Source organism: Pristiophorus japonicus, chromosome 14 (genome assembly GCF_044704955.1).
Source record: "Pristiophorus japonicus isolate sPriJap1 chromosome 14, sPriJap1.hap1, whole genome shotgun sequence".
NCBI lineage: Eukaryota > Metazoa > Chordata > Chondrichthyes > Pristiophoridae > Pristiophorus > Pristiophorus japonicus.
The window spans coordinates 181,754,130-182,330,845 of record NC_091990.1 but is presented as its reverse complement, the minus strand read 5'-3'; the positions used below and the strand labels follow the sequence as shown (position 1 = coordinate 182,330,845).

Genomic DNA, 576,716 nt, shown 5'->3' with positions numbered 1-576,716 from the left:
CATAATTAACGAAGGGATAGGAGGCAGAGAGTAGTGGTAAACTAATGTTTTTCTGACTGAAGGAAAGTATGCAGTAGGGCAAGGGATCGGAATTAGGTCTATTGCTTTTTTGTTAGAAATAATTAACCTGGTCTTGGGTACAGGGAGTACAATGTCAAAGAGAAAGAATGAAGTGATGTACATTGGGAGAAAAAACATAGAGAGGCAGTATAATCAAAATGGTATTATTTTGAGGGGGGTACAAAAGCAGAGGGACCTGAGGGTGCATATTCACAGATCCTTGAAGAACATAGGAACATAAGAAATAGGAGCAAGAGTAGGCCATTTGGCCACTTGAGCCTGCTCCGCCATTCAATAAGATCATGTATCTTACATTATTATATATAACTGTATCCTAACATGCTATACATGACTGTAATAAGATATGACCTGTAACCACCAGCATACTTTACCACCAGGGGTGCACTTGCAAGAGACAGGTATATAAGGGCAGGTCTCAGGCAAGTACAGCATTCCAGAGCTGTGAAATAAAGGTGCAGGTCCAGAGTGACCTTGACTTCACTACATGCCTCGTGTGAGTCTGTACTGAGGGGACAGGACTTTACAAATAAGATCATGGCTGATCTGCTCCTGGCTTCATCTCCATTTCCCCGCCTGCATCTCATAACCCTTGACTCCCTTATCCTTCACTCCGCTACTTTAACTTTACTGGAAATATGGCAGAAACCCCATTAACGTGCATAGGGTGTGATTTTGGTTGAATGCTTTATGCGCTGAAGAGATAAAGAGGTGACCAAGATGGAAGATGAAATGCGCACTAGGACTGGCCGCCCGAGGATTGTTAACTGGCTGATTCACAATTAAATAGTTTGTAAGCGCTTATTAAAGAGGCTGCACACCATTTTGGTTGATAGCGCTGAATTTAGCAACCTCTCCTAACAGCGACCAGCTGAACAGGAGTAAACCAGTCCTTGCTGAATATTTCGAGTGCTCCTTAAAGCCATGTTCAGTTTTCACTGTTCACTTGGTGATTGAGATCGACTGACTACACAGTGTTTGAAGAGGACTTTTGAGACACATCGGGAGACTTTCTGGGACAGTTTGTCTAGATTTCAACAACAACCTAGCAACCTTTTTCCCGGATATTCTCTCAGTACTTCACCAAAAGAGAGTGAGTGCTGTGCTACTCTACCTAATTGGGCACATTACAGGAGAAAGGGAATGTTTTGTCGTGGACATCTTGCTAGGGGTTCCCTTTGCTCTGCATGACGAACTGAAGGAGATGAGGCTTGGCAGAACAACAGCAGCTGCTGCAGGGGAGAGGGACTGAAGGCCAAGGAGGGCTCTCAGCAGGAGGCTCTATCCACCCAGGGTATTCAGAGAGCAATACATACACATGACCCAAGACTAGTACATGAGAGGTCTGCGCTTTACCAAGGAAGTCATTATAGAGATTTGTGGCCTCGTGAAAAGAAGACTCAGACATCGCAGGGCAGCAAGGACTACGTTGACTGTGGCAGTCAAGATCACAGTAGCACTTAATTTTTATGCTACTGGAACCTTTCAGTCACATATATAAGTCACATCTCACAATCCTTTGTGCACTTCTGCATAAGGGAGATCTCTGTGGCTCTATACTTTCTGAAGAATGACTACATATCGTTCCCGATAGTCAGAGAAGACCAGAACAGAGAGCACAAGGATGTGACAGGATTGCAGAAATACCCATAGTCCAGGGAGCCGTGGACTATAAACATGTGCCCATGCAGGCCCCTCATTTAAACTCTGAGGTGTTCAGGAACAGGAAGGGATTGCATTCCCTCAATATACGGCTTGTCTGTGACCACTGGTAATCCCATCATTCAGGTGAAAGTCTGCTCTCCTGGAAGCTGCCACCATGCATTTATAATGAGACAGTCATCGTTTGATCCCCACGCAGTGGGCATGGCTGACTACTAGGTGACAAGTGAAATGCTCTGATGCCATGGCTCATGACTCCCATGAGAAACCTCCAGACACCAACTGAACGCTCCGACAATAAGGCCCTCCAGGAATATCGTTGAGCAGACCAGTGGGGTCCTCAAGCAGAGGTTTAGATGCCTTGACTGGTCAGGAGGTGCCCTGCAGTACTCAGCCAAGAAGGTTCTCAGATTCGAGGTGATTTGCTGCATGTTCCACAACCTGCCAATCATGAGACCGGTCCTTACCACCAGCAATTGTGCCAGAGGCTCAAACTCAGGAACCACAAAAGGAGAAGGAGGAAGTGTAAGAAGAGGTGGAGCTCCTGAGGCTTCGAGGGAGACGGGCTGCACCTGGGTGGGTGGCTAACCATCATCGAATTGAACTGCACTTTAGAGAGAGGTGACTCACCATCAGACTCCTGTGCACTGTTGCCACACAATGTACCTTCCATGACTTAGCTCCCATCAGACACTCAGTCCTTTCAACCCCTTCCCCATGAAGATCATAATAGAAAAGACCACCAATTTCACCACTACCCAATAACCATAATCACTTTTTATATACATCAAAAACATGCAAACGCGACAGAGCCAACATCACTTACAAATATTAAATTATTCACCCTGGTGCTTACCAGTAGTGGATATCTATAAGTGTTCTTGCTTCTACAAATTGCAACCACAGTGGCAGCACTAGGCAAGATGATGGCTACTGAGAATCTGAAGAGGACAGTTCAGATGTCCTCCTGGGACGCCTGGGTCAGGCTGTGGGCTGTGGGCCCCACCTCCGCCTGAGCTTCAGAAGTCTGGGCTGCTTAACTGATTGGCAACAGCAAGGGAAATGGTGGAGTGGCAGGAGAGGGAGCAGCAAAGCTGGTATCTGGCGAGAGGTCAGTAGTTCCTGCTCCATGATTTCCATGCCACTACCTGGCGGTTTCTGTTTAGCCCGTCCACTGATCTGGTGGAGTACAGATTTGTGAGCATCGGAGACACTCTATAATCCCCTTTCAGCCGAGAAGCCCAGAGCCACTATGGTAGCTGCCTTAGTTTCCGTTGCAGCAGTTTTCCGCTCCATGCAAGCTGCAATGGCTGCATTGGAAACTGTCACTCGCTCATCAGACGCTGTATGATGTTGGGCTCCACAGATTGCTGGCTGGAAGTCACCAGCCTCTCCAAGCTGGAGAGGATGGGTTCCAGGCTATACATCCAGCCACGGACCAAGGTAGAGGCATACTCCGCTATCCCCCCTAGACATGACCCGTATGTTTTCAGGCAGGCTCTCCATTGCACCAAGCAATTGGTTTGTCACATCCATCAGCGTTCGTCTGTAGCTTGGCCCTGCGAGGTCCTCATCGCACTCCTGTGCAGCAGAACTAGCATGCAACCTTGCGCCCCCCCCAGGAAAGGTGGCATTAATGATCTCCCTACCACCCTGCGTGGGCACTGCCCGTTGGTGTCTGATGCATCCCACTGTGAGGATCCCTCTTCTAAGCTAGCATATAATTTGTCATGGCGCAATCTCTGAGCTGGTGCCTGCCATTTATGCACTGCATTCATCCTCGCTTTCCTCCTCCTCTTCCTTTGGGGTGGGGCAGGGGGTGGGGGGTGAGGTGGCTCTTGCTCTTCCTGAGCCTGCTCCACGGGGCGAGGTTCAGCTTGCTTCTGGGAGCCTACAATGATAAATCTGGGAGGGTTAAGGTGCAGGACATGTGGCCACTATAGGAGGATGTGTGTGGTGAGACCATATGGAGGTTGGGCGTGAGGCTAGCTTTGGGTGATTAGGGATGAGCAATAGTTCAGCATTTGCAAGGAAGCTGCAGTGGCCACATACCTGTAGGCGAGATTCTCACTGCTCTGCATCTAGCCAAGGGATCTGTCACTCCCCTACTGATCACAGCCAGCACTGCCTCCTCAAGGGGAGTGATATCATGAACTTGTGCTTCCCCTGCCCTGGTCAGGTCCTGCTTTCACCAGTTATGTGCTCATTTTTCCTGGAAGAGAAAGATTGGTAGTTGTGAATGAGTGTATTGGCAGGAATATTTGTGTGTGATGCCTCACAAGGTTGAAGAGCTGTGAGATGTGTCTGAGGTGTGAGTAGTCCCTGTGAAGGATGCGATAGTGTGGGGTGTGTGAATGTCAGTGTATAGTTAAATGGTGGATGGCATGTGATGCTGGTGATGGTGGTGCAGTTATTGAGAAGCTTGTTTGAGAGATGGGATCTTACCCTGACTACTCTTGTCAAGTCATTACATTTCTTGCGCCATGTTATGGCGCCAGGGCTCCTGGCTATGACCTCCTGGGCTATCTCGTCCCACATGCGGCGGCACATCAACTACCTCTGTGGCCTCCTTGCCCCCACTGCGGTGAGAGGGCATCCATCCTCCTCTTTACCTCCTCCATCAGGGCCTTCAGGGCTGCATCGGAGAATCTGACTGCCCCCTCTCTTGCTCCTTGAGACATCCTTCCAATTCTAGGCATCTCACTCCACAATTTCTGTGGAAGTGGGTGAGTGCAGGCTACATACACAGCTCCACGAAAATTGCATCTAATCGGTGCTTGACGACTAAAGCTGCAGTTGTCGGCTTCTGCGCCTGTGGGCACGTTCAAATCTTGATAATCTTCAATTTGCCCAAAAATTGGATGCTGAATCCAGACTTTCAAGCAGGCGTCTTTTTCCAGCACAGCACCCATTTAGCGCCTGTTTTCACCCTTTGGCCAAAATATCACCATAGTCCTATTCTAGATAGAGTCAGACAGCACAGAAAGAGGCCATTCAGTGCATCATGCCTGTGTCGGCTCTTTGAGAGAGCTATCCAATTAGTCCCACTCCCTTGCTCTTTCCCCATAGCCCTGTAAATGACATACATCAGACCCTGATTGGCAATTTGGGACAAAACGAGACAGAGTGGGAAGGAGTCAGTTTTTCTGGTATCATGATCGGTATTCTTCCTTCAATCAAAACCAGATTAACTGTTTGTAAAGTCCTGTCCCCTCAGTACAGACTCACACGAGGCATGTAGTGAAGTCAAGGTCACTCTGGACCTGCACCTTTATTTCCCAGCTCTGGAATGCTGCACTTGCCTGAGACCTGCCCTTATATACCTGTCTCTTGCAAGTGCACCCCTGGTGGTAAAGTATGCTGGTGGTTACAGGTCATATCTTATTACAGTCATGTATAGCATGTTAGGATACAGTTATATATAATAATGTAAAATACATGACATCACCTCCCCCCAGGTCTTATTGTCTTTATAGGTTCAGTCTCTCAGGTGGTTTACGCTCTCGCGTGGAGCGTCTAAGTTGTGGTTCAGTTGTTTGCCTTGGTGTCTGTTTTTCTTTGGATGTGGTTGCTGGTATCTCGCCTGGGCTGTCTGTTTCGATTGGTGTGATTGTTGTTGACTCGCCTGGGCTGTCAGTTGGGATTGCCCTTTCCTCAGGTTGTTCCCTCTGTCTGTCCACCAGTTGTGGTGCGAGTTCCACATTGTAGTCTGACTCTGGTTCCGCAGTGTTGTTGGTAAATCTGCTTTTGACTTGGTCTGCATGCCTCCGGCAGGTTTTGCCATTGTCCATTTGTACTACCAGTAGCCTGTTTCCTTCCTTGCCTGTTACTGTCCCTGCAAGCCATTTGGGACCCCTGCTATAGTTTAGTATAAACACTTTGTCCCCTATCTCATTCCATCTCCCCCTCGAATTTCTGTCATGGTACTCAGTCAGCTTATGGCGCTTTGCCTCAATGATTTTGTGCATGTCTGGGAGGATTAATGAGAGCCTTGTTTTTAAAGTCCTTTTCATCAACAGTTGCGCGGGGGGGATCCCAGTCAGTGAGTGCGGACGAGATCTGTAGGCCAGCAGCAGTCGTGACAGGCGACCCTGCAGCGTGGGACCTTGGATTTTAAGCATGCCTTGTTTAATGATTTGCACTGCTCTCTCCGCCTAGCCATTGGAGGCCAGCTTGAACGGTGCCGTCTTGATGTGATTTATGTCGTGGTCAATTATAAAGTCTTGGAATTCTGCGCTGGTGAAGCACGGACCATTGTCACTGACCAATATGTCAGGGATTCCGTGCGTTGCAAACATGGTTGCGAGCCTCTGCCCAGTCACCAGTTAGGACACATCTTTTTACTAAGGATAACGTGGGGTCGCTGGCTGTCCAGGCTCTGATTTGGCGAGCCGTCATGATCGAACCTGTGGACTCAAAGGCATTGATTGCCATGACTACCTCACAGTCCTGTTCGTCAGACCCTTCCGTGGTCGCCAGGGGTAGCCTGCTGAGCGCGTCGGCACAGTTGTCTGTGCCTGGTCTGTGCCTTATGGTATAGTCATAGGACGCCAGCATGAGTGCCCACCATTGAATTCGCGCCTAGGCGTTGGCGTTTATTGCCTTGCTCTCGGATAGGAGGAACATGAAGAGCTTGTGGTTGGTTTCTAAAGATATTGGTGCATCTTTTTGACACCGTATACGCACGCGAGCGCCTCCTTCTCTACCATTCCGTACCCGTGCTCTGCCCGCGAAAGTGACCTGGAGGCATAAGCTATGGGTTGTAATTTGACCGCACTATTGACATGTTGCAAAATGCACCCGACCCCATACGCTGACGCATCGCATGTGAGAACTAGCTTTTTACCTGAATCAAAAAAAGACCTAACACTGTTGGAACACAGAAGGTTGCGTGCCTTATTGAAGAGGCATTCCTGGGCGTCCCCCCAAAATCAATCGCACCCCTTCCTGAGTAGCATGTGGAGAGGCTCCAGCAGCGTGCTTAAGTTCTGCATAAAGTTCCCAAAGTAATTGAGTAGCCCGAGAAAGGCGCGCAGTTCTGAGACATTCCGGGGCCTGGGTGCCAGGCGAATTGCTTCTGTTTTGGACTCTGTTGGGCGGATTCCATCAGCGGCAATCCTTCTGCCCAAAAATTCAACCTCGGGTGCGAGAAACAGGCACTTGGATTTCTTGACTCGTAGGCCTACCCGATCCAACCGCTTTAGTACTTCCTCCAAATTACAGAGATGGGAGTCGGTGTCCCTGCCCGTGATAAGTATGTCGTCTTGAAATACAACCATCCCCGGGATGGACTTGAGCAGACTCTCCATGTTGCGCTGGAATATGGCAGCTGCCGACCTGATGCCGAATGGGCATCGATTGTACATGAAAAGGCCTCGATGTGTGTTGATGGTGGTGAGTAGCCTGGATTCCTCGGTCAATTCTTGCGTCATATACGCATATGTGAGGTCTAGTTTTGAGAAAAGTTTACCTCCAGCCAATGTGGCAAATAAGTCCTCCGCTCTGGGCAGCGGGTACTGGTCCTGTAGGGAGACTCTGTTTATGGTAGATTTGTAGTCCCCACAGATTCGTACGGATCCATCGGGCTTCATGACTGGGACGATGGGACTTGCCCAGTCGCTAAACTCCACAGGTGATATAATGCCTTCCCGCAGAAGCCTGTCTAGTTCGTGTTCAATCTTTTCCCTCATCACATAGGGTACAGCTCTGGCCTTGTGATGGACCGGTCTAGCATCTTGTGTGATGTCGATTTTGACTTTGGCCCCTTTGAAAGTGTCCACACCTGGCTGAAAGAGATGTTCAAATCGCTTTATAACTGTTGAGCAGGAGGTCCGTTCCTCTAATGACATGGCATGGACATCATCCCATTTCCAGTTTAATTTTGCAGGCCAGCTTCTCCTCAAAAATGCTGGGGGGGTCTCCGGGGACAATCCACAGGGGAAGTCGGTTCACTGTCCCTTTGTGTGTGACAGAGAGCATGGTGCTGCCGAGGACTGGTATGATTTCTTTGGTATAGGTCCTTAGTTTGGTGTCGACCCTTGTGAGTTTTGGTCTGTCTCTTTTATGCGGCCACAGTTGTTCAAATTGTTGAGCGCCCATGAGAGATTGAGTCACTCCCGTATCCAGCTCCATGTTGACAGATATCCCGTTGAGTAGGAACCTCATCATTATAGGAGTCGTACTGTTGTAGGAGCAGCGGCCATTGATCGTGTTGACCCGCTGTACATTGGTATCCCGGGTACTGTCCCCACCATCTTCTGGTCCGCTTTCCGACCCATCCGATTCGTATACCAGCCGAGCTACCGTTCTTTTGAACATGCGGGCCAAATGCCCTGTATTTTCACAATTTCTGCAAACAGCCTGCTGAAATCGACATCCCCTTGACGAGTGCCCACCCCCACACCTCCAGCACAGACCTGTTCCATTGTTCAAAGTGTTCCCAAAGAATGAGCTGCGTCTGGCTGATCTCTCTTGAGCTTCTCTCAGTTTGTCGTTGATTGCTCGCATTTTGGGTTGATGAGGTGTGAACGGCCGTTCCTGTGGTCCTTGATGGCTTCTGGCTGCTGTCGAGAGCCTGTTCTCCCGGTGTTTTCTGTGTGTGGGGGTAGCAGCTTGTTTAGTGCTGTGAACTTCTTGTTCCGATATTTCGTTAGTTGCGTACCTGCATTGTAAATCAACCTAATTTCTTCTTCCCCTACCAAGAATGTCTGTGCAACCAGTGCTGCTGCCTCTAAGGTCAGGTTCTTGGTCTCTATGAGCTTTTGGAATATGCCTGCATGGCCTATTCCTTCAATGAAAAAGTCTCTCAGCATTTCTCTCCTCAGTTCATCGGAGAACTCACATAAACTAGCCAACCTCCGAAGTTCCGCCACGAAGTCGGGTATGCTCTGGCCCACACAGCGTCTGTGGTTGTAGCACCTGTGTCTGGCCATGTGTAGGCTGCTCGCTGGCTTCAGGTGGTCTCTTACCAGTGTGCTCAATTCTTCAAACGACTTGCTTGCTGGTTTCTCAGGTGCCAACAGATCCTTCATTAAAGCGTATATTTTCGAGCCACAGCTAGTCAAGAGATGGGCTCTTCTCTTGTCTGCCTTATCGTCGCCTAACCAGTCTTTGGTTACAAAGCTTTGCTGGAGCCTTTCTATAAAGTCCTCCCAATTGTCTCCCGCATTGTACTTTTCATCTGATCCGTTGTTCGGCATTCTGTGGATTCTGTAATCCAGTAACTCGTCGCCACTGTAAAGTCCTGTCCCCTCAGTACAGACTCACACGAGGCATGTAGTGAAGTCAAGGTCACTCTGGACCTGCACCTTTATTTCACAGCTCTGGAATGCTGCACTTGCCTGAGACCTGTCCTTATATACCTGTCTCTTGCAAGTGCACCCCTGGTGGTAAGGTATGCTGGTGGTTACAGGTCATATCTTATTACAGTCATGTATAGCATGTCAGGATACAGTTAATAATGTAAGATACATGACACTGTTTATACCTGTTTGCAGGATTTTGCTTTAGCCAAAGTGGCTGTTATATTTGCCTGCATAACAGGCTGTATTTCAGAATGTGTGGTACTGAGTAGTTATGGAGAAAAGTGAGGAAGTGATCAACAAATGCAAGCCTAATTGTGGCACAACAGCTTCATTTTCTCTTATTTCTGAAAGCTGTATCAATTGCACAGCAGAAAAACAATCTTGTTACACTTTTAGGGCCAAATTTGCGAAACTTCCCAGTTTTTGACTTGTGGTCTGGCAAATGAATTGCATTTTTTTTTCAAAGAAAGGTTTCCACCCTTTATTAGTGGATGCACTCACGACTTACAGCAAGGCTTCTACACATCGGGCTTAGAAAGCAAATTGAAAGAAATTAGTCCTTTAGTGCCAAAATCAAATAATTGATCCTGTGCCATGCAAGATTCTGCTGATATTCGAATCAGCCAGCAGTTCCTCAATCTGGCTTTGAAAGCAAACTGCAGGGACATGCAGCCTTCCTTCCCATGAAGTTTGTCGGGAGTACATTCCTGAATATTCTATTGTAACTACTGGCATGGAAGTATAATACCAACAGTCAACTTTTAAGCTTTGCGTAGGTTTAAACTTCTTATGTCCCGAATATCCGTGGCATCGTTGCCGTCTGCTCTTGTAACTTTGTCAGAAGCACGGTGGAAATGCAGTCCATCACACTTCCGACGAATTTCCAGCATTAGAGCGTGAGCAACTCCTGAGCACAAGTGCCTTTGCATTGAGCCACTCTGGGATTCTTGGCTTTGGTTTCCCATGTGGAACACAACTTTCTTAGATTCCTTCGATTCAACCAGGAAAGTAAATCAAATCCGTGGTTTATTGGTTAGTGAATCTTTCCTGATCGGGCATGAGACCATGACTGATTTTAGATCTCTTCCTCCTCGATTTAATCACTGAATTTCAGCTCTCAGTGATTTGTCATCCCTTCAATTTATCTGTTTCCTTCTGTATCACAAGTGGGACAGAGGCTCTACATAAGCAAGAGCGGCGAGAGACTGTGGGGATGTGATCGGGGCCCAGGGGAGGTGTGAGTTCGGGGCCAGGGGCCCAGGGGCAGCACGGGCCCAGCCCACACTGCGATACGTGTGCGCACTAGGTCCGTGCAGCAGAGCAGGTCTCCAGTTGTCTTGGTTAACCCTTGCCACTGGACTAAGACCTAGCTCTGTCAAGCCCGTGTCGTGGCTGGTGTGCAACGGCCACCACACGTTAAAAAAATCCACGCACAGGCATCTTCCACCCTTCAGGGTGTAGTTCGGGTTCTTCATTGAAACACCTGTGACCTAGTCCTTTTTTTGGCGTGGAAGCAAGTCATCCTCGTTTTGAGGGACCGCCTATGATTGTTTGATAAGAAGCATGGAGAGATAGCACTGGTGCGATGAGCTCAATACTCCTATCTTGTTATGATTTCTATGGGCTGGACTTTGATCAGCTTATCTGCTGCGTTTTTCGGCGGTATTCCTAATTTTCGGTGGAAAACCATCCGGTGGGAATTTCATCCAAGTGTTCCACCGGTGGTTTCGAAATGCCGCTGGGGAGCGGACCGCCGGCGTGCAATACTGAAAAAACTGTGTCCGCCCGAGCTTGGTCACAGTTTAGGAAAAACCAGCCGGATCAGTCCTTCGATCGGTGGTGGCTATAAAACCCTGCAAAAAAAAAAAGGTAAGTGAAAGTTTAAAAAAAATTATTTTGCAGCGATTCACTGGAAAAGGGTCCTGTGAATGTTTTCCAATTTTTTTGAAAAATATTTTGTGTTTTCCCCCCTCCCTAGGCCCAACTCGTAGCCTCGGACTAAATTTGACTAAATAGGACTACATTTGACCAGTATTGCGTTGCCCACCAAGTATCCATGATTTTTCCCACCAGGCGGATTTTTTTCCATTTTTTGATTACTTTTCCGTCGATCTTAATTAAATAATCATAATGGATTTTTGGGTGGTAATCCGCTGGTGGCGATTTTTGATCAAATTCCATCCTAATGATTCGGAGCAAAGGCAATTCCGGCCTATCTAGCCTGAATAGAGCATGCACAATTCAACCTATCACAGGCACTACCCTATTCATTTAATTTCCTGAGTAAAAGTTCTGTGTAAATATACCAAATGTAGACATCAAGCATGGTGTACATCTGTACATATGTGTATTGGGGGGAAAATTGCGGTCGGAGGCTTCCTTCGGACGAACACCTCCAACCTGAAAAAACTTTGCGAAAAAACCGAGTGATCATGGAGGCGCCTTCGATTGCAGCCGGAGGCCTTCAGTCGATACGCAGTGTACGGGGAGATGACTTTTCCGTACGTACGGAAATGCTGGAGTCACGTGGGTCTGGGCCACCAATCATCAGGTAGTATTCCCATTGATGACAATGGGAACTCCGTTTGTGTGAGATCCCATTGCTATCAGTGAGAAATCCCTCCTAAAACAAGAAACACAGCATAATAAATTTAAAAAAAAACTCACATATTTAAAATTAAGTGAAATTAGATGTAATTAAATGTTTAAAATAAAAAATAATATTTGGAATTTTTTTTTATGTGTTTTAATAGGGTTAAAAATGAACGTACCTTAATGGACATGGTTTTTAACATAAAAATGTATGATTAAATTTAATTTTTATATGTTTAAAACTCTTACACTGGTAAAAGTAAGCTATGTGCCTGCTTTTACCAAGCGTAAAAGTTTGAAGGACATTCACTGGGCAAGAGAAGGGCAAATAGCTCAATCGCTCCCACGTGGATGTCCTTCTCCCGAGAATGTGGATGATCTGTGAAGAGAAATCTTGACAGATCGGAAAAGCTGGTTTTCGACACATGCGCATCGCGCCCCGAAAACCAGTTTTTGCCAGGCCTCACTGGGTCTGTGAACACTTCGTACGGACCCGGCGAGGCCGGAATTTTCGGCACAATATATTAAAAATAATACTTCTGCTTGCATTTCCGGTCTGCGCCTCTTGCTTTTCTGTTGGTTTTCCTCATGCTTTTGTCAACATTTCCATAAAACATTCTCTGCTCACATTTAGAATGGAAAATGCCTGTTTAATCTTCTCACTCTGTGCACCCTTGTCACTGGCTTCCTGTAATTCTCTCCAAATACTTTCTGGAAAGGTGATTGGTGTTAATGCGATTCGCCCGCTATAAGCGTTGGTCAATAAAACCATCATGGTCTCAGGCACCCTGCAAGTGTTATGTCCCTCACCATGACACAGGCAACAATTATCCATAGGAGTAACGACCTTATTTATGGAGATATTTATAATATGACTCGGTTGGCCGTGAGGCATGGGCGGCTCCAACCATTGGCCATGTGACACTGGTGGCTCCGACCATTGGCCATGTGACACTGGTGGCTCCGAACAGTGGCCATGTGACACCGGCAGCTCCGACCGTTCGCCATGTGACAATGGTGGCTCCGACCATTCACTGTGAGACACTGGCGGCTCCGACCATTGGACGTGTGACACTGGTGGTTTTGACCGCTCGCCCTGCGGCACTGGTGGATTTGACCGTTCGACCTGCTTATCATTAATTGCCTGGTATAAACATTATAGATTCCATGGCACCATTTAAAGAAAAACGAGAAGTTCTTCTGGTCTCTTAAGCAACTTTTACCGCAATCGTTTTCATTAAATAAGCAGATTACTATCCCTCTCATTGGTATTTTTGGAATCTTGCTATGTGGAAAATGGCTGTTAGATTCACCCACAAAGGCATGTATCCTGTGTAAAGTGCTGTGATACGTTTGAGTGATGTGTTATGAATACGAGTCATTTCACTTGGCAAGCTTACCCAAAGAGGTTATACTGATGGCAAGTACGGGCAATAGAAATACCCTCCTGGCTAAGTAAGGCATGCTTTTCTGAGGTTGACACATTTTTGGGCAGATGTTCTCTTCATCTGTCAATGCTATACATGGCCTGGGAGTGCTTGATGATAGTGGTCCAAAGGGAAAGGGATTCATTCCCCATTACTCGTATCCTTTACCTTGATCAGTAAATTCATCTTGATTCAGGAAAATAGCTCTCTTCCCTTCTCCTGCCAAAAAGTAATAGTGACATGAAAAGCAATTTGTCAGAATATACAGTATGCTCTTGTTAGACTTACTTTAAATAACTATAAATGCTTGAGGCAGCTACATTCAAGTATTATGAGCTTTGGCACCTTGCTGCAATCTGTACTCTTCCAGCATTTCAATTAGAATTAGGAAAGAATGAGGAGAAATGACTCACAGACGGATGTGGATGATACAGATGTCTTGGGGCAGTAAGCATTAATATATTAATGTGTGTGTGTGTGTGTATAAGCGAGGGGTTTTAAATGGGCCCTGCATATACTCGCGACCACAGTGATGTGTGTTTGTAACTGAGGTTGATAGCTGTACCAGCCAGGGTCCAGATCTAAATGCCATCAGTCTAGATTGAGGGCACTGAGGTTATTTTTCTTAGCAAGATGCTGAAGGAAAGATTTGCAAAGCAATTTAGACAAATGTCCTTCTCTGGAAGGGATACTAAACTAACATGATTAATGAAATAATAGCAGAGTTATTTAAAAATTGTTGTCGTAAAGTGCAAGAGTATTAACTGAATGTGATAGAGTAAGATGAATCCAAGGATTAATGTTTGAATAAATTAAAATTATGATGAAATGCAATGGGTTAAAGTAATAGATAGAAATACGTGCCTGTAATATTGATCCAGTAGTTTGGATTATAGATTATACTGGGACATGAGGATTGTGTGACAGGGACTTTAGTCCATTTCGGATTGGGAAATCTAAATACATCTCTTGACAGTTACGCAGGGATTTTTTTTCCCAAGGGTTGAATATGCACCAAAGCAGGAAGGTTTTCTATTTCATTGGATGCTTGTTCCTATCTGATTTCAAAATAATCTGCAGCTTCTTACATAAGAACATAAGAACATAAGAATTAGGAACAGGAGTAGGCCATCTAGCCCCTCGAGCCTGCTCCGCCATTCAACAAGATCATGGCTGATCTGGCCGTGGACTCAGCTCCACTTACCCGCCCGCTCCCCATAACCCTTAATTCCCTTATTGGTTAAAAATCTATCTATCTGTGACTTGAATACATTCAATGAGCTAGCCTCAACTGCTTCCTTGGGCAGATATTTCCACAGATTCACAACCCTCTGAGAGAAGAAATTCCTTCTCAACTCGGTTTTAAATTGGCTCCCCCGTATTTTGAGGCTGTGCTCCCTAGTTCTAGTCTCTCCGACCAGTGGAAACAACCTCTCTGCCTCTATCTTGTCTATCCCTTTCATTATTTTAAATGTTTCTATAAGATCATCCCTCATCCTTCTGAACTCCAACGAGTAAAGACCCAGTCTACTCAATCTATCATCATAAGGTAACCCCCTCATCTCCGGAATCAGCCTAGTGAATCGTCTGTGTACCCCCTCCAAAGCTAGTATATCCTTCCTTAAGTAAGGTGACCAAAACTGCACGCAGTACTCCAGGTGCGGCCTCACCAATACCCTGTACAGTTGCAGCAGGACCTCCCTGCTTTTGTACTCCATCCCTCTCGCAATGAAGGCCAACATTCCATTCGCCTTCCTGATTACCTGCTGCACCTGCAAACTAACTTTTTGGGATTCATGCACAAGGACCCCCAGGTCCCTCTGCACCGCAGCATGTTGTAATTTCTCCCCATTCAAATAATATTCCCTTTTACTGTTTTTTTTTCCCAAGGTGGATGACCTCACATTTTCCGACATTGTATTCCATCTGCCAAACCTTAGCCCATTCGCTTAACCTATCCAAATCTCTTTGCAGCCTCTCTGTGTCCTCTACACAACCCGCTTTCCCACTAATCTTTGTGTCATCTGCAAATTCTGTCCCCTCCTCCAGGTCATCTATGTATATTGTAAACAGTTGTGGTCCCAGCACCGATCCCTGTGGCACACCACTAACCACCGATTTCCAACCTGAAAAAGACCCATTTATCCCGACTCTCTGCTTTCTGTTAGCCAGCCAATTCTCTATCCATGCTAATACATTTCCTCTGACTCCGCGTACCTTTACCTTCTGCAGTAACCTTTTGTGTGGCACCTTAACGAATGCCTTTTGGAAATCTAAATACACCACATCCATCGGTACACCTCTATCCACCATGCTCGTTATATCCTCAAAGAATTCCAGTAACTTAGTTCAACATGATTTCCCCTTCATGAATCCATGTTGCGTCTGCTTGATTGCACTATTCCTATCTAGATGTCCCGCTATTTCTTCCTTTATGATATGGAGATTTTTTTCCTGCTCAGATGTCTACAATATTGTCATGTTCAAAAAGATTATATTTCCTAATTGACTCACAGCTAGAGCTATAAGTTGTCACTGCATAACTATGTTCCTGATCATGAATAACCTGTGTTCTATTTTCACTAAAACGTGGACTGGGTTTGGTGAGTGATGCTGGGTTACTCTAGAGGTAACGGTGTCTGTTTTCAATATATTCCAATACAGCTAACAGTCACCATATATGAATGCAAAAATGTTGGACTTGTGTTTCCAAGCAGCAATTGGGATCTGGTGGCCTTTATTAAAAGAAAAATGTTGTTTCTAGTTAAGAATAGATAATGTAGATGAATTTGGATTGTAGCTAAGCATATAAAATGATCAAACCTCAAACACAGCTTGTGATGAGAAGTGGTATTTTCCTCTCTGAGCAATGAATATGTGGAACAGATTCTTGGCTAGAGACATAAATTCTGCCTTTATTAACATTTCTACAAAAAGCTGGATGCAGATATGGTTTGGCAGAGCATTGAGGATGATAAGCTTAAGCACTGGTTGATGTGTGTAAGCAATGGTCCGTGGGCTGCCGGATCGGTGGAAATGTCACACCAAGGAAAGCAACTAGTGAAAGGTGAATAATATAGAAAGTAAGGTAATAGACATTCTGGAGTTTTGCTGATTTGTTTAATGTAACTTTTGGAGAACAGAGTTAAACTTTCTATGAGCTATGAAATGGTTGGGTAGACTCCATGACGCAGTAGAATATTTATGACCCGTGGAAGGAACAGGCTTGATGAATGTCCTTCTCTTTTATCAAGTTTCCTTAGGTTATTATGAACATATGGCCATAGTATTGCCATGTTAAGAACAAGGCTTCAACAATGTCTCATTGAAGAAATAAATTAATCCTCTTCGCCTGTTCCACCCCCATTATGCCAGTCTCTAAGTGAACCTTAATACTAGCAGTTGATTGCCTATAAAATTCTCTCTTTCTGTCTCCCCGCTAGTGTTCCACTCTCTAATTCTCTTCGTCAGTGTCTCTCTTTCTCTGTCTGCCTCACTTTGTTTCTCTTACATGCTTTCTGTTGTTACCTCTGTATTTCTGATTGTCCCTCTAATAGTCTCTTCTTCTCTTTGCCACCTGTCCATTCTGTTTGTTTCACTGTTTTTCAGTATGCTTCTTGCACAGGTTACTGATTATTGTTTGTAACTTTTATTTTTAAGCCCAGGACATGTTGCCAACATGGCAGAGGGGGGTTACTGGGATTAGGTGGATGGAGTGAAGAGCTGGGAACAGGAGTGGTGAGATTGGATACATGAGTGAGTGGTGAGACCAGACATGTGGGTGAGAGCGAAATTGGAGATCAAGGCTTGGGCTGACAGGGAATGGCGAGGGACTCAGGATGGGATAAAATAGTGCATTGGAGTGGGTAGAGGTGGGCCCAGGTTTGCAAGAAATAGTTCTGTGGCCTGAGCTGGGAGGGGTAAGGACAGGGTCTGGGACCTTTCGACTAAAGGTTTGGGGCCTAAACACCACTTGGAAAAAAATGTCGCAAGAGCGGTGACTGTGCAACGCTGACATAACGTCACCACGGCCAACTTCGACCCCAGCGCTGAGTTCAGCATTGGGTCATAATCACGCCAGGGAAACCCAGCATGTAAAGAGATTGGGAGAGGTGCAGTTAGCACCTCTTAAAGGGAAACACACATTTTTCAGGTAAGTTTGCATTTAAGCTTTTGGACTTTTCAAAAATGTCATTGAAGTAGTGGCTTGCTACAATGAATTTTTGATTAAAAAAAAAATGTGTAGAGAGTGCTGCTGGACACTTTCAAGGTCTTGGATGGTAAAGGAAGGCCTCTGTGAAAACAGAAAATGCTGCAAATTCTCAACAGGTCAGAGAGAACCTCTGAAGAGAGAAACAGAGTTCACGTCTCAGGTTGAGATGCTGTTAAGTATTGCCAGCATTTTATGCTGTAATTTCAGATTTACAGCATCAACTCGCAGAGGGAAGAGGAAGAAGCCGAAGAGGAGGAGCATAAGAACATAAGAATTAGAAGTAGGCCACATGGCTGATCTTCTACATCAACTCCATTTTCCCACCCTATCCCCATATCCCTTCATTCCCCTAGATTCCAAAATTCTATCTATCTCAGCCTTGAATATACTCAATCACTCAAGCATTCACAGCCTTTTCAGGTAGAGAATTCCAAAGATTCACAACCCTCTCAGTGAAGAAATTCTTTCTCATCTCAGTCTTAAATGGCCAGCCCCTTATCCTGAGACTATGCCCCCTAGTTTTAGATTCTCCAGCCAGAGGAAACAAACTCTCAGCATCTCTCCTGTCAATCCCCCTCAGAATCTTATGGGCTAGAAATTCATTATAGGCAGGGAATGGGCAGTATTTAGACTTTCCCACCTATCTTTGTGTCATCAGCAAACTTGGATACATTACATTCAGTCCCTTCATCTAAGTCATTAATATAGATTGTAAATAGCTGAGACCCAAGCATGGTTTCTCGTGGTACCCTGCTAGTTACAGCCTGCCAATCTTAAAAAGTGCTGTTTATTCCTACTCTCTGTTTTCTGTCCATTTGTGAGTCTCCCTTTAAGAGGTGCTAACTGCACCTCTCCCAATCTCTTTACATGGCGTAATCCTCAATCCATGCTAATATATTACCCCCCAATCCCATGAGTCCTAATTTTGTGTAATAACCTCTTCGAGGCACCTTATTAAATGCTTTTTGAAAATTCAGATATACCACATCCACTGGTTCTCCCTTATCCATCCTACTCGCTACATATTCAAAAAACTCCAACAGATTTGTCAAACAGGATTCATAAAACCATGTTAACTCTGCCTAATCATATTACGATTTTCTAAGTGGCCTGCTACATGTCCCTAGTAATAGATTCGAGCATTTTGCCTACTACTGATGTCAGGCTAACTGGCCTATAGTTTCCTGTTTTTCCTTTTCCTCCTTTCTTAAATAGCGGAGTTATGTTTGCTACCTTCCAATCCTACCGTTCCAGAATCTAGGGAATTCTGGAAGATTAATACCATCAACTATCTCTGCAGCTACCTATTTTAAAACCCTAGGATGCAGGTCGTCAGGTCCAGGGGATTTGTCGCCATTTTGTCCCATTAATTTCTCCAGTACTATGTCATTACTTATACTGATTTCTTTAAGTTCCTCATTCTCTATAGACCCTTGGTTCCCCATTATTTTCAGAATGTTTATTGTGTCTTCTACCGTGAAGACAGATACAAAGTATTTGCTTAATATCTCTGCCATTTTCTTATTGCCCATTATAATTTCCCCTGTCTCTGCCTCAATTGGGCCCACATTTACTTTCACTAATCTCTTCCTGTTTATATACCTCATCATCATCATCATAGCCAGTCCCTCGAAATCGAGAAAGACTTGCTTCCACTCTGAAAGTGAGTTCTGAGGTGACTGAACAGTCCAATGCGAGAATTACAGTCTCTGTCACAGGTGGGGCAGACAGAGGATGAGGGAAAGGGTGGGTGGGGAGTCTGGTTTGCCGCACTCTCCTTCCGCTATCTATGCTTGTTTTCTGCATGCTCTCGGCGACGAGACTTGTGGTGCTCAGCGCCCTCCCGGATGCTCTTCTTCCACTTAGGGCGGTCTTAGGCCAGGGACTCCCAGGTGCTGGTCTGGATGTTGCTTTTTATGAAGGAGGCTTTGAGGGTGTCCTTGATATGTTTCCTCTGCCCACCTGGGGTTCGCTTGCCGTGTAGGTGTTCTGAGTTTGCTTTGGGAGTCTTGTGTCGGACATGCGGACGATGTGGCCAACATCCCCAGCATCGAAGCACTGACCACACTCGACGAGTTCAGCTCCATCATATATCTATAGAAACGTTTATAATCTGTTTTTTATGTCTCTTACTAATTTACTCTCATATTCTTTTTTCTCTTTTCTTATCAATTTCTTGGTCCTCCTGTGCTGAATTCTAAAATCCTTCCAGTCCTCAGGCTTACTATTCTTTTTGGCAACATTATAAGCCTCATCCTTTGAACTATACTATCTTTAACTTCTCTTGTTAACACTGTTGGACCACTAGTTCTGTGGGATTTTTGTGCCTTAAAGGAATGTATATTTGTTGTAAATTATGTATTCGTTCTTTAAATGCTGGCCATTGCTTGACTACCATCATGTCTTTTAATGTAATTTCCCAATTTACATTAGCCAACTCAACCCTCATACTTGCGTAGTTTGCTTTGTTTAGATTTAAGACCCTAGTTTCAGACTTAACTAAATCACTGTCAAACTCAATATAACATTCTATCACATTATGGCCACTCTTCCCTAAAGGCCCTTTTACTACAAGCTTATTAATTAACCCTTTCTCATTGCACATACTAGATCTAAAATAGCCTGTGCCCTAGTTGGTTCCTCAAAATACTGATATATATAATATATATATATATAATGGTAATGTATATTATTATACATATTACAATGAACTATGATAATGAAAATGTATTTTTTACTTAGTGGGGCTTCTGGCAATCCTTGCCTGCAACAATTCCCTTGAAGTGTGGTTTGTGTTCAGTTGTGCTTACACGCAGCAGTTCTCTGAAGTGACTGTCCATCAAAACTGATGGGTGCTTGGATTTCACAAGTTTGAGTGTCGAGAAAACAGACTCACAAAGATAGGTCGAGGCAAACGTGGAGATTAATTTTAGGGCAGTACCTCTGATGTTGGGGTATTTATCCTTTGGTACAGATTTCCAGAAAGTAAGGGTTCCCTCTGTCTTCTGAACAGATTTCAATCTGTCATTTTCCAAAAGTCCTCTTATTTCCACTGGGACGTTGCTGTGTCAGTGACTAAAGGAGGCATCCGACAATCAACTTCAGCACTAAAAAGCTCAATCAGAAATATGATTTGATGTCTTTTCAACAGCAAATCTTGAAATCTTTGCTCAAAATTGTCCTTAAGATCTTTAATCAAGCTTGCATATCAAGTTGTGTTCAGTTTTAAGGGCTCTGCTTCATCTTCTTTTGATCTGGTTTGAAGTTGTGACATTGAGGGAACATGTGTCAACTCTCCCTTCATTGTTTGTCTTCCTGTCAGACATGGTGCGGGAGATACTGATAACTGAGGTTTATCTTGTACATCACACCACTCATCCAAAGCGATGTGCAAATACTCTCACTGCTGACGTTGTGAGTGCAGTTCCGATTCAATGTCATTGTTCAGGTTGGAGATTCTATATTCTATTGTGTGGCATGAGAGCTGCAGGCCAGATATTTCTTCTATAGATTCTCGTTCTCTGGTGACAGGATTGAAGTCATGTCAGTGAGGCACCTTTTTATAAACTCGGCTTCAGAGTAGGGCTTTGTTGCACGGACTATGTGCCAGGCCACATAATAGGAGGCTCACATTACAGTCTGAGATTGGTTGGCAAATCTGGTGAAGACCTGGGCTTGTACATCTGTTTGTTGTTTCAAAGTTTTTAGTTTTAAAGTGTGGAGTTCAGAACCTTTGAGATTCTTGATCCTAATGTGCATGGCTCGAAGGGAATTGACGCTGTATGTTTGAAGATTTGAACTGAGAGATGCACATCTGACAAAGAAGACACATGGCCTTACCTTTATGTTCAACAAAAAATGTACTTATTCTTCCACTCCTGTTGGAAACCACGATTTTCTGTGGTATATTTTCGTTTCCATTTGCACTTGCCCTCCATTGTTACATGGGGTATGAATTTTTTAAATTAAATTTCCACAGCCGCACAAACAGTGTTTACAGGCCCACTTTCAAGTCCAGACTGAGCGCCTAGCTACCTCCAAGCCCAGGCGCCAGTTGCTCGCCGTGAGCAATCACGTGACATCACAGGCGGGACTTGGCCAACGGCTATGGAAGTGAGTGACTGTAAAGCCTATACTTGTTCAAAGATTGCAGGAGCCACATATTGACCTCTGACGAGTCGCATGTGGCTCTAGAGCGACCTGTTGGCCACCCCTCTTGTATACATTCCATGAATGACATCCAACTCTACATCACCACCACCTCTCTTGACCCCCTTCAGTGTCATTTTTTGTCATGCTGCTTGTCTGGTACCCAGTATTGGATGAGCAGAAATTTCTTCCAAATAAATATTGGGACGACTGAAAGCATTATCTTCTGTCCCCGTCACACACTCCGTTCCCTAGCCACTGACTCTATCCCTCTCCATGGCTGAACCAGAATATTCACAACTTTGGTGTTATACTTGACCCCGAGATGAGCTTCCAACTATATATCATCATCAAGACTGCTTGCTTGCTTCCACCTCTGTAACATCGCCCAACTCTGCCCCTGCCTCAGCTCATCTGCTGCTAAAATCTTCATCTATACCTATGATGCCTCTAGACTTCACTCTTCCAACACACTCCTGGTCCGCTTCACATCTTCCACCCTCCATCAACTGAAACTCTCCAAAACTCTGCTGCTCGTATTCTAACTCGCACCAAATCCCGTTCACCCATCACCCCTGTGCTCACTGACCTACATTGGCTCCCGATTGAGAAATTCCTCGATTTTAATCCCTCCATGGTCTCGCCTCTCTCCATCTCTGTAATCTCCTCCAGCCCCACAACCCTCTGAGATCTTTGCACTCCTCCAATTCTGGCTTCTTGCGCATACCTGCTTTTAATATCTCCACCATTGGCGGCCGTGCCTTCAGCTGTGGAATTCCCTCCCTAAACCTCTCTGCCTCTACATCTCTTCCCTTCTTTACCATGCTACTTAAAACCTACCTCTTTGACCAAGCTTTTGGTAATTTGCCTTAAATATCTCTCTATGCAGCTCGGTGTCAAATTTTGTTCTGTGAAATGCTTTGGGACATTTTACAATGTTAAAGGCTCAAATGGAAAGTTACCTAGTCTACAAAGAGTAGCATCATCAGTGGAAAAGAACATCATTGTTGCTGGTAAGGTGAGTGAAGAACACACTTCACTAGCAAACCTTTAAAAATGTTTTGTGGTAGAAGGTGAGTGTCTGATTCTCATATCCGAGTGTTTGCATCATCTGTGGAGATTGTGCATCAAATTTAATAGCTCATTGGTTACAACAAAAGAGCTAGTTTTGCTATGAACATTGGGTGCCATGACATGTTGAGCTCTGACTTTAGGCTGAGTGTGAAGAACTGCCAGAAAAGCCTTAATTGTTGAACAAATGTGTTATATTTTAGATTTATGTAAAAAGTTAATCAAACTCGATAAAGTGAAAAACAAAATGAAAGAATCAATTTTGTACCTGACATTTATCCCAAAATAATTAAGATGGAGTGACTCGTGGATTGAAAGTTGTGCTTTTTTGTGATTGGTCCTTGGGGTAAAGAACAATATTGCATTGTCATGATCAAAGTGCAGACTTTTAGATACATTCCCAAGAAATATACTTATTTATTTTTTAAAAGTGTTTCACAGAAGCTGTTTGCAACTTCTGCCAGCATGATGTATCTTGTTATTTCAGTTTCCAGTTCTCAAGATTTAAATTTAGTCTCCAATTAACCTGCTCATACTGTAAAATGAAAACTCACTTCACAGAAGATGCTTGCTGAATATATAGGTTCTGGCTGTTAATGAGTCACCCTTTCTCGGATGGTAATGCCATTTGAAATAAGCAAAATGAGGCAGTCCACATGCACTCTTAAGCAATGTCAAAACAGCATTCTGATGACTTGTATCTTCATATATAATTTCATGCATTATACGTAAAATAATGATCAGCATTTTGTTGTGTTCTTTTTTTTAATGAGAGATAAATTGTTGAAGCTGATTCCTACTTTGGCACACGTTACTTATAATCAACTTAATTAAAGAAGGTGCTAATTGGGCAAGATGGCAAGTGAGTTCCTGCATTCATAATTGGAAGAGACTTTGGGTCTTTTTGGCCTTTCTCAATGTTATAAGTTCAGTCTCTAAATCTTTTAGAATGAAAATGTTATTATTTTCATTGGACTGAGGTGGATCTATTGGACTTCCTTATCTTATCTTTGAAGTAATGTTTTAAAAATATATTGGGCCTGAAATCCCGGTTTCTTCTTCCCATGGGCGTTTGACTTTGGTTGAATGCTCACCAGAGATCCCAGACTCGAGATCTCCTCCTCTTGTGCAACTGAGCACGTTCACGTTGGGACGTCCGTAGGAGTCACGTGGGCCTGGACACCCAATCACGGTAAAGTATTTTCTCATTCATAGTAATCGGAGTTTCATAAGTCCAAAACTCCTATTACTATGAATGAGAAACACCCCCAAACACCCAAACGCTACATAAAAATTTTTTTTAAAACACCTCACATAAATACATTATAGAAATTAAAGTTGATAGAAATGTTTTTGAAAAAAAACATATTTGCTGATTTTTAAAAAAGTTTTAATTATGGCTTAAAATAAAATTACCTGAGTGGGCAGGGTTTTTAACATAAATATGTATTTTTAAATGTTATTTTTATATGTTTTTGATATGTTTTAAAACTCTTACGCTGGTAAAAGTAGGCTATGCGCCTGCTTATACCAGGCACAAGAGTTTTAAGGACATTCGCTGGGTAAGAGATGGGCAAATACCACAATCTCTGCTGTGGGAATGTCCTGGCTGCCGAGATGCGTGCGATCTGACAAGCCAGAAACTTGACAGATCGGAAAAGCTGGTTTTCGGCACATGCGCATTGCACGCTGAAAACCGGCTTTTGCGATGCCTTCCCGGGTCTGTACACACTCCGTACGGACCTGGGGAGGCCGGAATTTCAGGGCCAAAATGTTTCCTTCATTGATATAAATAGACCACCGACTCCACTCCTCCACCTGGTCACTGTCTGAGTCTGAACCAGACTGTTCGCAAACTTGGCATCCTATTTGACCCTGGGATGAGCTTGCGAACACATCGCCATTCCATTACCAAGAGTGCCTACTTCCACCAATGTAACATCGCCTGTCCCTGCCCTGCCTCAGCTCATCTGCTGCTGAAAACCTTATCTAAACCTTTTTTACCTCGAGACTTGTTTATTCCTGCAACCTAACTCGCAGCAAGTCTCGTTCATCCATCACCCCTGTACTCGCTCGCCTACTTTGGTTTCCGGTTCGGCAATGTCATGATTTAAAAATTCTCATCCTTGTTTTCAAATCCCTCCATGGCCTCACCCCTCCATAACTCTGTAACCTCCTCCAGCCCTACAACCCTCTGAGATCTCTGTGCTCTTCCAATTTTGGCCTCTTGCGCATCCCCACTTTTAATCACTCCACCATTGTTAGCGGTGCCTTCACCTGCCTGGGCCCTAAACGCTGGAATTCCCTCCCTAAGCCTCTCTGCTTCACTACCTCTTTCCTCTTTAAAGTTTCTTAAAACCTACCTCTGTCACCTGTCCTGATATCTCCTTATGTGGTTTGGTGTCAAAGTTTGATAACGACCCTGTGAAGCACCTTGGGATGTTTTACTATGTTAAAGGCACTGTATAAATAAAAGTTGTTGTAGTGAATTAAATATGAAATGATCAATAGATCCGAGTAAATGTAAGCATTATGCCTTTGGTATTTTTACACCAGATATTATGTTCAAACCACCCCTGTCAAACCACCCCTGTAGATGAGCCATCGGTCCTTATGAGCGATAGTGTGCCTTTATAGTAATCCTAGAAATCTGACAGAAAATTCTCTCAATATATGTTGGATTACTGATGATATCATATGCCTTCATGTGATGTTCGTCGATTTTAGAAGGTGGCAGAATATACATTTCATGAGACTGTTGCTCAGGCTACAAAATTTCAAACAAATTTATTAAACAGTATGTGGATAATTGAACAGAAGCAATGCCACAATGTAAATATTTGGTAGTTACAGGATTCAACATCCCTCCAGGGAAGATAGAACATTACAAACAGTTGTACTGATGTGTTAAACTGCAATGTAATCTAGGCTGGACACAAGGGGGGCAATTTTAACCCTACCCTCTCAACAGAAACCAGGACTTACTGGGAAAATGAGGAAGCCCAAACAGTTAAGTTTTTTACTTTCCTTTGTGGGACAAGGGGGAGCCGGAATGCATCTTTAGGCCCCACAAGGAAAGCCATGGCCTCCCCTACCCCGCATTGTCACACGTTCCCTCTCGTGAGACCCTTCACACCCAGTTTCATGTCAGCAAGTGGCCAAGGGCCGCCCAATTCTTCGGAGGCTGACATCGGCTATGGGTGGGAAGTGGATCAATGGCATGAGGCACGGGAAGTTAAAATAGCTGGATTCTCATATTTTCTTCAGTAAGTGCATTTCATAAGCTTCCTCCTTCTACATGATATTCATAATGTCTTGAAATACAGACTTCGTCACTTTCTTGTAATATAATTTCCTAGCACTTCAAGATTGTGAAACACTCTGGGGGTAAAATTCAACTTCGGCAGGGCACAAACTGGGCAGCAGTAAATCAGCCGGCCATTATATAACTCACCCAATGATCCTTTCCACTGAAATCAATGGAAAGGAAAGACTAGCAATGTGTAGCCTGCCAATATTGAATTTTACCCCCCTTTAGTCTTTCCTTTCTCTAACAATCAGCAGGCTTCTTGTCATATGTGCTTAGCACTACCTAATTATTACTATTGGATCTATCTCAATGTTAATCATTGGTGCTAGCCTACATTATGTGCATTGCCTTGCAGTTATGTTTCTCAATTAAAAAATAATCCACAGCCTGTATTCAATCCTGGTGGTAAGCTTGTGAGCTATTAGTCTAAATTATTTTCTTCTGGTTTGAATCTGTACCCCCAACTAGTGAAAACATTGGTCAGTGGAGTATGTTATTAATCCATGCAGTGGTCAGAAGGATGGCGGAAATGTGCTCACTCGTCATTTGATCAGTTTCTGTATCTGCTGTATGCCTCGTGCGTGCTCAAACCGGCACTTGTCAATTATTTAATAACCAACCAGTGGTGATCCTCTTTGTGGAAGAAGGTAAGTGGGGTTGAGTTGACTCTAACATGGCGTGCCGAGGAATGGAAGATTGGAACCAAATCGACCCTTTGTGGCAAACGTAATAATTGGATATCTGGGCCGGGCTGGGCTGTGGTTCTGTTAATCAGTCACTCTGGGCTACACATATTATTGGGTGCTGGGGTTCTTTACATTTACCATCAGATAACCCTGTAGGAAATTACCTAACAGGGAAAGTTGCAGGAAGCTTACTCGTGTTTTTTGCTACAAAGCAGCATGCTTAAGTCTCTGGGTACACTTGGGTATCCCTAAATCATGGCTCTTGTCAACCTGTAAGAAAGAAAGAAAGACTTACATTTACATAACGCCTTTCACGACCACCAGACGTCTCAAAGCGATTGCAGGTGCTATGCCTAAAGTCCTAACAGGACTAGAACCATACATCGTTGGACACAGAATAGAAAGGTTAGGCACTTCTTTCTCCTACCCACTTGTGCCAACAGAGCTGCAACAGTGTTGTTCTGTAAACATGGAAGATTGATTGTGAATCAGTAATGCAATCATGTGCATCATAAGCAGGAGGTCTGCTCTCACTTTCTGCACCTTTGGCATGACATAGGCTTGTTAACTTGTTTCATTTGCTGTTGCTAATACAACGGAAAATCAATATATGGATCACATAAGACATAGGCCCTGAAATCGGTAGCCTTACCGCCCACTGCCGCCGTCTGCCGCCGAGTTTTTTCGCCGCTCTCCCCTCGGTGACAGATTCCTCTTGGTCTGATGCCGGCGGGAGGGGCGTACCGCTGGGAACCGCCCGCTGAGAGCCGCTGGCGGCCAAGTCGCGTCAGTGACCTCCCGCCCGCCGGGCTGCCATATTGGTGCGGGCGGGAGTCGGTGGCAGCAGGGGGAGGGACCGCTGCTTGGAGGCAGGTCTAACCCCAACGGTAAGTACAAAGACCTGCAAAAGAAAGGTGAGTGAACATACTGTACCACCCCTGAAGTGCAATTTTTCTAAACGTTTTAAACTTCAACAATAAAAGTAGTTACACGTGCAGAGATACAATAGTTTATTATGTAGTTAACTACAACAGATGAACTGAAGTTGATTAGCTGTGATTGGTCTTTATGAAAATAATAATAATGACACCAAAAAATTTCTGTTTTAGGTCCTGTCTGTGGAAGATTTTACCTTGTGGCTGACTGTTGAACATGGCTTCTGGAGGCAGCAGTCTTTTTGAATCTCTCTCATCGTCTGTCCAGCGGTAAGTGCTGGGCTCATTTCATTAATTAATTGCTTTGATGTACAACAAGTTGCTGGCTGAAAATGGATTCTGATGCAATATATGAGAAAAAGCTTTCATGGCAGTGTGCCAGAAGTGCACTGGTATCAGCAATACTCGACGCATGCCTGAAACGTTCAGGCAGCTTGAAACATTGTGACCTTAGCTTGACAAAAAAATGCTGCTCTGTAAAGTTTGAGCTTAAGCTGCTAATAGGCCATTAACTGAGCTGTTGAACAAAATATATATTTGAAAAATTGGAAATAATAGCACTTTTCCTTTAAAAGAATGCAATTTTTTGTCAGTGCGGTCATGTACAACTGAATACTGCCAGTCAGGGTGAAGTTAATAGCAGTTGCTAAATTAGTAAGATGTTGGCTGAAGTTGATGCTGTATTGTAAAAATCATGTTGCACCATATCGGGGTCGTTAAATGTTTTTTGTTGCATTTATTTTGAAATGCTGTTTTTACGGAGTAATTCCATGTGAAAATACATTAGTGCTGCCCAATTGGTTCAGTCGGCAATTGCACTACCTAGTTATTGTTTTTGTATCTTCACATTCTTCCCTTGGGATAGGGGGAGTATTCGTGAGCCGAAAGCTCCTCCCATGGCAATAACCGTCATTATGCCAGCCGATTGGGTGGTTAATTCCCACATGGTATGAGGGCTCTCACAACCCATATGATGAGCCATAAGGCCACCCACCAGACACAAGTATCCCCGCTGGATGTCAACCCAGAATTCAGAGCCAGAGCTCTGGTCTCCACTGAGTGGGATTGTCTCGAGCATGGTTTGCAACTTGTAACTTCTGATTTAGAGGAGGGAGTCCTACCACTAAGCCAAAAGCTTGCTCCCACTACCCAGTGAGGTACTGAATCTCACACATCAGGAAGTCTCAGTTCAAACCCTGTTCTGAGTTGACTGATTTTAGCCAGTGTGACTTTTGGGTACTACAATTGGCTTCAGTGGCCCAGCTGGAGGGAGGGAGATGAATAGGTAGCATTCGTAAACCTGTTAACCCTATTCTGGAAATGTACGTGGGCAGACAGTGGGGGAGGATAGGATCAGACTCCGCTTTAATGCGTCACATAGTCAAATAGCTTGGTGACAATCAATGCCTAGTCTCGCTGAACAATGCTCGGTTGGACGAGATAGGAGAGGGAACCCAGCAGCTGTGCAACTGTATCCCAGCATGAGCCTGCATTGTCAATAGAAAAAAAAATGGGTCCGGGTGTAAATCGGCCTGTGATTTACTGGCGCCTGTTTCTGCCAAGATCAATTTCAGCCCCATTGAGCATTACAGACAGCATCAAATCCCATTGGTTTAAATTGCACATGTGTGGCAATAAGGTCAACAAGGCCATTTTTGTATTTGTAAAACGTTTGACTAACTTTTTTACCCAGAGAGTGGTTAGAATGTGGAACTTGCTATGGCATGGAATAGTTGAGGCAAATAGCACAGATGCATTTAAGAGGAAGCTAAATAAGTACACAAGGGATAAAAGGAATAGAAGAATGTGCTGGTGAGGTTAGATGAAGTAGAGTGGGAGGAAGATTGAGTGGAGCATTATCAGTTGGGCTGAATGGCCTGCTTCTGTGCTGTAAATTCTATGCGCAGTGAAACCTGTATAAATGGACACTCCGAAAAAATGAAGACCTGTAAAAAATGGACACTTATTGCATGGTAGCAGGTACAAGAGGCAGTCTGAAACCACGGACACTCACAAATTCCGAACTACAGATAGCCTTCACTGCACCAAGCCCGTTTACAGAGCGACTGTAGCTGGAACTTTCACTGAGCCCTGATCACTGGCACTTCCCCGTGTAGCTTGCTTCCTTTCTGCCAGTCAGTGGGTTTTGTCAAAGAAATGGCTTTCGTGGAATGGGGAGCTCTTTACTCTATATGCTTAGTGGCAAAGAACATAACAACTTAAGAATTAGGAGCAGGGGTAGGCCAGATGGCCATACGGCCCTCCATTCACTGACCTTCGACCTCAGCTTCACTTCTCCCCCCTCTTGTTTCACCTAGAGTCCAAAAATCTATCTATCTCAGTCTTGAATATACCCAACGATGCAGCATCCACCACCCTTTGGGGCAGAGAATTCCAAAGATTCACAAGCCTCAGGAGTGAAGAAATTCCTCCTCATGTCAGTCTTAAAAGGCTGACCCCTTAACCTGAGACTATGCCCCGAGTTCCAGACTCTCCAGCCAGGGGGAAACAACCTCTCAGCATCTACCCTGTCAATCCCCCTCCAAATCTTATAAGTTTCAATGAGATCACCTCTCATTCTTCTAAAATCCAGAGAGTATAGTTCCAATCTACTCAATCTCTTCTCATAGAACAACCCTCTCCAGGTGTGGTCTTACTTAAACCCTATACAATTGTAGTAATACTTCCTTACTCTTGTATTCCAACCCCCTTGCAATAAAGACCAACATGCCATTTGCCTTGCTAATTGCTTGCATGCTAACTCTCTGTGTTTCCTGTACAAGGACACCTAAATCTCTCTGAACACCAACATTTAATAGTTTTTCACCATTTTTTAAAAATCCTGTTTTTCTATTCTTCCTACCAAAGTGAATAACCTCTCATTTCCTCACATCATACTTCATCAGCCGTCCTCGCCCAGGCTAACATCCCCAGTATTGAAGCACTGACCACACTCGATCAGCTTCGCTGGGATGGCCACATAGTTCGCATGCCAGACACGAGGTTCCCGAAGCAATTGCTCTACACGGAGCTCCTTCACGGCAAATGAGCCAAAGGTGGGCAGCGGAAATGTTACAAGGACACCCTCAATGCCTCCCTGGTAAAGTGCAACATCCCCACTGACACCTGGGAGTCCCTGGCCGAAGACCGCCTTAGGTCAAGAAAGTGCACCCGTGAGGACGTGAGCTCTTCGAATCTCAACACTGCGAGCGTGAAGAGGTCAGGCGCAGGCAGCGGAAGGAGCACGCGGAAAATCAGTCCCACCCCCCCTTCCCCCGACAAATGTCTGTCCCACCTGTGACAGGGTCTGTGGCTCTCGCATTGGACTGTTCAACCACCAAAGGACTCACTTTTGGAGTGGAAGCAAGTCTTCCTCGATTCCGAGGGACTGCCTATAATGATGATGATATTGCCCACTCACTTAACCTGTCTATATCTCTTTGCAGCCTCTTTTTGTTCTCCTCACAGCTAACTTTCCCACTTTGCTTTGTATTGTCAGCAAACATGATACATTGCACTCGGTCCCTTTTTCTAAGTCATTAATATAGATTGTAAGGCTGCCTCCAGAGTGGTCCAGGCATGGGTCTGCCTGTAGGAGATGGCATATCTCTGTCAGAACTTCCTTTCGGAAGTGCAGCCTTCTCACACACTGCTTCTCAGAGAGCCGGAGGTATGAACGTTGCTGCCTGTAAACCCATGATGGGTAAGTCCTCCTCCCCAGACGTCTTTGGCCTCTCCCCATCCATGGCCTGACATGGCCAAGAGTCCTTCTTCTAGCTGGATGGCGCCTGGCAGTAGCATGCAGCATGATAAACTGGCGAACTAGTAATGCCCCCATTAAATTCTCTCACTGACGGTGTAAGGACACTGTAAAAGCCAATAAAACTGCTGCTTTAAAGGCAGAGCCTCACGCAGCATGATGTGCGCAGCCGTTGCAGTCAATGTGACCTGCGCTGTAGGTTCCTCATCCCTCCATTTAAATACGCCACCAAGACCGCCTGCTGCACCCTGGGAATGCCTGTTTTTGCAGACGCTTCCTGGGGTGGGCGTATAATGAGGCGTTAGGGCCGAATTTTGCATCCGGAGTGCTAGCGGAGCATTGCATGGCGATTGACGCCATGATCTCAGAGAAACTGGAGGGCAGGGCGATAAGTTTTGTGTTGCCGCAAACCTTGAGCCGGACTTTCCGGCTGGGTGGTAAAAGCTGAACGCTCGCCGTTACGCCTAGAAACACCCTTTACCGTCTCTCCGGTGCACGAACTGAGGCGCAAGCGAGCCGAAATTCCAGCCCTGTAGAATGCGAAGGTCAGCCAGTATTTTGTGCCTGAAATTCATCTAAATCTCATTTAATAGGGATCATAAAATTCCATCTGTCCTTCAAATGTTCTGCTTCTTAAACTGCAGCCTTCATTTAGATACAGATACGTCAGAAATAATTACATAAAGCAATGCACTGTGTATCGTCTCACTGTATGAGATATAAGTATTTGAATTCACAAATATCTTTTTCTAAAAATGGCATTCCATTATAATAGTTGGTATGAAAATGATTTGATGCAGATGTCAGTTTATTTGTTGAAGGATTGCAGTAGATATAATCCATCAAATTAAAAAGCATATTTAATGGGAGAAAAACAAAATAAGATGTAAATAATTAATCTTAGTAGATGATGAGTAAGATGGTATTTGATGCCCTTAAAAAACAATGTTATTTTGTTCATTAGTGTTTAATAGTGCTAGTTTTATTTAATCACAGTATAAACTTTTACAACTTTTGATATTTTCGATTCATGCTTACTCTAATGTAATTGCGTTTTTTTTAAGTTTGCTATAGAAATTAATACATTTTTCATTTAACTGCTTTATTTTCTTAACCCAATGTGATATAAATTTCAGGTCTGCCCTCGATATTCATGTTCATTGTTATCGATCTCGCCCAATCTTTTCCATAAGCAGATCCCGAGCCCCTTATGATCAGAAGCTAACCTTTACTGACCAATACCTGGTCAGACAAAAGTGTGACTTGGACGGAAGGGGGCGGTGGCAGGATGTGGTCATAACAATGAAACACTTTATATGAACTGGACATTGTAATTTTGTATCTGCTCCATATACATTTTTCTACCTTTTAGAAGGTGAACTGTTAAACACTGCAGTGTGACGAGGCCAATTGTAAGCCAACAAGCTGATTTATTTATATACAATAGGTGAATGAACAGAATCGAGTTTGCAGTGCCAATCAAACCTGTTATTTCCCTTTCTAAATCTGGGCTCCTGTGGCAGCTATCGCCCTCTAATTGGGCTCAACATACGAAGTGTGAATGTATAAGGAGGCTGAGGGAAGACCTGTTTGAGGTGTATAAAATTATAAGGGGCCTGGATAGAGTGGATAGGAAGTATACTTGTTTCCCTTGGCAGATGTGTCAACCAGGGAGCATAGATTAAAAGTAATTGGGGGAGATATAGAGGGGATTTGAGGGGAAATTTCTTCACCCAGAGGGCTGTGGGGGTCTGGAACTCACTGCCTAAAAGGGTGGTAGAGGCAGAAACCCTCACCACATTTAAAAAAGTACTTGAATGTGCACCTGAAGTGTCATAACCCACAGGGCTACGGACCAAGAGCTGGAAAGTGGGATTAAGCTGGATAGCTCTTGGTTGGCCAGCGTGGACTCGAAATGGCCTCCTTCCGTGCTGTAAATTTCTATGATTCTATGACTAATGAACCCCTTTGTCTTAGATTGATGTGGCTTCGAGAAACACCATTTTGATTCGTGCTTCATCTAAATTTAATCCCCACTCCCAGAAGCTTGTGTATTGTGTGGAATTAACCCCTAGTGAACTGACTTTGACATCAGAGCATAATTTTAATATAAATTAAACAAAAATATGATAATTTCAGAGTGTTAGGAGTTCCAGGGAGCCATTTTTTTGATGTGCAAATTTCAGCTTAAGGTGACCGGTTATTGTATATTAAATTCTTGCCATTCAACTCTGGAACCTGGGTTCAAATATCTAGACTAAAGGTGAAGAAGTCTCTTCTCTCTGTTAACAGTGAGCTTCCTATATGAATTAACTTTCAGTAGTCTCAATCTAGTTTATAACATGTGTGCCCATGTGTACACTGAAGTTGGCAATTTCACTCAGTGGCCCGAGGATGTCTGGTGCTTTTCTGAGGTTTGGGGTGAGGGCTTTGCTTGAGGCCTGATCCGGGAGTACTTGATACTGACATTGAGCTTCTAAAATGGATCTTGTGGAGACATCATTGGTGGTATTTCTCCAGCGACTTGAGGTGTCTACTGTACATGGTCCACATCTCTGAGCCATACAGGAGGGCGGATATTACTACAGCCCTGTCGATCATGAGCTTGGTGACAGTTTTGAGGGCCCGGTCTTCAAACACTCTTTTCCTCAGGCGGCCGAAGGCTCCGCAAGATCCTACAAATCCCCTGGGAGGACAGACGCACCGACATTAGCGTCCTCATCCAGGCCAACATCCCCAGCATTGAAGCACTGACCATACGGATCAGCTCCGCTGGGCGGGCCACATAGTTCGCATGGCCAGACACGAGACTCCCAAAGCAAGCGCTCTACTCGGAACTCATCCACGGCAAACGAGCCAAAGGTGGGCAGCGGAAACATTACAAGGACACCCTCAAAGCCTCCCTGATAAAGTGCGACATCCCCACTGACACCTGGGAGACCCTGGCCAAAGACCGCCCTAAATGGAGGAAGAGCATCCGGGAAGGCGCTGAGCTCCTCGAGTCTCGTCGCCGAGAGCATGCAGACATCAAGCGCAGGCAGCGGAAGGAGCGTGCGGCAAACCAGACTCCCCGCCCACCCTTTCCTTCAACCACTGTCTGTCCCACCTGTGACAGAGACTGTGGTTCTTATATTAAACTGTACTGCCACCAAAGAACTCATGCTAAGAGTGGAAGCAAGTTTTCCTCGATTCTGAGGGACTGCCTAAGAAAATGGAAAGCGTTCTATTCCTAGCATTACCAGCATTAATATCAACTTGAGAATACAATTCACGAAAAAACTCCTGTACAGTGATGCTGAAGCATCCTCCAATGCTGTAAGTAAATATAATTTTATTGTTCAAACATTGTACTCGAGAGGGTGAATTTGTCATCCAGTGAGGCTTTGCATGCAACACATATCACAAATTTTCCATCATTATTTTCAATGGAAGGAAAGCAGCAGAGAATGTATCCACAATGTTACATTGTGTACAAGGATCTGCCAACAACATGGGATCTCACACAATTTACCCAAATATCGCTAAAGGCAGCATAATAAGGCTGAAACCGTTAATGCTTGTAATTGAAAGAAAAGCTTGGAAAGAGAAACAGTAGCTGCAGCTTGGTTTGCAAGCTTTAGTTTATGTAATACAGAACCGCAACAAATATTTCTGGGCTCCAGTGTTCTGGCTGTCAGTCAACACTTGGAGGTGAAACAAGACTTTGGCGGGAGACACGAAACGAGCGGAATTGCTTTCGTCGCCTGTTACGCGACACACCCAATGTTGTGTTCTATTGAAGTTAGTAGAACAGAATAGGGTGGATCGTGGGCAGAGGCTGGGATCAGGGAGGCCAGGATTGGGGCCAGAGCCTGCTGTATTCAGGGCAACCGAATATTGCAGATGGGGCTTTAAGCAAACATTAGGCCCTTCGCGTATTCAGATAAATGGCCTAATATCTGCTTCAGGTGTGGGCTCTGGAGGCTAATTTTTTTTTCGGTTGCCAATAATAATACCGGGGATGGTGCACTTCTGGCTTGTAATGATCATGTACTTTCTGTGTGCCGTTTAGGAGGCTGTTTAGCCTGTAAAACGAGTGCTGCGTGGTTGAATTTCTAGGCCATTGTGTGATTAAAAATAAGGGATATTGATCGGAATGTGGGAGCCTTTCAGGCCTCTCCACCAACGCAACCTTCACATTTTTAATGAAGAGGTGAAATGCTTGCCAATCCACCTCATCATTAAAAAGGTCGTAGGAATTCCCATAGTTAAATAAAAGCTTTATAAACCAATTGGTGCACACACTTTAGATGACTGGACTTGTTTTTTGCGCTGTGTGGGAAGGTGAATCCACTGTCTATAATATTTGAGGCCATGTAGCACTTTTAATGATTAGAATTCAGTTTAGTCAGTGGATTGCCTGAGGTTGTTTGCTGTTTATTGGAGGTGAGGTGAGTTGCAATTATTGTGCAGTTAGAGTGACTTCTTCCTTTCAGGCCCTTGCAGCACTAAAATTGATATTTACAATTGCAGGGATACACTGCGGGCTGAGTAACTGTGTTATCAGTTCAGGGACATGGTATCATATGCTCAAGCAGTGATAAGTAATTCATCCAAGCTGAATATTAAGGTTTGTAATAAAATGAAGGGCAAGTGATGGATATTATTTATACTGACTTGAAAATGCTTCAACTTGGGCATTATTTATATACCGGTAGTTCAGGCTGAAGCATATTGCAAATATCATTTCATGCTTGGCTATTGAATAAAGTGGTATTTTATAACCATTTCTGTGCAGTACCGCATGAAAGAGAGTGCATAGGTTGAGAATTCACATCTATTTCTTCCCCCACACTTTGTCACTTAACTAGGTAATTCTGAAGGTAAGAGGGAGTTACAAATTACGAACACAAATGTAGATTTCAGGAGAGCAAAATTGAATAACGCATTCCTTTAAACTTATGTCTTTTAATATCTTGTAAACTCTTCAAATCTGATGTCATAACCCCTCTCCTAAAAAAAAACCAAACTCGACCTCTCTGTCCTTGCAAACTACTGTCCCATCGCCAACCTCCCTTTCTATTCCAAATCTTTGAATGTGTTGTCGCCTTCCAAATCTGTGCCCATCTTTCCCACAACTGCATGTTTGACCCCTTCCAATCCGGTTACCATCCCTGTTACAGCACTGAAACGACCCTTATAGAAACATAGAAACATAGAAAATAGGTGCAGGAGCAGGTCATTCGGCCCTTCGAGCCTGCACCGCCATTCAATATGATCATGGCTGATCATGCAACCTCAGTACCCCACCCCTGCCTTCTCTCCATATCCCCTGATCCCTTTAGCTGAAAGTGCCACATCGAACTCCCTTTTGAATATGTCCAATGAACTGGACTCCACAACTTTCTGTGGCAGAGAATTCCACAGGTTCACAACTCTCTGGGTGAAAAAGTTTCTCCTCATCTCGGTCCTAGCCCTTACCCCTTATCTTTAGATTTTGTCCCCTGGTTCTGGACTTCTCCAAAGTCACAAATGACATCCTCTGTGACTGACCATGGTAAACTATCCCTCCTTATCTTTCTCAACCTGTCAATAGCCTTTGACATGGTTGACCATTCCATCCTCCTCCGATGTCTCCTCCGTTGTCGACCTGGGTGGGGCTGCTCTCGCCTGGCTCTATTCTTATCTATTCAGTCGTAGCCAGAGAATCATCTGCAATGGTTTCTCTTCCCACATTGTTACCTCTAGTATCCACAAAAGAACTATCCTTGGATTCTTCCTATTTCTCATCGACATGCTGCCCCTTGGCGACATCATCCGGAAACACAGAGTCATGTTCCACATGTGCGCTGATGACACCCAACTCTATGTTACCATGACCTATCTCGATCCTTCCACTGCCTCTGATTTGTCACTCGACTTGTCTGACATAAATTTTCTTCAATTAAATATTGTGAAGACCGATGCTATTGCCTTCTGTCCCCGCCACAAACGCAGTTCCCGAGCCACTGACTCCATCCCTCCATCTGGCCACTGTTTGAGGCTGAACCAGACTGTTGACAACCTTGGTATCCTATTTGACCCTGATCTGAGATTCAGACCCCATATCCTCTCCATTACCAAGATCGCCTTCTTCCAACCTCCGTAACATCGCCTGTTTACACCTTTTCCTCAGCTCATCTGCATCTGAAACCCTCATCCATGCCTTTGTCACCTTGAGACTTGACTGTTCCAATGCTCTCCTGGCTGACCTCCAACCTTGCACCCTTTGTAAGCTTGAGCTGATCCAAAACTCTTCTACCCCCATCCTAACTCGCACCAATTTCCATTCACCCGTCACCCCTGTGCTCGCTGACCTACATTGGATCCCAGTCCGGCAACGGCCTGCTTTTAAAATTCTCATCGTTGTTTTCAAATCACTCTATAGCCTCACCTCCCTATCTCTGTAACCTCCTCCAGGCCTTCGACTCTCTGAGATCTCTGCACTCCTCCATCTCTGGCATCTTGCGCATCCCCAATTTTTATTGCTTCACCATTGGCAGCCGTTGCCTGCATCCTAAGCGGTAGAATTCCCTCCCTAAACCTCTGCAAATCTACCTCTCCCCTCCTCCTTTAAGATGCTCCTTGAAACCAATGTCTTTGATTAAGCTTTTGGTCACCTGTCCTAATCTCCTTATGTGGATCGGTATCAAATGTTGTTTGATAATCGCACCTGTGAAATGCCTTGGGATATTTTTACTAAAGGTGCTATATAAATGCAAGTTGATATTGTTGACCAGTAAACTGATGCTGAGGCATCCAGGCTGATGTGCTCTTCTGCTATTGAGGGGATTTCCCAATGGATGCAGGTGTGAGCCCTTTGCTCCGAACAGCTTTGTGTGGCTTCACAAAATTGGCCTTTATGCTATTTCTATTGCCAGTTTCATGATTGTAATAATCGTAATGACTAAATAGTATAGCTGACTTGACTCAATTGAAAGCAGATTTGCAACAAACAAATTTGTAAATCAAAAGTTGTTAAAGTTTTGAGCTAATTTAATGATGAATTTGTAAATGCTCATAAAGTCAATACTCTAACCTCAGCAAAGCACCTGGCACGATTTGCCCGACTGCGTTAAAGCTTTCTTTTGTCAACTTGGCAATTTCGTGGTAAAATTAGCTTTTGCACAGAAAATGTATTTATCGAACCCTACTCGAATGAGACATCAATGGTACTAAAAGATAAATTTTCTCATTATTACCATCTCTCTGAGTCACCTTCATTCTAAATGAAATGGAAACTTTGGACTTAAACCAGATTAATACAGAAGTACTCTATATATGGCCTCCCGGAATGGAGTTAAGACAAAATTGACCGGATTTTGATTTTATTTAAATCTCTATAGATGTTCATATTAATAAACCACTGAGTATTTTATTGCCATTTTTCATTTCACTGTTTTATCCAGCATTCTTTTGCCAAGATAAAGTTGAATTAATATTCCTTGCAATACAATAATTGGATAAAACTTGATATCAATGACTAGTCAATTTATACAAATGATCAGATGCTGTGAAGATGTAGGGCTGTATTTTCATATGTAGACGCGCTGGGAGTGGGGAGGCCCGTTAGCATGCGGGAAACCCAGAAATATGTTAAACGCATCTGTCAGTGGTTTTTTAACGCAGTCACTTCATTAGCATTTTATTTCCAGATTTCCTATCCAATCAGCATTAGCGGGCGTGATCACGACCCGCATGATGCAATCTCAACGCCAGTATTTAAAGGGACAATCCAACTATGCAAGTTGAAGCAGTTGAAGTCAGGAAGAAGAGAGAAGGAAGGTCAAAAATGGAAACTCGGCAGTCAAAGGCTGCACAACGCTTCACGGACGCCTCCCTGGATGTGCTGCTCGGGTGCTTTGAGGAACTGGAGGGGTATACCGTTCCCTAGCACCGGGAGGAAGAAGCCGGATGGGGAAGCGAAGAATGTATGGTTGGAGGTTGCTGAGCAGGTCAGCAGCAGGGGCTTGGTGCCACACTCCTGGATCCAATGCAGGAGGTATTGACCTAAGCAGGGCAGGAAAGGTGAGAACAGAGGCACATTTATCTATATCCTCAATCCTCACACCCACTTACCTTGCAGGTGCACCCAACCCCCTCTGACTAAGCACTTCCTCACATCCCCATCTATTTATCCACCACTGACACTCACCCTCATCCTTGTGCTATATCCTATCTCTCCCTCATAGTCACCCTCAACAAATGCTCTCCATCCATTGGGTGAACACATCCCATTACTCTCACTCAAAGGTCTCTTCTTTCCCTCCTTGCAGAAGAAGACAGCAGAGTGAGATAGAGAACCAGAGGTGGCCCTCCAGCCATCTCACAATTAACAGCTGCAGAGGAAGAGGCGCTGGAGATCAGCGGCGTCTCGGTGTGCCTGGCCATCGGAGGTGGGGTGATGGGGGTGTCTCGTCTACCTGGTGACAGAATTAAATATCAGACAGCCACATGGCATATAACACTCACTCATCTTGACTTGATGTCAACAGCCAGTGAAATATCATCATGTTCATAATGATAACTTCAAACATTCTTACCTTGACAGTACTCATTCAAGTCTTTTATCTCCCACAGGGCCTTCAAGCATCCAACAGGAGTTGACTGAGGTCACTGATGGTGACTCCTCAGAGGAGCTCAATCCTTTTGAGGGTTCATCATCATGGAACTTATACAAAACATATAAGAACATAAGAACATAAGAATTAGGAACAGGAGTAGGCCATCTAGCCCCTCGAGCCTGCTCTGCCATTCAACAAGATCATGGCTGATCTGGCCGTGGACTCAGCTCCACTTACCCGCCCGCTCCCCGTAACCCTTAATTCCCTTATTAGTTAAAAATCTATCTATCTGTGACTTGAATACATTCAATGAGCTAGCCTCAACTGCTTCCTTGGGCAGAGAATTCCACAGATTCACAACCCTCTGGGAGAAGAAATTCCTTCTCAACTCGGTTTTAAATTGGCTCCCCCGTATTTTGAGGCTGTGCCCCCTAGTTTTAGTCTCCCCAACCAGTGGAAACAACCTCTCTGCCTCTATCTTGTCTCTCCCTTTTATTATTTTAAATGTTTCTATAAGATCACCCCTCATCCTTCTGAACTCCAATGAGTAAAGACCCAGTTTACTCAATCTATCATCATAAGGTAATCCCCTCATCTCCGGAATCAGCCTAGTGAATCGTCTCTGTACCCCCTCCAAAGCTAGTATATTCTTCCTTAAGTAAGGTGACCAAAACAGCACGCAGTACTCCAGGTGTGGCCTCACCAATACTTATACAGTTGCAGAAGGACCTCCCTGCTTTTGTACTCCATCCCTCTCGCAATGAAGGCCAACATTCCATTCGCCTTCCTGATTACTTGCTGCACCTGCAAACTAACTTTTTGGGATTCATGCACAAGGAGTTCCATTATTTGAAGGGGCTGCTCCTGAAATTCTGGCTGCACTTCAGTCCCACTCTCCTGATCTTTGGGCACCCTGTGCGGAGGGGAGCGGGTAGGTCCGAAGGCCTCCTCGTAGGACTGCTCCTGGGCACGGCCAAGGGTGCCATCAGCCGGTCCAGGCAGCGGGCGGTCGAGGGGGTCGTTCAACCTGACTGCCTGCCTCTCTTCCGCTCTTACATCCGGTCCAGGGTGTCCTTGGAGATGGAGCACGCGGTGTCCACCGGTACGCTCGCGGCCTTCCGCGAGAGGTGGGCACCGGAGGGACTGGAGTGCATCATCACGCCCGGCAACCAAATTTTAATTTGATTTTACGTTTTTTAAGTTTAATTTGTTTTAATTGCCGGTGATTTTAGTGTCCCCCTTCCCTTTTATAGGGGGCACTAGGGAAAATTGTGATTTTAGTGCCCAAAAAAAACCAAAAAAAAGAAAAACACAAAAAAAAAAAAAAAAATAGGGGGGAAAAAAAGGGCCTTGTAAATGTCTGGAGTGTCACCCAGGTTGGGTGGCACCGTTATTGTTTTATGTTTTCACAGGTAGACTCTAAAAGAGTTTCATGCACAAGGAGTTCCATTATTTGAAGGGGCTGCTCCTGAAATTCTGGCTGCACTTCAGTCCCACTCTCCTGATCTTTGGGCACCCTGTGCGGAGGGGAGCGGGTAGGTCCGAAGGCCTCCTCGTAGGACTGCTCCTGGGCACGGCCAAGGGTGCCATCAGCCGGTCCATGCAGCGGGCGGTCGAGGGGGTCGTTCAACCTGACTGCCTGCCTCTCTTCCGCTCTTACATCCGGTCCAGGGTGTCCTTGGAGATGGAGCACGCGGTGTCCACCGGTACGCTCGCGGCCTTCCGCGAGAGGTGGGCACCGGAGGGACTGGAGTGCATCATCACGCCCGGCAACCAAATTTTAATTTGATTTTACATTTTAAAGTTTAATTTGTTTTAATTGCCGGTGCTTTTAGTGTCCCCTTCCCTTTTATAGGGGGCACCGGAGAAATTGTGATTTTAGTGCCCAAAAAAAAAAACAAAAAAAAAACAAAAAAAAACACAAAAAAAACCAAAAAAAGGAAAAAAGGGCCTTGTAAATGTCTGGTGTGTCACCCAGGTCGGGTGGCACAGTTTAATGTTTATGTTTTGCAGGTAGACTCTAAAAGAGTTTCATGCACAAGGAGTTCCATTATTTGAAGGGGCTGCTCCTGAAATTCTGGCTGCACTTCAGTCCCACTCTCCTGATCTTTGGGCACCCTGTGCGGAGGGGAGCGGGTAGGTCCGAGGGCCTCCTCGTAGGACTGCTCCTGGGCACGGCCAAGGGTGCCATCAGCCGGTCCAGGCAGCGGGCGGTCGAGGGGGTCGTTCAACCTGACTGCCTGCCTCTCTTCCGCTCTTACATCCGGTCCAGGGTGTCCTTGGAGATGGAGCACGCGGTGTCCACCGGTACGCTCGCGGCCTTCCGCGAGAGGTGGGCACCGGAGGGACTGGAGTGCATCATCACGCCCGGCAACCAAATTTTAATTTGATTTTACGTTTTAAAGTTTAATTTGTTTTCATTGCCGGTGCTTTTAGTGTCCCCCTCCCCTTTTGTAGGGGGCACTGGAAAAATTTGATTTTAGCGCCCCAAAAAAAAAAACAAAAACCAAAAAAAAAAAGGGGCCTTGAAAATGTCTGCTGTGTCACCCAGGTCGGGTGGCATGGTTTTAATGTTTATGTTTTTGCAGGTAAACTCAAAAGAGTTTCATGCACAAGGACCCCCAGGTCCCTCTGCACCGCAGCATGTTGTAATTTCTCCCCATTCAAATAATATTCTATTTTACTGTTTTTTTTCCCAAGGTGGATGACCTCACACTTTCCGACATTGTATTCCATCTGCCAAACCTTAGCCCATTCGCTTAACCTATCTAAATCTCTTTGCAGCCTCTCTGTGTCCTCTACACAACCCGCTTTCCCATTAATCTTTGCAGCAGGACCTCCCTGCTTTTGTACTCCATCCCTCTCGCATGCACTATGCACCAGCACAGATACTCACACTTCAGCTTAACTGGGTGAAAAAAGTTCTCCTCATCTCCCCTCTAAACCTTCTACCCATAACTTTAAATCTATGCCCGCTGGTTATCAATCTCTCTGCTGAGGGAAATAGGTCCTACTTATCCACTCTATCTGGGCCCCTCATAATTTTATACACCTCGTATTCGCTCAGCCTCCTCTGTTCCAAAGAAACAACCCCAGCCTGTCCAATCTTTCCTCGTAGCTAACATTTTCCAGTCCTCCTCGTAAATCTCTCCTGTACCCTCTCAAGTGCAACCACGTTTTTCCTGTAATGTGACCAGAACTGTATGCAGTACTCTGACTAAGGCCAAACTAGTGTTTTATACAGTTCAAACATTACCTCCCTGCTCTTATATTCTATTCCTCGACTAATAAAGGAAAGTATCCCATATGCCTTCTCAACCACCTTATCTACCTGTCCTGCTATTTACAAGGATCTGTGGACATGCACCTCAAGGTCCCTCTGTTCCTGTACACTTTTCGGTATCTTGCCATTTATTGTGTTTTACCTTGCCTTGTTGGCCTTCCCCCAATGCATTACCTCACACTTCTCTGGATTGAATTCCATTTGCCACTTTTCTGCCCACTGGCAGTCTACAGCTTTCTCCTTACTGTCAACCACGCGACCAATTTATATATCATCTGCAAATTTCTTAATCATGCCCCCTACATTGAAGTCTAAATCATTGATATATACCACAAAAAGCAAGGGACCTAGTACTGAGCCCTGCGGAACCTCACTGGAAACATCCTTCTAGTCACAAACTCCCGTCGACCTTTGCTTCCTGCTGTTGAGACAATTTTGGATCCAATGTGCCACTTTTCCTTGAATCCCATGCGCTTTTACTTTTCTGACCAGTCTACCATGTGGAGCCTTGTTAAAAGCCTTGCTAAAATCCATGTACACTACATCAAACGTGCTACTCTCATCGACCCTCTTTGCTTCCTCCACAAAAAAATGTATTCCAGTTAGTAAGACTGAACCTTCCCTTAACAAATCCATGCTGACTGTCCTTGATTAATCCATGCCTTTCTAAATAATGATTAATACTGTCTCTCACAATTTGTTACAATAATTTGACCAGCACCAAGGTTAGGCTAGCTGGCCTGTAATTGCTCAGTCTGTCCCGTTCTCCTTTTTTGAACAATGGTACAATGTTAGCAGTCCTCTGGCATCACACCTGCAGCCAGAGAGGATGGGAAAATGATGGTCAGAGCCTGCACTATTTCCTCCCTTGCTTCTCTTAACAGCCTGAGATACATTTCATCTGGGCCTGGTGATTTATCTACTTAAGTGTGTTTTCTTCATTTGATGCACATTAATGTTATTAATAATAACAGAAAATGCTGGAAATACTCAGCAGGTCAGACAGCATCGATGGAGAGAGAAGGAGAGTTGGCGTTTAGGTTGATGACCTTTTGTCAGAACTGGGAAAAGTTAGAGATGTAACAGATTTTAAACGTGCAGGGGCAGGGAGAGTGGGGTGGGAAGGGGAGGAAAGAACAAAAGGGAAGGTCTGCGATATGCTGGAAGGCAGGAGTGATTAAATGATGAACGGTATGATTGTACAAAGCAAAAGGAGATGGTAATGGAGTGCCAAATCGAAAGATGAGGTGGTGATCCTCGAGCTTACGTTGAGTTTTATTGGAGCAGTGCCGAGCCAAGGATAGAGTGGTCAGAGTAGGAATGGAGCAGAGAATTAAAGTGACAGGCGACTGAAAGCTTGAGTCATGCTTAAGGACTGAATGAGCTGTTCCGTAAAGCAGTCACCCAATCTGCGCTTGGTCTCCCCAATATAGAGGGGACCACAACGTGAGCAGCGAATACAGTATACTAAATTGAAAGAAGTACAAGTAAATCGCTGTTTCAGGCTTACGGCCTTTCTTTCTCTCTTCTAGACTAACTAAGGAAGATCTACCCTTCACCGTCCCTATTTCCTTTTCTTTTTAGGGGTGGGCCTGGAAGGGAACATTGACAAGACCTTTTAACCGATAGAGGTTCACCTAAAAACTCAGTACCCAATGGGGTGTCGAGTTCTTTGTCTCATAGAAACATAGAGACATAGAAAATAGGTGCAGGAGTAGGCCATTTGGCCCTTCGAGCCTGCACCGCCATTCAATGAGTTCATGGCTGAACATGCAACTTCAGTACCCCATTCCTGCTTTCTCGCCATACCCCTTGATCCCCCGAGTAGTAAGGACTACATCTAACTCCTTTTTGAATATATTTAGTGAATTGGCCTCAACAACCTTCAGTGGTAGAGAATTCCACAGGTTCACCACTCTCTGGGTGAAGAAGTTTCTCCTCATCTCGGTCCTAAATGGCTTACCCCTTATCCTTAGACTGTGACCCCTGGTTCTAGACTTCCCCAATATTGGGAACATTCTTCCTGCATCTAACCTGTCTAAACCCGTCAGAATTTTAAACGTTTCTATGAGATCCCCTCTCATTCTTCTGAACTCCAGTGAATACAAGCCCAGTTGATCCAGTCTTTCTTGATATGTCGCTCCCGCCATCCCGGGAATCAGTCTGGTGAACCTTCGCTGCACTCCCTCAATAGCAAGAATGTCCTTCCTCAAGTTAGGAGACCAAAACTGTACACAATACTGCAGATGTGGCCTCACCAAGGCCCTGTACAACTGTAGTAACACCTCCCTGCCCCTGTACTCAAATCTCCACGCTATGAAAGCCAACATGCCATTTGCTTTCTTAACCGCCTGCTGTACCTGCATGCCAACCTTCAATGACTGATGTACCATGACACCCAGGTCTCGTTGCACCTCCCCTTTTCCTAATCTGTCACCATTCAGATAATCGTCTGTCTCTCTGTTTTTACCACCAAAGTGGATAACCTCACATTTATCCACATTATACTTCATCTGCCATGCATTTGCCCACTCACCTAACCTATCCAAGTCACTCTGCAGCCTCATAGCATCCTCCTCGCAGCTCACACTGCCACCCAACTTAGTGTCATCCGCATATTAGGAGATACTACATTTAATCCCCTCGTCTAAATCATTAATGTACAATGTAAACAGCTGGGGCCCCAGCACAGAACCTTGTGGTACCCCACTAGTCACTGCCTGCCATTCTGAAAAGTACCCATTTACTCCTACACTTTGCTTCCTGTCTGACAACCAGTTCTCAATCCATGTCAGCACACTACCCTCAATCCCATGAGCTTTAACTTTACACATTAATCTCTTGTGTGGGACCTTGTCGAAAGCCTTCTGAAAGTCCAAATACACCACATCAACTGGTTCTCTCTTGTCCACTCTACTGGAAACATCCTCAAAAAATTCCAGAAGATTTGTCAAGCATGATTTCCCTTTGACAAATCCATGCTGACATGGACCTATCATGTCACCTCTTTCCAAATGCGCTGCTATGACATCCTTAATAATTGATTCCATCATTTTACCCACTACCGATGTCAGTCTGACCGATCTATAATTCCCTGTTTTCTCTCTCCCTCCTTTTTCAAAAAGTGTGGTTACATTAGCTACCCTCCACTCCATAGGAACTGATCCAGAGTCTATGGAATGTTGGAAAATGATGGTCAATGCATCCGCTATTTCTAAGGCCACCTCCTTAAGTACTCTGGGATGCAGACCATCTGGCCCTGGGGATTTATCGGCCTTCAATCCCATCAATTTCCCCAACACAATTTCCCGACTAATAAGGATTTCTCTCAGTTCTTCCTTCTTACTAGACCCTCTGACCTCTTTTATATCCGGAAGGTTGTTTGTGTCCTCCTTAGTGAATACCGACCAAAGTACTTGTTCAATTGGTCTGCCATTTCTTTGTTCCCCATTATGACTTCCCTGATTCTGACTGCAGGGGACCTACGTTTGTCTTTACTAACCTTTTTTTCTTTACATATCTATAGAAGCTTTTGCAGTCTGTCTTAATGTTCCCTGCAAGCTTCCTCTCGTACTCTATTTTCGCTGCCCTAATCAAACCCTTTGTCCTCCTCTGCTGAGTTCTAAATTTCTCCCAGTCCCCGGGTTCGCTGGCCAATTTGTATGCCACTTCCTTGGCTTTAATACTATCCCTGATTTCCCTTGATAGCCACGGTTGAGCCACCTTCCCTTTTTTATTTTTACGCCAGACAGGGATCTACAATTGTTGTAGTTCATCCATGCGGTTTCTAAATGTTTGCCATTACCCATCCACTGTCAACCCCTTAAGTATCATTCGCCAATCTATCCTAGCCAATTCACACCTCATACCTTCAAAGTTACCCTTCTTTAAGTTCTGGACCATGGTCTCTGAATTAACTGTTTCATTCTCCATCCTAACGTATAATTCCACCATATTATGGTCACTCTTCCCCAAGGGGCCTCGCACAATGAGATTCTCCCTTGCAAGAAAGATCCTGGAAATGTGTTTTATAAGGAAACTGAAAAAAATCTTTGGGTATCCAAGTTCCAGACCTGAACTTTGATTGGGCCCCGTATCAGTTTGGTATGCCTGCTTTGCACTTTTTATGCCAACTGCTGACGCTTTGCCAGACTGAGTACAAGGGAACTCCCAGCCTTGGAATCCCCTCCTTTGGCCAGTCCCCTGTTTGGAGTAGGTGGAGGCTTTGTCTCAAACAAGGCCCTATGGCAATTGGAGGACAGGGCCGGGTCAAACTCCTGGGCGTTTCAATGTCTCACCAGACTTATGGTCGGAGCGTGCTGGAACGGCCTTGTGTTTTCAATTCCTATTTATTTTTAATAATTATTGATGCTTAATTCCAATTGCAGTATTGGAGTTTTACCTTTAATAGCACTGAGATGTAGAGACCTAAATTTAACTGGGATGTTACCCAGTCATAAGCTTTTTATCTCGCAATATAATTTAATTAAGTGGTACATATCCAATTCACCTATGCCTGAAACAGAAATAAACTATACACTATAATAGACATCTAAGAGATATGGAAACCTAAGATTTCAATAAAATAATTGACGTGTTCGTACAAGATGTCGTTATGTTATACATCAGTATACACCCCCACTGTTCATCATATCCTATCCCTCTTTCCTTCGCAAAATAAATCCAACTCTGTGGTAGTGATTGGAGTGATATATAGAATTCTCAGTGCATTTCATCCAAGAGTCCTCTCATCTCAGACTAGCAATTATATTTATATTTCACCAAGTGCTCTTAGATTTAGTGATGATGGTTAGTAATTGTGACTCATCTGTCATGGGTGGAAGGAACGGAAGAAAACAGCCTCTGTGTACAATATCCATGCTTCAAGGTATCGTGGCTTAGAAAGTGGCCTGTGCTGACCTACAGGTGCAAACTGGGCTCAAGTAATGATCCCTGCACTGGAATGGGTAGGCCTAAGGCTCAGCCAATTTTGGGTCTCGAACCTCATTTATATCGGACTGGTGAGCTGGGGGTCCAGCTGTGCAGTTAATAAGAAAGTCACAGGTGAGAAAAAGTGATTTGTCCTATCTCGTGCTCCAAATCACCCAGTCTAGCATTTAATTGCATTTTGAACTCCTTTAATTCCACAACCCTACCTGGTAGATTATTTTAATATATTGTCACTCCTTGAGTAAAGAAACTATTAAGATTTGCAATGAAAGTATTTTAGCTAATTTAAATTTATATCCTCTTGTCCTACTGTCTTGATCCACCTTGAAGTCTGTGTACACCTTAGCTATAACATTCATTATTTTATATACCTCAGTAAGACCTCACTGAACTTTCTTTCCAAACCAGAGCGCTTAAGCTTTGCTAAGTTTTCCTAATAGCTCATTTTCTTTAGACTTTGGAGTTTTCTTGTTGCTCTATCTGTACCCACTCCAGTGCATATGTGTTGCTTTTAAAATGTGGTGACCAAAATTGTGCACAATGCTCAAAATATGTTCTGACCAGTGCATTATTAATCCTCAACATAAGCCCTAGACGCATACTGACCCTGTTCTGACCCTGTAGCTCAACATTCTATTAGTTTTATTAGTTGCTTCTGAGCAAAATCTCAACAGTGAAATTGCGAAGTACATCATCACTCTCAGCCCCCTTTCAGAGTCTCCTGTACTAATTCTGTCCCTTTCATTGTGTAACTTTATGTACATTTTTCTCTCCTAGTAAGCTGCATTTTTTATTTGTCAGTGCTAAATTTAATTTGCCATTTACTTGTCCAATTGCATAACTTATCTGAATCTAAAATGTTAAATTGCATTCTCTAAACCGCAGTCCCTAATTTACAAATTTCACAAACATAATTGGTTCCTGCACTCAGATCATTTATGTGGATAAGAAGCAACTGAGCTCTGCAGTACTCATTCCAACACCTCCCACCTCGGTATGATGCAGCAACTTTCAAGTATTCTCTGCTTTCCTTCTTTCAACTGTAGGGTCTCTTATATTCTCAGCAGTTGACAAGACTCGAGTCCAGTGATAATATCCAGGCAAACTTTATTGGCTCAGTTACATTCAGTTACTTGCAGTTATTAAGAATAAAGCGTGTTCTACCGCGTGTTACAGCTTCAGTTATAGTCGTGAACGTGGGTCTTCCCTTTCCCTGATTGGCCCCCCCCCCCCCCCTGCTGTTACTGGGGTCAGTTTGTCGACTGTTTCGCAGCATGTTCCTGTTATCTGGTCGGAACAGCACTTAACCCGGTAACTGTGCTTTGGCCCCAACCACACTGCAACCTTTTCCATTGTAAGTGAGCATGTTCACAGCACACAGCTACTCTATAATTATAAATTAATCAGGTCCCAGTTAATCGGGTCCCACAATAGTTAATTAGGTCCCACAATTCCCTCTTTGATTCCCTCCTTAGCCGGAATCATAACGCCCCGATTATATATATATCCTCCTCTTAAGGTGCAGAAGTGGGTGGCGAAAACCCCCTTCCTCATTCCTTATTCTGGGGTTAGGCGTTGTCATCATATGCATAGCCAAACATCTAATCAAAGCAAACAAACAGTATAATGCTACTATTACAGCAAATATAAATATAATTCCTTGTACCAATGAGCTTCCCACGGAGCCTAGCCATCATGTGGCCCAGCCCCACAGTGTGGTAGCTGGAGGTTGTTTCAGCTGTTCCAAGCTGTTCCATCTCCTTTTTGATGTGATCTGCTCGGTTGGTGATATCCTTGGAACTATCCGGGGTATACGTGCAACATTCGGTGCTGATCAAAGCACATGTCGCCGCCCCCCCCCACCTATCTGCCAGGATAAAGTCTAAGGCCATTCGGTTTTGTAAGGCCACTGTGCGAATGGTTACCATTTCGTCGTTTATTTTAAGTAGGGCTCCCGCCATTAGCCACCTTTTCCAGGACGGATGCCATGTTAATGGACTCCCTTGCTAATTTACCAGTTCCATACCAAGGAACCAGAATGGCAAAGAACCTTTCAGTCTCCGTAATCGCTCGTTTACTACTTTGTGGAGAAAACAACCCTGGAAGGGAAGTGGAGTGGTGAATGTAAAGTATCACATAACCCAAATAACAAGATCCTGTCCAGTTCTGTGGTAGCCAGGAATAAGCCCTGTGGCCGCAAATAAAGTAGGTACCGTTGTATGGGGAATATCGGCCACCTCCTATCACTACCCATCCTTGTGTAAAGTTCTGGCCCGGGGTGGTCTTATTCGGGAAATGCAGGAAGCTCTGCATGCTTCCTTTCGTCACATTCACGTTTTGCCTACGCGTACTATTCCCCATTCCCTGCCCTCCGGTTTGGTTTCTGATCAAACATATTGACCCTTGTGGCCTTCCTAGTGTTAGTGAGGACCAAGAACGGGGGCTTTAGGGTCTGGTTATACTTGGGCTGATACCACTCCAAAAAGGTGTTTAACCCATAACCCGCCGAACGCCATTCGGCCTTTGGTAATTCTACGTCTTCCCCCAGACTATTGGTCCTGTTCCCGTTCGTATGGTTCTGGCTAAAAAACCATTCCGCCATCTCAGATTCATTGAGGGGGACCGGTCTCAAAGGAATTCCTCCCTTTGGTACCTGCACACATACCCAACAACTGGAGATGTTGGCTTCCTTAGCATAGCTATATGCCATGGACATAAAAGTATTTACATGTAGCTTGATGTTACACAGAGGTAGGGTCAGACCCACGAGTACAATCAGTCCAAACATTTTGTTGAGTTCAAAAGTTTAGTTCTTTTAGTCTGTTTCCGATACAGGTGCCCATTTAACGTGTGAGGCGTAGATCCATGCCTTCTTCCCTTGGAGTTTAACCGCCAATCGGGTCGTCAGTAACACTTGGTACGATCCTTCCCACTTGGCTCCCAGCGGTTCTTTGTGTATTTTCTTTACGAGTACCAAAATTCCTGAGACGATATCGTGTCCTCCCTCTGGGGGTTTCCCCCCAAGCCACTTTTACCTGTTGGGAAGCAGAACTGATAGCATTTGTTAAATTCTGGCAATATTCCAACAATGTGTCACTCATCAGGTGACAGTCTGCTTTTCGTAGATCGATGGTCCCCGGGAGAGACATTGGTCTCCCGGTGATCACCTCACAAGGGCTTCAGCCCGTGGTTCGGTTTGGGATGGCCCTGATGCTGCACAAGACCATTGGGAGTGCTTGAGGCCAGGGGATCCCCTCTTGGTGGTACTTGGCCAGTCGTTGTTTCAAAGTTCGGTTCATATGTTCCACTTGGCCTGACGACTGTGGGTGATGAGGGCAATGTAGACTCCGTGTGATGCTGAGCAATCTGCAGAACTCTCGGCACACGGCTCCAGTAAAATGGGTCCCCTGATCAGAGTCAATACTTGCGGGGACTCCCCATCAAGGTATATAGTCTTTACACAGCACCTTAGCCGTGTGCGTGGCGGTGCTCCTTCGGGTGGGTATGGCTTCCACCCACCTAGAGAACTGATCCACAATCACTAAGACGTCCGTATACCCCTGACATGGGGGCAATGAGATGTAATCTACTTGTAAATCTCGGAAAGGCCCTGCCGGGGCTGGAGGTCGGAGAAGGGGCATTGTAGTGGAGGGTCTGGGGTTATTTTTCTGGCAAGTGACGCACCTGTCCATCGTGGCTTGAGCGTGTTTCCTAAAACCCCGGCCCCACCAGCTCTTCTGGAATCGAGCCGTCATTTGTTGGGGGGCTAAGTGCCCCCAGGAGTGTATGTGTTGGGCCAAAAAGGGTATTAGTGCTTGTGGTGCCACTGGTTTTCCTGTCTCAGGCTGCCTCCACATTCCATCCACCCATAGCTTTATCCCTTCACTTATCCATTCCCATTTTTCTCCTGCATTTTTGCCAGATCCTGTGTCAGCGTTTGGGTCCCCAGTTGATATACAAGGGTGCTCTTCTCTGGTTCCATTAAGGTGGTTTCCTTAGCTGCCTGGTCGGCCCGTGCGTTCCCTTTAGCCTCATCTGTATTCTCCTTCATATGGGTCTTGCATTCCAGGATAGATACCGCCTCTGGTTACAGTAATGCTTCAAGTAGGTCGCGGACTTCCGCTCCATTCCGTATTGGGGTTCCTGCTGCAGTCAAGAATCCTTTCTTCCACCATAACTGGCCGAAATCATGTGCCACCCGAAAAGCGTACCTGGAATCCGTGTATACATTAGTTGTTTGTCCCTCGGCTACCCTCCAGGCTTGGGCCAGCTCTCTCAATTCGGCCTGTTGAGCGGAGGTTCCGGCGGGGAGCCCCCCCTTCCTTACTACCTCATACAGCGTCGTGACTGACCAGCCCGCCTTCCGGGTTCCATGCTCCACAGATGAGGATCTGTCCGTAAATAGGATCAAGTCCGGATTGGGTAACGGCTCTTCGGCTGCCGCAGCGGCTCCTTCTGCTTCTTCTAACATGCCCGCACAGTCGTGCTGGTCTTCATACCCTTCTTCAGGCAGGGGGAGCATGGTGGCCGGATTAACCGGGCTAGCTCGTACAATATGCAGGTTTGGAGCTTCCAGGACTGTTGTCCATCTGGTCCATCTGGCTGAGTTCACCTGGGTGACCCGGTTCATGGATATCATAGCATGTACTGTATGGGGCCACTTGATGATCAGTTTCTGGTCTAAGACTAATCCCGCCGCTACCATTACTGCTCGGCATGTAGCTTCCATGGCCCTCAGGCAACTTCCCCATCCGAGAGCCACTGTGTCCAGTTTGGCCGAGTAGTATCCGATGGGCCTCTGTTGGTACCCATGTTCTTGAGTCAGGATAGCAGTCATGTATCCTTCTTTTTCATGCATGAATAGGGTGCAGAGATTCCTGGTGTCCAGGATCCCTAGGGCGGGTGCCGTGCACAGGGCCTGTTTCAGTTTTTCAAACGCCTCCTTTTGCTCCTCAGCCTGGGTGATAGCTTCTTTTGAAGTCCGTTTTCCTTTGAGCAGCTCATTCAATGGTTGTGCCAATTGCATGTAGGAGTCCACCCAGTTCCTATTAAAATTGCACAGACCCAAGAAGGACCGAAGTTCCTGGATCGTGGCGGGCTGTTTAGCCGCGCGAATTGCCTCGGTCCTATCCTGGGTCAGTCCCCGCTCTCCCATTGAGATCTTTTGTCCGAGGTAAATTACTTCTTCCTGGGCTATCTGGGCCTTGGCCATACTGGCCTTGTATCCATTTTCGACGAGGTGGTCCAATAAGGTCAGCACGTCTCGTTCATGCTGTTCTTCCGTGGTGGACGCCAGTAGGATATCATCGACATAGTGTATGACCGTAGATCCCATCGGGGGTAGCTCCCTTAAGTGACCCTGGAGGGCCATGTGGAGCACTGTTGGGCTGTTGTGGAATCCTTGAGGTAGACAGGTCCAGGTGTATTGCTGTCCCTAGATGGTAAAGGCAAACCAAGGCTGCACCTCCGGGGCCAACAGAATTGCCCAGAATCTGTTGGCCATATCAATAACGGAGGAGTACTTGTCTTCCGGCATCAGAGCCTGAAATATAGTGGAGGGGTCTCGCTACCAACGGGGCTTTTTGGTCAATGCACTGGTTGGCCTTCCGGTAGTCCACTGTCATGCACCAGGGGTCTTTACCCTTATGCACTGGCCACACGGGGCTGTTGGATGAGCTGTGGGTCTTAACTAGTACCGCTTGTTCTTCTAACTGCGGGATGATGGATAATATTCCTTGGATTGATGTTGGGCTGATCGGGTACTGTTTGGTGCAAGGAGGTGGAGTCCCGATGAAGGTAACCGGGTCCATTTTAAGCAAGCCACAGTCATGTTTGTCCTTGGCCCATATCGGGTGGCCCCTTAGTTCTTCCCGCTGCAGGGATCGGATCGACCATGTGACTTGGCCATCCTCAAAGTCCAGGGAGGAGTCTATTTTCTTCAAGACGTCCATCCCGAGTAGGGGTTGTCCCGCCAGTCCCACCCAGACCGATGCGGTTACTTCATGTGGTCCCAGAACCAAACACATCGGCTGGGCTCGGTGGAGTATCAGCTTATGGCCTCCGACTCCATGTGCCGCACGGGTTGTCCCGTCGAGGGGGAATTCATCATTTTCGGGCACGCACTTCAATTCTGCCCCTGTGTCCAATAAACAATCAATCTCTTGGTGGCCCACTCCCATACTGACATATAGTCCGTCCCTGGTGCTGATGTATTAATGCTAACAGGGACCCTGCTGGGGAGGGCGTGGGCTCGATGAGTTTTTTGCACACTCCAGCAACTGCAGCTGCTGATCGAAGGAAAGTTCTTTAAACCGCTCCATCACTGACCACCTGTCGGCCTGTTTCTGGCCCGTCCCCGAGCTTCTCTGGTTGTTCTGTTTCTTCGCTCGGCACGATCGGGCCCAATGTCCCTCTTTACCGCAATAGTGGCACTTTCCCGGCAGTCTTCCGGACGTCTGTCCCTCCCGGTCCTTTGGTTTCCATCCAGTCTGCATCACCCGGACCTTTGAAGTTAAATCCCGATCTAACTGGCTACACCGGTCGACCAACTGCGCGAAGCAGGTTCCCCGATCATCCCAATCTGCCAGGGTCGCCTTCACTACTTTAGATAGTTCTGGTTTCAACCCCACCATAAAGGTAGCCTTCAAGGGTCTGACTCTTTCGTCATCCATCTGCTCCGCATCTTGGTGCAGACCCGAATGTTCCAGCCACGTAGACTTGAATCGTTCCTCATACTCGAGTACCTCCTCTGTGCCTTTTTGCTGGCACACTGCAATCTTACTCCAATCATAGAAACATAGAAAATAGATGCAGGAGTGGGCCATTCGGCCCTTCGAGCCTGCACCGCCATTCAATGAGTTCATGGCTGAACATGCAACTTCAGTACCCCATTCCTGCTTTCTCGCCATACCCCTTGATCCCCCTAGTAGTAAGGACTACATCTAACTCCTTTTTGAATATATTTAGTGAATTGGCCTCAACAACTTTCTGTGGTAGAGAATTCCACAGGTTCACCACTCTCTGGGTGAAGAAGTTTCTCCTCATCTCAGTTCTAAATGGTTTACCCCTTATCCTTAGACTGTGACCCCTGGTTCTGGACTTCCCCAACATTGGGAACATTCTTCCTGCATCTAACCTGTCTAAACCCATCAGAATTTTAAACGTTTCTATGAGATCCCCTCTCATTCTTCTGAACTCCAGTGAATACAAGCCCAGTTGATCCAGTCTATCTTGATAGGTCAGTCCCACCATCCCGGGAATCAGTCTGGTGAATCTTCGCTGCACTCCCTCAATAGCAAGAATGTCCTTCCTCAAGTTAGGAGACCAAAACTGTACACAATACTCCAGGTGTGGCCTCATCAAGGCCCTGTACAACTGTAGCAACACCTCCCTGCCCCTGTACTCAAATCCCCTCGCTATGAAGGCCAACATGCCATTTGCTTTCTTAACCGCCTGCTGTACCTGCATGCCAACCTTCAATGACTGATGTACCATGACACCCAGGTCTCGTTGCACCTCCCCTTTTCCTAATCTGTCACCATTCAGATAATAGTCTGTCTCTCTGTTTTTACCACCAAAGTGGATAACCTCACATTTAGCCACATTATACTTCATCTGCCATGCATTTGCCCACTCACCTAACCTATCCAAGTCACTCTGCAGCTTCATAGCATCCTCCTCGCAGCTCACACTGCCACCCAACTTAGTGTCATCCGCAAATTTGGAGATACTACATTTAATCCTCTCGTCTAAATCATTAATGTACAATGTAAACAGCTGGGGCCCCAGCACAGAACCTTGCGGTACCCCACTAATCACTGCCTGCCATTCTGAAAAGTACCCATTTACTCCTACTCTTTGCTTCCTGTCTGACAACCAGTTCTCAATCCACGTCAGCACACTACCCCCAATCCCATGTGCTTTAACTTTGCACATTAATCTCTTGTGTGGGACCTTGTCGAAAGCCTTCTGAAAGTCCAAATATACCACATCAACTGGTTCTCCCTTGTCCACTCTACTGGAAACATCCTCAAAAAATTCCAGAAGATTTGTCAAGCATTTCACAAATCCATGCTGACTTGGATCTATCATGTCACCTCTTTCCAAATGCGCTGCTATGACATCCTTAATAATTGACTCCATCATTTTACCCACTACTGAGGTCAGGCTGACCGGCCTATAATTCCCTATTTTCTCTCTCCCTGCTTTTTTAAAAAGTGGGGTTACATTGGCTACCCTCCACTCGATAGGAACTGATCCAGAGTCTATGGAATGTTGGAAAATGACTATCAATGCATCCGCTATTTCCAAGGCCACCTCCTTAAGTACTCTGGGATGCAGTCCATCAGGACCTGGGGATTTAAAGGCCTTCAATCCCATCAATTTCCCCAACACAATTTCCCGACTAATAAGGATTTCCCTCAGTTCCTCCTTCTTACTAGACCCTCTGACCCCTTTTATATAAGGTTGTTTGTGTCTTCCTTAGTGAATACCGAACCAAAGTACTTGTTCAATTGGTCTGCCATTTCTTTGTTCCCAGTTATGACTTTCCCTGATTCTGACTGCAGGGGACCTACGTTTGTCTTTACTAACCTTTTTCTCTTTACATATCTATAAAAGCTTTTGCAGTCCGTCTTAATGTTCCCTGCAAGCTTCCTCTCGTACTCTATTTTCCCTGTCCTAATCAAACCCTTTGTTCTCCTCTGCTGAGTTCTAAATTTCTCCCAGTCCCCAGGTTCACTGCTATTTCTGGCCAATTTGTATGCCACTTCCTTGGCTTTAATACTATCCCTGATTTCCCTTGATAGCCACGGTTGAGCCACCTTCCCTTTTTTATTTTTACGCCAGACAGGGATGTACAATTGTTGTAGTTCATCCATGCAGTCTCTAAATGTCTGCCATTGCCCATCCACAGTCAACCCCTTAAGTATCATTTGCCAATCTATCCTAGCCAATTTACACCTCATACCTTCAAAGTTACCCTCCTTTAAGTTCTGGACCATGGTCTCTGAATTAACTGTTTCATTCCTAATATAGAATTCCACCATATTATGGTCACTCTTCCCCAAGGGGCCTCGCACAACGAGATTGCTAATTAATCCTCTCTCATTACACAACACCCAGTCTAAGATGGCCTCCCCCCTAGTTGGTTCCTCGACATATTGGTCTGGAAAACCATCCCTTATGCACTCCAGGAAATCCTCCTCTATCGTATTGCTTCCAGTTTGGTTAGCCCAATCTATATGCATATTAAAGTCACCCATGATAACTGCTGCAGCTTTATTGCATGCACCCCTAATTTCCTGTTTGATGCCCTCCCCAACATCACTACTACTGTTTGGAGGTCTGTACACAACTCCCGTCCTTGCCGGCCCGTACTTTCTTAACCACCCTTTCACTTCTCCCCAGGCTGCGTCAATCCCCTGTCCAGTGTCTCCAAGTGCCTCTTTTACTGCCCTCTGGAGTTTACGGCCGATCGTCCCGGCACTGTGACGGTCAGACTCTGGGCTCCGTCCAAAGGACGGAGTGTGTAAATACTTCGCAGTCGATCTAATTGTTCCCAAGTTCTCGGGCCCCCACTTTTTCGGGTGTTGGAGTTCTTTCAACCATTTATGTATTTTTTCGGGTTCCGTGGCTACATGAACTATCGTATTCTTGTATCTTTCTTTACGTTTCTTAGTTCCGCCTTCCATCTTGGTTGTCGTCTCTACTTTAACTCTTGTTGTTTATAGTGGAGCTAATATAGGGCTAACATCGCTGCCGTCTGAGTCCTCGTTGGATGACGAGGAGCTCGAATCTGACATCACTACTCCCGCCTGTTGCCTTTCCAGCTGTCGGTGTTCTTTCCCTACTTATGCTCGACTTGGACAGACAGCTTTGTACTCCAGACGTGGAGCCTGCGTACTGGCTGCGACCAAATCTTTAATTTCACCCTTCAATTCAGTTATCTCTTTCCCTTTCTTCTCTATTTCCGAATTTTTCTTGGTCACTTATTCCCCAAGTGCCTTGATTTGATCTTTAGCGGTTTTCAGATCCTGATCGAATTGGGACTGGGTCATGATTTCTTTTCTCTGTCGAACTTGGCTCATGACGGCCAGGGACCAGCAGGTCCTTTCTTTATCTTTCATCCCCGTGGTTTTCCCTCCAGACCCTTTTTATACCGTCCAGGGTCCACTGACCGTTAGAGGTTCCGTACTTTTGTTCAATTTCGGCACATGTCTTGCGTAAATCAAACCGCTGTTCGATGTATTCCCTAAGACTTTCTAACACTTCCTCGTCTGCGACCTCCGGTGGGGCCAGCCCTCCTTTTTCAGTCGTGGGACGGTTTTTGTTTCCGCCTTCAGCCATTGTGCTGATTTAGAACCCTTCGTTGCTGCGGGTGCGAGACGTGGACCTTAAGTCCGGGACAGAACCTTATGTTCTGTCGAGTGGAGAGCTCTCTGTTACGGGGTTCTCGACCCAATACTACCCACAGACTGTTCTTTTAAAGATCGCGTGAATGACACCTGCCGTGAAATACTTCGGACGAGGACTTTATTTAAGAGGTGTCCTTACTCTCGTGTCCACGTGGGTCCTAGGGTCTCCCAGCGGCTGACATTCAGCGATCCTGCCGACTACATCAGAATGTAGGGTCTTTTATATTCTTAGCAGTTGACGAGACTCAAGTCCGGTGGTAGTATCCAGGCAAACTTCATTGGCTCAGTTACATTCAGTTTCATCTTGCAGTTATTAAGAATAAGGCATGTTCTACCGCATATTACAGCTTCAGTTATAGTCGTGAACGTGGGTCTTCCCTTTCCCTGATTAGCCCCCCCCCTGCTGTTACTGGGGTCAGTTTGTCGACTCCGGACTGACTGCTGGTTATGACCAACTGTCCATTGCAGATAGCAATCACCTTGGTCATGTGATTACCACATCATGCCCCATCCTCCTGCTGTTCACTGTTTCGCAGCATGTTCCTGTTATCTGGTCGGAACAGCACTTAACCCGGTGACTGTGCTTTGCCCCCAACCACGCTGCAACCTTTTCCATTGTAAGTGAGCACGTACACAGCACACAGCTACTCTGTAATTATAAATTAATCAGGTCCCAGTTAATCGGGTCCCACACAACCTATTTGTTATCCAGTTTCATGCACACTGTTCATGTGTTGGCTGCGGCTCTGTTGGTAAGACTCTAATCTCTGAGTTAGAAGGTTGTGGTATCACTCCAGATAGCGGGGGGGCATCAGCGGGCATGATCAGTGGTGGGTCAGGCGGGAAAGTGTTTTTTCCCCAGGAGGGTGGGACCCCACTGTGAACCCACCACCACACACCTTTACCAAATGTCGGGTCTGTCAGCGCTGAGCAGACCCAACACGCAGCGACAGGGGAGACAGTAAATATCATTCGTGGATTGTTTACAGCTACTTAACAATGTTTTTTATCCCCAGCTGTTTGGATTTGACATGTCGCCCACTGGTTTCCCGCTGTGCCTAGATCTTGTCTGTGAAGCTAAGTTGGGAGGTTAGTGGCCATTGAATCAGTTGATGAGCTGACAGCTTCAAATGTCAGGTCAAAGCTCCCAGCTAATTGAAAAATGTTCCTGAACCACTAGCTTCTCTCAACTGCATTTCCACTACAGTTTCATAATACTTCAAGTCTTCACACAAGTCTCCATCCAGTCTGACCTCATTACCTCTCTCACCATTGACAGATTGCTTCTGTCAGCTCTATTTCTTCTGCCATCTATTCCATCAGCATGGGTGCCCTTGAAACTCTCTCACCTTGGTCCTCAGAATCCCACCATGATCAGCCCCAACACCAGCATCACCAGGCACACCAGCAGCACCAACAACAAAAAAGCAAGCACTAGGGTTTATTTCTAGAGGTATAAATTGAAAAGTAGGGAAGTTATGCTTAACCTGTATCGAAACTTGGTTAGACCACACTTGGAGTACTGCGTACCGTTCTGGTCGACATATTATAAAAGGATGCGTCTATTTGTATTAATTGAATTGCAGCAGTGTCTCTGATTGGTTCTCCATTATCACATAACCCCTTGGAAGATAAGCCACACCCTGAAGTTTCTCTGGAATGTGCGAATGAAACCTCCCAGCCTAACATGATCCATTTTGACTTCAGAAGTCAGAAAGGACAAATCCCATCCCCAGCCAAGTGCCTTACCCCAGCGCAAGCGCATCCCTCCCCCAGCCAAAATGCTTTAGACCCCCCAACCATCGATGGGACATTGTGTACCGATTGTTAATAGGTTTATTAGGTATGAAGTGAATAGTGAGTGTCGTGACCTTCTGGATTTCATCCACTCCAACAATGTCCCTTGTAGAGGGTTGTAAGAACGTGAGTTCCCTCTCTCCTCTCCGATGCCCCCCACCCATGTTTCTCTACCCCCCAGACTCTCTCTCTCCCAGCCCTTCAGTCTCTCTCTCTCTCTCTCTCCCCCGCCACAGTCTCTCTCTCTCTCCCCCACCACAGTCACTTTCTCTCTACCCCCCCAGTCTCTCTCTCTCTCTCCTCCCCCACACACTCTCTCTCCACCCCCCCCCCCCACCCACAGTCTCTCTCTCTCTCTCTCTCCACCCTCCCACCTCGTCTCACTCTCTCTTCCACTCCCCTCTCGGCCACCCGCCACTTCTCCAGCCCTGCTCTCAGCTCCGCCTGCCCTCACAGCCGCCCGCAGGCCCTCCTGGGGCCAGATGGAACGGAGGCTCAGCGCTGCCTAGGCCTCAGAGCTGCAGTGGAGGTAACGTGGCATTGCGGGGCTGCTCAGGCCTCAGAGCTGCAGTGGAGGTAACGTGGCATTGCGGGGCTGCTCAGGGCTCGGAGCTGCAGTGGAGGTAACGTGGCATTGCGGGGCTGCTCAGGGCTTGGAGCTGCAGTGGACATAGAAACATAGAAACATAGAAAATAGGTGCAGGAGTAGTCCATTTGACCATTCGAGTCTGCACCACCATTCAATAAGATCATGGCTGATCATTCACCTCAGTACCCCTTTCCTGCTTCCTCTCCATACCCCTTGATCCCTTTAGCCATAAGGGCCATATCTAACTCCCTCTTGAATATATCCAATGAACTGGCATCAACAACTCTCTGCGGTAGGGAATTCCACAGCTTAACAATTCTCTGAGTGAAGAAGTTTCTCCTCATCTCAGTCCTAAATGGCTTACCCCTTATCCTTAGACATTGTCCCCTGGTTCTGGACTTTCCCAACATTGGGAACATTTTTCCCACATCTAACCTGTCCAGTCCTGTCAGAATTTTAAACGTTTTTATGAGATCCCCTCTCATCCTTCTAAACTCCAGTGAATACAGGCCCAGTCGATCCAGTCTCTCCTCATATGTCAGTCCTGCCATCCCAGGAATCAGTCTGGTGAACCTTCGCTGCACTCCATCAATAGCAAGAATGTCCTTCCTCACATTAGGAAACCAAAACTGAACACAATATTCCAGCTGAGGCCTCACTAAGGCCCTGTACAACTGCAGTAAGACCTCCCTGCTCCGATACTCAAAACCTCTAGCTATGAAGGCCAACATACCATTTGCCTTCTTCACTGCCTGCTGTACCTGCATGCCAAGTTTCAATGACTGATGTACCATGACACCCAGGTCTCGTTGCACCTCCCCTTTTCCTAATCTGCCGCCATTCAGATAATATTCTGCCTTCGTGTTTTTGCCACCAAAGTGGATAACCTCACATTTATCTACATTATACTGCATCTGCCACTCGTTTGCCCACTCACCTAACCTGTCCAAGTCACTCTGCAGCCTTTTAATGTCCTCATCACAGCTCACACCGCCACCCAGTTTAGTGTCATCTGCAAACTTGGAGATATTACACTCAATTCCCTCATTAATGTAGTTTGTAAAGAGCTGGGGTCCCAGCATTGAACCCTGCGGCACCCCACTAGTCACTGCCTGCCATTCTGAAAAGGACCCGTTTATCCTAACTCTCTGCTTCCTGTTTGCCAACCAGTTCTCTATCCACGTCAGTACATTACCCCCAATACCATGTGCTTTAATTTTGCACACCAATCTCCTGTGTGGGACCTTGTCAAAAGTCTTTTGAAAGTCCAAATACACCACATCCACTGGTTCTCCCTTGTCCACTCTACTAGTTACATCCTCAAAAAATTCCAGAAGATTTGTCAAGCAGGATTTCCTTTTCTTAAATCCATGCTGACTTGGACCGATCCTGTCACTGCTTTCCAAATGTGCTGCTATTTCATCTTTAATAATTGATTCCAACATTTTCCACACTACTGATGTCAGGCTAACCGGTCTATAATTACCCGCCTTCTCTCTCGCTCCCTTTTTAAAAAGTGGTGTTACATTAGCTACCCTCCAGTCCATAGGAACCGATCCAGAGTCGATAGACTGTTGGAAAATGATCACCAATGCATCCACTATTTCTCGGGCTACTTCCTTAAGTACTCTGGCGTGCAGACTATCATGCCCGGGGATTTATCGGCCTTCAATCCCATCAATTTCCCTAACACAATTTCCCACCTAATAAGGATTTCCTTCAGTTCCTCCTTCTCACTAGACCCTCACTCCCTTAGTATTTCTGGAAGGTTATTTGTGTCTTCCTTTGTGACGACAGAACCAATGTATTTGTTTAACTGGTCCACCATTTCTTTATTGCCCATTATAAATTCACCTGAATCTGACTGCAAGGGACCTACGTTTGTCTTCACTAATCTTTTTCTCTTCAAATATCTATAGATGCTTTTGCAGTCAGTTTTTATGTTCCCAGCAAGTTTCCTCTCGTACTCTATTTTCCATCTCCTAATTGAACCCTTTGTCCTCCTCTGCTGAATTCTAAATTTCTCCCAATCCTCAGGTTTACTGTTTTTTCTGGCCAATTTGTATGCCTCTTCCTTGGATTTAGCACTATCCTTAATTTCCCTTGTTAGCCACGGTTGAGCCACCTTCCCCATTTTATTTTTATGCCAGACAGGGATGTACAATTGCTAAAGTTCATCCATGTGATCTTTAAATGTTTGCCATTGCCTATCCACCATCAACCCTTTAAGTATCATTCGTCAGTCTATTCTAGCCAATTCACGTCTCATACCATCGAAGATACCTTTCCCCAAGTTCAGGACCATAGTCTCTGAATTAACTGTGTTACTCTCCAGCTTAATAAAGAATTCTACCATATTATGGTCACTCTTCCCCAAGGGGCCTCGCACAACAAGATTGCTAATTAGTCCTTTCTCATTCCACATCACCCAGTCTAGGATGGCCAGCCCTCTAGTTGGCTCCTCGACATATTGGTCTAGAAAACCATCCCTAATACACTCCAGGAAATCCTCCTCCACCGCATTGCTACCAGTTTGGGTCGCCCAATCTATATGTAAATTAAAGTCATCCATGATAACTGCTGTACCTTTATTGCACACATCCCTTATTTCTTGTTTGATGCTGTCCCCAACCTTACTACTACTGTTTGGTGGTCTTAACACAACTCCCATCAGCGTTTTCTGCCCTTTGGTATTCCGTAGCTCCACGCATACCGATTCCACATCATCCAAGCTAATGTCCTTTCTTACTATTGCATTAATTTCCTCTTTAACCAGCAACGCCACCCCACTTCCTTTTCCTTTCTGTCTATCCTTCCTAAATGTTGAATATCCCTGGATGTTGAATTCCCAGCCTTGGTCACCCTGGAGTCATGTCTCCGTGATGTCAATTACATCATATCTGTTAACTTTTATCTGCACAGTTAATTCATCCACCTTATTGCGAATACTCCTCGCATTCAGGCACAGAGCCATCAGGCTTGTCTTTTTAACACACTTTGCCCCTTTAGAATTTTGCTGTAATGTGGCCCTTTTTGCTTTTTGCCTTGGGTTTCTCTGCCCTCCACTTTTACTTTTCCTCTTTCTGTCTTTTGCTTCTGTCTCCATTTTACTTCCCTCTGTCTCCCTGCATAGGTTCCCATCCCTCTGCCATATTAGTTTAACTCCTCCCCAACAGCACTAGCAAACATTCCCCCTAGGATATTGGTTCCGGTCCTGCCCAGGTGCAGACCGTCCGGTTTGTACTGGTCCCACCTCCCCCAGAACCGGTTCCAATGTCCCAGGAATTTGAATCCCTCCCTGCTGCACCACTCCTCAAGCCACGTATTCATCTGAGCTATCCTGCGATTCCGACTCTGACTAGCACGTGGCACTGGTAGCAATCCTGAGATTACTACTTTTGAGGTCCTACTTTTTAATTTAGCTCTGAGCTCCCTAAATTCGTCTTGTAGGACCTCATCCCGTTTTTTACCTATATCGTTGGTACCTATATGCACCACGACAACTGACTGTTTACCCTCCCCCTTCAAAATGTCCTGCAGCCGCTCCGAGACATCCTTGACCCTTGCACCAGGGAGGCAACATACCATCCTGGAGTCTCGGTTGTGGCCGCAGAAACGCCTATCTATTCCCTTACAATTGAATCCCCTATCACTATCGCTCTCCCACTCTTTTTCTTGCCCTCCTGTGAAGCAGAGCCATCCATGGTGCCATGAATTTGGCTGCTGCTGCTCTCCCCTGATGAGTCATTCCCCTCAACAGTACCCAAAGCGGTGTACCTGTTTTGCAGGGGGATGACCGCAGGGGACCCCTGCACTTCCTTCCTTCCACTGCTCTTCCTGTTGGTCACCCATCCCCTATCTGGCTGCGTAACCTTTACCTACGGTGTGACCAACTCACTAAATGTGCTATTCACGTCATCCTCAGCATCGCGGATGCTCCCGAGTAAATTCACCCGCAGCTCCGGTGCCGCAATCTGGTCATAATGTGGTGTTGCGGGGCTGCTCAGGGCTCGGGGCTGCCCGGAGGCTCGGCACAGTGGAGGCAACGTGGTCGCCGGATCGGAGGATGGATCGGCACTGCAGATGGGTGCATGCGCAGAAAAGAGTTGGTGTAAATTGCGTTTCGGCGGCACGGTGGGGGGGGGGCTAGCGGGAGTAGGGGTGGCGTGGGGGGACAGAGTCGGAGATTATTTGTCCTAACTCGCTTCAGGAGACACATGCGCAGAAGGGAGACTTAGTACAAATAGTTACTCTGATTATAAAAAGGATATGGAGGCACTGGAGAGAAGATTTACAAGGATGATACCAGAAATGTGAGGGTATACATATCAGAAATGATTAACAGGCTGGGCCTCTTTTCTTTTGAAAAAAGAAGGCCGAGGGGTGACCTAATAGAGGTCTTTAAAATGATGAAAGATTCTGATAGAGTGGATACTGAGAGAATTTTTCCACTTGTGGGGAAGAGCATAACTAGTGGCCATCAATATAAAATAGTCACCAAGAAATCCAATAGGAAATTCAGAAGAAAATTATTTAACCAAAGAGTGGTGAGAATGTGGAACTCGCTACCGGGGAATGTTTAAGCAAATAGTATAGATGCATTTAAGGGGAGGCTAGACAGGCATTTGAGAGAGAAGGGAACAGAGGGTTATGCTGATAGGTTTAGATGAGGAAAGACGAGAGGAGGCTTGAGTGGAGCATAAACGGCGGAATGGATTGGTTGGGCCGAATGGTCTGTTTCTGTGCCATATATCATATGTAATCCTATATAACACCAACCTTCTCCGCAATCAACCAATGCTGAATAGGACAGAGGGCATCAGCACCCGAGAACCTTGCTGCCCGGGATGCCAGGGATGGCCTCACCATGGCCAGATTTACTTCACTTGACACTGTACACCCTGGCTGCCACTTGATGCACCAGGTTGGCACCACCATACACCAGCACCATAAAGCATCCCTACAATGACCAAGCCATTCCTTTCACACTCATCACTCAATGGGGTACCATTATGTCTCACCATTCACTAGAACTCAGTCAGCCACTTCCAAAGGTGCCCACAAATCTGTCCAAGAATGCAAGGTGTTGAAAATAAAGATTTCATTGTTACAGAAACTTTACATGAACATTGCATAAAACACCCAAGTTCCTATCCTTGTGTGTTGTTAGTTGTTATGCTTTCACTCGGATGAGGGTGAGTATGAGGAGTGGCTAGTGAGATAGGGAAGTGATAATGTAGATAGAGAGGGATGGGTGGAGGTGCAAGGTAAGTTGGTGTGAGTAAGGATGTGCAGGAGTAGGTTAGGGAAGGCAGAGTGATGGGATTCTGATGAGAGACACAGCAGGATGACGTTGAGTGTGGCTTTGTATTAATTTTTCGTGATCTACTGAGATCGTTGAAATGTTTGCGGCACTGCAGCCAGGGCCTCCTGACCATGTCTCTACTTGTGCCCTCCTGTGCAATGTGCAACCAGGCTGCGTTGATATCCTAGTGAGGTCTTTACCACACATGGGAAGGGAAGAGGACCTCCCTGCGTGCAGTGACTCTCTCCATAAGCATATGGAGGGAGACATGGGAGAGCCTGGGTGCACCATGTACCTTTGGGCAGTTATTGTCAGTGTTTGCAGCACCTCAATGCTGTCGAACTCTGACAGCACAGATGCTAAAATAAAGGTGGCCATTGCCCCTTTAAGCAAACTGACTGACGATGAGTCAGCAAATGACGTCACCAGATCCACTTCCTATATTGGCCGGGAAACTAGATGGGGGGGTTTAGCAAGCCCAATCTCGGAATTTCATTTCAGAGGCCAGGCTGGAGACAGCAGCGGGATCAGGACCTGCCACCGACATCACCCACCATGGATCTGCCGAGATTCGTAGAACCCATCCCTGAGTGTAAAATCGAGGCTGACACTTCGGTGCAATACTGAGGGAGTGCTGCACTGTTGCAGATACTGGCTTTCACATGAGATGTTGACCTGAGGCCCTATCAGATGGATGTAGAAAATTCCGTGGCACTATTTGATGAAGGGGAGTTCTCCTCGATGTCCTGGTGAACATTTATCCCATAACCAACATCACTAAAACATATCTGATCATTAACCTTATTGAAGTTTGTGGGATCTTGCTGTACACACATTGACTGCCGCGTTTCCTACATTACAACAGTGACTACACCTCAAAAGTATTGCATTGGTTGTAAAGCGCCTTAGGACAGCCTGAGGTTGGGAAAGGTACTATATAAATGCAAGTTCTTGCTTTATGTCTGTGGTCTCTAATGTGAAAGGCCTTTTGGAAGTTGGAATAAACCATGTGATAAACCCTGATAGCAAGCCTTTTGTTTGATTGGGTCATATTTGTAACCCGTAGATACAGGTATTGGCCCAACTGGAGGCACTACATCTTCGAAACCCTTGAATGGCATAAAAGAAAAGGGAAATTATCGGGTAAGTGGCTTGCGCCATTACTTATTGCAGTGTCCCTGTACCTTGCTGCAAACTCACACGAGGCATGGATATATCAGACACGGTCACTCTGTGACCTTCACCTTTATTGCCAGGACCAAGGAGTGTTGACCCTGGGTGGGACCTCCCCTTTTATACCTGGAAACTCAGGTGAGGAGTGTCTCCCGCAAGTTCACCCCCTGTGGTCAGGGTGTGCATTTCTAGGGTACAGGTACAGTGTACATGAGTTTCAGTTACATGACTATGTCATTGCAAGATGGTTAAATACATGACACTTATGGTGCCAATATTTTCCTGCAACTGTTCTGCGAAGCTCTGCCCCTCCGCCCCCCCCCCCCTCAATAGAAAAAGATGGCAATTGCGGTTTTGCTGGATTCTTGTCATTTTTCACACTGCTGCCAATTATTCTTTAAAGTAATGACGCTGGTGGCCTGGCAGCGACACGTTTTATAGCTAATAGTTTAAAAAAAAATAAATCGCTGGAACAATTAAACATCGACCGGTCAGAGGCTAGACAACTGGTGCAGCACATCCGTGGAATCTCTACTCAAGTTCATGGCATGCTCTGAATGGAAGCAGGCCGATCGATTCTACTGACAAGATGGGAGAAGAATTTTGGATGAGTGCCATGTTTTGGATATATATTAAAAGACAACTTTAAAACTTAAAATTTACATCCAGTTGATGTATTTGTTGAATCGCTTCTGATTCACCGCCATCCTTGATTGATGTATTTTAGTTACAAATACGGGAAAATACGGAGGAACTTATTAATGGCGAGATCAGCATGCTAGATGGCTAAATTCACTGTCTAATTTATGATCTCACCATTGCGGGAGAACTAGGCCATTCCTTGCTTCCAATCCTATAAGTATTAGTGGATGCTTGCCTGCTCTATCTCAGGCCTTGGCTCAGTGGTATTGCTCTCATTTCTGAGTCAGGTGTTAGTGGATTCAAGCCCCAATGTGAAGACTTGAGCACAGAATCTAGGCTGACTTTTCAGTGCAGTACCGAGAGTGAGGTGCCATCTTTCGGATGAGGTATTAACTGAGGCCTGTCTGCTGGAAAATTGAATAGAAAAAGGAATCGTGCCAGAGGGCTAGCAGGCAGCAAATGCAATTCCTATCTTCAAAAAGAGAAATAGAACAAATACTATAGACCGGTTACTTTAGCATCAGTGGTAGGAAAGAAATTGGTCCTGAATTTGCGGTCAGTATGATTGTGTATTCTCAGAGTACATTATCATACTCATTTTGAAATTGATCGCAGGTTCCAGATTTCCGCGTATGCACTAAATCCCGAACTTGTCAGGCAGATGATCTGCTGTGACTTTCAAGTCCTCATTGAAATGATGTGCTGGTGAAAAGTTGGGATAATTGTTCACCTACTGCGCATCAATTGCATTGGAAAATCTTATGGCTGGTGCAAACGGGCACAGGAGCCTGTTTGCACAGTGTAAGGGGGGGGGGGCGTATGAAAAAATTGTATAATCTTTTAAAAACAAACATGTAAAAGAAGCTACCAGGCAGCTGTAAAGGCTCAGCTTGAGGGATGAGATCATTTTAATCTTGCAATGTCTTCCAATAAATAACTCTACTTACTCCAAAGTGTTCCTGTGCTTTTTAAAGCCGAGTACTGTACTTGTCAAATAAATATAATTAGTATCACACTGCTTAATCTACAATTTCTTTGATGTCAAGTTGAAATGTTTCCTGATTGGCTGGTGAAAGGAGCACTGCACACGGGATCCCAGGTATGTTTATGTACATTGGTACCTGGGATCTGTGGGTCACTACGGTACGCACATCTCCACAGCATTTCAACGCAACTTCTTGAAGGCGGATTTGCAGCAGGTAAGTGCGGGTTCCGTTCGGAGATCGGCATTGTACTCCTTACCTACTCCACCACCAGCAATTTCAGGGCCTTTTTAATCTTTGCTAAAAGGTGAGATAACAAATCATCTTCAGAAGGAGAATATAATAAAAATATAGTTGACATGGATTTAAAACACAATTGTCCTGTCCAACTAACCTTGAAGTATTTGAAGAACTAACAGAAACAGTAGACAAAGGCAAAGCAATGTTAGAACATGTGTCCTGGAGAAAACATTCTAGTCACTTTCCTGTCACTGTAGGACTGGAACAACGAAAGCAATTCAGTGAGCCAGACAAAATATTTCACAAAAGCAACATCGAAACATTGACAAACTATCCTTTTAAGCTTGTACTTTTTTCTTTGTCTGTCTCTTTAAACTCTAAAGCGGCTGTGGTGGGATTTGAATTCACATTCTGGACTAATAATCCAGAAAACATGTTAAAATCCCACCACGGCAGTTTGAGAGTTGAACTCAGTTTTCTAAATAAAAAGTTAGTATCCTTAAAAGTGACCATGTTGTTGTAAAAATCCAATGGCTTCACTAATGTCCGTTAGGGAAGGAAACCTGCTGTTGTTGCATCGTCTGACCTATATGTGACTCCAGTCCCAAATCAACATGGTTGACTCTTAACTGAAGTGACCAAACAAGCCACTCAGTTATATTTCTAGGGTTGCACAATAAATGTCGGCCTTGCCAGTGCGCCCACATTACAAGAATGAATATCAAAAGTTATCTTGCTATTTATTTACATCTGTTTTCTTCCAACTTCAATATGGAATAATTTCTTACCAATGAAATATAAAAAAAAACAATGGCCGGAATTTTGCTGGCACTCAGCGGACGGAATGGGTGGCAGGTCAACTGTTAAATTTAAAATGATTGACAACGGGTCAGGACCCCGCTGTCGACCACCGCCACTCTACTGTCCCAGATGTCAGATCTGTCAATGCTGAAAAGTAGCAGCGGGGGAGGCACGTTAGGTCATTATAACCTTGTTAAGAGCCTATTGAAAAGAATTTTAAGCTGAACTTACCATTTTATCAGGTTGTCCATGAGTTTCATGCTGTTCGGGGATCGCGTCAGGTAAGGACGTCGGGAGTTATGGCATGAATTCATTTCTTTACTTGACAGCTGCAATTGCTCTATAAAAGCTCCCATCTCACAGCTGTTCACTTTTCAAGCTCAGAAGCTGTTGCTTACTGTGTTTGGAAGGCACATTGAGCTTTATGCAGGTTGCAAGTGTTTGGCGCAATCTCTATATTCAGTGTCACCTATTTGGAACAACCTCTCTCACCATTGCCAGATCACTTCTGTCATCTCAAGTTCGCCTGCCATCTATTACATTAGCATCAGTGCTCTTGAAACTCTCTCACCTTTGTCTTCACAATCCTTCCATGATCATCCCCAACACCAGCAGCACCGGGCACACCAGCAGCACCAACAACACCAACCTTCTCAGCAATCAACTGATGCTGCACAGCGCACAGGGCATCGTCACCCGACCACATTGCCGTCCGGGAGGCCAGGGATGGCCTCGCCATGGCCAGATTTACTTCACTTGATGCTGTTCACCCTGGCTGCCACATGAGGCTCCATGTTGACACCACCCAACACCAACACCATAAAGCATCCCTGCAATACTCAAGCCAATCCTTTCACACTCATCACCATTGCATGGAGTACCATTATGCCTCACCATTCACTACAACTCACTAAGCCACTTCCAAAGGTGCACACAAATCTGTCCAAGAATGCAAAGTGTTGAAAATAAAGGATTCAATGTTTGACAGCACATTAACAGAAACTTTCCATGAACATTGGCTAACACACCCAAATGACTATCCTTGTGTGTTGTTAGTTGATATGATTGAACCAGGATGACGGTGAGTGTGTGGGGTGGCTAGTGAGATGGGGATGTGATAATGCAGATAGACAGGGATGGGTGGAGTTGCAAGGTAAGTTGGTGTGAGTAAGGATGTGCAGGAGTAGGGTCGAGAAGACAGAGTGAGAGGGATGTGATGAGTGGCACAGCAGGATGAATGTGGCTTTGCTGTAACATTTCGTGATCCACTGAGATCCTTGAAACATTTGCGCCACTGCAGCCTGGTCCTCCTGATGACACCCCCGCTTGTGTCTTTCTGTGCAATGTGCAACCAGGCTGCGTTGATCTCCTGGGGAGTTCTCTTCCGCCCATTGGAAGGGAAGAGAGCATATGGAGGGAATCATGGGAGAGCTTGGGTGCACCTCAATGTTGTAGAACACTGGCCAGTCAAATGAAGTCAGCAGGACCCACTTCCTTAAATTGGCCGTGAAATGCACAGGGCGGGTTTAACAAGCCCAATCAATGGAAAATCGTTTCTACAGCGCGGGCTGGAGGCAGGACCCACCACTTATCCTGACTCATCGGACCCGACGAGGTGGGCGAAATCGCGGCCAATATTCCTGTTTGTAGTTGAATATGTGCAATATGAATTTAAAGAATAATAACTCTGGACCAATGAGAGAGAATGATTCTAGTGAATCATTGAAAAGTCGATAACATTTCATCAGGGTTTTGATATTAAACTTAGTTGTACAACTTTAACCATCATCTGTAAATGAAGCCGACTTTAATATATATATGTTTATTGCAGTTTATAATTTCAATAGAGAGGTGTAATTTTTCTTGTGTTCCAATTCTTATCAAGCTTGCAAGGTAAAAAGATTAATTCCGTTGGGGTTAGTTTTAGTTCACAATTAACAAAGTTTTTTGCATGTAGTTTTTCTTTCCACTTCTGAATGCAGTTGTAGGCTGCCTTCTAAAGGTTAAAATGGAAAATACAGTTTCAAAGAAAGATTGATTTTAAATTGAAGGTGCTTAGAAAACTTGGTGAAAGTAATGACTAGTGTTTCCTTTACCATATGACTATACATTATATTAAACAAAGTAAGCTTAGACAATCAGAATTCCAAAAAATTGAGAGATTGGAAAATTTTGGTATTCAGAGGGACCTGTACACAAATCACAGAAAGTTAACAAGTAGGTACAGCATGCGGTTAGGAAAGCAAATGGTATGTTAGTTTTTATTACAAAAGCAGTGGCCTATTCAAGTAAAGAAGTCTGACTGAAATGATATCGGGCCTTGGTGAGGCCACACCTGAATACTGTGCACAGTTTTGGTCCCTTACCTAAGGAAGGTATAGACTTGCCTTTGAGGGAATGCAACAAAGGTTCACTAGACTGATTCCTGGGATGGGTGGGATATTGTCCTATGAGGAGAGGTTCAGTAGACTCGGCCTATATTCCCTAGAGTTTAGAAGAATGAGAGGTGACCTCATTGAAACATATAAAATTCTTAAGGGGCTTGACAGGGTAGACGTTGGGTGGGTTTTTTCCCTGGCTGGGGAGTCTAGAACTAGGGGGGCCAAAATTCAGCCTCCTGATGAGGCCTGTTACCGCCGGAAAGCAGCGGTCACGCGGCGGTGTCGAATGGCCGCCGATTTTTTGTCGAATGGCCGCCGCTCGCAAAATTCTCCTTGGTGGTTTTTCCGGTGGTCCCCACTTCCGTTCGGCTGCTGCTGAACTCTCCGAAGTGCATCATCAAAGCGCGCACCGCTGATCTCCCGCCCCGCGAGCAAAATTCAGCTAAAAAAAATCTTGCGCCCGCCACGCGGTGCCCCCGACAGTTTTTTTCTGTCGGCGCACTGTGTTTGCAGTTTGTGCAAAATGGCGATGCGGCCGCCATTAAAGGGGATGGCGCACTGCCGCGGCCACCATCTTATTTCTTATGTCGGCCGACTGCCAGGTCAGCCCGACAAATATGTCCCCGGGTTTGAACGGGCCGCCAAAGACATCCGTGATGGCGCAGTGGACCTAACTAAAAGAATCGCCGAGCTCGCGGCAACTCTCCCCTTTAAGTGAAGGTGAGAGACGTGGTGCCGCGCCAGCGTGATGGCTGACAGCGGCGGACACTCCGCCTGCCCCCACTTCCGCCCCCATTACGACCGACTCCCGCTCCGCTCGAACAAAAAGGACAAAGAGCTGAATTTCGCGCAGAGGCCACTGCATCCATCGTGGTGGTGAAAACACAGGAAAAACGGTCGGCGCAACCCGTTTCCGGCGGAGTTGAATTTCTACTCCTGGGAGTCATCGTCTCTGAATAAGGGGTCGGCCATTTGTTACAGAGATGAGGAGAAATTTCTTCACTCAAAGGGTTGTGAATATTTGGAATCTCTACCCCAGAGGGCTATTCAGGACAGAGATCGATATATTTTTGGATACTAAGGAATCAAAGTATATGGGGATAGTGTGGGAAGAAGGAATTGATATCGATCAGCCATGATTTAATTGAATGGCAGAGTAGGCTCGATGGGCTGAATGGCCTACTCCTGTTCCTATTTTGTATCTTCTTATGTTCTTGTATTCCATTGTCAAGGAGAAGGAGGAGCAGAGCAGAGTTGGGCAGCGTATAAGGAGAATACAGCTCACCAAATATTATCCCTCTCTGCCCCCCCACCCACCCATAGAATATACAGGCAGCACAGGTAATATCAGAGCCTTGCTCAGATGTGTATAAGAAAAGTGCACATTACCAAAGCCACAATAAAGCAACTGTGTCACTAACTGTTTGAGGACTTACAGCCACGCTCATCTGCCTGCACTGCTAACTCTGTGGCTATGAAGGTGACCACCACACTCATCTTTTATAGCACAGGTTCTTTTCAACAGCTGCAGGCAATCTCTGTAATAGGGAACAGTATGTACAAGCATTTGTCAAGTGCCTGGTACACTTTACAGGAGAGCTGGGGAATTCATCATCAAGACAGCAATGAGATAGGGCCATGCAACTTTATGTGTTGCTAGCTTGCAATCAATGGCAGCCACATTGCTTTCCGTGTTTCCACAGAACACCCTTCAACTACCTCAACAGGATGGACTTCCACACCCTGAATGTACTTATTGTGATAACATGCAGAGGATCCTACACATTGATACGTCCTTACTATATAGTATAAATGCACACGAGGCCCATGCTTGAGAGAAGGTCAGTCTGTGACCTGTCCTTTTTTCCTTAGCACTCAAGTGATGGAAGTGGGTGGAGCTTCCCCTTTTGTACCTGAAGGTCCAGGTTAGGAGTGTCTCCCACAAGTTCACCACCTAGTGGTCATTGTTCTCACAGTGTACAACTTAGGTCAGATTATACATGGGTTACAATGCTGGTTGAATACATGACATCACCTTCCCCCCAAAGTCTTATTGGGATCACAGGTTGAGTCTCTCTGGTGGTTTACGGTCCCTTGTCGAATGCCTGAGTTGGGGCTCCGGTTGTTGGGCGCTGGCCTGAGTGTCTGCTGTTTGTGGTGCCTCAGGTCTGTCCGGACTGTCCACAGTAACTGGGCTCTCCTCCACTTAGTTCCGGTGTTCAGTCACCTGTGGTGGAGTGAACTCTATATCGTGTTCTTCCTCTGCTTCTTCTATGAGGTTGCTGAACCTCCTTTTTGTTTGATCCACATGTTTGCGGCAGATTTGTCCATTGGTAAGTTTAACTACCAGAATCCCATTTCCCTCTTTGGCAATCACAGTGCCTGTGAGCCATTTGGGCCCTGAAGCGTAGTTGAGGACAAAAACAGGGCCATTTACATCAATACATCGCACCCTCGCATTCCTGTCATGGTAGTCATATTGTGACTGGCATCTGCTCTCGACAATTTCTTTCATGGTGGGGTGTATAAGGGATAACCGGGTTTTGAACGTCCTTTTCATTAGCAGCTCTGCGGGTGGAACCCCTGTGAGCGAGTGTGGTTGGGATCTGTAGGCCAACAGGAAGCGTGATAAGCGGCTTTGTAGGGAACCCCCTTGGATTCTGAGCATCCTCTGTTTGATTATCTGCACTGCTCGTTCTGCCTGGCCCTTTGAGGCCGGCTTGAACGGTGCCGTTCTGACATGGTTAATTCCATTGCCTGCCATGAAGTCCTGGAATTCAGTGCTTGTGAAGTACAGGCCATTGTCGCTGACCAGGATGTCCGGTAGACCGTGGGCGGCGAACATTGCCCATAGGCTTTCTACCGTGGCAGAGGATGTGCTTGAATTTAAAATGTCACACGCGATCCATTTGGAGTAGGTGTCTACTACAACCAAAAACATTTTTCCCATGAAAGGACCTGCGTAGTCCACATGGATGCGTGACCAAGGCTTGGCGGGCCATGGCCAGGGGCTAAGGAGGGCTTCCCTGGGCGCATTGCCCAGTTGGGCACACGTGTTGCACCTGCGAACACAAAGTTCCAGATCTGCGTCTATCCCTGGCCACCAAATGTGTGACCTGGCAATTGCCTTCATCGTGTCAATGCCCGGGTGCTCATTGTGGAGTTCTCTGATGAACATCTCTCTGCCCATCTGGGGCATGACTACACGGTTTCCCCACAGTAGGCAATCGGCCTGAATCGAGAGTTCATCCCTGCGCCTGTGAAATGGTTTAAATTTCTCAGGGCATGCCCCGTACGTGGCTGCCCAGTCCCCATTCAGGACACATTTCTTGACTAGAGACAATAGCGGGTCTGACGGGCTGTCACGGGTGAGCCTTCACTTCCAAAAGTTTCAACAGCCATGACCATCTCAGCACCATGCTTGGTAGCCCCCTCAGTGGTGGCTTGTGGGAATCTGCTGAGTGCATCGGCGCAGTTTTTGGTGCCCGGTATGTGCCGAATTGTATAGTCATAGGCGGTTAACGTGAGTGCCCACCTCTGTATGTGGGCCGATGCGTTTGCATTTATGGCCTTGTTGTCGGCCAAAAGGGACGTTTAGGGGTTTATGATCTGTCTCCAGCTCAAATTTCCTGCCATACAGGTACTGGTGCATTTTCTTTACCGTATATACACATGCGAGCGCTTCCTTTTCTACCATCCCGTAGCCCCTTTCTGCCTGGGACAGACTTCTGGAGGCATAAGCTACCGGCTGTAATTGACCCTTGGCATTGACATGCTGCAACACACACCCGACACCATAGGACGACGCATCGCACGTTAACACAAGTTTCTTATATGGGTCATATAGCGTTAACAGATTGTTGGAACCATAACAAATTGCGTGCTCTATTAAAAGCCCTTTCCTGGCTGTCCCCCCAGACCCATTCGCAACCTTTGCGTAGGAGCACGTGTAGCGGCTCTAGCAGCGTGCTCAATTTGGGAAGAAAGTTACCAAAATAGTTCAGGAGCTCCAGGAACGAACGCAGCTCCATCGTGTTACGAGGTCTGGATGCTCTCTGGATCGCTTCCGTCTGGGACGCAGCAGGGCTGATCCCGTCTGCTGCTACCCTCATCCCCAGGAATTCTGCCTCTGGAGCTAGGAAGACGCACTTCGCCTTTTTCAGTCGCAGCCCTACCCGGTCCAGTCTGCGTAGCACCTCCTCCAGGTTGTGGAGGTGTTCTTCAGTATTGTAACCCGTGATGAGGATGTCGTCCTGAAAAACCACCGTCCCTGGAATCGACTTGAGGAGGCTTTCCATATTTCGTTGGAAGATCGCGGCGGCCGAGCGAATCCCGAACGGACATCTGTTGTACTCAAACAACCCCTTGTGTGTCATGATGGTGGTCAGCTTCTTTGACTCACTCGCCAGCTCCTGGGTCATGTAAGCTGAGATCAGGTCCAATTTTGAAAAAAGTTTGCCACCGGATAGCGTCGCAAAGAGGTCCTCCGCTCTCGGTAGCGGGTACTGGTCTTGGAGTGACACCCGATTGATGGTGGCCTTGTAATCACCACATATCCTGACCGACCCATCCGCCTTGAGCACCGGCACAATCGGGCTCGCCCAGCCACTGAATTCGACTGGCGAGATGATGCCTTCCCTCAGCAGGCGGTCCAATTCGCCTTCTATCTTTTCCCGCATCACGTACGGCACCGCTCTGGCCTTGTGGTGTATTGGCCTGGCGTCCGGGTTTATGTGAATCACTACCTTGGCCCCCATGAAAGCGCGGGTTGAAATAATGAGTCAAATTTGTCCAGGATCTGTGAGCATGATACTCGCTCCACAAAGGAAATTGCATTGACATCGCCCCATTTCCAGTTCATGACAGCAAGCCAATTCCTCCCCAGTAGTACGGGACCATCCCCCGGGACAACCCAGAGTGGCAACCTGTTCTCCGAATCTTTGTGGGTCACGACTACCGTGGCGCTGCCTAGCACCGGAATGACCTGCTTTGTGTAAGTTCATAGCTGTGCGTCAATCGGCGATAATTTTGGCCTCCTGGCCTTGGACGCCCACAACTTTTCGAACTGTTTGATACCCATCAGGGACTGGCTGGCCCCCGTGTCTAGCTCCATTGATACTGGGATGCCATTGAGGAGCACTTTCATCATTATCGGTGGCGTCCTGGTGTATGAACTGTATACGTGCTCCACATGAACTCGCTGAACTTCAGCTTCCAGCGATTTCCCCCAGCGTTCATTTCTGCAATTTCTGCAGGTATTTTGCTCATCTCTGCAAACTCCGGCTGAGTGTGTGCCTCCAAGCCTCCGACATGAGCTGTTGTTGGAAACAAAAGGTCCCTTGCCAGTCGATCGTCCCTGACTGCCCCGTGACTGTCCTTGAGTGCGCCATTAACAGGTGTTGTTGGCCCCATTACCGGCCGCATTGTCCCTTGCAATGGCGTGAATCGCCGTTCAGCTTGCCATTGTCTCTGTCGAACTCCCCCTCTGGGTTCGACTACATGTTGGGGCATGTCCGATTGCCCTTGTCTGCCTGGAGAACTGTGTGCTGCTTTAACAATGTTGAATCTCTGTCCCAACCATTCCTTAACACAGTACCTCTCGTCTGTTCTGCTCATGGCCATGCTCTCGTGGTTTAAATCCCAGTTTCTCGTCGCCATTGATACATCCTTACTATACAGTATAAATGCACACGAGGCCCATGCTTGAGAGAAGGTCAGTCTGTGACCTGTCCTTTATTCCTTAGCACTCAAGTGATGGAAGTTGGTGGAGCTTCCCCCTTTATACCTGAAGGTTCAGGTTAGGAGTGTCTCCCACAAGTTCACCACCTAGTGGTCATTGTTCTCACAGTGTACAACTTAGATCAGTTTAGACATGGGTTACAATGCTGGTTGAATACATGACACATGTCAACTTCCAATATGCTGAAAGTTTGTCACAATGCATTTATTCTTTAAATTTTGGCACTCCCTGCCTTCTTCTGGGAGGAAAATCAAATGGCTTCTGGTTGACAAAGCCTACCTCCTCTTCCCTTCTAAGGGTGTGCTGAACAGCGTTAGAGGAGTGCTACAATGAACCACTTGTTTGCATTAAAACGGTCATCGAGAGGACCATCTCAATCATTGACGGCACCTTTTCACTGTATGGTTATATCAGGAGGACCTCTGCAGTATGCCACAAATAGTTGTAGCCTGCTGTGTCCTTCACATTCAAAAATGGCCAAGGAGCCTCTGACTTTGTTGTAGCCAGAACAAAATGGAGGGGAGCATCATGATGACCTGCAGAGGACACTTGAGAAAGCGGCATCAGAGTGCGTCTCATGACTGAAGTCTTCTCTTCTATGTAACATAGTCTACCTTTGACACCAGCGCCTTATCTCCTGCTCCACTACTTTCATGTAAAAGCACATACCCTCAATCCTAAAACACGACAACAAATCAGCACTCTTTTGACCCTACATGAGCATGCCAATAAACATCACGAGCGACTAAGTCCACGCCAAGTAACTGCATCACTTCTGAGCCCCTGTGTCCGTGCGAGGGAGCGATTCTGCCGGCTGACCCTCGAGCCTGGTGAGGAGACTTTCAGTCGGTAGTGATGTGGTACTTTGAAAAAAATCTAAAATTAAAGAATTGCATTAGACTTCATTGCCCCAAATGTCCTCATTTGAATTCCCGTACTAAGCAAGCCTACGGCGCATGCGCAGACCTGGATGTGATCCATACCACGGCGTCGACCTTGGGGAGAGAGAGAGACAAAGAAGCTTATCCTGCTGTTTTGAGCTTCGTGATCATGGGGGCAATGCCGTACCTTGTGCAAGCCTTCTGCATGATGCTGTTGCGGAGTAGACGATTAATTCGACGCCATCGCGTGAGAACCTCAGAGCACGTAGGATGATGGGCAGGAAGCGTTCATACCTGTACCTGAGTGATGCAGACTGTGTCAGAAGGCTGCGTTTCTGCAAAGAAGTTGTAACCGAGATTTGTGAGTTAGTAAAAGCAGACCTACAACCTAGAAGCGTCAGGAGGACTGCTTTTTCAGTTGAAGTGAAGGTTACAGCTGCACTTTCATTCTATACATCTGGATCATTCCAGGCCATAACTGGGGATGTGTGCACCATTTCTCAACATGCAACACATATCTGCATTCGGCAGGTGATTGCTACATTATATGCCTGGAGGAATGACTACATAAAGTTCTCCATAACCGGCCAGGCAATGTGTGAAAGGGCTGTGGGCTTCTCCAAGATTGCTGGTTTCCCAAAGGTACAGGGCTGCATTGATTGTACCCACTTCACCTTGTGAGCATCTTTGGAGGATTCTGAGATGTACAGGAACAGAAAAGGCTTCCACTCTGTTAATGTGCAGCTCGTGTGTGACGACATGCATCGCATCATGTCAGTTAATGCGAGATACCCTGGGAGCACCCATGATGCGTTCATCCTACGCGGGAGCTCTCTATCTGGCAATTTTCAGCAACAGCCAGAAGGACAGAACTGGTTAGTGGGAGACAAAGGGTATGGCCTCGCCACCTGGCTCATAACACCCCTACATGTAACCCGGATGGAAGCTGACCGGGAATACAACATGTCGCACATTGCGACACGCAGCATAATAGAGAGGACCATTGGCGTATTGAAACAGCATTTCCGATGCCTGGATCATTCTGGAGCCTAATTGCAATACCCCCTGAGATTGTCGGTCAGTTCATTGTTGTGTGCTGCATGCTGCATGACTTAGCCATCATGAGGCAGCAGCAGCTGGTAGTAGAAGACCCACCTGAGGTGAGAGTGCCTGATGATGAGGAGGATGCAGATGATGAGGAGGAGGAGGAGGAACAGGACAAGGAAGCCATGCAACTACCTGAACCCGGAGCACGACGGCGGAGGAAGGCGGGCCGTCATGTCTCTTTAACGATTGCTCGAGCCTTGTGCCAGCAGCTCATCCGTGAACGCTTTGCTGCTAGAAGGCTCAGCGGCAACTATTCCACATGGACCATGTTTACAGTTTGGACCTGTTCCGTAATGTTGCGGTGCGTTAATGGAACAAATAATGGAAATGATTCTTCATTACTTCAAAAAGTTTTGTTACTAATGGAACAAATAATGGAAATGATTCAGTTATAATTTAAAATATATTTTATTCAAAAGTTTAACATACACTTGTTTGTACTTAACTTAATTTTAATAAAAATATTCTTGTATCAAACGTTAAAGTTTTCAGTGAGATCACTTACAAACTTTAAGATCACTTACAAAATTTTAAACTTGTAAATTTACATAACTTACACAACACTTTTAATTTGAGAACAGTTACAACAATAACAACAATAATAACAACAATAACAACAACAGCAGCAAAGAAAGGCTGGACCCATCTCTCCTCCACTTTATTCGAAGACCGCCCGCTGCACTTGGTCTTGGTGACTCCCCCCCTGTCCGCAGGCAGTGGCACAGCATTTCACGCGTTGGTACTAAGCTTATTCTTTCGAACATCTTGGGTAATGCGCACTTGTTGTTGCAGGGAGAGTGCAGGTGGTAATGTGGAAGGTCTGGCTTGGGCCTCTTCAGAGGCTGGTTTGGGGATTGGAGTGGGAGTTCTATCAATCGGCGCGGTGTCTGGACGTGTTCCCTTAATAAAGCAGCTAACTCTGACATTCCCTCCCGTATGTGACCTGACAGTGTATCAGCTACCTATGACATTCCCTCCCTCATGTTCCCAGACAGTGTTCCCATTTCTTGTGAGAGTGTTGTTACTTCTCCCGACAGTCCTGATACCTCATCACCCACCCCACTGATGGTGTCCAGGAGTGATCGCGTAAGGTTTATGCTCTCTGCACTTATTGCCATCATCTGAACCACATCTGTTAGATTCTGCACATCAGGAGAGTGCAGTCGAGCTCCTGACCCTGGGTGTGGCTTGCTGCATCCCATTGGGACCCACAGTCTTGGACGGTGGGGCCCTGGGTGTGCCTCGCTGCATCCCACTGGGATCTGCAGCCTCACACACTGGGGCCCTGGGTGTGCCTCGCTGCATCCCACTGGGATCTGCAGCCTCACACACTGGGGCCCAGAGTACTTAAGGAGGTGGCCTTGGAAATAGCGGATGCATTGACAGTCATTTTCCAACATTCCATTGACTCTGGATCAGTTCCTATCGAGTGGAGGGTAGCCAATGTAACCCCACTTTTTAAAAAAGGAGGGAGAGAGAAAACAGGGAATTATAGACCGGTCAGCCTGACCTCAGTAGTGGGTAAAATGATGGAAGCAATTATTAAGGATGTCATAGCAGCGCATTTGGAAAATTCTGACGGGTTTAGACAGGTTAGATGCAGGAAGAATGTTCCCAATGGTGACATGATAGGTCCAAGTCAGCATGAATTTGTGAAAGGAAAATCATGCTTGACAAATCTTCTGGAATTTTTTGAGGATGTTTCCAGTAAAGTGGACAAAGGAGAACCAGTTGATGTGGTATATTTGGACTTTCAGAAGGCTTTCGACAAGGTCCCACACAAGAGATTAATGTGCAAAGTTAAAGCACATGGGATTGGGGGTAGTGTGCTGACGTGGATTGAGAACTGGTTGTCAGACAGGAAGCAAAGAGAAGGAGTAAATGGGTACTTTTCAGAATGGCAGGCAGTGACTAATGGGGTGCCGCAAGGTTCTGTGCTGGGGCCCCAGCTGTTTACATTGTACATTAATGATTTAGACGAGGGGATTAAATGTAGTATCTCCAAATTTGCGGATGACACTAAGTTGGGTGGCAGTGTGAGCTGTGAGGAGGATGCTATTAGGCTGCAGAGTGACTTGGATAGGTTAGGTGAGTGGGCAAATGCATGGCAGATGAAGTATGTTGGGGAAGTCCAGAACCAGGGGTCACAGTCTGAGGATAAGGGGTAAGCCATTTAGGACCGAGATGAGGAGAAACTTCTTCACCCAGAGAGTGGTGAACCTGTGGAATTCTCTACCACAGAAAGTAGTTGAGGCCAATTCACTAAATATATTCAAAAGGGAGTTAGATGAAGTCCTTACTACTCGGGGGATCAAGGGGTATGGCGAGAAAGCAGGAAGGGGGTACTGAAGTTTCATGTTCAGCCATGAACTCATTGAATGGCGGTGCAGGCTAGAAGGGCTGAATGGCCTACTCCTGCACCTATTTTCTATGTTTCTATGTTTCTATCCCTCTGGGACATGCAGCCTCACACACTGGGGCCCTGGGTGTGCCTCGCTGCACTCCACTGGAACCCCCAGCCTCGGACTGTGAGAAACCATGGAATGTCCCAACACTCGTACCACTCAGGAAAGGGCCTGGCACCTCAATGGGCGGCAACTGCACCTTCTCCAGAGTGCGTACAACAGTGTGGGCTTCATCCTCCCCCTCCCCCTCACCCCCACGCTCTTGGTCTGGAAGCTGGGATTGGAAAATGTTCTCCTCTTCAGGCTCGTCCGCGTCTCAATCTTCTTCTGCATCGGCTTCAGCCTCATCAGGGTCGGCCTCAAGTTCTGCAAAATATAACAGAACAGACAAATGGTTAGCAGCAGAGGAGGGGGCAGGGTGGGTGGTATGAGTAGGCTCACACAGCGCAGGCAGCAGGCTGATTTCAAGGGCCACGATGAATGATAGCACATTGCATCAACTGAAGCGTAGCTGACGGAGACATCCCCATGAACCGAATCATGGCTAGCCCGCACAGTATTTAAGATTTAGCAAAGCCAGACTGTGGAATTGGCAGGACTTACCCTAGTTTGAGTGTGGGCCCAGCTTGTGCAGTGGTGGTTGCTTTTCTTCAGGCAGGACCCATCAAAGCAGCGACCCTGCCTTCCAAGGGTATTAGTGGGTGCAGATTTGCTGGGCCTCCACCTGTTTGAGTTCTTTCCCTTTTGTTGTGTGCCACCTTCCTCTGCAAAGATGAAAATATAACTTTTTAGAGAGGTTGTCTTTCTGCTGGGTGGGACACAGAAATGATCATTCTTACAATTGCAATTCCAGTGAATAAATGAAAATATTACTTACACTAACTAGTTGACCAAGGTCCTGCCACTTCTTTTTGCACTGGCCTCCAGACCTCGAGGTGGTCACCATTGAACAGTAATCTTTTGCAAGTTGCTTCCAACGTTTCTTCATTTCTTTTCGTGAAACTTTTGTGTGACCTCTGCTGATGTCCAGCTCCTGCCATCTGGCCTCAATTACAGTAACCAGTGCCTCCACTTCATCCTGTAAGAAATTCTTGGTCCTTGAGCTGCGTTGCATCTTGTATTGCAGCTCCGATTTTTCCAATGAGAATTAAAGTTCTCACACACAACCGGCTCTTTAAAAATGGTTGAATGCTGACCGGGAGCTGTACTGGGCATGCTTGCCCATAGCAGTCACATCAAAAACGTCCTTTTATTTTCAGCGCAGACATTAGGCCCCAATTTCAATGTTGCAACTTTCTAGTTATTTTTTTGGAGTAGTCGGGGCCAAAATAAATGGGTGGAACTCTTGCAATAAACCAAAAAAATGGCATTGGGGAAAATTGAGTCCATTGTTCCTAGAATATCCTTCTTTTCAGGCAAGTGTCCATTAGTTTTGAGTCCCACAATTCCAAATCCATAGGTAGCCTTCTAAACAGCCTCCATTTAGTGACATATCCTCACTAGCGCCATCTAGTTACCCTGGGTGAAAGTATCAAGTGTGTGCATGGGAGTGAAGAAGCAATTGATGTAGGAGGTGTGCTCTAGGGATTTGGGACAAGAGTCCTGTGCAAGAATTCATGGTTGGACTTCAGTACGCTAGCTTCCTCCTACATAAGAACATAAGAACATAAGAATTAGGAACAGGAGTAGGCCATCTGGCCCCTCGAGCCTGCTCCGCCATTCAACAAGATCATGGCTGATCTGGCCGTGGACTCAGCTCCACTTACCCGCCCTCTCCCCGTAACCCTTAATTCCCTTATTGGTTAAAAATCTATCTATCTGTGACTTGAATACATTCAATGAGCTAGCCTCAACTGCTTCCTTGGGCAGAGAATTCCACAGATTCACAACCCTCTGGGAGAAGAAATTCCTTCTCAACTCAGCTTTAAATTGGCTCCCCCGTATTTTGAGGCTGTGCCCCCTAGTTCTAGTCTCCCCGACCAGTGGAAACAACCTCTCTGCCTCTATCTTGTCTATCCTCCTCCCCCTCTGCCCAGATGCTGTGGTGGATCGACAGGGAAGCAGGGTAGAAGCTAAGACAGGGCGAGCAGCACCCCTTTGGGATTAAATGGACAGAGAAGGTTGTGAAAGCCTGTGTCTGTGTCGAGCTTCACATGGATGCCAGAATGGCAGTGTAGGTGTTCAGTCATGAAGCAGGGCTGGCAATCATTTCCCACAGCAAGAGCATACTGACTCCTAACAAGCCCGGTGACCTACTTCTTGTGGGGAGTGAGTTACTTTCAGGTGGTGTTCCCCCTTTCCATGGTCTGCTTCTCATGGCCATTGTGCGCTAGTTCCTTATGCGAGAAGTTTGAGTAAATGAGGGGAAGACTTGCAGTTGAGGAGTATGTGCTGTGGCATGGGAGAGATGAAATAAGAGATGTGGGGCTATCAGCCTGTTAAAATGGAGGAATGGCTTTAGAATTGTGCATGTAAGTAAATCTCGTTAGGGGAGCTGGGTAGCTTACACAGGGTAGTGTAAGATCCAGAGTTGGAGCCCCCCTTAACCAGAGCATGTTATGAAGGGTTAGTTGTACAAGTGTTGCTTTAAGTGGGTAAGTGTACTAATAGTGTCCATGGTTGCCAAGGGATAAAATGGAGAGTATCCCATCATGTTACCTTGCCTGCTTTGGTGAGGTAGTTGAACTTCTTGTGGCATTAGTTTGTACTCCTGGGGTTGGAAAGAATTGGCACTCAGTCTTTAATGCTTAACTTTATTCTATCACTAAAAACTGCTGGTAGAGTGTAATTGATGGGATTCAGGAAAGAAATTCACCAATAGACAAGGTCACACATTTATCCCCTTTATTGGTTGGTTTGGCCATTGGGAGAGGTAATGTCAGATAATAGCTGAACTGTCTTTACTACCACCAAAATCAAATACATTTTCTTGGATCTCAGAAGTCACACTTACAGATTAAGTTCAATCATTCATTAGAGCATAGCTCTGGCTGCGCATGACTTGCAAAGGTTTCTATAAATGTTCTGTGGTAACCTCAGGTTGAATTTCTACATATTGCTTCCACTTGCTTCTCTTGAAGGAATTGGTTGCTGAAGTATGGAAGAGCACCAGTATACTGCTGAAACAAAATACAACTTCTGAATGATACAGTGGATTGGTTCTTCCTTTTTGCAGGGACTCTTGGCTTGTTCGCAGTAAGTTGACATTAAATCCACAACAATGTATCACTAAAATTAAAACAGAAAGCAGTCTGCAAGTCAGGCAACATCTGTGGAAAGAGTTAAAGTTTCAGGTCGATAATCTTTCATCAGAACTGGAGAATGTTGGAGCAGAACAGCTTTTAAGCAAGTTCCGAGCCGGAGAAAAGGGGGCAGAGAAAGAACTAAAGTGTCTGTGATAGGTTGGAGGGCAGGAGTGTAAATGGTTACAGCAGAATAGCAGATTAGGGGAGGGGGAAGCATGGGGAATCTAACCAAGAGGAGAAGGTGGCCATGGCCTGGGGAATGTGGCAGGAGAAAGGCAGGTAGACCCCAGAGGTATGATCTATCCTGCTGACCGTTTACTGATAGGAAATCCTTGCCCTAAGCTGTAGCCCACATCTCCTCCGCTCCCAGAGGCTCGTGTCCGGCATTCCTTTATTACCAGAATCTCCTAATTTTGATGCTAGATCATTAATAAAGGTATTAAAGTGGCCAGGCAGCATCGCTGGTGAAACAAAAAATTCATTTGGAAGTGTCCCATTCAATCTACTTTGATTCTAGCTCTTGTACCCATGTGCATTGACATTAAAAAAACACTATTTTAGTCTTAAATCAATCTTGTCTAATTTCTTTACGAGAAGTTGCATCCAAATCAATGGAAACCAGATAAAGATTAGATTTTTGTTTTGTTACATATTTATCAACCATTATAAATGTCAAAGTAATCCATTGTGGAATAATCTTCTGTAAACCAGGCCTTTTCTCTCTAGAACTGATATTCCATGGCTCATAATAACAGCTTAAACAGAATGTATAACAAAGCTTTGGAATTAGTGTGTTGGATTTAGATAATATGTATATTGTTTTACTTATTGGTGGGGATAATGATGTTAGACTTGCTCTGAAATCTGTAATGTACATGGCATAGCTGGTCATGGAGAATACTGTGGCACAACTATGACACAGGCTATTCATTCACAGGATGTCAACATTGCTGGCAAGGCTATCGTTTATTGCCCATCCCTAATTGCCTTTGAGAAGGTAGTGGTGAGCTGCCGCCTTACTTCTTTGTAGCTTTTTGGGACAACTGCAAGGCTTGCTAGGCAGTTAAGAGTCAACCACATTGCTGTGGGTCTGGAGTCATGTATAGGCCAGACCGGGTAAGGCAGATTTCCTTCCCTAAAGGACAATGGTGAATCAGATGGGTTTTTAATGACAATCTGGTAGTTTCATGTCAGCACTACCAACACTAACTTTTTACTCCAGATTTATTTAATTAACTGAATTTAAATTCCTCCAGCTGCCGTGGTGGGATTGGAACTCATGCCTCTTAATTGCCAGTCCAGTAAGATAACCACTATGCTATCACTCACACTGAAGGAACAATCCAGTAGGTGACAGTAATAAGGAGCCAACAGTCAATGAAAAGGGTTACATTTGAAGAAATACAGTCTGAATCTACATTGCCCTGAGGTGTACACACAGTTGTGTAAAATATATACTTGATCTCCAATTGTCCCCTTAACAGGTACAAGTGATTCTCCATTAAATTGGATAATTTGAAATGAAGAATATTGTTGCGGTGTTGCTCTTTGTTGCTATATGTACTTACTAGAGAAGTGCCATTCCTATTCTAATACTCATTTGGATTATTGTTCTGCCTGATAGACACCAATGTCTCATTTGCACGAGCAGAAAATACCACTGCAGAAACAAAGCTTTGTTCAAGTCGTTTATTAGTGGACATCATGGCGAGAGGTTCTCTAGTAGGACTTGTACTAAAAATTATTTATTATGAAAACACCCGAACGTTAGCATCATCCAGCCTGGATAAAGTAATTAATCTGTGTTTTAGATGAGGCAATGGCTCAACATACAGTCATCTCATACACGTAGATCCTGCTGGCATTCCACAATTACTTTTCTTCAGAGTTCATAGAATGCAGTCAACCTCTTAACAGAGGACAAATGAGCTTTTCTCTGACTGGATATCGACAGCCTTGTCGGGATAAATCTGGCACTGCTTGTCAACAATTCTGTTTGAATTTGTATCGGAGCCTTATGCGAGTATGCTATTTTGTTGTCATAAATGAAGCATGTCCAATTGAAAAGATTTTAAGCATCTTAAAAGCCAACTCTATTTATGTGTTTTATTTAAAAAAAAAACAAATGTACACAATGGTCCGGATTTTTTTCTTTTCCCTTCCTTTCTCCTCTGTAACATCGTTCCTCCACAGCTTTGTCTTTCACATACTGCAGCAAAATAGGTGAATAGACTTTATGAAGTTATCATGTTGCACTGTGATTTGTTCTATCCACTGTCTACCATTGCAGGGCTCTCTTTGGGATGCCCAATTTGGTCAACCTTTCATGATTCCTTTGACCTTTCTTTACCAATGCATTGGTATGAAGAAAGGACAGCAGATGCTCCTGTAAAGTACCATATCACCTCTGACCCTACAGATCGTCAACCAGGATTCAGCTCGCCGTGTCATAGTTAGGATCTTCTCAATTGCCTTTAAACTAGACAGGGAGAGTGTACCTCAAATTTTACTTATAGGACCTTCATTATGATGACAAATGTCCTTGTGGACAAATAAAGTATGCCCACCCATATGTGGATGGGGGCATTGAAATGTTGTGCGAATGACAGAAATAGGTCATTAGACATATTTTGAGTTATTTGTACCACAAAGATGTTGGATGCAAGGTATGTCTGTTCATCTCTGCTGTTTAACATTGCTATGGGTGGTTCTTTAAAATTTAAAGGGGAAAAGAGCCTTCGATCAACTGCATGTAGTCGATCTCTTCATCGCTTCATTGCAGGGCTGATCAACCGCAGCCAAAGAAACTGGTGAAAAATTAACGTAAGGGATTCAAAAATATTTTTTATTGACACAACCATCATCAGCTTTAAATACTGCTCCCCAAGCGGCCGGCCTCCCGATGAAGGTCTGCTGCAGCTGTCGGTGTTGTCGCCTGATGATGCTGCAGGGGCGGAAACGAAGTTCAGGTCCAGGGCGATGCGCAGCACGATAATGTCACGGTCTCCGGGCGCAGGAGATCGAGCCGCTAGGGGTTGCCGGCGTCATAAACCTCCACGGGAATTTAGTGGGTGGCGGTACACTCGCTATGCTCGAGTGCACAGCCATTAACGTCCTGTGATCGCCCTGCGCACCCCACCCCCCGGAGGCGCTAATGGGGGAGGGGGGGGGGGCACAAAGGACACCAATTTCCAACCGTTAGTGTCTCATTTGTGATTAGAGTAATAGGAATAAGGCACTAAATGGACAAACAAATTTGCAATGATATAATGCCTTTTATTACTACAGAACATCCGAAAGCACTTCAGAATCAATTACGTACTTTTTAAATGTAGTCAATATTGTTCAGCAATAAAATGCAAGTTTAATTTAGAGGCAAATGGCTTACGAGGCATGCTATAGTCCATTTCCGCAGCCCCCCAGCTTTCCAGGCATTCTATATGAAGGAGGTCAGAGATTAGCTGTGACAGGCCTTAGAGGCCACCAGAATTAATGACTCTCAGGCTAGAAAATCATCCAGGGACTGATCCGTGTAGTGGGTGCAAGCCCTGGTACGCTGTACTTTAGTCAGTGTAATGGCCAAGGTGGCGATCCAGGTCATTATTGTTGTGCATCTGTAAAGCACGCACTCCCATGTTCCACCACCAGGGAGCTCATCCCCTGAAGTCCCAAGGGATCCCAGCATCCCTTGGGAGCACTGTATATAAGCCGGCCCCTAAGGCCTGTTCCTCACTCTGGAGTGTCTTAATAAAGACTGAGGTCACTGTTACTTTAACCTCCCTGTGTGCAGTCTCATATGTGTTAGGAACACAATAACTGGCGACGAGTATACGAATCCAACGCAAAGATGCAGCAAACTGTGGGCATCCTGGAGAAGTTCTCGGATGGTGAGGACTGAGAAGCCTATGTCAAACGGCTAGACCAGTACTTTGTAGCCAACGAGCTGGACGGAGAAGGAAACGCTGCAAAAAGGAGAGCGGTCCTCCTCACAGTCTGCGGGGCACCAACCGACAGCCTCATGAAGAATCTTCTGGCTCAGGTGAAGCCCACAGATAAGTCGTATGAGGAGCTGTGTACACTCGTTTGGGAGTATCTTAACCCGAGGGAGAGCATGCTGATGGCGAGGTATCGGTTCTACACGTGCCAGCGATCTGAAGGTCAGGAATTGGCGAGCTACGTCGCCGAGCTAAGGCGCCTTGCAGGACAATGTGAGTTTGATGACTACCTGGAGAAAATGCTCAGAGACTTTTTTGTACTGTGCATTGGCCACGAGACCATCCGACAAAAACTTTTGACTGTAGAGACACCGACCCTCAGTAAGGTCATTGCAATAGCATAGGCATTTATGTCCACTGGTGATAACACCAAACAAATCTCTTAGCAGACAAGTGCTAGCAATGTTCATAAATTAACTGGAACTGTGTTTGCGAGCAGAAATGTATAGGGCAGAAACCACGAGTCTGCTACTGCCAGCAGGCCTCAGGTGACCCAGATGACTCAGAATCCCCAACAAATGATGAATGCAATGCAATTCATACCTTGTTGCCGTTGTGGAGGCTTCCATTCAGCCTATTCATGCTGCTTCAAAGGGTATGTTTGCAAGAGCTGTGGAACAATGGGGCACCTCCAACGAGCTTGCAAATGAGCTGCAAGCTCTGCAAAACCTGCTAACCACCATGTGGCAGAGGAAGATAGGTCCATGGTGGATCAAAGCAATTTTGAGCCTCAGAGAGAGGAGGCAGATGCTGAAGTACATGGGGTGTACACATTTTCGACGAAATGTCCACCAATAATGTAAAACGTAAAATTGAATGGCTTATCCGTAGCCATGGAACTGGACACTGGCGCTAGCCAATCCATCATGAGTAAAAAGATGTTTGAGAGACTGTGGTGCAACAAGGCATTCAGACCAGCCCTGAGCTCTATCCACACGAAACTGAGAACGTACACCAAAGAGCTCATCACTGTCCTGGGCAGCGCCATGGTCAAGGTCACCTATGAGGGCACGGTGCATGAACTGCCACTCGAGATTGTCCCGGGCGATGGCCCCACACTGCTTGGAAGGAGCTGGCTGGGCATAATCCGCTGGAACTGGGATGACATCCGAGTGCTATCACATGTCGATGAGGCCTCATGTACCCAGGTTCTGAACAAATTTCCTTCGCTTTTTGAGCCAGGCATTGGAAACTTTTCCGGGGCGAAGGTGCGGATCCACTTGGTCCCAGAGGCATGACCCATTCACCACAAGGCGCGAGCGGTACCTCACATGATGAGGGAGAGAGTGGAAATCGAGCTGGACAGGCTGCAACGCGAGGGCATCATCTCCCCAGTGGAATTCAGTGAGTGGGCCAGCCCGATTGTTCCAGTACTCAAAAGTGATGGCAGGGTCAGGATTTGCGGCGATTATAAAGTAACTATTAATCGTTTCTCGCTACAGGACCAATACCCGCTACTTAAGACAGACGACCTATTTGCGATGCTGGCAGGAGGCAAGATGTTCACCAAGCTCAACCTGACTTCGGCCTACATGATGCAGAAGCTGGAGGAGTCTTCGAAGGGCCTCACCTGCATCAACACGCACAAGGGACTGTTCATCTACAACAGATGCCCTTTTGGAATTCGGTCGACTGCAGCGATCTTCCAGAGAAACATGGAGAGCCTACTCAAGTCGGTACCACACACAGTGGTCTTTCAGGATGACATATTGGTCACAGGTCAGGACACCGCCGAGCACCTACAAAATCTGAAGGAGGTCCTCCAGCGACTGGATCGCGTAGGGCTGCGGCTGAAGAGGTCGAAATGCATCTTCATGGCAACAGAAGTGGAGTTTTTGGGGAGAAAGATCGCGGCGGACGGCATTTGGGCCACAGACACCAAGACAGAGGCTATCAGGAACGCGTCCAGGCCACAGAACATCACGGAGCTGAGGTCGTTCCTGGGACTCCTGAAATATTTTGGTAATTTAACCGGGGTTAAGCACCCACTTAGAGCCCCTACATGTGTTATTGTGCAAAGGTGAGACCTGGGTATGGGGGAAAAAAACAAGTAATTGCTTTTGAGAAAGCCAGAAACATTTTAGAAACATAGAAACATAGAAAATAGGTACAGGAGAAGGCCATTCGGCCCTTCTAGCCTGCACCGCCATTCAATGAGTTCATGGCTGAACATGCAACTTCAGTACCCCATTCCTGCTTTCTCACCATACCCCTTGATCCCCCTAGAAGTAAGGACTTCATCTAACTCCTTTTTGAATATATTTAGTGAATTGGCCTCAACAACTTTCTGTGGTAGAGAATTCCACAGGTTCACCACTCTCTGGGTGAAGAAGTTTCTCCTCATCTCGGTCTTAAATGGCTTACCCCTTATCCTTAGACTGTGACCCCTGGTTCTGGACTTCCCCAACATTGGGAAGATTCTTCCTGAATCTAACCTGTCTGAACCCATCAGAATTTTAAACGTTTCTATGAGATCCCCTCTCATTCTTCTGAACTCCAGTGAATACAAGCCCAGTGGATCCAGTCTTTCTTGATAGGTCAGTCCCGCCATCCCAGGAATCAGTCTGGTGAACCTTCACTGCACTCCCTCAATAGCAAGAATGTCCTTCCTCAAGTTAGGAGACCAAAACTGTACACAATACTCCAGGTGTGGCCTCACCAAGGCCCTGTACAACTGTAGCAACACTTCCCTGCCCCTGTACTCAAATCCCCTTGCTATGAAGACCAACATGCCATTTGCTTTCTTAACCACCTGCTGTACCTGCATGCCAACCTTCAATGACTGATGTACCATGACACCCAGGTCTCGTTGCACCTCCCCTTTTCCTAATCTGTCACCATTCAGATAATAGTCTGTCTCTCTGTTTTTACCACCAAAGTAGATAACCTCACATTTATCCACATTATACTTCATCTGCCATGCATTTGCCCACTCACCTAACCTATCCAAGTCACTCTGAAGCCTCATAGCATCCTCCTCGCAGCTCACACTGCCACCCAACTTAGTGTCATCCGCAAATTTGGAGATACTACATTTAATCTCCTCGTCTAAATCATAAATGTACAGTGTAAACAGCTGAGGCCCCAGCACAGAACTTGCGGTACCCCACTAGTCACTGCCTGCCATTCTGAAAAGTCCCCATTTACTCCTACTCTTTGCTTCCTGTCTGACAACCAGTTCTCAATCCATGTCAGCACACTACCCCCAATCCCATGTGCTTTAACTTTGCACATTAATCTCTTGTGTGGAACCTTGTCGAAAGCCTTCTGAAAGTCCAAATATACCACATCAACTGGTTCTCCCTTGTCCACTCTACTGGAAACATCCTCAAAAAATTCCAGAAGACTTGTCAAGCATGATTTCCCTTTCACAAATCCATGCTGACTTGGACCTATCATGTCACCTCTTTCCAAATGCGCTTCTATGACATCCTTAATAATTGATTCCATCACTTTACCCACTACTGAGGTCAGGCTGACCGGTCTATAATTCCCTGTTTTCTCTCTCCTTCCTTTTTTAAAAAGTGGTGTTACATTGACTACCCTCCACTCGATAGGAACTGATCCAGAGTCAATGGAATGTTGGAAAATGACTGTCAGTGCATCCGCTATTTCCAAGGCCACCTCCTTAAGTACTCTGGGATGCAGTCCATCAGGCCCTGGGGATTTATCGGCCTTCAATCCCATCAATTTCCCCAACACAATTTCCCGACTAATAAAGATTTCCCTCAGTTCCTCCTCCTTACTAGACCTTCTGACCCCTTTTATATCCGGAAGGTTGTTTGTGTCCTCCTTAGTGAATATCGAACCAAAGTACTTGTTCAATTGGTCTGCCATTTCTTTGTTCCCCGTTATGACTTCCCCTGATTCTGACTGCAGGGGACCTACGTTTGTCTTTACTAACCTTTTTCTCTTTACATATCTATAGAAACTTTTGCAATCCGCCTTAATGTTCCCTGCAAGCTTCTTCTCGTACTCCATTTTCCCTGCCCTAATCAAACCCTTTGTCCTCCTCTGCTGAGTTCTAAATTTCTCCCAGTCCCCGGGTTCGCTGCTATTTCTGACCAATTTGTATGCCACTTCCTTGGCTTTAATACTATCCCTGATTTCCCTTGATAGCCACGGTTGAGCCACCTTCCCTTTTTTATTTTTACGCCAGACAGGAATGTACAATTGTTGTAGTTCATCCATGCGGTCTCTAAATGTCTGCCATTGCCCATCCACAGTCAACCCCTTAAGTATCATTTGCCAATCTATCCTTGCCAATTCACTCCTCAAACTTTCAAAGTTACCCTTCTTTAAGTTCTGGACCATGGTGTCTGAATTAACTGTTTCATTCTCCATCCTAATGTAGAATTCCACCATATTATGGTCACTCTTCCCCAAGGGGCCTCGCACAACGAGATTGCTAATTAATCCTCTCTCATTACACAACACCCAGTCTAAGATGGCCTCCCCCCTAGTTGGTTCCTCGACATATTGGTCTAGAAAACCATCCCTTATGCACTCCAGGAAATCCTCCTCCACCGTATTGCTTCCAGTTTGGTTAGCCCAATCTATATGCATATTAAAGTCACCCATTATAACTGCTGCACCTTTATTGCATGCACCCATAATTTCCTATTTGATGCCCTCCCCAACATCACTACTGCTGTTTGGAGGTCTGTACATAACTCTGACTAACATTTTTTGCCCTTTGATATTCTGCAGCTCTACCCATATTGATTCCACATCATCCAAGCTAATGTCCTTCCTAACTATTGCATTAATCTCCTCTTTAACCAGCAATGCTACCCCACCTCCTTTTCCTTTTATTCTCCAATGTTTTATGCTCCAATAAGCTGCTTGTATTGTATAACCCGTGTAAAAGACTTGTGCTAGCATATGACGTACCGTCGTACGGAGCCGGGTGTGTATTACAACAAGCTTACGTTGCGGGGAAGTTGCAACCTGTCGCCTATGCTTCCAGGAGCTTGCTAAGACCGAGAGGGCCAATAGCATGATTGAGAAAGAGGCATTAGCCTGTGTGTTCGGGGTAAAGAAAATGCATCAGTACCTGTTTGGCCTTAAATTTGAGATGGAAACCGATCACAAGCCCCTCATATCCCTGTTCACTGAAAACAAGGGGATAAATACTAATGCCTCAGCCCGCATACAAAGGTGGGCACTCGCGCTATCAGCGTATAACTATACCATCCGCCACAGGCCAGGCACTGAGAACTGTGCGGATGCTCTCAGTCGGCTACCATTGCCCACCAGAGGGGTGGAAATGACGCAGTCTGCAAACTTGTTGATGGTGGCGCAGACCGCAGACTTGTTGATGGTCATGGAAGCGTTTGAAAATGATAAATCCCCTGTCACGGCCCGCCAGATTAGGACTTGGACCAGCCAAGATCCTCTGCTGTCCCTAGTAAAAAACTGTGTACTGCATGGGAGCTGGGCCAGCATCCCCGTTGAAATGCAAGAGACAATCAAGCAGTTCCAGCGGCGAAAGGACGAGCTGTTCATTCAGGCAGACTGCCTGTTGTGGGGTAACCGTGTAGTGCTACCAAAAAAGGGCAGGGAGACGTTCATCTCGGATCTCCATAGCACACACCCGGGTATAGTAATGATGAAAGCGACAGCCAGATCCCACGTGTGGTGGCCCGGTATCGACTCTGACTTAGAGTCCTGTGTACGGCAATGCAGCGTGTGTGCTCAGTTGAGCAACGTGCCCAGAGAGGCACCACTAAGTTTGTGGTCCTGGCCCTCCAGACCATGGTCGAGGATCCATGTCGACTATGCGGGCCCGTTTCTCGGTAAAATGTTTCTGGTGGTGGTGGATGCTTTTTCAAAATGGATTGAATGTGAAATAATGTCGGGAAGCACCGCCACCGCCACCATTAAAAGCCTGAGGGCCATGTTTGCCACCCACGGCCTGCCTGACATACTGGTCAGTGACAACGGGCCATGTTTCACCAGTGCCGAATTTAAAGAATTCATGACCTGCAACGGGATCAAACATGTCACCGGGGCCCCGTTTAAACCAGCCTCCAATGGACAGGCAGAGCGGGCAGTACAAACAATCAAACAGAGCCTTAAACGAGTCACAGAAGGCTCACTCCAAACCCGCCTGTCCCGAGTACTGCTCAGCTACCGCTCGAGACCCCACTCGTTCACAGGGGTACCCCCGGCTGAGCTACTCATGAAAAGGACACTTAAAACCAGACTCTCGCTGGTTCACCCCAACCTGCATGATCAGGTAGAGAGCAGGCGGCAGCAAAATGTAAACGATGGTCGCGCCACTGTGTCACGGGAAATTGATCTGAATGACCCTGTGTATGTACTAAACTATGGACATGGTCCCAAGTGGATCGCGGACACGGTGATAGCTAAAGAAGGGAATAGGTTGTTTGTCGTCAAACTAGACAATGGACAAATTTGCAGAAAGCACCTGGACCAAACGAGGCTGCGGTTCACAGACTGCCCTGAACAACCCACAGCAGACACCACATTTTTCGATCCCACAACACACACCCAAAGGATCAACGACACCACGCCGGACCAGGAAATTGAACCCATCACTCCCAACAGCCCAGCAAGGCCAGGCTCACCCAGCAGCCCTGCAGGGCCCACAACACGCCAGCCCAGCGAGGGCACAGCCAACACACCAGAACAGACATTTGTACCGAGGCGGTCCACCAGGGAAAGAAAGGCTCTCGACCGCCTCACCTTGTCAATAGTTTTCACTTTGACTTTGGGGGGGAGTGATGTTGTGTATCTGTAATGCATGCACTCCCATGTTCCGCCACCAGGGAGCTCATCCCCCGAAATCCCAAGGGATCCCAGCATCCCTTGGGAGCACTGTATATAAGCCGTCCCCTAAGGCCTGTTCCTCACTCTGGAGTGTCTTATTAATGACTCAGGTCACTGTTACTTTAACCTCCCTGTGTGCAGTCTCATCTGTGTCAGGAACACAATAATTATCACGGATAATAGTGTTTGAACCAACAAGTTGCTGCAGGAGGTCTTCAGGGCAGTATCCTCGGCTCATTATCTTTAGCTGCTTCATCAATGACCTTTCCTCCGTCATAAAGTCAGAAGTGGGGATGTTCGCTGATGATTGCACAGTGTTCAGTGCCAGTGGCATCTCAGCTGAAGAAACAGTACGTTCGCGCTTGCAGCAAAACCTGACGACAGTCAGGCTTGGGCTGATCAGTGGCAAGTAACACTCAAGCCACGTAAGTCCCCGGCATGACTATCTCCAAAGAGAGAGTCTGACCATCTTCTCCTGACACTCAATGGCATAACTCTCACTGAATCCTCCACCGTCAACATTCTGGGGTCACCATTGACTTGAAATTTAACTGGACCAGCCACAAATTCTATATACAAGCAGGTCAGGGGCTGAGTATTTTGTGACGAGTGTCTCACCTCCTGACCCCAAAGCCTTTCCACCATCTACAAGGCACAAGTCAGGAGTGTGATGGAACAGTCTCCACTTGCCTAGAGCTCCAACAATACTGAAGAAGCTCAACACCATCCAGGACAAAGTAGCCTGCTTGATTGGCACCCCATCTACTATCTTAAACATTCACCTCCTCCACCACCGATGTACCGTGACTGCAGTGTACCATCTACAAGCTGTACTGCAGCAACTCGCCAAGGCTTCTTTGACAGCACCTCCCAAACCTGCAACCTCTACCACCTGGAAAGACATGGGCAGCAGGCGCATGGGAACACCACCACCTCCAAGTTCATCTCCAAGTCACACACCATCCTGACTTGGAAATATATTGCCATTCCTTTATAGTCACTGGGCAAAAATCCTTGAACTCCCTCCTTAACAACATATTGGGAGTACCTTCACCTCTTGGACTGCAATGGTTCAAGAAGGCAGCTCACCACCGTCTTCTCAAGGGCAATTAGAGATGGGCAATAATGCTGGCCTTGCCAGTGATGCCAACATCCCATTAGTGAATGAATATAAAACATCTTGCAACACTGAGTCAGAAAGTTGTGAGTTCATGCTGCACTCCAGGAGTTTGGTACATTATTAAGGCTGACTTCTCCATTATTAAAGGTGCCATCCTTTGGAAGAGAGTTTTGACATTTCCAATGGTTCAAGTGGATGTTAAAATCTCATTGCATTATTTGAAGAAGATAAAGGAGTTCTTGCTGTGATGATTGTCTTGATTGTTCTTTTTGTCTTAACTGATGACTCATTTAATTGGTTTTTTAGTCTTTTTGTGTGCAAAATAAGTGGTAACTTTTCTACATAACAACAGTCACAACATTTCAAAGTAATTTATTTTACATGAAGCTCTTTGAAAAATTTTATAGGTGTTATGTAAAAGTTTTTTTTATTACTCAGTGTTTTTATGCTGAGTAAATCATACACTGTTACTGAAGATGAATGCTCTCGTCATCGCACAAAGCTGCTGGTAATCGAAAATCAGTATGTTGAAACTTTGAGTTCATCCCATTTAGTAGCTGACAGGAGTTCTTGTATGACACTACGAAGGACCAGTCTGAAAACTTGTTACTGTATTCTCAGAAATCCATTCATACCAAATGATTCAGCAAAATATAGTTTAGTTGTCTTACCTGGATTATCTGTTCTGTATTGGATAACATATTGGGCTGTAATTCTCGGCCCCTACAGGTGCGTACGAGAGGCGCACGCACCAGTAGGGGCCGCACAAGTTTAGCCATGCGTTGCACATGTGCTAAAACGTAGACCTTGTGATCGGTCAAGAATTCTCTTGACAAGTCGCACACAGCCCCACGAAAATGGCCTCCGGGGGCGAAGAGTTGGGCTTCTGCTCAGCAAATGCCCGTGAAATTCTCACGCCTGGTATACATTCATTTATACATTCAAAACCCTGAGCAATAAGGTAAGTTTATTTTTAGCCCCGTTAAAACAGATAAATTAATTTTTCAAAAAATTAAAATTTTATTTTAGATAATTCAATAAATATCATTGTAATTCATTTTAAATATGTCATGTTTTTAAAATTTATTTGATGTCAGATGTATTTTTTATGTGATCCCCATTCATGCTTATGGGGAGTTCTGTACATATGGAACCCCCATAAGCATGAATGGGTATTCCCTTTTTTCATTGGTTGCAAACTGCCTGCATCCTTGGGATACATGGGTCTCTACGCAGGTCTACACCGACACGCCCAGGAGCACATGGCTCCATGGATCCCGAGGCAGAAGGTAAGTTCACAGATTTTTTGCTGGTCAGAGTCATCCGCACGCAGGCAGCCTCCAAACGCAAGTTCAGCCCCAATACCACATTCAGTGGATGCACTTTCTTTACTTGAATATTCCCCACATTACAACAGTGACTACACTTCAAATACTTAATTAGTTTGAAGTGCTTTTGGATGTTCTGAGATCATGAAAGGCATTATATAAATTCAAATGTGTCCTTTTAGTGCTGCATTCCCATTACTCTAAACACGAATGCGACACTAAAAGTGACGTGTTGATTTGCTGGCACAAAATTGCTCTTAACTCTGAGAATAGGAGAGAAAATAATCCAAGATGGTATCTTGGTGGTGAATTTGTATTGTGTTAGCTGAGATCTAACAACTAGAGCGATTGGAGTCTCAGAATCTATAACCGATCATGACATGATGTGCTTCAATGCTTACCTATCAGTACGAAATGTTACTGTTCCAGTTGATAGATGATGTGCTGGAGGCAGTTACTACTTTTTAAGACCTAGCAAAGGCATATGGCACTACTAATGAATGGGCATGACATAACTCACTGGCCCTTTGAGCTTACAATTTACATAACCAAGGATTGCTGTTGTTTTTTTATTAAGATACTAGCCCTGCTATGTAGTCTGTTTCTATGAGTTATGTGATGAATAGAAGTGATGCTTAATAAATAGCAAGTACAGAGGTTAGAGCTGCAGGCATATTTATGACTTTGTTCATTGACACTCTGTAATGACCCTGGAATGAACATGATTTAAGATGGACAAATTGGCCAAAGTCCATTTTTGCTTTTCCTCTCTCTACCACCTCCAGGCAGTGTTCCATGTAGAGGCCTAGCTATGAACTGTTTAAAAAACAAAACAAGCAGGTTTGACTGACAAGTAGCGCTGGACTAAAAACAGAAAATGTGGAGAGATAAACAGTTCAGGGCGATGACCTTTCATCAGAACTGGAAAAGTTAGAGATGTAACAGGTTTTATGCAAGAATCTGGAAGACTGTAAAGTGCCTAATCGAAAGATGAGGTGCTGTTCCTCGAGCTTACGTTAAGCATCATTAGAATAGTGCAAGAGACCAAAGACAGAGAGGTCAGAGTGGGAATGGGGTGGAGAATTAAAATGACAGGTGAATGTAAGTTCAGGGTTACGCTTGCGGACTGAACGGAGGTTCTATACAAGTTTAACATAACAACTCTGCTTTTGAATTCTATGCCTCCAGAAATGTACCCCAGTGTTTTGTTTGCATTTTTAGTGGCTTTGTTAACCTGCATTTCTCCTTTAATGATTTGTGTATCTGTACCACTAGATCCTTTTTGCGTCTAATGCCCATTATAAATGCTGCAACATTTTTGTCACCCGTTTGATGCATTGTTACTGCAGAATGACTTATTTGGCAAATATCACTGCTGGTGGCTTAGAATAATGCATAGAAATTCAAGGTTATATTCACCATCACAGCAACTGTTCCTGTGGCTGAAATCTGAATGTCTGACTTGATGAGATGTCGTAATTGCGATACTGACTCCCCCAGGAAGTATAGTTGGTGAAGGCAGATCTCCTTTGGATGATCTGAGCACTTCTGGTTCAGTCTATGCTCCAGTTTCTGGGGTATGGGCAGGCGCAGGCAGAACGCCACATGCATAAAGGCACTCGCTTGCAATCCCTCCTCAGAAACTCCTCTTCCTCTTCTAGATTTGAGTGCAGTAGGAAACACGGCCGCACATCTAGAAAAGGCAGAAATTCTGAACAAATATTTTGTATCAGTCTTTATGGTAGAGGACACTAACAATGTCCCAACAGTGGCTAGTCAAGGGGCTATAGGGGGGGAGGAACTTAACACAATCACAATCACTAAGGAGGTGGTACTCAGTAAGATAATGGGACTAGAGGCAGATAAATCATCTGGACCTGATGGCTTGCATCCTAGGGTCTTAAGAAAAGTAGCGGCAGGGATAGTCGATGCATTGGTTATAATTTATCAACATTCCCTGGATTCTGGGGAGGTCCAGCAGATTGGAAAAATGCAAATGTAACGCCCCTATTTAAAAAAAGGAGGCAGACAAAAAGCAGGAAACTATAGACCAGTTAGGCTAACATCTGTGGTTGGGAAAATGTTGGAGTCCATTATTAAAGAAACAGTAGCAGGACATTTGGAAAAGCATAATTCAGTCAAGCAGAGTCAGCATGGATTTATGAAGGGGAAGTCATGTTTGACAAATTTGCTGGAATTCTTTGAGGATGTAATGAACAGGGTGGATAAAGGGGAACCAATGGATATGGTGTATTTGGACTTCCAGAAGGCATTTGACAAGAAGCCACATAAAAGGTTACTGCGCAAGATAAAAGTTCATGGGATTGGGGGTAATATATTAGCATGGATAGATGATTGGCTAATGAACAGAAAACAGAGAGTCGGGATAAATACTTCATTCTTGAGTTGGAAATTAGTAACTAGTGGGGTACTGCAGGGATCAATGTTGGGACCCCAACTATTTACAATCTATATTAATGACTTGGAAGAGGGGACTGAGTGTAATGTAGCCAAGTTTGCTGATGATACAAAGATGGGAGGAAAAGCAATGTGTGAGGAGGACACAAAAAACCTGCAAAAGGACATAGACAGGCTAAGTGAGTGGGCAAAAATTTGGCAGATGGAGTATAATGTTGGAAAGTGTGAGGTTATGCACTTTGGCAGAAAAAAATCAAAGAGCAAGTTATTATTTAAATGGAGAAAGATTGCAAAGTGCTGCAGTACAGCGGGACCTGGGGGTACTTGTGCATGAAACACAAAAGGTTAGTATGCAGGTACAGCAAGTGATCAGGAAGGCCAATGGAATCTTGGCCTTTATTGCAAAGGGGATGGAGTATAAAAGCAGGGAGGTCTTGCTACAGTTATACAGGGTATTGGTGAGGCCACACCTAGAATACTGCATGCAGTTTTGGTTTCCATATTTAAGAAAGGATATACTTGCTTTGGGGGCAGTTCAGAGAAGGTTCACTAGGTTGATTCAAGAGATGAGGGGGTTGACTTATGAGGAAAGATTGAGTAGGTTGGGCCTCTACTCATTGGAATTCAGAAGAATGAGAGGTGATCTTATTGAAACATATAAGATTACGAGAGGGCTTGAAAAGATGGATGCAGAGAGGATGTTTCCACTGATGGGGAGACTAGAACTAGAGGGCATAATCTTAGAACAAGGGGCCGTCCATTTAAAACTGAGACGAGCAGGAATTTTTTTCTCTCAAAGGGTTGTAAATCTGTGGAATTCTCTGCCTCAGAGAGCTGTGGAAGCTGGGACATTGAATACATTTAAGACAGAGATAGACAGTTTCTTAACTGATAAGGGATTACAGGGAGCGGGCAGGAAAGTAGACCTGGGTCCATTATCGGATCAGCCATGATCATATTAAATGGCGGAGCGGGCTCGAGAGGCCATCTGGCCTACTCCTGCTCCTATTTCTTATGTACTTATGTTGTTCTTATCTTCAAAGACTTCAAATGCCTTTTTTCTAGACATCAACACATATGGGTGTGCAACAACATCAGTATACTCTCAGTGACAAGCACAGCAAGTTTGGTTTACATCTATTTACATCAATTTATTTTGCAATTGGTGCCTTAATGTGGCTCCTACAAGCTTTATACAAGGATAATCTGTGCCCATTTGGGAGTTGAGCACTTAGCCTTTTAGATAACAAGACTACATCCTGCTCATCTTTGTCTTGCTTATAAAATGAATGATATTGTTGGAACACAAAAACTTGTATCATATTTAGATTGATCCTTGTACATATTAATAATCAAAACAAAAAGTATGAGAAATGTTATTCCTTTTCAACCCCGGATATTGTATTTATCTTTGAAATAAATATGCTGATGTACCCTTTGCTCTAAATTATGATCTGTGGAACAAGTTGGAGAGCTATAAACTTACAATTCTGATCTCTGGAACTGTGGAGGTAGACAGCACTGGAAAGGGATGGTGTATTTGAGGGTCTAAGACAGAATTTGGTTTGAAGTCAGAAGTAATGGAGGAGCTATTACATTGCTGGGTGTATACGAAAGGCCACCAAATAGTGTGATGGAGATAGAGGAGCAAATTTGCAGGGAAATTTCATAAAGATGCCAGAACTTTAGACCAGTGATAATGGGGACTTCAATTATCCTAATGTAGACTGGGAAAAACACAATGTTAAGGGCAAAGAGGGTGGAGTGGGACTAGCAGAAGTGCTCTTGCAGAGAGCCGGCATGGGCTCAATTGGTCGAATGGCCTCTTTCTGTGCTGTAACCATTCTATGATTCCATTCTATGTTACTTGTCTGATTCTTCAAGTCCTGCATGCCTGATTAAATGTTTGCATGATTGGTACGTCTGATCGGAATATCGACTTATTAATCTTATTGTGGCGTCAGCTTATGTGGGAAACACATTCAACATACCAGCTTGCAGATCGTCCAAAATTAGTAATGGAACAAGAAAATGCCATTACACCTCACAAGCGCTCTCTTTTTGATAGATCAAACCAATTTACCCACCTTCTCATCATCTCCCTCAATCACTTCTCTCCAGAAGCACATCAAATTTGCTCTTAAAGCCATTAATGCTGGGTAGAATGAGTTACGGACTATGACACAATCTCGGTTCTGATAACTAGCATCTGCCTCTTGAGATTTGCTCTTGTGATTGATAGCATTAGAGCTATAAACTTACAAGAACATTTACGGTGATTATTGTTGAATTAACAGAAGAAAATTCACTAACAGAATAGGGAAAGATTGCCTTCTTATCTCAGTATCATAAACCATGATACTCCTTAGATTAAATAAGATTGTCTGTAATTATTCAATAACATAAGTGAAAAAGGGAAACTAAATCAAAAGTCACAATAATAATGGATGAAATCCATTAGTTTTCACCCTTAATCCTACTGTTTTGATTTTTAATTTGGAATATGATTGTACTGTAGTTTTACATTATGCCACTCGTATATTCAGAATGTCTTAGAATTGCAGTGATAAGATAAATTGACAGCGGACACCTTCTGTGAACACCTTATGAGGTCACACATATTTTATTTTGCTGCTTTTATGGTGTGACCGCATAAAGTAAAGATTTGTGATTATTAATGACATGTTTTGTGAGACTTTTATTGAAAGAAAGAACTGTCATTTACATAACGCCTTTCACATGCTTCGAATATCCCAAAGCGTTTTATAGCCAGTGAATTACTTTTGAAGTGGAGTCACTGTTATGTAGGCCAACACAGAAGAATTTGTGTACAGCAAGGTCTCACAATCAGCAAAGGAGATAAATGAACTTTTAATCTGCTTTTGGTGATGTTAGTTGAGGCATAAATGCTGGCCAGGACACAGGAGAAATCCCTTGCTCTTTGAATAGTGCTATGAGATGTTTTACGTTCACTTGATCAGACAGACACGGCCTTGGCTTAATATCTCATCCAAAAGATGATGGCAATAACATCTGCATTGAGGTACATGCATGTCTTAGAAAGCACATTGATTAATAGTTACTGGCTGTTATATCTTCAGTACAACTCACAAACACACACACAACCTTAAGATGGCAGAACACTCCGGAACTCTAATCAGGTGACCTGTACCCTCTTTATTTGTACACAGCACTGGCTGCAGTTCCCCAGTAGTCCACAGGTGGAGCTATATATATTACACTTCTCCTTCCTTAATGAAGAAGTAATTATAACAAAATAATCATCATACATAACTTGCATGGTTAGACATAACAACAGATATGGACTTATTTTGCCATATTTACAAATTGAGCTTAATCACTTGTTTTCTGTTTCAAAGAGGATACCTTTGCTCTCGAACAGAATCTTCCAAACATGGTATTGAATTTAAATTCATTCGAGGCTGATCCTGAGGAAAGTTTTCCTCCAAGGGATGCCCTTGATTTCCAATTGAACTCTCTCTCTTTTACTCTACCTCTATCAAAGTAACTGCATGCAAAACTCTTGGTCAAGCACATTTCCAGGTGCTGGTCATGGAGGTCTCCTAATAATTTGGACCTAAATTTATTTGGTATAACCACTCTTGCACCTTACATGATACAATCTTTATCGACTGATAATTCATTCCTACGAATGAAGAATGGATGAATATCTTTGTCTGTTACCTGGTTTGGCCAGCCATTTGCAATATAATCATACACCTTTGACATAACTGGGTCACATTTAGTTGCTCTACCAATCTCTTCAGCTGTGACTGGCAGTTCATCAATGTATGAAAAATAGATTAGTGTCCCCCTCCCCTTTTATAGGGGGCACTTGGAAAAAAATTTGATTTTAGTGCCCAAAAAAACCCCAATAAAAACAAAAAAAACCCCCAAAAAAACAAAAAAAAAAACACAAAAAAAGGGGCCTTGAAAATGTTTGGTGTTTCCCCCAGATCGGGGGGCACGATTTAATGTTAGTTCTTTTTCTCCTAAAAGAGTTGTATGAAAAATAGAACAATTCTTCCCAATCGGGTGTAACTTGTGATGGGGAGGGAAATCTAGACATAGCATCAGCATTACTGTGATCAACTGATCGTCTGTATTCAATATCATATGTATATGCTGACAAAATCAAAGCCCATCTCTGCATTTGGGCTGCAGCTAATGTTGGAACTGGGGACTTTGGATGGAGGATTACTGTCAGGGGCTTATGGTCCGTAATGATGGTAAACTTACGACCACACAAGTATTTGTGGAACTTCTTGACCCCAAAAATGAATGCCAAAGCTTCCCTTTCGATTTGTGCATAATTACGCTCACTGGCACTGAGAGTGCATGAAGCAAAAGCAATTGGTCTCTCCTCCCCACTATGTACTCCATGAGAAATCACTGCCCCAACCCAACTCTATACTGAGAGGCATCACCTGCTAGCTTGATCTCATTAGATACATAATAGTGAACTAACATGGTGCTCTCTACCAATTTGTTTTTTTCACTCCTTGAATGCTGTATCGCATTCTTCTGACCACTTCCAATGGACCTGTTCTTTTCAATAGTTCATTCAATGGATGTAATTCTGCAGCCAAATTTGGTAGGAACTTCCCGTAATAGTTCAAAAGACCCAAAAATGATCGAAGTTCAGTGTCATTCTTGGGAGTGGGTGCATTTCTGATTGCATCCAGCTTGGTTGAATGTAACCCATCTTTGTCTACTCTGTACCCTAAGTACTCCACGGAGTTTTGAAATAATTCACACTTGCGAGCAGATATTCATACTCTGTGCTTCTCTAGTCATTTGAGGACTTCATTCAGTATATTATTATGAATTTGCCTATTTGGTGCTGAAATTAATCTGTCATTTAAATAACAAACTACCCCTTCAATATCTTGCAAAATCTGGTTCATCACCCCTTGGAATATGGCAGGGACGGAAGACACTCCAAATGGTAGCCTATTAAATTGATGTAGGCCTAGATGAGTATTTATAGTCAAGCATGACTTGGATTCCTCATCTCGTTCAAGTTGCAAGTAGGCATTTGTAAGATCCAACTTTGAGAAGACCTGACCATCTGTCAGTGTTGTGAACAAATCTTCTATATTCGGCAATGTATTGGGGAGATTACTCTCTAGAACCTGGTTTTCGGTTACTTTATAATCACCACACAATCTTACCTTACCATTGGACTTAGGTACAATAACAATGGGTGCAGCCCAATTACATAGATCTATCTTAGAAATAATGTTCTCAGTCTCTAGTTTTTTGAGTTCTTGCTCAACTTTCTCCTTGAGTGTATATGGTGCCGGACATGGCTTGCAGTAAACTGGTCTAGCGTCCTTCTGTACCCTGACACTTGTCTTGAAGACTTGGATCTGATTGCCTGTTTCGCAGAACACCTTCGGATAATTCTTGATGACATCATCCTTTGATGCAAATCTCGTTTCAACACGAAAAATCTCACTCCAATCCAACTTCAGTGATCCCAACCAATTTCTTCCTAGTAAAGCAGGCTTGTCTCCTGCCGCTACTAATAGGGGCAAGCTCTGAAATTGATGCTTGTATTTCACCGGTATGATGATATGACCTACCACAGGCGAGTTCTCTCCTGAGTAGCCTCGCAGCTCTATCTTGGATTTCTCCAATGGGAAATTACACAATTTGTTGAGGTCTAGTGACTCCGGTACTAAACTCACGGATGCATCACTGTCGATTTCCATGGGTACCTTGGTTCCTGCAACATCTATGTGGCTGATGATACTTTTCGAATCGCTGTTAGTTAACCTCATGCTCCTGATGATGTGTAGCTCTAAAACCTCCTCATCTTGTTGTTTTTCTTCCATGATATGTAGTCTCTGGGGATTTCCACTCATAGCTTTGAAAGCTGGTTTACCCTTCAGTTGGCATGCTTTCACAAGATACCCAGTTTTCCTGCAGATGAAACACTCTGCCTTCACATATGGACAACTTTGAGCAATGTGTTGTCCCAGGCACCAATAGCAGGACTTCAATGCTCTGTTACCATTGCCAGTTTCTGAGACCTTGGTGCCCAACTGCCTTTTACTTTTAACCTACAGGCGATTCATCTCGGTTGGCTGATAACTGGAAATAGTATGAAATTCTTGGGAATATTGGTCGGCCATGTTCATTGACATAGCAGTCTAACAAGCTAAATCAAAAGTCAAGTTAGGCGTTATCAATAACTTTCTTCTGATCGCAACATTTTTCATCCCACAAACAAAGCAGTCACGCAATGCTCACTCCTGAAAGTTTCCGAAATTACAGTGAATAGATAGGTTTTTTGATGCTACAATGTACTCAATGATATTTTCTTCGGTTAACTGATCTCGTATTCCGAAACGATAACGTTCAACGATTTACAGGGGCTCAGAACTGTAGTGCTGTTCTCTGTTTAAGAGTTATGTCCTTTGGCTTGACAGGCACAAGCACATTCTTCAGGGTTTCATACACCTCGGGCCCTGCTTCAGTTAAGAAAATCGCCCATTTTCTTACAACATCACTTGGTTATGGTTTTCATCATTGGGGACTTATATGATATTACTTGTGGTGAAAAACATTTCTAGCCACTCCACATATGCTCCAAAACTTTCATGGTCGCATTGAAACTACCCTAAATGCCCAACTATTCCCATAGAAACAGCCATCTGGACTCTGGCAATTCAGACAAGTGTGCTTGTAATTTACCTTGGATTTGTAGCTGTTAATCAAAACAGAGAAGCTCTCAAAATCTCTCTGTTGGTTGGCTGAATCCTCCACCAACAAAAATTGCAGCTTTTCCCCCCCGATTATCCCATCCTCATCGCCATTGTTATATCTTCAGTACAACTCACAAACACACACGCAACCGTAAGATGGCAGAACACTCCAGAGCTCTAGTCAGGTGACCTGTTCCCTTGTATTTGTACACAGCACTGGCTGCAGTGCCACAGTAGTCCACAGGTGGCGCTATATATTACACTGGCATATATACAATAACTAACCGAGTAGAAATTGATGGATTTCAATTAATGATTTGACTTATTCTGCTGAAGTATACTATGAAATTGATTTGAATCATATTTTATAATAGCAGATCTTCCTTGGCACTGTTCAGTAAGTCAGAGGTTACGAGTTTGCAATCGGGAGGGGTACGAGAGTGTGTAAAGCTGCAGATCTCCATTGGAAAAATTGGAAAGAAGTTGTGCAAGACATTTATAGCAAACACCAAGAAATATATAGAGCTTTGGTTTAACTTTCTTAGTTGTATCTCTCTTTGATCAAATATATGCGCAGTTGTACTTAGTGGACTGAATTCTCCTCTTCAAGGCACTGTTCCAGCAGGGTACAACTTCCACCCTCCCCAATGATCTGCTACAATCCCAACCCATTTTCCTGATCCACTGCAGTTCATAAGAGGCAGCAAGTGAAGAAGTGCCCGGAAAAACAGCAAGAACTTCACCTTCGCAGAGACTGAGGCCTACAAAGGCACGTGAATGAGAGCTAGATTGACCTCTCCCTATACTGCTGCACTTTGTAACATTACCACCACTGTCCCAGGTCTACAGCCACCTATCACCACGCATTTCCACTGTATTCCGAAGAGGTGGTGGTTTCATTCATAAACCTATCAGTTTATGTTGAGGACGATGTGCTGATAAAAAAGTTGGAGTCGTGGGACATCAAACTTTTCTCAGTAATAAAGAGGAGATATTATCCTGGAACGTGGGTAGCCGATGGAACCCATTATGTAAAAGTGCGGTTCCCAGAGGAGGTGAAGTCATGACCCTTCAGCATGAAATTCGAGACAATGGAAGGAGTGCAGTACTGCATGATAACCACGTGAGGGTTTGCTATTACTGTCTTGGACATGACCATTTAGTAAGAAGCAGTCCAGACCTGTACTGTTATAACTATGGCAAATCTGGACACATCGCTCGGAACTGCAAGGCAGACAGCTGTGTGGTTTGTCGCAAAGGCCCCATCTGCTGTGAGTTGTGAGGCAGAAGGAAGCTCCTTGAGTGATGAGGAGATGGGAGAAGGATCAGGAGGTGTGAGTGGAGTGGCGAGAAGAGCGGAGCAGGCGGAGGACACAGTCACCGAACGGAATGAGGAAAGAGCGCAAAAGGCAGAAAATTGCGGAGCAGAAAACAGGATGAAGATGGTGGAAAATGCACCAAGTATGGTGGAAAAGGACAAAGTCCGCGGAGGACATCACGGGTCAGGGAAAGAGTTGAGCTATAGTATGGCTCGCCTTCAGGTGTCCATGAGGGGAGCAGAGGCGGATACGAGGTGTGGGGTAAAAGAGGGACAGGGAGTTGTTCATCATGGGCAGCAGGAGGGGGCAAGACCAGAAGAAGGTGCAAGAGGCAATGGCCTTAAAGGGGCAGCAGGATGGCAGTGGGAAGACAAAGACGCTAAAAGGGAGCAAGATGGGTCGAGACGCGCCATTGTCCCAGAGAGAGAAGAAATGGGGAGCAAGGGTCAACGGTGGAGTGAGGCCGGAGGGAGTGGCACTGTTGGAGAAATCATGTTAGCAGGATGACTCTCTAAGGGAGATTCTGTATCTGACGGGGAACAGGGATGGGAGATTGTTATGTATGGAGAAAGAGTCAGACTGAACACTGAGCTCAAAGTAAAGTATGACCTTAGTCTTTTATTGTAGGTCTCCAGAGTGTCTCTCCAACCTGTGAGGCCTCCTTAAATACCTGTGCTCCCAAGGGATTATGTGATACCTTTGGACTCCAGGGGATGAGCTCCCTGGTGGCTGTACAGAGAAAATACAAGTCCACATATATAACAACACTGCCACCCCCCGCCCCTCCCAAAGTCAACAGTGTAACTATTTACAATGTGAGTCGATCTGGGGCCCTTCTTGCCCTGGTTGATCGTCTCGGTGTGAAGGCTGGTGTTGTTGAATCATTTGTTGTGCCCTCGCTGGGCTGCTGTGCAGCTGGCCTTGCTGGGCTGCCTGGTGTGATGGTTTCTGCTGGGCTGCTGTGGATGATGGGTTCTGCTTCGTGGTTAACCGTGGTGCCGGTTGCCACTGGTGTGTATGTTGGGGGATCAAAAAAAGGTAGGGTCCAAGGTGGGTTGCTCAGGGTAGTCCGTGAATCTGAGTTTGATTTGGTCCAAGTGTTTCCGGTGAATGAAACACCCTGCTCCCCTCTTTGGCCACGACAGTGCCGGGAAGCTATTTGGGACCTTGTCCATAATTCAATACAAATAAAGGATCATTTATTTCAATCTCGCGTGACACATTTGCGCTATCATGGTATGCACTTTGTAAAAGCAGCCTGCTCTTTACCTGTTCATGTAGATCAGGGTAAACTAACGAGAGCCTTGTCTTAAGTGCTCTTTTCATGAGCAGTTCAGCAGGTGGGATCCCAGTGAGCTAGTGGGGTCTCGTTCGGTAGCTAAGCAGGACTCAGCATCGGTGAGTCTGCAGTGAGCCTTCAGTTACCCTCTTCAAGCCTTGCTTGATGGTTTGCACTGCTCTCTCTGCCTGATCATTGGACGCTGATTTCAATGGGGCAGATGTGACATGTTTGATCCCGTTGCAGGTCATGAATGCTTTGAACTCAGCACTGGTAAAACATGGCCCGTTGTCGCTCAGCAGGACATTGGGTAAGCCGTGAGTGGCAAACATGGCCCGCAGGCTTTCAGCAATGGCAGCGAATGTGCTAGCCGACATTATCTCACATTCAATCCACTTGAAATATGCGTCTCCAACCACAAGGAACATTTTACCCAAGAACGGGCCTGCATAGTCGACGTGTACCCTCGACCACGGTTTGGAGGGCCAAGACCATAAACTTAGTGGCGCCTCCCTGGGTACATTGCTTAGCTGCAAGCATGTGTTACATCTGTGAACGCAGGACTCTAAGTCCGCATCGATACCAGGCCACCACACGTGGGATCTGGCTATCGTTTTCATCATCACGATGCCTGGGTGGGTACTGTGGAGGTCATTGAAGGTGTCTCTGCCCTTCTTGGGGACCAGTACTCGATTGCCCCACAGAAGGCAGTCTGCCTGTATAGACATTTCATCTTTGCGCTGCTGGAATGGCTTTAGCTCTTCCTGCATTTCCACTGGGACACTGGACCAGCTCCCATGAAACACACAGCTTTTGACTAGAGATAATAAGGGGTCCTGGCTTGTCCAGGTTTTGATCTGCTGGACAGTGACGGGTGATTGCTCACTCTCAAATGCTTCCATAACCATGGCTAGATCTGCGGGCTGCACCATTTACACCCCCGTGGTGGGCACTGACAGCCTACTGAGAGCATCGGCGCAGTTTCCTGTGCCTGGCCTGTGGCGGATGGCATCGTTGTGGGCGGACAACGTGAGCGCCCGTCTCTGGATGCGGGCCGATGCGTTGGTATTTATCCCTTTACTCTCAGAAAACAGGGATATAAGTGGCTCATGGTCGGTTTCCAATTCGAATTTTAGCTCAAACAGATATTGATGCATTTTCTTTACCCCATCGACACATGGCAACGCTTCTTTTTCAATCATGCTGTAGGCTCTCTCAGCCTTAGACAGACTCTTGGATGCATAAGCAACCGGTTGCAATTTCCCAAAATCTTGTTGCAATATACACTCGACGCCATATAATGACGCATCACATGCTAGTACCAAACGCTTACATGGATCATACAACACAAGCAATTTGTTTGAGCATAACAATTTTCTCGCTTTTACAAAGGCATTTTCTTGGCTTTTGCCCCAAACCCATTCGTCCCCTTTCCATAGTAAGACATGCAGTGGCTCGAACAGTGTGCTGAGACCCGGGAAGAAGTTATCAAAGTAGTTCAGGAATCCCAGAAACGACCGCAGCTCCGTCATGTTCTGTGGCCTCAGTGCGTTCTCGCTTGCCTCCTTCTTTGCGTTGGTGGGCCTGATGCCGTCCGCTGCAATCCTCTTTCCCAGGAACTCCATTTCAGGCGCCAGGAAAACGCACTTTGAGCAATTTGACCTGAGCCCCACGCGGTTGAGTTGACTAAGAACCTCCTCCAGATGCTGCAGATGCTCGACTGTGTTCCGACCTGTGACCAAGATGTCATCCTGGAAGACCACGGTGTGCGGGACCGACTTCAGTAAACTTTCCATGTTTCTCTGGAATATCGCCGCCGCTGATCGGATTCCAAATGGGCATCCGTTATAAACAAAAAGACCTTTGTGTGTGTTGATGCAGGTGAGGGCCTTCGATGATTCCTGCGTCATGTAGGCTGAAGTCAGATCCAGCTTCATGAACGTCTTTCCTCCCGCCAGCGTTGCAAAGAGGTTGTCGGCCTTTGGTCATGGGTGGTCCTGCAGGGAGAAACGATTGATAGTTACTTTGTAATCGCCACAGATTCTGACGATACCGTCTCCCTTGAGGACTGGGACAATAGGACTGGCCCACTCGCCGACCCCGATCAGTGAAATGATGCCCTCTCGTTGCAGCCGGTCTAGCTCGATCTCTACCCTTTCTCTCATCATGTACGGTACTGCTCTCGCTTTGTGATGGATGGGTCGCGCCCCCGGAATTAGGTGGATCTGCACTTTTGCTCCTTGGAATTTCCCGATGCCTGGTTCAAACAGCGAAGGAAATTTGTTTAAGACCTGGGCACACGAAGTGTCGTCAGCGGGCGATAGCGCTCGGACGTCGTCCCAGTTCCAGCGTATCTTTCCCACCCAGCTCCTGCCGAGCAGCGTGGGACCATCGCCCGGTACCACCCAGAGTGGTAGCTTGTGCACCGCTCCATCGTAGGAGACCTTTACGGTAGCACTGCCGATTACAGGAATCAGTTCTTTTGTGTAAGTTCTTAGTTTTGTGCGAACTGGAGTTAAGACTGGCCTTGAGGTCTTGTTGCACCACAACCTTTCGAAAGTCTTTTTGCCCATGTGGACTGGCTCGCGCCCGTGTCCAGCTCCATTGACACTGGGAATCCATTTAGTTCAACATTCAGCATTATCGGGGGACAATTTGTGGTGAATGTGTGCACCCCATGTACCTCTGCCTCCTCTATCTGAGGCTCTGGTTCGTCGTGATCCTCCGTGGATCTGTCCTTCTCTGCAACATGGTGGTTTGCCGGTTTAACAGGCTTTGCAGCTCGCCTGCACACTTGTTGGAGGTGTCCCATTGTTCCACAACCCTTGAATCGGCATGAATGGAAACGATGATCACCCCTGCAGCGCCAACAAGGTATTAATGGCCTTGCATTCATCACCCTTGATGGTGGACTCTGAAACATCTGCGGACGTGTAGCTGCAGGTATGTGTGACCTGCCCTGTACGTTATGATTCGAAAACATCATCACTTTGTTCACAGTACTTGTAGCAGCACTTGCGTGCTGAGAGATTTGGTTCGTATTGTCACTGGTGGCAATGAACACCTGGGCTATCGCTATGGCCTTACTCAAGGTTGGGGTCTCTACAGTCAAAAGTTTGTGAAGTATGGTTTTGCGGCCAATGCCAAGTACAAAAAAGTCTCTGAGCATGTGCTCCAAATGTCCTTCAAATTTGCAATGTCCTGCAAGGCGTCTTAGCTCGGCGACATAACTCGCCACTTCCTGGCCTTCAGACCTTTTGTAGGTGTAGAACCGGTACCTCGCCATCAGAACGCTTTCCTTCTGGTTCAAATGCTCTCGGACCAGTGTGCACAAATCGTCGTACGATTTCTCCATGGGTTTCGCTGGAGTGAGAAGATTCTTCATGAGGCCATACGTTGGTGCCCCACAGACGGTGAGGAGGATCGCCCTTCATTTGGCAGTGCTCTCTTCACCATCTAGCTCGTTGGCCATGAAGTATTGGTCGAGTCACTCCACAAAAGTTTCCCAATCATCTCCCTCCGAGAATTTCGCCAGGATGCCCACTGTTCTCTGCATCTTTGGGTTCACTATCTGTATCTCGTCGCCAGTTGTTGTGTATGGAGAAAGAGTCTGACTGAACACTGTGAGCTCAAAGTAAAGTGTGACCGTAGTCTTTTATTGCAGGTCTCCAGAGTGCCTCTCCAACCTGTGAGGCCTCCTTAAATACCTGTGCTCCCAAGGGATTATGGTATCCCTTGGGACTCCAGGGGCTGAGCCCTCTGGTGGCTGTACAGAGTAAATACAAGTTTACATATGTAACAGAGATTACAGAAGAGCTCGAGAGTGATAAGTCGGATGGAGACATGGAATTGGAGGGTTGCGGGGGGCATCATGTGGAATGGGAAAGGTTAGTGAGGGGCAGAAGGAGGGAGCAGGGACAGTTCCGTGGCCTAAATTTAATGTAAGGAAGAGGCTGAAACTGCAGGGAAAGTTCAAACAGGAGGTGAAAAAGAGCCGGAGACTGCAGGAGAAAGCAGCAGCTGCCCAAAAGGTTGGGAAGGAGCCTGAGAGGAGGGAAGGGCCAGAGATTAAATGACGGGGGGATTATCTGGCACACTTCTTTTATTAGGAGCAATGATTACATTGGTCTCGATTAATGTGAACGGACTGAGGGTGGGGGGGAGGGGAGAAGAAATTGCAGCAGTTGTTGCAGTGTTTTAAAGGTACTAACTTCTTGTGTCTGCAAGAAACCTTTTGGGATGAGGATATCCAAGAAAGAGTTCGGAAGATTTGGAAGGGAGAAGTGTTTGCAAGTTGTGCAAATAATAACTGTAGAGGGGTGGCTGTTTTAGTGAGTTCATCCATAAAAGAGAACGTTGCATTGGTGGACAAGGATACTGAGAGGAGATTTTTGTAGCTAAATGTACAAATGGATGAATTGAATTGTGATCTTTTTAATATCTATGACCATTGCAAGCGTCGTGAGTTTTTTCGGTGGTTATTCACAGAAGTGGCATAAGCGGAAAACCCTTGTATAGTGGGAGAATTTAATGTATTTTTATCTCGGATGGACATTTTAGCCCAGATAACCTTTAAGGATGATAACTACAGAGAGATGATTGTAAAAATGATGGCAAATTTAAATTTGAGAGACTTATGGAGGGATCGGAACCCTATCAAAAGGAAGTTTTCCAGAAGAGGTTATGTGAGTGATGTTTTAAAACAGCACCGAATAGATTTTGTGTTATTGCAGAAAGGGGTAAGTTCTGAGGTGTTGGAGATTTATTTTAAAAAGTATTTTTAGTGATCACTCAGCTTTGATTCTTAAAATTAGGAACAGCAGAGTTAAGATCGGTCCAGGAGTATGGATTTTAAACAATCAGTACCTGAAAAAAATTGCTTTTAAATAAAGTATTTTAAATATAATAAAGAATGCTCGGAAGGAACCTTTATTCTTGAAAGAAAAAAGAGTTTGGTGGGACAATTTCAAATACGAGGTAAAAGATTTTTCGGTACATTATGAGAAGAAAGAGCAACAGCTAACCGGCATCAAGAAGAGAATATAAACGGAAGGTTTACAGATATCTGTAAAGCAGTTGACGGAGGGGATAAGGGAGCAGAGACTAAGTGGAAGGTATTAAAGGAAGAGTGGGAATTATTGCAAGCTGAAAAAGGCAAAGGGGCCATTCTCCGTGCAAAGGCTAAAGATGCATTGGAGGGAGAAAGATGCACTAGATATTTTCTAGAGCAAGAGAAGTTGCGACAAAGGTTATCATTAATTGGAGAGTTGAAGATTGGGGAAAGGATCATTAATGAAAGTGGGGCGATTATGGAGGCGGCTAGTAGCTTTTATCAAGAGTTATATACAAAAGACGGCATTTCCAAATTGGTGATGGAGAAGGTTAGTGTTTTTATTGAAAAGTGTTTAAAGGAGGATGAGGGAAGCATGTGAGACAAAGAAGTAGGATTAGCAGAAATGAAAGTAGCAAGCAGTGGAATGAAGGGGGGAAAAGCCCAGGGTCCAATGGACTGAGTGCAGAATTTTATAAAGAATTTTTAGAGATTTTAAGTCCATTGGCCTCAGAGGTTTTTAAGGAGATTAACACTGAGGGACGCCTGGCCCTATCTATGAGGAGAGGTATCATAAGCTTAGCATATAAAAGTAAAGGGGAGAGACGAGATCTGAAGAATTGGAGGCCCATCACCTCATTAAACGTGGATTATAAGATCTTGGCGAGGGCTATGGCAAACCGTATGAAGGAGGTGATGCTGCAGATAGTTTCGCCCTCTCAGTCCGATGGAGTTATAAGCCGCCACATCGCTGACTCTGTGGTCTCAATCCGAGATGTGATAGAGCTCATGAAAGAGAGTGGGAGGGAAGCTTATGTGCTAAAGATGGATCAAGAGAAAGCCTTTGATAGAGTCTCTCATGAGTTTTTATTGATGGTTTTGGAAGCATTTGGTTTTGGGAAAAATTTCATTGAGTGGATAAGGATTTTTTATTTACATTTACATTTAGCTGTGTTAAATGTAATGGTTTTTTATCCAAGTATTTTCCAATACAGAGATCAGTGAGACAGGGTTGTCCCTTGTCCCCATTGTTGTACACATCGGGAGCATTAGGTTACATGATGCGAGAAGAACAAGGTGTAGCCAGGATTGTGGTTCCCAGTTCTGGGCAGGTGTCGTCGATACACTAATATTCAGAAGACACGACCTTAATGCTGAGAGATGGGGAGTCAGTGAGGAAAGCTATGGGAGTAGTGGAGGAGTATTGTAGAGCTTCAGGAGCCAGAGTAAATTATAATAAGTCCCAATGCCTGGTTGTGGGAAGGAGTAGGGGGGGAGTAGGTAGAGGAAAGCCCTTTTAAGGTGATGAAGGTTTTAGAAGTTCTGGGGGCTGCATCCCAGAGTACTTAAGGAAGTGGCCCTAGAAATAGTGGATGCATTGGTGATCATTTTCCAACAGTCTATCAACTCTGGATCAGTTCCTATGGACTGGAGGGTAACTAATGTAACACCACTTTTTAAAAAAGGAGGGAGAGAGAAAATGGGTAATTATAGACCGGTTAGCCTGACATCAGTAGTGGGGAAAATGTTGGAATCAATTATTAAAGATGAAATAGCAGCACATTTGGAAAGCAGTGACAGGATCGGTCCAAGTCAACATGGATTTATGAAAGGGAAATCATGCTTGACAAATATTCTGGAATTTTTTGAGGATGTAACTAGCAGAGTGGACAAGGGAGAACCAGTGGATGTGGTGTATTTGGACTTTCAAAAGGCTTTTGACAAGGTCCCACACAAGAGATTGGTGCAAAATTAAAGCACATGGTTTTGGGGGTAATGTACTGACGTGGATAGAGAACTGGTTGGCAGACAGGAAGCAGAGAGTCGGGATAAATGAGTCCTTTTCATAATGGCAGGCAGTGACTAGTAGGGTGCAGCAGGGCTCAGTGCTGGGACCCCAGCTATTTACAATATACATTAATGATTTAGATGAAGGAATTGAGTGTAATATCTCCAAGTTTGTAGATGACACTAAACTGGGTGGCGTTGTGAGCTGCGAGGAGGATGCTAAAAGGCTGCAGGGTGACTTGGACATGTTAGGTGAGTGGGCAAATGCATGGCAGATGCAGTATAATGTGGATAAATGTGAGGTTGTCCACTTTTGGGGCAAAAACACAAAGGCAGAATATTATCTGAATGCCGGCAGATTAGGAAAAGGGGAAGTGCAACGAGACCTGGGTGTCATGGTATATCAGTCATTGAAAGTTGGCATGCAGGTACAGCACGCGGCCTTCATAGCTAAGGGTTTTGAGTATAGGAGCAGGGAGGTCTTACAGCAGTTGTACAGGGCCTTGGTGAGGCCTCAGCTGGAATATTGTGTTCAGTTTTGGTCTCCTAATCTGAGGAAGGACATTCTTACTATTGAAGGAGTGCATGGAAGGTTCACCAGACTGATTCTCGGGATGGCTGGTCTGACATATGAGGAGAGACTGGAATATTGTGTTCAGTTTTGGTCTCCTAATCTGAGGAAGGACATTCTTACTATTGAAGGAGTGCATGGAAGGTTCACCAGACTGATTCTCGGGATGGCTGGTCTGACATATGAGGAGAGACTGGATCGACTGGGCCTTTATTCCCTGGAGTTTAGAAGGATGAGAGGGGATCTCATAGAAACATATAAAATTCTGACGGGACTGAACAGGTTAGATGCAGGAAGAATGTTCCTGATGATGGGGAAGTCCAGAACCAGGGGACACAGTCTAAGGATAAAGGGTAAGCCATTTAGGACCGAGATGAGGGGAAACTTCTTCACTCAGAGAGTTGTTAACCTGTGGAATTCCCTACCGCAGAGAGTTGTTGATGCCAGTTCATTAGATATATTCAAGAGGGAGTTAGATATGGCCCTTATGGCTAAAGGGATCGAGGGGTATGGAGAGAAAGCAGGAAAGGGGTACCGAGGTGAAAGATCAGCCATGATCCTATTGAATGGTGGTGCAGGCTCGAGGGGCCGAATGGCCTACTCCTGCACCTATTTTCTATGTTTCTATGTTTCTATATGGGGTGCAAGAAGGATAGAGATGAAGTGGATCGACTAAATTGGGAACCAAAGGTTATGAAAATTATAAAGATTTTGGGAAGATGGGAAAGTAGGTGGTTGAAAGTGCAAAGAAGAACGACAGTAGAGTCAGCTCTCCTGCTATCTAAACTATGGGACTTATTGACGGTGGAAGTTATTCCTGAGCATGAGGAAAAGTCGATCTGAGAGGCGTGTGTAAAGTTTTTATGTGAAGGGAAACCAGCCTTGGTTGCTTACAATACCATCATTGGACAGTGAAATCAGGGAGAACTCAATTTTCCTCCTTCCTTTAGAATTAAATGGGTGAAGAGATATCTTCAGAAGCCAATTACAAGTTTTTGGATGAGTTGTTTCCAGCATTTTTTTAAATTAAGTGGGATAGGAGGACAGGGAATATTTTATATGGAATACAACAATATGTTTTTGAAATAGGTTTTATAAAGGGGTTGCAAACACGGGCCCAATTCTTTTAAAGTGTGCAGTTTATGCTCAAAGATGCGGAGGAATTTTTAGAACAGCCCTTATTTTTGAACAGGTGGATCAACATTGAAGGAGAGGTATTATTTAATCAAGCTTTTATAAAAGCTGGTATTATATTTGTGAAAGATGTATTATTTGAGGTAATTTCAGGTTGGTTGCCGGAAGCGTCAGTGAAGGATATGATTTGGGTGGAAGATCAGGAGGTAGAGGAAAAAGCAACTCTGATCATGTATGAGAAGATTATGAGGGCAATGCCACAGGATTGGATGGAAGCGATAAATACGCAAAGCTCCAAAGGAGCTATAATGCATCCCACTTTTCCAAGCTTTCTGCTGGAGAAAGGGGCGGAGTTGGACCAAGTTGACAACTGTAACATTCGAAATTTCTATGGGGTATTTAGAGAATGGAGATTTAAGACACCAGCTGGTCAGGAGATTTAGCAGAATATACACCCACAGCTGGACTGCAACAGGATTTGGAAGGGAGTGTGGGTGAATTTTAAATGTCCAGAGTAGATTGAACTGGATTTCAAATGGGCTCATAACTGGATTTTTACCGTGATAGTCTTATGTAAGATTGGGCGAGTAGAGGGGGCAACTTGCCCCGTGTGTGGGACACGGGGTGAGACTCTGTCCCATTTGTTGGTGTTATGTCCGCAGTTAAAGGATTTTAAGTACTATGTTCGACAGTTGTGTGAGGTTTTCTCGCTTGGTGAGGACCGAAGAGTAAGAATAGGAATCCTGTGGGACTCAACTTTGAGATGGGGATTGCAGGAGAGTCTGCCCGAGTCTAACAGAGCGGCAATTAATTTAATGTTCAGTTTAGTTAGATTTGTGATTATGCAAAGAAGGGATATTCTGTTTTTTAAGGGGAGGAGAATAAACCGAAAAGACTATATTAAATATAAACTAAAAATCATTATAAGGCTCTGTGGATGTTGTATTCAGAAAATAATTTAAAGATAGTATTTTATGATCAATCTTTAAAGTACAATTGATTATTATATGTTTCAGGTGCCAAATTAAACTTTAGGTTTTGATGTTAATGTGTGTTGGAGGAACGGCTGTGCAGAGTGGCAAAATGGATTGTATGATACAATGGAATGATCACGATGTTGTAAATGTTCTTAATGTTCAATAAATATTAATATTTAAAAACATTTAAAAAGTGGGTAGCACCCTCACCTCTGAGTCAGAAGATGCGGGTTCAAGTCCCACTCCAGAGATTTGAGCACAAAACTCTAGGCTGACAGTCCAATGCAGTGCTAAGGGAGTGCTGCACTGTCGGAGCTGCCGTCTTTTGGATGAGATGTTAACTCGAGGCTCCGTCTGCCCTCCCAGGTAGACGAAAAAGATCCTATGACACTTTTTTGAAAAGGAGCAGGGAAGTTCTCCCCAGTGTCCTAGCCAATATTTATCTCTCAATCAACGCCACTAAAACAGATTATCTGGTCATTATTGCATTGCTGTTTGTGGGAGCTTGCTGTGTGAAAATTCACTGCCGTGTTTCCTGCATTACAACAGTGATTCCACTCCTAAAAGTACTTCATTGGCTGCAAAGCGCTTTGGAATGTCCAGTGATAGGCACTATATAAAGGCCATTCTTTCTTTTAATAAACGTAAAATAAATGGTATAAGCATAGAACATTATAACATATAAAGATTGGACTTTCAAACTTGACATTGTTTAAATTTGATTGTCATGTGGATAACATATTAACAACCCCTTCAATATTGTAACCTATATTGTTTTCAGGAAAATTACTTCATTATAATTTGAAGATGTCATAACTTTACCTTGTTATTGATGTTTTATACAGAAAATAATTCCAGTTACAATAGTTTCCTTAAGGGTGTTTGTTCTTTAATTTTCATTGTCACAGTTCTCCAGCAGTCTACAGTCCCACCTTTAGTTCAAGGATTCTCAGTGACCGGGGATTGTTTAAATATTTGTTCACGGAATGTGGGTGACAATGGCAAGGCCAGCATTTATTGCCCATCCCGAATCACCCTTGAGAAGGTGGTGGTGAGCCGCATTCTAGAACTGCTGCAGTCCGTGTGGTGAATGTGCTCCCACAGTGCTGTTCGGGAGGGAGCTCCAGCATTTTGACCCAACGGATTTTGAAGGAACGGCGATATATTTCCAAGTCAGGATGGTGTGTGACTTGGAGAGAAACTTGGAAGTGGTGTTTCCATATGCCTGCTGCCCTTGGCTTTCTAGGTGGTAGAGGTCGTGGGTTTGGGAGGTGCTGTCGAAGAAGCCTTGGCGAGTTGTTTTAGATGGTACACACTGCAGCCACGGTGCACCGGTGGTAGAGGAAATGAATGTTTAAGGTAGTAGATGGGATGCTAATCAAGCGGCCTTCTATGCCCTGATGGTGTCGAGCTTCCTGAGTGTTGTTGGAGCTGCGCTCATCCAGGCAAGTGGAGAGTGTTCCATCACACTCCTGACTTGTGCCTTGTAGATGGTGGAAAGTCTTTGGGGAGTCAGGAGGTAAGACACTCGCCGCAGAATACCCAGCCTCTGACCTGCTCTTGTTGCCACAGTATTTATGTGGCTGGTCCAGTTAAGTTTCTGGTCAATGGTTACCCCCAGGATGTTGATGGTGAGGGATTTGGCGATGGTAATGCCGTTGAATGTCAAGGGGAGGTGGTTAGAATCTCTTTTGTTGGAAACGGTCATTGCCTGGGCCTTCTGTGGCTTGAATGTCAGAAGCCTGAATGCCAGTCATATCGTGCCGCAAACGAGCATGGGCTGTTCCATTATCTGAGTAGTTGTGAATGGAACTGAACACTGTGCAATCATCAGCGAACATCCCCACTTCTGCCCTAATGATGGAGGGAAGTCCATTGATGAAGCAGCTGAAGATGGTTGGGCCTAGGACACATCCGTGAGGAACTCCTGCATCAATGTCCTTGGGTTGCGATGATTGGCCTTTAACAACCACAACTATCTTCCTTTGTGGTGGATATGACTCCAGCCAGTGGAGAGTTTTCCCCATGATTCCCATTGACTTCAGTTTTACTTGATATCTTCTCAAGTTATGGCTCATGAAAACAGTGCATAATCCAAGAACTCTAATACAAAGGAAACATAAATAAGGCATACAAGAATACAAGGATTCAAATTGAATATGAAATGAGCCGCCTTATGACCCCACAGAAGGAGGTAACATAAGAAATAGGAGCAGGAGTGGGCCATTTGGCCTCTCGAGCCTGCTCTGCCATTTAATTAGATCATGGCTGATCTGATCTTGGCCTCAACTCCACTTCCCTGCCCACTCCCCATAACCCTTGACTCCCTTAACATTCAATAATCTGTCTATCTCCACTTTAAATATATTCAATGACCCAGCCTCCACAGCTCTCTGGGATAGAGAATTCCAAAGATTCACGACCCTCTGAGAGAAGAAATTCCTCCTCATTTACATTTTAAATGGGTGACCCCTTAATCTGAAACTATGCCCCCTAGTTCTAGATTCCCCCACGAGGGGAAACATCCTCTCTGCATCTACGCTGTCACGCCCCCTCAGAATCTTATACGTTTCAATAAGATCACCTCTCATTCTTCTAAACTTCAATGAGTATAGGCCCAACCTGCTCAACCTTTCTTCATAAGACAACCCCTTCATCTCAGGAATCAGCCTCGTGAACCTTCTCTGAACTGCCTCCAATGCAAGTATATGCCTCCTTAAATAAGGAGACCAAAACTGTACGCAGTACTCCAAGTGTGGCCTCACCATTACCTTGTACAGTTGTAGCAGGACTTCCCTACTTTTATACTCCATCCCCCTTACAATGAAGGCCAACATTTCACTCGCCTTCCTAATTACTTGCTGTACCTGCATGCTAACTTTTTGTGTTTCATGTACAAGGACTCCCTCTGTACCTCAGCATTTTGTAATCTCTCCCTCTTTAAAAAATAATTTGTTTTTTTATTTTTCCTACCAAAGTGGATAACCTCACATTTTCCCACATTATACTCCATCTGCCAAATTTTTGCCCACTCACTTAGCCTGTCAATATCCCTTTGCAAATTCTTTGTGTCCTCCTCATAACTTGTTTTCCCACCTACCATTGTATCCTCAGCAACTTTGGCTACATTACACTCGGTCCCTTCATCCAAGTCATTAATTTAGATTGTAAATAGTTGCGGCCCCAGCACTGATCCCTGTGGCACCCCAGTCATTACAGTTTACCAGCCTGAAAATGACCCATTGATCCCGACTCTCTGTTTCAAATCCGTCTGATCCCAAAAAACTTTCAGAGCTATCCAGCAGCCAACCACCTCACCTTTCTCCCACTAGGATAGCATCTAGAAGAGGAAATGCAATTCTATAACAACTGAGATTGTCACCGAGCCAAAGAAGGAAACATTAGGACCCCTGACTCCTTCCTTTTTGTAGTATGACTTAATGGAGGCAGGCAATGGGAAACAACCACAAGACTCCTTGACCAGACAACTGTCCCATATCACCTTAAATAAGAAGTCTCACAGTCAAACCCTCCGATTCCTGCTCCTCCATTCTTCATGCTCACACTTGTTTTGCCCGTTCTTCCGCTTCATGCTTAGTACCACAGTGCTACCTTTTTACTAATTCCCTCCAACGCATACTGTCCGGATTCCTGCTCTGGGTGCTGCCACCATCTCAGCTATGGCATAGTGACATGCACAAATTCACGTAGGTTGGCACATATTCCTTTGAAATAGTAGGAGCACATAACATGATGCATATTCCAGCTTCTGGCTGCTTAAAATGAATTTCAGTACTGTCCAGGACTCATTAGTAATTCACCCAATTAACATTTTCTGTTCCAGTCACCAAAAATAAAGAAAACATACTGTTTCTTATGTGATGCTTCCACTATGCTTGACCATTTAAGATTTCTGCTGCCTTTGAGGCCCAGGAATCACTCAAACTTTCTCTTCCCTTCATATCTGCATCCAATAATCGCCCCGGGTCCATGCTTTCTTTATTCTAATTAGGCCCAAGAGGGATTTCAGCATGGAGGTCATGGTCCTAGTAGAGTGCACTTCTGATGCACAATGTCTAAATTACTCCCCGGCAGAGGAATTTTAATGCTTTTCTATTTTGAAAGGAATCAATGGAGTCATGTTTTTTTTTGATCTATTTTGTGTGGAATCAGGAAAAGAAGAACTGGGAATAGGAATACAAGATAGGAAATCAAAACTAAATTTAACTACTTCACTCTTACAACTGTGAATGGATGGACAGATACCCAGCAGAATGAATGGGGGCATTTAAACAGATAGATTCTTGATATTCAACAGGGAGCAGAACGATCGAAATGACTGAAGTACAGAGTAAGCTGGATTGGCGACTGACCTTTCCATCTTAGAAACATAGAAATCTACAGAGCAGAAGGAGGCCATTTCGGCCCATCGTGTCCCGCCGGCCGGCAAAGAGCCACGCGGCCCTCGGTCAGCAGCCCTGAAGGTTACATATAAACCGATGAACAATGAACAATGGCGGAGAGGTAAAGAGCACCCGGCCCAACCAGTCCGCCCCACCCCAGTGCTATTTTTCAAAATGGCACACAGAACTGGAAACAGGACAAGTTATACTACTCTGGACAGGTTCTATTGCCTTTGGTTATTACTGTGCTATTCAATTTGATCAATAACGGACAACAACATTTTCAGATATAAAATGCATTAGTATTGAGCACCTCCTGTTCCATCAGGGCATGTGTTCACTAACGACATAGTCTGTTTTGTTATTTGAGTTATTCAGAGTTATCTATGCTTCAATTCTGAAAAGAAAATAAGCTTGTCAAAAATTACTTTATCAGGACGTACCGAGTTTGAAAACATCCGAAGGGGATTTCTTCAAACGCAGCAAATCTTTCAAAGCAAATGTAAGGAAAGCAAACTCATTTGTGCATGTGCCAGTGTGTTATGTGGCCAATTTATATCATCTATCTTGAGGATATCAGCATGAGACCTGCCAATATTTAACTGTGCTTTATAGTATATAAATAAGTATTTATCTTGTGATTTTGTGTTAACTAATGACTGCAAGTACTGCTTGTTATTGGAACCAGTTGTCATCAGCATCATTATCAGAGGCAGTCCCTCGAAGCGAGGATGACTTGCTTCCACGCCAAAAAGGAATGAGTTCACAGGTGTTTCAGTGAAGGACCTAATATTCCAGATCCCGAACTACATCATGAAGGGTGGAAGATGCCTGTGCTTGGAATTTTTTAACGTGTGGTGGCCGTTGCACACCAGCCACCACACGGGTTTGACAGAGCTAGGTCTTGGTCCAGTGGCAAGGATTAACCAAGACAACTAGAGACCAGCTCTGCTGCACAGGCCTTGTACGCACAACATAGAAACATAGAAACATAGAAAATAGGTGCAGGAGTAGGCCATTCGGCCCTTCGAGCCTGCACCACCATTCAATAAGATCATGGCTGATCATTCACCTCAGTACCCCTTTCCTGCTTTCTCTCCATACCCCTTGATCCCTTTAGCCATCAGGGCCATATCTAACTCCCTCTTGAATATATCTAACGAACTGGCATCAACAACTCTCTGCGGTAGAGAATTCCAGAGATTAACAACTCTCTGAGTGAAGAATTTTCTCCTCATCTCGGTCCTAAATGACTTACCCCTTATCCTTGACTTTTACCCTTGTTCTAGACTTCCCCAACATTGGGAACATTCTTCCTGCATCTAACCTGTCCAGTCCCGTCAGAACTTTATATGTTTCTATGAGATCCCCTCTCATTCTTCTAAACTCCTGTGAATACAGGTCCAGTCGATCCAGTCTCTCCTCAGACATCAGTCCCGCCATCCCTGGAATCAGTCTGGTGAACCTTCGCTGTACTCACTCAATAGCAAGAACTTCCTTCCTCAGATTAGGAGACCAAAACTGAACACAATATTCCAGGTGAGGCTTCACCAAGGCCCTGTACAACTGCAGTAAGACCTCCCTGTTCCTATACTCAAAACCCCTAGCTATGAAGGCCAACATGCCATTTGCCTTCTTCACCGCCTGCTGTACCTGCATGCCAACTTTCAATGACTGATGTACCATGACACCCAGATCTCATTGCACCTTCCCTTTTCCGAATTTGCTGCCATTCAGATAATATTCTGCCTTCATCTTTTTGCCACCAAAGTGGATAACCTCACATTTATCCACATTATACTGCATCTGTCATGAATTTGCCCATTCACCTAACCTGTCCAAGTCACCCTGCAGCCTCTTAGCATCCTCCTCACAGCTCACACCGCCACCCAGTTTAGTGTCGTCTGCAAACTTGGAGATATTACAGTCAATTCCTTCATCCAAATCATTAATGTATATTGTAAATAGCTGGGGTCCCAGCACTGAGCCCTGTGGCACCCCACTAGTCACTGCCTGACATTCTGAGAAGGACCCGTTTATCCCGACTCTCTGCTTCCTGTCTGCCAACCAGTTCTTTATCCATGTCAGCACATTACCCCCAATACTATGTGCTTTAATTTTGCTCACCAATCTCTTGTGTGGGACTTTGTCAAAAGCCTTTTGAAAGTCCAAATACACCACATCCACTGGTTCTCCCTTGTCCACTCTACCAATTACACCCTCAAAAAATTCTAGAAGATTTGTCAAGCAGTGTGGGCTGGCCCGTGCTGCCCCTGGGCCCTCGCCTCTTCTGGGTCTCAGACTCACACCTCTCCTGGGCCCTGGTCACTTCCTTCTACAATCTCTCACCGCTCCTTCTCCCCTCCTGCTGTGCCTGCCCGCACTGCAATCAGCGACCGGACTTTGCAGCTGTCGCCCTCCTGCAGTGGTATACCGCTGCACGCTGCTCCCTCTTATGGCCCCGGCGGACTGATGGTCTTGCAGGCTGGGACCGCGTCGATTTCCGGGCCGGGCTGGGCTGCCGCTCGCTGCTCCCTCTAGTCGTTAGCCACAAGACAAGCACTTAAGTAGTTAATATATTGATCTGAGCCCCAAGTGTCTCAGGATGCTCTCCCTGTTGATGGCTCAGTGGGTAGTGTCGAAATCTCGACTCCCGATAAACGACTCAGACACTTTCAGCTCCGGCAGAAGTTTCTTTAATTTACTTGCTAGCAAGGGAAAGGTCACACTCAGTAAATGGCTAAGTGAACACCTTCCCAATGGTACAGTTTCACGAGATATTTATACAGTAAAACCCAAGTTATGGCCTCTCCCTGTGTATTGGCTCTGTCTCGCAGTCAGTGAATACAGATAAAGAGTTAATCACTACATCCTTGTCCTGACATGGTTTCCAGATATTTCCTTTTGTCAGGGTTATTAGTTGGCCAGCCGGCGATTACTCGATGAGAGTGTGGTAATGAGCTATTGCCTGCATTGCATTGTGTCAGGATTGTCCAGTTTCCTGGTCAGTTATCTTTTTGCATCAAATGGATGAGGTCTGTACAAGAGATAATGGCTGGTGGTTTGAGTACTTCGAAAAGGGTGGGGTGGAGTGGAACTGGTGTTGTATAGACAATAGGAGAGCACCATGGGGGGTACTTGTCTCAGCAGGACTTGCCTCCTAGCTGTCTGGTGGCTATCAGCCATTTCAAGCCAGGTTTAGTTGTTTATGCAAACCGACTGCTTGTTGCAGAAATTTCTGGAAGGACCAGGACTCCATTTTGTTTTATATTAAAAAGGGCACAAAAATACAGTGTGGTATCAGCTTAGATAAAAATACATTTCCACATTCCCCCATTTTGTCCATCACAAGGACAACTTAATCCATTCTGATCTTGTACAGTCTCTCTATTTCCATTTCCACACAAGAGCCTTCAGCAGTTGTTGCTACCATAACTCTAGCCGTGGTCTCGGTAGGTAACATGGTTTTTCCCAGCCTGGCACAGCAACACTTAACCAAGACAAGTAATAAATATAGGGCAAAGACTATCAGCAGGAATATGATCAAACCCTGTACCACAGATCTCCCTAGGGATCCCAACCATCCCGATGCCCAACCCCACAAGGTGATACCATCCTGGCCAACTGTCTGTTTATACTCTATTACCTTGTTCCTAATGTATTCCGCTAGACTGCCGATTTCTTCTGATTTATCTGGGATACACGTACAGCATTCTCCACCTATTAATGCACATGTCCCTCCCTCCTTGGCTCGGAGATAATCTAAGGCCATACAATTTTGGAGAGCCACTGTTCGAATAGCTACCATTTCATCATTCACCCCTTCGAAGGCTTGGGAAGTTGCGTTGGCTACTGATTCGACTAAGTTAGCCAGTTCCCGTAACTGCCATTCGGTTGATGCTATTCCATAGGGTGGCACCATTACCTTGAATATTCCATTTAGCCATGTCAAATCCCGTTTAAATCTATGACTTCCATAGGCATCCCTTAGAGTCTTTATTGATCTGATAAAGGGTACCACATATCCTAAGTAACAGGACCCTGTCCAGTTGGCTGGTAACCATGGGTAGGCTTTATGGCCACAAATAAAGTCGGTGCAATTATAGGACGTCAGCTCCTGGTCCTTTCGCACCATCCATACTCGAGTGGTCTCACCTTCCCACCCTTCACCTGGGGCTTTGTTATGGACCATTGTCCAGCCAACGGTTGCTATCTTTCTCCCATCAGTGGGATTAGTTGTAGCTTGCCATTTAGTCATTTGGGAACACTTTCTGCAAACCTATTTCTGGTCCTTTAGTCTCATTACTCACTCGGCATATTATACCTTCAGGATTCCCTATTCCGGGAGTAATACTTAGGAAGGGTGGCTGAAGGTTATTATTATAATTTGGCTGGTACCAACCCTGGAAGGTTGTAAGTTTGTACCCTGCTGACCTCCATTTTGTTTGCTCCTTCGTTTCTGACACCTTGGTTAGGTTTGTCCTATTTTGCACTTTCAACCATTCTACCATTTCTGATTCGTTAAAGGGAATGGATCTTAGGGGAATACCCCCTTCGGAGTGGACATATCCAACAACTCGACAAGTTTCTTTCTTGAGCATACTTATGACTCAGTGCCATAAATACGTTTACTTGCAGTTCCCTTCGGTGGCGTGTCTGTACCCCTGGTATAATCAATAATGCAAACTAAAACCCTGTCAAGCCCAGCACCATCAGTCCCCATAGTCTGTACAGTTCAGTCTTCCTTTTTCTGTTCCTCTGGTTCCTTCTTCCCTTCCTCCTGGTCGGGTGCCCTTTTGCAATGGGACGCATGGATCCATGTTGGTCTTTCCTTTACCTTGATTGCAGTATTAGTCGCCAGCAAGACCTGGTATGGTCCTTCAAATCTTGGCAGTAGACTGCTTTTTCTTCTAAAGATTTTGATGTAAACGAATTCCCCGGGCTCCAGGTTATGACACTTCCCTTCCGCTGGCTTGACTTGAGCTTCCTTTACCTGTGAATGAAAGCTGGAAATACATTTGGTTAGTGCAATACAATAATTCAACATATTTTCCTCCATTTTGTGGATGTCCATTTGTTTTGCAGTAAATGGTGCTGTAAAAGGTAGTCATTGGGGATGTCCCATAACTATCTCATGCGGTGACAGGCCTGTTGTTCTGTTGGTTGCAGATCGCATTACCATCAAAGCTAAGGGCAGCAGTTCTGTTCATTTCAGTCCAGTGTCATTGCATAATTTTGCCAGCTTATTTTTAAGCATTCCATTATATCTTTCAACAAGTCCAGCTGATTCTGGATGATAACTGCAATGAAAACGTTGATTAATCTGTAAAGCTTTACACATTTCCCTTATAACAGTTCCCGTGAAATGTGACCCGTTATCACTAGAAAGCTTAGCAGGGATTCCGAAGCGCGGTACGATTTCTTTTAAGAAACATTTAGCAACAGTAGTGGCATCGGCCTTTTTACATGGAAAGGCTTCAATCCATCTAGAGAACACATCTACAATAACTAATGCAAATTTAAATCCCATACACATAGGTAATTCAATAAAATCCATTTGTAAATGTACAAAAGGCCCCACTGGATTTGGGTGGGAGGCAGATTCTACTTTTTCCGGATTCATTGTCTGACAGGTAACACAATTTTCATAGATTTGTTTTGCAATTGCCGAAATACCTGGTGCAAACCAAGTTGCCAAAATATAATCTGCCATCCCCCCTTTGCCATGGGTGGTACTTGTCTCAGCAGGACTTGCCTCCTAGCAGTCTGGTGGCTATCAGCCATTTCAAGCCAGGTTTAGCTGTTTATGTAAACCGACTGCCTGTTGCAGAAATTTCTGGAAGGACCAGGACTCCATTTTGTTTTATATTAAAAAGGGCACAAAAATACCGTGTGGTACAGCTTAGATAAAAATACATTTCCACAGCAGCATGCTCGCCATTGAATTAGAAGGTTCTAGGCTGATATTCCAGTGCAGTACTGGGGGAGTGCTGCACTGTCGGAGGTGCTCTCTTTTGGATGAGACGTTAAATCGAGGCCCCTTATGCTCTCTCACGTGTGTTATGTCTTGAATAAAGAGTCAGACTAGATACTGCAAGCTCAAAGTAAGGTGTGACCGTAGTCCTTCATTACAGATCTCAGAGTGCCTCGCCAACCTGTGAGGTCTCCTTATATACAGGTGCTCCCAAGGGATTGTGGGATCCCTTGGGATTCCAGGGGATAAACCCTCTGGTGGTGAGACATGGTATTTATAGGTTTACATACATAACAACACTCCCCCCCCCCCCCCAAAGTCAATAGTGTAACTATTTACAATGTGAGTTGATCTGGGGCCTTTCTTTTCCTGGTTGATTGTCTCGGTGCAAATGCTGGTTTTGGTGAGTCGTTTATTGCTGCTCTTGCTGGGCTGCTGTGCAGCTGGCCTTGCTGGGCTGCTGGGGGTGGTGAGTCGTGTGGGGCTGCTGCCGGTGATGGGTTCTGCTTCGTGGTCAACCGCTGGGTCGGTTGTCACTTGTGTGTGTGTGTTGGAGGAGTCTTTTGTGGGTTGTTCTGGATAGTCTGTAAATCTGAGTTTGGTTTGGTCCAAATGTTTCCTGCAGATGAGTCCATTTGAGAGTTTGACCACAAACACCCTACTCCCTTCTTTCACCAAAACAGTGCTAGGAAGCCACTTGGGACCTTGTCCATAGTTCAACACAAATACAGGATCATTTATCTTAATTTCGCGTGACACATTTGCACGATCATGATATGTATTCTGTTGAAGCCGCCTGCTCTCTACCTGTTTGTGTAGATCAGGGTGTACTAACGAGAGCCTTGTCTTAACTGCTCTTTTCATGAGCAGTTCAGCGGAAGGACCCCAGTGAGTGAGTGAGGTCTTGTGCGGTAACTAAGCAGGACTCGAGATAAGCGAGTCTGCAGTGAGCCTTCAGTTACCCTTTTCAAGCTCTGCTTGATTGTTTGAACTGCTCGTTCTGCCTGACCATTGGACGCTGGTTTAAGTGGGACAGATATGACATGTTTGATCCCATTGTGGGTCATGAACTCCTTGAACTCGGCACTGGTAAAGCCTGGCTCATTGTCACTTACAAGGACAGTAGGCAGGCCGTGCATGGCAAACATGGCCCGTAGGCTTTCAATGGTGGCAGCGGACGTGCTAGCCGACATTATCACACATTCAATCCATTTGGAGTACACATCGACAGCCACTAAGAACATTTTTCCCAAGAATGGGCCTGCATAGTCGACATAGACCCTGGGCCACGATTTGGAGGGCCAGGACCATAAACTGGGTGCATTGCTTACTTGTGAACATGTGTTACATTTGTGCACGCAGGACTCAAAGTCTGCATCGATACCAGGCCACCACACATGGGATCTGACTATCGCTTTCATCATTACGATGCCTGGGTGGGTGCTGTGGAGGTCACTAATGAAAGTGTCTCTGCCCTTTTTTGGCACCACTACCCGATTACCCCGCAGAAGGCTGTCTGCCTGTATAGACATTTCATCTCTGCGCCGCTGGTACGGCTTTATTTCTTCCTGCATCTCTAACGGGACACTAGACCAACTCCCGTGGAGCACACAGTTTTTTACTAAGGACAGTAAGGGGTCCTGGCTCATCCAGGTTTTAATCTGTCGGGCGGTAACAGGTGATTGCTCACTCTCGAATGCTTCCATTACCATAACTATGTCTGCGGGTTGTGCCATCTCCACCCCGGTGGTGGGCAATGGCAGCCTATTGAGAGCATCGGCACAGTTTTCTGTGCCTGGCCTGTGGCAGATGGCGTGGTTGTATGCGAACAACGTGAGCACCCATCTCTGGATGCGGGCCGATGCATTCGTATTTATCCCCTTGCTTTCAGAAAATAGGGATATAAGCGGCTTATGGTCGGTTTCCAATTCAAATTTGAGCCCGAACAGATATTGATGCATTTTCTTTACCCCGTAAGCACACACTAACGCTTCTTTTTCGATCATACTGTAGAAACATAGAAACATAGAAACATAGAAACATAGAAAATAGGTGCAGGAGTAGGCCATTCGGCCCTTCTAGCCTGCACCGCCATTCAATGAGTTCATGGCTGAACATTCAACTTCAGTACCCCATTCCTGCTTTCTCACCATACCCCTTGATCCCCCTAGCAGTAAGGACTTCATCTAACTCCTTTTTGAATATATTTAGTGAATTGGCCTCAACAACTTTCTGTGGTAGAGAATTCCACAGGTTCACCACTCTCTGGGTGAAGAAGTTCCTCCGCATCTCGGTCCTAAATGGCTTACCCCTTATCCTTAGACTGTGACCCCTGGTTCTGGACTTCCCCAACATTGGGAACATTCTTCCTGCATCTAACCTGTCTAACCCCGTCAGAATTTTATATGTTTCTATGAGGTCCCCTCTCATTCTTCTGAACTCCAGTGAATACAAGCCCAGTTGATCCAGTCTTTCTTGATAGGTCAGTCCCGCCATCCCGGGAATCAGTCTGGTGAACCTTCGCTGCACTCCCTCAATAGCAAGAATGTCCTTCCTCAGGTAGTCCCTTTCAGCCTTAGATAGACTTCTGGATGCCTAAGCAACAGGTTGCAATTTCCCAAATTCATTAACTTGTTGCAATACACACCCGATCCTGTACGACGACGCATCACATGCTAGTACCAAACGTTTACATGGATCGTACAACACAAGCAATTTGTTTGCACATAACAGCTTCCTAGCTTTCTCAAAGGCTTTTTCTTGGCTTTTACCCCATATCCATTCATCTCCTTTATGCAGTAAAGAGTGCAGGGGTTCTAGCAATATGCTAAGACCCGGTAAGAAGTTACCAAAATAGTTCAGGAGTCCTAGAAACGACCGCAGCTCCATCACGTTCTGTGGTCTCGGTGTGTTCTTGATTGTCTCCGTCTTCGAATCGGTGGGCCTTATGCCGTCCGCCGCGATTCTTCTCCCCAGGAACTCCACTTCAGGCGCCAGGAAAACGCACTTCAAGCGCTTTAGCCTGAGCCCCACACGATTAAGCCGACTAAAAACCTTCTCCAGGTTCTGCAGGTGCTCGACAGTGTCCCGACCTGTAACCAAGATGTCGTCCTGGAAGACCACAGTGCGCGGGACCGACTTCAGCAAGCTTTCCATGTTCCTCTGGAATATCGCCGCGGCCGATCGAATCCCAAACGGGCATCTGTTGTAAATGAAGAGACCTTTGTGCGTGTTGATGCAGGTGAGGCCTTTCGATGATTCCTCCAGCTCCTGTGTCATGTAGACCGAGGTCAAGTCCAGCTTGGTGAACGTCTTCCCTCCCGCCAGCGTCGCAAATACATCGTCTGCCTTCGGTAGCGGATCTCAGACTGCCTCTCCAGCCTGTGAAGCCTCCTTATTGTGGGATCCCTTGGGACTCCAGAGGATAAGCCCTCTGGTGGTTAGACATGGTATTTACAGGTTTACATACATAACAAGGTGGATGTGGAAAATCCCATGGTACTGGATCGAAGAAGAGCAGGGGAGTTATCTCCGGCGTCCTGGCCAATATTTATCCCTCAATCAACATAATAAAAACAGATTATCTGGTTATTATTACATTGCTGTTTGTGGGAGCTTGTGGTGTGCAAATTGGCTGCTGCATTTCCCACATCACAACAGACAACAGAGACTACACTCCAAAAGTACTTCATTGGCTGTAAAGCGTTTGGAGACGTCTGTCTGGTGGTGAAAGGTGCTATATAAATTCAAGTCTATTTTCTTTCTTTGGCTGAGAAATGATGAGAAAATGATTGGCTACTTGAGGGGCGAAGAAAATGGATGCTAGTAAATCAAAAGCTATTCTGATAACTTTGCTTCTTTCCCTTTTCTCAATTTGTTTTACCCCTTGTCTTCTGAAAGCATTTGTTCTTTCCCGGCATGATTCAACAGCTGCCTTTTGCTACCACAAAGTGGCCAGTGGCTAAATGGTCATCCTCTAACCTGTGTCAGAAGGCCGTGGGTTCAAGCTCCACTGCAGGACTTCAACACGTAGAACAAGGGTATAGTTGAGGTGCTGTCACTGCAGTTGAACACATAATCTTGATGATAATTCAGTGCAGTACTGAGGGAGTGCTGCACTATCAGAAGTGCTTGCTCAGGTGAATGTATAAGATCTTGTGTTACTATTCAAAGAACACTAGAATAACTAATATTTTCCTCATGTTCTGGCCAACATCATCATCATAGGCAGTCCCTCGAAATCGAGGAAGACTTGCTTCCACTCTAAAAGTGAGTTCTCAGGTGATTATACAGTCCAATACGGGAATTACAGTCTCTGTCACAGGTGGAATAGATAGTCATTGAGGGAAAGGGTGGGTGGGGAGTCTGGTTTGCCGCACACTCCTTTCGCTGTCTGCGTTTGATTTCTGCATGCTCTCGGCGACAGACTCGAGGTGCTCATCGCCTTCCTGGATGCTCTTCCTCCACTTAGGGCGGTCTTTGGCCAGGGACTCCCAGGCATTAATCGGGGAGGCTTTGAGGGTGTCCTTGCAACGTTTCCTCTGCCCACCTGGGGCTCGCTTGCCGTGGAGGAGTTCTGAGTAGAGCGCTTGCTTTGGGAGTCTTGTGTCAGACATGCAAACAATGTGGCCCGCCCAGCGGAGCTGGTCGAGTGTGGTCAGTGCTTCGATGCTGGGGATGTTGGCCTGGTCGAGGACGCTAATGTTGATGCATCTGTCCTCCCAGGGGATTTGTAGGATCTTGCGGCGACATCGTTGGTGGTATTTCTCCAACGATTTGAGGTGTCTACTGTATATGGTCCATGTCTCTGAGCCACACAGGAGGGCGGGTATCACTGCAGCCCTGTTGACCATAAGCTTGGTGCTAGATTTGGGGGCCTGATCTTCGAACACTCTTTTCCTCAGGCGGCCGAAGGCTGGGCTGGCGCACTGGAGGTGATGTTGAACCTCGTCGTTGATGTCTGCCCTTGCTGATAATCGGCTCGTGAGATATGGAAAGTGGTCCATGTTGTCCAGGGCTGCGCCGTTGATCTTGATGACCGGGGGAGGGGCAGTGCTGTGTGGCGGGGTCAGGTTGGTGGAGGACCTCTGTCTTACGGATGTTTAGTGTAAGGCCCATGCTTTCGTACACCTCGGGGCAGATGTGGACAATGACTTGGAGTTCAGCCTCTGAATGTGCACAGCCGCATGCGTTATCCGCGTACTGTAGCTCGACGACAGAGGATGGGTCGGTTTTGGATCTGGCCTGAAGGTGACGAAGGGTGAACAGGTTCTCACTGGTTCTGTAGTTTATTTCCACTCCAGCGGGGAGCTTGTTGAGTGTGAGGTGGAGCATTGTAGCGAGGAAGATCGAAAAGAGGGTTTGCACGATGACGCAGCCCTGCTTGACCCCAGTCTGGATGTGGATTGGGTCTGTGGTGGATCCGTTGGTCAGGATCACGGCCTGCATGTTGTCGTGGAGCAGGAGAAGGATGGCGACAAACTTTTGGGGACAGCTGAAATGGAGGAGGATGCTCCATAATCCCTTGCAGTTAACAGTGTCAAAGGCCTTTGTAAGGTCAAAGAAGGCCATGTACAAGGGTTGGTGCTATTCTCTGCACTTCTCTTGCAGTTGTCGTGCCGTACAGATCATGTCCGTTGTACCCCGTAGTGGATGGTATCCGTACTGTGACTCTGGGAGGTGCTCCTCACCCACAGGGAGAAGATGGTTGAGGAGGATTCTAGCGATGACCTTCCCAGTGGCTGATAACAGGGAGACTTTTTTGTCATTACCGCAGTCGGACATGTCCCCTTTTTAAAAGATGGTCACGATTACTGCATTTCTGAGATCTCCCGGCATGCTCTCTTCCTTCCAGATGAGAGAGATGAGGTCATGCATTCGTGCCAATAGTGCCTCTCCGCCATACTTTAGTGCCTCAGCGGGAATTCCATCTGCTCCCGATGCCTTGTTGTTCTTGAGCTGATGGATGATCTTTTCTACCTCGTGCAGGGCTGGGGTTCTGCTGAGATGGTGGCGGGTATAATGCTGTGGGATGGAGTCGAGGACACTCGTATCAAAGGCAGAGTCTCGGTTAAGGAGATCTTCGAAGTGCTCCTTCCAGCGGGCCCTGACTGCCTCGGTGTCCTTGATGAGTGTCTCCCTGCTCTTGGCCAGCAGTGGGGTGGGGCCTTGGGTGCTTGGGCTATAGGTGGCCTTGACTGCGGTGAATTTCCTGTGCTTTCTCCACCCACTTTAGGTCGCGGGTTTTTGTTGGACCTCGGCCTTAAGCTGTCTGTAGAGCTGCTTTGCTGCTCCCGAATTGGGTTGCTGTTTTAATTTCAGAAATGCCCTGCGCTTGCAGTTTATTAGCTCTTGGATCTCCTGGTCATTTTCATCAAACCAGTTCTGGTGTTTCCTGGTTGAGTGACAGAGCGTTTCTTCGCAGGCACTGGTTGTGGAGGCCTAGAGGGCAGACCAGGCATTGTGGGCCCTCTGTCTCAGGGTCATCGAGGGTCGCCAGGTTAGCAGTGAGGCGCTGGTTGTATAGGGCTCTCTTAGCTGGGCCTTTGAGTGCCCCAACGTTGATTTTTCTGCGGCACTGCTTCTGCTGCCGTCGCTGCTTTGGGGCTATGTTGATGTTGATGATGGATCGGATTAGGCGGTGGTCCGTCCAGCAGTCGTCAGCTCCTGTCATGGCGCGGGTGATGTGCACATCCTTGCGATCCCTGGCTCGAACTATGACGTTGTCGAGCAGGTGCTAGCGTCTGGAGCGAGGGTGTTGCCACGATGCCTTGTACTTGTCTCTCTGGCGGAACAAGGTATTGGTGATGACAGGTCGTGTTTTAGGCATTTTGTCAGGAGCAGGGTACCAGTGGAGTTGGTTTTCCCTTCCCCCCTCTCTGCCGATCATGCCTCCCCAGGCGGTGTGGCGGAGTGGCATTCCGGTCTGTCGCTGTTGGAGTTGGCCATGAGGGTCCTGGCGTTCCAGGTCCCGAACTTCATTTTGAAGGGTGGAAGATGCCTGTGCGTGAGGTCTGTGTCCTTACCAACCCTGGCATTGAAGTCGCCGAGAAGGATCAGTTTGTTGTCCGTATGGATGTGGGACAGGGATTGTTCGAGGCTGGAGCAAAATCCCTCTTTGGCCTCATCTTGCGTCGAGTGTTGGGGCCTAGGCATTGATAACTGTGGCGCACTGATTTCGGGGTAGAGTGAGCTGGAGAGTCAGGAGACGTTCGCTAATCCCGCAATGGGAGTCTCTGAGGCATTCTTGATGGCGAAACCGACTCCGTGGAGGCGCCATTCTTCCTCTGGTTTGCCTTTCCAGAAGGTGTAACCTCCACCTTGTTCCTTGAGCTGGCCTTCCCCTGTCCGCCAGGTCGCGCTTAGGGTGGCAATGTCCACGTCGAAGAGTCTAAGTTCCCCGGCAACTATGGCGGTGTGGCATTCCGGTCTGTCGCTGTTGGAGTTGGCCATGAGGGTCCTGATGTTCCAGGTCCCGAACTTCATTTTGAAGGGTGGAAGATGCCTTTGCGTGAGTTCTTTTAACGTGGGGTGGCCGTTGCACACACACATGGGCTTAGCAGAGCAAGGTCTTGGTCCAGTGGCAAAGGGGTCTGGAGACCAGGCATTACTGTATGAGCCTCATTGCCTTCGGTAGGGTGCAAGCCATAAGCTCGGCACTGAGCAGCGTCCTTCGGTGAGGTGGCGAGAAAACCGAGGCCTGGCTGAGGGCAGGCATTGGGATGGTCAGAGGTCGGTTTTGTGGGAGGAGGAGAGGTGAGAGAGGTCAGAGTGACTACAGCTATTGTGCCGTTGAGTGGGGCCAGCAGCCGGGGAGACCACAGCGTCTCTGGAGGAGTGAAGGCCCGAACGTCGCTGGAGGAGCAAAGGGTGAAGGATGAACTTCCTTCATGTCCTGTGGGCAGGACGACTGAGCTTGTGGCCGATCCATCGGGATGTCTGCTGGATGCCAGGAAGAGAGATCATCCTGACTTAATATTTCTCACAATCTAGGAAATTGGGCTCATGGGAAAACACTTTTAATATCATTGTCTAATGCGAATTGTTGAAGAGATTGTTTTGTCAGACAGCTTATTTGAAGCTGTTGTTTTCTTTCTGTGTGACGTCTTTTTTTTTAATGAAAAACAAGCCTATTTTCTGTCTCAACAATCACAGAAAAATATATGCAAGTCTGAAAGCTTGTCAACGTTTGAAATGTTAAAAACATGTTTTAATCCCTTTAATGCTCAAGCATTGTACAACGTGTGCAGTGATCGGAGGTGAGGGCTCTGAAAATTAACTATTTTATATAACAAATTCCCACAGAGTTTCAAAGCTTTGTCTGAGCAGCCTATTATAAAAAATGCAATAAATAAATAAATAAAATAATTAATAAATAAAATTCACCATCGGACAATTTTTCCCGTGTACCTCCCAGAGGGCACACGTACCACAATTTGGGAATGCCTGCTTTAGAAGAACTAGAATAACACAGTGCCTGAAACAGAAAACAGGTTGTCATTTCATACAATGCTTTGTGGGCTTGCTATAATGAAAGTATTATTTAATTGAAACAGATTAAATAGAATAACTCCAAATGTTTTAGGAAAGTGGGTATGGGGCTAAGATTTTCTGAATAGTTTTTGCTGGATTTGTGATTTGTATTTTTTAGGATTGCTTTCATTTGACCTATTGATTTTCCTTGGTTGCTAGTTTCGAAGAGCGTAGGGCTATCGTCAGGCATCCACCAATTAAAGGAATTTGTCCACACTTGAGCATTTACGATTGCTGCAGAGAGCACGATGTGTCTCATGGGAAGGCAGCAAGCAGAAGGTTTTGACTGATGCTGATAATGATACACTATATGAAAGAGAATTGGCCTTGGGCTTTTAAGTTTGATGTAGGTTTTCAACGAGATAAGTACTTATACCTCAATTTTACAATTTGCAGCCATTGACCCAGCAGACGTTTTTAATTAGTGAGCGCCACTGTTCGTCAGAGTAAAGTTTTCATGCGGACTTTGGAAACGTGTTTTATAATGGAGTTTAATTATTTACTTCTCTGTCTGTGGTGTATACTTAATTATGCGTTCTGGGGCCAACTGAAAAGTCCCCTGGCCGCCTGGCGGCCCAATGTTTGCCACTAAAGTGGCTGCATAGTTCACAGCGGCCCTCCCCTTTAACTGAAGGGGAGCGACGTTGTGATGCGACAGCGCGATGACGTCATCACGCGCTGCTGATGACCAACAGCCTCGCTCACTCCGCCCCGCTATTGACGGCCACTTCCGCCCCACTCCAAAAAACTCTCCGCAGTGCTGAATTTCGATGGTCCGGCTGCCCCATGCACTGGGGTGGCCAGAACACATCGAAAACGGTAGGTGTGCTTCGTTTTCGGCGCTGGGCAATTTCGGCTCCTCGGTGTCAAGTAATGGCCAAGTTACATTTTATGGAATTCTCATAAATCTTTTGAGGGTTGAAATCCGTTTTTATGGCAGTGACACCGGCTGAGTGGAGATTTTAACAGCAGCCGCCAATCACCGTCTCAAACTGCCAAATTCAGTTTTGCCGCCCAAGGATGAGAGAGCAGCCCTAAAAATGGCATTGTACACTCATCCTCGGGTACCAACAGGATGGTAGCTCAGGAGGTCTACTGCATTTCCTGAAAATTTATCTGACCCACGCCTTCCCACGAGTGCCATTAATACACACATGCTGAAAAATTAAAGATATCAACTTATCTTGATCTCTGGATGCTACTGCCCCGGGATCCCTGATGTCCCGACAGCTTTTCCAGGCTGTCCAAATGCCAGCCGGTAAGGCCACCGTACCAACTAATTTCGCAGCCGCAGCGCCAATGGGGCGTTGCACACTCGCTGATGTCACCACGTGGGTGGTGGCAGAGCGCGCAGCAGTACCTCTTGGCGCTGTCCCCACCGCCCAATTAAATTCCCTGTGATCCATGGAGCCCGATCCCTGCTGACGGTAAGCACTTATCCGCCCATTGGCCAATCCTCTCCGGCGTTAACGGGTGGCGTTAGAAATGGAATTTCGAGCCCTTGGTCTCTGTGTAAATGTCAGCCTTGGCTCAGTGGGTAGCACTCTTGCCTCTGAGTCAGAAAGCTGTGGGTTCAAGTCTCACTCCTGAGACTTGAGCACAAAAATCTAGGCTGCACTTTCAGAGGTGCTGTCTTTTGGCTGAGATGTTTAACTAAGATATCTGCTCTCTCAGGTGGGCATAAAAGTTCCCATGGCACGAAGAAGAGCAGGGATGTTATCCCCATTGTCCTGGCCAATATTTATCCCTCAAACAACATAACAAAAACAGATTATCTGGTCATTATCACATTGCTGTTTGTGGGGAGCTTGCTGTGTGCAAATTGGCTGCCGCGTTTCCTACATTATAGCAGTGACTACATTTCAAAAGTACTTCAGTGGCTGTAAAGTGCTATGTGACTTTCTGAAGCTGTGCAAGGCGCTATATAGATGCAAGTCTTTCTGTTCTTTCTTCAATGGACATAATCTTTCGTCATAATATATATTCTTTACTAGGCACACCCATTACATGCTGTACTCTTGAACATTCTGGGAGGAACTGCGTCAATAGAAACAAGTAGACTTCCTTTGGAGATTTAACATACTTGCTATTTACAATGTACTGCAATCATGAGTTTGATTTGATCTGCATTATTAATCTCCCTAGAGTAGCAAAACACAGATTAACTATACCTATGAACAGGGTACTCAATCTAAGCAAGAAGGCTTTGTTAGCACTGTTGTTGGTACTTAAATTTAGCACACAAGCCATATTGGTCCAGGATTTCCAGACAAAATAAGGGTGAGTTTTATGGTGCTCACCGTTACTAATGTTTAAATTGTACAGTAACTTGTGGCGAGTAAGAGATAGGCCATGGATTGCCTCTTTTAAAAGTTTGCACTGTTAAAAAGGTGAAGGAAACATGCATTTAGCATAATAACATTATTAACGTACCCAAAGGTGCTAAAACGCAAATTTCCTCAATCGTTTCAGCACAATTACGATATAACAATGAGATAAGTATTGAAGATTAGCAAAGAAATTCAGGGCCACTGTCTAATCTCAGAAATAAAGAATAGGGACTTCAGAAAATATTGGAGGATTTGTTTGAACCCTGCACAGTCTGTGTCACTGCCGTCAGAAAGGGAGGAGGCGGGAAGGGGGAGGCAAGATTTGGAAGAAAAAATAACTATACTGACAGCATTAACTTTGCTTTGTTTTATAACTTCATGGTATCCTTTTTCTAGCATGCATCTGATAGAAATGGATTCTGTGCAGCGTTGGATGGAGGACTTGAGATTGATGGCGGAATGTGAGTGCATGTGCATACTTCAATCAAAACCCATCAGTGTGGAAGGTGATGGACACAATGAGCTTGTCATAACATCTCAGCAAAATTTACAAGACAGCCTGCAGGCACTGCTGAAGAGAGCATGGACGATCACCACAGAGCTGTCCAAGATTTTCTACAAGCTAGAGAAAAATAGGTGGCAACGGATCCACAGCACTGCAGTGAGGGTGAACTGTCACGTCAGGTCATTGATAAGTGAATACAACAGTTACACCAGGGATGCTTCAGCAGAGATACAACAGGTAACATTGATCAGATCAAAATTAGTTATGAATTAAGATGCAAGAACGTAAGCATTAAAAATTATGAAATATGATTTATTAAAATTATATTTAACTGCATAGCATTACATAGAATGTATAGTTATGTAACCCTAACCCTAAATGCAGGAACAGGCCTTTTGGCCCAACCAGTCCGTTTATGCTCCACTCGAGCATACAGATTTTTTTCTTAGCTATCTCATTCTACACTTTGAATCTCTATACTACTTCCTTGGAGACTATAGAGTCTGATTTTCTAACCATAGGTGAATTTAAGGAGAGAAATTGGTTTCCATTTGTGGGTATGGGAAGGGTTTGAACAGTTTTCAGCCTGGTTGCTTGTTAGAATGCTTCACTTTGATGGGATTTTTTATCTTGATGTCCTGATGCTATCCCATTGTAAGTATGACAAGTGAAATTGCCGTTGAAATTTAGGATTACATGTTTATTTTTGTTATTTATTTGTTCATGGATTGCGGGTGTCGCTGACAAGGCCAGCATTTATTGCCCATCCCTAATTGCCCTCGCAATGTGGTGGTGAGCTGCCTTATGCAACTGAGTGACTTGCTAGGCCGTTTCAGAGAGCAGTTAAGAGACAACCACATTGCTGTGGGTTTGGAGTCACATGTAGGCCAGACCAGGTAAGGACGGCTGATGTCCTTCCCTAAGGGACTTTAGAGACAATACAGTAGTTTCATTGGGCCCAAGTTTCGGCTCGAGTTGCTCTTATTTTTTTGGAGCAACTAGTTTAGTATGGAGTATCTTAGAAATCGCAATTCTCAGCATTTAGTTTGTTCCAGTTCTAGTTCGTTAGAATAGTTTCGTTTTAGTACAGATTTTTTTTCCAAAAGGGGGCGTTACCAGCCACTTACGCCTGTTTTGCAAGTTTAGGCAGCGAACAGTTACTCCAAACTAACTTAGAACGGAGTAAGTGTCGATTTTTCTACGCGCAGAAAAACCTTGCCTACACTTTAGAAATTAGGCGCAGGTAGCGAGAGGTGGGGGGGTGGGGGAAGGGAAGTTAGAGGGAAGTTAGGGGATTTTACAAAGCATTAAACACTTCACTTTTACCAATAAAGAGCCATCATCAATAATAAATGATGAATAAACCAACCAATAAATCAATCAAAAAAAAACAAAATAAAAAAATAAAAAAAATAAAATAAAAAATCAATCAATAAATAAAAAAATTAACGTTTCTACTCACCTACTGCAGCACCAGGAGCCCTCCAACAGTCTGCCAAAGAGCTGGTTGGGTGGGCCCCGCCGCCGACGAGGTGCTCGGGTGGGGCTCATCACCGAACAGCTGATAGTCGGGTGGGGCCCACCACCGAAGAGCTGATAGTCGGGTGGGGCCCACCACTGAAGAGCTGATAGTCGGGTGGGGCCTGCCACGGGGGAGGAGTTCAGACAGGCCCCGCCGCCGAAGAGATGCTTCTTATTCTTCTTATTATTAGGCCATTTCAGAGGGCAGTTAAGAGACAACCACATTCTGATGCTGAATAAAAGTTGTTTTTAACTACTCCCCTGCTAATTGAGGTAGACCGAGAGACCACAGAGAAAACAAAAGGTAACAAACATAGAAAAACAACAGAGTTCCCAAATTTGAATGGGCCACATAGCCTGTTAAAGGGGCTGTGCATCCAAAAAGAATAAAGGGAGTATTGATTCAGAAAATCTGATCATGTTCACCAAAGAAGGCCATATTAAGAAATCAAGAGAAGTCACAGAATATTTATTTTTATTATTTATCTTGTTGTTCAAGAGAGCAAAAGAGTTGAGAGAATAATAAAAAGGATGTTATGGACAACTTCAGAAATATCGTAGTCAGCAGTTGTATTGTCAGTGAAGATAATCACTGAAACTAAGGAATTATACGGCATTTCTCTGTAATGTAGAACCAGCTTGCTTGTAAGATCAAAATTCATTTAGTATGGTTGGAGGGCGACATTTTATATATTTTTTAAAATATCTGTAGAAATAATTGAACAGGTCTTCAAAAAGTTAGCCTCAGTGTGACCCACAGATTCTAACTATCTAATTGGTTATTAATCAATACATTTCTATTCAACTATTGAGATTTTGAATGCTACACTGTCAAGTTAAATTGTCAGAATAGAAAAAGAAAAAGGCATAGAAGCCTACTTGAGCTATTTCTGAATATTAAGAAGGTGAATGGCAAAATACTGCAAGGAAAAAACCAAGAACAAAGGTGTCACTGGCCTACTCGTTTACACAGAAGTGACAGCTGAGAGATTAGAATAATATCAGACTGAAGTATCACACTTGCGTGCTTTGAGCAGTCATGTTACTGGGTTTCTTCCTTTCCATTTGTTTTTGCTGTCTCTCCTCCATGCATTATATCTGCATGTTCCTGTCCATTTTTAACCATATAGAGTATATAACTTTTGTTTCTCTGTTAATATATTCTTTGTATCTATTCATGCCATCTCCTGTTTCTCATACCCTTTCTCTTGTCTTCCCCCTACATACATATGTTTTACATTTCTGATTGTTGTATAAGTATTAGGTTGATCTTACTATATTTTTCCTACTTCTTCTCCTCTTCTTCTTCTTAAGCAGTCCCTCGGAGTCGAGGATGACTTCCTTCCACATTAAAAATGAGTACTCAGGTGACTGAAGAGTCCAGTGCAGGAGCTACAGTCTCTGTCACAGGTGGGGCAAATGGTGGTTGAAGGAACGGGAGGTGGGGTGTTTGGGCTGTGCGCTCCTTCCGCTGTCTACACTTGGCTTCAGCTTGCTCCCGGCGAAGGGACTCGAGGTGTTCGGCGACTTCCCGGATGCTTTTCCTCCACTTTGGGCGGTCTTGGGCCCGGGATTCCCAGGTGTCGGTGGGGATGTTGCACTTTTTCAAGGAGGCTTTGAGGGTGTCCTTGAAGCATTTCCTCTGCCCACCTAGGGGCTCACTTACCGTGTCGAAGCTCCTAGTAGAGCACTTATTGTAGGAGGCTCGTGTCAGGCATGTGGACGATGTGGCCTGCCCAACGGAGCTGATTGAGTGTGGTCAATGCTTCGATGCTGGGGATGTTGGCCTGAGCGCGAACACTAACATTGGTGCGCCTATCCTGCCAGTGGATTTGCAGGATCTTGCAGAGGCAGTGTTGGTGGTACTTCTCCAGTGTTTTGAGGTGCCTGCTGTACATAGTCCAAATCTCTGAACCATATAGGAGGGCGGGTATCCCCACTGCACTGTAGACCATGGGCTTGGTGCCGGGTTTGAGGTCCTGATCTTCAAACATTCTCTTCCTCAGGCGACCGAAGGCTGCACTGGCGCACTGAAGGCGGTGCTGGACCTTGTCGTCGATGTCTGCCCTTATTGACAGTAGTCTCCCGAGGTATGGAAAATGGCCAACGTTGTCCAAGGCCTCATTGTGGAGTTTGATAACCGGGGGGCAGTGCTGTGTGGCGGGGGCAGGTTGGTAGAGAACCTTTGTCTTATGGATGTTTAGTGTAAGGCCCATGTTCTCGTATGCTTCAGTGAAGGTGTTGACGATGGTTTGTAGTTTGGCTTCTGAGTGTGCGCAGGCGTCGTCTGCGCACTGTAATTCAATGACTGAGGATGGGACAACCTTGGATCTGGCCTGGAGGTGGCAGAGGTTGAACAAATTCCCGTTTGTTCTGTAATTTAGCTCAACTCCAACGGGGAGCTTGCTGAGGGTGAGATGGAGCATTGCAGCGACGAAGATCGAGAAGAGTGTTAGGGCAGTGACACAGCCCTGCTTGACCCCGGTCCGGACGTGAATTGTGTCTGTGGTGGATCCATTGGTCAGGATCACAGCTTGCATGTCTTCATGAAGCAGGTGGTGGATGGTGACAAACTTTTGAGGGCAGCGAATCTGAGGAGGATGCTCCATAATCCCTCACGGTTGACAGTGTCGAAGGCCTTTGTGAGGTCAAAGGCGGCCATGTACAGGGGTTGGTGCTGTTCCCTGCATTTCTCTTATAGTTGTCACTCAGTGAAGATCATGTTCATTGAGCCCCTTGGTGGGCGGAATGCACATTGCGATTCTGGGAGGAGCTCTTCAGCCACTGGGAGAAGGCGATTGAGGAGGATTTTTGTGATGACTTTCCTTGTGGCCAACAGCAGGGAAACTCCTCTGTAATTACCGCAATCGGACATCACCTTTCTTGAAGATGGTCATGATTACAGCCTCTCTGAGATCCCATGGCATGCTCTCCTCCTTCCATATAAGAGAAATGAGGCCATGTATTCGCACCAATAGTGCTTCTCCATGTTTTAGTGCCTCAACAGGGATTCCATCTGCTCCTGAAGCCTTTTTGTTTTTCTGTTTTCGGATGGCCTTTTCTACCTCAGGCTGGGCTGGGGTTGTGCTGAGATGGTGGTGGGTGGCATGCTGCGGGATGGAGTCGAGGACACTTGCGTCGAAGACACAGTCTCGATTAAGGAAACCTTCGAAGTGCTCCTTCCAGCGGGCATTGACTGCCTCTCTGTCCTTGATGAGTACCTCTCCATTCTTAGCCAGCAGTGGGGTAGGGCCTTGGGTGCTTGGGCTGTAGGTGATCTTGACTGCGCATGTTGGGGTTGTCGGCTAGCTGCTGGATCTACTGCGCTTTCTCCACCCCTCCCCATCTCTGTAATCTTTTTCAGCCTCACAATCCCACAAGATGTCTGCGCTCTTCAAATTCTGGCCTCTTGAACATCCCTCATTATAACTGCTCAACCATCGGTGGCCGTGCGTTCAGCTGTCTGGGCCCTAAGCTCTGGAACTCCCTCCCTAAACCTCTACGCCTCTCTACCTCGCTTTCCTCTTTTAAGATGCTCTTTAAAAAAGTTTTTGATCATCTGCCTTAATTTCTTCTGTGACTCGGTGTCAAATTTATCTGTTTGTCTGTAACAGTGTTGTGAAGCGTCTTGGGATGTTTTACTACATTAAAGGCGCTATATAAACAGAAGTTATTATTATTATTATCTGTCCTTTAGATCGTGGGTTTTTGTTGGACCTCGGCCTTCAGGCGCCTGTAGAGATTCTTTCCAACTTTCAAGCTGTGTTGCTGTTTCCAGTTCAAGAAGGCCTTGCGCTTGCGGCTTATTAGCTCCTGGATCTCCTGGTCATTCTCGTCGAACCAGTCTTGGTGTTTCCTGGTCGAGTGGCCAAGCGTCTCTTCGCATTATGGAGGCTTTGAGGTCAGACCAGGCACTGTGGACACTCTGTGTCTCAGACTCACTGGGAGTCATCAGGTTGGTTGCGAGGCGCTGGCTGAATAGGGCTTTCTTAGCAGGGTCTTTGAGTGCTCCAGCGTTGATTTTCCTGCGGCATTGTTTCTGTTACCGTCACTGTTTTGGGCTACGTTGATGATGATGACAGAATGGTTTAGGCGGCGGTCTGTCCAGCAGTCGTCAGCTCCTGTCATGGCATGGGTGATGCCGTCCCTCACTCGGATGATGACATAGTCTAGCAGATGCCAGTGCTTCGAGTGAGGGTATTGCCATGAAGCCGTGTACTTGTCTTTCTGACGGAACAAGGTGTTGGTTATGACAAGGATGTGATCTATGCATTTCGTCAGGAGGAGGGTACCATTGGAGTTGGTTTTCCCGACCCCGGCTCTGCCGATCACACCTCCCCAGAGGTCTATGTCATTTCCAACTGTGGCCTTGAGGTCGCCAAGGAGGATCAGTTTGTCGCCCATTGGGACTTGGCTCAAGGCTGGAGTAGAATTCCTCTTTTGTCTTGTTTGTAGCTTCCATTGTTGGGGCGTACGCGCTGAAGACCGTAGCGCACTAGTTCTGGGTTAGGGTGAGCCAAAGAGTCATGGGGCGTTCGTTTATCCCACAAGGGGAGTCTCTGAGACGGCCCACTAGCTCATTGTTTATGGCGAAGCCTACCCCACAGAGGCGGTGTTCTTCTTTTGGTTTACCTTTCCAGAAGAAGGTGTAACTACCACCTTGTTCTTGAGCTGGCCTTCCCCTGCCCGCTGGGTCTCGCTTAGGGTGGTGATGTCTACGTCAAAACGTCTGAGTTCCCGGGCAACGATAGCAGTGTGACATTCCGGTCTGTCGCTGTGGGGGTTGTCCATGAGGATCCTGATGTTCCAGGTCCCAAACTTCATTTTGAAAGGTGAAAGATGCCTATATGTGAATTATTTTAACGTGGGGTGGCCGTTGCACACCAGCCACCACACGGGCTTGGCAGAGCAGGGTCCAATGGCAAGGGGATCCAAGATGACTGGAGACCTGGCTCCACTGCATGGGTCTAGTACATACGCACATACATACTCCGACTGTTCTCCTTTCTCCTTCCCGCAGATCCTCTCTCCCTGGGATTCATAGCACACAGTGGCGGCCACACTACCTCGCTGTTTCTGTGCTGCTCCTTCTCTGGGCCCCGAGCCCACTGCTGGCCCATGCTCTGCCACTTCTGGGCCTCGACCTCGCTGGTCCTGTCCTCCGCTCCTCACCAACCTCCGCTCCTCCCGCTCCTCACCAACCTCCGCTCCTCCCGCTCCTCACCAACCTCCGCTCCTCCCGCTCCTCACCAACCTCCGCTCCTCCCGCTCCTTGCCAACCTCCGCTCCTCCCACACTGTCATGTTTGTAACTACAATGTAACACCACTATATTACTGTATACACTCAACCTCGAGGCACACCTTGACCACAGGGGGTGAACTTGTGGGAGATACTCCCTACCTGATCACACAGGTATATAAAGGGAGTTCCCACGCAGGGTCATCACTTCTGGAGTCCTGTAATAAAGAGTTAAGGTCACAGAGTGGCCTTGTCCCTGGAATGTGCCTCGTGTGGTTTCATGCTGTAGAGTAAGGACATTACATCCACCCCTCGCCAATCTCTGCTCCTCACCGACCTCCAGGCCTCCCGCACCCCACAACAGTGACTGCATTCCAAAAGTGCTTCATTGACTGCACTTTGAGACATCTGGTGGTCATGAAAGGCGCTATATCAATCCAAGTTTTCTTTTCTTTTACTCTTACTTTTGACATCCAAATATTTTAAATGTCATAGCCGAGCAATCTACTATTCAGATTTTTAAAGAATTTTTCTTCGGAACTGTATTTTTGTGGAAACTTTCAGTTTTCAATGTGCTTCACATATTCTAGAAAGATTGTAAACTGTAATTGTGTACAGTGAGTATAAGATCACAAATATTTACTCACTTAATTCAAGTCAGCTCATTCCTCCAATACTCTGACTCTCCTAGCGTAGCATCCAATTTTGTTTTAAACGCTCCTAAGGTTTACAGGACCAATCCCATGCTGAACTGTGCCAGTTCCATGAACAGTAGATTGGATACAGAGGGAGTGGAAAATTGGGCAAGCAGGTTATACACTCGATTCCTTTAGCACAGAATTTTCTATCCAGCTGCATTTCATGTGTGGGTGGCTGCTCACATTTCATAGAATCATCATCATCATCATAGGCAGTCCCTCGGAATCGAGGAAGACTTGCTTCCACTCCTAAAGTGAGTCCTTTGATGGCTGAACAGTCCAATACGGGAGCCACAGACCCTGTCACAGGTGGGACAGATATTCGTCGCGGGAAGGAGGGGTGGGACTGATTTGCCGCACGCTTCTTCCGCTGCCTGCGTCTGACCTCTTCACGCTCGCGGCGTTGAGACTCGAAGAACTCAACGCCCTCCCGGATGCACTTTCTCCACCTCGGGCGGTCTTCGGCCAGGGACTCCCAGGTGTCAGTGGTGATGTCACACTTCACCAGGGAGGCTGTGAGGGTGTCCTTATAATGTTTCCGCTGCCCACCTTTGGCTCGTTTGCCGTGAAGGAGCTCCGCATAAAGCGTTTGCTTAGGGAGTCTTGTGTTTGGCATACGAACTAAGTGGCCTGCCCAGCGAAGCTGATCGAGTGTGGTCAGTGCTTCAATGCTGGGGATGTTAGCCTGGGCGAGGACACTGATGTTGGTGCACCTGTCCTCCCAGGGGATTTGCAGGATCTTGCGGAGACATCGTTGGTGATATATCTGCAGCGACTTGAGGTGTCTTCTGTACATCGTCCATGCCTCTGATCCAGGAGGGCGGGTATTACTACAGTCCTGTGGACCATGAGCTGGGTGGTAGGTTTGAGGGCCTAGTCTTTGAACACTCTTTTCCTCAGGCGGCCGAGGGCTGCACTGGCGCACTGGAGGCGGTGTTGAATCTCCGCATCAATGTCTGCCTTCGTTGATGAGAGGCTCCCGGGGTATGGGAAATGGTCCACGTTGTCCAGGGCCGCGCCATGGATCTTGATGGCTGCGGGGCAGTGCTGTGCGGCGAGGACATACAATCGTGCCTGTGCTATCCAATTTGTCGCTCTTTCCTAAAGCCTTGCAAATTTTTCCCATTCAGGTATTTATCCAATAGCTATTACCATCATTTTGTCCCCTTATTGGCCCTGGGTTGCATCTTGTGCATAACTTGATCAAAAGTCTTTTGGATGTCAAGGTACACCACAACATCGAGCTTTCCACAATCCACTTGGGTTGTCACTTCTCAAAGGATTCGAGGAAATTAGTCAGACAGGATCATCTCCTCCTGAATCTAGTTGACTGATGTTTACAAAGTTTTTACTCTATGGATAAACGCCATGTTCGTTCCTGATAGTTATTCCCATTATTTTACACAAAATGGAAGTTAAGACCAATGGGTCTAGAGGTGCCGATGTCTGTTTCCTCACCCTTTTTGATATGGGCATCACATTCGCCTGTTTCCAATCTGCGGGAGGAATATCTCCGTATGTCAGGTGTGAAGCTTTAACTTTTATTAGGAAAGAGACACTTTAATAACTATTGATTGTTCGAAAATAATACTTTTATTTCCTTCTATGCAAATAATTTTAACTATTAAATAGAATCTAGGGGAACCGTTTAGATAGTGTAGAGTGGAGGCGGAGCCTGACACCTCCCAGATATTGTGGAGTGAGGGGGGGTGGAGGGCAGAACCTCCCACCCCCCTCCCATCCCCCCACCCATCCTGACACAGCCACATTCGCTGGAGTTTCTGACATCTAGATGTACTCACAGTGCTGTGGGCACCTGGTGTCGGCAGGCAAATGACGGAATCTCCTCCGGCCCCCGGGTTTGTCGGCCGAGCTTGTGTATCCCGGCACTTTCAATGAGATGCGTCGATTTGCAGGTTCGTGGTTAACATATTCATTACTCACTAACATAGAAAAATACAGCTAAGAAGACAACTTCACAACCGTAGGTTGATGTGAAACACTTGTAGATAAACTGAGTCATGACACGATCTTGCATTTTTGGAAATCATATGTATGACACTTCCTGCAGAATCAGCACTATATAGACCGAGAAAAAGATGAATCAGGTAAGTTAATGATGTGACAGATTCTGCTCAAACCAGTCAATCATTTGAGGGAAAGGGAAGCACTGTGGAGGTTCCCTTTGTTCTGAAATGAAGTTGCTTTGTTGAAGGCCAATACACAAGGATGGCATGCATCCAAATCTAATCAATCTCATCAAAGGAGACAACTATACTAAATCATATTTGATTGTTTCAATCATGTCTGACCGGCTAAACTAGTTTACACAGGTTCCTTCACAATGTTACTTTATATGAATTCATATTGGTGATAGTTCGTTCAAAATAAAATTTCCTATTTAATTGGCTGTCAAAAACCAGTGTAGCAGGAAGGGTATGAATACCTTACCAAGATAAGACTAGTTTCCATGCATTTCTTTCCTGTGATGTGTGTCTGTTCAGACACTGTTCATTGAGGCTACTATTCTCTATTACTAACCGTCTTCTTAAACCCCTCTGCTCTGTCTCCACCACACTCAGCTGCAACAAGAAGTGTGAGGAGCTCATGGACTTCTTTGTCTCAAAGATTGAGACCATCCAATCAGTTGCCTCTGTCACTTCCCATCCTTCCCCTAGCCCACCGGGCCAAACTTCCTCTGCGGTTTCCCCCTGCCCTAGCCCTGAACTCGCATCTCTCTCAGTTTCTCGCTGATCTCCCCTCTTGACCTCTCCACGCTCATCTTGTCCATGAGACCCACTTCCTGCTCCCTTGACCCTATTCCCACTAAAGTGCTGACCATCACACTTCTGTTTCTGGTTCCCATGTTAGCCGACATTGTTAACGGTTCTCTCTCATCAGGTACTGTCCCCCACTCCCTCAAATCTGCCGTCATCACCCCTCTCCTCAAAAAAACAACCCTTCACTCCACTGTGCTTGCAAGCTCCCTTCCCTCTCCAAAGTCCTTGAACATGTTGCCTCGCAAATCCGTGCCCATCTTTCCCGCAATTCCGTGTTTGAATCCCTCCAATCTTGTTTCCGGCCCTGCCACAGTACCGAAACGGCTCTCATCAAAGTCACAAATGGCACTCCATTCTCCTTCAGCGCCTCCAGCATCACGGCATCAGTTTCCACAAGTACGCTGACGACACCCAGCTCTACCTCACCACCAGCACTCGCCTGGTTCCATTCTTATCTAGCTAATCGTAGCCAAAGAATCTCCTGTGACGGCTTCACTTCCCGCCCCCGCATCATCACCTCTGGTGTCCCCCAAGGATCTATCCTTGGCTCCCTCCTATTTCTCATCTACATGTTGCCCCTTGGCGACATCTGAAAACACGGAGTCAGTTTCCACATGTACGCTGATGACACCCAGCTCTACCTCACCACCACTTCTCTCGACCCCTCCATAGTCTCTAAATTGTCAGACTGCTTGTCCGACACCAGTTCTGGATGAGCAGAAATTTTCTCCAGTTAAATATTGAGATGACAGAAGCCATTATCTTTGGGTCCCACCACAAACTCCGTTCCCTAGCCACCGACTCCCTCTCCCCAGCATCTGTCTGAGGCTGAACGAGACAGTTGGCAACCAAGGTGTGATATTTGACCCTGAAATGAGCTTTCGACCACATATCGGCAGCATAATTAAACCGCCTATTTCCACCTCCGTAACATCGCCCGTCTCCGCCCCTGCCTCAGCTCATCTGCTGCTGAAACCCTCATCCATGCCTTTGTTGCCTCTACACTTAACTACTCCAAGCACTCCTGACTGGCCTCCCACATTCTACCCTAAGTAAACTTGAGGTCATCCAAAACTTGGCTCCTCTTGTCCAAACCCATGCCAAGTCCCGCTCACCCATCACCCCTGTGCTCGCCGACCTACATTGGCTGCTGGTTAAGCAACGCCTCGATTTCAAAATTCTCATCCTTGTTTACAAATCCCTCCATTGCCTTGCCCCTCCCTATCTCTGTAATCTCCTTCAGCCTCACAACCCCCCGAGATGTCTACGCTCCTCCAATTTTGGCCTCTTGAGCATCCCTGATTATAACTGCGCAACCATTGGTGGCCGTGTCTTCAGCTGCCTAGTGGGGAGCAGTGAGCAGCAGAGTGGGGTACAACTCGCAGGAGGCACTATCCATGACACATGAGGCAACAGGACCCGACTCAGCTTCCCCTTGACATGTCGGAACACCAGGGTTTCTGGAGATTCAGGTTGTCGCGTCAGGTAGGGACTGATATCCACAGCCTCCAAGAGGAAGGCCTGCTCCCTGCTGAGCTTGGTGGCTACGTGTTACCAGTGGCTGTCAAAGTGACCACCACCCTCAACTATTTTGTCTCTGCATCTTTCCAGGCTCTGCTGGAGACATCTCCAGGATTTCCCATTTGGCGGCTCACAAATGCATAAGGCAGGTGACTGAAAAATTGTTTGCCGGGGCCGCCAATTTTATGATTTTCTCCTGTGATGATGCTAGTCAGAAGGAGCATCTCGCACAGGTACAGAGCATCATGGACAGCACACACGTGGCAATCTGTGCAGCCCCAGATCAACCAGGAGTATCCGTGAACCGCCAGGGCTTCCACTCCATCAGTGCCTCCACTCCATCAGTGCCAGGTGCTGTGCAACCACAAATAAATATTTCTGCTGGTGTGCGCAAGATTCCCAGGGAGCTGCCGTGATGCTTTCGTCCTGCAGCAGTCCAAGCTCCCTGATGTCTTTGGACCTGGAAGCAGACTTAAGTGATGGCTGCTCGGAGGCAAGCTGTAATCATTTCAAACTTGGCTGATGTCACCTCTGAGAAACCTGAATAATGAAAGCCTGAGAGCACTAAGATATGACCGACCAGAGGTGTCATCGGACAAGCCGTTGCCATGCTCAAGATGCGCTTCAGATGCCTGGACAGATGTAGAGGTGCCCTTCAGTATGCACCAGCCAGGATGTCCAGAATGGTTGTGGTATGCTGCACTCGACACAACATTACGCAGTAGCGAGGTTTGGAGCTGCAGGACAAACAAGGCACAGAGCACAGATTATCGACAGACGAATCCATGGATGAGGAAGAAGACGGGTAGGTTGAAGACGAAGAGCAGGAAGCTGATGATGCCAACAAAAAAGAAAGACTTGCACTTATATAATGCCTTTTATGAATGCAGGATGTCACAAAGGGTTTTCGAGCCAATGAAGTACTTTTTGAAGTGTACTCACTGTTGTAATGTAGGAAATGCGGCAACCAATTTGCGCACAGCAAGCTCCCACAAATAACAATGTGGTAATGACCAGATAATCTGTTTTAGTGATGTCAACTGAGGGATAAATATTGGCCAGGACACCGGGGCTAACTCCCCTGCTCTTCTTTGAAATAGTGCCATGGGATCTTTTAGGCCCACTTGAGAGAGCAGACAGGGATGCGGTTTAACGTCTCATCCGAAAAATGGCACCTCCGGCAGTGCAGCACTCCTCTGCACTGCCCGGAGTGTCAGCCTAGATTTTTGAGGTCAAGTCTCTGGAGTGGGCCTTGAATCCACAACCTTCTGACTCAGAGGCGAGATAGAATCATAGAATATAGATATTTACAGCATAGCAGGAGGCCATTTGGTCCATCGTGTCCGTGCCGACTGACAAAGAGCTATTTAGCCTAATTCCACTTTCTAGCTCTTGGTCCATAGTCTTTAGGTTACAGTAATTCAAGAGCATATCCAAGTATTTTTTAAATGCTATGAGGGTTTCTGCCTCTACCACCCATTCAGGCAGCAAGTTCCAGACCCCCACCATCCTTTGGGTGAAAACATTTCCCCTCAAATCCCCTCTAAACCACCAATCAATTACTTTAAATCTATGCCCCTGTTTGGTGGCCCCTTTGTTAAGGGAAATAGGTCCTTCCTATCCACTCTATCTGGGCCCCTCATAATTTTATACACCTCAAAAAGATCTTCCTTCAGCCTCCTCGGTTCCAAAGAAATCAACCCTAGCCTATCCCATCTTTCCTCATAACTAAAATTCTCCAGTCCAGGCAACATCCTCGTAAATCTCCTCTGTATCCTCTCTTGTGCAATCACATAATTCCTGCAATGTGGTGACCAGAACTGCATGCAGTACTCTAGCTGTGGCCTAACTAGTGTTTTATATAGTTCAAGCATAACCCCCCTGCTCTTGTATTCTGTGCCTCAGCTAATAAAGGCAAGTATGCCTTCTGAACCACCTTTTGTACTGGCCTGCTACCTTCAGGGATCTGTGGACATGCACTCCAAAGTCCTTTTGTTCCTCTGCACTTCTCAGTGTCTTACCATTTATTGGGTATTCCCTTGCCTTGTTAGCCCTCTCCAAATGCATAACTTCACACTTCTCTGGATTGAATTCAATTTTCCACTGTTCTGCCCACCTGACCAGTCCATTGATATCTTCCTGCAGTCTGGAGCTCTCTTCCGAACTATCACCGGATAGAGTGGTGAACCATGTCAAAGGCTGCAGATAAGTCAAGAAGGGATAGTTTGCCTTTGTCACGGTCACAAAGGATGTCATTTGTGACTTTGATGAGAGCCGTTTCGGTATTGTGGCAGGTGTGGAAACCGGATTGGAGGGACTCAAACACGGATTTGGGAGGTGACAACACGTTCAAGGTCTTTGGAGAGGAAAGGGTGGTTGGAGATGGGGCGGTCGTTTGCAAGGACGGAGGGATCGAGGGTTGGCTTTTTGAGGAGAGGGGTAATGACGGCAGATTTGAGGGAGAGGGACAGTACCTGAAGAGAGAGAACCGTTAACAATGTCAGCTAACATGGGAGCCAGAAACGGAAGATGGGTGGTCAGCGGTTTGGTGGGAATAGGGTCAAGAGAGCAGGAAGTCAAAGAGGCAGCATGATGTTCCTTCCCTGTTGACTCTTGAGTGATTTCAGTAATTTTACCTCTACTAAACTATCCAGAAAACAATTACAGGTATTGATTACTTTTTGCATGATGAACTCGCCTTTTGCTAACTCATGTCCTGCATTCATTGAGTAACTTAAAATAATGTTCCAGATTTACCTTCATATTGCACTCACTTTATTCATCTTCTTTCAGGGTTGAGGAGAAGAGCTGTTCCGGCCTGTCCCTATGACTCAGTTTTCTGATATTCCATCTCCAGGGCTTGGAATTTTTTTGTGCCTTGGAGACTCAAGATGCTCAAGGTGTGACCAGAGCACTGTGCAGTCTCAATTTTGAACCAGTTTAGCATCAGAACAATAGAAATAGGAGCAGGAGTAGGCCATTTGGCCCTTCGAGCCAGCTCTGCCATTCAACAAGATCATGGCTGATCTTCTACCTCATTTTGATTAGCATTATGTTAGCTTTATTGATTATTGCTTTGCAATGACTGTATGTGCTAAGTGTGGAGTCAACTGTAACTCCCGGATTACTTTCAATCTCACTGAGCTAGCTCAATACCATTGAATACATTTGACTCCCATTATTTCTTCTAATGTGTAATACCTTGCCTTTATTTGTATTAAATTTAATTTGCCATAGTTCTTCTACTCGCGAATTGTATCAAGCGCCTTCAGTAGTTCGTTGTTTGCATCATCAGTTTTGACTGCCTTGCCCCTAAATTTAGTATAAACATCAAAATTGACCAAATTATACTTTGTTTCTGAGTGCAGATATTCTATGCAGATTATGAACAACAGGCGCTCCAGCTCGAGGCACTTGGCAAGCTTCACTTCCTATGAATTAAAATGTGACCTTATCTGCAAAGTAATCTTAGCCAGCATACCACCAGTGACGAGTGAACCTTTTGTACCATTATTATCATCATAGACCGTCCCTCGAACGAGGATGACTTGCTTCCATGAGTTCACAGGTGTTTCAATGAAGGACCCGATGTTCCAGTCTTGAACTCCAATTGAGGGGGTGGAAGATGCCTGTGCGTGGATTTATTTTTAGCGTGTGGTGACCGTTGCACACCAGCCACCACACGGGCTTCATTGAGCTAGGTCTTGGTCCAGTGGCAAGGGTTAGCCAAGACGACTGGAGACCTGCTCTGCTGCACGGACCTAGCGCACGCACATATCTCAGTGTGGGCTGGCCCGTGCTGCCCCTAGGCCCTCGGCTCTTCTGGGCCCCGTACCCTCGTCTGTCGCACCTCTGCCACAAACTCTCGCCGCTCCTCCGCCCCGACCTTCCCACTCCTCTGTACCTTGGTCCTCCCGATGTTCCTGCCCACGCTCCAAAACGGCGACCAGGGTTTTGATGACGTCACCCAGTCGCCCATCTCAAAATTGTCGCACACTTGGAGCAGCTCGTGCTGGAGGTTGAAGTAGCCCACCGCTCCAACTCGTTTGTAGCCCAACCTGTGGAGCCACGATGCCATTAGGATATGCATTGACAATAGAACGGATCCCACTGTACTCTTTTGATCATCAAATACTAACAGACTATATTATGGGCTAGACTTTCGGCATATATCCTCCCATTTACCGCCCATTTAACAGCTGAGATTGAGTTTACCATCCATCTTTGATTATAAATGGAAACTAATGCCAATTATTGCCCATTTATTGTCAGCACAACTTTCGGCATACAATTATCGCCGGGAATTAGCTGAACCGCCCACCCATATTTTTTTAATAAAATCTGACATCATCACTCGTGCACCGCCCAGAAGACTGTTTACAATGGAAACTAACGGTCAAATACCGCCCAGATTATCGCCGAGAGCTACTTTCGGCATCTCGCCCATATACCGTCCAAATGATCGCTCACCCAAAAAGACGCTCAAGAAAAGCTGCACTCACCTGACCTTAACCCAGCGGCATGGACGCCATTTTGTAAATCGGTGGACTTTTAATAAAAGGTTGCTTCGAGTTGATGGGAGCATTGAAGCAATTCATGAGTGATTTTAAGGTCGTTTTAAAATCTTGACAACCGTCTAATCATATTGTGGTGAATTTTGAATTTATATTGCGTTTATAGAGGACAATTTAATAATTTGGAAGACATATTAGGGCATTTATAGTAATGTGGCCTGTAATTTCTCAGCCGGTATTTATGACTACTCACATGCTGCAGAATAGAGATGGGAGAAGGTTTATTGAAGAGCATTATGTGCCCAATCAAAGGGATGGCAGATTGCTGAGGAGGAGGAGACCTTAAACCCGACACACTTGCAGGGGTAAGCGATCATACCTGGACTTGTCCGATAACATGTGCCTTAGGAGGCTGCGCTTCCGAAAGGAGGTCATCAGTGAGATATGCCAGCTCATCAAGGGAGATCTGCAGTCTAGCAGCACCATCAGGTCACTATCAGGGCCACACTGCCCATTGAGGTTAAGGTTACTGCAGCACTTTCCTTCTATGCATCGGGCTCCTTTCAGGCCTCAGCTGACAGCATTTGCAGCATCTCGCAGCACGCCACACATTGCTGCATTCGACAGGTGACTGAAGCCCTTTACGCTCACAGGATGGACTTTATAAACTTCTCTATGACCAGGGAGGCACAGTGTGAGAGGGCTTTGGGGTTCTGAGCATGCGCAGATGACTCCTGACCTCATGAATCGCGGGAAAAGTTAATCACTTAAAAAAAAACACGCATGCGCAGAATGGCTGTTGCTATGGACACCGGCCTTGCACAACGGAATAAATCACTATCGCCCATTTCACATTGCTACAGCTATCACCCAAATTAAAAAGGCGAAACTAGCGTTTTCTAAAATGGGCGATATTCCGGCGATCCCGCAAAATAATACAACCACTAACACCAGAAAAATTGCCCATTTTTGGGCGATATCGATGTAAATCGAAAGTCTTGCCCTATAGGGCTTAGAATAAAAGATAAAAATCACTTTGTTGAGAAGTAAAATTAAGATGAGCATGATTAAAATGATCGGATTCTAGTTAGATTCTAATACTTCATGGTTCTGCTAATTGATTCTATATCTTTATCAGTTACTGATATAAACTAATTGATCTGCAATTAACAATGATTGTTTTGATGCCTCTTCTGAAGAAAAATAATTGAGTAATGAAACCAGAGAAAGAAATTAGGAAAAATGAACAAAGTTATAGAAAGATAAAACAAATTCTTTTGGCATGTGATTTAGGACAACTGACCTTAAAATTATTGCAAACATTGGGGCAGGGTTCAAAATACAGTTGCATGCTATAATGAGAATATGAGAGCACTAATCTTCAATATGCTGAATAGCATTTTTTTATTACATTCTTCTGTTACATTAATGATTTAGACGAGGGGATTAAATGTAGTATCTCCAAATTTGCGGATGACACTAAGTTGGGTGGCAGTGTGAGCTGCGAGGAGGATGCTATGAGGCTGCAGAGTGACTTGGATAGGTTAGGTGAGCGGGCAAATGCATGGCAGATGAAGTATAATGTGGATAAATGTGAGGTTATCCACTTTGGTGGTAAAAACAGAGAGACAGATTATTATCTGAATGGTGACAGATTAGGAAAAGGGGAGGTGCAACGAGACCTGGGTGTCATGGTACATCAGTCATTGAAGGTTGGCATGCAGGTACAGCAGGCGGTTAAGAAAGCAAATGGCATGTCGGCCTTCATAGCAAGGGGATTTGAGTACAGGGGCAGGGAGGTGTTGCTACAGTTGTACAGGGCCTTGGTGAGGCCACACCTGGAGTAGTGTACAGTTTTGGTCACCTAACTTGAGGAAGGACATTCTTGCTATTGAGGGAGTGCAGCGAAGGTTCACCAGACTGATTCCCGGGATGGTGGGACTGACCTATCAAGAAAGACTGGATCAACTGGGCTTGTATTCACTGGAGTTCAGAAGAATGAGGGGGGACCTGATAGAAATGTTTAAAATTCTGATGGGTTCAGACAGGTTAGATGCAGGAAGAATGTTCCCAATGTTGGGGAAGTCCAGAACCAGGGGTCACAGTCTCAGGATAAGGGGTAAGCCATTTAGGACCGAGATGAGGAGAAACTTCTTCACCCAGAGAGTGGTGAACCTGTGGAATTCTCTACCACAGAAAGTAGTTGAGGCCAATTCACTAAAAATATTCAAAAAGGAGTTAGATGAAGTCCTTACTACTAGGGGGATCAAGGGGTATGGCGAGAAAGCAGGAATGGGGTACTGAAGTTGCATGTTCAGCCATGAACTCATTGAATGGCAGTGCAGGCTAGAAGGGCCGAATGGCCTACTCCTGCACCTATTTTCTATGTTTCTATGTCTATGTTTCAGTGTAATATTAGTAATGACATGGTCATATGATTGGGTAACGAGGGCCAGCTAGAATTCATATTCTAGAGGTCTGGTTGTTGTACTGCCTTTCTGTAAACTACACCCAACAGACGTCACTTGTTCTGAGGGAAATTGGAACAGTTTATTTACTTGGATCCATCAGACTGCTTGCTAACCTACATTGGCTTCTGGTCTGGCAACGCCTCGATTTTAAAATTCTCAGCTTTGTTTTGAAATCTTTTTATAGCCTCTCCCCTCCCCACCTCTGGAACCTCCTCCACCCCTACAACCTTTCGAGATCTCTCAGGTCCTCCAATTCTGGCCTCTTGCGCATCCCTGATTTTAATCATTCCACCTTCGTGCCCTCAGCTGCCTAGTGCCTGAGATCTGTAAACCCCTCCCTAAATCTCTCTGTCTCTTTATCTCTCGCTCTTCCTTTAAGACGCACCTTAAAACCTTCCTCTTTCCTGTCCGAATATCTCTTTATGTGGCTCGATGTCAAATTCTATTTGCTAACACTCCCGTGAAGTGCCTTGGGATGTTTAATCATGTTAAAGGTGTTATATAAATGCTCGTTGTTGCAGTTGTGGCTATAAACTTTTTTATTGGAAAGATAAATGCATACTATTATTACACTGAAAATTATAATTCATTTAATACACACTTCTAAATTAGGGAGAAAAGTTCTGTATCTGAAGAGACAAACAATTAAATAGTTTATAACAGTAAGATTGTGCTTTGCCTTTGCTCTTCATTTCTCTTATGTAATGAAAAACTCACTTCAAAATTACTTTAGACATGAATTTGTAAGTAATTATAAATAATATTTATGTTGAGCTTGGGAATACAGAAATGCAAACACAATTTCAAATACAAATGTTCTGCTATTGTTCGTAGAACAGACAAATAATTATGAACTTCAGAAGGTCAGATGTTCAGTTCTCAACATCGTAGATATCAACTCAGTAGATTCACGGACCATGACCTGCCCCCTGAGTAATTGCTTATCATGTGAAGGAAGAACATGATTCAACATACTTTTTAATTAGCTGAGTGACATAGCATTAAATAAACAACAAACATGGTATTAAAATTTGAAGCAAATTTATATCAGAGAATATAGTACTGTATCCTCTCACTGACTCATTATATATTGAACATTTTTTGTAAGGTATGCTAATGTAATAGAATTACACTGCAATCTTTTATTTTCCTCAATTTTTCTCTCATTTTCTCTCCTACCCTCCTAAGGACACTACTATTGATAGGGTGCAGCGAATGCTAGCAGACCTCTTCTACCTTTGTGTATGAGCCTAGACCGTGAATGTCAGTTTGTTGCTTAGCTGTGGAGGGCAATACAACAGAGCCCAATCTGCTTTCCCTAACGTTGGTGCAAGTGTATCTTTCAGCAAGTCACTCAGTAGTGTCAGAAGCATGAATTCTGTCAGATTTTCTTCCCTTCCTTAGCTAAGTGATGCTTGGGTTAATTCTGCAGATTAACTGTTGCCTTGGCTAAAAATGCCTAAATCACAATGAAACCTGGAAACTTTTTGATCTATATGGCTTAGTACCTCATCATCATCATCATCATATGCAGTCCCTCGGAATCGAGGAGCACTTGCTTCCACTCTAAAAATGAGTTCTTCGGTGGCTGAACAATCCAATACGAGAACCACAGTCCCTGTCACAGGTGGGACAGATAGTCTTTGAGGGATAGGGTAGGTGGGACTGGTTTGCCGCACGCTCTTTCCGCTGCCTGCGTTTGATTTCTGCATGTTCTCGGCAATGAGACTCGAGGTGCTCAGCGCCCTCCCGGATGCACTTCCTCCACTTCGGGCAGTCTTTGGCCAGGGGCTCCCAGGTGTCAGTGGGGATGTTGCACTTTAACAGGGAGGCTTTGAGGGTGTCCTTGTAACATTTCCTCTGCCCACCTTTGGCTCATTTGCCATGAAGGAGTTCCGAGTAGAGCACTTGCTTTCGGAGTCTCGTGTCTGACATGCGAACAATGTGGCCTGCCCAGCGGAGCTGATCAAGTGTGGTCAGTGCTTCAATGCTGGGGATGTTAGTACCACACTGCCTGTGACTTACAGCGATTCCGTAGTCGTCTGAAGAACAAGGCAACAACTGCTTAGCTACTCTAGTATTAATTGAAGTTTATTGTAATTTATTTTCTTCCTCTAATACCACAGCAATTTGCCTTAACCATCATTGCAAAAGAGCACTCTCTGGTGGTCTCAATATGATGTGTTCTTTCCAACAGCAAATGTTACAACTTCTCTGCCAACTTAGTGCGGTATACTGCTGAATTATCATAGTTTTATGCTGAAGGCTTTTTCCATGCTGCAAAATGTCTGGAGATTGTACAAGTTCATTTCTCATGGGACTCTCACCATTAGCAGAAAGAGGAGACATTTATCCCAGTCTGACTTTGATTCTAAGCAAGATTGTCTAGATAGTTGAGAATTGTTTTGAGAAAGATGCTAAATTATATACCTCACTACTATACATATAATGTAATCATTTTTAAATAAGAAAAACAAACTCAGACCAATATCTTGTGGTAGATTATGCAAACTGTAATTTCTGTAACTCCATTATTAGATTAGCTGAGATAAAGATGAGCACTATCCAAAATACAATAATGGAATGTCTAAAGACCAACAAATATGATTAGAATTCAACTGTAGCACATATTGTGTTGTACATGCAATATTCCTATCGCATTGCCAATTGCCATGTGTTTTTCTATTTTTCTGCAGTTTGAAAAGATTTTAATAGAGCAATGCACTGACCTAACTACAATAACCGAAAGGTAAATCCTGTTTCCCCAGCCTGTATTGCAATCCTCTATTTTGAACACTTTCATTGTTTGCCTTCTTGAATATGACATTTCTACATTATTGCTCATTGTTAAAGTTCTTATGTTGGATATAAATTGAATAAAATATGATTATTCTAATCTCAAACTTCATTTTGCAGCTGGATGACATTATATTTCTATTGAAGTACAACAGGCTGTATCAGAGTGTTAATTTTGTCAGAAACCTGAGAGTAACTACAGAGCCTTTTCAAACGTAATCATTCAGAAACTAGTTCAGAAATGTGTCCCTGAACCCATACATAGTGGATTCATTCATAAATGCTTTATAGAAATTAGCCCCCAAAGCAGGAGTTAGCATTAATTATTGTCTGCTTATATCATCGTTACAATGTCTAGAGCTATGTGATAGTGGACACTATACTTTAACTAAGTTGCTTTATCCTTTTTTTGTGGCTAGGATATACCTGGACAATTTTCCACATTGTCAGGTAGATGCCAGTGGCACAGCTGTACCAAAACCTCGATTTTAAATTCTCATCCTTGTTTTCAATCTCTCCATGGCCTTGCCCTTCCCTATCTCTGTAATCTCCTCCAGCCCTACAACCCTCTGCAATATCTGCGCTCCTCCAATTCTGGTCTCTTGAGCAGCCCCAATTTTAATCGCTCCACCATTGACAGCTGCGCTTTCCTCTCTAAACTTCTCGACCTCTCAACCTCTCTTTCCTCCTTTAAGATGCTCCTTAAAACCTACCTCTTTAACCGAGCTTTTAATCATCTGTCCTATATCTCCTTATGTGGCTTGGTGTCAAATTTTAATTGATAACGCTCCTGTGAAGTTCCTTGGAACATCTTACTATGTTAAAGGCGCTATATAAATATAAGTTGTTAGTGGTTGCTGCAGTATTTTCTTATGAGCTCCAACACAAGATCCTTCAAACAAACCTCAAAGCATTGTGGTGCTGAACACCTGTACACCATAGCTTGCCACTCCTTTAGCCAAATAGTTGCAGTACAGCTATTGGCATCTACCTGACAAGATGAAAATTATCCAAGTATATCCTATCCACAAAATCCATAAATCTAACCCAGTCAATTAACATTTTGTCAGCCTCCTCCTAATCATCAGAAAAGTGAATTATCAACAGCGCCATCAAGTGACCCCTATTCAGGTTCCACCAGAAGCATTCAGCTCCAGACTTCATCACAGCCTTGATCTAGACAAAACAGCAAGAACAAAATGTTGAAGAATAGTGAGATTAGCTGCCCTCAACATCAAGGCAGCATTCAATGGAGTTTAGGACCAGTTGCTGAACAAAATTGAGATCAATGGGGGGTAAAAGCAAAAATCCTGCCATAGCTCAGTCATAACTGACAAAGGAAGACGTTTATTTTGTCGGAGGTTAGTCATCACTAATGTCCTTGGCCCAACCATCTTCAGCTTCTTTATCACGTCCTCTTGTTATACGGTCAGGTGTGGATTTGTTCACCAAAGATTCCACAGTGTTGAGCTCCATTCTCACCTGATAATGAACTCGCCCATGCCAGCCTACAGCAGGACCTGGATAACATCCAGACTTGAGCTGACAACTACCAGAAAACATAAGTGTCAGGTAATGGCATCTCGAACAAGAAAAAAACCAACCATCTCCCCTTAGCCTTCAGTAGCACCACCAACACCAAAGTCCCCCCCCACTATCAACATCATGGTGTCACCATTGACCAGAAGCTTAACTAAAGCAGCCATCTCAACACAGTGGCTACAAGAGCGGGACGAAGTCTGCGCCAATGTTCCCTTCAAGCTGCGTGGCCACTCAGCGCTCCAGGGGTCCCGACTTTTAAATTGTAAAAACTACGCATGTGCAGACTTTTGAATAGACCGCGCCATATTAAAACGGGGCTGTGTGGCCCAAATAAAAATGACAGGGAACAAGGGTCTGTGCCAGCTCTTTTCGAAGACCAATCCAGTTAGTCCCACTCCCCCGCTCTTTCCCGATATCCCTGCAATTCTTTCTCCTTCAAATATTTATCCAATGCCTATTTGAAAGCTACTGTTTCTGCTACCCTATCCAGCAATGCATTCCAAATCCTAACCATTCATTGTGTAAAAAAGTTTGTTCTCGTGTCACCTCTGGTTCTTTTGCCAATCATATTAAATCTATCCCTCTAGTAATTGACCCTTCATCCATCGGAAAATGTTTCTCTTTATTTACTCTATCTAAATCCTTCAAGATTTGAAACACCTTGAACATTTACAATAATTGAATATACATCTGACTCCACATTCATATCTACAGGTCTGAAAAATAACAGTGGGCAAAAATACTTAAGCCACAAATATGAAAATTTACTAAGCTGAAAATATTCCAACTCCCTGTATATTATTCCTTGACCAAACCTTCATTGCAGTAGTACCACATCGATTCTTAGTTTCAGTACAAAGCAAGGCTGCTCCTATACCACATCTACATTTCACTGAGATTCAACTTAGCCACAATTGATATGAAATACTTATTGATATAGGAACAATATGGTAAATGTTTCAATGGTATCATGTGTTGATCATGAAAAGCTGTGAAACACATGTATGATTTTATTAACTGGTTTTGATCATGATTGTTGAATTGTAATTTTGCAATGTCTTAATCTTTATCATTAATTATTATAATGAACCGAGGCCCTTAAATTGTGGTCGGATACCTCCAACCACAAAAATATTTACAAATGTACCTGGTGGTCCCGGAGGAACAAAGACTTGACTTCTGCTCTGAGGTCTCGATGCGCAGCCCAGTGCAAAGGCACACGTATTCCAGGAGCGTATGTGCAGCCTGGGATCATCTGGGCCGGACCAACCAATGAAAATAGTGTATCCACATTCATAGTAATGGTGAGTTCCATTTGTATGGCGATCACCATTTCTATGAATGGGGATACCCCCAAAGCACAAACATTTTAAATAAATAAATAAACACTTCACATATTTAAAATGAATTGAACTTGTTTTGGACAAAAATTATTATTTTTTAAAAATATGTTTTTATAGAGCTAAAACTAAACTTACCTTAATGGACAGGGTTTTTAATATAAAATTTATTGATACGATTTTATCTTTCTATCTTTTAAAACTTTTACGCTCGTAAAAGCAAGCTTTACGTTTTTAACAGGCATAAGAGTTTTAAGGACATTCGCTGGGCAGGAGTTGGGCAAATAGCCCAAATCCCCGCCACAAAGGCCCTTCTCCCGGGGATGCGTGCAATTTGTCAAAAGAAATGTTGACAGATCACAAGTTCCGGGTTTAGGCGCACGCGCAGTTCATACCTAAACCCGGAATTTGTGGTGTGTCTACGGGTACGTGCGCACATCGTATGCACCCGGAGAGGCCGTGATTTTATGCCCTGTGTGTCAAACTTGGCTCAATAGATAATACTGATCCCTGGGTCAGAGGGTTTATGCTCCTTATTAAAGGTGGTACACCAGTACAATACTAATACACTGCTGTATTGTTGGAGGTTCCATCCTTAAGGTTACATAAGAACAAAAGAAATGAGTGCACCAATCCCTGCGGCACCCCACTAGTTACTCTTTGCGAACTGGAAAATGACCCATTTATCCCGACTCTCTGTTTTCTGTTAGTTAGCCAATTCTGTATCCATGCTAATATATTACCCCCAATCCCGTGAGCTCTTATTTTGTGCAATAACCCTTTATGTGGCACCCTATCGAATGCCTTCTGGAAGTCCAATTACACCACATCCACTGGTTCCCCCTTATCCACCCTGCTCATTACAGCCTCAAAGAACTCCAGCAAATTTCTCAAACATGATTTCCCTTTCATAAGACCATGCTGACTCTGCTTGACTGTATTATGCTTTTCCAAATATTTTGCTACTGCTTCCTTAATAATGGACTCCAGCATTTTCCCAACGACAGATGTAGGCTAACTGGTCTATAGTTTCCTACTTTCTGTCTCCCTCCTTTTTTAAATAGGGGTGTTACATTTGCTGTTTTCCAATACTGCTGTACCAGGTACATTTGCTCCAGAATCCAGGAATTTTGGTAGATTGCAACAAATGCATCCACTATCTCTGCAGCCACTTCTTTTAAGACCCTAGGATGCAAGCCATCAGGTCCAGGGGACGTCTACCTATAGTCCCATTATTTTACTGAGTACTTTTTTTTTAGTGATAGTGATTGTTTTAAGTTCCCCCATTCAGGTGGATGTTAAAAATCCTATGATACTGTAGAAAGAAGAGCACACAGTCCTTCTGGTGTCTTGCTCATTCTTGCTTCCTCAACCAGTTTGACTAACAATATTAACTGGCTATTCTCCTCACTGCTATTTCTGGGATGTTGCGGGAGCGACACTATTTGCCATTATCACTGCACTTCAGATAATTAATTGTTTAGGGTTAGGGAAACATTTAAAGATATTGAGATGAATTAAGGTGATATATAGAAGCAAGTATTATTATCACCTTTATTAACCCTTCCTGTACTTTGGATGAATGATCTTGCCCAGATGTGATTGAGTTGCTGATGTAGATCAGTGAAGCAGTTCCTCCTGCAGCCATCCTTTCGGTTTGATCAAAGATTGACCTGTTCACATCTATGAAAAAAATAGCTAAAAAAATGCCCTTTTTAGAATCACATTATAACACAGCCAATCATTTTGCTTTGGGCCCAATCTCCAAAACAGATTGTGGGACCCGGAAGGGACAGAAAAAATTGTAAGCAATAAAAGGTATTTTTTTAAAAGGAATTGAAACCCTAAAATAGTTAAGATAACAAAATGGAGAGTAGTTGGAAGAAGCCAGGTGAGCATAAGTAAAGTGTTTAATCATGTATTTATTTAAAGTTGTGTTTATTTTAGTTCTATGCGGTGAATTTTATTGCAGTAAAACAAATGTCATCACCTGAATATCTTTATTACTCTAATATTATTATTGTTTCAATTGAAAAAATAAATAACCTACACAGGGAAATTGACATTTTTTCTGGCCCCGTTGATAGATTGGAAATTAATCCTAAATATTAAATTTAATTTGTGTCACTGTTGTGATGTAACATTTTTGCATCTTCTTTCCTTACAGTTGCATGCATGTCGAAGATGAAACAACATTAGCATCTATGAAAGTTGAGATTTTTGAAACCATAACATCCTTTAGTCACTCTTTTAGTCAGATGGTGGAGCTGGCTTTAACCCATGAGATACAGGTCAGTACACATTGCCAATTATAGCCCTCTTATAATCCTCGTTGTACTCATCAGAAAGATAGACAAATTCAGTTGAAGCATCATATCGAGGATAATTTTTTTTCTTCATTAAGTATTTGCCTATTCTGTGATTAATTGCTTCTTTCGTTGCCAGTTGAATGAACATTTGTGATATTTTCAACAGTTTTATCCATTGTTAATGATTCAAATTCACGGACAGCTCATTAAAAATGCAATATACTTGTACTTAGTTTTTGTAGGAGCACGCTATCAAAAGTTCAGGCATTCTTAGTTATCGTGGAGTAGCTGCAATAATATGTGGATGCTGTCATCCTCCACAATCGTCTGAGACTGAACGTGTCTGGAAAATATAAGGTTATTTATTTGTAATATATTATAATGTGCCAGTATATTTTTACAGATGAAAAAATAGGAAGTGAAGTCTCACATTCGATAAACCTTCAAAGTGAGGCATCATGGGAAATGAGTGCAGTGTGCACAAGTGTGCATTTTATTTTCCAATCACTAAGGTTACACAGGACAGCTACTTTCATTGCTGAAATTACATAGAATTATTCAATGGAAATAATGTCAATCATAAGAAAATTACATTTAGTCCAAATATGGTTTCTATCTTGACCTTACTGTGTATAAATTTAATATATCTTGGCCTCGAAATTTGTCTTGGGCGATGGCGCAAAGCTGACGGTATCAGATTGGCCGCCCGTTATACGCAGCTCCAGATATTCAGTTCCATCGCAGTCAATAGGTCTAGCATGTTTGGCAGTTATGTTAATTAGTTGCTGTGCGATTGGGGAACTGTGTGGGCATATATATTACAGTCATAAGTACATATGAACAAGGAGTAGGAGTAGGCCATTCGGCCCCTCGAGCTTGCTCTGGCATTCAACAAGATTACTGCTGATCTTCTCCCTCAATTCCACTTGCCTACACTATCTCCCCATATACCTTGATTCCCTTAATATACAAATTTCTATCGCTCTCTGTCTTGAATATACTCGACGACTGAGCCTCCACAGTCCTCTGAGGGAGAGAATTCCAAAGAAGCACCACCCTCTGAGTGAAGAAGTTTCTCCTCATCTCAGTCCTAAATGGTCGACCCCATATTCTGAGACTGTGACCCCTGGTTCTAGACTCCCCAGCCCGGGGAAACATCCTCCCTGCATCTATCCTGTCAAGCCCTGCATGAATTTTATATGTTTCAATAAAATCACCTCTCATTCTTCTAAACTCTAGAGAACACCAGTTGTGGGTGTTATAGGTGCCCTTAAGCCAGGTTCTAACTGAAGTGCCACTTATGTTAGTGCTGTTTTCAGAGCGTTTGGAGTGTGGCATTAACCAATATATGCAAGGAAGAAAGAAAGACTTGGATTTATTTAGAGCCTTTCACGACCATCGGACGTCTTAAAGCTCATTATAGCCAATGAAGTACTTTTGGAGAGTAGTCACTGTTGTAATGTAAGAAAAGGAGAGAATGGTGAATACCTTTTCATCGCTGGTCAAGTCATTGAATTTCTTCTGGCCATTGGTCGGCCGTTCTTGGGGTCACATGGGTGGCACTCAGTACCTCGCCCTCCATGTGCCACAGCTGACTATTCGAACTAGCTCAGGAGCTGGTCCTGCCTGGTCTATTATTCCTCCATGAAAGCCTGCAGGTTTCCATCCACAAAGTTGCAAGTTGGTGCCAGACTTGCTTGGCATCTCTTGACTGCTCATTTCTCTCTGTGAAAATGGAAATGCTGTTGAGACACCGGAAATACTTTAAAGGTATTTTTTTTAATTGAGAAAAAGAAGTTTGCCACTTACTTTCCACTCCACTCTGAACAATGGAGTCTGTCCTATGCTTTCATAGTGCTATGCCCAGAGCCCCGATTGACTAAACGGTATTTGCATTGTTTCTTCACGCAGGTTTTTACATTCCGTGTAGGCGGATGAAAAACACAGGAAATTTCGGTGTGATTTCCCATTGGCCTGCTTGGCATGTAAACCAGTCTGGTTGTTGTGTGAGTGCAATCCAGAAAGTTTTGGAAAAACTTACAGCACTTTTATTCTTCAAAATGATTTATCATTTTGTTTCGGTTGGAATCAGAAGCATGTCACAGTCATAGTGTGGAACTGATACACGTCCAGCTCCGCAGCACATATCTTTATCACTGCCACTGATAGAAAAACTACATCATAGTATCAAACAGTGTTTGCAATGGAGTGTTATAATTCAGCAGTATAAACCCCTGCAGGTGATGATTGAAATAACAATGTGGTGCATTTCCATGAGAAAATTGACCTGTAAGTATATTCCCCAATGGCAAAATCTCTCATTTAATGAAATATGGCAGAGCAACCCATTAACAAAAATGAGAAACGATGAAGTGTAATTTAGGCACTGTGAGTATGCCCACAGGCTGTTACCCTTTCAGTTCCACGAGGAGGGGTTTCCTGTACGGGCTGCTCCTGCACACTCGCCACCTTGCCATCCTCGTCTGCCGTCCGGACACGCCATGGCGCACCATCTTGCCATCCAGAGGAGGCGGGGGTCCCCAATGGAGTGCACTCTAGGCGGGAGTCCGCCCACTATTTATTGGGGACTTGGCTTGGAGGGTGGTGCACAGAGCAGTCCCGTGCATTAAGTTTTTAAGTCAGTTCACGGGCTCCCAGGCCGCCTGCAATTTCTGCCGTCTGGAAGAGTTCGCGTTCCATGTTTTTATTGAATGTACGAGGTTTCAGCCCCTGTTCCATTATTTGAAGGGGCTGTTCCTCAATTTCTGGTTGCACTTCAATCCCACACTCCTGATCTTTGGGCACCCTGTGCGGAGGGGAGCGGGCAGGTCCGAGGGCCTCCTCGTAGGACTGCTCCTGGGCATGGCCAAGGGTGCCATCAGCCGGTCCAGGCAGCGGGCGGTCGAGGGGGGCGTTCAGTCCGACTGCCTGCCTCTCTTCCGCGGTTACATCCGAGCCAGGGTGTCCTTGGAGATGGAGCACGCGGTGTCCACCGGTACGCTCGCGGCCTTCCGCGAGAGGTGGGCACCGGAGGACTGGAGTGCATCATCACCCCCGGCAACCAAATTTTAATTTGATTTTAATGTCTAAAGTTTAATTTGTTTAAGTTGTTGGTGTTAGTGCCCCCCCACTCGCCCCCACCCCCCCATTTAATCAGGGGGCACTTGACTTAATGTTTTATTGTTTTACAGATACAACAAAATAGTTGTAGAGTTGTTGCATTGTGGGTGGTTTAGCCAGTCACGTGACTCTAGACTCAATAAAGCCACAGTCAGTTGAGTCTAGGTCATCCATGATGAGGTATGCAGTTGTGAGCCTAGTCGATGAATTGGTAATGTGTAGTGTGATTGTTAAACCTTTGTTAATAAACTAACTAGTTCTTAATAGCCATGTGTTGCTATGAATTCTTAAGCAAAGAACCCATGAAGCAAATACATTATGTGCAGAAATACAGGACTTCTCATGTTTTTCATTAAAATGAGAGTTTCACGCCACAGCTTGTACCTCAGTGAATTTCCATTATAGGTTCTGCTCCTCTCAATTTGGCATGACTGATAATGCATCCCAGGGTATTAAAAGAGATGGCGGAAGTTATAGCAGATGCATTCGTTATAATCTACCAAAATTCTCTGGACTCTGGGGAGGTACCATCGGATTGGAAAGCAGCTAATGTAACGCCTCTGTTTTAAAAAGAGGGGCAGACAAAAGGCAGGTAACTATAGGCCGGTTAGTTTAACATCTGTAGTGGGGAAAATGTGTGAAGCTATCATTAAGGAAGAAATAGCGGGACATCGAGATATTAATAGTGCAATCAAGCAGACGCAGCATGGATTCATGAAGGGGAAATCATGTTTAACTAATTTACTGGAATTATTTGAGGATATAACGAGCATGGTGGATAGAGGTGTACCGATGGATGTGGTGTATTTAGATTTCCAAAAGGCATTCGATAAGGTGCTACACAAAAGGTTACTGCAGAAGATAAAGGTATGCGGAGTCAGAGGAAATGTGTTAGCATGGATCGAGAATTGGCTGGCTAACAGAAAGCAGAGAGTCGGGATAAATGGGTCCTTTTCGGGTTGCAAATCGGTGGTTAGTGCTGTGCCACAGGGATCGGTGCTGGGACCACAACTGTTTACAATATACATAGATGACCTGGAAGAGGGGACAGAGTGTAGTGTAACAAAATTTGCAGATGACACAAAGATTAGTGGGAAAGCGGGTTGTGTAGAGGACACAGAGAGGCTGCAAAGAGATTTAGATAGGTTAAGCGAATGGGCTAAGGTTTGGCAGATGGAATACAATGTCAGAAAATGTGAGGTCATCCACCTTGGAAAAAAAAACAGTAAAAGGGAATATTATTTGAATGGGGAGAAATTACAACATGCTGCGGTGCAGCGGGACCTGGGGGTCCTTGTGCATGAATCCCAAAAAGTTAGTTTGCAGGTGCAGCAGGTAATCAGGAAGGCGAATGGAATGTTGGCCTTCATTGCGAGAGGAATGGAGTACAAATGCAGGGAGGTCCTGCTGCAACTGTATAGGGTATTGGTGAGGCCGCACCTGGAGTACTGCATGCAGTTTTGGTCACCTTACTTAAGGAAGGATATACTAGCTTTGGAGGTGGTACAGAGATGATTCACTAGGCTGATTCCGGAGATGAGAGGGTTACCTTATGATGATAGATTGAATAGACTGGGTCTTTATTCGTTGGAGTTCAGAAGGATGATCTTATAGAAACATTTAAAATAATGAAAGGGATAGACAAGATAGAGGCAGAGAGGTTGTTTCCACGGGTCGGGGAGACTAGAACTAGGGGGCACAGCCTCAAAATACGGGGGAGCCAATTTAAAACCGAGTTGAGAAGGAATTTCTTCTCCCAGAGGGTTGTGAATCTGTGGAATTCTCTGCCCAGGGAAACAGTTGAGGCTAGCTCATTGAATGTTTTCAAGTCACAGATAGATAGATTTTTAACCTAAAGGGAATTAAGGGTTATGGGGAGCGGGCGGGTAAGTGGAGCTGAGTCCACGGCCAGATCAGCCATGATCTTGTTGAATGGCGGAGCAGGCTCGAGGGGCTAGATGGCCTACTCCTGTTCCTAATTCTTATGTTCTTATAATACATAATATATTGCTCTGCTTTTGCTGACTTTCACAGGAGATGTCTCTGGCATCTTGTGCATCCCCGATTTTAATCGCTCCACCATTGGCGGCTGTCCCTTCAGTTGTTCAGGCTCTAAACTCCAGAATTGCCTCCAAACCTCTCCGCCTCTCTACCTCTCTCTCCTCCTTTAAGATGTTCCTTAAAACCTACCTCTTTGACCAAGCTTTTGATCACCCATCCCAATATCTCATTATGTGGCTCGGTGTTAAATTTTGTTTGACAATCGTTCCCGTGAAGTGTCTTGGGATGTTTTACTATGTTAAAGGTGCTATATAAATGCAAGTTGTTGTTGTTTGCAGCAAGAGACGGGGTTCTGCTGACACCAGCAGGATCCAAGTGCATATTGCAAACAACAGGGTCTACTTAAAGGAGTACCCAGCAGTTCAGTCCAACAAGCATTGCTTTGAGTTTGAGTACATCCTTATCTGCGTAATCTTCTAAACTCCATTGGGATCATTCTGTAACGCTGAATACAGGTCCAGCATACCTGGTGTGCTCCTCTGAGCTTCACAAACGCAGCCTGGGCTATTGCCGCTCTAGATGTCCCCCCTCCTGAGGTTGGCCCCCTCCATGGACGTACCTTCTATCGGCCTGGAAGCCAACGGGGCCGCCCGATATTGCACTGGTCCATAGCTGGCAGGGGCACCCGAAATTACGGGGTGCTCTTCTTCTGCCGCTGGCCAAATGCTAATGAGGCCCACCCCTCAGCATGGACTTGGCCTCCTGCCGGGCCTATCGGAGGGCTGTGGGGAACCTTTCCGCTGCTTGGCCGCCCAAGCTCTGCACCAGTCTAAATTCTGCCCCAACCTGTTTTCTTCGTTAGATGTGAGCGAACAAAAAACCATTGACATTTACAAGAAATCCGAAATTGCTTTCTGGGTTGATTAGTTTCTAAATTGATCAGCATGCCCCTCTCTGAAGCCAAGCTAATGTTTATTTGTGCAGAAATGTGTGAAGCAAACACATTGGAATGACACGGGGCAGAGGAATCAATGCTCGCACATCCACAACGCAGAAGGAGATCAATGATTTCTGGTATCATTACAGAGCAATCATAGTGGGGGCAAGGAGGGAAGACAGCCCACCTCCAGGGTATTAACTGAACACTCACCCAAAGTACTTGAAAAAACCCCACAAAACTCTGCCCTGATTGGTCTCCATGATATCAGTAAATGTTGCTTCCCTGCTGTGGAATATATGTGTTCAAGAAAATCTGCTTCACACCACTTCAGCCCCCTCAGCGTCCACACTGTCAGAGCACAGAGGAGTGCTGGAGGCTATTTTGTAAAACCTTAGGTGGAGTATTTGCGTACAGTTTGTTTCGGGGCGATAACTTTTGTGCGAGTGCAAAAGTATCGGCAGGCGCTACACGAGGGACGCCCGACGCGAACTTCCAATTTAGCGCTCCAGGAAGGAAGTGGAGCGCTAAACCAAGTGCTGCCACTTCCCTTGGAGTGTCATAGCTGTCAGGAAGGGTGATAGCGATGCAGCATTGAGGGCAGCATTGCCGGGAATGGAGGCTCCTCCCCTTCCTTAAAGGGAAGGGCCACCTGCAGGCTCTGCCTGATGTCAATATCCCTCATCGCCGACGGCAGCCCCACTCTAACAGAGTGCAAGGCTGATTAATGGCAGCAGGTCAGGCTGTAGGAGAAATAACCTAAGGGCTGTGTAGTGGAGTATTTCAAATAAACACTCAGGTCTGGGTTCGAAGATTCAAGTAGACTTTATTTTGCACCGGTGGGGAGCCTGCCTGCTGGTTGTCTGTAACCAGTCTTCTCCAATGATAAAGTTCCAAGCAACCTTTTATATCTTAATGATGCATGTCAGCCTTGTGCACGGCCCTGCTATGACAGTTCATTGGCCCAAAGCCCGCGTGCACAATTGCTGATTGACTAATTCCCTTTCACGTCACACAATCATTGGCCTATGTCTCATACCAGATGGAGTTTCCCCAAATGTCACTTTTGACCCCTTGCCCTGTTTAACTGCCCCCCTGGGCCTCCTGTGGTTCAATAGTTTGGCTATTTGTAATTGTCCTCAGGTTATACAGCTTGTAACAATTAATCAATCTGACATGTTATTCAGCGCTATCTATTCTGTTCTTTAAACAACGTTAGAAAGTTGACCACGACAAAAGCCCTTTTTAGTTCTGACCCATTCTTAACCCTTTAATTATAGCAGAGCTCGAACACCCCACTTCAGGCAGAAAAGACATTATTCACTTACTCGGCCTTCATCACCTTTAAATACCGCTCCCTGAGTGGCTGGCCTCCCTCACAACGCCTCCTGCAGCTGTCGGTGTTGCTGACCGGCAATGCTGCAGGGGGAGGAAACAAATTTCAGATCCGGGGCACTACCAGGGCACTGCACAGCCAGAAGACGTCACGATATCCAGGCGCAGGAGATCGCGCGCTGGGAGTTACCTCCACTGTAAACCTCAACAGCAATTTTACGGGTGTCGGTACTCTCATCGTACCCAGTCACAAAGCCAGTAGTGCCTTGTTGTCGCTCCCCGGTGGTGCCAATGAGAGGTGCAAAGGAGGCCAATTTCTAGCCCTTAGTTTATTTTAAAATGTTGGGGGGAAAATTGTGGTTGAAGGCTTCCTTCAGGCAAATGCCTCCGACCAGAATTTTTTTTACGTAATACCTGGTGGTCCCGGAGGAACATAGGATTCCGGTCGTAGACCTCCATTCGCAGTCCGGCGTATGGGAACATGTCTGCCAGGTACGTATTCGTATCCTGGACCATCAATCACTATGTAGTGTTCTCATTGATAATAATGGGAACTCCGATGTATGAGAATACCCCCAAAAACAAGAAGCACAACACAATAAATAAAAAAACTCCTCACATATTTAAAATTAATTTAAATTGAATGTAATTAAATGTTTTAGAAAAAAATATATATTTTACATTTTTTTGAATGAGTTTTAATAGGGTTAAAAATAAACTTACCTTAATGGGCAGGGTTTTTTAATATAAAAATGAGTGATTAAATTTAATTTTTCTATGTTTTAAAATTCTCACACTGGTAAAAGTAAGCTATGCGCCTGCTTTTACCGGGCGTAAGAGTTGAAGGACATTCGCTGGGCAGGAGTTGGGCAAACAGCCAAACTCTACTCTGAGCTCTTGCACGGCAAGTGAGCCCAAAGGTGGGCAGAGGAAACATTTCAAGGACACCCTCAAAGCCTCCTTGCTAAAATGCAACATCCCAATCGACACCTGGGCATCCCTGGCCAAAGACCACCCTAAGTGGAGGAAGTGCATCCGGGAAAGCGCTGAGCACCTCGAGTCTCATTGCCAAGAGCATGCAGAAGCCAAGCGCAGGCTGCGGAAGGAGCGTGTGGCAAACCAGTCCCACCCTCCATTTCCTTCAATGGCTGTCCATCCCACCTGTGACAGAGACTGTAATTCCCATACTGGACTGTTCAGTCACCTAAGAACTCATTTTTAGAGTGGAAGCAAGTCTTCCTTGATTTCGAGGGACTGCCTATGATGATGAGATCAGGTCTGGATAAATTGCTGGTGAACATTGAGGAGTGAGTCACCCGCCACTAGTCTGAGTCCATTTCATTAGTGAGTCAATTAACAACTTGACGTGAGACAAGAGAGTAGATAGTTGGCTTTGATGAATTAGGATTAGTGAAAACCTACCTCAATTTAAAATTCTGACGGGTTTAGACAGGTTAGATGCAGGAAGAATGTTCCCAATGTTGGGGAAGTCCAGAACCAGGGGTCACAGTCTGAGGATAAGGGGTAAGCCATTTAGGACCGAGATGAGGAGAAACTTCTTCACCCAGAGAGTGGTGAACCTGTGGAATTCTCTACCACAGAAAGTAGTTGAGGCCAATTCACTAAATATATTCAAAAGGGAGTTAGATGAAGTCCTTACTACTCGGGGGATCAAGGGGTATGGCGAGAAAGCAGGAAGGGGGTACTGAAGTTTCATGTTCAGCCATGAACTCATTGAATGGTGGTGCAGGCTAGAAGGGCTGAATGGCCTGCTCCTGCACCTATTTTCTATGTTTCTATGTTTCTATGTTTCAATAAAATAAATGCAAAATAACATAAGTAAAGCTGCTGATGGAGAGGAATGCTGGGCGAAACAGCAGACAGTGAATATAATCCTCTGCTGTATTGTTCATTAAGACATCTGTTGGTTACTTTACGAGTCAGTGCAGCAAACCACCCTGAAACTGTTAAAATATAATGGCCCTGATTTTAACATTGGACAGACAGCAGGAAGTGCGATTGCATGCCTGCCTGATGTCCTTTCTGATAGGCCCACGCCATTTTAATGGTTGCGACTCATTTCAATAAACACAGCAAGCTACAAGCACTGAGCCAGTGCTAACTGCCCACACGCCTTTAGAGGAGGATGCAAATTCTGGTGGCTCCTATGTGGAGCCAATCTAAATGTCATGTTAATGGGGTAGAGATAATCAAGGGGTGGGTTTTGTTTAGGCTGCTCTATGCCTAGTTTCATTAGTACCTCATAGTTGTGTAGGGTCCTATGTACATCATCGAACCCTCTTCCACGAAGCAGCCATGTGCCTGGCTCGCCCTTGTGAAAGACCCAAACAAAACACTGACACGTGGATCAGGAGCAGGAATTGATTGATAGGTTCAGCACCACACATTTTGCAGCGCTATGTCCCTTTGCCACCTGATGGAGGCGATGAAAAGCAGCTCAGTAAGTTGAAACTTAAGATGGTGTAACCTTTGAAATTGCTGAATATTTTGTGACGCAAGGGTTTGTTTCAATTTTAATATTAATAGCACAAATGGAAATTCAATGGGATACATTTTAAAAGTTCTCGCCATTCAATAACCAATTGTGTTTATGTCTGAACACTGAATAAGAACAGGAAATCCTGAAACTGAACAAATATAGTAATCAGTATAGAATCATTTATATGGGTTTTATCCCATTAATGGAGAGCAACCTAACTGACAGGTGTTACTGCTGTGCTGAATTCTACATTCTGTCGCTAAACAAAGTATCCTTTATATTAAAAATAGACAGTTTGGCACTTAATTGGAATACTGATTGGAACTTGGTTTCAAAGTGATTAATAAAAGGTTGCTCTAATCTTTTAGGAATGCAAAGGAATATTTTTAAAGTGTCTTGTGTTGACATGGACAATATAAAGCAGAGATTAGGATTTATTCGAGCAGTGATAGATCATTTTGCCAGTGTTATTTTTAAAAGCAGAATGCAAAGAGTAAAAACCATTTTTAAAGAGACTAAAATAATATATATCCAGTGTATAATCTGATTATTTCTGAAAACATGGAACTCCATCAGAAAATAAAGAGATTTCTTGTTTAAATCAAGACATCTATTTGCTGCCTTAATGGCATGGTTAATGTTACTAGGAGCGATATAACTCGGGTTATCTATCAGTGGACATTTCATACAGTGGTCAGGCAGTGCCTGCACAGTGGGTTTGCTGTTTCTTCTCTTTTGCAACATGCTAAGGGAGGCAATGCTCAGAAAGACTTGTCTGAGCCCTAACACCTTATGACAGGAATCACCCTATTCTCCACATTGGTGAGTATTTCCAAGAAGCTATTAGTAGTTACCATGGTGGAAATGATACCACCTACCATCAACTTTATTCCCACTGCTGATACCAATGACAAAGATATGGTAAAACTGGATAGCTTATTGTTATTAAACTATCATTTGATGATGGGAGAGTTAGTCTACAAGAGGAATACATTTCAAAAGGGCCGAAAGGCAATTTCTGACACCTGAATTATCTTATGTTCTTATCAGCCTTATGAATGGTCCACTCCATGTGACACCTGGAGAAAGAATAAAATAAAACGCCTGTTAATAGCTCAGATTGAGTTTGTAAAACATCAGTCCTGGTACCATTAGGAGGCATATTGCCCCCATGTTGTCGAGATTGTCTAACGTACTAAAAACCATTTGTCTTGTCTATGCTTTGTTTAATGTCTGGTTTAGATACTGGTGGGTTTACCTGAAACTATCCCATCCTCTCCCCCCATTGGTGGCACTGCCTGTTGCTGCAGTAAGGTTTCACAGGAGCAGGACATACTCTGTAACCTTGTGGCCATTTTTCATGTGAGAGCCTGGACAGTGAGGTTATTCAACCATGGGGGACATCAAGTCTGACGCCAATCTTGTTCTCACCTGATATGCAAGTTCAAAAAGGGTCACTGGACAGCAATCAGAGCAGGAACCCTGGCACTGAGAGTAATTGTAACAGCCCTGTTGCTGGTTGGATAACTCAGGACCTTCCTGATCTGTATGGCTCAGCTTCTCACAGCCAACTAATGAGAAGGATATAGAGGAGCAAATTTGCAGCGAAATTATAGAGAGGTGCAAGAACTATAGAGCAGTGATAATGGGGGACGTTAGCTATTCTAATATAGACTAATGAATGGTGGTGCACGCTCGAAGGGCCGAATAGCCGACTCCTGCACCTATTTTCTATGTTTCTATGTTTCTATTCTAATACAGACTAAGGAAAGGTAACTTCAATGATTTGAGGCATGAATTGGCTAGAGTAGACTGGCAAATGATATTTAAAGGGTTGACGGCGGATACGCAATGGCAAATATTTAAAGATCACGTGGATGAACTTCAGCAATTGTACATCTCTGTCCAGAGTAAAAATAAAATGGGAAGGTGGCTCAACCGTGGCTAACAAGGGAAATTAAAGATAGTGTTAAATCCAAGGAAGAGGCATAGAAATTGGCCAGAAAAAGCAGCAAACCTGAGGACTGGGAGAAAATTAGAATTCAGCAGAGGAGGACAAAGGGTTTAATTAAGAGGGGAAAAATAGAGTATGAGAAGAAGCTTGCCGGGAACATAAAAACTGACTGCAAAAGCTTCTATAGATATGTGAAGAGAAAAAGATTAGTGAAGACAAATGTAGGTCCCTTGCAGTCGGATTCAGGTGAATTTATAATGGGGAACAAAGAAATGGCAGACCAATTGAACAAATACTTCGGTTCTGTCTTCACGAAGGAAGACACAAATAACCTTCCGAAATACTAGGGGATCGAGGGTCTAGTAAGAAGGAGGAACTGAAGGATATCCTTATTAGGCGGGAAATTGTGTTAGGGAAATTGATGGGATTGAAGGCCGATAAATCCCCGGGGCCTGATATCTGCATCCCAGAGTACTTAAGGAAGTGGCCCTAGAAATAGTGGATGCATTGGTGATCATTTTCCAACAGTTTATCGACTCGGGATCAGTTCCTATGGACTGGAAGGTAGCTAATGTAACACCACTTTTTAAAAAGGGAGGAAGAGAGAAAGTGGGTAATTATAGACCAGTTAGCCTGACATCAGTGGTGGGGAAAATGTCAGAATCAATTATTAAGAATTAAATAGCAGCGCATTTGGAAAGCAGTGACAGGATCGGTCCAAGTCAGCATGGATTTATGAAGGGGAAATCATTCTTGACAAATCTTCTGGAATTTTTTGAGGATGTAACTAGTAGAGTGGACAAGGGAGAACCAGTGGATGTGGTGTATTTGGACTTTCAAAGGGCTTTTGACGAGGTCCCACACAAGAGATTGGTGTGCAAAATCAAAGCACAAGGTATTGGGGTAATATACTGATGTGGATAGAGAACTGGTTGGCAGACAGGAAGCAGAGAGTTGGGATAAACGGGTCCTTTTCAGAATGGCAGGCAGTGACTAGTGGAGTGCCGCAGGACTCAGTGCTGGGACCCCAGCTCTTTACAATATACATCAATGATTTGGATGAAGGAATTGAGTGTAATCTCTCCAAGTTTGCAGATGACACTAAACTGGGTGGTGGTGTGAGCTGTGAGGGGGATGCTAAGAGGCTGCAGGGTGACTTAGACAGGTTAGGTGAATGGACAAATGCATGGCAGATGCAGTATAATGTGAATAAATGTGAGGTTATCCACTTTGGGGGCAAAAAAGCGAAGACAGAATATTATCTGAATGGTGGCAGATTAGGAAAAGGGGAGGTGCAACGAGACCTGGGTGTCATGGTTCATCAGTCATTGAAAGTTGGCATGCAGGTACAGCAGGCGGTGAAGAAGGCAAATGGTATGTTGGCCTTCATAGCTCGGGGATTTGAGTATAGGAGCAGGGAGGTCTTACTGCAGTTGTACAGGGCCTTAGTGAGGCCTCACCTGGAATATTGTGTTCAGTTTTGGTCTCCTAATCTGAGGAAGAACGTTCTTGCTATTGAGGGAGTGCAGCGAAGGGTCACCAGACTGATTCCAGGGGTGGCCGGACTGATATATGAGGAGAGACTGGATCAACTGGGCCTTTATACATTGGAGTTTAGAAGGATAAGAGGGGATCTCATAGAAACATACAAGATTCTGACGGGACGTGACAGGTTAGATGTGGGTAGATTGTTCCCGATGTTGGGGAAGTCCAGAACCAGGGGACACAGTCTTAGGATAAGGGATAGGCCATTTAGGACTGAGACAAGGAGAAACTTCTTCACTCAGAGTTGTTAACCTGTGGAATTCCCTGCCGCAGAGAGTTGTTGATGCCAGTTTGTTAGATATATTCAAACGGGAGTTAGATATGGCCCTTACGGCTAAAGGGATCAAGGGGTATGGAGAGAAAGCAGGAAAGGGGTACTGAGGGAATGATCAGCCGTGATATTGAATGGTGGTGCAGGCTCGAAGGGCCGAATGGCCTACTCCTGCATCTATTTTCTATGTTTCTATGTTTCTAGTGTAAAGGGCAGAGAGGGGGAAGAATTTATGAAATGTGTTCAGAACTTTCTTGATTAGTATGTTTCCAGCCCAACGAAGAAGGGGGCATTGCTGGATCTGGTTCTAGGGAATAAGGTGGGTCAAGTAGAGCAAGTGTCAATAGGGGAACATTTAGGGAACAGTGATCATAGTATCGTATTACTTAGATTAGCTATGGAAAAGAACAAGGAGCAATCTAGAGTAAAAATACTTAATTGGAGGAAGGCCAATTTTCGTGGGTTGAGAACACATCTGGCCCAGGTAAACTGGACTCAAAGATTGGCAGGCAAAACTGTAATCGAACAATGGGCTGCATTTCAAGAGGAGATGATTCAGGTACAGTTCAGGTACATTCCCATGAGGAGAAAAGGTAGGGCAACCATAGCCAGAGCTCCGTGGATTATGAAAGAGATAGAGAGTAAACTGAAGCAGATGTCAGGTTGACAGTACAAGTGAGAACCAGGCTGAATATAGAAAGTTCAGAGGGAAGTGAAAAAGGAAATAAGAGGGACAAAGAGAGAGTCTGAGAATAGACTGGCAGCCAACATAAAAGGAATCCAAAAATCATCTAAAGGCCTATAAATCATAAACAGGTAGTAAGAGAAGGAGTAGGGCCGATTTCAGGACAAAAATGGAGATCTACGCATGGAGGCAGAGGGCATGGTTGAGGTACTAAATGAATGCTTTGCATCTGTCTTTACCAAGGAATAAGATGCTGCCAAAGTCATAGTGAAAGAGGAGGTAGTTGAGATACTGGATGGGATAAACATTGATAAATATAATGTTCTCGAAAGGCTGACTGTACTTAAAGTAGATAAGTCACCAGGACCAGATGGAATGTATCGTAGGATGCTGAGGGAAGGAAAGGTGGAAATTGCAGAGGTACTGGCCATAATCTTCCAATCCTCCTTAGACATGGGGCTGGTGCCAGGGAACTGGAGAATTGCAAATGTTACACCCTTGTTCAAAAAAGTGTGTAAAGATAAACCCAGCAACTACAGACCAGTCAGTTAAACCTTGGTGGTGGGAAAGCTTTTAGAAACAATAATCTCGGACAAAATTAAGTCACTTGGACAAGTGTGGATTAATTAAGGAAAGTCAGCACAGATTTGTTAAAGGCAAATCATGTTTAACCAACTGGATTGAGTTTTTTGATGAGATAATAGAGAGAGTTGATGAGGGCAATGCAATTGATGGACCTCCAAAAGGTTTTTGATAAAGTGCCACATAATAGGCTTGCCAGCAAAGGTGAAGCCCATGGAATAAAAGGGACAGTGGCAGCCTGGATACAAAATTGGCTAAGTGACAGGAAACAGAGAGTAGTGGTGAAGGGTTGTTTTTCAGACTGGAGGAAGACATACAGTGGTGTTCCCCAAGGGTCGGTTCTGGTGCCACTGCTTTTCTTGATATATATTAATGACTTGGACTTGGGTGTACGGGGCACAATTTCAAAATTTGCAGAAGACACAAAACTTGGAAGTATAGTGAACAGTGAGGAGAATAGTGATAAATTTCAAGAGAATATAGACAGGCTCGTGGAATGGGCAGACAAGTGGCAGATGAAATTTATCACAGAAAAGTGCGAAGTGATACATTTTGGTAGGAAGAGCGACGAGAGGTAATATAAACGAAAGGGCACAATTCTAAAGGGGGTGCATGAACAGAGAGACCTGGGGGTATATGTGCACAAATCGTTGAAGGTGGCAGGGCAGGTTGAGAAAGCGGTTAAAAAAGCATACAGGATCCCGGGTTTCATAAAAAGAGGCATAGAGTACAAAAGCAAGGAAGTTATCATCATTATAGGCTGTCCCTCGAACCGAGGGTGACTTGCTTCCACGCCAAAAAAAAGGACGAGTTCACAGGTGTTTCAATGAAGGACCTGATCTACATTCTTAAGGGTGGAAGATGCCTGTGCGTGGATTTTTTTAACGTGTGGTGGCCGTTGCACACCAGCCACCACACGGGCTTGACAGAGCCAGGTCTTGGTCCAGTGGCAAGGGTTAACCAAGACGACTGGAGACCAGCTCTGCTGCACGGACCTCATGCGCACACGTATTCATGCCTCCCCTGGGCCCCTGGGCCTCTGGCCCCGAATTCATGCCTCCCCTGGGCCCCAATCACATCTCTCTACAGTCTCTTGCTGCTCCTTCGCCCTGACCTTGCTGCTCCTGCTGTATCTGCCCACGCCCTCCACGCTATCCAAGGAAGTTATAATGAATCTGTATCGACCTCAACAAGAGTATTGTGTCCAATTCTGGGCACCACACTTTCGGAAGGCCTTCGAGAGGGTACAGTAAAGATTTATAAGAATGGTTCCAGGGATGAGGGACTTCAGTTATCTGGATAGACTGGAGAAGCTGGGGTTGTTCTCCTTACAGCAGAGAAGGTTGAGACGAGATTTTATAGAGAAGTTCAAAATCATGAGAGGTGCAGGCAGAGTAGATAGAGAGAAACTGTTCCCATTGGCAGAAGGGTCAAGAAAAAGGACACAGATTTAAGGTGATTGGCCAAAGAACCGAAGGCGACCTAATGTACAACTTTTTACACAGCGAGTGGTTAGGATCTGGAATGCACTGCCAGAAAGGGTGGTGGAGACAGATTCAATTGTGGCTTTCAAAAGGGAATTGGATAAGTACCTGAAGGTAAAAAAAACATGGCTTCAGGGAAAGGGTTTGAGAATGGGACTAGCTGAAGTTCTCTTGTAGAGAGCCAGCACGGGCCCGGCAGGTCGAATAGCCTCCTTCTGTGCTGTAGCCATTCTACGATGATTCTAAATTGTGTGGCTTTGAGGTACATGTCACGCTTGATTGGCAGTTCTTGCTTTTTCATTGAAAGAATAATAATATTTTGTTATCACTTGCTGCATGGTGTTTGAACTGGCTATGAACTTTTCATGGCTATCTAATTGCCAAGAATGAGAACTCAATCAAAATCCAGGCAAAGCACAGTACGGCCTCATGAATTAGCTCATCAATGGGAACTGAAGCTGATTCCAGTTTCACCCTGGCCTGGCAAAGTTTCATTATCAGCTGAATTGTATTTAGTTTAAAAATTATTTCGTGAAACATCTGTAATGGGAGTTGGCAGTTATACAAGACCAGGTTCATTATTCGATGGGCTTTTGCAATGGGGAATAAGAATTGTCAAGAAAATGTTCCATCGCCTGATAAATGACTGTGAAAAACTTCTGTGTACACCCTGGAGCCAAAATTGCCCCTCCCGATAAGGCCTCTGGTTGCCTGAAAGTGGCGGCCACGGGCGGCGTGGAATGGCCGCCGACTTGCCACGGAGGGGCCGCCATTTTGGAAACTGCCCTTCGTGAGTCTTGGAGCAGTGCCTGGGACCGCTCCGCCCGTTTTCCCACCGCGGCATGCATGTGCTGACCCCTTACCGACTGGCGGGGACCCCCTGGCGAAATTGCCCCTCGGGATATTGCCACTTTCCCAGTATTGACCCGCGGGAGCGGCGGCACTGCCACCGATCGGTGCCATTGACAGCTTTTCCTGCCGGTACACTCTCTGAGGCATGGCAGCCCTGCCACCCTTAAAGGGGAGGGCACACTGCCGCGGCTGCCATGTTATTTTATTTTTGTCGGCCAACTGCCAGGTTGGTCCGACAATTATGGCCGCGGGTTCGGCCAGGCCACCAACAGGCAGCCTGGCACCCCCTTTTGGGTGCCAGGCTACTGGCCGGTCAAAACCCTCCCTAGTGGCCCAGTGCTTGCCACTAAAGTGGCTGCAGACCTTGCAGCGGCCCTCCCCTTTAACTGAAGTGGAGAGATGTTGTGACGCGCCAGCGCAATGATGTTATCAGCACGCGCTGATGACCGACAGCCTCGGCTACTCCACTCCACCCCCACTCCCGCCCTCATGATGAGGCCACTTCCGCCCCACTCGGAAAAAATCCCCAAAGTGCTGAATTTCGACAGTTAGGCCGTCCCAATGCATGGGGCGTCCAGAACACATCGAAAACATCACCCTTGTTTCCGGTGATGGGCAATTTTGGCTCCCCCCCCCCATGTGTCTTCCTGAAATGGTGATGTGGAACTTTCCATTGTACTTACATGTTTTCTGCCAACTTCCCGGTGCCAAACGTCATTTCCCAGGTGACAAGTTTCCCCAATTCTGTCAATTGCGACTCTTAAGCTGGTGACTGGGAAGTGCATCTTGGATCACTTCCCATTTCATCTTCCATCCCTGTGGTGGAATACCTCCTCTGCTGCTGGCAAGTTAAGATTAGCCAGGGTTGTCATTTGGAGAATGAGCCGGCTAAATCTACAGCCTGAAATTTCCTGGAGGTTTTCGGCAGAAGAGCAGTGCTGTGCCAATTTTTTCCGAGGAAGTTTACGCTGGCTGTACGCTGAAACATTGGTTTGCACGGATTTCTCAATTCTTTCTGCTGCTTCCGTGGTAAGTCCACCGAAACGCTTTGCTGCTCATTTGCATAGCTGTGCCCCCTTGAAAAAGACCAGTTTGCACAAGTTTCCTACATTTAAGGCAGTAATGTGTTGGTGTAGATTTACGCACCAAAATTAAGGTGTAACAAGGCACCTGATAGCAGCATAATTGAGATTTCTGGAGTTTGATAGCAATTTTCTTCACAATTGTTTTTGAATATCCCTTATTGAGACCTGCACGATACTTAACCAAACTTCTGCCGGTCTTCATGAACCTGAAATTGTTTGGAACCCACACCCCACATGTTCAGAAGGATTAACCAGCTGGAATAACCTTCCCAATGGGAATACCTGTGTTCTGCATAATAATGGAAGCGGAAAACCAAGAGCAGAAGCAAGAGGCTTTGAGAGTAAGGAACCACAGCAGAAGACAGCAGCCTAGTCCCTATTACCCTATTGGTGATGGTGCATTTCCCCTTTTTTGCCTTGAGTTTTACATTCCGCCAAAGAAAATATTCTAGCACTGGAGAGGAATGATGTTGTTGAGGGATCAAAAACAGAGTCTATTTGGTTAGTATTAATAAACAATAGAGACGTTATTCAGCTACTGGGTGTATACTATAGGCCACTAAATAGTGGGAAGGAGATACAGAAGCAAATTTGCAGGCAAATTACAGAAAGTTACTAGAACTACAGAATAATGATAATGGGGGACTTTAATTATCCTAATATAGACTGGGATAAAAACAGTGTAAAGGGCAAAGAGGAGAGGAATTCCTGAAATGTGTAAAAGCGAACTTTCTAGTGTTTCCAGCCTAACGAGGAAGGAAGCTGTGCTGGATCTAGTTCTGGGAAATGAAGTGGGACAAGTAGAGCATGTTTCAGAGGGAGAGCATTTGGGGAACAGTGATCATAATATCGTCAGTTTTAGAATAGTTGTGGAAAAGGACAAGGAACCATCAAGTGTAAAAGGTGGAGGTAAAAACTGGAGGTGGATTAACTTCAGTGAGTTGAAAAGTGATCTGGCCCAGGTGAATTGGAATCAAAAATTGGAAGGAAAAACAGTAACTGAACAATGGGAGACCTTCAAAGAAGAGATGGTTCAGGTACAAAATAGGCACATTCCCATGAGGGGGAGAGGAAAGGCATCCAAAGCTAGAACTCCCTGGATGACAAAAGATATCAAAATTAAAATGAGACAGAAAAAAGAGGCTTATGACTAAGTAGAGAACTGAGCTGAATATAGAACATACAGGTGAGATCTACAAAGAGTATGAGAATAGATTAGCATAAAAAGAAACTCAGATGTCCTTTATAAACATATGAACAGTAAAAGCTAGTCCAATGAAGGGTGGGGCCGATTAGGGACCAAAAAGGAGATATTCTTGTGGAGGAAGAGGGCATGACTGACGTACCAAATGAGTACTTCACCAGAAAAGATGATGTTGCCAATGTAACAGTGAAGGAGGAGGTAGTAGCGATATTCGAGAGGATAAAAATAGATCAAGAGGAGGTACTTAACAGGTTGGTAGTCCTCAAAGTTCTCCAAAATTCACCTGGTCCGGATGTGTGTGCATCCAATGTTACTGGGGAAATTAAGGATGGAAATTGTGGAGGCACTAGACACAATCTTCCACTCCTCCTTAGATATGGGGGTGGTGCTAGAGGCCTGGAGGATTCATAATGTTACTTCCCTGTTTAAAAAAGATGAGAGGGATAAACCCGGCAACTACTGGACGGTCAGTTTAACATTGGTGCTGGGGAAACTTTTAGAGACAATAATCTGGGAAAAATTGATTAGCATTTGGAAAAGTATGGGCTAATAAATTAAAGTCAGCATGGATTTGTTAAAGGCAAATCGTGTTCGCCAAACTTGATTGAGTTCATTGATGAAGTAAAGGAAAGGGTTGATGAGGAGAGTGTGTATATTGACTTTCAAAAGGCATTTGACAAAGTATGCTTGTTAGGAAAATTAAAGCCGATGGGATTAAAGGGATAGAGGCAGTGTGAATACGACATTAGTTAAGGAACAGACAGCAGGGGATTGTGCTGATTGGTTATTTTACAGACTGGAGGCAATTATAAAGCGATGTTCCTCAACAATCGCTATTAGGACCACTGCTCTTTTTGATATATATTCAGAGACATGGACTATGTACAGCAGGCACCTCAAAGCACTGGAGAAGTACCATCAACGCTGCCTCCGCAAGATCCTGCAAATCCATTGGCAGAATAGGCGCACCAATGTTAGTGTTCTCGGTCAAGCCAACATCCCCAGCATCAAAGGATTGACCACGCTCGATCAGCTCCAATGGACGGGCCCGATACTAGACTCCCAAAACACGCTTTCTATTCAGAGCTCTGATACAGCAAGCGAGTCCCAGCTGGGCAGAGGAAACGCTTCAAGGACGCCCTCAAAGCCTCCTTGAAAAAGTGCAACATCCCCACCGACACCTGGGAATCCCTGGGCCAAGACCGCCCAAAGTGGAGGAGAAGCATCCGGGAAGGTGCCGAACGCCTTGAGTCTCTTCGCCGGGAGCACACGGAAGCCAAGCGCCAACAGCGGAAGGAGCGCACGACAACCCAAGCACCCCACCCACCCGGCCCTTCAACCACCGTCTGCCCCACCCGTGACAGAGACTGTAGGTGTCACATTGGACTCATCAGTCACCTGAAAACTCGTATTAGTGTGGAAGCAAGTCATCCCAGGGACTACCGAAGAAAAAGATATATTAATGACCTGGACTTGGGTATACAGGACATAATTTCAAAGTTTGCAGATGACACAAAACTTGCAAATGTAGTAAGCAATGAAGAGAATAGTAACAGACCTGAGGAGGCCATCGATAAACTGGTGAAATGGGCGGACATGTGGCAGAAGAAATTTAGAGAAGTAAAGTGGTACATTTTGGTAGGAAGAATGAGAAAAGGTAATATAAATGAAATGATACAATTTCAGATGGGTGTAGAAACAGAAACCTTGGGGTGGATGTACACAAACCTTTGAAGATGGCAGGGCAAGTTGAGGAGACTGTTAAAGAAGCATATCCTTGGGATGGATTTTCAGCTTTGCTCATTTCGGGGCGGTAATGGTGGCGGGGCAGTAAAGTTTGCGCCCGGGAATAGATTGCGCTTCAGTCAGCAAAATTGGGCAGCTGGGCCTTGAGTGTGGGACGGAATGCTAAGGGAGGCATTACACACCTCTCTTAGGGCACTAGGCCGGCTGAGCATGCGAAAATCCCGAGCTGAACAGATGGCCTGGGAGCGCTCTGAGAGAGGCCTACGGAGAAATAATCTGAAAAGAAACCCACCAAAAACATTCCCGATACATAGCCCACGCCACCACAACATAAATCGCAACAAGTAAAACAATCACACTTTCCTGAGGTGGACATTACTTACCTCACTGTTTTCGCAGGCGGTCTCAACAGGGCGTGTTCCTCGCGCTCCGGGTCGGGCGGGACTCAAATATCGAGCCAGTGTCGCAACCAGGAGCATTGCACACTGGCTCGTCTCTTCCGGCCAGTAATGCTCCACGTCCCTCCGAGACCGGCTCTGAAAATCCCAGCGGGGCACTTGAAGCGTCGTCATCTGCCCGGAAGAGCTCACCGTCGCCGTTGCTGTCCCTCCAGGGCAAAAACAGAGGTGGACAGGACCGGAACATCCATCCCATTATCTTTATTAATAGAGGCATAGTGTACAAAAACAAGGAAGTTATGCTAAACCTTTATAAAACACCGGTTCGGCCTCAGCTGGAGTATTGTGTTCAATTCTGGGCACCACACTTTGGGAAGGATGTCAAGGCCTCGGAGAGTGTGCAGAGGAGATTTACTAGAATGGTACCAGAGATGTAGGACTTCAATGTGGAGAGACTGGAGACGCTATGGTTGTTCTCCTTGGAGTAGAGAAGGTTAAGATGAGATTTGATAGAGGTGTTCAAAATCATGTACAGTTTTTATAGAGTAAGTAAGAAGAAACTGTTACCAGTGGCAGACGGGTCGTAGCCAGAGAATACAGATTTAAGGTGATTGGTAAACGAACTCGAGGTGACATGAGGAAATAACTGTTTACACAGCAAGTTGTTGGGATCTGCAATGCACTGCCTGAAAGGGTGATGGAAACAGATTCAATAGTAACTTTGAAAAGCGAATTGGAAAAATACTTGAAGAGAAAATATTTGTAGGGCTGTGGCAAAACAGCACGGGAATGAGACTAAGTTAGCTACTTCTTCCAAAGAGCTAGCACAGGCACAATGGGCTGAATGGTCTCCTTGTGCGCCGTATCATTCTTTGATTCTAAGTTCCCATTAGCAAGATCAGGGTAGAATCTGGAGTAAGTTTTGGCATTTTGTCTGCAGAACCACAATCCAAGAGATTTTAACCTTTCCTGGCTGGCTGAAACTGGGGCGGGGGGATGGGACGGGCAGGAAGACTTATCTGCCAGCATCTCTGTTCCCAAACTCTTCTATTTTAAATTTATCTTCAAAGAAGATGTCAAGGACACCTGCCTGAAATCGGCTGTTCCTTTCCTTTAACATGCTTTGATGACTTCACTGGGGGGCTGGCTGCTATTTCAATCAATGACGTGAGTGGGGAAACCATTGTGGATTTCCTGCTTGGTGAAGCTAGCGGAAGCAGAAATGGTAAGTTTTAAAAAAATCTTTCCTTGTGGGGTTGGGGAGAGCAGGATCGCTCTCCTGGGCCTCACAAGGAATAGTTCGATATCCTCTGCCCTGGGCTCCCTCCTTTCCCAATCAGGAGAACTCCTTACAACGTACCCGAGTGCCCCAGACCATTCCTTCGGTCCAAGCTGAAAGTCTCCAACGACCAGAAGTTATGCTCCTGCCTGCCGCCCAGTTGCTGCTCCTCGCTAGGTCGGAGGGGTTTGGTACTGGCCTTCGCCCCACTTGATTGATTGCTGTTCCAGGTTAAAGTTGAGGCTTATGTCTCACACTGATGCCTTGCTTCATCAGTTCTAGGGCATTCAACTTTCATTTGACCTCATCCAATTATATGAAATTAAGGCCAATTGAAAAATAGGCTTGGATGTGTTTGAAAGGCTTATGACCGAGTGATCAAGAGGAATTCCTCTATTAGTCTCACCAGGCAGAAACACCATAGATCATAACCACTGCTCCCATTTTTTCAGACGGCAGCTGTTGGTAATAATTCTGCTGTTGCCATTTACACCTCCTCTAGACCCACCTTTTGTGTCTTTACATGTTCCAGTACCACCCTCTTTTGCCTAGTACCATCATCCCTTTTGTTATTTAATCTCTCCTGCCTTTCACCCTATCACAGACCTTCCCTTTTGTTCTTTCCTCCCTTCCCCTTTTCCCTGCCTCTGTACGTGTGTAAAATCTGTTACATCTCCAAACTTTTCCGGTTCTGACAAAATATCGTTGGCCTGAAACGTTAACTCTGTTTCTCTCTTCACAGGTGCTGCCTGACCTGCTGCGTATTTCCAGCATTTTCTGCTTTTATTTCAGATTTCTAGCATCCACAGTATTTTGCTTTTGTCCTCTATTAGTTTGTTGGTCCAGATGAACATTACAGGAAAGATGTAACTAGAGCGGATTACATCTTTCACGAGGATGTTGCCAGTACTGGACAATTTTAGTTATGAGGAAAGATTGGATAGGCTGGGGTCATTTTCTTTGGAACAGAGCTGGCTGAGGGGAGACTTGATTGAGCTATATAAAATTATGAGGGGCTTAGATAGAGTAGATAGGTAGGACCTATTTCCCTTAATGGAGAGGTCAATAACCAGGGAGCATGGATTTTAAGTAATTGGTAGAAGGATTAAAGGGGAGATGAAGAGACATTTTTTCACCCAGAGGGTGGTGGGAGTCTGGAACTCACGGCCTGAAAGGGTGGTAGAGGCAGAAACCCTCACCACATTTAAAAAGTACTTCGATTATGCACTTGAAGTGCCGTAACCTCCAGAGCTGCAGACCGAGAGCTGGAAAGTGGGCTTCGGCTGGATAGCTGTTTTTTGGCCGGCACAGACACGATGGGCTGAACGGCCTCCTTCTGTGCAGTAATGATTCTAACTCTATTGAAAAAGAAGAAATAATATACTTGCTAACAAGAATGTCAGTTAACCATAACCAGGAATAGGAGATGGCATGTAACAAGTAAAAAAAATCACACCTCTTCTTCAGTTAGTTGCATCTGAAAGAAATTCTCTTCCATTCATTTGTACGTCTATATTCACCAGTAGGAATTATTGAACTTTTGACACCTGCAGCAGCTTAATCTCTGCAGGACTAAGAATTCATTTATTTGTGAGAAGCAAGCTTCAGTGAGTAGTGATTTATCTGAAAAAGAATTAGTTTGCGGTAATCAATTATTTTGTGGTAATGTTTAGTTGTTATAAAGTTGTCAAGATTTGTAATCCCCTTTAATAATTGTTCTTCATTTTGAATTCAATAGATTTTTCCTCTTTGTTTCATATAGTTATATATGGAGTTAATTAATCTCACCCGTTTTAATGTCTAGGCAAATAGCTATGCTCGATTTATGAGGCACTTTACGATTTCCTAGTTTAGAAGATTAGCTAAAATTGGTGTAAAGGGACAAAGAGCCTTCGTACAGAGTGCTGCAGAATGCAGAGTGATAGACAACATTCACTGAAGCTTTGTAAAATGTCTCTAAGGGCTCTTTGTGCTGTTACCCCTTGGAATTGCTCCAACATTAGTACATAGACAGAGGCTTGTTGGCTTTTATTTCTTGCATTTATTGAACTATATTTTGGGATTTCTAGGAATTGTTACAAAGTTGTCCCTATATACTCTATGTATTTACAAATAAGAGGTTACAGACTCACTGGAGCATTGTATTCATTGAATCTTGTGCAGACCAGTTTGATTTGTGTTGTGGAGCAGAAAAAAGTGTAGGATTTGATGCTCGGTGTCACAAGCAGGCTAGGATGTTCAGCAGCAGGACAGACCTGTCTGTCTTAGAAGGGAATGACAAGTCGGACTCTGTTACGTTACATTTATATACATTGTGTATACACACAGCTATATGTTTTTCCTTATAAATTGCTTGTCTTTTGTTGCCTTGGTGACTGCAGGGTTTTGGTTGACAACTACTTATCCTAAATATCATCTTTAGAACTAGAAATGCAGCTATATAATACAGAACATATTGTAAGTGGTAGTTCTGTGATCCCAGTGGGAAGCTCTGTTCACAGGGATCACGGGTCATAGAATTGGTGCCACAATGTTGCAACCTTATCTCCAACGTGCACTGCCTCCTGGGAGTGCAAGATTGTGGAATTACCCCAGTCGCATCAGCTTTGGCTCAGTTGGTACTACTCTTGCGGCAGAGTCAAAGGATTCTAGGTTCAGGCCCCATTCCAGGACCTGAGCACATCACCTTGGTGGACAATCTCCAGTTCAGTGCTAAGGGAGTGCTGTATTAATGCAGACTTTGTCCTTCGAATGAGATCTTAAATGAATGCCCCACCTGTCTGTTCAGGTGGATACAAAAGTTCTTATAGCAGTAATCAAAGAGCCTGCATTTCTTTTGGTGTCATGACCAATATTTCTCGCTCAGCCTGTACCACCACAAATAAGGTTACTGCTCATTTGTGCGATCACAAAATGGCTGCCACAATCGATTACACAACAAGTCACTGCACTTCAAAGTCATTCATTGGTTTACTGCCTGAACTGCTGTAGCAAGCTAAATGTTTTGCTCCGAGCATGGCAAAAGGTTAATGGGGTAAATTTTGTGAGGTCCAATGCTGGGGGACAGGGCTCACGTATACCCAATGAAAATTGGAAAATCAATTGAAATTATCGATCGGGCAATGCACAAATAAATTTCCAATATGCAGCAGCTGTAAGTGTGTCCCTGACAGCTGTGAGAGAGCACACAAAATCTGCCCTATGTATACCATATATACTTGCATATAAGACCAGAAATGCATTTTCCTGTTTGGATCTAAAAGTACAAGTGCCCATTGTACATTCAAGTCAAAGCCTCTGGTGGTTTCCCTCCTAGTAAAGCAGCTTCTCCAAAGACCATGGACCCAACAGGAGCATTATACCAGTGCATTCCAATCAACTGTTGCTCTGTTTCTCTAGTGCTGTAATATTTCAAGGGTAAGTTTTCCTCTCAATGTCAGACTTTAGTCCGGAGGCAGCCAATAGGGATAGATACACTCAAAAGACAAATAAAGTTGAGCATGGAGGTCTGGACTGAAGTTGCAAGAGAGAGTTTCCATTTAAATATCACAGTGTTAGAGGAGTAGAGCAACAGCTCATAGGAATTCAGCTTGGGAAAGAAAAGAGAAAAACATATTTGTGAATGCCAGTTTTATAAAGGTGAGCATTTTGTCCCATAGGACCTCTGTAACACCGACCCTGGTCTTCTGTTCTTATATTGGGTGGCATTTTGGGGATAGGTGGGTCATCTTAATGTGGGTTTCTTTATATACCAGGTTATATGGTTTTATTTTAAAGCCCCAATGTAGGTCATTTTGAAGGGGATGCACCTACTTCCCTGAAGGGGAAGTTCTCAACGTCAGTGAAATGACTGGCAGCACTCCATGGCTGAGAATGCAGTCGAACTGAGGAGGGAGGCATTCAGGGGAGGGACACGGAAGTGATCCAGGCGCAGCAGGAAGAAAGAAAAGTGGCTTAATAATTTTAAATAATGCAGAGGGACTTGTTTGGACCATAACAAAGCCCAAATAAATAATTAGATCTTTAGGCAAGTACTCCATATTGAGCCTCATCGCTTCTGACCCAGGAGCACGAGCAGGCCTCTCCAAAAATAAAATTGACAATGTTGTGTATGTACAATGTATGTACTGTAATACTAGACCTCTGAATGTATCTTGACACTGTATACACCATACCGGTACCACCAGAGGGTGCTACTGGTGGAGACCTAAGGGTCACCTGCACACTGCAGGTAACCCAGTCTAAAAGGGAGCTCACCTCTTGGTGTCCTTACTCTAGGAACTGCAATAAACGGACTAAGGTTACTACAGTTCAAGTACAATACCCTTACTTCGTGGAATCATTATTAGAGTGCTTGCATATGCCACAGATAAGATCATTCCCATGGGGTCATTCTGCAATTATGTGGCTGCAAAGGGAAATCTCTATCATTCTCGGTGCTTTTAAGAAAATCAGAGCCACACTGCTCAGGACCGCATTGAAAAAGAAAGGAAGAAGTGAACCAAGGGTTGAACTGTTGGTTAGGAGCATGGCAAAAATTGTTTATTTTGCTCCTACAAGTAGAGATAAGAATCTATTAAACTATGGCCCGGAGATTGCAGTCGGTGGAGTAGCTAAGGTGTATGCTGCCAATCTCTGAACGAAATCCGCACTTACTTGATGCGAGGCCCTCTTCAAAAACTCACCGTCTGCGTAAGATACCTGGCATCATGTGGAGCTGTGCGCCAATCAGGAAACCAAAATCTCTAATGCCCATTCATTTATGGGCTATGAATTTGAGAAGACTTTTCTGCTGACCTCCTGTTCCTGGAGCAACCTTGCATGTCAGGCAGTCGGTGCAGAATTTCATGTGGAAATGTGGGTCGACAGCCAATATTTAGGCCATGCAAGATATTTTTTTATCTCTAAATGGCGACACGTACTTAGAACTTTGGAATCCGTCATTCTATTTAAGCAAAGTTGCACAAATGAAGATGGCTGCCGTTGTTGGAGGTCAATCATCTCAGCCCCAGGACATCGCTGCAGGAGTTCCTCAGGGCAGTGTCCTAGGCCCAACCATCTTCAGCTGCTTCATCAATGACTTTCCCTCCATCATAAGGTCAGAAGTGGGGATGTTCGCTGATGATAGCACAGTGATTCGCAACTCCTCAGATAATGAAGCAGTCGATGCCCGCGTGCAGCAAGACCTGGACAAAATTCAGGCTTGGGCTGATAAGTGGCAAGTAACATTCGCGCCATGCAATTGCCAGACAATGACCATCTCCAACAAGTGAGAGCCTAACCCGCACCAACCTCGCGGGTCGCGAACCGTCGTGGGGGAGCCATGTAGCCCGCATAGCTTCCCCGATCCTGCCCCAAAAGGAAGTGGAGTGCACGACATTACGCTCCAATTCCTATGAGGGGCGGTAACCGGAATGTTGTGGCCGGGTGGGACTTGCGCGCCCTCAAACTGAATTTCGATCCTCCTGCCTTTTGAAAAAATGCCATTAGCACGCGCTGTTCCCGTAAGGACAGTTATTTATATTTAATCTTGCTTTTAGGTTTGATAAGTTTTAAACCCATTCATCGCACACTGAAAACCATATTTCAAGCTGCTGTTTTGATGCTTCACCTAATATTGCATATCCCCCTCCTATTACGCTGTGCAAACAAGCTCCTGCGCCTCTTTACACCAGCTGTAAAGATTTTCCTGCGTAACTGCTGCCCAGTTGGTGAGAAATTCGTCCAACTCTGCGCCAGCAATGAGGATTTGACCATCGCCGCCGATGATCTGCCTAGTTGGAACTTGACAGATTGCAAGTTCAGGATTTAGCGCAGCAGAAACCCCAAACTTGTGGTCAATTTCAAAGGCAGTATGACGGCGTAGAGTTGACCGTCATACGGACCGCAAATTCTGGCCCATATATTTTTTTAGTAGATCAGACTACACTGCTTGTCAAAAAAACCTGATTCCTGTCTGCCACTTCAAATGAAATGTGTTATTCAATGACAGCAAGTGAGAGGAAGGTGAAGCATGGCATGCAATGTTGCTGCCTTTTCAGATGCCCTCTGGAAATGGTTTTGGGTTTCCATTTCCTGATGGTGTTAGCCACTTGAAGGTTTTTAATGTACCAAGAGTATTTCCTTTTTTGATAAATGTAACCTTTTCGTATGAGACAGAATGCAAGATGCAATGTATTGGTAAAAATAGTTTAAAATAATTGTCATTTCTATAACGAAACTGCTCACAGGGAAATTGAGAAGTAGTTTTTGTAACAACTTTTGTAACAACTAAGAAAGCTCCTTTGTAACTATAATGGCCCTGACATTCCAGTCGGAGACTTCCGTCGGACGATCGCCTCTGACCCGAAATTCCTCTACGTGCCTGGTGGTCCCAGAGGTGTCTTGGATTCCGGTCGGATGGTTCATCAGTCATTGAAAGTTGGCATGCAGGTACAGCAGGCGGTGAAGAAGGCAAATGGCATGTTGGCCTTCATAGCGAGGGGATTTGAGTATAGGAGCAGGGAGGTCTTACTGCAGTTGTACAGGGCCTTGGTGAGGCCTCACCTGGAATATTGTGTGCAGCTTTGGTCTCCTAATCTGAGGAAGGACAGTCTTGCTATTGAGGGAGTGCAGCGAAGGTTCACCAGACTGATTCCAGGGATGGCAGGACTGACATGTGAAGAAAGACTGGATCGACTAGGCTTATATTCACTGGAAAAATTTAGAAGAATGAGAGGGAATCTCATAGAAACATATACAAATCTGACGGGATTGGACAGGTTAGATGCAGGAAGAACGTTCCCGATATTGGGGAAGTCCAGAACCAAGGGTCACAGTGTAAGGATAAGGGGTCAGCCATTTAGGACCGAGATGAGGAGAAACTTCTTCATTCAGAACATTATGAACTTGTGGAATTCTCTACCACAGAAAGTTGTTGAGGCCAGTTCGTTAGATATATTCAAAAGGGAGATAGATGTGGCCCTTACGGCTAAAAGGGATCAAGGGGTACGGAGAGAAAGCAGGAATTGGGGTACTGAAGTTGCATGTTCAGCCATGATCTTTTGAATGGTGGGGCAGGCTCGAAGGGCTGAATGGCCTATTCCTGCACCTATTTTCTATGTTTCTATGTTTCATTCCATGTGCTTCGTAGCGCGCCCATGTCTTGTAGATACGGATGGAGAAGCTGGAGTCACGTGGGCCTGAACCACTAATCACTGCAACTTTACGAGTTCCCATTACTTTCAATGAGAATAACCCCTGAAACATCCAAAACACCCAAACACAACATAATAAATTTAAAAAATACCACACACATTTAAAATTAATTGAAATTAAAGTAATTTAATGTTTTAGAAAAAGAAAATATTTGGGGGATTTTTTAAAAATGTGTTTTAATAGGGTTTAAAATAAACTTAACCTTTGTGGACTGGGTTTTTAATATAAAAATGTGTATTTAAATTTTATTATATATTTAAAAACTTTTACGTTGGTAAAAGTAAGCTATGCGCCTGCTTTTACCAGGTGTAAAAGTTTGAAGGACATTCACTGGGCATGAGTTGGGCAAATAGCTCAATCTCTACCGCACAGATGTCCTTCTCCCGGGGATGCGGAGGATCTGTCAAGAGAAATCTGGACAGATTGGAACAGCTGGTTTTCGGCGCACTCTCATTGCTTTAGTGAGGCCTCACCAGGTCCATGCGTACTTGGTACAGACCCGGCGAGGCTGGGATTTACAGGCCAATGTATTTTCTCTTCTGTTACACCAATGACTTCAAGATTTTCAAAATTAGCTGAGCAATGTGTTTACAAATATGTTTTACAGTTAGCAAATATTTTTCATTCTTATTCTGCTATATGTATGGCATAAAAGGCACAAGATAAAAGTTCACGGGGTTGGGGGTAATATATTGGCATGGATAGAGGATTGGCTAACTAACAGAAAACAGAGAGTCGGGATAAATGGTTCATTCTCTGGTTGGCAACCAGTAACCAGTGGGGTGCCGCAGGGATCAGTGCTGGGACCCCAACTATTTACAATCTATATTAACGACTTGGAAGAAGGAACTGAGTGTAACGTAGCCAAGTTTGCTGATGATACAAAGATGGGAGAAAGGGCAATGTGTGAGGAGGACACAAAAAATCTGCAAAAGGACATAGACAGGCTAAGTGAGTGGACAAAAATTATGCAGATGGAGTATAATGTTGGAAAGTGTGAGGTTATGCACTTTGGCAGAAAAAAATCAAAGAGCAAGTTATTATTTAAATGGAGAAAGATTGTAAAGTGCTGCAGTACAGCGGGACCTGGGGGTACTTGTGCATGAAACACAAAAGGATAGTATGCAGGTACAGCAAGTGATCAGGAAGGCCAATGGAATCTTGGCCTTTATTGCAAAGGGGATGGAGTATAAAAACAGGGAAGTCTTGCTACAGCTGTACAGGGTATTGGTGAGGCCACACCTGGAATACTGCGTGCAGTTTTGGTTTCCATATTTACGAAAGGGTATACTTGCTTTGGAGGCAGTTCAGAGAAGGTTTACAAGGTAGACCGGATATGAGGAAAGGTTGAGTCGGTTGGGCCTCTACTCATTGGAATTCAGAAGAATGAGAGGTGATCTTATCGAAACGCATAAGATTATGAGGGGGTTTGACAAGGTGGATGCAGGATGGGAAAGACTAGAGCTAGAGGGCATGATCTTAGAATAAGAGACCACCCATTTAAAACTGAGATGAGGAGAAATTTCTTCTCTCAGAGGGTTGTAAATCTGTGGAATTTACTGCCTCAGAGAGCTGTGGAAGCTGGGACATTGAATAAATTTAAGACAGAAATAGACAGTTTCTTAAATGATAAGGAGATAAGGGATTATGGGGAGTGGGCGGGGAGGTGGAGCTGTATTCATGATCAGATCAGCCAGGCTCGAGGGGCCCACTCCTGTTCCTATTTCTTATGTTCTTATACTGAACAATTGCTCTAAGTGTTTTTTCCCCACTTATTTGGCATCTGCATCTTCTCCCAGACTTGGTAAAGATTGGATCTACGTATTTTCAGATTGTAGTTATTTCTAATATATACTTGATACCTGAGCTGAGACCAAAAGGTTTTAGTGAACCAGACAGAACAAATTCAATAGATAAAACCTCTTTGTTTCTGACATTTGAGTAATCAATTTATCAGGCATAATACAAATCTATCATTGCTTTAAATTCAGTGTGATAAGCATGTATTCTACCACTTTGATTTACAGTCTTTTAGCAGCCAGTCAGCATGCATTCAATTTCATATAATGCAGCTAGACTTTGGATAAAGGCAAATGTTTCACAGGATAATCAGATAGACTATTCAGCACCATATCCAAGTTTTTCTGAGATATTTTTCGGGTAATGTCATTTTTGAGTTGTACAATAAATAAACGTACTCATCTGTCTTCCTGTAATAACTTACCACAATTAAATCATCGGGTGAGGTACATTCCACCTCATAAGCGAAAGCTGAGAAACTTGTCTCAAAGAGAAGTGTTGACCATTCTGTTTATAATTGTGTTGTGAATTCACTGTGTTAAATGTTAGAGCATTTCTATAACATTTATTAAGTATCTCTCCCTCCACATTAATTCTCCTATCCCAATTCTTGGAAACCCCTTCAATCTCCCAATCTCCAGTGGTTTATTTACTCCTGTGATCTTGAGAACTGACAAGACCATCATCGACCACTTCCTTGTATCCCTCATGTAATCATCCTTTGCTAAATCTGGCTGGAGCACATCAACTTTTACAGGCCACATTTTCCTCTTCCAAAACTAGCCACTAGTCTAGAGTATTCCTGGAGAGTAAAGGTTACTCCAACTTCTTCACACCACAATCAACTGCCTCCTTAATCTTCTCTCCCATGCTGCCTCCACCTTCATCTCCAACAAGTGCAACATATGTTCATACCCTACTTTTCATGCAGAAAATTTGGGGGGGGAGGGGGCGCAGTGGGTTGCTTTGATTTTGACACGAAATTAGTTTCTTTGCCCTCCAACTATTTTAGTTGAATCGTAAATCAAATGCCCCCTTTTTGCAAGGACACTAGAACCCACAAATTAACAACTTTAACGATAACCTTAAATCAAATTAGAATTTGTTTGCCGGGGTCGATGATGCACTCCAGTCCCTCCGGCGCCCACCTCTCGCGGAAGGCCGCGAGCGTACCGGTGGACACCGTGTGCTCCACCTCCAGGGACACCCTGGTTTGAACATAACCACGGAAGAGAGGCCGGCAGTTGGGCTGAACGACTCCCTCGACCGCCCACTGCCTGGACTGGTTAATGGCCACCTTGGCCATGCCCAGGAGCAGGTCCGCAAGGAGGTCTTTCGACCTACCCTCATGTCCAAAGATCAGGAGCGTGGGACTGAAGTGCAACCAGAATTTGAGGAGCAACCCCTTCAAATATTGGAACAGGGGCTGCAACCTGACACACTGCACATAAACATGGAACACGGACTCTTCCAGACCACAGAAATTACACGTGGCCTGGGAGTCCATGAACCGACTTAAAAAACGATTGCATGGGACTGCTCCATGCAACACCCTCCAGGCCAAGTCCCCAATAAATAAAGGGAGCACTCTCACATAGAGAGCATTCCATTGGGGACCAAGATGGTGCGCCATGACATGTCCAGAAGGCAGACGAGGGTGGCAAAGTGGAGAGTGTACAAGAGCAGCCCGTACAGGAATCCCCTCCACGCAGAACTGAAAGGCACGGAGGGGATTTCCCAGAGGAGGCTCAAGTTGTGAGGTGCCGGATCCCGAGGGAGGTTTTGTGGCTTGATGCCAATGAGGAATTCCGTCCGGACGGGGGGTCAGTTCGGACGGGATTGCCCCACGTGCTTGAGCCTCCTCGACGCACCTAGTGGAGTCGGGGCCCAGCGCTGTTTTTAGCGACTTGATGGCATTGGCCGCACGTTGGATGTCGGCACAGGATAGGCGCTGTGCCAGCTCTTCCGATGCCAGTCCTTTGCTCTACAGCCTCTGGGAAGGTTCACAGAATTGTTTTTAAATTCCCTTAATTTTTATCTAATTAATTTTGAGCAGCCACCCAATGCAGTAAGAACTGCATTCTTACAATATTCTGCTGGACTCCTTCAACACTCCCTGTGTAAGGCTCAACCAGCACAGGGAGAGTATTCAAATTAGATCTATAACCTTGCAAATAGCAATATGAGGAGAAAATAATTTAATAAGAGCCATAGTGGCATTAAGTGGTATGATGGCAATGTACACTATCATTTCACTGCTTTGTTTGAATCTAGTCTAAACTGATGCCTTCTCTCACTTCCAGCTGTAAGCGTCTCACTTGAAATGAGTTTGGATAGTCTCTACTAGGAACTAGTTGATGAGGCTGAGATTGATTTTAGCAACCTTGGGCTAGGAAGGACAAAAACAGGCTGGGTTCCTGGTCCTGATTCCTATCCAGAGTGCATGGATGTTGGTTGAGGATAGCAATGTGCTTGATCGTGATAACCACCATGAACAAATAGCCTATCGTTATCATTGTTTTGGCTGGCATATGAAGAATGTCCACTTGCGTGAAGTACGAAAGGATGGTGGAACTGTATCCAGTGCAAGAGGAAAAGGGAAAATTGAAGGCACAGTAAAACCTTCTAAGATCATTTTTCAAAATAAGAAAAACCAGCTCCATGAATTTTGTGCCTAGAAAGTTTTGCCTTTTCTCAATTTAAACATAAGACTGCAGCCAACTACAAATACATTTGTAACGTTGCCATGTATTTCTTTACTTGCAAGAAATTGATGTCATTTTGCTTAACGTGGTCTTTTCTAAATGTTATCACAGCAATTAAACAGATCAAATATACTCTACACTTGGAATATGTGTAATATCACACATTACATTCACAGGAGGGATTGGCTGATATTATCACGTTGTCTCGTTTTACAGGATCTGGTGAGACAGCTAGATTCAGCAACCAACATACACAACATTGAGACAGCCATCAGTAGCCTTATTGGCCTGACACAAGAAGGTGCCCAATTGTGCCACATCATAGCCAAGGTAAGGAGGAACTCTACTCAATCCAATGATTTTCAGTGGATACATGACAAATTTATTTGCTGAGCATATTATTAGTTATGACACAATTTACTAATTGAACTACATGATTGAACACATATAGTTCATAAATTTAAGTGTGGCTTCATGTTATTCTTAATAATTTACTTTTAATTCTTCTGATATTCTTTGTGTCTTTCCCTTCTAATTATCTCTCTGATTTTCTCCCCTTACTCATTTCTTGAAGGGAAAGATTCATACCAGGGTACAGTTCCACAGACAGTCTCTGTGAGTCTCTGGTACCTCACTGAAGTTCCCATTCCTCAGATGTGAGCCTGGACAGTGTCGCTGGGAATTTCCTTGGGGGCTCTCCCGATCGGCTACCATAACTTCAACGGAAGATCAACAGGAACCCTGATTCGGCGACTATCCAGGGTTTCCTCTGATCTCCTGGAGTTACGGCGGTGGATTGGGAGAACCCCTGGGAAATTGCCTTCATTGGTGCTGGCAGGCTATGGGACTGTAAAGACCAGTCGAGCCGATTCTGCCTATACCCATTGTCCACATGTGCACATCCAGCAAGAATCACTGGACAGTCAGCGGGAGCTTGAAACCTGGCTGCTGTTTCTTCTTCTCCCAGACACATTTGTAGTGCTCCCATTGTTGCTGTGGTTGAGAAAGGCGACAACATAGAGCAGGGATCAAATTTGTTCTGTATAGGTCACTGCCCACTAAGCTGTTGGAAGGGGGCATGTTATATGCCATGTGGTGTTCTGGAGAAACCCAGCTGTGACTGTGTATTGTTTTCACAACACTACTTCTCCATGCATTGTATTGTGAATGGGATGGGCTGATATGTTTCATAAATACAGTACTCAAGAGCCAGAATTGTGGACCATTGTGTAGTGTGATTACAGAGAACATGGCAGGCCACAATATTATCAAACTTTTGTATATATTATAATGAGAAGCTAGGAGTATAAATTTTGCAATTCTTGCTGCAGTTTTCTGATCTGTGTTCGCAGTGGGCCAGGTACCTTGCCATGTACAAGATCTTTAAGATCTACCCTATGGTGTTGTCTTTGTTTACCAAAAGCAAATGTTGCATTAGCAAACCACATATAAAGCAAGAATAACCTTTTGCCAGCATATATATGATAAATATGTAGAATGGACCCACCAAAGTTGGTTAATAATTGATTTTATTTAAAAAAAACACATTTTACCACCTCAACCCCACCATCTCCTGCAGACTCTCTGTTCATGATCTTGATCACCTACAGGGCTACCTCTGGCCACTTCATTGTACCTCTCACTACACACATCCCCGTATCGCATTTCAAACTCACATCCTTCCACGCCTGCCCCGAGAAAAAACTCTCCCGTGTTGCTTTCAAGATGACAATCGCCAGTTTAGGCAGTCTGCAGTGCATTTGCGTACCAAGCAAATGACAAATGCTTTGCCTGCAAGGGGAAGCTAATTCACTATCCCTGCGGAAGGGGGCACCAGCTGAACAGGGCTCAGGCAATGTTCCCTGTCATTTTTGGGGGGCTGCATGTCCCCTTTAATGTGTGGCCCATTCAAAATTCCGTGCATGCGCTTTTTTTTCTATTTAAAAGCCGGCTGACCGGCTGCGCAGGACCCTAAGTATACTGCACGCAGGGCAGCCACGCAGCTTAACAACAACAACAACAACTTTTGTTTATATAGCGCATTTAACGTAGTAAAACTTCCCAAGGCGTTTCACAGCAGTGTTATAAGACCAAACTTAAATTTGACACCGTGCCACATAAGAAGAAATTCCGGCAGATGATCAAAAGCTTGGTCAAAGAGGTAGGTTTTAAGGAGTGTCTTAAAGGAGGAAAGAGAGGTAGAGAGGCAGAGGGGTTTAGGGAGGGAGTTCCAGAGCTGAAGGCACGGCCACCGATAGTTGAGCAGTTATAATCAGGGATGCTCAAGAGGGCAAAATTTGAGGAGCGCAGATATCTCGTGGGGTTGTGAGGCTGAAAGAGATTACAGAGAGAGAGATAGATAGAGAACATTGGACTCAGTGGCAAGGATTTTCTCAACTGTTGTGATGGCACCCATAACATCCTTAAGGCCACAAATAAGCAGAAAAGGTTTGCACAGCAGTCCATATCCAGGTTAACCATGATGCTGTCCGTGGTGCTCGCATTATTTGAATGAAATGATGCACTGGTTTTTGAAGGAAGGTTTTCCTTCAGTCCCAAATAGGGCCCTTCTCCGTTGGTGCCCCATTGATTGCAGCACCTCCAGCTCTGCAGCATCAAAAGGAACATTGTTGCCTATATTTCTCCTTTGTGCCATTCTGAACAATTACTCAGCATCTTTCCCCATACCACAGCCTGCCTTTAAACAGCAAGCTGCAGTTCTTTAAGAGCTGCCTCTTTGCCCAATTTTGCAGCACTACAATTGACTGCGCTAAAGGCCAAGCTGACAGAACATGATTTTCATGAGCCTGGAGCCTATTCAGATTAGGGGCAGGGACAAGTGTTGCAAGATTTGATTAGGTCAGCCCATGTGTGCCTGTGTCATTAAACAGATAAACTCTGGGGGAGGAATTGCCCCACACCCTGTTTGGAGGCGGTAACCTTCCGGGGCTGGGACATTTATCGCCTGGCCTGGAAGTTCCACCCTGCTGCAGAATTCGACACTTCCGCCCCTCGACAGAGGTGGAGTCCAGCGCGTGCTCTGGAGCCCAGCGTCCCACCGGCAACGTCAGCGTTACATGGATGCTCTGCATAGCGCTGACGTGGCAGAACAACCCCCCCCCCCCTTTAATTAGCTGCTGCTGCACGCTCTACAGTCCCATTTGTGGCTGTCACTGGGCCACCAGGGACGCGCTCGACTGGGCCAACAGCCCGGCGCCCATAACAAGTCGAGGCGAGGGCTGCCATTGTCGGGCCGACAGAAGAGTCATCCAACAGAAAAATATGCTGGTTCACGGCGCAAACCTTTAAGGGCCGACGCGCGAAGCTGGCGGTGACATCATCCGGCACTATCCTCACCGCCCGCGGTGAGGGATGGGTGTACACGCCGATGATCCGGGGCGCAAATCGTGGGGCGCGGCGCTAACGACACAACACCCCACAAATCACTGGGTAATTTCCCCGGAGGTGCTGTCGGCCCCTTCCTCCAGGTGATAATCTCGTTGCGCCCCATTAGCACCTCCCAGAGTCTCTAATAGGGCTATAGAAAAGGGTAATTTTTCCTGAACTGATTGTCTATTGTCGCCAAATTGGTGGTGTACAAATAAACAACTGGGTAGATGGCTTGTTATGATGGCGATTGAACGTTGTAAGGGTATGTATAGGCATACATCAAAACATGTATGGAATAGTTTTCTTAAAATTATGGTAAATCTAATTAAACATTTCTGAAGGATTGGAATTTTGTATAATTAAGACTCCAATTTTCCTACTTTGTACAAGTAATTTATTATATACATACAATTAGCTGAGAAATAACCCCTCCTCCCCAAAAAACCTGCAGAATCTGAATTCAAATCAGAACAGTCCAGAAACTTTAAACAGAAAATACATTAACGTTCTGGGTGCCGATCCTTCATCAGGGATACATACCCGAAACGTTGCTTGTCTTTTCTCTTTACAGATATTGACTGACCTGCTGTGTATTTCCAGCAGTTTCTGTTTTTATTCCAGGCTGCTGAGACCTGGTTGGTTCCCAAATACCTGGTTAATCAAAATTTGGTGCAAAGAAATAAGATTTATTGAGGCATTATTGGAAAATTTTCAAAGTTATAGGTCAGCAAGTAATTTAATTAGAATTATTAAATTGACAGTTCCATACAAAATACCGGCAATCAATGCTAATTGTTTCAAAGCTTTGAAATATAAGTTTGCTTTAACCCAGACATTGTAATGGAAGTCAGCTTATTTATTGTTGTGAGTGTAGACAACAATTCGACACAAAATTTCCACAGTCATCAACATTCGGGACATCGTGATAGGAGGAAGTGGAGGGTGATAGGAGAGAGTGAAGGGGAGGAAGAGAGATGGAGAGAGAAAGAGGGAGGGGGAGTGTGATGTGGGCAGCCGAAGAGGAAGGGAGGGAAATAGAGGAAAGAGGAGGGGGAGGGAGGAAAGTGTGATGAGTTGAGGGGAAATGGCAAAGAGGGGAGGGGGAATGGCAGAGAGGGAGAGGTGGTGAAACAGGGTGGGGGGAGAGGAGGTGGGGTGGCATACTGGTCTATGTGTGACAATTCCACTCAGTAGGAAAGGGCTTGGAGAGTTTCCTGCTTCTACGTGTTTGATCTGTGCTACTTGGGGCAAAGGGGGTTGTTCTGTTTTCAGCTTTAGGTTCCAGATTACTGCTCAGTGGGAGGTAGGGAGTTACTGGGCTCAGATTCCAGAATTGTTATCTGTTGGGTGTTGGAAATCGGAAAACAATATCAGGAAAAAGCTGGAAATACTCAGCAGGCCAAGCAGTATCCATGGAGAAACATAACTCAATGGGCTAGATTTTCCATTATTTACTTAATGTCCATTTTAACACTGAAATGAGGTGTAATGCCCATATATCGCCCATTTAGCCACAAAATGGAAACTAATGATCATTTCTCGGTCACTTATTGCCGAAAAGTGCTACTTTTGGCATGTACGTAACGCCGATAAAAAATAATATCGCCCGCCAACTTTTTTTGGATGGAAAGATCAGAATGGGCGAAACCAACACCCAGAAAATCGCCCAGCGTTACTTTCAGCGCCTCGCATACATCTCACCGACAATATCACTCGCCAAAAAAAATGCTGTGAAAAAGTTGAACTGACCTTAACTAATCACAGCGGTATGGACAGCATTTTCTAAATCGCATGTTGCATCATTTAAAAGGCTGCTCTGCTTCAACTTGGGGGAGTTCGAATGAACTCTGGAGGTCTTTTAAGGTGATGTGAACATCTGAACAAACATCTTTTCATATTGTGGACGATTGGAATTTACTTTAGGTCTCTTACTGGGGACATTTATTGTTTGGGAACAATCGGTGTAATACTGATAGCTCTTGGAATGGGGCCTGTCATTTCTCCCCCTGTCTTGATGACCAGTCACATGCTGCAGACTCGAGATGGCAGAAGGTACATTCGACAGTATGATGTGCCCAATGTAAGACGTGACAGACTGATGAGGAGGACCAGACGTTGCAACCCCCGCACTTACAGGGAGAAGCAGTCTTATGTCAACTTGTCCGACGCCACTTGCCTTAGGGCACTGCGCTTCCACAAGGAGGTTATCAGTGAGATATGCCAGCTCATCAGGGGAAATCTGCAGCCTGCCAGCACCATCACTGTTCGTTGAGGTCACGGTCACTGCGGCACTTTCATTCTACGCGTCGAGTTCCTTTCAGGCCTCAGCTGGCGACATTTGCCCTATAAACCCGATAGGATGAATCTCGGCTGCCAGTGTTGAACGCTCCCTTGTGATTCTTCCCTCCCCCACAAGGTGTGACTGTAGCAGTGTCCTGTGGAGATTAATTGTTCAATTCCTGGAGAATCCAGGGCAATCCGACACCTACGTGAACCCAACACAAAACGGAAAGTTTGAGTCGCCCCATATTTGGGGGGCTGTTTGCTAAACATCTTTCCTGTATTATATCTTGTGCTTTACTAGGGGATTTGAGTATATGAGCAGGGAGGTCTTACTGCAGTTGTACAGGGCCTTGGTGAGGCCTCACCTGGAATATTATGTTCAGTTTTGGTCTCCTAATCTAAGGAAGGACGTTCTTGCTATTGAGGAAGTGCAGCGAAGGTTCACCAGACTGATTTCAGGGATGGCTGTGACTGACATATGAGGAGAGACTGGATCAATTGGGCCTTTATACATTGGAGTTTAGAAGGATGAGAGGGGATCTCATAGAAACATATAAGATTCTGACGGGACGGGACAGGTTAGATGTGGGTAGAATGTTCCCGATGTTGGGGAAGTCCAGAACCAGGGGACACAGTCTTAGGATAAGGGGTAAGCCATTTAGGACTGAGATGAGGAGAAACTTCTTCACTCAGAGAGTTGTTAACCTGTGGAATTCGATGCCGCAGAGAGTTATTGATGCCAGTTCATTGGATATGTTCAAGAGGGAGTTAGATATGGCCCTTACGGCTAAGAGGATCAAGGGGTATGGAGAGAAAGCAGGAAAGGGGTACTGAGGGAATGATCAGCCATGATCTTATTGAATGGTGGTGCAGGCTCGAAGGGCCGAATGGCCTACTCCTGCACCTATTTTCTATGTTTACTATCTCATCATGCCACAGATTGCAGCATTAGACAGGTCACTGAAGCCCTTTAGAAACATAGAAACATAGAAAATAGGTGCAGGAGTAGACCATTCGGCCCTTCGAGCCTGCACAGCCATTCAATGAGTTCATGGCTGAACATGCAACTTCAGTACCCCATTCCTGCTTTCTCGCCATACCCCTTGATCCCCCTAGTAGTAAGGACTACATCTAACTCCTTTTTGAATATATTTAGTGAATTGGCCTCAACAACTTTCTGTGGTAGAGAATTTCACAGGTTCACCACTCTCAGGGTGAAGAAGTTTCTCCTCATCTCAGTCCTAAATGGTTTACCCCTTATCCTTAGACTGTGACCCCTGGTTCTGGACTTCTGCAACATTGGGAACATTCTTCCTGCATCTAACCTGTCTAAACCCGTCAGAATTTTAAACGTTTCTATGAGATCCCCTCTCATTCTTTTGAACTCCAGTGAATACAAGCCCAGTTGATCCAGTCTTTCTTGATATGTCAGTCCCGCCATCCCGGGAATGAGTCTGGTGAACCTTCGCTGCACTCCCTCAATAGCAAGAATGTCCTTCCTCAAGTTAGGAGACCAAAACTGTACACAATACTCCAGGTGTGGCCTCACCAAGGTGCTGTACAGCTGTAGTAACACCTCCCTGCCCCTGTATTCAAATCCCCTCGCTATGAAGACCAACATGCCATTTGCTTTCTTAACCGCCTGCTGTACCTGCATGCCAATCTTCAATGACTGATGTACCATGACACCCAGGTCTCGTTGCACCTCCCCTTTTCCTAATCTGTCACCATTCAGATAATAGCCTGTCTCTCTGTTTTTACCACCAAAGTGGATAACCTCACATTTATTCACATTATACTTCATCTACCATGCATTTGCCCACTCACCTAACCTATCCAAGTCACTCTGCAGCCTCATAGCATCCTCCTCGCAGCTCACACTGCCACCCAACTTAGTGTCATCCGCAAATTTGGAGATACTACATTTAATCCCCTCGTCTAAATCATTAATGTACAATGTAAACAGCTGGGGCCCCAGCACAGAACCATGCGGTACCCCACTAGTCACTGCCTGCCATTCTGAAAAGTACCCATTTACTCCTACTCTTTGCTTCCTGTCTGACAACCAGTTCTCAATCCACGTCAGCACACTACCCCCAATCCTATGTGCTTTAACTTTGCACATTAATCTCTTGTGTGGGACCTTGTCGAAAGCCTTCTGAAAGTCCAAATACACCACATCAACTGGTTCTCCCTTGTCCACTCTACTGGAAACATCCTCAAAAAATTCCAGAAGATTTGTCAAGCATGATTTCCCTTTCACAAATCCATGCTGACTTGGACCTATCATGTCACCTCTCTCCAAATGCGCTGCTATGACATCCTTAATAATTGATCCATCATTTTACCCACTACCAATGTCAGGCTGACCAGTCTATAATTCCCTGTTTTCTCTCTCCCTCCTTTTTTAAAAAGTGGGGTTACATTGGCTACCCTCCACTCCATAGGAACTGATCCAGAGTCAATGGAATGTTGGAAAATGACTGTCAATGCATCCGCTATTTCCAAGGCCATCTCCTTAAGTACTCTGGGAAGCAGTCCATCAGGCCCTGGGGATTTATCGGCCTTCAATCCCATCAATTTCCCTAACACAATTTCCCTCAGTTCCTCCTTCTTACTAGACCCTCTGACGCCTTTTATATCCGGAAGGTTGTTTGTGTCCTCCTTAGTGAATACCGAACCAAATACTTGTTCAATTGGTCTGCCATTTCTTTGTTCCCCGTTATGACTTCCCCTGATTCTGACTGCAGGGGACCTACGTTTGTCTTTACTAACCTTTTTCTCTTTACCTATCTATAGAAGCTTTTGCAATCCATCTTAATGGTCCCTGCAAGCTTCCTCTCGTACTGTATTTTCCCTGCCCTAATCAAACCCTTTGTCCTCCTCTGCTGAGTTCTAAATTTCTCCCAGTCCCTGGGTTCACTGCTATTTCTGGCCAATTTGTATGCCATTTCCTTGGCTTTAATATTATCCATGATTTCCCTTGAAAGCCACGGTTGAGCCACCTTCCCTTTTTTCTTTTTACGACAGACAGGGATGTACAATTGTTGTAGTTCATTCATGCAGTCTCTAAATGTCTGCCATTGCCCATCCACAGTCAACCCCTTAAGTATCATTCGCCAATCTATCCTAGCCAATTCACTCCTCAAACTTTCAAAGTTACCCTTCTTTAAGTTCTGGACCATGGTCTCTGAATTAACTGTTTCATTCTCCATCCTAATGTAGAATTCCACCATATTATGGTCACTCTTCTCCAAGGGGCCTCGCACAACGAGATTGCTAATTAATCCTCTCTCATTACACAACACCCAGTCTAAAGTGGCCTCCCCCCTAGTTGGTTTCTTGCCATGTGCATGCTGCTCGCCAGTTTAAGGTGTTCCCCAATCAACTTACTGAGCTCTTCGAACGTCTTGTCCGCCGGCTTCTCTGGCACTAGAAGGTCCTTCATCAGGGAGTACGTTCTGGATCCACAAACCATCAGGAGATGAGCCCTGCGTTTGTCGGCCGAATCCTGTCCCAACCATTCCTGAGTGACAAAACTTTGCTGTAGTGTGGTCTCTCAATAAAGTCGTCCCAATCATCACCAACACAGTACCTCTCTTCTGTGCTGCTACTGGCCATGCTCGCGTGGTTTAAATCCCGGGTAGGGCTGCGACTGAAAAAGGCGAAGTGCGTCTTCTTAGCTCCAGAGGTAGAATTCCTGGGAAGGAGGGTAGCAGCAGATGGGATCAGACCTACTGCGTCCAAAATGGAAGCGATCCAGAGAGCACCCAGACCCCGTAACACGATGGAGCTGCGTTCGTTCCTGGGGCTCCTGAATTATTTTGGCAACGTCCTTCCCAAATTGAGCACGCTGTTAGAGCCGCTACACGTACTCCTACGCAAAGGTCGCGAATGGGTCTGGGGGGACAGCCAGGAAAGGGCTTTTGATAGAGCACGCAATTTGCTATGCTCCAACAAATTGTTAACGTTATATGACCCGTGTAAGAAACTAGTTTTAACGTGCGATGCGTTGTCCTATGGGGTCGGGTGTGTGTTGCAGCATGTGAATGCTAATGGTCAGTTATAGCCAGTAGCTTATGCCTCCAGAAGTCTGTCCCAGGCAGAAAGGGGCTACAGGATGATAGAAAAGGAAGCGCTAGCATGTGTATATGCAGTAAAAAAATGCACCAGTACCTGTTTGGCAGGAAATTTGAGCTGGAGACAGATCACAAACCTCTAACGTCCCTTTTGGCCAACAAGGCCATAAATGCGAAAGCATCGGACCGCATACAGAGGTGGGCACTTACGTTAGCCGCCTATGACTACACAATTTGGCACAGACCGGGCACTGAAAACTGCGCCGATGCACTCAGCAGGCTCCCACTAGCCACTATTGAGGGGCCAACTGAGCATGATGCTGAGATGGTCATGGCTGTTGAAGCTTTCGAAAGTGAAGGCTCACCTGTGACAGTCCGTCAGATTAAAGTCTGGAATGCTTTGCCCATCCTCGTCGCCAATGATATGCCCTTACTATACAGTATAAATGCATACGAGGTCCATACTTGAGAGAAGGTCACTCTGTTACCTTTATTACCAAGACCTCAAGAGAGTGAAGGTGGGTGGAGCTTCCCCTTTTGTACCGGAAAGTCCAGGTTAGGAGTGTCTCCCACAAGTTGACCCCTGTGGTCAATGTTTTCAAGGTGTACAACTGAGGTCAGGTTATACATGGGTTACAATGATAGTTGAATACATGACAGGTGCCAGGCCACTGACCCGGTCAAAACCTTCCCTGGTGGCCCAGTGTTTGCCGCTAAAGTGGCTGCAGTGTTTGTAGCAGCCCTCCCCTTTAACTGAACTAATGATCCAGAGACGTGAGTATAAATCCCACCACGGCAGCTGGGGAATTTAAATTCAGTTAATTAAATAAATCTGGAATTTAAAAAAAGCTATGAGCCGAAATTGCCTATCGCCCAAAACGAGGCAGACCTTTCGGTTTCGACGTGTTCTGGCCGATGACGTCATCAGCGCGGCACTGATGATTGACAGCCTTGGCTACTCTGCCCCGCCCCCACTTCCGCACCGCTAGTGACGGCCACTTTGCCCTGCGCCCCCCACCCCCCAGATCCACCCCCATGATGAGACCACTTCCGCCCTGCTCGAAATAAACCTGAACTGCTGAGTTTCAACGGTTAGGCTGCCCCAATGCATCGAAACCGCTAGGTGCACCTCGGTTTGGGCGGTGGGAAATTTCGGCTCATAGCTTTTTTTAAATTCCAGATTTATTTAATTAACTGAATTTAAATTCCCCATCTGCCATGGTGGGATTTATACTCACGTCTCAGGCTTCTGGATTACTAGTCTAGCAACATTACCACTACGCTACTACACCCGCTTTTAATCATTTAGATGCTTTGTAGTTTTACCACTCATTTGGTGAAGCCGACTGGAATTCCACTGGAACTACTTTAAAACTTCTTGTGTAGCTTCTTCTAGCAAACCAGCATCATCTGCATAAGGCATCAGCCTTGGCTCAGTTGGTAGCATGTATTCTCTGAGGCTGAAGTTTTGAGTTGAAGTCCCAGTTCAGAGACCTGAGCAAATAATCTCGGTTGACACTCCAGTGCAGTAGTGAAGGAACGCTACACTATCGGAGGTGTTGTCTTTCGGATGAGACATTACAAAGAGGCCCTGTTTGTCTCTCGGGTCGATGTAAAATATTCCACGGTTCTATTCAGAGAACAGCAGCGGAGTTCTCCTGGTGTTCTGGCATGCAGTTTATCCCTCAAGCAACACCTAAAATGATGTTCTTGTCACTGGCATTGCTGTTTGTGGGAGAGTTCAGTGCGCAAATTGGCTGCCCCGTTTCCTACATTCCAAAACAGTGACAACACTTTAAATGTACTTTGTTGGCTATAAAGTGCTTGGGAATGGCCTGAGGTTGTGAAAGACACTATATAAATGCTTGACTTCCTGTTGTTATATAATGGACCCTTCTGTCACTAATGAGCCTCTGGCAAAAAGTGAGCATTTAGCACCTTCAATTAAATAAATATCACGGAGAAGGACTTTGTACCATGTGTTCCTTGACAATGGACCTAGGACACCCTCTCAGAGAGAGAGGTACTTCATGCAGGAAGGTGGTAGTCACATAAGGATAGCCTGCAATATGTTCACTCTGCAACATGTCAAAATTTAACCTGTTACAGAATCCAGCATAAGTCTCCTATAAAGTGGAAGAAATTGAGTTATCTGCAGACACTCCAAGACCCACAGACAGGTTTGGCTGGTAAACGTTTCCTGATTGCTAGAAACAAAAATTATCTCCTTATGAGTCATAACTCATTCTCTGATACTGTAGATAAATACTAATTGTGTTCTATTTCTTGGAATAGCAGGACATATGAGCTGTTTGTTATGACAGATGTACTTAGACAGCCAACATCAGTTTAGATTACTGGTGTTTCTGTAATCGAGGCATCTGGGCTCCGAGATAGCCTATCTTTTTCAGTCTGCAATTGCTCACAAAAAAGGATGGATAAGTACAATCTTGTTTTCTGAAGACTGTTAGAAATGTTTAATATTGATTGAAATAAACTCATTTTCAACCAGGCCTGAAATTTTAGTGATGCTAGAATGTAGATATGAGATTGCCGGAAATTGGATCAATGTGTCCTGATGCTTACACATGGGCACAATACAGTAGGACATTTGGAGGGCGAAATTGCCCCTTTTTATAGCCTCATTAGCACCTCCAGGGGGCGCTAATGGAGTGCAATGGTACTTTCGCCTGGGGGAGGTAGGAGCCTCTGGGGAAATTACCCTGCAAGTTTGAGGGGGCCGCTGTCCCAGCAGTGCCACGCCAAGCGGCTAGCACCCTGGGCCGGTGTGCAACCGGCAATGATGTCATGGCCGTGCGTGCCGACCTCTCACCGCACCACGCCGACCCCTTTGCGCTTCGCGGGTCGCGAAGTTGGAGGACATCCACTGCTGAGGTGCCCCTTAAAGGGGAGGCCTTTCTTGCTCTGGGCCGCCATTTTTATTTGTCGGCCAACTCTTGCGTCGGCCCGACAATGGCAACCCTTGCATTGACTGGGCCGCCATCGTGCAACCCTGCACTCCGCTTTGGGTGCTAGGCTGCTGCCGGGTCAGTCGGCTCCCTGGTGGCACAGTAGCGGCCACCAAAAGGCCTGCAGAGTGCGCAGTGGCCCTCTCCTTTAATTGAAGGGGAGAGGCGTTGTCACTTGCTAGAGCTATATGGAGCATGCAAGTAGTGTTGGCCTGCTCTGTACGGCGCTGAAATCATATATGAAAGACGGCGCTCCACTTCCTTTGTGTGGCACACAGCCCAATTCCGCGTCAGGGGTCGGACCTCCGGGCTGGGCGCAGGAAGTCCCAACCAAGAAGCTTACCACCCCCAATTGGGACGAAAGGGAATTTCCGGCCCCAATTGGACTGATTGGAATAGCTCCATTTGTTGTGCTCTAAGGATGCTTCTGTGCCTCGTGTATTATTTGTGATTCATGGTTACAAGGAAACATATTTTAGTTATTCATGTACAGGTTTTTATTTGTATTAACTTAAACCAGGTAACTTATTTTCACAGCTTTTATGCAGCATGTAAAAAACAAGCTGATATGTCTTTAACTGTGTGTGCGTGTCTGACTTTTTATACTGCCTCCAAAGCCCTAAAATTAAATGTTACAGTTTGGGCTTTTTACCAACACATTTCTCTTATTTACGATTAACAACAGTTTCCATAGGCAGACCAAGTATCTAACGAACCAAGAATTTCCTATTTATTCTTTGCATATATGAATGCAGTGTTGTCCATTCGTAATTGCTAACTAACCACAGCCATAGCCATAGCGGCATCCTTTTAGCCACATGCACTAAGTTTAGCAGTGGACATCATACATGCTGTGCAGGTAAATATACTTCATGTGTATATTTACTTAAACATCTACCAAAAATTCAGTGTGAAACTTTTTTTCTCTTTCACATCTTAGTGCAGTGGCTCGGTCTTTGTCCAGCAGTTTCACGTGGTACTTTGACTTCATCACATTGATTGCTGTGAATCTTGATTTGCACAGTGGGACTCGCCAAACCCAGCCCCACTCTCCATCCAGAACATGGTTGGATGTTGTTTGGCCTTTGCCATGAAGTAAGCTGTTGGAGCTGCCTGTTATTGCTTGAGCTTGACTTCTTCTGCTGGTCTGCAGTGGTTACTCTGATTCGTTAAGCTGACTGTAATGACAGCTTCCCTCTCCATACATGGTGTTTCCATGGTGCTGAAGTGTGGCACTTTCCCCTGTGTTACACACCACTTTAGCAGATAACCAATAACTAAGAAGGTGAAGCACACAAAACGATCAAAAAACACTCGTACACTGCTCGTCTTATCATTTTACCAACAAACGCATAAAATGGTTAAAGTACACATGCGTATCCCATATGATTATGAGTATTGAGATCATATGTCCAACAAGAATGTCTATTATCCACTATTTATTTATTAATCAAAAATGCAATTAGCCAAATCTGGATTACCAATTTGCAAGATATGGCTCGTGGCTAATGTATCCACAACACTGAGTTTGTGTAATAATTAACTCCAAAACTGTGAAATCACTTGCTGGAGAATATGTGTATGTCCATCATATTCTTACCTTACTTCAGAAGACAGAAAAATAATGTTGGCAGATAATTGCATTAATGCTAAAATGATTTATTCAAATTTATTTATAAATAAAATAATATACAGAAGCAGAAAGATTGTCAATACACTAATATTACTCGGTTGATTCCAGAGATGAGGGGGTTGACTTATGTAGATAGGTTGAGTAGGTTGGGCCTATACTCGTTGGAGTTCAGAAGAATGAGAGGTGATCTTATCGAAACATATAAGATAATGAGGGGGTTCGACAAGGTGGATGCAGAGAGGATGTTTCCACTCATAGGGGAAACTAAAACTAGGGGACATAGTCTCAGAATAAGGGACTGTCCATTTAAAACTTCTCTCAGAGGGTTATAAATCTGTGGAATTCTCTGTCCCGGAGGCTGGGTCATTGAATATATTTAAGGTGGAGATAGACAGATTTGTGAGCGATAAAGGAGTAAGGGGTAATGGGGAGCGGGCAGGGAAGAGGAGCTGAGTTCATGATCAGATCAGCCATGATCTTATTGAATGGCGGAGCAGCCTCGAGGGGTCAAATGGCCTACTCCTGCTCCTATTTCTTATGTTAGAAGAATCCAAGAATCAAACTTGTATTGTGCACAAGCTGGGTTGACTGTTTAAAAACAAAGACAGTGACCCCAAAATCTGTGGGCTGCAATTCTAATGGTTATGCTAGGATTGCACTCATCAGTGCTCTCAATGCTGATCTTGACAGAGTCAGTGGGAGAACTCCTCATTTGCATAGGGCTGGTACTGCTGAGTTCACCTCGCTGTTGTCTACCTGCTCACTGTGGCCGGATAATTCATTTCATACCTACCATCAGGGGATGGCCAGCCCCATACTGTCTCCGGGAAACCACCCATTTCTGTGGCTGATGTTGTTTAGGGGCAGCATGTAGCTGAGAAAGAGGAGGGAGCCCAGGATAGAACCTTGGGGAACTCTGGCGTGAGGGGTGCAAAAAAAGTCATAGCTGAAGGGTTCTGTCGCATAGCTAAGAGTGGAACCAAGTTATGGCAGTTCTATCAAGCTGGACAGTGGAGGAGAGGCATTGGAAGAGGACGGTGTAGTTAACTATGTCAAAGGCAACACAGAGAAAATGCACCACAGACACAGTCACAGAAGATGCAATTTGTGACTTTGGCTAGGACTGATTTGGTGCTGTGGGAATTGCAGAAATTGGATTGGAGAGTTTCAAACAGGGAATTGTGAGAAAGATGGGCACAGATTTAGGAGATGACAGTACTTTGGAAAGGAAGAGAAGGTTGGTGATGGGCCAATAGTCTGCAAGAACAAAGGGGCCAGGGATGGTTTTTAAGGAGTAGGATGATGTTGGTTTTGAAAGCAAAGGGGGCATTACTTGAGGGGAGGACACCATCCAAGCTTAGTTTAGGTTTAGTTGTAGCCACTGCTTTAAAATAAGGAGGATATCCTTCGGATTGAATGCTTTAACTGGCTTTATTGAGCATTCCTGTCACTGCGCTGGTGGGATTTCCCATGAAAGAGAAATCATGTTTGACAAATTTACTGGTCTTTGAGGATGTAACAAGCAGGGTAGATAAGGGGGAACCAGTGGATGTGGTGTATTTAGATTTCTAGAAGGCATTCGATAAGGTGCCACATAAAAGGTTACTGCACAAGATAAAAGCTCACGGGGTTGGGGGTAATATATTAGCATGGATAGAGGATTGGCTAACTAACAGAAAACAGAGATTCGGGATAAATGGGTCATTTTCTGTTTGGCAAACGGTAATTAGTGGGGTGTCGTGGGGATTGGTGCTGGGGCCTCAACTATTTACAATCTATATTAATATCTTGGATGAAGGGACCTAGTGTAATGTAGCCAAGTTTGCTGATGATACAAAGATGGGTGGGAAAGCAAATTGTGAGGAAGACACAAAAAATCTGCAAAGGGATATAGACAGGCTAAATGAGTGGGCAAACATGTGGAAGATGGATTATAATGTGGGAAAGTGTGAGGTTATCCACTTTGGTAGGAAAAATAAAAAAGCAAATTATTATTTAAATGGAGAGAAATTACAAAGTGTTGCAGTAGAGAGGGACCTAGGGGTCCTTGTGCATGAAACATAAAAAGTTAGTATGCAGGTACAGCCAGTAATCTGGGAGGCAAATGGAATGTTGGTCTTTATTGCAAAGGGGATGGAATATAAAAGCAGGGAAGTCCTGCTACAGCTGTACAGGATATTGGTGAGGCCACATCTGGAGTACAGTTTTGGTCACCTTATTTAAGGCGGGATATCTTTGCATTGGAGTCAGTTCAGAGAAGGTTCACTAGATTGATTCCTGAGATGAAGGGGTTGACTTATGAAGAAAGGTCGAGCAGGTTGGGCCTATACTCTTTGGAATTTAGAAGAATAAGAGGTGACCTTATTGAAAGATAATGAGGAGGCTCGGCAAGGTAGATGCAGAGAGGATGTTTCCCCTCATGGAAGAATCTAGAACTAGAGGGCATAGTCTCAGAATAAGAGGTCACCCATTTAGAACTGAGATGAGGAGGAATTTCTTCTCTCAGAGGGTTGTAAATCTGTGGAATTCTCTGCCCTCGAGAGCTGTGGAGGCTGGGACATTGAATATATTTAAGGTGGAGAGAAACAGATTTTTTAACGATAAGGAAATGAAGGGTTATGGAGAGTGGGCAGGGAAGTGGAGCTGAGCCCAGGATCAGATCAGCCATGATCTTATTAAATGGCGGAGCAGGCTCGAGGGGCCAGATGGCCTTCTCCTGCTCCTATTTCTTATGTTCTTATGTTTTTATGTTTAGGAATTAGTGGCATGCTGCTGTAACATGGACCATTGACTTGTTTGTGTGGCAGTGCTTGGTTATATTCTGTAAATTACCTGTTCTCAATTTGTTTCTGCACCCATGGCTGAGGCTCTTTTGTTGCAGTGGAGTAACTGGGGGAGATCTGTGGCACCTATATTCGAGTGGTCAAAGAATGGGGGAGACATTTTAGTCAGTAAGATTTATAATCGATTGAAAATTCCGGACTGGAGGCCATCTGCCTGCTGCACCTGAGAGCACACATCAACTCTCCGTGCTTGATCCTGGAAACCACATCTGTGTGCACTTTTATTTTTATTAATGATTACAATTTGTAATGAGCATTATTTCCAGTAAAAGAAACATAGGCCAGAAATCACTGTTGCAAATGATTGTCATTCCGGAGTTGTGTTCTCTAGAGAATTTAACTGAGGATTTGTTTGAAAAGAAAGATTCATTCGCAGTTTAATTATTCTCTCCTGCTTCATCCCAAGTCTCTCATAAACCAGAACAAACGGACGTGTAATTGGGAAATTAATTTCAATATGGATAAGTGTGAGATGGTGCATTTTGGTAGGAAGAATAGGGAGACCACATACTGTTTGGGTAATAATTATGTAAATAGGGCAGAGGAGCAAAGGAATCACAGATAGATAGATTTTTAACCAATAAGGGAATTAAGGGTTATGGGGAGCGGGCGGGTAAGTGGAGCTGAGTCCACGGCCAGATCAGCCATGATCTTGTTGAATGGCGGAGCAGGCTCGAGGGGCTAGATGGCCTACTCCTGTTCCTAATTCTTATGTTCTTATGTTTATGTTCTTATAATCCAGGGGTACACATTCACAAATCACTAAAAGTAGCGACATAGGTTAATAAGGCCATAAACAAAGCAAACTTTTTTTTAAGCACTGGGGTTTATTTCTAGAGCGATAGTTCAAAAAGCAGAGAGGTTATGTTAAACTTGATCGAACCGTGGTTAGACCACACTTGGAGTACTCTGCAGAGTTCAGGTCTCATTATTAGAAAATGATGTAAAGAAAGGTTCATTCGCTGTTTACTTATCCTGCTGGAGAGAGAGCAAAACGATTTACAAGGATGATACCAGAAATGAGAGGATATATTTATCAGAACAAGTTGAACAGGCTGAGGTTCTTTTCTTTAGAAAAGAGAAGGCTGAGGGGTGACCTGATAGAGGCTGTTTAGATATGAAATGGTTTGTTTCAATAGATGTAGAGAAAACGTTTCTTCTTATGGGGGAGTCCAAAACGAGAGATCATAAATATAAGATAGTGTAGGATGATGGTTTCATCCTGGATTAGTTTGTAGTGAGCAAGAACAATTAGTTAACACAACCGGCATTCGACACTGGAAAATAATGACAAGACACCAATAAGTATAGTTCCCACTTTGCGTGGCAGTCTTTACTGCATCTGATTAACCTGTTGTCAACATTACACCTATTAGTTTGTCCCTTGAGCTGCTAAGTTACGATATTTGTACCAGCTCCTCAGTTCCCTGCGTGCTCACGATCGCCCCAGTGGTCCGCTGACGTGTTGTGTTGAATGAATGACCGGGCCACCCTTCCTTGCCGGCAGCCGTGTTCCCACTCGTCTTTGCTGAGTCTCTGCTCAGTTTCCCTGCGCACTCACGATCGACCCGGTGGACTGACGGGTTCGTGGAGCTCAACGTCTGATGACTGACCATGTCACCTTTCTCTGACGACTGCAGGCTGCTGTTCCGTCTGTTAGATTTTTCTCAGGTGTTGTTTCCATGGCTACCTGCCACCCATTCCTCCCATCCTTCCTCTGATCCATCAATGATCTATCTTCTGTGAGCATGCATTTAGCATTTCGGAAACTGGTCTATTGTCCAGTCTAGCGCTATCATGGACCGCACTGTGTCTCATTATAGTTCTTACATCGTTAGTATCGGTGTTTACATTTCTACAAAAGATTTCTTACAGGGGTTTCTCTCCAGGGATTTCTCCTCGTTAGCACAATTAACATTAAGCATTTTAAACAGGAGTCTCCAGGAGTTCTTGTATATTACAGAATGTCATTATTGACAGCTTTTGTGTTTTACATTAAGCATTTTATACAGAATGTTTGAAAAGGTTAATCACAGAGTTTGATTTTCTGGGCCTTACACTGGGCATTTTATACAGAAGTTTTATTTTGAAAGTTATTACTGATGTTTAAAAGTGGGGTTTCCAAGCCCTACAATAGTCACGAATAAATCAAATAGGGAATTCAGGAAAAATATATTTACCCAAAGAGTGGTCAGAATGTGGAACTGACCACCACAAGGAATTGAGGCAAATGCATTTCATCCATCATCATCACCATCATAGGCAGTCCCTCGAAATCGAGGAAGACTTGCTTCCACTCTAAAAGTGAGTTCTTAGGTGACTGAACAGTCCAATATGGGAATTACTGTCTCTGTCACAGGTGGGACAGACAGTGGTTGAAGGAAAGGGTGGGTGGGGAGTCTGGTTTGCCGCACGCTCCTTCCGCTGCCTGCGCTTGTTTTCTGCATGCTCTCGGCGACGAGACTCGAGGTGCTCAGCGCCCTCCCGGATGCTCTTCCTCCATTTAGGGCGGTCTATGGCCAGGGACTCCCAGGTGCTGGTGGGGATGTTGCATTTTATCAGGGAGGCTTTGAGGTTGTCCTAGAAACGTTTCCTCTGCCCACCTGGGGCTCGCTTGCCATGTAGGAGTTCCGAGTAGAGCACATGCTTTGGGAATCTTGTGGCAGGCATGTGGACGATATGGCCCGCCCAACGGAACTGGTTGAGTGTGGTCAGTGCTTCGATGCTGGGATGTTGGCCTGATTGAGGACACCAACGTTGGTGCATCTGTCCTCCCAGGGGATTTGCAGAATCATGCGGAGATAAGTACATGAAGGAGAAAGGAATAGAAGGCTATGTTAATAGGGTTAGATGAAGTAGGGTGTAACATTTCAAGCTACGTAAAGTTGTTAGTTCTCTGGATCATCCTTTAAGGCCTATTTAAAGGGTAATTTCTGAGTATGTGCTTTTGGCAGGTGAGGCTTCCTGCCAGGAGGACTAAGTAAGAAGAAGAAAACATTGTTTGGGGTGGTTGAGTGATCCAGTGGCAACTACCTACATGTAATCCATAGACGGGCTGTCTCTTTTGTATAACGTATATAGAAGTATGTCATGTCAATATTTGTTAATTAAAAAAATCACAGAATTGCCATTGATTTTAAAATTTAGATTTTTGTCGTAAATATCCCTGTTGGAATACTGATCGATTATTTTACAGTGGGATGGTGTGGAGGTGAATTCAAAAACCTATACTGTGTGTACTTAGTAAAACAAGTTAACTTGTTTGATAAATGCTTTTATAAATTTAACTTCTCCAATGCACAGAAAACATAACGTATGTGTTGCTTGGACAAGTTGTCTTGTTCTGTCAGTTGCCAATATAAAGTTTGAAATGTTTGATCTGACCATTTCGCACTTTGTCTCGTAATAGATTATTTATTCATAAATCCATCCAAAAATCTAACAATATAGGGTACTGATAGTTGCAATTTATCTGTGACCTAATTGTGTTGCGCCACACTAATTTCTGATGTCTGCTCATCAAATAAAAACATTTCTAAATTGTCCCAATGAGAAAAATTCTTCTTGGGAATACAGAGAAGATTCAAATATGCTCCGAATTACATATTATAATGCTGAAAATGCAGATATAAGCACTTGTAAGCACATGAAAGTGAAATTACACCACGGGATATAACGGTTCAGGGCATTAACCGGTTCTAAATAAATTAATTAATACCGCAGCTAAAAAAAACGATTAAAAAATTCAGAGAAACACGTTAAGCATTTTTATGCTAATGTTCCACAGGGTGATTTCTTGGTCATTGTACGTTTATATTTGTTATGTAGTAGGTTGTCTCCTCTACTGGGGAGGAATCATGCGCCAAGATTCTGAAATCATGCTGAATTGAAATTGAGAGATTTTAGCTCTTACAAAAGTGTGAGTAATGAAGCTAATTTTGCAAAGCATATCCATAGAAAGACAGAATTCTTCATTACTGTAGATGTGTTGGGAGGACACACACCAAACAGATTCACATGAAGTTGAACTGATCTAGTGAAAGAGACTACGTAAATCAGGGCAGTTTGATGAAGATTGATGGCATCACCAAAGGGATTTCCAAGTGAATACTTGGGGCTGGAATTTGGTCTGCATTTCCGCTGGATTTCCTGGCGGTAACCCTATTTTTTTGGTTGAAAACCCTATTTTTTTGGTTGAAAAACAAGTTTCGTCAAAATGTTCCGCCGGCGGTTTCGAAATACCGCTGGGGAGCAGACCGCCAACGTGGAACACTAAAAACTGCTTCCGCCCGAGTTTGGTGGTAGCGGTGTTCCGTAGTTGCTGAAAAAATCACTGCCCAGGAGGAACCAGCCGGAGCAACAGCGGCAGGTATGAAACCCTGCAAAAAAAGCTATGTGAAAGCTTCTTTTACATTCTTTTGCAGCGATTCATTGGAAAAGGGTCCTGTGAAACATACAAACATAGAAACATAGGAAATAGGTGCAGGAGCATGCCAGTTCGGCCCTTCGAGCCTGCACCACCATTCAATATGATCATGGCTGATCATGCACTTCAGTACCCCATTCCTGCTTTCTCTCCATACCCCTTGATCCCTTTAGCCGTAAGGGCCATATCTAACTCCCTTTTGAATATATCTAACGGACTGGCCTCAACAACTTTCTGTGGTAGAGAATTCCACAGGTTCACAATTCTCTGGGCGAACAAGCTTCTCCTCATCTCGGTCCTATATGGCTTAACCCTTATCCTTAGACTGTGACCTCTGGTTCTGGACTTCCCCAACATCAGAAACGTTCTTCCTGCATCCAACCTGTCCAATCCTGTCAGAATTTTATATGTTTCTATGAGATCCCCTCTCATTCTTCTAAATTCCAGTGAATATAAGCCTAGTCGATCCAGTCTTTCTTTAGATGTCATTCCTGCCATCCCAGGAATCAGTCTGGTGAACCTTCGCTGCACTCCCTCACTAGCAAGAATGTCCTTCCTGTGAATGTTTTCTGATTTTTAATTTTGTTTTTTTAAATATTTTTTGTGTTTTCCCTCCTCCCTAGGCCCACCTCACAGTCTCGGACTAAATTTGAACTAAATACCACTCAATTTGACCAGGATCGTGTTTTCCGCCGAGAATCCATGTGGAATACTGATTTTTCACACCGGGTGGAATCTTTTCCATTTTTTGATCAATTTTCCGCCGGCCTTAATTGAATAACCTTAATGGTTTTTTGGGGGCGAATCCGGCGGTGGCGATTTTTGATCAAATTCCAGCCCTTGAAATCTTTCAAACAATCTCCCAAAAAAGAAAACAAATTAGTCACATCCGTTCTAGCTAATTGACCAAGTCTTCATGGTCTTATTTCATAAATGAATACTGGGTAAAAGTATACTTCCTGCAGGAATAAAGTGAAATCTTTAGCATGAAAAAGATGACAAGGGACTGGTTTAGACATTCTTTTCATGAATATGGGGGTGGTGTTCTTTTCTTTGTAGAAAGACCCCACGCTACTCACATAACCCAATCATTTATTAATGAAAAAAACAACATCATGCTGTACAATTGTACAATTGAAACATGCAAGAAGGTATCTAATCAATGCCTATCTTTTATTATTGTGAGAGAACAGAAATATTTTGTGTTAGGCTATATGAAGCCATTCACACAGCATGAAATAAACATTAAAGACATTCTAATCTGGGTATGTCTTTTTCAAGTGATGCCAATTCTTAACAAGACACTCTCAGATGCAACAGTAGACAACTACTAAAGTCCTTCATCCACAAGTGACTCAACTGAAATGTCACCACATAAAAATAAATCTCCAAAGTAATTTAACACAGAACCAACATGATTTAAACCTGTTCCCAATAAGAGAGAGGGAATGTCTAACATATTGTGACATCAGGAAAAATATCTTGTCACTTCATTTATCAGTTGTCACGTACAATATTCTGGTAGATTGGCCAAGCACTGCCTCACATTGCACAAGTCTACACTTGTACTTTCTGCCCTACAAAGAGTTCAAAACTAGCAAATTATGAAATAGATTTGGGCTTATAGATATTCTATATAGGTTGTCTATTTGAAATCGATGTATTTCAAGAGATTGCATACCAGTACTGACATGAAAATAGAGAGAGATTTTCTCTGTGCACTATATGTAATGAAATCATAAACTTGTTTATTATAAACAGATTTATGACTTTGCAATACATAGTGCACACCGGAAATCTCCCACGGAAAATGTTGAGTGTCAGTTTCTGAAAGAGACAGATGAATTAATGTTTCTGGAGCAACCTTTCACCAAAACTAGAATAAATCATTACTGATTAGTTTAGGTGATAAATTATACAAACAAAGTGGCTAATCCATCTCCTGACTCCTTATTTTAGTACTGTTGCTCAGGTTGTACCTACTTGTTAGACCAACTATTCATTTTCTCAATGAAATCAGTTTCTAAAGCCCTGCTTGCAGGATTCTCTTGTAAATGGGCTCAGCTTTAATAATCACATCACACTTGACACCATAAGAGTCAGCTATTAAGGATAACTAATTAAATGCTTCCAAGCCATTTTTCATGTTCAACAGTATCTCTGTCACTAAGCCTTTGCTTTGGATTGAATGCATGTGTCCTTTTGCTAGTTTAATATGCAGTACAGATTCCTATTTAAAACACACTCCTTTACTTTGCTATATATTGCACATTGGTGAGTAGCTGAACTTCAGAATGAGTTGTAGTTCAATATCTCATTTATAGTGCAATGCAAACTAATTGTGAATAACAGTGCAAAGCAGACCCATCTTGAGGGTGTTGTCAATCTTATTCTGATTTAAATATGAGCTGAGGGAATCCAATAAAACTGAGGTATCACCACTAGTCTACCCTTTAACTTTACATATGAGTTCAGACTTTGGCATCTTGTCTCAGTGTAATTGAGGTATTACTGCCTCTAAGTCTTACAAACATAATCTAGATAATTGAGAATTCTGGGGCTCATTTCTCTTGGGTTTTTGGACTATTCTTTACATTCCCCCAGTTCAACCTACTATTCATCTCCGTCCACAACACCCCCCCCCCTCACCCTCCTCCCCCCGCTATCAGTCTTCTGCCCCACCTCCATTTCACACTGGTACTCTCCTCCTCCCACCCTAATGACTGCCTCCAGCTACCAGCTGCTGCAAGCTGTGGGAGGAAACTTCTCATATCACAAAGCTATCATTTGAATTCCCATCCACATCTGTGTTCACTTTGTTAGGGAGATTTAGTAGGTCAGAGTTGAGGACAGTGCTTTTTTTTGTCAGCAATTGTGGACAAACAGAAACTGCCCCAAAAATGTTGACTATCTGCATGGTTTCCCATGAAACCAACTGTAATATCTTTACAACATCACTAATACGCACACTACACAATATGGTTCCATACAGAAACTGACATCATGTGACTTTGCCATATGACCCTTTATTGTATTTACATCAGTAGTTGCATTGCATCAGTAGTCCCCTAGGTGGAGCTCTCTATTACAATTCTCCCTCCTTAATGAAGAAGTAATCATAACAAAATAATCATCATACATAACTTGATACACATAACAAAATATATGAACTTATTTTTCCATATTTACAAATCAAACTTAACCATTGGTTTTCTCTTTCAAAAAAGGATACCTTCACTCTTCAACAGAACTTTCCAATCTTGTTTTCGGACTTAGACTCATTTTAGGCTGCGCCTGAGGAGAGTTTTTCTCCAAGGGCAACCCTTGATCTACATTTGGACTCACTACAACTTCAGACTGTTGTTCTGCCTGACTTGGACTCAGACTTAAATTTTGACTTTCTCTTGGACTTGTAGGATTTGCTACTGGTACTGTACTTGTAACAAGGCTATCTGACTTATCAGAAATAATCGAATCATTCCAACTTTCAACTCCTTCCACATTTTCAGGTAAAATATGATCAATGTGAACAAACCTAACCTTTCCATTATCAAACATCTTGACTAAATATGTGTGAGGGTCACAAGTCTTCACTACTTGTCTGAGTAACCACTTTAACCATTTATGGTGATGGTTCTTCATTCTAACCTTCTGATTCAATTTCACACTTCTCTCTCTTACTCTACCTCTATCATGACTCTGTTTTTGTCTTGATTGGTTCTCTTTTACTGACTGTGCCAAGTTTGGCTTTTGCAACGAGAACCTCGTTTACGGCTGTCGTTTGAGAAACACCGCTGCTGGTGTTCTACTAGTAGTTGTATGAGGAATATTTCGATAAGTAATCAGAAAATTTGCCAGTTCGTGGTCCAGTGACAACTGTCATTTCCTTCGATTTGGATCCAGCATTTGCTTGAAGAGGGCACATTTTACAATTTGTACTGTGCGCTCTGCTGCACCATTTGAAGCAGGGGGGCTGATGGAACTTTAGTATATTTCACACCATTTCTGCTCATGAACTGTGCAAATTCTTCCAAACAAAATTGTGGCCAAATATCAGATACAATTTCTTCTGGGAGACCATATAAAGAAAACAATCTTCGCAAATTGCTGTCCTTCTAGCTCAGCAAAATTTCCATGTAATCTTTGCCACACCCTGGGAGGCCATTTCCATGGCTGTAATGGTACTGATGTGGTTTCTTGCTTACCGATTGACATGTTGTACTCTGGCTAATGATGTACTCTATGAAGCTGAAATTCAGGGTCTGTATGAGGACTGTTTCCGCTATTTTGCGGCAGCCATGCGGCAGAATTGAGTGGCCGCCGCGTTCCAGTCCATTGGCCACCCTGACCCAAATTAAGCTCGGGGATTTTTCAGCCGGTCCCCACTTCCACCACACTGCTGCCGATCACCGCAAGCGCGTCATCAAAGCGTGCACCGCCACTATCCTGCACCTACATTTTAATCCGCCCCAAATTTAGGTTAAAAAATCCATGAGTCGTTGGACGGTTTTTCTGTCAGTGCACCTTCTCCTGCCTGTGTGCGGCCTGGCAGCGCAGTGGCCCTCTGCTGTGGCCGCCATGTTGTTATTTTTGCCGGCCGACTTCCCGATTGGCTGGCAAAATATTGCCCACAGGTTTAGTCGGGCCGCCCGCAGGCAACCTGGCACACCCTCTTGGGTGCCAGGCCGCTGGCCCGACCAAAACCTTCCTTGGTGGCCCAGTGGGCGAAGCTGAAAAATGCCTGATTCGCTCCTCAACAGCAGAGGGGAGAGAGCGTCGTGACGCACATGCGCTGTGACCTCATCACCGCTCCGCCGCTGAGTGACAGCAGTGGAGACTCGATCCCGCCCCAACATCCGCCCCTCAGCCTGACTTACCGCCACACTTCCACCCCCACTATGACCAACTTCCGGTCTGACATCAAAATAATTTCAAAGTGCCTAAAATTGATCCAGAGTTTGTCTCCATTGCTCCCGGCAGAAAAACCAGGTAAGAAATCGTTGGTGTGCCAGCTTTCTGGCATGCCTGAATTTCAGCCCAATATCTTTATCTAGACCTAGCCACCATAACTGCATGCAAAACTCTTAGTCAAGCACATTCCCAGATGCTGGTCATGAAGATCTCCTAACAATTTGGACCTGAACTTATTTGGGATAACTGCTCTTGCACCCCACATGATACAATCTTTATCCACTGATAATTCATTCCTATGAACTAAGTATCAATGAATATCTTCCTCTGATACCTGGTTTGATCAGCCATTTGCTATGTAATCATACACTTTTGACATAACTGGGTTACGTTTTGTTGCTCTATCAATCTCTTCACCTGTGACTGGCAGTTTATCAATGTATGAAAAATAGAACACTTCTTCACTATTGGGTGTAACTTGTGATGGGGATGGCAACCTAGACATAGCATCAGCATTACTGTGATCAGCTGATTGTCTGTACTCAATGTCATACATATATGCTAATAAAATCAAAGCCCATCTCTGCATTCGGGCTTCAGCTAATGTTGGAACTGGGGACTTTGGATGAAGGATTGCTGTCAGGGGTTATGGTCAGTAATGATGGTAAACTTATGACCAAACACGTATTTGTGGAACTTCTTGACCTCACAAATTAATGCCAAAGCTTTCCTTTCAATCTGCACATAATTACACTCAATGGTACTGAGAGTGCATGAAGCAAAAGCAATTGGTCTCTCCTCCCCACTATGTAGTACACGAGAGATCACTGCCCCAACTCCATACAGAGAGGTATCGCATGCGAGCTTGATCTCCCTAGATACATCACAGTGAACTAATATGGTAATCTCTACCAACTGGGCTTTTACACTCCTTGAATGCTGTGTCACATTCTTCTGACCACTTCCAATGGACCTGCTTTTTCAACAGCTCATTCAGTGGATGTAAAACTATAGCCAAATTTGGTAGGAACTTCCCATATTAGTTCAAAAGACCCAAAAATGATCGAAGTTCAGTGACATTCTTGGGAGTGGGTGCATTTCTGATTGCATCCAGTTTTTCTTTGGTTGGATGTAAACCATCTTTGTCTAATCTGTGCTCTTAAGTATTCCACTGACTTTTGAAATAACTCACATGTGAGCACTCACTCACACTCTGTGCTTCTCTAGCCGTTTGAGCACTTCATTCAGTGCATTATTACGGATTTGCCTGTTTGGTGCTGAAATGAGTATGTCATCTAAATAACAAACTACCCCTTCAATGCCTCATAAATCTTAGAATATGGCGGGTGTGGAAGACACTCCAAATGGTAGCCTATTAAATTGATAAAGGCCTAGATGAGTATTTGTAGTCAAGCATGACTTGGACTCCTCATCTAGCTCAAGTTGTAAGTAGGCATTTGTCAGATCTAACTTTGAGAAGGTCTGGCCACCTGTTAGCATTGTGAACAAATCTTCTACCTTAGAGATAATGTTCTCAGTCTCTAGTCTTTTTAGTTCTTGCCCAACTTTTTCCTTGAGTGTGTATGGGACGGGACGTGGCTTGCAGTAAATTGGCCTAGCGTCCTTCTGTACTCTGACACTCGCATTTGAAGTTTTGGAATGGGCTCTGCTTGTTTCGTGGGACACCTTTGGTTACTGCTTGATGACATCATCTTTCGATGTAAATTTCGTTTCTACACGAAAAATCTCAGCATGTTCACTAAATTGATTCTGGAGATGAGGGGTTTGACTTATGAGGATAGGTTGAGTAGATTGGGCCTATACACAGTGGAGTTCAGAAGAATGAGAGGTGATCTTATTGAAACTTATAAGATAATGAGAGGGCTCGACAAGGTGGATGCAGAGAGGATGTTGCCACTCATAGGGAAAACTAAAACTAGGGAACATAGTCATAGAATAAGGTGCCGCCCATTTAAAACTGAGATGAGGAGAAATTTCTTCTCTGAGGGTTGTAAATCTATGGAATTCTCTGCCCCAGAGAGCTGTGGAGGCTGGGTCACTGAATATATTTAAGGCGGAGCTAGACATATTTTTGAGCAATAAGGGAATAAAGGGTTATGGGGAGCGGGAAGGGAAGTGGAGCTAGGTCCATGATCAGATCAGCCATGATCTTATTGAATGGCGGAGCAGGCTCGAGGGGCCAAATAGCCTATTCCAGCTCCTATTTCTTATGTTCTTATGTTCTTATTCCAATCCAGCTTCAGTGATCCCAACCAATTTCTACCTATCAAGGCAGGCTTGTCTCCTGCCACTACTGTGAGAGGCAAGCTCTGCAACTGATTCTTGTATTTCACTGGTATGGTGATACATCCTACAACAAGGATTTGCTCTCCTGAGTAGCGTCGCAACTCTATCTTTGATTTCTCCAGTCGAAAATCATGCAACATGTCGCGATATAGCGATTCTGGTACAACGCTCCTGGATGCACCAATGTCGCTTTCCATGGGTATCCTGGATCCTGCAACATCTACTTGGATGACGGTCTGGACTCTCAGATGGACATAAAATATCCCGTTTCATTATTCTAAGAAGAGCAGAGGAATTCTCCCTCAGAAAAAGTCCTGGCCAGTGTTTGTCCCTCAACTAACATTACTAAAACAGATTATCTGATGAATTATCTAATCCCTCTTTGTGGGACCTTACCATGTGCAAATTGGCTTTCGTGTTTTCCAATGTTTCAAATGCACTTAATTTTCTGTATATTGCTTTGGGTTGTCTTGAGCTTGTGAATGGCGCTTTATAAATACAAGTTCGTTTGTTTGTTATTGCAGTTTCATAAAACTTTGTCATAACCTCTTTACTCATGTACTCTATGCTTTTATTTGTAAAATCTAAACTGCTAACAGTCTCTAATGTGGCTTGATCTGCCTGTACTTGGACTGTGTCCTCCCGAAGTCCTCCAGCCTTGCTCACTGTTTGTCAAACCTCCTCCTTTTATTCCATCGGGACATTTATATATCATGCTGCCAATTCTCAAATACAATTCATCTATATATATCGAGAACAAAATTCGACCCAGCACTGAACCTTGGGGTACATTACCACCACAACAACAACTTACATTAACATAGCACATTTAACACAACAAAACATGCCAAGGCGCATAACAAGAGCGATATTAATAAAAACATTTTTGACACCGAGCCACATTAGGAAACAAAATATTAGGACACTTGACCAAAAGATTGGTCAAAGAGGTAGGTTTCAAGGAGCATCTTAAAGGAGGAGAGAGTAAGGTGGAGAGGTTTAGAGAGGGAATTCCAGGGCTTGGAGCCTAGGCAACAGAAAGCTCGGCCACCATTGGTGGTACAAATAAAATCGGGGATGTGGCAGAAGCCAAAATTGGAGGAGCACAGAGAACCCGAAGGCTTGTCAGGCTGGAGGTGGTTACAGAGAAAGGGAGAGGTAAGGCTATGGCGGGATTTGAAAACAAGGATGAGAATTTTAAAATTGAGGCGTTGTTGAACCAGGAGCCAGCATAGGTCTGCAAGAATAGGGGTGATGGGAGAACAAAACTTGGAACGAGTTTGAGGTGAGCACAACTAAATGCCACTTCCAACTCTTCTTCAGCTGAGGAACAACCATTAACCCTAACTCTTTGGTTTATGTTAACCAATTTATATTCATGCTGTTACATTTCCACTTATACTATAAGCCTGATTTTTTATAATAAATCTCCTGTGAGACAATTTATCAAATTCCATTTGAAAGGTCCACGGCATTCATTTTCTCTATCCAATCAGCCACTTCTTCAACAAAAAAATGGATTGAATTTGTCAACTTTGATCTCCCTTTAACAAATCTGTACTGGCTGTCTCTGATTAGCTCATGCCTCTCTGAATGCTCACTATTTTGATCTTGAATTATGGATTGCAAGAGTTTACCCATAACTGATAATCTGATTTTTGCTGCACTAGAAGTGGAACCATTTTCACCGAGCAGAATTTCTACTCACATATAACTTTAAATGTAATTTTAACACTAATAAAATATTTACTATGAATTGCCACTCTCTAAGCCATGAGAGCATAATACAATGCAGACCATGAGTACATTTCATCTGTTCAACGCTGTTGTTTTAAAAACTTTGAGACTTGTTAGAAATTAACTGTGTTAAATCTCTTGGTAACAACTGCTCGTTTCAAGCTTTGTACTCAGTTAAATTGACATTATGTACAAGTGTTTATTTAAAAATTACTGCTAATATGACATGCTCTTCCAATTTCATCTATTGGAAACATACAATCCCTTGCCACCTGAGAACAGCAGAATACACAATAGTTCACTGGCATCTTTTCCTCTTTAAGTATAAGCAAACGTCAGTCTCTTTTGGGATTTGGTGGTCGATATGTCTTTGAACAGCATGAGTTCTCTGAGTTATCCTGATTATTTTTCACTTCATTTCCAGAGGAAAAGGGCAGGTGACTAGATTTAGAATTGAATTTTGTCTGTCAATCAGGCATTCAGTGCCCTGAAATATACATCCTAATCCTCGTAAGTATCAAGACGTTATTTCATATAAGTTCTGGTTTGTTGTGGCTGTTAAAATAACTTGAAATTAGAAATAATTGGTGATATTTTTGGTAAAATTATATTTGGGCAAGATTAGTAAGAATAGATCATCCTATAAATAATTCAGATTGTAAAAAATAATGATATCCATGACCGAGGATGCAGACTTGTCTGGCAAGGGCGACTGCTTGTATTGTGTGCTTATTCAATAAATCTATTTCAGCCAGTAACCGCCATTGAGAAAAATCAAAACAAACTGACTTGGCATCAAATATTCTTTTGGGTATGATTTCTTTTCCTTGAAGACTCTTCCTCTTTCTCTCTTTCCTCTTTCCATTCATTTATTATGGCAGCTCAAAATGGCCACAAGAAGCTATAGTTGCACGGCATACAACCTGGAAGCATTTCATCTACCCTCCTTCACAGTCCCAAGCTACAGCTTCCTTACTTTAGCCTCGAGCTGTGTGCATCTGTGGGTGAGAGAGAGAGAGATATCTCAATGTGGCCTGTATCACAGCTATTCATAAGTGTGGCTTTGTGAGCGACCAATAAGAGGGGCACTTCTGCTAAATGCAACTGGTTCTCATAAATTGGCCATTGAGTCCTGGGCTTTTCTGATTGCCATCCAGCTGGAGGTTCTTTTGGACATGAGACATGGACAGAACTGGAATTCTTTCTTCTCCTTTTTCCCATGAAGGAGTAAACATAGAAACATAGAAAATAGGTGCAGGAGTAGGCCATTCGGCCCTTCGAGCCGGCACCACCATTCAATAAGATCATGGCTGATCATTCACCTCAGTACCCCTTTCCTGCTTTCTCTCCATACCCCTTGATCTCTTTAGCAGTAAGGGCCATATCTCACTCCCTTGTGAATATATCCAATGAACTGGCATCAACAACTCTCTACGGTAGAGAATTCCACAGGTTTAACAACTCTCTGAGTGAAGAAGTTTCTCTTCATCTCGGTCCTAAATGGATTATCCCTTATCCTTAGGCTATGTCCCCTGGTTCTGGACTTCCCCAACATCGGGAACATTCTTCCTGCATCTAACCTGTCCAGCCCCGTCCGAATTTTATATGTTTCTATGAGATCCCCTCTCATCCTTCTAAACTCCAGTGAATACAGGCCCAGTCGATCCAGTCTCTCCTCATATGTCAGTCCTGCCATCCCGGGACTCAGTCTGGTGAACCTTCGCTGTACTATTCATTTTATAAGCTCGATATGAAAAATGGACATTTAGGTTAAAATATCAGAGAGCTGCCATTGTCCACGGACCATATCACAGAAAATCATAATTAATAGCTGAAGTCATATATGAGGTGTGTAACAAATCAGTAATTCATCTTCTTTAATGTCTTAGTCTTCTTTAATTATTATGGACTAAAGACAGAAAATGCTGGAAATACTCAGCAGGAAGTATCTGTAGAGTGAGAAACAGAGTTAACGTTTCAGGGCAATGATGTAATTATCGATGATGGTTTTATCACATTGCTGTTTGTAAGAGATTGCTGTGCAAATTGGCTGCCGCGATTCCTACACAACAGTGACGACACTTCAAAAAGTACTTCATTGGCTGTTAAGTGCCTTGGGACGTCCAGTGGTTGTGAAAGGTGCTATATAAATGCAAGTCTTGCTTTCATTCTTCCTGACCAGATGGCATATGATCACATGACATTTGCCCACAGTTTGCAAATGTTGTGTAAAAGTTGGATCCTCGGTTGTTGATTGCCATTGCTCATGTTTTGGTGGCATGAGTTGTTGCAAATTTTGGAGAACCATCATCATTGATGTTGTGTATCAGTAAAGCATGCACTCCCATGTTCTGCCACCAGGGAGCGCATCCCCTGAAGTCCCAAGGGATCCCAGCATCCGAAGGCCTGTTCCTCACTCTGGAGTGTCTTATTAAAGACTGAGGTCACTGTTACTTTAACCTCCCTGTGTGCAGTCCCATCTGTGTTAGGAACACAATAACTGGCGACGAGTATACGAATCCAACGCAAAGATGCAGCAAACTGTGGGCATCCTGGAGAAGTTCTCGGAGGGTGAGGACTGGGAAGCCTATGTCGAACGGCTAGACCAGTACTTTGTAGCCAACGAGCTGGACGGAGAAGGAAGCGCTGCAAAAAGGAGAGCGGTCCACCTCACGGTCTGCGGGGCACCAACCCACAGCCTCATGAAGAATCTTCTGACTCCAGTGAAACCCACAGATAAGTCATATGAGGAGCTGTGTACACTGGTTCTGGAGCATCTTAACCCGAGGGAGAGCGTGCTGATGCCGAGGTATCGGTTCTACACGTGCCAGCGATCTGAAGGTCAGGAAGTGGCGAGCTACGTCACCGAGCTAAGGCGACTTGCAGGACAATGTGAGTTTGATGGCTACCTGGAGCAAATGCTCAGAGACTTTTTTGTACTGGGCATTGGCCACGAGACCATCCTACAAAAACTTTTGACTGTAGAGACACTGACTCTCAGTTAGGCCATTGCGATAGCACAGGCGTTTATGTCCACCAGTGATAATACCAAACAAATCTCTCAGCACACAGTGCGAGCAATGTTCATAAATTAACTGGAACTATGTTTGCGAGCAGAAATGTACAGGGCAGAAATCACGAGTCTGCAACTGCCAGCAGGCCTCAGGTGACCCAGATGACTCAGAGTCCGCAACAAAGGATGAATGCAAGGCATTGTGGAAGCTTCCATTCAGCCTATTCATGCCGCTTCAAAGGATATGTTTGCTAGAGCTGTGGAACAATGGGGCACCTCCAATGAACTTGCAGACGAGCTGCAAGCTCTGCAAAACCTGCTAACCACCACGTGGCAGAGAAAGATCGGTCCAAGGTGGATCAAAGCAATTTCGAGCCTCAGAGAGAGGAGGCAGATGCTGAAGTACACGGGGTGCACACATTTTCAACAAAATGTCCACCTATAATGCTAAATGTAAAATTTAATGGCTTACCCGTAGCCATGGAACTGGACACTGGTGCTAGCCAATCCATCATGAGTAAAAAGATGTTTGAGAGACTATGGTGCAACAAGGCACTCAGACCAGCCCTGAGCCCCATTCCCACGAAACTGAGAATTTACACCAAAGAGCTCATCACTGTCCTGGGCAGCGCCATGGTCAATGTCACTTACGAGGGCACGGTGCACGAACTGCCACTCTGGATTGTCCCGGGCGATGGCCCCACACTGCTTGGAAGGAGTTGGCTGGGCAAAATCCGCTGGAACTGGGATGACATCCGAGCGCTATCACATGTCGATGAGGCCTCATGTATCCAGGTTCTTAACAAATTTCTTTCCCTTTTTGAGCCAGGCATTGGAAACTTTTCCAGGGCGAAGGTGTGGATCCACTTGGTCCCAGAGGCACAATCCATTCACCACAAGGCGCGAGCGGTACCTCACATGATGAGGGAGAGAGTGGAAATTGAGCTGGACAGGCTGCAATGAGAGGGCATCATCTCCCCAGTGGAATTCAGCGAGTGGGCCAGCCCAATTGTTCCAGAACTCAAAAGTGATGTCACGGTCAGGATTTGCGGCGATTATAAAGTAACTATTGATCGTTCCTCGCTACAGGACCAATACCCGCTACCAAAGGCAGACGACCTATTTGTGATGCTGGCAGGAGGCAAGACGTTCACCAAGCTCAACCTGACTTCGGCCTACATGACATAGGAGCTGGAGGAGTCTTCGAAGGGCCTCACCTGCATCAACACGCACTAGGGACTGTTCATCTACAGAGGTCGAAATGTGTCTTCATGGCAAAAGAATGGAGATTTTGGGGAGAAAGATCGCAGCGGACGGCATTCGGCCGACAGACGCCAAGACAGAGGCAATCAGGAACACGCCCAGGCCACAGAACGTCACAGAGCTGCGGTCGTTCCTGGGACTCCTCAACTATTTTGGTAACTTCCTACCGGGGTTAAGCACCCTCTTCGAGCCCCTACATGTGTTATTGCATAAAGGTGAGAACTGGATATTGGGAAAAAAAACAAATAATTGCTTTTGAGAAAGCCAGAACCATTTTATGCTCTAACAAGCTGCTTGTATTATATAACCCGTGTAAAAGACTTGTGCTAGCATGTGATGCGTCGTCGAACGGAGTCGGGTGTGTATTACAACAAGCTAACGTTGCGGGGAAGTTGCAACCTGTCGCCTATGCCTCCAGGAGCTTGTCTAAGGCCGAGAGGGCCTACAGCATGATTGAGAAAGAGGCATTAGCATGTGTATTCGGGGTAAAGAAAATGAATCAGTACCTGTTTGGCCCCAAATTTGAGCTGGAAACCGATCACAAACCCCTCATTTCCCTGTTCGCTGAAAACAAGGGGATAAATACTAATGCCTCAGCCTGCATACAAAGGTGGGCACTCGCGCTATCAGTGTATAACGATACCATCCGCCACAGGCCAGGCACCGAGAACTGTGCAGATGCTCTCAGTCGGCAACCATTGCCCACCACGGGGGTGGAAATGGCGCAGCCTGCAAACTTGTTGATGGTGGCACAGCCCGCAGACTTGTTGATGGTCATGGAAGCATTTGAAAATGATAAATCACCTGTCACGGCCCACCAGATTAGGACTTGGACCAGCCAAGATCCTCTGCTGTCCCTAGTAAAAAACTGTGTACTGCATGGGAGCTGGGCCAGCATCCCCGTTGAAATGCAAGAGCCAATCAAGCCATTCCAGTGGCAAAAGGGCGAGCTGTCCATTCAGGCAGACTACCTGTTGTGGGGTAACTGTGTAGTGCTACCCAAAAAGGGCAGGGAGACGTTCATCTCCGATCGCCACAGCACACACCCGGGTATAGTAATGATGAAAGCGATAGCCAGATCCCACGTGTGGTGGCCCGGTATCGACTCTGACTTAGAGTCCTGTATACGACAATGCAGCCTGTGTGCTCAGTTGAGCAATGCGCCCAGAGAGGCACCGCTAAGTTTATGGTCTTGGCCCTCCAGACCATGGTCAAGGATCCATGTCGACTATGCGGGCCCATTTCTCGGTAAAATGTTCCTGGTGGTGGTGGATGCTTTTTCAAAATGGATTGAATGTGAAATAATTTCGGGAATCACCGTCACCACCACCATTGAAAGCCTGAGGGCCATGTTTGCCACCCACGGCCTGCCTGACATACTGGTCAGTGACAACGGGCCATGTTTCACCAGTGCCAAATTTAAAGAATTCATGACCCGCAATGGGATCAAACATGTCACCTCGGCCCCGTTTAAACCAGCCTCCAATGGGCAGGCAGAGTGGGCAGTACAAACAATCAAACAGAGCCTTAAACGAGTCACAGAAGGCTCACTCCAAACCCGCCTATCCCGAGTACTGCTCAGCTACCGCACGAGACCCCACTCGCTCACAGGGGTGCCCCCGGCTGAGCTACTCATGAAAAGGATGTTTCCAGTAAAGTGGACAAAGGAGAACCAGTTGATGTGGTATATTTGGACTTTCAGAAGGCTTTCGACAAGGTCCCACACAAGAGATTAATGTGCAAAGTTAAAGCACATGGGATTGGGGGTAGTGTGCTGACGTGGATTGAGAACTGGTTGTCAGACAGGAAGCAAAGAGTAGGAGTAAACGGGTACTTTTCAGAATGGCAGGCAGTGACTAGTGGAGTGCCGCAAGGTTCTGTGCTGGGGCCCCAGCTGTTTACATTGTACATTAATGATTTAGACGAGGGGATTAAATGCAGTATCTCCAAATTTGCGGATGATACTAAGTTGGGTGGCAGTGTGAGCTGCGAGGAGGATGCTATTAGGCTGCAGAGTGACTTGGATAGGTTAGGTGAGTGGGCAAATGCATGGCAGATGAAGTATAATGTGGATAAATGTGAGGTTATCCACTTTGGTGGTAAAAACAGAGAGACAGACTATTATCTGAATGGTGACAGATTAGGAAAAGGGAAGGTGCAACGAGACCTGGGTGTCATGGTACATCAGTCATTGAAGGTTGGCATGCAGGTACAGCAGGCGGTTAAGAAAGCAAATGGCATGTTGGCCTTCATAGCGAGGGGATTTGAATACAGGGGCAGGGAGGTGTTGCTACAGTTGTACAGGGCCTTGGTGAGGCCACACCTGGAGTATTGTGTACAGTTTTGGTCTCCTAACTTGAGGAAGGACATTCTTGCTATTGAGGGAGTGCAGCGAAGGTTCACCAGACTGATTCCCGGGATGGCGGGACTGACCTATCAAGAAAGATTGGATCAATTGGGCTTGTATTCACTGGAGTTCAGAAGAATGAGAGGGGACCTCATAGAAACGTTTAAAATTCTGACGGGTTTAGACAGGTTAGATGCAGAAAGAATGTTCCCAATGTTGGGGAAGTCCAGAACCAGGGGTCACAGTCTGAGGATAAGGGGTAAGCCATTTAGGACCGAGATGAGGAGAAACTTCTTCACCCAGAGAGTGGTGAACCTGTGGAATTCTCTACCACAGAAAGTAGTTGAGGCCAATTCACTAAATATATTCAAAAGGGAGTTAGATGAAGTCCTTACTACTCGGGGGATCAAGGGTTATGGCGAGAAAGCAGGAAGGGGGTACTGAAGTTTCATGTTCAGCCATGAACTCATTGAATGGCGGTGCAGGCTAGAAGGGCTGAATGGCCTGCTCCTGCACCTATTTTCTATGTTTCTATGTTTCTAAAACCAGAGTCTCGCTGGTTCACCCCAACCTGCATGATCAGGTAGAGAGCAAGCGGCAGCAACAAAATGTAAACGATGGTCGCGCCACTGTGTCACGGGAAATTGATCTGAATGACCCTGTGTATGTACTAAACTATGGACATGGTCTCAAGTGTATCACGGACACGGTGATAGCTAAAGAAGGGAGTAGGGTGTTTGTAGTCAAACTAGACAATGGACAAATTTGCAGAAAGCACCTGGACCAAACGAGGCTCTGGTTCACAGACTGCCCTGAACAACCCACAGCAGACACCACCTTTTTCGAGCCCACAACACACACCCAAAGGATCAACGACACCACCCCGGACCAGGAAATCGAACCCATCACGCCCAACAGCCCAGCAAGGCCAGGCTCACCCAGCAGCCCTGCAGGGCCAACAACACGCCAGCCCAGCGAGGGCACAGCCAACACACCAGAACAGACATTTATACCGAGGTGGTCTACCAGAGAAAGAAAGGCTCCCGACCGCCTCACCTTGTAAATAGTTTTCACTTTGACTTTGGAGGGGGGAGTGATGTTGTACATCTGTAAAGCATGCACTCCCATCTTCTGCCACCAGGGAGCGCATCCCCCGAAGTCCCAAGGGATCCCAGCATCCCTTGGGAGCACTGTATATAAGCCAGCCCCTAAAGCCTGTTCCTCACTCTGGAGTGTCTTATTAAAGACTGAGGTCACTGTTACTTTAATCTCCCTGTGTGCAGTCTCATCTGTGTTAGGAACATAATAACCATCATCATAGGCAGTTCCTTGGAATCGAGGAAGACTTGTTTGCACTCTTAAAATGAGTCCTTAGGTGGTTGAACTTTCCAATACGAGAAGCACAGTCCCTGTCACAGGTGGGACAGATAGTCGTTGAGGGAAGGGGTGGGTGGGACTGATTTGTTGGTCGCTCCTTCCATTGCCTGCGCTTGATTTCTGCATGCTCTCGGCGATGAGACTCGAGGTGCTCAGTGACCTCCCGGATGCACTTCCTCCACTTAGGGCGGTCTTTGGCCAGGGACTCCCAGGTGTCAGTGGGGATGATGCACTTTATCAGGGAGGTTTTGAGGGTGCCCTTGTAATGTTTCCTCTGCCCACCTTTGGCTCGTTTGCCGTGAAGGAGTTCCGAGTAGAGCGCTTGCTTTGGGAGTCTCGTGTCTGGCATACGAACAATGTGGTCTGCCCAGCGGAGCTGATCAAGTGTGGTCAGTGCTTCAATGCTGGGGATGTTGGCCTGGACGAGGACGCTGATGTGCGTCTGTCCTCCCAGGGGATTTGTAGGATCTTGCGGAGACATCGCTGGTGGTATTTCTCTCGCGACTTGAGATGTCTACTGCACATGGTCCATCTCTCTGAGCCAGACAGGAGGGCGGGTATTACTACAGCCCTGTAGATCATGAGCTTGGTGGCAATTTTGAGGGCCTGGTCTTCGAACACTCTTTTCCTCAGGTGGTCGAAGGTTGCACTGGCGCACTGGAGGTGGTGTTGAATCTCACTGTCAATGTCTCCTCTTGTTATGAAGCTCCCGATGTATGGGAAATGGCCCACATTGTCCAGGGCCGCGCCGTGGATCTTGATGACTGGGGGGACAGTGCTGTGCAGTGAGGACAGGCTGGTGGAGGACCTGTGTCTCATAGATGTTTAGCGTAAGCCCCATGCTTTCGTATGCCTCAGTGAATACATCGACTATGTCCTGGAGTTCAGCCTCTGTATGTGCATAGATGCAGGCATCATCCGCGTAATTTAGCTCGACGACAGAGGTTGGGGTGGTCTTGGACCTGGCCTGGAGATGGCAAAGGTTGAACAGGTTCCCACTGGTTCTGTAGTTTAGTTCCACTCCAGCGGGGAGCTTACTGTGAGGTGGAGCATGGCAGCGAGGAAGATTGAGAAGAGGGTTGGGGCGATGACACAGCCCTGTTTGACCCCGGTCCGGACGTGGATTGGGTCTGTGATGTTGGTAAGGATCACGGCCTGCATGTCGTCGTGGAGCAGGCGGAGGATGGTGACGAACTTTTGGGGGCATCCGAAACGGAGGAGGACGCTCCATAGACCCTCACGGTTGACAGTCTCAAAGGCCTTTGTAAGGTCGAAGAAAGCCATGTATAAGGGCTGGTGGTGTTCCCTGCATTTTTCCTGCAGCTGTTGCGCTGCAAAAATCATGACCATTGTGCCCCGTAGGGGACAAAATCCACATTGTGACTCCGGGAGGAGCTCTTCGGTCACAGGGAGAAGACGGTTGAGGAGGATTCTCGCGATGACGTTCCCAGTGGCTGATAACAAAAAGATTACTCTGTAGTTGCCGCAGTCGGACTTGTCCCCTTTTTTAAAGATGGTCACGATCACTGCATCTCTGAGATCTCCCGGCATGCTCTCCTCCCTCCAGATGAGAGAGTTGAGGTCATGTATTCGCGCCAACAATGCCTCTCCACCATACTTCAGTGCCTCAGCAGGGATTCCATCCGCTCCCATAGCCTCGTTGTTTTTAAGCTGTTTTATGGCTTTTTCTACCTCGTGCAGCGTTGAGGTTTTACTGAGTTGGTAGCGGGTCACGTGCTGCGGGATGGAGTCGACGACACTCGAGTCAAAGGCAGAGTCTCAAGTGAGGAGATCTTCGAAGTGCTCCTTCCAGCGGGCCCTGACTGCCTCGGTGTCCTTGATGAGTGTTTCCCCGTTCTTGGCCAGTAGTGGGGTGGGGCCTTGGGTGTTTGGACCGTAGGTGGCCTTGACTGCGATGAAGAATCCTCACATATCATGGCTGTTGGCCAGTTGCTGTATCTCCTGTGCTTTCTCCATCCACCACCTGTTCTTTAGGTCCCGGGTTTTTTGTTGGACCTCAGCCTTGAGCCCTGTAATGCTGCCTTGCTGCTCCCAAGTTGGGTTGTTGTTTTAGGCTCAGAAATGCCCTGCACTTGTGATCTATTCCCTCTTGGACCTCCTGATCATTCTCATCAAATCAGTCCTGGTGTTTCCTGGTTGAGTGACCGAGTGTCTCTTTGCAGGCACTGGTTATGGTGGCCTAGAGGGCAGGCCGAGTGCAGTGGGCATTCTGCGTCTCGGAGTCATCAAGGCATGCCAGATGGCTCCCGAGGGAGCTCCCCTGCTTTGGAGAACCAGAAGGCTGCTCGTGAGCAGGCAACGAAAGTGCACAGGTGAAAACCACAGGTATGAAGCTCGAAAGTAATCAGGTCCTGGAAAAGAATTGATTACAGTGGGAGACGGGGAGCAAGGGATGATGTAAGTAGGGAACAGAGTGTGTAGATGTATCTGGAAGGGAAGGAGTGTAGCTGGAAGCCTGGGAAAAGAACAAAGAGCATAAGAACATAAGAACTAGGAGCAGGAGTAGGCTATTTGGCTTCTCGAGACTGCTCCACCATTTAATAAGATCATGGCTGATCTGATCATGGACTCAGCTCCACTTCCCTGCCCGTTCTCCATAACCCTTTATTCCCTTATTGCTCAAAAATCTGTCTATCTCTGCCTTAAATATATTCAATGACCCAGCTTTCTCGGGGCAGAGAATTCTATAGATTTATAACCCTCCTGAGAGAAGAAATTCCTCCTCATCTCAGTTTTAAATGAGTGGCCCCTTATTCTGAGACGATGTCCCCTAGTTTTAGATTCCCCTATCAGTGGAAATATCCTCTCTGCATCCATCTTGTCGAGCCCCCTCATTATCTTATATGTTTTGATAAGATCACCTCTCATTCTTCGCAACTCCAATGAGTATAGGCCCAACCTACTCAACCTATCATCATAAGTCAACCTCCTCATCTCTGGAATCAACCTAGTGAACCTTTTCTGAACAGCCTCCAATGCAAGTATATCCTTCCGTAAATAAGGAGACCAAAACTGCACGCAGTACTCCAGGTGTGGCCTCACCAATACCCTGAACAGTTGTAGCAGGACTTCTCTGCTTTTATACTCTATCCCCTTTGCAATAAAGGCCAACATTTCATTTGCCTTCCTGATTACTTACTGTACCTGCATACTAACTTTTTGTGTTTCATGTACAAGGACCCCCAGGTCCCTCTGTACTGCAGCACTTGCAATTTTTCTCCATTTAAATTATAATTTGCTTTTCTATTTTTTCTGCCAAAGTGGATAACCTCTCATTTTCCCAGATGATATTCTATCTGCCAAATTTTTGCCCACTGTATATCCTGTCTATAACCCTTTGCAGATTTTTTGTGTCCTTGCAATTTGCTTTCCCACCCAACTTTATATCATCAGCAAACTTGGCTACATTACACTCGATCCCTTCATCCAAGTCATTAATATAGATTGTAAATAGTTGAGGTCCCAGCACCAATCCCTCGGCACCCCACTAGTTACCGCTTGCCAATCTGAAAATGACCCATTTATTCCGACACTTTCTCTTTTCTGTTATTTAGCCAATCCTCTATCTATGCTAATATACCACCCCCAACCCCGTGAACTTTTAGCTTGTGCAGTAATATTTTATGTGGCACCTTATCGAATGCCTTCTGGAAATCCAAATACACCACATCCACTGGTTCCCCTTATCCACCCTGCTTGTTACATCCTCAAAGAACTCCAGAAAATGTGTCAAACTTGATTTCCCTTTCATGAAACCATGCTGACTCTGTTTGATTGAATTATGCTTTTCCAAATGTCCTTAATAATGAACTCCAGCATTTTCCCAACGACAGATGTTAGGCTAACTAGTCTATGGTTTCCTGCTTTCTGTCTGCCTCCTTTTTTAAATAGGGGCGTTACATTTGCGAAAGTAAATTTTGGTCCCCTAGAGGATGAGACTGGGGAATTAATAATGGAGAACAGGAAAATGGCAGAGACGTTGAACAAATATGTTATATCGGCCTTCACAGTAGAAGACACTAAAAACATGCCAATAGCGGATAATCGAGGGGCTATAGGGATGGAAGAACTTAATACAATCACTATCACTAAAGAAGTAGTAATCGGTAAAATAATGGGATTAAAGGCGGACAAGTCCCCTGGACCTGATGGCTTGCATCCTAGGGTCTTAAAAGAAATGGCTACAGAGATAGTGGATGCATTGTTTGTAATCTACCAAAATTCCCTGGATTCTGGGGAGGTCCCAGGAGATTGGAAAAGTAGGTGGGTATGAATGGCTCATGCCATCAAACAGAGAACTTCAGCGAGGATGAGCACTCGTGGCTCAATATCTCTAATAAGTGTGAAAAGTTAAAAAATCTTTATAGGTAGTTGAGTCAAATTAAAAAACTGAGAACTTGCCTCACCGAGCAATATGGTTGACAGAGCAACTACAGAAAATAATATAAAGCTCAGACTGAAGCAGTTCTTTTAAAATATTTCGTCTTCACTCAGTGTCGCATTAACATTGGAAAGTCCTATTAGAACATTACAGACATCACAGACAAAAGGGTTACATGCAAGCATAACAGTCATGTGGGGATACCTTTAACATGAAAATCTCCAGAGGATGTGTTTATATAGCATTTTTCAATGGAAGTTGTAACACATGTATTGGTTTTAATAATGTAGGGATACACTTAATTAAAATTCTCTTTGATTTACCGTCAATAAGGGTAGCACTTTATCATTTATCGGTCGATCAGGTGAATTGTCTTTAAGTTCTCTTCAAAAGCCAATAACTGCCTTCTTGGGTCATGAGCAAGATTGGATATGAAGAATTAAATTCACTGTGTAATTTCTGCCTGAAATAGAATATACTGCAGCAGTGAGTCATGGCAGAGGATAAAGTTTTAACTAAATGACTCAACCTATACAGCAAATAGTTGAATATTTCTACAAATTGGAGTTGAGCTACTGTACGGAATTAAAATAGATGGCCAGCTAGTACTTCAATTTGATAGTAACTGAACTCCAATTTAAAAATTACTTTATATTTTCTTCTCTTTATGTCGAGTCAAATGGCTAAAAGTTCATCCTATCTGTGTGACTCGTTGCTTTTGTATGTTCTGGTTTGGACCAGATAAATTGAAATGTTTTACCTCTGGTATCAAACATGAAGAGTTTTGACTGTATTCCTATTTTCAGGCTGCTAATTGAAGTAACCGTAATATAACTTTAAAAAAAATAAAACTTGAATTCACTTCATGAGCTGTGCAAAGAATGGCTTTCATAAATTGCGCAAGCCAAATCATGCAAAAATGGGGCAATTCCTGTGAGGAGAATCAGAAAATAGAATGGGACCCAGATAATGCTGCCGTCCCACTCTGCATAAAAATTCTGGTTGCGGCGGCGATACATATAAGAAGCAAAGTGATGCCTGTATGTAAATGGTGGGATGACATCATCCATCGGAGATGGGGTCATTTCTGCCAGGACTACACCTGACATAACTCACGCCTGCATATAGCAGGCACATGTGCCAGTATCAGCAGATCAAAATGGAAGCAATAGGTATTCAAATATAATCTTTAATGGCGGAGGCCGAGCAAGAAGAAGAGGATTATGGTTGAGGATGCCTCATCACTTGGAATTATCCTGCATCCATGCCTTTGTCCTCTCTGGACTCAACTATCCCAATGCTTTGCTAGCTGGCCTCCCATCCACCACCCTCTGTAAACTTCCAACCATCCAAATCCTATTCTCTCCTATTGTGCACCAGGTCCCACTCACCCATCATCCTTGAGCTACATTGGCTCCCAGTCTCCCATTTTCTCAAGTTTAAACTTCTCATCCTTTTTGTTCACTTCCTTTCATGACCTTGCCCTTACCGGGACAATCGCATTCACGGAGATATGGTCTATCTAAACACAAAAATTTAGTAGTCAGGTACAGCAAGTAATCAGGAAGGCAAATAGAATGTTGGCCTTTATTGCAAAGGGGATAGAGTATAAAAGCAGAGAAGTCCTGCTACAACTGTACAGGGTATTGGTGAGGCCACACCTAGAGTACTGCGTACAGTTTTGGTCTCCGTATTTAAGGAAGGATATACTTGCATTGGAGGTTGTTCAGAGAAGGTTCACTAGGTTGATTCCGGAGATGAGGAGGTTGACTTATGAAGATAGGTTGAGTAGGTTGGGCCTGTAATCATTGGAGTTGAGAAGAATGCGAGGTGATCTTATCGAAACATAAGATACTGAGGGGGCTCGACAAGGTGGATGCAGAGAGGATATTCCTACTCATAGGGGAACCTAAAACTAGGGGACATAGTCTCAGAATAAGGGGCTGCCCATTTAAAACTGAGATGAGAGGGAACTTCTTCTCTCAGAGAGTTGGAATTCGCTGCCCCGGAGAGCTGTGGAGGCTGGGTCATTGAATATATTTAAGGAGATGGCAGACAGATATTTGAGCGATAAGGGAATAAAGGGTTATGGGGAGCGGGCAGGGAAGTGGAGCTGAGTCCGTGATCAGGTCAGCCATGATCTTATTAAATGGCGGAGCAGGCTCGAAGGGCCAAATCGCCCACTCCTGCTCCTATTTCTTATGTTCTTATAAGTAAAGTTAATAAAGTTTTGAATAGCTATAATATTAGTGTTTATTTCAGTGTCAGTACATAAGCTGAAAATAAACAAGAGTGATCACCCAGGGAGACACAAATTTCCTTTAACTTGCCAGCAATGTAAAGGGATCAATAACCCTGTAGCTGTCTATCTGAACCAGTTCTGAATAGCTTTGTATTTGCAAGGGGCAGGGAAAGTGACAGAAGTTTCTTCATTTAGATCTATTGTCATTAACCAGAAATGCTGTGGTGGTCATACTTTAGTGTCTCCGGGTTGATAACATGTCTATAAACTTCACAGATGGCACTTCATATCAGAAAATGGTCCAAGGGGATCTAAAGTTTAAACAGATGATTTAAACTGTACGGATTTATCCTATTGGTGTGAAAAAGCGAGCTATTTTTGTTGAGCTAATAATCTTTATTTGCGTTAACTGCTCAATTTTATTTATACTACTTCTTATTGTACAGTGCTTTGGTATTTTTTAGGAGGATATTAAATGTTATCCTGAAATATAAATATGGCAAAATTTATTTTGTGACAGGATTTTGAACTAATGTCCCTGTCTTTATCAATTTGGTTCTGTTAAGTAAAATTACATATATTGACTGCGTAGATCTTTCCTCCCAGTCAAAGCTCTCAGTTGTGAAGAGCACCATTATTCCCTGAATTTGAGTAAAGTAACGCTCCCATTCCGGATGTTCTATTTTCCCTTTAAATGCTTGGTTATAAAATTGTTTTACGGTTTATAATAAATGATGATCTAAAGTATCATAAGATCATGGAGAAACTGAAGGGGAGAAATCTGGCTGCTTTGCGCCTCTCATTAGCGCCTGCGGAGTTGGGATTGGGCTGCCAAGGGGTTACTGACCGAGCACGGCAAATTCACCAATGGCTGGGAACTTCCCTGCCGGTTTTGGGGTGGTGCTAACACTTATCGCCTCGCTCTCTTGTTCCCCGTAGATCGTAACATCATCCAGTGCGCAGCGCCCCGTTAGCGCCCCGGATGTGATATTCGCTCGCACCCCCTGCAGGCGTCGACAACGGCAGCTGCAGGAGGCGTTGTCACTTTGGTTGGCTGCTTGGGGAGAAATATTTAAAGGCAGTGGTGGTTAGGTAGGGCAAAATGTATTTCTCTCCCCAGTGTGGTGCCTCCTGATTTCTGTTGACCCCGCGATTCCTCAGCCCTGCATATTCTTAGAGCGCTTGGGGCTGTAATACACAGCACAGGTCCCGTGGCCCAACACAGAGAGAGCATTAAAATTGTTTCAACCCCTCATTGGCTCTTCCATTTAAGTGATGGAAGGGGCCTCCAAAGACGGCAGTGTTCATCGCTCTGCCGCTACCATCCCTGTCACTCACCTTAGCGCTCTAAGGGAAATGATAGCGCTTGATTTAGCGCTCCACTCCCTCTTGCGCTCTTTGAAAAGTTATCGCCGCATTGAAAGCAGCAAATAAATTGAAAACTTTTTACATAACAGAACAACAAATTGTGGAATGTACAGAAAACAGATTTTGTCTTCTGGTGGCTCAATGAGCTTATCCAGTGAGTAGCTTACAGGACCCTGTGGAATCTCTGACATTAGCCCGGGACCTGACATATCCACGCCCCGGCCTTCTTTAAGGTCCCAGGTGTGCACCAGAAGAGCCATGATTTTTGGCCCCAGCTGCCTTTCTAAAAGCCACACAGTGGAAGAATTTAAAATTAATATATTTGTTGGTTATATATTTAAACAGCATGTTGGAGCCTACATGTACCTTTTGAGCTCTGGGTTTGAATCCAGCTCAGATTTACGGGATTAAAGTCTTGTCTGTTTATCATCTGTTTGGGCTGTCTCAACATAATTCACAGTGGGTTAACTACTCAGATCAATCTGGGCATTAACTGGTAGACTTAGCCAAGCTAAAGGATACCTATTTTGAAAAATGCAAAATAATTGTAAGGTGCTTCTTTCCTATCCTTTGCCTTGAAGAACTCAAAATATTTACTTTCTCCCCACCCCAAAAAATGGCGATTTTTAACCTAACGTGACTGGCAAGAATGAGAAACGTTTGATCGGAATGTCTGATTTTCTCCCGGTCTGATTTTCGATGCCATTGATGCCAATGGAACCGAAAATCTGTCGGGTGTAAAATGGGCATCAGACCCGAAAGTTCACACTGTGTGCGTGAAGTTAAAATCGGGGCTTGAATATTGGACATGATTGGAAAAGTTGGATAGGAAACATTAAGCCTTGTAGATGTGGATGCAAACAGCATACATAAGATTTCCACTGTTTGCTATAAATAACTATCATTGGAAATTTCAACAGCAAGTAAAGTTCATCTTCCCCAAGAAAGTAAAAGTAAAATGAGCCCCAATATTAGTGGGCAGGGAACGAATGGAGTCTGGGCAGATTATAGGAATAGGAGTAGGCCATTCAGCCCCTCGCACCTGTTCTGCTATTCAATTGGATCATAAGAACATAAGAAATAGGAGCAGGAGTAGGCCATATGGTCCCTTGAGCCTGCTGCACCATTCAATAAGATCATGGCTGATCATCGACCTCAACTCTACTTTCTCGCTCGATCTCCATATCCCTTGATTCGCTTAGAGTTTAAAAATCTATTTATCTCAGCCTTGAATATATTCAGAGAATCAGCATCCACAGTCCTCTTGGGCAGAGAATTCCAAAGATTCACAACCCTCTGAGTGAAGAAATTCCTCCTCAGCTCTGTCTTAAATGGCCTACCCCTTATCCTGAGACTGTGCCCCCAGTTCTAAACCCTCCAGCCAGGGGGAAAAACAACCTCTCAGCATCTACCCTGTCAATCCCCTTCAGAATCTTTTATGTTTCAATAAGATCACCTCTCAATCTTCTAAACTCCAGAGATTATCGGCCCATTCTACACAATCTCTCATCATCAGACAGCCCTCTCACCCCGGGAATCAATCTGGTGAACCTCTGTTGTACCGCCTCCTAGACAAGTATATCCTTCCTTAGATGGAGACCAAAACTATGCACGGTACTCCAGGTGTGGTCTCACCAAAGCCCTGTATAATTGTAGCAAGACTTCCTTACTCTTATACTCCAACACCCGTGCAATAAAGGACAACAGGCCATTTGCCTTCCTAATTACTTGCTGTACCTGCATGCTAACTTTCTATGTTTCTTGCACAAGGACACTTAAATCTCTCTGAACCCAAACATTTAAAAATTTCTCACCATTTACAGCCCTTAACTAGATCAACGTGATCTGTGCCTCAACTCCAGTTACCCATTTTGCTCCATATCCCTTGATAACCTTACCTAACTAAACTCTGTCGGTTGCAGTCTTTAAAATTCCAATTGATCCCCAGCATCCACAGCTTTTTGCGGGAGAGAGTTCCGGATTGCCACGAACCTTTGTGTGAAGAAGTGCTTCCTGACATCACCCCTGAACAGCCCAGCTCTAATTTTAAGGTTATGTCCCCCCTTGTTTTGGATTCCCCCACCAGAGGAAATAGCTTCTCTTGATCTAATCTATCAAATCCCTTTAGCATTTTAAACCCCTTAATTTGATCAACTCACAACCTTCAAAACTCAGGGGAATACAAACAGTCAATGCAACCTGTCCTCATAATTTAACTCATTTAGCCCCGGTATTATTCTGGTGAATCTGTGCTGCACCTCCTCCAAAGCCGATATATGCCTCCTGAGGATACCAGGAACTAAGCGCAATGCTCCAGATTGGGGCTGATCAAGACACTGTTCAACTAAAGAATCACTTGCTCCCCTTAGTATACCAACACCTTGAGATAAAGACTGACACTACATTTGTTATATATGCAGACTATAGATATACTCCCTTGTAGTCACTGTATAGTTGCATAAGATGGAGACTTGTTTAACTGACGTACTATCAATAAGGTTTACACTGTGTATATACTATGCTGGCACCACTAGAGGGTGCAACTGGTGGAGACAGGGGTTTCCTGCCTGGTGGCAGGGGCTGTATGAAAGGGGAGCCACCATGCGGCTGCCTCACTCTGGAGTTATGAGTAAAGGACCAAGATCACTACAATTTGAGTACAACACATTATCTTGTGGAGTCATTCATAAGTACACTACAGACATAATAACAGTAAGCTTTTTGAACTCATCTACTGGCTTTAAATGAGTTGTGTGCCTGGGTACCCAAATGCCTTTGCTCCACCACCAGTTTCTAGTACAGAAAATATTCCTTTTATTTGAACTATCTGGCCACTCTCTTCTTCCCTGGATCCCCACAGTCTTTCAGTTGAACTGGGAACCTTTTATCTGGACTTCGGTTGGAATGTCAAAGAGTTCCTCTCCTGGAGGAGAGCACATGCACAGTTCGGGAAAGCCAGAAGAACAGATTTCCCTCGGGTCCTGCTGAATGTAACTGCGGGATCTGATTACCGTTGTTGGACGCCGTTTCCCAGCCGCAGCCAGCCAGATTGAGAGGCTAACTGGCTGTGGACCAGTAGGCCTGTAGCAGCAGTCCACAGCCATGCTCAGTGTAGGGAGGAAGGGAGACATTGGGGGTTGGGGGGGGGGGTGGGCCGGAGAGATCTGGGATGGGGCGGGGGGCGGAGATTGGGGGGGGGGGGGGCGGTCCTTGAAGAAGATCGTGGCGGTTGCTTGGAAGAGATCAGGGGAGGCCAGAGAGAAGATTTCAGGTCATGGAATACATCCGGAGGGCATTTTATCCCGGAGAAAGGGAATTCCATCACTGGGGGGCTGGGGGAAATCATTCCTGCTCCTCCTGGCCCGCCAGCAGTGCCGTTCTATGCAGCAGTCCTCGCCTCCCTTCAGCTGTCAGCTAGTGCTAAAGCGGGAACACGGATAAAGATCTTACACATGCAGCCTCATTAAAATATTTAAATGAGCAACCCACCTCCGGAAAGTGTGTTGGTTGGCCAACACAGGGAGTGAAAATCTATGTTGCAATAATCAACCATCTCGTCATTTCCAGTGGCCCAAAATAACCGTATCTAATGAACATCCTAAAATTTGTATGCCTTGCCTTTCCAGAACATTGACGATTTATATATTTATCTTGCAGGAGTAATTGTCAAAATGATGAAATGCTTTAAAAAAAAATCCACAAAAAGCTTTCCATTTCGAGGAGTTTAAAATAGTATTACATGTAATTGCTTGCATTATAATTTCAAAATCGAGTAGCATTAAAACTGAGTTTAAATGAAAGCTCTTGAAATAATTTTTTTTTAAATTATGGAGTGCAAGAGCTTCAAGCAAAAGGACTTTTAACAATTTTCACCTGCAGTGTCAGTGTATTTATTAACTGCTATCTGCTTTAAAAAAGGTATAAATTTTCATCCCTATCAGGGTTTGTTTGAGCACTTACTGCATGGTTGACCTTGCTGTTGAGATATATTACCTACAAATGTAATTTTTTTTCTGCCTCTGAATTTCCTATTCCTTTTAAAAGATTTAACATCTTCAGCAGGAAGCTTGACGTGTTTAACCTAATATTCGTAAATTATTGAATGAGGAGCACAATTATCTGATCTACTGCCTCCACTCATAGCGGTTTTGTTACATGACAGCACCAATCGGTATTAGCAGGTTGTTAAAACTATATAATGGCACAGCTTCCTTCAGCATACATTTGAATTTCATCAGCTGTGTGTATTGTACCATAAATTCTAGAGATAGTCTTCTTCTTGCATTATTATACAGAATTGCAAAATTGATCAGCAATTCTTGCGGTTAAAAAAAGCAGTAGCTGGTTATTAAACTCTAAATACAAGAGATAAGAAATATTTAGTACTCAAATCGTATGTTACTTTGTAATGGAGACAGATATACCTTCACGCCTTTTCCTATTAAAGTGTATTGCAACACATCATTAACCTCATATTTTTTTGTCACAGATTTTTAAATTCCAGCTGTCAAACTATTTGAAATTTAGCAATTATTTTTATTGGTTGGGCTTTAAGCTTCCAAACTACTCTGCTTTCTTTAACCTCTTTGCTGTAATTCGCTGGCCTGGTTGCTCTCTTCCCTGTCATACGTAGGAATCGGCATTGTTCCCACATCTACAGGATATCCTGTATTTTGCAGGGATAAGTGGCCTGTGTACAGTTATCGAAGGAAATTGGAGCTGGGCAATGAGACTAAATGTAAAAGAAAGACATATTTTGTATCCCGTTAACATCTCATTAACAAGTTACCTTGATTTATTTTTCTTGTCATGCTCTGTCACGCACAAGGTAATTAAGGATGACTCCTGGAATGTATTTAATTCAAAACTCAATTTTTTATTATTTTCATTAAAATGTATTAGCAAAACATTTCTGTTAATTAGGTTAGTATGTCAGAGTAGATTTTTGAAGTCCTCAACATGTAAACTTCAGCTGATCCAAAAAACAAAGGGGGAGAAATTCAGCATGTTAGGGCCCAAGTTAGCGCCTGGCGGGGGTGCTAATGGGACGCTCAGGCAGTAGCGCCATGGAGGGGCGAATCTCGCACCACACGGCAAATTCTCCAGTCACATAGCGCCGGCCATAACAGTTAAGGCCTCGGTACCCTTCGCTATGCAGATCGTGACATCGGTGAGCATGCAACGCTTGCTGGATGCCCGATCTGCAATCTTCAGTAGCACCCCCCTGCCTTACCTAGCTCCGACAGCACCAGAGAGCGTAGGCGTAAATCAGGCGGCTGGCGGGGCGCTACTTTAAGGGATGCACCCCAGCTGTCAAGGAACTTCCGTTCCAAAGGTCAGCTATGAATGGTAGAGAGCGCAGAATGTACCTGCAGCCAAATAAAGGCAGCTTAGTCTCCGGTCAAAGGACTTTGCATTTCATCCCACGGCATATCGCCATTCTGCACTCCCCGAATCACTGGGGGCTATGAGTGGAGGCAGCAGATCAGATAATTGTGCTCCTCATTCAATAATTTACAAATATTAGGTTAAACATGTCAAGCTTCCTGCTGAAGATGTTAAGGGCTAGACTTTCCCTAAAGCCCCTCAACGCCCGATTGCTGCCCAGAAAAACTGCCAACGTTCTGCAACTAACGCTGGTGAAAATTTCCATAATAAAGATAAAAAATATTACCCGGCGCGAAAATGGGTCTTGCACCAAGATTCTCAGCGATTTATCGGCGGTTAAAGGCGAAACTAGATGAAACGGGCATTTATTACCGGAATGGGCGGTAAGTTCTAAAATTTAGTCCGAGGCTGCGGTTGGGCCTAGGGAGGGGAGAAAACGCAAAAAAAAATTTCAGTGAAACAAAAAATAAAAACTTATGAAACATTCTCAACACACTTTTTAACATGGCGTTTTAAAATTTAAAAAATAATTTTAAAAAACCTTTAACTTATCTTTCTTTGCAGGGCACTCACCGACTGCCCTGTTCCGGCAGTTTCTCGCGTGCGGTTTCCTCGACGGTTTGTATGGGTCCTCCGCTGAGACAAAACTTAGATCCTGGCGGTTTTCTCGACGGTGCATGTGGGCGGTTTGCTCCCCGACGGTCTTTTCAAAACGTGGGGGGAACTCTTCAAAAAAAATAAAGAAGGAATTTTCGCCGTGCGGATTTTCATCAAAAAGCAGCTGTGCCGCTGAGAATACCGCCTAAAATGAAGGCAAAAGTCTCGCCCCAAATCTTTGAAAACAAATTGGGGGCTGGTGTGCAGAATCTAGTGACCCTCCCCTTTAATGGCTGGAAGGCACCTTCGCCAATGCTCACTCCCGATTACACACCTCATATTCGTTATCGCAATGGAACCTAATGCCACTCATTACACCATTAGCACCTAATTTAGCACTCCCCCGCATTCTTTGAGTGCTGAGATTAAATTTACCAGGCAGCGAGATTCATTAATGTCTGCCGCTAAATTTCCAACTTCTCAAATGTTAACGCCCTAACTGGGGCGATACCGAATTTCGAGCCTAAAATCCCTGAGCATTAACTTTGATGGGATGGTTTGTTGCTGAATATCTACACAGTTTCCTTCTGGCCTGTATCTCTCTTCGATGGTTTCAGATGGATCATTCAATTCGAATAAGACAAGCTGAGAAATACCTTTCAAAAAATGATTGGCTCATGCAAATTCAAAAAGGACTATCAATCAAACATATATACAAATGAACCCCACAGCCTACTTACATTTGAATTGAATCTTTTGGCTCCTCTCTCAGATATATGGCTGAACACAACATCTATATTCTGACAAGGGAGCATTCCTGGTTGCCCTGAGAAGGTAGCGGTGAGTCACCGTCTTGAACCACTGCGGTCCTTGCCGTGATGGTATTAGACAGGAAATTCCAGAATATTATTCCAGTGATTATATCAGAATAAGTTGGGTCAATTTATGTGACTGAACTAGTTTTAACCCCATATGTACTGTGACAGAAATAAACCAATACGATGATACAATATAGAAATAAATGCTTCATTTTTGGGAAATAGATCTAGCGGTGGCTCGAAGCATTGACATTAATATATTTGGTTCAAAATCCACAGAGATAGATCAGTTTATTTATAGTTTCTTCTAATGCTTCACCCTATATTTAACAATAATGAAAAATCATTATTGATTGTAGCGCGCATTGACTAAACAGAAGTTTGTAAGGGATAATCTTTGAATATGTTTTCTAAAGTTCTGTATTTTTTTCTCTGTTGCAGGAAGGAGGGGTAGCAGTGCTGTTCAAACTGTGCAGACAAGATGGTCCGAGCTACCTTCATGTGCATGCCCTCAGAGCACTGTCATCGATCTGTGGAGTGGAGGAAGGAATCAATGAACTGGAAAAGGTATGGCATCAGCAGCAAATAGAAAGAATAGTGAACACTCCTTGGTCTTAAAATTGATACTGGTGAGCGATTTTGTTCCCGCCATTACAAAAGAATGCATTAAATACAAGAATGGTAATTAACCAAGTTTGGTTCTGCTCACATCTGGAAGTTGTTGCAAGTACTGATAAAAGAATTGGCATATGAAGTGGTGTCCTGATTTGAAGAACATTCACTATATTTGGAGCCGTTGATTGGGACATGTAATTGGGTGCTGTATTCTTATTGTACCCCAATCGTGCAAAGATAAATATTGGGCCTGAATTTGCGGTCAGAGGCTTCTCGCAGCAGGTGCCTCTGAACCGCAATAAAAGAACGCACCTACCTGATGGTCCTGAATCCACGGAGACTCGCACTCCTGGGCCTCTACGCGTATGCATGCGTAGAGACCCACGTATCTCAGGGTGCATGTGATTCACAAGCGTCCCTGGGATCATGTGGGCCAGTCCAACCAATCAGAAAGGGGATTCCCATTTCACTTGTGGGGATTCCATTTACGTACGGAATCCCCATAAACATAACAGGAATTGCCCAAAAATTTCATTTTACCAACTTTGAAATAAAAAGAATCGTACATGTTTAAAATGAATTAAAGTACAATTTAATTAAACATTTAAAACAAAAATCTTATTTTTTAAAAAGTAAATGTAAACATTTTTCAAGGGGCCAAAAATAACACAAACTTATTTGACAGGTTTTTGATGGTACAATAATTAAAAAGTTGATTTTAATATTTATTTTCATCCATGGTGGATAGAGGTGTACCGATGGATGTGATGTATTTAGATTTCCAAAAGGCATTCGATAAGGTGCCACACAAAAGGTTACTGCAAAAGATAAAGATACGTGGAGTCAGAGGAAATGTATTAGCATGGATAGAGAATTGGCTGGCTAACAGAAAGCAGAGAGTCGGGATAAATGGGTCCTTTTCGGGTTGGAAATCGGTGGTTAGTGGTGTGCCACAGGGATCGGTGCTGGGACCACAACTGTTTACAATATACATAGATGACCTGGAAGAGGGGACAGAGTGTAGTGTAACAAAATTTGCAGATGACACAAAGATTAGTGGGAAAGTGGGTTGTGTAGAGGACACAGAGAGGCTGCAAAGAGATTTAGATAGGTTAAGCAAATGGGCTAAGGTTTGGCAGATGGAATACAATGTCGGAAAATGTGAGGTCATCCACCTTGGAAAAAAAAACAGTAAAAATGAATATTATTTGAATGGGGAGAAATTACAACATGCTGCGGTGCAGAGGGACCTGGGGCTCCTTGTGCATGAATCCCAAAAAGTTAGTTTGCAGGTGCAGCAGGTAATCGGGAAGGCGAATGGAATGTTGACCTTCATTGCGAGAGGGATGGAGTACAAAAGCAGGGAGGTCCTGCTGCAACTGTACAGGATATTGGTGAGGCCGCACCTGGAGTACTGCGTGCAGTTTTGGTCACCTTACTTAAGGAAGGATATACTGGCTTTGGAGGGGGTACAGAGACGATTCACTCGGCTGATTCCGGAGATGAGGGGGTTACCTTATGATGATAGATTGAGTAGACTGGGTCTTTACTCGTTGGAGTTCAGAAGGATGAGGGGTGATCTTATAGAAACATTTAAAATAATGAAAGGGATAGACAAGATAGAGGCAGAGAGATTGTTTCCACTGGTCAGGGAGACTAGAACTAGGGGTCACAGCCTCAAAATATGGGGGAGCCAATTTAAAACCGAGTTGAGAAGGAATTTCTTCTCCCAGAGGGTTGTGAATCTGTGGAATTCTCTGCCCAAGGAAGCAATTGAGGCTAGCTCATTGAATGTATTCAAATCACAGATAGATAGATTTTTAACCAATAAGGGAATTAAGGATTACGGGGAGCGGGCGGGTAAGTGGAGCTGAGTCCACGGCCAGATCAGCCATGATCTTGTTGAATGGCGGACCAGGCTCGAGGGGCTAGATGGCCTACTCCTGTTCCTAATTCTTATGTTCTTATGTTCTTATGTTCATTTGCTGATAAAAGAAGGCCTTATGCCCGCCTTTACCAGGCATAAGAGTTTCATGGGCATTCGCCGGGCAAGAGTTGGGCAAATAGACTGGGGATGCAGAGGATTGCAAGATTCGGATTTTCGTGCATACACCGTGTAGGCAGTAATAGGTCCTGGAAAATCCGGGTCATTACCATACAATAAAGATAAGTGAGTAAGAGAGCGCAGTGTAAAATATCTGTGCCAATGACTGGTTCGTCTATGAACTATTGATTTCAGTTCAGGCCAGGACCGATTTCTGTTTTGATATAAACACCTGTTGGAAAATTGAGGAAATATTACAAATCACTCTGTAGCTGCTGTTTAAAGAACTTGTGCTAATCAAACCTGTAGTGTCTAATAAAGTACTCTTTTGAAGAGTACTCACCAACCCATTGTCACTTTTCCTTTTATAGGGCTAGATTTTCCACTTTTTTTGCAAGCATAATGCCCAGTTAACGTCCATTTTAACGCTGAAATGAGGTATAATGCCCAGATATCAGCCATTTAGGCACAAAATAGAAACTGACGCCCATTTTTTAGACACTTATCGCCAAACGTTACTTTCCCCATGTGTGTAACACCGGGAAAAAATAATACTGCCCGCCCACTTGTTTGGGGCGTAATCATCAGAATGGGCGAAATCAGCGTCCATAATATCGCCCAGCGTTATTTTCCACACGTAATTAACGCCGAGATTCAATAGTACCAACCACCCACTTTATTTTGTCATTAAAGATCACATTTGCCGAAACTAACGCCCAGGAGATCACTTTCACACCTCGCACACATATCGCCCACAATATTGCTCACCCAAAAAACCGCCGGGAATAAGTGGAACTACCGGAACTACGCACAGCGGTATGGACGCCATGTTCTACATCACATGTCGCGTCCTTTAAAAGGCTGCTGTGCTTCAACCTCGGGGGAGTTCGGATGTACTCTGGAGGTCTTTGGAGGTGATGTGAACATCTGAACAAACATCTTTATCATACTGTGAACGATTGGAATTTAATTGGTGTCTTCGTCGGGACATTCATTCTTTGTGACCAATCGGTGGAAAACAGATAGCTATTGGAATGGGGCCTGTCCTTTCTCACCCTGTCTTGATGACCAATTACATGCTGCAGACTCGAGATGGCAGAAGGTACACTCCACTGCATTATGTGCCCAATGTAAGACGTGCCAGACTGATGAGGAGGACCAGACGTTGCACCTCCCGCAAGTACAGGGAGAAGCAATTTTACCTCAACTTGTCCGACATCACCTGTCTTCGGAGACTGCGCTTCCATAAAGAAGTTATCACTGAGGTATGCCAGCTCATAAGGGGAGATCTGCAGCCTGCCAGCACTATCAGCACCGCACTGTCCGTCGAGGTTCTTTTCAGGCCTCAGCTGGCGACATTTGTGGTCTGTCTCAGCATGCCACACATTGCTGCATTAGACAGGTCACTGAAGCTCTGTACACACACAGGATGGACTTTATCAGCTTTTCTATGACCAGGGAGGCTCAGACTGAGAGGGTTTTAGGATTCTACTGAATTGCTAACTTCCCCAAGGTGCAGGGAGCAATAGACTGTACGCACATCGCGATGCGGGCATCTTTTCAGGATGCAGAGATTTTCAGGAATCGCAAGGGATTCCACTCCCTGAATGTGCAACTCATTGTCGACCACCAGCAAATTATACTGGCAGTGAATGCTAAATCACCGGGCAGCATCCATGATGCTCACATCCTGCTTGAGAGCACTGTATCTGACTTGTTTAACAATCAGCCACAAGGTCAATTCTGGATGCTTGGTGACAAAGGATATAGCCTCGCCACCTGGCTGATGACACCCACCCTGCGTGACACCCACACCAAAGCCGAGAGGCGATACAATGAGAGCCACAGAGCCACTCGCAATATCATGGAGAAAACCATTGGAGTGCTGAAGCAGCACTTTAGATGCCTGGACCACTCAGGAGGTGAGCTCCAATACCACCCTGAGCAGGTAGCTCAATTCATGGTGATGTGCTCCATGCTGCACAACTTGGCTATCAGGAGGGGACATGAATGGCCAGAAGGATCTGACGGTTAACCTCACCAGAGAAAGGAAGAGGAGGACGAGGAGGTGGATGCTGACATCAGCCCAGACAATCAGGCTGATGCTGAAGCCATGCCCCCACCCCCCTGTAGACCACATGAAAGGGCTTGTGGTTGCATCATAGCTGCAAGACTCTCACGTCAGGAGCTCATAAATAAGCGCTTAAATAATGAAAGAACGTTGGTGGTTTTAACAAGGCTGACACACTGCTGTGTGTGCAGGTCATACATCAATGGTGGGCATCACTTTGGTGACAGTTAAAGTTTAAGTTGATTGAAGTTAAGTCTAATTATACCCTTTGATGTTAAGTAATCACCAGCATGGAACAGTGCAGCTATCTGAGCCAATGCACAACAAGGTTTTGTTGAATAAAAAACATTTAAACGGAACATTTGTCTGAAATCATCAGTATTTCTGTAAAAAACAACCTTCCCCCCCCTCCCCCCCCCGGCCCCCGCTTCTCCTCCCCACCTCTACCCCTTCCCCTTCCCCTCCTGAATCCAAGCCGCTTGGCCGAGGAGTTCCTCAGGCGATGCTTCATTGGGGCGGGCTGGGGGGGTGGATGACGGCTGAACTGCTGCTTGGACGGATACGGGAGAGGACAGTCCCAAGGTGGGAACGTGCTCCGAGCCAGAAGCAAGATGTTGCTCCTGGCTCTCATGCGTGGTTTGCAATGGGGGTGCAGCACCTTGGGGTGCAGTGCCACGCTCCAGGACCACTGGGTGCCCTCTGCTACCAGTGTTCCTGGCTACCAGCTCCAGGGCCTTCTCCATCCCTTCCATGTTATGTATTATTTGTTGGACAAAAACTCGGTGCCAACTATGTTCTTGGTGCTTAGTAGGCTTTTTGCTGCTGGTGAATCTCCCTCGTGCCTCCCACAACAGCCAAACAGGCCCACACCACACCCACACACGCTTTCAGTCCCTCTCTGCTCCCTCTCTCTCTGTCTCCTCTTCTGCACATGTAGTGATGACCCCTTGACCCTTGACCTCTTGAATCGCAGGAAACAAGAATTGCTAAGGACAGCAACACTTTACGGCAGAAGGTCAGAGAGATTTAACGCTAACACCCATTTCATATCGCTCATGGTAACGGCCAATTTCAAAAATGGAGAGTGGGGCTTTGAGAATGGGCGACAAGCCGGTGATCTGAAAACCATTTTTACCGCCCTCGTCGGAAATAACACCCATTTTTGGGCGATCTGCACAAAAGTGTAAAATCTAGCTCGTGGTCTTTTGCCTTATCCACTGAAATGTTTTGGTCAATATAAGTATTATATTCTGTCAATAATTCTGATATCAGATCAGGAAGTTCCACTCACGGGGCCTTACTTACTGTTCAATGTTATATTTAAATAATATAACAGAAATGGAACTTTGGCTATTTTTATATCCCTAGATCTCCTGTGGCATTGCACATAGAAAGTTGGAGAATATATGGTCTTTTTCTTATCTGTCTCTGCTTTGTGTTGCGGTTTCTTTCTTTGTTTCATTCTTCTGTGCCTATTTAATTCTCTTTGTGAGGTGGGAGGTGAGGCACTGAGCTGTCAAGGGCTGCCTCCTGCATTTTTGGGTGGGGATTGCAGGAAAAATGTGGCTTGAGATCATCAGTTACTCCCTTCCCATCTGCTCCTCGATCTCTCACACTTTCCCCATCCCCTATCTCCCAACTGGTTCACTACCCCTTGACCTTCCCACTGTCCCCTTCACGTCCAGCTCAACCCTACTCATTCCCATCGTTACCCCTACCACAACATTCATAACATCATAGAATCATAAAACAGTACAGCACCGAACGAGGCCATTCGGCCTATCGAGTCTGCACCAGCTCTTTCAAAGAGCAATCCAGTTAGTCCCACTCCCCCGTTCTTTCCCCATGGCCATGCATTTTTTTCTCCTTCAAATATTTGTCCAATTTCCTTTTGAAGGCTACTAATGGATCTGCATCCACTATCCTTTCAGGCAGTGCATTCCAAATCCTAACCACTCGTTGCATAAATAAGCTTTTCCTCATGTTGCCTCTAGTTCATTTGCCAATCACCTTAAACCTGTGCCCTCTAGTTACCGACCCTTCAGCCATTGGAAACAATTTCTCTTTATTTACTCTATCTAAACCCTTCATGATTTTAAATACCTCTATCAAATTTCCTCAGCCTTCTCTGCTCTTAAAAGAGCTTCTCCAGTCTATCCAAGTAACTGTAAATCCCTCATTGCTGGAACCATTCTAGTAAATCTCTTCTGTTCCCTCTCCAAAACCTTCACATCCTTCCTAAAGCGTGGTGCTGCGGCTGAACGAGTGTTTTATATAGGTTTAGCGTAACTTTCTGGTCCCATATGCTTTATTAACTGCTTTGTTAACCTGGCCTGCCACCTTCAAAGATTGGCGCACAAGTCTCTCTCTTCTTGCACCCCCTTTAAAATTGTACCATTTAGCTTCTATTGTTTCTCCCCATTCTTCCTACCAAAACGCATCACCTCATACTTTCTGCATTGAATTTCATCTGCCAGGTGTCCACGCATTCCACCAGCCTGTCTATGACCTCTTGTAGTCTATTACTATCTTCCTCACTGTTTACTACACTTCCAAGTTTCATGTCATCTGAAAATTTAATAATTGTGCTGTATATCCCCGAGTCCAAGTCAATAATGTATATCAAAAACAGCAGCAATTTTAGTACTGAACCTTGGGGAACTCCACTGTGTACGTCCCTCCAGTCCGAAAACCAGCCACTCTCCACAACTCTCTGTTCCCTATCCCTTAGCTAATTTTGTATCCATACTGCTACTAGTCCTGTTATCCCACGGGGTCCAATTTTGCTAAGAAGCCCAGTATGTGGTATTTTATGAAGGACGCGCCTGCAGCCAATCAATCGGAAGTAGTTGCCCATGCAAAGTTCCAGGGTTATTTTTTGTTTGTTGTTGCCGGACTTCTCAAAATGAGGAATAAAGAAGTGGATTTAGAAAAGTGTCTATCTACTAGAAGAATGCGTGATGGATATTTTTTCACTCGGTTTTATAATTTGCCTGTTAGCCATTATGTGCCCTGATGAGGAAAGGTTGAGTAGGTTGGGTGTCTACTCATCGAGATCAGAAGAATGAGAGGTGATCTTATTGAAACATATAAGATTATGAGGGGGCTTGACAAGGTGGATGAGGAGAGGATGTTTCCACTGATGGGGGAGACTAGAACTAGAGGGCATATACTTAGAATTAGGGACTGCCCATTTAAAACTGAGATGACGAGAAATTTCTTCTCTCTTATGGTTGGAAACCTGTGGAATTCGCTGCCTCAGAGAGCTGTGGAAGCTGGGACATTGAATAAATTTAAGATAGAAATAGACAGTTTCTTAAATGATAAGGGGATAAAGGGTTATAGGGAGCGGGCAGGGAAGTGGAGCTGAGTCCATGATCGGATCAGCCATGATCTTATTAAATGGCGGAGCAGGCTCGAGAGGCCGTATAGCCTACTCCAGTTCCTATTTCTTATATTCTTATGTTATAATGCGTGTTCCCGGTTGCTAGGAGCTCTCACGCAACATTCCATGTCAATGAGCAGCTCATTGTAACTCAATAGAGTCTGAAGCCGCTGTCAACATCTGACCTGGGCTGATCACTCAATGGAAGTGAAACTATTTCAAGGAGCTCCTTTTGGAACTCCGAAAACTAGGTGAGTCGGAGGGAAAAAAAACAATTGTCTGATCACTTATTTCTCAATCATGTTTTTATAAATCAAGTTGCTGATGGGAAAATGATGCGCGTTTTAAATTTTATTTGCATTTCTTTATAATAAAATTATTTCCAACAAGGGAAAAAAATGCTGGAGTTTTCTTTTACACAGACCTCCGTCTGTTGTGAACGCTATTTTTAAAAATCTGTGATCTGACAGAATGCTTCTGCGTAGCTTCACGTAGCTTTCGGTTCATTGGCAGGAGTCACTCCGTTTCATGAAGCGCCTCTTGAAAGTTCATGTACCCAACATCAACTGCCCCGCCCTCACCCACGCCCTCTGCCATCTCATCAAAAAAACTCAATCAAGTGAATCAAACACGATTTGCCCTGAACAAATCCGCGCTGGCTCTCCTTTATTCGCCCATATCTGTCCAAGTGGCTGTTAATTTTCTCCTCGATTATTGGGGCTGAAATTGGTGGGCCTTACCGCCCACTGCCATCTCCCCTCAGTGGCAGATTCCTTTAGGTCTGCTGCCAGTTGAAGGCGAGGATCGCTGGGAAGCGCCCGCTGATGGCAATTGGCCGCACGTGGCCTCCCGCCCGCCGAGCTGGCAGGTTCCTCCGGGCGGGAGTCGGCTGCAACAGGGGGAAAGACTGCTGCGTGAAGGTAGGTCTAACCCTGGCGGTAAGTAAGAACACCTGCAAAAAAAGGTTAGTGAGCGTCTTTTAATTTTTTTGTTCCAGCGGTTTATCTGTATGGAATCACCAATTTCAGCCCCAATAATCGAGGAGAAAATTAACAGCCACTTGGACAGATATGGGCGAATAAAGGAGAGCCAGCGCGGATTTGTTCAGGGCAAATCGTGTTTGATTCACTTGATTGAGTTTTTTTGATGAGATGGCAGAGGGCATAGGTGAGGGCGGGGCAGTTGATGTTGGGTACATGAACTTTCAAGAGGCGTTTCATAAAATGGAGTGACTCCTGCCAATGAACCGAAAGCTACCAGAAGTGATTGTTTTTGTGAAGATTTTTATTTTTAGTTCTTTCCCACCCCCCCACCCCGCCCCCCCTCCTCCCCCGGACCTGACTCAATCCTCGGCTGCACTTATGCAATTGAGAATGATCCTTCACATTGGCTCATTCCAGCTCCTAAAGGGGAGGTTGCATCATTATGCCGTTCCTCATTATCAGCATTGCTGACTTTGAGAGCAACCTGCAACCAAGTGAACCCCCTGGTCGTCATTGGCTGATCCCACTCCCAGGGAGAGAGCTCATCGTTTCGCTGACAAGATGTTGGAGGCATTGATGGCGGGAGCGGAACGAAGGAGGGCAGTGCTGTTCTGGCCATTGGAAGGAGGCCATTGCCCCAGGTCTTCAGGGCAGTGTGGAGGAAGTGGAGGGAGGTTTTGGCCAGTAATGTGGTCGTCTGGAGCCTGACATAGTGCCGGAAGAAATCCAATGACCTCACTCGGGTGGTCAGGGTGAGTACATGCTTCAAGAGGCTCTCTATACCAGCATCCGAACCTCAGTCTGTACACACAACACAAACCACCACACTCCCACCACTCACCCACCAAGCATCGCCACCTATTCTAACTCACATCCACATCTTACGCCTTGCCTACAATTACAGCTATTCAACTATGGCAGGCACATCTCCCAAACACACAGCTGCACTCTGACTCACACACGTTCATTTCTCTTGCAGGCTAAGATGGCCCACAACAGGAGGGAGCAGCAGAGAACAGGCGGGGGTGATGTGCAGCTCCAGCAGCTTTCAGACCTTGAGGAGCGAGTGCTGCGATTCATTGGGTGACAGGTGGTGGGTGTTAAGACTGTCGGCAATGTTGACCCCCTTGGGGGCAACAACGGTATCTTCATCCCCTCCTTCTCTCATCCCACTTCCCCCTCACACCACAAGCCTTCTCACTTTCCAGCTCCTGATAATGTCTGCATTCGTTGCTCCATTCCTGCCCCGCTGCCTTCACCTTAACGCGAGTCCTGTGCCTTTAAGCTTTCAGATAATCAGCAACCAGATGATCAGCCGATCCCTGACCCTCCTACTGAGAGCGAGGAAGGAGAAGAGGAGGATGAGCAAGGCACCGTGTCATTGCATCTCTCACCTGCAGGCACCAGCTCAGAGACTGGCACGACGCAACCTTTAGAGGTAAGTTTAGCAGAGGGGTCTCCACTGGGTGATGCATCGGGGGCGAGTGGGCTGCAGCAAGGCCAAGGGGAAAGGGTGTGAGCCTGTGAGCCTCTCAGAAATCGGAGGAAGCGTGGAGGAGTCTACCTCCAGCATTGTACAGAGCTCTGCGCACACCATGGAGCCTATCATTGCCAGTCTGCAGAGGATGGTGGACTCCCAGAGAGACCGTGCAGATCTAGACCTCATGACGCGTGTCATGGGCGATGTGGCAGCTTCCAGTGCAACGCAGGAGGAAGCCACGCAACGTCTTAGTGCTGTAATGCAGACAATGGTTGCTGGCAGTCTCAGCTGCATGTCACACAAGCTCTGTGGTGGCTGGAACTGAACTGGCACAGGATGAAGGCATCGTGGTTGCTGCCAGGATAGCGGGCATTGACGGTGAGGATTCGGTGTGCGTAGTCGCATACCAGCTGCACATTCAGTGAGTAGTAGCCTTTGCGGTTACGGGATACCTCAGGATTGTTACGCGGTGCCCGCAAAGCGACGTGGGGTGCAGTCAATGGTGCCCTGCACCATGGGGAAGCCCGCTAGCCTGGCAAAGCCACGTGCACGCTCGTCCTGCTTCTCTCTGGTGATGGGGAAGGAAATGTAATCCCCTCTCCTGTAGAAGGCACCTGTGACCTCGCGGATGTAGCAATGGACGGCAAACTGCGACATGTTAGATATGTCTCCTGTTGTACACTGGAAGGATCTGCTGGCATGGAAATTGAGGGCGATGATGACCTTGACTGCCACTGAGAGGGCTGTCCTCACCCTGGTCTGAGGCTTGAGGTCTGGTTGCAGGAGGTGGCAGAGTTCTGTGACCACGTCCTTAGTGAAGCAGAGCCTTCTGAGACGGTGTTCCTCAGTGAAATCGATGTAGAACTGCTGCCAGAATACCCTGGGAGGGTAAGGCCTCCTGTTGCGAGCCTTGTTGACCCTCCATCCTCTGGCCATATTTTGCAATCTTTCTCTCTGCCTCTGCTGCCTCTGACGTTGATGCTGAAGGGCACGGCCCAGTGCCAGTACATCCCTATTAACGTATGGAAATGTTGCACTTCTAAATCTCACCTAAATGAAACTGAATTATTTTTCTGAGGCAGAAGACACCTGAAAGTGGAAAACCCTGAACGAGGTCAAACATCTGTTTTTCTATGTCAAAGTGACAAGGCCGCATTCTTTTCCGACTACAAATAAATCGGATGTTGGCGCCTTTAAATACCACTCCTCCAGCGACCATCCGACTGCACACCAGCTCCTCTTCCTGCCATTGTTGATGGCAGGTGCTCAGGCAGGGGGCAACAGGGAATTTCTGATCTGGGGCAGTCTTCTTAGGCAGTCCCTCGGAGTGAGATGACTTGTTTCCACACTAAAAATGAGTTCTCATGTGACTGATGAGACCAATGCGGGACCTCCAGTCTCTGTCACAGGTGGGGCAGATGGTGGTTGAAGGAACGTGTAGGTGGGGTGCCCTGGGTTGCCGTGCTCTCCTTCGAGCTGTGTTAATCCTGTGGCCATGCAGGGAAAGTTAAGGGGAAAAAGGCTCATAGGTGCCTGAAAAGTACCTCATAATGATTTCAATTGGGTCCCCCGCCATTGCAGGTTATGTCGGCTCCACACTGACAGATGCGCCTGTGGGAAAGGTGCGTGGGAGCGAATCAAAAAACAACTTTCCCACCCAACCCACCACTGGTCACATCCACCAGCACCATGGAACATTCAGCCCCTTGTTTGCTTTCAAAATGTATTTATTCTTTAAAAAATATATAATCATGATGAAGAAAGGCACTCTTATCTGCCTGTTTGTTTCTTTCTCTATCTGTCACTCTCCCTCTCTATCTATATATATGTATTTTTTAAAAATCTATTTGTGTCATGTATTCAACCATCAATGTATAAACTGACCTAAGTTGTACACCGTGAGAACAATGACCACTAGGTGGGAGACACTCCTAACCTGGACCTTCAGTATAAAAGGGGAAGCTCCACCCACCTTCATCACTTGAGTGCTAAGGAATAAAGGACAGGTCACAGACTGACCTTCTCTCAAGCATGGGCCTCGTGTGCATTTATACTGTATAGTAAGGACCTATCAATGGCGACGAGAAACTGGGATTTAAACCACGCGACCATGGCCACGAGCAGAACAGACGAGAGGTACTGTGTTAAGGAATGGTTGGGACAGAGATTCAACATTGTTAAAGCAGCACACTGTTCTCCAGGCAGACAAGGGCAATTGGACATGCCCCAACATGTAGCCGAACCCAGAGGGGGAGTTCGACAGAGACAATGGCAAGCTGAACGGCGATTCACACCATTGCAAGGGACAATGCGGCCAGTAATGGGGCCATCAACACCTGTTAATGGCGCATTGAAGGACAGTCACAGGGGCAGTCAGGGACGATCGACTGGCAAGGGACCTTTTGTTTCAAACAGCAGTTCATGTTGGAGGCGTGAAGGCACACACTCAGCCGGAGTTTGCAGAGATGAGCAAAATACCTGCAGAAATTGCAGAAATGAACGCTGGGGGAAATCGCTGGAAGCTGAAGTTCAGTGAGTTCATGTAGAGCACGTATACAGTTCATATACTAGGACGCCACCAATAATGATGAAAGTGCTCCTCAATGGCATCCCAGTATCAATGGAGCTAGACACGGGGGCCAGCCAGTCCCTGATGGGTATTAAACAATTCGAAAATTTGTGGGCATCCAAGGTCAGGAGGCCAAAATTATCGACGATTGACGCACAGCTACGGATTTACACAAAGCAGATTATTCCGGTGCTAGGCAGCGCCACGGTAGTCGTGACCCACAAAGCTTCAGAGAACAGGTTGCCACTCTGGGTTGTCCCAGGGGACGGTCCCGCACTACTGGGGAGGAGTTGGCTTGCTGTCATGAACTGGAAATGGGGCGATGTCAATGCAATTTCCTCTGTGGAGCGAGTATCATGCTCACAGATCCTGGACAAATTTGACTCATTATTTCAACCCGGCATCGGCACTTTCATGGGGTCCAAGGTAGTGATTCACATAAACCCGGACGCCAGGCCAGTACACCACAAGGCCAGAGCGGTGCCGTACGTGATGCGGGAAAAGATAAAAGGCGAATTGGACCGCCTGCTGAGGGAAGGCATCATCTCGCCAGTCGAATTCAGTGACTGGGTGAGCCCGATTGTGCCGGTGCTCAAGGCGGATGGGTCGGTCAGGATATGTGGTGATTACAAGGCCACCATCAATCGGGTGTCACTCCAAGACCAGTAGCCGCTACCGAGAGCGGAGGACCTCTTTGCGACGCTATCTGGTGGCAAACGTTTTTTCAAAATTGGACCTGACCTCAGCTTACATGACCCAGGAGCTGGCGAGTGAGTCGAAGAAGCTGAGTACAACAGATGTCCGTTTGGGATTCGCTCGGCCGCCGCGATCTTCCAACGAAATATGGAAAGCCTCCTCAAGTCAATTCCAGGGATGGTGGTTTTTCAGGACGACATCCTCATCACGGGTTACAATACTGAAGAACCTCCACAACCTGGAGGAGGTGCTACGCAGACTGGACCGGGTAGGGCTGCGACTGAAAAAGGCGAAGTGCATCTTCCTAGCTCCAGAGGTAGAATTCCTGGGGGTGAGGGTAGCAGCAGATGGGATCAGACCTACTGCATCCAAGACGGAAGCAATCCAGAGAGCACCCAGACCCCGTAACACGACAGAGCTGCATTCGTTCCTGGGGCTCCTGAACTATTTTGGTAACTTTCTTCCCAAATTGAGCACACTGCTAGAGCCGCTACACGTGCTCCTACGCAAAGGTCGCGAATGGGTCTGGGGGGACAGCCAGGAAAGGGCTTTTAATAGAGCATGCAATTTGTTATGTTCCAACACTCTGTTAACACTATACGACCCATGTAAGAAACTTGTGTTAACGTGCGATGCGTCATCCTATTGTGTCGGGTGTGTGTTGAAGCATGTCAATGTCAAGGGTCAGTTACAGCCGGTAGTTTATGCCTCCAGCAGTCTGTCCCAGGCAGAAAGGGGCTACGGGATGGTAGAAAAGGAGGCGCTCGCATGCGTATATGCTGTAAAGAAAATGCACCAGTACCTGTTTGGCAGGAAATTTGAGCTAGAGACAGATCACAAACCCCTAACGTCCCTTTTGGCCGACAACAAGGCCATAAATGCAAACGCATCGGCCCGCATACAGAGGTGGGCACTCATGTTAGCCGCCTATGACTATACAATTCGGCACAGACCGGGCACCGAAAACTGCGCCGATGCACTCAGCAGGCTCCCACTAGCCACCACTGAGGGGGCTACCGAGCATGGTGCTGAGATGGTCATGGCTGTTGAAACTTTCGGAAGTGAAGGCTCACCCGTGACAGCCCGTCAGATTAAAGTCTGGACATATAGAGACCCGCGATTGTCTCTAGTCAAGAAATGTGTCCTGAATGGGGACTGGGCAGCCACATACAGGGCATGCCCTGAGGAATTTAAACCATTTCACAGGCGCAGGGATGAACTCTCGATTCAGGCCGATTGCCTACTGTGGGGAAACCACGTAGTCATGCCCCAGATGGGCAGAGAGGTGTTCATCAGAGAACTCCACAATGAGCACCCGGGCATTGTCACGATGAAGGCAATTGCCAGGTCACACGTTTGGTGGCCAGGGATAGACGCAGATCTGGAACTTTGTGTTCGCAGGTGCAACACGTGTGCCCAGCTGGGCAATGTGCCCAGGGAAGCCCCCCTTAGCCCCTGGCCATGGCCCGCCAAGCCTTCGTCACGCATCCATTGAAACTACGCAGGTCCTTTCATGGGAAAAATTGTTTTTGGTTGTAGTAGACGTCTACTCCAAATGGATCGAGTGTGACATTTTAAATTCAAGCACATCCTCTGCCACGGTAGAAGGTCTACCGGCAATGTTCACCACCCACGGTCTACTGGACGTCTTGGTCAGCGACAATGGCACGTGCTTCACAAGCATTGAATTCCAGGACTTCATGGCAGGCAATGGTATTAACCATGTCAGAACGGGACCGTTCAAGCCGGCCTCAAATGGCCAGGCAGAACGAGCAGTGCAGATAATCAAACAGGGGATGCTCAGAATCCAAGGGGTTTCCCTACAAACCCGCTTATCATGCCTCCTGTTGGACAATAGATTCCGACCACACTCGCTCACAGGGGTTCCACTCGCAGAGCTGCTAATGAAAAGGACGCTCAAAACCCGGCTTTCCCTTATACACCCCACCATGAAAGAAATTGTTGAGAGCAGGCGCCAGTCACAATGTGACTACCATGACAGGAATGCAAGGGCGTGATGTATTGATGTCAATGACCCTGTTTTTGTCCTCAACTACGCTGCAGGGCCCAAATGGCTCGCAGGCACTGTGATTGCCAAAGAGGGAAATAGGATTCTGGTAGTTAAACTTACCAATGGACAAATCCGTGGATCAAACTAAAAGGAGGTTCAGCAACCCCATAGAAGAAGCAGAGGAAGAACACGATATAGAGTTCACTCCACCACAGGTGACCGAACACCGGAACCAAAGGGAGGAGAGCCCAGTCACTGTGGGCAGTCCGGACAGGCCTGAGGCACCGCAAACAGCAGACACTCAGGCCAGCGCCCAACAACCGGAGCCCCAACTTAGGCGCTCTACAAGAGAGCGTAAACCACCAGAGAGACTCAACCTGTGATCCCAATAAGACTTTGCGGGGGAGGTGATGTCATGTATTCAACCAGCATTGTAACCCATGTATAATCTGACCTAAGTTGTACACTGTGAGAACACTGACCACTTGGTGGGAGACACTCCTAACCTGGGCCTTCAGGTATAAAAGGGGAAGCTCCACCCACCTTCATCACTTGAGTGCTGAGGAATAAAGGACAGGTCACAGACTGACCTTCTCTCAAGCATGGGCCTCGTGTGCATTTATACTGTATCGTAAGGACCTATCAATTTGTATCAATAATTTGGGTGTTCATATATTTTATAGCCATCAATTAAATGCTGGTGATTGAAAGCTTTCTATTTCCTTCAAATTGTAATTAATTTTTATTAAATTAACTCAATGACAAAACTTTTGGGGGCCGAAATTGCCCTTTTCCTTAAGGCCTGTTACCACCATAAATCGGCGGCCATGCTGCGGAGTGGAGTGGCCGGTGACTTTTCGTGGAATGGCTGCTGATAGCCCAATTGTCCTTTCGAGTTTCCCCGCCGGTGCCCCGATCACCCCCACCCCGTCACCAGCCACCACTCCGCTGCTGCCAATCTGTCTGATCTAACCCCCCCGACGGCAACATTCCCCTCAGAAAATGTTCTGCCCGCCCGGCGGTGCCAAAACAAGCTTTTTCCCGGTGGTCCAGAGGGGCTGTGGCCTTCTGCAGCGACGGTGTGGCTTCCCGTAAATTGGAGGATGTACTGCTGCTGTCACCATGTCGGCCCAACAAATATGCCCCCGGGGTTCGGCCAGGCCGCCAGCAGGCAGCTTGGCACCCCCTCTTGGGTACCAGGCTGCTGGCCTGGCCGAAACCCTCCCTGGTGGCCCAGTGGCACCGTGGTGATGTCATCGCTGTGGTGACACTGCTCCGTACCCAACTTCCGCCCGACAGTTACTGTCACCGCTGCGTTTTGGTAAAAACCATCGAAATGAGGTGGGAGTGCCCCGTTTCGGGTCGGCGGGGGGACAATCTCTAGCCCCTGAAGTTTATAGAACACAAAACAAATGCTACAACAGGTATATAGTCCGTGGAGTCTGTCATTTTTCTCTCACTTTCATATACATACCCACAAATGTACACACACAGCAACAAGGCTGATATTTTCTGGGGGTCAGTGGGCAGGATCGCTGGCGGCCCGGATGGGAATTTGATATTTTTGACAACAGGTTGGGAAGCCGCTGTTCGCTCGCCACAATAATCTCGGATCAGACCCGGCCCACAGAGGCGGGCAACCCAATTAATGCAATTATTGACAGACCCTTGATAATGGTTTTAACCTTACCTTTTAACTTTAACTGCTCGCCCACGGGGTCGACACTGCTTGTGGTCCACGTCTGTTAACCTGCTGCGGGAGTTGAATGGCCGTTGAATCAGCTGATTATTTGACTGCTTGAAATGTACTACTGAAGCTCCCATCTCACAGCTCTTCACGTTCCAAGCGTAGAAGCCGTTGGTTTCTCCTTTTGGAAGACAGATTGAGCTTTATGCAGGCTGCACGTGTTGGGAGAGCAAACCCTTCATTCAGTGTCACCGCATTGGAACAACCTCGCTCACCATTGACAGATTGTTTCTGTCATCTCAAATTCACTTGCCATCTATTCCATCAGCACGGGTACCTTGTTTTACCTTGGTCCTCAGAATCTGACCACAATCAATCCCAGCACCAACAACAACACCAACCTTCTCCGCAATCACCTGGTGCTGCACAGGACACGGGGCATCAGCGCCTGACCACCTTGCTGCCCGGGATGCCAGGGATGGCCTCACCATAGCCAGATTTACTTCTCTTGGCGCTGTACACCCTGGCTGCTACATGATGTACCAGGTTGGCACACCCCACACCAGCACCATTATGCATCCTTACAATGCCCAAACCATTCCTTTCACACTCATCACCATTGCGGAAGGGCGCAATTATGTCTCACCATTCACTGCAACTCACTAAGCCACTTCCAAAGGTGTATCCAAGAACGCAAAGTGTTGAAAATAAAGGTTTCAATGTTTGACAGCACACTCACAGAAACTTTACATGGACATTGGCTAAAAGCACCCAAGTGCTAGTTGGTATGATTGGACAAAGATGAGGGTAAGTGTGAGGGGTGGCTAGTGAGATGGAGATCTGATAATGTAGATAGACAGAGAGGGATGGGTGGAGGTGCAAGGTAAGTTGGTGTGAGTAAGAATGTGCAGGAGTAGGATAGGGAAGGCAGAGTGATGGGGATGTGATGAAAGGCATAGCAGGATGAAGGTGAGTGTGGCTTTGTATTCACTTTTCCTGAGATCATTGAAAGGTCTGTGCCATTGCAGCCAGGTCCTCCTGTTGACATCCCTGCCTGTGACCTCCTCCACAATGTGCAACCAGAAACTGATTGCATTCAATATATGCTCAGATCACATAATCTACTTTCAGCTCCTAGCTCTGGGGAATAATATCCATCCCAAGCCCAGGCTTTCAGAATGGAAGTATTAAAAGACTTAAAAAATAATTAATTGGATTAATATAAACGTGTTATTGTGAAATATAGATTTGTTTTTATTGATCTTTTAAATTTAGTTTAAAGCTTATTTTGGACATTCAGTTACTAAGGAAGAAAATGACGGGCAATTTATTTTAGAGCACATTGTCATTGATTTGTGGGGAAAAGATAATACCAAAAAGTGTCTCTAAATTGTCCGACATCCAGTAGTGGGTGAGCAAAAATTTCCTCCAGCTAAATATTGGAAAGACCGAAGCCATTGTCTTCGGTCCCCACCACAAACCCTGTTCCCTCGCTGCCGACTCCATCCCTCTCTCTACCATCTGTCTGCGGCTGAACTGGACTGTTCACAACCTTAGTGTCAATTTTACCCTGAACCGACCACACATCCATCGCATAACTAAGACCGCCTGTTTCTGGCTCCGTAACATCGCCTGTCTCCGCACTTGCCTCAGCTTATCTGCTGCTGAAACCCTCACCCATGTCTTTATTAACTCTGGACTTGTCTATTCCAATGCACTCCTGGCTAGCCTTGCACCTTCTAACCTAAGTAAGCTTGAGGTGATCCAAAACTTGGCTGCCCATGTCCTAACTCGCACCAAGTCCCGTTCACCCATCACCCCTGTGCTCACTGACCTCCATTGGATCCCGGTTAAACAACGCCTTGATTTTAAAATTCTCATCTTTGTTTTCAAATCACTCCATGACCTTGCCCCTCCCTATCTCTGTAATCTGCGCCAGCCCCACAACCTCGCCCCCTCCCTTCCCGCTATCTCTGCCCTCCTCTAATTCTGGTCTCTTGCGCATCACTAATTTTAATCACTCCACCATTGGTGGCCATGCCTTTAGCTGCCTGGGCACTAAGCTCTGGAACTCCCTCCCTTAAGCTCTGGAACTCCCTCTCTAAACCTCTCCACCTCTCGATCTCTCTACCTCTCTTTCCTCCTTTAAGACACTCCTTAAAACTCTTTAATCAAGCTTTTGTTTATCTGCTCTAATTCTCCTTAAGTGACTCAGTGTCCAATTTTGTTTTATAACATTCCTGTGAAGCGTCTTGGGATGTTTTACTATGTTAAATGTACTATATAAATGCAAGTTATTATTGTTGCGATAGCAAACATTGACAGGTACGTTTTAAGACTGATTTTGGAAGTCCGATTTGAGTGCCAACTACCTGAATTACAGGGAAAAATAAGAGATAAGTGTGAACATTTTATCATTGAAATTTCTATTGAAAATGTTTACATTTTCATTTTCAATGGAGCAAGAGATCTAAATAAGGAATGTAATATATTATTGATAGATATGTGAAGTTTTAAATAAAAACAAATTGACTGAGGAAAGAATGTGTGTTTCCGTAATAAAAAAGTCGTCATATTAAAAAAAATAATTTTGCCATATTGTTTGTTCTCAGCAAAATTATAATGAAAATCCTCTCTGTGTTAGTTTAATGTATTTATGAATCTGTCCAAGATAATCTGGGCAACAAATGGAGGAATTTCATATAAAAACAGTCTTGATATATATTAACGACTTGGATGTGGGTGTACAGGGCACAATTTCAAAATTTGCAGATGACACAAAACTTGGTCGTACAGTGAACAGTGAGGAGGATAGTGATAGACTGCAAGAGGACATAGACAGGCTGGTGGAATGGGCGGACATGTGGCAGATGGAATTTAATGTAGAAAAGTGCAAAGTGATACATTTTGGTAGAAAGAATGAGGAGAGGAAATATAAACTCAAGGGTACAATCCTAAAGAGGATGCATGAACAGAGAGACCTGGGGGTATGTGCACAAATTGTTGAAGGTGGCAGGGCAGATTGAGAAAGCAGTTAAAAATGCTCACAGGATCCTGGGCTTCATGAATGGAGATATAGAGTATTAAAGCGTGGAAATTATGATGAACCTGTATAAAGCACTGGTTTGGCCCCAACTGGAGTATTGTGTCCAATTCTGTGCTCCACACTTTAGGAAGGATGTGAAGGCCTTAAGAGGGTGCAGAAAAGCTTTACGAGAATACTTCCAGGGATGAGGGACTTCAGTTACGTGGATAGACTGGAGAAGCCGGGGTTGTTCTCCTTGGAGCAGAGAAGGTTGAGAGGAGATTTGATAGAGGTCTTCAAAGTCATGAAGTGTCTGAACAGAGTCTATAGAGAGAAACAGTTCCCATTGGCAGAAGAGTTGAGAACCAGAGGGCACAGATTAAAGGTGATTGGCAAGAAAACCAGAGGGGGACATAAGATAAAGCTTTTTTACACAGCGAGTGGTTAGAATCTGGAATGCACGGCCTGAAAGTGCGGTGGAGGCAGACTCAACCGTGGCTTTCAAAAGGGAATTGGATAAGTACCTGAAGGTAAATAATTTGCAGGGCTATGGGGAAAGGGCGGGGAAGTGGGATTAGCTGAAGTGCTCTTGCAGCGAGCCGGCAAGGGCTCGGCCGGCTGAATGGTCTTCTTCCATGTTGTAACCATTCTATGATTCTATGATTCAGTAACACTTCACTTACAAATACCATTGAAAATGATTTTGATCCTTTCGGTCCAGCAAGATACCGACTGCCATTGTGACAGGTCTATATTGCTGAGTGAAAGAAAGTGCTGCCATTTGAAGCATTTTATCATCAGTCAACATTATTCTTGAATACCAATTGGAGAAGTTTCACTTAGTTTCACACCCAATTTACTTACTTACCTGTGATGCTTGACAAAAGTAACGGACCTCTTTTCAGAGTTGAATTGTGCTTGTGCAAGGTGTCAGAAAGAAAGAATATGAAAAAAGATGAAACAAGAAATGGTTATTTAGTTCACCCAGTCCTTCAATAAAACATCTACAAGCTACCTTTCTATGGATTCTACCTCAACAATTCAATCTCCTGAGGTATTGTCTCATTAATTCCCAGAGGAAACCAAGCAATAGTCCAGACTAGTTATTCGTCATTTGTCATTATGTTTTAAAGTTGGCCTGCTACCTTCCACAGTGTACCCTTGCCCTCCCTTAAGAATATAAGTTTAGGATCAAGAAAAGATCATGAAGAAAAGATTGAGCGTGTGTTCCTTTTTATTCCAGTTCTCTGCACGCAGTCATTTCTATCTTATCGGTCATGTTTATTTTTAGATGATCTTTTTGTGTTATTCGATCTTAACATAGGCATCATTGATCAAACCTGTTCCCATCAATTTCCATCTGATTCAAAAACCTGTTTAACAGCCTTTTAAATACGTGTGCTGATTCAGTCTTGCTCCCAGGTCAGCAATTTCCAGATTAGTGAACTGCGTTTCATCATGCTCGGTGATATATCCCAAGAAGCTAACAACTCAAAAGCAGACCCAAATATGAGTAAACAGCGAAAACAAATAGTCACATTGCAATGATAGTGTGACACAGACTTCCAACATAAAGTGTAGATATACCCAAGGGGGGGAGTTTTCTGATGGAGGTGCAGAGCCTCATCTGCAAGCTTCATGCATTGGAAAAATCATCATTTTCTCTTCATTTAAATCAATGGAGGGACATATTGGCAACACCGACACTGTTTGGCAATTTGTAATGGTGGTGGCAGGCTCTCACCTGTCAGAGATTACTCAGAAAATTGCCCACAATGTTCCTTCGCTGTATTGGAGGATTTGATACATGGAAGGCTGAAAGTGGATACAAGTGTTGTAATGATATCTTATTTGGAGTATGTTGAAGTACTTTGGAATCTGCAATATTGAGAACTATTCTCAATTTGTCATTTTGGAATGAATTGGTTTTATTTATATTTTAAAAGTTATTTGTTGTAGTAACCGGATCTATTACTGGGAGAATTTTTAAAAATCCACCAACTAGCAAATGTTGGCATTTTCTTTCTTTCTCCTATTTTCCTGCACCGTGGGCTATAGAATTGCAGAGCTATAGATGCCATCGTGATTCTCAGGCAACCAATCATAATCATAACAGAAGAATTAGGAGCAGGAGTAAGTCATACGGCAATTCGAGCCTGCTCCGCCAATCATTAAGATCATTTCTGATCTTTGACCTCAACTCCACTTTCCCATATCCCTTGATTCTCCTGGAGTCCAAAAATCTATCTATCTCCGCCTTGAATATACTCAACGACTCTGCAACCACAGCCCTTTGGGACAGAGAATTCCAAAGATTTACAACCCTCTGAGTGAAGAAATTCCTCCTCATCTCAGTCTTAAATGGCCCACCCTTTATCCTGAGATTATGCCCCCTGGTTCTAGAATCTCCAGCCAGGGGAAACAACCTCTCAGCATCTACCCTGTCAATCCCCCTCGGATTGTAACAGCCCAGAAATTGCAGTCAGAGGCTTCCCGCAGGCGGATTCCTCCAACTGCAGAAGAAATTACGAAAATACCTGGTGGTCCCGGAGGAACGAACACTTCCGCTCCGAAAGCTAGATGCGCAGCCCAGCACAGAGGCCCACACAACCCAGGAGCGTAAGCACATCCTGGGATCACGTGAGCCTTGTCCACCAATCAAAATGAAGTATGAAATGTAAACTGATTAAGAAAGGGAAGATAGACTATGAAAGTAAACTAGCACGAAATATAAAAACAGATAGCAAAAGTTTTTATAGGTATATAAAAAGGAAAAGAGTTGCTAAAGTAAATGCTGGTCCCTTAGAGGACGAGACTGGGGAATTATTAATGGGGAACATGGAGATAGCAGAAACTCTGAACAAATAGTTTGTATCAGTCTTTACAGTAGACTACACTAATAATATTCCAACAGTGGATAGTCAAGGGACTATACGGGGGGAGGAACTTAACACAGTCACAATCACTAAGGAGGGGATACTCAGTAAGATAATGGGACTAAAGGCAGATAAATCCCTGGACCTGATGGCTTGCATCCTAGGGTCTTAAGAGAAGTTACGGCAGAGATAGTGGATGCATTGGTTGTAATTTACCAAAATTCCCTGGATTATGGGGAGATCTCTGGGGAGATTGGAAAACTGCAAATGTAACGCCCCTATTTAAAAAAGGAGGCAGACAAAAAGCAGGAAACTATAGACCAGTTAGTCTAACATCTGTGGTTGGGAAGATGTTGGAGTCCATTATTAAAGAAGCAGTAGCAGGACATTTGGAAAAGCAAAATTTGGTCAGGCAGAGTCAGCATGGATTTATGAAAGGGAAGTCATGTTTGACAAATTTTCTAGAATTCTTTGAGGATGTAACGAACAGGGTGGATAAAGGGGAACCAGTGGATGTGGTGTATTTGGACTTCCAGAAGGCATTTGACAAGGTGCCACATAAAAGGTTACTGCACAAGATAAAAATTCTCGGGGTTGGGGGTAATATATTAGCATGGATAGAGGATTGGCTAATTAACAGAAAACAGAGAGTAGGGATAAATGGTTCATTCTTGGGTTGGCAATCAGTAACTAGTGGGGTGCCGTAGGGATTAGTGCTGGGACCCCAACTATTTACAATCTATATTAACGACTTGGAAGAAGGGACTGAGTGTAATGTAGCCAAATTTGCTGACGATACAAAGATGGGAGGAAATGCAATGTGTGAGGAGGACACAAAAAGTCTGCAAAAGGACATATACAGGCTAAGTGCGTGGGCAAAAATTTGGCAGATGGAGTATAATGTTGGAAAGTGTGAGATCATGCACTTTGGCAGAAAAAAAATCAAAGAGCAAGTTATTATTTAAATGGAGAAAGATTGCAATGTGCTGCAGTACAGCAAGACCTGGGGGTACTTGTGCATGAAACATAAAAGGTCAGTATGCAGGTAAAGCAAGTGATCAGGAAGGCCAATGGAATCTTGGTCTTAATTGCAAAGGGCTTGGAGTATAAAAGCAGGGAAGTCTTGCAACAGTTGTACAGGGTATTGGTGAGGGCACACCCGGAATACTGCGTGCAGTTTTGGTTTCCATATTTATGAAAGAATATACTTGCTTTGGAGGCAGTTCAGAGAAGGTTCACTAGGTTGATTCTGGGGATGAGTGGATTGACTTATGAGGAAAGGTTGAGTAGGTTGGGCCTCTACTCATTGGAATTCAGAAGAATGAGAGGTGATCTTATCGAAATGTATAAGATTATGAGGGGGCTTGACAAGGTGGATGCAGAGAGGATGTTTCCACTTATAGGGGAGACTAGAACTAGAGGGCATAATCTTAGAATAAGGGGCCGCCCATTTAAAACTGAGATGAGGTGAAATTGTTTCTCTCAGAGGGTTGTTGATTTGTGGAATTCACTGCCTCAGAGAGCTGTGGAAGCTGGGTCATTGAATAATTTTAAGACAGAAATAGACAGTTTGTTAAACGAGAAGGGAATAAGGGGTTATGGGAAGCGAGCAGAGAAGTGGAGCTGAGTCCATGATCAGATCAGCCATGATCGTATTAAATGGCGGAGCAGGCTCGAGGGGCCGTACGACCTACTCCTGCTCCTATTTCTTATGTTCTTATGTTCTTATTATTTTCTTACTGATAGTAATGGGAGGAGACCTGTTTGTATGGAGCTCCCATTACTATCAATGGGAATACCACCAAAAACAAAGAAAACACAATACATAAATTAAAAAAAACACTTCACTTATTTAAAATTATGGAAATTGAATTAAATTAAATGTGCTGTACAAAAAATGATTTTTTTGACATTTCAAAAATATGTTTTCATAGTGTTAAAAATAAACTAACTCTAATAGACAGGGTTTTTAATATAAAAATTTGTCATAAAATGTATTTTTTCTATCTTTTAGAACTCTTTACGCTGGTAAAAGCAGGACCAGGCGTAAGAGTTTTAAGAACATTCGCTGAGCAGGAGTTGGGCAAATAGCCCAAATCTCTGCCCATGGAAGCCCTTTACCTTCGCATTCATAGGAACTGTCAAAATAAATGTTGACAGATCGCAAGTGCTGGGTTTAGGCGCATGTGCAGTGCACGGCCAGAACATGCGGGGCCTCTTTGGGCGCGTGCGCACATCGTATGGACCCGGAGAAGCCGCAATATACGACCCTATATGTTTCAATGAGATAACCTCTCATTCTTCTAAACTCCAGAGAGTATAGTCCCAATCTACTCAATTTATTCTCATAGGACAACCCTCTCATCGCAGGGAGCAATCAGGTGAATCTTCATTGCACTGCCTGTAAGGCATGTATGTATACAAGGCATAATTAATGGCATAATTCCCCTGTTCTCTTCCTCTTTCCCCAAAGTGCTGTACCAAAGTATACCCAGGCCAATTTTTCTCTCTCAACCAATATCCCAAAGGCAGACTAACTAATCATTTGTCTCATGTGTTGTTAGCAAGACCTTGCTGTGTGCAAATTTTAAGGAGCTTCTTCCGTGCTTTATTCATTCTCTAACGAGTTTGGTCAAACCTAAGTTCCACCCATGTACCATCGAAAGGACCGCTAAGATCCTGACGGTACTTTGGGCAGAAGTTTGGTGGAAAAATGGGGAAAAAACGCCCAGCGCAAAAAATGGGTCTTACACGCCGATTCTGGGTGGCAGCAGGTGGTAGGTCGTATTCTGGGCGGCAAATGCGATCCTCGGCAAAGTAACGGCGAGGATAGAGTCAGGCCCAGGGAAGGGGGAATGGGAAAAAATGTTTTTCAACAAATGAAAAAAAAAGTATTACAAATCCTTCAGAGGACCCTTTCCAACAAAATCGCTGCAAAAGAAATAAAGTGACGAAATGGACTAACCTTTTTTTGCAGGTCTTCATACTTACCGTTCAGGTAAGACCTGCCTCCACACGGTGGTCTCTTCTGCTGCTGGAGCGGAGACCGCCTGGACCAATCTGGGGGGTGAGTGGGCAGGAGGACTTTTGCAGGCGCATGCAAGCGGACGTCAGCGGTCTTTACTCCCCGCCGGCGTGAGAACCTCACCAAATTCGCTCGGAGAGGAGAGCACCCAGAAAACAGGGAGACCGCTGAGAAAACTCGCCGGCAGCCGGCGTTAAGGCGACCAAGTTCGGGCCCTATGATTCTGTGACACAAAATCTAACTGTCATTATGTAAACAGTGCGATAGGTCAGAGTTTAATTGTGTTTCTTTCTCTTTATTTTTTATCTGTGATTGGGAAGCTTATTCAGGTGTTACAGATATTGACACCATTGGCAAAGTATTTTCAATCGCAGGAAACTAGCTATTTCATATCAGTTTCTTGATTCTTTATACTTTTTTAAAACTGTGACATGGAAACTTGTCGTGTGACATGTGAAGTGTGAAGAACAAGAAAGATGTGCCAGATGTACCATTTTATTATATTAATAGATGATTAGTAGAATACCAACGATCAGATAATTATTGGAAATTATTATAAAAGCTCATGCTATTTTTTTCTTAACATAGAAACAGAAAATAGGTGCAGGAGTAGGCCATTCGGCCCTTCGAGCCTGCACCGCCATTCAATAAGATCATGGCTGATCATAAAACTTCAGTACCCCATTCCTGCTTTCTCTCTTTGATCCCTTTAGCCGTAAGGGTCACATCTAACTCCCTTTTGAATATATCTAACGAACTGGCCTTAACAACTTTCTGTGGTAGAGAATTCCACAGGATCACAATTCTTTGAGTGAAGAAGTTTCTCCTCGTCTCGGCCCTAAATGACTTAGCCGTTATCCTTAGACTGTGTCCCCTGGTTCTGGACTTCCCCAACATCGGGAACGTTCTTCCTGCATCTAACCTGGAACAGTGGTGGTGGGGGGGGTCCTGTACCCACCCATCTCCGTGACCCTGGTGAATCATCCACAGTCAGGCTTACTTGGGTGTTCGTGGGCTCCCGATAGTTTTTTCAGCTGCTTCCAGATTCCCCACCCCAGCTAAAGGGAATAAAATGGCTGCTATGCAATAGTGTGGCTGACAGCAGTCAGCTGAAAAGAGACATTTAAAAAATATATATATATTCAATTTTTCCACTTTTCCCAGAGCAATCAAGTTTAGAGCAAACAATTGCAGTGGGTAAAGTAGCCCTTTAATTGGCAACTCCTCCCCACTACCTTGGCAATGATGGATGCTGCAAATACATTGGCATTCCTTAATCCCAGCATTGCTAAGGCAATAATGGCAGGAAATATATGGGATTTCATAGTTTCATCATCAATCTGTCAGTTGAATACATCTATCCCTATATGGGTGGACATATTCCATATCCGCTTCCATTTCCAGTTGAAAATCTCAGAATTGGCAGTAGAGGCTTGGAGGGATGCCTCATTGCACTTACCGTTCTTGTCCATCCTAAAATGACCCCAAATGGCCGAGATAATGTAGGCTATTTTGTCCACACCTGTCACTACCCCAGGACCCCCATTTATCGACCTCACTGATAGACCTCAATATGCCCAATAAGAACTATCATCACCACTTAAGCCTCACAAGGGAGGCAGTCACAGAATTATACTATTGCTGCAGGCTAATCGACAGACAGCATCTAGAATATGGATGGTACTTCCCATAGCATTGACGGTGAATACAGCATTAAGCTTTTTTGCTCATACAGCCCTCCAAGCCTGAATATGGGTCAGCATGCATACATGTGCAACATCCTCATCTCTTTCATCGTGGCAAAGAGGGCTCAGGAGGGCACTGAACATTCACCAGGTGGCAACAATTCCAACCATTCAGTGTGTCACATAAATATCAAGTCTCCTTATATATCAACCCCATAGCTGTGTGAATTGAAAGGGATTCTTTCAATTAATGTTCAGTTATTGTGTGATCGCAGAAACATCATTATGCATGTGACTGCCTTTTACAGAGCACCATGCCGGACTGAGTGTAATGTAGCCAAGTTTGCTGATGATAAAAAGATGCGAGGAAAAGCAATGGGTGAGGAGGACACAAAAAATCTGCAAAGGACATAGACAGGCTAAGTGAGTGGGAAAAATTTGGCAGATGGAGTATAATGTTAGAAAGTGTGAGGTCATGCACTTTGGCAGAAAAAATCAAAGAGCAAGTTATTATTTAAATGGAGAGAGATTGTAAAGTGCCACAGTACAGCGGGACCTGGGGATACTTGTGCATGAAACACAAAAGGATAGTATGCAGGTACAGCAAGTGATCAGGAAGGCCAATGGTATCTTGGCCTTTATTGCAAAGGGGATGAAGTATAAAAGCAGGGAAGTCTTGCTACAGCTATATAAGGTATTGGTGAGGCTACACCTGGAACACTGCGTGAAGTTTTAGTTTCCATATTTACGAAAGGATATACTTGCTTTGGAGGCAGTTCAGAGAAGGCTCACTAGGTTGATTCCAGGGATGAGGGGGTTGACTTCTGAGGAAAGGTTGAGTAGGTTGGGCTTCTACTCAATTGGAATTCAGAAGAATGAGAGGTGATCTTATCGAAACGTATAAGATTATGAGGGGGCTTGACAAGGTGGATGCGGAGAGGATGTTTCCATTGATAGGGAAGACTAGAACTAGAGGGCATGATCTTAGAATAAGGGACCGCCCATTTAAACAGAGATAAGGAGAAATTCCTTCTCTCAGAGGGTTGTAAATCTGTGGAATTCGCTGCCTCAGAGAGCTGTGGAAGCTGGGACATTGAATAAATTTAAGTCAGAAATAGACAGTTTCTTAAACGATAAGGGAATAAGGGGTTATGGGGAGCGGACGGGGAAGTGATGCTGAGTCCATGATCAGATCAGCCATGATCTTATTAAATGGTGGAGCAGGCTCAAGGGGCCATATAGCCTACTCCTGCTCCTATTTTTTATGTTCTTATGCGGCCTTCACTATATGGCAATCCATTTCTGTGCATTTTTGAAGGGTCACAAAGGCTGGGTGGATAGTTTATGGGACATCATTGATGTCCTCTGTAACCATGGCTGCTGACTTCACTGAGAAGCCCTCAAACAGCCGTGGAACGGAGATACAGTGAGGCACATACCTCAACTGGAATTACAATAGAGCACAGCATAAGTATGCTGAACTAAAGATTCACTGCTTGAACTGTTCAAGCAAGGTGCGTCGCTGTAGTCCAGCAATAGTCTGCTAAATGTTACAAAGACTTGCAATGCAAAGAGTGAGAATGCACGATGAAGAGAAAGCCCATATTTTAGCAGAAGCACGGAAGGAAGATGAAGTAATGCCATTTGGAAGATGGATGTGAAAGTCAATGTTTCCAGCAATTCCCACATTCAGCCCTGCACAAATATTACAAAGGAATGAAATACCACACATTCACCAATAAAGAACGGGGTGTACATATCCATCTACTTAATCAGCCCCCCGCCAAAATAACTGCACACACAAGGCAGAAATAAAGTGCTCCAAGTTAATTGCATATGGGTAGAGTTTCGGTTTTGGGCACAATCAGTGATTCTGGTGCAAATTATGCCCAAAATTTCACCCGTTTTAAAAAGTGTTTCTTTTCCCGAGTTTCCGCTCAAACCTATTTGTATATCATTCAATGCAACATCTACCATGGTTCTACCATGAAATCCTGCAGTGTTATAAAATAAAAACATTTCTCTCAAAAGTTTTGCTTTAATAATTTTCCTTGATACATTTAAGAATGGTAACTTGGTAAAGTTTGATTAATACAGCTGAAAATGGGGTTATCACAAAAAATAAGCATTTTAAATCACAGTGTCATTCCATGACCTATGAGTAGTGATTTAAAAAAGGTATATACACAACTATTTTCTGGTTAGATTGGGGTACAGTAGTCAGTTCCTTAGCAAAATTAAAAGAAATTCATTCTAAACTTTTAAAAATGTGCCAATTAATGTTCTTGTGCTCAAAAGATCCAGCTTAAATTTTGGAGTCTTCTTGAAGGCCTGCAAATGAATGCAATTAGCAGAAACTCTTTGTGCTGATTATTTCGCCCTGGGGGTTTGGCCAGTTATGTGGGCGGGAACTGCTTCTAGTGTGATGTTTTTAAAACTAGTACAAAAGATCGCGGACACTTGAGTTGCACTAAATGCAATTTACACTTAAAATTCCACAATTTTTCGCGGCGGTTATGCCGATATCAGGGCAATTGCACTGAAAAAAAAACACACAATGGAGCGGAAACTCCAGGTCAGTGTATTTATGTAATAAAGTACCTCCAAATCCTATCACCATACTTCCCCGTTGGTGACCCTATAAACTGTGCTTCTTCATGCTATGTCTAAGTGCTCACTGAGTGGAAGAAGCAGTTGTGGTAGTGGTCTGTTCTTGTTTAGTTATGGCCTCATAAAGGATGGAGTGGCAGACCTCTGACTAATTTCAAGAGTTGACCAGGCTACAGCTAGTGCAATGTCGAAAAAGTCACTGCCTGCGATCACATGCCTTTTAACGGTCAGTTATTTTGAGGGGACTGCGTGGATTGGAAAGATGTGCAGGCACCCTGAGAAGAAGTTGACTTATTTGCTCCTTCTCTTGCCATGACCCAGTTTATGGGCACCTCTGAAGAATGACTAGTGATTTGCATAAGAGCAGAATGAAGAATTGCACTGAGGAATATGAATGCCTCAAGCTGAGGGACACCTTAGGCTGAGAAAGCTGGGCAGCAGCTTACTGTTCCCCGGCTGATACCTCCACTTGCTCCGTCTTACTTGTGATGAATGCTTCATCTGGTCTCAAAATCACTATCCTTGAACCTGTGAAACATGCTTACACTTCCTGAACTGCACGATGCAACCTGTTGTGAAGTGTTTGGTTCTTGGTTCCAGCAGCTGCCACAGCCTCATCTTGAAAAGACGTAAAAGGAAGAGAAAAGGAAGCTATGTTACAAGGGTTTCAGCATAGAATGTCTTCTAAGATAGGTGAAATACCAATATATTGGTACTTTCCTCTGTGTTACAGAGTGTAAGGGTAACAATGAGATTAATAAAAGTTGAATACTGGCAGTGCAATGATCACACATTTCCAAATTCTCCCTCCCCAACTCTTTTCACAGACTCTGAAAATACCAGGGGGCCACCCTCTTAAATCTTGTCAGCTATGATATTATCAGGCCCCCTGTAAGTCTGCTTATGTTCACAGTGGTCTTGAACCTTTACCTGATAGACATCTATATATTACAAACTTGCAGACACTCAGCACAGACACTCACCCCTGTGGCTGGTGCATATCCCTTCATTTTTAGCATGTTTTTCAACGCTGTATATCGTTCAGTTCTGGTGGCAGTGTTGGACCTGAGTACACGTTGAACATGAGTTGTAGGGAAAGCTAGCCATGTGCTGCAGAAAAAGGATGCCCTGCAGTTTCAATGATGCATTTTGTTAGGAATAATGAGGAGAGGCAATATAAACGAAATAGGACTATTTTAAAGTGGGTGCAGGAACAGAGGTGGTGTACATAGACAAATCTTTGACATTGGCAGGACAATTTGAGAATGCATATAATATCCTTGGCTTTATAAACAGAGGCATAGAGTACGAAAGCAAGGAAGTTATGCTAAATCTTTATAAATCACTGGTTAGGCCCCAGTTGGCGTATTGTGTCCAATTCTGGGCACCACACTTAAAGGTGGATGTTAAGGCCTTAGAAAGGGTGCAGAGAGATTTAAAAAATATATATTCTTTTATGACAAGGCTAGCATTTAGTGACCATCTCTAGTTTCCCTTGAGAAGGTTGTAGTGAACTGCCAACCGCCACCTTGAACCATTGCAGTCCGTGTGGTGGAGGTACTCTCACAGTGCTGTTAAGTAGGGAGTTCCAGGATTTTGATGCAGCAACAATGAAGGAACAGCGATGTATGTCCAGGTCAGAATTTTGTATGATCTGGAGGGGATCTTGGAGGTGGTGATATACCCATGATCTGCTCTTGTATTTATGTGGCTGGTCCAGTTAAGTTTCTTGTCAATGGTGACCCCAGACGGTGAGGATTCAATCATGGTAATGCCATTGAATTTCAAGGAGATGGTCGTTGCCTGACATTTGTGTGGCATGAATGTTACTTGCCACTTATCAGCACAAGCCTGAATGTTGTCCAGGTCTTGCTGCATGCAGACATGGACTGTTTCATTATCTGGGAGTTGCGAAATCATCAGCGAACATCCCCACTTCTGACCTTATGATGGAGGGAAGGTCATTGATGAAGCAGCTGAAGATGATTGGGCCGAGGACACTGCCCTGAGGAATTCCTGCAGTGATCAGCTATGATCTTATTGAATGGTGGAGCAGGCTCGAGGGACCAAATGGCCTACCACTGCTCCTATTTCTTATGTTCTTTTATCCTGGGGTTGAGATAATTGGTCTCCAACAACCTCAACTATCTTCCTTTGTGTTAAGTTTGATTCCAGCCAGTGGAGAGTTTTCCTACTGATCGCCATTGATACCAGTTTTACTAGGGCTCCTTGGTATCACACTTGGTCAAATGCTACCTTGATGTCAATGGCAGTCACTCTTGCCTCACCTCTGGAATTCAGGTATTTAGTCCATGTTTGTACCAAGGCTGTAATTTGCTGGAATGCTACTAGAAGGGATGCAGGACTCCTATTACATGGAGAGACTAGAGAAGCTGGGGTTGTTCTCCTTAGAGCAGAGAAGGGTAAGGGTAGATTTGATAGAAGCATTTTGATAGTGTAAATAAGGAGAAACTGTTTCCAGTGGTAGAAGTGTCGGTAACCAAAGGACACCGATTTAAGGTCATTGGAAAAAGAATGATAACAACTTACTGTTTTACACAAGCTGTTATTGTGTTCCTAACACAGATGAGACTGCACACAGGGAGGTTAAAGTAACAGTGACCTCAGTCTTTATTAAGACACTCCAGAGTGAGGAACAGGCCTTAGGGGCCGGCTTATATATAGTGCTCCCAAGGGATGCTGGGATCTCTTGGGATTTCAGGGGATGTGCTCCCTGGTGGCAGAACATGGGAGTGCATGTTTTACAGATATACAACATCACTCCCCCCGCAAAGTCAAAGTGAAAACTGTTTACAAGGTGAGGCGGCTGGGGCCTTTCTTTCCCTGGTGGACCACCTCGGTACAAATGTCTGTTCTGGTGTGTTGGCTGTGCCCTCGCTGGGCTGGCGTGTTGTTGGCCCTGCAGGGCTGCTGGGTGAGCCTGGCCTTGCTTGGCTGTTGGGCGTGATGGGTTCGATTTCCTGGTCCAGGGTGGTGTCATTGATCCTTTGGGTGTGTGTTGTGGGCTCGAAAAAGGTGGTATCTGCTGTGGGTTGTTCAGGGCAGTCTGTGAACCGCAGCCTCGTTTGATCCAGGTGCTTTCTGCAAATTTGTCCATTGTCTAGTTTGACTACAAACACCCTATTCCCTTCTTTAGCTATCACCGTGCCCGTGATCCACTTGAGACCATGTCCATAGTTTAGCACATAAACAGGGTCATTCAGATCAATTTCCCGTGACACAGTGGCGCGACCATCGTTTACATTTTGTTGCTGCCGCCTGCTCTCTACCTGATCATGCAGGTTGGGGTGAATCAGCGAGAGTCTGGTTTTAAGTGTCCTTTTCATGAGTTGCTCAGCTGTGAGCGAGTGGGGTCTCGTGCAGTAGCTGAGCAGTACTCGGGACAGGTGGGTTTGGAGTGAGCCCTCTGTGACTCGTTTAAGGCTCTGTTTGATTGTTTGTACTGCCCGCTCTGCCTGCCCATTGGAGGCTGGTTTAAACGGGGCCGAGGTGACATGTTTGATCCCATTGCGGGTCATGAATTCTTTAAATTCGGCACTGGTGAAACATGGTCCGTTGTCACTGACCAGTATGTCAGGCAAACATGGCCCTCAGGCTTTCAATGGTGGCGGTGGCGGTGCTTCCCGACATTATTTCACATTCAATCCATTTTGAAAAAGCATCCACCACCACCAGGAACATTTTACTGAGAAACGGGTCTGGAGGGCCAGGATTACAAACTTAGTCTTGCCTCTCTGGGCGCATTGCTCAAATGAGCACACACGCGGCATTGCCGTACACAGGACTCGAAGTCAGAGTCGATACCGGGCCACCACACATAGACATAGACATAGAAAATAGGTGCAGGAGTAGGCCATTCAGCCCTTCGAACCTGCACCGCCATTCAATGAGTTCATGGCTGAACATACAACTTCAGTACCTCATTCTTGCTTTCTCGCCATACCCCTTGATTCCCCTAGTAGTAAGGACTACATCTAACTCCTTTTTGAATATATTTAATGAATTGGCCTCAACAACTTTCTGTGGTAGAAAATTCCACAGGTTCACCACTCTCTGGGTGAAGAAGTTTACCTCCTCATCTCGGTCTTAAATGGCTTACCCCTTATCCTTAGACTGTGACTCCTGGTTCTGGACTTCCCCAACATTGGGAACAATGTTCCTGCATCTAACCTGTCTAAACCCATCAGAATTTTAAACGTTTCTATGAGATCCCTTCTGATTCTTCTGTACTCCAGTGAATACAAGCCCAGTTGATCCATTCTTTCTTGATATGTCAGTCCCGCCATCCCGGGAATCAGTCTGGTGAACCTTCGCTGCACTCCCTCAATAGCAAGAATGTCCTTCTTCAAGTTAGGAGACCAAAATTGTACACAATACTCCAGGTGTGGCCTCACCAAGGCCCTGTACAACTGTAGTAATACCTCCCTGCCCCTGTACTCAAATCCCCTCGCTATGAAGGCCAACATGCCATTTTCCTTCTTAACCGCCTGCTGTACCTGCATGCCAACCTTCAGTGACTGATATACCATGACACCCAGGTCTCGTTGCACCTCCCCTTTTCCTAATCTGTCACCATTCAGATAATAGTCTGTGTCTCTGTTTTTACAACCAAAGTGGACAACCTCACATTTATCCACATTATACTTCATCTGCCATGCATTTGCCCACTCACCTAACCTATCCAAGTCACTCTGCAGCCTCATAGCATCCTCCTCACACTGCCACCCAAATTAGTGTCATCTGCAAATTTGGAGATACTACATTTAATCCCCTCGTCTAAATCATTAATGTACAGTGTAAACAGCTGGGGCCCCAGCACAGAACCTTGCGGTACCCCACTAGTCACTGCCTGCCATTCTGAAAAGTCCCCATTTACTCCTACTCTTTGCTTCCTGTCTGACAACCAGTTCTCAATCCACGTCAGCACACTACCCCCAATCCTATTGCTTTAACTTTGCACATTAATCTCTTGTGTGGGACTTTGTCGAAAGCCTTCTGAAAGTCCAAATACACCACATCAACTGGTTCTCCCTTGTCCACTCTACTGGAAACATCCTCAAAAAATTCCAGAAGATTTGTCAAGCATGATTTCCCTTTCACAAATCCATGCTGACTTGGACCTATCACGTCACCTCTTTCCAAATGTGCTGCTATGACATCCTTAATAATTGATTCCATCATTTTACCCACTACCGATGTCAGGCTAACCGGTCTATAATTCCCTATTTGCTCTCCCTCCTTTTTTAAAAAGTGGGATTATATTGTCTACCCTCCACTCCATAGGAACTGATCCAGAGTCTATGGAATGTTGGAAAATGACTGTCAATGCATCCGCTATTTCCAAGGCCACCTCCTTAAGTACTCTGGGATGTAGACCATCAGGCCCTGGGGATTTATCGGCCTTCAATCCCATCAATTTCCCCAACACAATTTCCCAACTAATAAGGATTTCCCTCAGTTCCTCCTTCTTACGAGACCCTCTGACCCCTTTTATATCTGTAAGGTTGTTTGTGTCCTCCTTAGTGAATACACGTGGGATCTGGCTATCGCTTTCATCATTACCAAACCCGGGTGTGTGCTGTGGAGATCCAAGATGAACGTCTCCTTACCCTTTTTGGGTAGCACTACGCATTTACCCCACAACAGGCAGTCTGCCTGAATGGACAGCTCGTCCTTTCGCCGCTGGAACGGCTTGATTAGCTCTTGCATTTCAACGGGGATGCTGGCCCAGCTCCCATGCAGTACACAGTCCTAATCTGGCAGGCCATGACAGGTGATTTATCATTTTCAAACGCTTCCATGACCACCAACAAGTCTGCGGGCTGTGCCACCATCAACAAGTTCGCAGGCTGCACCATTTCCATCCCTGTGGTGGGCAATGGTAGCCGACTGAGAGCATCCGCACAGTTCTCGGTGCCTGGCCTGTGGTGGATGGTATAGTTATACGCTGATAGAGTGAGTGCCCATCTTTGTATGCGGGCTGAGGCATTGGTATCTATCCCCTTGTTTGCAGTGAACAGGGATATGAGGTGCTTGTGATCGGTTTCCAGCTCAAATTAGAGGCCAAACAGGTACTGATGCATTTTCTTTACCCCGAACACACACACTAATGCCTCTTTCTCAATCATGCTGTTGGCCCTCTCGGCCTTAGACAAGCTCCTGGAAGCATAGGCGACAGGTTGCAACTTCCCGCAACGTTAGCTTGTTGAAATATACACCCTACTCCGTACGACGATGCATCACATGCTAGCACAAGTCTTTTACATGGGTTATACAATACAAGCAGCTTGTTGGAGCATAAAATGTTTCTGGCTTTCTCAAAAGCAATTACTTGTTTCTTTTCCCCTTACCCAGTTCTCACCTTTACGCAATAACACATGTAGGGGCTCTAAGAGGGTACTTAACCCCGGTAGGAAGTTACCAAAATAGTTGAGGAGTCCCAGGAACGACCGCAGCTCCGTGACGTTCTGTGGCCTGGGCGCCTGTGGGCCGAATGCCGTCCGCCGTGATCTTTCTCCCCCAAAACTCCACTTCTGTTGCCATGAAGCTGCATTTCGACCTCTTCAGCCGCAGCCCTACGCGATCCAGTCGCTGGACGACCTCCTCCAGGTTTTGTAGGTGCTCGACGGTGTCCCGACCCGTGACCAATATGTCTTTCTGAAAAACCACCGTGTGTAGTACCAACTTGAGTAGGCTCTCCATGTTTCTCTGAAAGATCGCTGCAGCCGACCGAATTCCAAACGGGCATCTGTTGTAGATGAACAGTCCCTTGTGCGTGTTGATGCAGATGAGGCCCTTCGAAGGTACCTCCAGCTCCTGCATCATGTAGGCCGAAGTCAGGTCGAGCTTGGTGAATGTCTTGCCTCCTGCCTGCGTCGCAAATAGGTCGTCTGCCTTAGGTAGCGGGTATTGGTCCTGTAGCGAGAAACAATTAATAGTTACTTTATAATCGCCACAAATCCTGACCGTGCCATCACTTTTGAGTACTGGAACAATCGGGCTGGCCCACTCACTGAATTCCACTGGGGAGATGATGCCCTCGCATTGCAGTCTGTCCAGCTCGATTTCCACTCTCTCCCTCATCATGTGAGGTACCGCTCGCGCCTTGTGGTGAATGGGTCGTGCCTCTTGGACCAAGTGGATCCGCACCTTCGCCCTGGAAAAGTTTCCAATGCCTGGCTCAAATAGGGAAGGAAATTTGTTGAGAACCTGGGTATATGAGGCCTCATCGACATGTGATAACGCTCGGATGTCATCCCAGTTCCAGCGGATTTTGCCCAGCCAGTTCCTGCCAAGCAGTGTGAGGCCATCGCCCGGGACAATCCAGATTGGCAGTTCATGCACTGTGCCCTTGTAGGTGACCTTGACCATGGCGCTGCCCAGGACAGTGATAAGCTCTTTGGTGTACGTTCTCAGTTTTGTGTGGATGGGGCTCAGGGCTGGTCTGAATGCCAACATCTTTTTACTCATGATGGATTGGCTAGCACCAGTGTCCAGTTCCATGGCTACGGGTAAGCCATTCAATTTTACATTTAGCATTATAGGTAGACATTTTGTCGAAAATGTGTGCACCCCGTGTACTTCAGCATCTGCCTCCTCTCTCTGAGGCTCGAAATTGCTTTGATCCACCTTGGACCGATCTTTCTCTGCCACGTGGTGGTTAGCAGGTTTTGCAGAGCTTGCAGCTCGCAAGCTCGTTGGAGGTGCCCCATTGTTCCACAGCTCTTGCAAACATACCCTGTGAAGCGGCATGAATAGGCTGAATGGAAGCCTCCACAACGCCAACAAGGTGTGAATTGCCTTGCATTCATCCTTTGTTGCGGATTCTAAGTCATCTGGGTCACCTGAAGCCTGCTGAAAGTTGCAGACTCATGGTTTCTGCCCTGTATATTTCTGCTCGCAAACACAGTTCCAGTTAATATTTATGAACATTGCTCGCACTTGTGTGCTGAGAGATTTATTTGGTGTTAACACTGGTGGAAATAAAATGCCTGTGTTATCGCAATGGCCTTACTGACGGTCAGTGTCTCTACAGTCAAAGGTTTTCATAGGTTGGTCTCATGGCCAATGCCTAGTACAGAAAAGTCTCTGAGCATTTGCTCCAGATAGCCATCAAACTCACATTGTCCTGCAAGTTGCCTTAGCTCAGCGACGTAGCTCGCCACTTCCTGACCTTCAGATCGCTGGCACGTGTTGAACCGATACCTCGCCATCAGCACGCTCTCCCTCGGGTTAAGATGCTCCTGAACCAGTGTACACAGCTCCTCATATGACTTATCTGTGGGTTTCACCGGAGCCAGAAGATTCTTCATGAGGCTGTAGGTCGGTGCCCCGCAGACTGTGAGGAGGACCGCTCTCCTTTTTGCAGCGCTTCCTTCTCCGTCCAGCTCGTTGGCTACAAAGTACTGGTCTAGCCGTTCGACATAGGCTTCCCAGTCCTCACCCTCCGAGAACTTCTCCAGGATGCCCACAGTCTGCTGCATCTTTGCGTTGGATTCGTATTCTCGTCACCAGTTATTGTGTTCCTAACACAGATGAGGCTGCACACATGCAGGTTAAAGTAACAGTGACCTCAGTCTTTATTAAGACACTCCAGAGTGAGGAACAGGCCTTCGGCGCCGGCTTATATACAGTGCTCCCAAGGGATGTTGGGATCCCTTGGGACTTCAGGGGATGCGCTCCCTGGTGGCAGAACATGGGAGTGCATGCTTTTCAGATACACAACATCTGTTATGATCTGGAATGCACTGTCTGAAAGGGCGGTGGAAACAGATTCAATAGTAACATTCAAACGGGAGTAGGATAAATACTTGAAGAGGAAAAATTTGCAAGGCTGTGGGGAAAGGGCAGCGGAGTGCGACTAATTGGATAGTTCTTTCAAAGAGCCGACACAGGCATGATGGCCCGAATAGTCGCCTTCTGTGCTGTATTATTCTATGATTCTATAATAAAGGAATATTTAGAAAGGAGGAATAGATGCCACCGTGCTTTATATGTTACCTCCACGAAGATAATGGCTTCCAATTTTGTGGACCATGTAAAGAAAGCTCTAAAAGTCAAAACTATTTTTATTGTTTGTTACTCGGTCTAACTCTACTTACACTCTCTGCAACCTCTGTGCAAGCAACTTTAATCTTCTCAGTTTTCACAGCGGGCTGGGTTTCTGCGTCAAAGAAGGGCGCTTTGATTTGCTGCACCTGCAGCAGCAGTACCTCTGCGGCATCCTTAGTCGAATGGGAGGCTCTGCTTGCACACGGGGCTCTTTCTACTTTTTTTGCACTTACTGTTCTTCCTCATCAAATAGAACAGAATCCACAACAAAGCATCAACTCTCTTTTAATTGCCAGCAGCAGCCCCGCTATGTGGCTGGACTTCCCATGCCTCCAGCCAATTGCTCTCTAACCAGACTCCCTATTATATTTCGAGTGAGCAGGAGGAGCTGGCCTTGCAAAACAAGGCCCACCCCAGCCTACCCATTACCAGCTCAGGTGCACCACACCCAATTTTGATGACTTTAAAATGAAGGGAATAAATAAACAAGACAGTATATATTCTGGATACTCATATACGTTGTAAGTTGTGGTGAAATAGAAATAATTATGTAGATTTCTAAAATAACAGTGAATGCAACAAGATTTAAAATAGAAAACAATAAATTATTTATTTGACTTTTCAGATTAATGGAGGCGAGAAATTATTATATCTGTATGTATATATATGCATTAAATTGTGACGTCCGTATTGGTGCATTCAACTACTGTGATTAATAGAATGTTAATGAAGGTTTAACAAGGCTGAGACATTTATTAGATCATAAATGTTTATAGCTGCAACCACATTTCTGTTTTCATCACAGTACATAAATCTAGTGGTTTATTTCATTACAGTGATATTCATAAATAGACATTAATTATTGCATACATATCATTGATGATGTATTATACATCAGTGGTATGCACAATGTGGCCTGGGGACAACCTGCCTCACCTGTAGCCCTTTGCAGGTTTGTTGTTGTATCTCTGGGCCTCCAGTCATTGTCTGTCCATCTTCGAAATGGAGCTTGAATTTAGCAGTTTCCATTCCTTTCCCAGCTGTCCAATGAAAGACTGCTATCAAGGCCTACTAATGCTAATAGAATTAAAAGTCCTGTAAATTCTCAGACATTTACAATTGACTTCAATGGAAATCAAAATCAGAAGGGATATAGAATGAGCAGCTGAATCAATATCGCCCATTTTTTTACACTATCATTCATAGTCAAAGTTGCCACCTGTGACCGAATGATTATAGGGCAGCAATCTAATAGAGGGTTCAAATGTCAAAACAAACCACATTCCAAGCCATTTATAACTGTTATATGAACCTCAAGATGAGATGACAAGCTTCAGCTGATTCCAGGCCATCTACTCTGAACTTACTAGAGTAGAACAACTCAGAGTGGGGTATGTAATCCAATACCTCATTGCAGAGCTCCTAAACAATATTAATGTTATTCAGGCATTTGCAAGATATGTGCTAATTGGGATATCTATTTTATATTTATTATTGTCATTTGGATAACAATGTTATTTTTAATATTTATTATAGTAATGGTGCTTAAACCCATGTATCAGCCTTTTAGAATATCATAAGAAAAATCTATATTTTTCACTGGGATTGGAAGTTGTCAGTATCAGTACATCATTGGATTTATAAAACAAAGTGTATGGAGACAAGTTAAAGAAAAAAAACTGATACAAAAGATGGTTGAAATGCTAATAGTATTTAAGTTGCTTCCCCAAAGACAATAATCAATTCAATAGTTTGTCTCGCTAATCAATAAACATTGCGTTGGGAGGTCCCGGGCCCCGGGTGCTTGGAAGGGGATGTCTGGAATAGGTCTGATTATAAACAGAGGTCTATAAAAATAAAGGGACATTGGGCCCAAATTTGGCCCTCTGGTTTTTTCGGCACACCTCCGCTAACCTTTTGGATCAGAAGCAGCGCCCCAAAAAATAATGGCGATCATGGCCGATTCTCAGGCCAGCTGTGGAGCTGGCGCAGAACAAAAAGAGGGGGTGCTGAGCCAGGTCCCGGCGCTGAAAACAGTGCTGGGACCTCTGCACATGCATACTAGAGTCTGCGCGCATGTGCAGTAACTCCTGGCAGGCCGTTTCTGCAAACGCACTCTGCAGGCTGTGTGGGAGGGGCCCGAAGCACACCGTCCCTAGCCCTGGCCAAATGGGCTCCCTCATCGGCGGCCCGCTGCGTTCCCTAAGGTAGAACTTCTATTTTTTATTTGGTATTTATTGATTGCTTATTACTTTCGTCTTGGTGCTTTAGGGGCAGGGTTCCTTCTATTTTATTTGTTAATTAATTGCTTATGATTTTTTGTGCTTTGTTTCGTGCTTGCTGGTGCTTTAAATGTAGTTACTTGCACCGATTCCCTAACTGTAAGTAAGGTCTTTCTGTGCAGACAGAAATGGACACATACGCTGCCCTAAGTTAGTTTAATACAACTTTTTTCTGGCCAAATTGGCATAAATGGTGTAAGTGGCTGGGAACGCCCCCTTTTGAAAAAAAAATTGACCCAACAAAAAACCTAACTAACTCACTTACACTGGCACAAATTAAATGGCCATATTTTCAACTGAAAAGATACACCAGAAAAATCAAGTTACACCAAAAAAAACGGTGCAACTCCTGGGGAAATTTGGGCCCATTAACACTCACTGACAGTCAGGCTTTTTAAACAGAAGCTGTGAGTGCAGGCTTTTAACTGACATGCGAAGTTAGAATGTAGGAGGGTGCTTAGAAGTTATTTTGTTTCAGTCAAGCAAGGTGACCCACTTATGTGGGGAAGCATAGCATGTTCATTATTTTAATCATGCAAAGGGAAATATTGCTGATTGAACGAGGTGATTCTGATCATAACTATCATTCTGCATGTTCACTTGCTGTAAAGTAAATTGCTTAATGATTCATATCTGGCTTCACCTCACCAAGTATTTTATCAGTTGACAGAGAAACATAGAAACATAGAAAATAGGTGCAAGAGTAGGCCATTTGGCCCTTTGAGTCTGCAGCACCATTCAATAAGATCATGGCTGATCATTCACCTCAGTACCCCTTTCCTGCTTTCTCTCCATACCCCTTGATCCCTTTAGCCATAAGGGCTATATCTAACTCCCTCTTGAATATATCTAACAACTTTCTGCGGTCGAGAATTCCACAGATTAACAACTCTCTGAGTGAAGAAGTTTCTCCTCGTCTTGGTCCTAAATGGCTTACCCCCTTATCCATAGACTTTGACCCTGGTTCTGGACTTCCCCAAAATCGGGAACATTCTTCCTGCCTCTAACCTGCCCAATCCCGTCAGAATTTTATATATTTCTATGAGATCCCCTCTCATTATTCTAAACTCCAGTGAATACAGGCCCAGTTGATCCAGTCTGTCCTCATATGTTAGTCTTGCCATCCCGGGAATCAGTCTGGTGAACCTTCGCTGCACTCTCTCAATAGCAAGAACGTCTTTCCTCAGATTAGGAGACCAAAACTGAACACAATATTCCAGGTGAGGCCTTACCAAGGCCCTGTACAACTGCAGTAAGACCTCCCTGCTCCTATACTCAAATCCCCTAGCTATGAAGGCCAACATGCCATGTGCCTTCTTCACCGCCTGCTGTACCTGTATGCCAACTTTTAATGACTGATGTACCATGACACCCAGGTATCGTTGTACCTCCCCTTTTCCTAATCTGTCGCCATTCAGATAATATTTTGCCTTCCTGGTTTTGCCACAAAAGTGGATAACCTCACATTTATCCACATTATACTTCATCTGCCATGCATTTGCCCACCCACCTAACCTGTCCAAGTCATCCTGCAACCTCTTAGCATCCTCCTCACAGCTCATACCACCACCCAGCTTAGTGTCATCTGCAAACTTGGAGATATTACACTCAATTCCTTCATCTAAATCATTGATATATATTGTAAATAGCTGGGGTCCCAGCACTGAACCCTGCGGCAACCCACTAGTCACTGCCTGCCATTCTGAAAAGGACCCGTTTATCCCAACTCTCTGCTTCCTGTCTGCCAACCAGTTCTCTATCCACGTCAGTACATTACCCCCAATACCATGTGCTTTAATTTTGCACACTGATCTCTTGTGTGGGACCTTGTCAAAAGCCTTTTGAAAGTCCAAATACACCACATCCACTGGTTCTCCCTTGTCCACTCTACTAATTACATCCTCAAACAATTCTAGAAGATTTGTCAAGCATGATTTCCCTTTCATAAATCCATGCTGACTTGGACCGATCCTGTTACTGCTTTCCAAATGTGCTGCTATTTCGACTTTAATAATTGATTTTCCCCACGACCAATGTCAGGCTAACCGGTCTATAATTCCCCGTTTTCTCTCTCCCTCCTTTTTTAAACAGTGGTGTTACATTCGCTACCCTCCAGTCCATAGGAACTGATCCAGAGTCGATAGACTGTTGGAAAATGATCACCAATGCATCCACAATTTCTAGGGCCACTTCCTTAAGTACTCTGGGATGTAGACTATCAGGCCCTGGGGATTTATCGGCCTTCAATCCCATCAATTTCCCCAACACAATTTCCTGACTAATAAGGATTTCCTTCAGTTCCTCCTTCTCCTTAGACCCTCGGTCCCCTAGTATTTCCAGAAGGTTATTTGTGTCTTCCTTCGTGAAGACAGAACCAAAGTATTTGTTCAATTGGTCTGCCATTTCTTTGTTCCCCATTATAAATTCACCTGATTCTGACTGCAAGGGACCTACGTTTGTCTTCACTAATCTTTTTCTCTTCACATATCTATAGAAGCTTTTGCAGTCAGTTTTTATGTTCCCAGAAAGCTTCCTCTCATACTCTGTTTTCCCCCTCCTAATTAAACCCTTTGTCCTCCTCTGCTGAACTCTAAATTTCTCCCAGTCCTCAGGTTTGCTGCTTTTTCTGGCCAATTTATATGCTTCTTCCTTGGATTTAACACTATCCTTAATTTCCCTTGTTAGCCAAGGGAAAGCCACCTTCCCCGTTTTATTTTTATGCCAGACAGGGATGCACAATTGTTGAAGTTCATCCATGTGATATTTAAATGTTTGTCATTGCCTATCCACCATCAAACCTTTGAGTATCATTCACCAGTCTATTCTAGCCAATTCACTTCTCATACCATCGAAGTTACCTTTCCTTAAGTTCAGGACCCTAGTCTCTGAATTAACTGTGTCACTCTCCATCTTAATAAATAATTCTACCATATTATGGTCACTCTTCCCCAAAGAGCCTCGCACAACAATATTGCTAATTAGTCCTTTCTCATTACACATGGCTCAGTCTAGGATGGCCAGCCCTCTAGTTGGTTCCATGACCTTTGAAAAGATTTGAAAGAAATACATGTGAAGACATGGATATCCAACTTGTATTCTTATTCCCCTTGGCCATACTATAATTCCATATCGGGCAGTATGTATGATGCTTGGACCACTTATGGTAGTGACCAGCACCACTGTACTCAAGAGAATGTCTAAGGCAGATCCAAATTTGTAACAGCATCTTACAGTGGTATTCACAGTCAATTCATGTTTTGGATGATTTTTAATTCATTTATAATTTTATACAAGGAATTTTTTTCGATGTTAATTTTGAAGAGACACCCCCACATGAACGATTCCTGCTGTCACTCACCACTTTCTTCAAACATCATCCTTGGCACAATCTCCCTCGGGCCTGAGTTGGCTGACCACTGTGTCATTAATAAATGAAAGTTGAGGCAGAGGTCATTGCATGTTTGAAAGAAAAAGTGGATAAATATTTGAAGCACAGGAAGATATAGAGCTATGCACAGCAAGCACAGAAGTGAGATTACATTTGAATTGCTCTGGTAAAAAGGGGAAAAGGACTCAAAGGGTCAATGACCTGCTCCTATGCTGTAAACATCTATATTTCACACACCTCCAAACTGTGCAACTCCTTTCCTCTAAACTACAGGTTTTAAAATGCTTCGTATTGCCTAGCCACTTTTTGTTGATTTATCTCCTACTCTTTTTAGTCTTAGGGTTAGGGTTAGGGTCTTTGGCCCTTTGTCTGGGAATTTTAAAAGTGCATATTATTTTTCTTTGCATTTTAATGTGTATTCTGAAAATTGAAAACAAATTTTACACACATTTAAATTCTGAATTTTCATCCTATAAGCTTCAGGTTACTTTTCATTTCCTCTTTAAGTATTTCCACAGAGTTCTCTGTAAAATGGAAATGAGTAATTGTGCATGTAAAATGACACAGGGTTGTATTCTACCAAGGCAGGCGGGGCCCTCACTTAACGGTCTGAAATTTTTTGTGTATTTGCGGCCAGTGACACGAGCAATCAGGGCGCAAAACAAGTATATGCCTTAAAGATCACGGGAAAATGGGACGTACACGATTATGTGGGTAACTATAGTACGCACAGATCGCCTGGAACTTTTACGAGTGTTCGACACATCTCTGCCCATAATAATGGCTCCATTCTCTATGTTATAGAGGCTTTTATATGCGTTTCCTGCAATTGCATTTGCTCTCTTCAAATTACAAGCAGATTTCCAGGCACCCGTAGTTACCTGAATCAAGCACCAATCAGCTGCTCCAAGAGGCATTGAAGTTCTTCTCATGCTGCTGTTATAGACATTTTACAGTCAATTTCAGAAATACAAAAGAGGCAATTGGGATATAGTCTTACAACATCACTAAAGCACACATACACAAGATGGCTCTTACTGGGAACTTGTCATCATGTGACTTGTCACATGATTCTTTTATTGTATTTACATCAGCAGTTGCATTACCACAGTATTCCACTAGGTGGAGCAGGTGGTGCTATATTCCACTTCTCACTCGTTAATGAAGTAATTATAACAAAATAATTATCATACATAACTTGCATGGTTTTACACAACAAATGATATGGGGCTAGAAATTGCCCAGCCTTGCATCTGTTCTTTCAGCGATATTTCGTCTTTTTTGACATTAAATGGTGCTCAACTAAATTGGCCAAAGTTGTGCGCCATGGTTTTGAAATACCGCTGAAAAGCTGACCGCCGTCATGCAATGCCAAAACACGTGATATCGCTTTAAATTGGCCGTTCTGTGCACCTGTACTCTGCGTAAAAAAAAAACAGCAGGTAAAAAGATGCGTTGCAGCCCCAGAAACAGCGGTAAGTATGAAGACCTGCAAAAAAGGTAAGTTAACGTTTTTATTTTTTAATTCTTCTGCAGTGATTACTTAGTTAAGGGTCTTGTAAATGTTTTGTGATTTTTGATTTTTTGTTTTTTGCTAATTTTTTTTGTGTGTTTTTCCCTCTCTTAGAGCCTGCCTTATTAGCGGTAATCGGCCTTGGAGTAAAGTTGGCGAGGATTGCGGTTTCCACCGTGAATCTTCGTGCAACGCCGATTTTTACCGTCGGGCGCATTTTGTTGCCAATTTTACCACTTTAAAAAATAACGGTATTTGTAATGGTATTTTTGCGCAAAAAATGCTCCCCAAAATACCGCTATCGCCAAAAGACCAATTTCTAGCCCAGGGACTTATTTTGCCATATTTACAAATCAAACTTAACCACTTGTTTTCTGTTTTGAAGAGGATATCTTCGCTCTTGAACAGAACATCCCAAACTTGGTGTCGAACTTAGACTTATTCTAGGCTGATCCTGAGGAAAGTTTTCCTCTAAGGGATGCCTTTGATCTACATTTAAACTCTCTACAACTTCAGACTGTTTGTCTGCCTGACTCGTAATCAGACTTAAATTCTGACTTTCTCGTGGACTTGTTTCTAGTCCATCTGATGTAGGATTTGCTACTGGTACTCTACTTGTATCAAGGCTATCTGACTCATCAGAAATAACCGCATCATTCCAACTTTCAACTCCTTCCACATCTGTAGGTAAAATATGATCAATGTGAACAAACCTAACCTGTCCATGATCAAACATCTTGACCTGATATGTGCGAGGATCATATATTTTCACCACTCTTCGTGGTAACCACTTTAACCATTTATGGTGATGGTTCTTCACTCTCACCTAATTTAATTTCACACTTCTCTCTCTTACTCTACCTCTATCATGATTCTCTTTCTGTCTTAATTGTTTCTCTTTTACTGATTGTGCCAAGTTTGGCTTTAACAAAGAGAACCTGGTTCGTGATTGTCATCAGAGAAACAACTCTGCCTTTATATAGGGACAGTTTTGAGCAATGTGTTGTCCCGGGCACTGATAGCATGACTTCAATGTACTGTTACCTTGGCCAGTTGCTGAGGCCTTGGGACCCAGCTGCCTTTTACTTTTAACTTGCAGGCGATTCATCTCAGTTGTCGGATGGCTGGTAATGGTGCGAAATTCTTGGGTGTATTGGTCGGCCATGTCCAAGCGAAATCAAAAGTCAAGTTAGGGGCTGTCAACAACTTTCTTCTGATTGCTTCATTTTTCATCCCGTAATCAAAGCGGTCACGCAATGTTCGGTCCTGAAAGTTTCCAAAATGACAGTGAATGGATAGTTTTTTTTAAAGTTACAATGTATTCACTGATACTCCCATCGATTAATTGATCTTGTATTCCAAAACGCTAACTTTATGCAATGGAAAATATCCCGTTTTCTTTCTAAAACCACCCGGTTACGGTTTTCACCATCGGGGACTTCGACTATACTAATTGTGGTGATAGCCACTAGACATACACTCCGAAAGTTTCCCAGTCATGATGGAACTCACTCAAGCGCCCTATATTTCCATAGGCGTGCCCATCTGGACTCTGATAGTTCAGCTAAGTGTGCTTGTAATTTATCTTGGATGTTTAGCTGTTCTGCAACATCTCTCTGTCAGTTGGCTGGAACATCCATCAACAAAAATTTCAGCTAGGGAATTCAGAAATCCTAATCTACATCGCCAAATGTGATATATTCTTACAACATCACTAAAGCACACACACACATACATGAAGGCTCTTACTGGGAACTTGTCATCTTTTATTGTACTTACATCAGCAGTTGCATTACCACAATGTTCCACTAGGTAGAGCAATATTACAGCAATCGGCTGACACTGCAAGTTGCTCCACGCTAATTTAAAGCCTCCGGCCACAAGCAACAGAGCTCTCACTGTAGAAATGAAGGTCGCCACAGCCCCCAACTTTTATGGGACTTTTCCAAGCATCCACATGGGACCTGTGTAGGATTAGTTAAGGGGCAGTGAGGGTTTGTGTTCGCAGGTAACAGATTCACTTTTCCGTAGAGCTTGGGCGTTCATCAAATTTAAAATGTTCGTGATGGACCAAAGAGAGACTGCATTAAGTTTCTACAGGATTGTTGGCCCCCTCCATAGTCCTGGGGGCATTCGATGGAATGCACAATCACATTGAAAGATGTCCTTCAAAATCCATAAAGGTCTACCTCAAAACTCAGCGATGGTCTGCGATGCCTGGTGTCATATTCTGCATGTCAATCTGCAGCATGTGGGTGTATGTCATGATGCATTTATTGTATGCAAATGCTGCCAAGCAATGCAGGTGCGATTTGAAGGATGAATCCTCTATGATGAGGGTTACTCCTTGCTCCCATGGTTAACCCACGCCTTTCCCACAGACTGAAGCAGAGGAGAGATACAATCAGGTACGTGTGTCCACCAGGTCAGTGGTTGAGAGGCCCATCGAGCTGCTGAAGAGCCGCTTCAGTGCTTAGACAAGGCTGGAGGTGTAATCCAACACCTCCCACAAAGGGTAAAGAGGATTGTCATCATATGCTGTGTCCTGCAGAACTATGCCATGATGGAATGTGTGGATCTTCACATGCAGAAGAAGCCAATCGAAACAGAGGTTCCAGGACTATGGGAGCCAGAACCAAGAGATGTGGTAATGTATTAATCTCAAGAAGAAAGAAGGGAAGAACTTATACCATCTTTCACAACCTCAGGATGTCCCAGGGAACCAATGAAGTACTTCTGCACTGCAGTCACTGTTGCACTCGCTGCACAGCACTGCCCCCCAAACATCCAGATCCACGGCGTGGCCCTGGACAACGTGGACCACTTCCCTATCTCGGGAGCCTCCGATCAACAAGAGCAGGCATTGATGATGAGATCCAACACCGCCTCCAGTGCGCCAGTGCAGCCTTCGGCCGCAGAGGAAAAGAGTGTTTGAAGATCAGTCCCTCAAAACTGTCACCAAGCTCATGGTCCACAGGGCTGTAGTAATACCCGCCCTCCTGTATGGCTCAGAGACATGGACCATGTACTGTAGACACCTCAAGTCGCTGGAGAAATACCACCAGCGATGTCTCCAAGATCCTGCAAATCCCCTGGGAGGACAGATGCACAAACATTAGCGTCCTCGTCCAGGCCAACATCCCCAGCGTTGAAGCACTGACCACACTTGATCAGCTCCGCTGGGCAGGCCACATAGTCCGCATGACCAGACACGAGACTCCCAAAGCAAGCACTCTACTCGGAACTCATCCACGGCAAACGAGCCAAAGGCGGGCAGAGGAACCGTTACAAGGACACCCTCAAAGCCTCTCTGCTAAAGTGCGACATCCCCACTGACACCTGGGAGTCCTTGGCCATAGACCGCCCTAAGTGGAGGAAGTGCATCCGGGAGGGCGCTGAGCTCCTCGAGTATCATCGCCGAGAGCATGCAGAAATCAAGCGCAGGAAGCGGAAGGAGCGTGCGGCAAACCAGGCTCCCTGCCCACCCTTTCCCTCAACGACTATCTGTCCGACCTGTGACAAAGACTGTGGTTCTCATATTGGACTGTACAGCCACCTAAGAACTCATGCTAAGAGCGGAAGCAAGTCTTCCTCGATTCCGAGGGACTGTCTATGATGATGATGCACTGTAGGAAACATGGCAGCCATTCTTGCACAATGGTCGCCTTCTAGCCAGTGTCTCTGGAGAGGTGGTGTCATCCTCCACCTCATCAGAGTTTCTTCATTCCCCGAAACTGGATTGTGATATCGGAGAACTCGCCTGGCAATGAGGTGCCTGCTTGCCCCTGTGGAATGTGTCTGTGTTGATTGCGAGCCGACTGACTCTAACTCTGCCTGTGTTTATCCTGAAGGTGCAGGGGAAGGTGCACTCCCAGGAAAGAGCAGAGTTGTGTGGCTCTGGCTTTCGATCAACCCCTCATCTGGCTGCTCAGTGGGAACAACCGGCACATCAATTCCTGAGCCTGCATTCACCAGCACTTCTGAAAGCTGCTCCCTCTCCCACATCCCTTCCTACACCTTCTCTTTGACCTCCTTGTTGTCCTCTTCTTCCTCATTGGTAACGTATTAATCCCAAGTAGAAGGCAAGAACTTATACCACCTTTCACAACCTCAGGACATCCCAAGGAATTTTGCAGCCAACGAAGTACTTCTGCACTGCAGTCACTGTTGAAATGTAGGAAATGCCCGCAACCAATTTGCGCACAATGGACGTACCCTTCCTCCTCCATAGCAAATGACTGGAGTGAAGAAAAACAGAGGGTTAGAATGGATGCTTAGATGCTCCATGAGGGAGGGTAGGAGAAGGCACGGCCCCTATTCTGGAGGTTTGAGAGATAACAAGCGGCCCTGGACTCTTTCCTCCTCCTGCACCTGAAGCTTGCACAGCAGACACAATCATGTGTCAGCCCAGCAGCTACAACATTTTTTCCTTCTGGGGGCATCAGAAATTGAAGGTTTGGAATTACCCCTCACCTTCTTTATCCTCTCCCAGGCATTGTGCGCCATCTTGCCCTGCAATGGGTCTAATAGAGTAAAGTTAGATTGCAGTCGTTTAACTGTGTGGATCAATTGAAGGTGCTATTGGTCTGCACCTTTCCGAAAGTTGTTGCTGCAAAGTCATCAATCAACTAGTTCTGCTTTAAAGACTTGATTGTGGTACTCACAATGGGGAGGAGAGGAAGAAAGGGAATGCATGGTGAATGTCTTATCTTCCTTGTTCTGGTCATGTCATTGAACTTTTTGTCGCACTAAAGCCAACTAAATGCAAACTACCATGGAGCTGCCTCTGCCAACTCCTTCCACGTCCACCTCCTGACCACGCCTGAGAGCTGGGATGTGGGTGAGTTCAGGAGCTGGTTCTGCCGTCCATCTCATCCAGGCATCTTTGCAGGTCATCCTCCACAAAGTTAAAGCTCCTCTTCTTGCGAGCCTTCTCCTGTGAATCCGTCATCTGTGACAAGGCAAAGATTTGAGATAATGGAGATTCTATACAGATCAATTAAAATGTATTAATGTGTATGCTATTTACTTTGCATTCACCAGCTCACTTTGAAGGAATTCCTTTTTTTCTACCCACTTTTATTGTCCCCTGCCCTTGGTGCTGTATTGATCATGTTCCAATTACATTTACACCATGCTGGAAATTTACGCTGATTTATGCCCAGTTTACGTTTAAGCATATGGCAATGATATTGGCAGGAAATTTGATCATAGCTTGACATCAGCAGAATGGGCATAATTTCAGATCCAACTTCTGAACTGTGACCCCCCCCCCCAACCCAACCCCCGCAGGAAATTCCAGGCCAAGGTCCCATCTCTGACAATGTAGCACATCCTAGATTATGTGCTCATGTCCTGGAGTTAGGCTTGAACCCACAACTTTGTGACGGAGATGTAAGTGCTACCACTGAGGCAAGGCTGGCACTGATAACACTTGCTAAGCCTATTGCACAACTCTCCAATAAAAGAAGCTGATACCAACTGAATTTGAACTGCCTAGGAACCCATTTACTTTCTGAAATTGTAACTTGCTTTTTATTCATGGGGTCAACTTCCATATATATGCTAATGACAGGTAGCTTTGCTTTACCACCATCTTCTTGATGCAGTGACTGTTGATGTACTGTCTGATTGTCTGTTTGCTGTCACAAGATAGATACAGATGAGGAAGGCCAATTGACCCATCTTAGCTCTTTCATCCATAGATATTCTACAATCCCCAATTACAGCACCAAAATATTTATTAAATAATTCCAGGGTTGCTGCCTTTACTACTCTGCCTTGAAATCCCTTCCTGGGGTGCGGGGAGGGGGTTTATTTTCAAGCTTCCTCCAAGTTGGCCATGACATCAACAGAGTGGTCACGCCTCTCACCTGAAAAGCAGTGATCTCAGAGGGTTGTCGGACTGGAGGAGGTTACAGAGATAGGGAGGGGCGAGGCCATGGAGGGATTCGAAAATAAGGATCGGAATTTTAAAAAAGAGACATTGCTTAACTGGGAGCTAATGTGGTTCAGCAAGCACAGGGGTGAACGGGACTTGGTGCAAGGGGCCCTTAGACCAGGTACAGGTGGAATGCCAGGTGCAGTGCATCTACATGCCAACATGAACCAGCACTCTCAGGAGATATTGGGTGGAGTGAGAATTTCTGTGTGAATCTGGACAAAAACAACTTGCATTTATAAAGCACCAAAAACAAAAGACCCAAGGACGCATGGGTGAAAATAGATAGGGGAATGGACTTGGAGGGGTGAACAAAAGTCTGGTCGAAAGAATATATTTTGAGAAGGGTCTTAATGTTGGAAAGAGAAGTGAAGAGACAGTGAGGTTTAGTCAGGGAGTAACAGAGAACAGGATTAAGGACGGTATTATAATTTTAGATTTTATACTACATATTACTTTGGGCTCATCATCTCTCCTGTTAGCAGATCTTGCATCCCCTATGACCCTTGGAGTTTAGAAGATTTAGAGGTGATCTTATTGAAATGTCAAAGATTCTGAGGGGAGATGCAGAGAAGATGTTTCCCCTTGTGAGGGAATCTAGAACTAGGGCGTATAGTTTCGGTCACCCATTTAAAATAGAAATGAGGAGGAATTTCTTCTCTGTGGGTCATGAATCTTTAGAATTCTCAACCTCAGAGAGCTGTGGAGACTGGGTCATTGAATGTATTTAAGGTGGAGATAAACAGATTTTTGAAAGACAAGGGAGTCAAGGGTTATGGGGAGCGGGCGGGGAAGTGGAGTTGAGGCCAGGATCAGATCAGCCATGATCATATTGAATGGCGGAGCAGGCTCGAGGGGCCAAATGGTCTACTCCTGCTCCTATTTCTTATGTTCTTATGATCTTTTCTGCTCAATATCTAATTAAACGGTAATATGACCGTGCATTCATAACATAGAAGTCTTTCTGCGTATACGTTACTGAAATGTTGCAAGTGCTATCAGGTATGTTCTTCTTTCTTTACAGAAGATGGATTGAAAAGCATTGCATCAAACTGAGATATGACTGCAAACCAAGAAACTGACTTGCTTCACATAGAAAATATGAACCAACAGTTCTTTTACAGTGAGATCAGTCAATATTGTACATTCCTCCTTTTTACGAATATAAACAAAGATGTAACTTTACTAATGCCCTAGACAAAGATCCACTTTCAAGCAAAGCTATTTTAAAGTTAGTTGGTTCTGCCTTCTCTTCCAGACTGTTCAGGCTCACTATCCACCCATCTCAGAGAGAGAGAGAGAGAGAGAGAGAGAGAGAAAGAAAGAGACAGAGCCAGTCCCTTGGGATTATGATGTCAGCTATCTGACCAAATTGGACTCACTGTTAGCACTATGGACATGTTTTAATTAATCCAGAACAGCAGGCTTGAATGTTGAATGACAGATGATAGCCTAAGATGCTCAACAATGAACGGCCATTTCAACTGACTGACATCCTGTGGCCATTCCACTCTGTTACAGAAACTTGCACAAACAAACAGTTTAGATGCCACCACATCTCAGACATGAAGCTCTCTTTGGATAACAAATTTACACTTCAAATTACTATCACAACCTGTTTGGTTCTATCTTTGCTAACTTAAATATTCAATCAAAATAGTGGGAGAGACTTCAAATGTAGGTGTTGTACTGCTTTCTTGCTTTTTTAAATTTTGTTGCTTTAAGTGTTAGATTACACACACACTCAGTTGTAGTAATGGCAGAATAAGGTCTTTATTGAAACTTCATACTACACAAAAACCAGTCTGAAAGTTACTGAGACATATACTTCGATTCTAGTGCATGCTCCCTGCTCTTGAGACATCCACCCCAATTCTAGTGTATGCTGCTAAAACAGTTTCCTTACATTTCTTATACTAAATTTTGCCTTTGAACACTAACTTCCATACATTCTATCATTAAATCATGGTACATCAAAGATACATACAAATACTAACAGAATGACAATGTAAACTAAACAACCAGCCACTCAACCCTCCTGAAATTGCTTTATTGCTGCAATAAAACCTAAATAGAGTTATCAATTAATGCATTCAGATATGATTCAATGACTTTTACACATCCTACCATTTGAACTTTTAACCCAGCATGTGCTAGCTCACAGACTGCGAATAGCGAGGTATTCGGGAAATATGGACTTCTGCTCCCACAGCAGGATATGGAAATATACTGGGGTCAGTGAGCATTTGGTGGTGGGGCAAACAGGATTTAGTCCAGAATAGGATGTGGACAACTGCGTTTTGGACAAATTGGAGTTTGTGGAAAATTGGAAATCAGAAAAGACGATATTGGAATAATCGAGCTTAGATTTGACAAAAGATAAGATAATGACATAGATAAAGATTTCAGTGGTGCAATATTGTGAAGATAATATCGGCGGTCTCGCTGACGGAAGAATGTAGGTGTAAAGCTCAGCTCAAGGTGAACAAGGTGTGACGGTTTCACATGGTCTGTTCACTCTAACTGAGTGGTTGAGGAGGGGGTTGTAATCAGTGGCAAGGGAGCAGAGTTTATGGAGGGGCCACAAATGATGGCTTCAGTCTTTTCAATGTTAAACTGGAGGAAATTGTGGCTCATCCATGACTAACAGCATGGTGGTTATGGGATCAAGCAGGCTGATGGAGTGGTAGATTAGATTGTCATCACCATACACACGGAAGCTGATCCCATGCCAAGGGACTCCATAAAGATGAGGACGAGGCCAAGGATGCAATCTTGGCGGACTCTGTCAGTGACAGTGTAGGGAGGGGAAGAGTACCCATTGTTGGAGATGCAGTGGATGCATTTATTTAGATCAACAACAAGAACAACTCATAGTGCAACTACATAAGGACATTGCTGGATAGTGGAGGGAGGGGGGGCGGTGATGGACGAGGATGGTATAGTTCACCATGTCACGTGCCATAGACAATGAAAGTCAGTGAATTATTCAACTAGAATGAGCCCGATCCTGACTTATCTAATGTCCGCTCACCTACTCTTTCACTGGGTCACTGGGTAAATGATCAGCGGTGTGAACCCTGGTTGGTTTTTCTTTCCCACTCCCTAATTCAGGTTGGTGAGATCAATTATAATAATTCCAGTGCTGCCTTTGTTAAGATGCATTAACTGGAAGACCAAGGCATGAACTTGGGAGCTTCCTGCTCTCCATGGCTCAGTGCTATACCACATGGTCCGTTCACCTATTGTCACCAGGAGGCTTTATTCAAAGGCTTTTAAGGTAAAGAGCAACTAAAATACAAAGCAGTTATTTCCAAAAATGTAATGAGAAAATGATAAGAATATGAGCACACACAAAATAAGAATCTATTAATACACAAATTCACAAAGTGAAAAACAAATGAGTGTAATTTAAATGGGGATGTGAATTAGTTTATCATGACTTCAGGACTGTTGGATCCACACCAGTTTTTGCTTGTGACAACTCACTTATCTGATGAAGGATAATAGCTAGCCTTTTATTTATTGATCTAAAATCTACTGACCTCTGCTATAATTGCAGTCACTGCAGTGAGTGACATGTATCTCTGACGTCACTATAGGCCTTTGTAGGTCACAATTTGTGAGACATATTTTGATTGCTTGCTGAACAGAAAATGGGAGCATGTTCGAAACAGAAATAGTATATTTTTCACAAAGCATCTGTACCCGTTATTTCTTAGCATTCTTTTTATTCAACTGCTAGTTGTTTAGAATGATTAATTAATACCCAATTTGAGGCCCTTAAATCTGATTTAGTGGATTTCACTTCTTGACAAAGACTCTTTCAATTAATTAGCAGTGAACTTGCTGTGCCAAATTCTGTAAGTATTTAAATTACATCTCCAGCAAAGCAATCTGGAGATTACCTAATTCATGCCTGTTGATCTAGGAATCAACCTGCTTCATTAACTATCCACCATGGTGCATTTACTGAAAGAAGTGTGTTCATGTGCATATATAATCTAATGGGTATTAGATATTAATCCAACTGTGACACAGATTTCGCTAAAATCACTGCCACTATTAACAGTGCTGTCCAGTTCTGATGGAGCCACACCCTAACTTCCTCTTTCAGATGCTAATCAATCTGCTATGCGTGTTTTAAGAATATTGTTTTGTATTTATGCTTGGGGTCACCAGTCACCAGGGGGCACCACAGTTGGAGGTCATTGGGCTGTATGCACACGTGCACGGTCACTGGTATATAAGCACGGGTACCATGTCACGCAGGTTACTTTGGGCACGAGTAAAGTTGGATCAAGTTTACACCTGAGGCAGTTTACAGCAACAAGTCTTTTGAGTCATTACATTCATTACATTTGGCGACGAGGTAACTTAAGAACTTTCGCATGTACAATGGGCACTATTGGAATTCTGGAGAGATTCGTGGATGGCGAGGATTGGGTGGATTTTATCGACCGCCTGGATCAGTATTTTGTGGCCAACAAAATGGAGGGAGAGGCCGACGCAGTTCGGCGCAGGGCGGTTTTCCTCACCGTTTGTGGTCCAAAAATTTATGGCCTCATGAAGAACCTTCTCTCGCCGTTACGTCCAATGACAAAGAGTACGAGGATTTGTGTGCTTTGGTGCGTGACCATCTTAAGCCAAAAGAGGGGATCATCATCTCACACTATCGCTTCTACACGCATGTTCGTGCTGCAGGCCAGGATGTGTCAAGATTTGTCGCCGACCTGCGATGTCTTGCTGAGCCGTGTAAGTTCGGGAACTTGTTGGAAGACATACTGCAAGATTTCTTCGTAATAGGCATCAACCATGATTTGATTCCTCGGAAGTTATTGGCAGAAGAGAAGTTGGATTTGAGCAAGGCCATCGCGACTGCCTAGGCGTTCAAGATGACTGATGATAATTTGAGGCAGATATCATCAAAGAGTTGGAACTCCACGGCAAGTACTGTAAACAAGATTGTGTCAGCGTTTGGCAGAGCTGTTTATGGCAGGGCCTACTCGACTGCTTATGTGAAATCTGTAGCTGCTCAAAGTCCGCCAACTGGTACCAATCCGATTTCATCCTGTTGGCGTTGTGGGGGCAATCATCGGCCTCATCAGTGTCGGTTTAAACAGTACTCCTGAAATGGCTGTTCGAAAGTGGGGTATCTTCAGAGAATGTGCCCACAACTGAGCAACGTGCTGCCGCTCATCACATTGCTGATGATGACCAGTCCAGTGCTGGCCCAGATACACAACCCGAGGAGGAAGTGTATGGTCTGTGTTCGTTCTTGGGAAGGAGCCAGACAATAATTGTTAATGTGAAGCTGAATGGCGTGCCTGTATCAATGGAGCTGGACACGGGTGCGAGTCAGTCGATAATGAGCCAAAGGACATTCGACAAGCTGTGAGACACTGAGGCTGTGAAGCCTAAGCTGAGTCCAGTCAATGCCAGGTTGCATACTTACACTAAGGAACTCATACCTGTAATTGGCAGTGCAGTAGTCAAGGTGTCATATGATGGTGTGGTTCATGATCTACCGTTATGGATTGTCCCAGGTAATGGTCCAACGCTGTTCGGCAGGAATTGGCTCGAAAAAATCAAGTGGAATTGGAATGATATCAAAACGTTGTCCTCGGTGGATGACATTTCATGTGCTCAAGTGTTGAAGAAGTTTCATTCTTTGTTTGAACCGGGCATTGGTAATTTTACTGGAGCCAAGGTACAGATTCACCTGGATTCTGATACAAGGCCTGTCTATCATAAAGCTCGGTCTGTTCCCTACATGATGAGGGAGAAGGTTGAAATTGAGCTTGACAGACTCCAATGTGAAGGGGTCATATCACCGGTCGAGTTTAACGACTGGGCCAGTCCTATTATCCCTGTGTTGAAGAGTGATGGCGCTGTCAGGATTTGTGGAGACTACAAGGTTACGATTAACTGATTCTCAAAACAGGAACAGTACCCATTACCGAAGGCTGATGATCTGTTCATCATGCTAGCTGGTGGAAAGTTGTTCACTAAACTGGATCTGACGTCGGCCTATATGTCGGCTTGTAGACACTTTGAAGAAACTCACCTGCATCAACACCTATAAAAGACTATTTGTCTACAACAGGGGTCCTTTTGGAATTCGTTTGGCTGCAGCCATATTTTAAAGGAATATGGAGAGTCTACTGAAGTCCGTTCCTAGAACTGTCGTGTTTCAAGATGACATTCTGGTCACAGGTCGCGACACTACTGAATATCTGAACAATCTTGAAGAAGTCCTACATCGTCTGGACAAAGTGGGACTCAGGCTGAAACGTTCGAAGTGTGTCTTCCTGGGAAGGAAGATTGCTGCTGTTGGCATCAGGCCGACTGATTCGAAAACCAAGGCCATCAAAATGCACCCAGACCTCAGAATGTGACAGAGCTGCGTTCATGCCTTGGGCTACTCAGCCACTTTGGTAATTTCTTACCCAGACTGAGCACTTTATTAGAGCCACTGCACGTGCTACTCAAAGGGCGACAACTCGGTCTGGGGTGTGTCTCAAGATGGAGCCGTTGAGAAAGCTAAGAATCTGCTCTGTTCAAACAAGTTGCTTGTTCATTATGATCCATGTAAGTGTGTTGTATTGGCCTGTGATGCTTTATCATATGGGGTTGGCTGTGTACTCCAACAAGCAAATGAGTCGGGTAAGCTTCAACCTGTTGCGTATGCTTCGAGAAGTTTGTCAAAGGCGGAAAGAGCTTACAGCATGGTAGAAAAAGAAGCTTTGGCCTGTGTGTATGGGGTCAAGAAGATGCATCAGTACCTGTTTGGTCTTTGTTTAGAACTCAAAACGGATCACAAGTCACTCATTTAATTGTTTTTGGAAAACAATGGTATTAATACCAATGCATTGTCCCGTATCCCGAGGTGGGCGTTGATATTATCTGCCTATGATTATGTTATTAATTATAGACCTGGCACTGAGAATGTGTCGATGCACTGAGTCAGCTGCTGTTGCCCACACCGGAGGTGGAGATGCCTCAACCTGCAGATCTACTGTTAGTAATGGATGCTTTTGAGTGTGAAGGAACTCCTGTCACTGCTCAACAAGTTAGGATCTGGACCAGCCATGACCACATTTTATTGGTTGTGAAACTTTGTGTCCTTAGTGGTGATTGGTCTGCAATACCTATGGAAATGTGTGATGAACCCAAACCTTACAACTGTCGCAAATATGAACTGTCCGTTCAGTCAGACTGTTTACTGTGGGGTAATCGTGGTGTTATGCCTAAGAAAAGTAGAGAAAAATTTGTACGTGAACTACATTGCACTCATCCTGGTATTGTCATGATGAAAGCCATTGCTAGGGGTCATGTATGATGGCCTGGAATTGAATCTGATCTGGAATCATGTGTGCATCAGTGCAACACTTGCATGCAGCTAAGTAAAGCACCAGCAGAATCTCCGCTGAGTCTGTGGTCATGGTCATCTAAACCACGGTCCAGGATCCACATTGATTTTGCAGGTCCTTTCCTGGGAAAGATGTTTTTTGTTGTGGTGGATGCATATTCCAAGTGGATAGAATATTATTATGTCATCCAATACGTCTATAGCTACCTTTGAGAGCCTTTGTATCATGTTTGCTACTCACGATTTGCCTGACATTGCTGTGAGTGACAACGGATCTTGCTTCACAAATCTGGAGTTTCAAGAGTTCATGAAACTCAATGGTATTAAACACTTGAGGTCAGCCCCATTCAAACCTGCTTCTAATGGTCAAGCAGAGCGTGCTGTTCAAATGATCAAGCAGAGTATGAAACGTGTAACTCAGGGTTCACTGCAGACTCACTTGTCCTGTATATTGCTCAGTTACAGGACAAGACCTCATACGCTTACTGGGGTTTCTCCTGCTGAACTACTGATGAGGAGAAATCTGAAGACCAAGCTCTCTCTTGTTCATCCCGATTTGAATGATCGTGTTGAAAACAGACGTCAAAGTCAGCAATGGTATCATGATCATGCTGCTGTGTCACGTGATATTTCTGTCAATGATCCGGTTTATGTACTGAACTATGGTCAAGGTCCAAAGTGGATCACCGGTACTGTTACAGCCAAGGAGGGTAACAGAGTGTTTATTGTCGTGCTCAAGAATGGGCAAACATGCAGTAAACATGTTGACCAGGTAAAACTGCGGCACACAGATGAACTGGAACCGTTTGAGGAAGATGCAGTCAGTGACCAACCAACCAATGTTCATTCATCAGAGGACACTGCTGTCATTACTGAACCTGGACCTTCAGTCTCTGATGTGCTCATTACCACTCCCACCAGATCTGTTACTCAGCCCTCAGACACAACTGACGCAGAACGCTCGCCCAGAACTAAAGTTGAACTGAGACGATCAACTCGTCAGCGGAAAGTACCAGACCGTCTTAATTTGTAAAAAGACTGATATTAAGATCTTGAAAGGGGATGTTGTTATGTATTTATGCTTGGGGTCACCAGACACCAGGGGGTGCCACTGTTCAAGGTCATTGGGCTGTATGCGTGCGTGCGTGGTCACTGGTATATAAGCGCGGGTACCTTGTCACGCGAGTTACTTTGGGCGCGAATAAACCTGGATCAGGTTTACACCTGAGGCAGTTTACAGTAACAAGTCTTTTGAGTCATTACATTCATTACAAAAATAAGAACATAAGAAAAAGGAGCAGGAGCTTATCGATCTCAGCCTTGAATATACTCAGAGACTCAGCATCCACAGCCTTCTGGGGCAGAGAATTATAAAGATTCACAACCCTCTGAGTGAAGAAATTCCTCCTCATCTTGGTCTTAAATGGCCTACCCCTTATCCTGAGACTATGCCCCCTAGTTCTAGACATTCCAGACAGGGGAAACATCTTCTCAGCAATTACCATCTCATTACACAATACAAGATCTAAAATTGCCTGTTCCCTGGTTGGTTCCATGATGTATTGTTCTAGGAAACTGACCAGACTGTATTCCATGAACTCATTGCCAATTTGATTTGTCCGTCTATATGACGATTAAAGTCCCCCACAATTATTGCTTCACCTTTGTTAGAAGCTCCTACTATTTCTTGATTAATATTCTGATGGAGAATGAAACAGTAATTTCAGAGACCATGGTCCAGAACTTAAAGAAGGGTAACTTTGAAGGTATGAGGCGTGAATTGGCTAGGATAGATTGGCGAATGATACTTAAGGGGTTGACTGTGGATGGACAATGGCAGACATTTAGAGACCGCATGGATGAATTACAACAATTGTACATTCCTGTCTGGCGTAAAAATAAAAAAGGGAAGGTGGCTCAACCGTGGCTATCTAGGGAAATCAGGGATAGTATTAAAGCCAAGGAAGTGGCATACAAATTGGCCAGAAATAGCAGCGAACCTGGGGACTGGGAGAAATTTAGAACTCAACAGAGGAGGACAAAGGGTTTGATTAGGGCAGGGAAAATGGAGTACGAGAAGAAGCTTGCAGGGAACATTAAGGCGGATTGCAAAAGTTTCTATAGGTATGTAAAGAGAAAAAGTTTGGTGAAGACAAACGTAGGTCCCCTGCAGTCAGAATCAGGGGAAGTCATAACGGGGAACAAAGAAATGGCAGACCAATTGAACAAGTACTTTGGTTCGGTATTCACTAAGGAGGATACAAACAACCTTCCGGATATAAAAGGGGTCAGAGGGTTTAGTAAGGAGGGGGAACTGAGGGAAATCTTTATTAATCGGGAAATTGTGTTGGGGAAATTGATGGGATTGAAGGCCGATAAATCCCCAGGGCCTGATGGACTGCATCCTAGAGTACTTAAGGAGGTGGCCTTGGAAATAGCGGATGCATTGACAGTCATTTTCCAACATTCCATTGACTCTGGATCAGTTCCTATCGAGTGGAGGGTAGCCAATGTAACCCCACTTTTTAAAAAAGGAGGGAGAGAGAAAACAGGGAATTATAGACCGGTCAGCCTGACCTCAGTAGTGGGTAAAATGATGGAATCAATTATTAAGGATGTCATAGCAGTGCATCTGGAAAATGGTGACATGATAGGTCCAAGTCAGCATGGATTTGTGAAAGGGAAATCATGCTTGACAAATCTTCTGGAATTTTTTGAGGATGTTTCCAGTAAAGTGGACAAAGGAGAACCAGTTGATGTGGTATATTTGGACTTTCAGAAGGCTTTCGACAAGGTCCCACACAAGAGATTAATGTGCAAAGTTAAAGCACATGGGATTGGGGGTCGTGTGCTGATGTGGATTGAGAACTGGTTGTCAGACAGGAAGCAAATAGTAGGAGTAAATGGGTACTTTTCAGAATGGCAGGCAGTGACTAGTGAGGTACCGCAAGGTTCTGTGCTGGGGCCCCAGCTGTTTACATTGTACATTAATGATTTAGACGAGGGGATTAAATGCAGTATCTCCAAATTTGCGGATGATACTAAGTTGGGTGGCAGTGTGAGCTGCGAGGAGGATACTATTAGGCTGCAGAGTGACTTGGATAGGTTAGGTGAGTGGGCAAATGCATGGCAGATGAAGTATAATGTGGATAAATGTGAGGTTATCCACTTTGGTGGTAAAAACAGAGAGACAGACTATTATCTGAATGGTGACAGATTAGGAAAAGGGAAGGTGCAACGAGACCTGGGTGTCATGGTACATCAGTCATTGAAGGTTGGCATGCAGGTACAGCAGGCGGTTAAGAAAGCAAATGGCATGTTGGCCTTCATAGCGAGGGGATTTGAGTACAGGGGCAGGGAGGTGTTGCTACAGTTGTACAGGGCCTTGGTGAGGCCACACCTGGAGTATTGTGTACAGTTTTGGTCTCCTAACTTGAGGAAGGACATTCTTGCTATTGAGGGAGTGCAGCGAAGGTTCACCAGACTGATTCCCGGGATGGCGGGACTGACCTATCAAGAAAGATTGGATCAACTGGGCTTGTATTCACTGGAGTTCAGAAGAATGAGAGGGGACCTCATAGAAACGTTTAAAATTCTGACGGGTTTAGACAGGTTAGATGCAGAAAGAATGTTCCCAATGTTGGGGAAGTCCAGAACCAGGGGTCACAGTCTGAGGATAAGGGGTAAGCCATTTAGGACCGAGATGAGGAGAAACCTCTTCACCCAGAGAGTGGTGAACCTGTGGAATTCTCTGCCACAGAAAGTAGTTGAGGCCAATTCACTAAATATATTCAAAAGGGAGTTAGATGAAGTCCTTACTACTCGGGGGATCAAGGGTTATGGCGAGAAAGCAGGAAGGGGGTACTGAAGTTTCATGTTCAGCCATGAACTCATTGAATGGCGGTGCAGGCTAGAAGGGCTGAATGGCCTGCTCCTGCACCTATTTTCTATGTTTTCTATCTATGTTTCTATGTCCAACGGTATAGCTACTGTAAGGGGGCCTATATACTACTCCCACCAATGTTTTCTGCCCCGTGTTATTCCTTATCTCCACCCATACTGATTCTACTTCCTTTTCTTCCGAGCCGAGATCCTTTCTCTCTACTCTCCTTGTGTCATCCTTTATTATCAGGCTACCCCGCCCCCTCCTTTACCATTATGCATGCCTCTTCAAAACATCAAGTACCCTGGAACATTTCGTTCCCAACCTTGATCACCTTGCAACCACGTCTCTGTAATGGCTATTAGATCAAACCCATTTATCTCTATTTGTGCTACTAGTTCATCTGTCTTGTTACGAATGCTTTGTGCATTCAGATAAAGAGCTTTTAATTAAACATTTTTACCATTATTCCCTGCTTTGACCTTATTCTCTGCTGCACTGCCACCATTAAACTCTCTGTCCCTTCATGTCATACGCTGCTTATTTTTACCCAAATCACTGCACTGCTCTATTGCCTTGACCGTTCTCTTTAGATTTCTAAACTTCCCCTCACACGATTGACCCCCCCCCCCCCCGCCCCCGCCCCCGCCCCCACACTTTTTTAGTTTAAAGCCCTATCCACAGCCCAGTTATTTGATTCACCAGGACATTGGTTCCAGCCCTGTTTAAGTGGAGCCCATCCCGACGGAGCAGTTCCTCTTTCCCCAGTAATGGTGCCAGTGCCCCATGAATTGAAACTGTTTTTTCCACACCATGCTTTGAGTCACGCATTTAACTCTCTGATCAACTTGATCCTCTGCCGATTTGCATGTGGCTCAGTAATCCAGAGATTATTAGCTTTAAGGTTCTGCTCACTAATTTAGACCCTAGCTCCTCAAACTCCCTCAGCAGAATCTCATTCTTAGTTCTACCTATGGCATTGCTTTCTCATGGACCACGACAACTGGATCCTACCCCTCCCACTCCAAGTTCTTCTCCAGCCACGAGGAGATATCCTTAACGCTGGCACCAGGCAGGCAACACAGCCTCGGAACTCTCTTTCATAGCTGCTGAGAACAGTATCAATCCCTCTGATTACACTGTCCCCTACTACTACATTCCTTCCTTCTCCCCTGACTTGGATGGCCTCCTGTGCCATGGTCATTTGGCCATCCTCCCTGCAGTCCTTTTCCTCACCCATGCAAGGTCAGGGGCTGAAGCTCATCCATCACTACATCCTGGGTCCCCATATCTGCCCAACTCGCAGTCACACCCTCCTATCCCCGACCACTGATGGACTCGAAAGTGCTACTTTACCTAAAGGGTGTGACTGCTTCCCGGAGCAAAGTGTCCAGGTAACTCTGTCCCTCCCTGATGCATCGCAATGTCTGCAGCTCGTACTCCAGCTCAACAACTCCGAGCCGAAGTTCCTCGAGTTGCAGACACTTACTCTCCACCAACTCCCACATGCTGCAATTATGACACACCACCTGCCCTGCCATCTCTAACCTTGTTTTATTAATTAATTAACTAGTTAAAGCTTTTATTCAATCGAAATTTTTGTTTTATTGTTTGATTATTTTACGTAGTTTAAGTTATTAATTTAATAAGTACTAGCAAGTTACAGTTTGTCAGCTGTCAAATGAATCACCTTCCCACACTTGAGAGCAAAAAAAAGCTGTAATGCTCACCAACCAATCACCTACTTGCTCTCCTGTGACGTCGCTCTTTTTGTTATTTTTGAATCGGAGCCTTGCCGCCGCTGCTCTCAGGCCGCCCTTTAACCTCTCACTGCCGCCGCTGTTTTTACATCCAATTTACAAACATTTCTACCTCCAGTATCTCTCAAGCCTCTTTCATTGAGATCAGTTTCTGGTTTCCTTATCCTGGCAGCAGAAACTTGACAAAGGAAATTTAGTCACATAAATGTCAGAAGTTGGCTTCACAGATAATGGTGTCTTGGAATCTGGCTTTACAAGTGCTTTATAAAACTGTCTATCCTCTGCTATGACCCTTCTTGTTTTTCCCTATTTTATAATTACAGAGTGCTGGATCACGACAGCTGAAAGTTGTTTTATCGATAGTTGAGTGGAAGGACGGACAATGCTTCGTGCATTTTCACAGAAGAGTAGAGGGTGCAAGCTGGGATGTAGAAGAGGTTGTAGGTGTACGATGAGAAAGGCTATGAAGAGATTTGTAAATGAGGATAAAAACGTAGAAATCAACGTGTTAGGGAATGGGGAGCCAGTAGACATCATGAGGGCAGGGCGGGTACATTACAATGACTTGATACAGGGTATGATGTGGATGGCAGAGCTTTGGTAAAGTTGGAGTTTGTTTCAGGAGGTCAATGAGTAGAGCAGTGGAGAAGTTATTTCTGGAGGTAATGATGGTGAAGACAAAAGCTTCAGCTATATTGAGGGTGAAATAAGGATTGAAGTAGGTAACATGACAGAGGTGGAAATAGGATATTTTGGTGATAAATAGGATATGGGGCGAGATTATACACTTTTGTGCAGATCGCCCAAAAATGGGTGGTATTTCTGGCATGGGCGGTAAAAATAGGTTTTCAGATCGCCGGCTTGTCGCCCATTTTCAAAGCCCCTAGTCTCCATTTTAAAAATTGGGCATTACCACGAGCGATATGAAACAGGCATTAGTGTTAAATCTCTCTGAACTTCTACTGTAAAGTGTCGCTGTCCTTAGCAACGGCATGGCAATGCTCGATTCCCGTGATTCAGGAGATCAAGGGTCATTATGACATGCGCAGAAGAGGAGACAGAGAGAGAGGGAGCTGAGAGGGACTTAAGGCGTGTGTGGGTGTGGTGTGTGTTTGTTTGGCTGTTGTGGGAGGCACGAGGGAGATTCACCAGCAGCAAAAAGCCTACTAAGCACCAAGAACATAGTTGGCACCGAGTTTTTGTCCAACAAATAAGATATAACATGGAAGGGATGGAGGAGGCCCTGCAGCTGTTAGCCAGGGACACTGGTGGCAGAGGGCTCCCACTGGTCCCGGAGCACTGCACTGCACCCCAAGGTGCTGCACCCCCATTGCCAATAACACGTGAGCCAAGAGCAACATCTTGCTTCTGGCTCGGAGCACGTTCCCACCTTGGGACCGTCCTCTCCTGTATCCATCCAAGCAGCGGTTCTGCCGTCATCCCCACCCCCCCAACCCCCCCAATGAAGCATCGCCTGAGGAGCTCCTCGGCCAGGCAGCTTGGAGTCAGGAGGGGAAGGGGAAGGGGTAGAGGTGGGGAGGAGAAACGGGGGGAGGGAGGGGGGAAGGGAGGGGGGAAGGGTTCGTTTTTACAGATATACTTATGATTTCGGACAGATGGTCGGTTTAAATGTTTTTCATTTAACAAAACCTTGTTGCACATTGGCTCAGATAGCTGCACCATTACACACTGGTGATTCCTTAACATCGAAGGGTATAATTACACTTAACTTCAATCAACTTAAAGTTTAACTGTCACCAAGATGATGCACACCATTGATGTATGACCTGCACATCCAGCAGTGTGTCAGCCTTGTAAATACCACCAATGTTCTTTCAGACAAACACTCATTTATGAGCTCCTGACGTAAGGCTCTTGCAGCTATGATGCAACCACAGGCCCTTTCCTGTGGTCTACAGAGGGGCGGGCGCATGGCTTCAATGTCAGTCTGACTGTGTGGCCCGAGGTCAGCGTCCACCTCCTCATTCTCCTCTTCCTCTCTCTCCTGAGGTGGACCGTCACACCCTCCTGACAATTCTTGTCCCCTCCTGATAGCCAGGTTGTGCAGCATGGAACACATGACCACGAATTGAACTACCTGCTCAGGGTGGTATTGGATCTCGCCTCCTGAGTGGTCCAGGCATCTAAAGCGCTGCTTCAGCACTCCAATGCTTTTCTCGACAATATTGCAAGTAGCTCCGTGGCTCTCATTGTATCGATTCTCGGCTTCTGTGTGGGTGTCACACAGGTGTGTCATCAGCCAGGTGGCGAGGCCGTATCCTTTGTCACCAAGCATCCAGCATTGACCTTGTGGCTGATTGTTAAACAAGTCAGATACAGTGCTCTCACGCATCATGGATGCTGCCCAGTAATTGAGCATTCACAGCCAGTATAATTTGCTGGTGGTCGACAATGAGTTGGACATTCAGGGAGTGGAATCCCTTGCGATTCCTGAAAACCTCTGCATCCTGAAAAAGTGCCCGCATCGCGATGTGCGTACAGTCTATTGCTCCCTGCACCTTGGGAAAGTTAGCAATTCGGTAGAATCCTAAAACCCTCTCAGTCTGAGCCTCCCTGGTCATAAGGAAGTTGATAAAGTCCATCCTGTGTGCGTACAGAGCTTCAGTGACCTGTCTAATTCAGCAATGTGTGGCATGCTGAGATATACCGCAAATGTTGCCAGCTGAGGCCTGAAAAGGACACGACGTGTACAACGACAGTGCCACAATGCCTTTGACCTCGACGGACAGTGCGGTGCTGATGGTGCTGGCAGGAGCGCAGTCTCCGAAGGCAGGTGATGTCGGACAAGTTGAGGTAAGACTGCTTCTCCTTGTACTTGCGGGGGGTGTAACGTCTGGTCCTCCTCATCAGTCTGTCACGTCTTACATTGGGCACATGATGCTGTGGAGTGTACCTTCTGCCATCTCGAGTCTGCAGTATGTAATTGGTCATCAAGAGAGGGTGAGAAAGGACAGGCCCCATTCCAATAGCTATCTGTTTTCCACCGATTGTTCACAAACAATGAATGTCCCGACGAAGACACCTATAAATTCCAATCGTTCACAGTATGATAAGATGTTTGTTCAGATGTTCACATCACCTCCAAAGACCTCAAGAATACATCCGAACTCCCCCGAGGTTGAAGCACAGCAGCCTGTTAAATGATGCGACATGCGATTTAGAACATGGTGTCCATACCGCTGTGATTAGTTCCGGTTAGTTCCACTTTTTCCCAGCGTTGTTTTCGGCGAGCGATATTGTGGGCGAGATGTGTGCGAGGTGTGAAAGTAAGGGTGGGCGATACACTGGGCGTTAGTTTTGGCGAATGTGATCTTTACGACAAAAAACAGTGGCCGGGCGGTATTATTAAATCTCGCCGTTAATTACGTGCCAAAAGTAACGCTGGCCGATATTATGGCCGTTTAGATCGCCCATTCTGATAATTCCACCCCCAAAAAAGTGGGCGGACTGTATTATTTTTTTCTCGGCGTTACACATAAATGACCGAGAAATGGGCATCAGTTTCCATTTTTGGCTAAATGGGCGATATATGGGCGTTACACATCATTTCAGCGTTATGGGCGTTATGCATGCAAAAATCATGGAAAATCTAGCCCATGGAGTTTCAAGTTTAAGATGCCTTCATCCTGCGCCAGTCTGGTGTGCCAGCAATCTTCCTGCTACCACGTCGAGATCAAGCAAGACACCCAGGTTGCAAAGATTTGTGATCAGCCTGAGGGAGGAAATGGGAGGAGGATGCAATCTGCCTTTGATGTGGAATTTCTGGTGCGAGCCAAACAGGATTGCTTTGTTCTTGCCAATGTTATTCTTGAGATAGTGGGATTCCCAATGGTTCAGGGCAAATCGACGGCCACATACATGGTTTTGCCTCCTATCAATCCTGAGATGTTGCATAACCGCAAATACTGCCACTCACTTAATGTGCCGTTGTTATGTGACCACGCCCAGCACATCATGATGATGAATGCCTAGCGTGATGCCTTCATCCCTCGCCAGTCTGGTGCGCCAGCTACCACATCGATCCCGAGGGCTATCCGCTCTGCACCTGGCTGATGACTCCCCTCTACAACACCACCATTCATAGCCAGCAATCATACAATGAGAGCCTTGCTACCACGAGGAACCTCATTGAGCAGACCATTGGGATGCTAAAGCAACAGTTCTGCGGTCTTGACTGCTGGGGTGGAGCTCTTCAGTACAAGTGGCATGCTTCACAACTTGTCCATCATGAGGGTGCAGCCTTTACCAACATTGGGCCACCTCAGGAGGAGGAAGAGGAGGAGGAGGAGGAAGGGAAGAGGCAGGCAGCAGATCCCTGTTCCAATGGGCTGTCCGTGAGCACCTCATCAGACTCTGCTTCCAATGAATGAAACCCCAGATCCCTGTAGTTCACCACTTCCCTATGTTACCATCCTTCTGTCATGGAACATCACAGCATCCTCCTGGAAGCTGAAATGAGAGCCATTACTAAACAAATATAATTTAGAAATGTATCAATTCCATTTCAAAACAACAACATTAACTAATCACCCTTATGCATTCCTTTAGTGTCTGTCTTTTATGTACCTTTTCCTACTCTAGTGCTCCCGCGCAGTACTACCCTGGTGGTTGCAGCATGTCTGGGAGAAGACAGTTGGCTTTCAGTGGGGGAGAATGCAGGACGATCTCGAGCAGCTCTGGGCCTCGAAGGCCCAGCTGTAGACTGCATCACCTTGGCATGGACGGCAGCAGTCTGAACTTGCTAGATGACAGGCAGCAGCAAGAGCACTGGTGGTGTGGCAGTGGAGTGAGTAGGAATGCTGTCATCCTGAGAGAGGATGGCAGGTTCTTGCTCCATGAAGCCACTGCCAATCTCCCGGGGTGGCATCTCACCTTTCCTAGACACTTGTTGAAGGACAGATCGCTTCTCTTCTTCTGCTCTCTTGAGCATCCCTGATTATAATTGCTCAACAATTGGTGGCCGTGCCTTCTGTTGCCTGGGCCCTGAGCTCTGGAATTCCCTGCCTAAATGTCTCCGCCTCTGTACCCCACTTTCCTCTTCTAGATGCTCCTTAACACCTCTTTGACCAAGCTTTTGGTCACCTGCCCTGATTTCTCCTTTTGTGGCCCGGTGCCAAATATTTTGTTTTAGAAACATAGAAAATAGGTGCAGGAGTAGGCCATTCGGCCCTTCGAGCCTGCACCGCCATTCAATAAGATCATGGCTGATAATTCCCTCAGTACCCCTTTATAGAAACTTATAATACTCCTGTGACGTGCCTTGGGATATTTTACTATGTTAAAGGCGCTATATAAATGCAAGGTATTGTTGTTGTTAAGGGGGAAGTGGGGTGTGAGAAGGATTCAGTATGAGAATATCGTCGTCATTAGCAATGCTTTCAACCTCGCCAATTGCCATGGACTCAGTGACGGTCCCTCCAATTATCTCGAGCACTGCTTTCTGCAGCTCTGTCTGCAGTCGGACTTTGCTCCCAGCAGTTAGGAGCTCTGTGGACCTGCACCTGGATTTCACGATAAAGAAAATGAAAGTTTTTCCGAATGCCTTTATATAGTTAGTGGCTTCAACTTCCAGTTAATAGGTTGGCGATATTGCATGAATTTCCCGGTATATACAGTTTTGAAGGAATACAGCTGAAGAACTAGGCCACGGTACAAAATGTGGTATGTGCTGTGCTCCTGCTACACATGTAGAACGTTGCATCATTTACTTACTCCCCTTTATACAGCTCACAGAAAGGTTTTATATTTATCGTGCCTTCTCATCGACAGATAACCTTGACTTATCATCAAATTTTCAGTAGTGATGCACAGGGTTTTTGAACATAAGAACATAAGAAATAGGAGCAGGAGTAGACCACCTGGCCCCTCGAGCCTGCTCCGCCATTCAATACAATCATGGCTGATCTGATCATGGACTCAGCTCCACTTCCCTGCCCGCTCCCCATAACCCTTCATCCCTTATCGCTCAAAAATCTGTATCTCCGCCTTAAATATACTCAATGACCCAGCCTCCACAGCTCTCTGGGATAGAGAATTCCACAAATTTACAACCCTCCAAGAGAAGAAATTCCTCCTCATCTCAGTTTTAAATAGGCGCCCTCTTATTCTGAGACTATATCCCCTAGTTCTAGTTTCCTTTACGTGTGGAAACATCCTCTCTGCATCCACCTTGTCGAGCCCCCTCATTATCTTATATGTTTCGATAAGATTAACTCTCATTCTGCTGAACTCCAATGTGTATAAGCTCAACCTACTCAACCTATCTTCATAAGTCACTCCCCTGATCTCCGGAATCAACCTAGTGAACTTTTTCTGAACAGCCTCCAATGCAAGTATATCCTTCCTTAAATACGGAGACTAAAACTATACCCAGTACTCCAGGTGTGGTCTCACCAATACCCTGTACAGTTGTAGCAGGACTTCTCTGCTTTTATACTCTATTGATTACTTGCTGTACCTGCATACTAACTTTTTGTGTTTCATGCACAAGTACCCCCAGGTCCCTCTGTACTGCAGCGCTTTGCAATTTTTCTCCATTTAAATTATAATTTGCTCTTCTACTTTTTCTGCAAAAGTGGATAAACTCACATTCTCCCACATTATATTCCATCTGTCAAATTTTTGCCCACTCACTTAGCCGCCTATATCCCTTTGCAGATTTTTTGTGTCCTCCTCACAATTGGCTTTCCCACCCATCTTTGTATCATCAGCAAACTTGGCTACATTACACTCAGTCCCTTCATCCAAGTCATTAATAGACTGTAAATAGTTGAGACCCCAGCACCGATCCCGGCAGCATTCCACTAGTTATTGTTTGCCAACCGGAAAATGACCCATTTATCCTGACTCTCTGTTTTCTGTTAGTTAGCCAATCCTCTATCCATATTACCCTTTAATGCCGTGAACTTTTATCTTATGCAGTAACCTTTTATGTACCACCTTATCGAGTGCCTTCTGGAAATCCAAATACACCACATCCATTGGTTCCCCCTTATCCACCCTGCTCGTTACATCCTCAAAGAATTACAGCAAATTTGTCAAATATGATTTCCCTTTCATAAAACCATACTGACTCTGCTTGATTGAATTATGCTTTTCCAAATGTCCCACTACTACTTCCTTAATAACGGACTCCAGCATTTTCCCAACAACAGATGTTAGGCTAACTGGTCGATAGTTTCCTGCTTTTTGTCTGCCTCCTTTTTTAAATAGGGGCGTTACATTTGCAGTTTTCCAATCCACTGGGAACTCTCCAGAATCCAGGGAATTTTGGTAGATTGTAACCAATGCATCCACTATCCACTATACTTACTGGAATGCAAATATACTAACAGCAACATATCCATATTATGTATGAACAGTCTCATGGCTATCTTCATAAATAATTTTTTAGAACATCTTGGACAGAAAAGTATATTCAGTTACTGAATCAGATTCACTCTAAATTAGGCATTTACTGAGTCGCTGAGACTTTTACATGTATTTCAAAGGTGAATCAAATTGAAATCAGGGTTGGTGCAGTTGATCACTGTCCAGAGACTACTGCTGGAAAATACTTGGGGTAAAAATTGCCCCCTGCCGACACGGGGCGCTCCTACCCCGTTTCGATGGTTTTTACCACAGCTGCGGTTCAGGTCGTCTCTTGAGTGACATTTGGCTCTTTGTTTTTTTCTCTCTCCGATCCAGAACTTGATCTTAACGGGGGCAGTGACTACACCTGAGGGGCGTATACGGGCGGTGACAGCAACTGAGGGGCGGAAGGTGGGTTTGGAGCGCAGTGACCGCCGTGATGATGTCATCATGGCACTGCGTCACCATGGCGCTCCCCTTCACTTAAAGGGGACAACCTCGGCGATGATAAAACTTCGGGCCACTGGGCCAGCAGGAAGGGTTTTGGCCAGGCCAGTGGCCTGGCGCCCAGGAGGCTGTGCTAGGCTGCCTGTTGGTGGTCGGCTGACAAAAAAAAAAACAAGGCGGCAGTATAGCAGTGAGCCCTCCCCTTTAAGGAAAGCCACACCGCTGCTGCAGAAGGCCATATCCTCACTGGACCACTGGGGAAAAAGCTTGTTTTGGCACCGCTGGGCGGCCTGAAGACTTTCCGAGAGAAATGTCGGTGTCGGGGCGGTTAGATCAGCCGTGTGCAGGGTGATGAGGCGCTTAAGACGGATCGGCAGCAGCGGATCGGTAGGGGCGTGATCGGGGCACCGCCGGGAAAACTGAGAAGGACAATTTGACTATCAGCGGCCGTTCCACCAAAAGTCAGCAGCCACTCCATTCCACAGCGTGGCCACCGAATTGCGGTGGTGACAGGCTTTAAGGAGACAGGCGATTTCGGCCTCATTGTGTGTAGATATCAATTGAGGCCCAGATTCAGTTTGGGTGTAATGGTTACATGATAAAATAACCTGCTGGTGGTCATTGTCTTGACTCACTGAGCAAATGTTAGCATGTTCAGGACAGGAAGTGGAGGAGGGTGGGGTGGGTGTGGGGGATGGGTGGGGGGGATGGGGGGTGGGTGCAGTGGTAATGGTGTGTGGAAATGCTTGAAAAGTAATTACAGCAAAAGTTCTGATTAAAATTCATTTTTGGGGCATCCAAATGGCGATATACTGAGTTGAACATTTAGTGATGTACTTCATATTTTTGTACTGTTCAAATTGTAGACTGTTAATCACAATATCACCTTATTGAACTCAGTGGCAAGGAGCCAACTGCGATAATGTTATGGAAAGAGATCCAGCCACATGTTCAATATTACCTTTTTGATCTCTATAGACAAGAAAGATGGTACTGAAAATAATGGGGCTGAATTTGCGATCGGTGGCTTCCTGCCAGGGGGACACCTCCGACCTGAAAAAAATTTATGAACTTACCTGATGGTGCCAGAGGTTCGGAATCTTGCGCTCCTGGGCCTCCATAGGCCTGCGCAGAGGCACATATGTCCCAGGGGCGCATGCAATTCACAAGCGCCCCTAGGATCATGTGGGCTTGCCCAACCTATCAAAGAAGTGAATCCCCATTCATGCTTATGGGGATTCCGTATGTACAGAACTCCCATAAGTATGAATGGGGCTCACATTAAAAAAAACCTCTCCACGTCAAATAAATATAAAAAAAACCTAAAATTTATTAAAATGGCATTTACTTAAATATTTAAAACAATAATTTTTGAAAAATAAATGTACACGTTTTAAAGGGCTGAAGATAAACTTACCTTATTGCACAGGGTTTTTAATGTATAAATGATTGATAACATTTTATTTTTATGTTTTTTAAAACTCTTACGTTGGTAGAAGCAAGCCTTATGCCTGCTTTTACGTGGCATAAGAATTTAACGGGCATTTGCTGGGCGGAAGTTAGCCCAACTGTCCGCCAGCGAATGCCCCTTTCCCAGGGGTTTGTACAATCTGTCAAGAGAATTCTGACACCTCGCGCGCAACCTCGTGCATTCCCAGAGGGGCCGCAAATTACAGCCCAATGTTTAAAATATTTCCAGCTTTTTTTCAAAAGATATTCCATTGCTGTGTTTAGTGGTGAGTTTAAGTAGATAAAAGTGGCTAATGCTTCTTTGTAACCCTTTCAGTGGCTTCTTCTGGTTGTGCCGGAGAACAACACAAAGTTATGATTGTGTGGAACCTCTTCTGAATGTTACTTTTGTCTCTGCGTTATAGTCTCCTCAGTAACTCATTTGGCAAAGGCAAAAAGCAGTACGAAATTAGGACATGTGGACCAAGTAGCTTCCAGATGTGATCCCCAGCCTCTACTGAGTGACCTGATCTCAGCTGGAGTGGTGTATAGGAGGCTACGGCTGGCCTCAGCAGCCTTGGGCCAATGTGTGGAAAAATCAGCCAGTGTTCCTGATCACGATCTAATGATCCCTGATTGCTTGAGTGTATGGTGGTTCAGGAGAGAATCAGGCTCAGCTGTGACACTCTCTTCCTCGCGGTAATCAAACAGCTTGCTGAAATTCACGGTGTAGCTTTACACATGAAGATTGAAGACTCAGTGAAGGGCGACAGGCACTCATAGAACTACTTTGTGTCGGCACTTTCAGAAGTGGAGAAAAGTTTAGTGGGGGCATAACATTAAAATAAGTGACATTTAATATACAATGAAGTTTGTTTAATTGTGCTTTTATATTATGAATTTAAAGCACACTATTGGTGTATTATTATAACCGCAAGTGGGAAGTAGTACACATTACACCAACATTAGTTGCCAAGGCTTGTGCTGTGGGGTGGAATGCACAAACTATACAGCAGTGACCTCCTGTGGTGGATGCATAAATGATGCATGACATCGGTAGAGAGTTGCTGATTTTATTTCATAAGTGATCAAAATTAAGTTAGCAAGAACAGCATGAACACATACCTGCAAAAAACACTTCATAAAGGGAATCACACTGTCGAACCAATAAATCATAGAGCAAGTAAGACCAGCACATCGGCCTTTAGTGTTGTCACTCACAGATCCCACTTCTACCTATGGGGTAGAAAACATTTTTGGTACGACCAAGAAAATTACAATGCATATGTGTGGAGTTTTGCTTTGATCCTGTGTAATTATATGCCACTTTTTTTAACGGAACAAATACACGAACATTGTTAGTTCTGAATCCCAAGAAACATATTAGGCCCTGAAATTCCAGTCGGAGGCTTGCCGCGGGCAATTGCCTCCGACTGGAGAATTTTTCCGAAAGTACCTGGTGGTCCGGGAGGAGCGTGGGATTCCGGTGGGGAGGCCTTCTCTTCCCACGCTGTGAAGCGGGCTCCCGTCCGGAGGGTTCCCACGCAGAAGGTGCATTCACGTGTGACTGCTCAACCAATCAGGTAAAGTATTCTCAATTAATAGCAATGGGAACTCCGTAGCTACGAGTTCACGTTGCTGTTAATTGAGAAAAAAATTCCTAAACACAATAACGCCAACTAAAAAATAAAAAAACACACCTCACATAATTAAAATTAATTGACATTAAAGTTAATAAATATCTTCGAGAAAATGTTTTTTCCGAGTTTTTTAAAAGTTTTTTTAATCATGCTTTAAAATAAATTTAACGTAGTGGGCAGGGCTTGTAAAAATAAAAATGTATTTTTAATTTTATTTTTTATGTTGTAAGTGTGTTTTAAAACTCTTACGTCTGTAACAGTAGCCTATGTGCCTGTGCAAGAGGTATGAGGACATTTGCTGGGCAAGATATGGGTAAACCCCGCAATCTTGCCCTTGCAAATGCCCTCGCTCTCGAGAGATGCAGGTGATCTGTCAAGCTGGAGCTTGACAGATCGGAAAAGCCGGTTTTCAGCGCATGCGCATTGTGTGCTGAAAACTGGCTTTTGCGATGTTTTCCCGGGTCCGTAGACACTCCGTATGGACCTGGGGAGGCCGGACTTTTTGGGCCAATAGAGAAAGTACAGTGAAGGACAACAAAATTGATCCCAAATTTAAAAAACATAGAAACATAGAAAATAGGTGCAGGAGTAGGCCATTCAGCCCTTCTAGCCTGCACCGCCATTCAATGAGTTCATGGCTGAACATTCAACTTCAGTACCCCCTTCCTGCTTTCACGCCATACCCCTTGATCCCCCGAGTAGTAAGGACTTCATCTAACTCCCTTTTGAATATATTTAGTGAATTGGCCTCAACCAATTTCTGTGGTCGAGAATTCCACAGGTTCACAGGATGAGCTTTGATGAAAGAATAAAGAAGCTCAAGTTCTACAGTCTAGAAACAGGCAGTTAACGAGTAATCTCATCATGGTGCTTAAAATATTAAATGGTGTCAGTAAGAAAAAACCTGGGGGCTGAAATTGCCCTGTTTTGCACCTCCCGTTAGCGCCTCCTGGGGACTATAACGGGGCGCGACACAATTTTTGCCCGGGGGTGGGGGGGGCGAGTGCGGATGCGCTAGTTAATTGCACGGAAGTTAGCGGAGGCACTGACATGGTAGCATCGCACCCCGCCAGTATCGCCCCCGGGTTGCCGCACAACCGGCGATGACATCATCGCACCACGCGCCGACCACTCTCCGCCCCGCGGCAGAAGTTGCTGTGAGGGGTGTCACCGCCAGCCTCGCGGGTCACAAACCAGACGGATATTCGCTCGTGGGGCAGAAGTTAAAAGGGAGGTCGGGAGCGCCAGGCTCCGCCATATATTCCCCGGCCGACTCACGGGCCGGACCCTGCTGAGTTACTTTGGTGTGGTTCCGGGCCACCATTGTGCAGCCCAGCACGCCCTGGTGGCTCAGCGGAGGCCATCAGAGGCCTGGCAGAGTGAGCAGCAACCCTCCCCTTTAACGGAAGGGGAGGGGCGTTGAAACGCATTAGCGCTACGCGGAGCACGCGAACCTGCCCCAACAGGAAGTGGAGCGTGCGACATTGTGCTCCACTTCCTGTGAGGGGCAGTAACCGCAATTTCGCGGCTGGGGCAGAACCTTCGCCCTGGGCACAGGAAGTCCAGCCCCGAATCGGTTACCGCCCCAAATGGGGCACAGGGGAATTTCACCCTCCCTCCCCAATTATTACTTTGATGATAACTAGAAAAATTGGGTCAGAGTTCATACATTTAAGTTTATAATCAATATTACTAAGAACTTCTTTAATCAAAAGAGTGCTAAATGTTTGGAATTACCTGTTGGGTGTGATATGAGAGACCAGAACCTTATGGAATTTGAATATACAGTTGGATATTATAATGGGGGAGCTATATTAGTGGAGGGGTGAACTTTGATGGGCCACATGGCCTTTTCTCACCCTTGATTTTCCTTCAGTCTTTCCTCATAACTCATACCTTTGACACTATGGATCAGCTCTTCCCTTCACTGCCTGCAGCATCTGAACATCTCTGTTGTGTCTCAGCTATCAGAACAGAATGTAGTATTCCAGGTGTGATCTGACCACTGTACTGTACAATTCGATTACAGCTTCCTATAACTTATAGGCTACCATTTTAGCTATGTAGTTCAACAATCTATTGACTTTCTTGATTGCTGCTCTGCACTACTTGGACAAGTTTACAACTGAGTTCACCAGAACTGGAAATTTCAGTTTTAACGCCATTCATGGAATATGCGTGTCGTCTATTTTCCCTTTCTATGTGCAGTACTTTATACATGTCTACTTTAAATTTAATCTGCCCATTTACATATTTTATCCAACTTATGTGGTATTTTCTGACCTGATTTTGATTCCATTGCACTTCTTATTTTGGTAACATCTTAAAATGTATTCACTTTGCAATGAGTGTATAAATCCTGATCATTTGCGTAAATTAGGAATGGTACAATTCCAACATTGAGCACCGGAGCATCTCATTCAATACTTCTTCACATCCCGACATAACTCCTCGAAGGAATAATTATTGTATTCTACCTATCAGGCAATTTGTTTTAACCTTTCCCAATGTTTAGCCTGAATCCGATAGCTTTCAATTAAACTAATAGCCTTTCATGTGGAACTTTGTCAAATGTCTTCTGGAAGTCAAAGTGCACTATATCATAGGGCTTTCCAGGGTCCATTTGGGCTGTTATTTCCTCAAAGAAGTAGAGGCAGGATCTGTCCTTCTGAATCCCTGTTGACTGCTGTTTACTAGGTTTATTTATATATAGAAAATCCTCAATTTTACTGCTGATAATAAGTTCCATTATACACAGAACTAATTGGTCTGTAGTTGCCTATGCCTGTTTTGTCATCCTCACATTGAGATTCAGATCAATAGACTAAGACTGAGAATGATAGATTTATGTATGGTAAAGATATCAATGGATATGAAGAAAAAACGGGTAAATGGAGTTGGGGTACAGGTCAGCCATGAATTAACAGAATGACAGAACAGGCTTGAGGGGCTGAATGGCCTAAACCTGTTCCTATGTTCTTATCCTTTTTGAAAATATGTAATACATTACCTGCTTGCTTCCAATTTAGTGTTCCCTCCCCAATATCGAGTGACTCAATATGCTTGTCAGGCCACACATCCACTGAGATGCTCTCAGCACTCGGAGATAAATACCATTTGGGCAACCAGGGTCTGTCAGCTGGCACAAAAGGAAGTCTTGTCAGCAAGCAGGTAAGTGGCAGCGATGAGGTTTCAGGACGGATGGCAGGAGGGAAGGGGAAAGTCTGGGGCCGGACAGCCTGCCAAATTCCTTGTAGGACTTGGAGGAGAACTCCTGCTCCTCCTGGCTCCACAAAGGAAAAATGTTCACTTAGCTTGGAGAGTCTCTTTGTCCTTCCGACAGCTGACAAGCTGGTTCTACCTGGCAGGGAATCTGCGGCAAACAGGGTTAAAACGTGATCCGGGTCCCATTGTTGTCAGGGCAACACGATTTGCATTAAATCATTAGGCACCCACCTGAATCAAGTGGGCGCCGTATCCATCGCCAAACCAGCAGTGTTAAAATCCAAACTGGGCAGGAATTTAATGGCAAATGGACTTTCTCCATTTTAACGGCTCGCTTGTTTCACTGCTGCTGAGCATGGAGAGTTAAAATTCCTTCCGTGATGTCTGGAACACAACAGATGCACACTATGCGAAGAGATTTCCCATGGGGTTGCTCGTGCTGAATCAGAGGATATGCTGTTTTATATCAGAGGTGTTATGCTATGTAACACACAATATATTAACAAACCGAGTAAATGAAATTGTGTTTTTACTGTATAATGTTCTGTGATATATAGCACCCTTTGGGGAATGATTTTCAGTAAGTCTGATTATTTTTCTGTGAAAACTGTAAATGAGTGACCTAATTATTATATGCTTCTTTATTTAAGTTAATTTTTAACTCTAAACTTATTTAAGTCTCAGGATACACAGCAAGAGATTCACAATTCGAGATAGCAGAAGTATAGTAACATTGAGCAGTGGGGTGAGTTCATGGAGATTGATTGTAGTGGGTTAATCCTGGGTTTAGAAGTTGTTGCGAGAGTTGTTGGGTTTGGTAAAACTATGGCGGGGTATTGAGTTTAATAATATTGGCAGTGTGCTGTTCGATTGAATTTCATGATATTACCCATCATTCTGTGAAGACTATAAATGAAAGGTCTTTTTACTATATTTTCCTTTACCGATGTATTTATTTTTATTTCACCCTTTTTAAAGCCGAGTATATAAAGCAAGATGTAGGAACAGCTTGCATTAGAATAGAACCTTATCATATCCTCAGCGCATTTCAAAGTACTCCACATCCAATTATACTGACAGGGGCAGCGTCCAAAATCCAGATTTACGGAATCCGGAATGTTCCGGAATCCAGACACCGGGACGATCGGTGGCAGGATCATCTGGAATCCGTAAAATGTTCCGGGCCCCGCCCGAACACTTCCTCGGCGGGGGCCCTCTCTCCTCGGCGGGGGCCCTCTCCCCTCGGTGGGGGCTCTCTCCCCTCGGTGGGGGCCCTCTCTCCTCGGCGGGGGCTCTCTCTCCTCGGTGGGGGCCCTAGCCCCTCGGCGGGGGCCCTCTCCCCTCGGTGGGGGCCCTCTCCCCTCGGTGGGGGCCCTCTCTCCTCGGTGGGGGCCCTCTCTCCTCGGTGGGGGCTCTCTCCCCTCGGTGGGGGCCCTCTCTCCTCGGCGGGGGCTCTCTCTCCTCGGTGGGGGCCCTAGCCCCTCGGCGGGGGCCCTCTCTCCTCGGCGGGGGCCCTCTCTCCTCGGTGGGGGCCCTAGCCCCTCGGCGGGGGCCCTCTCCCCTCGGTGGGGGCCCTCTCTCCTCGGTGGGGGCCCTCTCTCCTCGGTGGGGGCCCTCTCTCCTCGGCGGGGGCTCTCTCTCCTCGGTGGGGGCCCTAGCCCCTCGGCGGGGGCCCTCTCCCCTCGGCGGGGGCTCTCTCTCCTCGGCGGGGGCCCTCTCTCCTCGGTGGGGGCTCTCTCCCCTCGGTGGAGGCCCTAGCCCCTCGGTGGGGGCTCTCTCTCCTCGGTGGGGGCCCTCTCCCCTCGGCGGGGGCCCTCTCTCCTCGGCGGGGGCCCTCTCTCCTCGGTGGGGGCCCTCTCCCCTCGGCGGGGGCCCTCTCTCCTCGGCGGGGGCCCTCTCTCCTCGGTGGGGGCCCTAGCCCCTCGGTGGGGGCCCTCTCCCCTCGGCGGGGGCCCTCTCTCCTCGGCGGGGGCCCTAGCCCTCGGTGGGGGCCCTCTCCCCTCGGCGGGGGCCCTCTCTCCTCGGCGGGGGCCCTAGCCCCTCGGTGGGGGCTCTCTCTCTCCTCGGTGGGGGCCCTCTCTCCTCGGTGGGGGCCCTCTCTCCTCGGTGGGGGCCCTCTCTCCTCGGCGGGGGCCCTCTCTCCTCGGCGGGGGCCCTCTCTCCTCGGTGGGGGCCCTCTCCCCTCGGTGGGGGCCCTCTCTCCTCGGTGGGGGCCCTCTCTCCTCGGCGGGGGCCCTCTCTCCTCGGTGGGGGCCCTCTCTCCCCTCGGTGGGGGCCCTCTCTCCCCTCGGTGGGGGCCCTCTCTCCTCGGCGGGGGCCCTCTCTCCCCTCGGTGGGGGCCCTCTCTCCTCGGTGGGGGCCCTCTCTCCTCGGCGGGGGCCCTCTCTCCTCGGTGGGGGCCCTCTCTCCTCGGCGGGGGTCCTCTCCCCTCGTTGGGGGCCCTCTCTCCTCGGCGGGGGCCCTCTCCCCTCGGTGGGGGCCCTCTCCCCTCGGCGGGAGCCCTCTCCCCTCGGTGGGGGCCCTCTCTCCTCGGTGGGGGCCCTAGCCCCTCGGTGGGGGCCCTCTCTCCTCGGTGGGGGCACTCTCCCCTCGGTGGGGGCCCACTCCCCTCGGTGGGGGCCCTCTCTCCTCGGCGGGGGCCCTCTCCCCTCGGTGGGGGCCCTCTCCCCTCGGCGGGGGCCCTCTCCCCTCGGTGGGGGCCCTCTCCCCTCGGCGGGGGCCCTCTCTCCTCGGCGGGGGCCCTCTCCCCTCGGCGGGGGCCCTCTCCCCTCGGCGGGGGCCCTCCTCCCGCCGCCCCACTCCGTCTTTCTGACGTTCCGAAATCCAGAAATACCCAAACCTGGGCTCGGTTGTTTCCGGATTCGTGACATCAGAAACACACTCGAAAGTCCAGAAAAACACGAAGTCCGCAATGGCCTCAGTCCCGAGGGTTCCGGATTTTAGGTGCTGCCCCTGTACTGTTGAAGCTCAGTCACTGTTGATATTTAGGCAAATGCGGCCACCTATTATGCACAGTAAGGTTCCACAAACTGATGAGGCGAACCAGTGCCTTTTGTCGGAGTTGACTGTGGGAAGAATGTCGGTAAGGACCCCAGGAAAATTCCCTACTTTTCTTCAAAAGTGTTGGGGGAGATTTTTTTTCACAGATGACGCCTCATTTCATGTCTCAGTTGAAAGACAGCAGCACCCTCAGTACTGCACTGCAGTGTCAGCCTAAATTACGTACTTGAGTGCTGGGGTTTGGATTGAAGCCACAGTCTTCTGACTCAGAGGCACGAGCACTGCCAACTAAGCTAGGCTGATGCTGAAGATGTACTTTGGCTGAAGGTAAGTGTTTGGCAAGATGATATTTAGCAACACTGAAGGCGGGTGGTTCTAAGCTGTGACTGCATGTGTGGTGGTCTTGACATTTCACAACACTGGGGTAGAAGTGCCGGGGAGATTGGCACTTGTGGAGTATTGCTTGCTGGTCAATTCCCGTGGCTTGTTAGCATCGGGGTGCAGAGGGGGTATTGGGGTGGGTGCAGGACATGGTTTCTCGGCAATAGTTTTTTAATTTGTAAGTTGATATGTCCTTACTATAAAGTACAAATGCACACGAGGCCCATATTTGAGAGAAGGTCACTCTGTGACCAGTGACCTTTATTTGCCAGCACTGAAGTGATGAAGGTGGGTGGAGCTTCGCCTTTTATACCTGAAAGTCCAGGTTAGGAGTGTCTCCCACAAGTTCACCACCAAGTGGTCAATGTTCTCACAGTGTAAACTTAGGTCAGTTTATACATGGATTACAATGACAGTAGAATACATGACATCACCTCCCCCCCCCCCGCCAAAGTCTTATTGGGATCACAGGTTGAGTCTCTCTGGTGGTTTACGCTCCCTTGTAGAGCGCCTGAGTTGGGGCTCCGGTTGTTGGGCGCTGGCCTGAGTGTCTGCTATTTGCGGTGCCTCAGGCCTGTCCGGACTGCCCACAGTGACTGGGCTCTCCTCCACTTGGTTCCGGTGTTCGGTCACCTGTGGTGGAGTGAACTCTACATCGTGTTCTTCCTCTGCTTCTTCTATGGGGTTGCTAAACCTTCTTTTTGTTTGATCCACGTGTTTGCGACAGATTTGTCCATTGGTAAGTTTAACTACCAGAATCCTATTTCCCTCTTTGGCAATCACAGTGCCTGCGAGCCATTTGGGCCCTGCAGCGTAGTTGACGACAAAGACAGGGTCATTCACATCAATACATCGCGCCCTCGCATTCCTGTCATGGTAGTCACATTGTGACCGGCGCCTGCTCTCAACAATTTCTTTCATGGTGGGGTGTATGAGGGATAATCTGGTTTTGAGCGTCCTTTTTATTAGCAGCTCTGCGGGTGGAACTCCTGTGAGCGAGTGTGGTCGAGATCTATTGGCCAACAGGAGGCGTGATAAGCGGCTTGGTAGGGAACCCACTTGGATTCTGAGCATCCCCTGTTTGATTATCTGCACTGCTCGTTCCACCTGGCCCTTTGAGGCCGGTTTGAACGGTGCCGTTCTGACATGCTTGAGACCATTTCCTGCCATGAAGTCCCGGAACGCAATGCTTGTAAAGCACGGGCCATTGTCGCTGACCAAGACGTCAGGTAGACCATGGGTGGCGAACATTGCCCGTAGACTTTCTACTATGGCAGAGGATGTGCTTGAATTGAGAATGTCACTCTCGATCCATTTGGAGTAGGCGTCTACTACAACCAAAAACATTTTTCCCATGAAGGGACCTGCGTAGTCCACATGGTTGCGTGACTAAGGCTTGGCGGGCCATGGCCAGGGGCTAAGGGGGGCTTCCCTGGGCGCATTGCCCAGCTGGGCACACGTGTTGCATCTGCGAACACAAAGTTCCAGATCTGCATCTATCCCTGGCCACCAAACGTGTGACCTGGCAATTGCCTTCATCATGACAATGCCCGGGTGCTCCTTGTGGAGTTCACGGATGAGCGCCTCTCTGCCCATCTGGGGCACGACTATTCGGTTCCCCCATAGTAGACAATCGGTCTGAATCGAGAGTTCATCCTTGCGCCTGTGAAATGGTTTAAATTCCTCAGGGCATGCCCCGTATGTGGCTGCCCAGTCCCCATTCAGGACATATTTCTTGACTAAAGACAGTAGCGGGTCTCTATTAGTCCAGACTTTGATCTGACGGGCTGTCACGGGTGAGCCTTCGCTTTCGAAAGCTTCAACAGCCATGACCATCTCAGCAGCATGCTCGGTTGCCCCCTCGGTGTTGGGTAGTGGGAGCCTGCTGAGTGCATCGGCGCAGTTTTCAGTGCCCGGTCTGAGCCAAATTGTATAGTCATAGGCGGCTAACGTGAGTGCCCACCTCTGTATGCGGGCCGACGCATTTGCATTTCTGGCCATGTTGTCGGCCAAAAGGGACGTAAGGGGTTTGTGATCTGTCTCCAGCTCAAATTTCCTGCCAAACAGGTACTGGTGCATTTTTTTTACTGCATATACACATGCAAGTGATTCCTTTTCTACCATCCTGTAGCCCCTTTCTGCCTGGGACAGACTTCTGGAGGCATAGGCTACCGGCTGTAACTGACCCTTGACATGAACATGCTGCAACACACACCCGGCCCCATAGGACGACGCATCGCACGTTAAAACAAGTTTCTTACATGGGTCATATAGCGTTAACAGATTGTTAGAGCACGAAATTTGTTATGCTCCATCAAAAGCCCTTTCCTGGCTGTCCCCCCAGACCCATTCACGACCTTTGCGTAGGAGCATGTGTAGCGGCTCTAACACGTGCTCAATTTGGGAAGAAAGTTCCCAAAATAGTTCAGGAGCCCCAGGAACGAACGCAGTTCCGTTGTGTTACGGGATCTGGGTGCTCTCTGGATCGCTTCTGTTTTGGATGCAGTAGGGCTGATCCCGTCTGCTGCTACCCTCCTCCCCAGGAATTCTACCTCTGGAGCTAGGAAGACGCACTTCACCTTTTTCAGTCGCAGCCCTACCCGGTCCAGTCTGCGTAGCACCTCCTCCAGGTTGTGGAGATGTTCTTCAGTATCGCAACCCGTGATGAGGATGTCGTCTTGAAAAACCACCGTCCTTGGAATCAACTTGAGGAGAGTTTCCATATTTCGCTGAGAGATGGCGGCGGCCGAGCGAATCCCAAACGAACATCTGTTGTACTCAAACAACCCCTTGTGTGTCGTGATGGTGGTCAGCTTCTTCGACTCACTCGCCAGCTCCTGGGTCATGTAAGCTGAGGTCAGGTCCAATTTTGAAAAAAGTTTGCCACCGGATAGCGTCGCAAAGAAGTCCTCCGCTCTCGGTAGTGGGTACTGGTCTTGGAGTGACACCCGATTGATGGTGGCCTTGTAATCACCACATATCCTGACCGACCCATCCGCCTTGAGCACCGGCACAATCGGGCTCGCCCAGTCACTGAATTCGACTGGCGAGATGATGCCTTCCCTCAGCAGACGATCCAATTCGCCTTCTATCTTTTCCCGCATCATGTACGGCACCGCTCTGGCCTTGTGGTGTACTGGCCTGGCGTCCGGGTTTGTGTAAATCACTACCTTGGTCCCCATGAAAGTGCCGATGCTGGGTTGAAATAGTGAGTCAAATTTGTCCAGGACTTGTGAGCATGATACTCGCTCCACAGAGGAAATTGCATTGACATCGTCCCATTTCCAGTTCATGACAGCCAGCCAACTCCTCCCCAGTAGTGCGGGACTGTCCCCCGGGACAATCCAGAGTGGCAATCTGTTCTCCGAATCTTTGTGGGTCACGACTACCGTGGCGCTGCCTAGCACCGGAATGATCTCCTTTGTATATGTCCGTAGCTGTGCGTCAATCGGCAATAATTTTGGCCTCCTGGCCTTGGACACCCACAACCTTTTGAACTGTTTGATACTCATCAGGGACTGGCTGGCCCCTGTATCTAGCTCCATTAATACTGGGATGCCATTGAGGAGCACTTTCATCATTATCGGTGGCACCCTGGTATATGAACTGTATATGTGCTCCACATGAACTCGCTGAACTTCAGCTTCCAGCGATTTCCCCCCGTGTCCATTTGGCTTCATAGGACTTACATCGGGCCCGTCCTCCTCGTAAATCAACCTGGCTACAGGCTTCCTGCACAAATGCGTCAAGTGACCGCTGACGTTGCAATTTCTGCAGGTATATTGCTGATACCTGCAAGCTCTGGCTGTGTGTTTGCCTCCACACCTCCAACATGAGCCGTTGTTGGAAACAAAAGGTCCATTACCAGTCAATCGTCTCTGACTGTCTCTGTGACTGTCCTTAAATGCACCATTGACAGGTGTTGATGGCCCCATTACTGGCCGCATTGTCCCTTGCGATGGCATGAATCGCCGTTCAACTTACTATTGTCTCTGTTGTATTCCCCCTTTGGGTTCGACTACATGCTCGGGCATGTCCGATTGCCCTTGTCTGCCTGGAGAACTGTGTGCTGCGTTAACAATGTTGACTCCCTTTCCAATTGCTGCATTTAAACCAAGATTTTTGTCAAACATCATTCTGATCTCTTCCTCCCCTGAGATGAATGTCTGGGCCATCAAAGCCGCCATTTCCAGGGTCAAGTCTTTGGTCTCGATCAGATTCCTGAAAACCCCAGCGTGCCCGATGCCCTCAATAAAAAGTCTCGCAGCATCTCCGCTCTGCATCCATCTGGGAACTTACATAGGCTCGCCAGTCGCCGGAGGTCTGCCATGAAGTCTGGAATGCTTTGCCCTTCTCGCCGCCGGTGTGTGTAAAACCGATGTCTGGCCATGTGCATGCTGCTCGCCGGTTTAAAGTGTTCCCTGATCAACTTACTGAGCTCTTCAAAAGTCTTGTCCGGTGGCTTCTCTGGCGCTAGAAGGTCCTTCATCAGGGAGTATGTCCTGGACCCACAAACCGTCAGGAGATGAGCCCTGCGTTTGTCGGCCGAATCCTGTCCCAACCATTCCTTAGTAACGAAACTTTGCTGTAGTCTCTCAATAAAATCGTCCCAATCATCACCAACACAGTACCTCTCGTCTGTGCTGCTAGTGGCCATGCTCGCGTGGTTTAAATCCCAGTTTCTCATCCTTACTATACAGTACAAATGCACAAGAGGCCCATACTTGAGAGAAGGTCACTCTGTGACCAGTAACCTTTATTCGCCAGCACTGAAGTGGAGAAGATGGGTGGAGCTTCCCCTTTTATACCTGAAAGTCCAGGTTAGGAGTATCTCCCACAAGTTCTCCACCTAGTGGTCAGTGTTCTCACGGTGTACAACTCAGGTCAGCTTATACATGGATTACAATGACAGTTGAATACATGACATCAGTGATCAGCACAGAGACAGTAAATTAAGTGGGGTTTTTATTTGTTCCTAAAATTGAGGTCGGATGCTTTCTACATACCAACGCCTCCGACCCGAAAAAAATCTACGAATCTACCTGCTGGTCCTGGAGAAACATAGGGCTAGACTTTCCACTTCACGTTGCCCATCTATGGCCCATCTATCGTCCAAAATGGACCTCTATCGCCTATTTTGAGCAAAAAGTGGAAACTAGGCCAGAAATATCGTAGGAAAAACAGGTGCCTAAGTTTCCACTTTGATCGCCGAGATGATCGCCCAAATGGTCGTCCACACAAGGCCCATCCCAAGTTTCGGCACCTAGCATGCACTTCGCTGGGCCGATGCAAGGCCCAAAAGAGTGCTGAGAAATAGTTGCTTTTACTGGGCTTAAGGGAAGGAAATGGGCACTACAGACACCCTTTTGAACTTCGGGGGAAGGGTGGCGGCTTAGTTGTGAGTTATTTAGAGAGTTAATTTAAAGATAATTGTACTCAGCATATTGGAACAGGGAATATAAAGATGTATTATCAAGTTATTTTTGGTAAATAGGTTTAATATATTGAAATGATTTTGTAAATAGCTTTTACATAGTGAAATTATTTACTGATATTGTTGGGGCCTATCAAACTGACTGGTATTCAGCGTAGAGAGTGCAGAGTACAGAGATTAGAGAGTCTAATAGAGTAGAGAAATTATATTATATTAGTGAAAGTAATTATCAATAGTGATGGGGCCTATGCGTTCCCTGCCTTTAAGTGTAACTGCTCACACACTGGTTACTGAACGATCAATCGAAGAGAAATGCGTAGATGGAGACGAAGACAGAGGAGGCGACCGTACAGCCAACGAAGGTACTTGGAAAAGCCATCTTACCTGAACTTGTCTGAAAATGCTTGTCTTTGGAGGCTGCGATTCCGGAAGGAGGTCATCAATGAGATATGTCAACTCGTCAAGGGTGATCTGCAGCCTTCCAGCACCATCAGAACCGCACTGTCCGCTGAGGTGAAGGTTACTGCTGCCCTAGCCTTCTACGCATCGGGATCTTTTCAGGCTTCAGCTGGCGACATCTGCCATACCTCTCAGCACGCCACACACTGCCGCATTCGACAGGTGACTGAAGCCCTTTACGCTCACAGGATGAACTTCATAAGCTTCCCAATGACCAGGAAGACACAGACCGAGAGGGCTTTGGGCTTCTCGAGAATAGCAGACTTCCCCAAGGTGCAGGGAGCAATAGACTGCACGCACATTGCCCTGAAAGTACCCTTAAAGAACGCGGAGCTGTTTCGTAACAGAAAGGGATTCCACTCACTAAATGTGCAGCTTGTTGTCGACCACAATCAAACAATTCTGACAGTAAATGCTACATTTCCTGGCAGCATCCATGATGTGCACATCTTACGTGAAAGTGCTATCCCTGACCTGTTTGTCAATCAGCCAGAAGGTCACGGTTGGATGCTGGGGGATAAAGGATATGGCCTTGCCAGTTGGCTCGTGACCCCTCTGCGTAATCCCGTCACTGAAGCACAGAAACGGTACAATGAGAGTCACATAGCGACTCGCAACATCGTTGAAAAGACAATTGGAGTCCTAAAGCAGCGCTTCAGATGCCTGGATCATTCTGGAGGCAGCCTACAGTACCACCCTGATCAGGTTGCAGAGTTTATTGTGGTGTGTTGCATGCTGCATAACCTAGCTATAAAGAGAGGACAAGTAATGCCAGATCATGCTGCAGGTCCACCTCCAGAAGGAGATGAGACAGAAGAGCAGCCGACGAGGAGGAAGAGGCGGAAGAGGATGCAGGCGAGGACCTAGGGGAGCGCAATCAGCCTGGCGATGTAGCACCGATACCACCACCCCCTCCCGAAGACCAGTAGCCAGTGGCAGTTACACGGCCGCTAAGCTGTTGTGTCAACAGTTCATTAATGAACGCTTTGCATGACCGATCATTGTGGATATTCAGATGTTCATTTACAGTTAGGGTTAATCAAAAGTTTCATTTGCGTGGGGTTTCATTGTTGTCTTACCTGCACTGGCCTATTATCGGAATTAATGCTTACTTTAAGTAAAGTTTAAGTAAAGTACTGCTCTAATAAAAGAATAAACAAATAAGGATGAACAACTGTCAATTTGTAAAGTAATGTAACTAAGAGAGAAGGCACAAAATTTGTAGAATTAAAGATTTTTTTTGATTAACAAAGACAACTCACGAATTAATTAAAAAAAAACTATTTATCAACACCCTCCCTCTGCCCCTGCCCCCGCCCCCCAAACCCACCCTTCCCTCAAATCCCAATGAACCTTGAACAAAACGTTAACAATTTTAAGACAAGAAAAAAACAACTCAACAATGAAAATCACCCCCCCCCCCCCTCCCTCCCTACCTACGGCTACGTTTCCCTTCAGCTCCTGTCCCACCCCGTGTTCTTTCCCCACCCGTCTGTTTTGGTCTACACAGACCAACACGAACGCATTGTGCAGAGTGGGACGGCAAGACTTCCTGCCGTGTTGGAGATGACGGAGTGGAAGCAGAAGCCCGAGGCTCCACTTCCGAGTCAGGAGGAACTGTGTCCTCCGTACTCGCTTGCGTGCTCGGGGTCTCGCTGCGAGCTGACATGACACCTTGGGGTGCAGCGCCGTGTCCAGCCAGCAACGCATGCCGAAGGGCATTGGTTGCGGCGGTCTGCTGACGAATGGCCTCCAACGTCTCCCGTGCTGTCTGTGCTTGCTCGGAAGACCAGTTGGAGAAGTTCGTGCTGAACTTGCTCCAGGTTGTTGGAAACTGGCTCCAGTTTGCTGAGAAACCCGCAAAACCCTGGATAAGGTCGCGACCGATCGCAACCATCTCCCTGCACAGGGATAGCAAGCTCTCTGTCTGGCCCTCCAGGGTAGGCGATTGCTCACCCCGCTGACCCGACCTCCGTGGGGTCGGCATTTGCAATATTTGGCGCCTTGGCGTCCCCACCTGTACACCCCTTGGTCCCGGTGCCTCATCCATCTCAATAGAGCTGGCCGCAGGTTGCTCCCCCCTCAACAAAAAGAATATCGTCCTCTTCCTCCTCCTCCTCCTCCTCCGGCTCTTGCTCCACAGTTGACAGCAGTTCCTCCTCTTCCTCCTGCGAGGGATTTGACGGTGCAGCAGTAGTGGATGAGTCCACTGACTCTAACGACACTTGACCTTAAAAAGACAAATTACACTTCTAAACAACTTATTGGGACATTAACGGTGCTCATTATTAGTAAACATACATATCAATACATATCAATTTTTCAATAACCCATAACATAAGAATACTTTTCAATACCCCATATGCACAAAGATTCACCAGGGCTGCCATGACCTCATTCGTAAATCAAGAGTACATCAAAAGTATATATCATATTGCATTATAATTGCAGAACATTACATGCATAACTAAGATATTTTTAAGATGTATTTAATAATGTTTGACACATTGCACAGTTCCCATTACTCACAAGACTCAAGGGTGGGTTTGGCCACACCACGGGTCATGACCAAAAGGCTGTCAGGCCCCACTAAGGCGACCGCAAGCTCCTCGTATTCCGATAAAATCTGCACCTGAGCAGAGCCGCCGTCCGTCCTCCTCTGCTCGGCACGATTGATTGGTAACTTCTGTAACTGATAAGATAACATTGCATGGCATAAACTAATGGACTTGGTAATAAACATTTAAGATTGACAGATTTAAATGTTCAATTAGAAATTTGCATTGCATTGCATATGAACAATATTTCATAATATAAAATTCAACTTCGTGTTAGGATGCATAAATTAATTCATAATTTAATTAATTAATACTATAATAAAATTACCTTCAAGATTCCAATTAAAATTTGCATGCATCATTTAGATATTACATATGTAAAATTTAAAATAGAAAATGCAACTTACTCTGGCTGCTGCCAACAAGCTGTTCCACCTTTTCCGGCACTGGTCAGGTGTACGTACTTCATTCGAGGCTGAGGTTACGACATCGGCAATCTCGGCCCATATTTTCCGATATGCACGGGTTGGAGGTTTCCCATGCTCACCCCGTGTCAAGTCATCCCACTTGCCACTTTAACGAGTGCCTCGTTGGCCTCATTGCTAAAAGGTTTAGCCCTTTTCCTATCACTTTCTCCCTCCATTCTTTGTTATATCTATTATATCTATTATATTTCAATATATTTAAATAAATATTTCAATATATTATATATTATATAATATATTATATTGTATTCTTTCAATATTGTGCAAAAAGAAAAAATTATAAGTCGATAAGAATAGCTATTTTTCAATCCAAATTCAACAATCACTTCCAACAACCACAAACAGCTCTTCTTCTCTTCCTTCCCCTCTCTCTCTCTCTCTCTCTCTCTCTGACCCTCTCGGTGCTTCTGAGCATGTGTGATGACCCCTGACCTCTCAAAACACGGCAAAGAAACTCAACCACGAAAAAAATGCCCCACACATGCGCAGAATAGCATTGCTAGCAAAGCTTTTTTTTCTTCTTTGACTTTTGTTTTCGGTGGGCGATCGCCGAAAAATCACATCGCCCATTTGACATCGCCAGGGTAAGGCCAAGTGGAAAATTGCAACAAAAAAAATGGGCCTTGTGCCGCCGATCAGCAAGGCCGAGATGTCCCACATTGCTGGAACATGGCCCATTTTTTTGGACCTTAGCCATCTAGTGGAAAGTCTAGCCCAAGATCCCGGTCAGAGTCCAACATTCACTGCGCAGCTAATGGGGACCTGTCTTCGAGGTACATAATTCCAGCTGGAATCACGTGGGCCTGGACAACCAATCACGATGCTGTATTCTCATTGATAATATTGGGAACTCCTTTTATACGAGTTCCCATTACTATCAATGAGAAACCCCCTAAAACACCCAAACACAACATAATAAATAAATAAAACACCTTACATATTTAAAATTAATTAAAATTAAATGTAATTAAATGTTTTGGAAAAAAAAAATATTTTAGGGAATTTTTTAAAATATGTTTTAATAGTGTTAAAAATAAACTTACGTTAATGGACAGCGTTTTTAACTCTAAAAGTGTGTATTTAAATTTAATTGTTATATGTTTTAAAACTCTTATGCTGGTAAAAGTAAGCTATGCGCCGCCTGCTTTTACCAGGCGTAAAAGTTTGAAGGACATTCGCTGGGCATGATTTGGGCAAATAGCCCAATCTCTCCCACGCGGATGTCCTTCTCCTGGGGATGTGGAGGATCTGTCAAGAGAAATCGTGACAGATCGGAAAAGCCAGTTTTCGCCGCATGCGCATCTCGCCCCGAGAACCGGCCTCGCTGGATCCGTGCGCACTTCGTACCGACCCGGCGAGGCTGGAATTTTAGCCCCACTATTTCCCCTTTTAAAGATTTCATTGTGTCTCTTTTCCCCTGCCTCTCTGAAACAGAAATCAGCACATGGAAATTTAATAAAATGTACTGACAATATCCTACACATGTATTTTGTAAAACTCTGCTCGCTGCACATGCTCAGCCTGCAGAATCTCCCCTCAACAGATTCATAGCTCTTGGTAAATCTATCAAGCCTTCAAGTTAAACATAATAATGAAAGTATTCAAAGATGTAAAAGGCATTTTTTTTTAACTTTATGCATATTGTCGTGAATAATATATTTTTCAATTTCTTTGGCTTATATTGAGTTCTAGAAACATTTTAGAAAATGTCAAGAGGATTGGAAGGGTTTTAGAAATCAGGAAAGGATGATCAAGAGATTGATAAAGAGGGAAAAATAGAACATGAAAGTAAGCTAGCAAGGAATATAAAAACGGATTGTAAGAGCTTCGACAAGTATGTAGAAAGGAAGAGATTAATGAAAGTAAATGTGGGTTCCTTAGAAGCAGAGACAGGAGAAATTATAATGGGGAACAAGGAAATGGCAGAGATGTTAAACAAATATTTTGTTTCATAGAAAGAGCCGACGCAGACTCGATGGGCTGAATGGCTTGCTTCTATGTACTATTCGCTGATTCTATGATCTGTCTTCACAGTAAAAGTCACAAAAAAATCCAGAAATTGTGGGGGACCAAGGGTCTAATGAGAGTAAGGAAATTAAAGTAATTAATATTAGTAAAGGAAAAGTACTGGAGAAACTTATGGGACTAAAACCTGACAAATCCCCTACATCCGAACCTTTTAAAAGAGGTGAGCGCATAGATCGTGGACGTATTGATTTTGATCTTCCAGAGTTCTCTTGCTTCCCCGTGGATTTGAAGGTAGAAAATGTAATCCCGCTGTTCAAGAAAGGAAACAGAGAAAAAACAATTCGCCTGACATCGGTAATAGGGAAATTGCTAGAATCTGTTATTAAGGATGTGGTAGCAGGGCAGTTAGAAAATCACAACATGATTAGGCAGAGTCAACACGGTTTTTTATGAAAGGGAAATCATGTTTGACAAATCTGTTAGAATTTTATGAGGGTGTAACTAGCAGAATAGATAAGGAGGAACCAGTGGATGTAGTATATTTGGATTTTCAAAAGGCATTCAATAAGTTGCCTCAGAAGAGGCAGTTACACAAGATCAGGGCTCAAGGGATTGGGGGTAATATATTTAGCATGGATTAAGGATTGGTTAATGGACAGAAAACAGAAAGTAGGACTAAATGGGTCATTTTTGAGATGGCGGGTTGCAACTACTGGAGTTCTGCAAGGATCACTGCTAGGGCTTCAGCTATTTGCTATTTATATCAATGACTTAGATGAGGGGATTGAGTTTAAGGTATTCAAGTTTGTGACAATACAAAGCTATGAGGTGGATGCAAAGAGGTTGCAAAGGGTTATAGACCAGTTAAATGATTGGGCAAGAAGGTGGCAGATGGACTATAATGTGGGGAAATGTGAAATTATCCACTTTGACAGGAAGAAAAGAAAAAGCAGAATATTTATTTAATGGTATTTTAGTCTTTTTATTGCAAGAGGATTAGAGTATAACATTAAGGAAGTCTTGCTGCAATTTGGTTGTGCTTTGTTGAGACCACACCTGGAATACTGTGTACAGTTTTGGTCTCCTTACCTAAGCAAGGATATACTTGCAACAAAGGTTCCAGTCGAGGAGGCGGGAGCTCGGAGCAGCGCGAGTCCGGGGTCGGCGAGAGGCCTATAAAGGCCAGCGGGAGCTCGGAGCAGTCAGTCGAGGAGGCGGGAGCTCGGAGCAGCGCGAGTCCGGGGTCGGCGAGAGGCCTATAAAGGCCAGCGGGAGCTCGGAGCAGTCAGTCGAGGAGGCGGGAGCTCGGAGCAGCGCGAGTCCGGGGTCGGCGAGAGGCCTATAAAGGCCAGCGGGAGCTCGGAGCAGTCAGTCGAGGAGGCGGGAGCTCGGAGCAGCGCGAGTCCGGGGTCGGCGAGAGGCCTATAAAGGCCAGCGGGAGCTCGGAGCAGTCAGTCGAGGAGGCGGGAGCTCGGAGCAGCGCGAGTCCGGGGTCGGCGAGAGGCCTATAAAGGCCAGCGGGAGCTCGGAGCAGTCAGTCGAGGAGGCGGGAGCTCGGAGCAGCGCGAGTCCGGGGTCGGCGAGAGGCCTATAAAGGCCAGCGGGAGCTCGGAGCAGTCAGTCGAGGAGGCGGGAGCTCGGAGCAGCGCGAGTCCGGGGTCGGCGAGAGGCCTATAAAGGCCAGCGGGAGCTCGGAGCAGTCAGTCGAGGAGGCGGGAGCTCGGAGCAGCGCGAGTCCGGGGTCGGCGAGAGGCCTATAAAGGCCAGCGGGAGCTCGGAGCAGTCAGTCGAGGAGGCGGGAGCTCGGAGCAGCGTGAGTCCGGGGTCGGCGAGAGGCCTATAAAGGCCAGCGGGAGCTCGGAGCAGTCAGTCGAGGAGGCGGGAGCTCGGAGCAGCGCGAGTCCGGGGTCGGCGAGAGGCGTACCGGTGCAGCTACAGGGAGAAGGCAAAAAAACAAAGGTGACGTCACAGCCTAGGGGGTAAGTGATTGGCTGGTGATTGGTGAGTAGTTTTTCTTTTTCTTCTTATATTGGTCAGTAACTTTTAACATTGTTATTACCAGTTTAAGTGTATCTAAGGGTTAAGACATGGCAGGAGAGCTCGGTCGGGTGTTGTGCTCCTCCTGTACCATGTGGGAACTCAGGGACGCTTCCGGTGTCCCTGACGACTATGTGTGCGGGAAGTGTATCCGCCTCCAGCTCCTGACGGACCGCGTTACGGAATTGGAGCTGAAGGTGGATTCACTCTGGAGCATCCACGATGCTGAGAATGACGTGAGTATCACGTGTAGTGAGTTGGTCTTACCGCAGGGAAAGGGTCCACAGCCAGATAGGGAATGGAAGACCAGCAGGAAGAGTAGAGCAAGGAAGGTAGTGCAGGGGTCCCCTGCGGTCATCCCCCTGCAAAACAGATACACCGCTTTGGGTACTGTTGAGGGGAATGACTCATCAGGGGAGGGCAGCAGCAGCCAAGTTCATGGCACCGTGGCTGGCTCTGCTGCACAGGAGGGCAAGAAAAAGAGTGGGAGAGCGATAGTGATAGGGGATTCAATTGTGAGGGGAATAGATAGGCGTTTCTGCGGCCGCAACCGAGACTCCAGGATGGTATGTTGCCTCCCTGGTGCAAGGGTCAAGGATGTCTCGGAGCGGGTGCAGGACATTCTGAAATGGGAGGGAGAACAGCCAGTTGTCGTGGTGCACATTGGTACCAACGACATAGGCAAAAAAAGGGATGAGGTCCTACGAAACGAATTTAAGGAGCTAGGAGCTAAATTAAAAAGTAGGACCTCAAAAGTAGTAATCTCGGGATTGCTACCAGTGCCACGTGATAGTCAGAGTAGGAATCGCAGGATAGCGCAGATGAATACGTGGCTTGAGCAGTGGTGCAGCAGGGAGGGATTCAAATTCCTGGGGCATTGGGACCGGTTCTGGGGGAGGTGGGACCAGTACAAACCGGACGGTCTGCACCTGGGCAGGACTGGAACCAATGTCCTCGGGGGAGTGTTTGCTAGTGCTGTTGGGGAGGATTTAAACTAATATGGCAGGGGGATGGGAACCAATGCAGGGAGACAGAGGGAAACAAAAAGGAGCCAAAAGCAAAAGACAGAAAGGAGATGAGGAAAAGTGTAGGGCAGAGAAACCCAAGGCAAAGAACAAAAAGGGCCACTGTACAGCAAAATTCTAAAAGGACAAAGGGTGTTAATAAAACAAGCCTGAAGGCTTTGTGTCTTAATGCAAGGAGTATCCGCAATAAGGTGGATGAATTAATTGTGCAAATAGATGTTAACAAATATGATGTGATTGGGATTACGGAGACGTGGCTCCAGGATGATCAGGGCTGGGAACTCAACATTCAGGGGTATTCAACATTCAGGAAGGATAGAATAAAAGGAAAAGGAGGTGGGGTAGCATTGCTGGTTAAAGAGGAGATTAATGCAATAGTTAGGAAAGACATTAGCTTGGATGATGTGGAATCTATATGGGTAGAGCTGCAGAACACCAAAGGGCAAAAAACGTTAGTAGGAGTTGTGTACAGACCTCCAAACAGTAATAGGGATGTTGGGGAGGGCATCAAACAGGAAATTAGGGGTGCATGCAATAAAGGTGTAGCAGTTATAATGGGTGACTTTAATATGCACATAGATTGGGCTAGCCAAACTGGAAGCAATACGGTGGAGGAGGATTTCCTGGAGTGCATAAGGGATGGTTTTCTAGACCAATATGTTGAGGAACCAACTAGGGGGGAGGCCATCTTAGACTGGGTGTTGTGTAATGAGAGAGGATTAATTAGCAATCTCATTGTGCGAGGCCCCTTGGGGAAGAGTGACCATAATATGGTGGAATTCTGCATTAGGATGGAGAATGAAACAGTAAATTCAGAGACCATGGTCCAGAACTTAAAGAAGGGTAACTTTGAAGGTATGAGGCGAGAATTGGCTAGGATAGATTGGCGAATGATACTTAGGGGGTTGACTGTGGATGGGCAATGGCAGACATTTAGAGACCGCATGGATGAAGTACAACAATTGTACATTCCTGTCTGGCGTAAAAATAAAAAGGGGAAGGTGGCTCAACCGTGGCTATCTAGGGAAATCAGGGATAGTATTAAAGCCAAGGAAGTGGCATACAAATTGGCCAGAAATAGCAGCGAACCTGGGGACTGGGAGAAATTTAGAACTCAGCAGAGGAGGACAAAGGGTTTGATTAGGACAGGGAAAATGGAGTACGAGAAGAAGCTTGCAGGGAACATTAAGGCGGATTGCAAAAGTTTCTATAGGTATGTAAAGAGAAAAAGGTTGGTGAAGACAAACGTAGGTCCCCTGCAGTCAGAATCAGGGGAAGTCATAACGGGGAACAAAGAAATGGCGGATCAATTGAACAAGTACTTTGGTTCGGTATTCACTAAGGAGGATACAAACAACCTTCCGGATATAAAAGGGGTCAGAGGGTCTAGTAAGGAAGAGGAACTGAGGGAAATCTTTATTAGTCGGGAAATTGTGTTGGGGAAATTGATGGGATTGAAGGCAGATAAATCCCCAGGGCCTGATGGCCTGCATCCTAGAGTACTTAAGGAGGTGGCCTTGGAAATAGCGGATGCATTGACAGTCATTTTCCAACATTCCATTGACTCTGGATCAGTTCCTATCGAGTGGAGGGTAGCCAATGTAACCCCACTTTTTAAAAAAGGAGGGAGAGAGAAAACAGGGAATTATAGACCGGTCAGCCTGACCTCAGTAGTGGGTAAAATGATGGAATCAATTATTAAGGATGTCATAGCAGTGCATCTGGAAAATGGTGACATGATAGGTCCAAGTCAGCATGGATTTGTGAAAGGGAAATCATGCTTGACAAATCTTCTGGAATTTTTTGAGGATGTTTCCAGTAAAGTGGACAAAGGAGAACCAGTTGATGTGGTATATTTGGACTTTCAGAAGGCTTTCGACAAGGTCCCACACAAGAGATTAATGTGCAAAGTTAAAGCACATGGGATTGGGGGTAGTGTGCTGACGTGGATTGAGAACTGGTTGTCAGACAGGAAGCAAAGAGTAGGAGTAAACGGGTACTTTTCAGAATGGCAGGCAGTGACTAGTGGAGTGCCGCAAGGTTCTGTGCTGGGGCCCCAGCTGTTTACATTGTACATTAATGATTTAGACGAGGGGATTAAATGCAGTATCTCCAAATTTGCGGATGATACTAAGTTGGGTGGCAGTGTGAGCTGCGAGGAGGATGCTATTAGGCTGCAGAGTGACTTGGATAGGTTAGGTGAGTGGGCAAATGCATGGCAGATGAAGTATAATGTGGATAAATGTGAGGTTATCCACTTTGGTGGTAAAAACAGAGAGACAGACTATTATCTGAATGGTGACAGATTAGGAAAAGGGAAGGTGCAACGAGACCTGGGTGTCATGGTACATCAGTCATTGAAGGTTGGCATGCAGGTACAGCAGGCGGTTAAGAAAGCAAATGGCATGTTGGCCTTCATAGCGAGGGGATTTGAATACAGGGGCAGGGAGGTGTTGCTACAGTTGTACAGGGCCTTGGTGAGGCCACACCTGGAGTATTGTGTACAGTTTTGGTCTCCTAACTTGAGGAAGGACATTCTTGCTATTGAGGGAGTGCAGCGAAGGTTCACCAGACTGATTCCCGGGATGGCGGGACTGACCTATCAAGAAAGATTGGATCAATTGGGCTTGTATTCACTGGAGTTCAGAAGAATGAGAGGGGACCTCATAGAAACGTTTAAAATTCTGACGGGTTTAGACAGGTTAGATGCAGAAAGAATGTTCCCAATGTTGGGGAAGTCCAGAACCAGGGGTCACAGTCTGAGGATAAGGGGTAAGCCATTTAGGACCGAGATGAGGAGAAACTTCTTCACCCAGAGAGTGGTGAACCTGTGGAATTCTCTACCACAGAAAGTAGTTGAGGCCAATTCACTAAATATATTCAAAAGGGAGTTAGATGAAGTCCTTACTACTCGGGGGATCAAGGGTTATGGCGAGAAAGCAGGAAGGGGGTACTGAAGTTTCATGTTCAGCCATGAACTCATTGAATGGCGGTGCAGGCTAGAAGGGCTGAATGGCCTGCTCCTGCACCTATTTTCTATGTTTCTATGTTTCTAGATTGATTCCTGAGAAACATAGAAACGTAGAAAATAGGTGCAGGAGTCGGCCATTTGACCCTTCGAGCCTGCACCACCATTCAATAAGATCATGGCTGATCATTCCCTCAGTCCCCCGTTCCTGCTTTCTCTCCATACCCCTTGATCCCCTGAGATGAGAGGGTTGTACTGTGGTGACAGGTTGAGTAGAATGGGCCTATAAATTAGGGAGTTTAGAAGAATGAGAGATGATCTCGTTGAAACATATACAATTCTTAAAGGGTTTGCCAGGGCAGATACTGGGAGGTGGTTTCCCCTGGCTGGAGAGTCTAGAACCAGAGGTCATAATCTCAGTATTTAGGACTGGGATGAGGAGAAATTTCTTCACTCAGAGGGTGGTGACTCCTCGGAATTCTCTGCCCCAGAGGGTTGTGGATGCTGTGTCATTGAGTATATGCAATATGGAGATCGCTAGACTTTTGGACACTGAGGGAATCAAGAGATATGGGGATAGGGTAGGAAAGTGAAGTTAAGGTAGAAGATGAATCATGATCTTATTGAATGGCAGAGTAGGCTCGAGGGGCCATATGGCCCACCATTGCTCCTATTTCTCTTATTCTTACGTCACATACAAAATTGATTCATAAAATGACATGGCACAAAAGCTAAAGTGTAATTGAATAGTTAGATGGCTGAAAGGCTGGTGGTGAAGGGTTGAGGTGAATGGATGTTTCTAAGACGAGTTGGCAACGTCTTCTGGAGTGCTCCAGGGGTCAATGTTGGGACCACTTTTGTTCTCTATCTATAAATGATGTGACATAAAGGGGTACATAATCACAGTTTGCTGCTGATACAAAATTAGGAAATCCTCAATGAAAAATACAGGACATGAGCAGGCTAGGAGAATGGGAAGGTAAGTGGCAGATGCAGTTCAATACAGAAAGATGAGAGGTAATATATTTTTGGAACAAGAATAACAAATAGAGATATCATAAATATTAATTTTCTCAAGTGCAATGTAGAAGCAGAGAATGTGCAGATATATAATCCAAGTCAATGGACAGGTTAAAAAAAACATAAGACGACAAATGTGATATGGGGGTTTTAATTGAGAGGGATTGAATATAAAAGCAATGTCATCACAATGATTGTGGTTAGTCCATATCTGGAGTACTGGTGTGCAGTTTTATGGGAGGCAGACAATAACCCCGGAGATTTAGCTGCACAGATTTACCAGATGATTCCAGGGATGAAGAATCTGAGGTATGAACAACAGCTAGAGCAACTAGGGCTTATGGGCTAGAACCTCCACTTTTTTTTGCATGCTTAACGCCCACTTAATGCCCATTTTGCCGCTGAAATGACATATATCGCCCATTTTGGTACAAAATGGAAACTGATGGGCTTTTTTAGGAGACTTATCACTGAGCATTACTTTCCTGGATGACAAAGGAAATATAGGTTACAAAAAAACAGAAAAAGGAGATTTATGACAAATGTCAGGTGCAGAATACAATTGAAAACCAGGTAGAATTATAGAAAGTGTGAGGTGAAATTGAGAAAGGACATAAGAAGGGCAAAGAGAAAGTATGAGAAAATATTAGTGGGTAAAAGGAACCCAAAATTCTTTTATAAACATTTAAAAAGTAAAAGGATAGTTAAAGGAGTTGTAGGGCCAATTAGAAGCTAAAAAAGGAAATCTTCTTGTGGAGTTAGAGGGCAGGACTGACTTCACAAAAGAAGAGGATGAAGTTAATGTTGCAGTAGAGTTAGGCGAGTAGAGATATTGGCTAGGATAAAAATAGATGGAAAGGAGGTGCTAAGTAGGTTGGCACCATTCAAAGTTATGAAGTCACCTGGTCCAGATGGGATGCATCCTACGTTGCTGAGGGAAGCTAGGGTGGAGATTGCAGAAGCTCTGACCACAATCTTCCAATCCTCCTTAGATGTAGGAGTGTTGCCAAAGGACTGAAGGATTGTAAATGTTACACTCCCATTCAAAAAAGGGGAGAGGGATAAACCTTGTAACTACAGACCAATCAGTCTAACTTCAGTACTGGGAAAACAACTAGAGACCATTGGCAAGGATAAAATTAATTCTCACTTTGAAAAGCTTGGAGCATAAGAACATAAGAACATAAGAACATAAGAATTCGGAACATGAGTAGGCCATCTAGCCCCTCGAGCCTGCTCCGCCATTCAATAAGATCATGGCTGATCTGGCCGTGGACTCAGCTCCACTTACCCGCCCTCTCCCCATAACCCTTAATTCCCTTATTAGTTAAAAATCTATCTATCGTGATTTGAATACATTCAATGAGCTAGCCTCAACTGTTTCCCTGGGCAGAGAATTTCACAGATTCACAACCCTCTGGGAGAAGAAATTCTTTCTCAACTCGGTTTTAAATTGGCTCCCCCGTATTTTGAGGCTGTGCCCCCTAGTTCTAGTCTCCCCGACCAGTGGAAACAACCTCTCTGCCTCTATCTTGTCTATCCCTTTCATGATTTTAAATGTTTCTATAAGATCACCCCTCATCCTTCTGAACTCCAACGAGTAAAGACCCAGTCTACTCAATCTATCATGGGTTAATAAAAAACAGCCTGTGTGGATTTGTTAAAGGCAAATCGTATCTGAATAAGCTGATTGAGTTCTTTGATGAAGTAACAGAGAGGGTTGATGAAGGTAGTGCAGTAGATGTTGTATATATTGGTTTCTGAAATGCATTTGATAAAGTATCACGTAACAGACTTATTTGGAAAATAGAAGCACATGGTATTAAATGAATAGTGGTAACTTGGGTACGTAATTGACTAAATGATAGGAGGCTGAGAGAAGTGGTGAACGGATGTTTTTCTGACTGGAGAGAAGTATCCAGCGGGGTTCACCAGGGGTCAATTGCTTTTCTTGTTTTTATAAATGACCTGGACTTGGGTGTAGGGTACAGTTTCAAAGTTTGCAGATGGTACCAAACTTGGCAATGTAGTAAATAGTGAGCATGATAGTGGAAAATTTAAGGAGGACATAGACAGACTGGTGAAATGGGCAGACACGTGGCAGATGCAATTTAACATGGATGTGAAGTGATGCACTTTGGGAGAAACAACATGGAGGGACAGTATAATCCAAATGGTACTGGTTTGAGTGGGGTGCAAACACAGAGAGTCCTGAGTGTGCATATTCACAAATCTTTGAACGTGGCAGTGCACGTTGATAACGTGGTTAAGAAAACATATGGGATACTTGGCTTTGTAAATAGAGGCATTGAATACAGAAACAAGGAAGTCATGCTAAATATTTCCAAATCTCTGGTTAGGCCTCAGCTGGAGTATTATGTACAATCTGAGCACCACTCTATAGGAAGGATGTCAAGATACAGGAGAGGTTACAGGGAAGGTTTACCAGGATGATACCAGGGATGAGGGAGTTCAGTTATGTGGAGAGATTGGAGAAGCTGGAATTGTTCTCCTTAGAGCAAAGAAGATTAAGGGGAGACCTAATCAAAGTATTTAAAATTATGAGGGTTTTGATAGAGCAAGTATAGAGAAACTGTTTCCTCTGGCGAGTGAGTCGGTAACCAAAGGTCATAGGTTTAAAATAATTGGCAAAAACACTCGAGGGGAAATGCGGACAAACCTCTTCACACACAGGGTTGTTAAAATCTGGAATGTACGACCTGAAATGGTCATGGAATCAGATTCCATCAGAACTTTTAAAAGGCAATTGGACATGTACTTGAAGAGGTGTAATTTGCAGGATTATGGGGAAAAGCTGGCTGTGGGATTATATTGGACAGCTCTTTCAAAGAGTCGGCACATACATGACAGGCCGAACGGTCTCTTTCTGTGCTATAAGATTCTATGATTCTATGAGACCCACCTCCTGATCTCTCAACCTCATTCCTACTAAGCTGCTGATCACCCAACTTCATTTCCTGGCCCCTATGCTAGCTGAGTTTGTAAATGCTTCTCTCTCCTCAGCTACTCTCCCTTTCAAAACCGCCATCCCACCCCTCCTCAAAAACCCACCCTTGAACCTTTTGTGCTTGTATACTACTGCCCAATCGTCAGTCTGTCTTCCCTCTTCGAAGTCTTTGAAAAGGCTGTCGCCTCCCAATTCCATGCCCATCATTCCTGCAACTCCATGTTTGACTCTCTCCAATCAGATTTCTTCCCTGGCCACAGCACTGAAATGGTCCTAATCAAAGTCACAAAGGGTGCCCTCTGCGATAGTGACCATGGTAAATTATTTGTCCTTGCCCTTCTTGATATTTCTGCAGCTTTTGACACAACCAACCACATAATCCTCCTCCAATGCTGTCGTCTATAGTCACAGCCACAAACTCTGTATCCTTGCCACTGATTCAATCCCCTTCTTGGCCACTGTCTCAAATTGAACCAAACTGCTCATAACCTCAGTATTGGATTTGACCCCAAGTTGAGCTTCCACTCTGGCACAAAGTCTACCTTCTTCTACCTCTATAACATTGCATATCTTCACTCTTGTCTCAGCCCATCTGTTGCTGAAACCCAGAGTGAGTGTGTATACCTTTGCATACTTTATTAATATGGAGTCAGTGGTTGATCTACTGTTGTGTTGCACATGGGGACTCAAGAGAGAGTTTTTTATTCATTCCTGGGATGTGGGTGTCGCTGTGTTATTGCCCATCCCTAATTGCCCTTGAGGAATTGATGGTGGGCTGTCCTCTTGAACCGCTGCAGTCCGTGCAATGAAGGTCCTCGCATAGTGCTGTTAGGGAGGGGGTTGTAGCCTTTAAGTGAAGTGGGCTCAGAGTGTGGGTGATAATTAAGCTAATACCTGCAGATGTAAGATTTTTAATAAGCTACTTCACTGTAGTACAGGCTAGCAAGTTGGGAGATGCAAAACTGAGGTACTACAGTGCCACTTGTGGTGAGAGAGTGCAATTACAGTGCAACAAGTTTACATTGGCAGTTTCCAAAATAAATATGGACATAGAATATTTATATTTGTAAAAAGATGACACAAAATTATGTCAAAAACATGACAATAAGAAATAAGGTTATGTAGACATGAAGCATGTGGAGACATAAAAATGTTAATATATGTATATAGATGATATATATGAAACAAGCCAAAGTTGTGAGTTGCAACAATCTGTAGGAGGCAGCATGTAAAGCATCCAAACCATCTTTGCTCTTTTCTACAAAATTTCAGAAACACCGCAGGACATAACTTCTGCAAGACACAAAAAAGCTTTCTCTGTAATATTAAAATCTTGAAAGATAGCCCTGATCTTGCACTGTCACTAGAATCAACATGCACACATCATTGGATTACACTTGGCCACAGGGTTAACTCCCTGGGTGCTCTGCCAATTTCTAACTTCTGGATGTCTTGTTCACGCTTCCTGAAAAAGATGACTTACAACCATCATAAGCAGAAGTACACAGATGGGAGACCATCAGATTTCAAGCAGTTGACCCATTTCAGGAGATGGCTCGAAGCATGGAACGCTCATTCCTGTGTTCCTTCCATCGTTACCCTTGCTCACTCTCATTCAGTAATGCAGAGACATATATTGCACAACAGTATCATTGCACGTGGTGTATTGGCATATTAGAAAGAAAGAAAGACTTGCATATAGCGCCTTTCACGATCACTGGACATCTCAAATCGCTTTACAGCCTTTTGGAGTGTAGTCACTGTTGTAATGTGAGAAACGCAGCAGCCACTTTGCGCACAGCAAGCTCCCATAAACAGCAATGTGTTAATGATCAGATAATCTGTTATTTGACAGATAAATATTGACCAGGACAGTGGGGATAACTCCCCTGCTCTTCTTCGAAATAATGCCATGGGATCCTTTACATCTACCTGAGAGAGCCTCGGTTTAACGACTCAACTGAAAGGCTCTGTGCCCGAATCATCTTCCTTTTCTCCCTCCACAGGCTCTTCTTAAGATGAGTCAGGGCCAGTTGAAGAGAGAATGTTGTCTCATGCACTCTACCTACCACAAGTTCCATCATAGATCCAAGCATTACATGTAAATTAGAAAGTGAGTTTGAGGAGAGTATAAATTATATCAGGAGGAGTAAGTGGAGGTGGCAGCAGAAGAACAGTAAGCAGCTACCCAGGCTTCAAGACGGAGGTGTTCCTCAGCTGTATAGATAAGAGATTTGGGCCTAGAAATTCAGTATCCCTGAAAACGGGCGAGGGATTGCGATGCGATAGCAACCCATGCCCGTTCAAAGGATTGGAGGCACCATGTAAAATTTGTGCTGCCTCTACTTTGCATAATTGTAGTATTCAGCCAGATGCTGAATGCACTGCTGAGTGGCTCAATGCTCAGCAGGGAGCCCAGTTTCAGGCGAGGCTAGCTCCAATTAAACCTAGCCTGTATTATTTAAAGCCAGTCTGCACCTCTTAAACTGAAGGTGTCTTCTGCCTGCAACAGGTGCTGGAACTGCTTGTGAAGGTCATTTCCAGGAGAGAGGTTCTCTTCCCACAGGGGGCCAGGAGGCTCTCCAGGCAACAGACAAGGCTGCAGTGGGAACAGATAGTCTCTGTGGTCAATGCCAGCAGTATAGCTGCGAGGACCTGGACTCAGTGCAGGAAGAATTTTAATGGGCTAGAACCTGCACTTTCTTTACATGCTTAACGCCCACTTTACCGCTGAAATGATGTATAACGGCCATATATCGCCCATTCTGGCACAAAATGGAAACTGACGGGCTTTTTAGGAGATTTATCGGTGAGCGTTACTTTCTCCATGTGCTTAACGTCGGGAAAAAGTATTATCGCCCGCCCACTTTTTTTGGGTGGAATCAGCAGAATGGGCGAAATCAACAGCCACAATATCGCCCAATGTTACTTTCCGCACAGAATTAACGCTGAGATTCTGAATACCCGCTCTCTCTTTTTTGTCGTAAAGAGCATATTTACCCAAACTAACGGCCATGGAGATCGCCCAGCGTCAATTTCACCACATTGCACACATATCGCTCGCTCAAAAAACCGCCCACAAAAAGTGGAACTAATCGGAACGAACACCAGCAGTATGGCTGGCATTTGTTAAATCCCACTCTTACGTGAGGAGCTGATATCTGAAAGACTTGTCTGAAAGAGCGCTGATGTGAGTGACAACGCTGACACACTGCTGTGTGTGTGCAGCTCAGACATCAATGGTGTCCATCACCTTGGTGTCAGTTAAAGTTTACATTGATTGATGTTAAGTTGTATTTAACCCTTTCATGTTAAGGAATCACCAGTGTGTAACGGTCCAGCTATCTGAGACAATGTGCAACAAGGTTATGTTCAATCACAAAAGTTTAATACCAACATTGGTCTGAAATCATAAGCATCACAGCCAATAACACCCAACCCCCGCCCACACCCCACTTTTTCCACTATTGACATAAATCACATGTTCAACGTGTCCAGTAACACAGAATACAAAGGCAAAGCAGGAGCATGGTCCCCAGCCCCCACACATTGCAACAAATTACATACACCCTGATGGAGATGTAACGCAGCCATCACCTGTGGACATACACCTCACTTTCCTTCCCCCCTCCCCAACTCTACCCCTTCTCCTCCTCGCTCCATGGCGCCTGGCCAAGGAGCTCCTCAGGCGGCCCCTCATTGGGGGGGATGAAGGCAGATGCGGTGGTTGCACGGTTACGGGAGCGGGGGGTGCCGAGGGGGCAACATTCTCTGATGCAGAAGCAGGATCTTGGTCCTTGCTCTCATTTGTCGCTTGCAGTGGTGGTGCGGAACCAAGGGGTGGAGTGCCGCGCTCGGGGACCACTGGGAGGCCTGTGCCAGCAGTGTTCCTGGCTATCGCATCCAGGGCCTTTGCCATCCGCGGAATGTACTCGGTCATGGTGGCCAGCTGTCGGGATATGCCCCCCAATGCTTTGATGAGCTGGTCACCAATGTCTACAGTCCTCCTGGACAACTGCACCATCTCTCCGCTCTCATGTGGCGCTCGTGGACCAGACCAGCCGCGTCCACGGGACCTCCGCGGGGTCGGCGCCGTCCTGGGGACAAATGGGGTGCCCTGTGGCGAGGTGCTTGGGGCCGATACCTCCAGAGTGGAGGCGGGAATGACTGGAGGACCACTAGATGGCCTTGGGGTGGAATGGCTTCTGGAGCGTGGTGCTGCAGGTTCCTCGAAGTCTGCGCTCTCCTCCGTGGAGAACAGACCCAGCGGATTGACGGTGAGAATCGGAGCCCCTCAGCACCAGATGTAGTAGGATCGTCCGTCGACTCCTGCCCCGCGCCCCCACCTTCTGGCCTCTGTGGCCTTGCGTGGGGCTGCGCTACTGGCTGAGCTGCAAAACACAAATGAGGTTATTAGAGGAGAAGGAGGTGCTAGGGTCACAAGGTGAGTCCAGCGCTACACGCAGCATATACACGACAAAAGCACCACCACTATCAAAATCATCGCAGACATCACAGTTCATGACCATCAACGCATTGTGCTTTGCATTGATTTTCATTCGGCCAGCATTATTTCTATGGCACTTTTAGCAATCATCGATCATATATGATTATTCGGATATGAGTGGGTGTGGCATCTATAGACTTTACATCACGCAGTGGTGTAAGCTTTACTCACGTGACATCACTTCAGGGTCTGTAGGTGCGTCTGTGGCTGTCCGGGGGGTGCTTCCCCACGATTGTGAGCACTCGCTCCTCCATTTCTGTGATGTCGCTGGGGACTGGTGGACCCCCCACCCGTTCGCCTCTGCACGGACCTCATCGTCGATAGCTTCTTCTGTAAAAGGTGACAGGACGACATGGCATGAGATCATTGCGTGATATCATCGCTAGGCACCGTCACAGACACTGATACAACACATAACCGACAGATGTAATCATGGTTATTATGATTATTATCATTCTTTACCTAAAGACGTACACTGTTATCGCAGGCTTTGAGTAAAACATTCCTGGTAAAAGTGCAAGACCTCACATTTGCTGATAGTCACTCATGACTGTTAAAATTCAAATTATGTAAATACATAAGTACATGTAAATCAATGTAATACTTACTCTTGCGGATCCCACAAGGTCGATCCATCGTTTGGGGCATTGGTTGCCCTCACGCACCTCATTGGGCACTGACGAGACCACCTCTGCTATCTGGTAGGTGTTTGGAGTGGGTTTCCCACGCCCTCCCTGTATCAAATCACCCCAGTGTAACTCAACCTCCTGCAGCTTCTCTCCAGCTTCCGTCTCCACAGTATGCCGTGATGCCTCTTCCTCTCTCTCCATTAATAGGGCAAATTCAGGCAAATATGTGGCTGGTAACAGCTAATTTTTGTTTGCCTACTTGCTGCGAAACTCTAAAGTCTCCCTCCTTCCTCCCAAAGCAACCACACCACACCCAGCCACGTCTTCAGTCCCTCTGAGCTCCCTCTCTCTCTGTCTCCTCTTCTGCGCATGTCATGATGATCCTTGACCTCTAGAATGCCCCCCAAACATCAAGATCCACGGCCTGGCCCTGGACAACGTGGACCACTTCCCCAATCTCGAGAGCTTCCTATCAACAAGGGCAGGCATTGATGATGAGATCCAACACCGCCTCCAGTGCACCAGTGCAGCCTTCGGCCGCCTGAGGAAAAGAGTGTTTGAAGATCAGTCCCTCAAAACTGCCACCAAGCTCATGGTCTACAGGGCCATAGTAATACCCGCCCTCCTGTATGGCTCAGAGACGTGGACCATGTACAGTAGACACCTCAAGTCGCTGGAGAAATATCACCAGCGATGTCTCCGCAAGATCCTGCAAATCCCCTGGGAGGACAGACGCACAAATATTAGCGTCCTCGTCCAGGCTAACATCCCCAGCATCGAAGCACTGACCACACTCGATCAGCTCCGTTGGGCAGGCCACATAGTTCACATGCCAGACACGAGACTCCCAAAGCAAGCGCTCTACTCGGAACTCGTTCATGGCAAACGAGCCAAAGGCGGGCAGAGGAAATGTTACAAGGACACCCTCAAAGCCTCTCTGCTAAAGTGCGACATCCCCACTGACACCTGGGAGTCCTTGGCCGTAGACCGCCCTAAATGGAGGAAGTGCATCTGGGAGGGCACTGAGCTCCTCGAGTACCGTCGTCGAGAGTATGCAGAAATCAAGCGCAGGCAGCGGAAGGAGCGTGCGGCAAACCAGGCTCCCTGCCCACCCTTTCCCTCAATGACTATCTGCCCCACCTGTGACAGAGACTGTGGTTCTCGTATCGGACTGTACAGCCACCTACGAACTCATGCTAAGAGTGGAAGCAAGTCTTCCTCGATTCTGAGGGACTGCCTTTGATGAGAATTGCGGAAATCAAGCGTTGCCATGCCGTTGCTAAGGACGGCCACACTTTACGGCAGAAGGTCAAAAAAATTTAACGCTACCATCCATTTGATATTGCTCGTGGTAACGCCCATTTTCAAAAATGTAAACTCGGTGTTTTGAAAATGGGCGAGAAGCTGGCGATCTGAAAACCCTTTTTTAACGCCCACGCCGGAAATAACTGAGAAGATTGAGGGTAATTTGATGGAGTTGTTCAAAATGATAAAGGAAATAGAGAAGGTAAACATAGATGGATTATTTCCATTGGTAAATCCAAAACAAGAGGTCATGTTCTGAATATAAGTACTAGCTACATAAGGTGGCAGAGGCAGGGTGGAGCGGGGGAGTGGGGATTGTGGAATGCTTTTCTCCAAGTGGTGCTCACTGCTGAACAATTACAGCATTTAAAAACATAAATAATTACATAAAGAATATATGAAAGAGTACATGGAGAAAGCAGAGGAATAGCACGTGAAAACCAGCCCTTAAGAGGAGCTTAAATTCTATGATGATGAACTGTCATTCTGAGTTTGAATGACCACAATAAAATGGAACACTCCACTCACAAAACTTCTTATTTATAGTTAAATGTTCCATACAGTTATCATTGTGATATGAATAGTCAAGTTTAATGTGATGCAATATTGCCGCTTTCTTAAAGGCACACGTCGGCCTGTCACAAATTCCTGTTCCTGACCGCTGAGACTATCCATTTTTCCGATTCTCAGGGGCGGAGGGGGGCATGGGGCAGGGAGTCTGCAGGGGGAGATGATTTGAGAGTGGGAGGCTTCCATGTTCCCAGTCTTGCCGGGATTTTCCCATGCTACTGCACTTCCCTGTACCCTTCCCACCTCCCCATTAATCGGATCCATTATTTCAACTGACAGCGCCCGTATCTACTAACAGCGACATCCTCAAAAAGTTTAATAAATACATAAGGCATGATTATGACTGGAAATAATCGATAGCTAGGAACTTGATAAACATTCCATCTGCAGAGTAGACTCAATTCTTACTGTTCCCTTCAGTTACTTAAAAATATAACTCATCATCATCATAGGCAGTCCCTAGAAACGAGGATGACTTGCTTCCACGCCAAAAAAAAAACGAGGTCACAGGTGTTTCAATGAAGAACCCAAACTACACCCTGAAGGGTGGAAGATGCCTGTGCGTGGATTTTTTTAACGAGGGGTGGCACACCAGCCACCACACGGGCTTGACAGAGTGAGGTCTTGGTCCAGTGGCAAGGGTTAACCAGGACGACTGGAGACCTGCTCTGCTGCACGGACCCAGTGCGCGCACATATCGCAGTGTGGGCTGGGCCCGTGCTGCCCCTGGGCCCCGAACTGGCGCCTCCCCTGGGCCCCAATCACATCTCTCCACAATCTCTCGCCGCTCCTTCGCCCCGGCCTCGCTGCTCCTGGTGTACCTGCCCACGTTCCAATCACCGACCGGGACCTTGATGACGTCACTCTTCACAACCGTCACCCTCCTGCATCAGCTCGCGCTGTACCTTGGATGGCATGTCTCCACGCTACCCATGGCCGTCGCTCGCTGTTCCTTTTATGGCCCTGACCTGCCGCTGATGTTCCCTCCGGGATACAGTATATGGAATTGACATTATTTTCAGGAAGAATCTGTACAATGTTAGCAAAATGATGTCTAGCATTTTTATGAAGCTACAATGTCCTATTTCTTAAGTCTGTACATTATGTTCACACTTGCTTAATTGCTTTGTGTCAGGTTTTCTGTAACTGTACTTAGTAAACTGAACAAGATAATATGGGTCTGTCATTCTTTGCTGTAATCTTCCCATATATCAAGCAAACTGCAATTGTTTTCTTTTGCCTCTCCAATGTACATTATACAGGCTGTGTGTATTAAAAAATGTATGATGATTTGTATTACTGATCAGATTCATGCATTGCCACAAGAATTGAGCACACAATGTTCCAAAATTATATAAATAATTGCCAGGAATTCCCTGGGGGCTTCTCCTGATCTGCCGCTGTAACTTTGGCAGAAACCCCATTAATGCATGTAACCGAGGATTCCGCCAATCTTCCACTGAAGTTATAGCAGCTATTCGGGATAACACCCAAAGAAATTCACCCCCAGCTTAACAGAACAATTTTGGAGAAAAGATAAAAGGGGTGGTTCCATGATCGTGTACTCCCAGCTGGGCGGTTCAGGGAGCGCTGGTCAGAGAGTGGGGGCTGGGGGCTGGAGGAGGCTGCAAAACAGTAGAACCTATTCACCAACCTGTGCTCCGTGTAAAATGGAAATCCCACGGAGCATGGGATCACAGAATCACCCCTAAAAAGAAAGACACTGGATGCTGAAAATCTGAAGTAAAAGCAGAAAATGTTGCAAATGCATTTAGCACCAAAAAGCAAAAGTTCGAGTAATATTTTGGGAGAGACTCTTCATCAAGGTTCCAACTAGCTGATCTTTCTCTTTCCAGTGCAGTGCTGAGGAAATTCTGCACTGTCGGAGGTGCCATCTTTCGGATGAGACGTTAAACCGAGGCCCCGTCTGCTCCCTCAGGTGGACGTAAAAGATCCCATGGCACTATTTCGAAGAAGAGCGGGGGAGTTATCCCCGGTGTCCTGCCCGATAGTTATTGCTCAATCAACATCACTAAAAAAGATGATCTGGTCATTATCACATTGCTGTTTGTGGGAGTTTGCTGTGTGCAAATTGGATGCTGGGTTTCCCACATTAAAACAGTGACTATACTCCAAAAGTACTTAGCTGGCTGTAAAGTGCTTTGAGACATCCGGCGGTCAAGAAAAGCGTTATATAAATATAAGTCTTTCTTTCTCTCTTTCTATCTTTCTTTCTCTCTTTCTTGCTGTGCCTGTCCAGTATTTTCTATTTCCACTTCCAAGAAATAGGTGACCTTTTTATAAGATCCTGGATAAAACCAGCTTTGTAGCTCTCTGGGAGGAGAGTATGTAGTAGAGAGATGGCAAGTGGCCATTGGGAGGCATGAAGATACTTTTAGTCAGTTCGCAGAGTCTCTGCACAACTGTTCAAGTGCCACAGCAACTGAGAGCCCCCCTTTTACAGATGGTGAGGTGAAAGTGAGTGTGAGAGTGTGAGGCTTCCTCTTTGGCACCACAGGGCACCCTGCCCAGCAGAGGCCATATCTCAGAGGAGGTGGTGACAAGGATCAGTAATATCTTCAGTACCCTGTAGGGCCTGGCAACAGATGCAGAAAATAGAAGCTGCTACAAAAGCTGGCAAGGTAAAGCTACCCAATATTACTATATACCAGGTACATGGTGTAATTACGCATTCCACAAAGTATCATCTATCAACCTGTTGCACGTTTATTGTTGCCCTGCGCAAACCCAAGAAGTTTATTGGTAAACTATCCCTTCTCGTCCTTCTCGACCTCTCTGCAGCCTTTGACATGGTTGACCACACGATCCTCCTCCAACTCCTCTCTTCCGTCGTCCACTTGGGCAGGACTGCACTCGCCTGGTTCCATTCTTATCCATCCAATCGTAGCCAGAGAATCACCTGCAATGGCTTCTCTTCCTGCTCCCACATCGTTACGTCTGGTGTCCCCCAACGATCTATCCTTGGCCCCCTCTTATTTCTCATCTACATGCTGCCCCTTAGCAACATTGTGGTGGGGACCGAAGCCACTGTCTTCGGTCCCCGCCACAAACTCCGTTCCCTAGGCACCGGCTCTATCTCTCTCCCTGGCAACTGTCTGAGGTTGAACCAGACAGTTCACAACCTTTGTGTTCTATTTGACCCTGAGATGACCTTCTGACCACATACCCTGTGCCATCACCAAAACCACCTACTCTACCTCTGTAACATTGCCCGAATCCACCCCTGCCATAGCTCCGCTTTGAATAGTGCAATGGAATCTTTAACATCCATCTGCTGTTAACATCTCATCCAAAAGACAACACATCTGGTAACACAACACTCCTTCAGTATTACACGGAAGTATCAGCTTAAATCATGGACTCAAGTCTCTGGAATGGAGCTTGAACCCATAACTTTCTAACTCCAAAGCATCAGGAATCATGGTCATTACCGTGGACCTATCTGACCCTGAGCTGAGCTTCTGACCCCATATCCTCTCCATCACCAAGACTGCCTACTTCCACCTCCCGAATATTGCCCGTCTCTGCCTTTGCCGTCTGTGGCTGGAACCCTCATCCATGTCTTTGTCACCTCCAGACATGACTACTCCAATGCTCTCTTGCTAGCTTCCTGCCTTCCATAAACTTGAGCTTACCCAAAACTCTGCTGCTCGTATCCACACACGCACCAAGCTCCCTTCTCCCACCACCCCTGTGCTCGCTGACCTTGATCTCGAATTTGCAACTCTTCAAACTTAAAATTCTCATCCTCGTGTTCAAATTCCTCCATGATCTTGTCCTACCTATCCCATGTCTGTCGCCTTCTCCAGCCCTACAGCCCTATGAGAACTCTCTGTTTATCCATTCTGACCTGTTGTGCATACTCAATTTATTTCGCCCCACCTTTGATGGCCATGCCTAGAGCTGCCTAGGCCTCAAGCTCCGGAATTTCTCTCCCTAAGCCCTCTCTATCTCTCTCTCCTCCTTTAAGATGTTCCTTAAAACCTAGCTCTTTGATCAAGCTTTTGGTCACCGATCCAATATCTCCTTATGTGGCTCAGTGTCAAATGTTGTCTGATAACGCTCTTGTGAAGCACCTTGGGATGTTTTACTATGCCAAAGGCGGTGTATAAATACATGTTGTTAACCACAATGCATATGTTTGTAAAGCTAACAATATCGTGCATAATGCATTTTCACTTATTCCCATCTCTTGTTATGTTTTTGGCCATTTGGAGTGAATGGAAGAAAATAGAGCTTCAGATCATTTTAATCTTTCTCTCTCTACCTCTTTCTCTGGTACCTTTGCTAACAACAAAGAGATGTAACTCTGTAACAGTTCAATCACTTTAACATAAAATAACATTTTTCTTAAGATTGATACACAAGAATTGTCAGAATTATTTATTTTTCCTCTTCCCAAACATGCTGCCTCTTTTTATTATTTTCCTTAAATTTTCTGTCCTAGTCTTCTGAAGCTGCTCGACTATTTGAACTTCAGAGACATCGGTGGTATTTTAACCCATCCCCGGCCAGAGGGAACGGTGCAGGTAAAGGGATTGAGATGGTGCCTCCAGGTCCCACAAGGATACCTTAGGCTTCCCCTGCCTTGGCTTCTCTCCCCAGTCCTTGCTTACTTTGCCAGGGAGCGTTTCCGTGGGTCCCTGGCGGTGGTCCCACAAATTTTGACTCCCACCCACCAGTGATGACATCATTCCTAGCGGAGTCAGTGTCAGTGTCGGAAAATGTTCATGTGGCCTGGGCCTGCGGCTTTGGATGGTCAGATGGTTTGTTGCCCTCTTCTGCCCCCACCCTCCTGAATCCTGCCTCACGGTACAATCGGGGCTGTAACAGCTGAGCTTGATGCTGTCCTCAGTGGTGTCTGTTCTCGACCCGTAAATAATTGACAAACTGAGCCAGGAGAAAAGTAACTTAACTTAACTGTGCTTTTATACAACCCAAAATGGAGTCCCAAACTGACATGGACCAGCATGAGCACAGCAACTGTGAATAGCTCCCGCAGGGTGCTAATGCCCGTCCAGTGAGCTGTAACAAATAAATAGAGTCTGAACACAACATATTTCCCCCCTTTTTAAAACCACAGTCTATGTATAGACAAAGTCCTTGAAATAGCCAGGTCATGTTCTGATACACTGAGACCGGTGTGGAGCTTGTGATATTTGCTCTAGGTGTTGGTTGGGAAACAGAACTGTTCCATCCTGCTGGTCTCTTCATGCTCGGTTTGGCTGGGGGTTTGAGAATGTCCAGTAGCCAGCGAAGATTCCGCCCAATCAGGAGCTCAGCGGATGTCTTCCCCGTTAGCGAGTGCTTTGTCGAACGGTATGTGCGGAGAATGGTTTGAACTGCTTCGTCGAATGTTTGGCCTGCTGTGAGGTTGGCTTTCAAACCCGCTTTCATGATGCGGTTAAAACGCTCAACACCTCCGTTGCTTTGAGGATTGTACCGAGCAGTAAGGCGATGCTCGATAGCATGATGAGTGAGGAAATCTGTGAACTGGTCGGACACAAACTGTGGTCCATTGTCAGTGATTATGACCTCTGGTAGGACCCACTTCGTAAACTTATGCTGCAGAATAGTGACGTTCATTGATGAGGTCACTGAACTTGTAGCGACTTTTGGCCATTTGGAATGCAGGTCATGTACTCCAACAAGGAAACGCTGGTGCTGTGGAGCTACTTCAACTGGACCGAAGATATCCGACTGAAGTTGTTGCCGTGGTCTTTGTGGCCATGGAATGGGCTTCATTGGCGCTGGTCAGATGTTTGTGGCCTTTTCGCTCAGACTGCATGCTTCACAGCATGAGACAAACTCCTCAATGTGAGTGTCAATCCCAGGCCACCATACTGAATCGCGACATCTCTGCTTCATGTGGACAATGCCAGGGTGTCCATCGTGTGCCAACGCGCTGTTGAAGCAACTTGGGAATTAATCCCCACGAGTTAGGCAGCCATTGTTTCAAATGGAAAATTAATCGCAAAGTCTGTGGAATGTTTTCAGCTCTTCCAGTATTTGCTTAGGCCACTTAGTCTGGAGGAAGTGGCTCATATGCTGGAGCATAGCATCATTCTGTGATTTGGTTTTGAGTTTGTCGCAGGGGTCAAGGTTTCTGATGGCCTGAGTGATGATCGACATGACATATGTGTCGTCATCTGTGAACAAGTCAGCATCAGAGTCCGAGGCAGGTGTCGAGTGGCTGAGCATGTCAGCTATGTGGTTGCGACTGCAGCGATGTACCGTACATCAAAGTTATACTGATGAAGGCAATCTGACCATTGTCTGATTCATAGTGGTCTGTGCCCAAATCCAGTTGTAGCCAGTAGCGTGGTTAACGCTTGGCGATCCGTACGGAGGGTAAATTTCCTCCCATAGGGGTAGATGTGCCAGCGTTCACATGCATAGATGCAAGTGAGTGCTTCGTGTTCCCCTGTAGAGTATTTACGTTCTGTAGATGAGAGCGTGCGAGAGGCGAAGGCTACTGGTCATTCCAAGCTGTCAATCCATTGCGAGAACACAGCACCCATGTCGGATCCACCCGTGGTGATGTATGCAGTGGCATTCAGATCAAAGTGTGCAAGGATAGGAGGGGATGTGATTTTCTCCTTAAGCGTGGTGAATGCCTGAGCCTGGGAATCTGTCCATTCCCAAGGGACGTCCTTACGCAGCAACTTACGAAGTGGGTCGGCAATGTGCGCGTAGTGCGGGATGAGCTTCAGATAGAAGTTGCAAGTGCCGAGGAATGATTCAAGTTCTTTGACATTGGTAGCCTCCTGCATTTGCTGGATCGCGTCAATGTTGTCAAGCATCTTGTGCTGTGACTCCATAGCCCAGAAAGTTTATTTCTCCAGCAGCGAATGTACACTTATTGGCATTAAGTGTAATGTTAGGTGTAGAAAGAGTAGCCATAACTGCGTGAAGTCGCTGGTCATGTTCTTCCATTATTCATCCATGGACGATGATATCGTCAAGCAGATTTAAAAAAGGAGGGAGAGAGAAAACAGGGAATTATAGACCGGTCAGCCTGACATCGGTAGTGGGTAAAATGATGGAATCAATTATTAAGGATGTCATAGCAGTGCATTTGGAAAGAGGTGATATGATAGGTCCAAGTCAGCATGGATTTGTGAAAGGGAAATCATGCTTGACAAATCTTCTGGAATTTTTTGAGGATGTTTCCAGTAGAGTGGACAAGGGAGAACCAGTTGATGTGGTATATTTGGACTTTCAGAAGGCTTTCGACAAGGTCCCACACAAGAGATTAATGTGCAAAGTTAAAGCACATGGGATTGGGGGTAGTGTGCTGACGTGGATTGAGAACTGGTTGTCAGACAGGAAGCAAAGAGTAGGAGTAAATGGGGACTTTTCAGAATGGCAGGCAGTGACTAGTGGGGTACCGCAAGGTTCTGTGCTGGGGCCCCAGCTGTTTACACTGTACATTAATGATTTAGACGAGGGGATTAAATGTAGTATCTCCAAATTTGCGGATGACACTAAGTTGGGTGGCAGTGTGAGCTGCGAGGAGGATGCTATGAAGCTGCAGAGCGACTTGGATAGGTTAGGTGAGTGGGCAAATGCATGGCAGATGAAGTATAATGTGAATAAATGTGAGGTTATCCACTTTGGTGGTAAAAACAGAGAAACAGACTATTATCTGAATGGTGACAGATTAGGAAAAGGGGAGGTGCAAAGAGACCTGGGTGTCATGGTACATCAGTCATTGAAGGTTGGCATGCAGCTACAGCAGGCGGTTAAGAAAGCAAATGGCATGTTGGCCTTCATAGCGAGGGGATTTGAGTACAGGGGCAGGGAGGTGTTGCTACAGTTGTACAGGGCATTGGTGAGGCCACACCTGGAGTATTGTGTATAATTTTGGTCTCCTAACCTGAGGAAGGACATTCTTGCTATTGAGGGAGTGCAGCGAAGATTCACCAGACTGATTCCCGGGATGGCGGGACTGACCTAGCAAGAAAGACTGGATCAACTGGGCTTGTATTCACTGGAGTTCAGAAGAATGAGAGGGGACCTCATAGAAACGTTTAAAATTCTGACGGGGTTAGACAGGTTAGATGCAGGAAGAATGTTCCCAATGTTGGGGAAATCCAGAACCAGGGGACAGAGTCTAAGGATAAGGAGGAAGCCATTTAGGACCGAGATGAGGAGGAATTTCTTCACCCAGAGAGTGGTGAACCTGTGGAATTCTCTACCACAGAAAGTTGTTGAGGCCAGTTCACTGAATATATTCAAAAAGGAGTTAGATGAAGTCCTTACTGCTAGGGGAATCAAGGGGTATGGTGAGAAAGCAGGAATGGGGTACTGAAGTTGCATGTTCAGCCATGAACTCATTGAATGGCGGTGCAGGCTAGAAGGGCCGAATGGCCTACTCCTGCACCTATGTTTCTATGTTTCTATGTTTCTATGAGGGCTCCCTCTATGCCTGCTAGCATAATAGTGACAATCTTCTAAAATGCACTTGGTGCAGAAGATAGTCCGCAGGGCATGCGTCGATACTGATACAGACCATCATGCGTCGTGAATGCCGTGAATGGTTTGCTGTCCTCTGCTAGGGGTATTTGCAAGTAACTGCGTTGCATGTTGAGGTTCGTAAAGACTATTGAGTCATGGAATTCTGAAGACAGTTCGTCGATGGTAGGAAGAGGATATTTGTCGGGGATGATGGCCTTGTTGACCTCGTTCAGGTCGATGCATAGGCGGATCTCCCCATTTTTTCCGCCAAGCAGTTACTAAGTTCGAGATCCAGGGTGAGGAATTGATGCTCTCAATGATTCCCTGAGATTCGAGTCACATTAATTCTGCGGATTCTTGGTTGCGAACCGCGAATGGGAGACGGTGAAGTCTCTGCGTAACCGGTTTGACAGAAGGGTCAACGCGGGGACGATGGCAGAATTTTGTTGTCACTCCAAACCCTGTGAAGATTGAGGGATACTGCTTGTCAAAGTCCACAGGTGTGCCCGTTGGGTCGTAAACTTTGAACCCAAGTTTGTTAAAAATGTCAACACCCATGAGGCTTCGCCCCTTCGTGACATGAAAGGATAGGTTCTCCAATGTTATGTCCCTGTTGTATATTGGGACAGATATGACCCCAAGTACCTCAATTTTGTAGTCGGAATATACATGTAGAGTGGAAGTTGCAGGCTGCAGTTGACAGTGCGTGAAGTGGGTTTTGTACACAGCCTCACTCAATATGGGGGCTTTGGTTCCAAGTTCAATGTTTATCTCACAGTCTTTGAATTTGCCTGAACCGATGTTCGAAATGTCACTAACGGTGTAAACCATACTGGGCTCATCACTATTGGGGTTGTCCACATGTCAAATATGCTGCGATGAGTGACAAACACGAGCAAAATGGTTCATTTTACCACATGCAGAGCATTTCTTTCTATGTGCAGGGCAGTTGGGACTCTTTGCTGAGTGTGATTTGTCCCCACAGTTAAAGCAGTGGAAGTTAAGCCTGCGATCCGTAGCGTGTGGCTTATTACTAGCCCTGGGTCCCTGCTGTGATTTCCACTTTGGACAAATGCCTTGCACATGGGTTATAGCTGCAGTCTGCTGCACAGGGGGAGCAGGGGATCTGATCGCTTTTGAATCGGAAAGTGCTAATTCGATTTCGATGGCCAAATTAATTGCTTTTCGAATGTCGATTTATCATCCTCCATTAGCAAGCGTCCCGAATGCGGGGGATCGTTGTTTGCTTAAGCATTTGATCCCTGATCATTTCCTCTGTAAGTGCGCCAAAGTTACACGTAGCGGCCAGTTCCGTTAATGAAATGGTGTACTGTTGATTGGCTCACCGTTCCCTTGCCCCTTTTTAAGAAATTGGTATCTGTTCATCACAATACTTTTTTTTGGCCCAAAGTAGTCCCCTTGGGTGCTTACCGTTTTGTTGTATGACTCCGTGTCTTCGATTTGGCCAAAGATACGTTGGCCTTTGGTGCCGAGGCAGTGAATAAGTATTGCCCGGCGGCGAGCTGGTGTTACATTGTCACCATCTAACCCACTCGTCGCGATGCAGGTAGGATTTTTTATTGTCCATCTCGACCATGGAATTAGAGGGTCCCTGGGTGTGGAGAGGAAAGGCGGGGAGTGGGGGCGGGGGAGGTAGGGCGGTTAGTTTGCATCATCCTCATTGCCAAATTATGTTGTGTACCCGTAAATAACTGACAAACTGAGCCAGGAAAAAAGTTACTTAACTTAACTGTGCTTTTATACAACCCAAAATGGAGTCCCAAGCCAGCATGAACCAGCATGAGTACAGCAGCTATGAATAGCTCCCGCAGGGTCCTAATGCCCATCCAGTGAGCTGTAACAAATAAATAGAGTCTGAACACAAAAGTGTCCACACATGTGCACTTTTCAGCAGAAACAGATAATGACAGGAGTAGAAACTCTTGGCTATTTTATCCTCTTCTTATTACAGAGGCATTTCGGCCAATCTTAACACTGCTGGTGCCAATTCAGTACAGACTGGGGGATAAACCAACAACAACAACAACAACTTGCTTTTAACACAGTAAAACACCCCAAAACGCTTCACAGGAGCGTTGTCAAACAAAATCTGACACCGAGCCACATAAGGAGATGATTATGGCAGATGATTAAAAGCTCAATCAAAGAGGTAGGTTCTAAGGAGCATCTTAAAGAAGGAAGGAGAGGTAGAGAGGGAATTCCGGAGTTTGGGGCCTCGGCAGCTAAAAGCACGGCCACCAATGGTGGAGCAATTAAAATTGGGGATGCACAAGAGGCCAGAATTGGAGGAACGCAGATATCTCGGAGAGTTGTAGTGCTAGAGGAGGTTACAGAGATAGGGAGGGGCGAGGCCATGGATGGATTTTAAAATTGAGGTGCTGCTTAACTGGGAGCCAATGCACTTTATTTTTACACATTTCTATCGCAGGAAAATGGGCTGAGAGTAGATGGTTCCAATTGAAGAGTTAGCAGCAACACAGGCATGATAGGTTGATGTCTTTGACATGAGGAATCACTTTAATGCAAAGCCGATGTCATCATAACCATTGCTGTTGTTTGAGTAGCAGAATTGATGTGGGACTAGATGTAAATGTCTCCTCCATCTCCTCTTCCCGGGTGCTCTTGGTTTTTTGTCAAAAGTGAGTAAACCAGATAGTCTCTGCATTGAATATAAAAGCTGATCTCCCTCCATTTTCTATTGGCCCTCCAAAATACAAATATATGTGACACAGAAAGTGCCCTACCTTGCCGTTATGGATAACTTGTGAGTATCTGAGGTTGCTCGATGAGAATTCTTTGCTGTTTCGTTTTAAGCTGTCATCTTACTCTAGCCATTGCAAAGTTAGCACCGGTGTTGACATTTTAAATGATAGTTTAATCAGAACTGAGATGAAAATATGGCACCTATCCAAAGTTTGTCAGTGAAAGAGCTAATTATATAAGTGCTCCATGCAGGCAATCATTTATCTGGGGTTATAAAAGTGACTGTTGACCGGATTAGATTAGACTGAGATTTTGCTTTAAGTTCATAACATCTGATAGCTGAACAGAAATCCATTTGGGTATGCCCCAAAATATTGAATAATTCAATTTAGGATGTGCTATGTGATTGAATTGTGTTTCAAAAGCTTATAGTTACACTAATTTCAAGTTTTGCTCTGTACTTTATGCATAGTTGAATTGTGATCAAGCTTATATAATCTTCTCAAATAGTATACTGTACCTGATGTATGATTTCACAACTGCTCTGCTCTGTTTATGAACTGGAACAGATAAACTTCAAAGCATTATTGGCATAATTTTCAGTGGGTCACAACAGTGTGAGGGCACACAGTGGGAGGGCAATGTGCTCCAGGATGAGTGTAATTTTTAGTCTATAATTGGAGTAAGCATTTTTAAATTTAGAAACCTAGGGAAAGGACAAAGACTCAATACAGGAGATGACTAAGAATTAAAAGGGCAGGAGAAAAAATGAAATAACTCAAAAAGTACATCAAGCTTGGAGTTTAAAATCAATATATTGTGGGAGGAAAGGAAGGCTGAATGAAGCAAGGAGTTCCATAATGTTGAAGTCCTGAGAAAGAATGCCTTAGAGTAGGAAACAATGTCATGATTCTTTTTTTCAACAAAGTTAAGATGCAAGGAGGAGGAAGAGAAATTGGATACCACATTTGGAGCCCAGGAGCAACACTATCGATTAAAATGTAAAAAAGTGAGGTAGGTTGCAAAAGAGAGGCTGGAAGCTTGGGGTGAGAAAAGAATTACCTCCCAGACAATGACTGGAGTAGGTGACTCCAAATTCAGCAACCTTGGCAGTATTGGGCTTCCAAAGTAAAACTTGAGGCAAGGGTTTGGGACAACGAGCACGAATAGAGTTCATGTTCCATAAAATGAAACTTATAAAGAAATAATTTGTGGAAACAAAAGCAACATGAATTACTCGGCACATCCCTCTGTGCTTAACTTCTAAGTGAGACAGGTCCAAATATAGATCCGAGAACAGAATGGAACCCCTATACTGTGCTGCACTGGAATAGGATTTAAATGGCGCTCCGTGCTGCAATTGAAAATTCTTTTATTCTCCACAATGTCAACGCAAAGATTGTGGAAATTAAATTCAAGGAAGGTTATCAATATAATAGAATTTTAACTTCTGCGTTCTCATTGGGGAAAAGGAATCATCAAAAGAATTGAGCTGGTTGGAGCATGCTGGGGCCTTTTTGCTTTTACATTTGTGAATAAAGTTCTGTTGTATAATTAAATATGTGCATTATGTACTGTATTAGTGATCCGATAGCAAAAAATTTAATAGTAAGAGAGTATCAAGTGATGCCATGTAACTATTGCTAATGGTATTGATTTTTCATGGTAGGACATTCTGTGGCAAATCCTGTGATCTTTATAATCTACTGTGATCAGTGTGTTTTTACAAAACACAACCAGACTTCGAGTAATCTAATTAGCATGATATTCTAAACAAAAGTGTTTGAGAGAGAGCTGCTGTAATTGGGGGTCTTAAGTCAGGAGTTGGGTGGGAGAAAGTGATGGGAACGAGTAATGAAGTTTGGGGTTGGTGGGTGAGAGTTGGCAGTTGAGTGAAAGGCAGCAATGAGAATCAAGACTGAAGTTGGTGAGTCAGTTGGAACAGCAGTAGTGGGGTAATACTAGAGTTGGGGGAGAAAGAACAACCATGCATGTTTGAGTTTGTGAGTAGCATTAACATAGCACAGTTAGAGAGCGGAGTGAGTTACCATGCTGACCATACCTTGGCTTTAGGGGAGCAGGATTTTCTGATTTTACCCACATCTGACCATGATTTCTGGCAAACGTTTCCTTGGCTTATTACTCAGCTTTACCCATTGCTTCCTAGGGCCCCAATTTCCCCAGGAGTTGCTGTATTTTTCGAATCGCAATTCTCCCCATTTAAGTTGCTCCAGTGTAAGTGAGTTAGTTAGGTTTTTTTTTAGTTCAGTTTTTTTTCAAAAGGGGGCGTTACCAGCCACTTATGCCTGTTTTGGCCATTTAAGCAAGTTTAGCCAGCTAAAACTTATTCCAAACTAACTTAGGCCAGAGTAAGTGGCCACTTTTGTACATTTTGAAAAACCCTGCGGTGAGTTAAGAGATCAACGCAGGTCGCCTCCAAGTGACAGTGTCATGATAGGAATGCTAGTTTTTTTTCAAATCCCAAGCAGTAAGACTGGACAGGGTGTAGGTGCTATCAGCCTGATTAAACTAAGTATATTTTTAATTAAAGATAGCTAGATATTAAAGTACTGGAAAATCTTTGAAGATTCTTTTCTCCCTCCACTCCCTCCCCCATCCCCTGCGGTATCAAAACTCTTCCCCTCCCCCCTGCCCCCTGATTAAAACTCTTCCCCACCAACCTGTCTCTTGTAGCCCTCAGCGACGGAAGGCAGCGGCTGGCCTGTGTGGCAGGCCACTTGCCCGGGATAGGGGCGACGAATATCGCGTCGTCCCTTTAGCCAGGATAGGGTTGCCCGGAGCCAGGACGTGCTGGGAGGGCCAGGAACTACTGCGCAGACTCCACTGCGCAGGGCTGTAGCTCCGCCCACCATGCAATCCAATGTGCTGCGCCACAGGCCACAGGCCTGGAACCAATGGGGAGAATACGGAGGTAAAAAACCGGCGTCGTTTCTGTACTACAAAGTCAGCGCACCTGTCATTCTAGCAGAGGGGGCAAACTTGAGCCTTATATCACTGCCATTGTTGTTATCCTTTCATCTGCAGTACTACTGTGCTCAACATGCTTGTTGGACGATGTTTTATTTAAAAAATGGCCCTGAAATTCCGGTTGACCTTTTCCTGTGGACAAGCGACCTAAAAAGATATGCCTGCGCCCAGCCGAACTTCCGAGCCTGAGGCCTCTGGTGACTACGCACGCAGCGCATGCACGTGGGGATGTGCACAGGCCAGGATCTGGAAACAGCAGCCAATCAGGTACAGTATAGTTTCTCATTCATAACAATAGGAGTTCCGAAAGTCCGGAACTTCTATTACTATGAATTAGAAACCCCAGCCCCCAAACACTCAAAACACAATAAAAAATAGAAAATAAAGTACAAATTTAGCATTCATTTAAATTAAAGTTGTTATAAAAAAAAAAGTTTGTCGACTTTTTGAAAAGTTTTTTTAATTAAGCCTTAAAATAAACTTACCGTAGTGGGGAGGGTTTAAAAAAAAAGTGTTTTTATAACTTTATTTTGAATGTGTGTGTGTATTTTTAAACACTTGCGCCTGTAAAAGTAGGCTATACGTGTGCTTTTTCAGGTGCAAGATTTTAAAGGACATTTGCAGGGCAAGATATTCGTAAATATCGGAAATCTTGCCCTGCAAGTGTCCTCGCTCCCGAGATATGGAGGATCTCTCAAGCCAGAAACTTAACAGATCGGAAAAGCCTGTTTTCAGCACATGCGCATTGCGCGCTGAAACCCGGCTTTTCCGTTGCCTTCCCGGGTCCGTAGAAACTTCGTACGGACCCGGGACATCGGAATTTCAGGGCCAATATTTTGCATATAACAAAAACTATAAATGGGATATCCAGGAATAGGTGTACTGTACTGATATGAGTGTAAGCTGTGGCTCAGTGGGTAGCACACTTGCCTCGTAGTCAGAAGGTTGCAGGTTCAAGTCCCACTCCAGGGACTTGAGCACAGATATCTAGGCTGACACCCAGTGCAGTGCCGAGGGAGTGCTGCGCTGTTGGAATTGCTGTCTTTTGGATGAGACGTTAGCAGACAGGGCTTTGGTTCTCTCAGGTGGATGGAAAATGGCACTATTTTAAAGAAGAGCAGTGGAGTTATCCCCGGTGTCCTGGCCAATATTTATCCCTCAATCAACGTCATTTAAACAGATTATCTGGTCATTATAACATTGCTGTTTGTGGGAGCTTGCTGTGCGCAAATTGGCTGCCATGTTTGCCACATTACAACAGTGACTGTACTTCAAAAGTACTTTGTTGGCTGTGAAGCGCTTTGAGACATCTGGAGGTCGTGAAAGACGCTATATAAATATAAATCTTTCTATTCAAGTTTGTTGTTCGAATGATATTCATAAACCATTCAAGCATTTGTGGCACCATTGAAAATGCTTGATTGAATTACTGCTTCAGAGCTTGCTGCAGACTAATGCCTTGTATCAAATTAGATATTTTCTTTCAAAGTGATTGAGCCTTATTTTGCGAACTGAAAAAGTTTGTGGGCGTAGAAAGAGAAAAGGCTGTGAAGCTTTCTAGTAATAACATGATCGATTGTGAGGTTTGCTCCCATATCTTCATTAAGATATTCTGATATTGCCTGGGGACTGTGACTCAGCCATAAAAAAACATATTTTCTAATATGCCTTCCAACCATGCGATGCAACTTGCTTGGATGAGATTGTTTCATCTTATACAATCCTCCAGTGAAAAGGTATCGGCTTTGCTCGTCACTGGTAATTAAACTTACTGTCATTCTACAATTTAGTTCCAGGTCATAGCACCTGGATTACAATTTGTAAGTGTTTTTTTTAAAGTTTTTTTTGCATGGGAATTTGGCCCCTATTTTCCACTTGCTGGATTTGTGGTGTCCGCGCATGTTAACGTACGATTTATTTGTGTACGTTTGTGCCAGAAAAAAAAATTGGGACTTTTGCCAAAGAACTATTTGAATTTGGCACCACGCTCTCCGAAGTTAGTCTGGGGGGTGCGGAGCTTCAAGTCTGCGCTGAAAGCTCTCTGGGCATGGGTGAAAAGCTGAAGTTGCCAGGGCAACCAGAGACGCTGAAGCAAGCTGAAGCCCGCTCCCCTGAAAGGACTGCTACCCCACCGCTGCCGAAAGGGCCACAAAGGACCTCTTCCCCCCAGCTGGACCCGCTGCCTCTGTTCCCCCCCACCCCCCGGCTGGACCCGCAGCCATCCCAGGCCAAGTGGTCCTCCCGCTCCCGAACTTTAACTTGCGGGGGGAGCGGGACTGAGCGGGAGGGCGGGGGACTGGAGGGCGGGGGGCAGCCCTATGATCTGGGATTGCAGCGGGTGAGCAGCCCTTTCGGCCCAAAAATCTTCTCCCCTTGCTCTAAAAAGAGTCCCCTGTGGAACGTTTGGATGCCAAAAAAACAGCACACAATCGTGGCGAAAATAGGGGCTTTTATTTCTAATTGATAAAGTCTTTGCTATTTCATTGCTGATAAAACTTAAATAGTTGTGTGCTGTCCATCTTTCTTCATGTCAATGAAAGTTTATGTTAAACCTTAATCCTGACCCCATAAAATTGTAAATTCTTCAAATATTACTAAAATGGTGGTCTTTTTTTTAATTTCAAAATATACTTTATTCATATAAAAATTTGCACAATACATTGAAAAGCAGTTCAGTACATTTGGATGCAGTCAGCAATTCCATACATTACATTTGGATGCTGACGGCAGTTCCGTTCAATACATTTCTTTACTTTACATTTCAAGGTACAATTCATACAATCCAGGATACATTGTGGTACGTTCATCAAGTTACGGTACACAGTGAGGGTAGTTACATTTCTTTCCAACATGCATTACGCAACAGAACTTGCATTATACATGGCACTACATAGGTGTTTGCAGATCATAGTGCTCTATGTATACAAAAGGTTTACCATTGCAGCCCGAGGGGAGTTTTATACGGATTCCAGCCCCTGGGTTTACCGTGGTGGAAGGGCTTTAAACTGTGGCCCTTCCCCACCGTGCCTTTGCGGCGACTGCACCAATTTTAAGTGCGTCCCTCAGCACGTAATCCTGGACCTTGGATTGCGCCAGTCTGCAACACGCAGACGTGGACATCTCCTTGCTCTGGAAGACCAGCAAGTTTCGGCAAGACCAAAGTGCGTCTTTCATCGAGTTGATGGCCCTCCAGCAGCAGGTGATGTCTGTCTCGGTGTGTGTCCCTGGGAACAGCCCGTAGAGCGCAGAGTCCTGTGTTACGGAGCTGCTTGGGATGAACCTCGACAGCAACCACTGCATCTCTTTCCAGACCTGCCTTGCGAAGGCGCAATCCTGAAGGAGATGGGTGACAGTCTCGTCCGCCCCGCAGCCGGCCCGGGGGCACCGTGCCGTGCTGTTGAGACGTCGGCTGTGCATGAACACTCTGACGGGTAGGGCCCTCCTCACCGCCAACCAAGCTACATCTTGGTGCTTGTGTGAAAGCTCTGGCGATGAGACGTTCTGCCAAATAAGTTCGACAGTATGCTCGGGGAACCACCCGACAGGGTCCACCCTCTCCTTTCGTAGGGCGTCCAGGACCTTACGTGCTGACCACTGTTTGATGGCCTTGTGGTCAAAGGGGTTTTCTGTGAAAAACCTTTCCACGAAGGACAGGTGGACAAGCATGGTCCAGCTGGTGGGGGCGTTTCGCGGCAGCGTGGCCAGACCCATCCTTCGCAATACCGGGGACAGGTAGAACCTCAGCACGTAGTGACACTTGGTGTTTGTGTACCGGGGGTCTGTGCACAGCTTGATGCAGCCGCACACAAAGGTGGCCATCAGGATGAGGGCCATGTTCGGAACATCCTTTCCTCCACTGTCCAGAGATTTGTACATCGTGTCGCTGTGGACACGGTCCATTTTGGACCTCCAGACAAAGTGGAAGATGGCCCGGGTGATTGCCGCAGCACCGGAGCGTGAGATGGGCCAGACCTGTGCCACGTGCAGCAACCCTGAGAGCACCTCACTCCTGATGACCAGGTTCTTTCCTGGTGTCTTCCACCATCCCAGTTTTTGCTTCACTTTGGCGATACGCTCTTTCCAGTTTTTGCCGCACGCCCCGTCCGCTCCGAACCATATTCCCAACACCTTCAGGTAATCTGGCTTAACATAGAAACATAGAAAATAGGTGCAGGAGTAGGCCATTCATTAACGGTGAAGGGAATAAAGGATCGGTCGGTCCAGTTGCCAAAGAACATGGCCTCGCTCTTGCTGCAATTGACCTTCGCTCCCGAGGCCAGTTCAAACTGGTCGCAGATTGTGAGCAATCTGCGGACCGACTGCGGATCCGAACAAAAGACGGTGTCGTTGTCCAAGTACAGGGAGGTCTTGACCTGAGCGCCTCCGCTGCCTGGGACCGTCACCCCTCTAATGCCTGCATCCTTCCTGATGGACCCGGCAAAGGGTTCGATACAGCACACAAACAAGACAGAGGAGAAAGGACAGCCTTGCCTGACGCCAGATCTGATCGGAAAGCTTTCAGTTTCCCACCCGTTGATTAGAACTGCGCTACTGATGTCTGTGTAGAGCAGTTGGATCCAATTGCGGATACCCTCCCCAAACCCCATTTTGGAGAGCATGTCCATCAGGTATGTGAACGATAGCCTGTCAAAGGCCTTCTCCTGGTCTAAGCTGATTAAACAGGTGTCCACCCCCCTGTCCCGCACGTAGGCGATCGTATCCCTGAGTAGCGCCAGGCTATCAGAGATCTTCCTGACGGGAATTATATTGGTCGAGTGGTGTATGTTGGCCAGGAAACTGGGAGTACTTTCCTGCTCTTCTTTGAGTATTTCCTGAATTTTTTTTTACATCCACCTGAGCAAACAGGAACATTAGTTTAACATCTTAGCTGAATGAAATACACCTCCAACAGTGCAGCAATCCTTCAGTACTGTACTGAAATGTCAGCCTAGATCATGTGCTCAAGTCTCTGGGCTTGAACCCACACCTTCTGATTCAGAGGTGAGAGTGTTACCAATATACACGATGGAATACAAAACAAGGACACACACAGTTAATTCAACAGCAAGTTATGTATAAATGACCACCAGGTTACTGCATTTTAAGTGCCCATCCAATCATCTCTTAAAAGTGGTAAGGATTTCTGCATCCACCACTCTTCCAGGCAGCGAGTTCCAGATCCCCACAACCCTCTGCGTAAAGAAGCCCCCCCCCCCTCAAATCCCCTCTAAACCTTCCACCAACCACCTTAAAACTATGCCCCCTTGTAATAGATCCCTCCACCAATGGAAATAGACCCTTATTATCCACTATGTCCAGGCCGCTCAATATTTTGTACACCTCAATGAGGTCTCCTCTCAACCTCCTCTGTCCTCTGTTCCAATGAGAACAAAACCAACCTATCCAATCTGTCCTCATAACTAAGATTCTCCATTTCAGGCATAGTGTAGTGGAAATCTGGAAGGCTTTTCCTCAGAAGGCTGTGGATAATAGGTCAATTGAAATTTTCAAGATTGAGATCAATAGATTATTTTTAGGTTGGGGTATCAAGGGATATGGGGCAAAGTCGGGTAATGCAGTTGAGGTACAGATCAGCTATGGACTATTAGAATGGTGGAACAGGCTTGAGGGCTAAAATGGCCTACTCCTGTTCCTTACTATCTTCATGGATTTTCTGAGTGTGATTTAATACCAAATATTTCTGACTTGTGGGCATTTTTTAATCTACATGCTTATAAGCAGGTACAGAGTCAAAAGTGCCCATGGTAATTTCTCTGTGGACCTTTAAGACTGTTTGAGGGAAAAATTCCCTCGCGCCACGATTGGAGGTGGTAACCGACTCCGGGAGGGCCAACCGCGAAACAGTGGTGACTGCCCCTCACATGAAGTGGAGCACAATCTCGCGTGCTCCACTTCCTTGTTGGCGTGGTATTGGGGGCCTTTTCATCAGCGCTACATGGCCGCTGGATGTATCGCTGACGCATTTCGATACACCTCCCCTTCGGTTAAAGGGGAGGGCTGCTGCGCACTTGTGGGGCCTATGATGGGCCCCACTGGGCCACGGGGTGCTGAAGCTGCAGCCCGGCAACCAAAACAGAGTGCCAGGCCTGCACGACAGCTGCCTGGACCACGCAACAGAGGAGTAAGCCAGGCTGACCGGTGGATCGGCCAAACTGACAAGATGGCGACGCAGGTCTTCCCACCTCCCCTTTAACTCCCGCCCCGCAAGCGGATGCCGGCCCGGTTCGCAGCACATGCAGTCCCAAGGGGTCGCTGTGCATGGCAATGACGTCAGCGTCGGCTGTGCAGCGGCCTGGGCACTACCGCCGGGGAGTGGTGCCACAGCGGCCATGTTTCCGTTAACTCCCGCGCAACTTTGCGGAAGCTGGTAAGCCCCCCCCTCCCCCCTCCCCCGCCCCCCCCCCCGCCAACCCCGGGCAAAATCAGTTTCGCGCCCTGTTTGTGCACCTTGGAGGTGTTAACGGGTGTTGCTAAACAGGGCAATTATATGAAACAGACTTTTAACCCACCATTATGGATTCGATTTGAGCCAATATTCAGAGGTGAGAGTCAAGGTGCCCAGTATTGTGCAGCATTCTGTATATTTCTATGTTCTGGCTGCTGTTGACTATATACCTTCAGAAGTTAGTAAGAGCTGTGTGTGGGCTTGAACGCCAACTTGCTATTCTCGGCTGTGACTTGACGAAAATAGGAAGACTGATCATGGCTTAAAGCATAACTTTTTTTTTTGCAATGATGTTCCTTTTTTAGGTGGATGGTGTGCTGTGTTTGGCTGATCTCCTCACAAATGAAGCAAACTCTGAAGCCACACGTGCAGAAGCTGCAGCCGTGGTGTCACAGATTACATCGCCACACCTCCCCTTCACACAACATCTCAGCAGCTTCTTAGAGAACATGGAGGACATAGTAACAGCACTTATCAGTGAGTATCTCTCGGGCACCGCTCAATCAGCGAGAAGCTAATCTGAGAGGAGGAAGTTTAACTCTTTATGCTTTTCAGCAAGTGGGTAAGGGATTTCATTTGTGCAAATTTGTTTTCAATAAAGCTTAAGGGGCAAGAAATTGGCCCAGAGAGGCCACCTGCTGTTTCCTGAATATTATTGAGGACCTAGGAAAGTCCATCACCATAGGCAGTCCCTCGGAATCGAGGAAGATTTGCTTCCACTCTTATAATGAGTCTTTAGGTGGCTGAACAGTCCAATATGAGAGCGATCGTCCCTGTCACAGGTGGGACGGATAGTCGTTGAGGGAAAGGGTGGGTGGGACAGGTTTGCCGCACGCTCTATCTGCTGCCTGTGCTTGATTTCTGCATGCTCTCGGTGATGAGACTCGAGATGGCCAGTGCCCTCCACTTAAGGCGATCTTTGACCAGGGACTCCCAGCTGTCAGTGGGGATGTTGCACTTTATCAGGGAGGCTTTGAGGGTGTCCTTGTAATGTTTCCTCTGCTCACCTTTGGCTTGTTTGCCATGAATGAGTTCCGAGTAGAGCGCTTGTTTTGGGAGTCTCGTGTCTGGCATGCGAACGATGTGGCCTGCGGTGTTTTTTCAGTGTGGAAAATGGATCCTTCACATTGCACAAAGCATCTGTTAGATTTAGATTTTGGCTTTTATCTGATTTTTAACTTAACCCGCAATGATCATATTTAATGTAGTTCAGATTGTCTTTGATTTGTAAGCATGACAATGGGTTAAACATTTTAGCATTAAAATAATTCCGCTAATTTAGCAAAAATGGTGACATTTTCTATTGGTAATGCATTACGTGCTGTGTGGGGGCACTTAGTGAAGAGTTACCCCTGTTGTGAATTCTGTTTCGACAATATGTGAGGACATTGAAAAGTAATAAAGTCTGATTTTGCTTATTGATTATTAATATGTGTAAAATGTCTTTATCTTCCCTCTACGGGTACATAAAAAGGAAAAGAGTGGCTAAAGTAAATGTTGGTCCCCTAGAGGATGAGACTGGGGAATTAATAATGGAGAACAGGGAAATGGCAGAGATGTTGAACAAATATTTTGTATGGTCTACAAGGTAGAAGACACTAAAAACATCCCAATAGTGGATAATCGAGGGGCTATTGGTTAGGAGGAACTTAATACAATCACTATCACTAATGAAGTAGTACTTGGTAAAATAATGGGACTAAAGGTGGACAAGTCCCCTGGACCTGATGCCTTACATCCTATGGTCTTAAGAGAAGTGGCTGCAGAGATAGTGGATGCATTGGTTGCAATCTACCAAAATTCCCTGGATTCTGGGGCAGTCCCAGCAGATTGGAAAACTGCAAATGTAATGTCCCGATTTTAAAAAAAGGAGACAGACAAAAAACAGGAAACTATAGAGCAATTAGCCTAACATCTGTCATTGTGAAAATGCTGGAGTCCATTATTAAGGAAGCAGTAGCAGAATATTTGAAAAAGCATAATTCAATCAGGCAGAGTCAGCATGGATTTATGAAAGGGAAATCATGTTTGACAAGTTTGCTGAAGTTCTTTGAGGATATAACGAGCAGGGTGGATAAAAGGGAAGCAGTGGATGTGGTGTATTTGGATTTCCAGAAGGCATTCGCTAAGGTGCCACATAAAAGGTTCCTGCACAAGATAAAAGCTCACGGGGTTGAGGGTAATATATTAGCATGGAGAGAAGATTGGCTAACTAACAGAAAACAGAGAGTCAGGATAAATGGGTCATTTTCCGGTTGGCAAACAGTGACTAGTGGGGTGCCGCAGGGATCGGTGCTGGCTCCTCAACTATTTACAATCTATATTTGTCATGTATCCTACATGGCTACTGGTGGTAATATCACAAGGTGTGCCACCAGAGGGCACAGCAGTGGGAGACTTGTAGGTTACCTGTACAGGTGTGCCTGGCCTAGTATAAAAGGCAGGCCACCAGGTGTGATCCTCACTCTGGAGTTATCAATAAAGGACTAAGGTCACTACAGTTCAAGTGCAACACATTGCCTCATGGAGTCTTTATCAGGGCATCCTAGGACACAACAATTGGCGACGAGATTACGGACTTTCACGCAAAAATGACTACCCTTGGTACTTTGCAGCAGTTCGCCGATGGTGATGATTGGAACGCCTTTGTGGAGAGGCTCGACCATTTCTTCACAGCAAATGACCTGGCAGGAGACAACCCGGCCACACTGGCTGGCAAGCACAGAGCTATCCTGCTAACCAGTTGTGGGCCCACCGTCTATGGCCTCGTCAGGGACTTGCTGGCACCAGCGAAGACAACGACCAAGACGTACGAGGAACTCGTAACACTGATCCATGAGCAACTCAAGCCCAAGGAGAGCATCCACACAGCCAGACACTGGTTCTACATCCACCGACGGCCTGAAGGCCAGGAAATCGCTAAATATGCTGCAGACCTCAGGAGCCTGGTGGCACCGTGTGATTTCGGCGACCACCTCACCGAAGCGCCTCATTGGAATCGGCCATGAGGTTCATTGTTCATAAGCTGTGGATACCACAGCCACACTGCAGAAGGCCATCTCCGTGAGCCAGGCATTCACGACCTCGACCTGCGGCTCTAGGCAGATGACTCACCCTCAGGACTCAAACCCGGCAGGTACTGTGCACAGAGTGGCACCGTTTAGAGGCTGGACTGTAGAACGGGAACCTTCTCCGAGAAGAGAGAACAGGCCCCCCGAGTCCCTTAACTCAGAGTCCGCCGAGGGGGGGGCTAGTCAAGTAGCTCCATGCTGGCGTTGCGGAGGGAATCACAGGGCTCACCAGTGCCGTTTTATAGACTATGTATACATAGGCTGCAGCACAAAGGGCCACCTCCAGTGAATGTGTAAGAGAAATATGACTCACTGTGTCGATGAGAAGTCTGCAGATGGCCATGAATCCAGTGCAGATTATAAAACGATAGGCAGAGAGGCAGCTCAGCCCACGATGAGGTATACAGCATTTTTACCTGCACCACCGAGTGTTCCCCTTTGAGGATGGAAGCGGAGATAAATGGCATTCCAGTCTTCATGGAAGTGGACATGGGGGCGAGCCAGTCAGTAATGAATCAAGAAGCCTTTGAGAGGCTATGGGACAATCAGGCTGAACGACCTGAGTTGGTCCCGGTTCAGGCAAAGCTGCGCACCTACACCGATGAACTTATCCCAGCGGTTGGTAGTGCGGATGTAAAGGTACGCCATGATGATGCGGTGCACAAGTTACCTCTGAGGATTGTTGCAGGTGATGGACCAACACTATTCGGAAGAAGGTGGATGGAGAAGATCATTGGAAGTGGAAGACTTCACCCCTCCAGCGATCGACATCCTCTGCGCTCAGAGGCAAAGCATTCCCCCACCTGAGGTTGGATCCGGCACCAGAGAGCAGGCCAGCACAGCACCCGAGGCACAGACCGTCCAGCACGACTGCATGGAGATGATCCAGCTGGGACGACCCGAGCGCACTATCCGGGCTCCAGTGGCAGGACTCCGGAGGAAGAAAATCGGATCCAAAGATGACTCTCCAGCTTCGGTGGCAGAACCCGGAGAGAAGAGGATCATCGCAGTCGACATCGTGGATGGAGGAAAGATGGCGCCCGAACCACGAGGTGAGGCGCTGATGGAGCAACACATGGTACAAAATGGAGAAGAGGATTGGGGTAAAGATAGCAAGGCTCTCTTAAAGGAGGCCTGCAACCCCTTACACTTAAAGGGACACTTCCACACACTCAAGCAATGTAATAGCAACTGTGAGTTAGAGGTAAAATGTGTAACTGATGATCAGAGTTGTGTACATGCAACAAGCAAGGAAAAGTCACGCGATCAAGATCAGAGCTACAGGGTATTCAAAATAAATAACGAAACGTTGTGCGATGTAGGATTTCAACGGCGTACAGCCAATGCAGCGGGCAAACACCCATCGGGAGCATACAGGTCCAGCGGGTTACCCAACGCTGTGGCCTGCATCCCTGGGACCAGAGTTATGCACCATGGAGTGTGGCCACAAGCAGCCAATACATACGAGCTGCAGAGCAAGCGATCTCAGGAGGGCAACGGCACCGGTATTGATACCCTGCCCCTGATCGGCTCCACCTCTCAGGCACCTGATGGCACCAACTGCCACGAGCCTGAAAAAGCAAACTGTGCTAAGCCCCCAGACCCCATCACCACCAAGGCCATACCCGAGAAGGAAGGGTCACCCACAACAGTTCTCCCAAAGGGGACCGGGACCAGCCAGGATCCCAAACCAAACAATGCCCAGGCAAGTGAGTCAGCAGTTCCTTGTGCACTGCTAGACGACAACTCAGGGAGCAGCATCGACCCAGGGGGCAAGAAAAGCACAGGGAGGTCACAGGCATCTGTGAACCTGCCTGACGCTAGGAGCGAAGGCAACAGACCCGAGAGCAGGCAACGTGAGCCAACCGGGTTCCCACTGCCAGCACTGGGCACCGCGCCGCCACCGAACTGCCTGGACACTATCCAGCAGTTCTGGAACTAGTTTGTCCTTACGCACCGGCACATATCGATAATGTGTCTCACCAGTCTAATGTACTTGTCTCACAACTGAACCACTAATGTAATGCAAACTTGTTTTTCTGGACTTGAATGTATATGAATGCAATGAGCCTCCGGCATAATCTATTTGTGGTGAGGGGGGAGAGAATGGAGTGGTCAGGGACATACACGAACAGCAACCACCACCACTACTGCCAACAAAACACCAATCACTCACCCAAGATAGAAATGACCCGCCAAGGGTCAACCAGATAGAGCTAAGCCCAGAGCACAGTCAATGCAGAGGCGATTTGCACTAAAGGCTTGGGGGAGAGTGATGTCATGTATCCTACATGGCTACTGGTGGTACTATCACAAGGTGTGCCACCAGAGGGCACAGCAGTGGGAGACTTGTAGGTTACCTGTACAGGTGTGCCTGGCCTAGTATAAAAGGCAGGCCACCAGGTGTGATCCTCACTCTGCAGTTATCAGTAAAGGACAAATGTCACCACAGTTCAAGTGCAACACATTGCCACGTGGAGTCATTATCAGAGCATCCTAGGACACAACAACATTAATGACGTGGATTAAGGGACCGAGTGTAATGTAGCCAAGTTTGCTGATGATACAAAGATGGGTGGGAAAGCAAGTTGTGAGGAGGACACAACAAATCTGCAAAGGGATATAGACAGGCTAAGAGCGTGGGCAAAAATTTGGAGTATAATGTGGGAAAATGTGAGGTTATCCACTTTGGCAGAAATAATAGAAAAGCAAATTATAATTTAACTGACAAAATATTGCAAAGTGCTGCAGTACAGAGAGACCTTTGCATGAAACACAACAAGTTAGTATGCAGATACAGCAAGTAATCAGGAAGGCAAATGGAATGTTGGCCTTTATTGCAAGGGGGATAGAGTATAAAGCAGAGAAGTCTTGCTACAACTGTACTGGGTATTGGTGTCGCCACACCTGGAGTACTGCGTGCAGTTTTGGTCTCCGCATTTAAGGAAGGATATATTTGCATTGGTGGCAGTTCAGAGAAGGTTCACTAGGTTAATTCTGGAGATGAGGGGGTTGACTTATGAGGATAGGTTGAGTAGGTTGGGTCTATACTCATTGAAGTTCAGAAGAATGAGAGGTGATCTTATTGAAACTTATAAGATAATGAGGGGGCTCGACAAGGTGGATGCAAAGAGGATATTTCCATTCGGGAAACTAAAACTAGGGGACATAGTCCTAGAATAAGGGGCCACCCATTTAAAACTGAGATGAGGAGAAATTTCTTCTCTGAGGGTTGTAAACCTGTGGAATTCTTTGCCCCAGAGAGCTGTGGAGGCTGGGTCATTGAATATATTTAAGGTGGAGATAGACAGATTTTTGAGCGATAAGGGAGTAAAGGGTTATGGGGAGCGGACAGGGCAGTGGAGCTGAGTCCATGATCAGATCAGCTATGATCTTATTGAATGCCGGAGCAGGCTCGAGGGGCCAAATGGTCTACTCCTGCTCCTATTACTTGTGTACTTATGTACTCATAAATGTTGGTTTGCATTTTGAAAATTCCTTAGGTGAGAGTTTGGTGCTGTGTTCACAGGCTGCCCTTGCTCCAAATAATGCAGCTTGCTCCAGAGATTTAGAACACCATTTAGAACAGTTAACTTTGTGACTTGGTGATAGTACAAATATAAATATCTTCTGAAGTTTGCTGACAGTTGTGCAGAATGTGCTCGTGAGCAATAACCATTCTTCTGTAAGTGGTAACTGAATTATGACATTACTGTCGGAGGAATGATTTCAATCCTAATCAACTGAAGAATCTAACATGAGTGCGATTTTAGAAGAGAATTAAATTCTCTGAGATTCCTCCCGTTATCTCTGTTAGTCTGGGTGAAATTCCTTGTGAGATTTGACAGCAATATCCTAATTGCACTTTTATAGTGATGAAACGTTCGAGGACATTTTTGTTTCAGTGCATTACTCTGCGAATTTCTTTGGTCATTTTTGCACTAAACACAAATTTCCTCAATCTTTTTGACAGCTTTGAGAATCTGTCCACTCAAACCCCACAAGACTCATTTTCAGAGGGATGCCAAACGCTGTGTACGAAAATTTCCTGTTTTAATGACACAACTGCACTTTGGGTAAATTATACCCATCTAAACCAGGTGGAGCTGCTTCCTGTATCACCAGTTAAAAGCATGATTGAGCCGGCGCCTCACAACTTGAGCCGCCTCGGGGAAATCCCCTCCGTGCCTTTCAGTTCCGCGCGGAGGGGTTTCCTGTACGGGCTGCTCCTGCACACCCTCAACTTTGCCATCCTCGCCGGCCGTCCGGACACGCCATGGCGTACCATCTTGCCGTCCGGAGGAGGCGGGGGTCCCCGATGGAGGGCACTCTACGCAGGGGTCCTCCCACTATTCGTCGGGGACTTGGCCTGGAGGGTGGTGCACGGAGCAGTGCCGTGCAACAAATTTTTAAGCCGGTTCACGGACTCCCAGGCCGCCTGCAATTTCTGCGGTCTGGAAGAGTCCGTGTTCCATGTTTTTATGGAGTGCACAAGGTTGCAGCCCCTGTTTTATTATTTGAAGGGGCTGCTCCTGAAATTCTGGCTGCACTTCAGTCCCACTCTCCTGATCTTTGGGCACCCTGTGCGGAGGGGAGCGGGTAGGTCCAAAGGCCTCCTCGTAGGACTGCTCCTGGGCACGGCCAAGGGTGCCATCAGCCGGTCCAGGCAGCGGGCGGTCGAGGGGGTCGTTCAACCTGACTGCCTGCCTCTCTTCCGCTCTTACATCCGGTCCAGGGTGTCCTTGGAGATGGAGCACGCGGTGTCCACCGGTACGCTCGCGGCCTTCCGCGAGAGGTGGGCACCGGAGGGACTGGAGTGCATCATCACGCCCGGCAACCAAATTTTAATTTGATTTTACGTTTTTAAGTTTAATTTGTTTTAATTGCCGGTGCTTTTAGTGTCCCCCTTCCCTTTTATAGGGGGCACTGGGGAAAATTGTGATTTTAGTGCCCAAAAAAAAAACAAAAAAAGAAAAACACAAAAAAACCAAAAGCATGATTGAGTGTCTGGGGATATAGCTCAGTGGTAGAGCATTTGACTGCAGATCTAAGAGGTCTTTGGTTCAAATCTAGGTGCCTCCTCAGAGTCATTCATGTTTCATAAACTAATGATTCTGCACTACATAGTGATCAGTGACCGTAAGCACTTTTCACCACAAGTGAATCCTTGTGGTGATTAAGGTGTCCATTGGAGTTTGTAGGCCTCATGGCACAATGGTAGAGTGTCTGACTCCAGATCAGAAGGTTGTGTGTTCAAATCATGTGTCTGGAGTATCCCCCAGATCGGGGGGCACTTAATTTAATGTTTAATTTTGTTTACTCCAAAAAGAGTTGCAGAGCTGTTGAAGGCGATTTTTTGGGGGAAAAAAGCATGACTGAAGACTACCTCCTCCAGGGAGCACCATTCCTCTTCCTTGTGGGCGGGGCTCTGTCTCCAGATTCAGGTTGTATTTACACTGTAACTGCCGGGTCAATGTGAAGTTGCTTGGCACCAACACTACGATCGGAGTGTGAATGCACCCGTAATCACTCCATTCCCCACTAAACAAGATGTTATACTAGTCTGTACTTGTCTTGCAGTACAGTAAATGCAACATTTCTGTCACACAAAAAAAGCACTACTGAGGCTTATGAAAGCTTTGAAGAGTCTCCAAACTTTCTTTGCTGAATTCTACCTCACCAATTGTTTTTTTTCAACCTGTTTTTTTCCCCAGTTTTGCTCATTTAAGACTGTACTTCACATCCCCACATAGTCTCATCCCACCCTCTACGTATTGTAGGGTGATAATTTTTCACTCTACTCTCATTCTTCGACCTCGGAACTTGTAGTGGGAAAGGTCAACACATGGCACAAAATTTAGGCTTAACCCAGTGTCTGTTTTATATCGCACAAAAACAACTAAAACTACAGAACTAGACTTCTGAGAGAAATCGACTGAAAACATGCAATCACCCTTCCTGGCTGTAGCTATTGTAGGTTTGTGGTCATTGGTTCCGTGACCAGTTGCTTCTTCTACTGGCCGTTCTCTGCAGTGCTATTCCTTCCGTGTATGTTCCGTACTACATGTCCTTCCGTCCGTTCGTCTGTTCGTTCTTTCAACCTGTGTCCATCTGTACACGTGTCCTTCTACTTCTTCTGTGTGCTCCTTCCGTCTGTTCCTGTTCTTCTGCCTTCTGTTGAGCTGCTTCTAGCTTGCATTTTTATATCCAGGTTTTGACTGATCTCCCGCCACTGCGGTTTCTGATAAAGTGTTTGCATCGATGCATTGTTTTGTGGTTACTTGGTTGATTGACTGCAATAATGGACTCGCCTGTTTTCCCATTTGCACACTGAGTCTGCAAGGCTCAAATTTATTTCTCATCTTAACATCTCATCCCAATCCCATGTGCCTTAATTTTGCATACTAACCTCTTGTGTGGGACCTTGTCAAAAGACTTTTGAAAGTCCAAATATACCACATCCACTGGTTCTCCCTTATCCACTCTACTAGTTACATCTTCAAAAAATTCTGAAGATTTGTCAAGCATGATTTCCCTTTTATAAATCCATGCTGACTTGGACCGATCCTGTCACTGCTTTCTAAATGCGCTGCGATTACATCTTTAATAATTGATTCCAGCATTTTCCCCATCACCGATATCAGGCTAACCAATCTATAATTCCCTGTTTTCTCTCTCCCTCCTTTTTTAAAAAGTGGGGTTTTAGCTGTCCTTTTAGCTGTTTTAATTCTGCTCCCTTATACTTTTGGGTTTCGATATGAAGTTGAATCATATCATTCGAACTCAGTAGCCGGATAATACCTTGAATCTGCTTCCATTTTGCTGGCAATACTTTGTCAGAAGTGCAGTGGGAATCTCAGTTATGAGTGAAAAGGGTTTCCATCGGACTCCTAGTGAAGTGACGACAGTGAAACGTGAGCAGATCCGAGGAATTTCCTGACCACTATGACAGTAAAGTATATCTACTCCCTCTAAACATAATGGGGACCCAAGGGTGCATGAGGACGTTGATGCAGGGACCCCCAAAAAAGGATGCTCCACAGGGCAGCATAATTCAGAAACTTTTGACACATTTCTGATGCAGTGGGGTTCTGCAGGGCTCAGTACTGGGTCCCTTGCTTTTTGTGATACACATCAATGATCTCGACTTGAATATAGGGGGTATGATTAAGAAGTTTGCAGATGATACTAAAATCGGTCGTGTGGTTGATAATGAAGAAGAAAGCTGTAGACTGCAGGAAGATATCAAACAACTGGTCAGGTGGGCAGAACAGTGGCAAATGGAATTTAATCCAGAGAAGTGTGAGGTAATGCATTTGGGGAGGGCTAACAGGGAAAGGGAATACACATTAAATGGTAGGACACTGAGAAGTGTAGAGGAACAAAGGGACCTGGGACTGCAGGTCCACAGATCCCTGAAGGTAGCAAGCCAGGTAGCTAAGGTGGTTAAGAAGGCATACGGAATGCTTACCTTTATTAGCCGAGGCATAGAATAGGGAGGTTATGCTTAAATTGTATTATACACTGGTTAGGCCACAGATGGAATACTGCGTGCAGTTCTGGTCGTCGCATTACAGGAAGGACATGGTTGCACTGGAGAGGGTACAGAGGAGATTTACGAGGATGTTGTCTGGAGTGGAGAATCTAAACTATGAGGACAGATTAGATAGGCTGGACTTGTTTTCATTGGAACAGAAGAGGCTGAGGGGAGACCTCATTGAGGTGTATAAAATTATGAGGGGCCTAGATATCGTGGATAGAAAGGGCCGTTTCCCTTCGCAGAGGGGTCAACAACGAGGGGACATAAATTTAAAGTAATTGATAGAAGGTTTAGAGGGAATTTGAAGGGAAATTTCTTCACGCAGAGGGTTGTGGGGGTCTGGAACCCACTGCCTGGCAGGGTGGTTGAGGCAGAAACCCTCACCACATTTAAAAAGTAATTGGATGTGCACCAGAAGTGCCGTAACCTACAGGGTTACGGACCAAGAGATGGAAAGTGGGATTAGGCTGGGTAACCTCTTGTTGGCCGGCATGGACACAATGTCATAGATGTGTTGTTCAGCAGAGTTGCAGAGTTCAACCACTTTAGCATTAAACTCAGGCAGCAGAGAAAGAGACCCAGGGAGTTCTGGCGCATTGCCGGATTCCCCAGAATGCAGCATGCTATAAATGGTGCACACGTGGCACTGACGGTGCAAACAATATCCATTGACATTTGTGGACAGGAAGGAAGTCCGTTCACCAAATGTTCAGATTATCTATGATGCCAATCAAAAGATCCTTTGTATGAAAGCCAGGCATGCTGGCGGCTGCCACGATTCTGAACCACTCTACACTTGCTGACTTCTTCCATGAGGACCATCACGTCCAAGGTGGTCTCTCAGAGGAAACAGATTATGCAGACAGAGAACGCATACGACCAGGTCAATGCAGCAACACGACTTCTGGTGGAGAGACTCATAGAGCTTGATCAGTTTTCAGTGCCTGGACAGATCTGGTGCAGAACATGCCTCAAAAGTTCACAAGGATCATCATGGCTTACTGCTGGCTACATAATTTTGCACTGAAGGAAGGCCGTCAATTCAGTATCAATGACGGGGAGTTTGCGCTGCCCAGGGAAAGGAAGCTGCAGGTCCCAGGACCTCAGTAGGATGAACATTCAGAGGGGTCATCCTGGGCTGCTTCAAAAGCCATCTTAAGTCAGATTGTGCTGGAGGTGTTATCCACTGATTGACCACAGCAGCATACTGAACTCTGACCTGCTTCTGTGCCAGTTGCCAATAAACTATTTCCAAGCTTAGCACACGACTGCTCAGCAGTCCTCGATACTCTGCCAGAACTGTGCCAGTATTCATTATCTGAGTATAAATACACAATCCAGTAGAATGCTCTCCTTCAAATATTATTTTAATGTCTATGAACAACAAAGTACAGGATAAGTGCAAAATTTGCAATAATTACATTGAAATACTTGGGATGTTTATCAAACCTTTTTTTGAGGTGAGTGGCCATGAGTTTTGGGTCCTATGACTCTGAAGCCTTTGCCTCAGTCTCCGCTGGAAAGAGGGCACATCCTCACTCACCTCGCACACCTCCGGTTCCTCTGAGTTGTAAGATTTTGCCGATGACACTGGGTTGGTGCCAGTGAGACCAGAAGCAACTTCCACGGATGGCAAACTGGGGGGATTGCTAATGAGATCGAGCGGATGGAATCAGATATGCTGGCTCTGTGCCGTGGTCCGCTCTCTGCTCTCTGCTTTCCTTCTCCTCCTCCAGAACATCAACTACCTGGCTCCAATGCTGAGACTGGGCTCCAGTTCATCTCCTCCTCCTATCCTCAGTGTCCTCTTCTGCCATTGGAAATCCCTGTGGATGCAGAGAGTCTCCAGGGAAGGATGGTAGAAGGTGAGAAGGAACTCTTGACCTCTTCAGGATGAAGGGTGAGATGGAAAGGTGAGTGAAAGGTTGAGTGTGTGTGGTTATGCTAGGGGCTTGCAGGGAGTGATTGTACATGCTGAGGTATTCACCTGAGATTGGCAATCTTCCACCTGTAGTGATGGGACCACATAGGCCCAACATGTCCTAGGCCTTCTGTTCATGTGGTTGGGGGGTTCGGAATCTGTAGATGGGGATGCCCCTGCTAGTGCTGATCACTTCTGGGCATATATACCAACTTCTCCTGCAATGAAATAAGTAAATGAGGATTAAACTTGCAGTTAAGGAATGTGTGTCAGGAGTAATAGGGGAGGTGATGTGAGGTGAGAGAAGAGTGGGTTTCAGTACATCTGAGGGGGGGATAGGTGTATTGGGATTGTGCAGTATATATTGGGGGAGTGTGGACATAGCTCAGGATAGGTAAGCAGATAGCAATGTAAAGGATGATTAGTGTGTGTGTTGCTTTAAGAGGGTCAAGAATGTTATATATGTAAACCTTTAAATACCTTGTTTAACCACCAGAGGGCTCATCCCCTGGAGTCCCAAGGGATCCCACAATCCCTTGGGAGCACCTGAATTAAGGAGACCTCACAGGCTAGAGAGGCACTCTGGAGACCTGCAATAAAAGACTAAGGTCACACTTTACTTTGAGCTCACATTATCTGGTCAAACTCTTTATTCATACACTACAACTGGCGACGACATACAGATATCGAACCCCACCGCAACGATGCAGAGAACAGTGGGCATCCTGGAGAAATTTTCGGAGGGAGATGGTTGGAAAACCTTCGTGGAGCGACTCGACCAATACTTCGTGGCCAACGAGCTGGAAGGAGAAGCGAACGCTGCCAAACGAAGGGCGATTCTCCTCACCGTCTGCGGGGCACCAACGTATGGCCTCATGAAAAATCTGCTTGCTCCAGCAAATCCACAGAGAAATCATATGATGATTTGTGCACACTGGTCCGGGAGCATCTTAACCCAGAGGAAAGCGTTCTGATGGCGAGGTACTGGTTCTACACGTGCAAGAGGTCTGAAGGCCAGGAAGTGGCGAGCTATGTCGCCGAGCTAAGGCACCTTGCAGGACATTGCGAATTTGAAGGATATTTGGAGCACATGCTCAGAGACTTCTTTGTACTTGGCATTGGCCATGAAGTGATACTTCACAAACGTTTGACTGTAGAGACCCCAACCTTGAGTAAAGCCATAGCAATAGCCCAAGTGTTCATCACCACCAGTGACAATACCAAACAAATCTCTCAGCACGAGTGCTGCTACAAGTACTGTGAACAAAGTAACGTTGTTTTCGAATCATAATGTACAGGGCAGGTCACACATACCTGCAGCTACACGTCCGCAGATGTCTCAGAGTCCACCATCAAGGGTGATGAATACAAGGCCATTAACACCTTGTTGGTGCTGCGGGGGGTGATCATCGTTTCCATTCATGCCGCTTCAAAGGTTACGTTTACAAGGGCTGTGGAACAATGGGACATCTCCAACGTATATGCAGGCGAGCTGCAAACCCTGCTAATCCTGCAAATCACCATGTTGCAGAGGTGGACAGATCCACGGCGGATCACGACGAACCAGAGCCTCAGACCAAGGAGGCAGAGGTACTACAAAGTGTCCCCCGATAATGCTGAAGATTGAATTAATTGGACTCCCGGCGTCAATGGAGCTGGACACGGGCACGAGCCTGTCCATTATGAGCAAAAAGACTTTTGATAAATTGTGGTGCAGCAAGGCCTTAAGGCCAGTCCTGACTCCCATTCGCACTAAGCCGGGAACTTACACAAAGGAACTGATTCCCGTAATCGGCAGTGCTACTGTAAAGTTCTCCTACAATGGAGCGGTGCACAAGTTACCACTCTGGGTAGTACCAGGCGATGAACCCACGCTGCTCGGCAGGAGCTGGCTGGGGAAGATACGCTGGAACTGGGATGACATCCGAGCGCTCTCGTCCGCTGACGACACTTCGTGTGCCCAGGTCCTAAACAAGTTCCCCTCGCTGTTCGAACCAGGCATCGGGAAGTTCCAAGAAGCAAAACCACCTAATTCCGGGGGCGCGACCCATCCATCACAAGGCGAGGGTGGTACCTTACATGATGAGAGAGAGGGTGGAGATCGAGCTGGAGCGGCTGCAATGAGAGGACATCATTTCGCTGATCGACTTCAACGAGTGGGCCAGTCCGATTGTTCTAGTCCTCAAGGGAGATGGCACCATCAGAATCTGTGGAGATTACAAAGTAACTATCAATCGTTTCTTCCTACAGGATCAATACTCACTATCAAAGGCAGATGACCTTTTTGTGACGCTGGCGGGAGGAAAGACGTTCATGAAGCTGGATTTGACCTTGGCCTACATGACGCAGGAGCTGGAGGAATCATCCAAGGGCCTCACCTGCAGCAACACGCACAAAAGCCTCTTCATCTACAACAGATGCCCATTTGGTATTCGATCAGCCGCGGCGATATTCCAGAGAAACATGGAAAGCTTACTGCAGTCGGTCCCGCACACCGTGGTCTTCCAGGACGACATCTTGGTTGCAGGTCGGGACACAGTCGAGCACCTGCAGAACCTGGAGGGGGTTCTTAGTCGGCTTAATCGTGTGGGGCTCAGGTTAAAACGCTCGAAATGCCTTTTCCTGGCGCCTGAAGTGGAGTTCCTGGGAGAAGAATCGCGGCGGACGGCATAAGGCCCACCGATTCGAAGACGGAGGCAATCGAAAACGCACCGAGACCACAGAATGTGATGGAGCTGCGGTCATTTCTATGACTTCTGAACTACTTTGGTAACTTCTTACCGGGTCTCAGCACACTGTTAGAACCACTACATGTCTTACTGCGTAAAGGAGATGAATGGGTATGGGGCAAAAGCCAAGAAAATGTCTTTGTAAAAGCTAGAAAACTGTTATACTCAAACAAATTGCTTGTGTTGTATGATCCATGTAAGCATTTGGTACTAGTATGTGTTGCCTCGTCATACGGTGTCGGGTGTGCATTGCAACAAGCTAATGAAGCTGGAAAATTGCAACCGGTTGCTTATGCATCCAGAAGTCTGTCTAAGGCTGAGAGGGCCTACAGCATGATTAAAAAAGAAATGTTAGCGTGTGTTTATGGGGTAAAGGAAATGCATCAATATCTGTTTGGGCTCAAATTTGAATTGGAAACTGACTATAAGCCCTGATACTCCTCTTTTCAGAAAGTTAGGGGATAAATCCGAATGCATCGGCCCGCATCCAGAGATGGGTGCTCACGTTGTCCGCATACAACTACGCCATCCGCCACAGGCCAGGCACAGAAAACTGCGCCGATGCTCTCAGTAGGCTGCCATTGCCCACCACGGGGATGGAAATGGCACAGCCGCAGATTTAGTTATGGTAATGGAAGCATTAGAGAGTGAGCAATCACCTGTTACCGCCTGACAGATTAGAACCTGGATGAGCCAGGACCCCTTACTGTCCTTAGCAAAAAAACTGTGTGCTTCACGGGAGCTGGTTCAGTGTCCCATTAGAAATGCAGGAAGAAATAAAGCCATACCATCGGCACAAGGATGAAATGTCTATACAGGCAGACTGCCTCCTGTGGGGCAATTGGGTAGTGGTACCCAAAAAAGGGCAGAGACACTTTCATTAGTGATCTCCACAGCACCCACCCAGGCATCGTAATGATGAAAGCAATAGTCAGATCTCATGTGTGGTGGCCTGGTATCGATGCGGACTTAGAGTCCTGCGTGCACAAATGTAACACATGTTCACAGTTAAGCAATGTACCCAGGGAGGCGCCACTAAGTTTATGGTCTTGGCCCTGCAAACCGTGGTCTAGGGTCCATGTTGACTATGCAGGCCCGTTCTTGGGAAAAATGTTCCTAGTGGTTGAAGATGCGTGCTTCAAATGGATTGAATGTGAGATAATGTTGGCAAGCACATCCGCTGCCACCACTGAAAGCCTGCGGGCCATGTTTGCCACGCACGGCCTGCCTGATGTCCTTGTGAGTGACAATGGGCTGTGTTTCACCAGTGCTGAGTTCAAAGTGTTCATGACCCGCAATGGGATCAAACATGTCACATCTGCCCCTTTCAAAGCAACATCCAATGGTCAGGCAGAGAGAGCAGTGGAAACCATCAAGCAGAGCTTGAAGAGGGTAACTGTTTGCCTATCCCGAGTCCTGCTTAGTTACCGCACGAGACCCCACTCGCTCACTGGGATTCTACCCGCTGAACTGCTCATGAAAAGGACACTTAAGACAAGGCTTCGTTGGTCCACCCTGATCTACACGAACAGGTAGAGAGCAGGCGGCTTCAACAACGTACATATCATGAGAGCGCAAATGTGTCACGCGAAATTGAGATTAACGATCCTGTATTTGTGTTGAATTATGGACAAGGTCCCAAGTGGCTTCCCGGCACTGCCGTGGCCTAAGAGGGGAGTAGGGTGTTTCGGGTCAAACTTTCAAATGGACTCATCTACATGAAACATTTGGACCAAACCAAACTCAGATTCGCGGACTATCCTGAGCAACCCACATTGGACCCTACCTTCATTGACCCCCCCAACATACACACCAGTGGCAACCGACTCAGCGGCTGGCCACGAAGCAGAACCCATCACCCGCAGCAGCCCAGCAGGACTCACCACACCAGGCAGCCCAGCAAGGCCAGCTGCACAGCAGCCCAGCGAGGGCCCAACAAACGACTCACCAAAACCAGCATTTGCACCGAGACGATCAACCAGGGAAAGAAAGGCCCCAGATCGACTCCCTTGTAAATAGTTACACTATTGACTTTGGGGAGGCGGGGGGCGGGGTGGGGGGGTGGTGTTGAAAACCTGTGTAAACCTATAAATACCTTGTTTAACCACCAGAGGCTTCATCCCCTGGAGTCTCAAGGGATCCCATACTTAAGGAGGCCTCACAGGCTGGAGAGGCACTCTGGAGACCTGTAATAAAAAACTAAGGTCACACTTTACTTTGAGCTCACAGTATCTGGTCAGACTCTTTATTAATACACTACAAATGTAATGGTGCCCAGGGTGGGTAAGGAAGAAAGGAACTTTGGATCTTCTTTGCCTGCCCTGGTCAAGCCATTGGACTTGTTCTGGCATGACTGCAGTGCTTGGTGTTACGGAGTAGGCCCCTTCCCTCTGGTGGCAAAGCTGGCACTCCTGGGTGGCCTTCTGCCTGGTACACCTAGGAGTTTGCCCCTCTGGTCTTTCATCTCTTCCAGGAGAGCTTGCAGGTCTTCTTGAGAAAAATTTACACCCTTTGGCAACTTGTTGCCCAATCATGGTGGCCTATGGGCACAGTTGGCCTGTCCCTCCCCCCCACAAAGTCAATAGTGTAACTATTTACAAGGTGAGTCAACTGCTTATGGTTCTGGCAAGAGGCATTTCAGGTGAAGGTGGGAGATATCTTGAGTAGATGAATGCCAAGAGGTCGAGGAAAGAATCTCTGCAGCCTCCCCTTTCTGTTCCCAAGTTCTTTGATGAAGAGTACTGCCTTTACAGAGGCTGCAATGTTTCAGCGCAGAAATTTCCTGGGGCCGACACTGCTCACAGTGCCTTTACAATACTTTTACACCACAATTAACTCCACCTCATATGCAAATGAACTTACCCAAGAAAGCTCCATGCTACTCCCCTGCTTGTGAATGGCGCTATTCTCTGGCACTATAACAGTGCTCGGGACAGTGAGGAAATTCAAGGCCTTTGTTATAGGAGAAAATCACGTTATCCTCTCAAATGACCTGGCTGATTTGAACTCTGTGCACTATCCTACTCTGTTATGTGGCCACAAGGAGTGTCCCATTTGCAGGATTCTTTATGGGACTGTTTTGAAAGTGGGCAGCTTTGTAAGATTGAGATTTCTGTGTATGTGATGGGAGGGGGAAGAGAGAGAAGGAGGTAGTTGATTCATTTGTCCAGGTGCTTTGGAGCAAGTTAATAATATTCACACCATCATGAAGCTATATTCTGAACATATGTTTGGTTTCTTTGCTTCTTTGAAAGAAACATATGGTTTGGCATGAGCCCAGTTCTAAAGATAATTTCAATTACAAGCATGTCTGTTGAACAGTTCCAGTAAAAGATTTACTTCAGTTAGGCTGCATAGGATTCTACAATTGAACTAGTCAGTTAAATACTTTAGTTCTCCACGTGACATCTTCCTCAGTTCAAAACATACATCTCGCAGTGGCATTGAGGACACGGAGATGGCTATGGATAAAGATGGAAAATCGATAAGGATGAAAATACATTGAAGGGAGTATAAATTAGGCTTCAGGAGAAGTCTGTTTACATCTGCTTCAAATAAAAATGTTAATGTTATTCTGTCCTCGGTGGACCAGATCCCAGGGAAGGTGTAAGAGAGGTTCTGTACTGGAGAGGTCACAAAACAGAAGGTTCTTTATCACACATTTGCTGGCATATGTGAAGGTATAGGACTCAGGGGCTTTTAAAAGTGTTTTATCTTTCCAGTTTGTCGATCAGTATTAACCCAATCCCCCTCATTTTGCATGTCTAGAGAGCCAGAGATAATACAGAACACAAATTGTGAAATAAAAATGATTTTTTCTGGATTTTCTACTTGCCGAAAAATATATATCATGTGAGAAAATTAATACCATGGAAACTAAGAAAGATGTTTGTTGAGAAGATTATTTACTGCATTGCCATATAGTTTGCACTCTTAGAAACATAGAAACATAGAAATTTACAGTGCAGAAAGAGGCTATTTCGGCCCATCGTGCCCGCGTCAGCCGACAAAGAACCGCACGGCCCTCGGTCAGCAGCCCTGAAGGTTACATATAAACCGATGAACAATGGCGGACAGGTAAAGAGCACCCAGCCCAACCAGTCCGCCCCACACAACTGCAACACCCCATGTATCGCAACGTTTTACACTCCACCCCAACCGGAGCCATGCGATCTCCTGGGAGAGGCAAAAAAACAGATAAAACCCAGGCCAATAGGGGGAAAAAATCTGGGAAAATTCCTCTCCAACCCATCCAGGAGATCAAAACTAGTCCAGGCGATCACTCTGGCTATATTAGATTCCCTAAAGTACTTACCATCGTATCTGCACCAGCCAACAAGAGGTTATCCAGTCTAATCCCACTTACCAGCTCTAGGTCCGTAACCCTGCAGGTCACGGCACTTCAAGTGGCTAGCCAAGTACCTTATTAATGTGTGAGGGTTTCTGCCTCTACAACCTTTCCAGGCAGTGAGTTCCAGACCACCAAAACATTCTGCGTGAAGAAGCTTCCCCTCAAATCCCCTCTAAAGCTTCCACCAACCACTTTAAACCTATGCCCCCGATGTATTTGACCCCTCCACCAAGGGAAATCGGCCCTTGCTATCCACTTTATCCAGGCCCCTCAAAATTTTATACACCTCAGTGAGGTCTCCTCTCAGCCTCCTCTGTTCCAAGGATAACAAACCCAGTCTATCCAATCTGTCTTCATAGCTAAGATTCTCCATTCCAGGCAGCATCCTCGTAAATCTCCTCTGCACCCTCTCCAGTGTAATCACGTCCTTCCTATAATACGGCGACCAGAACTGCACGCAGTATTCCAGCTGTGGCCTAACCAGTGTATTATACAATTTAAGCATAACCTTCCTGCTCTTGTATTCTATGCCTCGGCCAATAAAAGCAAGCATTCCATATGCCTTCTTAAACACCTTATCCACCTGGCCTGCTACTTTCAGGGATCTGTGGACAAGCACTCCAAGATCCCTTTGTTCATCTACACTTCTAAGTGGCCTACCGCTTAATGTGTAAACTCTTTCCTTATTAGCCCTCCCCAAATGCATCACCTCACACTTCTCCAAATTAAATTCCATTTGCCACTGTTCTGCCCACCTGACCAATAGATTGATATCCTCCTACAATCCACGACTATCCTCTTCATTATCAACCACACAACCAATTTTAGTGTCATCTGCAAACTTCTTAAATCATATCCCCTATATTCAAATCTAAATTATTGATATATACCACAAAAAGCAAAGGACCCAGTACTGAGCCCTGTGAAACACCACTGGAAACATTCTTCCAGTCACAAAAACATCCATCAGCCATTACCCTTTGCGTCTTACCTCTAAGCCAATTTTGGATCCAACTTGCCACTTTGCGAAAAATTCAATCAGGTTAGTCAAACACGATCTTCCTTGAACAAATCTGTGCTGACTGTCCCTGATTAATCCTTGCCTTTCTAAATGTAGGTTTATCCTGTCCTTCAGGATTTTTTCCAATAATTTTCCCACCACTGAGGTTAGGCTGACAGGCCTGTAATTACTCGACCTATCCCTTTCTCCCTTCTTAAACAAGGGTATCACATTAGCAGTCCTCCGGCACCATACCTGAATCCAAAGAGGACTGGAAAATGATGGTCAAGGCCTCTGCTATTTCCTCTTTTGCTTCACTCAACAGTCTGGGATGCATTTCATCCGGGCCTGGGGACTTATCCACTTTCAAACCACTGCTAAACCCCTTAATACCGCCTCTCTCACTGTTTATTTCATCCAGAATTTCACACTCTTCCTCGAAAGCAATATCTGCATTGCCCCTTTCCTTTGTGAAAGCAGACTCAAAGTATTAATTTGGAACCAAACCCACATCTTCTACCTCCACACGCAGATTACCCTCAAAGCTTCCAATAGGCCCTACCCTTTCTTTAGTTATCCTCTTGTTCTTAATATATTTATAGAACATCTTTGGGTTTTCCTTGATTTTACTTGCCAAGAATTTTTCATGCTCTCTCTTAGCTTTCTTAGCATCCTTTTTCATTTCACCTCTGAACTTTCTATATTCTATATTCCTCCAGAGACTCTACAGTATTTAGCCGTCAGCCGTCAGCTGACATAAGCTCCCCCTTTTTTTTACCCTCCCCTATAAATCCCTATACATCCAGGGGTTCTAGAATTGTTATTACCATCTTTTTCTTGAGGGGCACATGTTTGGCCTGAGCTCTCTGGCTCTCCTCCTTGAATGCCTCCCACTGTTCCGACACTGATTTACCTTCAAGTAGCTGTTTCCAGTCCACTTTAGCCAAATCACTTCTCAATTTAGCAAAGTCAGCTTTTCCCCAATTTGGGACTTTTATTGCTAGTCTACTCTTGTCCTTATCTATAACTACCTTGACTGAATTATTGTCACTAGCACCCAAGTACTCTCCCACTGATACCCTTTCCACCTGCCCAGTGTTATTCCCCAAAACTACATCCAGAACCGTCCCCTCCCATGTTGGGCTTGTTACATACTGAAGTTTTCTTGAATGCATTTTAGGAATTCTGCACCCTCTATACCCTTCACACTATATTTGTCCCAATCAATATTAGGAGAGTTGAAATCCCCTTCTATTACTACCCTATGGTTTTTGGACTTCACAGAAATTTGCCAACATATTTGCTCCTCTATCTCCCTCCCACTGTTTGGGGATCTATAATACACGCCAAGCAGTGTGATCGCCCCTTTATATTTTTCAGTTCAACCCATATGACTTCATTTGATGATCCCTCTAACAAGCCATCCCTCCTCACAGCTGTAATAGATTCTTTACTCAATACTGTGTCCCACCCCCTTTTTTACTCCCTCTCTATCCTGTCTAAAAATCCTGTAACCAGGAAGATTGAGCTGCCAAACCTGCCCCTCTTTCAGCCATGTCTCTGTAATGGCTATAATATCATACTCCCAAGTGTCTACCTTGAATAATGATGACTTTCAACAACTAAGTACGTTGCTTTCTAAGGAAAATAGTTCACTGTTTTGCCTAAGCTATAGTTTATACATCAGATGCGAGATCAAAAGGCACTTGGCCAGAATTTTTCCCCAAAACAATGGGTTGGTTTGGAGCGTGGGGGCAGTTAAATAGTTAAAAATGGGATTCCCAACCTGATCCTGCCTCCAAACCACCCACTTCTGGTTTCAAACAGGGGCGGGAGAGGGGTTGGGGCTGGGTGGTGGGGAGGGATTGGGGCTGGAGGGGGGAGAGGGGTTGGGGCTGGGGGGTGGGGAGGGATTGGGGCTGGAGGGGGGAGAGGGGTTGGGGCTGGAGGGGGGAGAGGGGTTGGGGCTGGGGGGTGGGGAGGGATTGGGGCTGGAGGGGGGAGAGGGGTTGGGGCTGGGTGGTGGGGAGGGATTGGGGCTGGAGGGGGGAGAGGGGTTGGGGCTGGGGGGTGGGGAGGGATTGGGGCTGGAGGGGGGAGAGGGGTTGGGGCTGGGGGGTGGGGGGTGGGGTGGGGTAGGGTAGGGTAGACGACCAATCGCTCCCAGGGGACGGAACGTCAATTTAAATATTATAATGAGACTGGAAGCCTCTTTTTCACCTCCATCTTGAATTTAGCTGCAGGCTTCATACAATTTGTGAGACCCGTCTGAGACTGCTGCATCCAGAAGGTAAGTGGCTTTATACCTCTGTCCTGGATCCCTGGATCCAGGGTCCCTTCCTAACCTACCAGCACGATCGGAGATCCCATCACCAGGCCTCCGTTCACCTTCCAAGACCACTGATCCCCACCATGAGCACCCACCCAACCCCACCAACGGTGCGGAGGCCAGTCACAATCCTGCGGTGGCTGGCCCCATCCTCTCTCTCCCCCTGATGATCCCCGGGCTGACCTTCCCCCCCCCCCCCCCCCACCTCCCCGCTCCACGTCAACTCCTCGATCCTCTGGCTGACCCCTCCCCCCATCGACTCCCCGATCGCTGGCCGCCCAGATCCTCTCAATCTGGTTGGCTGCAGGTGGAAAACTGAGGCCTCACGTGCAAATCAGACATTATTTTAGAACATTTACGTGGCGGGCTGAATTGTCCTCCCATTGACAGGTTAGTAACAGAGTAGGATTACTGCCCAGCAACATGAGTCTTCTGCAATTTTCTTCCAGGGCCATCATTTGGTATGCAGGGTGGTATTGGAGCGGTAATGCCGTTTCTTTACCCCTGTTAGGGGCGGGGTGGGGGAGGTGGGGGGCGGGGGGAGGGAATAGCAGGTCTGGTGCAGTATTTTAAAAGGTGCCATCAAAAATGAAGCATCACTTTCTGAAGATCAGGAAGAAGAAGAACGGCAGCGATGTCTGAAGACACAGGAGCATCATCCTCGGCCAAAGGGGCGCGCACCTGCCGTAAGTGCCTCCAGATCCTTAGATGTATCCCTGGAAGTGCTGCTGGCTGAAGTGAGGACCAGAAGAGGCAGGTTGCTGAGCGCTGAGGACAGGATGCCCAATACGAGGAAGCTCAGAGGCAGTCAGTGCAACCTGCATCACTCAAAAAAGTGCCACACAGCTCAAGAAGAGGTTCAATGATCTCACAAGAGTTGCAAAGGTAAGACAGGGCGCTCTTGCCAATACACATGCCCCACCACTGATATAGCCTTCCTCAGCTTCTCACCTATCTTACTGTTTCTCTCTCAGCACCTGGCTGTCAGGGGAACATGCCAGCACCTTCTTCACTGAAAACTGCTCTGGTAACTCAGGTTGGCTGCCACCAGTTCTACTGCTTGTCTTCAAGGACCCTCTCTTCATTTAAAGGGTCAATGCAGCTCAATATCTCATTATCATGAGGTGCATGCACTCATAAGAGGGAAGTATCTATGCCACCCATATTCCCATAACATTGTCTTCTCTCGCTCCAAATAAAACAATGGCTACAACTCGCACCAAAGAAACACACCCCGAAAAGGAGCAGCAGCACTGAAAACACAGAGTGCACCTGAAGCATAGGTGCTGCACATCATCGGCAGACAGACTGGAGAACCTGTGGGAGAGGGCAAGTTTTGAGGCCAAGTGGTAATAGAAGAGTGGTAGGAGCTGGACATGCTAGTTGTAGGTAGTTTGAACTTTGTATGCTTTACCAAAGTTTTGCAATCCCCTTCCACTCAAGGAGAAAGGTCACTTTGGGCAGCCAAACAAGCTTGTATATGAGGAAAATCCGGCCACGTGGCTGGCCCTCCTTGCTACTGTAAGGGAAAGGTTGCTGGAAGCTGGTTCCACTAGGGCAGCTGCTACCCTGAGATGAGCATCACCACTACGATCATGGCAGTAATTATTAGAAGTGGGTTTGGGAAGACAGTTGGGGGAAATGGGTTGGAGGTGTTTGAAGCAGCAGCCTCTAAGTACCCATTTTACTCAGTTTACCATCCAAATCCATCCAAAAATAGGTGATAATTTGGAGGAAATTTCAATCTGGTGTGTTAGCATCATGACCTGAATAATAATGCATATCTAGCATATTCAGAAGCTATAGGTCAATAGACCTTAATTGTCACAATAGTGTCTTTTCTTTATGTCCACTGACGTAATCATTTCAAATTGTATTTGAGCATACGGAGTCATGGAGCTAAATATTCAAAGTTCCTTGACATGTTGTTTAGGAACGTAATTATATCTGGAGCCAAGGCAGCCTAGAATTTTAAAGCTTTGCCTCTTTTAAGAAGACTTTCAGAATGGTGACAAATTGCATCTGGAAAGAGATGACACAGCTTACATGATATACTGGGGAATATTTAAGTGCTCCTTGTAGAGGAACAAAGAGTTGGGGAGGACTTTGAGCACACTTCTAGATTGTTCACCAAATGTTAAAGCCAGCAGAACCCATGAAATAAACTTTGTGGGGTATCTGTCATCATCTACCGATGGACAGGGCTGTTATGCAATATTAATAACAACACTAAAAATAGTAAAAAGCAACGGTCCCAACACTGGCCCCTGGTGACGGGTCTCCAGACAGATCCAAATCCATCTATAACTACTCTTTGCCTGCGTCCTGCCAGTCAGTTCTGAGTCCAGCTCAATATATTTCCACTAATAACAGAGGCTGCGATCTTACAGAGAAGCCTCTAACGCGGTACCTTGTCAAAGGCTTTTTGGAAATCTAAGTAGACAATCGGCCTAAAATTCAGGTCAGAGGCTTCCTTCGGACGAACGCCTCCGACCCGAGAATTTTTTCCGAAAATACCCAGTATTCCCAGAGTCGTCTTGGATTGCGGTGAGAGGCCTTCTCTTCCCATGTATCGGAGTGCATCCATGTCTTCCAGATACGCACGGAGAAGCTGGAGTCACGTGGGCCTGGACAACCAATCACGGTACAATATTCTCATTGAGACCAATGGGTACTCTGTATCTCCGAGTTCTCATTGCTGTCAATGAGAAAAAAAATCACCCAAACACAAAACAACAAACAAAAAAACACCTCATAATTCCAAAATCAATTGAAACTAAAGTTAATCAAATATTTTATAAAAAATATTTTTTTTTTGGCTTTTTTAAAGAAGTATTTTAATAGGGTTTAAAATAAACATTCCTTATTGGACAGGGTTTTTAACATAAAAATGTGTTTTTAAATGTTATTTTTATATGTTTTAAAAGTTTGAAGGCCATTCGCTGGGCATGAGTTGGGCAAATAGCCCAATCTCGCCCGCGCGAATGTCCTCCCTGCGGAGATATGGAAGATCTGTCAACGGTTTTTGCCGCTTGCGCAATGTGCGCCGAAAATCGGCTTTTGCAAAGCCTCGCCGGGTCCGTGCGCACTTCGCCCAGACCCAGCGAGGCCGCAATTTCAGGGCCAATGTCTTTTGGGCTTCACTCATTCACCAACTTTGTATCTTTTTCAAAAAATACAATTAGATTTGTGCGACATGACCCGAGAATTTTATGAAGACATGTTGAGTGTCCCTAATATGTCCCTCCCTATTCAAGTATACATATATTGCATCCCTTATGATTCTTTTAAGCATCTTATCTATTACTGATGTTAAACTGATGAGTCTATAGTTACCCGGGTCTGCCTTGTCACCTTTTTTAAAAATGGGGTGTACATTACCCTCCTTCCAATCTGTAGGAACCAGTCCAGAGTGCAGTGAGCTGTTAAACATACAGGCCAGGGGCTCGCACAGCACATGTCCCATCTCCCGGAGGGGCTCACACAGCACATGTCCCATCTCCCGGAGGGCCTCACACAGCACATGTCCCGTCTCCCGGAGGACCCTCACATAGCACATGTCCCATCTCCCGGAGGGGCTCACACAGCACATGTCCCATCTCCCGGAGGGGCTCACACAGCACATGTCCCATCTCCCGGAGGGGCTCACACAGCACATGTCCCGTCTCCTGGAGGGGCTCACACAGCACATGTCCCATCTCCTGGAGGACCCTCACACAGCACATGTCCCATCTCCCGGAGGGGCTCACACAGCACATGTCCCAACTCCTGGAGGACCCTCACACAGCACATGTCCCATCTCCCGGAGGGGCTCACACAGCACGTGTCCCGTCTCCCGGAGGACCCTCACACAGCACATGTCCCGTCTCCCGGAGCGGCTCACACAGCACATGTCCCAACTCCTGGAGGACCCTCACACAGCACATGTCCCATCTCCCGGAGGACCCTCACACAGCACATGTCCCATCTCCCGGAGGGGCTCACACAGCACATGTCCCGTCTCCCGGAGGGGCTCACACAGCACATGTCCCAACTCCTGGAGGACCCTCACACAGCACATGTCCCGTCTCCCGGAGGGGCTCACACAGCACATGTCCCAACTCCTGGAGGACTCTCACACAGCACATGTCCCATCTCCCGGAGGGGCTCACACAGCACATGTCCCAACTCCTGGAGGACCCTCACACAGCACATGTCCCATCTCCCGGAGGACCCTCACACAGCACATGTCCCACCTCCCAGAGGGGCTCACACAGCCCATGTCCCATCTCCCGGAGGGGCTCACACAGCACATGTCCCATCTCCCGGAGGGGCTCACACAGCACATGTCCCAACTCCTGGAGGACCCTCACACAGCACATGTCCCATCTCCCGGAGGACCCTCACACAGCACATGTCCCACCTCCCAGAGGGGCTCACACAGCCCATGTCCCATCTCCCGGAGGACCCTCACACAGCACATGTCCCATCTCCCGGAGGACCCTCACACAGCACATGTCCCACCTCCCAGAGGGGCTCACACAGCCCATGTCCCATCTCCCGGAGGGGCTCACACAGCACATGTCCCGTCTCCCAGAGGGGCTCACACAGCACATGTCCCATCTCCCGGAGGGGCTCACACAGCACATGTCCCGTCTCCCGGAAGACCCTCGGGTGGATATCATCCGGTCCTGCTGCTCTATCTAATTTTAAGTTCTTAATTTTTTTCTAAAACAATGTGCTTATCTATGTTAATGTTACTGATAAAATTAGTATAATTAAATTCTAATATTCGTGCATCATCTTCAAGGATGAATACTGATGCAAAGTACTCATTTAATATTTCCACCATACTCAGTGAGTCATTTGCAAACTTTTCTTGAACATCCTTCAGTGGCCCAATAAAGTCTTTGATAGTTCTCTGACTATTCACAGAGCTAAAAAAGCTCTTCCCGTTACTGCCTCGACAGTTGTCTACAATAATTTTTTCCATTAGCCTTTTTGCTGATCTAATAGCAGCCTTCATTTTCTTGTATTCAACCTTATTTATCTGAGTGTTAAATTTCTTTAATTTAGAGAAACATCTTATTTGTCTTTGTACAGAGCCAGTCAGCCACCTTGGCTTTTTCTTACCACATTTCCTTCTTTTGATTTTGGGTATATGTTTGTTTGCATAATTTTTAATCTTATTCTTAAAAATGTTCCATTTATATTCAACATCGGTCACATCACCACCAAGGAGGGTTAGCTAATTTACCTGTTCCAAATCATCTACCATTTTGGAGAAATTTGCTCTTCTGAAAGCCAGTACTAGTTGCAGGTTCTCAGTACCTTTAGTTCTACTAGCCAATTGGAACCGTATAATGTTGTAATGTTGTAACTCATTTATTTTTATGAGGGTATCAATTCATCTACACATTCCTCAGGCCCTTGGGCCCCGATATTGGTGGCAGTTCCGCCCACATCCACTGAGGTTCCGCCAGAAATGAAGTTCTTTTCGGCGATTTCTTCGGCCCCGCCCATCTGCCACCCACGTTCCGCCCACCGCAAGATTGGTCCCGGCGGTTACCTGGCACGGCGGCCTGTCGCCCGCCAATCCCAGAGGCTGGAAATCCGGCTTTTTCCTCATCGACGATCGTGGAAGATTGACCCTGCCGCCCGCCAGAAGGACCGCTGGGGAAAAGCTGGTGTGAGTCGGGCAGCAGGGAGAATGGCTCAGAGCTCTGTAGCGCTGCACTTCCCGGATATCGTTCACATCCTGCAGCACCAGCGGTGGCACATAAATAGTGAGGTGGTGGACCTTAACCCGCCCAGAGAGAGTTCAGATGTGTTACTCCCTATGACTCCGTTGAAGGGAAGGTGCAGTAGAGGAAGCGGAAATGAGTTGCGGAAGATAGTAAAGGCTCAAGGGAGATGCCGTGCAAGAGTTTGGAGACCATTTAAAGCAGAACCTATCTAGTGGCTGATGTGACTGCGCAGGTGGTATGAGCTTATGCCAGAGTTATTAAGCAAAAGTTATAAGATGTCAAGCGATGGCACATAGCCTCAACTGATACTGAGAACATCATGACATGAGGTGTGGAAGAGGGGAAAATACATATAATGGACTGCAATGTAGCCGATGAACAAGTCATCTCAGGGGTGGCACTCCGCCATGTTTGGCATCTTAAAAAGTGGATTGACCTGCAAGCGTTAATATGTGCTCTGCAAGTAGTTCAAGTGACTCTGATTGAATGGCAGCCTTCCTGCATTGGTCACCCTTATTTGTCATGCCGCGATGGCCTGATGACATGACCCATTATACAGTGCAATCATATGTGGAGCGCAATATATTCCTAATGCAGCAGAACACCCGAAGGACAGCCGTGTGTTTCTCACAAGGCATCACACATTGCATCGAAATGAGACACTGACCAAGAGAGGGTGAACATTGTGACTGTATTTAAACGTGTATAATTACAAAAGTGACATAACCTTATAGAACTCATGACCATCTCCACCACCAACACCCACACCCCTCTACCCGCTACAACCACCTCTCTTCCCCCCGTCCCCCCCACCCTTGATGTGAGGCCCATCGTCCTCTTCTTTGCCCTAGCTTGAAGATGGTGCCCGCACCCCTTCCCCTCTCCGCCTCTGCTTGAGCAGGTTGTGCAGGAGGGCAGTCGGATCTCTGCAGACGTGTACGTCTTGGAGAGAAGGTAGGGGGTGTCACTGAAGGCTCCGGCATCTCCGGCTCCTCTGGATCTGTGTGCCTTGAGGGTGTGGGGTCGGGGCCTTGCACGACCTGCCCAGAAGCCATTGCCTGCCTCATCGCCTCAGCAGACTGGGTGTTGTGTTCCACCGCAGTAATGAGCTGGTCCATTCGGCCAGAATGATGCTGAGCGAGGGATTCAATGCTGGCACCTATCCCAACCATGGTCTGCAGCAGCTGGTGACCCGTCCATCTCACGAGCTGTCCTGGGTCGTTGTGGGATGACGGGCCTTGGTTGGGTCGGTGTGGACCTGTGTGGGTTCGGTGTGGACCTGTGTGGGTCGGTGTGGACCTGTGTGGGTCGGTGTGGACCTGTGTGGGTCGGTGCGGACCTGTGTGGGTTCGGTGTGGACCTGTGTGGGTTCGGTGTGGACCTGTGTGGGTCAGTGTGGACCTGTGTGGGTTCGGTGCGGACCTGTGTGGGTCGGTGTGGACCTGTGTGGGTCAGTGTGGACCTGTGTGGGTTCGGTGTGGGTTGACGTGCCCTGGTTGGGTCAGCCTGGCAGAGCCTGGAGGTGTTGTATCCGGTTCAAAGCCCATGAATTCTGACCCCAACGCCGAGGCACTCCGGACAGGTGGCACACGTGGCAGGAGGCTGGTGTCATCCTCTTCCAGCTCCTCGACCTCAAGGGGCTCAAACACGGCCCCCTCTCCCTCCTCTCTCTCTTCTTCAACTCTGGGTGGCAGAGGTGGGTGCGGTGGAAATGGGTGATCTTAGGTGGGATTGGAGGAAGGAGCCCATGTCTTGGGCTGGGGACAACATCCATCGGGGTGGGAGACGCTGGGGTCATACTCCTCCTTTGAGTGCCAAAGGTGGATAGTGTGCATTGCTCGTTGCTGTTCGACTCACCATCTGCAAGTAGAGGACAACATTTCAGTCTATGGTGGGAGGGGTAGGGGTGTGGGGGGCGGGGGTAGGTCAAGTTGACATGTGAGCCATCTCATCTCACAATGTGCCATCAAAGAGTTCCATCTCTACATGGACACACCAATAATAGGCGACAAACTGTGCATTAAAATGCATTTGCCTTGACATTGCATGACCTTTCATGCCATGAACATTACTCACACCAGAGATTATTATACCCTTACCATGCTCCGGCATGGGATCTGCATCACCCTTTGTGGTTGCACGGTGGCAGTCACCCACCAATGCCAAGGCACGCTCCGCCAGGCTGCTCAACTCTATCACCTCGGCTGGGCCCCCTCCCGTGGCACTCGGGCTTGCTGCCTTGGAAGTTTGTTTCTTCTGCAGAAAGAAACATTGCAGCCTTTGCCCCCTTTGTTCATGCCCCACATACATACCCACACACAAACATATGGGCCATAACATTTTGCAATTGCACAGGAGGGCTACCATAAATGTTCACTCACTCTTGCTGATGCCACCCCATCGTTCCAACGTTTCCTACACCGGTCTCCATCCCGCTCAGTGTTGTCCATTGAGTACACGGCCTCACCAATCTCCCTCCACATGCGTCTGTATTGAGGTGGTGGAGGTTTGCCACGACCATCCCGGGCGAGGACCATACCTGCGCTCCACCTCTGATACACGTGCCTCCGGTTCCTCGTCATTAAATCAGGGAGCTCTGGGCCTGGTCTTGACAGTCTTCTTTGAAGCATGTTTTGCACTCATGATAAATCACTTAAGGAATGGATAATGAAAAGTTTGCAGCTCTGTATCTCCTCCACTCTCCCCTATACAACTGGCAGGTGCAAGAGAGTGTTCACCATTAATGCGCATGCGCAGATGTCCCAGTCACCTCGATCGCGGTAAAAACCATCGGTGTACTGAAAGAACTACAAAAAAATACATCCAAATCTCGCGCATGCGTGGTGCGGTGACTCCGAAGTTCTCCGGTTCAAGAGGCCTGTACCTCCCGCCCACTGATGCCGCTGCTGCCCACAATACTGAGCCAATAATGGATACCGGCGGCACCCAGCGGCAGCGGGCACCAAAAAGGTAGGTGCCGCCCGGGGACCGCTGAAATATAGGCGGGTGTTGCAGCTCATCAAAATCGGGGCCTTGATCTCTGACCCGGGCAAGTCTCACCCAATGCAACAGTGCGATGACCACCAGGGGGTGTAAGAGGGCAGTTTAGGGCAACCTTCTTTGTAACTTCTCATGTTCTCTTGTGGTAGAAGCTCTATTCCGCATCGTAGGAACATAGGAACAGGAGTAGACCAATCAGCCCCCCCCCCCCCCCCCAATAGCCTGTTCCACCATACAGTTAGATCATGGCTGATCTGTATCTTAACTCCATCTACCTGCCTTCAATCTATAACCCTTGCCTCACAAAAATCTATCACTCTGAGGTTTTAAGTTTTCAATTGACCAAGCCTCAACAGCTTATTGTGGAGAGAGTTCCAGATTTTCACTCTCCTTTGTGGTACTTTCTGACGTCACCACTGATTGCCCTGCTCTAATTTTAAGGTACTGGCCCCTTGTTCTGGATTCCCCGCACCAGAGGAATTAATTTCTCTCAATCTACGCTATCAACTCCTTGATCATCTAAGTACCTGAATTAGGTCCCCCTTAATCTTCTATATTCAAGGGAATACAAGTCTCGTCCATGCAACCTTTATAAAGCAACAAGTCAACAATATAGGAGATCTCTGTAAGATGGTGCTGATGTCAGGATGTCACTTGCATGACAATATACATTTAAACTGCATGTCAGTTTTTACCCTGTGGCTGTCATGGCTTCCATCTCCTCCAATTCTGTGTTCTTAAAAGTTCATGAGCACTTTTTCCAAAGTGATATTTTGTTCTTGTTTTTTGTCTTTTTCTAAAACCAATTTTACAATAGAAATGCAACCACTGATCAGAGTAAGGCTTAATATCATTTCTGCTAATGTTTTTCATACCAGCTGTTATGGTGTAACTTTTTGATATAACACCTTAAGATTCAATTTGTGTTTTCCACTTTTCATGGTGAAATAATGATGGAAAAATAATATAACATTGATTTAAGCAATTTGTTTCTTGTATCAGTGGGGCAGCAGGGTGTACAACCAGTAAGTGGATAACTGTACACTAGAGGGCATTCTTGTTTCCAAAGAGTTTCCTCGACATTGTCAGAAATTTTTAGCACTATTACAGATAACATTTTGAGACCAGATGGTGGCTATATGCGATGGCACTGATTTGTCAAAATTATTAATATATTTTAAAATATTCTTAAAAACAAAAATGTATGCTTCATTCACTGCTCTTATTTCATATAAAATGAAAGAATCAGATTCTCTCAGTTCAATTTAAAGCACTTTTCTGGTAAACACACTGAAAAAAACCTCAAAAAATGTATAATTTCTCTCATTGAGAGGAAAATTTCATGTAGTTAGTAATGTAGACACCGCGGAGGGATCTGTCATGTCTGACCTGTTTGGGTATTGTATGTGGCAGTCTGCCCATAGCCAAATAAGGCTTTCTTCTTTGCCTCAGTAGCTTTTCTTCATGTGTAAGCTGAGACAATGAGAGCAGGATTTTCTTCATCTGCTCTGGCAATTTAGTGGCGGTAGTTGAGTGGGCAAAGATGGAAAATTGGGCAGGGGCCCATGACGCCAGGTCCGCCTGCGTCTGTCAAATTTTCCACCGCAAATGTCAGCAGTTCCACAGAGACACCCATCTAAATATGGGTAGACATATTCAAATGAAGTGTAATGATGGAGTGTTTTGATCCTGCCACAGTAACAGACATCCAGTATTGCTCAGGTCAGTGGAAGCTACGTCAACATAAAATGGTTCAACATAGGAAGTACAATTGCTCATGGAACAATCAATTCCATCTCCCTTATCAGTATATTGTGCTGGAACTTGAAGTGACAATGGCCCAGAAATCCCGGTTGGCTGCTTCCCGCGAGCGATTGGGTAAAAAACTTTAAAGAAAATGCGCACTTACCTTATCCTACTGCACCCACTCGAGTTCCCGGTCCTGAGGCCTCCACTGACTGCACGTCGCAGCGCGTGCACATCGGGACATGCGCAGGCCTGGAGCTGGAGTCACATGGCTCTGGGCAGCCAATCAGGTAAAGGATGTTCTCATTCATAATAATGGGAACTCGGTAAGTTGCAGTTCCCATTATAATGAATGGGAACCCCCCCCCCCCCCCAAAACACCCAAAACCAATAATAAAAAAAATAGTTAAAATAAACCAATTTTTATTCATTTAAATTAAAGTTATTTATGTATTTAAAAAATATATATTTTTCCAATTTTTAAAAAATGTTTTTAAATTATGGTTTAAAATAAACTTACCATAATGGGGAGGGTTTTTAACAATAAAATGTGTTTTTATAATTTTATTTTAAAATATGTTTGTGTATTTTAAAACTCTTTCGCCTGTAAAAATAGGCTATGCTTTAATCGGTGCAAGAGTTTTGAGGACATTTGCTGGGCAAGATATGGGTAAATCCCGCAATCTTGCTCATGCAAATGTCCCCGCTCCAGCTTGATAGATCGGAAAAGCCGGTTTTCAGTGCATGTGCATAGTGCGCCGAAAACCAGCTTTTGCGATGCCTTCCCGGGTCTGTAGACACTCAGTATGGACCCGGGAGGCTGGAATTTCTGCCCCATTATATTTTTCTGCCTTGTTGTAACCAGCCCTTTCAAGGTACTGCAGCTGCCAAAGTCCTGTAGCAGTAAATTTCTGTTGAACGTAACTAAATCTTACTTCTCTCCACACTGTGGGCTGACTTTCTTGATTTAGGCATATCTTTCTCGGCAACTCCTAACCTCAAAAATCTGACTTCTTGCATTTTAATTTCCAGCCAAGGACTGTCCCTCACAGTCCTTGTTTAGAAACGTGACTGACAGAGTCCTTTGTTCTTCTCTCTGTGAGTTCCCAGCCCGGGGAAGGCTGTGACACTGACTTCCTCACCAGTCAATGATTCGCCAGTAGGCCTATCAACATAACCAGAGGTGTCTCCTCCCATTTAGGGTATACGTTAATAAAAAATCTCCTGCTGTGCACAAGGTGAACTTTTCTGGCTAATGGAAGCCTGGGATGAATAAATTAACCCTAAATTTTTGCAATAGACTGAAAGCTGTGACGATCCACAAACTAATATATTAGTATGGATAGAGAATTAGCTAACTAACAGAAAACAGAGAGTTGGGATAAATGGGCCATTCTCGGGTTGGCAATCAGTAACTAGTGGGGTGCTGCAGGGATCAGTGCTGGGTCCTCAACTATTTACAATCTATATTAACGACTTGGAAGAAGGGACTGAGTGTAATGTAGCCAAGTTTGCTGTCGATACAAAAATGGGAGGAAAAGCAATGTGTGAGGAGGACAGAAAAAATCTGCAAAAGGACATAGACAGGCTAAGTGAGTGGGCAAAAATTTGGCAGATGGAGTATAATGTTGGAAAGAGTGAGGTCATGCACTTTGGAAAAAAAAAATCAAGGAGCAAGTTATTATTTAAATGGAGAAAGATTGCAAAGTGCTGCAGTACAGCGGGACCTGGGGGTACTTGTGCATGAAACAACAAAGGTTAGTATGCAGGTACAGCAAGTGATCAGGAAGGCCAATGGTATCTTGGCCTTTATTGCAAAGGGGATGGAGTATAAAAGCAGGAAAGTTTTGCTACATTTATACAGGGTATTGGTGAGGCCACACCTGGAATACTGCGAGCAGTTTTGGTTTCCATATTTATGAAAGGATATATTTGCTTTGGAGACAGTTCAGAGAAGGTTCACTTGGTTGATTCCAGAGATGAGGGGGTTGACTTATGAGGAAAGATTGAGTAGGTTGAGCCTCTACTCATTGGAATTCAGATGAGGGGTGATCTTATTGAAATGTATAAGATTATGAGGGAGCTTGACAAGGTGGATGCAGAGAGGATGTTTCCACTGATAGGGGAGACTAGAACTAGGGGGCATAATCTTAGAATAAGGGGCTGCCCATTTAAAACTGAGATGAGGAGGAATTTCTTCTCTCAGAGGATTGTAAATCTGTGGAATTCGCTCCCTCAGAGAGCTGTGGAATTCGGGACATTGAATAAATTTAAGACAGAGATAGACAGTTTCTTAACTGATAAGGGAATATGGGGTTATGGGGAGCGGGTAGGGAAGTCGACCTGAGTCCATGATCGAATCAGCCATGATCATATTAAATGGCGGAACAGGCTCGAGGGGCCGTATGGCCTACTCCTGCTCCTATTTCTTATGTTCTTTATATTCTACCCTTTCTGGCTTTAATATCCATCTTCAATGCATGCAGCTTGTGGCTTTAAAAAAAGGCTGTGTGAATTCTCTTTGTTTTAAAATGGAACACTTAAGCATAACTCATTTAAAAAAATGTTTTCTGAAGAAAAACAAATGACCATAAATCTCAAAATCTGTTGCTCATTGAACCATCAGGTGAGCCCAAGCAGCTCCTTTATTACTTAAGTTATGGTAAGACAATGGATTTGATTTACCACTACGAGCTCTTTCTTATACACAATAGAACAGTAATCCGGGAGGGCACTGAGCACCTCGAGACTCATCGCCGAGAGCATGCAGAAAACAAGCGCAGTCAGCAGAAAGAGCGTGCAGCAAACCTGTCCCACCCACCCCTTCCCTCAACCACTATCTGTCCCACCTGTGACAGAGTCTCTGGTTCTCATATTGGACTGTTCAGCCACTTAAGAACTCATGTTAAAAGTGGAAGCAAGTCTTCCTCGATTCCAAGGGACTGCCTATGATGATGAGAACAGTAAAATGCAAGACCTATCAGAAGATTTGTTTTCTGAAAGGATCAAAGGATGTCCTCAACAATTCTGTGGTAATAAATAATACATCTACATTCATCGTGGTTTTTATTGTAAGTAGTCATTTAATCAACTCATGTTGTAAAAATATATCTGTTCTGGTTGGTAAAGGCCAAACAGGAGTCGATGCATGGCAAATAACTTAGTGAAAATTATTTAATGGGATTGATTGCAGTTACTAGCAAAGCATCCTTGTTACCTCAGCAATACCAGTTTACTTCCCCCTCTATTTTATCCGTGCCTCTCCTAAAGATGCTGGAATTGCCACAGGGACTTTCAGAATGAAAAAAGTGCATTGCCAAAAGCTCCCTTAAGATTTGAGAACATTCTATCAACACTACAAGCACTTTGAAGTGGTATAAGTAGGAAAAAAACACAACATAATAGAAGCAAAATGTTTCTCAAAACTTTCCAGTGTTTTTCTAACAGCAACTGAGGATACCTCTATATATTGCTGGAGGCTGCAGCCCCACCCACCCGATCCTCCCACTCCATGACTTGTAATACCCATGGTTTGTGGGCGGGCTGAGGAACTGGCAGTAACATCATAGATGGAGACAAAATGGCATCGAACGTATATACTAAATGCATATTCGGACCTTAATTTACATATGTGCTTTCGGCTGATGTCTACATTGAGGTCAACCTGAAAAACGCAATGGGCAGGCCACGGGCGGAAAGTTTTCTTTCCGATTTTGTCTTGCTACTGCCCCGTTCACTCTGAAAATGGGCTGCAAGATGAAAATCACCCCCTCAGTCTTCATTGAATGCTCTTTGTTTCTTTATAGTTTTTTTTTAAATATGTCAGAAATTTGTGTATGACACTTGAAGTATGTGTGATGTACCTTTTCTATAATTCTATATATAAAAATAATTACTTACAATATATATACATAGAGTTAACACAGTTTTATGAGGCTGCACATCTGTATTAATCCTGCTGCCCATCTCTATCCTTCCTTAAATACGGAGACTAAAACTGTACGCAGTACTCTAGGTGTGGCCTCACCAATACCCTGTACAGTTGTAGCAGGACTTCTCTGCTTTTATACTCTATCCCCCTTGCAATAAAGGCCAACATTCCATTTGCCTGTATTATGCTTTTCCAAATGTCCTGCTACTGCTTCCTTAATAATGGACTCCAGCATTTTCCCGACGACAGTGTTAGGCTAACTGGTCTATAGTTTCCTGCTTTCTGTCTCCCATCTTTTTTAAATAAGGGCATTACATTTGCAGATTTCCAATCTGCTGGGACTTCTGCAGAATCCAGGGAATTTTTGTAGATTGCAACCAATGCATCCATTATCTCTGCAGCCACTTCTTTTAAGACCCTAGAATGCAGGCCATCAGGTCCAGGGGACTTGTCCACCTTTAGTCCCATTATTTTACTGAGGCAACAAAGCAGTAATTATCGCACCACAAAGAACAGGACTTAACTAAACACCAGTTAAACCCCTTGGAATCTCCCATGGATTAAAACAATGAACGAGACGCAAATATTAATGTGGTTAGAAATCCAGTAATCACATTAGCAATCTTACGATTGGGATTGTGGACATCTGCATATTCATAGAATTATATTGCAAAAGTTGTCCTCCTTGCAAGCAGATAATCTGTTGACCAGGTGTATGCAATTCATGACCTTGTTGATCATTTGAAAGGCTCAGTATTAGACGCAGTTATTTTTGACTATATTATTGCTACGGGGCTGTCCAACAAAAGCAAATACAGTGACCTGTTGTGACAGGAGCAGTGACTATCTGGAACAGACAATGTAACATGGATGCCTGTCTGATGCCAGATTTGTTTCCCTACAGGCATCTGAAATGAGCCATAAACAAACAAAGGTCAATGTTGTTGTGACCTTAACATGTATAGCTAAAAAATGGCTTCTGGCAGAGCTGGACTCAAAAAGCATGTTGAATTCATCACAGGCTCCATTATTCCCTGCTTTGAACTACAACTCCTGATTACCTTGGGGGGCTGTCCATTTGTTCCAGGAAATAAATTTATTAATGGTAAACTTCTCTGGGAAGCATGGTGGCAGGGAGAGGAAGGAAAGGTTCCATGGCACCTTCCACGTTTATGTTTTTCTCTGCACTGCCCGTGGACAGTTGCATTATCAGAGAGGGAATTAATGGCCTGCACTTCTTACAACTATTTTGCACCTTTATGAACCTTTCCTGCTGTCGGCAGCCATAGTGCACCTCCCCTTTAAGAGGTGCTAGCTGCCTTTAAGTGGTGTCCTCCCCCCCCTCACCCCTCCCCCCAACAGGTGGGCAGTCAATAAACAGTACAGGTAGTGCTCGATGCATGCCTGACCCTTGGTAATGAGCTGCAGCACCAATTTCACCTGGTTCCTCTCTCCAAGTGATAAGGCATGTGCAGTGGGTATCTTTTCCGCCTAAAAAATGGACAAGATCAAAATTCTAGGTCAATATGTTTGGACATTTATTGAGCCTGATTTATCTCCTTTATCTACTGAAAGGAGTTTTAAAATTAGAGAAGCCTGGCCCTGGCCATTAATTTTGCACAGAACCATCGTTGCCAACTGCTTTACCATATTTATACTGACAGTTGTGAACATTTGGACTGACACATAAGGCACAGTATATTTTATTAAAGCTTCAAAGCATGAGCAAATGCATGATTTAAAATGATGTAATACTCCACACAGTTCAAGCTGAAGTACAACATTTTGTTTTAAAAACCTATCTTCAGACATTCCACTGTGGTCATCTCCTATTCTCAGTCCTTCATTTATATAGCTGTGTCTTAACTGTTGTTATATTGGGCCCAATTTTCCCCAACCCCTTTATTCAGCGCACTTACCTTAAATGCGCCGATTTTACGCGCTGGAAACGGTGCCGAGAAAAAAGGGCCCCCATCCTGCCCGCTCTGTCGACTCTCCGGTGTCCCAGCGTGGCGTAGCCAGTGAAGGCCAGCACAGAAAGCACGGCCGGCAGCTGAGCGCATGCGCAGTGAAGTCTGCGCACATGCTCCTGCCCTCCCAGCGTGTCTTGCGGGCTGTGAGCAGGACCCGATGCTCGCAGCCTCTATCCCCGGTCGAAGGGACGCCCTGATCTTCGCCGCACCCCATCCCCAGCCGAGTGGCCTCCCGCACCGGCCGGCCAGCCTACTTCCCGGGCTGAGGTAGGACATCAGTTTATATTTTATTTATTGATGGTTGTGCTTGAGAGTTTTAATTGGGGTGGCAGGGGGTGGGGGGAGGAAGAGAGTTTCTTTTCTGGGGGGGGGGGGGAAGCGGTGGGAGAAAGAATGTTTTGATGGGGGGGGGGGAGCTTTTAAAAAAACAACTTGATTCAGGCATAAAGGTAGGACTTCTAATTTTTATTTGTTATTGATTGATTTCTGATTACTTTTTGGGCTTTGTTTAGTGCTTTGTAAGTCTTGGTGCTTTAAGTGTACTAACCCGGCACTGAATTCTTAACTGCCCGCAATGTTTTTCAGAGCTGGCCACATACGCTGACCTAAGTCGATTTAGAGTAAGTTTGAGCTGCCTCAAAACATTCAACTTTGGCACATTTACAAAATAAATAGTGTGCAATTTTTTGAAACTTTTAAAAACAATACCCCGAAACGATGCACTTAACGCACGTCACATGGGCCTTAAAACAAACATGCACTTTTTTTTGGTGTACAATGTCAACAATCATTTAAAATGTTGTCAAAAAAAAAATACCCTCTTACTTTGAACAATACAATACAAAACAAGCTTTTTTTGATCACAAATAGACAAGCACCATGTCTGGCTTCGTGTTTAGAAGTGGCATTAATGGCCAAAACTGGCGTAAGTGTCTGGGAACGCCTCCTTTTGGAAAAAAAAACTGAACTAAAAAAAATCGTACCTAACTGACTTACTCTGGAGCAAATTTTGGGGGGAAAATGGCACTTTTTAACTTACGCCAGAAAAAACAACTTACTCCAAAAAAATTAATGCAAGTCATGGCCAAAATTGGGCCCATTATTCCTGAGTCAGCCTTCTTCTCCATTTGTGTTGTCTGTCTGGATGGAATTGCGTTGTGCAATATTCCATTCATATAAAGCTTTCTTGTCTGCCATTTTGACAAGTCTTAAATCAATCTGTTTTAAGTGGGTTAGCAGCTTTGGAAAAATAACAGACAACGGGATTTCATACAAATTCATTGCTAATATTGTACAGCTCTATTTCAACCCCTGCACTTGTTTATGAAATCTGTCTTTTAAATTTCAGCCTTTCTCATTTTTTCTTTAAAAATCCAGCACTCTCCCTATCTTGTTGTCACCTCTCACCCAGCCTTATATTGGAAGAACTATTCCTTTAATCCCTGATGTCCATGTGTCTCAGGGTAAGTTTTCTCTGTTTAAATCTGACTTCTATCTGTTACCATCTGCCTACCTGTTAACATTTTGGGAACCTTTTCCAGGATGCTAAGTGGGACCTGGTATTTTAAAATTAACATGACAATCTTTCCAGCTATCACTTTCCTGAACACAAACAACTTATAGATCTGCAGCAAAATTAGTACTATGCCGATTTCAAGGCATTTTCAATTCTGTCTCGATTTTCCAGACTATTTTTTCTTCCACAGTCGATCCAATCATAGCATCTCCTCCTCGCTGCTCTCTTTATTCGATGGTTGCTGATTACAGGAGAAAATTCCGATACTTTTTAATAAGGTGGCCTTACTTGTGAAACTGGGAAAATTATTAATTTTGTTTGCAATGGTTGAATATTTATAGACCTCTGCTACATCCGTCATAAAGTGCTGGCATAGGACTGCGAATTGATTTTAATTTTTAAAAGGCCTCTGCTGGCCTTAGTAGCATGAGACCTCTGAGCACATAAGCGTTCCTCGTGTACAGCATTACTTTGGGAGTAATGATAGAAAATGGATGAAGTTTCTCTGTCATTACTGCCTTATTTGGTTACACTATTTTTGGGTTGAAGAGCACTGCTAGATTGTTATAGGGTCGGGAACGGATGGATATTCAGCGGGGTGGGTGCCTAATCAACTTTCTGTTCCTGTCTGAGGCATCCCGACATCTTTGTCCCCACCATTGGCATCTGTACCTTCAGCTTTCTAGTTGGCCCTAAGCTCTGGAATTCCCTCCCCAAATCTCTGCCTCTCCATCGCTCCTCCTTTAAGATACTCCTTAAAACCTATCTCTTTGACCAAATTTTAGGTTGCCTGTCCTAATGGTTCCTTCTTCGGCTTGGTGTCAATTTTCTGACTGATTACACTTGTGTGAAGCATCTTGGGACATTTTACAAATTTTAAAGGTGCTATATAAATGCAAGTTGTTGTTGTACCTGGAAACCGGTGTAACACATGATGAAAATCCTCACTGGTATTCCAGTGATATTACTACTCATCACCCTATACCTAAGCAGGCTGGATAATCTCGTGCATTGAATCCTCTCTGAATATCAATACATCACCAGCTAAAAGATGTGATTGCAATAAATATACCAGTTTTTTTTCCAGGATGGAACATTCAGTTATAGCAAGGCATGGCACCTAGCCACCAGGATTAACATTGTTGAAAATGATTTAATTTGCTTATTTTGTAAATTTTATCTCCAACTTTTCCTCCTCTCATCTCATCACTTAAATCCTACTTCCACATTACCCTCAATTAATTCGGGGAAGCCCAACTGAGCTGTGAACATTTAGGCCAACATTTTAAGAGCATGATTAAAACATGGGAGGAGCACCAACCTTGGCCAATATTCCTCCCTCCCCCAGGTGGCCTGGTAAAGACTATAAAAATGGCGTTGAACTCAATTCTCATCCTTCAAGTCCATCACTCTAGCCAGGATGCTATTCAGTGACCCAAGATTGAAGGGAAACTGATATAGGTACCAATGATATAGTTAAAAAAACGGGATGAGGTCCTACAAGATGAATTTAGGGAGCTTGGAGCTAAATTAAAAAGTAGGATCTCAAAAGTAGTAATCTCAGGATAGCTACCAGTGCCACTTGCTAGTCAGAGTAGGAATCGCAGGATAGCTCAGATGAATACGTGGCTTGAGGAGTGGTGCAAGAGGGAGGGATTCAAATTCCTGGGGCATTGGAACCGGTTCTGGGGGAAGTGGGACCAGTACAAACCGGACGGTCTGCACCTGGACAGGACCGGAACCAATGTCCTAGGGGGAGTGTTTGCAACTCTCTGAGCGAAGAAGTTTCTCCTCATCTCGGTCCTAAATGGCTTACCCCTTATCCTTAGACTGTGACCCCTGGTTCTGGATTCCCCCAACATCGGGAACATTCTTCCTGCATCTAACCTGTCCAGTCCCATCAGAGTTTTATATGTTTCTATAAGATCGATGTTGAGTCCGGAAAACTGTAAAGTGCCTAATCGAAAGATGAGGTACTATTCATGATTCCGTTGAGCTTCATTTGAACATTGAAGGAGGCTGAAGACATGGAGGTCAGAGTGGGAGTGGGATGAAGAATTCAAATGGCAAACAATCGGAAGCTCAGGGTCACGCTTGTGGACTGAATGGAAGTGTTCAGCAAAGCGATTACCCAATCTGCGTTTGATCTCCTCAATGTAGAGGAGATGGCATCGTGAGCAGCGAATACAATATATAAAATTCAAAGAAGTACAAATAAATCACCATTTCACCTGGAAGGAGTGTTCGGGGCCCTGGACGACGGGAAAAGAGGAGGTAAAAGGGCAGGTGTTGCATCTTCTGCACTTGCATGGAAAGGTGCTGTGGGAAGGGGATTGGATGTAGGAGGTGATGGCAGAATGGACCAGAGTGTTGCGGAGGGAATGGTTCCTTTGGAATGCTGAGGGGTGGGGATGATGTGCTTGGTGATGGCATTGCGCTGGAGGTGGCAGAAATAGCAGAGGATGATCCATTGAATGTGGAGCCTGGTGGGGTGGAAGGTGAGGACAAGGGGTTCTGTGGTTCTGGGAGGGAGGGGAAGGGGTGACAGCAGAAGTACGGGGAATGGGACGGACACAGTCTGGAATTCAGATTTACAGCTTCCGCAGTATTTTGCCTTTTGCCTAGTACATTCCAAGATTCCAGTGTTAGTATCAAATATTCCCAGATGAGCTATTAGGTGCACTGCAAAGCTCATTTTACTTTGTCCTAGCAATATGCCTCAGCTCCAACCCCAGAAGAGGACTTTACTGTACCAGCGTGACATGTTTCCATTTCCCACACCAATATTTGAGCGAGACTGCCAATTTAGTACCAATTAGTGCTAAATTAAGTTTAGTTTTGCACTGTTCGCTCAAACCGACGAGGAACTGGAGTGAGACTGCCAAAACTAATTTCACAAAGAAGTTTTGCAGCCATCTGACAAGGGACACTTTCATCCCATTGGAGAAAACTATTCTTATAGTAGAATTGTTGAACATGGTAAAATTTGCAAGATTCCTGCAGATGGCATTATTTGTCAAAGAGTTGCTTGTACAAGGCAAACTGGTCAGTTTGGGAAGAGAAATAATAGAATATAAAATATTTTCAATTAGTATTTTAAATTAGTATGCATTAATCCCACATTTTACAGTAATTTACTGTACTAATAAACCCCCAGCTGTCACACAGCTACATCCTTCTCTGCTGGGATTATCACTTGTCTTGGAAGAATTTTAAAAATAACTTATTGCTAGCTTAGTGATTGCATAAATCCCCAGGTGCTTCACTTACCAACTGCACAGTGCAAAATCCTATTTCCAAAGCATCTACTTAACAAGAATTCTCGCTGCTGTGGAAGATAAATAATGTGAATAACATAATCAATATTAATCTGCATTGTGAGTTTTACAAACTGTGCTACATGAAGCTTTTAATATAATAAATTATTTCCATATCAGATTTACTATTTAATTTAGATGTTATATCAAAGAATGGAGCCTATAAAACAACTGTGCATAACTATTTTCTTTTGAAATTGGATAAATATTAAATGGCAAAGGTCTATTTACTTCCACTGAGGTCTCTGTAATTATGTAAAACATCTATTCTTTTCTCATAGATTTATGCAAAGATGCCTCATCGAGTGAAGTGTTCCTGCTGGCTTCTGCTGCTCTTGCCAACATCACATTCTTTGATTCAATGGCCTGTGAGATTTTGTTGCAGTTGAATGCAACAAAAATTCTTATCGAAGCTTGCCGTGACCCGCAGAGAGTTGACACTCCTTACTCCAAAGATCAGGTTAGCATGTTTAATTAGAACATTGCTCATACTCTACATGCAGTAGTGGAATTGTATTTGAAGCCTTATTCTCATTCAAGAGCTAAAAGAGGAATATGAACCAGCATGAAAATTTACTTCCGAAAATTAATTACATTTGATTTGACAGCCAATCAGGTGCGATATCAGTAATGCGCCCATTGTTAAATGAACCAAATAAATTGTAAGGGCTAGAATTTCCATTGGCTTACCGCCTGGTTTCTGGGCGGTATTGGCTATTGTGGGCGGTAAGCAGGTGAGCGAGAAATTCCTTACCCTGAGTTACGCCGGCGGTTTTGAGGTACCACTGGGGAGCGGACCATCGGTTGTGCACTGTCCTCAGATCGCCCTGGTGGGATATTTGGCTGAGCGGTGACCCGTAGGTAAGTATGAAAAAAACCGCCCACGAGGATCAGCGGAGCTGGGCGGTAGATGAGTAGCTCTGCAAGAAAAAGGTTAGTAATTGTTTTTTTTACTCGTTATTTTAAAATTCTGTGATGGTGATTTAGGTTGAAATGGTCTTGAGAATGTTTATATGATTTTTTTTATGTGATGTTTTAAAAAAATATACTTTTAGTGGTTTTCTGCTGCTGGGCCCAACCCGCAGCCTCGGGGTAAATTTTTGTGATTTTGTTATTTATTACCCATTTTCTTTAGGAACCACCCAATTGACCCTAAATTCCACTTTTTCGCCCAGAAGTGGCGTGTAACGGGCATTTTTTTCGCTGGGTGTTTTTTTTATTTTTTGGGGGGAAGTTTTCACCGGCGATAATCTTCGGAATCTTAGCGGTCTTTTGGGTGACAATCGGGCGCTGGTGGGCTGATAGGAAACTCTAGCCCTAAATGTTTGTCCCATCCCCATTTGCATGCGCGCGCACACACTCATAATTCTTCCATCTGTTCTAATAATGGGACGGTATTTAAAAAAATCTATTTCCTCTTTTATCTCCAACTGTCCTGCATTTTTCCTTTGTGTTGTGGAAAATTTGCCATTTTTACTTTCAATGTCCCAGCATTGTTACCCCCTGTGGAAGTGTGAATTTGTTAATGAAGTGCAAGTCTTGCCAGCCGTGCATTTAAAGTATTTAAAAGAGATCAGAATAGAGTGGCAAGTTGCAGGAGTCATGACATGCTGTGAATCTTAAGGATTTGCACAACCAGCACCCCTCTGGACAGAGCAGTGGAAAACCAGAGAGTTCTGCTTTGCCAAACATTTGCCATGTTAATTTACAAAGAAGAACAGTTCAAAGCAGACAATTTTTCTCGCAGCAGAATAACATTTACAACAGGGCCTTGTTGCTGATCTAAATGGATACGTGGCCAAAAGGGGTACAAATCAGAACTACTTCACTTTGTAGCACATTGCTCAGCACAGCTCATTTTCAGCAAAATTGCATTCTACAGACAGAATTGAGGCATCACTGACCTTTTGAAGAATTAGCTGTACAAATATTGTTTTCTATATTTTTTTAATTGGAAATTTTAGTTTAGAAGGAGGCCCGTTGTTCCCATGTCATTGATAGTTCATAACAAAATGCCTCCTCTGATCTTACTTCACTATGCCATTAATTATATATTTTTACGTCCTCTTTGAAAGTTAATGCCAACTACAGACAGCTTTATACTGTTGACTATTAGTCAATGGCCTTTGGAGTGAGACAATGCTCTTGGCCTGTACTGAGTTAATTGATCTTAGCCAGGCTGTCATTGTTCTCAGTACCTCAGGGGCAGAGAGGAAAAATCATCCCAGAACTTCTTGGGTATGTGAATGTTCAGTGAGGGCAGGATCAAACATGACCTCGGAGGTCTTTGAGTCTCTGTGAATGTTACTTTTTGTAAAGTATTTTCTGCTACTTTTATTTATATCAAATTTCTAAATGGAAGATTTTACAGGCTGTAATGCAAAGATTTGCAAATTAATTAATTTTAGACACATAGGTCACAGTGTAATTTTATCCAAGCCTAATATTTCTGGTTTTTGTGCTTATTGGAAGTTCAATATGCATGGAATTAAATGCTGATTATTAAAATATGTTGTGAAGTATTTAATGAGAATGGAATGAGGGAATAAAACTCTATTAGGAGATCATTGCTGTGATGAGCAATAATTTGTGAGCTTGTTAATGATCTTGACTTCTAAGATGCAAGGATTTTGTAAATAAACCTCAAGGGTTTCTATCATTGCAGACTTGACTAAAGAAGATTTATGATAAATTATATATTTGTTAATAATCATTATGCCAAAAAGATGCTAAAATTGAAACTTCGAACATATTTATACTTGTAGCAGGTGCTCCAGAAATAACCGGTCAAACCCATCAATACTATGTCTGCATTGCCATGGAAAAATAAAGTCTTGCATTTCTATTGCACCTTATAATAGCTTTCAGAAACAGCCCAAAAATATCACGTACAATGAATTATTCTGAAGGCAGTGACTGTTGTTATTTGGGCAGCCATTTTGCAACCAGCAAGGTGCCACAAACAGCAATGAGCTGAATAACTAGTTAATCTGTTTGTGTTGATATTAATTGAGGGAGGAATGTTGACCAAGGCACTGGAAGAAATCCATGCTCTTCTTTGAATAAAGCTTTGGAATTTTTAATAACCAGTTAAACCACTAGAATAAACAGGTAGGTTTAAGTCATTCTCTGAAGGGTGGCATCTCTGACAATGAATCACTCTCCCAATACTGCCCCATGGCTTAGCACCACATAGCTTGGGACAAATGTTTGCCTATATTGTGTACCCTTTGCACCACCATTCTTATTGCCTGTCATCTACAGCCATGTCTGAACAACAAACCACTCTCATTCTGTTTATTTATCCATTCCATTCCATTCGCAACTTCTCAGATAATGAAGCAGTCCGTGCCTGCATGCAGGTTTGGGCTGATAACTGGCAAGTAACATTCACATCACACAAGTGACAGGCAATGACTATCTCTAACAAGAGAGAATCAAATCACTGCCCCTTGACATTCAACAGAATTACCATCACCGAATCCCCCACCATAAACATCCTAGGGGGTCACCATTGACCAAAAGCTTAACTGGACCAGCCACATAAATACTGTGGCTACAAGAGCAGGTAGGAGGCTGGGTATTCTGCAGTGAGTGTCTCACCTCCTGACTCCCCAAAGACTTTCCACCATCTACAAGGCACAAGTTGGGAGTGTGATGGAATACTCTCCACTTGCCTGGATGAGTGCAACTCCAACAACACTCAAGAAGCTTGACACCATTCAGTAAAAGCAGCCCACTTGTTAAGTCTGAGATAGTGGCTGGGAAGGTAGTGAAGTTGGTGGAGTGTTAATGGAGGCCGCTTGTTTGGCACCCCATCATACCTTAACCATTCCCTCCCTCCACCATCGGCGCCCCCTGGCGGCAGTGTGTATCATCTACACTGCAGCAACTCACCAAGGCTTCTTCGAAAGCACCTTCCAAACCCGTGACCTCTACCACCTAGAAGGGTAGCAGGCGCATGGAAATACCATCACCTTCAAGTTACCCTCCAAGTCACACACCGTCCTGACTTGCAAATATATCACCGTTCCTTCATCATCGCTGGGTCAAAATCCTGGAACTCCCTCCCTAACAACACTATGGGAGTTCCCTCACCGAATAGACTGCAGTGGCTCAAGAGGTGGCTCACCACCACCTTCTTAAGGGCACTTAGGGATGCGATGCCCACATCCCATGAATGACTAATAATGAAAAAAATAACACCATCAAATTGTTTGTTTGACATCCAATCTTGGATGAGCCTTGATGAAACATTGGCAAAACTTCAACCATCAGCTTCAGCCATGCAACAGACTCCATTGACACTCCACTGACTCCACAACCTTCCCAGCCACTATCTCAGACCTAACAGACTGTTCACAACCTCAATGCCCTTGCCTACCTCCATAACCTCCTCCAGCCCTTCAACCCCTCCCTCAGCTTTCCATCCCTCTGATTTGGCCTCTAACCTATTCCCTCTTCACTTCACCCCACCCTGCCCAGTATTGGAGGTTATGCCTAGGTCCCATGCTCTGAAATTCCTCCCCCAACTTTCCTGCCTCTCTACTCCCACCTCTTGTTAAAGCCCACCCTTTGGCCACCCTATTGGCCACCCTATTGGCCACCCTTTGGCCACCCTATTGGCCACCCTATTGGCCACCCTATTGGCCACCCTTTGGCCACCCTATTGGCCACCCTTTGGCCACCCTATTGGCCACCCCTCCTAAATCTCTTGCACTCAGCAACTGTTTTCCCAATGCCGCTGTGAAGTGCCTTGGGATATTTTCCATGTTAAAAATGCTGAATAAAGGCTTTTTGTTTTACAACATTGATGTTAATGACATTGATAATGAGGCAAAAGTGTGCCTGCCTCAGTAGGGAAAGGGACCCTTGTTACACCATCACCTTCATCTGATTACCAAAGTACAGCAGATGCATCAGACTACTATTGAAGAACTGAGGTGTTTCATTATGAGATTTGACCAATGAAACATTTATTTTTAAATCTTTGGGTATACAATCTCCAAATAGTTTTTTTTTTAAACAGACTACAGCCTGTGCTTGCACATAGTAAATGCATTACACTGTGGTCAGTGTGGATGACTTGCATTACACACACCATAATTAACAAGTATAAAGTTTTTTTCAAGCACCTCCCACATATAAAGTTTGTATGTGTCCTCTATACTGTCAAATGATCCTTTTTTTTTTATTACCGCAGGGAACTTTTCCTTTGAAAGGTCAGAAATTTGAAATCAGTCACTATAAATAGGGCTGAATGATTTTTCTAAGATGCCCAATTCATATTGGTAAAATAAGCAAGGATTAGTTTATTGAGGCATTCAAGGCAGATTAATTGATTTGGCTAGCAACTAAAAGCAAGACGGAGATAATTCTGATTTATGCTTTTCTAAAACTGACTGGGTATGTAAGTTTGTTTTGAAGCCAAATGCACTGAAATACATTATTGCTTTAAAAATGTTGCATGATTGTTTTAGAACAAAGCTCTGATTTAGATTTTTTAAATAGTACAGAACTGTCTGTGATCAGTCCAAACCCATTGTATTGTCATCTGACTCAAACTAAAGCTTCCTGGACCAAATGCGAGAAACTTCACTGGCTGACATAAAAGGGTTTGTGAGAGAGGTAGAGCTGGGGGGGATCATCAGCTGAATCAGTGTCTGTGAATGATGGTCCCAACATGTAGATGAGGAAGATGAGGGCATGGATCCTTGGAGGTTTCCAGACGTGACCGTGACAGTGTGGAAATGGGAAAAGAAGCCATTGCTTAGAGATGCTCTGGCTGTGATTGGATAGATAAGAGTGGAAGCAAGCTAGACCAGTCTCGCCAAGATGGACAAAAAGGCTGCTAAATCTCAGAGGGTGGGGGGTGGCATGTTAACCTAACCAGCAGGAAACTGAAGAGATTGGGTCAAAGTTTACTCTCCATTGAAGTCTCACATGAAGGATAGTCATTGTGGCAAGCTAACCATAGCAACCAATACCTGTGGAACAGTCTCACAGCAAGGCCCAGTGGCATTCTAGAGAGGAAGAGAGAAGTTTGGGAATGACTATTTAAGAATTAATCATTTTAAATTAATACAAGCAAAATGTTTTCCTCAGTAATAAAAGGAAACTGCCATAATGCCAGCTTTATCCTCCTCCATTCCCATATATTCAATGTTTTGTTTTGTTGCTTTCCTACTTTAAAAAAAAAGGTCAGACGACTTGATCTTATGCCTGAGGCTAGCAATCACTTCCTCCACTAATGGGAAGCCCCAAGAAGCTGATATGAGAAGTACTATGTTACATTGATGCAGGCATGACTTTGTGAGGTTGTGCTCTCATTGTGGAACCTCAATAGATAGGAGCTAGAATAATAAATAGGGCTAGAACACTCCACTGTTCTACAGCAAGTATCATTTTTTTAACTAAATTATGCTGGAACGTGAACGAGAGATTTATATAGTGACTTATTTATCTCTCAGAAATATTTTATTGCACTTCAGAGATAATATTCTTTGAAGTCCAGTGATTGTTATGTAAGCATCCATGGCAAGCATAAATAAACATTTCCGAACAGCAGTAAGATGCATGATCAGTTAATCTATTTTTGGGGAGGGAAGGAATGTTGCCCAGGACAGTAGGAGAACTCTCTGTTCTTTATCAAATAGTGCGAAAAGATCTTTAACAACCACTTGGACAGTCAGACTGGAGCCTCAGTTTAACACCTCATCCAAACAAAGGCACCTCCAGCAATGCAGTGCTTCCTTGGTCAGCCTAGAATATGTGCTCAAGTCTTAAAGCGGGGCTTAAGCTTACAATCTTCCTACTCACAGACAAGGTTACTACCAACTGAGGCAAACATCCAACTCTTAATAATTACTCATAAAACCACTGCAGTTTAATTCTACTATTTTCTGACTTTTCAGAAAGTTGAAGACCTGACTTTTAGTTTAACAGTCATTTTATGCGAAGAAGTGAATTTAAACATTGATGCACTTTGATTGTGAATTTCAAGGGTCACAAGTCCTAATCTAGAGCTTGTACAGTGCCTACATTTAGGATTAATTTGAAGATAAACAGTGGACAATGTCATTAGCTAATCCTAGTCTTCTGAGAGTTGGGTCACTTGAAGTAAGAAAGAATTAATTGTCACTTGAAGGTTCAAAGGGCATTTATCTAAATTTGAGATTGAGGTTGTAATAAGGTTATCCATCAATTCCATTCAAGCTGTGTCTAGCCCATCAAAGTCCATCACCGTCCAGTGCAATGGGCCAAAAATCGCAGTCTCTACGGGCACATACAATGTGCTCATGCACCTGTAGATGCCCTGGAAGTGCCGGTTCTCGGTGCGCAATACGCATGCGGTGAAAATTGGCACGTGCGAACTGTCAAAATGTCTTTCGATAGTTCCAACACATACCCAAGAGAAGGGCCTTTGCGGAGAGAGATTTGGGCTATTTGCCCAACTCTTGCCCAGAGAATGTCATTCAAACTCTTATGCCTGGTAAAAGCGTAAGTACTGCTTTTACCAGCGTAAGAGTTTTTAAAAAATTGAAAAGTAAAATGTTATCCATAATTTTTATATTAAAAACCCTGTCATTAAGTTTATTTTTACTCCTATTAAAACATACCAAAAAAAATCAACAAAATAATTTTTTGTCTAAAACATTTAATTAAATTCAATTTCAATTAATTTTAAATATGTGACGTGTTTTTCTTAATTATTTAAAGTGTTTGTGTTTTCGGGGTATCCCCATTCAAAGAAATGGCGATAACTGTACAAAGGGAACTGACCATTACACTGAATGGGGATACGCCATTTTCATTGGTTGGTCCGGCCCATGTGATCCCAGGCTGACATACGCTCTTGGAATATGTGGTTCCATACGCTGGACTGCAAATGGAGGCCTCGTTCCATAAGTTTACGTTCCTCCGGGGCCACCAGGTACTTTCGTAAAAAAAATTTTGATCGGAGGCATCCGCCCATGGGAAGCCTCCGACCGCAATTTCTGGGCCAATGTTTATTCTCACACTGCATAACCCTCTAATGGAGCTAAAGCTCTGTAGAGATGGTGCCCTATGTGGGTAAAACTTTTTTAAAAAAGCAAGATATTGAAAGTTAGGAACAAGGGCTTTATCTATTTGTAATTTATAGTTGAATTTTTTTAGTGACCAGCCATAACAAAAGCACAGAAGTAGTGGCCCTGAAATTCCGCTTTGTCCTTCCCACGGGCATTTTAGAGAAAAAATATGCACCTACCTTAAGCTGTTGCCCACGTTCGACTTTCCGATGCTGAGGCCTCTCCTGACTGCGAATCGCAGCGCATGAACGTCGGGAAGTGCGCAGGCCTGGTGCTGGAGTCACATGGCTCTGGGCAGCCAATCAGGTAAAGTAACATAGTAATAGGAGTTCCGTAAGATCCTAAACTCCTATTCCATTGATTTGAGAAACAGCCCCAAACATCCAAAACACTAATAAAAAAATAGAAAATATACACTACATTCATTTAAATTAAAGTTATCAATGTCTTAAAAAAATATATATTTTCCCAATTTTTAAAAAAAGTTTTTTGAAATAAACTTACCATTGTGGGGAGGGTTTTTAATGATAAAATATGTTTTCATAACTTTATTTTTATATGTTTTGTGTTTTTTTAAAACACTTGCACCTGTAAAAGTAGGATATGCGCCTGTTTGTTCAGGCGCAAGATTTTTGAGGACATTTGTATGCGTAAATATCGGAAATGTACACTTACAAATGTCCTCGCTCCCGATCTGTGGATGATCTGTCAAGCCAGAAACTTGACAGATCGGAAAAGCTGGTTTTCAGCGCATGTGCATTGTGCGCCGAAAACCGTCTTTTCTGATGCCTTCCCGGGTCCGTAGAAACTTCGTACGGACCTGGGAACGTCGGAATTTCAGTGCCAATATTTTGCACTGTCTACCTAGGGGTATTTTGATTCAAGTATTTACTAATATAGATATCTACATTGATAGTTTGGGCCCAAGTTTTGGGTGGAGTTGCTCCTATTTTTTTGGAGCAACTAGTTTAGTTTGGAGTATCTTAGAAATCGCAATTCTCGGCAGTTAGTTTGCACCAGTTCTAGTGAGTTAGTTTAGTTTCGTTTTAGTTCAGTTTTTTTTCAAAAGGGGGCATTACCAGCCACTTACGCCTGTTTTGCAAGTTTAGGCAGCGAAAAGTTACTCCAAACTAACTTAGAACAGAGTAAGTGTCGACTTTTGTACGCTCAGAAAAACCTTGCGTACACTTGGGAATTAGGCGCAGGTAGCCAGAGATGGAGGGGAAGGGGAAGTTAGAGGGAAGTTAGGGGATTTTCCAAAGCATTAAACACTTCACTTTTAAAAATAAAGAACCATCATCAATATTTAATGATAAATAAATCAATAAATAAAAAATCATTCAATAAATCAATAAATAAAAAATAAAATATTCCTACCTCACCTACTCATTCGGGAGCACCGGGAGCTTGGCCAGGGATAGGGGCTGCATGCTGCCGGCTGGAAATCGGCACTCTGGAGGAGCCCATTCGGCCAGGGCTAGGGGCTGCATGCTTCGGGCCACTCCCACACAGCCAGCAGCACACGCACACGCAGATTCTGGGGGCCAGGAGCTACTGTGCACGCGCGCAGACTCCACTCCACTGCGCACGCGCGCAACTGCCAGTGATCTTTTTGGCCCAGGGCTGTAGCTCCGCCCCCCCACCCCCCCGTTGTTGTGCTGCGTCGCACTGATTGCTGAACAGGCCTGCTGCACTCGGAGAATCGCGAGGTAAGTTGTTGGCACGCTTTTCATTCCACAAAATAGGCGGGCCTCTCGGAGGTGCGCTGTTCTAGCGGATATCGGAAACTTGGGCCCAATGTGATGGCTTTAGTCAGCATCAGAATAGAAACAAATAAAGTGATCAGATCCTTCAAAAATCGATATAGTCCAATCTTTTTATCTTTTACGCTGAGTATTACACAATATTTTTTCCGTCTCCCCTGTAGACACAACCTCTTACTGGACTTTGTTTTCAATAGCCCCAGCTTCACTTGGGTACTTCATGCAAGTACCCACTTTTTCTGTGTGAGTTTAGATAGCGGTACTCTGAAAATGCTTGGGTCAGTGATCCTGTGACCTCTGCGTATGACCCACGTTAAAGTTCACAAGAACAGTGGAGGTCCCCTATTTACGTGGCAATGGCAGGCACCTGTCATTGTTAAAAGGGAAGAAAATTGCTTCACTGCTGCCAGTTTTGGGGATCCTCCCCCTTCCTGGAAACAAACTGAGTGGACTACATGATAATTTATTCAGGATTTCAGGCCACGACTTGACTGTAGGCTGGCATCACATGCAAAGCTTGATCCTTTTCTCATTCAATATTTGCATGTTTCCCAGCATGGGTCGCTAGATATTGATCCAAAGTGGGAGCCCTTCTGACTTTTCCCTTCCTTGCTCAGAATTAGGACCATTTTCAACACCGCAACTGCTGCCCTGGGTGAGATCAGCGAAATCAACATCTATCAGATGTTGAAATTGAAATCTTCTGGTCTGTAGAGTTTCATTGGTACACTAAACGGTGCCTTTAGGCAATCAGGAATCATTTGTAATCTGTCTTATTTTAGTCACATTCAAACTCTCTGTTCTCTATGATGAACATAAGTGCTATAGTTTAAAAGGTTATTCAACAGGTTTTGTTTTGCAATAGGGAGAGAGATTATTTATACAAATAATTACAAATTGGAACTCTAATCTCTTTTGTAACGATGTGGTAAGATCTAAGGGGTGAATTTCTGCCGTTTATCTGGGGCTTCAGTTGTTCTTCCACTGAAGTTACGATGGACGAGCGAGAGAACACCCGCAGAAATTCATCCCCTTCCTCACCGCAAATTATTTTCAGCTTTGTAAAAGCAGCTATTCTACGTTTGGTCTGTAACATTTAAAGGGAAATGCTCACACAACATAACATTTCTCCATTAGCAATTTAATCTAACTGAAACTGAAAGGTTGTAACCGTATTAATTACATGGATATTTTGTTGGAAAAAAGCCAATGAAATAAACTGCACTCAACACTTCCATTTACAGTGGTGTGCACCACAAGCCTTTCTAACACGCAGAGTAGCTATACACATTTAAACGTTTGCACTTGGATTCATTTGTATATGAAAGAAATAACTTGGATTTATATAGCGCCTTTCATTATGTTAGTATACCCCAATGCTTTTCCCAGTCAATTAACTCTTTTGAAATGTATTGACTGTTGTAATAGAGGGAAGCACAGCAGCTACTTTGCGCACAGCAAGGTCCCATAAACACAACCTAATAATCTATTTTTGCAATGTTGGTTGAGGGATGAATATTGGCCAGGACACCAGGAAGCATCATCTTTAGGACAAGAGGAGAGGAAAATAGGAGGGAAAATTGCAACCTGAGAATGTTAAAACTATTTCAGGTATTACTGTACAAATCTTGTTAAGTAACACACAATGTGATGTTTGTTTATGTACTGTATCCAATACAGGTGGTGACAATACTGGCAAATATGGCTGTATTAGACCAATGTGCTTCTGAGATGATACAGGAAAATGGTAAATATTTGCTTAGCTTTTTCTGTTTCAATGTGTGACAGAAGGGAACTTATAATTTATAGGTTCATCAATACATTTATACATTGGATTTTATGGGCAATTCATAAGGCTTACCAGAATGATACATTAAGTAATTTAACTGTGAGAATCTAGATACAGTAATAAGTCATGAGTAATATGGATTATCCTTCTAAATAAATTATTAGTTGACAATCAGGATAAGAATGGAAGTCAGGCAGAACATTTTCATCCAAAGCACAGTAGATTTGAAGAATAAATTACCTGTGAAGTCCTTGAAAACAAACAGTATGAATGGGTTCAGAAGACAATTAGATGGGTGTGAAGTTGGTCAATGCCAGTAGTGCATGTCAAAGGAAAAGGAAATCAGGCACAGTGTAAAACGGACTGCTGATTTGTTATCATCCCATTTGGCACTACTGACTGATTTAACCCCAGATGTGTTCTGGGAGAAGAGTTATTGAGAAATATAAAGGTTTAACTCAGGCTCTATGATGTCAGTAATTAATGTGTTACTATGAGATTCTTTCATCTGCTATTTTACCTAAAGTGGATAAAGCAATTTCATGCAAACACATTAACGCATTTGTTCCTAATAGTTCACAGCACAAAGATGAGAAGGCACTTAGGAAGGGCCGATCTATCAAAAATGCCTATTGAGGAAAGTAACCAATTCCATCCCTTATTTTTATGCCATCTACAAATATCAATATCATACCATCTCTACCCAAGTGCAAATTATTTATATATAGTGAGAACATAAGTGGACTCAACATTGACTCCTAACCCTACTCCAATTCAAGTAACAATCAATGGGCCCAAATTTCCCCAACCCCTTTTTCTGGCACACTCACCCAAGGTACGTTGCTTTTGTCCGCCTCCAAGCGCGACGAAAATCTTCCTCACAATTCTGGCCGCTCCCCAGCCTCCCCTCGGTGGTGGTGTAGCGTGGCCAGTGGATTGGGGGTGGAGCCTCAGCGCCGGGACCTCTGCACATGCGCGCTAGAGTCTGCGCGCATGTGCAGTTGCTCCTGGCAGCCTGAATCTGTGAGTACGCTCTGCAGGCTGTGTGGGAGGGGCCCGAAGCATGCCGTCCCTAGCCCTGTTCGAATGGGCTCCCTCATCGGCAGCCCGCTGCATTCCCTAAGGTAGGACTTCTATTTTTTATGTGTTGTTTTTTGATTGATTGATTGTTATTACTTTGGTCTTGGTGCTTTAGGTGCAGGGTTCCTTCTATTTTTTATGTTATTTTTTGATTGATTGATTACATATTACTTTGGTCTTGATGCTTTACGTGCAGGGTTCCTTCTATTTTTTATTTGTTAATTAATTGCTTATTACTTTTTGTGCTTTGTTTAGTGCTTGGTGCTTTAAATGTATTTATGCTTCTTTAATGTTGTTGTGAAGGTGTTTAGTGCTTTGCAAGGTCCCCTTCCCCCCCTGATCTCTGGCTGCCTACGCTGATTTCTTAATTCATCGCAGGGTTTTTCAGAACGTACACTTACGCTGGTCTAAGTTAGTTTGGAGTAAGTTTTAGCTGGCTAAACTTGCTTTAATGGCCAAAACAGGTGTAAGTGGCTGGTAACGCCCCCTTTTGAAAAAAAAACTGAACTTAAAAAAAAACCTAACTAACTCACTTACACTGGAGCAACTTAAATGGGGATAATTGTGATTTTTATGTTACTCCAAAAAAATCTAGTTGCTCCAAAAAAAATGGAGCAACTCCTGGGGAAACTTATGCCCTAAACCCCAATCCTTTGTTTCCTGTCTGGACCTCTGATCTTAAACATTTTGGTGATTGACCTATCATTGCCTTCAACACCTGCAATATCTTTGACAGGTTGTGGCGTTATGCACTTGTAAATATTACCATTATATGGCATTTCACCAAACTTATGGTCATGGCTATCCCGTTCTCTTCATAATTGGTCTTTTCATTAGGGATTTGCCAAGACTCTTTTCTTGTTCTTATTTCATATCAATAACCTCCTCCACTCAATACCTATCTGTCTTAGCACCATTCGGCACCAACCAACTTTGTTCAGATTGCACATCCTCTGTATTCTGTTGCAGTACAATGGCTACATGACTACATCTGGATCTTCTCTATAACCTTTAGTGTGACAATGAAAGTCTTAATCCTGCAAATTTACGAGCCAGAATTATGGCAGCTCCATCAGCACTGATCCAGCAGAGTTTTTAGGGGCCAATGGTAAGACACCTTATTCACATGGGATCAGTGGGTGCCCGTTCCATTCTGGCCATATCTCTGATACCCAGCTGCCTGAGAATTTGGTACCTGCCTACCATCGGGTGGGATGGTGGACGGTATGCAGCTCCCCTGCTGCATAAAACAGCCAACAATTATTTATTTTTTAAATGTTCTCTCTTTGGACCAAATGTGAGGCCCACTTACACCTTTCTGGAAGCTGCTACACCTCATCTCTCTCAACAACACAACTTTCTGTAAAGCTCAAGTCTATTCAAGACTAAGAGTATTGCTACCATAGCTGAGTTATTCATTGTTACTGAATTGGAGTAGGGTTCGAAACTATATACTCCAGAAGTCAGTGTTGTGTCCACTTATGTTCTCGTTATATGCAGCATGATTATATCTCACCTTCCTGGACAAGCTGTGAGAAAAAGCACGTTATCTGATAGTTTCTCTAACCTCCAAACATTTTCTTTTCATTGCCAGCTTTCTTGATTGTTTATATTGATACTGCTTCTGTGAACATCTTTCTTTTGTTCTTTCTGTGTTTCAAATATATGGTCCCGAGTAACATAGAAACATAGAAACATAGAAAATAGGTGCAGGAGCAGGCCATTCAGCCCTTCTAGCCTGCACCGCCATTCAATGAGTTCATGGCTGAACATGAAACTTCAGTACCCCCTTCCTGCTTTCTCGCCATACCCCTTGATCCCCCGAGTAGTAAGGACTTCATCTAACTCCCTTTTGAATATATTTAGTGAATTGGCCTCAACTACTTTCTGTGGTAGAGAATTCCACAGGTTCACCACTCTCTGGGTGAAGAAGTTTCTCCTTATCTCGGTCCTAAATGGCTTACCCCTTATCCTTAGACTGTGACCCCTGGTTCTGGACTTCCCCAACATTGGGAACATTCTTCCTGCATCCAACCTGTCCAAACCCGTCAGAATTTTAAACGTTTCTATGAGGTCCCCTCTCACTCTTCTGAACTCCAGTGAATACAAGCCCAGTTGATCCAGTCTTTCTTGATAGGTCAGTCCCACCATCCCGGGAATCTGTCTGGTGAATCTTCGCTGCACTCCCTCAATAGCAAGAATGTCCTTCCTCAAGTTAGGAGACCAAAACTGTACACAATACTCCAGGTGTGGCCTCACCAAGGCCCTGTACAACTGTAGCAACACCTCCCTGCCCCTGTACTCAAATCCCCTCGCTATGAAGGCCAACATGCCATTTGCTTTCTTAACCGCCTGCTGTACCTGCATGCCAACCTTCAATGACTGATGTACCATGACACCCAGGTCTCTTTGCACCTCCCCTTTTCCTAATCTGTCACCATTCAGATAATAGTCTGTCTCTCTGTTTTTACCACCAAAGTGGATAACCTCACATTTATCCACATTATACTTCATCTGCCACGCATTTGCCCACTCACCTAACCTATCCAAGTCACTCTGTAGCCTCATAGCATCCTCCTCGCAGCTCACACTGCCACCCAACTTAGTGTCATCCGCAAATTTGGAGATACTACATTTAATCCCCTCGTCTAAATCATTAATGTACAGTGTAAACAGCTGGGGCCCCAGCACAGAACCTTGCGATACCCCATTAGTCACTGCCTGCCATTCTGAAAAGTACCCATTTACTCCTACTCTTTGCTTCCTGTCTGACAACCAGTTCTCAATCCATGTCAGTACACTACCCCCAATCCCATGTGCTTTAACTTTGCACATTAATCTCTTGTGTGGGACCTTGTCGAAAGCCTTCTGAAAGTCCAAATATACCACATCAACTGGTACTCCTTTGTCCACTTTATTGGAAACATCCTCAAAAAATTCCAGAAGATTAAGTTCTTGCTTGGAGGAGCTGCAGCTTAACTACACCTGACACAAATTCTGGTCCTGAAATTCCGTTCGAGCTCTTCCCGTGGGCAAACGACAGAAAAAGAGAAAAAAGATGCGCACTTACCTGTTACTGCTGCGCCCGTTGGAACTTCTGAGCCTGAGGCCTCCCGTGACTGTGCATCGCAGCGCGTGCATGTGGGGATGTGCGCAGGCCGGGATCTGGAGACAGCAGCCAATTAGGTGAAGTATAGATTCTCATTCATAGTAATAGGCATTCCTTAAGTCCGGAACTCCTATTACTATGAATGAGAACCCCCCCACCCCCCCCCCAAAACACCCAAAACACAATAAAAAATAGAAAATAAACTACATATTTAACATTCATTTAAATTAAAGTTCTTATAAAAAAAAATATTTTCCCGACTTTTTAAAAAGTTTTTTTAATTAAGCCTTAAAATAAACTTACCATAGTGGGGAGGGTTTTTAAAAATAAAATGTGTTCTTATAACTTTATTTTTAAATGTTTCTGTGTATTTGTAAACACTTGCATCTGTAAAAGTAGGCTATACGTGTGCTTTTTCAGGCGCAAGATTTTAAAGGACATTTGCAGGGCAAGATATTGGTAAATATCGGAAATCTTGCCCTGCAAATGTGCTCGCTCCCGTGATATGGATGATCTGTCAAGCCAGAAACTTAACAGATCGGAAAAGCCGGTTTTCAGCGCATGTGCATTGCGCGCTGAAACCCGGTTTTTCCAATGCCTTCCCGGGTCCGTAGGAACTCCGTACGGACCTGGGACATCGGAATTTCAGGGCCTCTGTCTTTTATATAATGTTTCTTCTCCCTTCTCTTTTTTTCCTACTAAAATCCTCACTTATCTTTCAGGTTTAGTTCTGAGAAAGAGTTACACCTGAAATGTTAACCTGTCTTTTCTCTTTACAGATGTGGATGGGCACGCCGTTTATTTTAGCATTTTCTATTTTTGTTTTTGTCTTTCCTCTCTCCCCGTTAAACTGTTTCAGCCTGCTGCACCACTGTTTTATATATCAGTGATTGAGGAGAACTGATCATCCATCAGGATTGATCAGAAAGTAAAAACATGAGTACAGTGAACTTCTAAATTACATTCCAGGCACTTGAGTACAGATGTGGAAAGCTCTGACATTGTCCTCCTTCCACAGCGATGTCGGTGACTTGTATAATTGGGCACCCTCTACACTCTGCTACACTCTGACACTGCACTAGTTGGTATAACAGGGGCATAAGTTCCTTGAAGAAATACATAAATCTTCCCTGGGTAATAAAAGGCCAGATGTTCCAATCAGACTTGTGGTTAGATCTTGCTGGTTTAAGTATTTTTTTCAGCCAGATAGAACAATGTTGAACTATCAAAACTTTTATAGCATCAGGTCCGGATCTATTATTTTAGCACATCACATTAATGATAATGGTTTGCATTCAATCATAAACATCCTTTCCAATAATCCTAATGTAACTAGAACTTTATTCTTCACAGAAGATGTTTGCACTGGTGCAATGTAATGCATGTGCCCAGAATTCTTACTGAAAATGATTGTAAATCATATGATATTTTAACAGTCACATTTGCTACCTGTTGTTTGCATGAATGGCAACAAATTGCATTATGAGAAGAGAAACTGTTATCCAAATGTATTCACTGAGGTAGGAACAGCAATAACCTAATGGTGGTGGCAGAGAGCCAATAAGCATCAGCAGAGCAGAGGAGAGCGAACAAGCTTTATTGGTACCAATATGTTAGTAAGCTCATGAATTTGATTCAAATGTTAATGAAGTAACAGCAGTGAATGAAAAATTCCATTATGTAATTGTTTCCGATCAAAAGTATTTAAAATAGAGGAAGTTCATATGAACCTGATCCATTTATTTTTGGAAAAGAAAATTGTAAAATTCATATATAAAATAAATGCAACTGTTGCCTGCTAAAGTTCCCATTTTAGACTAATAATTGTTTTAAATATATAAAATGGGGTGAATTAGATTATGCCTGTCAAGACATGTTATTAGGCAAAAGTGTCTGTTCTCTGTCAAATTAGGTTTTGACTCAGAACACACTCGGTTTCACTTGCATGCATGACATCTCGTCATTTTTTATGTGCAATGAATTTGTTTTGCCTGACCTTTCCACATAAAGCCACTGTTGTTCCATTACATTTTCTGGGTGGTTGTTACAATCAGTTCTTCTTCTCTTGCAATCACTGTGAGTTTGGAAGTGCCTCTTTGAATTTCTGTTATTTGTGTTTCAGTTCTTCTTTGTGCTCAGCTCTCCCATTTTCCCTAAAAATAAATAAAATAGAATTGTTGTGGCAAAACATTTTCTTGACAAGGAAATGGCATCAGAGATGAAAGAACTGGCCCTTGACACTTGACACCTCTTCTAATCCAAAGAGACCTCCAGTATTGTTATTGGCTCCTTTCAATGTTTGGACACCCCCTCGGTTCCATAGCTGCTTGTAAAAGGGCCTTGGTTTCACTCGAATCAATGCGTCCTTTTATAATTAGCAGGATCCGTGGGAACATAGGAAAGTACAAGATTGAAAAAATTTCCGCAGTCCATCTGGCCAATCCCAAAAACGAATGTCGCTTAATCACTTCAAGTATTTATCAATTCTCCCTTAAATGTTTCCACATTATCTGACCCTGCTGCCTCCTTAAACAACATGACCAACATATTCACTATCCTTTGCTTAAAGGTGATCCATCTAAACTATCTATAAACCTTCCTTCTTCTGAGCTTGAGATTAAACTAAAATGTATCTTTATCTGTGGCCACCAATCATTCAAAATATTTATTCTATTCCAAGGGCAGCCTTGATTTCAGGACCAGAGAGCTATCACGAATAATTTCTTTCCTTCAGCAGTTAGGTTGAACACTGACGATTATGCATTTCATTCTGAATATCAACCACCTCACCTGTCCTCTGGGAATAATTTTCATAGTACTACCATTCAACACTGATGTTGTTTTCAGTCATTCTTGGTCTCATTCCTTCAGTGCCAAGACCTGTTTTTGAGCTACAGTCATTTTTTGGCATCTCAGCTTTGGTGCTCAACTGCTCTCCCTGTTTATTTCCTCTACTCCTCCTACCCTCCTACCTACAGGATAATTTCCTCCCTATGCTTTGTCTCATTTATCTTACATTTAAAAACCTGTCCTAATTTCGAATGAAGGGTCTGTACTTGAAACATTAACCTGTTTATTTCTCTTTTGGGATGCTGATGGACACATTTCCAGCATGTCCTGTTTTTAATTGCTTTATCTTTTCTTTGCTCAGCTCCTCAATTCCTTCTTTTATATTTTCTATTGATCAAAATTTTACTTCTGTTCTATTTCAGTAACTATACAATATGCTCTCCAAAGCTTATTTGCAAGATTCTCTTTTTACCACAAACCAGATCTGTCTACATCTGTGAACATTATAACTATCTAGTTGTGCCTCAGGCAAGCTGCAAAGGGCTCTGGGTGCTTTTTGATTTCTTGCCGTCTGTACTTCATCAGATAGAGGAGAGGGACGACTCCCAGGAATATGGACATGAAATAAGACATTGGGTCAAAATTGCCTTGTACAATATTGCCAATTAACTATTTCAATGAAGGTATTAACCTGTTCATTTGAAAAGGTTAATGTCTTTGCTAAAATAGTGGACAGAGGAATACCATACAAACATATTTGATGGATTTTTTTACGAGTATCACACAGCATGATTTCAACCCATTTGTGTTGTAGCTGGCTTTCTAACACATTTAAAACCTGTCCTAATTTCTTCCTTAATATGTTGTATACCTGCCTAACTATTACTTTCCTACATAACAACAGTGACTATACTTCAGAAGTACTTCATTGGCTGTGGGACCACTTTAGAACATCCCGAGGCCATGAAAGGCACTATATTAATGCAAATCCTTCTATCTTAATTTCTACCTCATATTTCTTATAGAGGTTGATTTAAAAAAAAGTAGAATATGCTTCTAGAATATGGTAAAAGAGACTGGATGATCACGGAATCTTACCTTTCGATCTTTCTGTCCTGAATGCAATTTCTGAGTCATGGTAATTTGTTACCAGTAACTTATGCCTCGCCAATACTAATGGTCAGTTTGAATGCTTGTTCATCATAGGCAGTCCCTCGAAATGAGGATGACTTGCTTCCACGCCAAAAAAAATGATGAGTTCACCGGTGTTTCAATGAAGGACCCGAACTACATCCTGAAGGGTGGAAGATGCCTGTGCGTGGATTTTTTTAACCTGTGGTGACCGTTGCACACCAACCACCACACGGGCTTGACAGAGCGAGGTCTTTGTCCAGTGGCAAGATGACTGGAGACCAGCTCTTCTGCACGGACCTAGTGTGTACACATATCGCAGTGTGGGCTGGCCCGTGCTGCCCCTGGGCCACTGGCCCCGAACTTACGCCTTCCCTGGGCCCCGATCACATCCCTCCACAGTCTCTCGTCGCTCCTTCGCCCCGACCTCGCCGCTCCTGCTGTCCCTGCCCACGCTCCAATCACCGACCTGGACCTTGTTGACATCACTCTTCGCTGCCGTTGCCCTCCTGCACCAGCGCACGCTGTACCTTGTAGCGGTATGCCTCCACACTGCCCAGGGCCACTGCTCGCCGCTCCTTTAATGGCCCCGACCTGCCGCTGGTGGTTTCTCCCGTGGAGGCCCTGACCTGCTTGTTACTAGTCATCCAGATCAACTGGCTTTAGCTGTGTCACAGATAGCTGGGCACTGGGGTAACTGTCCCTTCTTCATAGTATCTGTCATGTTAGGTAGAAGGGACCTCAGTTTTAACAGCTCATCAGAATGATGATGATTCTAATAGTACTTACCACTGCATGAGGTGTCGATATTGGCCATGAGGCATGTAAAGCAGGATTACTTAAGTTCTGATGAAAAGTAGACCAAAGTTTGGCCAAGTTAAACGAAAATGATGAACAAAACTACAACAGTATTCTTTTATAATAGTTTTAAAAATGTCTGATTTTTTTGGTTTGTACTTTTTTGAAGGTGTGGAGCTTTTGCTGGAGTTTCTCCATGAGAAAACTCCACCTGGGATTTCAGCAGAGGGTGCAGCATTGGAAAGAGTGTTACAAAAGTCTGCAGTTACACTAGCCCGTCTAAGCAGAGAGCCGAACATAACTCACATTGCCACAAGTCTTAACTGTAAGAACAACTGCATTGAAACATAATATATATTTTGTTCCAAGTGTTGGTACCATGTTGATTCTGAAATTCACTAGATAGTGTTTTACGTAATAGACATAATTTACCAGGTGTTTCTGTAAATCCAATTGATAAGAAAAACTAGAGCAACTCTCCCATGGCTCATTAGGTAAATTAACTATTCAATGTGGTATTGAGCTAGGGAGACCGGGGTCAAATTGGCCTGCACTGAACTAGCTGATCTCATTCAGGCAACTACAGTTGGTCTAAGTACCCTTGACGAGCTAGTGGAATATCTCAGCCAGGGTCCCAGTTCCTGATCACTAATGCATGAACCTTGCTGGAAAGTATAGGTATGTGGTCAGAAAGTTGGGCCAGGATAGGGCTCAGCTGGTTGCCTTTCACAATTGAACAATCTGCCAACATTCACTGTCTAGACTCAGGCATGAAGAATGGCCACTTGACAAAGTATTGTAGAGTTGCCAACACCCGTGGAACTGTATCACTGCAAGAGTCAGTGTCTTGAAAATAGAAGGGGTAAAAGATAGGAAATAAGAGATATACAAATTATTTTACTATGTTTACAAACTTGCTCAAAAACGTAGGTGTCAGATTTATAGAAAACATGGCAATTGGAAATATGACATTAATTATTGTTTCTATTAATCTGATATGTAGGCATTCCCCGTCTGATCGAGCTCTGTCGATCCCCCTCTGAGAGGAATAATAGTGATTCGGTATTAGTGGCATGCTTGGTGAGTGATATTTTTAGTAACATGTTTAATTGTTTTTATAATTCATTACATAGTTTTTCTATTAACGATCAGCAATAAAATTCCAATCCTTATTTACAAAATCTGTTCTCATGGAGAAATTATTGGTCCATTCAAAGCACTGGTGGAATATTGTTAGATCTCTTAATTTCCAATGAAATACGAACTCCGATTGTAGTTTTAATGTCACTTTATTTTTGGCAGCGGTAAGAAGCTCTTGGCTTTAAGCCAGGTCTTTGTCCTTCTGAGACCACATGGTCAAAATGGCTGTACTTATACCTGGATCAATTTACAGAAAAGAACTCGCCTTCTTTGACCTTATTGGCTCAATTAATCGTCTTTTAACCTTTTAATTGGCTCGCCAAGGTCCTAAAATGTCAAGTTGATTGATGACTTAATGCAACATGCTCCCACTCACGTAGCATCTCTGACTTGGTGTCTGTGAATTCTCACAGCCTGTCTAAATGCAGCCTGTTTGAATTCTCTATCAATATCATTTGTTCTTCACGGTATATAATTGGTGGCCAAACATTAGTTGATTTTAAGTTTAATTTCCTAATCATTTAAATTTAAGGGGGGAGGGGAGGAAACGATGTCCAATCTCAGCAGGTGGGTCCAAATACACTCAACAAGGGGGAAGTGATACATCACCCTCGGTGGGGAGGGGAGTCAAGTCAGGAGAGGAATAGAAGAAACAGACTTCTGGCGTGCTCCCTTAGTGGGGTGAAGATGGGGGCAAGAAAATAAACTCCTCAGTGAGAGGGGTGGGAGGGCTGAGTGAACAACTTGGATGAATTTGGGAAACAGTCTCCGGAAGGGAGGTGAGAAAGTACCTTTGTTGGAAATCAGAGGGAATTTGGGGGAAGATGAAAAGGGAATGATTTTAAGGCTGAAGGCATTTAAATAAGCTCCGTTAGAAACTTGATGCACTATTCATGATCTTGTGTCTCTGTAGAAGTAGTTACACAGTACTAATGTTTCTGCTCTCGATTTGTAATTGATGCAGTTCTAACTTTCCCTGTATGTCTTTACTGCTTCATTTTGTGTGAGCTTTTTTTTTCTGATGAGTGACTTTTGATGTTCAATGTTGAAATTCTTTTGTTAACCTTATCCTTTTGCTGGTTTACTTGTGGAACTGCATTCAGTTGGCAAGTGCATACGTCAACAAGCTATTCAAGATGCATGCACTTCATTGCAGGTCATTGGATAGTGATTTGGAGCAGAAGCCCTAACTAATTCCTTTTTCTTCTCTAGCTCAGAATTGTAGAGACGAGTTGTAGTTGAGTCTGGCTACCACCCCAATTGAGATCGGTTAATCTCCCTGAACTGTAATCCATCAGCAAAGCTTCTCTACTTGAAATGTTAACGCACACTCGTAACTCCCTCATGGCATTGACCACATTACTTGAAGAACAGAGATTAGAGATCAGATATAAATGAAAGGAGGAAGGTTGAAGGAGACAAATATAGAGATTATTGGAGTGATAAAAGTCACAATAGTTTAGCCTCAGTGGGAGTTCAGCCTCAGAGGAAATTCAGTATTAAGGTGAGTTCAGGCTCATGCCAATTACATTTTTTAAGTTCGGCAGTTAGATAGAGAGATAGAGAGGAATGGTTGCACAGGGAACTCGTGTAATGTGTGTGAAGTGCAGTCATCAAGGATCCTCTGTATTTCCAGGGACAAGCACATTTGCAGTGTGTATGAAGCAGAGTCTCTTTATAATCGAGCAGTTCGCCACACTCTGCAGCATCTGAGATAATAAGGTCTTGCAGAGCGAGAATGAAAAGCAAGACTTTAAGGGCAGTAATCTCTAGATTCTATCATGTGCCACAGATTAAGCCAAAGAAAGATTGGCATAGTCAATGTGTGGCTGCAGAGCTGGTGTGGGGAGAGGGTTCACCTTGTTGGGGTGTTAGAGCAAGTTCTGAAACAAGGAAAGCTATCCAAAATTGATGGCCTTTACCTGAAATGAGACTGCACCAACATCCTTGTGGTGGAGGGAAATAAATAATAAGATATTATCAGAGATAAAAGGGAAAAAGAGGTTTTGAGATAGTTAGGGATTAAAAACACTGTTGTAGGAATATGGGATATCAAAAAACTACACACACCAAAACAAAGAATAATTGATGGTTGTATTACAACAGATTCCACATGGATAGAGTTAAGAAATAGGAAGGGAAATTGTACGATGCTCAGTATGCATTACAGTGAAAATCAGGTAGGTGTGAAGAGCGGTAGAGAGAAATGTAAGAACAACAGGGCAATATTATTGAGTGATTTTAACTATCCCAAGATTGATTGGTTGGAATAAAGGTAATTCATGTGGTTTTAGAACATATCCAGGACTGCTTCCTCGATCAGTATGCTCTGACCTTGCAAACTACCGCCCCACCTGCATCCTCCATTCCTCTCCAAAACCCTTGAACGTGTTGTCACCTCTTTTAATATATGCACCTGTGAGTATGCTCACAGGTTTGTAGAGCTGTTGCATTGTGAGTGGCTTAACCAATCACATGATGTTCACAAAACTCAATAAAACCCCTGTCAGTTGGGTTTAGCTCATCCACAATGAGGTATGCAGCTGTGAGCCTAGTGGATGAACTGGTAATGTATAGTGTAATTGTTAAACCTTTGTTAATAAACCAAATAGTTCTTAATAGCAATGTGTTGCTATGAATTCTTAAGCAAAGAAACCATGAAGCAAATACATTACACCTCCCAAATCTGTGCCGATCTTTCCTGCAACTCTATGTTTGAATCTTTCGAATCAGGTTACCGCACTGCCACAGTACTGAATCAAACCTTATCAAAGTCACAAATCACATCCGATGTGATAGTGACCATTGTAAACTATTCCTCCTTGTCCTTCTTGACTGTCTGCAGCCTTTGGCACAGTTGGCCACACCATCCTTCTCCAATGCCTCTCCACCATCGCCCAGCTGGGTGGGACTGCCTTTGCCTGGGTTCCATTTTATCTGTCTAATTGTAGCCAGAGACTCACCAGCAATGGCTTCTCTTCCCACTCCTGCACTGTTACCTCTGGAGTCCCTCAAGGATCTATCCTTGGTCCCCTCCTATTTCTCAACTACATGTTAGCCCTCAGCGATATTATCCAAAAACACGTCGGGCTCCACACGTACACTGATGACACCCAGCACTACTTCAGCACCACCTCTCTCAACCCCTCCAATCTCTCTGATTTGTCACACTGCTTGTCCGACATCCAGTACTGGATGAGCAGAAATTTCCTCCAACTAAATATTGGAAAGACCGAAGTAATTGTCTTCAGTCCCTGCCACAAACCCGAGCCATCGACTCCATCCCTCTCCCCAGCAACTGTCTGAGGTTGAACCAGACTGTTCGAAACTATGGTGTCATATTTGACCCCAAGATACACTTCCGACCACACATCCCCAACATCACCAAGACCGTCAACTTCCATTTCTGTAACCTTGCCTGACTCTGCCCCTCCCTCAGCTCATCTGCTGCTGAAACCTTTGTCCATGCCTTTGTTACCTCTAGACTTGACTATTCCAATGCTCTTCTGGCTGGCCTCCCACCTTTCATCCTAAATAAACTTAAGTTAATCCAAAACTCTGCTGCGCGTATCCTAACTCGCACCAAGTCCCGTTCACCCATCACCCCATGCTCGCTGATCTGCATTGGCTTCCAGTCCGGCAATGCCTCAATTTTAAAATTCTCATCCATTTCTTCATATCTCTCTATGGCCTCGCCCTTCCCTATTTCTATAACTTCCAGCAGCCCTACAAACCTTCAAGGTCTCTGTATTCCTCTAATTCTGGCCTCTTGTGTAACCCGCAATTTTAATCGCTCCACCATTGGTAACCATGCCTTCAGCTGCCTAGACACAAAGCTCTGGAATTCCCTTCCAAAACCTCTCTGCCTCTCTACAACTCTCTCCTCCTTTAAGAGGCTCATTAAAGCCTATCTTTTGAACCAAGCGGTCACCTGTCCTAATATGTGGCTTGGTTTCATATTTTATTTGATAATGTTCTTGTGAAGCACCTTGGAACATTACGTTAAAGGCACTATGGGCTAGAAATTCCCCAGCCTGTTGTTAATTGATAAATAACAACAAAATAGTGAATAAATAAGAATAAAAATGCCGCAATTTTTTAAGGGGTAAGTTTGGCCACAAGATACGGCGGTCCTTAAAAAACGGCGTTGCACGATGATTGGCGTTAAAAACCGTGATGTCGCCAACTTTAGCCCGAGGCCTATCAACACGAAAAATACAGGCCCTGGGAGGGGAGAAAGCACGGAAAAAAAAAGCAAAAAACAAAAAATCACTAATCACAAAACATTTACAAGACCCTTAACTAAGTAATGGCTGCCAAAGAATTAAAAAATAAAAACTTTAACCTACCTTTTTTGCAGGTCTTCCTACTTACCGATGTTTCTGAGGCTGAAATGCCCGCGTGCTTTTCTCCTGTGTTTTTCTTTCTAAAAACGGGTTCGCCGAATGGCCAAACTTCAGTGGTGCGGCTTTTTTGGCGATTTTTTTTTCACGTTGCACATTGGCGATCAGCTTTTTGTCGATAATTTGAAAACGCCATTCTTAAGGTTTGGGAAATTTTGTGCAATTCAGTTTCAGAAGAAAAAAGCACTTTTAACGCGAATAAATCACTTTAAAATGTGCGTTGGCCGGGGGAAATTCTAGCCCAAAATAAATGCAAGTTGCTGCTGTTTCTCATCACAACAAGTGAAGAAGTGTTGCTTGATTTCATTCTGGAAGATGAAATGGGGCAAATAACTGATGTTAGAGTACGAGAACAACTGAGAAATAGCGACCAAAACATTTCAATGTAAGAATAGAAAAGGAGAGTAAAGAATCAAAGAGTGCTAGACTGGAAATGGCAAAGCTCAATGAGATAAGAAATTATCTGATCTAAAGTAAATGGGGCAGAGAAATAATTCAACAGATCAGCAGGGGACATCTTCAAATATGCACTGGAGAGGGTACAGAGGGGATTTAAGGGAATGTTGCCTGGACTGGAGAATTTTAGCTATGAAGAAAGATTGGATAGGCTGGGGATGTTTTCTTTGGAACAGAGGAGGCTGAGGGCAGACTTGATTGAGGTGCCGAGATAGAGTGGATAGGAAGGATCTATTTCCCTTCGCAGAGAAGTCAATAACTAGGGAGCACAGATTTAAATAAATGGGCAGAATGATTCGAGGGGAGTTGAGAACTTTTTTCACCCAGAGGGTGGTGGGAGTCTGGAACTCACTGCCTGAAAGAGTGGTAGAGACTGAACCCCTCATCGCATTTAAAAAGTACTTGGATATGCAATTGAAGTGTCGTAACCTACAAGGCTACGGACCAAGAGCTGGAAAGTGGGATTAGGCTGGGCAGCTCTTTTTTTGGCCAGCGCAGACATGATGGGTCAAATGGCCTCCTTCTGTGCCATAAATGTGTACGATTCTATGAGATGGATGAAGTACAAAATAAATATATTCAATCACGGTAAAAAGGGAGTGTCAAGGAACAGAGTTCTGTAGATAAATAGAATGAAGATAAAATGAAACTTAAAAAGGGACATTTGATAAAATTAGGACTAACAATGCTAAATAAAATCATGATGAAAATTAAAAGCTGGCGAGAGATTAGAAAGTCTGAAAAGGGAATATGAAGAAAGGCTACCGAATAATATAAAAGGTAATAATATAATACTGGAGTATAAAAAGTAAAAGATGAGGCCAGAATTGGGAAATTATAGTTGTGAGGAGAGACTTGTGATACTGGGGCAATTTCCACCAGATCAGGAAAGGATAGGAGTGATTTAATAGAGGTTTTTAAATGTGGAATAGTTTGGATAGAGTGAATAAGGAAAGATGATTTCTTCTGGTTCGGGAGCCAGTGATGAGAAACCATTAATTTAAAATTGTCACTGCGAGAGTGAGGCAAGAGATTAGGAAAAATTACTTTGCTGAGCAGATTATTGGAGCATGGAATACTTCGCCTCAAGAATAGTTAAGGCAGAGATCATTGTATCTTTTAAGGGGAAATTGGATAAATAAAAAACAGAGGCAGATACAGGGATATGGGAGTGTGTGGGGGAAGTGGGATTAGTTTTGGTTTGCTCCAGTAAATAACAAGCACAGAGATGATGAGCCAAATGACCTCCTTCTGTGTGTTAAACTTCTATAGTTCTATATTAAAAATCAGTCATAATGAGTTCAAAAATGTGTCCAAAACTTTGATAACTTACAGGAACTTCAAAAGAAAATTTTACAGTGAGCTTTCAGGAGATGGAGACATGTTGGTACTAAAAGCAAAATTACTGGGAGATGGACAGAAGAGCTGCTACAGCAGACCTACTGGATGGAGGCCTGAATTATGAACGCTCATTGTTAAAAGAATTAGCTGGGGAATTCCCATTTCAAAAGCTGACTTGGAATGATCGACAAACTATTGACATAAAAGCATTATTCAAAAGCCATGTTTTTCAGATAGGAATCTGATGCATGTGCACGATTTTTCATTTCTTGTATCATAGATGATAACATTGTTATCATCATAGGCAGCCCCTCGAATCGAGGATGACTTGCTTCCACGTCAAAAAGTTCACAGGTGTTTCAATGAAGGACCTAATATTCCGGATCCTGAACTAAATCTTGAAGGGTGGAAGATGCCTGTGCATGAATTTTTTTTAACATGTGGTGGCCATTGCACACCAGCCACCACACGGGCTTGACAGAGCGAGGTCTTGGTCCAGTGGCAAGGATTAACCAAGACGATTGGAGACCTGCTCTGCTGCACAGACCTAGTGCGCACAGGGGCGAGGGCCCAGGGGCAGCACGAACCAGCCCACAATGCACTATGTGCATTAGCATGCACTCACTCACTCTCTACTCATTAGTAGGCATTCACAAGGACATAAGAAATAGGAGTAGGCCATTCAGCCCTTCGAGCCTGCTCAGCCATTCAATAAGATCATGGCTGATCTTTCACCTCAACTCCACCTTCACACACTAGCCACATATCCCTTGATTCAACAACTATCCAAAAATCCTCAGGTGGGTCACTAGGACCCTCACACCGGAGAGATGAGATTTCACTTATCATTATGGACAGGATTGAACCTTGTCCCAGGTGTGAAAAGGCAATGTGAAAACGCTCTATGCAATTAATGCACAAGTCTTGGTTCCCAGATACCAGGTGATCCCAGTAATTGGATGCACAATGTCGTTGCATTTCTCAATGTAACTGTCCACACAGGGGAATCATTGTCAAAGAAAATCCTGACCCCGGAACAGCAATTATCCTCAGTTTGAGAACTTCCCTGACGCTAGACTGATCTGGACTGGTAGAACTCAACTCCCTGAAACGCTTGCAATTTAATCGAAGTCTCCTTACCTAAGGAAGGATATACTTGCCTTAGAGGGAGTGCAACAAAGGTTAATGGACTGATTCCTGGGATGGGGGGATTGTCCTATGAGAAGAGATTGAGTAGACTGGGCCTATATTTTCTAGAGTTCAGAAGAATGAGAGGTGATCTCATTGAAACATACAAAATTCTTACAGGGCTTGACCGGATAGATGCTGGGAGAATGTTTCCCTGGCTGGGGAGTCTAGAACTAGGGTTCCCAGTCTCAAATTAAGAGATCGGCCATTTAGGACTAAGATGAGCAATTTCTTCACTCAAAAGATTGTAAATCTTTGGAATTTTCTACCCCAGAGGACTGTGGATACTCACAGTCGTTGAGTATATTCAAGCCCGAGACTGATAGATTTAACATTGTAGTAACACAATAATCACCAGTAATTTGAGACCAGATACTAATGCTGAAGAGATGAATGTTTTACAATATGAAAAAGTTTACTGCCTCTGTTCTACTGGGAAGAAAAAATGACTCGAGGTTCCCATTCCTGATCAGTGATGCATGTTGGAAAATGCATGTGCCAGAAAGCCTGCTGACACTCATTGTGAAGACTCACATGTAAATAACTACTTGGATGAGGAACTGGAAAGCTGCTGGCAACATGTGACGTTCAGGAAAAAAAAGAGAAAATTGGATACGAAAAAGAAGGAACTTGAATTTATGTAGTGCCTTTCACATCCTCAGGACTGCAAACCAGTGGATTACTTTTGAAGCAGCAGCCACTTTGTACATGGCAAGTCCCTACAGCCAGCAAATTAATGAATGGAAAAGATTGGGGGAGGAATGTTGCCCTGGACACCATGGAAAGTTCCTGCTCCTCTACAATCATGTCATGGGATCTTTAATATTCATCGGAACCATCAGACAGGAAGAAAAATATATGGCAAGAGAAATAAAGGAATAGGCCAAACATGTGAAAATAGATTTGGCAATTTATGATATTGCTAAAATAGTAAGAATGTGGTTCTACAAATAGGCCATCAAAAGGAATAATATTAATGTAAAATAAATGTAATATCAAACATCAAATGCCTGACTTTTCAGAAAAAAAAATCAATTTATAATAAATAAATAATTGTAGGTTAATATCTTGTCCAATTCCACTTGCTTTAGTTCAGAGGTTCTTGACATGCATTAGTACTTCACTGATTCTATTGATATGCCAATATGATTTTTTCTGATCCATAGCTCTCTGTTTATTCTAGGCAGCATTGCGAAGACTGGCAGCTGCCTGTCCACAAAGCTTTCAAGACTCGGACTACCAGCAGTTAATCAAACCTCGGCTTGTAGATTCTTTCCTCCTCTGCTCAAATATGGAAGAAAGTTTTGTCTGAAAAGTATTTGAAAAAATCTGAAGAACGCTTGGAAACCTGAACTTAATCATTACTGCTGAAGAAAAGTGCCAGGTTTTAATACTTGCATTCATAAAACAAATAAAGAAAAAACTATTATAAATTTTACAAAAAAAGGCAGAGACACATTAAGGGAAGATGCTGCAATGCTTCATACTGTTGAACATTCTCTAAGAATGTGTTTACAGTCAAACCTCATTCAAAGGCTCAATACCACATCACACTGTCCATTTCTCCACTAAGACATCAACAGAGCTTCCTTATTTGAAACTTAAAAAAATTTGTTTTCATAATTGACTTACTAGTGAACTAAAAGTAAGTGCATGATGAGCAGAGACTGACTGAGTTTATAAACTTGGAGGGAACATCCCGTCTCTGCATTGGACACAACACAATCATTTGCTGTATTTAGAAAACGCAGATTTCCAACAGCACATAAAGAAAATTATTGCCCTGGTGAACAAGACTGTTCAGAAAAAGATACTAGGGGTAATTTTCAACGTCCATTGATCTCAATTGAAGGAAAATCATAGAAAAAATAGGTGCAGGAGTAGGCCATTCGGCCCTTCGAGCCTGCACCGCCATTCAATGAGTTCATGGCTGGGTTGTAGAGTGGGCAGGCGGGCAATTTGCTCTGCCAAGTTGCCACTAGGTGGTGAGGTTAAAAATTACCCTCACTGGTCCTTCAAAGTTTTTTTTAAACAAGGTCATGCAGAAATCATACAGTATAATCCCCTACAATGGGAGCAGTGTAAATATTTATTATATGAAAGGGCTGTAATAGCACGTTTTCCACAATGAGGATCAACTCTATTTGGAACCAACAGCAACTAAAAGATTTATTTTTTAAATGCACCCATAGAAAATAAAGCACAAACTCACAGAATGCTTTCCCAATATATCTAGCCATAACATACCTGTTGTCTTTTAAGTCTCACTTTTAGTGAGGGGGGAAAAGCAAGCCACTTTTTCTCTTTACCTATCATGACAGATGTTTCCAGTCTGTTTATTCTTTCAAGTCAAATCACCTTGTTCCCAGTAAAAAGAATTTCGAGTTTCTGTCAATAGCACTAAAAGTTAAACTAACTTGAAAGTTTGCTCAAGATGTGCCTACTAAAGAACCCTACAAGAAATGGGGGGGGGGGGGGAAGGGGCTGGTGGTGGGGTTAATAGGCTGCGGTGTTATATAAAATGAGTTGTTTTTCTGGCTGGCAGAATATTTAACAATCAGCAGGTAGCTGGAACTGATTTGCTGGACAGGAGTTGATGTTACCAAAGACTTGGCAAGCAAGTATATGTATAAATGCCAAGCTTTATTTTGTGCCTTAGCTATTCTTGGTAATCAAGGGGGGGATTTTGTGGGGGGTCAGTGGGCGCGATTGGTGGCAGGTTTGGTGGGAATGTATATATTTTTTGACAGCGGGTCGGGACCCCGCTATCACCCCGCCATCGACGTCGCCCGCCACAGACTGGCTGAGGTTGGTCAAATCCAGCCTAACATGTCTGCTTTCACTGAGAGTGAGGATGTGTAACTTGATGCCCAATTTTAAAAACAGTCGGAACTCCACAGTGGTCAATTTACATTACAATATTGTTGGAAATACGAATAAAATCATCAACCTTTACAGCACGAGGAAATAATTTGATCCATCCTGTTCACCAATCGAGCTTTCCAAAAGGGCTCTCCATTTAGTCCCATTCTCTGGCTTTTTCTTTGTACCCTTTTCAAACATTTATCCACTTCCCTTTTAAAACTATTATAGATTCTGTTTCCACCAGTGTTTCTCATGGAGCATTCCATGCCCTAATAACTTTCCGCATAATAAAAAAAAACTCCTGAACTCCCCCTTTGTTCTTTGGTGTCCCAGTTTATTTGATATAGTAACTGTTAAGCTTGCCTAGCAGTAAGTATACAGAGATATGGGACAAGTCCAACACTATACTGAGCCCAACAATAAATGAACAGAATGACTGTAGCAAGCCCAACACTAGGGGGCGAAATTGCATACCACACAATAACAGCTGTGGGGCGGGACTTCCTGTGCTAGGTGCAGAAGTCCCGCCCCAGCTGCTAAATTGGACTTACGGCCCCCGAGAGGAAGTGGAGTTGGTAGCGGTGGCGCAGCTGGGCAAGAAGTCCTTTGCGCTCCGTTATCACCCCCCCCATGGACGCTAGCGGGAGGTGCAAATAACCCAAATTTCTCCCCTTATTGGAGAGGTTGGGTGTTGTCCAACAGTAACTATATCAGTGAGACTAGGGCCATATAAGAGAGAGTGGGATGATATGCAAGATATTGGGGCAAGCATGACACTAGCTATTGCAAGTGAAACTGGTGCAAATCCATCTATACTAAAGAGATTGCGATGACTAGAACAGTAAATATAAGAGGGACCAGGGTGAGTAATTATATCAGAGAAACTGGGGCGAATCCAACAGTTAATATATCGGAGAGACAAGGGTAAGCCCAACACTATATTGGAGAGACTGGGGTAAGCACAATACTATATCGGAGAGACTGGGGTAAGCCCAACACTATATCGGATAGATTGGGATAAGCCCAACACTATATCGGATAGACTGGGGTAAGTCCAACACTATATCGGAGAGACTGGGGTAAGCCCAACACTATATCGGATAGATTGGGGTAAGCACAACATTAAATCGGATAGACTGGGGTAAGTACAACATTATATTGGATAGATTGGGGTAAGCCCAACACTATATCGGATAGACTGGGGTAAGCACAACATTATATCGGATAGATTGGGGTAAGCCCAACACTATATCGGATAGACTGGGGTAAGCACAGCATTATATCGGATAGACTGGGGTAAGCACAACACTATATCGGATAGACTGGGGTAAGCACAACACTATATTGGATAGACTGGGGTAAGCACAACACTATATTGGATAGACTGGAGTAAGCACAGCATTATATCGGAGAGACTGGGGTAAGCACAACATTATATCGGAGAGACTGGGGTAAGCACAACATTATATCGGAGAGACTGGGGTAAGCACAACATTATATCGGATAGACTGGGGTAAGCACAACACTATATCGGATAGACTGGGGTAAGCACAGCATTATATCGGAGAGACTGGGGTAAGCACAACACTATATCTGATAGACTGGGGTAAGCACAACACTATATCGGATAGACTGGGGTAAGCACAGCATTATATTGGATAGACTGGGGTAAGCACAGCATTATATCGGATAGACTGGGATAAGCACAGCATTATATCGGATAGACTGGGATAAGCACAACACTATATTGGATAGACTGGGGTAAGCACAGCATTATATCGGATAGACTGGGGTAAGCACAACACTATATTGGATAGACTGGGGTAAGCACAACACTATATTGGATAGACTGGGGTAAGCACAGCATTATATCGGAGAGACTGGGGTAAGCACAACATTATATCGGAGAGACTGGGGTAAGCACAGCATTATATCGGAGAGACTGGGGTAAGCACAGCATTATATTGGATAGACTGGGGTAAGCACAACACTATATCGGAAAGACTGGGGTAAGCACAGCATTATATTGGATAGACTGGGGTAAGTACAGCATTATATCGGATAGACTGGGATAAGCACAGCATTATATCGGAGAGACTGGGGTAAGCTCAACATTATATTGGATAGACTGGGGTAAGCACAGCATTATATTGGATAGACTGGGGTAAGCACAGCATTATATCGGATAGACTGGGGTAAGCACAGCATTATATCGGATAGACTGGGGTAAGCACAGCATTATATCGGAGAGACTGGGGTAAGCACAGCATTATATCGGAGAGACTGGGGTAAGCACAGCATTATATCGGATAGACTGGGGTAAGCACAACACTATATCGGATAGACTGGGGTAAGCACAGCATTATATCGGAGAGACTGGGGTAAGCACAACACTATATCGGATAGACTGGGATAAGCCCAACATTATATCGGAGAGACTGGGGTAAGCACAGCATTATATTGGATAGATTGGGGTAAGCACAACACTATATTGGAGAGACTGGGGTAATCCCATCTGAAACTATTATCAGAAAGACAAGCAAAATCGCCATTAACTGTATCAAAGAGATTAGGTGCAGAGTGTAAGAACAACTATGTCAAAGAGACCGGGGTAAACCTGTCTGACATTATATCAGAGAGACCGGGGCAAGTTCAACAATATCTGTGCCAGTGTTTCTGGGGAAAGCCCAACAGTAACTATGTCAGGGGCAAGACCACATGGAATAAAATCAGGGAACCTGGAGCAAGCTCAACAGTAATCATATCAGAGAGACATGGTTAGCCTGTCTAAAGATACATCAGATGATCTCGGATAAGAATGTGTTAAGAGGAAACCTAAAAGTATATTTCAAACAAGTCTATACTCGGCTGTGAAAACGTCCTCATTTTCTGACAGAAATATTTTTTTCTTTACTTAATCTTTTCACATTATATTTATAATACCTTTGGTGGTATTGCAAGTTATTTGTAATCCTAGTAATTTAATTATTGTTTGTGTACAGTTTAACATTTCATCAGTGCATGTCCTTGATGAAACTTTGAGTTTTTTGGAATAGCACAATTTTCTGCAGATTGTCTCATGAACTGTGGATTTGTGCAATTTTACTTAGAATGCTCATGAATGAACAACCACTATCTCTTCACTCTGATGACTTGGAAAGTTTTTAACAAATTGATTCAAACAGTGCAACAAATTTTCCGAATACATAAACTGCGACCCCCCTGTCATGCTGATCATGAACACTTACAGTGGGGGAAAAATTGAGTGCCTTTGCACCTCCCATTAGTGACCCGGACACAAAATGACCTTCCGCCCCCTGCAGCATCGCTGGCACTCAAGCAGAGCGGAATCGTGGTTGCCGTGGTGCTCCAGGTAGGTACTTTTTATTGTGCAGAGCTTGCAGCGATGGCCCTTCCCTTTAGCCTGCTGCCAACTGCGCTCCAAGAAGGAAGTGGAGCGCTTGCTTTAGTGCTCCTCGTCCCTTCATGGAACGCAAACGGTGAATTTTTTTTGAAAGTTTGAAATCATTAGCGCCAACTTTTCAAACTTTTAAAAGTTATTGCCCTAAACAGGGCGATAGTGAATTTCTCCCCATAATTATGTCTAAATAGATATTCTAAGACTTTCATTTTCATTGGGTGGGTTTGGATTATACATTACACAGTATTTTAAATAAATACCCACAATGAATTTTTCCAAAAAATGTGCAATACTCAAATAACAGTATTTTATTGTAATATAATGGAATATGAGCACATTTTTGAGTATACATTACATATGCAGTTGGCGGTATTTAAGAATCAGAAATTGTTTAATGTAGTTAATATGCACAGTGTAGTTTTTACAGTGATATATAAAGGGTAGAAGCTTGAGGAGTTGAGTAGTAGCACAACCAGTTGAAACACCAATGCTATGTTCTCGGAGGTAGTTTATAGCACTCATAACCGCTCAGCTGTTGAGCTTTGGTGCCAAGGAATGTGAGACAGAGGCAGGCTCCTCTGATCGAGAGGCAGGGGGAATTGAAAGAAAGGTTCCTGAACCACATTCGTGCATTTCATGATGACCTGATTCAGAGAGGTTTAGAGGAAAAGTGGAAGTAGGTGACCCAAATGTCCTTCGCTCATGAATGGTGCACAGCAAAAGGAAATAACGGAAGGGGAGGGATCAGTAAACTGCCTCATCCTTTCAAAAACAGCTACTGGAAGATTTGAACTTTGAAGTGTGGCACAGGTGAAAATCTAAAAGATAATTCATGAAAGTACAGCTTCTAAAAACAGATGCTTCACTTCATATTTTTATTTTCCAGTCCCAGGTGTAGCTTCTAAAATAACAGCTTTGAAAACCAACAATTATGTCAGTTTACACTATAGTCATCCCCCTAACAATAGACCCAGCTTTTATTTAAATGACTTTACAGTTTTCTTACAATTTTTACCTAAATTATTACCTGCTGGAATGTGAATAAAAATGATTCTTATCCCTGCATTTCTAATCTTTTGTCTACTTTGTCCAAATGGTCATTTTTTCACACATTGAAGTGATTCCCAGAAACGTACTTGAGATCTGGCACTATTTTGGCTCTGTAAATGTTAACAAAAGCCATGTTCTGAAGGGGTATGACTGGAAAATAATGAAAATTCAAATTTTACAAGTAAAGATGTCTTCATCCTGAAGGGTTTATTCTCGCCATATTTCCAGTACTGTAAGTGTAATGACAATGTGTGTGTCTTTCATAGAGATATATTAATAAAGAAGCTACATACAGGATGTTTGTGGAGGTTGTATCATTCACTCTCTGCCTTCTGCACTCACTGTATCATAGAATCATAGAAAATTACGACACTGAAGGAGGCCATTTGGCCCATCGTGTCCGTGCCAGTCGAAAAAAATTTACCCAGTCTAATCCCACCTTCCAGTACAAGATCTATAATCTGCAAGGCTACGGATCTAGTAGCCCTGTAGATTACGGATCTTTAAGTGCACATCCGAGTAACTTTTAAATATGTTGAGGGTTTCTGCCTCTACCACCCTTTCAGGCAATGAGTTCCACACCCCCAACACCCTCTGGGTGAAGAAATATTTCCTCATCTCCCCTATAATCCTTCTACCAATTACTTTAAATCTATGCCCCCTGGTTATTGACCCCTCTGCAAAGGGAAATAGATCCTTATTACCCACTCTATCTAGGCCCCTCATAATTTTATACACCTCAAATAAATCCCCCCTCAGTCTCCTCTGTTCTAAGGAAAACAACCCCAGCCTGTCCAATCTTCCCTCATAGTTAAAGTTTTCCAGTCCTGGCAATATCCTCGTAAATCTCCTCTGCACCCTTTCGAGTGCAATCACAGCCTTCCTGTAATGTGGTGACCAGAACTGCATGCAGTACTCAAGCTGTGGCCTAACTAGTGTTGTGTACAGTTCTTGCATAACTTCCCTGCTCTTGTATTCTATGCCTCGTCTAATAAAGGAAAGCATTCCGTGTGCCTTTTTAACTACCTAATCGTCCTTTCCTGCTACCTTTGAGGATCTGTGTACATATGCTCTAAGGTCCCTCTGTCCCTCCACACCTCTCAGTATCCGCCCATTTGTTACCACTCCCTAAATGCATTACCTCACACATTGCCGGATTAAATTCCATTTGACACTTTTCTGCCCAACTGACCAGTTCATCGATATCTTCCTGCAGTCTAGAGCTATCCTCCTCACTGTCAACCACACCGCCAATTTTTGCATCATCTGCAAATTTCTTTATCTTTTGGCCCCTACATTTAAATCTAAGTCAATATATACTTCAAAAAGTAAGGAACCGAGTACTGAGCCCTGTGGAACCCCACTGGAAACATCCTTCTAGTCACAAACACTCCCCTCAACCATTGCCCTTTGCTTCCTGCCACTGAGCCAATTTTGGATACAATTTGCCACGCTCCCTTGGATCCCATGGGCTTTTACCTTTTTTAAGTCAGCCTACCATGTGGGACCTTGTTAAAAGCCTTGCTAGAATCCATATAAACTACATCAAATGCACTGGCCTTATTGACCCTCCTTGTTACCCTTCTTGTTACCCACTCAAAGAACTCAATCAAGTTAGTCAGACACGACCGTCCCTTAACAAACCAATGCTGACTGTGGTGTCCCTGTACCGTACTACAAACTCACACGAGGCATGTACTGCAGACACAGTCACTACGTGACCTTAACCTTTATTCCCAGGACCAAGGAGTGCTGACCCTGGGTGGGACCTCCCCTTTTATACCTGGAAACCCAGGTGAGGAGTGTCTCCCACAAGTTCACCCCCTGTGGTCAGGGTGTGCATTTCTAGGGTATAAGTACAGTGTACAGGAGTTGCATGAAGGTTACAGTTACATGAAGATTACCGTTGCATAATGGTTACATACATGACATCACCTCCCCCCCTTACGTCTTTTTGTGTCAAAGGTTATGTATTTCAGGTGGTCGACGCTCTCTCGTGGAGCGCCGCAGTTGTGGCTCTGGTGGCTGAGCCTTGGCATGCGTCTCTGTCACCCGAGGTGATTCCGGCCTGTCCGGGCTGGCCGCAGGGACTGTGCATGCTGGTTAATGTCCTTGTTGCTCATCCGCTGGCAGTGGTGTGGGTGACATCTCATGATCTTCCTCAGGTTCCTCCGTGTCTATGCTGAACCTTTTCTTTACTTGGTCCAAGTGTTTGTGGCATATCCGCCCATTGTTTAGTCTGACCACTATGACCCTATTCCCTTCTTTGCCAATTACTGTGACCTCAAGCCACTTGGGTCCCAAAGCATGGTTAAGAACAAATACCGGGTCATCTACTTCTATACACCTCCCCCTTGAGTTTCGATCATGGAGCTCGGTTTGGGACTGGCGCTTGTTCTCAACAATGTCTGCCAGGGCTGGATGAATGAGGGACAGCCGTGTTTTAAGCGTGCATTTCATGAGGAGTTCCGCTGTCGGGACTCCCGTGAGCGAGTGCAGGCGGGAACTGTAGGCCAGCAGGAGGCGCGATAGGCGGTATTGAAGGGAGGGTCCTTGGATGTGTAGCATGCCCTGTTTTATGACTTGGACCGCACGTTCTGCCTGGCCATTGGAAGCCGGTTTGAACGGCGCTGTCCGGACGTGTTTGATACCATTGCCTGACATAAACTCCTGGAATTCATGGCTGGTGAAACACGGGCCATTGTCGCTGACCAGGATGTCTGGCAAGCCGTGGGTCGCGAAAACTGTAGGCAGACTCTCCACGGTGATGGATAGACGCGGGAGTCGAGAGAGGCAGCGGCCTATAAAAGGCTCAGCAGTCCGGGGAGCGTCGAGAGAGGCGGGAGTCGAGAGAGGCAGCGGCCTATAAAAGGCTCAGCAGTCCGGGGAGCGTCGAGAGACGCGGGAGTCGAGAGAGGCAGCGGCCTATAAAAGGCTCAGCAGTCCGGGGAGCGTCGAGAGACGCGGGAGTCGAGAGAGGCAGCGGCCTATAAAAGGCTCAGCAGTCCGGGGAGCGTCGAGAGACGCGGGAGTCGAGAGAGGCAGCGGCCTATAAAAGGCTCAGCAGTCCGGGGAGCGTCGAGAGAGGCGGGAGTCGAGAGAGGCAGCGGCCTATAAAAGGCTCAGCAGTCCGGGGAGAGTTGAGAGAGGCGGGAGTCGAGAGAGGCAGCGGCCTATAAAAGGCTCAGCAGTCCGGGGAGCGTCGAGAGAGGCGGGAGTCGAGAGAGGCAGCGGCCTATAAAAGGCTCAGCAGTCCGGGGAGCGTCGAGAGAGGCGGGAGTCAAGAGAGGCAGCGGCCTATAAAAGGCTCAGCAGTCCGGGGAGCGTCGAGAGAGGCGGGAGTCGAGAGAGGTGTACTTGTGCAGCTCCAGCTGAGAGAAGTCAAAAAAGAAGTAGAAAGAAATCAAAAGGTGACGTCACAGCCAACGTGGTAAGTGATTGGCTGCTGATTGGTGAGTAGTTTTTCTTTTTCTTTATTAGTCAGTAACTTTTAACATTGTTGTCGGCAATTTAAGTGTATCTAAGGGTTAAGTCATGGCAGGACAGCTCGGTCACGTGATATGCTCCTCCTGTACCATGTGGGAACACGGGGACAACACCAGTGTCCCTGACGACTACATGTGCGGGAAGTGTGTCCACCTCCGGCTACTGACGGTCCGCGTTGCGGAGTTGGAGCTGAAGGTGGATTCATTCTGGAGCATCCACGATGCTGAGAATGACGTGAGTATCACGTGTAGCGAGTTGGTCTTACCACAGGAGAAGGGTCCACAGCCAGCGAGGGAATGGAAGACCAGCAGGAAGAGTAGTGCAAGGAAGGTAGTGCAGGGGTCCCCTGTGGTCATCCCACTGCAAAACAGATACACTGCTTTGAGTGCTGTTGAGGGGGATGACTCATCAGGAGCGGGCAGCAGCAGCCAAGTTTAGGCACCGTGGCTGGCTCTGTTGCACAGGAGGGCAGGAAAAAGAGTGGGCGAGCGATAGTGATAGGGGATTCAATTGTAAGGGGAATAGATAGGCGTTTCTGCGGCCGCAACCGAGACTCCAGGATGGTATGTTGCCTCCCTGGTGCAAGGGTCAAGGATGTCTCGGAGCGGGTGCAGGACATTCTAAAAAGGGAGGGAGAACAGCCAGTTGTCGTGGTGCACGTTGGTACCAATGACATAGGTAAAAAAAGGGATGAGTTCCTACGAAATGAATTTAAGGAGCTAGGAGCTAAATTAAAAAGTAGGACCTCAAAAGTAGTAATCTCGGGATTGCTACCAGTGCCACGTGCTAGTCAGAGTAGGAATCGCAGGATAGCTCAGATGAATACGTGGCTTGAGCAATGGTGCAGCAGGGAGGGATTCAAATTCCTGGGGCATTGGAACCGGTTCTGGGGGAGGTGGGACCAGTACAATACGGACGGTCTGCACCTGGGCAGAATCGGAACCAATGTCCTCGGGGGAGTGTTTGCTAGTGCTGTTGGGGAGGAGTTAAACTAATATGGCAGGGGGATGGAACCAATGCAGGGAGATAGAGGGAAACAAAAAGGAGGCAAAAACAAAAGACAGAAAGGAGATGAGGAAAAGTGGAGGGCAGAGAAACCCAAGGCAAAGAACAAAAAGGGCCATTGTACAGCAAAATTCTAAAAGGACAGAGGGTGTTAAAAAAACAAGCCTAAAGGCTTTGTGTCTTAATGCAAGGAGTATCCGCAATGAGGTGGATGAATTAATTGTGCAAATAGATGTTAACAAATATGATGTGATTGGGATTACGGAGACGTGGCTCCAGGATGATCAGGGCTGGGAACTCAACATCCAGGGGTATTCAACATTCAGGAAGGATAGAATAAAAGGAAAAGGAGGTGGGGTAGCATTGCTGGTTAAGGAGGAGATTAAGGCAATAGTTAGGAAGGACATTAGCTTGGATGATGTGGAATCTATATGGGTAGAGCTGCAGAACACCAAAGGGCAAAAAACGTTAGTGGGAGTTGTGTACAGACCTCCAAACAGTAGTAGTGATGTTGGGGAGGGCATCAAACAGGAAATTAGGGGTGCGTGCAATAAAGGTGCAGCAGTTATAATGGGTGACTTTAATATGCACATAGATTGGGCTAACCAAACTGGAAGCAATACGGTGGAGGAGGATTTTCTGGAGTGCATAAGGGATGGTTTTTTTAGACCAATATGTCGAGGAACCAACTAGGGGGGAGGCCATCTTAGACTGGGTGTTATGTAATGAGAGAGGATTAATTAGGAATCTCATTGTGCGAGGCCCCTTGGGGAAGAGTGACCATAATATGGTGGAATTCTGCATTGGGATGGAGAATGAAACAGTTAATTCAGAGACCATGGTCCAGAACTTAAAGAAGGCTAACTTTGAAGGTATGAGGCGTGAATTGGCTGGGATGGATTGGCGAATGATACTTAAGGGGTTGACTGTGGATGGGCAATGGCAGACATTTAGAGACCGCATGGATGAACTACAACAATTGTACATTCCTGTCTGGCATAAAAATAAAAAAGGGAAGGTGGCTCAACCGTGGCTATCAAGGGAAATCAGGGATAGTATTAAAGCCAAGGAAGTGGCATACAAATTGGCCAGAAATAGCAGCGAACCTGGGAACTGGGAGAAATTTAGAACTCAGCAGAGGAGGACAAAGGGTTTGATTAGGGCAGGGAAAATGGAGTATGAGAAGAAGCTTGCAGGGAACATTAAGACGGATTGCAAAAGTTTCTATAGATATGTAAAGAGAAAAAGGTTAGTAAAGACAAACGTAGGTCCTCTGCAGTCAGAATCAGGGGAAGTCATAACGGGGAACAAAGAAATGGCGGACCAATTGAACAAGTACTTTGGTTCGGTATTCACGAAGGAGGACACGAACAACCTTCCGGTTATAAAAGGGGTCGGGGGGTCTAGTAAGGAGGAGGAACTGAGGGAAATCCTTATTAGCCGGGAAATTGTGTTGGGGAAATTGATGGGATTGAAGGCCGATAAATCCCCAGGGCCTGATGGACTGCATCCCAGAGTACTTAAGGAGGTGGCCTTGGAAATAGTGGATGCGTTGACAGTCATTTTCCAACATTCCATTGACCCTGGATCAGTTCCTATGGAGTGGAGGGTAGCCAATGTAACCCCACTTTTTAAAAAAGGAGGGAGAGAGAAAACAGGGAATTATAGACCGGTCAGCCTGACATCGGTAGTGGGTAAAATGATGGAATCAATTATTAAGGATGTCATAGCAGTGCATTTGGAAAGAGGTGACATGATAGGTCCAAGTCAGCATGGATTTGTGAAAGGGAAATCATGCTTGACAAATCTTCTGGAATTTTTTGAGGATGTTTCCAGTAGAGTGGATAAGGGAGAACCAGTTGATGTGGTATATTTGGACTTTCAGAAGGCGTTCGACAAGGTCCCACACAAGAGATTGATGTGCAAAGTTAGAGCACATGGGATTGGGGGTAGTGTACTGACATGGATTGAGAACTGGTTGTCAGACAGGAAGCAAAGAGTAGGAGTAAATGGGTACTTTTCAGAATGGCAGGCAGTGACTAGTGGGGTACCGCAAGGTTCTGTGCTGGGGCCCCAGCTGTTTACACTGTACATTAATGATTTAGATGAGGGGATTAAATGTAGTATCTCCAAATTTGCGGATGACACTAAGTTGGGTGGCAGTGTGAGCTGCGAGGAGGATGCTGTGAGGCTGCAGAGCGACTTGGATAGGTTAGGTGAGTGGGCAAATGCATGGCAGATGAAGTATAATGTGGATAAATGTGAGGTTATCCACTTTGGTGGTAAAAACAGAGAGACAGACTATTATCTGAATGGTGACAGATTAGGAAAAGGGGAGGTGCAAAGAGACCTGGGTGTCATGGTACATCAGTCATTGAAGGTTGGCATGCAGGTGCAGCAGGCGGTTAAGAAAGCAAATGGCATGTTGGCCTTCATAGCAAGGGGATTTGAGTACAGGGGCAGGGAGGTGTTGCTACAGTTGTACAGGGCATTGGTGAGGCCACACCTGGAGTATTGTGTACAGTTTTGGTCTCCTAACCTGAGGAAGGACATTCTTGCTATTGAGGGAGTGCAGCGAAGGTTCACCAGACTGATTCCTGGGATGGCGGGACTGACCTATCAAGAAAGACTGGATCAACTGGGCTTGTATTCACTGGAGTTCAGAAGAATGAGAGGGGACCTCATAGAAACATTTAAAATTCTGACGGGGTTCGACAGGTTAGATGCAGGAAGAATGTTCCCAATGTTGGGGAAGTCCAGAACCAGAGGTCACAGTCTAAGGATAAGGGGTAAGCCATTTAGGACCGAGATGCGGAGGAACTTCTTCACCCAGAGAGTGGTGAACCTGTGGAATTCTCTACCACAGAAAGTTGTTGAGGCCAATTCACTAAATATATTCAAAAAGGAGTTAGATGAGGTCCTTACTACTAGGGGGATCAAGGGGTATGGCGAGAAAGCAGGAATGGGGTACTGAAGTTGAATGTTCAGCCATGAACTCATTGAATGGCGGTGCAGGCTAGAAGGGCCGAATGGCCTACTCCTGCACCTATTTTCTATGTTTCTATGTTTCTATATCGTGCACGAGTTTAATGTGATGCACTCAATCCATTTCAAGTATGCATCGACAACGATCAGGGACATTTTCCCATGAACGGGCCCGCATAGTCTACGTGAATACGTCACCATGGCCTGGTGGGCCAGGGCCACGGGCTGAGTGGGGCCTCCCTGGGGGCATTGCCCAGCTGGGCACACGTCGTGCACCTGCGAGCACAGTATTCCAGGTCCAAGTCAATCCCCGGCCACCATACATGTGACCGGGCAGTGGCCTTCATTAGCACGATGCCAGGGTGCTCACTGTGGAGTTCCCTGATGAACACTTCCCTGCCTTTCTGGGGCATGACTACCCGGCTGCCCCATAACAGGCAGTCGGCTTGGATGGAGAGCTCATCCATCCGTCTCTGAAACGGTCTGACCTCCTCGGGGCACGCCCTGTGTGCGGGCGCCCAATCCCCAGTCAGAACACATTTCTTTATCATGGATAGGAGGGGGTCTCTGTTGGTCCAGAGTTTGATCTGGTGGGCTGTGATGAGGGAGCCTGCACTGTCAAAGGCATTGACAGACATGACCATCTCAGCGCTTTGCTCCGCTGCCCCCTCGGTGGTGGCCAGTGGGAGCCAGCTGAGCGCGTCAGCGCAATTTTCGGTGCCTGGCCGGTGCCGTATGTTGTAGTCATAAGCAGCCAGCGTGAGAGCATTGGCATTGACAGCCTTGCTGTCGGACAACAGGGATGTTAACGGCTTGTGGTCCGTCTCTAGCTCGAACCGTCTATCGAAAAGGTACTGGTGCATCTTTTTCACTCCGTAAACACAAGCGAGTGCTTCCTTTTCGACCATGCCATATCCATGCTCTGCCTGGGAGAGTGACCTGGAGGCATAAGCCACTGGTTGGAGTCGGCCGTCGTCATTACCCTGCTGCAACATGCACCCAACCCCGTAGGACGATGCATCGCACGGTAAAACCAGTTTTTTACAGGGGTCATACAAAGTCAACAGTTTGTTAGAACACAGCAGGTTCCTCGCCTTATTGAAAGCCCGTTCTTGACAGTCCCCCCAAAGCCATTCACAACCTTTACACAGGAGCATGTGTGACGGCTCCAACAATGTGCTTAAGTTCGGCAGAAAGTTCCCGAAATAGTTCAAAAAGTCCCAGGAATTATTGCAACTCCAACGTGTTGCCGGGCCTGGGCGCCCGGCGGATCGCCTCCGTTTTTGATTCAGTGGGCCGGATCCCCTCTGCGACAACCCTCCTGCCCAAAAACTCGACCTCTGGGGCCAAAAACACACACTTGGCCTTTTTCAGCCGCAAGCCTACCTGGTCCAGTCGGCGTAGCACCTCCTCCAGGTTGTGGAGGTGTTCCTCAGTGTCTCGATGTCGTCTTGGAATACGATTGTTTCAGGAATGGATTTGAGCAAACTTTCCATGTTTCTCTGAAAGATAGCTGCCGCCGAACGAATGCCAAATGGACACCTGTTGGAGATAAATAATCCTTTGTGTGTCGTGATGATGGTCAGAAGCTTGGATTCTTCAGCCAGTTCCTGAGTCATGTAGGCCGAAGTGAGGTCCAGCTTCGTGAACAGCTTACCACCTGCCAGCGTGGCAAAAAGGTCCTCCGCTCTCGGGAGCGGGTATTGGTCTTGCAGCGACACTCGGCTGATGGTGGCTTTGTAGTCACCACAAATCCTGACCGAGCCATCTGCTTTAAGGACAGGAACGATAGGACTTGCCCAGTCGCTGAATTCAACGGCCGAGATTATGTCCTCTCTGAGCAGCCTGTCCAATTCACTTTCAGTTTTCTCATGCATCACATACGGCACCACTCTGGCTTTGTGGTGCATTGGTCTGGCGTCCGGAGTGATGCGTATCACTACTTTAGTGCCCTTGAACGTTCCGACACTGAGTTGAAACAGTGATCCGAATTTTTGTAGGACCTGTGAACATGAACTTCGCTCCACAGATGAAATGGCGTGCACATCCCCCCATTTCCAATTCATCTCGGCTAGCCAGCTCCTCCCCAAGAGCGCGGGGCCATTTCCCGGGACGATCCAGAGTGGCAGCCGGTTCTGTGATCCATTATGAGTTACTGCAAAGTTTGCACTGCCCAGCACTGGGATGATCTCTTTGGTGTACATCCGTAGCTGCATGTCAATGCGTTCCAGTTTGGGTCTGCTAGCTCTGTGTGGCCATAGTCACTCAAATTGTTGGCCGCTTATACGTGACTGGCTAGCTCCCGTATCCAGCTCCATGCGCACTGGGATGCCATTCAATAAAACTTTCATCATCGTGGGTGGCGTTTTGGTGTATGAGCTGTGGACGTCAACCACGTGAACCCACTGAACTTCAGCATCCATGGCTTTTCCCCAGGCATCATCCTGCATTGCAGACCCCTCGTCTGGTTCATCTGTCTCGCAGATTAGCCTCGCCACAGCCTTTTTGCACATCCTGGCCAAGTGTCCACTGACGTTACAAATCCTACAGGTATATTGCTGGAACCTGCAGCTTTTCGCAGTATGTCTATCCCCGCATCTCCAGCATGAGCTGAGATTGTTGTTAACAAAGGGACTGTTACCAGGCATTCCTCTCTGTTGCCCATTTGGTTGTTTCTAAGCACTCTGATGGTGGGTGTTAATGGTCCCATCGCGGGACGCATTGTTCCTCGTGATGGTGTGAATTGCCGATCCCCTTTCCATTGTCCCTGTTGTGGGCCCACCCTAGAGTCTGTTGCTGCCTGGGCGGTTTTGAAATGCCCTTGCCTGCCTGCAGGGTCCCTAGCCACGTTCACAATGTTAACTCCCTGGTCCATCGCCACGTTGGGACCAGGGCTGCGCGCGTAAATTAGCTTGGTCTCCTCTTCCTCTGCCATGAAGGTCTGAACTATCAACGCCGCCTCTTCTAAAGTCAAGTCCTTGGCCTCTATGAGCTTCCTGAAAATCCCGGCATGATTAATGCCCTCAATGAAAAAGTCCCTTAATATCTCCTCCCTGCAGGCGTCTGTGAACTTACAGAGACTGGCCAAGCGCTGCAGGTCCGCAACAAAGTTTGAGATGTATTGTCCCTCCCAACGCCAGTTTGTGTAGAACCGGCGCCGGGCCATGTGTACGCTACTCGCTGGCTTGAGATGTTCACTGATCAGCTGGCTGAGCTCTTCAAAGGACTTGTCTGCTGGCTTTTGGAATGCGAGCAGCTCTTCCATCAGCGCATACGTCTGTGGTCCGCAGCTGGTCAGTAGATGCGTCCTCCGCTTGTCAGCCGCTGTCGCTCCCAGCCAGTCCTTCGTGGCAAAGCTCTGCTGGAGTCTTTCCACGAAGTTGTCCCAGTCCTCACCCACACAGTAACGTTCCTCTGTGCTGTCAGTGGCCATCCTCGTAGTGCGGTGATTCCCATTTCTCGTCGCCAAATGTGGTGTCCCTGTACCGTACTACAAACTCACACGAGGCATGTACTGCAGACACAGTCACTACGTGACCTTAACCTTTATTCCCAGGACCAAGGAGTGCTGACCCTGGGTGGGACCTCCCCTTTTATACCTGGAAACCCAGGTGAGGAGTGTCTCCCACAAGTTCACCCCCATGTGGCCAGGGTGTGCATTTCTAGGGTATAAGTACAGTGTACAGGAGGTTACAGTTACATGAAGATTACCGTTGCATGATGGTTACATACATGACACTGACAGTCCTTGATTAATCTGTGTCTTTCTAAATGAAGGTTTATACTGTCCCTCAGAATTGATTCCAGTAATTTGCCCACCACCGAGGTTAAACTAACTGGCCTGTAATTCCTTGGTTTATCCCTTCCTTCTTTTTAAAACAATGGTACAACATTAGCAGTTCTCCAATCCTCTGGCACCATTCCTTTGGCCAGGGAGGATTGAAAAATGATAGTCAGAGCCTCCACAATTTCCTCCCTTACTTCTGTTAGAAGCCTCAGATATATTTCATCCGGTCCTGGTGATTTAGCTACTTTCAAGGATGGTAAATCCTGTAAAACTTTCTCTCTTACTATGTTTATCCCATCCAATATTTCACTATCTTCTTCCTGAACTTCAATGTCGGCATCATCCACCTCTTTTGTGAAGACAGCTGCAAAGTATACATTTAGTACCTTACCCACATCCTCTGCCCCCACTCATAGATCACCATTTTGGTCCCTAATAGGACCTACTCTTTCCTTAGTTATCCTCTTGCTCTTTATGTAATTGTAAAACATCTTTGTGTTTTCTTTGATTTAAGGAAATCTGGTTTAAATCTGTTCTTTCTGTTTATCAATTGAAACAAATAATATTGATCATCTATGTCGGAGCTAGTCAATTAAGCAACACGCCAAAAGCAATGTTACCATTATGTTAGATGTTGATTGTCTTGCTCTCCCATTGAATCTCTCTGCCACTCACAGCATTGAACTTGTCTGGAGGTTGAGCAGTTGACTTGATCTTCTGTCAGTGAGTCAATAGGAGTACACAAAAGCACCACAAAGTGATCCCTCTGCTCTTCCTTTTTTCTTTCCTTCTGTTGAAGAACCTGGCTTTCTGTAATGATGATCACGGTTCAGGCTCAGCATTAGCAAATAATCAGAGAAAATTCTGAACTATAACATAAACATGTGCCATTAATTTTGGCCCCAAGAGTTATTACCCTTCTTTGTCTTGCTCTTTTTTAACAGTAGAATGGATGTGTTATTTAGTTTTAGCTGATGGGCTGGAAAAGGAAGGAATTTTCCCTTATGAATAAAAGTTAAAAAGTTGATTTTCATTGAGATAATTATTTGCTGTTTGAGATTGTTCACATTCTGAGCTGCTTGGCTAATGCCTCTCACATCTCTAATGTTTCTATTTGTGCATTTTTACAGCAACACATTAAAGTAGCTAATCGAAAGCTGCAAGTTTTATAGAACAGAACTTTTACTCATTGCTTTCTGCATTCTCTTTATGACAGGGTTTAACCTTTTTATCTATGGTTTCATATTTTAGAAAACATGTTGATTAACTTATGGAGCAGCTCGATAAGATGTGACAATCCCAGAGCAATCTTACAGAACCATTACTTATATGCTGATGCCATGCTTCAGGGTTTTTGATAATTTGACTAGTGTGAGGGACAGCTCTCCCAATATGGGCACCAGTCCCGAGATGTTAGTAAGGAGAAATTGGCGAGATTGACTGGGTTGAGATTGCTTAAGTCTTATGTTGACACAATGCGTGGGTAATAGGCTCATCCAATTTTATTATTATTGAACTTTAGAGGGCTTTAAGAGTCAACCATGTTGTGTGGGACTGGAGTCACATGTAGGTCTAATATTAGTGATGGCAGGCTAATATTAGTGAACCAGTTAGGTTTTGCTTAAATTGTATAATACTTTGGTGTACCGCAGGGCTCAGTACTGGAACCCCAGCTCTTTACAATATGCATTAATGATTTAGATGAAGGAATTGAATGTAATATCTCCAAGTTTGCAGAAGACACTAAGCTGGGTGATGGTGTGAGCTGTGAGGAGGATGCTAAGAGGCTGCAGGGTGACTTGGACAGGTTAGGTGAGTGGGCAAATGCATGGCAGATGCAGTATAATGTGGATAAATGTGAGGTTATCTACTTTGATGGCAAAAACACAAAGGCAGAATATTATCTGAATGGCGGCAGATTAGGAAAAGGGGAGGTGCAACGAGACCTGGGTGTCATAGTTCATCAATCATTGAAAGTTGGCATGCAGGTACAGCAGGCGGTGAAGAAGGCAAATGGCCTTCATAGCGAGGGGATTTGAGTATAGGAGCAGGGAGGTCTTACTGCAGCTGTACAGGGCCTTGGTGAGGCCTCACCTGGAATATTGTGTTCAGTTTCGGTCTCCTAATCTGAGGAAGGACGTTCTTGCTATTGAAGGAGTGCAGCGAAGGTTCACCAGACTGATTCCCGGGATGGTGGGACTGACATATGAGGAGAGACTGGATCAACTGGGCCTTTATACACTGGAGTTTAGAAGGATGAGAGGGGATCTCATAGAAACTTACAAAATTCTGACTGGACTGGACAGGTGAGATGCGGGAAGAATGGTCCCGACGATGGGGAACCAGGGGACGCAGTCTTAGGATAAGGGGTAGGCCATTTAGGACTGAGATGAGGAGAAACTTCTTCACTCAGAGAGTTGTTAACCTGTGGAATTCTCTACTGCAGAGAGCTGTTGATACCAGTTGATTGGATATATTCAAGAGGGAGTTAGATATGGCCCTTACAGCTAAAGGGATCAAGGGGTATGGAGAGAAAGCAGGAAAGGGGTACTGAGGGAATGATCAGCCATGATCTTATTGAATGGTGGTGCAGGCTCGAAGGGCCGAATGGCCTACTTCGGCACCTATTTTCTATGTTTCTATGTTTCTATGTTTCAGAAGCTTTCAGGGTTATTTCTCGAGTGCTAGCCCACAAATTATTGAATTCAATTTCACAACTTACTATGAGTGGGATTTGCACTCATGATCATCTGGATTGCTAATTCAGTATCATAACCATTATGCTACCGTACCCTTCATTAGCCACACTCTTACCTCTCGATTCCTTAATTATATTTCTCATTGTAAAGCGTGCTCTGTCGGGCCTTCCCGGGGCTATTTTCTGCATGAAGGCTTGAGTCCCTTTCAATCACAGTCATATGTACATTGAAAATAATGCAATTCTGTGAATTTTGCAGAGAAAGGATGAAAAAAAACGAATTTTTATTCAGCATCTGTTCATGCTCCCAATGGGTTTCTGGTCTGGAAATGTGAGAGATGTGTTTTACACTTATATCAGTGTGTAGAATGTGAAATGCCCAAAAGGGCAAAATGTAAAATTCTTTCTTTCTTCTTGAGGTTGTTTTTGAAGTTTGTGCCATTGTTTTTTTAACGGAAATGACATTCTTTTAGGTTAACAGCAAAATGCCATGAAATACAATTGGGTTAAAGGGGAATGAAAATGTAAAATAAATGTTTGCTCAGACCTGTTAATTACATTGCTAATATAAAAGAGACAATTGATGCAGTGAGTGTTTTAAATGCCATTTTCAGACCTTGTGTTCACAACAGATTTATTCCAGTTTAATATGACAAATCAATTGAGAGTAAATCTGGAAGGTTATTGAGAACCCAAATTCACTTGATTAACTTTATTTATATCCACTCCCCATGGTGATATCAATAATCATTGTGCTATCACCCACTTATAGTCATTGAAAAATAGAATAATTGGTCACTCATCTCTTTGCTGTTTGTGGGATCTTGCAGTGCCCAAAATAGCTGTTCTGCCTGCCTCTGTAACAATAGTCACTCAATTTCAAAGGAAATCATTGTATGTGAGGCAGTTATGAGAGACTTGACGAGTTGTTGTAGAAATAAAAGTAATTTTTTTCTTTCGTTGGGCCTTAAAACCTCCTTCCCACCCTCAATCTCCACTAACCAATGTTTCCTAATTTACTTCATATTCTTTCCCAAACTTCTTTACCTTGTTGAGTGTCCTTCCCTGTGGGATCTGCCCCATCACCTCGGTTTTCACAGTAAAAAAAAATCTAATTGCACAATAGTCCTTATAACAAAGCAGATATTAGTAATAACAATAAGATATTATTTATTTAGCTTTTTATCACCGTGATCCATCTCAAACTGATTACAGCTTAAATTGCAGTGATTCAGTATGGAGACAAGTACTAAGGTCGATCTGTTCGTCACTTCAAGCTTCTGCCCAAGCAGGGTTTCACTTCTGCCTCCAAGCATCCTTAGCAGGTTTCAGCTCGTGACAGTGTTGCAGGGGTCTTAGAACTGCTGAGGTTGGGTCGAGTGACTGCCTTGGCAGACCAGCGTATCAGCTGTGATAGAAAAAGGCTTCTGCAATATTGTGAGATCATGGTTCATCAGTACAGGAAGGAACATTTTATCAACTACTGTTGTCCTGAAATTATCAGTATGTGGTATACAGCAATTAGTTTGAATATTTCTCCATGGAAATCAGCAACACTGTATATGCTGGTATTTATTTCACTGAACTTTGAACTGTTGATTTAAACCATTAATTAACTCCAGTAGAAGTATGATTTCACGCGAGAGAAAATAAGCCAGGAGCAGCTGCTAGCTGTATTTTAACAAGGGATGCATTAATAAATGTAGAATTGTAAAACTGCGCTCTTTAAATGTGAAGGGTTAATGAGGTGCGGATCTCTGCTTGTGTTTATCATTAAATTGAATGCCATTTCTTTGATTGAATCTTTACAATTGCTTGTGTTACATGTCCAGAGACTAGAGCACAGTCCATAGACCACAAACATTTGAGGCTACATTTTGCAAGACCATGCATCCAGCCAGTGTATATCAGAAAATTGCAGGTGTGCTTTGCAGTCTTTGCACGTAACTCAAACACTAGAACAGCTGGGAGGAGGGGGTGGGGGAGGACTTTGTGCTAAATTGAATTTAGCAAAAGAACCAGAGGTGACATGAGGACAATTTTTTATGTAGCGAGTTGTTTTGGATGAAATGCACTACCTAAAGGGGTGATGGAAGCAGATTCAATAATAACTTTCAAAGGGGGAATTAGATAACTTGAAAGGGAGAAATTGGCAGGACTATCTTGAATGAGCAGAGATGATGGGCACATGATTAAGAATGATCAAGTTGCACCTGTTGCAAGAAGAGGCCCATGCAGGAGAAAAATAGAGCGTTTGTACCTGGCATCCTCTTCAATGCCTGTTGTTCAGTCACTCCAAGTGCACTCAGGGGAGGACCTCGAATTTAAAAACTACTTGTGGCGTCAATGAACCTTACACACAGCCAATGCAAGACACTTCCTGCTGCAGTGTAGTCTGCTCAATGCACGTGGTGCAGAGTACATAGAAACATAGAAACTTAGAAAATAGGTGCAGGAGTAGGCCATTCGGCCCTTCTAGCCTGCACCGCCATTCAATGAGTTCATGGCTGAACATGCAACTTCAGTACCCCATTCCAGGTTTCTCGCCATTCCCCTTGATCCCCCTAGTAGTAAGGACTTCATCCAACTCCTTTTTGAATATATTTAGTGAATTGGCCTCAACAACTTTCTGTGGTAGAGAATTCCACAGGTTCACCACTCTCTGGGTGAAGAAGTTTCTCCTCATCTCGGTCCTAAATGGCTTACCCCTTATCCTTAGACTGTGTCCCCTGGTTCTGGACTTCCCCAACATTGGGAACATTCTTCCTGCATCTAACTTGTCTAAACCCATCAGAATTTTAAACGTTTCTATGAGGTCCCCTCTCATTCTTCTGAACTCCAGTGAATACAAGCCCAGTTGATCCAATCTTTCTTGATAGGTCAGTCCCGCCATCCCGGGAATCAGTCTGGTGAACCTTCGCTGCACTCCCTCAATAGCAAGAATGTCCTTCCTCAGGTTAGGAGACCAAAACTGTACACAATACTCCAGGTGTGGCCTCATCAAGGCCCTGTACAACTGTAGCAACACCTCCCTGCCCCTGTACTCAAATCCCCTCGCTATAAAGGCCAACATGCCATTTGCTTTCTTAACTGCCTGCTGTACCTGCATGCCAACCTTCAATGACTGATGTACCATGACACCCAGGTCTCGTTGCACCTCCCCTTTTCCTAATCTGTCATCATTCAGATAATAGTCTGTCTCTCTATTTTTACCACAAAAGTAAATAACCTCACATTTATCCACATTATACTTCATCTGCCATGCATTTTCCCACTCACCTAACCTATCCAAGTCACTCTGCAGCCTCATAGCATCCTCCTCGCAGCTCACACTGCCACCCAACTTAGTGTCATCCACAAATTTGGAGATACTACATTTAATCCCCTCGTCTAAATCATTAATGTACAGTGTAAACAGCTGGGGCCCCAGCACAGAACCTTGCGGTACCCCACTAGTCACTGCCTGTCATTCTGAAAAGTATCCATTTACTCCTACTCTTTGCTTCCTGTCTGACAACCAGTTCTCAATCCATGTCAGCACACTACCCCCAATCCCATGTGCTTTAACTTTGCACATTAATCTCTTGTGTGGGACCTTGTCGAAAGCCTTCTGAAAGTCCAAATATACCACATCAACTGGTTCTCCCTTGTCCACTCTACTGGAAACATCCTCAAAAGATTCCAGAAGATTTGTCAAGCATGATTTCCCTTTTACAAATCCATGCTGACTTGGACCTATCATATCACCTCTTTCCAAATGCACTGCTATGACATCCTTAATAATTGATTCCATCATTTTACCCACTACCGATGTCAGGCTGACCGGTCTATAATTCCCTGTTTTCTCTCTCCCTCCTTTTTTAAAAAGTGGGGTAACATTGGCTACCCTCCACTCGATAGGAACTGATCCAGAGTCAATGGAATGTTGGAAAATGACTGTCAATGCATCCGCTATTTCCAAGGCCACCTCCTTAAGTACTCTGGGATGCAGTCCATCAGGCGCTGGGGATTTATCGGCCTTCAATCCCATCAATTTTCCCAACACAATTTCCCGACTAATAAGGATTTCCCTCAGTTCCTCCTCCTTACTAGACCCTCTGACCCCTTTTATATCCGGAAGGTTGTTTGTGTCCTCCTTAGTGAATACCGAACCAAAGTACTTGTTCAATTGGTCTGCCATTTCTTTGTTCCCCATTATGACTTCCCCTGATTCGGACTGCAGGGGACCTATGTTTGTCTTTACTAACCTTTTTCTCTTTACATACCTATAGAAACTTTTGCAATCCGTCTTAATGTTCCCTGCAAGCTTCTTCTCGTACTCCATTTTCCCTGCCCTAATCAAACCCTTTGTCCTCCTCTGCTGAGTTCTAAATTTCTCCCAGTCCCCGGGTTCGCTGCTATTTCTGGCCAATTTGTATGCCACTTCCTTGGCTTTAATACTATCCCTGATTTCCCTTGATAGCTACGGTTGAGCCACCTTCCCTTTTTTATTTTTACGCCAGACAGGAATGTACAATTGTTGTAGTTCATCCATGCGGTCTCTAAATGTCTGCCATTGCCCATCCACAGTCAACCCCTTAAGTATCATTTGCCAATCTATCCTAGCCAATTCACACCTCATACCTTCAAAGTTACCCTTCTTTAAGTTCTGGACCATGGTCTCTGAATTAACTGTTTCATTCTCCATCCTAATGCAGAATTCCACCACATTATGGTCACTCTTCCCCAAGGGGCCTCGCACAACGAGATTGCTAATTAATCCTCTCTCATTACACAGCATCCAGTCTAAGATGGCCTCCCCCCTAGTTGGTTCCTCGACATATTGGTCTAGAAAACCATCCCTTATGCACTCCAGGAAATCCTCCACCATATTGCTTCCAGTTTGGCTAGTCCAATCTATGTGCATATTAAAGTCACCCATTATAACTGCTGCACCTTTATTGCATGCACCCCTAATTTCCTGTTTGATGCCCTCCTCAACATCACTACGACTGTTTGGGGGTCTGTACACAACTCCCACTAACGTTTTTTGCCCTTTGGTGTTCTGCAGCTCTACCCATATAGATTTCACATCATCCAAGCTAATGTCCTTCCTAACTATTGCCTTAATCTCCTCCTTAACCAGCAATGCTACCCCACCTCCTTTTCCTTTTATTCTATCCTTCCTGAATGTTGAATACCCCTGGATGTTGAGTTCCCAGCCCTGATCATCCTGGAGCCACGTCTCTGTAATCCCAATCACATAATTTGTTAACATCGATTTGCACAGTTAATTCATCCACTTTATTACGGATACTCCTTGCATTAAGACACAAAGCCTTCAGGTTTGTTTTTTTAACACCCTTTGTCCTTTTAGAATTTTGCTGTACAGTGGCCCTTTTTGTTCTTTGCCTTGGGTTTCTCTGCCCTCCACTTTTCCTCATCTCCTTTCTGTCTTTTGTTTTTGTCTCCTTTTCGTTTCCCTCTGTCTCCCTGCATTGGTTCCCATCCCCCTGCCATATTAGTTTAACTCCTCCCCAACAGCACTAGCAAACACTCCCCCTAGGACATTGGTTCCGGTCCTGCCCAGGTGCAGACCGTCCGGTTTGTACTGGTCCCACCTCCCCCAGAACCGGTTCCAATGCCCCAGGAATTTGAATCCCTCCCTGCTGCACCACTGCTCAAGCCATGTATTCGTCTGTGCTATCCTGCGATTCCTACTCTGACTATCACGTGGCACTGGTAGCAATCCCGAGATTACTACTTTTGAGCTCCTACTTTTTAATTTAGCTCCTAGCTCCTTAAATTCGTTTCGTAGGACCTCAACCCTTTTTTTACCTATGTCGTTGGTACCAATGTGCACCACGACAACTGGCTGTTCTCCCTCCCTTTTTAGAATGTCCTGCACCCGCTCAGAGACATCCTTGACCCTTGCACCAGGGAGGCAACATACCATCCTGGAGTCTCGGTTGCGGCTGCAGAAACGCCTATCTATTCCCCTCACCATTGAATCCCCTGTCACTATCGCTCTCCCACTCTTTTTCTTGCCCTCCTGTGCAACAGAGCCAGCCACGGTGCCATGAACTTGGCTGCTGCTGCCCTCCCCTGATGAGTCATCCCCCTCAACAGTACTCAAAGCAGTGTATCTGTTTTTCAGGGGGATGACCACAGGGGACTCCTGCACTACCTTCCTTGCACTACTCTTCCTGCTGGTCTTCCATTCCCTAGCTGGCTGTGGACCCTTCACCTGCGGTAAGACCAACTTGCTACACGTGCTACTCACATCATTCTCAGCATCGTGGATGCTCCAGAGTGAATCCACCCTCAGCTCCAACTCCGCAACGCGCTCCGTCAGGAGCTGGAGGCGGATACACTTCCCGCACACGTAGTCGTCAGGGACACTGGTGTCGTCCCTGAGTTCCCACATGGTACAGGAGGAGCATAACACGTGACCGAGCTCTCCTGCCATGACTTAACCCTTAGATAAGCAACAATAATGCTAAAGTTTACTCACTGTTATAGAAGAGAAAAAAGAAAAACTACTCACCAATCACCAGCCAATCACTTACCCCCTTGGCTGTGACGTCACCTTTCTGTTTCTTTCTACTTTTTTTTTGTGCCTTCTCCCTGTAGCTGCACAAGTACGCCTCTCGATGCCGCTGGGCCTTTTATAGGCCTCACCAACGGACCTCCTTGACGCTGGGCCCCGGACTCCCTGCTGTGCCTTTTATAGGCCTCTCCAACGGACCTCCTTGACGCTGCTCCCGACTGCCGCTGACGAGTAGCCCTTCAGCATCTGTCACCTCGATTATTGGTAAACTGCAAACTGAGTGATGCTTTCAAACTTCCTGCCTTTGCCTGGAAGATCCCTTTGACAAAAAATTGAGTGCCTTTAACTATTTTGAGTTGTATCTGTAATCAAGTGCCCCCTGATTAAAGGAGGTGGGGTGGCGGTCACATTCCAAAAACTTTTCAGGTGCCCCCTTATTTTTTTTTGAGGGCACGAGAAACACAAATTATACAAGTGCCCCCTGGCTAAAAGGGGGAGGGGTGGTGGGGGGGGGCTACTAAAACTGACAACTTAAGCAAATTAAACTTTAGACAAAAACATCAAATTAAAATTTGGTGGCCGGGAGTGATGATGCACTCCAGTCCCTCCGGCGCCCACCTCTTGCGGAAGACCGCGAGTGTACCGGTGGACACCGCGTGCTCCATCTCCAGGGACACCCTGGCTCGGATGTAACCGCGGAAGAGAGGCAGGCAGTCGGACTGAACGACCCCCTCGACCGCCCAGTGCCTGGACCGGCTGATAGCACCCTTGGCCGTGCCCATGTGCAGTCCTACGAGGAGGCCCTCAGACCTACCCGCTCCCCTCCACACAGGGTGCCCAAAGATCAGGAGTGCGGGACTGAAGTGCAACCAGAAATTGAGGAGCAGCCCCTTCAAATAATGGAACAAGGGCTGCAACCTCGCACATTCCATAAAAACATGGAACACGGACTCTTCCAGACGGCAGAAATTGCAGGCAGTCTGGGAGCCCGTGAACCGACTTAAATACTTATTGCACGGGACTGCTCCGTGCACCACCCTCCAGGCCAAGTCCCCAATAAATAGTGGGAGGACTCCCGCACAGAGTGCACTCCATTAGGGACCTCCGCCTCCTCCGGACGGCAAGATGGTGCGCCATGGCGTGTCCGGATGGCAGACGAGGATGGCAATGTAGAGGGTGTGCAGGATTGAGTGTCATCAACTCCTTATGGAAATGACAGGTGTAGAGAATTGCCCATTTCTATTGTCTATCTAATGACCCTGCTTGCATGTGTGTGGATGTTGGTTGAAGACAGGATCACAGTCAGCTGTAATTCTCACCAATGGTCTAATAGTATACTTTCTGGGCTTACACGTGACAAATGGTTAACCAGGTAAACCATATTCCAGAATGAACTCACAATTTCAGGAGAGGGTGAAATATAGGTGAGAGCAGAAGGGAGTCTGAACTTTAAAAAAGGAATCCATTGTTCTGTGTTACTTTATTATGACAACATTTAATAACATAAGAACATAAGAAATAGGAGCAGGAGTAGGCCATTTGGTCCCTCGAGCCAAATAAGATCATGGCTGATCTGATCTTGGCCTCAACTCCACTTCCCTAACCCCTCCTCATAACCCTTGACTCCCTTATCATTCAAAAATCTGTCTATCTCCACCTTAAATATATTCAATGACCCAGGCTCTACAGTTCTCTGGGGTAAAGAATTCCAAAAGATTCACGACCCTCTGAGAGAAGAAGTTCCTCCTCTTCCCCATTTTAAATGGGTGACCCCTTATTCTAAACTATGCCCCCTAGTTCTAGGCTCCCCCACGAGGGGAAACATCCTCTCTGCATCTACCCTGTCAAGCCCCCTCAGAATTTTATATGTTTCACAATATTTGCCCACTCACTTAGCCTGTCTATATCCCTTTGCTTATATGTTTCAATAAGATCACCTCTCATTCTTCTGAACTCCAATGAGTACAGGCACAACCTACTCAACCTTTCTTCATAAGTCAATCCCCTCACCTCAGGAATCAACCTAGTGAACCTTCTCTGAACTTCCTCCAATGCAAGTATATCCCTCCTTAAATAAGGAGACCAAAACTGTGCGCAGTACTCCAGGTGTGGTCTTACCAATACCCTGTACAGTTGTAGCAGGACTTCCCTGCTTTATACTCCATCCCCCTTTCAATAAAGGCCAACATTCCATATGCCTTCCTAATTATTTGCTGTACCTGCATGCTAACTTTTTGTGTTCCATGTACAAGGATCCCCAGGTTCCTCTGTACCGCAGCATTTTGTAATCTCTCCCCATTTAAATAATAATTTGCTTTTTTATTTTTCCTACCAAAGTGGATAACCTCATAATTTCCCATCTGCCAAATATTTGCCCACTCACTTAGCCTGTCTATATCCCTTTGCTGATTCTTTGCATCCTCCTCACAATTTGCTTTCCCACCTGTATCCTTGTATCATCAGCAAATTTGGCTACATTACATAGAAACATAGAAACATAGAAAATAGGTGCAGGAGCAGGCCATTCAGCCCTTCTAGCCTGCACCGCCATTCAATGAGTTCATGGCTGAACATGAAACTTCAGTACCCCCTTCCTGCTTTCTCGCCATAACCCTTGATCCCCCGAGTAGTAAGGACTTCATCTAACTCCCTTTTGAATATATTTAGTGAATTGGCCTCAACTACTTTCTGTGGTAGAGAATTCCACAGGTTCACCACTCTCTGGGTGAAGAGGTTTCTCCTCATCTCGGTCCTAAATGGCTTACCCCTTATCCTCAGACTGTGACCCCTGGTTCTGGACTTCCCCAACATTGGGAACATTCTTTCTGCATCTAACCTGTCTAAACCCGTCAGAATTTTAAACGTTTCTATGAGGTCCCCTCTCATTCTTCTGAACTCCAGTGAATACAATCCCAATTGATCCAATCTTTCTTGATAGGTCAGTCCCGCCATCCCGGGAATCAGTCTGGTGAACCTTCGCTGCACTCCCTCAATAGCAAGAATGTCCTTCCTCAAGTTAGGAGACCAAAACTGTACACAATACTCCAGGTGTGGCCTCACAAGGCCCTGTACAACTGTAGCAACACCTCCCTGCCCCTGTATTCAAATCCCCTCGCTATGAAGGCCAACATGCCATTTGCTTTCTTAACCGCCTGCTGTACCTGCATGCCAACCTTCAATGACTGATGTACCATGACACCCAGGTCTCGTTGCACCTTCCCTTTTCCTAATCTGTCACCATTCAGATAATAGTCTGTCTCTCTGTTTTTACCACCAAAGTGGATAACCTCACATTTATCCACATTATACTTCATCTGCCATGCATTTGCCCACTCACCTAACCTATCTAAGTCACTATGCAGCCTAATAGCATCCTCCTCGCAGCTCACACTGCCACCCAACTTAGTATCATCCGCAAATTTGGAGATACTGCATTTAATCCCCTCGTCTAAATCATTAATGTACAATGTAAACAGCTGGGGCCCCAGCACAGAACCTTGCGGCACTCCACTAGTCACTGCCTGCCATTCTGAAAAGTACCCGTTTACTCCTACTCTTTGCTTCCTGTCTGACAACCAGTTCTCAATCCACGTCAGCACACTACCCCCAATCCCATGTGCTTTAACTTTGCACATTAATCTCTTGTGTGGGACCTTGTCGAAAGCCTTCTGAAAGTCCAAATATACCACATCAACTGGTTCTCCCTTGTCCACTTTACTGGAAACATCCTCAAAAAATTCCAGAAGATTTGTCAAGCATGATTTCCCTTTCACAAATCCATGCTGACTTGGACCTATCATGTCACCATTTTCCAGATGCACTGCTATGACATCCTTAATAATTGATTCCATCACTTTACCCACTACTGAGGTCAGGCTGACCGGTCTATAATTCCCTGTTTTCTCTCTCCCTCCTTTTTTAAAAAGTGGGGTTACATTGGCTACCCTCCACTCCATAGGAACTGATCCAGAGTCAATGGAATGTTGGAAAATGACTGTCAATGCATCCGCTATTTCCAAGGCCACCTCCTTAAGTACTCTAGGATGCAGTCCATCAGGCCCTGGGGATTTATCGGCCTTCAATCCCATCAATTTCCCCAACACAATTTCCCGACTAATAAAGATTTCCCTCAGTTCCTCTTCCTTACTAGACCCTCTGACCCCTTTTATATCCGGAAGGTTGTTTGTATCCTCCTTAGTGAATACCGAACCAAAGTACTTGTTCAATTGATCCGCCATTTCTTTGTTCCCCGTTATGACTTCCCCTGATTCTGACTGCAGGGGACCTACGTTTGTCTTCACCAACCTTTTTCTCTTTACATACCTATAGAAACTTTTGCAATCCGCCTTAATGTTCCCTGCAAGCTTCTTCTCGTACTCCATTTTCCCTGTCCTAATCAAACCCTTTGTCCTCCTCTGCTGAGTTCTAAATTTCTCCCAGTCCCCAGGTTCGCTGCTATTTCTGGCAAATTTGTATGCCACTTCCTTGGCTTTAATACTATCCCTGATTTCCCTAGATAGCCACGGTTGAGCCACCTTCCCCTTTTTATTTTTACGCCAGACAGGAATGTACAATTGTTGTACTTCATCCATGCGGTCTCTAAATGTCTGCCATTGCCCATCCACAGTCAACCCCCTAAGTATCATTCGCCAATCTATCCTAGCCAATTCACGCCTCATACCTTCAAAGTTACCCTTCTTTAAGTTCTGGACCATGGTCTCTGAAATTACTGTTTCATTCTCCATCCTAATGCAGAATTCCACCATATTATGGTCACTCTTCCCCAAGGGGCCTCGCACAATGAGATTGCTAATTAATCCTCTCTCATTACACAACACCCAGTCTAAGATGGCCTCCCCCTAGTTGGTTCCTCAACATATTGGTCTAGAAAACCATCCCTTATGCACTCCAGGAAATCCTCCTCCACCGTATTGCTTCCAGTTTGGCTAGCCCAATCTATGTGCATATTAAAGTCACCCATTATAACTGCTGCACCTTTATTGCATGCACCCCTAATTTCCTGTTTGATGCCCTCCCCAACATCCCTATTACTGTTTGGAGGTCTGTACACAACTCCTACTAACGTTTTTTGCCCTTTGGTGTTCTGCAGCTCTACCCATATAGATTCCACATCATCCAAGCTAATGTCTTTCCTAACTATTGCATTAATCTCCTCTTTAACCAGCAATGCTACCCCACCTCCTTTTCCTTTTATTCTATCCTTCCTGAATGTTGAATACCCCTGAATGTTGAGTTCCCAGCCCTGATCATCCTGGAGCCACGTCTCCATAATCCCAATCACATCATATTTGTTAACATCTATTTGCACAATTAATTCATCCACCTTATTGCGGATACTCCTTGCATTAAGACACAAAGCCTTCAGGCTTGTTTTATTAACACCCTTTGTCCTTTTAGAATTTTGCTGTACAGTGGCCCTTTTTGTTCTTTGCCTTGGGTTTCTCTGCCCTCCACTTTTCCTCATCTCCTTTCTGTCTTTTGCTTTTGGCTCCTTTTTGTTTCCCTCTGTCTCCCTGCATTGGTTCCCATCCCCCTGCCATATTAGTTTAAATCCTCCCCAACAGCACTAGCAAACACTCCCCCTTGGACATTGGTTCCAGTCCTGCCCAGGTGCAGACCGTCCGGTTTGTACTGGTCCCACCTCCCCCAGAACCGGTCCCAATGCCCCAGGAATTTGAATCCCTCCCTGCTGCACCACTGCTCAAGCCACGTATTCATCTGCGCTATCCTGCGATTCCTACTCTGACTATCACGTGGCACTGGTAGCAATCCCGAGATTACTACTTTTGAGGTCCTACTTTTTAATTTAGCTCCTAGCTCCTTAAATTCGTTTCGTAGGACCTCATCCCTTTTTTTGCCTATGTCGTTGGTACCAATGTGCACCACGACAACTGGTTGTTCTCCCTCCCATTTCAGAATGTCCTGCACCCGCTCCGAGACATCCTTGACCCTTGCACCAGGGAGGCAACATACCATCCTGGAGTCTCGGTTGCGGCCGCAGAAACGCCTATCTATTCCCCTCACAATTGAATCCCCTATCACTATCGCTCTCCCACTCTTTTTCTTGCCCTCCTGTGCAGCAGAGCCAGCCACGGTGCCATGAACTTGGCTGCTGCTGCCCTCCCCTGATGAGTCATTCCCCTCAACAGTACCCAAAGCGGTGTATCTGTTTTGCAGGGGGATGACCGCAGGGGACCCCTGCACTACCTTCCTTGCTCTACTCTTCCTGCTGGTCTTCCATTCCCTATCTGGCTGTGGACCCTTTCCCTGCGGTAAGACCAACTCGCTACACGTGCTACTCACGTCATTCTCAGCATCGTGGATGCTCCAGAGTACTCGGTCCCTTCATCCAAGCCATTAATATAGCCTGTAAATAGTTGAGGCCCCAGCACGGATCCCTGTGGCACCCCACTAGTTACAGTTTGCCAACCTGAAACTGACCCATTTATCCTGACTCTCTGTTTTCTTTTAGTTAGCCAATCCTCTACCCATGTTAAGATATTACCCCCAACCCCGTGAGCTCTTATCTTGTGCAGTAACCTTTTAAGTGGCACCTTATCGAATGCCTTCTGGAAATCCAAATACACAACATGTACTGGTTCCCCTTCATCCACCCAACTCGTTACATCCTCAAAGAACTCCAGCAAATTTGTCAGACATTAATTCACTTTCATAAAACCATGCTGACTCTGCTTGACTGCATTATGATTTTCTAAATGTCCTGCTATTACTTCCTTAATAATGGACTCCAGCATTTACCCAATGACAGATATTAGGCTAACTGGTCTATAGCTTCCTGCTTTCTGCCTCCCTCCTTTCCTAAATAGGGGCGTTACATTTGCAGTTTTCCAATCCACTGGGACCTCTCCAGAATCCAGGGAATTTTGGTAGATTACAACCAATGCATCAACTATCTCTGCAGCCACTTCTTTTAAGACCCTCGGTTTAGTCCCATTAGTTTGCCTAGTATTTTTTCTCTAGTGATAATGATTGTTTTAAGTTCTCCCCTCCCAATAGCCCCTTGATTTTCAATTATTGGAATGCTTTTAGTGTCTTCGACAATAAAGACTGATATAAAATATTTGTTCAAAGTCTCTGCCATTTCCCTGTATCCCATTATTGATTCCCCAATCTCATCCTCTAAGGGACCGACGTTTACTTTAGCTACTCTCTTCCTTTTTAGAAGCTAATACATGTCAGATTAATATTGTATCCAATTGTTTATCCTCTCCAACCTCCCAGCAGCTCATTTTCAAACCTGAATACTACACATGTTCTCAGCAAACTCCAGCTGTACATGCTTTACTCTGCTATTAGTTAGACATTTTTCAAGGGGGTTTAGAAAAGCTTGGATAGCTCACAGGCACCATGTCGTGCTCACCACTGTACTATGATAGCTTTTGAGGATCAAGTGAAATGAGTCTTTTCAGTCTTGGCTTTGAATAAAATTTCTTGCACCTATCAATCTATAACATTGAGAAATCTATCTTTACAACAGCTTGGGTTATACTGACTCTATGGGCCCAAGTTTCAGGCCGCGCCTAGAACCGCGCAGCCCCAACCTGGACGCCCGTTTTGCGCGCCACAAAGTGCGCCTAAAAAAAACTTACAGATTCTCCGGCTCCCTGCTGGTCCTCTGGCCCTCAGCGCGGCGCAGCACAAGCTGTAGGGGGGCAGAGCTAGGTCCCTGCGCTGAAAACAGTGCCGGGACCTCTGCACATGCGCGCTACAGTGGGCGCACATGTGCAGTAGCTCCAGGCGCCCAAAACTGTGTGGGAGGGGCCCGAAGCACGCAGCCCCTAGCCCTGGCTGAATGGCCTCACTGGGGCTGCGTGCATAAGGCTCCTCCGACCCGACTCCCGCTTCCCCCCTCCCCCCACCACCCCCCCGCGCCCCCGGACCGGACCCGACCTGCGCTACCGACCCCTCCCCCCACCCAAACCGGACCCGACCCAACCTGACCTCCCTCCCCCCGCCCCCAACACAAACCGACCCGCGCTCCCTCCCTCCGCTCCCCCCCACCCGAACCAACCCGACCTCCCTCCTCCTCCCCCCCCCACACAACCCGACTCATGCTCCCGACCCTGGACCCCGGACCTGACCCGACACAACGCCACCTACCTGTAAATATGGTGCTGGGGACGGGCCCTGCCCGAAGTCTTTGGCCCAGCCGGGCCCGTTCAGCCTCCCTCCCCCTTCTCCTTCCCCCCTACCCTTCTCCTTTACCCCCTCATTCTCCTTTTCCCCCCTTCTCCTTTCCCCGCTTCTCCTTTCCCCCCTTCTCCTTTCCCCTTCTCCTTTCCCCCTTCTCCTTTCCCCCCTTCTCCTTTCCCCCTTCTCCTTTCCCCCCTTCTCCTTTCCTTTCCCCCCCTCTCCTTCCCCTTCTCCCCCCTTCTCTTTCCCCTTCTCCTCTCCCCCCTTCTCTTTCCCCTTCTCCTCTCCCCCCCTTTCCCCTTCTCCTCCCCTTCTCCTCCTCCCTTCCCCTTCTCCTCTCCCCTTCCCCTTCTCCTCTCCCCTTCCCCTTCTCCTCTCCCCCCTTCCCCTTCTCCTCCCCCTCCTTCCCCTTCTCCTCCCCCCTTCTCTCTCCCTCCCCCTTCTCCCCATCCCTCCCCTTCCCTCCCTCCCTCCCACTCCCCCTGCCCCCCATCTCTCCCTCTACCCCCCTCCTCCCCCTCCCCTCGCTGTCAGAAACACAGACACTGACAGACAGAGAGTGAGAGACACACACAGACAGACAGAGAGATAGAGACACTGACAGAGACACACTGCGGGGGGGGGGGGGCATCCCAGCACGCTGTTGGAGGGCTCCCGGTGCTGCAATCGGTAAGCAGAAAATGTTTTATTTATTGATTTAAAAAAAAATATATTTCTTATTAATTTTTTTTGATTGATTTATTGGTTGATTTATTGATGTATTTATCATTTATTATGGATGATGGCTCTTTATTTGTAAAACTGAAGTGTTTAATGTTTGTAAACTTCCCTTTAAACACCCCCCCCACCATTCCCTACGCCTGATTTTCTAAAGTGTAGACAAGGTTTTTTCGAGCGTACAAAAATCTTCACTTACTCCATTCTAAGTTAGTTTGGAGTAAGTTTTCACTGACGAAACTTTGAAAACAGGCGTAAGTGGCCGGACACGCCCCCTTTTGAAAAATAAATTCTGTTCCAAAGTGAAACTGTTCTAACTGACTAGAACTGGAGCAAACTAAATGCCGAGAATTTGAATTTCTAAGATACTCCGTTCTACACCAATTGCTCCAAAAAATCAGGAGCAACTCAGGTCGAAACTTGGGCCCTGTGTCACTACAGAGTTACAGCTGATCACAGTACAAGCAGTAATGCAAACATTGCAATTATTTACTTTGACCAAATCCAGAATAAAAGAATGATTCTGCGATTCCCATTTACACCGCATTTAGACACATCTTTTGTTTCTTAACTTGTCCCATTACTATCTCCTTTTGCCTTGTACCATCATCCTGTTTGTCTTTTAGTCTCTCCTGCCTTCCATCCTATCACAGATCTTCCCTTTCGTTTGTTCTTCCCCTCCCCCCTTCCCTGCCCCTGCTTAAAATCTGTTACATCTATTAACTTTTTCCAGTTCTGACGAAAGGTCATCGACCTGAAACGTTAACTCTGTTTCTCTCTCTACAGATGCTGTCTGATCTGCTGCGTATTTCCAACATTTTCTGCTTTTGTTTCAGAATAAAAGATGCTCCCTTTTGGTGGCTCATGTAGATCTAAATGCAAGCCATCAACCTCAACTTCATGTCACTCATGGGGCAAGGATGGGTCAGAAGGGAAAGTGAATGATGCAGGATTCTCTTGTAAAAATGTCCAGATCAGAATTGTTGGTAACATCTATTGTGGCCTAATTCAGAGAAGCAGCACTCTGTTCTTAACAGTAGTCAAAACAAGGTTTATAGAGCATATTAATCCATATAATGAGCTAAGAACAGCGTATTCTTCCTAAAATGCTGTTTCAATTTCACCTAAAGGAAAGCAAAATCAAAAGTACCTTTTCTCAGAGAATTACCAAAAGCTGAACTACAGTTTCTAAAAAACCGAAAAAGCCTAAAAAAAATTAACAAAAGCAGTCTTTTGACATTTGTTTACACTGTGGGTTATGGATCCATCATAACTTAAGCTACAGGTATACCCAACAATACTTCAGCTGTATCATGAGGAATGTAGCAAAAATTGTGGGGATTTCTTGTGAAGAAATTATGGACTTTTGTGACTATTTATCGGTATTCCCAACCGCTAAACCTTCAACCCACTCTTCCAAGTTTACAGGCATTGTTTTCCTCTCCCTTAATCTTCTAGTTCACACTGGCACTCTTCACTGCCTCCCCTAATTTATGCTGGCACCATTCCGCCAGGTTTACACCAACCCTCTTCTCCCTTTGCCCCGTCAATTCAAGGTGACATCAACGTGGCCACAAGGTTATCTTACCTCTTATCTCCCTCTCCTCAGGTTGTGTTAACGCTAATGTCCTCTCCAGCTCTCGTTGGCTCTATTCTCCTGTTCCTTCCTCAGTTCCTACCTCCTGACCTTTTAAGGCTATACTGCCACTCTTTGATTCCCCCTCCACCATTGACGATGGCATCTGCAGTTGCCGCTGGCACTTTGCTTCTCAGCTCAGTTTATGTGGGCACTTTCCTGCCCCCTCCCTTCTGTCAATCTTCCTTCCAGCTCTGTTCCTCACTCCTGCAGTTCTGAGGGATGAAACATGGTTGTGGGTGGGAATTCTCGGGGTTACTTTGTCAGATTAGTATTCCTAATCTCGCAAAACTATCAGAAGAATTCCCACCACAATGTTTCATTCCTCAGAACAGCAGGAGCAGCACTGATGCTCCAGAAAATTAGAAAGCGTGTGAAGATGCAAATAGTGTGTACATCTGGCTGCATCAAATGAGTACCTCACTCAGTGAACTTGTAATGATGGTTGCTGTGATAATTGAAAAGTTCCTGCTAATTCGTTTGAAGGGTCTTCTGAGGATGGGCTTAAAATTTGCACTTGAACTGGAGCAGAAGCAGCTTTGCTCAGCACAAATCTGCCAATCTGTGAGTATTTGACTCTGATACTAGGTGCAAAAAGTTAAAAAAAATGTTCCATTCTCTAAGACTGACATCCCTTACCTTGATGAGCATTAAAAATAAATGTCCAAAAATCTAAATTCAAAGAACAATATTTCTTTGACATTCTTATGCTCTGTGTAAGGCTCTCTGATAGTATGATGTTAAAATGCTGCAGAAATATTCAGACAAATTAATATTTTCTTGGTTAACATTCAAATCTCATATTTAAGCATATTATGGTGGTATAACTGGTTGTGATTAATGCATAAATGTGACCATATTTAATTGAAAATATGTTTAATGTATTGTCCAGTGTTAATTTATAGACACCATTAAGTGATTTGCAACTGAAAACACTGTATTAAAAATGTAAAAAGGATTGAATGTTATCATTAACCTGTTTGACGGCAGGTGGCATCACAATTCCTGTGTTCAGCCGATTAGGGCTTGCTTATAAATAATATAGAAGCACAGGTCTTTAAAAGCTAATTAAACACTGGCTCTCTCACATGAATGCACCGCAGTCAACTAATCTCTTGCTCCATGTTAAATAATTTCTTTTGATCAGATTTTCTTAAGGAAAATCACGTTTGCCTGATTAGCAATTTTTCTGAGATAAATTTTCAATTTTCTCCTTTTTGCCTCCTTCCCTCCTCCTTCTCTCTTCTGAAGGTTTCCCTTGGTTCCACAGGCAATGATTGCATTCCGGTTCCTTGCTCAAGTAGCCGTTATTCATGTGTAAGCACTGATAGTGAGTGTCAGCAGCCTATTCAAGTGCAGAAAACAGCATAGCCAAGCAGTTTGATATCCACATACAGACACTTTCTGGCAAACATTGCTGGATAGCAATCAGGAGTGGGAAAATATTACTACAATCCTACTACAACAAGCTGAGATCTGCTAATTCAGACTGGAGTCAAACTTGCAACCTTCCTGGTCTGTATGACTTACAGACAGTGCCCAGATATTGCTTCCCCTTTGTTCAAGCTCTGGACAGGTAGTATTTAGTATTAGGCAGTCCCTCGTGGTCGAGGATAACCTGCTTCCACACCAAAAAAAATGAATTCTCAGATGTTTCCATGAGGGTCCTGACGTTCCAGGTTCCCAACTTAATTTTGAAGGTTGGCAGATGCCTGTGCGTGAATTCTTTTAACGTGGGAAGGCCGTTGCACATCAGCCACCACACGGGCTAGACAGAGCGAGGTCTTGGTCCAGTGGTAAGGAGATCCAAGACGACTGGAGACCAAGCTCCGTTGCATGGGCCAAGTACACACACATACTCCTACTGTCCTTGGGATTCATAGGATGCAATGTGGGCCTCACGGCCTCGCTGTTGACCCGTGCTGCACCTTCCCTGGGCCCCGACTCCATTGCTGGTACACGCTTGGAGCGCACTCGAAATGCAGTCCGTCTGCGGTGCTCTCAGAGATGGCGAGCTGAACCATTAGCATTACCCAGTCACATTCCTGGCATAGGACTGGCTACCTAGATTTGGAGACTTCTCGCTGCTGTTGAAGGACTGTAGCCAGAAGTCCCCAAGACCCAAATATCCAATAAGCCCTTGAAAAGAAAAGATAAAACTTACTTTTTTGTGCCCTCTTCATCTTGCTGCTTTACTCACTCACTCCAAGTTGAAGGCTTCCCAGGTACAAGGCCAACTGCCAGCACCTTGGTGTCCTATTAGATACATTGAGGCATTTTCAACGATTGAAAAATTGTTGCCTCATTTACATAGGTATGTTGGATCTACCTAATGATCAAAGCCCCAGAGATTATGAGGCAAAGTCAAAAGGGCGGAAGGCTGACATAATAAGCCTCCGTCTATTTATCCTCTCCATAACACCCAGGAAATGAGAGTTTGTCAGGTGCTAGGTAGAGGAATTTCAGCGCTAGTCTTTTATCTCTTAAGTCATTGGGGGAACTGATAGATCACTTGAGTTATTCTTGAGTTGAGTTATTCCAGTCCAAACCTTGTACCAATTAAATAATTAACGAACTAAAGGAGGTTTAACTTATTCTAAGCCTAATGCTGGCTCATGTAACTTTTAAACATTATTCAGTCATGGGCACTAACTGACCAACTGCATTTAAAAAAACCAAATGATTACTCATATACCCAAGGATAAACAACAGTTAAAATAATAAAACTGTGGATGAACATCGGCAGCAGCTGAATAGTGTTTTCAAAATAAAGTTGTTCAGGTAACTTCTTTCTGCCTCCTGACATATTGTAATAATGTACATGTAAAGACTGACCATAACTGTGTCACAGAATCACCACATCTTCATGTTAATATTGTCATAACAAAAATCATGCTGAATTCTTCAAGGTCTTTCCTTCCCAAAATGCTGGTGAGTTTACTTTGTGTTATGCACATTATCAGAAACATGTCTGCAGGACATTAGTTCCATCAGTTCAGTACAAGCTGTGTACTTCCATGTGGCCAAAAAAACTAAATCTCACGAGGAACAAAGGTAGAGCTGAAGTTTATTATGAATTAAGAGCGCCTGAACAAAGCCAACAGCTATGCCTCACGGACTGAGGTGGGTGGGAGAGTGTCCAAATTAACAATAGCTTCAGTCGAAAAAGGTGCCGCAGTTTGGGGCTACAAAGCAGGCTGCTCTTTTTAATATGAACACGATTGTGAAGCAGCAGCTCACGGCTGATTTAATTCTCCCAATTTTTTCCAATAAAGGAATTTTTTGGCAAGAATATGAAACGATCGAAAGAAATTGCACTAAGGAAATCAAATCCTAATAATTAAAATTCTCCTTTATATTCTGGGATACTGTTTGTATTCAAGACCTTTAATTCAGCAAAGTTGCAGAAGCGAGTAATACTTCCTATTCCAGTATTCTGTAATTGATTGAGAAGACTGAGTGAGAATCAAGGCCTTCGTGCAGAACGTCACCAAAGCAAAATGTAGGCAAGACACAATAAATCAAGAAATAGTGGTTAGGCAACAGAAAACAATACTTGTGGAACAATAACCCATGTTGGAATATGTCGAACCAATACTGACTTCCAACTGTTATCTTAATGTTTTCCATCAGAACTCCTTTCATAGTGCAGGTCTTCTTGCAGGTAACCTGTAGTTGTCTTCACCTTCTCTAGGAATCTTTCTAGTGCCTTCTTTTCTCTATCGATATTGCAGCAGTTAGCAGCAGTAGTTCTCTGGATAGATCTCAGTACATGGGCATTTTTTTTTTCCTCTCCTTGGTTTGCAACCCTGGCCCAGCGAAGATTGTTGGTGTCCTCGACCTTTCTTAAGCTAATACTCTTCTGTTTGTTAAGGTTCATTTTTATCACTTGGATATCTCAGGATAAAAAATTAAAATCCACCATAAGTACAATTTTATCTGATGAGGAAAGTTTTTTTCTCGCTTGGTAGTCTGTAGATACTTTAACTGACATTCCACTGCTTCTCTGCAACGTTCACAGTTAATAATTAACAAGTGCTCTCTCAAGGCTGAGCACTCACATTGTTCCCCTACTGTGCCATCCTTTTAGGAGGTTAATGTTAAGTATAGCTTATCATTAACATAAAACCACTGACTTGAATTTTAATCATGCTTGATTCAGGTTGTTATTTGTGTGGGAAGTTAGTCGAATGATTTGTGCTGATGTGTAAGTGGTGGAAGAGACAACTAACATTAAATAGACAAAGCAGACAGTCCAATAAGCTTCATTAACCTTTCAAAAATAACACAATTTTAACAAATAAAACATATTGTAATGTTTGGTGTAAGCACTGTTATTGATAAATATATTTTCCACATAATTCTGCCAATTGGGCTTTTGTTGAAGCTCATATTATAGGTCTAATGTCTGTGTGTAAGGAACCTGTTTGAATGCAAGTTATATAGAATCATAGAAACTTACAGCACAGAAGGAGGCCTTTTGGCCCGTCGTGCTTGTGCGGGCTCTTTGAAAGAGCTGTCATGTTTAGTCCCACATCCCCGCTTTTCGTCCATAACCTGTAAGTTCATCATCATCAAGTACCTGTCCAACTCCCTTTTAAAATTATTTATGGAATCAACCTCCACCACCTTTTCAGGGAGAGCGTTCCAGATCCCGACAACTCTGAGTGAAAACATTTCTCCTCATCTCCCCTCTAGATCTTTTGCCAATGATTTTGAAGCTATCACCTCCGGTTATTGAAGCATTCGCCAGAGGGAATAGTTTTTCTCTATCTACTCTATCAAAACCTTTCATCATCTTGAAAACCTCTTAACCTTCTCTGTTCCAAGGGGAACTGACTTTATTTTCCTAACCCCTCCTCATAATTAAAGTATCCCTGTACTTCCTCTGTACCCTTTCTAAGGCTTTTACATCTTTCCTGAAATGTGGTGCCCAGAATTGTCCACAATATTTCAGCTGAGGCCTAACCAGTGATTTATAAAGTTCCAACATGATCTCTTTGCTTTTATATTTTGCCTCTATTTATAAATATTAGTATCCCATATGCTTTTTTAACCACCTTATCAACTTACCCTTTATGGATTTGTGTATATGGACACCAAGATCTCTCTGCTCATCTACACTTTACAAAATTATATCATATATAATGTACTGTCTTCCATATTAGTCCTCCCAAAGTGCGTCACTTCACACTTCTCCGCATTGAACTGCATCTGCCACGCTTCTGCCCATTTCATAATCCTGTCTATGTCATGCTGAAGTCTATAACTATCCTCATCACTATCTACTACTTTGCCAATTTTCGAATCATATGCAATCTTCAGCCAGAAGTGCTGAGTGGATGATCCATATCGGCCTCCTCCTGAGGTCCCACCATCACAGACAACAGTCTACAGCCAATTTGATTCACTCCGTGTGATATCAAGAACCGGCTGAACGCACGGGATGCAGCAAAAGCCATGGGCCCCGACAACATCCCGGGTATCGTGCGGAAGACTTGTGCTCCAGAATCAGCCATGCCTCTAGCCAAGTTGTTCTAGTACAGCTACTGGCATCTACCCGAAATGTGGAAAACTGCCCGGGTACATCCTGTCCACAAAAAGCAGGACAAATCCAATCCAGCCAATTACTGCCCCATCAGTCTACTCTCAATCATCAGCAAAGTGATGGAATGTGTCGTTGACTAGGACACTGCCCTGAAGAATTCTTGCAGCAAAGTCCTGGAGCTGAGATGCTTGATCTCAAAAAACAACCATTTTCCTTTGTGCTCGGTATGATTCCAGCCAGTAGAGAGTTTTCCCCCTGATTCCCATTGACTTCAATTTTACAAAGACTCCTTGATGCCACACTCGGACAAATGCTGCCTTGATGTCGAGGGCAGTCACTCTCCTCACCTCTGGAATTTAGCTCTTTTGTCCATGTTTCAACGAAGGCTGTAATGAGGTCTGGAGCCGAGTAATCCTGGCAAAACCCTGTCATCTTCATACTCTATTTGCTTGTTACAGCTCACTAGACAGGCATTAGGACCCTGTGGGAGCTATTCACAGTTGCTGTAATCATTCTGGTTCATGCTGGTTTTGGACACCATTTTTGGAGTTGCTATAAAGTACACAGTTAAATTCTTTACTCCTGGTTCAGTTTGTCTGTTTATTTAAGTACTTATCCACTGCCTCGGCACTGAATCCCAATGCACCTTTTGCCAAATCGAAGACACGGAGTCCTACGACAAAGTGATAAGCGCCCTAGAGAAATATTTTAGGCCAAAGAAAAGTATCGTGATGGAGAGGTACAATTTTTGTCAAAGGGGGCAAAGGAACAGTGAATCAATGAAACAGTACATCATTTCATTAACGGAACTGGCCGCTACGTGTAACTTTGGAGCACTCACAGAGGAACTGATCAGGGATCAAATTATTGAGAAAACAACGATCCCCCGCATTCGGGAACGCTTGCTAATAGAGGATGACAAATTGACATTGGATAAAGCAACTAATTTGGCCATCCAAATCGAATCAGCTCTTTCTGATTCAAAAGCGATCAGATCCCCTGCTCCTCCTGTGCAGCAGACTGCAGCTACAGCCCATGTGCAAGGCATTCGTCCAAAGCGGAAATCACAGCAGAGACCCAGGGCTAGTAATAAGATACCCACTACGGATCGTGGGCCTAACTATCACTGCTTTAATTGTGGGGACAAAGCACATTCAGCAAAGAGTTCTAACTGCCCTGCACGTGGGAAGAAATGCTCTGCATGTGGTAAAATGAACCATTTTGCTAATGTCTGTCACTCATCGTAGCATATTCGAGATGTGGACAACCCCAATAGTGACATCATTATTAGTGATATTTCGCACAGCGGTTCGGGCAAATTCAAGGAATGTGAGGTAATCATAACGGCACACCCATCTGCCTCCTCATTGACCTTGGAGCCAAAGTCTCCATATTGAGCGAGTTTGTATACAAAACCCACTTCACGCACTGTCAACTGCAGCCCGCAACTTCCACTCTGCATATGTACGCTGACTACAAAATTGAGGTACTTGGGGTCATATTTGTCCCGATATACTACAAGGTATAGTATTAGGCAGTCCCTCATATTGAGGATGACTTGCTTCCACACCAAAAAGGGATGAGTCCACAGGTGTTTCACTGAGGGAACTGACGTTCTAGGTCCCGAATTACATACTGAAGGGTGGAAGATGCCTGTGCATGGATTCTTTAACGTGGGGCGGCCGTTGCACGCCAGCCACCACAAGGGCTTGACAGAGTTAGGTCTTGATTCAGAGGCAAGGGTTAACCAAGAGGACTGGTGACCAAGCTCTGCTGCACGGACCTAGTGCGCACAAATGCTCCTACTGTCCATAGATCGCAGTGTGGGTTGTCCCGTGCTGCCCATGGGCCCTCGTCTCTTCTGGGCCCCATAACATTGGAGAATCTTTCTTTTCATGTCGCAAAGGGACAAAGCCTCATGGGTGTTGACCTTTTTGATAAGCTTGGGTTCAATGTTTATGACCCAACCGGCACACCTGCATACACGGTGGACTTTGACAAGCAGTATCCCTCAATCTTTACAGGGTTTGGAACAAAATTCTGCCATCGTCCCCGCGTTGACCCCGCCATCAAACCGCTACGCAGTGACTTTGTTGTCTCCCATTCGCGGTTCACGACCAAGTATCCGCAGTATTAACGCGACTTGAATCTCAGGGTATCATTGAGAGCATCGACTCCTCACCGTGGATCTTGAACTTAGTCATTGCTTGGCATAAAAATGGGGAGATCCGTATGCATTGACCTGAAAGCAGTCAACTCCGATAAATACCCTCTTCATACCATCGAAGAACTGTTTTCAGAATTCCACGGCTCAATAGTTTTTACAAAACTCGACATGTGCCGGAGTTACCCGCAGATACCCCTAGCAGAGGACAGCAAACCGCTCACGGCATTCACGACACATGATGGTCTGTATCAGTATCGACGCATGCCCTGCGGACTATCTTCTGCACCAAGTGCATTTCAGAAGATTGTCATTATTATGTGAGCAGGCTTAGAATACAAACAGTATCCCAGAATATAAAGGAGAATTTTAATTATTAGGATTTGATTTCCTTAGTGCAATTTCTTTCGATCGTTTCATATTCTTGCCAAAAAATTCCTTTATTGGAAAAAATTGGGAGAATTAAATCAGCCGTGAGCTGCTGCTTCACAATCGTGTTCATATTAAAAAGAGCAGCCTGCTTTGTAGCCCCAAACTGCGGCACCTTTTTCGACTGAAGCTATTAATACGATCATGGCTGATCCGATCATGGACTCAGGTCCACTTCCCTGCCCGCTCCCCATAACCCTTTAATCCGGTTAAGAAGCTGTCTGTCTCTGTCTTAAATGTATTCAATGATACAGCTTCCACAGCTCTCTGAGGCAGCGAATTCCACAGATTTACATCCCTGATAGAAGAAATTCCTCCTCATCTCAGTTTTAAATGGGTAGCCCCTTATTCTAAGATCATGCCCCCTAGTTCTAGTCTCCCCTATCAGTGGAAACATCCTCTCTGCATCCACCTTGTCAAGCCCCCTCATAATCTTATACGTTTCGATAAGATCACCTCTCATTCTTCTGAATTCCAATTAGAGGCCCAAACTACTCAACCTTTCCTCGTAAGTCAACACCCTCATCTCCAGAATCAACCTAGTGAACTTCTCTGAACTGCCTCCAAAACAAGTATATCCTTTTGTAAATATGGAAACCAAAACTGCACACAGTATTCCAGGTGTGGCCTCACCAATACCCTGTATAACTGTAGCAAGACTTCCCTGCTTTTATACTCCATCCCCTTTGCAATAAAGGCCAAGATACCATTGGCCTTCCTGATCACATGCTGTACCTGCATACTATCCTTTTGTGTTTCATGCACAAGTACCACACTTAAGGTGAAAATCATATCCCCTCCTATCCTTTGACCCGAATGCCATTATGTACGTCACCACGGATGCATCAGGCACCGCCATGGGTGCTGTAATGGATTGATGGCCTGGAACGCCCAATCACCTACGCCTCTCACACGCTCTCATCTGCAGAACGTAAATACTCTACAGGGGAACGTGAAGCACTTGCTTGCATCTACGCATGTGAACGCTGGCACATCTACCTCCATGGCAGCAAATTTACCCTCTGTACGGACCACCAAGCACTAACTACGCTACTGGCTACAACTGGATCTGGGTACAGACCACTACGAATCACCTAATGGTCAGATCGCCTTCATTAGTATGACTTTGATGTACAGTACATCGCTGACAGTCGCAGCCACGTAGCTGACATGCTCAGCCGCTCGACACCTGTTTCAGACTCTGGTGTTGATCTGTTCACAGATGACGACACATATGTCACGTCAATCATTACTCAATCCATCAGAATCTTTGTCTCCTGCGATGAACTCAAAACTGAATCACTGAGTGATGCTACACTTCAGTATATGAGCCACTTCCTCCGGACTGAGTGGCCTAAGCAAATTCTGGAAGAGCTGAAAACATTCCACAGACTTCGCGATGAATTTTCCATTTGGAACGATGGCTGCCTAGCTCGTGGTGCTAGAGCAGTAATTCCCAAGTCGCTTCAACAGTGTGTTCTCTCATTGGCACAAGATGGACACCCTGGCATTGTCCACATGAAACAGAGATGAGGGGATTAAATGTAGTATCTCCAAATTTGCGGATGACACTAAGTTGGGTGGCAGTGTGAGCTGCGAGGAGGATGCTGTGAGGCTGCAGAGCGACTTGGATAGGTTAGGTGAGTGGGCAAATGCATGGCAGATGAAGTATAATGTGGATAAATGTGAGGTTATCCACTTTGGTGGTAAAAACAGAGAGACAGACTATTATCTGAATGGTGACAGATTAGGAAAAGGGGAGGTGCAAAGAGACCTGGGTGTCATGGTACATCAGTCATTGAAGGTTGGCATGCAGGTGCAGCAGGCGGTTAAGAAAGCAAATGGCATGTTGGCCTTCATAGCAAGGGGATTTGAGTACAGGGGCAGGGAGGTGTTGCTACAGTTGTACAGGGCATTGGTGAGGCCACACCTGGAGTATTGTGTACAGTTTTGGTCTCCTAACCTGAGGAAGGACATTCTTGCTATTGAGGGAGTGCAGCGAAGGTTCACCAGACTGATTCCCGGGATGGCGGGACTGACCTATCAAGAAAGACTGGATCAACTGGGCTTGTATTCACTGGAGTTCAGAAGAATGAGAGGGGACCTCATAGAAACATATAAAATTCTGACGGGGTTAGACAGGTTAGATGCAGGAAGAATGTTCCCAATGTTGGGGAAGTCCAGAACCAGGGGTCACAGTCTAAGGATAAGGGGTAAGCCATTTAGGACCGAGATGCGGAGGAACTTCTTCACCCAGAGAGTGGTGAACCTGTGGAATTCTCTACCACAGAAAGTTGTTGAGGCCAATTCACTAAATATATTCAAAAAGGAGTTAGATGAGGTCCTTACTGCTAGGGGGATCAAGGGGTATGGCGAGAAAGCAGGAATGGGGTACTGAAGTTGAATGTTCAGCCATGAACTCATTGAATGGCGGTGCAGGCTAGAAGGGCCGAATGGCCTACTCCTGCACCTATTTTCTATGTTTCTATGTCTATGTTTCTATGATTCAGTATGCTGGCCTGGGTTTGAGACACACATTAAGTAATTTGTCTCATGCTGTGAAGCATACAGCCTGAATGAAAAGGCCACAAACATCTGACCAGTGCCAATGAAGCCCATTCTATGGCCACAAAGACCACGGCAACAACTTCAGTCGGTTATCTTCGGTCCAGTTGAAACAGCTCCACAGCACTGCTTCTTGTTGTAGTACATGACCTGCATTCCAAATGGCCAGAAATCGCTACAAGTTCAGTGATCTCATCAGCGATCGTCACTATTCTGCAGCACATGTTCACGAAGTGGGGCCTCCCAGAGGTCATAATCACTGACAATGACCACAGTTTGTGTCCAACTAGTTCGCGGACTTCCTCACTCATCATGCTATCGAGCATCGTCTTACTGCTCGGCACAGTCCTCAAAGCAACGGAGGTGTTGAGCGATTTAACTATGTCATCAAAGATGGTTTGAAAGCCAGCCTCGCGGCAGGCCAAACATTTGACGAAGCAGTTCAAACCATTCTCCGCACATACTGTTCGGCAAAGCACTCGCTAACGGGGAAGGCACCCGCTGAGCTCCTGATTGGGTGGACTCTTCGCTGGCTACTGGACATTCTCAAACCCCCAGCCAAACCTAGTGCGAAGATAACCACACTCGCATCCCAGATTTCGGAACGGCAACGAAAAGCGAAGTCATACACTGACACAAAACAACGCGCTCAAAAGCCCCAACTGAAGAATGGAGATCGGGTCAGAGTTAAGTGTCCAAACCGTAAGCTCGCATCTTCACTTTTGCCTCCAAAACAGAGTGGGTGAAAGTTCAGCCCTCACACCTAGGAGCTCAATGATGGAACTCGATGGAACGCTCGTAGACTGATCCCAACTCACAGGTCAACAGAGGCAACCGAAAACCTCGATCAAACACCGCAAGCTCCACGCCGGTCTTAGCGTATCAGAACACGTCCTGGTTATCTCTGTTCATAGACTGTGTTTTCAGAAGGGGGGGGAAATATGTTGTGTTCATACTCTATTTGTTTGTTACAGCTCACTAGACAGGCATTAGGACCCTGTGGGAGCTAATCACAGTTGCTGTAATCATTCTGGTTCCTGCTGGTTTTGGACACCGTTTTGGGAGTTGCTATAAAGTGCGCAGTTAAGTTACTTTACTCCTGTTTCAGTTTGTCTAGTTTGTTTATGCACACAACAAACCCAAACTGAGCATTGGTGAGCAGGTTATTGGTGAGTAAGTGCTGCTTGATAGCACTATCGATGACACCTTCCATCACTTTGCTGATGATTGAGAGAAGACTGATGGGGCTGTAATTGGCCCAATTGGATTTATCCTGCTTTTTGTGGACAAGACACACCTCAGAGATTTTACACTTTGTTGGATAGATGCCAGTTTTCAAAAAAAGGTGTAAAGTTAAACCCAGCAACTATAGGCCAGTCAGTTTATCAGTAGTGGGGAAGCTTTTAGAAACAATAATCAGGGACAAAATTAACAGTCACTTGGACAAGTGTGGATTAATTAAAGAAAGCCAGCACGGGTTTGTTAAAAGCAAATCATGTTTAACTAACTAGATCGAGTTTTTTGATGAGGTAACAGAGAGGATTGATGAGGGGAATGCAGTTGACGTGGCGTGCATGGGATTTCCAAAAGGTGTTTGACAAAGTGCCACATAATAGGCTTGCCAAAGTTGAAGCCCATGGAATAAAAGGGACAGTGGCAGCCTGGATACGAAATTGTCTCAGTGACAGGATACAGAGAGTAGTGGTGAACGGTGGCTTTTCAGACTGGAGAAAGGTATACAGTGGTGTTCCCTGGAGTCGGTTCGAGAACCACTGCTTTTCTTGATATATATTTATGACTTGGACTTGGGTGTACAGGGCACGATTTCAAAATTTGTAGATGACACAAAACTTAGAAGTATCGTGAACAGTGAGGAGGATAGTGACAGACGTCAAGATTACATAGGCAGGCTGGTAAAATGGGCGGACATGTGGCAGATGAAATTTAATGCAGAAAAGTGCAAAAGTGATACATTTTGGTGGAAAGAATATGGATAGACATATTGGGCCCAAGTTTCCACATGATTTGTGCCTGATTTTTAGGAGCAACTGGTGGAGAACGGACTATCTTAGAAATCGCAATTTTCCACATTTTTTTTTCTGCAGTTCTAGTCAGGTAGAACAGTTCCACTTTGGAACAGAATTTTTTCTTCAAAAGTGGGTGTGTCCGGCCACTGACGCCTGATTTCAAAGTTTCCACAGTGAAAACATACTCCAAACTAACTTAGAATGGAGCAAGTGAAGATTTTTGTAGAACTGAAAAAACCTTGTCTACACATTAAAAAATCAGCCGCAGGTTACAAATTAGGCGTCCAGAACGAGATGGGGGGGAGGGAAGTCATTAAATTCGACAATAAATCCTTATTTATACTTATACAAATATTATACAAATAAATCCAACCTGAATAAACATTTATAAGCAAAGAAAAGATTAAATAAACCATCTTCCTACCTGTGTGAAAGTTCTTCAGGCAGGCCTTTAGGAAGCGGTTTGCCGTCGGGACCGAAGGCTGAACGGGCCGGGCCCGAGATTTCGGGCAGGGCCCATCCCCAGCACCAGAGGTAGGTGGCACTGGGTCGGGTCGGGGAGAGAGGTTCGGTTCGGGTTGGCGGGGGAGGGAGGGAGAGAGGGGGAGGGAGGCAGAGAGGGAGGGGGAGGGAGGGAGAGAGGGAGGGGGAGAGGGAGAGAGGGAGGGAGAGAGGGAGGGGGAGGGAGGCAGAGAGGGAGGGGGAGGGAGGGAGAGAGGGAGGGAGAGAGGGAGAGAGGGAGGGAGAGAGGGAGGGGGAGGGAGGCAGAGAGGGAGGGGGAGGGAGGGAGAGAGGGAGGGGGAGGGAGGGAGAGAGGGAGGGAGAGAGGGAGGGGGGAGGGAGGGAGGGAGAGAGGGAGAGAGGGAGGGAGGTCAGGTCGGGGAGGGAGGTCAGGTCGGGGAGGGGGAGGTCAGGTCGGGGAGGGAGGTCACGTTGGGGAGGGGGAGGTCAGGTCGGATCCAGTCCGGGGGCGAGAGTAGAGTCGGGTCGAGTCGGGTGGGAGCGGGAGCGGCAGACGCAGACGGGTTGAGTCGGGTCCGGTCCGGTCCGGTCGGGGGGAGGGGGGGGAAGCAGGAGCGGGAGTCGGCAGGAAGCAGGAGCTGGCCGTGGGATGAGCCTTATTCACGCAGCCCCAGTGAGGCCATTCGGCCAGGGCTAGGGGCTGCGTGCTTCGGGCCCCTCCAACACAGTTTCGGGCGCCTGGAACTACTGCACTTGCGTGCCGACTGTAGCGTGCATGTGCAGAGGTCCCGGCACTGTTTTCGGCGCAGGATCCGAACTCCGCCCCCTACAGCTCCTGCTGCACCGCGCCGAGGGCCAGAGGACCTGCAGGGAGATGGAGAATACGGAGGGTTTTTTAGGCGCACTTTGTGGCGCGAAAAACGGGCGCCCAGCTCGGAGGGGTGCCCGTTTTTTATCGTGTGGAAACTTGGGCCCATAAACTATAGGGTACAATCCTAAAGGGGGTGCATGAACAAAGAGACCTAGGAATATGTGCAAAATTGTTGAAGGTGGCAGGGCAGGTTGACAAAGTGGTTTAAAAGCCTACTGGATCCTGGGCTTCATAAATAGAGGTATAGAGTACAAAAGCGTGGAAATTATGATGAACCTGTATAAAACACTGGTTCAGCCTCAACTTGGAGTATTGTGTCCAATTCTGGGCACCACACTTTAGGAAGGATGTGAAGGCCTTAAAGAAGGTGTAGAAAAGATTTACGAGAATGATTCCAGGAATGAGGGATATCAGTTATATGGATAGACTGGAGAAACTGGGGTTGTTCTCCTTCGAGCAGAGAAGATTGAGAGGAGATTTGATAGAGGTGTTCAAATCATGAGGGGTCTGGACAGAGAGAAACTGTTCCCACTGGCAGAAGAGAAGACAGATATAAGGTGATTGTCAAAAGAACCAAAGGCAACACAAGAAAAAAACGTTTTACACAGCGAGTGGTTAGGATCTGGAATGCACTGCCTGAAAGGGTGGTGGAGACAGACTCAGCCATTGCTTTCCAAAGGGAGTTGGATAAGTACGTGAACTAAAAAAAACGCAGGACTACGGGGAAGTGTAGGGAAGTGGGACTAGCTGAAATGCTCTTGCAGAGAGCCGGCATGGGCTCGACGGGCCGAATGGCCTCCTCCTGTGCTGTAACCATTCTATGTTTCTATGATTCTATCCTTCCACTGTTCAACATGCACGTAGTCCTGTGTTGCAGCTTCTCCAGTTTGGCACCTCAATTTTAGGTATGCCAGATGCTGCTCCTGGCATGCTCTCCTGCACTCCTCATTGAACCAGGGTTGATCCCCTGGCTTGATGGTAATGATAGAATGAGGGATGTGCTGGGCCATGAGATTGTGATGGGATACAATTCTGCTGCTTCTGATGGCCCACATCGCCTCATGGATGCCCAGTTTTGAGCTGCTAGATCTGTTCTGAATCTATCCAACTTAGCACAGTGGTCAAGCCACACAACATAATGGAGGGTGTCCTCAGTGTGAAGACAGAACTTCATCTCCACAAGGGCTGTGCAGTGGTCACTTCTGTGAAAACTGCCTTGAACAGATACATCTGCGACAGGTAGATTGGTGAGGACAAGGTCAAGTAGATTTTTCCCCACGTGTTGGTCCCTTAGCACCTGCCGTAGGCCCATTTTGGCAGCTATGTCCTTCAGGACTCGGCCAGCTCGGTCAGTAGCGGTGCTACCGAGCCACTCTTGGTGATGGAGATTGAAGTCCCCCACCCAGAGTACATTCTGTGCCCTTGCTACTCTCAGTGCTTCTTCCAAGTGGTGTTCAACATGGAGGAGTACTGATTCATCAGCTGAGGGAGGATGGTAGGTGGTAATCAGCAGGAGGTTTCCTTGCCCATGTTTGTCCTGAAGCCATGAGGCTGCATTGAATCTGGTGTCAATGTTGAGGACTCCCAGGGCCACTCCCTCCGGGCTGTATACCACTGTGCCACCACCTTTGGTGGGTCTGTCCTGCCGGTGGAATAGGACACACCCAGGGATGGTGATGGAGGAGCCTGGGACATTGGCTGAAAGGTATGATAACGGTATGACTATTTCAGGCTGTTGCGTGACTAGTCTGTGGGTCAGCTCTCCCAATTTTGGCACAAGTCCCCAGATGTTAGTGAGGATACCTTTGTAGGGTCTACTGGGCTGGGTGTGCCATTGTCATTATTCTTATTACTGGTTTTTTTGTAGCAGTTTTGTATAACTGAGTGGCTCGCTAGGCCATTTTAGAGGGCAGTTAAGAGTTAACCATATTGCTGTCGCTCTGGAGTCACACATAGGCCAGACCAGGTAAGGACTGCAGATTTCCTTCCCTAAAGGACATTAAAAGAAAGAAAGACTTGGATCCATATCGGGATGCAGTTATTTGCACATGAAAATACTCTGGCCCTGATTGGCTCTCCATTAACACATGATTTGCTGATTGGTCCCCTTGGAGGATAAGCCACACCCAGAAGTTTCTCTGGAATGTGTAATTGGAACCGCCCAGCCCAAGTCCAGGGAGGATAGAGCTCCACCATCCCAGCAAAAGCCTCCCAAAGTTCCTGCCCGTATCCCAGCCCAAGTGCTTGCCTCTCCCAGCCAAAGCTCCTGACACCAAACCCCCTCCCTCCCACCCCGACCCAAATTCATGCCCCCACCCCCTCAGCCCAAGTTCCTGACCTTACCCCGCCCCCCCCCACCACGGATGGGGCATCGTGTGTGGGTCACTGATTGTTACCAGGTTTATTGGATATGAAGTGAATAGTGACAGTGTTGTGACTTCTGGATTTCATCCACTCCAACAATATCCCTTGTAACACATGTATCGAGTTTTCCGAGAAATCGGGTTTGGCTGTAAAGGGGTTTGGAAGAATGTGATACATCTTCCCTGAGTTCCCTCTCTCCCCTCCAATCCCCCTCCCGCTTCTGCTCTCTCTCTCCCCCCGTGTCTCTCTCTCTCTCTCTCCCCCCTCCGCCTCTCTCTCCCCCCCCATCTCTCTGTCTACCCTCCGTCTCTCTCTCTCCCTTCCCCCGTCTCTCTCTTCTTCTCCCCGTCTCTCTCTCTCTCTTCCCCATCTCTTTCTCTCTGCCCCCCCCATGTATCTTTCTCTCTCCCCCCTGTCTCTCTCTCTCTTTCTCTCCCTGCCTCTCTCTCCCCCTGCCTCTCTCTGTCTCCCCCCCCACCGTCTCTCTCTCTCTTCCCCCCCCATCTCTCTCTCTCTCTCCACCCCCCGCCGTGTCTCTCCCTCTCTCCCCCCGCCGTTTCTCTCTCTCTCTCCCCCGTGTCTCTCTCTCTCTCTCCCCCGTCTCTGTCTCTCTCTCCCCCGTGTCTATCTCTCGCTCCCCCCATGTCTCTCTCGCTCCCCCATGTCTCTCTCTCTTCCCCCGTCTCTCTCTCTCTCTCTCCCCCCCGTTTCTCACTCCCCCACCCATTTCTCTCTCTCTCCCCCATCTCTCTCTTGCTCTCTCCCCATCTCTCTCTCCCCATCATCTCTCTCATTCTTTCCCCCCGTGTGTCTCTCTCTCTCTCCCCCCTCATCTCTCTCTCTCTCTGCCCCTGCCTTTATTTCATTCTCTCTCTCCCCCCCCCCACTGTGCCTCTCTCTCTTTCTCCCCGCCCCGTCTCTCTCTCCACCCCCACCCCGTCTCTCTCTCCCCCTGTCTCTCACTCGCTCCCCCATCTCTCTCTCTTTCCCCCATCCCACTCTCGGCCCCACCCGCTGCCTCTCTCTCTCTCTCCTATTACCTCTGTTGTTTTCTTTTCCACAGAAGGCTGCGAAAATGTTCCAAATAATGCAAAGGCTAGAAGCATACCCAACGGCAGCAGCAAAAAACGTTTCAGCAGCAGACTGCATGTGGACACGGCGGAAGATCAGCAGCTCCTCTTTGTGGGGCCTCTCTTCCAATTCCGGTTTCGGATGCGAGGAGGCTGCTTGTGTGCGAGAGGTGTCAGGGTAGAGTCTTGAGGACAATGGTGCAGAAAAAACACAGTGCAAATAGTCACTCTGTTTATATAGCGCCTTTCACGACCACCGGATGCCTCAAAGCGCTTTACAGCCAATGAAGTACTTTTGGAGTGTAGTCACTGTTGTAATGTGGGAAACACGGCAGCCAATTTGCAGAAACAGCAATGTGATAATGACCAAATAATCTGTTTTTGTTATGTTGATTGAGGGATAAATATTGGCTAGGACACCGGGGATAACCCCTCTTCAAACTAGTGCCATGGGATCTTTTACGTCCACGAGAGACAAGGCCTCGGTTTAACGTCTCATCCAAAAGATGGCATCTTCAACAATGCAGCACTCCCTCAGCACTGCACTGGAGCATCAGCCTAGATTGTTGTGCTCAAGTCTCTGGAGTGGGATTTGAATCCACAATCTTAGAAGGTTGAGTGTGCCACCCACTGAGCCACAGCTGACCCCAAAGTGAACCAGATTGTTTTTTTATGACAATCCAATGGTTTCATGGCTACTAGTGTCACTGTTACTGATATTACCTTTTTATTCCAAATTTATTTAAGCAATGAACTTAAATTCCTCAGCTGCTTTGGTGGGATTTGAACTCATGTCTCTGGATTATTAGTCCAGACCTCTGGACTACTAGTCCAGTAAAATAAACACTGTGCTACCATATGCTCCGCAGAGCAGCATGGCAGCCCAGCACAGCAGGCTGCGCGGCCCCCGGCCTGCGAGCACCATCGGGGCAGGCCGGGGAGCGGAAGGAGCAGTGTGGCGGTGTACCACTCCAGGGAGCAGCACGTGCTGGAGCAGGAGAGCAACGGCAGTGAAAAGGAACGTCATCAAGGTCCAGGTCGGTGATTGGAGCGTGGGCAGGTACAGCAGGAGCGGCGAGGTCGGGGCAAAGGAGCGGCGAGAGACTGTGGAGGGATGTGATCGGGGCCCAGGGGAGGTGCGAGTTTGGGACCAAGAAGAGGCGAGGGCCCAGGATCAGCACGGGCCCAGTCCACACTGCGATATGTGTGCACACTAGGTCCGTGCAGCAGAGTTGGTCTCCAGTCGTCTTGGTTAATCCTTGCCACTGGACCAAGACCTAGCTCTGTCAAGCCCGTGTGGTGGCTGGTATGCAACGGCCACCCCACGTTAAAAAAAATCCAAGCACAGGCATCTTCCACCCTTCAAGATTTAGTTTGGACCTGGAATTTTTGGTCCAGCATTGAAACACCTGTGAACTTTTTGACATGGAAGCAAGTCATCCTCGATTCGAGGGCCTGCCTTTAATGATGAGAGTTTATTAGAGCAATATGTCAACTATTGGCTCAAGATCAGCCGGCCATTTCCAACAACTTGTCCATCAAAGTCGCCACTACCTTGAATTTCTTTGGAGCCGGAGCCTTTCAGGAAGCATCAGGTAATCTTTGCCATTTTAAGAGAGAAAGAACTTGTACTTATCTCGTGTCACCCCAAAACACATCACAGCCAATGAAGTACACTACTTTTAAAGAGTAGTTTTCTTCAGATTCATTATTTTTGCAGTTGTTTTTACAGAGCAGATCCTTTGAATGTGTTATAATATCATCCAAGTGCATTCCATATAGACAGGTAGTAACACGCTGCTGCTTTGTGTGAACATCTGTCGATAATTAAACTGAAATCTGCTGATTGCTTTTTTATGATGATTTTTGTTTCCCATTAAAGTGAATTACACCAGTTGTGTAGGTAAAGAACACAGCTGTTTCTTACACAAAGGTTGTTCTGGTTGTTGTTGTATCTTCTCACTTTTCCCTCGGAGAATACGTGAAGTAGTGGAAGGATTCTCAGGCTGATTAACAGTCTGACAGGTTGTAGCGTAAACCTTCCTTCCAAGTCCATAACCATCTTTATACCAGCTAATAGGGTGGTTAGTCAACGTATTTACTGAGGTGTATGAAAGCATGGGCCTTACGCTAAACATCCGTAAGACAAAGGTCCTCCACCAGCCTGTCCTCACCACACAGCACTGCCCCCCCAGTCATCAAGATCCACAGCGCGGCCCTGGACACCGTGGACCACGTCCCATATCTCGGGAGCCTCCTATCAAGAGCAGGCATCGACGACGAGATCCAACACTGCCTCCAGTGCACCAGTGCAGCCTTCGGCCGCCTGAGGAAAAGATTGTTTGAAGACCACGGCCTCAAAACTGCCACCAAGCTCATGGCCTACAGGGCTGTAGTAATACCCGCCCTCCTGTATGGCTCAGAGACATGGACAATGTACAGTAGATACCTCAAGTTGCTGGAGAAATATCACCAATGATGTCTCCGCAACATCCTACAAATCCCCTGGGAGGACAGGCGCACCAACATCAGCATCCTCATTCAGGCTAACAACCCCAGCATTGAAGCATTGACCACACTCGATCAGCTCCGCTGGGCAGGCCACATAGTCCGCATGCCAGACACGAGACTCCAAAAGCAAGCGCTCTATTCGGAACTCCTTCACGGCAAACGAGCCAAAGGTGGGCAACTAAAACGCTACAAGGACACCCTCAAAGCCTCCCTGATAAAATGCAACATCCCCACTGACACCTGGGAGTCCCTGGCCCAAGACCGCCCTCAGTGGAGGAAGTGCATCTGAAAGGACACTGAGCACCTCGAGTCTCAATGCCGGGAACATGCAGAAATCAACGCAGACAACGGAAAGAGCATACGGCAAACCAGTCCCACCCACCCCTTCCCTCAATGATTATCTGTCCCACCTCTGACAGAGTCTGTGGCTCTCGTATTGGACTGTCCAGCCACCCAAAGAACTCACTTCAGGAGTGGAAGCAAGCCTTCCTTGATTCTGAGGGACTGCCTATGATGATGATGATGATGATGATAGTCCTATATGGCAGTAAACTTTTATGGGCTGTCACGAGCCATATGTCATGGGAACCACCAAGACCCATTGGATGTCAACCCAAAATTCAGAACCGGAGTGTAAAAGCCAGATAGCCAGGTGGTGAAAAATAGAATACTCGAGTCTAGCCTTAGTTGCTTAAAAGTCTTTGTTTACAGAGACACATAACTTACATACCATGCACCCCCAGCCCCCCCCAAAAAAAGATATGCTTCACCCACTTCCCAAGCCTGTTCCCAATGGTCCCCACATATGAATCCCAATTAATACCCACAATTGTTTAGTTGATAACCATAAATCAAGTGTCCCCTTATTAACACGGGGGGCAAGGGTGGCGGGCATTAAAACCGACAATTAAACCAATTAACGTTTTACAGGAAACTTAAATCAAATTAATATTTGGTTGCTGGGGGTGATGATGCACTCCAATCCCTCCGGTGCCCACCTCTCGCAGGAAGGCCGCGAGTGTACCAGTAGACACCATGTGCTCCATCTCCAGGGACACCCTGGCTCACCAATTAATACCCACAATTATTTTTGTTATATCTGTAAATAAGTGCCCCCTGGTTAAAGGGGGGTGGGGTGGGGGCACACTCCAAATACTTTTAATCAAGTGCCCCCTTGTTTTTTTTTGAGGGCACCAAAAACACATTATACACGTGCCCCCTGGCTAAAAGAGGGGGGGGGGCACTAAAACCACCAAAATTAAACAAATTAAACTTTAGACACGTGGTTTCAAATTAAAATTTGGTTGCCAGGGGGTGATGATGCACTCCAGTCCCTCCGGCGCCCACCTCTCGCGGAAGGCCGCGAGCCTATCAATAGACACCGCGTGCTCCATCTCCAGGGACACCCTGGCTCACCAATTAATACCCACAGCCTGGATACAATTCACACCCAGCTGATATACAACACCTGAGTACAATTAACATGGAGCTTCAGTCTCCACTTGCTTGAACTGTGTGAAGTAGGCTCCAACTCTGCACCTTCTGCCACAGAGGCGGGAATGCTAGCACTAAGCCAAAGGCTCACTCCATTATTCTGATGGACACAGCCCTTCAACATATAGCCTGTAACTTAGCCAGCTGAGGCCTTTATTGTAAAAGTTGCTACCATTTTCATTTTGGTAATGCTAAAGCAATTTTTAGAATAAAATGAACTGTTCTGCACATTGAGTCTGGCAACAAAAGTGCTGGTCACCAAGCAGTTGGTCAATGGCGGTTTCCTTCTTGTTCATTAGTTAAGTGCTTAAATCTGTGTTCTTCTCCTTTTGAATTAGTTACTTTACACTTTAATTTATATTTTTATTATTTATCAATCATTTCAAGAAAAAGCCTTTCTCCTTAAGTTCAACTTTTCTCTTGTGCTCCACTCAAAAAAACACCTCTTGGTACAGATGTTTGAACTGCCATTTTGTATTTTAAACTATTTATTCTACTGTGACTACATTTAAAAGGAAATTCACTAAAAAAAAAACTGCGAGAAGACCTCATTTATGTCACACCATGTAAACGTTTCCCCCCTTATTTTACAATCCGTACCCAGCCAGCAAACTGCGTAAGTTCAGAGATCTCCAGACTCCAATCCACACTGTCTTCTGATGTACACCCGCCAACCAAACTAGGGAACAGCGGCGAGGAGGCCCTACTGCCCAAATATTAGCCTGACGGCGGAGACAACGGCAGTTTGCTGGCTGGGTACGGATTGTAAAATAAGGGGGGAAACGTTTACATGGTGTGACATAAATGAGGTCTTCTCGCAGTTTTTTTTTTTGTGAATTTCCTTTTAAATGTAGTCACAGTAGAATAAGTAGTTTAAAATACAAAATGACAGTTCAAACATCTGTACCAAGAGGTGTTTTTTTGAGTGGAGCACAAGAGAAAAGTTGAACTTAAGGAGAAAGGCTTTTCCTTGAAATGATTGATAAATAATAAAAATAATAAAAATATAAATTAAAGTGTAAAGTGTAAAGTAACTAATTCAAAAGGAGAAGAACACAGAAATCTTCTACAATAGTTCCGCTTTCATCTTTGGTTTGTTCCTGAGGGGGCCCTGGTGCAGGCCCTTGCACCAGGTTGCCTTCGGCACACAATGTATTTCGGCAGATCCAACATCATCATCATCATCATAGGCAGTCCCTCGTATCGAGGATGACTTGCTTCCACGCCAAAAAGGGATGAGTTCACAGGTGTTTCAATAAAGGACCTACTATTCCAGATCCTGAACTACATCTGGAGGATGGAAGATGCCTGTGCTTGGATTTTTTTAACTTGCAGTGGCCGTTGCACACCAGCCACCACACGGGCTTGACAGAGCCAGGTCTTGGTCCAGTGGCAAGGATTACCCAAGACGACTGGAGACCAGCTCTGCTGCACGGACCGAGTGCGCGCACATATCGCAGTGTGGGCTGGGCCCGTGCTGCCCCTGGGCCCTCGCCTCTTCTGGGTCCCAGACTCATGCCTCTCCTGGGCCCCGGTCACCTTCTTCTACAAACCCTTGCCTGCTGCTGCAGGAGGGCGGCGGTCGCTGATTGCAGTGCGGGCAGGCACAGCAGGAGGGGCGAAGGAGCGGCGAGAGTTAGGCAGATAACACCCTCTCGAAGCTCATTAAAATGGTCGGGCCGAAAATTCTGGCCTCGCCGGGTCTATATGAAGTGCGCCTGGACCCAACGAGGCCTCGCAAAAGCCAATTTTTGGGGCACGATGCGCATGCGCCAAAAACCGGCTTTTCCAATCTGTCAAAGATTTCTCTTGGCAGATCCTCCGCATCCCCGAGAGAAGGACGTCCATGGGGGCGAGACTGGGCTATTTGCCCAACTCATGCCCAGTGAATGTCCTTCAAACTTTTACGCGTGGTAAAAGCAGGCGCATAGTCTACTTTTACCAGTGTAAGAGTTTTAAAACATATAAAAATTGAATTTAAATACTTATTTTTATATTATAAACCCTGTCCATTAAGGTAAGTTTATTTTTAACACATAAAAAAAAATCCAAAAATATATATTTTTTCTGAAACGTTCAATTACATTTAATTTCAGTTAATTTTAAATATGTGGGATGTTTTATTTACTTATTATGCTGTGTTTCGGTGTTTTAGTTTTTTTTTCTCATTGATAGTAATGGGAACTCATTTTATTAATGAGAATACTGCATTGTGATTGGTTGTCCAGGCCCACGTGACTCCACCATCTATGTATGTACCTGAAAGGCATATCCTCATGTGCTGCACAGCAAATCTAGGCCTCCGACTGGGCTCGCTACGTTCCTCCGGGACCATCAGGTACTTTGGTAGATATTTTTCGGGTAGGAGGCGTTCATACGAAGGAAGCCTCCGACTGCAATTTCCACCTCCCCGGTATCTCTGGTCTGTGCTAACTCTAGGCACAAGTCCACTGACATCAACCTTATAGTCCATCTGTTTAGATTTACATCTTTGTTTCTTCATCAAATAACTCTGGAACAGTGCTGTCTGTTGCCAAAGTAAATTCCGGGCTTTTATTAAGAACCTCTCCCAAACTGGAATTATGGTACAGATGTTCCAGAATTTTACAGTCAGAACTCAGAGTAGGCATTGTTCATGTAAACATATATAAATAGTATAGCTGCTGTAACCATTTTGAATATATTCCAAAATATAAAGACTTGACTGACTGAGTTCTTCCGCACTTGCCATTTTTCCCTTCAGCTGTAATTGTGTTCATCTCTCTTATATATTATTGGCGTGGAAATTCTGATGTCCCGGGCCCATTCGGACCCGGGATGCATTGGAAAAGCCGGTTTTCAGCACACAATGCGCATGCGCTGAAAACCGACTTTTCCGATCGGTCAAGCTCGAGCTTGACAGATGATCCGCAGATTGGGAGCGAGGACATTTGTACAGGCAAGATTGCAGGATTTACCCATATTTTACATATCGATTGGTCAAATCAAATCGCACGGGGTAGCCTGGAGGAGGAATTCATAGAATGCATACGAGATTGTTTCTTAGAACACTATGTTACAGAACCTACAAGGGAGCAAGCTATCTTAGATCTGGTCCTGTGTAATGAGTCAGGAATAATAAACGATCTCCTAGTAAAAGATTCTCTCGGAATGAGTGATCACAGTATGGTTGAATTTGTAATACAGATTGAGGGTAAGGAAGTAGTGTCTCAAACGAGCGAACTATGCTTAAACAAAGGGGACTACAGTGGGATGAGGGCAGAGTTGGCTAAAGTAGACTGGGAACACAGACTAAATGGTGGCACAATTGAGGAACAGTGGAGGACTTTTAAGGAGCTTTTTCATAGTGCTCAACAAAAATATATTCCAGTGAAAAAGAAGGGCGGTAAGAGAAGGGATAACCAGCTGTGGATAACCAAGGAAATAAAAGAGAGTATCAAATTAAAAACCAATGCGTATAAGGTGGCCAAGGTTAGTGGGAAACTAGAAGATTGGGAAAATTTTAAACGACAGCAAAGAATGACTAAGAAAGCAATAAAGAAAGGAAAGATAGATTACGAAAGTAAACTTGCGCAAAACATAAAAACAGATAGTAGAAGCTTTTACTGATATATAAAACAGAAGAGAGTGACTAAAGTAAATGTTGGTCCCTTAGAAGATGAGAAGGGGGATTTAATAATGGGAAATGTGGAAATGGCTCAGATCTTAAACAATTATTTTGCTTCGGTCTTCACAGTGGAAGACACAAAAACCATGCCAAAAATTGCTGGTCACGGGAATGTGGGAAGGGAGGACCTTGAGACAATCACTATCACTAGGGGGGTCGTGCTGGACAGGCTAATGGGACTCAAGGTAGACAAGTCCCCTTGTCCTGATGAAATGCATCCCAGGGTATTAAAAGAGATGGCGGAAGTTATAGCAGATGCATTCGTTATAATCTACCAAAATTCTCTGGACTCTGGGGAGGTACCAGCGGAATGGAAAGCAGCTAATGTAATGCCTCTGTTTAAAAAAGGGGGCAGACAAAAGGCAGGTAACTATAGGCTAGTTAGTTTAACACCTGTGGTGGGGAAAATGCTTGAAACTATCATCAAGGAAGAAATAGCGGGACATTTAGATAGGAATAGTGCAATCAAGCAGATGCAACATGGATTCATGAAGGGGAAATCATGTTTAACTATTTGCGGATGACACTAAGTTGGGTGGCAGTGTGAGCTGCAAGGAGGATTCTATGAGGCTGCAGAGCGACTTGGATAGGTTAGGTGAGTGGGCAAATGCATGGCAGATGAAGTATAATGAAGTATAATGTGGATAAATGTGAGGTTATCCACTTTGGTGGTAAAAACAGAGAGACAGACTATTATCTGAATGGTGACAGATTAGGAAAAGGGCAGGTGCAAAGAGACCTGGGTGTCATGGTACATCAGTCATTGAAGGTTGGCATGCAGGTACAGCAGGCGGTTAAGAAAGCAAATGGCATGTTGGCCTTCATAGCGAGGGGATTTGAGTACAAGGGCAGGGAGGTGTTGCTACAATTGTACAGGGCCTTGGTGAGGCCACACCTGGAGTATTGTGTACAGTTTTGGTCTCCTAACCTGAGGAAGGACATTCTTGCTATTGAGGGAATGCAGCGAAGGTTCACCAGACTGATTCCCGGGATGGCGGGACTGACCTATCAAGAAAGACTGGATCAACTGGGCTTGTATTCACTGGAGTTCAGAAGAATGAGAGGCGACCTCATAGAAACGTTTAAAATTCTGACGGGATTAGACAGGTTAGATGCAGGAAGAATGTTCCCAATGTTGGGGAAGTCCAGAACCAGGGGACACAGTCTAAGGATAAGGGGGAAGCCATTTAGGACCGAGATGAGGAGGAATTTCTTCACCCAGAGAGTGGTGAACCTGTGGAATTCTCTACCACAGAAAGTTGTTGAGGCCAATTCATTAAATATATTCAAAAAGGAGTTAGATGAAGTCCTTACTACTAGGGGAATCAAGGGGTATGGTGAGAAAGCAGGAATGGGGTACTGAAGTTGCATGTTCAGCCATGAACTCATTGAATGGCAGTGCAGGCTAGAAGGGCCGAATGGCCTACTCCTGCACCTATTTTCTATGTTTCTATGTTTCTAACTAATTTACTGGAATTCTTTGAGGATGTAATGAGCATGGTGGATAGAGGTGTACCGATGACTGTGGTGTATTTAGATTTCCAAAAGGCATTCGATAAGGTGCCACACAAAAGGTTACTGCAGAAGATAAAGGTACACGGAGTCAGAGGAAATGTATTAGCATGGATAGAGAATTGGCTGGCTAACAGAAAGTAGAGAGTCGGGATAAATGGGTCCTTTTCGGGTTGGAAATCGGTGGTTAGTGGTGTGCCACAGGGATCGGTGCTGGGACCACAACTGTTTACAATATACATAGATGACCTGGAAGAGGGGACAGAGTGTAGTGTAATAAAATTTGCAGATGGCACAAAGATTAGCGGGAAAGCGGGTTGTGTAGAGGACACAGAGAGGCTGCAAAGAGATTTAGATAGGTTGAGCGAATGGGCTAAGGTTTGGCAGATGGAATACAATGTCATTTTATTTCTATTCTACAGTGCTTTGCCCGTGGGACATCCTCGAGAGGGATTTCTGGGCCAATGTTGAAGGAAGCTAGTCAATATATAGCATACACATTACCTCAGAAAATATTGAACAGTGCATGTTACCATCTTCCGGTGTAAAATAAATTTCCATTTGCTCCTTAACATAATTTTTTCAGGGTTTTCATAGCTGTTGGATAGGGTGGGACTTGCAAGCAGCATGCTCTGTGAATGGCCAGTCTTTCCAATCATAAATATCTTTATATATTCCTCTGTTGTGATCCAAGCATAACTGGTGGGATTGTGTCCTGCAGTCGTGACCCTGTCAGGGTTTGTGGGATTAGTGGGACAGTACCTCAGCCCCTCGAGCCTGCTCCACCATTCAATAAGATCATGGCTGAACTTCTACATTAACTCCACCTTCCCGCCCTATCCCCAAAACCTTCCATTCCCTTAGAGCCCAAGAATCTATCGATCTCAATCTTGAATATACTTAATGACACTGAACATCCACAGCCCTCTGGGGCAGAGAATTCCAAAGATTCACAACCCTTTGAGTGAAGAAATTTCTCCTCATCTCAGGCCTAAATGGCCAACCCTTTATCCTGAGACTGTGACCCCTGGTTCGAGACTCTCCATCCAGGGAAAACAGCCTCTCATCATCTACCCTGTCAACAACAACAACTTGTATTTATATAGCACCTTTAACGTAGTAAAATGTCCCAAGGTGCTTCACAGGAGTATTATAAAACAAAAAACTTGACTCCGAGCCACTTAAGGGGGAATTAGGGCAGATGACCAAAAGCTTGGTCAAAGAGGTAGGTTTTAAGGTGTGTCTTAAAGGAGGAAAGAGAGGTAGAGAAGCGGAGAGGTTTCGGGGAGGAATTCCAGAACTTAGGCCCTAGGCAACAGAAGGCACGGCCACCAAATGGTTGAGTGATTATAATCAGGGGTGCTCAAGAGAGCAGAATTGGAAGAACACAGATATCTGAAGGGTTGTGGGGGGCTGGAGGAGATTACAGAGATAGGGAGGGGTGAGGCCACAGAGGGATTTGAAAACAAGGATGAAAATTTTGAGATCGAGGCGTTGCTTAACTGGTAGCCAATGCAGGTCAGCGAGCACATGGGGTGATGGGTGAGTGGGACTTGGTGCTTTGTATGACCTTTTGGATGTGTTGGAATAGTCAAGTCGAAAGGTAACAAAGTCCTCCAGCAGTTGCAAGAGCGGAGATGGGTGATGTCACGGAGGTGGAAATAGGCGCTCTTAGTTATGCTGTGGATATATGGTCGAAAGCTCATTTCAGGGTCAACTATGACACCAATGTTGTGAACAGTATGGTCCAGCCTCAGACAGATGTTAGGGAGAGGGATGGAGTCAGTGGCATGGGAACAGGGTTTGTGGCAGAGACGTAAAACAATGTCAAGCCCTCTAAGAACGTTATACATTTCAATGAGATCATCTCCATACTTCTAAACTTCAGAGAATGTCGGCTAATTCTACTCAATTTCTCCTTATAGGGCAGCCCTCTCATCCCAGGAATCAATCTCGTGAATCTTTGTTTCACACCCTTGCAGGCAAGTATATCCTTTCTTAGGTACGGAGACCAAAAATTGTACGCAGTCCTCCAGGTGTGGTCTCACCAAAGCCCTATATGTTTGCAGCCACACTTTGCTACCCTTATGCTCTAACCCCCTTACAATAAAAGCTAACCCATGCCTGTTAGAAATGTCAGCACTTGCCCTATGATAAAACTTTTAAATATTCAATCATTTTATCAAAATATAATAATGCGTGTTGAATAAGTAAATCTTTTTCATGTAAAGTCACCCTTTGAGCAGATTTCTATTCAGATTAGTGTTCCTATTTCTGGCAATTAAAACAAGTGTAAAATGTTGCATTTGCATTCAGAAGATGCAGGTTATCCCGAGGGTGGTTAATTAGAAGTGTATCAAGTATCATGTTTAGCATTAATGTGGATAGGATTAAATTTGACGAGTTTCATCAAAGTTTGAATTTTGATATGAAACTGCAGTGTTGGTTTATCTATCATATTTCAGTTCTACATTCATCTTAAAGAACCAAAAAAAAAGCATCTTAATAATTATTTCTACACAGTTATTTTTCTGTAAACTTTGTTTTATGATGCTCTGTGTTAGATAGATGCTAAGTTGAGACTGTTTAGCATATACTCGACATCTTATTACGCATTATTAACATTTTATTGCTGGATCCTAGCATAAATTCTGCTGCAAATCACTGCCAGGTGTACCAGGTAGGGCACAGAATTAAGCAATTAAAAACGTACATAGTTGAATTATTTACACATGTCATTAACCTTTTGAGCACTGAATGGCTCTTAAGCCTGGAAATTATGCTGTACAATATTATCATATGAAGACAAATGAGTTAACACTTCCACTTAAATAGTAGTTAGAGGAATTTGATATGAACATGCCAAGTATTCATACAACAATATGTCAGAGTATAAATTCTATTCCCCTGGCCTTATTGCGCCTGCTACAGATGTGAACTTGTATATACCTTATACAGCCACCAGAGGGCTCAACACCTGGAGTCCCAAGGAACCCCACAATCCCTTGGGAGCACAGGTATTAAGGAGGCCTCATAGGCTGGAGAGGCACTCTGGAGACCTGCAATAAAACACTAAGGTCACAGTTTACTTTGAGCTCACAGTATCCAGTCAGTCTCTTTTTTCATACATAACAACTGGCGACGAGATACAGATGACGAACCCAACGATGCAGAGAACAGTGGGCATCCTGGAGAAATTCTCGGAAGGAGATGATTGGGAAACCTTCGTGGAGCGACTCAACCAATACTTCATGGCCAACGAGCTGGAAGGAGAAGCGAACGCTGCCAAACGAAGGGCGATTTTCCTCACCGTCTGCGGGTCATCAACGTATGGCCTCATGTGGACAATGCGGCCCGGGATGGGGCCATTGACACCCACTAATAGGGTACTTAAAAGCAGTCAAAGGGACAGTCAGCACGGAATTCCTGGCCATAGGCAGTGCAATGTTGGCTGTCACACACAATGGGTTAGTGAACTAGCTGCCACTCTGGATTGTCCCGGGCAATGGTCCCGCACTGTTGGGGAGGAGCTGGTTAGCTGAGATGAACTGGAAATGGGGGGATGTTCACGCAATGTCCTCGGTGGAGCGAAGTTCGTGCTCACAAGTCCGACAACAATTCGAGTCACTATTCCAACCGGGCGTCGGGACTTTCAAAGGCACTAAAGTAGTGATACACATCACCCAGGATGCCAGGCCAGTGCACCACAAAGCCAGAGCGGTGCCGTATGTGATGCGGGAAAAAATCGAGAGCAAATTGGACTGGCTGTTGTGAGAGGGCATCATCTCGCCTGTTGAATTAATCGACTGGGCGAGCCCTATCGTTCCCGTTCTAAAAGCGGATGGCTCTGTCAGGATCTGTGGCGACTACAAGGCCACCATCAATCGGGTGTCCCTACAAGATCAATACCCGCTCCCGAGAGCGGAGGACCTCTTCGCCACACTGGCAGGTGGCAAGCTGTTCACCAAGTTGGACTTCACTTCAGCCTATATGACCCAGGAACTGGCCGTCGAATCCAAACGACTGACCACCATCACCACGCACAAGGGACTGTTTGCGTATAGCAGGTACCTGTTTGGTATTTGATCAGCGGTCGCGATTTTTCAACGAAACATGGAAAGCCTGCTTAAATCCATTCCGGGAACGATCGTATTCCAGGACGACATCCTCATCACGGGTCGAGACACCGAGGAGCACCTCCACAACCTGGAGGAGGTGTTACGCCGACTGGACCGGGTAGGCCTGTGACTCAAGAAGTCTAAATGTATGTTCTTAGCTCCTGAGGTTGAGTTTCTGGGCAGGAGGGTTGCTGCAGATGGGATTCGGCCCACCGAATCCAAAACAGAGGCGATTCAACGAGCACCCAGGCCCTGCAACACATCGGAGTTGTGTTCATTCCTAGGACTGTTGAACTATTTCGGGAACTTTCTGCCGAACTTGAGCACGTTGTTGGAGCTGCTACACGTGCTCCTGCGTAAGGGTTGCGATTGGTTTTGGGGGGACTGTCAGGAACGGGCTTTTGATCGGGCGCGAAACCTACTTTGTTCAAACAAGTTGTTGACCCTGTACGACCCCGGTAAATGTTTAGTTCTGACATGTGATGCATCGTCCTATGGGGTTGGGTGCGTGTTGCAGCAGGGCAATGCTGAGGGTCAACTACAACCTGTGGCTTATGTCTCCAGGTTGCTCTCTCAAGTGTGCATATGGTGTTAAAAAAATGCATCAGTACCTCTTCGGTAGGAAGTTTGAATTAGAGACAGACCACAAGCCACCACATCCCTGTTGTCAGACAGCAAGGCTGTTAATGCCAATGCATCAGCTCGCATACAGCGATGGGCTCTCACGCTAGCTGCTTATGACTACTCCATCTGGCACCGGCCCAGCACTGAAAACTGCGCTGACGCGCTCAACAGGCTCCCACTGGCCACCACCGAGGGGGCAGCTGAGCAAAGCGCTTAGATGGTCATGGCTGTCGATGCCTTTGATGTGCAGGCTCCCCCATCACAGCCCGTCAGATCAAAAGCTGGACAAACAGAGATCCCCTCCTATCCTTGATTAAGAAATGTGTCCTGACTGGGGATTGGGCGCCCGCACACGGAGCATGCCCTGAGGAGGTCAGACCATTCCACAGGCGGATGGATGAGCTCTCCATCCAAGCCGACTGCCTACTATGGGGTAGCCGGGTAGTCATGCCCCAGAGGGGCAGGGAGGCATTCATCAGGGAACTCCACAGCAAGCACCCAGGCATTGTGATGATGAAGGCCATTGCCCGGTCACACATTTGGTGGCCTGGAATTGATTCAGACCTGGGACACTGGGTAATGCCCCCAGGGAGGCCCCGCTCAGCCTGTAGCCCTGGCCCACCAAGCCATGGTCAAGCATTCACGTTGACTACGCGGGCCCGTTCATGGGGGAGATGTTCCTCATTGTAGTAAATGCGTACTCGAAATGGATCGAGTGCATCATCCTGAATTCATGCATGTCATCCACCACCGTGGAAAGCCTATGTGCGATCTTTGCAACCCATGGCTTGCCGGACATCCTGGTTAGTGATAATGGCCCGTGTTTCACGAGCTATGAATTCCAGGATTTTATGTCAAGCAATGGCATCAACCACGTCAGGACTGTGCCGTTCAAGCTGGCCTCCAGTTGCCAGGCGGAACGTGCGGTCCAAATCATTAAGCAAGGTATGCTCAGGATTCAAGGACCCTCCCTACAATGCCGCCTATCGTGCCTCCTGCTGGCCTATAGATCCCGCCCGCACTCGCTCACGGGGGTCCCGCCCACAGAGCTACTCATGAAACGGACACTCAAAACTCGGTTGTCCCTCATCCACCCAGTCCTGACCGACATAGTTGAGGGCAAGCGCAAGTCACAAAACGAGTACCATGACCGTAATTCAAGGGGGAGATGTATAGAAATAAATGTATTTGTCCTCAATCACGCCATGGGGCCCAAATGGCTTGAGGGTACTGTAATTGCCAAAGAGGGGAATAGGGTCATCGTGGTAAAACTCAACAATGGCCAGATATGCCGTAAGCATCTGGACCAAGTAAAAAAAAGGTTCAGCATGGACACAAGGAACCTGAAGAAGACCATGAGATGGAGCTCACAACACCCGCCAGTGAACGAGCAACAAGAGCAATCAGAAGAATGCAAAGTCCCTGCGGTCAGCCCGGACAGGCCGGAATCACCACAGGTGACAGACACTCACGTCAGTGTCCAACAACCAGAGCCCCAACTGCGAGGGAGCGTAGACCACCTGAAAGACTGAACCTATGATCCCAATAAGACTTTGGAGGGGGGGAAGGTGATGTCATGTTTGTAACCACAATGTAACACCACTGTATTACTGTATACACTCAACTTAGATGCACACCTTGACCACAGGTGGTGAACTTGTGGGAGCCACTCCTTACCTAATCACACAGGTATATAAAGGGAGGTCCCACGCAGGGTCATCACTTCTGGAGTCCTGTAATAAAGAGTTAAGGTCACAGAGTGGCCTTGTCCCTGGAATGTGCCTCATGTGGTTTCATGCTGTAGAGTAAGGACTTTACAAAACCAATAAAGTAATAAAACAAAAAGAATTGATTAGCTAATCAAATAAATAAAGGTAAGACAGATGAAGTCGATACATCGTCGTCTTAAGTTTCTTTAAAGTTAGTTAATAGTTGAATAATAAAGGTATGGCCGGGCAGCTCAGTCTTGTGGAATACATATTCACTTCCATCTGGAAAATCCAGACGCTTCCCGTGTCCTGGCCAACCACATTCGCAGGAAGTGTCATCAGCTGGGGGAGCTCGAGCTCCAGATTTCGGAACCTGAGCAGCTGCTGGTGTCAGTGCAGTGCATCCGTGAGGCTGAGAGCTGAGCAGATAGCATGTTTCAGGAGGTGGTTGTGATGTATGTAACTGTGACCAGACTCACAGGTTTGTGGAGCTGTCGTCATGCAAGAAATTTTGAAGTCAGTTCACGGACTCCCGGGCAGCCTGTAATTTTTGCTGTCTGGAGGAATCCATATTCCATGTGTATGTACAGTGTGTGAGGTTGCAACCCCTCTTCCATTATTTTTCAGGGGCTGCGCCTTGATTTCTGGCACCACTTCTGATCTTTGGGCACCTTGTGCGGAGCGGAGCAGGCAGGTCGGGGGGCCTCCTTGTAGAACTACTCCTGGGCTTGGCCAAGGTGGCCATTTAAAAGGTCCAGGCAGCAGGCTGTCGAGGGGGTGGCTCAATCTGCCAGCCTGCCTCACTTCCGTGGCTACGTTCACCCCAGGATGTCCCTGGAGATGGAGCACGCAGTGTCTACCAGTACGCTCGTGGCCTTCTGCGAGAGGTGGGCATCGGAGGGACTGGAGTGCATCATCAACCCTGGTAACCAAATGTTAATATGAACTAAGTTTCCTTTAAAGTTTTATTCGGAAATTTGGGGGTTCTAGTGCCCTTACCAAAAGGCAGCACTTGTTTTAAAATTATGCTCAAAATAGTTGTGGAGCTGTTGCACTGTGTGTGGCTTAGCCAATCATGTGATATACAGAAGACTCGATAAAACCCCAGTTAATTGAGTTCAGGTTCTCCATGGTGAGGCATGCAGTTGAGAACCTGGTGGATGAACTGGTAGGGTTCAGTTTGATTGTTAAATGTTTGCTAATAAACCAGCTAGTTCTTTATAGTCGGTCCGTCAGTCAGTCAGGGAGTGGCAATATCGAGGAGAGGCAGGTGAGTACGGAGGAGAGACATGGTAGGTCGGAGGAGAGGCAGGGGAGTACGGAGGCGAGGCATGGTAGGTCGGAGGAGAGGCAGGGGAGTACGGAGGAGAGGCATGGTAGGTCGGAGGAGAGGCAGGGTAGTACGGAGGCGAGGCATGGTAGGTCGGAGGAGAGGCAGGGGAGTACGGAGGAGAGGCATGGTAGGTCGGAGGAGAGGCAGGGGAGTACGGAGGAGAGGCATGGTAGGTCGGAGGAGAGGCAGGGGAGTACGGAGGAGAGGCATGGTAGGTCGGAGGAGAGGCAGGGGAGTACGGAGGAGAGGCATGGTAGGTCGGAGGAGAGGCAGGGGAGTACGGAGGCGAGGCATGGTAGGTCGGAGGAGAGGCAGGGGAGTACGGAGGAGAGGCATGGTAGGTCGGAGGAGAGGCAGGGGAGTACGGAGGAGAGGCATGGTAGGTCGGAGGAGAGGCAGGGGAGTACGGAGGCGAGGCCTACCGGTGCAGCTGCAGCGGGGAGAAAAGGCAAAAAAGAAGTAGAAAGAAATCGAAAGATGACGGCACAGCTAAGGGGGTGATTGGTAAGTAGTTTTTCTTTTTTCTTTTTCTTTTCTTTATCAGTAAGTAAACTTTTAGCATTGTTGTTGCCAAATTAAGTTTATCTAAGGGTTAAGTCATGGCAGGAGAGCTCGGACATGTGTTATGCTCCTCCTGTACTATGTGGGAAGTCAGGGACGCTTCTGGTGTCCCTGACGACTACGGGTGCGGGAAGTGCATCCACCTGCAGCTCCAGACGGACTGCATTGCAGCACTGGAGCTGCGGGTGGATTTACTCTGGAGCATCCACGATGCTGAGAATGTCGTGAATAGCACGTTTAGTGAGTTGGTCTGACTTCAGGTAAAGGGTACACAGCCAAACAGGAAGAGCAGTGCAAGGAAGGTAGTGTGGATAGTTCTGCTGCACAGGAGGGCAGGAAAAAGAGTGGGAGAGCTATAGTGATAGTGGATTCAATTGTAAGGGGAATAGATAGGCATTTTTGCAGCCGCAACCGAGACTCCAGGATGGTATGTTGCCTCCCTGGTGCAAGGGTCAAGGTTGTCTCGGAGCGGGTGCAGGGCATTCTGAAAAGGGAGGGTGAACAGCCAGTTGTCATGGTGCACATTGGTACCAACGATATAGGTAAAAATTGGGATGAGGACCTACGAGATGAATTTAGGAAGCCAGGAGCTAAATTAAAAAGTAGAACCTCAAAAGTAGTAATCTCAGGATTGCTACCAGTGCCACGTGCTAGTCAGAGTAGGAATCGCAGGATAGCTCAGATGAATACGTGGCTTGAGCAGTGGTGCAGCAGGGAGGGATCCAAATTCCTGGGACATTGGAACCGGTTCTGGGGCAGGTGGGACCAGTACAAACCGGACAGTCTGCACCTGGGCAGGACCGGAACCAATGTCCTAGGGGGAGTGTTTGCTAGTGCTGTTGGGGAGGAGTTAAACTAATATGGCAGGGGGATGGGAACCTATGCAGGGAGACAGAGGGAAGTAGAATGGGGGCAGAAGCAAAAGATAGAAAGAAGAAAAGTAAAAGTAGAGGGCAGAGAAACCTAAGGCAAAAAGCAAAAGGGGTCACATTACAGCAAAATTCTAAAGGGACAAATTGTGTTAGAAAAACAAGTCTGAATGGCTCTGTGCCTCACTGCGAGGAGTATTCGGAATAAGGTGGACGAATTAACTGCGCTGATAGCAGTTAACGGGTATGATGTAATTGGCATCACGGAGACATGGCTCCAGGTTGACCAAGGCTGGGAACTCAACATCCAGGGGTATTCAACATTTAGGAAGGATAGACAGAAAGGAAAAGGAGGCGGGGTGGCATTGCTGGTTAAAGAGGAAATGAATGCAATAGTAAGGAAGGACATTGGCTTGGATGATGTGGAATCGGTATGGGTGGAGTTACGGAATACCAAAGGGCAGAAAACGCGAGTGGGAGTTGTGTACAGACCACCAAACAGTAGTAGTGAGGTTGGGGAGGGCATCAAACAAGAAATTAGGGAAGCATGCGGTAAACCTACAGCAGTTATCATGGGTGACTTTAATCTACATATTGATTGGGCTAACCAAACTGGTAGCAATGCGGTGGAGGAGGATTTCCTGGAGGAGGATTTCCTGGAGTGTATTGGGAAGGTTTTCTAGACCACTATGTCGAGGAACCAACCAGGGAGCTGGCCATCCTAGACTGGGTGATGTGTAATGAGAAAGGACTAATTAGCAATCTTGTTGTGCGAGGCCTCTTGGGGAAGAGTGACCATAACATGGTAGAATTCTTTATTAAGATGGAGAGTGACACAGTTAATTCAGAAACTAGGGTCCTGAAGTTAAGGAAAGGTAACTTCGATGGTTTGAGGCATGAATTGGCTAGAATAGACTGGCAAATGATACTTAAAGAGTTGATGGTGGATAGGCAATGGCAAACATTTAAAGATCACATGGATGAACTTTAGCAATTGTACATCCCTGTCTGGAGTAAAAATAGAACGGGGAGGGTGGCTCAACCGTGGCTAACAAGGGATTAAGGATAGTGTTAAATCCAAGGAAGAGACATATAAATTGGCCAGAAAAAGCAGCAAACCTGAGGACTGGGAGAAATTTAGAATTCAGCAGAGGAAGACTAAGGGTTTAATTAAGAGGGGGAAAATAGAGTACGAGAAAAAGCTTGCCGAGAACATAAAAACTGACTGCAAAAGCTTCTATAGATATGTGATGAGAAAAAGATTAGTGAAGACAAACGTAGGTCCCTTGCAGTCAGATTCAGGTGAATTCATAATGGGGAACAAAGAAATGGCAGACCAATTGAACAAATACTTTGGTTCTGTCTTCACGAAGGAAGACACAAATAACCTTCCGGAAGTACTAGGGGACCGAGGGTCTTGTGAGAAGGAGGAACTGAAGGATATCCTCATTAGGCGAGAAATTGTGTTCGGGAAATTGATGGGATTGAAGGCCGATAAATCCCCGGGCCCTGATAGTCTGCATCCCAGAGTACTTAAGGAAGTGGCCCTAGAAATAGTGGATGCATTGGTGATAATTTTCCAACAGTCTATCGACTCTGGATCAGTGCCTATGGACTGGAGGGTAGCTAATGTAACACCACTTTTTAAAAAGGGAGGGAGAGAGAAAGTGGGTAATTATAGACCGGTTAGCCTGACATCAGTAGTGGGGAAAATGTTGGAATCAATTATTAAGGATGAAATAGCAGCGCATTTGGAAAGCAGTGACAGGATTGGTCCAAGTCAGCATGGACTTATGAAGGGGAGATCATGCTTGACAAATATTCTGGAATTTTTTGAGGATGTAACCAGTAGAGTGGACAAGGGAGAACCAGTGGATGTGGTATATTTGGACTTTTAGAAGGCTTTTGACAAGGTCCCACACAAGAGATTAGTGTGCAAAATCAAAGCACATGGTATTGGGGGTAATATACTGATGTGGATAGAGAACTGGTTGGCAGACAGGAAGCAGAGAGTCGCGATAAACGAGTCCTTTTCAGAATGGCAGGCAGTGACTAGTGGGGTGCCGCAGGGCTTAGTGCTGGGACCCCAGCTCTTTACAATATACATTAATGATTTAGTGAAGGAATTAAGTGTAATATCTCCAAGTTTGCAGATGACACTAAACTGGGTGGCGGTGTGAGCTGTGAGGAGGACACTAAGAGGCTGCAGGGTGACGTTGACAGGTTAAGTGAGTGGGCAAATGCATGGCAGATGCAGTATAATGTGGATAAATGTGAGGTTATCCACTTTGGCAGCAAAAACGCGAAGACAGAATATTATCTGAATGGCGGCAGATTAGGAAAAGGGGAGGTGCAACAAGACCTGGATGTCATGGTTCATCAGTCATTGAAAGTTGGGATACAGATGCAGCAGGTGGTGAAGAAGGCAAATGGTATATTGGCCTTCATAGCTAGGGGATTTGAGTATAGGAGCAGGTAGGCCTCACTTGGAATATTGTGTTCAGTTTTGGTCTCCTAATCTGAGGAAGGACGTTCTTACTATTGAGGGAGTGCAGCGAAGGTTCACCAGACTGATTCCAGGGATGGCAGGACTGAGATATGAGGAGAGACTGGATCAACTGGACCTTTACACATTGGAGTTTAGAAGGATGAGAGGGGATCTCTTAGAAACATATAAGATTCTGATGGGACTGGACAGGTTAGATGCGGGTAGAATGTTCCCGATGTTGGGGAAGTCCAGAACCAGGGGACGCCATCTTAGGATAAGGGGTAGGCCATTTAGTACTGAGATAAGGAGAAACTTCTTCACTCAGAGAGTTGTTAACCTGTGGAATTCCCTGCCGCAGAGAGTTATTGATGCCAGTTCATTGTATATCTTCAAGAGGGAGTTAGATATGGCCCTTATGGCTAAAGGGATCAAGGGGTATGGAGAGAAAGCAGGAAAGGGGTACTGAGGGAATGATCAGCCATGATCTTATTGAATGGTGGTGCAGGCTCGAAGGGCCGAATGGCCTACTCTTGCATCTATTTTCTATGTTTCTATGTTTCTATGTTTCTACAATAAATGTGTAGCTGTGAATTATTAAGCAAAGAACCCATGAAGCAAATACACTACAGTGGGCACCCCGCAGCTAAGAAGTGCGCAGGCAGAGAGGGAATGGGTGACCTCCAGACAGAAAAGGATGACTATGCAGGTAGGGCAGGAGTCTCCTGAGTGTATCTCGCTCTCCAACCAGTATTCTATTTTGAGCACTAGTGAGGGCAATAGTTCTTCTGGGGAGTACAGCCAGAGCCAAATCCATGGCACCATGGGTGACTCAACTATACAGGGGGGTAGAGAAAAGAGTCATCGTCATCATCGTAGGCAGTCCCTCGGAATCGAGGAAGACTTGCTTCCACTCTAAAAATGAGCCCTTAGGTGGCTGAACAGTCCAATACGAGAAGCACAGTCCCTGTCACAGGTGGGACAGATAGTCGTTGAGGGAAAGGATGGGTGGGACTGGTTTGCCACACACTCTTTCCGCTGCCTGCGCTTGATTTCTGCATCCTCTCGGCAATAAGACTCAAGGTGCTCAACGCCCTCCCAGATGGTCTTCCTCCACTTAGGGCGATCTTTGGCCAGGGACTCCCAGGTGTCAGTGGGGATGTTGCACTTTATCAGGGAGGCTTTGAGGGTGTCCTTGTAACGTTTCCTCTGCCCACCTTTGGCTTGTTTGCCGTGAAGGAGTTCCGAGTAGTGCGCTTGCTTTGGGAGTCTCGAGTCTGGCATGCGAACAATGTGGCCTGCCCAGCGGAGTTGATCAAGTGTGGTCAGTACTTCAATGCTGGGGATGTTGGCCTGGTCGAGGACACTAACGTTGGTGTGTCTGTCCTCCCAGGAGATTTGTAGGGTCTTGTGGAGACATCATTGGTAGTATTTCTCCAGCGACTTGAGGTGTTTACTGTGCATGGTCCATGTCTCTGATCCATTCAGGAGGTCAGGTATCACTGCAGCCCTGTAGACCATGAGTTTGGTGGCAGATTTGAGGGTCTGGTCTTCAAACACTCTTTTCCTCAGGCGGCCGAAGGCTGCACTGGCGCATTGGAGACGGTGTTGGATCTCGTCGTCAATGTCTGCTCTTGTTGATAAGAGGCTCCCGAGGTATGGGAAATGGTCCACGTTGTCCAGGGCCGCGCCGTGGATCTTGATGACTGGGGGGCAGCGCTGAGCAGCGTGGCCAGGATGGTGGAGGAACTTTGTCTTACGGATGTTTAGAGTAAGGCCCATGCTTTCGCACGCCTCAGTAAATACGTTGATTATGACTTGGAGTTCAGCCTCTGTGTGTGCACAGACGCAGGTGTCGTCCGTGTAATGCAGCTCAACGACAGAGGTTGGGGTGGTCTTGGACCCGGCTGGAGACGGCGAAGGTTGAACAGGTTCCCACTGGTTCTGTAGATTAGTTCCACTCCAGGAGGGAGCTTGTTGACTGTGAGGTGGAGCACAGCAGCGAGGAAAATTGAGAAGAGGGTTGGGGCGATGACGCAGCCCTGTTTGACCCTGGTCCGGACGTGGATTGGGTCTGTAATGGATCCGTTGGTAAGGATCACGGCCTGCATGTTGTCGTGGAGCAGGCAGAGGATGGTGATGAACTTTTGGGGGCATCCGAAATGGAGGAGGATGCTCCATAGACCCTTGCAGTTGACAGTGTCAAAGGCCTTTGTAAGGTCGAAAAAGATCGAAGAAGTCTTGCTACAGCTATACAAGGTATTGGTGAGGCCACACCTGGAATACTGCGTGCAGTTTTGTTGTCCATATTTACGAAAGGATAAAGCAAAGACTTGTTTGGAGGCAGTTCAGAGAAGGTTGATTCCAGGGATGAGGGGATTGACTTATGAGGATAGGTTGAGTAGGTTGGGCCTCTACTCATTGGAGTTCAGAAGAATGAGAGGTGATCGTATCGAAACATATAAGATTATGAGGGGGCTTGTCAAGGTAGATGCAGAGAGGATGCTTCCACTGATGGGGGAGACTAGAACCAGGGGGCATGATCTTAGAATAAGGGGCCGCCCATTTAAAACAGTGATGAGGAGAAATTTCTTCTCTCAGAGTGTTGTAAATCTGGAATTTGCTGCCTTGGAGAGCTGTGGAAGCTGGGACATTGAATAAATTTAAAACAGAAATAGACAATTTCTTAACGATAAGGGGTTATGGGGAGCGGGCAGGGAAGTGAAGCTGAGTCCATGATCAGATCAGCCATGATTTTATTGAATGGCAGAGCAGGCTCGAGGGGCCGTATGGCCTACTCCTGTTCCTATTTCTTATGTCCTTATGTTCTCATAAGGGCTGGCGCTGCTCACTGCATTTTTCCTGCATCTGTCGTGCTGTAAAGATCATGTCTGTTGTGCCCCGTAGGGGACGAAATCCGCACTGTGACTCCGGGAGGAGCTCCTCAGCCACAGACGGTTGAGGAGGACTCGAGCGATAACTTTCCCAGTGGCTGATAACAGGGAGATTCCTCTGTAGTTGCTGCAGTCGGACTTGTCCCCTTTTTAAAGATGGTCACGATCACTGTATCTCTGAGATCTCCCGGCATACTCTCCTCCCTCCAGGTGAGAGAGATGAGTTCATGTAGTCGGGCCAACAGTGCCTCGCCGCCATACTTCAGTGCCTCAGCGGGATTCCATCCGCTCCCGTAGCCTTGTTGTTTTTAAGCTGTCTTATGGCCTTTTCTACCTCGTGCAGTGTTGGGGTCTCACTGAGTTGGTGGCGGGTCGCATGATGCGGGATGGAGTCGAGAAAACTCGAGTCAAAGGAAGAGTTTCAATTGAGGAGATCTTCGAAGTGCTCCTTCCAGCGGGCCCTGACTGCATCGGTGTCCTTGATGAGTGTTTTCCCATTCTTGGCCAGCAATGGGGTGGGGCCTTGGGTGTTGGGACCGTAGGTGGCCTTGACTGTGGTGAAAAATCCTTGCACATCATGGCTGTCGGCCAGCTGCTGTATCTCCTGTGCTTCCTCCATCCACCACCTGTTCTTTCGGTCCCGGGTTTTTTGTTGGACCTCAGCCTTAACCCGTCTGTAATGCTGCTTTGCTGCTCCCGAGTTGGGTTGTTGTTTAAGGCTCAGAAATGCCCTGCGCTTGCGATCTATTAGCTTTTGGATCTCCTGGTCATTCTAATCAAACCAATCCTGGCATTTCCTGGTTGAGTGACCGAGCATCCCTTTGCAGGTACTGGTTATGGAGGCCTGGAGGGCAGACCAAGTGCTGTGGGCATTCTGCGTCTCGGGGTCATCAAGGCACGCCAGGTTAGTTGTGAGGCGTTGACTGTATAGGGCTCTCTTAGCTGGGTCTTTAAATGTCCCGGCATTGACTTTTTTGCAGCACTGCTTTTGCTGCCCCCTCCGCTTTGGGGCTGTCTTGATGTCAATGATGGATCGGATTAGGCGGTGGTCCATCCAGCAGTCATCAGCTCCTGTCATGGCGCAAGTGATGCGCACATCCTTGCGAACCCTGGATCGGACGATGACATAGTCGAGCAGGTGCCAGTGTTTGGAGCGAGGGTGTTGTCACGATGCCTTGTATTTGTCCCTCTGGCAGAACAAGGTGTTGGTGATGATATGTTCATGTTCTAGACATTTTATCAGGAGTAGGGTACTGCTGGAGTTGGCTTTCCCTACCCCCTCTCTGCCAATCACGCCTCCCCAGAGGGCTATGTCCTTGCCGACCCTGGCATTGAAATCACCCAGGAGAATCAGTTTGTCATCTGCAGGGATGGGGGCAGGGAGGGAATGGGTGACCTCCAGACAGAAAAGGAGGACTAGGCAGGTAGGGCAGAAGTCCCCTCAGTGCATCTCGCTCTCCAACCAGTATTCTGTTTTGAGCATTGGAGTACAGCCCCAGTGCCAAGTCCATGGCACCATGGGTGACACAGCTGGGGAGGAAAAAGAGTGGGAGAGCAATAGTGGTAGGGGATTCGATAGTTGGGGAGCAGACAGGTGTTTCTGCGGCCACAGATGTGACTCCAGGATGGTATGTTGCCTTCCTGGTGCCAGGTTTAAGGATGTCACTGAGCGCCTGCAGAATATTCTGAGGTGGGAGGGTAAACAGTCAGAGGTCGTGGTCCATATCGGGACCAATGACATAGGTCGAAAGAGGGATGCGGTCCTGCAGGCAATGTTTAGGGATTTAGGAAAGACATTAAAAAGCAAGGTCTGAAAGGTAGAAATCTGCGGATTACTCCCGGTGCCATGCCACGTGAGTATAGAAATAGCATATGGTGCAGGAGGGAAGGCTTTAGATTCCTGGGGCATTGGGACCGGATCTGGGGGAGGTGGGACTTGTACAGACCTGGACGGGTTGCACCTCAACAGGGCTTGAACAAATATCATAAGAACAGCCGTGATCTTGTTGAATGGTGGAGCAGGCTCGAGGGGCTAGATGGCCTACTCCTGTTCCTAATTATTATGTTCTTATGTTCTTATTAATGTTGGGGAAGTCCAGAGCCAGGGATCACAGTCTGGGGATGGGCGGTGGGCCATTTGGGGCCGAGATGGGGAGGGGCTTCTTCACCCAGGGAATGGTGAGCCTGTGAAATTCTCTGCCACGGAGAGCTGTTGAGGCCAATTCACTAAATGTATTCAAAAAGGAGTTAGATGTAGTCTTTACTACTAGGGGGATCAAGGGGTATAGCGAGAAAGCAGGAATGCGGTACTGAAGTTGCATGTTCAGCCATGAACTCATTGAATGGCGGTGCAGGCTCGAAGGGCCGAATGGCCTACTCCTGCACCTATTTTCTATGTTTCTATATTTCTATTTAACATAAGAAATAGGAGCAGGAGTAGGCTACCTGGCCCCTTGAGCCTGCTCCGCCATTTAACAAGATCATAGCTGATCTGATCATGGACTCAGTTCCACTTCCCTGACCGCTCCCCATAACCCTTTATTCCCTTATCACTCAAAAATCTGTCTCTCTCCGCCTTAAATATATTCAATGACCCAGCCTCCACAGCTCTCTGCGGCAGAGAGTTCCATAGATTTACAACCCTCTGAGAGAAGAAATTCCTCCTCATCTCAGCTTTGTCTGAAACTATGGGCCCAAATTTCCACAACCCCTTTTTCCGGTGCACTCTCCCAAGATGCGTCGACTTTGTGCGCTCAAAACGGCGCCAAAAGACTTACTAACGATTCTGGCCGCTCTGCTGTGTGTCCTGGGTCCTGGCATGGCGTTTCTCGTGGAGTGGGGGGGCGGAGCTACAGCCCCACGCCGAAAACAGTGCCGGCACATGCGCAGTAGCTTCTCGCCCTCCCAGCGCGTCCTGCAGGCTGTGAGCCGGACACGATGCTCGCCGCCCCCTATCCCTGGCCGAAGGAATGACCCGATAATCTTCAACAGCACCTCCCGATAGAACATGGGCCAGCAGGCAGCAGTACGGAGAGAACGTTGCATTTTGTGTGGGCACATGTCAAATCGTTGTGACCCAACACTGATTAAGTTTTCCCTAGAGAGAAGTCAAGTCCCTCGGAGAGAAGTCCAGTCCCTCGGAGAGAAGTCAACTCCCTCGGGGGGCCGAGTTAGGAAGGTAGGACTTAAGTTTTATTTTTTATTTATTTTTAAAAATTTATTATTGATGGTTTTTATGCCTCTTTAATGTTGCTGTGAAGGTGTTTAGTGCTTTTCAAGATCCTCTCCGCTTCAATTCCCCCCCGCCCCCCCCCCCGCCTATCTCTGGCTACCTGCGCTGATTTCTTAACTCTCCGCAAGGGTTTTCTGTGTGGCCACAAGTGGCCACATACGCTGGCCTAAGTTAGTTTGGAGCAACTATTAGCTGTCCAAACTGGCTTAAATGGCCAAAACGGGCGTAGGTGGCTGGTAATGCCCCCTTTTGAAAAAAAAAATGAAACTAAAAAAAAATCTGAACTAACTCACTTACACCGGCACAAATACAGAATTGGAATTTTTAAGATACTCCAGAAAAATCAAGTTGCTCCAAAAAAAACGGAGCAACTCCTGGCCAAATTTGGGCCCTATGTCCCCAAGTTTTAGTTTCCCCTATGAGTGGAAATATCCTCTCTGCATCTACCTTATCGAGCCCCCTCATTATTTTATATGTTTCAATAAGATCACCTCTCATTTTTCTGAACTCCAATGAGTATAGGCCCAACCTACTCAATCTATCTTCATAAGTCAACCCCCTCTTCTCCGGAATCAACCTCGTGAACCTTCTCTGAACAGCCTCCAATGCAAGTATATCCTTACTTAAATACTGAGACCAAAACTGTACGCAGTACTCTAGGTGTGGCCTCATCAAAACCCTGTACAGTTGTAGCAGGATCTCTCTGCTTTTATATTCGATCACCCTTGCAATAAAGGCCAACATTCAATTTGCCTTCCTGATTACTTGCTGTACCTGCATTCTAACTTTTTGTGTTTCATACACAAGTACCCCCAGATCTCTCTGTACTGCATCACTGTGCAGTTTTTCTCCATTTAAATTATAATTTGCTTTTCTATTTTTTCTGTCAAAGTGGATAACCTCACATTTTCCAATATTGTAGTCCATCTACCAAATTTTTGCCCACTCACTTAGCCTGTCTATATCCCTTTGCAGATTTTTTGTGTACTCCTCACAATTGGCTGTCCCATCTACCTTTGTATCATCAGCAAACTTGGCTACATTACACTTGGTCCCTTCATCCAAGTCATTAATATAGATTGTATATAGTTGAGGACCCAGCACCGATCCCTGCGGCACCCCACTAGTTACTGTTTGCCAACCGTAAAATGACCCATTTATCCCGACTTTCTGTTTTCTGTTAGTTAGCCAATCCTCTATCCATGCTAATATATTACCCTCAACCCCATGAACTTTTATCTTCTGCAGTAACCTTTTATGTGGCAATTATCGAATGCCTTCTGGAAATCCAAATACACCACATCCACTGATTTCCCTTATCCACCCTGCTCGTTACATCCTCAAAGAACTCCAACAAATTTGTCAAACATGATTTCCCTTTCATAAAACCATGCTGACTCTGCTTGATTGAATTATGCTTTTCCAAATATCCTGCTACTGCTTCCTTAATGATGGACTCCAGCATTTTCCCAATGACAGTTTCCTGCTTTTTATCTGCCTCCTTTTTTTAAATAGGGGCGTTACATTTGCAGTTTTCCAATGAGCTGGGACTTCCCAAGAATCCAGGGCATTTTGGTAGATTACAACCAATGCATCCACTATCTCTGCAGCCACTTTTTTTAAGACCCTAGGATGCAAGCTATCAGGTCCAGGGGTCTTGTCTGTCTTTAGTCCCATTATTTTACCGAGTACTACTTCCTTAGTGATAGTGATTGTATTAAGTTCCTCCCTCCCTCTAGCCCCTTGATTATCCATTATTGGGATGTTTTTCGTGTCTTCCACCATGAAGACCGATTCAAAATATTTGTTCAATGTCTCTGCCATTTCCCTGTTCTCTATTATTAATTCCCCACTCTTTTCCTTTTTATGTACCTGTAGAAACTCTTACTATCTCTTTTTATATTTTGTGCTAGTTTACTTGCATAATCTATCTTCCCTCTCTTTATCATTTTTTTAGTCGTTCTTTGCTGGCTTTTAAAAATTTCCCAATCCTCTGGCCTCCCACTAGTCTTGGCCACATTGTATGCCCTTGATTTCAATTTGATACCCTCCCTTATTTCCTTAGTTAGCCACGGATGATTGTCCCTTCTCTTACAGTCTTTCTTTCTCATTGAGATATATTTTTGCTGCGAGTTATGAAATATCTCCTTAAGTGTCTGCCACTGCTCATCAACCGTCCCATACTTTAATCTATTTTCCCAGTCCACTTTAGCCAACTCTGCCCTCATACCTTTGTAGTCTCCTTTATTTAAGCTTAGGACACTGGTTTCAGATCCAACTTTCTCACCCTCCAACTGAATTTGAAATTTCACCATGTTATGGTCACTCATTCCTAGGGGATCATTTACTGCGAGATCATTTATTAATCCTGTCTCATTACACAGTACCAGATCTCAGATAGCCTGCTCCCTGGTTGGTTCCGCAACGTACTGTTCAAGGAAACTATCCTGGATACACTAAATGAACTCCTCCTCAAGGCTACCCAGGCCAATTTGCTTTGTCCAAACAATATGAAGATTTGATTATTGCCGTTCCTTTATTACAAGCCTCCATTATTTCTTGATTTATGCTCCGTCCAACAGTGTGCCTACTGTTAGAGAGCCTATAGACGATGCCCACCAGTGACTTTTCCCCCTTATTATTCCTTATCTCCACCCAAACTGATTCTACATCTTGATCTTCTGAGTCAATATCGTTTCTCACTAACACACTGATCTCATCCTTTATTATCAGTGCTACCCCACCTCCTTTTCCTTTCTGTCTGTCCTTCCAAATTGTCAAATACCCCTGAATATTTAGCTCCCAGTCCTGGTTACCTTGCAGCCACGTCTCTGTAATGGCTATCAGATCATACCCATTTGTATGTATTTATTCCGCTAACTCATCTATTTTGTTACGAATGCTACGTGCATTCAGATAAAGAGCTGTTAAATTTGTTTTTTTTTACCATTTTTTCCTGCTTTGACCCCACTGTCTGATTCACCTTCATGTTTATACATTCTGTCCTTTCCTGTCACGCTCTGGTTTTCATTTCCCTAAGTGCTACCCTGCTCTATTGCCTTCTCCTTATTCTTTGACGTTTTTAATTTTCGCTCCCCTGACTCCTCCCTCCCACTAATTAGTTTAAGTATCTCTTTATAGCCCTAGTTTTTTGATTCTCCAGGGCCCTAATCCCAGCACGTTCTAAGTGGAACAGCTCCCTCTTACCCCAGTACTGGTGCCAGTGCCCCATGAACCAAAACCCATTTCTCCCACACCAGTTTTTGAGCCATGTGTTTAACTCTCTGATCTTATTTACATAAGAACATAAGAATTAGGAACAGGAATGGGCCATCTAGCCCCTCGAGCCTGCTCCGCCATTCAATAAGATCATGGCTGATCTGGTCGTGGACTCAGCTCCACTTACCCGCCCTCTCCCCGTAACCCTTAATTCCCTTATTGCTTAAAATTCCCTTATTTACCCTATGGTAAATTTGCTCGTGGCTCAGGTAGTAATCCAGAGATTATTACCTTTGTGGTTTTGCTTTTTAATTTGGACCCTAGCTGCTCATACTCCCTCAGCAGAGCCTCGTTCTTTGTCCTATCTATGTCATTGGTGCCCACGTGGACCACGACAACTGGATCATCCCCCCTCCCACTCCAAGTTCCTCTCCAGCCGCGAGGAGATGTCCTTAACCCTGGCACTGAGCAGGTAACACAGCCTTCGGGACTCATGCCCCCAGGCTGCAGATAACCTTATCTATCCCCTTAATGATACTGTCCCCTACCACTACAATGTTTTTTTTTACTCCCCTGACTGAATGGCCCCTTGTCAGCATCATCATCATCATCATCGGCAGTCCCTCGAATCGAGGAAAACTTGCTTCCACTCTTAAAATGAGTCCTTAGATGGCTGAACAGTCCAATACGAGAGCCACAGTCTCTGTCACAGGTGGGACAGATAGTCGTTGAGGGGAGGGGTGGGTGGGACTGGTTTGCCGCACGCTCTTTCCGCTGCCTGCACTTGATTTCTGCAAGCTCTCAGCGATAAGAATCGAGGTGCTCAGCGCCCTCCCGGATGCACTTCCTCCACTTAGGGTGGTCTTTGGCTAGGGACTCCCAGGTGTCAGTGGGGATGTCGCACTTTATCAGGGAGGCTTTGAGGTGTCCTTGTAACGTTTCCGCTGCCCACCTTTGGCTCGTTTGCCGTAAAGGAGTTCCGAGAGTCTTGCAAACTATGTGGCCTGCCCATTGTGGCCCCCTGTACCATGGTGCTGTGGTCAGTTTGCTCATCCTCCCTGCAGCCCCTGCTCTTGTCCACACAGGGAGTAAGAGCCTCGAACCTGTTGGACGAGAGCAAGGGCTGAGGCTCCTCCATCACTCCATCCTGAGTCCCATACCTTCCTCACTCATAGTCACAGCCTCTTGTCTCTGACCACGGATCGAATTTGAATTAATGACTCTAATTGGTGTGATTAGCTGCTGGATCGCGGCGTCCAGGTAACTCTCCCCCTTCCTGATGTGCAGTACCTGCAGCTCAGACTCCAGCTCATCAACGCGGAGCAGAAGTTCATCGAGCTGCAGACACTTGCTGTAGATGTGGTCGCCGTGGACATCAATGGCGTCCAACAGCTTCCACATGTTGCAGCAGTGACACAATGCCTGCCCTGCCATCTCTAATGTATTGAATTAATTAGATTTAGTTTTTAGTTATTAATCCCGCCCTTAATTTAAAGCTAGAAAAGAGAGAGAAAACTCACCAACCAATCACTTCCCTGCCTTCCTGTGACGTCGAATGTAGTGGCCCTTTTCTCCTCTCTCCTCCTCTCTTACCTCCTCGAGGGGAGGTTTGCGAGTGCTAGTGCTTTAAACTAATTTGGCAGGGGGTTGGGCACCAGGATGTAACATTAGAAAGGGCAAATAAAGTGTTCAAAGATTGGGAGAGGCAGAGAGCACGAAAGTAAGACATAGTAAGGTATTAGGTGGGGTCCAACCAAGAGAGAATACAAGATGATCGAAGAGGGGTTTACAGAGTATGTTTGAGAATGCACAAAGCGTAGTAAACAAGTAAGTAAGCTGCAGGCACAAATAATCATATGGGAATATGATGTTGTGGCAATAACTGAGACCTGGCTCAAAAAAGACCAGGATTGGGTATCAAATATTCCTGCTGATTAGGTGTTCAGGAAAGATAAGGAAGGAAAGCTAGGAGGTTGTGTGGCAGTATTGGTTAAGGGGAATGTTACAGTAATGGAGAGGGAGGATGTCCTGGAAGAGTCAAGGACAGAATCTATATCGCTAGAGTTAAGAAATAATAGAGGTGCCATTACACTAGTCGATGTATTCTATAGACCACCAAATAGTGGGAAAGATATTGAGGAGTGAACTCGCAAAGAAATTATAGAGAGGCGCAAGAACTACAGAGTAGTGATAATGGGGAACTTCAACTGTCCTAATTTAGGGCCCAAGTTTCCACCTGATTCGCGCCTGATTTTTAGGAGCAACTGGTGGAGAACGGACTATTTTAGAAATCGCAATTCTCCACATTTTTTTTTCTGCAGTTCGAGTCAGGTAGAACAGTTCTAGTTTAGAACAGAATTTTTTCTTCAAAAGGGGGCGTGTCCGGCCACTGACGCCTGATTTCAAAGTTTCCACAGTGAAAACGTACTCCAAACTAAAGTAGAATGGAGCCAGTGAAGATTTTTGTAGAACTGAAAAAACCTGTTCGACACATTAAAAAATCAGGCGCAGGTTACAAATTAGGCGTCCAGAACGAGGTGGGGGGGAGGGGGGGGGAAGGGAAGTCATTAAATTCGACAATAAATCCTTATTTATACTTCTACAAATATTATGCAAATAAATCCAACCTGAATAAACATTTATAAGTCAAGAAAAGATTAAATAAACCATCTTCCTACCTTTGTGAAAGTGCTTCAGCCAGGGAGAATTCTGCAGCCGTTCGTGTCGCTGAGCGGGAGGGGGAGAGAGAGAGAGAGAGAGGGGGGGGGAGAGAGAGAGAGGAAGGAGGGGAGAGAGAGAGAGGAAGGGGGGGAGAGAGAGAGAGGAGGGGGGGGAGAGAGAGGGGGGGGAGAGAGAGAGGGGGGGAGAGAGAGAGGGGGGGAGAGAGAGGGGGGAGAGAGAGAGAGAGGGAGAGGGAGGGAGAGGGAGAGGGAGGGAGAGGGAGGGGGAGGGAGGGAGAGGGAGGGGGAGGGAGAGAGAGGGAGGGGGAGGGAGGGAGGGAGGGAGAGGGGGAGGGAGGGGGAGGGAGGGAGAGGGAGGGAGGGAGAGAGGGAGAGGGAGGGAGGGAGAGAGGGAGGGAGGGAGAGAGGGAGAGAGAGGGAGGGAGAGAGGGAGAGGGAGGGAGGGAGAGAGGGAGAGTGGGGGAGGGAGGGAGGGGAGAGAGAGGGGAGGTAGGGAGTGAGGGGGGAGAGAGAGGAGGGAGGGAGGGAGAGAGAGAGAGAGAGAGAGCGGGGGGTGGGGCGGGTCGGGGAACAGGAGCGCGGGTCGGGTCAGTCCGCGGGGGTGGGGTGGGAGCGGGTGTCGTGTCGAGTCGGGTCGGGGGGGGGGGGAGCGGGTGTCGGGTCGGGTCTGGTCGGGGGGGGGGTGGGAGCGGGTGTCGGGTCGGGTCTGGTCGGCGGGGGGGGGGGAGCAAGTGTCGGGTCTGGTCGGGGGGGAAGAGCAGGAGCTGGCTGTGGGAGGAACCTTATTCACGCAGCCCCAGTGAGGCCATTGGGCCAGGGCTAGGGGCTGCGTGCTTCGGGCCCCTCCCACACAGTTCGGCGCCTGGAGCTACTGCACTTGCGTGCCGACTGTAGCGCGCATGTGCAGAGGTCCCGGCACTGTTTTCAGCGCCGGGACCTGGCTCCGCCCCCCCCACAGCTCGTGTTGGCTGCGCCGAGGGCCAGAGGACCTGTAAGTAGGTGGAGAATACCGAGGATTTTTTTCGGCGCCGTTTTAGGCGCGAAAAACGGGCGCCCAGCTCGGAGGGGCGCCCGTTTTTTTTCTTGTGGAAACTTGGGCCCATAACTGGGATCGTAATGGTCTAAAGGGCAGAGAAGGGGAAGAATTTCTGAAGTGTGTTCAGGAGAATTTTCTTGATCAGTGTGTTTCCGGCCCGACGAAGGAGGAGGCATTCCTGGATCTGGTTCTGAGGTGGGTCAGGTGGAGCAGGTGAACATTTAGGGAACAGTGCCTTAAGGTTTAGATTCGCTATAGAAAAGGACATGGAACAATCGAGAATAAAAATGTTTAACTGGGAGAAGGCCAATTTCAGTGGGATGAGAACAGATCTGGCCCGGGTAAACTGGAATCAAAGATTGGCAGGTATAACTGTAGTGGAACAATGGGCTGCCTTTAAAGAGGAAGTCATTCGGGTACAGTTGAGGTACATTCCCACGAGGGGGAAAGGCAGGACAACGAAGGTCAGAGCTCTCTGGATGATGAAACAGATAGAGAAAATGATGAAGCAGAAAAAGCACGGGTATGACAGATGTCAGTTTTCAAATACATCTGAGAAACAGGCTATATATAGAAAGGTCAGATCAAAAATGAAAAAGAAAATAAGAGGGGCAAAGAGAGGGTATAAGAATAGAATGGCAGCCAATATAAAAGGCATATAAATAGTAAAAGGCTAGTGAGAGGAGGGGTGGGGCTGATTAGGGACCAAAAAGGAGACCTATGCATGGAGGCAGAGGGTATGGCTGAGGTACAAAATGAGCACTTTGTATCTGTCTTCACCAAGGAAGAGGATGCTGCCATAGACATAGTGAAGGAGGAGGTAATGGAATCATTGATAGGATAAAAATTGATAAGGAATAGGTATTAGAAAGGCTGGCTGTACTGGCATAAAAATAAAAAAGGGAAGGTGGCTCAACCGTGGCTATCAAGGGAAATCAGGGATAGTATTAAAGCCAAGGAAGTGGCATACAAATTGGCCAGAAATAGCAGCGAACCTGGGGACTGGGAGAAATTTAGAACTCAGCAGAGGAGGACAAAGGGTTTGATTAGGGCAGGGAAAATGGAGTATGAGAAGAAGCTTGCAGGGAACATTAAGACGGATTGCAAAAGCTTCTATAGATATGTAAAGAGAAAAAGGTTAGTAAAGACAAACGTAGGTCCCCTGCAGTCAGAATCAGGGGAAGTCATAACGGGGAACAAAGAAATGGCGGACCAATTGAACAAGTACTTTGGTTCGGTATTCACTGAGGAGGACACAAACAACCTTCCGGTTATAAAAGGGGTCGGGGGGTCTAGTAAGCAGGAGGAACTGAGGGAAATCCTTATTAGCCGGGAAATTGTGTTGGGGAAATTGATGAGATTGAAGGCCGATAAATCCCCAGGGCCTGATGGACTGCATCCCAGAGTACTTAAGGAGGTGGCCTTGGAAATAGTGGATGCATTGACAGTCATTTTCCAACATTCCATTGACTCTGGATCAGTTCCTATAGAGTGGAGGGTAGCCAATGTAACCCCACTTTTTAAAAAAGGAGGGAGAGAGAAAACAGGGAATTATAGACCGGTCAGTCTGACATCGGTAGTGGGTAAAATGATGGAATCAATTATTAACGATGTCATAGCAGTGCATTTCGAAAGAGGTGACATGATAGGTCCAAGTCAAAATGGATTTGTGAAAGGGAAATCATGCTTGACAAATCTTCTGGAATTTTTTGAGGATGTTTCCAGTAGAGTGGACAAGGGAGAAGCAGTTGATGTGGTATATTTGGACTTTCAGAAGGCGTTCGACAAGGTCCCACACAAGAGATTGATGTGCAAAGTTAGAGCACATGGGATTGGGGGTAGTGTGCTGACATGGATTGAGAACTGGTTGTCAGACAGGAAGCAAAGAGTAGGAGTAAATGGGTACTTTTCAGAATGGCAGGCAGTGACTAGTGGGGTACCGCAAGGTTCTGTGCTGGGGCCCCAGCTGTTTACACTGTACATTAATGATTTAGATGAGGGGATTAAATGTAGTATCTCCAAATTTGCGGATGACACTAAGTTGGGTGGCAGTGTGAGCTGCGAGGAGGATGCTGTGAGGCTGCAGAGCGACTTGGATAGGTTAGGTGAGTGGGCAAATGCATGGCAGATGAAGTATAATGTGGATAAATGTGAGGTTATCCACTTTGGTGGTAAAAACAGAGAGACAGACTATTATCTGAATGGTGACAGATTAGGAAAAGGGGAGGTGCAAAGAGACCTGGGTGTCGTGGTACATCAGTCATTGAAGGTTGGCATGCAGGTGCAGCAGGCGGTTAAGAAAGCAAATGGCATGTTGGCCTTCATAGCAAGGGGATTTGAGTACAGGGGCAGGGAGGTGTTACTACAGTTATACAGGGCATTGGTGAGGCCACACCTGGAGTATTGTGTACAGTTTTGGTCTCCTAACCTGAGGAAGGACATTCTTGCTATTGAGGGAGTGCAGCGAAGGTTCACCAGACTGATTCCCGGGATGGCGGGACTGACCTATCAAGAAAGACTGGATCAACTGGGCTTGTATTCACTGGAGTTCAGAAGAATGAGAGGGGACCTCATAGAAACATTTAAAATTCTGACGGGGTTAGACAGGTTAGATGCAGGAAGAATGTTCCCAATGTTGGGGAAGTCCAGAACCAGAGGTCACAGTCTAAGGATAAGGGGTAAGCCATTTAGGACCGAGATGCGGAGGAACTTCTTCACCCAGAGAGTGGTGAACCTGTGGAATTCTCTACCACAGAAAGTTGTTGAGGCCAATTCACTAAATATATTCAAAAAGGAGTTAGATGAGGTCCTTACTACTAGGGGGATCAAGGGGTATGGCGAGAAAGCAGGAATGGGGTACTGAAGTTGAATGTTCAGCCATGAACTCATTGAATGGCGGTGCAGGCTAGAAGGGCCGAATGGCCTACTCCTGCACCTATTTTCTCTGTTTCTATGTTTCTCTGTGTTTCTATGTTTAAAGTAGATAAATTACCAGGAGCGGATGGGATGCATCCTAGGATCATCAGGAAATTGAGGGCAGAAATGGCAGAGGTACTGGCCATAATATTCCAATCCTCCATAGATACGGGTGTGGTGCCAGAGGATTGCAAATGTTACATCATTGTTCAAAAAAAGGGTGTAAATCTAAACCCAGCAACTACAAGCCGTCAGCTTAACCTCGGTAATGGGAAAGCTTTTAAAAACAGTAATCGGGAACAAAATTAACTGTCACCTGTATAGGGCTGGATTAAGTAAGGAAAGCCAGCATGGATTTGTCAAAGGCAAATCGTGTTTAACCAACTAGAGTTTTTTGATGAGGTAAGAGAAAGGGTTGATGAGGGCAATGCGGTTGACATAGTGTACATGGATTTCCAAAAGGCGTTCAACAAAGTGCCACGTAATGGGCCCAAATTTCCCCAAGACTTGCCCCATGATGCGCACCTACCTGTTCCTGCTGCGCCCACGTGCGTTCCCGGCCCTGAGGCCTCTGCTGACTGCGCTTCGAAGTCCGTGCACATCAGGACGTGCGCAGGGCTGGAGCTGCAGTCACATGGCCCTGGGCAGCCAATCAAGGTAAAGTATGTTCTCATTCATAATAATAGGAACTCCGTAAGTTGGAGTTCCCAGTATTATGAATGAAAAACCCACCCAAAACACTAATAAAAAATACAAAAAATACACCACATATTTTTATTAATTTAAATTAAAGTTATTTATGTATTATATTTTAAAAAATTCCCCTATTTTTTTAAACAGTTTTAAAAATTATGGTTTAAACTAAACTTACCGTAGTGGGGAGGGTTTTTAACAATAAAATGTGTTTTTATAATTTTATTTTAAAATGTTTTTGTGTATTTTAAAACTCTTACACCTGTAAAAGTAGGCGATGCACCTGTTTTTATCAGGCACAAGAGTTTTGAGGACATTTGCTGGGCAAGGTATGGGTAACTCCCACAATCTTGCTCTTGCTGCTGAGATATTGAATATCTGTCAAGCTCCAGCTCCAGCTTGACAGATTGGAAAAGCCGGTTTTCATTGCATGCGCATTGTGCGCTGAAAACCGGCTTTTGCAATGCCTTCCCAGGTCCGTACACACTCAGTACACACTCCGTACGGACCTGGGGAGGCTGGAATTTCTGCCCCAATGCCTCTACTGGTCAGAAAAGGAAATTATTTCTGGAGATAATGGAAGACTGTTTTATGTCTCAGTTTGTGAAAGAGCCAACAAGGGGAGAAAACATCTTGGATTTGATTTTGAATAATAGGGACCTCCAATACAAAGGTGGGTGAGGCTTTATGTACCAGTGGTCATAATGTGATCACATTTGACATGACAAGGATTGGAGAGGTTATAAAAACCCAAACTAAATTGCCAAATCTTAAGAGGACCAACTTTATGCATTGAGAAGTCTTGTCAGGTTTGAACATGACTGGGAGAGTCGAGGAACTATGGAGTTCCTTCAAAGAGGTGATTCTGAATGTAAGGGGACAATGTGTACCCATGCAAAGCAAAGTTACCAAACTTAATGGCACTGCCAAGAAACTTGTAAAAAGAAAGCCGTTTAAGGCCGTGAAGGAAATTGGCACAGAATTAAGGCAGAATCAATGCTGACAGGATTGCCAAGAATATAAAAAAAGACATCAGAATAGCAAAGAAAGATGTTGAATTAAATATAGCAAGAGAAGTGAAGGATATTGATAAAGTTTTTGGTTATGTTCAGCAAAAAAAAGTGAGGGATGGAGTGAGGCTACTGAAAGTGGAATCGGGTGAGGGTGCTATACCTGCTGCAAGAGTGCTAAATAAGCTTTTTACCAAGGAGGTAGACAGATAGCTTATTTGATCTGGAAGGGGGTGTTGTAGAGTTGTGACACTATTTACAGTACTACCAGCATGGTTGCTGAACAGCTGTGCAAACATAAGGTAAATAAATCTCAAGGGCTAGATAAAATGCATCCAGAGATCCTAAGGGAGAATATTATAGGAACTCTGGCACAAATCTTTGAGAAATCACTGAATACTGGAGAGGGGGCTGGAGACTAGAGAAAGGCAGATGTTATTCCTATTTTTAAATATGGTAGAAAAAGTGACACATGAAACTATAAACCAGTGAGTTTGACGTCGATAGTGCATAAAGTTATGGAAACCCTTATTAAAGATAAGATCATGTAACATCTGGATGGAAATACAATCCTAAACGATAAGCCAATACAGGTTCATGAAGGGGAGGTCTTGCCAATCCAATTTTCTGGTTTTGTTTGAGGTGTGACAAAGGAGCTTGGTAGCGTTTAGGCTGCGGATGTGTTACACGTGGACGTCAATAAGGCCTTTGATCGAGTTTCTCTGGAAAGGCTATTACTGAAAATAAAGAAGCAATAGATATATAATTGGATGACCGACAGAACTTAGAGAGTGGTGGTACAGGGATAGTCAGCCTGGGAGAATATTATCAGTGAGGACCCACAAGGATCTGTTTTATAATCGCGGCAGGAGGATTTGAATATTATTCGGAACTGGGTGGACAGGTGGCAGATGAAATTTGATGTCGAGAAATGCAAAGTGCTTCACATGAGGACAAAAATCCGGGAAGTGACGAAAACTTAAACGGAGAGTAAATAATGCGTATGGAACATGAACAATCTGGGAGTCCTGATTGATAATGAAATTGAAGCTGCAACAACAATGCTCGGTGGTAGTGAATAAAGAAAATCAGATTTTGGGATGTATTAACAGGTCAATATTGAGCTGAAATAGTGAAGTAATCCTGACATTTTATACCTTATTGTTGTGGCTGCACTTGGAGTAAGTTCGAGTTGCTGGTCATATCTAGTTACAGTCATGTATAGCATGGTAAGATACAGTTATATACAGTAGTGTGAGATACATGACATCACCCTTCCCCAAGGTCTTATTGACTTTATAGATTCAGTCTCTCAGGTGGTCTACGCTCTTGCGGGGAGCGTCTTAGATGTGGTTCAGTTGTTTGTCTTGGTGCCTGTTTTTCTTTCGGTGTGATTACTGGTATTGCACATATTGAAAGGATACAGAAGAGAGCAACCAAAATGGCTGAGAGATTATGATGGGTGATTATGTAAATTGGGCATGTTCTCCCTGGAAAGAGAAGGTTGAGAAATGATATGATTGCAGGACTATGGTGCCAGTGACTGCACCTTGTAGTCTCCTTTCCTTAAGATGCACCACAGCAACGGCAGGGGGCTGGGGAGGGGGATAGGGTGCAGAAGGCGATGATAAAAAGGAGGCTGTAATGTCCTGACCCTGCAGTACAGACTTACACGAGGCACATGCTGAAGTCAAGGTCACTCTGGACCTGCACCTTTATTTCACGGCTCTCGAGTGCCGCACTTGCCTGAGACCTGCCTTTATATACCTGTGTGGAACAGGTATGCAGTGTCTCCTGCAAGTGCACCCCTGGTGGTAAGTTATGCTTGTGGTTACAGGTCATATCTAGTTACAGTCATGTATAGCATGGTAAGATACAGTTATATACAGTAGTGTGAGATACATGACATCACCCTTCCCCAAGGTCTTATTGACTTTATAGATTCAGTCTCTCAGGTGGTCTACGCTCTTGCGGGGAGCGTCTTAGATGTGGTTCAGTTGTTTGTCTTGGTGCCTGTTTTTCTTTCGGTGTGATTACTGGTATCTCGCCTAGGCTGTCTGTTTCGTTCAGTATGATTGCTGGTATCTCGCCTGAGACTGCCCTTTCCTCAGGTTGTTCCCTCTGTCTGTCCACCAGGTGTGGTGTGAGTTCCACATTGTAGTCTGTCTCTGGTTCTGCAGTGTTGTTGGTGAATCTACTTTTTACTTGGTCTACATGTCTCCGGCAGGTTTGGCCATTGTCCATTTGTACAACCAGTAGCCTGTTTCCTTCCTTGCCTGTTACTGTCTCTGCAAGCCATTTGGGACCCCTGCCATAGTTTAGCACAAACACTTTGTCCCCTATCTCATTCCACCTCCCCCTTGAATTTCGGTCATGGTACTCAGTTAGCTTCCGGTGCTTTGCCTCAACAATTTCATGCATGTCTGGGAGGATTAACGAGAGCCTAATCTTTAAGGTTCATTTCATCAATAGTTGCGCGGGGGGGGAACCCCAGTCAACGAATGCGGACGAGATCTGTATGCCAGCAGCAGTCGCGACAGGCAGCTCTGCAGCGTGGGACCTTGGATTTTTAGTATGCCTTGTTTAACGATTTGCACTGCTCTCTTCGCCTGGCCATTGGAGGCCGGCTTGAACGGTGCCGTCTTAAAGTGATTTATACCGTGGTCAACTATAAAATCTTGTAATTCTGCGCTGGTGAAGCACGGACCATTATCACTGACCAATATGTCAGGAATGCTGTGCGTTGCAAACATGGTTCTAAGGCTCTCCACAGTGGTGGAGGTGGAGGGGGTGCTCGAGTTTAAAATGGTGCACTCGCAGCGACGACTATGAGGAACATTTTGTCCATGAATGGGCCCGCATAGTCTACATGCACCCGCGACCACGGTTTGGTGGGCCAGGGCCAGGGGCTTAGGGGAGGCCTCCCTGGGGGCATTACTGAGTTGGGCACAAATGGTGCACCGCCGGACGCAGAGCTCCAAGTCCGCGTCAATGCCAGGCCACCAGACGTGGGACCTGGCTATGGCCTTCATAAGAATGATCCCCGGGTGCTCGCGGTGGAGCTCCCGGACAAATGCCTCTCTGCCTCGTAAAGGTATAACTACTCGGCTGCCCCACATCAGGCAGTCTGCCTGTAGTGACAGCTCATGCATGCGCCTATGGAAAGGTTTGATCTCCTCGGGGCAGGCATCGTGAGCCTCTGCCCAGTCACCAGTTAAAACACATCTTTTGACTAAGGATAACATGGGGTCGCTGGTCGTCCAGGCTCTGATTTGGCGAGCCGTCATGGGCGAACCTGTGGATTCAAAGGCCTTGATTGCCATGACCATCTCACAGTCCTGTTCGTCGGACCCTTCCGTGGTCGCCAGGGGTAGCCTGCTAAGCGCGTCGGCACAGTTGTCTGTGCCTGGTCTGTGCCTTATTGTGTAGTCGTAAGCCGCCAGCATGAGTGCCCACCGCTGAATGCTCGCCGAGGCGTTGGCGTTTATTGCCTTGCACTCGGATAGCAGGGACGTGAGGGGTTTGTGGTTGGTTTCTAATGCGAACTAGGCCCCGAAAAGATATTGTTGCATCTTTTTGACACCATACATGCAGGCGAGCGCCTCCTTCTCAACCATACCGTGCCCGCGCTCTGCCCGCGAAAGTGACCTGGAGGCATAAGCAATGGGTTGTAATTTCCCCATATCATTGACATGCTGTAAAATGCACCTGACCCCGTACGCTGATGCATCACATGTGAGAACTAGCTTTTTACCTGGGTCAAAAAAGGCTAAAACACTGTTGGAACATAGAAGGTTGCGTGCCTTATTGAAGGCGCGTTCTTGGGTGTCCCCCCAAAACCAAGCGCACCCCTTTCTGAGTAGCACGTGGAGAGGCTCCAGCAGTGTGCTCGAGTTCTGCATAAAGTTCCCAAAGTAATTGAGTAGCCCGAGAAAGGCGTGCAGTTCCAAGACATTCCGGGGCCTGAGCGCCAGGCGAATTGCTTCTGTTTTGGACTCAGTTTGGCGGATTCCATCAGCAGCAATCCTTCTGTCCAAAAATTCAACCTCGGGCGCGAGAAACAGACACTTAGATTTCTTAACTCTTAGGCCTACCTGATCCAATCGACTTAGTACTTCCTCCAAATTGCAGAGATGGGAGTCGGTGTCCCTGCCCGTGATGAGTATGTCATATTGAAACACAACCGTCCCCGGGATGGACTTGAGCAGACTCTCCATGTTGCGCTGGAATATAGCAGCTGCCGACCTGATGACGAATGAGCATCGATTGTACATAAAAAGTCCTCGATGTGTGTTGATGGTGGTGTGTAGCTTAGACTCTTCGGTCAGTTCTTGCATCATATACGCAGATGTGAGATCTAGTTTCGAGAAAAGTTTTCCTCCAGCAAATGTGGCAAATAGGTCCTCCGCTCTGGGCAGCGGGTATTGGTCCTGTAGGGAGACTCTGTTTATGGTAGATTTGTAGTCCCCACAGATTCGCACGGATCCATCAGGCTTCATGACGGGGACGATGGGACTTGCCCAGTCGCTAAATTCCACAGGTGAGATAATGCCTTCCCGCAGAAGCCGGTCCAGTTCGTGTTCAATGTTTTCCCTCATCACATAAGGCACAGCTCTAGCCTTGTGATGGACTGGTCTGGCATCCTGTGTGATGTAGATTTTAACTTTGGCCCCTTTGAAGGTGCCCACACCTGGCTGAAAGAAATGTTCAAAATGACTTAGAACTGTTGAGCAGGAGGTCTGTTCCTCTGACGACATGGCGTGAACATCATCCCATTTCCAATTTAGTTTTGCCAGACAGCTTCAGGGCTGGGAGATCTCCAGGGACAATCCACAGGGGAAGTCGGTTCACCGTCCCTTTGTGTGTGATTGAGAGCATGGCGCTGCCAAGGACTGGGACGATTTCTTTGGTATAGGTCCTTAGTTTGGTGTCGATCTTTGTGAGTTTTGGTCTGTTGCTTTTGTGCGGCCACAGCTGTTCAAATTGTTGGACGCTCATGAGAGATTGACTAGCTCCCGTGTCCAGTTCCATGTTGACGGGTATCCTGTTGAGTAGGACCCTCATCATTATTGGAGGCGTCTTGTTGTAAGAACAGTGGACATTGATCGTGTTGACCCACTGTACCTCGGTGTCCCGTGCACTGTCCCCACCGTCTTCTGGTCTGCTTTCCGACCCTTCCGATTCGTATACCAGCCGAGCTGCTGTTTTTCTGCACATGCGAGCCAGATGTCCTGTATAGTTGCAGTTTCTGCAAACAGCATGCTGAAATCGACACACCCTGGTTGAGTGCCTTCCCCCACATCTCCAGCACAGACCGCTTCCATTGTTTCCGAAGGATGAGCTGCGTCTGGCTGATCTCTCTTGAGCTTCTCTCAATCTGTAGTTGATTGCTCGCATTGTGGGTTGATGAGGTGTGAACGGCCGTTCCTGTGGCCCTTGATGGCTTCTGCATACTGTTGAGAGCCTGTTCTCCCGGTTTTGTCTGTGTGTGGGGGTAGCGGCTTGTTTAGTGCTGTGAACTTCTTGTTCCGATTTTTCGTTAGTTGTCATACCTGCATTGTAAATCAACCTCGTTTCTTCTTCCCCTACCAAGAAGGTCTGTGCGACCAGTGCTGCTGCCTCTAGGGTCAAGTTCTTGGTCTCTATAATCTTTCAGAATATGCCTGCGTGGCCTATTCCTTCAATAAAAAAGTCTCTCCGTACTTCTCTCCTTAGTTCATCGGAGAACTCACATAAACTAGCCAGCCTCCGAAGATCCGCCACAAAGTCAGGTATGCTCTGGCTCACACAGCGTCTGCAGTTGTAGAACCTGTGTCTGGCCATGTGTAGGCTGCTCACTGGCTTCAGGTGGTCTCTCACCAGTGTGCTCAATTCTTCAAACGACTTGCTTGCTGGTTTCTCGGGTGCCAACAGATCCTTCATTAAAGCGTATGTTTTCGAGCCACAGCTGGTCAAGAGATGGGCTCTTCTCTTGTCTGCCTTATTGTCACCCAACCAGTCTTTGGTTACAAAGCTTTGCTGGAGCCTTTCTATAACGTCCTCCCAATTGTCTCCAGCATTGTATTTCTCATCTGAGCCGTTGGTAGCCATTCTGTGGATTCTGTGATTCCGTAACTTGTCGCCACTGTAAAGTCCTGACCCTGCAGTACAGACTTACATGAGGCACATGCTGAAGTCAAGGTCACTCTGGACCTGCACCTTTATTTCACAGCTCTCGAGCGCCACACTTGCCTGAGACCTGCCTTTATATACCAGTGTGGAACAGGTATGCAGTGTCTTCTGCAAGTGCACCCCTGGTGGTAAAGTATGCTTGTGGTTACAGGTCATATCTAGTTATAGTCATGTATAGCATGGTAAGATACAGTTATATACAGTAGTGTGAGATACATGACAGAGGCAAGATGGAATTTCATTCCTCAGGCATTATGAGGATACTGAAGGAGTGGAGGATGATGATGAAGAGCGAGAGGAACTCAGGATTAAGCCTAACAAGCAATTCATGTAACCACCACCTGCCCCAGGTTTCTCTGGCACAACACTTTCACTCTCATTCCTATGTCACTTGTTTTTCCCCCGACCATCCACCAGCTTGGAGACTCGGGGAGAAATTCCGGAGCGACCCGTTTGGGCCAGTAACTTTTAAAAGTTGAAAAAATAATGTTTTACAACTTCTAAAAAAATTTGGGGTTTGCGCTCCAGGAGGGAAGTGGAGTGCTAAATCAAGTGCACCACTTCCTTTCTGGAGCACAACAGGTGTGCAGCGCTGCACAATGGGCCGTGTACGCCTGTCGCGTTGGAAGGCTCTGTCCCTCCCTTAAAGGGATGGGCCATCGCAGCGGGCTCTACAAGGGTAAAACTTAGCTGGTCCCGGACAGCAGCTGCCATCCGACCCTATCAGCCCGATGCACTGCAGCAGAGTGCTGGGCTGATTGATCTCTGGCGAAAAGAATTGAAAAAAATGGACAGAGAGCATTTTAGAAATGTTTTCATTTACCTTGGCCACCTCACCTTTAAGACTCGCCCCCGAAGTGCCCGGCCTCCCGATGAACGCCTCCTGCAACTGCCGGTGTAACCCTAACCCTAACCCTAACCCAAACCCAAACCCTAACCCTAACCCTAACCCAAACCCAAACCCAAACCCAAACACTAACCCTAACCCTAACCCTAACTCTAACCCTAACCCAAACCCTAACCCTAACCCTAACCCAAACCCTAACCCTAACCCTAACCCTAACCCTAACCCAAACCCAAACCCTAACCCTAACCCTAACCCTAACCCTAACCCAAACCCAAACCCAAACCCTAACCCTAACCCTAACCCTAACCCTAACCCTAACCCTAACCCAAACCCTAACCCTAACCCTAACCCTAACCCTAACCCTAACCCTAACCCAAACCCTAACCCTAACCCTAACTCTAACCCTAACCCTAACTGAAGTTTGGGTCCGGGGCGTTACCGGGGCGATGTGCACGGTGATGACGCCATGATCTGCGGGTGAAGGAGATCAGTGCTCAATGTCTTACTGCTGCCGCAAACCTCCTGCCGAATATGGAGGAAGTTGATCATCTCGCCTCGCCCGGTCGGTAAGTGGTTAGTGCCCCGTTAACGCCCACCCCGGAGACGATAACGGGAGATGCTAAGGAGGCCAAATTCCAGGCCTTATACTTAGGCAATGGGAATTTGGACTCGGTGATTCACATGTGGCAACTCTATTGGAATCTGTAGGAGACCAGCTCAGGAGCATACAGGGGCCAGTCAGTCCACCTTCCCGGGAATGCAGACTATTGTAGTAGGGGATAGAATAGACAGTGCCTTGCGTACTGGCTTCCAGACCCTGACATACATGCTGCTGTCTCTAAGGGCTTTTAGGATCTGATAGCTTAAACCATCAAGATAATGACCACACTCAGTGTTGCCTGAACAGCACCAGAAGCATGCTACATCGAGGCCTCTGCAAGAGTGGACATCAGAGGATCACTGTGCTGAATGGGCGTTTTTGCCGCCTAGACAAATTGACGGGCTCTGCAGTATGGTCCAGATCAGCCATCACGCATACCGATAGCCTACGGTGCCGTTCACAACGTCTCCATAAAAAGAGGCCTGTACCTGAACATTCCTGGGGAGATGGCCCAAGCAGATATGGAGCCTGAGCTACACGGAGGAGATCATTATGATGACCATCACTCAGAGCACATCTCATCACTGAAATATTTTCTTCTATTTAACAGTCAAACTTTGTCACCGTTGCCTTAAACCCCTCGCACTGCCTTCAAGTAAATAACAATTCCTTCAAATTCAGCACCCATCCCAGAACGTGATACAACATCAAACGTTTTGCTCCTACATTACTATGACAATAACAAGCACCAATTAACAGCACCCTTTCCTGTTTGACTCTCTACCTATCTAACCAGCAGAAATGCCCATTTGCGAGTGTCAAATCAAGAAATTTGAGGTGGCATTGCCATGGGCCCTCATGTTGATGTATTATGATGAGTTAGTCAGGATTTGGCAGGGCAGATCACAGGAAGAGCTAAATTACTGAAGGAAACTCAGTGAGGCAATGTTCAAGCAGAAATCCAGAAAATGGCTTCCACCCGATTTTGTTGCCGAAAAGAAAACGATTTTGAAAAATGCCAAAAATAGTGTGGAAGTTCAGTGTCCTTATTTACACAATGAGAGGAAGAAGATTTGAATCTATTTTTTTCTTTGATTAGCGAATGTGCTTGGAAGCTTATCCAGAAAAATGCTTGCTTTCTCAACTTCAGGGTAAAGGATTTTATTTGATCAATGCCATTACGAAATATTGTAAAGCAAATACAGGCACAAAATTATAGTCTGAGTGGAAATTGTACAAAAGACCGTGGACCCGAAATTCATCGATATACCGCCCGCTTACCGCCCAAAAATACAAGTTTGGTCAAAAAACAGGTACATACCACCGACATACCGCTCGGTGGAAGATTCATCATTGACATACATCCGAGTGGTATGCACAACGTCCGCCATGTAGAACCGTCCGTATTCCGCCCCAAAAATGCAAGTTTTATAACATGCCGCCGACATATCACCAGAGCTGCATACTGTCCTGGAGAAGGTGGTTTATTTGATCTTAAGTGGGCGGGAATGGGTGGTAGTGCTTGGTGCCGCCATTTTGAAATCGGGAATAGTCAGCAAAAGCAGCATCTCAGTATTTCAGAGGTGAACAGTAACTTTACAGCGCGATTTATAGTGTGATTTACAGTGCGATTTACAGTGTGATTTACAGAGCGATTTACAGTGTGATTTACAGAGCGATTTATAGTGCGATTTACAGAGCGATTTATAGTGCGATTTACAGCGCGATTTACAGCGTGATTTACAGCGCAATTTAAAGCGCGATTTACAGCGTGATTTACAGCGCGATTTACAGCACGATTTACAGCGCGATTTACAGCACGATTTACAGCGCGATTTACAGCGTGATTTACAGCGCAATTTAAAGCGCGATTTACAGCGTGATTTACAGCGTGATTTACAGCGCGATTTACAGTGGGAAAGTTATTTTTATTGGTACTGAGTACATTATTAAGATAGAAGGCATTTGAGTTATTATTTTTTTCATTGAAAAATCATTTCAGTTCATCTCAGGATATTTGAGGAGATTCTGGAGATTTAAAAAGAATGGGCCTCTATTATCTCAGCCTGTATTGCTGACTACTTGTCTAATGCAGGATCCAGATGGGAGAAGGTTTATTGAGCAGAGTTATGAGGGTAATGGAGGAGGTTGCAGACTGTTGAGGAGGCCTGTTCCCCAAAGGATTTTCAGGGAGAAGCGCTCATACTTGGACCTGACCGATCGACAGTGCGTTTGAAGGCTGTGCTTCCAAAAAGAGGTGATCAATGAGATTTTCCAGCTCATTAATGCTGACCTGCAGCCCAGTACCACCAACACTACTGCACTCTCTGTCGAGATGAAGGTGACTGCAGCACTTCCCTTTTATGCATGCGGCTCTTTTCAGGGATCAGCTGGAGACATATGCTGCATTTCCCAGCATGCTACTCATCGCTGCATTCGACAGGTAACCGAAGCACTGTATACACACCGGATGGAATTTATAAACTTCCCAATGACCAGGGAGGCACAGAGTGAGAGGGCTTTGGGTTTTGCACGCAATGCCAGCTGCCCCAAGGTGCAGGGTGCTATTGACTGTACCCATGTTGCCCTGCGAGCACCATTACAGGAGGCGGAGGTGTACCGAAACCACAAGGGATTCCACTCCCTCAACGTGCAGCTCGCCTGTGACCATACACAGCGCATAATGGCAGTGAATGCCTACTATCCAGGGAGCATCCATGATGCGCACATCTTGCGTGAGATCACTGTGTCTGACCTGTTGCAGTCTGAGCCACAAGGTAAATGCTGGATGCTGGGGGACAGAGGATACGACCTCGTCATCTGGCTCGTGACCCCCCCTGCAGAACCCTCAGACAGAAGCTGAACAACGATATAATAAGAGCCATATAGCCACACGTAATATTATCGAACAATGGGAGTGCTGAAGCAGTGCTTTCGATGCTTGGACCACTCGGGGGGCAGGCTGTAATAGCACTCTGAGCAGGTTGCTCAGTTCACAGTGGTGTGTTACATGTTGTATAATTTAGTTATCGTGCGGGGACAGGAATTGTTACAGGGGACTGCGGGACCACCTGAGGAGAGAGTGCAGGAGACGGAGGAGGAAGAAGAGGACAATGAGGGGGGAGAGGCAGGAAGATGAAGAGGAGTTTCCAGATGAACCCATGGCGCCATCCCCTCCCCCCTCCCCCCCCAACACTTTGCTTGAATCTGGAGAGCTGCATTTTGGGGCCCTGATGACTGTTACCCCAAAAGTTTGACTGTACAAGGGTGCTTCAATTCAATTGAAATGCTTATGTAAAAATGTAAAAAATATACAATTGCAAAACTTTGTAAAACTTACAACTATAACTCTAACAACTTTAACAACTTGAAATAATCTTTAAAAAATCAAACTTCAATTATTTTAAATTAACAATGAGCACTTGACTACAACAAAGCACCCTTTACTGTCCTCAACCGAGACCTCCCACACCCTTGGGACTCACCCCCCCCTTTCTTACTCCCGGCCTTCCCTTTCCCACTGCCCCTGAGCCTGGACCTCCCCGTGGTGGTACCAAGCCGGTGTGCAGCAGTGCACCCCGAGTGCTGTTGCTGTTGTTGGGGGTCAGACATTGCAGGCGCAATGAATGGGGCCTCAGGAGAAGCTCGTGATCTGGAAGGCACGGCTCCAGGGCTGGAATCTGCTGGCAGTTCCCCATCCTCAGGTACTGTCAACCCGACTACTAAGGCACAAGGGGATTCCATGCCATATCCTGATCCCGTCGATTGCCGCATAGCATCGACAGAGTCGTGGGTTCGCTCCATCGCCGTGATCTGACGCAACATGTCCTCCGACTGTCGTTCTGATAGCGCTGCAATGTTTCCGGCTATCGTAGCCATGACCTTGAGCAGCTCTCGAACCATGTCTGGGGAAGTCCAGAACCAGGGGTCACAGTCTAAGGATAAGGGGTAAGCCATTTAGGACCGAGATGAGGAGAAACTTCTTCACCCAGAGAGTGGTGAACCTGTGGAATTCTCTACCACAGAAAGTAGTTGAGGCCAATTCACTAAATATATTCAGAAGGGAGTTAGATGAAGTCCTTACTACTAGGGGGATCAAGGGGTATGGCGAGAAAGCAGGAATGGGGTACTGAAGTTGCATGTTCAGCCATGAACTCATTGAATGGCGGTGCAGGCTAGAAGGGCCGAATGGCCTACTCCTGCACCTATTTTCTATGTTTCTATGTTTCTACCTAGCAATCAGCTTGTGCAATGATTTCATGCCATTTCATCCTGTCACCTTTTACAGAAGAAACTTTCGACGAATATGGCCAAGCAGAGGCGAACGGGTGGCGGGTCACCAGTCATCATCAACCTCACCGACATCAAGGAGCGGGTGCTGGCACTAATGGGGGGCCACCCCCGGTCGGCCACGCAAGCAGCAACAGAACCTGATGTGAAGTTGTTAGTGTTAGTGTTTATCAGAAGAATCACTCAACACTCAGAGTCGGTTCCAACGCCAGTGCGGCCTTTATTTACGCCAGCGGGGAGGAAATCACAAGACTGAGTCCAGGCTTCTCTCCGCTGAACAAAGGGTTTCATGGATCTTTATATGTTTTACAACAGTTTACTACAGTTACATACAACAGTTTACTACAGTTACATTAGACCAATAGATAGAGTTAGTCTCTAAACGTAAAGTGGCTCATGTGTTGCCAAGAGATGTGTTGCTAAGGGGTGTGTTGCTAGGGATGACTCATGTGTCTTGTAACATGGCCTGGGCCTCACTTATCTTACTGTCCTTGGATGCTGGCATTGGGTAGCCTCCTTATCTCCATCCTGCTACAGAGCCGTATTGTTACTAGAACATTTGGTCCTGAGGCCTAGCTGATTAGAGACACATGCAGAGCTTGCTTGCTGGTCCTGTGTGTGGAAAACAACAAGTATCAGTCTCCAGGAATGCGGTCTATTTCAGCCAACATAAATCCCTTGAGGCTTCACTGGTAGACATTTTATGGTACAAGTTACATATTTAATTCTAACCTTATCCTACAGGTGTATTTCTAACCTTATCCTACAGGTGCCGTTGCCCTAGGGTGCCTAATACCTACAACAGAAGTCATGTGAGTAAAGTACACACCATTGCGCCATGTAAAGTCAATAGATGCTACACCCACTCATATCCAACCAATAATATATGATAGATGATTGATAAAAGTGTTCTCTAAATAATGATGGCCTCATGAGAATCATTGCAATGCAGAATTTGATCATTGTCATGACATGTGATGTCTGTGATGATTTTGATAGCGGCGGTGCTGTGTGCAGCGCTGTGACCCTAGCACCCCCGTCTCCTCTAATAACATAATTTATGTTTTGTAGCTCAGCCAGCAGCATGGCCCCATGCAACACCACCGAGCCCAGAAGGGCGGGAATCACCGGACGATTGCGCTTCAGCTGCTGACGAGCCCCGATTCTCGCCTGTGCCTTCTCCTAGGATGCGAGTGCGGACTTCGAGGAGCCTGCGTCACCAAGCTCCATAATGCAGTCGACACCCATGACATCGAGCGCTCCTGCAGCCATCCCTTCCTCCACCGTGGAGGTACCGGGCCCAAGCTCCTTGCCGCAGGGCAACCGAGGTGTCTCCAGGATGGCGCCAACCATGCGGAGGTTGGTCCGACGCAGCAGGTCTGCTCCACGAGCGGCAGATCTGTGCGGGGACACGGTACACTTGTCCAGGAAGAGTGTTGACATAGGTCAGCAGATCCTACAGACAATGGGGGATATATCCCAACAGCTGGCCAGCATGTCCACCACCATGATTGAGTGCGTGCCATGGATGGCGGAGGCCCTGGAGTCGGTCGCCAGGAAAACTGGTGGTAGAGGCCTCCCAGTGGTCCTGGAGCACGGCACTGGCCCCCAAGGTGCCGCACCCCCATTGCAAATGACACATGAGAGCCAGGAAGAAGATCTTGCTTCTGGCTCGGAGCACGTTCTCACCTTGGGACCGTCCTCTCCCGTCTCTGTCCAAGCAGCGGTTCTGCCGTCAGCCCCCCCAATGAAGCAGCACCTGAGGACCTCCTCGGCCAGGCAGCTTGGAGTCAGGAGGGGAAGGGGTAGCGGTGGGGAGGAGAAGTCGGGGGAGGGGGGGGGGAAGGAAAGTGAGGTGCATGGCCGCAGGTGTTGTCTTGGTCACAGTTTTTTAATGTTGTTGCTGCTATTTTGTTGGGAGGTTTGGGGGAAGGGGGGCTGGTTTCTTGTTATTTTGCATTTGTGTTCTATGTTTATGAAGTATTGTTGGAAATGTTAAACATTTAATGAATGATGTAAATGTTATAAATTTGTTATGGGGTGGGGTGTTTTTTACAGTTATAATTATGATTTTATACAAATGATCTCATTAAATGTTTTTATTTAACATTACCTTGCTGCGCATTGTCTCAGATAGCTGCACCACTGGTGATTCCTTAACATCAAAAAGGATAATTCAATGTCACTTGAATCAACTTAAACTTTAACTGTCACCAAAGTAATGCACACCATTCCTGTATGAGCTGCAGACACAGCAGTGTTGCAGCTTTGTAAATATGACCAACGTTATTTCAAGCAAAGTGCTCATTTGTGAACTGCTGATGTAAGAGTCTTGCAGCTATGTAGCCACCGTGGGCCCTTTCCTGCGGTCTAGAGGGGGGGGCGGGGGCATGGTTTCCTCATCAACCTGATTGTCAGGCCCGAGGTCAGCGTCCACCTCCTCGTCCTCCTCTTCCTCTCTCTCCTGAGGTGGACCAGCAGTCCCTTCTGCCAATTCTTAGCCCTTCCTGATAGCCAAGTTGTGCAGCATGCAGCACACCACCACGAATTGAGCTACCTGCTCAGGGTGGTTCTGTAACTCGCCTCATGAGTGGTTCAGGCATCTAAAGTGCTGCTTAAGCACTCCAATGGTATGCTCAACGATATTGCATGTGGCTCTGTGACTCTCATTGTATCACTTCTCGGCTTCTGTGTGGGTGTTACGCAGGGGGAATCATCAGCCAAGTGGCAAAGCCATATCCTTTATCACCAAGCATCCAGCATTAACCTTGTGGCTGACTGGTAAACATGTCAGATACAGCGCTCTCACGCAGGATGTGAGCATCATGGATGCTGCCCGGAAATTTGGCATTTACTGCCAGTATAATTTGCTGATGGACAACAACGAGTTGTTCATTCAGGGATTGGAAGCCCTTGCGGTTCCGAAAAACCTCTGCATCCTGAAAAGGTGCCCGCATGGTGATGTGCGTACAGTCCATTGCTTCCTGCACTTTGGGGAAATTTGCAATTATGGAGAATCCTACAGCCCTCTCAGTCTGTGCTTCCCTGGTCATGGGGAAGCTGATAAAGTCCATCCTGCGTGCGTAAAAGGGTTCAGTGTGCGCTATATCTCAGCAATGTGTGGCATGCTGAGATATAGCGCAAATGTCACCAGGTGAGGCCTGAAAGGATCCCGATGCGTAGAAGGCAAGTGCCGCAGTGACCTTGACCTCAACGGATAGTGCGGTCCTGATGTTGCTGGCAGGCTGCAGATCTCCCCTGCTGAGCTGGCATATCTCACTGATAACCTCTTTCTGGAAGCGCAGCCTCCTAAGGCACATGTTATCGGACAAGTTCAGATGAGACCGCTTCTCCCTGTAAGTGCGTGGGGTGTAAGGTTTCGTCCTCCTCAGCAATCTGTGACCTCTTTGGGCACATAATGCTGTTCAATATACCATCTGCCATCTCTAGTCTGCAGCATATGCGTAGTCATCAAGACAGCTGAGAAATTACAGGCCCCATTGTAATCACAATCAATGTTATACCTATTGTTCACAAACAATAAATTTGCCTATTAAAACACCTAAAATAACTTCAAATCATCGACAGTATGATAAGATGTTTGTTCAGATGTTCAAATCACCTTAAAAGACCTCCAGAGTACATCAAAACTCCCCAGATGTTAAAGCAGCCTTTTAGATGAAGCGACCTCCGATTTACAAAATGGCGTCCATACCACTGGGTTTAGTTCAGGTGCCGAGCAACTTTTTCTCAGCGGGTTTTTCGGCGAGCGATATTTTCGGTGATATGTGGGCGAGGTGCCGAAAGTAACGCTCGGCGATATTATGGGCGTTAATTTTGCCCATTCTGATCTTTACGCCGAAAAAAGTGGGCGGGCGGTATTATTATTTCTTGGTGTTAACTACACGCCGAAAATAATGCTGGGCGATAAGGGAGTGATACATGGGTGTTAGTTTCCATTTTGTTGCTAAACGGGTGATATCTGGGCCTCATCTCAACATTAAAATGGACGTTAAGTGGGCAGAATCGATGCAAAACAAGTGGAAAGTCTAACCCTATGTATTATTTGTACAGACGTGTGTCTATTATTTGTACAGAAGTCTGGAATTTTTACAGAGGTCTGTGTATTATTTGTACAGAATTTAGCATATTATTTGTACAGAAGTCTGAATTATTTGCTCAGAATTCCGCGTATTCAGGGGTATTCAACATTCAGGAAGGATAGAATAAAAGGAAAAGGAGGTGGGGTAGCATTGCTGGTTAAAGAGGAGATTAAGGCAATAGTTAGGAAGGACATTAGCTTGGATGATGTGGAATCTATATGGGTAGAACTGCAGTACACCAAAGGGCAAAAAACGTTAGTGGGAGTTGTGTACAGACCTCCAAACAGTAGTAGTGATGTTGGGGAGGGCATCAAACAGGAAATTAGGGGTGCGTGCAATAAAGGTGCAGCAGTTATAATGGGTGACTTTAATATGCACATAGATTGGGCTAACCAAACTGGAAGCAATACGGTGGAGGAGGATTTTCTGGAGTGCATAAGGGATGGTTTTTTAGACCAATATATCGAGGAACCAACTAGGGGGGAGGCCATCTTAGACTGGGTGTTATGTAATGAGAGAGGATTAATTAGCAATCTCGTTGTGCGAGGCCCCTTGGGGAAGAGTGATCATAATATGGTGGAATTCTGCATTGGGATGGAGAATGAAACAGTTAATTCAGAGACCATGGTCCAGAACTTAAAGAAGGCTAACTTTGAAGGTATGAGGTGTGAATTGGCTGGAATGGATTGGCGAATGATACTTAAGGGGTTGACTGTGGATGGGCAATGGCAGACATTTAGAGACCGCATGGATGAACTACAACAATTGTACATTCCTGTCTGGCATAAAAATAAAAAAGGGAAGGTGGCTCAACCGTGGCTATCAAGGGAAATCAGGGATAGTATTAAAGCCAAGGAAGTGGCATACAAATTGGCCAGAAATAGCAGCGAACCTGGGTTCTGGGAGAAATTTAGAACTCAGCAGAGGAGGACAAAGGGTTTGATTAGGGCAGGGAAAATGGAGTATGAGAAGAAGCTTGCAGGGAACATTAAGACGGATTGCAAAAGTTTCTATAGATATGTAAAGAGAAAAAGGTTAGTAAAGACAAACGTAGGTCCCCTGCAGTCAGAATCAGGGGAAGTCATAATGGGGAACAAAGAAATGGCGGACCAATTGAACAAATACTTTGGTTCGGTATTCACGAAGGAGGACACGAACAACCTTCCGGTTATAAAAGGGGTCGGGGGTCTAGTAAGGAGGAGGAACTGAGGGAAATCCTTATTAGCCGGGAAATTGTGTTGGGGAAATTGATGGGATTGAAGGCCGATAAATCCCCAGAGCCTGATGGACTGCATCCCAGAGTACTTAAGGAGGTGGCCTTGGAAATAGTGGATGCGTTGACAGTCATTTTCCAACATTCCATTGACTCTGGATCAGTTCCTATGGTAGCCAATGTAACCCCACTTTTTAAAAAAGGAGGGAGAGAGAAAACAGGGAATTATAGACCGGTCAGCCTGACATCGGTAGTGGGTAAAATGATGGAATCAATTATTAAGGATGTCATAGCAGTGCATTTCGAAAGAGGTGACATGATAGGTCCAAGTCAGCATGGATTTGTGAAAGGGAAATTATGCTTGACAAATCTTCTGGAATTTTTTGAGGATGTTTCCAGTAGAGTGGATAAGGGAGAACCAGTTGATGTGGTATATTTGGACTTTCAGAAGGCGTTCGACAAGGTCCCACACAAGAGATTGATGTGCAAAGTTAGAGCACATGGGATTGGGGGTAGTGTACTGACATGGATTGAGAACTGGTTGTCAGACAGGAAGCAAAGAGTAGGAGTAAATGGGTACTTTTCAGAATGGCAGGCAGTGACTAGTGGGGTACCGCAAGGTTCTGTGCTGGGGCCCCAGCTGTTTACACTGTACATTAATGATTTAGATGAGGGGATTAAATGTAGTATCTCCAAATTTGCGGATGATACTAAGTTGGGTGGCAGTGTGAGCTGCGAGGAGGATGCTGTGAGGCTGCAGAGCGACTTGGATAGGTTAGGTGAGTGGGCAAATGCATGGCAGATGAAATATAATGTGGATAAATGTGAGGTTATCCACTTTGGTGGTAAAAACAGAGAGACAGACTATTATCTGAATGGTGACAGATTAGGAAAAGGGGAGGTGCAAAGAGACCTGGGTGTCATGGTACATCAGTCATTGAAGGTTGGCATGCAGGTGCAGCAGGCGGTTAAGAAAGCAAATGGCATGTTGACCTTCATAGCAAGGGGATTTGAGTACAGGGGCAGGGAGGTGTTGCTACAGTTGTACAGGGCATTGGTGAGGCCACACCTGGAGTATTGTGTACAGTTTTGGTCTCCTAACCTGAGGAAGGACATTCTTGCTATTGAGGGAGTGCAGCGAAGGTTCACCAGACTGATTCCCGGGATGGCGGGACTGACCTATCAAGAAAGACTGGATCAACTGGGCTTGTATTCACTGGAGTTCAGAAGAATGAGAGGGGACCTCATAGAAACATTTAAAATTCTGACGGGGTTAGACAGGTTAGATGCAGGAAGAATGTTCCCAATGTTGGGGAAGTCCAGAACCAGAGGTCACAGTCTAAGGATAAGGGGTAAGCCATTTAGGACCGAGATGCGGAGGAACTTCTTCACCCAGAGAGTGGTGAACCTGTGGAATTCTCTACCACAGAAAGTTGTTGAGGCCAATTCACTAAATATATTCAAAAAGGAGTTAGATGAGGTCCTTACTACTAGGGGGATCAAGGGGTATGGCGAGAAAGCAGGAATGGGGTACTGAAGTTGAATGTTCAGCCATGAACTCATTGAATGGCGGTGCAGGCTAGAAGGGCCGAATGGCCTACTCCTGCACCTATTTTCTATGTTTCTATGTATTATTTGTGCAGAAGTCTCTGTAGAATTTGTAGAGAAGTATTTGTACAGAAGTCTGAGTATTATTTGAATAGATGTGTGTGTGTATTATTTTTGCAGAAGACTATTATTTGCACAGATGTCTATGTATTATTTGTTCAGAAATCTGTGTATTAGTTGTACAGAAGTCAGCGTATTATTTGTACAGATATCTGTGTATTATTTGCACTGAAGTGTGTGTAGATTTGTACAGAGGTCTGTGTAGAATTTGGACAGAAGGCTGTGTATTCTTTGTACAGAAGTCTGTGTGGAATTTGTCCAGATGTCTGTGTAGAATTTGTGCAGGAGACTGTATTATTTGAACAGAACACTGTATTATTTGTACAGAAGTCAATGATTGAAGTCTGTGTATTATTTGTGCAGAAGTCTGTGTGGAATCCAAGGAAGAGGCATATAAATTGGCCAGAAAAAGCAGCAAATCTGAGGACTGGGAGAAATTTAGCATTCAGCAGAGGAGGACAAAGAGTTTAATTAGGAGGGGGGGGAAATAGAGTATGAGAGGAATCTTGCAAAAGCTTCTATAGATATGTGAAGAGAAAAAGATTAATGAAGACAAACGTCAGATTCAGGTGAATTCATAATGGGGAACAAAGAAATGGCAGAGCAGTTGAACAAATACTTTGATTCTGTCTTCATGGAGGAAGACACAATTAACCTTCCGGAAATACTAGGGGACCGAGGGTCTAGTGAGAAGGAGGAACTGAAGGAAATCCTTATTAGGTGGGAAATTATGTTTGGGAAATTGATGGGGGATTGCAGGCCGATAAATCCCCGTGGACTGATAGTCTGCATCCCAGAGTACTTAAGGAAGTGGCCCTAGAAATAGTGGATGCATTGGTGATCATTTTCCAACAGTCTATCAACTCCGAATCAGTTCCTATGGACTGGTGGGTAGCTAATGTAACACCACTTTTTAAAAAAGGAGGGAGAGAGAAAACAGGTAATTACAGACCGGTTAGCCTGACATCAGTAGTGGGGAAAATGTTGGAATCAATTATTAAAGATGAAATAGCAGCACATTTGGAAAGCAGTGAAAGTATCAGTCTAAGTCAGCATGGATTTATGAAAGGGAAATCATGCTTGACAAATCTTCAAGAATTTTTTGAGGATATAACTAGTAGAGTGGACAAGGGAGAACCAGTGGATGTGGTGTATTTGGACTTTGACAAGGTCCCACACAAGAGATTGGTGTGCAAAATTAAAGCACATGGCATTGGGGGTAATGTACTGATGTGGATAGAGAACTGGTTGGCAGACAGGAAGCAGAGAGTCGGGATAAACAGGACCTTTTCATAATGGCAGGCAATGACTAGTGGGGTGCCGCAGGGCTCAGTGCTGGGACCCCAGCTATTTACAA

General features: G+C 45.4%; 1 protein-coding gene across 1 annotated transcript; it reads left to right on the top strand.

Moving 5' to 3' along the window:
* The first annotated feature begins 141,850 nt into the window (after positions 1 to 141,850).
* On the top strand, positions 141,851 to 463,360 carry LOC139279559 (protein inscuteable homolog). The gene is made up of 11 exons (XM_070898683.1): positions 141,851 to 142,195; positions 163,400 to 163,452; positions 168,549 to 168,672; positions 203,587 to 203,700; positions 257,205 to 257,330; positions 389,147 to 389,318; positions 433,273 to 433,451; positions 444,504 to 444,570; positions 453,690 to 453,845; positions 454,524 to 454,600; positions 463,232 to 463,360. The coding sequence occupies exons 1-11, from the start codon at positions 141,851 to 141,853 to the stop codon at positions 463,358 to 463,360; spliced, it is 1,542 nt and encodes a 513-aa protein (XP_070754784.1).
* The last annotated feature ends 113,356 nt before the right edge of the window (positions 463,361 to 576,716 follow it).

Coding starts and splice junctions, on each gene's coding strand:
- LOC139279559 (XM_070898683.1), top strand. CDS start 141,851: ATGCATCTGATAGAAATGGATTCTGTGCAGCGTTGGATGGAGGACTTG. Junction 389,319..433,272: donor CATAGTAACAGCACTTATCA/GTGAGTATCTCT, acceptor CTTTTCTCATAG/ATTTATGCAAAGATGCCTCA. Junction 444,571..453,689: donor TGAGATGATACAGGAAAATG/GTAAATATTTGC, acceptor ACTTTTTTGAAG/GTGTGGAGCTTTTGCTGGAG.